Raw genomic sequence first — 441,619 nt, 5'->3', positions numbered from 1 at the left:
ATGATTTGGTAATGCGGATAACTGGAGCTCGGTGATTCAATATCAGACTATGGACAGCTGAACTAAATTACAAATTCCTCTTCACATCTGGTTGTGACTCCAGTTTATATTCAAGCAACATATATGGAGAAAAAAAAATCAGCAGTAGGTTAATTTCTTGGCACTAAAATGATTTCTGGAAGGGGAAACCTCTGACGCGCTCCCGCCCCATGGACCCAGTGTGCCACGGGAGTGTGGTCAGGTTGGAAACATTTTCCAGTCCTGGTTTCGGTTCCATGTCGGAACTACGCTCTGTCCTGTGCCTTCTGCCCCAGACTCGCCCTCCTGCATTCCCTCCGTCCGCGCGCCCCGCCCCGCCCCGCCCCGCCCCGCCGCCGCTGCAGTTACTACAGCAGAGGTTTCTGTCCTTTCATCCACTCCAGGTTTCCCTCAACCCCCGCCCCCTCGCGTCCGGTGACATTATCATGTGCTCTTCCGCCAATCAGCGGACGGGACAACACGGCGTGGTGCAGCTCCACGTGGGCAGCCGGCGCGTGACGCGAGTAGGCGGGGCTTAAGGGGGCTGTGGCGACTGTGACGTGCGGCCTGGGAGCGTGGCCTCGGCACGCTGCTTTCAACAAACAGCACCAGACAAACAACGTGGAGGAGGCGGGGCTAGGCTGCTGCGGCCAGTGAAGTAGAAAAAGGACTCTCGGCGTCACGCCCTGACAGCAGGGCCCGAAGTCCATCTTAGGTTCATTTTGTGGAAGTGTGGGGATCCACACGGCTTTCGGTCAAGGAGCTCCAAAGCGAAGAGGCACAGGGAGTGTTCTTTGCACAAGAACGTTCATCCGGTTCACGCACGGACTGTGCCAAAAAGGCAAGGCGACCTATCATTGGCTTGTACTCCTCCGCCTGTGTCTCGTGCTACGATGGGGGCGTGGCCGTATCAAGCTGCATGCTGTTTACGTCATCCTCCTCGTGGTGAGCCGAGGGGCGTGGCTACGTGCTCAGCTGGGAAGTGGAATACTTTCTGCCTAGTCACGGGTCTCCTGCTCCTTAAAGGGGCCGCGCGCCTTCATACTACAGGTCTCCAAGGGCTGCTACTGTCACTACATTGCTCAAAGGGGGGCACAGCCGGTGACGTGACTTACTCTTCTGAATGCGGCACTGGTTGCATAGACTGCACTGCAGAAGTTAAAGGGACCGCAGTTGCCTTCAGACTCCTTTGAATGTCATGCCTTCTTCTGAAAAGAGATGTGTCCCTCTTGCTCCTGTTGTGCAACTTTCGGCAGCTATAAAGACGCTGCTCCTGCTCCGGGTAATCAGGTGACAACATCAGACCTGCCTACCTCAACCACCGCCTCTCCCTCTACACACCCTTCAGGCAACTCCGCTCTGCTCAACTGGCCCTCGCCATCATCCCCAGGATCAGGAAGAACACGGCCGGAAGGTCCGTCTCCTACCTCACTCTGCAGGCCTCGAGCATGATCCCGCTCCACCTCAAGCAGTCCCTGCCACTGGCTCAGTTCAGGAAGGACCTCAAGTCCTGGCTCTTCAACTGACCCGTGTCCCCCAGCTAGCACTGAATGAAAAGCCGCGCTTTATAAATGCTGATTGATTGACTGATGTCCCATCTACTGTATAGCCACATCATAGCATGTTTTTAATAACTTTATATTTTTGTTCTTTATTTTATAAAAGCTGTGGAACCCTGGTGCTTTGTCACTTGTCCCGTCCCACCCCAACCCACCTAGTTGCCTGCCCTTCAAACCCTACCTCTCTACTTTGCTTGCCCCATCCATACTGCCACAAAAACATTTACAAAGCCAAATATATCTTGAATACTTGAGAGCTGTTTGGTTTTGGCAATGACTTTTTTTTTTTTTTAGCACAGCTGCTGTGCAGCTTGGTTAAACGTTGAAAAAAATACCCATGACATGTCCATTGTTGAATGCGTCATAGCATTTTGTTTTTAATTTCAGGGAAGCCCTACAGCAGCAGCACCGCTACACGACATGGATTAAAAAAACATGAACAAAGCCAATGGATCTTGCATATGCGGGACCTGTTGGCTTTGACAATGTTTGTTACTTTAGTTGCCACTGTAAAGCAAATATCCAGTATCTCCCCTATAGGTACACCTGATCAAATGTTAAGGGCATATTGATAATCAACTTTTACATCCCTTGTACTTTTTTGTTGCATTGCCACACAAACAAAAACAGGAAACTCCTGTGTTTCTGCCAGCAGATGGGACAGGCCTGGTTTCTTTCCCCTTCAGATTTGCAGCCTACAGTAATTTGTGCTTAAGTGGTTCTGTGAGAAGAGGGATCTGAATGTAGTTTGTTTGGGTTCAAACACTTCCTGTCAGCAAGAGTGTACCCGCCTCTCCTGTTCAGTATTAGAGAGGGGAGTACAAGGGTCAGTTTAGTAAGTGAAACATACGGGTTGCGACATGAAACATATACAAAATGTTAATGGAAAAAAAGTACAGCACAAACATGGATGGCTTTGAGCAACATGCAATCAATTAATTTTAAAAAAGCGTGGTAAGTATTCCACTGAGGAAAAACAGCTATTTTTAATAACATTTGTCACCAGCTATTGTATTCACCTCAAACCTTTCCTTCAAAGTCCAATATTTTACATAAGTCACTGAGCAACATAAGTCACAATTACCAAGAAAAAAGACATACTTCCAAGGCCACAAAGTTGGCTCAGTGATTTGATGTTCATTGCTGTGCTCTGCAGTTCTCCACTTTAAATCCTGTAAAGGTAAAATGGGCTTTTAAAGTCATTTATCAGAATATGTTTTACATAAGCGAATTGGATAAAAGCCTTCTAAAATTGAACAACCAAGCAACAGTGACTGGAGTGATGGGAGACAAGCAACAGGGAGAGGAGTGGGACAACAACCAGAGGGGGAATGGAGCAGTGGCAAGCAACAACTGGAGTGCGAGCAACAATGAGCCAGCAATGATGACCGCGGAAGCAACAAGAAAAGAAGTTCTTCAGTTAGAGTAGTAGAAGGACACTAAAGCAATTCATCAGTACTTGGTCTGTGCTTCAGGAAAGGGACACACACACAAAGAGAAAGTGAAACTGGCACACGCTGACCTTTTAGAAGCAAGGAAATGAGTGTGAGGATGAAGCCATCCAATGGTAGGTAATAGGGTGAGCTCCAAACCCCCTTTAAGTTGAAATTAACAAAGGGTTTCAGACGTGATAAGACCTAACAAGCATCTGCAATGCAACCGGTCTCACATTTGTGAAAGTTAGAGCTCTTGGCGTTGATCATGGCTTTTTTTATTTTTTGTGTGCAATGGAGTGATGATATTTGCATAGCGCTATTGCCATTCATATGACTTTACAGTGCTGGAGAACCAGAAAATACTATTCTAATGTGCACAAAGGAGGGAAAGGGTGCAGTACCACAGGATGTCACCAAGGGGGTCATTACAACCCTGGCGGACGGTGTTAAAGCGGCGGTAAGACCGCCAACAGGATGGCGGTCTTTTTTTTTGTATTATGACCATGTCATCCGCCGCTTCACCGTTCCGCCCGCCAGGGTGGAGACGACCGCTGGGCTGGAGACCTGGGTCTCCAGCCCGGCGGCCGTCACAATACCGCTGCTGGTATTTCGACCCGGCTTACCGCCGTGGATTTCCAGCGGTAGGAACCGCCATGAAATCCATGGCGGTAAGCCCTATCAGTGCCAGGGAATTACTTCCCTGGCACTGAGAGGGGTCTCCCCTACCCACACCCCCACCCGACTCCCTCCCCTACACCCCCCACCACCCCTGCCACCCCCCAAAGGTGGCAGGGCCCCCCTCCCCACCCGACACCCAACATCACATAACTCACACACACACGACACGCACGCAGGCACCACCAGCACACATACACACACACACCAACATACATGTCTTCATCCACACACTCAGTCAGACACGCACACCCATATACAGACATACACGCACACATCCATACAGACATACATACAGACATACACGCACTCACACCCCCCTCTACATACACAGACGCACACCCCCATGCACCCACACAACACCCCCCCACCCCCCTCCCCTAACGGACGATCGACTTACCTTGTCCATCGATCCTCCGGGAGGGGACGGGAGCCATGGGGGCTGCTCCGCCGACACAGGACGTGATTCGCTGGGCGGTGTTCTGTTGGCGTGGCGGTGGAGGTGGAGCAACTTCCACTTCCCCGCCGCCCGCCACTATGGCTGTTGGCGGCTCTCCGTCGTAAAGAGGACGGAGAGCAGCCAACAGTCATAATACGCCGAGCGGCAAACCGCCACTACTGGCGGTCTTCCGCACGGCGGTAACCGCCGAGGTTGTAATGACCCCCTAAGTGTCCCCTGGGACCTCTTTTGGCCACAGAAGGTGCTGCACCCTGCAATCTTAAATTCAACACATCCCCAATGACTGTTGGGCGCTGTGCTGAAAAATGAAGAGCAGGTCCCGTTTTGAGAAAAGTTTTACGCTGTGCATTCAGGTTATGAGGGAGGGAAGACAAGAGTAATATGCTGGCTGAAAAAATAAGTAACAGCGTCCTGGAAAAAGCAAACACTCGTAGAGAATGCAAGATTAGGCAAAGCATGTGAAATGTAAACAGGAACAGCATGGTTACGTTAACACTTTTACACTGATAACACCAACATGCCCTCCTTTTGTAGACAAGACATTGGGTACATTTTAACATTTGAAAGGAGTGTGAGGTTGTTGGGTGCAGGGGTAAGTCTTTGGGCCAGGATTCTGGAAATGGTTGAATATGGCCAGGCTAGTAGGTGTGTTCTGATTTGAAGGGCAGATAGGTAGCTCCACAAAACTAATAGCAAAGAGGCATCCTAAATGAAATTGACCATCTACTAGACTGCAATCCACAAAATAAAACATGTCAGTTCTCTCTGTTGCCGATGTCACCTGGTGAAATTATACTTATTTTATTCACCTCTTAAGAATAGAAGTTTCAGTCTGCCCTGCTGCAATTAATTATAAACTGCATATTACATACAGATATCTGCAGCCTGCACTCAACCCATTGAGCTAGCCGACTGGCTAGGAATCCCAGGGTCAATACTGACCAAAATGCTGAGAAGATCCAAATTCAGGAACCCTTTATTAAATGAAGCTTTGCTGCATTCACGCACTTTTTTGACCACCATCTCCCATTGGGTTGAAGCAGCACTGTTATCATGTGTTCATATGGTCGTATCCTTGCAGGGCTGACTCAGCCTTTGGACCTTCTGATGCTCATAAACATGAATATTGTTGATTTGTGTAACGGTGACCTATAATTAAGGCACTTAGATTAATAAAAAATTAAAGACATGGCTCTTCGAACAAGCTTAATATGACAATCAGAGATTTGTAGGCGGTCTTGAAATTGGCACGGGACACTCTATGGAGTATCTGTGCGCTTTATAATTCTCATGTCATCATCAGATATGGCAATGATTAAGTGTCACGTGATACATTGTATTATTTTACCGCAATTATTGTTACTATCATTTTCATGCTAGTTTGAGACCATGTGTGGACATAGTGCCTCTTTGGGACCCCTGGCAAGTTTCGGTTTCAAAGTCTGGTTAATTTAAATTTACTGAGTTGCTGGTACCAACGTTTACCCCACCCTCAGAGGCAGGGTGCCCTCTTTTGAAAACAACTTTACTGCTTACTGTACAGATGCATTTCAGTGTCTAGGAGCACATTGGCTGCGTATGGCGATTTACGGAGCATCATACATTGAATTGAGAGAAGCCCTTACTGCAGCCTGTTTGAAAGGTAACAGTGAGCCTGTTATGACATGTTCCTGTTTGTGTCATAAGATTAGGGTGGGAGGTGTGGGTGAGAGAGAACAAGGGTGTCAACAGCAGCTTGTAGTGCTGCAGTAACGTGATCCAGCAAGGCACTAGAGACCACAAAGTTAGCTCACTTTCTTGTTCTCTCGCTGCGAATGCTCTCCTGGTAATTGAAAAAAACATGCTGTGGCTTGAAAAATGAAAGGGGAAATTAATTTATTTTTGTTTACTATCATTTTCACGCTAGTTTGAGACCATGCATGGGCAGAGTGCCTCTTTGGGACCAGTGGCACTTTGAAGTTTCAAAGTCTGGTTAATTTAAATTTAGTGAGCTGCTGGTACCAACATTTACCTGACCCTCAGAGGCAGGGTGCCCTTTTTTGAAAACATCTTTACTGCTTACTCTACAAATGCACTCTAGCGCCTAGGAGCGAGTTGTCTGCATATGGTGCTTTACAGAACACCATACATTGAATTAAGAGAAGCCCTTGCAGTAGCCTGTTTAATTAGTAACCGGCGAGCCTGTTTTGACATATTCCCGTTTTTTGTCATAAGTTTAGTGTGGGGGAAAGAGATAGCGAGTGAGTCAAGGGCAGCTTGTAGCGCTGCAGTCACCTGGCGCCATAAGGCACTGAGGCCCACGAAGATTGCTCACTTTCATGCTCTCTCGCTGTGAGTGCTCTCCTGGTAATTGAAAAACATGCTGTGGCTTGAAAAATGAAAGAGAAAATGAATCTGTCGCTGAGGGTGTGGAAATGCAAACTCTGCTGCTAACAAATGGGGTGCAGGGGTGCTTCTTAAGGACCGTGGGTGTATAACCTTTGAAATCCTTCCTGTCTGCTGCCAGGCGACTACACTGCTTTCAGTTCCAACTTTAGTTCTGCTTCCCTTGCTGCAATTCATGAATATGCTTTGTACTGTAATTGAATTTATATAGCACGTATTACCCCTGACAAGGCGTTGAAGTGCTTTCCACATCCAATCTTGTGGAGCTTAGAAAACTTTCCTGGCAAATTAACCTTCCTGTAGTTTAGGGTATAGATAATGCAAGATTAAGTAAAGCATGTGAAATGTAAGCAGGAACAACATGGTTACATTATAATTTACTGTTCTGAAGTGCACGAAGTAGGGAAAGGGCGCAGTACCACAGGCTGTCATCAAATGTGACCAAGAGAAAAGCATGATTTACAGCCCTGTTTACAGAAACAGCGTTGCAGTGAAGCTAAGCTGAGTGCAAGAATGCTCTAATGAAAAGGCAAGCTTTGCCGAACACAAGCACGAAACCAAGAAAAAAAAGTCTCTGTTCCTGAAGAGAAAAAGGAGGGACAAAGAGGCATGACTGACCACTAGCAAGCAACATTTTTGAATTGACCCTGAAACAAATGAAATGGCTTTAAGCCCACCGAAATATACTAAAGTATACAAGAGGTCGTACTCTTACGCTCAACCTAAAAAGGGAGAGTACATGGAAGTTTATGGATGCCTGAGATTTTTTAGGAGGGTGTATAATTTTGAAAAGAGGTGTCACCCACCATATAAGGGTGAGCTGACAGGTCTGATTACCAACTCATTCCCTTAATCACAGATAATATTTCCAGTCCTAGTCTTTCATGTCACAACTTGATACATTCTGGGTTCTTTAGTCTTAGATTGCTTCAATTGAACTAATTAGATTGGCATGTTATACAGCAATACTTTGTATATGGCTAGTCAGTTTGTGTGATGACATCAAAGTGAGATGACCACCTTAATTTGAACTACAGAGCTCACAAGCTTCCCAGGTCTACGCATTAGTAGCTGACGCAGTCCAGGATATTTCTTTGTGTTCAAATTGTAGTCCTGCTTGCCACATAAAATAAGGACTGCAAGTTTCAGAATAAAAAGAAAAACACCTAGCATGGCAGAGACCAATTATTGCAAATGGGACTCGTCCATTTGGAGTTTTGATGCTAGTCCAGCAATGGACCATAGACAACAGCACAGCATCACCTTTAACGCCTGCCCTGAGCAGACGTTAAAAAATGGCTATATGTTGGCGCATCATTGCTGCAGGGCTTTTAACAGGGTCAAAGCCTACCTTACATACATTATACGCGGTGCAGGTATAATGTGACACAAGGCTTTACAAACCGGCACAATGGTGACAATGTGCCAGTTTGTAAATATGGTTGGGGAGACTGTTTTGCATCACCTTAGCGTAAAAAATATGATGCTAAGGCTGCACAAAATCCTTGTAAATGTCGCCCATGGTGTCCTGACTACACGGAGCAAAGTGACAACCCGAATTGCATCAGACACTACAGTTGGGCTGCATCCCACTGCTGCACTAGACATCATAAGGAACTTGTCTGCCATATGCTGCTAGTGCTCAGCTTCACAAGAGAGTATGCAACCCCCAATTATGCAATAAGGCTCTATTGTAGCCAGCTCCCTAAAAAGGGCCTTGCACCAGTTGTGCAGACGTACTCTTTTCAAGGACTGTCAAAGATACTGTTGCAGCAGAGTCCCTTTAAAAGATCATTCCTCCACTTGCAGCTGGACTTCTCACACATGATGCTGCGTTTCAAGGATGGCCAGCACCCCATTGCTTAACATAGGCAAAACAGCACCCCATCGCTTATTATAGGCATGGACAGAGATCTCTGAGTACAAGGCCACAGTCTCTGGAAGAAGCTCAGTCCATCTTTGAGATGACAGCCTATCCACCTGTCTTTTAGGAAACTCCAGAAACTGTCTCATTCAAATGAGCGTTCAAATAAACTTTGGAACTGAGTGACATAGGGACATAGAAACACTGGATAAATACCTCAAGTTCGGACCATTGACTAGACTACTAACTCATCTGGATGATCACTTCTGGGTTAGAAACTGCATTTTTGGCCAATCCAGGCAGCAGAAGTATTTAAGTCTGTTGCAAACATGCAGTAGCTGCCTGGCAAGATTCTGTTGAGTTGTATGGCTCTCTGTTCTGACTAATTCATCACCCACTTTTATGCGCCAACGCCTTCTTTTTTTTTGTTGCTGTTTTGGTTCCCTCATTTTAGCTGGGTTTTACAAGGATATTTCTGGGTTGTTTACAAATCTGTATTGTCTATGAACAAGCCATCATCTGGCAGTCTTTCCTCTCTTTGGCTTCTAAGGGTTTCTAGGATGTATTTTGGCATTGGAATGCGTCACAGCTGGGTCCACTAAGGCATTCAGTAAGCAGCAGCAAATGCTGATGAATACAGTGATTGGTCATCTTTCTGTTTTCACTAGTCTGATTAACGTATGGTTATTTTTGCAAGCACTATATTACCTCCGGTGTCTGCTGTAGCCATTGACGAACCAAGCAGGGGCAGCTCCTCCGCGATGGTGGAGGAGCGTCACCCACCCCCCCGCCAGTAGCAGCAGCTGCAAAACCTTTACTATAAGACGACTTTAAACTTTGTTTATTGTCGTTTTATAGTAAAAGGGGTGAGGCCATGGGGATGTAACGCGGCCGAGGGGGAGTGCACATGTATGTTTGGCCAGCCGTCTCAGGCCAGCCAAACACACATGAACACTGGGCTCTCTCCAACCCAGCAATGCAGGCATTGCGCTGCTGGGTTAAAGAAAGCAGGCAGAGACTGCCACTCTGTCTCAGAGCGCCCTGGCTGGGTTCTCTGTCCAATCCTAATGCTGCTTTCATGCTGCCACCAGCGTGAAAGCAGCATTAGGATTGGATGCAGGGCAGGCTGGGGGCCTGTGCCTGCAGTCTAGTTGAGGAGCAGATTGGAGTGGTGAGGCTCGGCCAGTGCAAAAGGTACTTTTATAAAATGATTATCTCTCTTTTTTTGACCCCCCGCCAGCTGCCGCCCCGCCCCTTTTCTGTCCTGCGAGCCGCCACTGGAACCAAGAAGCAAAGAAGTGGCACCTGTGTCTCTCTCTGTACTCCCTTTTTTCCCCTCATTCTCTCTGATTGATGTGTGTCTAACCCATCAGCAGAGAGTGGAGGAAGGGGGAGGACAACTGGGATTCTCAACTAGATCATAGTCCTTCGCTCCAGGCTTGACAGTATCCACCTCACCCACTGCCTTAGTAAAATCCACTGACGGATATCTCACCACTACTTTAAAACAAAACCCTAAAAATAAACCTCCTGTATCTCATCATGCCATTTCAAACAACTTAAGACTTAGGCCCTCATTAAGAACATGGCGGTAAACACCGTTGACCGCCGTGGTGACGGTGAACAGAAGACCGCCATTGGCTGTGAACAGAAACCCGCCATATAAAGACGCCAAAAACAGAAACCTTCAAAATTTCTGCTACCTCCAGCCACCACCAGGGCCCTTGATGGCGGAAAGGCTGCACACCCCACCCCGCCACCGCCAAGCACACAAATCCCCGCCCTACAAATAATGATGCACAAATCACTGCGGCGGATAGTGGATGTCGAACGACCATTGGCGATACAGACCACCACGGCCAGCAAGTGGACCCAACAGCAAGAAATGCACACATTGGCAAGTTTGAAACCCACACACCTGACACACATCTACAACACCATAAAACACTCACATACACACCCCACAACCCTTTGCATCGCCAATAGGACAACTGAGATTGACAACACAACACGGATCCAACATCACAAAAGTCACACCCCCAACCACACAACAGCACCCACAATACACACAATGGCACCCCCTGAGCACCCCCACTTCACAAATAGGGAGCTAAGAGCAATGGTGGATGAAATACTGAAGGTCGAGCCACAAATCTTCGGAGCACAGGTCCAGCACACACCCATCGCCAGAAAGATGGAGTTATGGCATACAATAGTAAACAAGGTCAACGCAGTGGGAAACCATCCACGCAAGAGGGACGACATCTGCAAGAGATGGAACGACCTATGCTGGAAGGTGAGGTCGATGGCATCCAGGCACAGCATCGCGCTCTAGAAGACTGGGGGTGGGGGGGACTCCCACCGACACACCCCGAATACACCGACTGGGAGGAGAAGGTACTGGCCATCCTGCAGCCTGAGGGCCTCACTGGACTCACTGGAGGAGTGGACTCAGGTAAGTCATCTACAATTACTTCATATCCACCACACCTGTAATGCATGTACCACCCCACCCCTCCAACTACCACCAGGACCACTACCTTACCCAGGCCACAATAACTACATCCAGTCACCCTGCGTGCCCACAAACCCACCAACAGGTCCACATCCTTCCCCCTGTGCACAGCCACCTACCCCTGCAATGAATCTCAATGGCACTACACCACCCACAATACACCTCCACATCTCATGCAAAATGTAATGGCAACCCCACAATAGGTCCCTGCATGGCCCAACAGGGGAATAAACAGCACAAAATAGGGCAGAGCTGTGCATCCTTATTCGATTTAGTACATGTAACATACATGTCCATTCCTCCCCACAGGCACCACCACCCATGCCACCCTGACGGAAAGGCCAAGAAGTGCCAGCGCCCCACATGGAGACAGAGGCCCCACTCAGGAGACTGGAAAGGGAAGTACGGACAGTGAGGATTACCCTGGCCCATCACACAGTCCTGGACTGTTAACTTCCAGCAGCCCCACCCAGAACACCACTGACACCCCTACCACCCGGCCATCAACATCAGCTCTGGCCAAGCGACCCCACACCAGTGTCACCAGGCCACAGACTGGCTGACCATAAGTACAGAGGTCAGAGCCTCCACCTACTAACAGGCAGGATGCCGATGGCCCCAGTGCAAGTGGGACTGCCAGACCTGTGCAGGGGACACAGGCACAGTGGGCTATGCCTAGTGGGAGGGCATCAGTGGCCCGGGGGGAGGCCAGTCAATGGATGCTGCAGCCCAGAAGGTGATCTCTGAGGTCCTGGGAGCATACCACCATACACAAGACAGAATGGGCCAGATCCTGGCCACCATGGAACAGTCAAAGGCTGCAGATAGTCCAACATCAAGAGACCATGGAGCAGTGGAAAAGCATCCATGACCACTATTGCAGGGGTGCTGTAGCACCACTACCTAACACAGCTTAAGACCCCCACAAACCTGGAAGCCCCTACCACTGCCCAGCCCTCTAAAGCAGCAGCAGCAGTGGTTATAGGTCCATAAGTCCCTGGCAAGTTGTTATGTTGCTATTGGCGGGTGAAGATGGTAGAACAATGGTACACTTGGGAGACAGTTCATGTCAGAGTCACTTCTTTGTGGGGGCCTTGGTCTTGGCAGGTGTTCCTGTGCCATATCTGGGTCTGAGGGACCGTTTGAGGGTCTGGTGCTGGGCTGCACGGGTAGGGGTGCTGGTCTCCTGTGTGTCCTCTGCCAGAGTTACACACTTTGAATCACAGTTTAATTCCTTAAGGGAGTACTAAACATTTGAGCGCAGCCTCTTTCATGAGAGCAAGACTTACACCTCACTCATTTAATGTAAGCTCCACTGATTGTATAATGTGAGTCACTGAGTTGGAGTGGTGCATGCCGGAGTACAGGCTCACTCATTTAGCATAAGTCTCACACAATGTTCTCGCTCATTTGAACGTTCACCACACCTTGGGTTATAGTCTCACTCATTTGGTATGCATCGCTCATCTTAAACTACAGCTTTACTTACTGAATGTGAGTCACAGTTCTTTTTCTGGACCAGACGCAAAGAACCCATTGACATAACAGAGGACCTTGATAAAGGGGGATGTTGGTCCGAAATATCTAATGTACTCTTGGCTTTAAGATCTATGTGATGCTGTGCAGCATGCCTGAAGTTCAAAAAAAAGAAAGAAATGTTTGACAGGTCCACTGAGTCATTTTGTAGGCACCACGCATGCACTCACCTACAAAATTCCCTGGGCGTGGTTTTTGCTTTTTAATTACCGATCCATGCTGAATTGATCATTAAAAAGAAAATAAAACACACCAAAGCATTTTTTGTTTTACAGCAGGCGCACGGATGGAGGAGAGCAGAAGCAACACAGAGGAAGAGTGGGTGCGGGGTCAAAGAAGCAACATGGGAGAGGACACGAAAGCAATGGGGGGATGGGTGGTCGAGAGGCATGCAAAAGCAACACAGGGCGGGCAAAAGGGATACAGGGGTTGGGGAAAATCTGTACAGATAGCGCTGGTTGGGGAAGCAATAGGGAGAAGCACATGGATGAGAACCATATGGACGGAGCAGAGAGAAGCGGTGACTGACAGCAACACAGAGTGCAGGGGAGAGTTATATACAAGAGAGACAGCTCAAAAACACACACTCTCATAAAATGCTTAACACAAAAAAAGTAATGCTTGAAAAGCAAGCAGTGGAATCAGAGATGGCTGCTTGTCAAAAAAGATTGTGAAGAGGCAATGCTCCATCATATGGCAAACACAAGACTGACAAAATGGGACAAGAATAAGAAGCAAACATACAACAGTGACAAGGAAAGCCAACCACTGATAAGCTACAAGCGGACTCCAAGCCCCTTTATGCTCTTGGCAAGCCATAATAAATCTCGCAGCAGAGTGTGCATTGGCTGTTTGGTAGGCACAACCTAAAAAGTGGGGAGTGTAAAGCAAATGAACATACAGGAAAATAGTCTTTATTAGGGAAAAAAGAGACAGCTCGCAGGCTGTAACAAGGAAACAGAAATCATGAGTAGCACCATGACAGCTGCCCCCATTAAATACTTGACAACCCTGCTGATTTAGGCACCTGGGCACCTAGCCATCCACTTGTCTGTGGCCTCTAGTTCCTGCTTGTTCCAGCCTGATTCGGTTGCCGCCTTTTAATCGAGACACTACCGCTGCCCAGGTTATACAGCCTGGGTTTTCCTGCTCATGGGTCTTCCCGCCAACAGAAGCCCCGTCCACCCTAGGACCTACTTAATGCAGGCTGCAATGTGACTGTGCAGCGGGTAGGCACAGTGAGCGCACCAAAGATGCACCAAAGGCTAGCTCATCTGTGCCTGCCAGTGCCTGAACCATGCCCAGCGCCACAACCCATGGCCCTCCCGCCCTGCAGATATACCATTGCCAAACTCTACAACCTCGACCCGCCACAAACACTGCCGACCCACACTCCATAGTAAGACCTTTCATCTGCACCCACTGCCACTTCACCTGCCATAGCACACAGACCAGCCCCCAACCCCAACACACCACAAGCACCACCTGAACAAATACACCAACTTGCATATGCTCTTCTCAACACACACTCACTAAACAAACACACCACTGAGATTTAGGACCTCATCTCCACCCTAACACCCAACACATTCTTCCTCACTGAAAGCTGGCTCAATCCCACTTCCGTGCCCAACATCACCACCACAATACCCTAAGAATACAAGATCACCGACCACATCAACAAGCATGGCAGAGGCATCTCTATAATACACAAGGAATCCATCCAATGCACCACACAAATTACATCACCCCAACCTCAACTTCCAACTCCAAACAGACAGCAAAACCTCAATAGGGGACCCTGGACTACTGTCTCAGGACCATGTCCAGACTTCTGCAGCTTCATTGCTGACTTTATTGTTCACCTCACCAAAGACTCCAACAACGCCATTTTCCTTGGTGAACTCAACTTCCATCTAGATTACCACAATGACATCAACACTACCAACCTCCTCAACAGCATAAGCAACATCGGACTCACTCGTCCACGACCCCACACACACTGCAGGCCATATGCTAGACCCCATCTTTATCTCCAGCGACTGCATCAGGTACAGACACATCACAGAAATCACCTGGACTGACCACCCCACTGTCCATTTCAACATCACCAGCTCACAGACCTCCACCCTCAGTCTGCCCAAAGGACTGACAAACACTTTGGCATCTCTCTGCCAGCCCACCCCCTCCAGGGTCCGGACAACTGCCGGGCCTAAGAGAAAATTAACAGCTTGATCCCATAGGACTCTTACTATCGTCACCACGGGGCCACCCCTCGCCCCGGCCCATGAACCTGGAACAAATCATAACCACTGTAAATCACTGGAGGCAGCAGTGCAACTGAACTCGGAGGTGGTCCTCTCCGACGTGAACAGTGGCCCCTACATTTTCTCCAAAGATGTCAATTCAGATTCGTCATGAGGATCCACCCATCCATCTCTCCCCCTCCTGCTGGTAACCCCCAAATGGCAGAAACAATAATTTAGTGTTTCCACCCCTGCCCAGTGGCCATGGAACTCCCCCCTCCTTTCTTAGATAGATATGGCACTCAACATCTAGTTATACACTGTTGACTCTTGGATCTCTATATTACATGCACACCAGTTAGCCCACTGACTGTCAACTTCTCTTCCTCGGGTTCAGTTCCCAGGCTGTCACGCCTTGACACCTTCCACCACAACCTGCCATGTGGTTATCTCTCCCACCCCCCATAGCCTAGCTCCCTGGACATCCCCTGCACATTGCAATTTGTTCTCACTGTTCTATTGTTTGGGCATTCTGCTCATTGCAGAAGGCTTGACTTGTTTCTACCTGTGCCATGAGACTACCTGGCACCCAAGTCACTCTAGCTACATAGAGGTTACGGCGGGAAGTCACAGAGGCACCCAATCCTCCCACACATCTCCTGAGCAAAACCACAACTCACCATCCTGACAATGACAAATAATTCTGCCACTCGCTTCCTTACACTTAACGTCAAAGGCATGCACACGGCCCGAAAATGCTAATCTGTCTAACCCTACATGACACATCAACATCCACATTTAATTTTCCTACAGGGAACTCATACAACATCTGCAGAATTGCCCAGACTCCAAAAGAGCTGGCGAGGCTCCATATTCACAACCGCTTACTCAGCATATGCCAGGAGAGCCCTGATTTGGAACGGCTGGGAACTCCTTTACACATGCTTGATGTTATCACAGACAAGGGAGGCAGGCTCGTCTTCACTGACGAGTGTCTAAATAGCACCCCGGTAGTAATTGGGAGCATATATGCACCAAATGTAGAGCAGGACACTTTCTGGACCTAATTGTCCACAGTCTTAGCCCAAAAAACCCACCTTCCCTGGTTACTGGGGGAAGACTACAATTGCGTCCTTAATGTTGGCCTTGACAGTTCTCACCCACCATTCCCACACTGCCCCCATCTCACTAGCCTCTAGGTTCACAGAATGGACACAAAGTTGGTCGCTCGTGGACACCTGGAGGTCCATCAATCCCATGTCCCAAGCTTTCTCCTTTTATGTCCCACCCCATGATTTGTATGTGCCTAGATCACATACTCTGTTTTCACTCCCTTATCCCCATGCTCATATAGGCCAACTATTTAGGTAGAGCGGTCTCTGGCCATGATGCCCATGTTCTAGACATTCGCTGGGGCACCTCTCACCCCCAACTTTCACATGGTGTCTCCCCCCGCAAGTGCTAGGAAGAGCCTGTATTCTGGGAAACTCAGATTAACCATATCGGCAATTATTTCAGAATGAACTCTGTCACAGACTCCTTCAGTGGGATGTATTTAAATTGGCCACCTGTGGCCACTGCCTTCAGGAGTTTGTAGCAGTATGCCAGGCCCTAGGCAGGAAGAAGTAGAACATTGCGGCCCATATTTATACTTTTTGACGCAAAACTGCGCTAACGCAGTTTTGCGTAAAAAAAATTAGCGCCGGCTAACGCCATTCCGAAGCGCCATGCGGGCGCCCTATTTATTGAATGACGTTAGCCGGCGTTAGCCGCCGGCGCCATCTGGTGTGCATTAAAAAAAACGACGTACACCAGGCAGCGCCGGCGTAGGGGGATATGGGCTTGGGCGTCAAGAAATGGGGCAAGTCAGGTTGAGGCAATTTTTTCGCCTCAACCCGTTTTGCGCCATTTGTTTTTCACTCCCAACCCCCATAGAAATGACTCCTGTCTTAACAAAGACAGGAGTCATGCCCCCTTGCCCAATGGCCATGCCCAGGGGACTTCTGTCCTCTGGGCATGGTCATTGGGCATAGTGGCATGTAGGGGGGCACAAATCAGGCCCCCCTATGCCACAATTTTCTTTTTTTTTTAAACTTACCTGAACTTACCTTAATGTCCCTGGGATGAGTCCCTCCAGCCTTGGGTGTCCTCCTGGGGTGGGCAAGGGTGACGGGGGGGTCCCTGGGGGCATGGGAGGCACCTCTGGGCTCCTTCAGAGCCCACAGGTCCCTTAACGCCTGCCTTTTGCAGGCGCTAAAAAACGGCGCAAAAGCGGCCGTACGTCATTTTTTTGGACCCGCCCACTCCCGGGCTTGAATTTTGCACGGGAGTATAAATCCGACGCACATGCCTCGGAGTCGATTTTTTAGACGGGAACGCCTACCTTGCATATAATTAACGCAAAATAGGTGTCCACGCTAAAAAATGACGCAAACTCCATGGACTTTGGCGCTAGACGCGTCTAACGCCAAAGTATAAATATGGAGTTCGTTTTGCGTCGGAATTGCGTCAAAAAAAACAACGCAAATCCGGCGCGAACAGAGTATAAATATGCCCCTGCATACCTTCATGGAGCACTGGGTTGAGTGGGATCCCTTCTGTCTTCCAGCACTGATAGATGCCAAGTGGCAACACACCTCCCTACTAGAGCACCTTCATTGCTATAACCTTTCTGCCTACGCAATTAGAACACATATGGAGGGTGACATGTCAGGGTGCCTCCTTGCCTGGCTCATTTACTAGGAACAGAGAGAGAGACCCCCATCCTCGAACTGCAATCCCTTCTTGGGACCACATTACACACATAATCAATCTCTTATCAGCTTTTTACAAATGTTACTCCTCTGGGTATCACACACAAGGGATGACCTCTGAAGCTGAGATCATGACATTCCTAGACCCCCTCCCTCTGCCACAGATTGACTGCACCGCCCAGGCGGCACTGGATTCTCCCATTACCACAGATGATATAAAGCAGACAATTCGGGACCTAGTCAAGAATAAAACCCCTGGCTTAGGCGGCCTCCCGATAGAATATTATAACTTGTTTGCTGACACCCTTGCCCGCACTCTAACAACCATGTACATCGAGGCCCAGTGGGTCAGCCACCTACCATCCTCACTCTGGAAATCACTTCTGGTCTCGATCCCCAAACCTGGGCGAGAGCCTACAAATGTATCATCCTATCACCTCATTGCCAAAGTAGGGGCTCATTATCAAATTCTGGGGAAGATCCTAGCCGCCAGATACTAACAGGTCTTACCATACCTTATACACCCAGACCAGAACAGATTTTTGCCTGGAAGAAGTACACCTCATAAACTGCGCCGGCTGTTTCATGTACAATACCAAGTCCAGGACAGGTTTCCCACTCGGTCTGCCTGATCTTCGACCTGGAGAAAGCCTTTGACACTCTAGAGTGGTCCTACCTTTTCCACATCCCTAAACGGGTGCGTTTAGGTCCCCAACTCTTTTATACTGAGCCGTTGTCCAGGGTCTGGGTGGGCCAACTTATATCTGATGTACTTGAAATCCAATGTGCCTGCGACAGGGATTCCCTCTCTCACCTGTACTTTTTGTTGTAGCTGTGGAACCCCTGGCAGCCCTACTTTGATTGAGTGGAGACGAACAGGGTATACCCCTCTTGGACAGGACACATGCAGTGTCACGCTACACGGACAACCTTCTCCTGTACCTGCGCAATGTCCGAATGGCCCCCACCTCGATCCTATTTGCCCTGAGGTCCTTTGCGGAGGTGTCGGGACTCTGGTTAAACTGCAACATATCATTGCTTTATTCCCTCCATGCCACCCTCATGCCACCAGATCTGATCATAGACGGCGTCCCCACTTCCCTGGAATGCTTACGCAAATTGTATTTTTTAGCTGCCCAACTCCAATTGTTTGAAAGGTGCCTTGCCGGTCACAACCTTGGAGATACAGGTCATCATTCCCCACCCCACACCCGTACATCTTTTAGGTGCCTTCTTCTTCCAGGACCACTTCAAGCCTGCCATGTTCCCTGCAAGTAAATGGAGCTTGCAGATATATCTGTCTACTCTCCTCTCTCACGTAACACCCCCCGACACTCCTAGTTTCCCCCTGGTGGACCTCCTGAGCTACCCAGGGACGTACACTACCAGTGTAATACAGCAATGGCACAATAGCTTGATCACTACAGACGGGAACTTGTTTTCAGATGGCCATCCCCTCCCATTCCCTCAACTTCAAACTGACTATGACCTGCCTCCGGGCCAAGGTCTCACATGTCATCGCCTACACCACACCATTTTTTTGCCTATGGGGAACCAGAGATGAAGACCCACCCATACACGCAGTACTGCACATTTTGCTAACCATGGTGAATGGATGCTGCCTTATTACGTGGCTCTACAAGGACCTTCGGAGCCACACTAATAAATCACTTTTTCCTGTCCGAGCTATCTGGGATAACGAAATGGGAAGGGTCTTTAGTGACAAGGAATGGGCTGGAGTTCCCACACACTGTTTCGAGGAACGTGTGCTTTAAGAATATACAATTCCACATACTCCATAGGGCATACCTCACCCCATCGCAACTAAACAAACACTTCCTCATGTCAAACCTGGCCTGTCCTCACTGTCACGTGGTAGACGCTGACCTTTGTCACATACTGTGGGCGTGCCCACAATATTGGCTATCTGGCGTGAAGTACATGATACCTGCGGAAAATCACAGAACTCACTAACCTTGACTCCTGGGATGCCTGCGCCCTGGGCGTCTTTAAACACCGAAAGAGCCAAGTTGTCCGTGCTCAGTTTGGCAATTTGGCCATCATACTAGCTAAATGCAGGCTAACACTACACTGGAAGGCTCCCAAGGCCTGGCTCGGGGCAATGCAAAAGCGGCAGGCAGTGCAAGGGGCTGCACTACGCCAGGAAGATTTGCCAATTACCGATAACCCCAGCATGGGACACTATGCTCATGGAATTTAACCACTTAACTGCCCCTCCCATCCACGGCACACAACCTGCTCCCGCGACCCCCTCTCACATTGCTCCATTAGCTGTCTAGTATCTCTGATTAGCTAACCTCACCCCCACACAGTGCCCCCTATGCCGCATATCATCCAGTTCATGCCTGGATGTGCTGTGTTTACCCCAGCTCCTTCTTGCTGTACCTCGCCATTCCATAACACTATCTGGATTTGCCGTGGTATCCCTAGCCCCCCCCCCCACTGTTACCTGAATGTTGTTACTGTTTGCATCTGTATGTATTAATTTCCTTTTTGCTGATTTTGATAGGGCCTGGGGTTGATTGGTTGGCTAATAGATATATGGGCTTCAGGAGGTGATACAATCAGACAGGTTTCAGGTGTATTTCCTTAATTTTTCCCCTTTTTCTAGTATGCTGTTTTATCATACAAGACAAAAGGAGGTAATTTGATGCTGCTCCAGAGGTAGGATTTCTTTTACATCGTCCTGTCCCTTCTCTTCTTTTAGGTTCCTAGTGTGCCTGGACAACCTCATGGGAGAAAAAGGAAAGAGTTCCTCTAAGTGTTTGGGGACTTTTATTGTGGGCAATACCACTGAGAATGTGGATGAGGGATCAGGGTAACACCATGTGTGCAGGCTCTTGATTAGTGCTACTGTCACAGTTTTGACCTTGCCTCTTCTTTGTTATTTGCATGCATACATAAGCTTATGTTTAGTCAAGTCTCACTAGACCACTTTCTCAGTGCTCTCTGTACATTTCTAAGCTATCCGAGCGGGCCTGTGTGGTAAAAACAGATACAGTTGTGTCACACTCTACCACGTCTCAGCCCTTTCGCCTTCCCACCTCTCACAATGCCCATGTACACGCCCCGTACCTGGCAAGCCAGCTCCTCCTGGAATGTGGTGGGGTGCTCCAGGGTGTCAGTGGCCTCCTGTCACTGCACTCTTGCTGTCCTCCTGGCGTCCACTCTCTTGTCCCAATGATGTTCTGCTAATGTAACCCACTTTATGAAGATGACTGGAGAGATCAAACTGGGACTACCGCCCCTAGACCTAGGTCTGAGGCATCTGTTAGAAGTACCAAACGCTGCCTAAAATCTGGACATAACAAAAGTGGAGTGTTACATAAGGCTTTCTTAAGTCTTAAGCCAGTCAAAACTATCTTGTTGGAGTGATGTCCATTCCTTGATGTTATTTGGCTGGGTCTTCTTTAGTAGGTCTGTTAAGAGGCAGTTTTTCCAGAAAACGTTTGCATGAAGAATCGGTAGTAACCTACCAGTCCAAGGAATGACCTAATTCCCTTCTTGTGTGTGGGGCGTGGTAAGTACCGGATAGCCCCCACCTTATCTATTTGGGGGCTTATCATTAACTCCTGAATGGGATATCCAAAATATTCTATAGAATTATTGGCCAGGCTACATTTCTCAGGATTGGCTGTGAGGCCAGCTTTTCTGAGAGTTGAAAGCACGGCCTCGAGATGTTCTAGATGGTGCCCCCAAGTTGAGCTGTATATGACTATGTTTTTGAGATAGATGGTCGTAAACCCATGATGAGGCCGTAGTACTGTATCCATTAATGTTTGGAAGGTGGCTGGTGCTCCGTGAAATCCCAGTGGCAGTACTGTGAACTGATATAGACACGAGGGGATGTGGAAAAAGCATTTTTTTCCCTGGCTAGTAGGGAGAGGGGTATCTGCCAATGCCCTTTTGTGAGATCTAGGGAGGTGAGATACTTAGCATTCCCCAAACTTTCGATGAGCTCATCCAGCCAGGGTATCAGGTAAGTGTTGAACTTGTATATGCTGTTTAATTGACATAAGTCTATACAGAAACATATAGTACCATTGGCTTTTGGCACCAGTACGACTGGGGAGCACCAGGGACTGTAGGAGGGCTCTATAATCCCTCCTTCTGTTTCTATGGCCTGATGGCTGGCCTCAGGGATCCAATAAGGCTAAAAACATACCACCCAGCCCTTCTCAGTATGGATGTAGTGTTGTGCTAGCTGTGTTCTCCCCGGTAAACATGGAAAAATGTCTTGTTTCATGTTTACTAAGTCTTGTATTTGCTGTCTTTGTATGCTAGTTAGTTCAGCTCCCATTTTTATTTTGTCCTCAGACAGATATTTGTTTTAGGGAGGGAAGGCGAACTCTAGGGGTCTGGTGTCGGTTATTAGAAGGGCTGGTTAATCCCTCCAATGGTTCCCATACTCCTTTTCCCACCTTTTCAGAAGGTTTATGTGGTATATTTGACCCTTTTCGGGAGCATGAGGAACGGCTATACGGTAAGTTACTGGAGTTATCTGAGTTGTTACCGTATAGGGACCTTGCCACTTGGCAAGCAGTTTGTTGTCTGGAGAGGGGAGAAGAACCAAGGCCTTTTCCCTCATTTTCAACTGTCTTGACTCACTGTTGTGATCATACCCTAGTCGTCGTCTCTTTTGCTGTTTCCCATGTTAATTCGCTCATCCCCCCGCAATGCATGTATCCTTTCTTTTAGACTATGGGTATATTCAAGTATTTCTTGACCCTCGTCTTCCTCTGTTTCCCATTGCTCTGCTGCCATATCTAGAAGGGTTATAGGTTGCCTGCCAAATACCAGCTCACAGGGGCTATGACCTCTGGAGGATTACACATGAGTTGGGATTACATATAGAACCAGGGGTAGTTTCTTGTCCCAGTCCCTCCCTCCATCTGATCAGTTTCTTTAGGATGGTTTTGATCATTTTGTTATACCTTTCTACAAAGCAGTCAATGTGCACAGGTTATAATGTGTGTTATTCCCAGCAGTTGACAGATTTGTGTCATGAGTTTTGTCATGAAAAGAATACCCTGGTCTGTGAGGAGTTCTTTGGGGAAACCCACTCAATCATGGCTTGTGCTATCGCTTTGGTGGTCATGCTGGACAGGGATATTGCTTACGGATATTGGGTGGCGTAATCTACTAGAACTAATATATACTAGTAACCCCGAATTGACTTCAGGAGAGGCCCCACCGGATCCATACCCACCCGAGATGATGGGAATGTCAATAATAGGTAGGGGTCTCAAATGAGCTTTGGTTGTATAGGGGGATTAATGAGTTGGCATTGGGGTCAAGCGCAGCAGAGCCTACGTATTTCAGTGAACACCCCAGGCCAATAGAAACGTCTCAGTAGGTATTCCTCTGTTTTCTCCCTACCATAATTCCCTCCCCCGTCTGACTGTCTGCTAAGTGCAACACCTGAGGTCTGAAAGGGAGGAGTTCTAAAAGTTGTTCGCCTCCCCTTCTTTCCTAACTTTCTGATACATCAGGACCCTTTGTATACTAAAGAAGAGTCGTACTTGACCGTCTCCTTCTGTCACTGCACCAGCCCACACATGCTGCAAGGAGGGATCATCTCTCTTGGTGGAACAGAAGCTACCTGGTTCTGCAGCCGGGGTGCAGCTGTGGAAGAAACAGGAGCAATATTAGATTCACCTGCCAATACGAACAATCTGTTAGGTTCACACTTTTCGCTACAACTTAGACGTGTCTTCCCCTTACCCCCCAGTTACTGTTTCTGCTTGGAACGGGGCATCCTTTGGCCAGATCAGGCTGGGATCCAGCTGACATACAGTCTCCAGCAAGAGAGGGAACCCTACGTAGTCCATGCCTAAGATCATGTCCTACTCGACTCGGGAATTACCCCTACCCTTAAAAGTTCCTCCCATCCTTGCCAGTTAATTGACACCTCAGCTACCAAGTAGGTTTTGCTATCCCCGTGGACACAGGTTATCAATAGTATTTCTCCTTTCTGCTAATGTTGGGGTAAAACTCTTTCTGCACTGATTACCCTGCCTACACCCTGAATCAACCAGCACCAGTGTGTCTGGTATTAGCTGACGTGTTTTTTGTACTTGAGCGGACTACCTCCCACCCACAACACTCTCCCATGTGAGAAGCCCACGTCCATTGTTTCCGATGGTTGTGACTACTGGGGACAATTATGCGCAATGTGAATCCGTTCGGCACATCGAAAACACTGAGGTCCTTGTCACAGCTCCTTTCCAGGTACTGGTGATGCATATCGTATTTCCTGTTGCATTTTTGGTTCGGGTTTTGGTAAGGGTGGATTTCTCCAAGTAGGAGCAGGCAATGTGTGTCCTTGAAGTTGGGCCATTCAGAAGTCAGGAGATCTGTGGAACGCACAGGCAAGGTCAATCGCCATGGGTAGCGTGATGTCTGGATGTTGTCTGATCCATGTCTGGGTAGGACCTGGGAGGAATTCTAAGAATTGCACTAACAATATCGACCACTTCTTCTTTGGTTGAGTCAATGGGTTTCAACCATCATAGGCCTAGGTCTTGAATGCAGTAGAACAATGCCCTGGATTTGTCTTGGCTGTTTCATTTTTCCTTCCTGAACTTGGTATGGTAATGTTCACTGTTGTAACCTAACTATTCTAATATGACTTTCTTCACCTCCACATGGGGAGGTGTGCCAGCAGGATTGGGAGCCTGGTAGGCTTATGTCAGGAGAGGCACCATATATTGGCTCCAAGGTTTCTGAGGCCAGGTGGCGGAGGTGGCAACCCTCAAACAAATCCGGGTCTTCACCCAATTGGTATTTTTGCAGCACCGAACTCAGAACATTGGGTTGACGGCAATGGTTTCCGTCAACTTATGTATGACCGGTTCATGTAACAGTTGATTGTTTGCCAGTACTCTGGCTTGACTTTTTAAAGCTGTTTGCAGGTTTTCCCTATCTCACTGGGCCGCTGCCATCACCGTTATGTGCTCGACTCCACTTCATTATTCACATGCAGACATAAGGTTATGTCTAGTTACATCTCATTAGACCACTATCTCAGTGCTCTCTGTGGATTTATAAGCAATCCCAGTGGACCTGTGTGCTAAAAACAGATACAGTCATGTCCAACTCTACCCCGTCACAACCCTTCTGCCGCCCCTCCTCCCACAATGCCCATGTATACGCGCCCGTCCCTGGGAAAGCCGTGCTCCTCCAGGAACATGGTAGGGCACACCACTGGGTCAATGGCCTCCTGGCGAGAGTGCAGAGCCTCCCAGGGTCCACACTCTTTTTCCGATGATGGCTCCTCTCACTGCAGTCTCTCTGCATTCTCCTCTCCTTCCCGCTTTTCTCTTTTCTCCCTCTAAGGCCGGCTCACTTCTCCTGTGAGTGGATGCGATGTGAGTGGAGGACATGTCCTAGGGGATTATCTAGAGCGCTGGTCCACTGGTCGACCGTGCCCCAGGGCACCCACTGGCAAAGCTTGTTGCCTCTTCTGTGATGTCGTCCTGAAGTCCAGACTCCGCACCAGCTGCTCCAGTACACCACCCTTATTGTAACAAACTCAGTATCTTAGACCCCACAATCAAGATTGTATAATCCAATATCTACTATAAAGTATCTAGTGCGGGTGATGCTTGTATGTAACACATTCTTTTTTCCACCTTCCGACTATCTTTGTTTATAAAATCAATAAAGAGAATATTTGTTTTAAACTGGTAACTGCGCAAAAGTCACTTATTAATGTAATTCCTCGTGATACCATCTGTCAAGCCACAGATTTATTTTCTATGATCTGGCTAACATGGAATGTAATTTTCCAATGATGTCTTCCTTGACTGAGTGGAAAGATAAGGGTCTTCTAATATGGGAAGAATATTTTTTTCTGAAAAAGGATTTCCCAAAGTTACCTATATTATATATTCTTCCAAAGATTCACAAGAATAGGAACAATCCTCCAGGAAGACCAATAGTTTCCTCTTGTGGCAGTGCACTGGAAAATGTTTCAAAATACGTTGATTTCTTTTTGAGGGAATTTGTTGTGAATTTACCATCTTATGTTCGGGATACTAAAGACTTTTTGGGTAAACTGGAAGGTATTTTCTGGGAAGATGATTTCTTACTAATAACTTTAGATGTTAATTCCCTATACACCATCATTGACCATGAGAAAGGTATACGAGCGTGCAGACATTTTTTAACACACTAGATCATTACGATATCTGGCACATACTGACATGATTGTTGAGATGATAAGATACTGTCTCACCAATAACATTTTCCTATTTAATAGAGTGCTTTATAAACAAATTCTCGGGACTGCCATGGGAACTTGCTTTGCTCCCAGTTTTGCCTGTTTATTTCTGGGCTGGTGGGAAGAAGAGATCTTTAAAAATGAGGAAAGATATCCGGAAATAAAACAGGCCACTTTGTGGCTCAGATATATTGATGATCTATTTATAATCTGGAAAGGAACTGAGGATGAGGCTAAACGGTTTATTGTTAAAATTAATGACAATGACCTTAATATTAGATTAACATACAATATGAGCCAATCCTCTATTGAATTCCTGGATATTAAAATCAATATCAATGATAAGATGATCAATACAGAACTTTTTCGCAAAACTAAGGCGGGCAATAGCTTATTGCATGCTACTAGTGGACACCCTGAGAATCTTAAATGGAGCATTCCATATGGAGAACTACTGAGGGCTAAAAGAATCAGTAATACTGATGAGGCATTTGAGAGAGAACAGAGAGAGATGATTAAAAGATTTAAACAAAGGGGTTACCCGGATTGGGTGATTAAGAAGGCTACAGAAAAATTCAAGTGAGTAGAAAGAACACAGACTCTGTTTGATACCACTATCAAAACAGAAAATGAGGATAATGAGGACATCAGATTGATTTTAATTTACAATGAAGATACGGCACAGATTAAGAAAATTATCTAAAAAAATTGGAATATTTTGAATGTGATCCCACTATTGGTAATGTAATATTTAAAAGACCACAGATTACCTATAGAAGGGGACGAAATCTTCACGATATTTTGAGATCAAATGATGTCACTTCTATCCCCCAAATAAAGGAACATAATCTGCAGGGATTTTTCCCATGTGGACATTGTAAAGCATGCCGTAACAGCGTGATATGAAAAGAGTACCCTACTTGCAAACCAGGGGTTAGTAGACAGATTAAGCAATTTTTGACATGCAGTACACCGTTTACCATCTATATATTGGAATGTCCCTGCCATCGATGGTATGTAGGCAGTGCCAAACACAATGTTAAGAAACGCATTCTTGAACACATGCGTGCTATTACACTGAAAGGCCCTCATTATCCTGTAGCTAGACATTTTCAGGATAATCATAATTCTGACAATTCTCTGTTGACATATTTTGGTATTGAACATGTGCCATCGCATCATAGAATCCAGATATATTTTGGATCTGGAAATAAAGATACCGAAGGGTTTAAATACTGGTGAGGAACTTAATACTCATTCATTTGAGAACTAATGCTTAGATACTATGGTGTGTTTAGTTGTTGTTGATGTGGTCTGTAGCAACAGAGAGTTCTTTCAATGGATAGAATCTCTGACTCATTAGTTTTTAATATATTTAATCTGATTATGTCTTTACAGAAAGAATGGGGCCGGATGGATTATAGATGGACTTCCATAACCAGACTCTCTCTACACGTGGTTAATTGGGTGTTGGAAATAGATAAGAAACTTTCTTGCACATATTTTGCTATTTTTTTGCACATATTTTGTTATTTTATTTTTATTTTGTATTTTGATGTTTACTTTTAGTGTATTACAGCTGCATGGACCAGTACAGATATTGATTTATTACATACATAATTCCTCCGTTGACTTATGTAAGGCTTGACAACATGGGTGGAGGAGAGATTGATTAATATTCTGGACACTCAGGTATTGGCTTGTGAAAGAACGATAATTTTATCAAAATATACACAGAAGTCATATCTGTTATGTTATGTTTTCTCTTCCTCTCTCTCAGTAGGTTATTTACAGTGTTGCACACTGAATATATGAAAGAAAAAAAAAATATAGTTAGGGTATGTTGTCAATTCACTAGTATTTTCTAGCACTGTAGGAATGTTAGCATGTAAGATGAGTTTATAATATCAGGTCTGCTACTCTGGGTTCAAGCAGTTTATTTACTTGTGTATGTATGCTCGTATAGTTGTCCTGTTTCTATGCCTCTGATTGGATGTATTTTAAGTGATATGGATTGGACTTACAATGCACGTGATCAAGGCTGCTAGACAGCCGAAACGCATTGTGTTAATAAATACTTTTGCTTTTTGTAGTCCTGAGTGTGTGTTTATCTACTTGGGTTTTTGGACTTGGTTTATATATATGGTTTATCACACCCAGCTCTCATTAGGTTAGGGATTAGGTTCTCAATGCTAGGGATTTTGCATTTCATGTTTATTGCAAGATGGTGGGGGTCTTTGTATTCACGACTCTCATCTTCACAATCATGCTTCTTTTATTATTCATTATCCTAATCATTGCGGTTCATGCATTTTATCGTAGAATGCAGTCTTTTCAATAAACATATTGAAAACTCTCCTGCATCTCCTTCATTGCCTGTGTGTGACTGAGACTTAATACTAATGCGAGAAAAGGGTAACTTCTGTTCCACCACGACTCCTCTGAGAGGCTGCAATATAGAGTTCATGCGTAAGGCTGCCAGAAATCACCTTTAACTGTCTGGGTTTTTGGTGCGGTACTGCTTGTGAGCCGGGAGGGATGGGCCAACAGTTGCGACTTGTTGTGGGAGTGACTCGTCGCCTACAAACAAAAGTGCTGTCATCCCCAAACCAGCAGTCTTGCCTAAGAGCGAGAGTCCAACTGCATCATGGCGCAACCAATGATGGTGTTTTCGCACTAATTTATGGATATCCTGAGTATCTCTCTCTCACAGATAACAGGTGTCCTAAGTACTCTTACACGGAAACGTCCGTTATCCTCCTCAGCTAAATAGGGAACACCTAACTAGGCTGTAAGTTGTTCAAGCTTGAATTCGTAAAAGGACTTTCTCCCCATTTGGTGTTCCATTTCTGCACCCATTATTCAACATGGCTAATGCCATAAAAATTCCCAAAAAAGTCAGACAAGCATTAACACAACATCTAATGGCCCATGGCTTAACAGATGAGGGTGGGGATGTTGCATTTATAGTGGCGGAAGCTCATGAAGCTCACCAAACAGGAACATTCTATTCTTGGGTCACCTTTCCTGAGGAAGATGAGACAAAATGTACATTTCATACATACGAAATAGCAAATGTACTGCAGCAGTACCAAGCATATCAATATCTACAGATACCCCTTTCCTATCAAGAACATCAAAATTGGTTCAGTGGAGCCCTACCACATGTAATACAACCCATAAGATTAGGTCCCTTAAGTAATGACGGCCCAACGTGGCCCAACGTGGCCCATGTTTGCCACTTACACACCACATCCTGGTGTACAGGCATGCAAATATCTGATGTACGCACACTTTATAATGAGCTAGTACAACTTTACAGGTGATAAATACAATTTGCTATGCGGACCTTGCATCAGCTGGTCACCAATTGAACATTACTGGAATTAACCCACAAACTATACACTCTATCATGGACAAAACACCCACAGAGCGTGAGAAGATTCTGTTAAAAAAACTAACCAGCTGGAAGCAGTGTTTCCCCATATGGGAGCCCAAGATAAACATAGAATTCTCACAATGTGCTTGCCATTCAGAAGGATTCCCTCAGTGGATGACTGCACCACATCGGGTACAGTGTTCGCTGCAATCTACACCACCAGGCATGGTACCCTAACACTTGCCAATTTACTGGAAGTGTTAAAGCAAAATCAAAATGAACATGGGGATGCCATAGCCCTGTGCTGGGGGATGAAATGGATGCTTAACTTCGACACAGTCTCCTCAATAATACTCAGTAACATTAAAGGGGAAGTGGTAGCGTTGGCTATACGCCAGTGGCGCGAGTAGATTCCACAGCTGGAATAGGAGTGTCAACTACCATAAATTATTTTTGACACCTGTACTAGTATAGGACGGGATAGTTTGAGAGTCAAGCCGAAGAAGCTTGAAATTCAGAGCACCACCCCTAAGGACAGTACTAAACAATCACAAGAGGGTTCTAAAAAATGCTGGGATAAACAAAAACAAAATAAAGACAGACGAAGTCAGAGAGCAGACTCTCTGCATCCAGAGAACTACGAAAGGAGGTATAATCTCAGAAATAAAGAAACTTCAAAAGCTCCCGACAGATATACTGATTCACGTCCCTCTCGTTCCTTTCAGGACACACGGGATAGGCGTAGTGAGAGAGCGGGCCAGTCAGAGCAATGTCCTGATTACGTGAAACAAGAAAGACTTACAGCGGTCTTCAGAGAGGAAAGAAGACAAATCCCCACAACAACTTCAATTTAAAAAGAAAAAAGGTGGCAGCAATTTCAATTAAACATGCCAGCAAACGTAAGAACATTGCTGAAGAATAAGACGTGGGCAGTGACCCTGCTGAACAGTGCGGCAGAAGTCACAATATGTCTCCAGAGTCTGAAAGATCATCTGGATGCGACAACAACTAATGACTTTCCTGCAGACAAGGCTACAGGGTTTATGATTTAAATATCTAGATTGTGGGAGACATAGAGCGCACTGTTGGTGTAATTTTCTGGGATGAACTTAATTGTGATAGCCTATTAGCAGAAAGAGACTGGCCACCCGAACACGTTCGTAAGCTCCCAAATGGGGAAGTTGTCATTTTGCGTTCTTTCCCAGATCTTGTTCTGGAGGTGGTAAAGGAAGCCTGCGCTGTTGACTGGGCTTTGGCGCAGGCATCTGCACTATACCGCAACCACATAGGGTGGGATAGAGATTCCCTCTACCATGTAATACCTATCAGGTCCACACCCTAGCCTCAGCCCCAACATCCTGTTAAACACAAGGCTAAAGCTCCAGTGAGAGAGATCCTCACTCAACTTGAGTACCAGGGAGTAACAGAGCCCTGTGTGTCTGCAATGAATAACCCGTTATTCCCTGTTGCAAAACCAGACCATTCATATAGCATAGTCTTAGATTACATACACTTAAACAATCATACACGCACATATGCAATACAAAACTCACACAGCACTAATTAACAACGCAGTGGGTAGAAAATACAAAACAACCATGGATACATCCAATGTTTTTTCTGCCAAAACTCAGGACCTTATTACGACCTTGACGGAGGAGTTTCTTCCATCACAAATGTGACGGATTTCGTGTCGGCCATATTACGATCTCCATTGAATATAATGGGACCATAATACGGCGAACAGGATAACCGCCACATTGTGGTGGAGAAAACCCCTCTGTCAAGTTCGTAATAAGGCCCTTAGTGCATGAAAGTCGGGACCTTAGAGCATTCTCATTTGGCACACAAAAACGTTTTTGCCATTTCCCCCAGGGCTATAAGAACAGCCCAGGGTTGTTTCTGCCCGTGTAACATCAATATTGCATGACATTGATCCAGAGGCATTGTCTTAAGTAGATGACGTCCATCTCACAGATGACAACCTCAACATTCATCTTGCCAGGGTCAATCAGACAGTTCTAGGATTCACAGTCCTTGGCTACGAATTCAGTTTTAGGAAAACTAAAATAGCCTTTTTCGATGTATTGTTCCTGGGATACAAGCTATTAAATGAGGGCAAGAGCCTCTCCCCAGACTTTTTGGAAAAATGTGCTCCACTTCAACCTCCATACATGATCTAGAAATTGCAGTCTTTACTTGGTTTCTTTAACTTTGGCAGAACTTACATTCCAGATTATGCACAACTCATCAAGTCGCTCTATGATTTTATCCTCCCAGATTTCTCAAACAGACACTGGACAGTTGAACACACATGCATCCTTAGAGGACTGCAGCAAGACATGCTAGAACAAAACACGTACACACGTGATAACAAAACAAATTTGGTCACCAGAATAATTGCTGGTGCTATTGGGTTGACCTATGTCAACTCTAATGAAGATGACACTGTACCCATAGCATACAAATCACACTTGTACTCATCGCACGCAGAACAATGCTTTGCCCCCACAGAGAAAATTCTAACTGCTGTACAGATGGCTGTCATCAAGGAGAGGCCACTTGCCCAAGGGAAACACATTATTGTCGTTACCCCAGTGCCAGCCTTATAGGACGTCACCAAAGGAAGCATTCCTAATGCTAAAGCATTACATCCAGGTTGGATTCAATGGGCAAAATCCCTGACTGCAACTGATGTTGATCACATTGTTGACCTAAAACTTGAAACACAAGAATTTCTCCAATACAAACAGGAGTACCCTGCACCTCTTAACATCCTGCCACTTGACAGATGCCACACTGTCATTTACACTGATGGTTCAGTACAACCAGCTGTTGGTACAAAACATCAATACTCATCCGCTTGCACAGCTGTGAGCGGAGTAATGAAGGATGGTGTATTCCACCCTCAGAACACCTACACACAATCCCTGGGGGACTGCACAGCTCACGTGACTGAGCTTAAAGCTCTTATCTTGGCACTGGAACATACAGATCCAGAACAGCTCACATTGATTGTGTGTGATTCATACTTCTGTGTCCAACCCTACAATGATTATTGTAGGAAGCTGGCCTGGTGTGTGATGGGTACCTAAGGTACTTACACCTTATACCAGGTCCAGATATCCCCTCTTAGTGAAGTGTAGGCAGTGTCTAGAAGCCAGGCTCTCTAGAGGTAGCTGTGTATGAGCAGCCAAGCTTATCTAGGAGACCTGCAAAACCACTGTAGTCACACAGCACTTACACACATGAAATAAAACACTCAGTTGTACAAAAATAAAGGTACTTTTATTTTTGGTCACACAATACCACAAAGTACTAGAGGGGCAACCCTCCAATAGGAGGTAAGTAATACACTAATTATATACACTAGTAAACAGTAATAGGCATGGAAAAGGTTAGAAAAGAGTGCAAATGTAAATAACCAACAGTGACCCTAGGGGGAGCCCAAACCATATACTAAAAAAATTGGAATGCAGACACGGGACCCCTACCTAGGTAAGTGTAAAGTATAGAGGGGAGCTGGGAGTACTAGAAAATCACAGAGGTAAGTAACACAGTACCCCCCAGCGACCAGGAAAGCAGGAGTAAATCACTGGAATTTTCCCAAACCACACAAAAGGAAGGAAAGGAAGAAAAGAAGACACCCAGACAAGACTGCAAGAAACCAGTAGTGGATCCACAAAGAAGAAGACCTGTGGAGAGAGGGGACCAAGTCCAAAAGTGTCAGTGGAGTCCAGGAGGAGTAGAAGCTACTACCCACCCAGCTGTACTTGCAGGAGTTAGTCAACAGTGAGGAAGAACAGGTCAGCACTGCAGCCCTGGAGCCAGAGAAGAGTTCCTGATGGATGCAGAAAATGTCCCGTGCTGGAGTGAATAATTGCAGACGAGTGTCGGTGCAGGAATTCCACCAACAAGCCTTGGCAAAGGCAAATTTGCAGTTGGTGGAAAAGTGGAGCTGCCGGGGACCAGCAAGGCCCAGGAAGACTCAACCCAGGAAGGAGAGTCAGAGGGGACCCTCAGCAACACAGAGAGGCCACAGGAGCAATTGCACCACCCACAGGAGTCCCACAGGACAGGGATACAGAAGTCGCAGAAGGAGCCCATGCGGCACTACAAAAAAGGACCCCATGCCGCAGGAGAACCACGCAAAGGGCTGTGCATCACAGGAAGAAGTGCTGGAGACTGGAGCTACACATCACCTGAAGATCCCATGGAGGAGATGCAAACTAGCCTTGGCGGCTGCAAGAGGCGTGGTGCATGAGGGGAACTGTCCTGCGTGGGAAGGCAAGGGCTTACCTTCACCAAAGTTGGACAGCTGGCAGAGAGGACCAAAAGGACTACTCCGGACCACCACCTGTGATGCAGGATCCATGCAGCTCAGGATGAGAGAAGATCCATGCAGCCAGTCGTTGTTGCAGCAGGTGCCTGCGGATGCAGGGGAGTGACTCCTTCACTCCAAGGGAGATTCCTTCCTTCTTCTAGTGCAAACTGAAGACACGCCATCCTCAGTGGATGCACAGTCGGTGGAAATGTTGCAATTGCTGGCAGGAGCCCTGGAAACAATGTTGCAGAAGAGTTCTTCTTCTTGGAGGCATCTTGTCGGGTCCTGGAGGTTCCAGTCACAGTTCCGGAGGCCAGAAGTTGAAGTAGAGGTTGCAGAGGAGTCCTGCTGAAATCTTGCAAGCCACATCTGAGGACCCACCCAAGTTAGAGACCCTAATAGCCCTGAAAGGAGGATTGGTCACCTAGCCAGGTAAGCACCTATCAAGAGGGGGCTCTGACGTCACCTGCCTGGCCACTCAGATGCTCCCAGAGTTCCCTGCCAACCTTGGAAACAAGATGGCAGAACCCAGGGAGACTCTGGGGAGGCTCTAAGGACCACCACTGGGGTGGTGATGGACAGGGGAGTGGTCACTCCCCTTTCCATCGTCCAGTTTCATGCCAGAGCAGGGGCTGGGGGTCCCTGAACTGGTGTGGACTGGTTTATGCAAGGAGAACACCAAATGTGCCCTTGAAAGCACACCAGTGGCTTAGGGAGACTACCCCTCTCAAGCCAGTCACATCTATTTCCAAAGGGAGAGGGTGTTACCTCCCTCTCCCAAAGGAAATCCTTTGTTCTGTCTTCCTGGACTTGATCAGGTCAAGCAGCAGGAGGGCAGAAACCTGTCTGAGGGGTAGCAGCAGCTTGGGCTTCCTGTAAAGCCCTGTAAGACTGGTGGTAGCAATGCTGGGGGTCCTCTAAGGAGCCCCCATAGTTCATGGAATCATACTTCCAATACTTGCAACAGTATTGGGGTATGATTCCGACATATTTGATAACAAACAAGGCTATGCTCGGAGTTACCATTATGTAGCTTGACATAGGTAGTGACCTATGTCCAGTACACACGTAAAATGGCGTCCCGCACTCACAAAGTCCAAGAAAATGGGCCTTGAGTTTGTGGCGGTACCTCTGCTAGTGCAGGGGTGCCCTCACACACAAGTACCTGCATCCTGCCCTCTGGGCTGAGAGGGCCCACCATAGGGGTGACTTATAGTGACGTGGTGAAGTGACCTGCATGCACCCATCTCACGCAGACTGCAATGGCAGGCCTGCAAAACCCTTTGCCCATAGAGATCCCCTGGCACCCCAGTCCATATACTAGGACTTACACGGGAGGACAAGTATGCCAATTGTGGGATGAAAAAGGTACAGTTAGCAAAATTTACAGGAGAGAGCATAACCACTGGGGTCCTGGTTAGCAGTAACCCAGTGGACACAATCAAACACACTGACAACAGGCAGAAAATCGGGGTAACCATGGCAAGAAAGAGGGCACTTTCCTACAATTATCTTAACCATTGGCGGTTGAAAGGGTTCAGAGGCCCAAAGGGGAACACCATAAAACACAGAACTTAGTGGAGGAGGGTGGCTGATCTTAAGAATAAGCTACCAGATACTCATGTAGTACATACACTGGGCCATCAACGTGTAGGAGTACATATTATTGGAAACATCTTGGCTGATGAAGCGGCCAAATCCGTAGTAGCTACGGCTTCTGTTGCTGGTGTTGCAGCCACAATATCACTCTTACAGAAACGCTTCTGGTGGTCGGGTCTATACAAACAGACCAAGTAATATGTCCTTTGCTGTGACATTTGCCAGCAAATAAAGGGCTCAAACATCAAACACCCACCACAGACAACCCTCCAATAGGTCACTACATTGTGTGAACTTGGACCACTATGGTCCCTTACAACCTGATGGTGCATATAAATACAACTTAGTGGCTATAGATTTTTGTTCTAGATTCCTGTGGATGCTCAAACTGTTATAAAAGACTTGCTGGTCTTTATCGGTACATATGCGGTTGGAGCATTCTACTCAGACCAGGGCCCTGTTTTTGCCTCTAGGGCATTCAGGGACACCATGAGGACGATGGGTGTTGAACTCCATTACTCTTCTCCCTATCATCCAGAGGGTAATAGTTTTGTGGAGAGGATGGATTGTGACCTAAAGCAGTCCTTAACAGCTAGAGTATTAGGTTCAGGCCGCAGTTGGCTTCATCACCTATATGGGGTCCAGACAGCACTGAATAATCTGCGAAGACGGTCCTTGGGAGGATGCACTTTTTATGAGGTCCTCTTTGGGATACCTATGTATGTCCCAGATCTAGATGGCCCTGGTATAGTGGCAGCAGTCGCACCTTTTGACATACATGAACATCTCACTGTCTTACAGGAGCTTGAACAATTTCTTGATGATAATTCATCCGTCAGTGCTGCCAATTTAGAAGTACGGGATTTGCCAACAACCTCTAAAGGCTGGATTCCTAAAGTTGGGGATCTGGTTCATGAGAAGAGTGCTGTAAGGAATAACTTCGGCACATCTTACAGAGCACTGGTTCTATTCCTGGGAATACAAGGCCCCAGAACTGTCAGCCTACCACCACTGGCAGGTTCCAAAGGGAACAGATTTGTCTCCATCGACAACATCAAACTACATCATGTGGCCGATCCTGGTGTCACGTCTGTCACGATTACCTAGTTCTAGTCCCTCAGGAGCAGATGATTAGTCCTCAGTCCCCACCTAGGCTACCTGCAATGGATATAGCCCTCTGTTTCGAGCACCCCTGGTGGGGGGACGGGGAAAGGGGAAAAGAGAGACTGCCTCAGATGTCTGGTTCTTCTTCAACTTGACCTGGCTTGCCCTTCTCAAGTTTCCTTTGGAGTGGAACCTAAAAGAATTACAACAATAATTACTAGGGACAAACAACCTTCTTATTCAAACCCACATCCAACTAAATGATTACCATATTTACTTTTATTTATACCTGGAAACCTTTACCTGAGATTTTTCTGAGGAAGTGCCTCTCTCTTATTAGTTGAGCTTCACTAATAGTAGTAGGTAGTATAGATGCTCAGTAGTTTAACCTTGCACGTATGTGTATAAGTAGTTTGATTTTGGTTAGTTTCTTCTGACTCATTCCCTAATAGGGATTGCTGACATATATATATATATGTGTGTGTGTTCGTATATAAATATCGGTGTTGCTCAATCTCTAGGCTATTTAAGACATAAGAGTTTCATAACAGTCTTTTTCCCTTTTGAAATCTTATTTGGTTTAAATTGCTATTCTCCGTTTCTCTAAGTAGTTGTACTGCACTGAGGCAAGACGCTGTTCTCTGAGACTCTGGGTTTTTTCACTGTGCAGAGGAAAGACACTGTTCTCTGGTTCTACGAATATTTGCCCTGTGCTGAAGCAGAACGCTATTTTCTGAGTCTCTGAGTTTTTACTCTGTGCGGAGGAAAGACACTGTTCTCTGGTTCTCTGAATATTTGCCCTGAACTGAGGCAGAATGCTATTCTCTGAGTCTCTGAGTTACTGCACTAGTGCTGAGGAAAAACGCTACTCACCGGGTCACTTCAAGTTCAATTGACATGTGCAGATGTAAGACACTGATCTCCAAACTCTCTAGTAGTTGTTATTTCTTCTCTTTTTTCTCTAAATTGCTCCACTACAATTTATCTTTTGCCTTCCAAACAATTGAAATTCTATTGGCCTACTTGAATTCTCCCTTTGCGAATGTCGTATAGTTTTGTTCTGACTGGAATTTCTCTTCAAAAACATGCGCGCTCACAGAACACTATCAGGTTCTCGACCCGACACAGTTGAAGTGCGCAGCACAAAATTCACGAGTGAGCGTCTATAGTTGTCTTGGTTCTTGAAGATGCAAACACTAGACCAGGTGTCTGATGTCTGCACAATCCAGTGGCCATCTTGGATCTCTCTCACTGTTTCTTCCTTGAAGTCTCTGTAGTAAAACTTGAAGTACAATTTTCTGAGAAGAACCTTGCCACTTCCATTGTGGATACTTCTTGACCTTCAGGTACTTTGTCTTTCTTTTATGCTCTAACAAAGTCAGGACATTGCAACTCAGAGGGTTCTTGACACCTGGACAGTAGAACCAGAGGTCCCTTGGGTAATTCGCAGTTCCCTTTCACTGCCCAACCGGATATACCTCTTTAAAGAAGAAACAACAATACTTCTGAGTATACCAGCATGTACAGTGATACTACAAATGCCTCCTCAATCACAGGAAGGGCGGAGAATGAGCTTCTGCTGATTCCTGTTACCACTTCACCGACAAGAACTGTCCAAGATTTGGCTGTTTTCTACTCTAGTGCAACACAAACTGACAACACTGTCTACTACGAACCTCTACATGAAGTGGATCCATCCACCAGTACTGCACCGTGTTAGACTTGGCATCCTTGGCGTTGTCTCCCCTAACTTTTTGCCTCTGCTTCCCAGGTTTTTGATGTGTGCTGGGCTCTGTTTTTGCTGTTTTTGATACTCTGGGCACTTTACCACTGCTAACCAGTGATAAGGTGCAGGCGCTCCTGTGTAAAATGTATGTGTAATTGGCTATCCATGATTGGCATATTTGATTTACTAGTAAGTCCCTAATAAAGTGCACTAGATGTGCCCAGGGCCTATAAATCAAATACTACTAGTGGGCCTGAAGCACTGGTTGTGCCACCCACATTAGTAGCCCTGTAAACATGGCTCAGACCTGCCACTGCAGTGGCTGTGTGTGCAGTTTTAAACTGCCAATTCGACTTGGCAAGTGTACTCACTTGCCAGGCCTAAACCTTCCCTTTTTATATATGTAAGGCACCCCTAAGTTAGGCCCTAGGTAGCTCCATGGGCAGATTGCAGTGTATGTTAAAGGTGGGACATGTACTGATGTGTGCTCCATGTCCTAACAGTTAAATACTGCTCAATTCAGTTTTCACTGTTGCACCGCCTATCTCTCTCATTGGTTAACATGGGGGCTGCCTTTAAATATCATTAAAGTGCAGATTCTCTTTGAGAGCAGATAGAGATAGGGAGTTTGGGGTCTCTGAACTCACAATTTAAAAATACATATCTTAGTGAAATTGGTTTTTAGACTGTGAGTTTGAAAATGCCACTTTTAGAAAGTAGGCATTTTCTTGCTTAAACAATTCTGTGACTCTGCCTGTTTGTGGATCCCCTGTCTGGGTCAATTGGCAGTTGGGCTGTTTGTGCATCTCCTCTAGACAGTGACACAAAGGGTGCTGGGGTGTAGCCTGCATATCCTGATGAGCCATCTGTGCTAGAGTGGGCTGTGCCTGCCCTCTCACAGTGGAGCCTCCAACCCCCTGGTGTGTGTCTGGGGCCTGGCTTGGGCAAGGCACAATCTTGCAAACAAGAGAGATTTACCTTTGAAGTTTACCAATTTCAAAGGCAGAAAGGGGTATAAGTATTGGACCCAAAAACCCCTGAAAATTAGATTACTTCAAGGATTCAAGAGGAACCTCTGCCTGGAGAAGAGATGAAGAGCTGAGGAGAAGTGTTGCCCTGGCTCGTGACTGTGCTTTGTTTGGCTATCCTGCAGTTGCTGCTTCTGCCTTTGAAAACGGGACAAAGACTGGACTTTGTTGTGCATTCCTGCTTGAGATGTATCTATAAGGGCTTGGAGTAGAGCTTACCTCCTATTTTGAAGCCTCAGTGACAGCAAAGGCTTCACCACCCAGTTCCGAGTCTACATGCTGTGGATTCTTGCTTGCCAGAGGATGACATTCCAGTTCGTGGGCCCCTGGTAGTAAATTTCTGGAGAAAAACTGTCTAACGATGCCAGACAACGATGTGCAACTTTGCTAAGGATGCTGCTGCACGGAAACTGCAATGCTGCCAGCCTCGAAGCTGTGGACCTCGCAGAAGGGCGGTGACCCCAATGACTCTGCAGGCCTCGCGTCACCGCAGCCACTGATCCTACACAACCTTGCTGAGATCGGAGTGTCGTAAGTCCGACATCCAACGCCATCACACTGCCTGTGGCCTTGTGACGTCATCGCGACCCCGCGAAGTCGCCCCGCAGCATCGTGACTTCGCCGGACTTCGTACCTGCTGCAACCAAGGGACTGACACCTCGCAACCAACGTTGCCTCACCTCCACCGCTCTGCAGTAAGGACCCGATGCCTCTTCGCGACACCTCTGTTCCTCTGCCCCGTAGCACCGGAACCGACGCCGCAGATCCAGTGATGCCTCACTTCCAGACTCCGTGCACCGTCCTGTTTTTCACTTGCTTTACAAAGGTACTGTACCTAGGGGTCCGTACGACTCCGTAAACGATGCCAGTGGCGTCACATTGTGTAAAACAACTCTGTCACGACGCCGCTTAATACCAATTTGCAGCATTTGTGCCGCTAGGCACTATTTTTGTGTTTTTAATTGCTAAGATCATATTTTTAAGTGTGTATCCTGGATTTGTATATTATTTGGTCTAGTTTAGTTAGATAAAATATTTACTATTTTTCTAAATCTGTGTTGTCTCATTTTGTAGTGGTTCACTGTATTACTGTGTGTGTTGGTACAAATACTTTACACATTACTTCTGAGTAAAGCCTGCCTGCTCGTGCCAAGCTACCAAGGGGGTAAGCGGGGGTTAACTGAGTGTGATTCTCCTTTACCCTGACTAGAGTGAGGGTTTTTACTTGGACAGGGGTCAACCTGACTGCCAACCAAAGCCCCCATTTCTAACACACTGGCTCCTCTGTTCGCAGAGACTGTTTTGCCAGTGCCGCCTGTGGTTAAGGAAGTGCTGATGTTCCCGATGAGGATTGATTCACGGTCGTGCCCCATGAGACTGGGGCAGATTTGCGAGGCACCTATGAGCCACCTCTTGTGAACTATTTGGCTCCAACAGGCACTATGGATGATGCTGCCTACGCATGGGATCCTGCACTTGAGGCTTCTGTGCACTTTTGCTCCGTGATCCGTCTGCCAATCCAGTCATGGATCTGACATCTGATGATGTGGAGCCATTCCTGGATGCGCTCCCAGTTGGTGACTTCGGAGACATTCTTCAAGATCACGACTATTGTTAAATGATTTGACTATTGGCCTTATACTAAAGTTAAAGGTTCATTGCAAATTGCCTAATTTATTCGATTCACATTTGGCCTGCTGTGCTTGCGTTGATCGACATTTTATCTTATCTTATGTGTTTTTGAAGAGACACCCCCTCACACCTATTCTCACACCCAGACATACAGGCCCTGCGGCGAAATCCCAGTGTGTATGGACAGAGCTGTGCGAGCGTAGGGTTGGGTGAATAGGGGGGTTGGCTGCAGGAACGGTGGTTCGTTTCATGTATAGTCACGAAAATTACTTTACTTTAAAAAAAACCATAGAAATTCACTGATAAAACAAAGGTTATAGGGGCGTTATAGTTATGAAATAGAATTTTAAAAAAATCTTAGTAAACCGAGTTATAGTTACGTTAGGCTGCGAGTTATAGTTACTTGAAATAATTCCAACTGTAACTGCTGAATTTCAGTGGTTTGGTAAGAGTGAAATCTGAGCCTAACTATAACGTCCCTGTAACCTTTGTTTTTTAAGTGAAATATATATTTATATATATATATATGTTCAAACCAAAAGGACCCTGCTGTTCTTCCTGCATTCTGCCAAATGAGGTTAGTGCAGGACCCGTAAATCATGTTCCCAATAAAAGATAGAATCCACGCAGCACTCCAAACAACTTTTTCGTGGAAGAAGACCGTTTGGTCGAAACGCGTAGCTGTTAAAAAAGCAAGTTCTTTGTTTGATGTCGACCATTCATGACAATTAAATACAAAGTTGTTTGGAGTGCCGCGTGGATTCTATCTCTATTGGTAACATATATATATATATATATATATATATTTATAAATGTATATATATATATGTATATATATATACATATATATATATATACCGCGATAGCTTTCCAAAACGACCTCATCTCCAATGTAAGTTAATGAGGAAATTCCCACAATGCTCTTAGGTGATCCGAAATGTTGGCATATATGGGAGTGAGACCCCAAACCTCACTGCATTGGCATACGAGCTAGGGGCATGAGTTGCCAAGCGCAGATGAGCATGCACTGCACAACGCATGGACATGAATGGCTGGCGAGTCGTGTGTGGTAAGATTGCGCATGGACAAAAAGCGCGTGCTCTAGCAGCACGAGAAGCGGGATGTTTGGCAGGAAGCACCGAGAAACAGGAAGTAGAACTGAACGCCCAGGCCAGGATCTGATGACTAACAGGAAACTAGCAGCTTGCCTCATGACAGTCACAGGAGTTCAACATTGCACGCTGATCTGGTTAATCAGGGCCCTTAAAGTTTAACAAAGGCATTCTCCTCGCCGTCCGACCCCGTCGCCGCCCCCAGCTAGAGTCTGGAGACAATGGATAGCGAAAGGCGCAGAGTTAAGAACTCTCTGTGCAAGTGTGTCCACATGGTAAGACCTGCCCCCATCTCTCGAGATGGTGAACACACCCGGGGCGCAGAGGGTGGAGAAGGGGTGAAGTACAGAGTCCAGGAAAGGAAGTCAGTCAAGTAAGCACTTGCGTTTAAAGAGTAACAGTTTTTACATATGAGGTATGGCTGGAATTTCAGATCTGAGGGTTAGATGTCTTTTGCTGCCCAGTTTCCAGGCATTAAAGTAGGGACTGATTGTGAATCAGTAACATAGTGAATAACTTGTGGCTTTTTGCACAGGCTTAGTAGGCCACACTGGGGCACGTTTACTCTGCCACAGCTTTAACAACCTGGTGTTGGCCCCTGCCTGACATAAGACTGACTACCACAGACCTGCCAGTCTCTCAGAGGCAACATGTGACTGACTGCCAGGGCCATACTAGTCTTTCTGTAGCCCGGCCACAGCCTTTCAGGGCTAGTAATCCCTCGTGAAGTCTCTTGGTTACGGTCCTTTGATTGCCATGTAGCGGACACTCACCGCCCCCCTCACGTTGCTAGTAGAGCATCATGGATTGTGTTGGCACAAGCGGAGAAGCCCATTTGCCCTCTGGCCCATCTTTTCGACCACTAATGGCTGGTGTCAGTCCAAGGGCACCAGGAGAGGTTGAGTCGTGCACACGCAGGCCTAGTGCTGGGAGGCTGTGTGCTTGTTGCTACAGGTTGCAGAAGGTGTCCCGACAGCAAGGTGGCAAATAGCTACTTATCTAATAAAAACAGTAAACTCAATTTGACACAAGATTGATCACATATTTCCGTTTTAAACCACAGGCTACATATTATCTCCATTTACTACATTCAACCAGCAAACATAGCCTCTCACGTAGAATCTAACGTTCCAGAACAAAATTAAAATATGTTTAAAAGTGGAGAGTGGGATTGCAGTTCCCGGATCTGGCCTTTCTGACATACTTGTGTCAGTATTCAGTATTTTGACCATAGTGTGAAATCTGATTGGTCCATGTCTTGTCACTGTGCAATCTGTGTTACCCTATTCCACATCACACCAGCAGCAACAACAGTGTGTGTGTTTTACCCTGATATTTTTGCACCAGTACAACATCTGAGTAATATGGCCCCATAAAACCAGACAATCGGGATTTGGCAGATTTGCTAGATAAATGCACCCGAGAAATCTCTGAGCCAAAGCATATTCTCCCACCTAAAGACAATTTAGCTGAACGTGGCGAGCAGAAATCACTGACTTTGTAACAATCACCGAGCTGTAAGCCCTACCTCGTGAGACTACCTAGAAAAGAAATGTCATTGTCATTATTATAGCCCTTGCCAAGTATAAATAGACCAGTGCCTGGATTATGTGTAGCAGCATTGCCCTGATCTGTCCCACAGTGCACCTTTAACTGGATGCGTCGGGTGCACCCTATCACATTTATTACCAGATTACCAAAATAACACTAAACCGACACTAAACTTTTTTTGAGATTCACAAACTAACGCAAATTGGTATTTGCATTGGTTTGTATGCCAAAGTAACGCAAAGCTGCGGAAAACGCTGCTTTTCATTCCTTTGCGTCAAGGGGCGTTACATGGGTGGTACACCTGTGCTACCACCCATTTTCTTTTACGCTAAACCCTATTCTCAAACATCAGCAGAAAGGGTTTAGCACCAAAAATTAACGCCACTGAAAAGCAGGCGTTAAACAGAGAAATGTTTTTATTTCGCCCTGCTTTTCCGACTTTGCATGTGTGCTCCACTGTACAGCACACATACAAATTAATGTATTAATTTCTCCCTGCTTTTCTGACTTTTTGGACTTTGCATGTGTGCTGCACTGTACAGCACACATACAAATTAGGAAAAGGATTTCCACTTGTCTAGGCATAGTATTTTGTACAGGGAGGATAACCTTCCTGTGCAAAATCTATGCTAGACTCACGCACACACCCTAGCACTATGGCACTAAGGTGTGTGCGTGGGTCACAGCAGGTGAAGTCAGCACCGGGGCTACAGAGAGGGGAGGAGAGAGCCTTATCTCTGTGAATATGGCGCTCTCTTGCTCCCTCCTTGTCACGCACACTGGGTGCAACTTTGGATGCTGCGTTGCCTGTCTCCTACCAGAATCTGGGCCTTAATGTGCTGCCCCAGCGCAGCCAAAAGCTTGCGCATGCGCTGCGGGAAGTGCATTAGTGGAAGGGCTATTTCAAGCTGCCGGTCTGCCCATCACTCTGCCTCCGTTACAAAGGGGGCGGAGGCCCCCCTGCAGGCGAATGCAGTGAGTGACTCTCATCCCTCTTAGGTTGATTGGTGATATATCACAGGCCGGATTATAGCATCATCTTGATCTAGACCTAATTACGACAGATTGTCCTGGCTTCCATTAGATGTCTGTGCCTATTGTAAGCAGGTGATTGCCTCTCAGTGCCTCCTAGTCCCAGGGGCCTATCTTCAGGGAGGGTGTTTGGGGTGTTATCCCCCCCCCCCCAAATGCATTTACTGTACCATAGTTGGGTACAGGTGCTTTAAATCGGGTATGATGAAGTGTCTGTCGGATTTCACAAGAAATGTTTGGGTAAACACACACAAAAACGCACACACACACTCACTCTCTCTGGTTTGAAAGCTTTAAAAAATGGCGGTTATTTTAGAAAATATTGGGGCATATTTATACTCTGTTTGCACCGGAATTGCGTCGTTTTTATTTACGCAATTCCGACGCAAAACTAACTCCATATTTATACTTTGGCGTTAGATGCGTCTAGCGCCAAAGTCCATGGAGTTTGCGTAATTTTTTAGCGTGGACACCTACTTTCCGTTAATGATATGCAAGGTAGGCGTTCCCGTCTAAAAAATTGACTCCGAGGCATGTGCGCCGTATTTACACTCCCGGGCAAAATTCACGCCCGGGAGTGGGCGGGTCAAAAAAAATGACGTACGGCCGCTTTTGCGCCGTTTTTTAGCGCCTGGTCAGGGCAGGCGTTAAGGGACCTGTGGGCTCGGAAGGAGCCCAGAGGTGCCCTCCCATGCCCCCAGGGACCCCCCCTGTCACCCTTGCCCACCCCAGGAGGACGCCTAAGGATGGAGGGACCCATCCCAGGGACATTAAGGTAAGTTCAGGTAAGTGTTTTTTTTTTTTTTTTTGTGGCATAGGGGGGCCTGATTTGTGCTCCCCTACATGCCACTATGCCCAATGACCATGCCCAGGGGGCAGAAGTCCCCTGGGCATGGCCATTGGGCAAGGGGGCATGACTCCTGTCTTTGCTAAAACAGGAGTCATTTCTATGGGGGTTGGGAGTCGAAAAAAATGGCGCAAATCGGGTTGAGGCGAAAAATTTGCCTCAGCCTGACTTGCCCCATTTTTTGGCGCCCAAGCTCCATATCCCCCTACGCCGGCGCTGCCTGGTGTACGTCGTTTTTCTTCACGCACACCAGGCAGCGCCGGCGGCTAACGCCGGCTAAGGTCATTGAATAAATACGGCGCCCGCATGGCGCTTCAGAATGGCGTTAGCCGGCGCTAATTTTTTTGACGCAAAACTGCGTTAGCGCAGTTTTGCGTCAAAAAGTATAAATATGGCCCATTGTCTTTTCTTAATTTAGTATCCCCGTCCCCTGCTAATCCGCATTCATCTTCCTTTCCACTGCCTTTTTAGTCCCTCTCATCCACCTGCTTGTCGCCTAATGTGTTGTGACATGATACACCAGCGTAATTGTTGGAAAATCTAAAGCTCACACCAACCCCTTACCCCCCAGTTTTAAGAACTAAGCTACGCCCCTGCCTAGACATAACGTCCTGTCTCAACCTGCATGCACATATTCCAGTGCATAAAGCCGCAGATTGAACCATTTGGGTATTTACAAAACTTCAGAAAAAAAGCTTTAGAAAAAAGATTAGAAAAGAAGTCAGCTCTGGAAAATTAGAAATACACTTTAAATCCATTTATTATTAGTGTGATTACCGATGACTAGAACCTAAGGGTGAGTTTTTAGAGACAGTTTTTTTCACTAGAGCACTTCAAAACAATCCACCCATTCATCCATCAGTATGTCACTGCCTACCTTTGGGGTTGATAATGACCCCTCGCAAGGCTATCAAGAGACTGGAAGATGGTGTCACTATCTGAATGCACAGGGTAACAAATATTTTTGCCATGTGTCTACATTGTGTTGAACTTGTGTGGAATTCCGTGTGTTGCGAGCTCTGTGTCCTCAGTGAGGGGGCACTGATTGTAGTACAAGGCAGTGATTCACTTCATGAAGTTCTGTAGTCTTTGACCATTATTGGAGCAGTATTTGGGGCCTGCTCCTCTGAGACCCTGTAGGACTCCGAATCTTGCCAGGACTCATTTGCCCAGCAGTTGTACCTTTGGAGCATCCCATGTGTAGTGCATAGAGTATAAGCACTGTTTTACCTGGCAACAGTGTTCTTTAGAAAAGGCAATGTAGTTAGGGATGTCCAGTCCACATGCCACTCAATATATGTTGTTCTGCCTTTTCACCCTTCCTCCTTCAATGAGAGTCCAGGATATACCTGTGAAAATGCTCCCCACTCTGGCTGCAGAAGAAATGTGATTTTAAAACTGGCATAGCTCTAGATTTTAAATTCCATTCTACTTCAGTCCACTCTAGATCTTTACATTCCAGTCTTGGCACCCAGGGCCAGATAAGTCCAATCGGACAGATACTTTGTATTTATTTTAGACTTCTGTGGAAAGTTCTGCAGAACAATCTGAAATCTGTGACATGAAAACAGCACCATTACTGTTCTGTCCATGGCTCTTCCCCAATAATGCTCACTCCATAGTCAAACTGGCATAGCTGACCAAATCTCCTCCTCATAGTCCTGATGTCATCTTTACCTGGCGGAACCCAATCTACTTGCGTATCTTCCATGTCGCGATCTCTGATCAACCAGTGATGCATTGAACAACATTTCCTTACACACCCCAGACACAATTGAAACATTTTAAACATATTTCTGGTCCTCTCTTGCCACTTCCGGCTACAACACAAACTATTATATTCCACCTCTTCCACCACCCACTTGGTTCCATCCCAATGTTCAACCTTGAGATGTCAGACCTCCCTACAACAGACTCAACCCGATATTCAAACAATATCTTCCCTATATTCTTTAATATACTGCTGCACCAACCAAACTCACAAAGGATGCTTTTTCTGACTTGCTGGCCACAGCTAACATTGCACAACTTGTGCCGCTGCCAACCCAAACTTTGGGGACATCTTTGACTTTATCTGTATCCTCATGACAGACCTCACCTGTCACTCACTGCATACATCAGATGGGCTCACCACATTGCCATTGCATCACTTATCACCTACTCAAGAAGCTCGACCCCACATGAGCCATCTGAAGCCAATAAAGACAGTGAGTAGATCCTTCAAGAACATCCCGATAAATGCACTCCACAACAGCATGATGCCCCTCACAGCCTTATCCTCCCCAACACAAGATGAGGACTCTTCTGCTCCAAGACTTCAAGCTCATTCTCCAGATTCCTTCTGATACCCATTCGCAATTACATCGCCAACCCTGAACGCCAAAACATGAGCTCTGCCGTACAGCTAGAGGCATGCAGACAACATGTGCCATCAGACAACAGAAAAAGAAGTGGAAACAACTCCAGACACAAAATGACCTGTCACCCGTCAAACTCATCTGCATTAGACACAGGCAGCTCATCATTAAGCCCAAGAGAAATTACTACAAAAACATCATTAATGATTCTTTGTCAAAAGCAGGGTGCACTTTAAGGAAAAGATAAATTGCATGAACAACACAGTAGACCCACCACTCACCCAATATAAGATCAAGTGCAGAGCCATTAAAAACTTTTTAAAGACATGATAGATAAATTACTTCTGCACATCAACCGCACGCTAACTACTAACATCTCCATAGTGGGACCACCCTCATAATGTACCCAGTTGTTTAACAGCCTCTCTGTTGATGAACTGTCTCGCTTACTGCTATTCCTGAACACCACAGACAATCTCATTCGGTCATCAAGGGTGAAGAAATTTCCAGTAAAGCTATGACACCCCTACGGAGCATCCTCAAAGAATCCCTCAAGCAAGATGCTTTTCTGTATACCCCTGTACCCACACAGACCTGGCACGTCTGGAAAAAGGGTAACCTGGACATCGATGACCTCAAAAACTACCACCCATTCATGCACCTGCCATTCCTGGGACCCATTGTTGAGAAGGTTGTAGCTAATCAGCTCACCAAAAACATGAAGAGCAACACTTTTCTACCAATATGGATTCAGATCGCAATACAGCACAGAGATGGCTACCATTCAAGTGGTTGATGATGCCATCCTGAGGCTGTAATACATAAGTGCCTCCATAGCGCAATAGGAATTTGTGCTCACTTATTTTTGCCCCTTGGGCACTTTGGCATAGCGGAAAAGACCACAGAGCCTTGTGTAGATGCTTCTCTAATATGGATCACGCAGCTGCATGTTTTGTACCTACACAATCACAAAAGACTTGCATTGTTCTCGTGAGACACAAGTCATGGCAAGGCAACCAAGTCCTTAACTAATATTTACTGAGGCATGCAAAGCCACTTAGCATGACTTTGCATAACTTTGTGTGGTTTAGTGAATGCAAAGTATGGCAAGGCAGTTCATAGCACTGCCTTGTGTTATTTTGCATTGAATAGGGGTAACATGGCTGGAGCATGGGCATTCCCTTGCATCCACCTGTGTATTTAGATGCAAACCCAGATTTAGAAAGACTTGTATGCCTGGGGTTGCGCCAAAATGGTATATCGACCCGACAGAGGTTTAGCGAGGAGACTAGGCAGTCTCAAGTGCGCTGGCCTAGGCAGAGAGCTGAAGAACAGCATATCTTAGTAGATATGGCACTTGTAGGAAGCTGGCCCGGTGAGTGGTGGGTACTTAAGGTACTTACACCTTATTCCAGGTCCAGGTATCCCCTATTAGTGAAGTCTAGGCAGTGTCCAGAAGCCAGGCTCTCTAGAGGTAGCTGTGGATGAGCAGCCAAGGCTTATCTAGGAGACATGCAAAGCTCCTGCAAAACCACTATAGTCACACAGCACTTACACACATGAAAGAAAACACTCAATTGTACAAAAATAAAGATACTTTAGTATTGGTCACACAGTACCACAAAATACTAGAGAGGCAACCTTCCAATAGGAGGTAAGTAATACACTAAGTATATACACTAGTAAACAGTAATAGACATCATCATCATCAAACAGACTTTATTCGGCTTTCAACAGGCCATAAAAGTATCAAGTAATAGTACATTGATAAATATGTAAAAAAAAGAAAAAATTATAAATAAATAGGGAAGATAATAAAACACATCGTTAATTCATTCAAGGACAGGTATATAAAACTTGATAAATTTACATCAGTGCAAAATCGAGTTCAATCACAGTATTTTCTGGAGAGTGAGGAGTTTACCGGAAATTCCAAATTTTTCAAATAAAATTAGTTCAGTACGCCCATAGACTTCCTTACAGAGAGTACTGTACATAAAAAGTTTGCTAAAATTCCACACATTTCAATAGAGGATAAAATCTGTAAGCTAAAATACACGTCGCGGCACTGACGCAAATTAGTCGATCTTAAAAAAGGCAATAAAATATGTTTTCTTGGAATATCATAAAATTTACAAAAGAGAACCACATGCATTGTAGATTGGGGAGCTTTTGCATCACATGGACATACTCTTAAGACTGTACTCCAGTCGCACATAATCGGAAAGGTTACTAGTCGATGGAAGATATTTAAGCGGAATCTTGTAAGGACAAATCGATGTCGGGGATTTGCCACGCTTACTAAGTAGGGCTGGACTGCATCCGTCGACAGAATTAGTTGGTTAGACATTACTGTAGATTTTTTTGATTCCACTTCCCATCTCTGTTCATCCAAGTACTTCAAAGTCAGAGCCCTCAAATCTCTCCTGGTTATTTTTTCCAGTGATTGTGGGTTTTGGTAATATGCTTCGCAGCCCATATTTTAAAAAAAGGTCATAATATATCTTAGCCAGGGAACTCTAAGCGAGTGTGTTAGATTCATGCAGGCGGATAGTATGGCCTGGTTTAATCCGGTATGCTCAGAGGTCCACACTTTATGCCATAATAATAGAGGCTGTATCTTAATTAGATCAGTTACAAAGTGGACCCCTAGTTCCGAATGGCTAATATATGATGACGTGCTATTTGGTGCCATTAGCAGGTATCTCAGGAAGTCATTTTCCACCAACTGAATCGCATGGCAGTTCGTATACCCCCAGATACATGCTCCATAAGTAGCCGCCGGGATACATTTGGCCTTGTAGATTTTTACCATGTTTGACGGGGAGATCCCCCCTAGTTTTTTGGAAAAAATCTTCAAGGCCGCCGTTGTTTTAATAATCTGGTCTTTTTTTGTTTTCACGCAGTGTGCCCAAGTGGCCTGTTTATTGAACATTATGCCCAAATATGAGAAGGTGGGAGCTATCTTCACCTTGTCCTCGTGAATAGTGATTTTATAGGACTTGCTCAGTTTCCTGCCACAGTTCATTATGAACGTTTTCGAACGGTTGACTGTGAGGCCCAGGGCTGTCATGTAATTTATACAAGTGGTTAGAAGTTTCTGGAGGCCTAGCGGTGTCCTGGCCATGAGTACTGCATCGTCTGCGTATAGGAGTGCAGGGACGGGGGGATTGCCTATTTGTGGAAGGTCTTTACAATTGCTTATCAATTCACTTTCTAGATTGTTTATGTATAATGAAAATAGAAGTGGTGCGAGAACGCAGCCTTGGCGCACCCCTCTGTATATGCCAAAAGACTTAGGGGGTCATTCTGACCCCGGCGGTCTCTCGGCGGGAGCACCGCCGACAGGCCGGCGGTGCCCCGCAGGGCATTCTGACCGCGGCGGTTCGGCCGCGGTCAGATGCGGAAAACCGGCGGTCTCCCGCCGGTTTTCCGCTGCCCCTGTGAATCTGGGGATTCTGACACCCCCACAGGATGGCGGTAGGGGGTGCCGCGGGGCCCCTGGGGGCCCCTGCAATGCCCATGCCAATGGCATGGGCACTGCAGGGGCCCCCGTAAGAGGGCCCCAATGGCATGGGCACTGCAGGGGCCCCCGTAAGAGGGCCCCACTTTGTATTTCAGTGTCTGCCATGCAGACACTGAAATACGCGACGGGTGCCACTGCACCCGTCGCACCTTCCCACTCCGCCGGCTCAATTCTGAGCCGGCGTCCTCGTGGGAAGGATGATTTGCCCTGGGCTGGCGGGCGGCCTTTTGGCGGTCGCCCGCCAGCCCAGGGCAAATCCCAAAATACCCTCAGCGGTCTTTCGACCGCGGAGCGGTATTTTGGTGGGGGAAGTCTGGCGGGCGGCCTCCGCCGCCCGCCAGACTCAGAATCACCCCCTTAGTGCATTCCCCTTTCATCCCGTACCTTACACTTGCTCTGCACCCAGTATACAGATCTCTTATGAAATGGACTATCGTTAGTTCGACCCCCATGCTTATTAGGATATCCCATAACTTTTCATGCAAAACACAGTCAAATGCTGAGGACAAATCTATGAAGGCCAGGTGCAAATTGCCCTCTCTGGTCTTCGTATACTTCCCCACTAGGATAGTTAAGTTCAGAGCCTGTTCCACTGTACCTAGTCCTGTGCGGAAGCCATACTGCACTGGGGATAGAATGTTATTTTCTTCCGACCATATTTGGAGTCTATTTAGGATTATTCTCCCCGCTAATTTGGCTGATGAATCGAGGAGAGAAATTGGCCTATAACAGGCTGGGTTAAGGCGATCCCCCTTTTTGTATATGGGTATGATGATAGAGTGGCGCCATGTTGATGGTGGGCCTTGTGTGCTAATGGCCCTCAGTACCTGCGTCAATAGAGGGCCCCATAAGTCGGTGTTGGTTTTATATTGGTCAATTGGAACACCATCGGGCCCTGGCGCTTTCCCGGCTTTGCTAGTGTTTATAGCTTCTACTACCTCCTCTAAGGTAAACTGAGGTGATACTGCTAGGTGTCGATCTTCCTCAGAGTCTGGGACTTTTGGAAGGTCCAGAGGAACTCTGTCATTGGGTTGACAGTATATCTTAGAAAAGTACGTGATCCAGTCCTCTTCCGAGATTGCAAGTTCCATTCTAGGGGTATTATTGTCCCCTAGAACGGGAGTATTTATTATTTTCCAGAAGAGGGCATTGTCTTTCGTCAGACTAGCTCTGTGTAGATTGTCCCATAACTTCCCTCTCAAAGCGAGTTTCCTCTTTTTTGTGGCTGTCTTGTATGCCAGTCTGCAGGTACGTATTTCGGTCTGACATCTTATGGGGGCACTTAGGGCTTTTTTTAGTCTTGTGTGCGCTTTCGTACAATCGTTGTCAAACCAGCCGGTTTCCCTTTTCTTGCCCCCTGCCCCTCCTGTCCTAGACGTGAGGGCTTTTTTTACGGCGTAGGTTATCTGTTGGAAAGCACTTAGACATTGTCCTGGGGCCGTGTCATCACTAAGGCAATCAAGGAACACTTGGGTATGTTCACGTAATATATCTTTTAATAATGCCTGAGGGTCAGTCTGAGTCCATCTCAGTATATAACCATTACACGGGGCTAGTGCAATATCATTTACCATCGTTGCCTCTCTGGCTTTGGCCTGTGTGGCAGGGATTAATGTGAGTTCCAGGCTTTGAGGGAAATGGTCGCTTATTGCGATGTCGTGGATTATGTAATTAGTAAAATAGTGAACAAAATGTGTTGACATTAAAATATAGTCAATAACTGTATTTGCGCCCCTTCCATTAAAAGTTGGTTTAAGCTGTAGTTCTTTGGGAAGTAGTTCATTTACAAGAGACAAATTATGTTTTTGGGCCACTGAATTCGTTGCCTCTCCTTGAATGGTATGTGAAAAGTGCGGTCCTACGCCGATGTCTTCAGTATCCCAACCACACACCTTTCCTGTGGGTTCCTTGCAAAGATGTACATTAAAATCGCCCCCCCATATAATAAGAGTCTCACGTCTGTTACTCGCACATATTTCCTCTAGGTCCTCACCCATCTCTGTTAAAATTTTGGGGACTTCTCTATGCGTTGCATTATTATAGAAGTTGATGAGTACTAGGTGCGTGTTCTGATCCAAATTGCATTCAATCATTTGATAATAGGTTTTTGTGATTTGCATTTTTGGGTTACGTAGCCATGCCTTGTTTGAGATATATGTGCATAGGCCTCCCTTTGGCCTGCCGTGATTGGCCTGTACAGCTGGTGTATGGAATGTCTTGTACCCATTTATGTGGACTGGATTTAATGTCCAAGTCTCCTGAAGACAGATACAAGGAAAATCCCCAGTGAAATTCACCCAAAGATCGTTATTGATCTTATTAGTTAGGCCTGCCACATTCCAGTAAAGTATAGTTGTTCCCATATATTGATAGGGTTGGGGGTGCGCCTCCTCTATAGATGGTAAGGGTGGTACATCATCTTGATTAAAGATTATTGTGGGGAGTTGGTTTCCCTGATTCAAACGGATATCTATGATGTTCCTATCAAGTACCTTCTCGCGGAATACATCTCCCCTATTCTCGGTAGGCCTTACTTTATTTACATCCAGGGCAGGATCATATGGAAAATCTATCCTGTTCCTGTTTAGTCAATCCAAATCTTCTAGCGTTGTAAGAGGTTGAAATCTATTGCTAAGAGGATTGTGGTCCAGGGTATTTGGTACTTGTTCATTTACGGGTTGTAGATTCCTAACATTGCGCCCCAGAGATCTTGGATAAAAGAAACCCAAGGGTAGCAGTGAAATTCCTTGACAAGTGGCTTGTCTAGCACCTAATTTGTGGATGATACTATGCACCAAGTCTGGGGTCTTGAATGAAAGAACCACACAGTCTCCTTCCACTACTTTATCCCTGTTTCCTATCCACTTGACTCTTCTTACCATTTTTATATCGTTAAATAGGACCCCCACCCCCCCAGGACCCAATCGTGTTCCTATCCAATTCAGGGCCTTATTCCTCAATGCCGGCCACGTTTCCCGGTGTTGGTCACCTATAGGGGGAACATTTGTCAGGACCACTACGTATGGAGTTGCCTCCGGAGGAAGATGTAAATGGTCACTAGGTATGTATGTAGAGTTCGGGGGTCTTGTTTCAATAAAATGAGACCTTCCTTTGTCTGTTTGGGGCATATTTGTCCTAGTTAGTGAGGGAGTATTGGGCAATGTGGAAACTAGTTTATAGACATATAAAAGGTTAGAAAACAGGGCAAATACCAATAAGCAATAGTGACCCTAGGGGGAAGCCCAAACAATATACTACAAAAATGGAATGCGAATACAGGACTCCCACCTAGGTGTGTGGAATATGTAGAGGGGAGCTGCGGGTACTAGAAAACACCAAAGGTCAGTACCACAATACCCCCCAGCGAGCAGGAAAGCAGGAGTAAAACATGGGGTTTTTCCTAAAACCACCCAAGAGGTCGAAAGTGAAGAAAAGAGGACACCCAGACAAGACTGCAAGAAACCAGAAGTGGATTCCTGGAGAGGAAGACCTGTGGAGAGAGGGGGCCAAGTCCAAAAGTCACAGTGGAGTCCAGGAGGAGTAGGAGCTACTACCCACCCAGCTGTACTTTCAGGAGTTGGTCGACAGTGAGGAAGAACAGGTCAGCACTGCAGCCCTGGAGCCAGAGAAGAGTTCCTGAGGAATGTAGAAGATGTCCCACACTGGAATGAAGATTGCAGACAGGTGTTCCACCAACAAGCCTTGGCAAAGGCACATTCGCGGTTAGTGGAAAAGTGGTGCTGCTGGGGACCAGCAAGGTCCAGGAGGAATCAACCCAGGAGGAGGAGTCACAGGAGACTCTCAGCGACACAGTGTGCTCACAGAAGCAGAGGCAGAACCCACAGGAGTCCCACAGGACAGGGGCAGAGAAGTCGCAGAAGGAGCCCACACAGCACTACAGAAAGGGATCCCATGCTGCAGGAGAACGACGCAGAGGGCTTGTAGCTGCAAGAGATGCAGTGCATGGGGGTACTGTCCTGCATGGGAAGGCAAGGGCTTATCTACATCAAAGTTGGGCAGCTGTTAGAGAGGACCAAGAAAACTACTCTGGACCACCACCCATGATGCAGGATCCATGCAGGTCAGGATGAGAGGAGAGCCACGCAGCCAGTCGTCGTTGCAGTAGGGAATGACTCCTTCTCTCCCATTGAAATTCATTCTTGCTTCTTGGTGCAGACTGAAGACTTGCCGCCCTCAAAGGATGCACAGCTGGGGAAATGTTGCAGTTGCTGGAAGGAGCTGGAGAAACAATGTTGCAGAGCAGAGCCATCACTGTAGCTGCAGATTGTAGGTTCCTGTGAAGTCCAGTTGCGGTTCCTGTGGCCAGAAGTTGAAGTAAATGTTGCAGAGGAGTCCTGCTGGAGTCTTGCACGTCGAATCTGAGGACCCACCCGAGAGAGACCCTAAATAGCCCTGAAAGGGGGTTAGTCACCTAGCCAGGTGACCACATATTAGGAGGGGGCTCTGACGTCACCTGCCTGGCCTAGCCACTCAGATGCTCCCAGACGTCCCTGCCCACTTTGGATTCAAGATGGCAGAACCCAGGGACCCTCTGGAGGAGCTCTGAGCACCACCCCTGGGTCACTACCCTTTCCATTGTCCACTTTCATGCTAGAGCAGGGAATGGGGGTCCCTGAACTGGTGAGGACTGGTTTATGCACGGAGGGCACCACATGTGCCCTTCAAAACAAAACTAGTGGCTTGGAGAGGCTACCCCTCCCAAGCCAGTCACACCTATTTCCAAAAGGAGAGGGCATTACCTCCCTCTCTCAAAGGAAATCCTTTGTTCTGCCTTCCTGAGCTTGATCAGATCAAGCAGCAGGAGGGCAGAAACCTGTCTGTGGGGTGGCAGCAGCTTGGGCTGCCCTAAAAACCCTGTAAGACTGGTGGTAGCAATGCTTGGGGACCTCTAAGGAGCCCCCATAGTGCATGGAATCATACTTTCAATACTTGCAACAGTATTGGGGTATGATACCAACATGTTTGATACCAAACATACCCAGATTTGGGGTTACCATTATGTAGCTGGACATAGGTACTGACCTATGTCCATTACACGTGAAAAATGGCATCCCGCACTCACGAAGTCCAGGAAAATGGAACTGGAGTTTGTGGGGGCGCCTCTGCTAGTGCAGGGGTGCCCTCACAAGCAGGTACCTGCACCTTGCCCTCTGGGCTGAGAGGGCCTACCATACTGGTGACTTACAATGACCTGATGCAGTGACCTGTAGTGAAAACGGGTGCATGCACCCGTTTCACACAGACTGCAATGGCAGGCCTGCAGAACACGTTGCATGGATTCCCTATGGGTGGCAGAATAACTGCTGCAGCCCTTAGGGATCCTCTGGTACCCCAATGCCCTGAGTACCTAGGTACCATATACTAGTGACTTACATGGGGGGACCAGTATGCCAAATGTGGGAAGGAAAAGGTACAGTTACCATAATGTACAGAAAAGAGCATAACCACTGGGATCCTGGTTAGCAGGATCTCAGTGGACACAGTCAAACACACTGACAACAGGCAGAAAATGGGGGTAACCATGACAAGAAAGAGGGTACTTTCCTACAGCTCTCTTCAGCTAGCTCCCGTTTATGCGGCGCTGCAACTTGTCAGGATACAGCTGAATTATAACCTATAAGAAGGACTGACTGAATAAGACAGGTAACCCATTAAGTAAGAGAATCTAAAACACAGAAGGCACTGAGCATTGGAAAAAGATCTCTTCACTTTACAAAGTGTACCTCATTTCTGAGTGATGGTGGCTTCCACCTCCTTTTTAGGTCCCGCGCTGTGCGGATGAGACATAATAATTACAATTCAGTGGGCTTCCTCGTCTGTATTCTACCAATTCTTTTTACAACACACTATTCTTTATTGTATAAACGTTTCAGTATTATTCCTGGATGTGTGACATCTAAGTGGAATCTTGGTGGTTGGAGTCTCAAGCTGTATTGTAGAACTTGGGGAGTCAAAGATTCCAGCCACTTGATAGTTGGTCCAGGTATCTTCTTTGTGGGAGCTTTATGTTTGCTGCCCACATTTAGGCAAATAAACCTGTTCTTATGAACCCTGATAGGTCATGAAGTGTTTCTCATTGCAAGAATTTTTGTCCTAGCTACGAGCAGACTATAAGGGGTAGCCTGGAGCCCTGTGGTGTGAAAGTAATTGCCTGCCAAGGATCAAGATCAGTGTGGATTAGAGAAACAGATTTACACAAAGGACAAAAATGGGGAACTTATGCCAGTGATGTTCTTCAGCAACTTAAAGGCAAGTCAGTTTTCTTTACTCTGTAACTTAATAATAGTGGAGTGACTTAAGGGATCCGTGAACCGCTGTAAGTAAGTGAACCCTGAGGTGCGTGAGCCGATCCATGCGACGCGAGTACCCTGTGTGCACCAATCTGACTGCAGTATCTCTACTCGCATGGACTCAGTTGCACATGGCACCCGCCTACTCACTGTTTCCACGTGATGGGCCTGTAATGGGTCATATGTACGTACAGTGGCTAAATTGGAGTGGAATTTTGGGCCGAAAGTACGAGTTACGCTAGTGCGAGTTCCAAACATTACTTTTCAGTGATTCACACACCATAACTTATTAAAAAGATATAGGGCCAGATGCAGGAAACGATTAGCGAGTCGCAAACGGCAAAAATTGCCGCTTGGGACTCGCTAATCGCATTTCCCTATGCAGAAATGCATATTGCGAGTCGGGACCGACTTGCAATATGCATTTCAGAATCTCAAATAGGAAGGGGTGTTCCCTTCCTATTTGCGATTCGGAGTGGCATGCAATACCATTTGCGACCGCATATGCGGTCGCAAATGGTATCGCAGTTACCATCCACTTCAAGTGGATGGTAACCCACTCGCAAATTGCAAGGGGTCCCCATGGGACCCCTTCCCCTTTGCGAATGGACCCAAAACAATTTTTTTAGGGCAGGTAGTGGTCCAAGGGACCACTACCTGCCCTGAAAAAATACCGAAACTACAGGTTTCAGTTTTTTTTTTAAGTGCAGCTCGTTTTCCTTTAAGGAAAACGGGCTACACTTAAAAAAAAAAACTGCTTTATTGATAAAGCAGTCACGAACATGGAGGTCTGCTGACGACAGCAGGCCTCCATGTTTGCGAGTGCCTAGACTCGCTATGGGGCTGCAATTTGCGACCCACCTCATTAATATTAATGAGGTGGGTCATTGCGACCCCATAGCGACTCGCAGACGGTGTCTGAGACACCTTTCTGCATACCAATTTGCGAGTTGCAAATTGCGAGTCGCAGGGACTCGCAATTTGCAAGTCGCAAATTGGCATTTTCCTACATCTGGCCCCTATTTTGGTGATTTGCACACCCATTATTCAGGCGATCATGGTGCAAATTCTAAAAATATGTGTTGATGATTCCACAATGGAATTGTATTTACATAACATAACTTGCAAGATACATATTTCAATGACTCGCACATCATATCTTATACAAGAGATATTCCGGTGATTTGCACCAATATTCAGGTGGTCCTGGTGCGAATTCTGGAAATAGATGTTGGTGATTCCACAACAATACTGTATATAACACTACTAGTATCATTTATGGCATCTCGGGGATTCACACACCAAGGCCCAGATGTATCAAAGGATTTTGCATTCGCAAACAGTGCGAATAGGTAAATTTCAGTTTGCGAATGCAAAATCGCCTTTCATGATGTATGAAAGGCATTCGCAGTGCAATGTTAATGAATCGCTAACATAGCGATTCCTTAAAATTGCGACTAGATTTTGTGAATCGCAAACTGCGATTCGTAAATACCGAATGGCAATTCAGTGTATCAAGCATTTGCAAATTGTGATTAGTCGCAAAATGGGTTTTTGCATGTGCAGTTTACCACAAATTGAAATCAGGTCGTAAACAGGTGCAACCTATATAAAGAGGCCCAGAATGCATCAGCTCTTTTCAACAATGGCTACACTGTACGTCATGGCGAGAAGGATGAGGATCCTGGCAGGTTTGAGGAGAGGTAGGAGGAGACGGGAGTGCATTTTTAGAGTCTGCATTATCCTATTTGAACAGACAGAGGAGGAGATTTTTGACAAGTACAGTTTGAACTCTGCCATAATACTTGACTTAATAGCTGATTTACAACCTCTACTGCAGCGACACACACAGAAACAATGCCATACCCACTCATTTGCAGGTATTATGCTCCCTGCACCTCTTAGCATCAGGAAGCTATCAAGGGGTCATAGCAGCAGTTGGAGGTGTATCTCAAAGTGCGCTTTCACTCTTCTTTAATGCATTCCTAAATGCAATGTTAACCAAAATCCATCTGCACATAAAATCCCCCAAAACCCCACAGGATTTGTAAAAAAACAAGGGCCTGATTACGACTTCAGCAGAGTGGATTACTCTGTCCCAAATGTAACGGATATCCCTCCCGCCGTATTGCCAGTTCCATAGGATATAATGGACTTGTAATTTGGCGGACAGGATATCCGTCACATTTGGGACAGAGTAATCCCCTCCGCCGAAGTCGTAATCTGGCCCTAAATTTGATTTCTACCAGGAAGACCAATTTCCACACGTCATTGGCTACATTGATGGAACACATGTAGCAATCTGTCCGCCATCTGCCACAGAGTATGTATATAGGAATGGGAAGAGTACACATTCTATGAACATCCAGGTCAAATGCAATGCCTCCAACATAATAACTGATCTTGTGGCCAGATACCCAGGCAGCACACATGATTCATACATCTTCAGACACAGTCGAATACACACAAGACTTCTTGCTGGGGTGTTTGGCGAAGGATACTTACTTATACTGTAACAGTGAACAATGTCGCCTAACGTCTATGTGATGTCACAGATACTCATTTTACTCTCCTATCATTCTAGGAGACAGTGCATATGCAGTGCGGTCCTTCATCTTGACACCCTATCGCAATCCTGCCACGCTAAGTGAAAGGAGATACAATGCAGCACACAGGAGGACACGTAGCGCGGTTGAGAGGACCCTTGGCCTGCTGAAGAGTTGTTGGGGGCGCACTGCAATACAGTCCGGAAACCACCTGAAAAATCCTGGCCACATGTGCAATGTTGCACAACATCGCAACAACAAGAGGCATTCCAGTGGAACCCACAGAGCCGGACTCCAATGAGGATGACGACTCCTTGCCACCCCTTCAACCAGCAGACAGAACCAGAGCAGCAGAGGGCAAGCAAAGACGTGCTGAGATTACGCACAATTATTTCTGATGTAAGTAATGACAACACCACTTTTATTTCTGTAGGTATCACATATATTGCCTTGACTTCAGGTAATATATGTGTAAATAGGACATAGGTATGCAAAATACTCAATCACGTCCCAATTACAGTGTGAAACTATTGACATCATAGTATCAATGCATTGCTACATGATATGCAAGGCCCCTGTACTTCACAACATTACTTTTTACGTCCACGCACTCCACTTGGACGCTCAATAGGCTCAGTGGCACCACTTGATGCGGGTTCAGAGACAGTACTGTGTCTGCAACTGCGACACCTAGGATCCATCACAGTGGCTGTGACACTGCTGAGACTAGAGAGCTCCTCACTATCCCCACCACCCAGATCGCTGTTTGTAGCACTCCGGGCTGTCTGCATTGTCTCCAATACATTGGTGACTTGCACCAATGCTCATGCAACTTTCCGACTGCAATGTGCCATTTCCACTTGTATGCCCACAGCACATCCTGAAACCAAAGCAGTTGTGTTAGTGAGCCAATTGACAGATCTGCTGAACCCATCCAACCGACTCATCAATTGGTGATGGCGCATACGGTGGATGTTATGCTCCTGCTGCATTACAGTGCAGAGTTCCTTAATGGCATTTGTCATCTCCCTTACGTGTTCTGCTGTAGCTTGCTGTCCCTCATGCAGCTTGCACATATTGTTATTGAGAGATAACAACTGCCTGTGCATTGATCCCATGTTGTGATCAATAGACACCAACTGCCTGTGCATTGATCTTATGTGTTTACATTGCAGGCGCTGCACTTTCAACATAGATGCCTCAAGGCCACCGAACAGTGATGGGCCCTCACCTTCCTCTGTGCACTGTTTGTCTTCTTCACAATGCCTCCTGAGGGAAGTAGACTGACGCTGGAACAGGGACTGCTGTCTGTCGGTGCTTCTAACTTCTGAAGGTGGTGTGGGTACTTCATCCTGCAATTCATCGGAGTCCAGGCTAACTCAGAGAGGGGTAGCACTCTTGCCCTGCGTCTAGTTGGTGCTTGTACGATGGACTCACTGGTGTTTGAATCTGACTGTGGCTGACTTTCGTCAATCCCCCCTTTTCCACTTTCTGCTGCGTTAGGGCCCGGAACATCTGCAACAACAATATGCAGCATTTCATTCATGATGTTCACCTTGCATTTGTAAATTTACAGTTACTTTCATGATAAACATTTTCCCTGGCATAGCGTTTCTAATTGTCAGTTGTGTTTTGTCTCTGTTTTGTTTGACACTATATTGCTATTTATGGAGTACATGCACTTTTGGGGTATTAACTACCACTCCCATAAAGCATTGTTGTGTTGAATGAAATATGTGGCATAGACTACTTATAACTGTGCACAGTGCCATTGCAATTTTCTAAGGGGCATTTGTACATGCACATATGGTCATTCAAATCATTACTGCCCTTACCTTTGCTGGTGCCAGGTGTGCCTGAGGTGTCAATGTCCATTACACGGGTAAAATGGCTTCCTCGCACCTACAAAGTCCAGGAAAATGGAGCTGGAGAACGTAGGGGCACCTCTGCTCAAAAAGGGGTGCCCTCACACACAGGTACCTGCACCCTGCCTGCTTGGCTAGGAGTGGTGACTTACAGTGACCCGGTGCAGTGACCTGTAGTGAAAGGGTGTAAGCACCTTTTCATGCAGGCTGCAGTGGCAGGCCTTCAAGCACATTTTGCATGAGCTCCCATGGGTGGCATAATACATGCTGCAGCCCATGGGGAACCCCTGGTGCCCAAATGCCCTGGGTGCCTAAGTACCATATACTAGGGACTTACATGGGGGCACCAGTATGCCAATTGTGGGGTGTGCAAAGTCCTAGGCAACCAAATTTAGAGCGAGAGAGCACAATCACTGGGGTCCTGGTTAGCAGGATCCCAGTGAAAACAGTAAACAAAATACTGATAGCAGGCAAAAGTGGGGGTAACCATGCTAAAAAGAGGGTACTTTCCTACACAACCCCTCACCCCCCACCTCAAATGACAATAAGGCTAACCTTGTCCAGTTGAGTCTTCAATATTAAAGTGGAAATATCTGGAGAATCGATCTGCATTGAAGTGGCTACTCACACGTCTATATTCCACTGCATAGCCCATTCCCTGTAGGGGTATGGACCACCTCAAAAGTTTTGGATTTTTGCCTTTCATCTGTTTTAACCATAGGAGGGGCTTGTGGTTTGTTCAAACAAGGAAGTGAGTGCCAAACACGTATGGCCTCAGCTTCTTCAAAGCCCAGACCACAGCAAAGGCCTCCCTCTCTATGGCTGACCAACACTTTTCCCTAGGGGTCAACCATCTGCTTATGAAAGCTATGAGGTCCTGGCCCTCAGTTCAGTATTAAATATTCAGTTGAGACAGTACTGCCCCAATCCCTACCTCAGAAGCATCTGTCTGCACAATAAACTGCTTTTAGTAATCAGGGCTTCTTAGTATAGGAGCAGAGTGCATGGCCTGTTTGAGGTCATCAAAAGCTTTTTGGCAGCTAGCTGTCCATAAAACATTCATGGGCATCCTTTTAGATGTGAGGTCATTTAAGGGGGCTACAATGGAGCCATAGTTCTTAATGAACCTTCTATAGTACCCTGTCAGGCCTAGGAAGGCTCTGGCTTGTGTCTGAGTGGTGGGGCAGTCCACTCCAGGATTGTCTGGATTTTGCCCTGTAGTGGTTGGATCTGGCCTCCACCTACCAGGTGGCCCAGGTAAACCACTTTTCCCTTCCCTATCTGGCACTTTGAGGCCTTTATAGTGAGGCCTGCTCTTTGCAGAGCCTCCAATATATTCCCAAGCTGGACCAGATGGTCCTCCCAGGTGGAGCTAAAGGCAGCTATATCATCCAGATAAGCTGCACTGAAGTTCATCAACCTCTGGGAACCTCTGGGATGTGGCAGGTGCATTCTTTAGTCCAAAGGGCATCACTGTAAAGTGATAGTGGCCAGTAGGAGTGGAGAATGCAGTTTTTGGTTTGGCATCTTCTGACAACTTGATCTGCCAGTAGCCAGCAGTCAGGTCAAAAGTGCTTAGATACTTGGCAGAAGCCAGTGTATCTATTAGCTCATCTGCCCTAGGGATAGGATGAGCATCTGTTTGATTACAGTATTGAGACCTCTATAGTCCACACAGAACCTCATCTCTCTTTTACCATTCTGAGAGTGTGGTTTTGGGACAAGGACTACAGGACTAGCCCAATGGCTGTCTGAAGGCTCAGTAACTCATAGGTCCAGCATCTTTTGCATCTTTTGCACCTCAGCTTTGATGCACTCCCTGACATGATCATGCTGCCTGTAATTTTTACTTTTTACTTTTGACAGGCAGGCTGTCACCTGTGTCAATGGTGTGCTCACACCATATAATTTGACCAGGGGTCAGAGAGAACAGTTCAGAGAACTGTCCTAGGAGATTTATGCAAAAAGTCTTTCCCAAGTCTTGCTTTGCCCCAAGTGGCCTACAAGGGAGTGCCATGTGTAAGAGTTAACAGGAACTCCCTAAACCTCAGAGGGATGACCAGTCTCCTTGTGGCACCAGGTTTAGGGTCCATGGGTTCTGAGTAAAGGGTCTGTTATCCCAGTACACCTTATGGGTGCCACTGACATCCCCTGCCTCTTGTGCTGCAGCTTGTTTAAGCTCTCCAGTGTGGGACAGGTTTTCTGTTCCATGCTGAGTTCCTCCCTGATGGGCCCACCTGCACCCAAGAGCTCAGCTGTGTCAGCTTTGAGCTCCTCTGGTGTAGGTTCCACTCAAGGAGAAGATTCCTCTCCCTCAGGAATGGAATCTTCCCTGGAGGCTGGAGTAGGGGGTAACTTTTTACCCTGTCTGCTCTTCTTTTTAGGAGCCTCATGGGCCATTGTTACAGGCTCCAGGGCTTCCAGTTCTCCTTGTTTCTAGGCCTGTGCTCTGGTCAGGGAAAAAATATGCTCAGGGATGCCCAGCATTGCTGCTTGGGCCTCCAACTCCACTTCAGCCCAAGCTTAAGTCTCCAAGTCATTACCTAGCAGACACTCTACAGGCAGGTCAGAGAACACTACAACTTTTTTAGGGCCAGTACTTCCCCTCCCCCCAGCTAAAGTCAATAACTGCCATGGGGTGGCACAAAGTGTTATTGTGAGCATCAGTCACTTGTTATGTGTGACCAAGTAGGTGTTGCTCAGGAGACACCAGTTTTCAGTCACCATAGTGACACTGGTACCTGTGTCCCTGTAGGCCTTAGCCTCAACACCATTTATTAAGGGACGCTGCCTGTACTTACTAAGATTAAGGGGGCAGGCAGCTACGGTGGCAAGATAAATGCCCACATCAGAGACCAACACAGCCTCAGTGGTCTCCCTGACTAGCCCAGATCCCACTACAGTTCCCAAGGTGAGCCCTGCTACACTTTTGGACTGATTACTACTATTACTGTTATCACTACCATTGCTATTGCTAGGGGCACTAGAGGTAGAAGTGATATTAGGAGTGGTGAGGGGGCTTGGTGCCTTTCTTAGAACAGGAGCTGTCTCCTGTCTCCCGCCCTATGGCCTTTGTAATTACACATATAGCACCAAGGTTTATTAAAGTTTGAGGAAGAGCATTTAGTCCCACCCCCGGAAGAGTTTTGTGGACCTGATGAAGACTCTTTAGTTTAATCTTTGTCTCCACCCTTGTCCTGATGCTTACCTGCTTTCTTCTTTTTGTGGTCAACCCCTGTGTGAGTCTTCCTACTCACCCTGGTGGGGATCCATTTGTCTGCCTTCTTTCCCAATTCTTTGGGAGAGGTCAGATCAGAGTCTACTGGGGGTTGATGCAGCTGATTAGAAATGCAGTTATTCAAAATGTGCTCTCTCAGAATCACATTTTATAAGCCCTGGTAGGCACTAACTTTGCTTCCATGCAACCAGCCTTCTAGAGCTTTAACAGAGCAGTCCATAAAATCTTGGGAAGACTCCTTCTTGGTTTCCCTGAACTTAATCCTGTATTGGTGTTTAAGCCAAAACCATCTAAGAGTGCATTTATGAGGGATGTGAAATCATCTGCATCCTCTTCTCTGACATTGAGGAGTTTGTTTCTGCCTTTGTCAGAGAAGAAGAGCCACAAGGTTGCTATCCACTGTCTTTGGGGGACCCTCTGTACTTTACAGGCCCTTTCTAAAGAAATGAACCATTTATGTATGTCATCTCCCACCTTGTAAGGTGGGACTACCTTGCTCCGGTTTCTAGAATCATAGGAGTTCTCCCTGACTCTGGTGTCCCTAAAGCTAAAATTGCAGCCACCTTGGGGGAACTAACCCCAAATCCTGTCTCTCCCTTTCCTCTGCTAAGGCAACACTATCTAGGCCTAGCTGTTGCAGCCTCAGCTTGGCCTCCTCCAATCTCAGTTTCCTAGGCTCCCTATCTAAGGAACCTCCCCTGAGGTGGAGCGGTGGATCCCCTCAGATACTGAGGAATACTGAGGAGACATGGGTATTGACAGATGAGGACCTATCCCTCCTCCTGGGGACTCTCTGAACCAACCCTCTAGGAGTAAAGGTGGGCCTACTAACACGCCCCCCCTCTCACTGCCTGAAATGCTCCTAACAGAGCTGTTGTCTTCCTCAGGTTCTTTCTGACCCTCCCCAGTGTAACCTAAATCTACCCTGTCTAAGACGGGAGGGTAAATTTCTACTTCCTCCTGGCTGCCTGCATTGTCCTGGTCACCCTGGAGATGTAACTTCAGAAGCAGACTCTTATTGGGATTTCTCCCCATCTTTAATTTTCTGGAGGCACACATTGTGAGAAAGTAGCCTCTTTCTAGCCTTGTTACCCCCACTTTAGGCCTGTTTGTGAGTATATGTCAGGGTGTTTTCACTGTCTCACTGGGATCCTGCCAGCCAGGGCCCAGTGCTCATAGTGAAAACCCTATGTTTTCAGTATGTTTGTTATGTGTCACTGGGACCTTGCTAGTCAGGACCCCAGTGCTCATAAGTTTGTGACCTATAGGTATGTGTTGCCTGTGTGATGCCTAACTGTCTCACTGAGGCTCTGCTAACCAGAACCTCAGTGGTTATGCTCTCTCATTTCTTTCAAATTGTCACTAACAGGCTAGTGACCAATTTTACCAATTTACATTGGCTTACTGGAACACCCTTATAATTCCCTAGTATATGGTACTGAGGTACCCAGGGAATTGGGGTTCCAGGAGATCCCTATGGGCTGCAGCATTTCTTTTGCCACCCATAGGGAGCTCTGACAATTCTTACACAGGCCTGCCACTGCAGCCTGAGTGAAATAACGTCCACGTTATTTCACAGCCATTTTACACTGCACTTAAGTAACTTATAAGTCACCTATATGTCTAACCTTTACCTGGTAAAGGTTAGGTACAAAGTTACTTAGTGTGAGGGCACCCTGGCACTAGCCAAGGTGCCCCCACATTGTTCAGGGCCAATTCCCCGGACTTTGTGAGTGCGGGGACACCATTACACGCGTGCACTACATATAGGTCACTACCTATATGTAGCTTCACAATGGTAACTCCGAATATGGCCATGTAATATGTCTATGATCATGGAATTGCCCCCTCTATACCATCCTGGCATAGTTGGCACAATCCCATGATCCCAGTGGTCTGTAGCACAGACCCTGGTACTGCCAAACTGCCTTTCCCGGGGTTTCACTGCAGCTGCTGCTGCTGCCAACCCCTCAGACAGGCATCTGCCCTCCTGGGGTCCAGCCAGGCCTGGCCCAGGATGGCAGAACAAAGGACTTCCTCTGAGAGAGGGTGTTACACCCTCTCCCTTTGGAAAATGGTGTGAAGGTAGGGGAGGAGTAGCCTCCCCCAGCCTCTGGAAATGCTTTCTTGGGCACAGATGTGCCCAATTCTGCATAAGCCAGTCTACACCGGTTCAGGGGACCCCTTAGCCCTGCTCTGGCGCGGAACTGGACAAAGGAAAGGGGAGTGACCACTCCCCTGACCTGTACCTCCCCTAGGAGGTGCCCAGAGCTCCTCCAGTGTACTCCAGACCTCTGCCATCTTGGAAACAGAGGTGCTGCTGGCACACTGGACTGCTCTGAGTGGCCAGTGCCACCAGGTGACGTCAGAGACTCCTTGTGATAGGCTCCTTCAGGTGTTGCTAGCCTATCCTCTCTCCTAGGTAGCCAAACCCTCTTTTCTGGCTATTTAGGGTCTCTGTCTCTTGGGATTCCTTAGATAACGAATGCAAGAGCTCATCCGAGTTCCTCTGCATCTCTCTCTTCACCTTCTGCCAAGGAATCGACTGCTGACCGCGTTGGAAGCCTGCAAAACTGCAACATAGTAGCTAAGACGACAACTGCAACTCTGTAACGCTGATCCTGCCGCCTTCTCAACTGTTTTCTTGGTGGTGCATGCTGTGGGGGTAGTCTGCCTCCTCTCTGCACTAGAAGCTCCGAAGAAATCTCCCGTGGGTCGACGGAATCGTCCCCCTGCAACCGCAGGCACCAAAAAGCTGCATTACCGGTCCCTTGGGTCTCCTCTCAGCATGACGAGCGAGGTCCCTCGAATCCAGCAACTCTGTCCAAGTGACTCCCACAGTCCAGTGACTCTTCAGTCCAAGTTTGGTGGAGGTAAGTCCTTGCCTCACCGCGCTAGACTGCATTGCTGGGAACCGCGGCTTTTGCAGCTACTCCGGCCCCTGTGCACTTCCGGTGGAAATCCTTTGTGAACAGCCAAGCCTGGGTCCACGGCACTCTAACCTGCATTGCACGACTTTCTAAGTTGGTCTCCGGCGACGTGGGACTCCTTTGTGCGACTTCGGGTGAGCACTGTTTCACGCATCCTCGTAGTGCCTGTTTCTGGCACTTCTCCGGGTGCTACCTGCTGCTAAGAGGGCTCCTTGTCTTGCTCGACGTCCCCTCTACCTCCTGGTCCAATTTGTGACCTCCTGGTCCCTCCTGGGCCACAGCAGCGTCCAAAAACGCTAACCGCACGATTTGCAGCTAGCAAGGCTTGTTGGCGTTCTTTCGGCGGGAAAACACTTCTGCACGACTCTACAAGGCGAGAGGGATCCGTCCTCCAAAGGGGAAGTCTCTAGCCCTTTGCGTTCCTGCAGAAACCGCAGCTTCTTCTGTCCAGTAGAAGCTTCTTTTCACCCGCAGCTGGCATTTCCTGGGCATCTGCCCATCTCCGACTTGCTTGTGACTTTTGGACTTGGTCCCCTTGTTCCACAGGTACCCCAGATTGGAAATCCAGCGTTGTTGCATTGTTGGTTTGTGTCTTTCCTGCCTTATTCCCCTATCACGACTTCTTTGTCCTTTGGGGAACTTTAGTGCACTTTGCACTCACTTTTCAGAGTCTTGGGGTGGGCTATTTTTCTAACCCTTACTATTTTCTAATAGTCCCAGCGACCCTCTACAAGGTCACCTAGGTTTGGGGTCCATTCGTGGTTCGCATTCCACTTTTGGAGTATATGGTTTGTGTTGCCCCTATCCCTATGTGTCTCCATTGCATCCTATTGTAACTATACATTGTTTGCACTGTTTTCTAAGACTATACTGCATATTTCTGGTATTGTGTATATATATCTTGTGTATATTTCCTATCCTCTCACTGAGGGTACACTCTGAGATACTTTGGCATATTGTCATAAAAATAAAGTACCTTTATTTTTAGTATAACTGTGTATTGCGTTTTCTTATGATATTGTGCATATGACACTAAGTGGTACTGTAGTAGCTTCACACGTCTCCTAGTTCAGCCTAAGCTGCTCTGCTAAGCTACCATTATCTATCAGCCTAAGCTGCTAGACACCCTATACACTAATAAGGGATAACTGGGCCTGGTGCAAGGTGCAAGTACCCCTAGGTACTCACTACAAGCCAGTCCAGCCTCCTACACACATCTCCCTCAACTCTTGGAACGTAAGACTCATAGTGAGAGTCTGGGGCCTTAGTGGTGTGCTCCACTGAAGACATCTTGCTAGGGTGATGTGGGTGCACCTAACTACTCTAACAACTAGTCTCCATAGGAACGTTTGGAGCAAGGGCTATGCTGGACCCCTAACTCATCCAAACTTAGGAGAATAGAAATCCTGATACTAAGTGCAGTGTGCACCTAACAACTAGTAATGGTCTTTCCTGTGGAAAGTGACTAGTGACAGAGTGGTAAGGCAATTGCAAGTGTCTTATCCAACCGCTGCATCACCAATGTAGGAAGCTGGCCTGGTGTGTGGTGGACACCTATGGTGTTATCACCCTATGCCAGGTCCAGGTATCGCCTATTAGTGAGTGTAGATAGTGTCTAGGAAGCCAGGGCTCTCTAGAGGTAGCTGTGGATGAGCAACCAAGACTTATCTAGGAGATATGCAAAGCTTATGCAATACCCCTACAGTCACACAGCACTTATACACATGAAAGAACCACACAGTGTTACAAAACTAAAGGTCATTTATTATAGTAACACAAATACGAGAATACTGTATAGGCAATACCCCAACTGGAGGTAAGTAAACACACTATTATATACAAATTAGCAATCAGTAAAGCACATATAAAGCAATAGGCATTGGTAAAAGCAATAGCAAATAGTGAGGGCCATAGGGGAGGGCCGAACCATATACTAAGAAAGTGGAATGTGAAAGAGAAGGAAGCTGGAGGAACTGGGAACCCCAAAAGGTAAGTACTAGGGTGCCTTCCAGCGACCAGCGACCAGGAGAGGAGAGGTAAGTACCTGGTTTTCCCCAAACCCAATAGGAGTTTGGAACAGGATTGTGAAAGACCCAACCAAGACTGGAAGAACCCAAAGGTGGATCCTGACAGAAGAGAATCTGCAAAGCAAGGGGACCAAGTCCAGTTTGTGGTGGAGTGTCCGGTTGTGGCAGGAGCCATTACCCACAATTCTGTGGATGCAGGACCAAGTTGACGGTGGACGAAGAAGGTCAGCAGTGCAGCACCGAAGATGAAGAGGAGTCCCAGGAGTGATGCAAGGGATGTCCCATGTCGGCGATCGAGGTGCAGTCAGTTAGTGGTGCTGGAAAACCACCAACAAGCCTTGCAAATGCAAAAGATGGAGAAAAGGTTTGCAAGGCTGAAGAGGACCAGCAAGGTCCAGGGGACTCAACCCAAGGAGGGAAGTCCGGAGTGACCCTCTGCAGCTGGGAGAGTCACAAGAAGAGAAGGCAACCCCCACAGGCAACCCACTGGCACCAGGCACAGGAGTCGCAGTGAGGCCCAGTCAGCACATCTGAAGTGTCCCACGTCGCTGGAACAGCAGGCAGGAGGCTGTGCATTGCAGGAAGAAGTGCTGGAGGTCGGGGCTAAGCGGAGCCTGAAGATCCCTTGGAGGAGGAGCAAACAAGCCTTGGTAGTTTCAAGAGTCGCGGTGCACTGGGGTACTGTTCTGCAAGGAGAGGCAAGGGCTTATCATCTCCCAAGTTGAACAGCTGGTAGAGAGGACCAAAGGGACAACTCCAGACCACCACCTGTGATGCAGGATCTATGCAGTTCTGGAGGAGAGCAGATCCACGCAGCTGGTCGTCGTTGCAGTTGGTGCCTGCAGATGCAGAGGTGTGACTCCTTCACTCCAAGGGAAATTCCTTCTTACTTCTTGTGCAGACTGAAGACTCGCTGCCCTCAGAGGATGTGGTGGGAGATGGTGTCAAAGGCGGCAGAGAGGTCCAGGAGGATCAGTTTCGCCTCAGACCTTCTTCCACTGCAAAATCTTAGACATCTACGACAGCTTCACAACCCAAGACCCACCTACCCCACCTGCAACCACTACACCCAAAGGCTCCAGTTCCCAGCTGACCCTGCTCAACTGGACCACTCTCTCCACTGACGACACCCTAAAGATCATGAAAACCATCCACTCCCGAATCCCCTCGGACCCATGCCCCCACCACATCTTTAACTGGGCGCTGCCACCATCGCCCCAAACTATGCCGCACCATCAACTACTCTATTGAGTCAGCCACCTTCCAGGAAGACTGGAAGCATGCAGAAATCAACCCACTGTTGAAGAAATCTTCTGCTGACCTGATGGACCTCAACAACTACAGACCCATCTCGCTGCTCCCCTTCCCTGTAAGGTCATTGAGAACACCCAATTCACCAAATCCATCAAAACCAACCACACCTTGGACCCCTCCCGATCAGGCTTCAGAAGCAACCACAGCACCGTGACCGCAATAAAACCATAACTGAGACCATAATAAAACACTGCCTGCCTTAAAAAAAATGGTGAGCCTTTACCACCCATTATGTACCAACAGAGTATCAGGATCACCTCTTCTCCAATTCCATAAGGACCAGGAGTTAATCTCCTTTCATGTTCTCAGTGTGGGGTCCAGTAATGTTGGCTGAGGAGAAAGCTTTGATTCCAGAACATTTTGACCCATATATTTAACTGATATGGTTCCATAGACAATGACATTTTAAATTGTGGTTGAGACACTAACTTTATGTCCCAGTGGAAACTGTTGAAGCACTTGAAGTTTGTGGTTACCCATTCTTCTGTGGGTGCCCATGCCACTGTAAAATTCTCATTCCAATCAATAGATTTCCAGACATGATCCCCTAAGTTTTATATACCCCTAGGGACTCAATAGTCAGCACTAAGCCACTACTACATCTATTTCCATTGAAATGATAAAAAACAAGAACCTCCTGTCATCATTTACTTCAGTACACCGATGACTTCATTGAGGAGTGGTGCTTGCTGTTTTGGCGGTGATATTTTGGACCTGGGGAGTTTTGACTACTTTTTTTATGTGGGGCTAAACTACAGGAGCAGAAGCTTCTGAGTTATTCAAGCTGATACTCTGGATCGACCAATACAGAGACTTGGCCCAAGAACCCCACTTCAGTATCCTTTGTGAGGGAAATGTCCTTGCTAGTCACCGACATCCATCAGGCCACTTAGACCCTAGTGCATTCTCATTGGATGGCATTGACCATAAAGTGAAGGAGCTGCCCCATAAGGTGCTAATGTCTTCTGGTTTTCTTTGTATATCCTCATTCTAACTGTTAAGAATAAATGGCCTGATTTAGATGTTGGCGGACGGGTTACTACGTCACAACGGTGACAAATATCATGTCTGCTGAAATCTAAATCCCATAGGTTATAATGGGATTTAGATTTCAGCAGACAAGATATTCATCACCACTGTGACGGAGTAACCCGTCCGTCAAGTTCTAAATCGGGCCCAAAGTCCTATTCTTCTTTGACTATGTAGCACTGACTCAGCAAAAAAGTTGTTGAGAATTGGATATTATGTCAAACTTTATATGAGTGTTTAACCCTGCCACCATCTAGACTAGCTTTAACTGCTCGTCCCCACTATCTTGAGAGAGTCAAGTGCCCAGAGGGAGTATCCAGTTGGAGTGCAATGTATTGTAGCCCTTGGACTCTAATGGTAAACAACAGAAAAGAAACCACACACGATACAGCCCACTGACTTCCCCAGGACCTCAAGAAAGGGTTGACCGAGACAAAAGAACAGAGACTAAGCCTCACGGGTGAACTCCGAGCAGGGTCTCTGCCATTTGAGCTTGCGCACCTGTGTCTCATATCAAACATGACCTGAACTCACCACCATACCTCAGGCTGGGAGAGAGATCTGGGCCTTTGAACTAAGGCCCATATTTATACTTTTTTAGCACGTCATTTGCGTCATTTTTTTACGCAAAAGCGGCGCAAACTTGCAAAATACAATTGTATTTTGTAAGTTTGCACCATTTTTGCGTTAAAAAGCGGCACAAATGCGGCACTAAAAAAGTATAAATATGGACCTAAGTGCTGAGAAGGAGGTTCCACCACATCGCTTGGGAATCTGTATCTGTCAGTTTGGATCCTAAAGGTAAAATTATGTACCACCCTTACACCCAAAATCTATTCTATCACATGGGCATGGTCAGGCTGCACTTGTGATTGCTCGTTCGTTGTTCTGTGGTCTGATGGACACTGGGAACATTGATACTGCTGGAAAATTGCTTTGGAACAGCCTAATTGCTGATATATGGCAATCTGAAGGAAGGGTCAAACACTCACTATTCCCTATAAGCTTTTACTTGCAATAAAATTCTCAAATAAAGATTCTCAGCCTGACTGCCATATCGTTGTAGAGGAAGCAGCAATCCCGATGTGCTGTCAGAGTCTGGGTAAGAAAATTTTAACAGATTGCTCTCTGTCGACATTTTTTACCAAAATGGCTCTCACATGCATAGTTAAAGTGATTTGGGCCAGAAACCGCCGTGGCGACAGGCTTGCGATTCTGGGATGGTAGACCTTTTGTCACTTATTTTATGAACACTTGAAGTGGTGGTGCATTTACGTGATTAACATAATTAGGGGTATCGGTCCCGATTCGGCACTTTTCTTGAATCGCCCCGCCCCACCTAGCGACACTATGGTTGCACTGTATTTACAATACAGCGCACCATGGTACTTGTTAAGATAATAGCGTCAATGTGTTTGACACTATTGTGGCGCTTTGCTGCACTAGTGTCAAAAATGTTGACACTAGTGCAGCAAAGCACAGGGAGGCCCATTGACTATAATGGGTGCGCCATTTTAATGCCTGCTCTGAGCAGACGTTAAAAAAGATTTAAAAAATAGCACAGTGAAATGTAATTTTCACTGCACCATTTTTTTCATGCCTCCCTGCATCTGAACGTCCCCCTTGCAGACATTATGCCTGGTGCAGGAATAATGTGGCAGAAGGGATTACAAAGTGGGGCAATGCAAGCATTGCAGCGCTTTGTAAATACGGCGCTGGAGAAAGGCCTCCTTAACGCCATCTTAGCGTAAAAAAGAATGATACTAGGGCAGCAAAAGGTGGCACTAGGGGCTTGTAAATGTGCCCCTTAATGTCCCTCAACCACAGGGAGATTTGTGCCAGCAAGTTTTCGCCCAATTGTGGGGAACATTTTAAGAGTTTTTGTCAGACAGGATAGACAGGGCACTTATAACAAGCATTTTCAATGCAACGGGTCTCGCATTTGTTCGACTTAGAGCTATTAGCGTTGTAAAGCAAAAAGAACATGCAGTGCGATCGCGCTATGTAAAATGCAGCGCGATCACGCTGCGTGGAAAATAAACAGATAGAGTAGTCCGGACCCCAGGCTGAAAAACATCGAGCCTCGTATGTTTTTAGTACTTTACCGGTGCTGTGTAGGTGGGCTAAACACCGGAAAAGGCATGACGTATGCATGCCTTTCACAAATGAAAGCAAGCAGATTTTAAAAGGCAAGCCCACGAACCAATGTTAGTGACTGACGTGGCATGGGCGTGGTTTCAAGCCCAAAGAGAGATTACAGAATGGACGGAGCGCTTTGCGCTCGCCCATAAAAATGGCTTTGAAGGGTTTGCCCTTAAGTGAGTGGATCCACCAATGCTATTTTCATTGGCGTCAAGTTCCCACACACGGTGACCCTGATAGCAAAAACTGTTGTGGGTCTGTCACGCGAGCCCCACCTTCTACCACACTCGATAAGAGGAGGGGAGGCAAAAGTGAGTGGTTGGGGCACCCTTAGTTGTTTGGCAAATGCCCTTTTATCAACCACCTTTAATGTAGACACTGAGTCACTATGATCAGACGTGTAATTCTTTTCAGGGAGGGTTAGGTTAAGTGCAGGGAAGGGGAGGCCTGGATTTGTACAGTTGATAACTTTTCTTAAAGAAACTGAGTAAGTTTGTTCGGTAACCACTCAAATCCAACATGTCCAACTCAAGGTCAAGGTATTAGAGTAGAAATTGGCACATTGGACAAGGATTCACCCTAGGTGTGGCATGTGCATTTATTTAAAATCCACAGAAGCATTCTGGGGAGCACTGACCGATAGAGATAAGCCAATGAACTTCCGATATACTCCACCCATCCCCGGCAGGGTTACAGAAGTCTTCGCAGATGTACGCCGTGTTCAGGAGGAAGAATTGACTTCTCCAGCTTGTCATGACATGTGGTTTCCAAACACAAACGTTAAGGAAGTTCTTCTGCGTTGAACGATAATCGTGCCATGCTCGGGGCTAGGTGTGTTTGCTTTACTGTGCTTGGATTTGCTCTCCGTGGTAACCGAGTTAAGGCCATTCGTCAATGTGGGAAGCAGCCTCACCTGAATGAGAGCTTAGCTGATGCAAGCACAAGACGCACCTAAGGCCATCTGAGGTCAGCTGCAGAGAACTAGGTCAGAAAATGGAACAGTGAGCAGGCATTGCAGCATCAGCTGTATACCCACAAAAGGGAACATAAACACTGACAGTAATGCTGGGAAACATACGCAGGTCTAAATTAAAACCGGGGGATATTCTGTCAAGCTGGAGGGGCAGGAGGCAGCCGCTCAGATTGGGACTTTAAAGCTGTCTGAGGATGCCAACCAGTAGGGCTCCAGACTGCACCCACCTACAAGGAGATGTCTTGCGGATCCATAGGATGCTGTCCATCCCCACCTGAGGGCTGCCATCTGGTGGCGCACTGACAGTGTGCCAACTTTTTATGGAGCACTGTCAGTGCCCCTTCTGAGAGCTTCTTTCCCTTTGCGCCACCTCTATAATACCATGCGGGCACATGAGTTACCCCATGCAAATGAGGAAACTCCCTCTGATTATAGCGCTGGTGCTGTATGTGCACCAGTACTATGGGGGTCAATATGACCCTGGCGGTGAGTGTTAATGTGGCAGTAGTACCGCCAACAGGCTGGTGGTAAATACCGCCACATTATGAGAATGGCGGGTTGGCTGTAGCCAACTCGCCACTTCTCCACTCATACCGCCATGATGGTATCAGCCGCTGGGCCAGAGATATTAATCTCCAGCCCTTCAGCCGGCACAGTACCGCCGGCGGCATTATGAGCCTGCCTACCACTGTGGTTTTCGTGGCAACGCCACGAAAACCATGGCTGTAGGCCCTACCGGTGAACGGGAAAGGACGCTGCTACCACCAGCAGCGCCTGCCAGCGGAACACCACCAGGCCGTATTACTGGTCATAATATGGCTGCTGGCGTTCAACTGGCGCGTGCCGGTGGTAGCAGCACCACCTTACCACCGTCCACCACCATGAACACTGCTGGATTTCTGCCCATCTTGTGGCATATGTCTGGCAGTGCTTATAATCTGGCAGACGGATGGTAGCTGCGGTGGCGATATTTTGGTGGCTGTCACTGCGGCGGTAGGCGTTTTTTACCCCCAATGTCGAAATGACCACCTAAATGTATTACAGAAGGGGCCGCACAAGCATCTGCAGACCCTTCTTTTATACTAAAGTGCCCCTGAGATGCACAAAGCAGGTGCAAATGCCCGTTGCTCCCCAGGGGCACTTTGTATAATACGGCCCAAGATACTGACAAAAGACCTAGGGCCCGGTTTACAATGTTTTGGCGCTGGGCAGCGCTGCAAGCCTTCTTGCTTTGCTGCCCTGTGTCAAAACAAAAGGGCAGGAATGTGCTATATCTACAAAATACGGTGCATTCCTGTCCTTTTCCCCTGCGCTGGTACACAAATTGCTGCCATGCACCAACGCAGGCAAGGCTGCCTGCATAGCGGGGCTGATTGTTTCTGTGCAGAAGGGGCACATTCCTGTGCAAAAACAATCCCAAGAGGAGCTTTCCTCGTTCTATGTGTGCTGCAAAATGCAGCACACTTAGAGAGAGGAAAAAATGAGGAGAAATAAAGATATTTCTTCCCGTTGTGTCACTTCTACTCCACCTCTGGGGTGACGTAGGCTTTTGACACATGCCCAGGTTTACAAAACCTTGTAAATCTGGAAATGCATCAAAATCCATGGATGTTGCATGGGAACACCCATGGAAACGCCTCCTCGACGCACAGTAAGGCAATGCAGTGTCTTGCACTGCATTGCCTTACTCCATATCTATAAAGCCATGTAAAGACACACAAAATAGCTTTGCGTGGCCTTGTAGATATGGATCAGTAGCCTGTGCCACCGATGCGTCAAAAAAGTGATGCATCAACAGCACGGGCCTCTTGTAAATCTGGGCCCTAGTCTATACAGATCATGCAGCAGTGTGAAGTGACAAAAGACCTGGTGAAGGCAGGTCAAGGAAGGTGTCCAAGTGAAGAAACCAGGTACTGCCAGAAAACCTTTAGCTTAGATAGGTTAAGCAACAGTCACAAGACACCCGAAATACAAATCCGCCAAATGTTAGAGACTGAGAGTGGGTAAAAGAGAAAAACACTTAAATACCTGGATCCACATCCCCAGATCTAATGTACCTGCTTTGGCCTCCAGGATACCATCTTCTTCCGGCATTAAGCAAGGATGTGGCTTAGCTCCCACACACTTATGAACATCTATTTGTGCGATATCAACCTGGCCCTCTTAGGATGCTGGAATTTCCCCCTTCCCCACCCACCGTTTGATCTCAGGGTGCAGGGTGGAAGCATTGTAGTGTGCTGATAATTTTCTGTAATATAATCTGACCACTAAGGAACTACAGTGGATGATATATATATATCGGACAGTTAATCTTGGTTTAATGATCAATTGGAAGAAAAGCCTGACCAGGACCTGTCTAAAGGTAAAGGGGAAATAGTCTGTACATGGAACTCTGCTGGTGTCGCGTAGGCTCTCATTATTCAAATGAGACTACTGGATTTTGAGCAGGCAAGATCGTCCACAGTGTGGGAGACTGAGTCTGACCCACCTTGGGTGACACCTGGCACTCTAAATCTGGGCTTTGCTCCGGCTAACTAGCAGTGCCTAATCTCTACCAGGGGATAGGGATAATTGGGCAGCCGAGCGCATGACATATTAGGCTTCTCAGGGAAGTCGTGGTCACTCAGGTCGCATCCGGTTCTCTCATTTACAATTCAGTCTCATATATAAATGACAAACAGAAGCAGTATGGCCCATATTTATACTTTTTGATGAAAAACCAGCGCTGACGCACATTCGGCGCAAACAGAGTATAAATATGCCCTTATATGTTTTAATGATTGGTTTAATAAAGCAACTGCATCTTAGATAGCAAAGCATGAGCTGCAATAACCAGGACGACACAATATGACAGTATTAAAATGGTGACGAGAAGAGTGAAGCATAAGAATAACGCTATCATATTGTCACTAAAATCAATGGATTATTTCCCTTCTAAATCATAATCTGAGCACAGCATTTTAAGCTCTAATTCTGCCTTTCAGGTTCTCCCGGGGAGACATCAACCCTCATACCTGAGCAAAGGCCTGTAGTCTGCGTTAGCATCTGTAGCGAAACATTCAGCAATCAGCATACAGTCGTAGTTCCCTGGCTGGAATCTCCCTTTTAACGTATAACGGGACTAGGAAGTGTTTTTATAATAACACAGCTGATGTTCTAAGAAAATGTCCCTATGTAAGGATGTGTATTTTCTACGAATGTTGGAGACTAATCTTCTACCACGTTCACCGACAATGCACCAAACTGTAGCCTTGAATGAAGCACAGGGTGATCAAGAATGTCTTGTTTGAGAGCACAGTGCTGCGCTAAGCAAAACAGTTTGATAGATGAAAAATAAAACAAGACCATAAAATGGTTATTGTAAAAATAACAATTCGAAGCCGAATAAAATATATCTAGGTTAAAATGCACAGGGGCCTAGTGTGTTAAAATACCGTGCATGGAGCTATAACTAAAATGGCTACACAAGAATGGTAGAAGTAAATTCATTAAGGAATTTTGTTTCACAGCCAGTTGAATTGTAGGCATTGTTAATTAAACAAAGACACACTTGTAGGAAGCTGGCCTGATGTGTGGTGGGTACCTATGGTGTTATCACCTTATACCAGGTCCAGGTATCCCCCATTAGTGAGGTGTAGACAGTGTCTCGGAAGCCAGGGCTCTCTAGAGGTAGCTGTGGATGAGCAGCCAAGACTTATCTAGGAGACATGGAAAGCTTATGCAATACCACTATAGTCACACAGCACTTACACACATGAAAGAACCACACAATGTTACAAAAATAAAGGTACTTTATTATGGTAACACATACTAAAATACTGTATAGGCAGCGGCCTAGTGTGTTAAAATAATGTGCATGGAGTTATAACTAAAATGGCTAGACAACACCCTCCCCTTGTCGGTTGAAAGTGGTTCAAAGCCAAAACTAAAATCTCATTGCTAAAAGCTCAACCTAAGATAAATATAAAAACCCTGTCAATTTGGACAAGTTAAAAAGGACACACAAGCATACTACGTGGCAATTTAAAACATGAGCATGTGACTTATAATCGAATCCAAAGGACATGTCAATTTAGAAAGGTTCCAAACTAGGTACGAGTCATGGAGAACAGGAGATCTTCCACTTCGGCAGATGTCAAAGCCGGAAAGTCCTTGCCAAAAAGAATTAAGGAGCAGGTGTGTTCCATAACCCCAGTGCCAACCAAGGCGGCATCCCGTGGAGTGCCCATTGATGAGTTGTTGACAACTTCCTCCAGGAAGGGTAACTCATAATTAGCTTCACGCAGCAAACGCAACCTCAATGCGCATGTCTGGTAATGAACCCTCAGCGAGAACATCAACAGATCAGCATCTACTGTAGGCAAGCGCTGCGGTGAAAGACAGACTTCCAGTGCATGTTCAAAAGAGCACCAGGGGCACCGAAACACGGGCTGCACACAATGCAAAAATGGTCTGAATGACAAAGACCAGTCATACTCCAATTGCTCCAGGAGTGTTGCTCCAAAATACTGCATCATACGCTCACGACACAGCTGCGCTGATGGGAGCGCCGTAATTTCTCCTCGTTGTGGCTGGACAGCTATTGCGCATAAACAACAGCAACAGCAGGATGCCAGCTAATAAAGCCAAAGTTATCGGAAATCCCCCAAGAATACTACAGAAAATTGAGTGGATAGCTGAAGGTTTCAAACCGAATATGGAGGAGAAGGTGTGAACGAAACCAGAACCAACAGCTTTGAAAAAATGTGCGATTCCAGTTGTACTGGACGCATTAAATATTTGTCCCACAAGCTCACCAAAGTGTCTCGGAAAGTTCGTATTTAACAGGGACTGTATTTCTGCTGATGACCTTGCCACTCGAAGTGCGTAGGTCTTGCGCGCAGATGTAAGGGCCACATTCTTTTGAAACAATAAAGCCTTGAGTCTACTTAACATGTCGAAATTCACGTTTGAAGTAGCAATGTGAGGCCAAATATCAGCTACTTCCTTAAATTTAGTGGGGGGAAACAGTATGTTCCCGCAACATGTAACCACCTTAGAGACCGAAACAACGTAAACTATTCTGGCCCGTATGCCACAACAGCCTTCACTATTGAGGAGGACGTAGCTGCTGTTTGAAAGCACCTGGAACGTAGGTCTAATCAAAGGGCCTGGGACTCCCTTCAGATAACAAGCCAGGTTTGCAGCTGAGGCGTTACACGCCCCATGCAAGGACAGCTGTTTACAAACCATCGAATGGCTGACTGAAGTCTTGCATTCACTACAGCTAAGAAAGACCTCTTTCATGCCACTGAAGTATTTGTACGAGAAGGGAAGCTCCCACACCTCATGAATGTAAATGTCTTCCAGTTTTTCATATCTGCCTACCGGAATGTGTTTTAAACAGGAGGTGAATTGTAGTGTAGAAATAGGCAGATTAATGACTCCATGTATTAACCACTCAGCAGATGGTATTTCGGCCACAGTAAAAGGCAAATTCTCTATCTTCTCGATGTTAAGCATGACATAAGTCGCTTCCTTCTTGGCCATTAGTTGTTGTTGTTGCGTTAAATTAAAAGAAGAAAATATCTCCCTTGCACTGACGTGCTGTCATGGGACGCGACCTGCCTTCAATGTCTGTAGTGTCCAACCCAACTGCATAATGGACCTGATCTGACTTTGTCCATGGTGTAAAGAAGACATATCTGATTGTATAATGTCTATAGCAGAAGAGACAATATTATTTATGGTATATATCCGGTCGAACAAGGTGTTAATCCCATTATCCACAACAGCTAATGCCTTTTTTAGATTTTTCTGATCTATTTGCCTTAACTGGGCAGCAGCATCTTGTTGGGAAAGTTTCCAAATCTCATTATATACTGCATATAAGAAACGCTTCCTACGTGGTGTTCTGGGGCCTGACAAGAAGTCTTGTAAGTCAGTGGAGTTAGACAGGAGACTGAGGTGTTCTCTAACCTTGTCTAGTGAGGATGATTTTAGCCACTGCTGGCATATTTTTCCCACACTATGGGCCTGATTACAACTTTGGAGGAGGTGTTAATCTGTCCCAAAAGTGACAGTAAAGGGACGGATATACCACCAGCCGTATTACGAGTCCATTATATCCTATGGAACTCGTAATACGGCTGGTGGTATATCCGTCACTTTACTGTCACTTTTTGGACGGATTAACACCTCCTCCAAAGTTGTAATCAGGCCCTATATGTTGTCATTATACCTGCATGCTCTGATGATATATAGCGAGGGTCAGGCCTACTCGTCCTAAAACCCCCCAAGGAGTTAATAAAACATTGATGACACCCATTGGTATCTATTGGCCACAATAACCACCCACCAGGACGTGTCAGTGAAGCATTAAATGTACCATTCTGGACCCACTCATCGAGCTCATTTTCAGTTGCATTTGTATATTTTTGCCATTTATAAAACTTTGCGGGGGCAGGTATACTGGGCATGTTTAATTCCCTAATTTTAGCTAAGCCTAAACAACTTGTCTGTTGTACCGTTTCGTTTAAAAAGATCATTTGTACAGGAATAAGGCATGCTCTAAACAATGTTTCCTTTCCCTTAATTTGCCAATTTTTTGTTCCCCACACACTTTTCAGATCAATTGATTTAAACCAATATTCATAGGCTTCTATCGATAACCGGGAAACAAAGGATTCCAAATATATAAATATTGTATTGGTCAATAACATATGTATATCCTTAGTAGATGGTACTTTAAAATAATATGACTCAGCATTCTTTTGATTGTGCCCAGAAAAATATGCAAACTTTTCAGAATATGTTTTAGAACTCCCTTGTGGCGGATTCGGGCAGTGTTCCCATTGCATGTAATTAAAAAAAATTTTTGGGACTGCTCGCTCTATGTATGAAATGGTGCCCATAATAATTATAGCAAAACATTTCACCATAATTTTCTTTAAATTGGTAAATGTCTTCGCTTTTAAAGACAGTATAATATTGCAATTCAGTCATCATAGAATCAACTGTTTTCACATCCCAATCATCAGAAACAATGTCTGGTATCACTATATCATTCATTGATAATCTGAACACATACAGGGCCTCATTCCGACCCGGACGGGCGGCGGACGCCGCCCGCCGGGCGGAAACCGCCCAAACACCGCCCCGCGGTCAGAAGACCGCGGGGGGCATTTCAACTTTCCCGCTGGGCCGGCGGGCGATCTGCAAAAGATCGCCCGCCGGCCCAGCGGGAAAGCGCCTTCCACGAGGATGCCGGCTCCGAATGGAGCCGGCGGAGTGGAAGGTGTGCGACGGGTGCTGTGGCACCCGTCGCGCTTTTCAGTGTCTGCTAAGCAGACACTGAAAAGCAATGTGGGGCCCTGTTAGGGGGCCCCTGCAGTGCCCATGCCATTGGCATGGGCACTGCAGGGGCCCCCAGGGGCCCCACGACACCTGTTCCCGCCAGCCAGGTTCTGGCGGTGTAAACCGCCAGAACCAGGCTGGCGGGAAGGGGGTCGGAATCCCCATGGCGGCGCAGCTTGCTGCGCCGCCATGGAGGATTCCCATGGGCAGCGGGAAACCGGCGGGAGACCGCTGGTTTCCCGTTTCTGACCGCGGCGTTACCGCCGCGGTCAGAATGCCCATGAATGCACCGCCAGCCTGTTGGCGGTGCATTCGCTGCCCTCGGCCCTGGCGGATTCAATCCGCCAGGGTCAGAATGAGGGCCACAGTGTTTAAATAATTTCCGTGGGACCATATATATCAAACATTACTTTGTCCCAAACAATCCCATCAGGAATTGGCACTGCAGAAATGTTCACAAAGGATAAGTCTCTTCGGACTTTATGTGATGAAAAATGTGGTTTCAAAACCTCCTCCACCAGTTCAACTGTTGATCTTTCAGGAAGATAGTGACCATGTATTAATAAGAAAAAAGTAATAACAAAACCAATCCAAAGTAGAAAGGCTAAGACAGTCAAAGAGAGCCATAGATAGTTCCATGGAAGAATAAAATATGTTTCTTTAAGCCAGTTTATTAGCTTACGTGTACTTGACAAATCAGCTGTCGAAGAGGCGAATGAGTCCGAGAAATCATTGTTGAAGTCGGCAAAATAACGAGAGCCAGTTCGTGCAAATGGCGGAGCCGTTGTCAGTGGTGGAGTTGGTGTTTCCTGCGGTGGCACACTATAGATAGCACCATCCGTTTGTGTTGGAGTTGAGTTAACTTGGTCAAATGTTTCTAAATTAGTTGACTTTAGTGGAACTAATGCAAGATCATCTTCCACCCTTCCCAAGCTCAGAGTGGTGTCGGTGTTGGTGTAAACTTGTAGAGAAACTTATTTGCCAGTAGTGAGAGGGATTCGGGAACTACTGGATGTTACTCTTGGTCGGCTGTGCAGGATCGGCCACATGGTGTAGTTTGACATTGTCAATGGAGACAAAACAATTTTCTTTGGCACCCGCCAACGGTGGTAGAATAACAGTTTTAGTACCCTGTATCCCGAGTACAGGGACTGGTGCTCGATAAGAAGGGCCAAATTCCTTTTTCACAGTGACTTTCTCACGTACAAGATCCCCAACTCTGGGAATCCAGCCGGTAGATGTTACAGGCACATCCTTAATTCCTGTGGAGGCGGCACTGTTGGAAGAATTATCATCACGGAACTGTTGCAATTCCTGTAAGACAGTGACACATTCATTTATGTCAAAAGGTGTTTCTGCTGCCTCCGCGCCAGGACCATCAAGATCCGGAACATACATTTGAGTTCCGAACATGCACTCATATGAAGTACGACCCACCAGGGACCTTCTAGGCAGATTATTTAGTGCTCTCTGGACTCAATAAAGGTGGTTAAGCAACTACGACCCGTACCTAGGACTCTGGCTGTTAATGATTGCTTTAAATCACGGTTTAATCGCTCCACAACACTATTTCCCTCGGGATGAAATGGACACGCGTACTGGAGTTGGACCCCCAACGAAGCCATGGAGTCCCTGAATGCCCTTGAGGCGAAGCAGGGCCCTGGTCCGAATGGAAAGCCGCAACTGCATATGTACCGATAAAGATTCGCAAATCTTTAATAACAGTCCGAGCGTCAGCCGAGCGTTGTGGCCACACCCATAAAAATCTGTAGCGTGAATCAACAACGACTAAAATATATTTGTATGCACTATCAGGTGGTAGGGGACCACAGTGGTCCAAGTACACACACTGTAACGGTTTGTTTGAAATTAAGAGGGGTGTCTTCGGCGGGCTCTTGGCAGTGGAAACTTTGATTTGTTGACATATGTCACAACAAAGGACATACTGCTTAGTCTCTTTGTAGAGACCTGGCCACCAAGATCAAAATTGTAGCCGCCACACCAGCATGGGCAGATGCTACCCCTTCATGCGCTGCTTTAATCAATTGTGATCTTATGTCTTTGTTGGGGATGTCTCGTACACCTACGCCTGGTATCTTAACCTCAGCGTTCAGCATACCTCCCATTCAATAGTGATACTTGTTAGGAAATCCTTTAGTGTAGGGCGTACCATCAGCCGTAGTTGTCACGGCAGCCCAAATGTCTGCGTCCGGTTTTGAACTCAAACGATTCACTGCAGCTACAGCGGCCACAGCCACTGCTGACTTTACGGCTTCATCAGCCAGTGTATTTCCTGCAACATGTATTCCAACGCTCTGGTTTCCAAGTGTGTGTACAACACATGGACATTCGGTAGCGTCTCTTTCAGGTCAGCTACTTTCCCCCACAGTAGTCTGTGTTTAGTGGTGTTGCCTTTGGAATCTCTGAACCCATTCTGGCGCCAATAATGCAGGTATTCATTAAAGGACTGGGCACAATAATATGAATCACAAACAATCAGCGTAGGCTGTGCAGGATCCGTGTGTTCCAGTGCCATCAGCAGAGCTTTTCAGCTCTGCCAATTGTGCTGTGCAATCCCCTAGGGTTTGTGTAAAGGTATGTAGAGGACAACATTCATCACCCTCCATGTAGCCACTTACGACTGCGTAAGCAGCAGAATATTGATGTTTAGTTCCAATTGCAGGTTGTGCATAGCCATTGGTGTACATGACTCTATGAAATTGTTCAATAGGCAATGTATTTGCTGGAACTGGGTATTCTATTTCACATTGTAAGAATTCCTGAGTTTGTAGCTTTGAGTCAAAAATGTAGTCTACATCAGTGGCTGTCAGAGACGTAGTCCATTGTATCCAACAGGGATGTAATGCTTTTGCGTTTGGAACGCTAGCTTTTGTAACAGCCTCTAGGGCTGGGATTGGAGAAACGACAATAATGCGTTTTCCTTGGGCAAGAGGTCTTTCTTTAATGACAGCCATCTGTACAGCAGTGAGAATTTTCTCAGTGGGAGCAAAGTGTTGTTCTGCCGCTGAGTACAAATGCGATTTGTATGCAATCGGGACTTTCTCACCTTCATTAAATGTCACATAGGTGACATAGGTCTGATGACCAAATGTGTTTTGTTGTCCCTCGTATGTAAGTGTTGTGCTGCAAGCATATCTGTCTGCAACTCTCGAAGAATAGGTGTATGTTCAATTGTCCAGAATTTACTTGAAAAATCGGGACATATTAAATCATATAAAGGCTTTATGCGTGTAGCATAATCTGGAATGTATGTTCTGCCAAAATTTAGGAAACCCAATAGTGATTGGAGTTTTTTAATCGTATTCGGTGGTTGTAACTGTGCGCATTTCTCTAAGATTTGTGGCGCTAGGCTCTTCCCTTCACTTGACAGCTCATATCTTAAGAACAGGACGTTGAGGAAGGCTATTTTTGTTAATTAAATTTGTAGCCAAATTCAGCAAATCCTACAACAATGCGGGCTACCCGTCTAAAATGTTGTAGTAACTCATCATCAGTGAGATAGATATCATCTACATAGGACAATGCTTCAGGGTCAATCTCGTGCAAAATAGCAGTGACACAAGCTGCTAACAGTCCTGGACTGTTCTTATATCCCTGAGGTAAACAACAGAATTTTTTCTGGGAGCCTAGTGCACTGAAACTTCTTAAGTTTCTACTCTTAGGTGCTATATTCTGGCAGAAAAACCCATTGGAAATGTCCAGTGTTGTTTTGTATTTTTTACGCACTATGTTGCTCATTAGTGCTGTGCTATGCAAGTTTTGGATAGCATAGGTACGTGTATGACTGTTTAAATATCTGTAGTCTAAGACTATTTTATATGAATGGTCTGGTTTAGCTACCAGGAATAATGGGTTATTCATTGGCGAGACACAGGGTTCAATCACACCCTGGTACTCTAATTGCATGAGTATTTCTCTCACTGGTGCTTTTGCTTCATGTTTTATCGGATACTGCAGTTGTGGCTGAGGTTCACTTTTAACTGGAATTCTATGGTAGGGGGATTCTTTGTCCCATCCTACGTGATTTCTGTATAATGCAGGTGCTTTTGCTAAAGCTCATTCAATGGAATAGGACTCAGTGAGTTCCTCTGGGACAAGGGGCGAGAAGGAAGGCTTAATGACTTCTTCTCCATATGGGCAAGTATGGACAAAGTCAGGTGGGCAATCTTGTTTGGCCAACAAGATATCATATACTTTTACTACGCGATCCCAAAAGATTGTGTCTATTGTGCGTTCAATGTCTCCTAACTGTAACGTTACTTTGTACACCCTATCAGGCGTGGAGACATGCATGTACGCAGTCTCTACTTGTATAAAGTCATCAGTTGCTTTCACCTCCAGATGCTTTAGAAGATTCCGGCAAACTATTGTGACCTCTGCCGCACTGTCTAGCAATGCTAGAGCCCAATTCTTGTTCTTCAAGAGGACCTTCTTCCTGAGTGGCATGCTGGACTGCGACTGCTGCCACTTTTTTCTTTTTAAATTGTGGTTTTTGTTCGGCGGGTTTCTCTTCCTCTTTAACAGAAACCTCTGAAGAGCATTGTGATTCCTGTCTCGGTTTCAGGTACTCTGTTCTTCGCTCTGATCGCCCACCTCTCTCATTTCTTTTTTCCGATGAGTCCTGAAAGGAACGAGATTGGCGTGTATCAGTATATTGATATCTATCAGGCGTTTTTATATTATCTCTGTTTCTGAGATTATACCTACGTATATTACCTACCTTTCTGAGATTATGGGCCTCATTATGACCCTGGCGGGCGGCGGAGGCCGCCCGCCAGGATCGCGCCCTCCAAATTACCGCGCCGCGGTCAAAAGACCGCGGCGGGTATTACGAGTTTTCCCCTGGGCTGGCGGGCGGTTCCAGTTAAACCGCCCGCCAGCCCAGGGGAAAACGACCTTCCCACGAGGATGCCGGCTCGTAATCGAGCCGGCGGAGTGGGAAGGTGCGACGGGTGCTACTGCACCCGTCGCGTATTTCACTGTCTGCAAGGCAGACAGTGAAATACATTTTGGGGCCCTCTTACGGGGGCCCCTGCCGTGCCCATGCCATTGGCATGGGCACGGCAGGGGCCCCCAGGGGCCCCGCGACCCCCCCTACCGCCATCCTGTTCATGGCGGCTTTCCCGCCATGAACTGGATGGCGGTAGGGGGGGTCAGAATCCTCATGGCTGCGGAGCGCGCTCCGCAGCCATGGAGGATTCCAATGAGCAGCGGAAAGTCAGCGGGAGACCGCTGACTTTCCGCTTCTGACCGCGGCTGAACCGCCGCGGTCAGAATGCTCATTGGAGCACCGCCAGCCTGTCGGCGGTGCTCCCGTGGTCGGTGGCCCTGGAGATTATCCCCTCTCTTTCTTAGGAGTTTGTTTCTTTTTATCCCAGCGTTTCTTATTACCCTCAGGTGCTTGCTTGGGGATATCTTTGTTCAATTTACCCTGAAATTGTGTTTTTTGTGGTCTGGTCCCTAAGCTATCTCGACCAATACTTGAATAGGTCTCTGCTATTATTTTAGGCAGCTCTCATTCCTGATCCTGTTGTGGAACGTCACAAAGCTGCAATGCGACCGCTTCCCCTTTAAGATTACTTGAAATGATTGAAGATACTGTGGCAAAATTGCCCATCAATTGCATCCCCAAATCTAGGGCCGGGGCAGCCCTGTATTCATCTTGAATTTGTTTCAACACCTCCGGTAAATTGGCAAGTGTCGGTGTACCGTGTGCGGTTGTATAGAGCGCAGCAAATACCGTGCCCCAAGTATTAGTTTTCTACTGTAGGGACCATCCCAAAAGGCAAGCACATTGTTAATATTCTATGTTTATCCTGAGGTCCCGTATGGGGAAATACTGCTTCCAGCATATTAATTTTCTTTGCTAGCCGAAACGGAGTTTCCTCTCGTTTGGCTGGTACTTTCCCCATAATGGAATGTACAGTCGCAGGATTTATACCTGGCGTTGCTGCATGTGGATGTGCTGGAGCAGCACGTGCTGGGTTTGTATTTAGTGTTTGCATCAGAAACTGTACTAATCATCTATATATCGCTATTAATTCAATATATAAACGATGAACCTCAGCTACTGCTAAATTTGCAACCGCAGGATGTGGTGTATAGGTGGCCAATAAAGGCCAGGTAGGACCGTCATTACTTAGTGGGCCTAACCTTACTGGTAATATTGTGTGTGGTAGGGTGCCATCAAGTCAATTATTATGTTCTTTATAAGATAGAGGTATCTCTAAATATGCGTATGCTCTGTATTGTCCAGGCGCATTTGCAGGTGTATATTGGTGAAATGTATTCGTGTTCCCATCAACTGCTGGAAATGTGACCCAAGAGTAAAAAAGTTCTGTTCTATAAGCTGCATGGGCGTCCACCACAAATGTGACTGGACCCCCCTGGGCCGTTAGACCATTCGCTAATAAATGTGCAGTTAGAGGTTGTCTCATGTTAACCGCTATTTGTACCTGTTGTGGATTCGCCATGATAGTAACACTATGAGTTCAGAGAAGGCACACCAAATAGGGTTTTCCTTTTAAAGTTCAAGCTTGAACAACCTCCAGCTGTAGTAGGATCACCTACACAGCTGTGGTGGAAATCCTCAGCACCACGGACGTCTCCACATACGGTATTGAGGTGTCATAATATATAATGAGACAGAGATACTCCGGAGGACCCGAAAATTAGAGCCTGACCAAACGTTGGCGGCTCCATGTCGCGTAGGCTCTCATTATTCTAATGAGACTACTGTATTTTGAGCAGCAAGATCGTCCACGGTGTGGGAGACTGAGTCTGACCCACTGTGGGTGACACCTGTCGCTCTAAATCCGGGTTTTGCTCTGGCTAACTGGCAGTGCCTCATCTCCACCGGAGGATAGGGATGATTCGGCAGCCGAGCGCATGACAAATTAGGCTTCTCAGGGAAGTCGTGGTCACTCAGGTCGCATCCGGTTCTCTTATTTACAATTCAGTCTCATATATAAATGACAAACAGAAGCAGTATATGTTTTAAAGATTGGTTTAATAAAACGACTTCATCTTAGATAGCAAAGCGTGAGCTGCAATAACCAGGACGACACAACATGACAGTATTAAAATGGTGACGAGAAGAGTGAAGCATAAGAATAACGCTATCATATTGTCATTAAGATCGATGGATTATTTCCTATCTAAATCATAATCTGAGCCCAGCATGTTAAGCTCTAGTTCTGCCTTTCAGGTTCCCCCGGGGAGACATCAACCCTCATACCTGAGCAAAGGCCTGTAGTCTGCGTTAGCATCTGTAGCAAAGCATTCAGCAATCAGCATGCAGTCGTGGTTCCCTGGCTGGAATCTCCCTCTTAACGTATAATGGGACTAGGAAGTGTTTTTATATTAACACAGCTGATGTTCTAAGAAAATGTCCCTACGTAAGGATGTGTATTTTCTATGAATGTTGGAGACTAAACTTCTACCACGTTCACCGACAATGTACCAAACTGTAGCCTTGAATGAAGCACAGAGTGATCAAGAATGTCTTGTTTGAGAACACAGTGCTGCGCTAAGCAAAACAGTTTGATAGATAAAAAATAAAACAAGACCGTAAAATGGTTATTGTAAAAATAACAATTCGAAGCCGAATAAAATATATCTAGGTTAAAATGCACAGTGGCCTAGTGTGTTAAAATACCGTGCATGGAGCTATAACTAAAATGGCTACACAAGAATGGTAGAAGTAAATTCATTAAGGAATTTTGTTTCACAGCCAGTTGAATTGGAGGCATTGTTAATTAAACAAAGACACACTTGTAGGAAGCTGGCCTGATGTGTGGTGGGCACCTATGGTGTTATCACCTTATACCAGGTCCAGGTATCCCCCATTAGTGAGGTGTAGACAGTGTCTCGGAAGCCAGGGCTCTCTAGAGGTAGCTGTGGATGAGCAGCCAAGACTTATCTAGGAGACATGGAAAGCTTATGCAATACCACTATAGTCACACAGCACTTACACACATGAAAGAACCACACAATGTTACAAAAATAAAGGTACTTTATTATGGTAACACATACTAAAATACTCCATAGGCAATACTCTACTAGCACTAACACACTATTATATACTCATTAGTAGTCAGGAATTGGCATAGAAGGCAATAGAAAATAGTAAAATAACAGAAAATAATGGGAACCCTCGGGGAGACCAAACCATATACTAAGTAAGTGGAATGCAAAAATCAGTCCCCCACCCAAGGAAGTGGATTCTGTAGAGGGGAGTTGGAGTAACTAGGAACCCCAAAGGTAAATACCAGGGTACCCCCCCCAGCGATCAGGAGAGAAGAGGCAAGTACCTGGTTTTTCCCCAAACCCAAAGGTAAACTTTGTATAAGGACTGTTCAAGACCTAAGCAATACTGGAAGGAACAGAAGGTGGATCCTGACAGAAGAAGACCTGCAAAAGAAGGGGGCTCAGTCCAGTTCGTGTTGGAGTGTCCAATTGGGGCAGGAGCCACTACCCACCCTTCAGGAGATGCAGGACCAGGTCGACAGTGAAGACCAGGAGTAGGCTATGCAGCACAGGAGCAGGAGAAGAGTTCCAGGAGTGATGCAGTCGATGTCCCATGTCGGAAGAAGAGTTGCAGTCAGTCAGTGGTGTGGAAGAACCGCCAACAAGCCTTGGCAAAGGCAAGAGTCACAGATGAAGAGTTGCAGAGATGCTGGAGGCCAGGAAAGTCATGGGGGACTCAACCCATGGAGGGGAGTCCTGGGTGAATTTCAGCAGTGAAGAGAGTCAGAAGTCGAGGATGCAGACCCCACAGGCAACTCACAGGCAGCAGTCACAGTGAGGCCCACTCAGCACACCTGGAGAGAAGTCTCACATCGCTGGAGCAGCAGGCAGGAGTCTGTGATCTGCAGGGAAGAGTGCTGGAGGCCTGGGCTACACGGAGCCTGAAGATCCCTTGGAAGAAGAGCCAACAAGTCTTGGTGGCTGCAAGAGTCGCAGTGCATAGGGGTACTGTTCTGCGAGGAGAGGCAAGGGCTTACAGCTTCCCAAGTTGGACAACTGGTAGAGAAGACCAAGTGGACCACTACAGACCACCAACAGTGTTGCAGGATCCATGCAGTTTTGCAGGAGAGAAGATCCATGCAACTGGTTGTTGTTGCAGTTGATGCTTGCAGATGCAGGGGAGTGACTCCTTCACTCCATGGGAGATTTCTTTTTGCTTCTTGTGCAGGCTGAAGACTCGTCACCCTCAGAGGATGCACAGCCAGGGAAATGTTGCTGTTGCCAGAAGGAGCCGGAGAAACAATGCGGCGAAGCGGAGTCATTGCTAGAGTTACAGATTGTCGGTTCCTGGAGGGTCCAGTTGCAGTCCCGGTGGCCAAGAGATTAAGTAAATGATGCAGAGGAGTCCTGTGGGAATCTTGCATGTCAAATCTGAGGACCCACCCAAGAGGGATACCCTAAATAGCCCAGGAAGGGGGACTGGTCTCCTGGCAGGGTTACCACCTATCAGGAGGGGGCTGTGATGTCACCTGCCTGACCTGGCCACTCAGATGCTCCCAGGGGCCTCTGCTCACCTTGTATTCAAGATGGAAGAATCAAGTGGCCACCTGGAGGAGCTCTGGGCACCCCCCGCCCCCACAGGGTGGCGAAGGACAGGGGAGTGGTCACTCTCCTTTCCATTGTCCTGTTTCGTGCCAGAGCAGGGACCAGGGGTCCTTGGACTGGGTGCAAACAGGTTTATGTAATGAGGGCACCAAATGTGCCCTTCAAAGCATACCAGTGGCTTGGGGAGGCTACCCCGCCAAGCCATGTAACACCTATTTCCAAGGGGAAAGGGTGATGCTTCCCACTCCCAAAGGAAATCCTTTGTTCTGCCTTCCTGGGCTTGAGCTGGTCAAGCAGCTGGAGGGCAGTAGCCTGTCTGTAGGATGGAAGCAGCATGGGCTGCCTGGGAAAAACCCTGCAGACTGGTAGGAGCAAAGCTGGGGGTCCTCTAAGGAGCCCCCAGAGTGCATGGAATCATACAACCAGTACTGGCAACAGTATTGGGGTATGATTCTGACATGTTTGATACCAAACATGCCCAGGTTCGGAGTTACCATTACGTAGCTGGACATAGGTAGTGACCAATGTCCAGTACATGGGTAAAATGGCTTCTTTGCACTTACAAAGTCAAGGAAAATGGAGCTGGAGTTTGTAGTGGCACCTCTCCTCATGCAGGGGTGTCCTCACACACAGGTACTTGCACCCTGCCCTCTGGGTTAGGAGGGCCTGCCATAGAGGTGACTTAAAGTGACCTGGTGTAGTGAAAGGGTGCATGCACTTTTTCACGCAGGCAGCAATGGCAGGCCTGCAGACACATTTTGTATGGGCTCCCATGGGTGACATAATACATGCTGCAGCCCATGGGTAAACCCCTGGTGCCCCAATGCCCTGGGTACCTAGGTGCCATATACTAGGGACTTACATGATACTTCCTAATGAGACTACTGGATTTTTGGGCGGCAGGATCGTTCGCAGTGTGGCGGACTAAGTCTGACCCACAGTGAAGGACCCTTGTCACCCCAAATCCGGGTTATGCTCCGGCTAACTAGCAGTGCCTCATCTCTCCCAAAGGGAAGAGACAATTGAGCAGCCGAGCGCATGACATCTTAGTGCTTCCCAGGGAAGTCGTGGCCACTCACGTCACAACCAGTTCTCTCGTACAAAGTGCAGTCTCATATATAAATGACAAAGGCAGTTTGAGTTTTAAAGATTGGTTTAATAAAACAACTGCATTTTAGATAACAAGGCGTGAGCCGCAATAACCAGAACCATACAACACAGTAAGATTGAAATAGTAACGAGGAGAGTGAAAGATAAAAATAAGGCTATCATATTGTAACTAAATTATGTTCTCTCTAAGTTATATTTTGAGCACAGCATGTGAAGCCCTAAGCCTGCCTTTCTGGTTTCCCCGGGAGGACATCGACCCTCATACCTGAGCAAAGGCCTGTGATCTGGATCAGCATCTGCCTCAGGGCAGTCAGCATCTAGTTGTGGGTTCCTGGTCGGAATCTTCCTTTTACGTGTACCGGGACTAGAAAGTGTTTTTATAACTAACACACCGGTGTTCTACCCTACGTAAGGATGTGTACTGTTTACGAACCATAAAGACTAAACTTCTACCATGTCTATCGGCAATGTACCAGACTGTATCTGAAGCACGGAGCGAGCAAGAATGTATTGTTTGAGAACACAGTGCTGAAGTAAGCTAAACAGTGTGATAGAAGGAAATAAAACAAGACCGTGAAACTGGTTATTGTAAAATAACAGTGCGAGGCTAAATAAAATGCATCTAGGGCAAAGTGCACAGAGGCCATAATACGTTAAGCTAACGCGCATAAAGCTACATTAAAAATGGCTACACTACAGGGGCACCAGTATGCCAACTGTGGGATGTTCTAAGTCAGGAACAACTGAATTTAGGGGGGAGAGCACAGTCACTGGGGTCCTGTCTGGCAGGATCCCAGTAAACACAGTCAAAGCACACTGACAGCAGGCAAAAGTGGGGGTAACCATGCCAAAAAGAGGGAACTTTCCTACAACACTCATTGCAAATGGGCAGTAATGCCTTACGTCTACCTACCTGACTTAAGTTGATCTTTACCATTCTAAAGCAACACCGATTTTGATCTATAGTGGCCCTGTTTGGTTAACAACTGTAAACACACAAATAGATCTCTTATGGGTTTCCACTATACCTGTTCATTTGACCAACCACGTTTCGAGGAAAGTATTGGTTATGTGTTCTGATAAACAACTGGAGATCAAAAGACTGGAGTTAGGTTGGAAATCTAGTTGGATCTGAGCTGTAGTAATAATGCGTCAATAGTTATTTATACTGAGTACAGCATCAGCAAGGGCACCATCATTTGTGGGAAGGTAATAAGACATACAGACCCAGATTCATCATGCTTTCAAGCAGCATAGCCCAACAAGCCACATTGCTGTGCGAAAGGGCAGGAACGCGCAGTATTCAAAATTATACGGTGCATTACTGTCCTTTCCTTGAGCAGGCACACTTTTGCCTGCTTATATCCAATGCAGGCACCCTTGTGTCACAGAGCAATGGTGCCTGTGTTGCAGGCAGGATTGTCTGTGAGCACGAAGAGACACCTTGCTTCACAAAAACAGTCCTCAGAGGCATTTTCCTCCTTCTACTTCTGCTGCAGACTGCAGCACACAAAGAAAGAGGAAAAAAATCGAGGAGAAATAAAGATGTTTGCAAGGGTGCCTGTGTTTCAGGGACTCCTTCCTGCACAAAAATAATTCTCAGAGGCATTTTCCTCTGTCTGTGTCTGCTGCAGAATGCAGCACACAAAGAAAGAGGAAAATAACGAGGAGAAATAAAGACGTTTGCAAGGATGCCTGTGTTTCAGGCAGGATTGTTTTTGTGCAGGAAGGGACATCTTCCTGCACAAAAATAATTCTCAGAGGCATTTTCCTCTTTCTATGTCTGCTGCAGAATGGGAAAAAATAGGAGAAATAAAGATCTTTCTCTTTGTTATTCCTTCCCTGGAGAGCTGTAGCATTTTTGCGCATTTCCTGGTCCACCATTAATGGTAAATGTGGAAATGCCCCAGAATCCATGGGTGGATGAGTGGGAACATCCACGCTCCAACCATGGAACGCTTTCCTGGGGCTGAGTGACACAAGGTAATGATTTGCACTGCTTTGCGTTACTCTGGATTTATCAAGCCACTCAGGGCCACAAAGATGGTCTTGTGTGGCTTAATAAATCTGATTTTAGTGTTGCGTTGCCCTTGCACCCCCTTGTGTGGCGCAAGGCGAAGCAACACTATGATGAATCTGGCCCACAGTACTTATTGTGCACTTTAGGTAACTGGATCGCATACTAGACAGTATGAGCAACTGATGTGTCTTATTAACATGCGGAGGAACGTCATGCGATTCAGATTTAATCATTTGCTCCTGGTAGAGAATGAAGGGGCTTTGACAGGGACCCTCACATAATCAGAGGCTCTGTAGGCTTTGTCATAGTTCTATCCAATCATTATTCCATCTTGTATTTCTGTAAAACGCTGTTTTTTCTCATATATTAAATTTTTAAACCAGGCTCTAAAGAGCATGACATAATTATTATTAATTTCAGATTTACATTAAAAAAGTTGTATTGGAATGGTTTATTAATCATTATTGTCATTTAATTTTTTACATTTCCGCAGGAATGGGATTGTATATTCAATGTGCTTATAGGTATTTTTAAACTGAAAACTAAACCACTTAAAGTTAGACAAGAATCCAGAGTATGTATTGAAAATAAAGTGCAGGTAACAAAAGGAAAATACGTTTTCAACCCCCTGGAGGAAATCAGGTGACACACACAGGAGAGTGTGTGCAGCTGTGAGGTAGTGTTCACAGGCTCCTTCAGCAGGAAATACAAAGCAGCGTGACCGCCACATCATGCAGACAGGGAGGAAAAATTTATTATTGTGGGGTGGAAGCTCATCTATACAAAATACCATCCCCCAGGAACATGCCACAGACCTGGCACCATGACATGACATCCATCACACAGCTGTGATAGTGCCATGTGCTTTTGTGCTCTGCAGGATGGCCAGTCAGTAAAACAACAAACTATGCCACCTGCATATCTGGAGAAAAATCCCAGCTCATCAGAGAAAGTGAATTTACATTTTCTAAAAATATACTTTCACTGTGGCAGGTTCTCCTTAGTAAATTGAAAATAATTATGGCTGGTCTATCATGGCACCATGGCCTAACAGATGGGCCAGAATTCTGTGCTTTAATAGAAAATGCTCCTGCCTTGTCATAGGGAGCACTTTTGGGGGCATATTTATAGAAAAGTGACCCATCATTCATGATGTGCCACTTTTCTAGCACCCCCTAACGGCACAATGTGTGCTCTGTATTTACAAAATGGGCACCATGGCGGTCATGTCCACATTAGAGTCATAATTTATAACGCTAATGCAGCAAAGTACAGGGAGGCCCATTGTTTTCAAAGGGAGAATTATCTTAACACCTGCTGTAAGCCGGCGTTAATAATGACGCTAAAAATGGCGCAGTGAAATCTAATGAGCGGGAACGCCCTCCTTGCATACATTATGCCTGGCGCAGGCAAGGGTTTACAAATTGGAGCAATGCTTGCATTACCCCTCTTAGCAAATATGGTGTGTGGGAAATGCCACCTTAAAGCCACATTCGCTTGAAATAAAATGGAGCAAATGTGGCACAAGGTGGCACTAGAGGCATCATAAATATGCCCTTGGCATTTTCAAAAAAGGGCCATTCGCACAATCAGCAAATCCTAAATCTGAGAGGTGGGCTGAGGCGGCTTAACTGGTGTCACCACTGCCCAGCGGTTTTTCGGATGCCCATCAAACATTCATCGAGCCCTACAGGGTAATTTAGAGGTGGGCGAAAATACAAATCCCACCAAAAGTTGACACGTGTTGTCTGCCGTCCTGGCTATATATAGCGTCCTGTATTGGATGTACATTTCCAATTAACTGTAACCCTGAGGTATGGCTACCAAGTCCACTATTGTTTCACTTTTCCTTCGAAGAGCACATCACGGATCCACAGCCAAAATGGGAGTGGACTTCTCACTCTACTAAGAGCAGATCTCCCGGAAGATCCATGGAGATCCGCCACAGCTAGATGCTTGTGGATCCATTCACCACAGCTGGGATGAAAGAAACAATTTAAAAGGATAGCCTTGAGCTAGAAAAACACACCAAAATCAGAGATTACAACACAATAGCTAACCTCTTGTCTGCTGTTGTTAACGCCGAAAGATAAAGCTACAGCACACCAACAGAACACACAGCCACACAAATCACTCACACTTAGCACAAATGTATTATCAACTTTTTACCAAAGAGAGAAACACCTACAATTTAAACGTTTTAAAAGCTGTAAAAATCCATCACACAAACACCTGTGAAAACACTGTAGCAGAGACATAGATATTCTGTAAGAGTGGGTCTTGCTTTGTCCTAAGCTCATTCACAATGACATTTGTACATGAAATGCTTGACATGCTACGTACATAAACCATGTCTAATGAAACCATAAGGAAACGTTTGTGTAATGATGTCCTGACCTGGCTAAGAAAAAGACTCCCTCTGCACATCAACACAATATCAACCATAATTACTGATGATAGCACACAAATATATGCCTGTGTTAAAGAACAGGAAGCCAGGAGGTCAGATGAACGCCATCACAAGACGGAAGACCGTATGACTCCAAGAGAACAACAGGATAGCAACACAGAGCACTAGAACAAATCACACTGATTATAATATTCATTGTAAAAGTGCTCAGGTGGACATGTCGCCAATGACACATTGATCCAATCCTGCCTGACCGTAACAACAATGGATTCTTGGAGTTGTTTCCTAATTGGGCCTCTGGTGCACAAAGGGAATTATCGCACATGACAACAGTGTGGCAGAAAACAAAACCCAGGGCATGAGCAGTACAACCTTGGATGATATAAACTTAATGTCAAACCCACAGCACCCAACATTGAGTGTTGCGCACTTTGTGCCCACTTTACGGGTCATCAAAACATGTTACATCAGCCCTCCTCAATGCCACTCAAACATACAGGCCATGCACTGGTACCACGACTCTCCATGTGTCCAGAAGCACACACATGACAATGAAAAGTAGCACAGCAAAAAAAATTCAACATTTCCTTATCGTCAGGATGGTGTGGTCTTGTGCTTAGAACCCCTGGGATCAGTGCACTCGTCCATCTCACTCCCTCCATCAGTGAATGAGGGCAGGTGGCAGATAGGGGGAAAGAGGACTGGGATAAGAGAGGAGGCACACACTGCATGCCACCACTTTCACTCATTCCTTCTGCTGGCCCAGAACAGCTAAATGATATATTTCAGTAACTACCCATAAAATGTTCTACACTTAACTGTAACAGTGAATGGATATACCTTAGCAGTGTCCGTGTGTAACCAACTCACTGCACTTAAATGTGGAACTTATAATTGCACTTAAAATCAAAAAACAGTTCATGGTTGGTTTCCATTAACAACACAATGTACTAAAATATTCTACCTCATTTTCCAACACACTTCAGTACAAACCTACAGAACATTAGTGAGTTCTTGACAAGGAAATTCAAGATCTGGATATCAAGGTCCCGGCAAGAGGAACATTGTTTCACGATTGCCCAGCAAAGATTCCACGGGCCAAGAAAGGAGGTTATCCACGACGGCCAGAATTCCTGTACCCTACACAAGAGTGTTTCCATAACACCACATGAAGCCTCAGTCCAGGCAGCGAGGACACGGCAATGCCTGCCAGGCTTTCCTTTCATGAAGGACCACACGTGGACGTCATTTAGAGGTTTCCAGGGGTCACGGCTGCGACCCCTGGCACTGCCTTTGCGACCCCTGGCCTCAGAGGTGGCACAATCAGTGCCAGAGACACAGGGGAGCTCGTCCTTATGGCCAACTTCCTTGTTTTCAATCAGTTTTTTTATTATTTTAATAGTGAATAATATATTATTCACTATCAGTGTAACAAAAAAATGGAGTACAGTTAGCTAGAATATGATCCTCCTTGGTAGCTGAGGTAAGTAAAAAAAACACTTTTAAATATATGTTTCGTGCATGCTTGCGGGTGAGTGTGCTTATTTAAAAGAGTGTGTGTATGAGTGAATGTGTGTGTATGTATAAGCGTGTGTGTGACTGAAAGTGAAGATGAAAGGCGTTGATGTCACTTCCGCTCCCCCTGGCATTTTGGTGCATTGATGTCCATGGTAACGCAGCACAAGCATGGTTGTAGTACTGCTTGCCTGATCTCATCTAGTTTGCAGAGGTCAGCAATAACTCCAGCCCCATTTACTTACATTTATGAGGACACACAAAGCATCATGACAACCCAACTAAAATTGTACTCACAATCCATAAAAATAGTAGTAAAATCGTTGATGGGGAATCAGGAAAGAAACACATTGCAGGACACACAACTTGGGCAAAGGAATGGAAGAAGAAAAACATGAAAACAGAACCAGAATAATCTAACTAACATAACAATTCTTAGTTTAAAAAACAATTGTTAGAAAAAAACAGCAATATCACAATGAAAAATAAATTAAGTAAAAAATATTCTTAAAAATGTCCAATAAAATGTAAAAGTGGAAAGACTCCTCAGCAACCTTTGGATTAGCGAATGCTGTATTCTCGACCTTCAGTTTTGTTTGTGATAATGACCTTCACAAACTCATCAACAGGGGAGCTGTCCGGCAGCCCAATACCACTGGCACCACCGACTCGGAGAAGAGAATAGAAAGGGAAACCTGGGAGCACAGAGTAATGACACTGCAACCAGGAAACTAGAATAGGAGGTCTGATGGGAGGTCTCCGCATCCTGGTAGGTGCCAGTGCTATATCTACATCTGTAGGGAGCACCATGACAAGAATGGATGCCCTACAGGAGAGCCATGCCCTGATTCCCTCTACCATCCATCATGTTGTAATTCTGCAGAAATGCAGCCATAATTGCATCCTGCTCAGAAAAGATGGTCTCCACTTCCTTCAGGACATCCTTGGATGCAAAGAGTGATGAGATAGGACGAGGTTTGGAGGTGCCAGCAGCGAAGGACACCCCAGCCGAGGGGCTCTAGCCTAGCATCCAACTTCTGGCTGAGGGAGTCGAGGGTACAGGCGAGGTAGCGGAACTTTAGCAGATGATGCCCTTCCCTGGTTGGGGCAGACAAATCAGAACTAAACTTTGAACTCGAGTCTGCCCTTATGCTGGATACCATGTCAGCCCCTCTAAGCCTGTGCTACCTGCCAGCATCTCTGAAGCTGTGATGCATCCTCAGACTCGTGTGGTTCACCCCTAATCTCACAAAGGCATATTTAGCTTTCCTCTGGGTCCATATTTTGTCCTGAAAAAACCCACAGCGGTGCTTAATTTGTAAATAGAAACGTGCCGGTGGCCAAAGCTTTCTTCTGAAACACGCGGCTGCTGCATTTAAATGTGCGAACACGTAATCCTGAAGACATCTCAGGCCTCTTCAATCCATTTACAGCCGCTCCCTGCCCCTTCAGCTCACACTAGCAGCTTTCTGCTTTCTGCTTTCTACCATTGTGACGCTTTTTCGTTTTTCTCTTCCTCCGTCTTTCCCATATGTGTCTTTTGCTCGCAGTAAATGCTTAAGGCAGAAAAATAAGTGCCGGCCCTCAAATATAAGTGCTGGTGCCACTCACCGGAAACCACTGGCTCAAATTAAGCACTGATCCACAGTATGTTAATTTGCCTAGTCTAATGAAGAATTTGACTTGTAAACTACACATCACGAAATGCACATACACTTTAGGTCGTGAGTCACACGCATCACCATGACAGACAAAGATTTAAGGGCATACTACACTTGATACTGCATCATGAATTACATTGCCAGCTCCAGGACATTGCCTCCACATGAGATCCAGCACCCCCTCCAAAAATGTGGGTGTATTTGAGTTCAGACCCCAGAAACGCAACAAAGATACAAAATGTGCTCCTGCTATCACAACTAACATAATGTCTGTGGAAAACCCCATATGACCACATTGAGCCCTGAAATAAGAAATTGCTGTCACTATTAGAAACCAGAAATGTGATGATGTAATTGTTGTGATTATCTGTCTAGGTAGGAAGCACAGACCACTGACTGTTTACATGCCACTTGAATATCAGGTAGGCCTACAATGCCTTAGCTATGCCTATGTAATTTCCTAAAAGTATTTGTCAGTAAATGCTTGAAGGAGAGTGCCTGGGGGACTAAAAATGTATCGATGTGACTGCACAACACTGCAGCAGACTTCTGCTAAAATAAATATGCCTTTTTCCTTTTTAACAATGCATGGTAAGCTTTCTAGCTTTATAGGTAGAAGGCTGAGAATCTAATGTAGCATTTAAAGCACAATGATAGAAGGAATGTTGGGGGATAATTAAATCGATTTTCAGGCCACCAAGAATTTGTAGTTCTCTGCGCTGAATGCAGAGGACAGATCAGGAAGATTCAAGAGGGGCAACAATGCTTGCCAGCATGATGAAGGATCTCACCCTAGGCTTTGAGGACGGCTGTATCACTCACATTTGTGATGATATGGATTGCTGCATCCCCAGCAAGGCCTCCGTTTCTATGAATTGATGAAATTGGTCCTTGTTGGACCGAGTTCTTTTTGCAGGGTCATCACCAAACTTTTTGCCTTTCTCCTATTTTTCTTACCTCTTTTTGTTGGCTCTAGGACTCTCGATACTTGTTCACTGCTAATCAGTGCTAAAGTGCATGTTCTCTCACTTCTAAAGTTGGTATGATTGGCTTACACCTGATTGGCACATTTAATTTACCAGTAAGTCCCTTGTCCAGTGGTATCCACTGTATGCAGGGCCTGTCAGTGAAATGCTACTAGTGAGCCTGCAGTGCAGCTTGCGCCACCCACAGGAGTAGCCTTTCAAACCTGTCTCAGGCGTGCTAGCTCAAGGCCTGCATGCACAGTTTAGTGCAACCTTAACTTGACAATTCAAACTACTTGCCAAGGCCTATACTCCCTTTTTGCTACACCTAAGTCACCCCTAAGGTTGGCCCTAAATAGCCCTATGAGCAGAGTGCTGTGTATTTAAAAGGTAGGACATATGTCTTTACGTGTTACATGTCCTAGTAGTGACAAATAGCCTATTTAGTTTCTCACTACTATGAATGCTGCTCCTCCCATAGGTTTACGTTGGAAATGCCCTGACATATGTCTAAGTGGTATTGTCTGATCTATGAGGGGTGGCGCAGGCATGTTTGGTATGGCTGGAATGGTAGTGAGAAATGATGCTTACTGGTGTAGGTGGATTTCTCTTACTATTGTAGAAATGCCACTTTTAGAAAGTGGGCATTTCTCTGTGCTTATATCTCTAGTGCTTTTGCAGCTTGATTCCAATCCACATCTGGGGCAGAGTGATGGCTGGGCTTTGTGCATACTGTCCAGACAGCCATCACACAGGGAGGGTGGAGGTGTCACAGGAGTACATCTGCATACTGAGTGGTCTTCCTGGGCTGGGAGAGGCAGAGGCAGGGCTCACATGCACCTGTAAAGGCTGTGCTCTTGCCTCACACAAAGGGCTCATTTACCCGATACTGATGTCTGGAGCCAGTGTTGGAGGAGAAGGGGACATTCCTGGAACCAGTTAGGGCTGGTTGGAACCCCTCCCCACCTTTGTGGAAGCTGAGCAGAATGAGTTTAAGTACAGGGGGTTGTCCCCCACATTTTTAGACACTGATGGACACCATAAGGATTGGACACTAGATGCTGGAAGAACTCACTAGGAACCACCTTGGGACTGTCCTGCTGTTGTGCTGACCTGTGACCTGCTAGATCACTAGGTGGACTGCTAATGCTACATGAAGACCTTGTGCTGGCCTGCTTGTCTGGGCAATACAGCTTCGTGGCCCCACAGCTATCTCCAAGGGCAGGGTGGTGTGTCCTCCCCATCTCCCCTGCATTCCTGTGATTTGGCTGCCATTCTCCTTTGATGAGCACCAGTGGCGTGCCCCCTGTCCCTTGCTGAGCACGCAAAGATTGCTTTATTGATCATAGCGCGTGAAGAGCGCTTTAGCTTTATTTCTGCCTACTACAGGTGCAAGGAAGTGTCCCCATGTTGGTGAGGTCAAGAAGAGCCCCTGTGTTTAGCGCGGACGACCATGCTCCCTGCAGTGCCTCCAGGGCACAAGCAGGTACCAACTTTTGAGCATTCACTGCTGCAACCTGGGCAGGGCAAGACGAGGAGCCGTCTAGCCCCAGAGTCGCTGAAAGGCTCTCTCAGGCTGGACAGCCTCATAGTGAAAGAAGAGGAGCAGCGGGTAAGCAGCTGCACTGCAACCCGGGTGTTGACGACAGTGCGGGCCGGATTCTTCCGTCTGCTGCTTTTCCCATGCCAGAGGCCAGTGCGTGGTTGCAGGAAGAAGCCACGTGGGCCTTCCCAGGCATTGCCCGGGGAACAAGAAAGCCGCCAGCAACACGACCACTGTGCTCCAGTGTTTGATGAGAGAGGCTGCTAGGACCGGTGGCCGTGCAAGGGAGAGTGGCCGTCCCTCCAGGGCGCAGACCACTCCCAGAGGGCAATGGGCCACTTGTGGTGCCCGGAGGCTCCCACGGTACTACCGCATTTCCCCTAGAAGAGGGGTGGCAAAATGAGAGCGCAGCCGCACCTCTTCCTTCTTTTTTGCATGTCGGGCCTAGTTTTGTGCTGGCTCCCCCCACCCTCACAGCGGAATTACCTGTGGCCGCAGGGGGCCTTGTTGGATTCGTGGTCATTGTTGGGGAGGAGTCCGCACCCACTCGAGGCTGTGTTTTCTGATGCTACCCCCGTGAGTACCGTACTTCCTATAATAGGAGTGCAGGAGCTTCTGAAGTGGACCGGGTGTGTTGTGCTAGCACTCACCATGTAGATGCCACGCAGGTGCCCGATGCCCCATATAGAAGGTGTTTGTGGATGATTCCTGTGATAATTACATTCCATTGCAATACTCTTGCCCTCATTATGTACCCTGCATTCTTTTCCCTATGGGGACCTGATTATGTTCTATGTCATGCTTGGCATGTTGAGGTGCCCTACATCTTTTCAGGATCTACCTTGTATGTAGTGGATGTGTAATGCTCTAGTACACATGCAATATGGGAATGTTTCTCTTTTATGGGCATTCATGACGATGTCTTGACATTCATGATAATGTGTTTATTATGATGTGTGTTTTTGGTAATAATGATGACCTGACTACTGCTTGTGTTGCAGAATAGTAGTCACCTATATGTTTACCTGACTACTGCTTGCTTTCGCAGAGTAGTAGTAACCTGTGTGATGTTCTGACAACTGCTTGTGTAGCAGGGTACTACTGATACATGTTGTGTGTGGACTAATGATGTTTTATACAATGCAGTTTATTTTTATATAACTTGTTGTGGAGTTTTCTTTGTGGTGTAATTTTTGTGTCTCTAGTGTTGTACGTGTTGTGCAAAACGCTTTACACATTGCCCCTGGGATGAGCCTGCCTGCTCGTGCCAACCTCCCAAGGGAGTGAGCAGGCGTTATCTTCGGTGTGTAGCTCCCTCGCCTTGACTAGAGTGGTGGTTTCTGCCTGGCTGAGGTGCATACCCTAGCCACCCAGGAACTCTGTTCCTAACAGTCCTCTACCCTCTTTCAAGTCACAAAGCTAGTGAGGACAGAACTGCACTCGGCCTAAAGCTCTACATCACCGTAGGATCCAAAGATGAACTACTGAACGTAAGAACATTGCTTTACCATGTGTAACTTCACAGACATAATTCTATTTCAAGGAAAGACTAACAAACCAAGGGCCAGATTTTTCATTAGATTGTCTTGGCCTTGTCTCACACATGGTGTCAAGAGGGCAACACAATCGTTAAATAAGACCTTACGTGGCCCTGCTTGCTTTGTAGATCTGGAGTAGTGCAAGGCAGCGCAAGTCACTGCCTTAAGTTACTCTGCCCTGGGAAGCCGTTCCAGGATCGGTTGGATTTGCGTTACCACTGAGCAGGAAGGAAGACCTTCCCTTCCTGCTCGTGGATGCCAGGGGAGAAGAGCCGCAAACATGGTGAGTTTGGCACCATCGCGCCCCACCATATATTTGTCTTATAGACCTCCACTGTGCAAATCACGCTCTGTATACTCCATCGAAAAAAAAAAACACACTGCCCAGTTTAACCTAAGTCACGGGGCACTGGGTGGCCCACTGTTACCCTAAAAAAAACAAGAGTCGAAACAGTAAAGCCAGTCGGTTCATCACTCAAGCAGACAGAGGCAAACATGAAACTAATGAAAGCACATCTATTAAACCAAGTGTGCTTTAATGACCAGCGAAGCACTGCACACGAGAGCTACAGTACAAACCTCTGGACTTCAACACACACCACACACCCACAGTGCAGCAGACCTTAGCTTCCTCTGCCCTGGGGACTCCTCCATCCCACCTCACCTGCACTGTTATCATCTTAAACTGCAAAGTGTTATTGATTACAAACATGTTATAAGCAATGTTTACACAGTTGAGCCCGATCCCTTAACAGGTGAAACTGATAAACACACTTTCTTGTTTCGCACTAAATGGGGTCATGCGTATATCTGCATTTCCCCCATATTCTTATATCTGCATTTCCCCAGATGCTTATATCTGCATTTCCCTCTTACTCGATGGAGGAGTGCAAGAGAATACACTTTAAGAGTAACTAGTTTAGGATTTTCATATACAAGTGTCGATTCAGGAAATAATACCTATAGTCCTGAACACTCCAGTGCCTCTTTTTGATACAATATCTTGAGAGAGAGAGAGAGAGAGAGAGTGTGTATATGTGTGTATATATATATATATATATATATATATATATATATGTATATATATATATTCTCACACAAATTGACACACAGTCAAACGCGGCACTCGCAGGATTCTTGGAATTTCTTGTTTAATTTGCAACCGATTAACCCAACACCAACGCATTTCAACCAACAAGATCTTGATCACGGTAAACAAGTGATCCATTCTTAGCTTTATATACTCTTTCTCTCTTCTGCCTTTATGTGGCATTATGGGATATGTAGTCCTAAGATCATTATAAAATACCACCAAACTGTGAATAAAATCAATAAAAACCTCATAGACACCATATAAAACTAAAATATACACTTTCCAAATATCTTTTGTCATTTATAGTCATCAAATAATATCCTCTCATGCTGATGAATACATTTGCCTTTATCCCAATATCCCAAGCAAAAATGTTATTTCATCCTCATTTTTTTAAGCCCATTTCTTTCCCATCCTTATTGTTGGAGTTATTAGATTTAGTATAGAAAGTGACGGTCTAGTACCCCCTCTCTGAAATCCAATCAGCATATTACTTAATTGTCAATATGGTCGCAGCCATCCTATTCTACAAAGTGGAAACATTTTAACTCTATATCAGCTCAATTAAATCATGTATTAACTAACATTCATATTCATAAATAACAGTACAATTCCTCATCACCATTTATCCCATATGGGATCTTCGGTTTTAATCTAATGATGTACCTTGATTTTAAACGCCTCAATTGTTGAACTCTATCACCTCCTCTTTCTTGTTTTTTAATTGTTGCAACCCCAAAATACTCCATATGTAACCAATTAGATTTATCATGATTTTTCAAATGTTTAGTCATGGCGTAATTCGTTCAAGTATTCGCATCTTCAATGGACAAATAGTACTTCCCGCATACTTTAACCCACAGACATTCTATAACATACACTACAAATGTTGTTTTGCACGTAATCCTGTCTACAATGGGAATTTCTCTTCCCCGTAAATCTACAACCTTTTTCTTATTGCAGCCAATCTTACATGCTTTGCACTTGTTACAAAAGACAAAACCTTTATTCCAATCGGTTAGCCAATTAGATACTGTTGGTAATTCAAAATGGCTCTTCACTAGTATTTCCTTCAAAGATGGTGCTTTTCTGTATGTTACAAACGGTCGTATCCCAATTTGTGGTTCAATATCTAAATCCTTCTTAATCAAATGCCAATGTCTATTCAAAATGTTCAATATTTTTTTATTCTTTTTGCTGTAATCCAGAATTAGTTTTATCTTTTCTTCTTCCTTTTCCGTTTTTTTGTTCAATCCTATTGACCAATGTCTGTGCTCGTGTTTTCAGTCTAGCTTTTTTCTCACCTTGTTTGACATCTCTAACCTTATATCCTCGTGTTAGAAATCTCTGTGCTGTGTCTTTAAATTTCATATCAATGTCTTTTTCATTTGAACAATTTCTCTTAATTCTAATAAATTCTCCATACGGAATGCTTATTATGAGCGATTTCGGATGGAAACTTGATCCATGCAAAATACTGTTGGTCGCCGTAGGTTTTCTGTGTAATGTCATCTGTAATGTATTGTTCTCTATATATGCCATCACATCTAAGAACTCTATAGAGATTTTACTCATTTTATACATAAACTGGAGTCCTATGACGTTGGTATTTAATTTCATAAAGTACTCCTTAAACAGCGCCTCAGTACCATTCCAGATTAGAAATAAGTTATCTATGTAAAGTAGCCATACCACTACTTTCTCCGTATAATTCTCATTTTCTTCTCCCCAAGCTCTGTGTTTCTCCCACCAACCCATGGTTAAATTTGCATAACTTGGAGAAAATGAAACTCCCATGGCAGTACCACAGACTTGTTTATAAATCTGATGATTAAATATAAACACATTATTTCTCAAGCATAGTTCTGTTATCTTCAGTAGCATTTCTGAATGTTTTAATAAATGAATATTTTTCTGCTGTAAAAAAATATTTCACTGCTTTCATACCTAACTCATGTGAGATTGATGTGTGTAGAGAGACCACATCTGTAATAATCAATATATAATCCGACTGCCATGCCACATCTTCCAATAATCTAAGGAAATCTCCAGAATCCTTTATATATGAATTCAGACCCTGCACCAACGGTGCCAGAAAGTAATCCACATATTGGGACACTTTTTCATATAGTGACCCACAGCTGGAAATAATTGGTCTACTCGAGGTTTCTTTAGAGTCTTATGAATCATTGGTAAGAAGTATAAGGTAGGCATGATCGGATTCTCATTTGTCATAAATTTAGTTTCGTCTATATTAATCAGACCATCTGTATATCATTTTTCCAGTCTTTGATTTAAATCCTGCACCAAATCATTCATCAGATTTTTATTTCATTTGCAATAATTGGATTCTATATCCAGTTGTTTATAAACTTCACAAGATAATAATCCTTTTCTCAGATCACAATATTCCCTCCTTTATCCTTCGGTTTAATTTCTATGGTTTGATTTTCCATCAAATTCCTAAGTGCGTCTCGTTGAACTTTAGTTAGATTCTCCTTTCCACTTTTGTTCATTTGAGAATGTATTTTCTCTAAATCAGTGACAACCAAATCATGAAATACATCAATCTTGTTACCTGGTGTCAAAATTGGACAAAACTTGGATTTAGGTTTGAATTTAGTATGTTCATGTTGTTCTGTATCTATCCCTAATGTCGATAGTATTTGTGTTTCCGTCATTTGATCATCTTCTAAACCATGCATTAAATCATACATTGTTTTTAAATCAGACTTTTGTTCTATTATCAAATTTGAATCACAGCATACTTGAGCCTCTTTTGTCACTTTATTAGATCCTAGTTTTGAAAAATATTTTGGCAATTTAAATTTTTGTACAAATTTGTATATATCAATTCTAGTCTGTACAAAGTCCTAATGTTTTTCCAAGCAAAAGCTAAGGCCTTTCTGTAAGACACTTTCTTCCACCTTAGTTAGTTGATAGTTTGACAAATTCACAATCAAATTATTCGTCTTTTTAGGTTCCATTTTTATATCTATTGTCTCTTCCTGCTGCTTAGAATATAATCCTTTCCTTTTTCTGGCCCCTCTTCTGGTTTTCCTATATCTATTCCTTCTTTTGTTCTTTCCCAACCTCGATGAGGAATTGTACTGTCATTTATGAATATGAATGTTAATACATGATTTAGTTGAGCTGATATAGAGTTAAAATATAGAGTTAAAATGTTTACACTTTGTAGAATAGGATGGCTGTGACCATATTGACAATTATGTAATATGCTGATTGGATTTCAAGAGGGGGTACTAGACCGTCACTTTCTATACTAAATCTAATAACTCTAGCAATAAGGATGGGAAAAAATGGCCCTAAAAAAATGAGGATGAAATAACATTTTTGCTTGGGGTATTGGGATAAAGGAAAATGTATTAATCAGCATGAGAGGATATTATTTGATGACTATACGTGACAAAAGATATTTGGAAAGTGTATGTATTAGTTTTATATGGTGTTCATGGATTGTGGATTTTATTCACAGTTTGTTGGTATTTTATAATGATTTTAGGACTACATATCTCATAATGCCACATAAAGGCAGAAGAGGGAAAGAGTATATATAGCTAAGAATGGATCACTTGTTTACCGTGATCAAGACCTTGTCGGTTGAAACACGTTGGTGTTGGGTTAATCGGTTGCAGATTAAACAAGAAATTCCAAGAATCCTGTGAGTGCCCCGTTTGACTTTGTGTCAATTTGTGTGAGAATTAAATACAGGGAATCAGTCTTTACCTGACGCGGGCACCAACAGTTTTGAGCGCGCCTGGAGGGGACCAATTGGTAAAACATATATGTATATATATATATATCGCGAGAGAGATAATGCGGGCCAAGATTGCCACCCACTGGACATACGTGGAAATGTAGTCTTTAAAATGAGGAATTATATTGAGCAAGGAACTAGGATTCTATGTCAGGACCAGAGGCTTCGGATTATGCTTTCTCTTTCTTTACTGAGAAACTAACAGCAGCCAATCAAATTAAAGTAGACACAAAATCCTACATTTCCCAATGTTCTTGTAGTCCATATTCTGCCCAATCTCAGGCCTGCTTTCCATATAAATGTTTCTGCTACTTTAGTCCTTCCTCTTTCTTTGCCGCTCGCAGCCAGAGATAAGTGCCTATTATATTTCTTTATTGTTCAAGTGTTTATGTCATTTTTATTTGTATATTTTAGGCCCGTGGAGCGGGAGCAAGAATCGAGTGGCGCTTGCGAGTGGAATCCTCCTCTCTTTATACTGCACACATTTATGATCGCACGCGACCAATCTTGGCAAGGCAAACAAGGCTGTCGGATCCGCCGCGTCTGGTACTTTGTTGCTTCACCGCCCAGTCTCTGGAGCGTTTTTACGGATACTCCATGGCTGCACGCGGTGTACATTTAACTCTTTCCTGGCCTCCTGTGGAGGCCAAATGAACGCTAACTAGAGGACTAAGTCCTCTTTTTATGTTGATGTACGCGCATGCTCGTGAGCCGGTTTCCGACTGAAATTGGTGTTGGTGATCGGCGAAACATGTTGACCGTGTCCTAGGAGCCCGACGATAATCTCCTTAAGCTCCAGCACCATGCAGAAAGTGGTTGAGCATTATTCCTCATTTTACACTTTCCTTCTGTTTTTAATCTTGGTCCCGGTCTTATTCCATTGATTAATTAAATTGACTCGCTCCTATTAAGACTGGGAACCAATTTTAGCTTTCACTCTCTTGCCAGGATTAGCGCCTGACCGCAACACCAGGTCTTGTAGTGTCCGCTACCACGGCTGCTACCTAAAAGATCTCCGGCAAAGAGCCCTCTTACGGGGAGCCCGTCAGACATTGCAGCGCCGGTCTGACGAGGAGCTACCCGATGATGAAGCATGACATCCTCTCGGATGTGTGAGGGCTCTTGCTCCTGAACTTTAATGTTCCCCTAGTGATTATATTTTTCCATTTGGAACAGTGTACACCTTTTTTGTATGTTCAGTTAATTGGGAGACCGTACACTGGACCAACTAATCTCCCAGTCCCTCCCTTTGTTGATACTGTTATATATGGACAACATTTCGACGGTGCGATATATAAATCGCCTAGGTGGGACCAGATCTCGCATCCTAGCGGAGATTGCCAAGGATTTTTGGCATTTCTGTCTCCGTCACCAGATTTCGGTGACAGCGGAGTACATTCCAGGAAGTTGCAATGTGGTGGCAGACTGGAACTCGCGTTTTTTGAGGGACGGCAGCAATTGGAAACTGCACCAGTAAATTTTTCTTATCTGAACAGATGCTAGGGCGAGTCTCGACTCAATGCTCAGCTTCCACGTTTTTACAGTTGGGGGCCGGACCCTCTGGCAATGGGTTTGGATGCGTTTCTCCAGGACTGGTCCCGGGGTCCTCTTCTTTATGCTTTTCCTCTGTTCTCCATGATTCAGAGAGTATTCTCTCATGTGAGGAGACAATTAGCGGAAATCATTTTGGTGACCCCCCCTCTGGAAAACTCAATCATGGTTTCCAGTAGCAATGTCAATGTCATGTGCCCTGCCAGTTCTAATTCCATCATTCCAGTCATTGATTCTGGATTCAGCAGAACTCCCTCATCCACTGATAATACAGAGACAGCTGTTACTCATGGCTTGGAGACTTTCAGGGGACGTTGGCAAGTGCCAGGTGTTTCGAGAGACGCTATGTTTTTCTTATCCCAATCTTGGGCTCCTTCCACCCATAAACATTATGAAGCCTCTTGGCAGCGATGGGTGGTTGGTGCAGTGAACGGGGTATTGATCCCATGAGGGCCCATATTAGTATGATTGTTAATTTTCTTTCAGATTTAGCAACTCAGGGTTTAGCGTACAGAACCATCAATAACTTCAAATCTGCTATTTCAGCAGGACACCCCCATTTGGAGGGTAAATCTGTAGGTGAGCATCCTTTTATTTGCAAACTTTAGAGAGGTATTAGAATGGGCAAACCCCCTCAACCTAAATATTCTACATTATGGGATGTAGATATTGTTCTGCGATTTATAAAATCCTGGCCTTGTGACAATGATCTTTCTCGTAAGCAACTATCAGCCAAACTAATTGTACTCCTGTGTCTCGTTTCTTTTCGAAGGGTTTCTGATGTACGTGCATTGGATTTAGCAGGTACAGTTTTTACACCATCTGGAGTTTCCCTCACTATTACTAGACGTACTAAAACTTCAACCAGGATTATTTCTTATCCAGCTTTTCCCCATAACCAGAAGTTATGTGTGGTTAAATGTTTAAAGGCTTACGAGGCTTGCACTCGAGAGAGACGAAGAGATGTGCGAGGACAATTGCTTAAACTCATTACAAAGTCCTTTTGCTCCAGTGTCAGCGACCACTTCGAATCAATGGTCAAGTGGTTGCTAGGTGAGACTGGTATTGATACCACCATTTCTGGAGCGCATTCAGTATGTGGCGCCATTGCCTCCAAATCCTTTAACGTTGGTTCTCGTTTGGAGGATATCATGGCTGCTGCAGATTGGTCTTCTGACAATACTTTTAAGGTTTTTTATCATAAGCCTATTGTTGATGTTGCATCTGCAGTGGTGGACCAGCTTTGAACTAGCATAATCTGAAGCCTCCGGTCCCGACATAGAATAAAAAAAAATTCTAGCTATTGCGTCAATAATTTTCAAATCTATTAAGGACACTTAATTGGGTTAAGATCAGACATGACAGGGTGTCTGGAGGTCTAAGTTCTGGGGCCCATTCATAGTCAAGAAGGTGAGAGAAAATCATGTGGAGTTGGAGAATGGTAATAAATGGAACAAAAGGAAGGTAGCGGTTTATCAAAGAAGGAGAGATAGAGTTGTGAAGGTTCAATGTAATTCTCATTTTTCGTGTTATAACAGTTTTATGTTGATGAGTGATGAAGATCTGGTTGGGGAGTCTGATGGAAAAGTATGTGAGAGTGTAGAGCAACTGAGGTCTAATTTGGAAGTTAGAAGATTGGATCACGTGCAAGAGAGTGCAGAGTCTGTATCACATGATGGCATCACAGATGGATGTCGCAGCCATAGAACTCGCAGACTACCATGTTATTTGCAGGATCATGTACAATTTGTTTAAGGTTGTGTCTTTGAGTTCTTTGACCAACATGTATCTTTAGCACAACTTTAAACCAACATGTCTTTGCAGGATAAATAGAAATTTAGTTTTTTGTTGCTTTTGTGTTTCTGTTTCCTTTCTTTTGTGTTTTTGTGTGTTTGTATGTGTTTATAGGAAAAATGGAAGGGAGAGGGATGTGTTATATTCACAGTGTGGCATAGTCGTCACTGTAATGTTTGTTTATGGGGATTCCATTTGGAATGGGGAGGGAGCACGGCGTTTGTTCTTACCGTGGCATTTAAAGTGTGGCTGGCTCGGTAGGAGGATCGTGTTTATTTCATTGGAATAAACTTTGTGTATTCAAGGTTCTCCTCTCAGTGTGTGGCTTCATTACTACACCCCCCAAATGGTCCTTCAGTGCTGATGGACTAGAGGTAGGTGTCTTGGCCTGTTGTCATTTGTGAGTCCCATGCTGAACAGGCCCCCCGAATGCAATGTGCTTGCATGCCCAAGACAGTGTTAGGAACAACCTCCATATGAAGATGAGGTCCACGTATGGTTTAGGCTGCTGAGCTGGGGAAACCAGAGCACACTTGATGATTGTGAATCTGGCATCCTGGAGAGTGAATCTCTGGTACCTTGATGCCAACAAAGGTGATTAATTTGCTTTCTTTCTTTATAACCTTAGTGAGATGACCCCACCTCCAGTTAATCTCCTCCTCAATTGCTGGTGATACAGGTGCAATGGAAGCAGAAGCTAGTGCAAAACATTGTAATAATGCTGGAGGATGCTAGCAGATTTCAAGCAAGTCAGACAGCTCAATACTGCATGCCCCGGTAGTAGAAATACTGGGATACTCAGGACAGTAGGCAGCACAGACTTGGGCTTTGGGAGTGAGATGGTTAGAGAAATGTTATGCTCTGAGATGACTGCTGTGGAGGGTGTCAGGATTGAAACATGGCATCTTCTTCCATGTGCAGTCAGGGACAAACCAGGACACCACCTCAGTGCTTGTGGCTGCACCACTCTCGTTATTTTCCATGATACGTCTAAGCCATAACTTAATCGAAAGCCAGGAAAATCAGCTAAAAATGTTGGAGTCTGTAAAAATATGTGACTTTTCGATCCATATATTACCTGCATCATACACAGTCTTACATTAGAGCAAGTCACATTTTAGCTTTTGGGGAAAAGAATCGTCCTTTCAAATGCTTACTGATTCACACACCTTTAGCCTGATGCTTCAGCAGGCTCTCGCTTTACTCGCTCCCTTCTTGGGTCTAGGAACATATGTGAGTCTCTTCCTATTTGCCCTTTGCTCAAGCACAAAGGGCTAGAGGTACTATCATTAGGAATACTGATTTCCTAATTGTTATTCTCTCCTAATGCAAAAAACTCCTTTGAGTTTCATTAGCGGTCTCTAGTGGGTCTTAAATAGACCTTACTTCATGCATATTAATGAGGTAGGTCACAGTTTGCTACCCATTAGGAATTGCAGTCGCCACAGGGATGGTGGCTTGCTTGTCTCAGCAGAGCATCATGTCTGCGACTGCTTTTTAATAAAGCAACCATTTTTTTTAATGCAGCCCGTTTCCTTAAAGGAAAGCAGGAGTCATTTTAAAAAAAAATGAAACTTATCAGTTTAAATTTTTAAGAGTAGGCAGTGGTCTGTAGGACCAGTGTCTTTTATTAAAAAGGTTATTAATTTTCATTCTCAAAGAAGGGACTTCTTCCTCTTTGCGAATGGGTTACCAAGAGTTTGAAAGTGGTGGTAAAATATTACTGTTTTGCGACTGGAATTCAGTCGCAAAACAGTAATATACACTGTTAGACTTTTCATCCTTGGCGTGGTCTCCCTTAACGTTTTACCTCTGTTCCCCAGGTTTGTGATGTGTAATGGACCCTGATTTTGCTATTTTTGTTACTCTGGGCACTTTACTACTGCTAACCAGTGTTAAAGTGCAAGTGCTCCTTTACAAAATGTGTATGTAATTGGCTTATCCATGATTGGCATTTATGATTTACTAGTAAGTCCCTAGTACAGTGCACTAGAGGTGCCAGGGCCTATAAATCAAATGCTAGTAGTGGGCCTGCAGCACTGGTTATGCCACCCACATAAGTAGCTCTGTAATCATGTCTCAGACCTGCCACTACAGTGTCTGTGTGAGCAGTTTTAACTGTAAATTCGACTTGGCAAGTGTACCCACTTGCCAGGCCTAAACCTTCCCTTTTCTTACATGTCAGACACCCCTAAGGTAGGCTCTAGGTAGCCCCAAGGGCAGGGTGCAGTGTATGGTTAAGGTAAGACATATAGGGCCTGATTCTAACTTTGGAGGACGGTGTTAAACCGTCCCAAAAGTGGCGGATATACCACCTACCGTATTACGAGTCCATTATATCCTATGGAACTCGTAATACGGTAGGTGGTATATCCGCCACTTTTGGGACGGTTTAACACCGTCCTCCATAGTTAGAATCAGGCCCATAGTAATGTGTTTTATATGTCCTGACAGTGAAATATTGCTAAATTCGTTTTTCACTGTTGCAAGGCCTGTCCCTCTCATAGGTTAACATGGGGGCTACCTTTAAATCTGATTAAAGTGTAGATTCCCTTTGGGAGCAGATGGACATTTTGAGTTTGGGGTCTCTGAGCTTACAATTTAAAAATACATCTTTTAGTAAAGTTGATTTTGAGATTGTGTGTTTGAAAATGCCACTTTTAGGAAGTGAGTATTTTCTTGCTTATACTATTTCTGTGACTCTGCCTGTTTGTGGATTCCCTGTCTGGGTCAGTTTTGACAGTTAGGCTGGTTGCACCTCACACTAGACAGTGACACAAAGGGAGCTGGGGTGTAGCCTGCATATCCTGGTGAGCCATCTGTGCTGGGAGGGAGGCGAGGAGTGGTCACTCACACCTGAAAGGGCTGTGCCTGCCCTCACAAAATGCAGTCTCCAACCACCTGGTGAGTGTCTGGGCCCTGGCCTGGGCAAGGCAGGATTTCACATTCAAAAGAAACTTTACTTTGAAGTAGGCCTACTTCAAAGGAGAAATTGGGTATAAGAAGGGCACCCTAAACCACAGACTTTAGAAACACTTCTGGAAACAAGAGGAACCTCTGCCTGGAGAAGAGCTGAAGAGCTGAGGAAGAAGAGCTGCCCTGCCTGTGACTGTGCTTTGTGGAGCAATCCTGCAGTTGCTGCTTCTGCCAGAGTAAGAGGGCAAAGACTGGACTTTGTGTGCCTTCCATCTTGAGAAGAAATCTCCAAGGGCTTGATTTAGAGCTTGCCTCCTGTTGCTTGAAGTCTCAGGGACAGCAAAGACTTCTCTCTGCCAGCACCTGGAGTCTCTGGAGAGACTCCTACTCTGCCCTGTGGTGCCCATCCAGTTCCTGGGACCCTGAAAGAAGAAGCTGGCAGCCTAAGAGGAGGAAATCCACGCACAGAGCGCCGTGCGGGGAAAAGATTGACGCAACTCCGAACAGTGGCTGAAGAAACGATGCGCTGCCGGCTCCGCGGGTGAAAATCGACGCTCGCTGGAAACGCGACCGAAGAATCGCTGCACAGAGCAGGAGAAACAATGCGCAGCATCGCTGACGGAAGAGTGGGAGATCGCAACTCGTGCTGTGTGGTTTTCAGATCATCGTGCGGCTGGATTTCTGATGCAAACCATCGTTGTGCGTGCAAAAACAATGCAAGGCCTGCCTGGACCCGTGTGCGGACCGAATTGACGCATCGCTCTACTGCGGAGAGAGGAACAGACGCATGCCGACTCGACAGAAGGGGGAAACGCTCGCTCGTGAGTGATATTGACACATCGCAAACCGTTTTTAATGCACACCCGCCCGTGCGGGGTTATTTTTGACGCGCACAGGTACATTTTCACGCTAGCGTGTGTTTAAAACTACTTAAAGACTCTTTTTGATTTTTAATGGATAACTTGACTGGTGTATTGTGGATTTTTGTTGTTTTGGTCTTGCTTTGTTTACATAAATATTTCCTAGTTTTCTAAACCTGTGTTGTGTCATTTTGTATTGTTTTCATTACGTTACTGTGTGTGTTGGTACAAATACTTTACACCTAGCACTCTGAAGTTAAGCCTACTGCTCTGCCAAGCTACCAAGTGGGTAAGCAGGGGTTAGCGGAGGTGGATTCTCTTTTACCCTGACTAGAGTGAGGGTCCTTGCTTGAACAGGGGGCAACCTGACTGTCAACCAAAGACCCCATTTCTAACACATACCATACTGATTCAGTATTTGAAAGGGACACCTTAAACACGCTCATTCTAAATATCGAATAGCAAAAGCAAAATGCAATTCGGTAATAAGTTACCGGATTGCATATCGCCTTTTGTATATTGTAAAAATATTTTTTATGGTTGCAGACCAAAAACTGCTTTGTACATCTGGCCCCAAAAATGTTCTCTAATGTCTCCTATCTAGATAACGTAGCTAAAAACAAGGTGGTTGAATCAGTTGACTCTTCTCAATGAATATGCCTACAGTGGTAACCAAGAAGTAGTCAGAAGACCTAACCAAGAAGAAGTCAGGAGACCAAGGCTTTTGTGTTTGACCTCAGGTTCTTAAAGATATATATCTTGGTTAATTGTTTTCCTTTGCCCAAGATCCCAGGAAATGTTAGCTTGGACAAGGGAAGCTAAGATATTTTCCACATATTCAATGACCATGTATCATCAGGTTGAGCTCTCTGAGGATTAAGGTCATTATTGTTGTTCAGCACCCTTTTTGGGGCTTTCTGTTTTCTAAGCATGACATATGGGTTAGCCTTGGCTGCATCAGTTTTTCAGAAGGTAATGTATCTAACTATGGGCAAGGAAAATATTTTTGGGCATGCGAAGATGGCATACTTATTTTCACAGATTCGATCCAACAACGTTTACAAACTCTGGACAGAGTATTGGGCATTTTAGATGAACATGGTATTATTGTAAACAAAAATAAATGTACATTTCTATTCAAACAATCAAACTCTTTATTCAGTTTTTTTACAACAATAAAAGATACAAAACAACAATAAAAATAACGTCACAAGCTTATAACACGTTGCAGAGAAAAAAATCTGAAATACATTGGATAAAAACTAGAAGCATAAAACCACATAAGCATAATAAAGGTGATATGTATGTCAGTTAAAGGAGATACATTTCTCATTCTCAATGAATGTTTAACAAAGGCAATCATGATTAAACAAGTTTAAAGCTCCTGTAACTTCTGTAAAATAACATGGCTGGTTTCAAGTCCTAAAACCATTTCTCCTTATCCGTAATAGAGGAACAAGGCACAGAGATCTAGGCTTTTTGTAAAATTCACAAAAGAGAACAAAATGAATCATGCTTTCGGATGCCGAGCCGTCACAAAGGCAGGGTGGCAACATTTTAGCCCACTTGCCCATCTTAGGAAAAGCAACCTGAAAATGAATACGATTTAAACAAAAACATGACAAAAGATATCACTGTGTCAGATCTCCACTAGTTTCTGCAGGAGCGATAGGAAGTTCATGACGTATGTTCCCAACTTCACCCACCACCGAGCCAGCCCACACAAGTCAAAGTTATTCAAGGTTGATTGGGGGACGAGGGGATAGAAGAGAGAGAAAGCACAGGTGTTGAGTCCTGTACCCTTCCTGAGTGAAATTGAAATGACAGAGGAAATCAATAAACTACCTAGAAAATAGGTGCAGTACATGGTGTGCAGTATTTTAGCAGCTAGCATATACAGCTAGAATAACTGAGAGAAAACCCATTTTGCTAGACAATTGGTTACATTAGGTAGAACGTTAATCTAAAAGGTTATAACAGAGGATAAGTGATATATAGTGACAAACTTAAGGAACCCAACCTCCCCCTATACTCATGGGAGGGTTAAGCATACCTTACAACTTTCAGTTCAGAGCGGTAATAATATAACTCAAAACAAAACAGAAAAACTATATAGCCTTTCATAGAGTTCTTAGTACCATGTCCCATAAAAGTCCAAAACCAGTACTAAATGTGTCCTGTTTAGTTTTCACAGAGTAAATCTCTCTTAGCGCCAAATATTGAAAGTCCTACATGCAGGATGCCGATATTAGATAAGGGTTACCACTATGTTGTAGTATGGTATGATGCTTTAGATTCCTCTTTGTCCTTTGTTTTCTTTACAGGGCAAAATCCAGGAGAAAAGCAGGAATGGCAGTACCATGAAATCCCAGGATCCAAGAAACAGGAGGAAAGCCGACAAAGAACAGCCGGCAACGCCTACGTGGCGTGATGTGAGCCAGACCGCAGGAAACTGCAGACGCGTAACAAGAACGTTAAGCGCTTTCATGTCCGGCCATAGCAGCTTTATTCCTGCCGTGTGCGCGGAGCCTTGCCGGATTCACTGTACGGATCACTGCAGGCGCAACACTATGTTCCAAATTCGTATTTAAAAAGTGGTATGGCTGTATAGCCTCCACGATCAGAAACAAGTAATGTGCCACCACAGTCAGCCTAGCTGATTTCTCTCTCAGGCGCCTTTCAACGAGCTTCTAAATACGTAACTGCTTAATTTCTTATTTGGGGAACTGTTATCATTGATTCAGGGTCACTAAAAAACTCAGATTTCCTCAGATTCCTTCAGAGAGAGGCAATGTATGCCAACCATGGAATATGTTGGGCCTGATCCAGGGACATACAATCTCGTCTCAGCAAGTAATTGAATGTAGTCTGTGCCGTGGTCCATACCACGTGCCACAGTAATAGCAGATGAGTTTTAATAAAGTCTAGCAGTTAGGTAAAGGCCCTGTTTCTTTGTGCCCTATAACATTTAAAGACTTCCAAGAGAGGACTACAAGCCTTTTGAAGAAGCAATTTTACAGAATCTGTAACACCCCACAACCCACTGTGCCTCAAACATAAGCACCATATGTGGCCACTGGAGCATCTTTTGCTTTGTACAGGAGACACATTTATACTGCAGCTTCTGCCACAGCTTGCAGGAAAACGTAAAGATGGCTTAAGTAGAGATTTCCTGGAAGCTGTTGGTTGAACCCATCAGCCCTGAGAATAAAAGAGAATACCCAGATTTAAAAAGGTGTTTGACTTCTATATGGGAACTGCACACATATTAAAGAAAACACTTCTTTTGGAGCATAAGGTTGTAGGACATAATAGTCTTACTCAAGTTGGATTGCAGATCTACATCCTTCAAGTAACTGGCAAACGCATCAAGTAATCTTCATAGTCTCACTGCTGTTCTGGACATTAAACCAGTATCATCTGCGTAAAGTAAGATCACACCAAATTGTTTACTGATTTTGAATGTAAATATCTGTTAAATGAGGCACAATATCTGGGTTATCACGTTTTAGAACATGAGATAAAACCAAGGACAGATTTGATTGAGGCTATTAAGAATGCTCCAGCAGCAGTCGACAAAGAGCAATTAAGATCGTTTTTAGGCATTGATGAATATTTTTTACAATTAGTCATGATGAACAAGTTACTTACCTTTGGTAACACTGTACCGGGTAGAGACTCTGTCTATCCACAGACTCCTAACCTTAGAATATTCCACAGGCATCAGACTGTATCTGGAAAATCTTGAGCAGCACCTCTGCGTGCCGGTGGGTGGTGCCAATTGGCTCCGCATCTGTGTAGTTTGTGATAGATGTAACATGCAATGCCTATATATTCGCCTCTCCAGCACACTGACATCAGTTCCCTTACATGGCTCTTTTTGCACAAGAAGCACAAAGCTATGTCAGAATGCTAATTTACGAGTGTGCAGAAACTATGGGCCTACAGGGACCTTTTACGTAGAAAGACTAGTTTGCAGAATTGGGAGGCTGGGAGGGTCAGTAAGGAATCTGTGGCTAGATAGAGTCTCTACCAGATAAGGTGTGACCAAAGGTTAAAAATGTGTTCTAGTCAAAGATGCCTTACCTTAGAATAAATAGCAAAGCACTACCTCCCTAGAGGTAAGACTATAAAGTGATTCAGACCTAAAAGTTCTAGAGGACTGAATGGGCAAAGTGCCTGTCACAATGGACCTGACTGTCAAGGCAGTAATGTTTGGTGAATGTGTGCAGGGATGCTCACGTCGTAGCCTGACAGATGTCCAAGATGGGTACTCCGCAAATTAATGTAGTGGTCACTGCATTGGCTCTGGTTGAATGAGCCCCCAAGCTCTCGGGGGGTTGCTTTTTGGCCAGTGTGTAATAGATCTTAATGCATAGAACAGTCCATCTGCAGTTGGTCTGTTTCTGCACTGCTTTCCCCTTTTTCACTCAAGAGGGGATTGTCCACCCTGTGTTTTTTGGTGCGATCAATGTACAACAACACCACTCTTTTCAGGTCCAAGTGGTGGAGTTTCTCTTCCTCCTTGGAGAGGTGAGGCAAAGCAAAGAGAGCAGGCAGTGTTGGTCGACGTGGAAAGGTGTCACCACCTTTGGCAAGAAAGAGGCACGGGTGCAGAGAACCAGTTTTTCTGGGAAGAAGTTGGAGTACGAGGGTTAACAGAGAGCGCCTGAAGTTCGCTGACCCTCCTGGCCGATGTGATGGCCATTAAGAAGACTGTCCTGATCGTGAGAAGTCTGAGAGGGCACCTATGTATGGGTTCAAAGGGTGAGCATGTTAAAAAAGTTAAAAACAAATGACGGTCCCACTAAGGCATAACAAAAGGTTTGAGAGTAGAAAGATGTTGAAGACCTTTCAAAATGCGTGTTACAACAGGTAATTTGAGCAGGAAGGGTCGATCTGGCAGCTGCAAAAAAGCTGAGATGGCCGACAGATATCCCTTAACCATGCCTAGACCAAGGCCTTTTCAGGCTAAGGATAACACAAACTGCAACACTTCAGACAAGAGTGCAGAAAGAGGGTCAACATGTTTTTCAGTGCACCAAGCACCTACTTGTTCCAATGGCAGGTGTGCACGGTCTTTGTGGAGGGACGTCTGGCTGCCAAGATGACCTCACACACATCGGGAGGGAGTGTGAAGACTCTAAAATGCTGACGCTCAATCTCCACGCATGGAGGCAGAGTTTATGCAGGTTCAGGTGCAGAACCCTGCTCTGTTGCTGCGACAGGAGACCCACCTAAAGGGACAGCCTGATCGGAAGACTGATGCTCATGCTCAGGAGATTGGGACACCATCATCTCTTTGCCTATTCCAGAGCCACAAGGATGAGGTGAGCCTGGTCAGTCATTTTTGTGGCTCGGGGCAGGAGCAGTATCAGAGGGAAGGCATACAAAGGTCCAAAGCACCACTCAAGATGAAGTGTGTCTCTGAGCAAGAGCCGCCTTAGAAACTTCAATGCGCAGAAGTCCTTACATTGCATATTCTTGGCGGTGGCAAATAGTTCGAACCAAGGTTCTCCCCAGCAGTAGAAGAGATATTGCACCACCTCCAGATGTAGATGTCATTCGTGATCCTCAAGGCATGGACAGCTGAGTTTGTCTACTTTGGCATTTACAGACCCCCACCAAGTGATGAACGACCAGGAAATGTCCTGACATTCTTGCCATGTCCAAAGGTGCACAGCCCCCCGGCACAGTTCAACTTCCCCAACTCATCCTGTTTGTTTGTAGTACCACATGGCGGTGATGTTGTTTGTGAACACCCGAACCAGCCTTCCCTTGATGGAGGGGAGGAAGGCTTTCAATGCCAAGCAAATCATTCTCAACTCATACAAGTTGATATGGAGCTGAGACTCCACTGGAGACTAGATACCTCTGATCTCCACCTTTCTAAGATGGTTGCCCCAACCCGGAAGTGACACATCTGTCACTACTGAGAGACCTGGGTAGAGAAGGGAGAGGGGCCTGCCACAGACCCATTTGTTGTTTGTTAGCCACCATTGCAGGTCGTTTGGAGTTCCCTCTGATATCTGCACCAGGTCTGATAGATTCCCTTGGTGATGCACCCACTAGGACTTCAGGTCCCACTGCAGAGTCTGTATATGCCAGCATGCATGCTTTACCTGTATGATGCAGGAGGCCAAAATACCCAGCAGCCTCAGAATCAATCTCACCGAAATCCAGGAGAGAGTTTGAAACATTGGTATCATAGCCTGAATATCCTGGACACTCTTTTTCTTGAGTTAAGGTGGAGAACTGCACTATGTCCAGAATGACTTTGATGAAAGGGTGCATCTGAATGGGCATCATGTGCGCACTCAGCATATTGCTAGTGAACCTAAGTGAATGCAGGAGATCCACCAAACTCTGGAGGTGGGTGAAAACTGCCTGGGTCGAGCCCGTCTTCAATAGCCAGTCATAGAGACAGGGAAAGACTGGAACCCCTGACCTCCATAGATTGGCTGCAACTACAGCCATCACTTTTGTGAACACCCTAGGGGGACTGGTGAGGCCTAAGGGGAGCACAGGGACCTGAAAACGCTCATCAAGGGCAGAATGGCTTGGGACTCCTGTGAGACCATGGGCAGCACTTGTGTGACCGAGTCCAGCACTTGTGTGACCGAGTGTGGGTGTACTGACCCAAGAGGCCACTGTGTTCATGGACTGCAGTGCAATGCTGGTGGAAGAGAAAATCCTCTTACCAAAAGTGTCCAAACTCTTGGATTTCCAATCCAGTGGGGTGGTAGGGAATGCGCCATGGTTAACCTTGGACTTTGAGGCCTGCGTGACCAGGATCTCACGGGTGGGGTGCTGGGTGAGGAAAGCTGGATCTCCAGGAGCAGGGTGGTGGTGATCATCCAGTGCACAAGAGCACCTGTGCAAGTCTTGGCCCAATCCCAAAGCAGGATATCAGTGAGGGCTTCACTGAAGGTGAGGAGAGGTTCTTTGGGAGATACCCCAGGTTGAAGCACTGCTGTCACTGAGGGCAACATAAGGTTCAAGGCTCCTGCGGCCCACTGCATCACCATGGCAAAAAAAAAATATTCTTCTCTAACTACACTAGGAGGAGAGACCAGGGCAGTGTCTGTTGAGGTGTCCAGACCACTGGCATCAGCCATTTCCTCATTCCCTTATCCTCAGCTAAGGGCTCCTCAAGGGGGTCTGGGTAGCCATTTGGATCCTCAGATCCACTCCAAGCATACTCCTCACAAGACTTGTCAAAAAATGGAGGAACTGCCTCTGACTCTGTAGATCATGGTCCGGTCGGCGCCGAAGTCGATGTTGAATATTGGAGTCAGGAATTACAATGGGGTCGGTGTTGCTGAGGGGCATTGGCTGTGCTGGAAACATTGCCACTGGACCTGATTTTGGTGAAGGTCATGGATTCATGACCAGAACCAGTCCAGAACCGGGAACAGATCCAAAGTGCACAACTGGTGCCGAGTGTGAACCTGCTTGTGTGAATCCAGTCAGGAAACGTTAGGAATCCAGGGGGTCCAAAGGCACTCCTTAGGGGTCAGATTGTCCAAAAATGAGGTGCATAAACTCATAAAGTTCTTTCAATTGGGTGGAGGTCACTCCGGCTCTGGGAAATTGTGGGAGGGCCGTGGTGGACCCAGACTCAGGCTCCATGGTGGAAGTGTTGGAGCAGGGCCTAGATTTGTGGGGTCTTTTCCGAACCTTGTCTGATAACTTGGTCACGAGCAGCTAAGTCGAAGAAAACTTTGACTTCTTGGTCTTCTTCTCCTGTGGGATGTACCCGAAGAAGATTTTGAACCTAAACGACAACTGATGGAGAGGACTCAAAGGGCGGTCCCAGAGCCTTCCACTCAATTTGGCCATGAAGAGGCGTGGTGTCGTTCAGTGCCGAACGGCTAGAAGTGTCTAGCAGATCTTTGCTTTGCAAACTGAGCCATTTAGAAAGCTTTTGAGGGGATGTTGCAAATATTTGTGGGGGATGGAGGAATCTGAAACTTTTTGTTACATTGAAGTGTGTAATTATACATGCACCTGCACTTCATGCTTTCAGTGATACAGTTAGATAAGTTGTCACTGTGGATGCCAGTGGTGCAGAATTGAGTCACCTGGTGGATGGGAAAGAATACATCACAGCATTTGCATCCAGATACCTTTCCAGTGCTGAGAGAAACTATAGCACAACAGAGGGAGAAGCGTTGGCATGTGTATGGGCAACCATTCATTTTGCCACTTACCTTTGAGGAAGAGAATTTTCATTGATACCTGATCCCAAACCTTTGACATATTTGTTGAATGAAGGGAATTTTAAAAGGGCGAGTCCAAGATTGATTAAATTACTACAAAAAATGCAGAAATTCAATTCTAGAGGGAATCAGATTCCTGGTGAGAACATTTCTAGGGCTGATTTTCTACCTCTATGTCACGGACATGAGGTTCCTGATGAGGGGATGGTTGAGCTCAATGTGCAGTTGGTGTAGTGGATACAGCGTGGGTTGCTGATGGGCTTGTCTCGCAACAGGAATGGGAGGAAAGTGGTGCTGATGATTCTTCAGGAAATTCATCACACAAGGTTGGCCTAAAGATAATCAGGTTCGGGATGAGATCAAGTGGTTTTACATGGTAAAGGACAACTTAACAGTTGAGGGCAGTTTAAGTTTACAAGAACATTTTTAATCCCAGTATTGGCTCTGAGAAGTAGCTTATTAAAATTCACAAATCAAAAGTATGTAGAATTAAATGGATGTAAGAAAATACTGTGATTTTATTAATGGTGTCCAGGGACGGATTCTGAAATTGAGATGTTTGTTGTGTGTTGTGAAAACTGTAGGATGGCAGATAAGGCGCTGCACAAAAACAACACTGCTTTCTGTCCTGTGTAGTCCCTAGAGTCACAATGGGAGAAACTAGGTATAGATTTGAGTGGTCCCTTCTATGGCTTAAAGGAAACCATGAGGTATCTCCTAGTTGTAGTTGAGTATCACTCAAAGTGGGTTTCCTACTTTTTTTTTAAAAAGAACTTACCATGAAGGAAGTGATTAATTTCGTACAAGAGCTTTTTTATAGAGGTTTCCTGAAGTTTTGGGTCTCAGATAATGGAATACAGTTTAAATCCCATTTAATGGAGTCTTTCTTTTCTGCCTTGGGTATCAACCATCTGTCAGCAGCATTGTACAGTCCCCATAGTAATGGTTTGGTTGAGAGGTTGAATCACATAATGAAAGAAACCATTCAATTGGCCAATGGTTCAGTATTGGATGTTAAGGTTGCTGTTGATGAAACTTTTTGGAGCTATCACAATACTCCACACTCAACCACGGGTGTTGCACAGTTTGTTTTTTCTTAGAGGTAGGCATTCTTAGAGTGAACTTTCCACAAGTTGTTGAAGAAAACTGGTATTGATAGCAGAGTTCACAATGGATAGGAAATTGGTCAAAAGGTAAAGGAACTACAACTGAAAAGTAAGACTAGGTAAGATGTGTTAAAGCTGGCCTGTGATAGAGTTTCAGATGGGGGATGTGGTAAAAATTAGGTGATCAAAGGTAGCATCAAAGGTACTTCTAAGTTCTACCCCAGCTCCAGAGTGATTCAGGTGTCCAAACATGCAAAGAAAAAAATAATGAAAATGGGCGATGGTGGGGCAAACGTGCTGCCAAGGTTCAGCATGAGGAAATGAAGGAAGCGTAGACACATAATAGAGCTTCCTCCAACGTGAACTCAGGTTTTGATTCTAAGCTAAATAGTCATTTATTTGACACAGAAATGACCTCTCAAGTGATGAATGACTTGAGTATGAATAATAGAGGGATGTGATCTGTTCCAATTATGGTTAATCATATATTCAGGATCCTTCTGATATATTGCCCTTGGGAAGGAAAATGGAGTTGTGTGATATTTGTCCATCGGCGTGAGGGGGTTTGGGGAGGGGAGGGGCGGCACAGAATTACTGGGCATGCGGGAAAACCTGAATATTTGATTGATTTTGTGTTGTAGCGATACACTTTATTTTGGGGGGGGGGGGGTTAAATGGTTTATGTTGAGGACTTTGTTGTGTTTCCTAAGGGACGGATGTTTGTTATGAGTTATGTATTTTCACTGTTTTTTAATTGATGGGTTTTTGCGAAAGTTCTCTTTGCATCTCTTGGTGTGGGTTTCAGACTCCTACCAGCTGATGAAGCGAGCCTGAATCTGTCGCCAAGAGAAGTCGTCTGCTGCTACTCCCATTCCTCTTGTATAACAGCTTGCTTCTTCCACTCTGCGTTTAGACTTCAATTATTGGACATCACACTAATATTCGAGAGATTGAGACTAGTTACTTAAATATCAATGTGCCTCATCACCAGCATTCAGCTCAGGGCATGTCTAAGCCACTAGCTCCATTGTAATCATGCCTCAATCATAGGAAATTACACGATGACAGAACCTGGTCGGATTACAATATTCCACAGCCATTCTTTCAACCATCTGGCATACTGCCAAAGGGAGGGTGCAGCCAGGACTGGCCCAGGATAGAAGGGGGAGGGTTAGGAGCTGGACCAGATCCAATAGCCAATGGAAACTTAAGTGGAAAGGAAAGAACCCTTGCAAACCAATAGCTTTCATGAGCGTAGCCCACAAGAAGGATGTGTTGATAGGTAAGGTAAGAAAGCTCAGAACATTTGCCAGGGGATGGAGAGAAGGACCAGGAATCCGGATGCACCTCAAGCACCATTTCCACAGATAATCATGGGTCATCCGATTTGAGAGGGGGAGAAGAAGATCAGCCAGATGGGTCACAGAGGGTGGAGGAGAAGGTCTAGGAACTGATACCCATCTGCTTCCGCAGGAGGAAAACATCACGCAAGTAACGAAGGACTACCTCATGAGTCCTCTGGGTTGAACGCTCAGTACCCTTCATCTTTTATATCACCTTGGAATCTATCTGCCGTAAACAACGCAAATGCCTTTATTATCACACCAGCGACAACTTACAATTCCATAAGACAACCGCTTGCATTGTGGGGAAAACCACAGCACAATACCACATTCAGCCACGGTAACGGGCTACACTAAAATGTATGTAAGTAGTCCTGAAGATTAGACTCATCCCCAAAGGTCTTACTCTGGCGGCTGAGAGTCGGTGAATGAGACATATGCTATATGGAAGCTCAAATTACTAACTAGATTTAGCTGATGCTGTCACATCATTGTGTGGTATCGCTCCAGATAAAAGTGTCAATGTACAAATGGCGCATAGATCTCTGAGGTAAACAAAGATAACACATTTTTTGGATTTATTATCTTGTTTTAGATAAAGTTATGGATGTGACCCAGTACTGGAATTAGGGAGCTGTGTGTAGGCATAACATGCACTTGCATTGCCAAAAGGACTGGCCTCACAAGCTGGATCAATGGCTATCTTTTATTATTTCGTTTATAGAAAACATGATACAAAAATAAAAAGAAACCAGCATTGGCAAAACTGATGGATCTCGTCTATGAGACCCATCAGCTTCAGCAATGATTTTTTAGCCATGCTGTAAAGCTGCGCGTCTGAGGCGCAGCATGGCTGAAAATAAAGTAAAAGTAACAAAAGCGCTATGATGTGGACGTCGCACTATTTTGTAGCTGCATACCAACACGGATGCACATGCCTACAAAATGAGGTGAGCATTCTTCTCTTTATATTTACCAATCTGAAATGGATTTGTAAATAAAAATGGTGTGAATTGTGCTTTTTGACATTATGTATTAAAAAATGGGGGGAGTGGGTTGTGGATGGGGAGTGGCAGGGTGACGAAGCAGCATAGAGGGAAGGAGGGCAGGGGAGAAGGATGAGGGTGAAGGGAGAGAAGTACAGATGAAATCAAAAATCGGGAAGCACATGGAGAATGATTAAGCACACAGACAACGAAGGGTGGCCTGGCAGAGAGGGCAGGCAGGATTAGGGAGGCAAACAGGCAACAGAGGGCAAGTGGGGTTAGGGATGCAAACAGACAAAAGAGGGCAGGCAGGTGGGGAGCGGAAGTTCAACGGACAATGGAAGGCAGGATGGTTGGTCGCTCCCCCTGCCGCTGCAGCTCCTCAAGCTCCTCCAGGTTCCTGAGTTCCTGAGACCCACCTCACAGTAAGTACCCCCCACCTCCCAGCCCCTCGCCCTGCCCCGCGCTACTCACCCTCTCTCCTGCTTCTTTTCCTCCTCTCTGTCTCTTCCTCCTCGCTCCTCCTCTGCAATCTTCTTCTGCACTCTTCTTCTCCCCGTCTTCTCTCTTCTTCTGTGTGCTCCTCAGCCTCTCCTGTCGCCTCTCTTCTTCCTCATCTTGCTCAGTGGTCTTCTGCCTTCTGCTCTTCGTCTTCTGTATCTTCTTTGTTGATCTTCTGTTCGTCTGCTCTTCTGCTTCTTCGTCCCCTGCATCTTCCTCTGTGTTCTTCTGTGTTCTTCTGTTCTTCTGTCTTCTTCTCTTCTGTTCTTCTGTGTTCTTCGGTTCTTCTGTGTTCTTCCGGTCCTCTGTGTTCTTCTCTCCTGTTCTTCTGTGTTCTTCCGGTCTTCTGTGTCCTTCTCTTCCGGTCTTCTGTGTTCTTCGGTTCTTCTGTGTTCTTCTGGTCTTCTGTGCTCTTCTCTTCTGTTCTTCTGTGTTCTTCCGGTCTTCTGTGTCCTTCTCTTCTGTTCTTCTGTGTTCTTCCGGTCTTCTGTGTTCTTCGCTTCTATTCTTCTGTGTTCTTCGGTTCTTCTGTGTTCTTCCGGTCTTCTGTGTTCTTCTCTTCTGTTCTTCTGTGTTCTTCCGGTCTTCTGTGTCCTTCTCTTCTGTTCTTCTGTGTTCTTCCGGTCTTCTGTGTTCTTCGCTTCTATTCTTCTGTGTTCTTCGGTTCTTCTGTGTTCTTCCGGTCTTCTGTGTCCTTCTCTTCTGTTCTTCTGTGTTCTTCTGTGTTCTTCCCTTCTATTCTTCTGTGTTCTTCTGTTCTTCTGTGTTCTTCCGGTCTTCTGTGTTCTTCTCTTCTGTTCTTCTGTGTTCTTCCGGTCTTCTGTGTCCTTCTCTTCTGTTCTTCTGTGTCCTTCTGTGTTCTTCTCTTCTGTTCTTCTGTGTTCTTCCGGTCTTCTGTGTCCTTCTCTTCTGTTCTTCTGTGTTCTTCTGTGTTCTTCTGTGTTCTTCTCTTCTGTTCTTCTGTGTTCTTCGGTTCTTCTGTGTTCTTCCGGTCCTCTGTGTTCTTCTCTTCTGTTCTTCTGTGTTCTTCCGGTCTTCTGTGTCCTTCTCTTCTGTTCTTCTGTGTTCTTCGGTTCTTCTGTGTTCTTCCGGTCTTCTGTGTTCTTCTCTTCTGTTCTTCTGTGTTCTTCCGGTCTTCTGTGTCCTTCTCTTCTGTTCTTCTGTGTTCTTCCGGTCTTCTGTGTCCTTCTCTTCTGTTCTTCTGTGTTCTTCTCTTCTGTTCTTCTGTGTTCTTCGGTTCTTCCGGTCCTCTGTGTTCTTCTCTTCTGTTCTTCTGTGTTCTTCCGGTCTTCTGTGTCCTTCTCTTCTGTTCTTCTGTGTTCTTCGGTTCTTCTGTGTTCTTCCGGTCTTCTGTGTTCTTCTCTTCTGTTCTTCTGTGTTCTTCCGGTCTTCTGTGTCCTTCTCTTCTGTTCTTCTGTGTTCTTCCGGTCTTCTGTGTTCTTCGCTTCTGTTCTTCTGTTCTTCTGTGTTCTTCTCTTCTGTGTTCTTCGGTTCTTCTGTGTTCTTCCGGTCTTCTGTGTTCTTCCGGTCTTCTGTGTCCTTCTCTTCTGTTCTTCTGGTCTTCTGTGTCCTTCTCTTCTGTTCTTCTGTGTTCTTCCGGTCTTCTGTGTTCTTCGCTTCTGTTCTTCTGTGTTCTTCTGTTCTTCTGTGTTCTTCTGTTCTTCTGTGTTCTTCTCTTCTGTTCTTCTGTGTTCTTCTGTCCTTCTGTGTTCTTCCGGTCTTCTGTGTCCTTCTCTTCTGTTCTTCTATGTTCTTCCGGTCTTCTGTGTTCTTTGCTTCTTCTGTTCTTCGGTCCTCTCCGACTCCTGTCTCTTCCCGCCCCTGTCTCTGCCCTCCTGCTCCTGCCTCACCCCCCTCTATCTCTCCACCTATCTCTCACTATCACCCACATCTACCCTTTCGCTACCTGCCTCCCTCACCCCTCTACCTATCTCTCCACCTAACTCCCTCACTCACCCCCTCCTCCTATCTACCTATTTTTCTATCTCTCCATCTATTTTCCTATCTCTCCCCCCGTCCCGACACCCCCTCTGTTACCTATCTCCCTGTCCTCTCACTCTACCTCTCACCCTCACCCACCTCTACCACCCCCCCCTATCTTTTCAACCCTACTCCTATCTATCTCCCTATTCTCCTAAAACTCTAACACTCACCCCCCTCCACCCTTAAACCCTCCTACCCCAGCTCTTCTCACTCTACCTGTCCCCCCTCCCTCGCGCTTTCCCGCCGCGACCTCCTGCACGCCCCCGCCCCCCAGCTCCCATTCGCCCCCAGCTGACCCCTCCCCCCCTCCTCCCTCTTATGGCAGCCGTTGCGCGACTGCGCCTGGCCCGCGCCCAGCACCACGACCCCTGGTCCCCAGCCCTCCCCTACCCTGCTGACCCGCTACGACCCCACCACCCTCCACGCCCTCAACCCCGGGCGCTCCAACACCTGCTTCCAAGCCCACCCCAAGCGCACCCATGGACCCTTCGCCTGTAACTCCTGCAAACGCATCTTCCACCACGCAACTACCACGACCACCAGCCCACGCGCCATCAACCACCTCAAGTGCATCCTGGTCAACGCTCGCTCTGTCCACAAGCACGCCGTTGAACTCTGGGACCTCCTGGACTCCACAGCTCCGGACGTCGCCTTCATCACGGAAACCTGGATGAACGCCTCATCAGCTCCAGACATCGCCACTGCCATCCCCGAAGGCTACAAGATCTCCAGAAAAGACTGCACCAACCAAGTAGGAGGAGGCATCGCCATCGTCTTCAAAGACTCCATCAGCGTCACCACCTCCACCGAAGACACCCCTCTCGCCGCTGAACATCTGCATTTTCAAATTTGCATCGACCCTAGGACCACCCTCAGAGGATCCCTCGTTTACCGTCCCCCCAGACCGCGCGCCCCTTTCAGCAACGCCATCGCCGACTTCATCTCCCCGCACTCCCTCGCCGGACTACATCCTCCTAGGCGACCTCAACTTCCATCTGGAACAGAACAACGACCCCAACACCACCGCCCTGCTCGACAACCTCGACAACCTCGGCCTCAAGCAACTGGTGAACACCGCCACCCACATCGCCGGACACACGCTCAACCCTATCTTCTCCGCCAGCAAACACATCTTCTTCAGCCACACCTCTGCTCTACACTGGACCGACCACAGCTGTGTCCACTTCACATTCCGAAGCGAGACCCGCCACCTCCGCACTCAACCCATCCCTCGTCGACAGTGGAACAAGAAGAGCAACTCCTCTCCGCACTCGCCGCCAACCAACCCACCCTCACCACCGACCCCAACGACGCAGCCCTCAGCCTCACAAACTGGATCTCCAACTGCGCAGACAACCTTGCTCCCCTCAAACGCACGCATCGACAGACCAACACCAAAAAACCTCTCTGGTTCTTTGACACCCTCAAAGAATCAAAGAAATCTTGTCGCACCCTCGAGAAGGCCTGGCGCAAGGACCACACCGCTGACAACATGACCGCCCTCAAGAACGCTACCAGCGAACACCACCACCTGATCCGCGCTGCCAAAAGGAACTTTTTCACCGACAGACTGGACAAAAACAGCCACAACAGCAGAGAACTTTTCAGCATCGTCAAGGAGTTCTCCAACCCCAACGCAAACGCTGTCACGCCCTCACAGGATTTGTGCGAATCCCTCGCCACCTTCTTCCACCGCAAGATCAGCGACCTCCACGACAGCTTCGGACACCAGACCCAACCTAACATCACCGAACCCGCATCCCCGGCCTTCACCCTCAACAACTGGACCCACATCAACACTGAAGAAACCAAATCCATCATGAACTCCATCCACTCCGGCGCCCCTTCGGACCCCTGCCCTCACTTCATCTTTAATAAAGCCGACGACATCATCGCCCCGCACCTCCAGGCCGTCATCAACTCTTCTTTTTCTTCTGCTACCTTCCCCGAATGCTGGAAACACGCTGAAGTCAACGCTCTCCTAAAGAAACCTACGGCTGACCCGAGCGACCTGAAAAACTTCCGACCCATCTCTCTCCTGCCTTTCCCAGCCAAGGTAATAGAGAAGACCGTCAACAAACAGCTGACCACCTTCCTGGAAAACAACAACCTGCTCGACCCTTCACAAACCGGATTCCGAACCAACCACAGCACGGAAACCGCCCTCATCTCAGTCACAGACGACATCAGAACCCTGATGGACAACGGTGAAACAGTCGCCCTCATCCTCCTCGACCTCTCGGCGGCCTTCGACACCGTCTGTCACCGCACCCTAATCACCCGCCTCCGCTCCACCGGGATCCAAGGACAGGCCCTGGACTGGATCGCCTCCTTCCTCTCAAACCGTTCCCAAAGAGTTTACCTCCCACCGTTTCGCTCAGACCCCACCGAGATCATCTGCGGCGTACCTCAAGGCTCATCGCTCAGCCCGACACTCTTCAATGTCTACATGAGCCCCCTCGCCAACATCGTACGCAAGCACGACATCATCATCACCTCCTACGCCGACGACACCCAACTTATACTCTCCCTCACCAAGGACCCCGCCAGCGCCAAGACCAACCTACAAGAGGGTATGAAGGACGTCGCAGATTGGATGAGGCTCAGCCGCCTAAAGCTGAACTCTGACAAAACGGAAGTCCTCATCCTCTGCAACACCCCGTCCGCCTGGGACGACTCCTGGTGGCCCACGGCCCTCGGCACCGCACCGACCCCCACAGACCACGCCCGCAACCTCGGCTTCATCTTGGACCCCCTTCTCACCATGACCAAGCAAGTCAACGCCGTGTCCTCCGCCTGCTTCCTCACCCTCCGCATGCTCCGCAAGATCTTCCGCTGGATCCCCGCCGACACTAGAAAAACCGTGACCCACGCCCTCGTCACAAGCCGCCTGGACTACGGCAACACCCTCTACGCTGGGACCACCACCAAACTCCAAAATCGCCTGCAGCGCATTCAAAACGCCTCTCCCCGCCTCATCCTCGACGTACCCCACAACAGCCACATCTACGCACATCTGAGACACCTGCATTGGCTCCCAGTCAGCAAAAGGATCACCTTTCGACTTCTCACCCACGCACACAAAGCCCTCCACAACAAAGGACCGGAATACCTCAACCGACGCCTCAGCTTCTACGTCCCCACCCGCCTCCTCCGTTCCTCTGGCCTCGCGCTCGCTGCCGTTCCACGGCGGGTGGGAGGTCTTTCTCCTTCCTGGCAGCCAAGACCTGGAACTCCCTCCCCACCAGCCTCAGGACCACCCAGGACCACTCCGCATTCCGGAGACTCCTAAAAACCTGGCTTTTCGAGCAGCAGTAACCCCCCCTTTCCCCTAGCGCCTTGAGACCCGCACGGGTGAGTAGCGAGCTTTATAAATGTTAATGATTTGATTTGATTTGATTTGGAGATGGGGAAGCAAACAGACGATGAAGGAGTTGCGGAGGAAACAAGAACGGCAACAAAAGATGGGTGGGCGGGCATCAAGCAGAAACTCCAACTGAGTGAGAGAGAGTGAGAGGAGAAACACACAGGCAAGAAAGAGGAACACGAAGGAAATGAGGGAGACAGCTGTGAAACACATGCACTCTTGTTAAGTGCTTTAAAATGAAATCACATCACAGAAAACAATGTTTCATATTGCTGCAAAGAAAATGCATTTTTGTGTCATTTACATCCACAAGGATTATCTGAAAAATAAAAAAGGATAAAGATATGAAAAAACACTAGCAAGGTAAAGTTTTGGCCCACCAGCAGTGGCACAGAACTGCACTTTTTTTAGGATGCAGCCCACCAGACAGCACAGCTATCTGGTTTGCTAAAGACAAATGGGAGACATTCAGAAAGGTGACCTAGGAATGCATTCTGCCGTTTGCTTGCCATTGTGGTTTCTAACTCACATTTTCTTGCTTTCCATTTGTTGGCTTTATTCATTTTAGGCTGTCCAGCTTGAGTTCGTACCTTCCCTTGCTCAAACCTTACTTACAGTATCCTTCCAAATGCTCCCTTTCTGTAAACTGGCTTGTCAATCTTTTTCTTATCACATCACATTTGCTGTGCATTCAAAGACCGAGGTCAAATGTCAGGCGCTGTCTTCCAAGGACGCTTGTTTACTTTTCTTTCTCAGACTTCAAAATGAGAGGATTTATATGACAGTCTTGCTGGATACTGAGGGTAGGAAAGAGTTTTTATCTAGCACTCAACAACATTTAAATGAACTGTGTAAGTATTTCAGACTATATCAGAATTAGAAACACAAAAGAATCACTTTTGTGTTATTTCTGAAGTGTGCTGGAAACAAATACTACAATTTGAACAAAACAAATCATTACACTACTAGTTGATGCAATTTCTACACATTTTCATTTGTGCGCTGTATAATCATATTAGTAAAACTTTATGTCTTTGCAAATGTAATGGTCACTTCAACTGAAAATGTGTTGTCTGTAATAGCAGTGTGCTACCACACCGTGAATACGCCACTCTACACCACTCCACACCACTGCACACTGCTCCACTCCAAACTACACCATTGCATTCTATGCCACTTCCCGCTAAGCCTCTCTACTCTACCCTGTACCGCTCTATTCTATGTCAATGCACTCTACCGCACTGTACTACGCACCACCGCACTCTTCGCCACTGCACTCTACACCACTCCAGTCTAGGCCACTGTACTGTACTCTCCACTACTGCACTCTATGACAATACACTCTACGCCAATGCACTTTACTCTGTGACACTCAACTCTACGCCCCTGCACTCTACATCACTTTACTCTATGCTACTGGACTCTACCCTGCACCACTCTACGCCACTTCACTCTACTCTGAAACAATCTCTACTCCACTGCTTTCTATTCCATTCTACTCCACGCCACTGCATTCTACACAACTGCACTCTATGTCACTGCACTGTACTCTGCATCACTGTACTGTATGCCACTGCTCTCTATGCTGCTCTATACCACTGCACTCTGACACTCTACTCTGGAAAACTGCACTCTCCACCACTGAACTCTAAGCAACTCTACTCTGTACTACTCCACTCTACACTTCTACACTATACTGCACTATACTGTATGCTACTCTACACCACTCTGCGCCACTCAACTCTACTCTGAAATCTATGCCACTGCTCTCTATGCCACTCAACTTTACTTTGTGCCACCTGCATCACAACTCTATGGCACTCCAATCTGCACCACTGCACTCTACTGTGCACCACTCTAATCCACTCCACTGCATTCTATGATGCTGCAATGTACGCCGCTGAATTCTATGCCACTGCAATCTACACCACTATATTCTGCAACAATCTACACTAATGCACTCTACTCTATGCCACTCTACGTGACTCCACACTATGCCACTCCAGTACACGACACTCACTGCCACTCCACACTACTCCACTTTTCACCAGTCCACTCTACAACACTCCTCACCACTCTCTCGAAGCCACTGACTTTTAGCCATGCTGAACAGCAGCCACATGGATGTACAACATGGCTAAAACACATTGTTAAAGCCAATAACTCTTGCACAGGTGAGACCTGTTGGCTTTGCCAATGCTTCTCAGGACATGCGACACGCTATCGGGTGAAGAGCCATCACTCACAATGCAAGAGCCAATGGTTGAAGTGCGTAGAAGCAAAATGTGAATTATAGTTGAACAGACAAATGGCTGAGGAGGCCCTCTCTTTGTACGTTTATATGTACGCATGGTTTATGTTTTTTTTAAATTTACATTACATGAGGCCAGTACGACATTAAGGCTATAGCCACATCTAAAAATGTCAACTGCATCTCCAGGCCCGCCAGTTCTCAACAGTTTTTAAATTAACAACCCCAACTACCATTACTGTCCACCATTAAAGCCACTTCCTGGTAGTTTACCTCCCCTGGTCCCCGCTGCAGGTCGCAGGTAAAGCCCAGACGGTGTGCTCGGTACTTGGTGCAGACAGTCAGAGGAGCCATCTCCTTTCAGGGGGCTCGACCCTGCAGCCCTCCTTCCATTACAGGTGTTGAAATCAGCCCTCGTTCGTATTTAACAATGTATTTACAAGTGACGTGTTTTCCCCACCAGCACCCCCCTCTAACCCCCAGCTCTGATTCAGTGACTGTGGCATATGCTGTAAATGATTTATTTTTCATTTACACTTTCACAGAGCATGACGTGTAACCTTAAAGTGCGTGTGTAAGCAATTCCGGTTGAAGATTCTTCTAAGACGCTCAGATCTTCTACGTAAGGTCGAGGTAGATTCTCACTTAGTCATGTAAATAAACTTGCTGGTGTTTATCTAATGCAGATGTTTTGCCCCCAGACGTTATCAGCTGTTTCCGCATCTCCAGCATCACCTTCTGTTGCGCGTCCAATGATTGGATGACTGCCGGAAGCTCAGCCTAGAGGCCCGTCTACACCACCAACACGACGCTAAATTAGCTGGGTTTTTTTTCACTGTGTTAGTCAATCTGTCTGCCTCTTTGTCTCTAATGTAAGGAGCTCCTGACAGGTTCCTGCTGCACATAAATCTTTTCTTTTTGCCCCAATTCTGCTTTTTCCTGACTTAATTGTACAACACTGTAGTTCCAACTTTTCTTGGCCCGTAAGATTCAAGAGTTCAAGGTCCCAGGTACACCCTCCATGAAAACTATGCAGGAAGCAGAGCCCCTTCCAGCACGCGCGCAGCAAAGTGAGCTGCAGACATGGTGCAGCCAGTGAACAGGAGCTCCCTGACACCTAAGTGGAGTGCCAGCCACCCCTGCAGGAGTCTCCCAACTCCCTCACAAAAAGAAGGGAAAGGTGGAATTTGGGATTGCTTACATCATGTCTGCTTTGTCCCGCCACCATGAGAGGATGAGCCCCTGTTTACCGCAGCATGACTGGCAGGGGCGTAACAAAGGCCCCCGCAGCCTCAGCTATCGTTGTAGTTAAGGTGGGCAGTATAGAACCCCTGCAGTCAACAAGGGCCCAGTGGAAGAGGGGACAGCTATCTGTGCAGCACTTTCGAGAGGACAGGCATTCAGCATGCCCCCCCACCCCCCTCCGGGCGTTGGCCATACGGTTAGCAGAGGCAGCTCTGGTGACGATTCAAGGCATCCTGCTATCTGGGATGCGCGTCACAGACTCAGCGAAGAGGTAAAAACCCAAGGTTATTGCAAACTTGCAGAAATCTCTAACTTTTGGATATCACAGCTTCACTCGTCGGAAAGGACGTCCTTGGTGAAAGTGGGAGACCTGGTGTACAGTCTCTTCCTGTTATAGGGCTGTAGCTTCCGAGCCCCATATCTACATTCAGGATCTGAATTATGGATTTTGTACTAAAATAATGTCATTTCTTTTCTAGCCACTTCAGAAATCCAGTGTAACAATGTGTGTGGGATATATGTCATTCACGACCCACCATGCCGTCAAAGCCTTGCCTTCTCCCAGAAATGCAAATGTTCCTTCTGCATGCCCGGGCCTTTATTTCACTGTGATCGGCCAAAAAAGAAATTATGTGATGTCTCCAGTTCTGGTGTTATGTTACAATCTGAGCCATAAATGTATCCAATTTACTTCCAAAATCAAACACCATTTCCATCACCAGTCCCAGGCGCTCTAGTCCCCCCCCACCTGCTAACCCTGGGGTGCAGCGTGTATTCAGATTCAGTCTTGCACAGGGGGGGGTGGTGCAGGGTACCATCTGCACGGGTCCTTTTTTAGGAAAAATGACCAAAGGCGGATTTTAAATTAACACATTTTTCTCAGACACGCTACGCTGCATTCCTCTCCTTGCTTCTCCTAAATAACAGGGTGCACTACATTGAATTTCACTCATCCCTGCCTGCTTCCAGGCACTGTGCTCACATTACGACAGACTGGTATGGAAGCGATGGCTTCCTGAAAGATCCCACAGGTAACTCGTCATGCGCACTTCTGTGCACATGGCCCAGCCCAATGCAGCCTCGCCCACCCTAACCCTGCTCCGGAGGAAAAATAAAACGATAATAACATTAAGGCGACGCTGCTCCGCTTTGCAGATGACCTGCCGCTGGTTCAGACCAAGCAAGTGTTTGCACTGGGAAAGTGTCATTTCCCACAGTGCAGTGTCGCCTTTGTCTTAAGGTATCCTCATGCCCTAGGAAACAGAAAAATAATCCAAGCCCAGTTATCAAAAACAGCTTTATTGCCATTTTTTCTCATCAAGATACAACGTCAAAGTTAACATACATACAAAAAGAACAGTGTTTTCAGTTGTTTCATAAGTTCCAATGCAACGTGTAACCAGGTTATTCCAGTGGCATGGTCTTCCCACCCTAGTCTAATGGGAATGTTAGCTATTTTATCCAAAAGCCCAATAAAGGGAATACCATGTTTTACTGGCGTGACACATGCGGACAGAGCTCAGCACCAGGCACTGTGAACTTAGAGGCAGCTGGGACGTGCGTGACTAAAGGGGTCCATGGGATCTATCCTCCCAGGTCGAGGGCCGGGGATACATCAGAGCTCCCAGCACAAGGACACTGCAGGACTGACCCCCCCCCCCCCCCCCCTGACTCAGTTTCCAATGTTGTTTTCCTGTCCAAGAACTTGAATTAATACATTCAATAAACTAATTCAAAGAACTGGAACAAAGTGAACTGGGTAAACAAGGGTCAAGTTGGAATACATATGACGTCAAGATAAAGTATTTATCTGCTTTAGGAAGGCCAATCTGTTTACACAGCAAAAACAACAAGTGATGGACGGAATGCTGAACATTGTCAAACATTCACCCCCAGTACAGTGATCTGGGCCTAAATCCATCGTTTTTTTGCTGCCCATGCCATTCCAGCTTGGACCCAGCCATATGCAAATCAGTCTTGACCCTGTTCCACATGGGAACAGTCCAGCCCGAACTGCTAGGCCAGGTCTTCCCTGGACTGGAAACAAGCATCCTGGGACCGGTTTCGGGGTTTCACCCCTCATCAGCCAGGCTAGCTTGAATCCAGTGGCATGGGAAGCACGGGACCCACGTCTGGGCATACCCTTCCCACTTAGGGCGACAAAGCAAAAACAACAAGTGATGGACGGAATGCTGAACATTGTCAAACATTCACCCCCAGTACAGTGATCTGGGCCTAAATCCATCGTTTTTTTGCTGCCCATGCCATTCCAGCTTGGACCCAGCCATATGCAAATCAGTCTTGACCCTGTTCCACATGGGAACAGTCCAGCCCGAACTGCTAGGCCAGGTCTTCCCTGGACTGGAAACAAGCATCCTGGGACCGGTTTCGGGGTTTCACCCCTCATCAGCCAGGCTAGCTTGAATCCAGTGGCATGGGAAGCACGGGACCCACGTCTGGGCATACCCTTCCCACTTAGGGCGACAAAGCAAAAACAACAAGTGATGGACGGAATGCTGAACATTGTCTGTTTACACCCCTATACTCGCTGATTCTCTCGTTTAAAATTGGAGGCGTCCAGGCATAACCGAGTTTGCACGTGCCTTGTTATTAAATGTCTGCTCTGCTAATCTCGTAGAATTTAGATACAAAATGGCGTCCACCTTTAGAAATCAAGGTAAACAATCCGGTAACTCCAATATCTTCAAGTACAGTTTCAAATCGTGGCTTTGCTTGGGATTATTTAAATCTTGTTCTAGGAAGGGGTTTCATACACATTCCTAAATCTAACAAGCAAAGTGACCTCCTACGCCAAATGGTAGTCAAAGGCGGGTTTGGTGTGAAACGTGTACGTATAGTGCGAGCAAAATAAGCTCACTAAAGGGCATGTTTACTTGAAAAGTTTAAAGCTTATGTGTTTGTTCTCCACATTGCTCAGATGTCTATAGGAAGATGATGACGATTAAACAAATAAAAAAGAAAAAAACTTTTACCATAGGTCAGTACTTAATTTGTGCAGGTGGCTGCTGGTAGGCACCAAAGGAAGTAATTTCAGGGGAGCGGGACAATCTGGCACGATCCTGTCAGTATCTTTTATTTCCACTTAGGTCATGGAAACAGAAGTAGGACTGCCCATACATTGGCCATTCAGTGTACTAATAGCCGCTCTTCTGTTTTTATAAACCGCAGCGGATTTAAAAGGAGGACCATTAACACTCGGAGCATGTTGCGCGATGGGTTGGCAGTGATCAGGGACTCCAGGCGCTACTGAACTGCAGAATACAAAGATAGGGAGCTAAGGCCTGCTTGCCTCATTTTGTCACTAATTTGGACTCTACCTTTCCACAAATTAAGCACTGCCTTAGGGACACTGACAACAATGTCAATGCAATGTCCTGCATCCGGCCTAGGTGAGCCTGGATTCCAAAACTCCCTTGTGCAAAGTTCATGTTGTCAGTCAATGCAGATACGTTTTTCTAGCTCTTGTTTTTCAGTTTATGGCGTTTTCCCAGGCCTCTTGCTCACCGCAGTCCTTTTTAATATCCTTTCTTCGTCTTGTGCTCTTCTTTGAATATGAATTGATACACGTGACTTGACTCCATTGGTCTAAAGTTCCTCAAAGGGTTCTCTTCCAGGTCCTGTGCAGTCTGTGAAAAACTGGCACTAAGGTAGACAAAGACATTGTGTTTTCCTAGATTTGAACAGTGGTCTTAACCTGCCTTTGAACCCAAGTGTTGGGAAAGCTTGTCCCTTTTATCAAGATAATCAAACATATGCTAATTAAGTAATTTCTTCACACCTAGCTCACAACTCTTAGTATGTGGTCTTCTAGTCTGCTTGCTAGGTCATCTGCAGTTAGTGAAGAATGTGGCTCAACACAGGGTTTCTAAGAAGAAACCGTATTTATCATCCTCTTCGGCTTCTGCACTCGCCCCTGGTAGGAAAGAGTTGTTTTCAAGGTACCATGTCTCAGACTTAAGGTCCATTGTGGTCTGGTACTTGCATTTTTATGAAGTCGAAGGGTCGCCGATCTTATAATCTCTCACAATGTCCGCCGGGCCCCCAGATTTATCCCACTTGGGATGGTGGTCACGTCGTCTACCTGTTCTCTAAAATGAGAACTTTTTACCCTTGCATGAGCAACGCTCATCTCATATCTTGGAAGGTATATACAAAGTTACATTTTTTTTAATGATAGCTCAAGGAGCCCTATTCTGTAGCAAGAGTTTCCACCACTGTCAAGAGACCTCGAATTGGTTTAGCAGAAGACGTCACATGTCCCTGCGGAACAGCTCATGGAGCAGTTATGCATTCGAAAGATGATGTTCTTTCATTTGCTTGGGAAAATTCACATGACAAAATTCTTTTAAATGTGTGCATGTTTCATGCCACTCACAGATGAGCCCAAAGGTATGCAATCTCTAAATGTGCACCATCTGAAATACATGTCAGGGGTCTCAGGGTTCTTCAAGGAAGCTAAAGTCTGATGCACAGATATTGAAAATGCAGCAGGGACCACACCTTTAGGATCTGAGCAAAGGTGCCAAAGCCCTTGAGGGTTTGCAAGTGGCCCACCTTTAGGACCACTGTAACCACCACAATGGTCAGTGACTATGTGCGCACAGACAGGTAGCACCTTTGTGTTGGCTCCGCACACATTGGTGGAAGAGCTTTCACAACACTTATGCAGATGATTGCACTTTTTGCCAATGGACACATATCCCCAATCTATTTCAGATGCACAAATAGGCCTATTAACATTTTTGAGACCGTGCCTCCAGTAAATGTAGTTATGTGATTTATAATTTCAGAAAAAATATAAAAATATGAGATACACAATTGATTACAAAACGGGTCCACTCACATGATTGTTTTTTAACCAGTGATAGTAGCTTTTACCCATTCAAACTGAACAGAGGAAATTTAATTGTCAGGCCTCTTCATGGAAGAACAGTCCATCAGTCTAATCTTATGTTGCGGTTTTGCAAACAAATTCAGGAAACCCTGGAAAATGAAATTGGGACAGTTAAGTTTTTTTTCCCCAAAAGCGTTTTATGGCGACTGGAACGCTATCCATTCCAGATGTGAAAATAATGTAATGTCCATATTGCAGTGGTACAAGTACCAACCATTAAAGACTGGCAAGAGGAGATTTTGTGGCAAACATTGGGCATATCTGTGCAGCACTACACCTTACTGTGACAGAGAGAGCTACCGAGACCAATGAGGATTTTCAATGGCCAACTAGGGGGCACCACAGCAAATACTTTGTCGCTGCTTTCTGAATAAAGCTGAATGGGGTAAAGGTGTGTCCAGCTAAAGCCCACACGTCTAGCAGCGCCCACCTTTGTACCTTAGGAAGCAGTGTCCTCCTAAGTTATCTCCAATGTGTATGAAGAAAGGGAGGTGCGGTAAGCCAGAACCCTTTCCCACAGCAAGCCTACGTCTTTCCGAATAAGCTGGAGCGCACCCCCCTGACCAGGTTTGTCTTTAAATTAAGTCGTGGTATCAACAGGTCAAAGTGAAGAAAAACTAAAGTAATAAAAATCCTGAAAAAAAGATAATGGATAATTATATAATAAACAATCTAAAAAACGATAATGGATAAAAAAATAATAAACAATCTGATAGAATAAACAATCTGAAGAAAGATAATGGATAATTATGGAATACACAATCTGGAGAGGTTACACTCCAGCACGTAGAAGTGGCCCCTAAACATCAGATGCAGTTATAGTTATTCAAAAACATGTCAATACCTTTTACTTGACAGCAGAGTGACACAGAGCCCCGTGCTCTGTTCTTGGTACTGACTTCCTAATTTCAAGTGCACGGTTAACAGATTGCAGCTACCTAAACCCGGGCAGAAGCAGACCCTCTGACAGGGTCCTCTGTATGTTGCAGGGGATATCATGGTGAAACCAACCAGTTGTTGGAAACATTCACGAAAAGACTGCGATGAAAGCCTTGTATCATTGTTCATATGTTTGTGTTTTTGGCAGTTAAGTAGTAACACACACAACAGCACAAATATTGCATTTTAGAAGTTTGAGGAGCTCAGATAATCTAAACCTTACAAATTAAGTGAACAGGTTGGGTTGTTCATCCCCAAAAATCCTGCCCGGTCACAAAAGTTCTTTCAAGAGATTGTCTAGAGAGTTGACTGCTTTTTCATGTTCTACACCCAAACTGGCCCTGGGGAGAAATATTTCTCTCAGATTGCTAGCGGGGGATTGAGGGTACTCCTCGTGTGTGATCCACTCTTGGAGAAGTAAACAGGAGCACTTTTCGTTATGTTACTGGTTTCCTTACAAGACTTGTGTTAGTCTCCAAAACAACAAATCAATTGGACTGCAAGGACTCTGCTATGTTGGATTGCCCATGGATACCAACAGCTTGACAGTCTCTGTTTGGTAGACCGTCCATAGCCACAGAAGTGATCTCGAAATCATCTTAAAATGAAACAATGGCTAACAGGAAAGAACTGAAGCCATAGGGTTGAATGAGTATTTTTGTAAAATGACTTTAGCTGCCACAGTGCTGGAGTAACTTTCCTGGCAGCAGCCTGGAAGTATGCTGGAGTAATTTCTCGCTGCAGTAGTGGGGACAATGAGGACAAATTCTATGTTTCAGGGGTACAAAGGGTGCAATAACTACTGGACCGCTATTTTACTGTTACCTGAGTTTATGGAGCACCTCTTTTAAGTGACTTTGAAGACACACTTGCTGTGCCATCCGCAAACGCATGCATAGCAACTTGCTTGAAATGTAGAACCTGTGCTAACAAACAGCTTTCAGGATCCACACTCAAAGCTGTACAGTATTGGGACAGGGGGGCAATGGGGTGCTGCCGTGCAAGTGCATCTTTTATACGCCTCCTGATTTAGTGGTCAGCTCGTTGGTTTATCCGTGCCCCAGCTGGGCCGGCGGAGGGTATACACAGTCAGTGGACACAACATGGGAACTTGGACAAAGCTAGGCTTCCATAGAAACCATTCCGCTAGCATTAGTGCTAGACAAGAAGAGGAAGGCTGAAAAAAAGCAAAAATTTGACTGCAGTCCATGAAAACTACTAAGTTGTGGAGGAGTGAGGCGACGCTGTGATTGTTACTGAAACAATGAAGAGGTAAATCTCAATGGAAATGTGTACGAGCTTGTAAGGAGCAGGGGAACGTTTGTGGCTGATGGTATGACCGACCTATGGGAGTATTATACAAACTTAAAGAATTCCAAGGTAGAGGGGAAGAGTAGCCAACTCCAACAATGTGAATTCATGCTGAGAATCTTGCAGGAGAGGACTCATCTTTCAACTGGCCACCCCCTGAATGCCAGACTGTAGTGTGCTGTAAAATGTAAGCTTCAATTACAGAGTGTAGAGATCCATCTCAGAAAACAGGACATCAGACAGTAGAACATGGATGAATACAGTGTTATTTTACAGATGTATATCTGATTTATAAGATTCTAAACTAGTAACAAGCTTTTGAACAGCCTCATGAGCTACCTCTACTCTGGCGGTGTGCACAGTAATGCCTGCAGGCCACCAGAATACTGTTACAAATGAGTGACGCAAAAAACCAAGATGCAAGGAAAGGCTTGTGAGTTCTCTTTGCCAGCAGAAAAACCACCATAGGCAGCGATGAGATCAGGAGCTAAAAACTCCCTTTTAGAGCAAGTGTGTATAAGGTGTGATCCGCTGTGTCTTAAAACAGAATTAAAAAAAACACTATATCGTTGCTGACGTGCAAAGCCTAAGGCAGCCTTAGCAATGTACCTGTGAAGCAAGTCTTAACACTGTCTTTTCGAAACGGAAAATTGTGCGAGGTTCTGTGGCTGACAGTACCTCAACTAGCTGGGCTGGGAATGCACAGGTGAGTGCTGGCTGCAAAGCAAAGAACCTGGGTCTGAAAAGAAGTCTCTAGAGCTCTTGTGATAAGATTGTCCTGATGCCCATGACCTTGAAAATGGCACACACTTGATCCCGGTTAACTGGGAGTTTCGTATGTACAAATCACACACTGGAGGTCTACAAACATCGATCCGAATGTCTGGCTTAGGAACTTACTACAAGAAAAAACAGGTCTCTGCAAACAATTCAAAGCAGCCATTCCCAACAGCAACAACACATAGAAGGCCGCCTGCCTCTATTCTGGCCGAGGTAGCATGATCTCAAGTTCACTTCACAACTGTGAAAGGCATATATTCTGGCAAGGAATCACTTCTGGTTACTGAATGGTTATCTGACAGTGAACATCTACAGTCATTTCTAGTGAGTCTTTCCAAGTCCACAGAACAGAGGAGAAAGTACAGGCTGAATAAGAGAATGCCTTTCTGAATACCATTGGCTGACAAAGACTGTACTTCTAAAAAGGCTTTTTATTCAAAAGACGTCCAAGTACATCATATCTGGCTGACGTTTTTACAGTGTCATAAGTTCTAACTCCCAGGGAATTCAATGACATTTCATGACATTAACGAAGTAAGGAAAATGAGGTGATGAGACAAACTCATATAAAGGTTGCAGGCAGGCAGAAGACAGGAGGTGAGATGCAGTACAATGTTTGAGCTGATGCACTTCAGGCAATGAGCTAGGGTGTGATTAGCTGCTCTTCTACAGTATCAATAGTTTGTGTTTATGGATTCCTTATTTATGGGGCCAAGACTTGTGCTGCACATTATCAAGTCTGAGTGTTGAGCTGACTGTTCCTCCATGGTGTGCACTAAACAAGGAGAGGTCTGACCCTGCTCTCAAAGGGACTCCACGCTTGATGCAGCCTAGATTAGACAAGGTATCTGCTTTGGAAGAAAAATTCACTCTCCCTCTTAGCTGGCAAACCTGTTTGGGATGTAGGAGGAAGTGGGAGAGAGGCAGACAGGGAAACCAGAACAGAGAAAACGCGAGAGCCACTTATTTGTCGTTTAATAACAGTACAAGAGCCCTCACATTTTTAATACAACGTGAACAGTGAATTTGTATTTGTATTTTTTTCAAAAAGAAGAACATAAAGAACAAGCATTGGCCAAGCGAAAAGGTCTCGTCTTTAAGACTTATTGGCTCGGCCAACGCCTTTTGTTCGTGCGGTACAGCATTGGCATTGCTGACTGTGCTAGTTATTTGTAGCCATGCGGTACAGCAGTCCGGCTGCATTGCAGCATGGCTCAAAATAATAATTAAAAAAATTCTGCACCCGCATGATAGCACTTTAAAAAAACATGTTCTTAGCCTTGCGCTCTCCCATCCCCTCTTGCCTGTCCTCTCATCCAACACGTTCCACAAACAAACAGGGGGGTGGGTTGCGGGACGAGGCAACACAGAGAGAGGGAGCACGGAAGAGAAGAATGCAGGAGGTGTGGACAGGCGAGACGGGATGGGGGAGTGGGCGGGAGGAGCACACGGATATTGCAGGGTGGGTGGGATAGGCTGGGGGAATGGGTGAGGGGTGACACATCCAATAGAGGGTGGGTGGGAGGACCAGAGCAAGCACACAGACAGCAGAGGGTGGGTGGGGCAGAGCTGGGGCAGAGCTGGGGCACGCACATGAACAAAGGATAGCGAGTGGGAGGAGCTGGGGCAAGCACGCAGACAACGGAGATAGTGCACTAGTGGCTGAGGGACAGACAACACAGGCTGGGAGGGAGGGGTTAGGGCAAGCATATGGACAACGGATTGTGGGCAGGAGGTGCTGGGGCAAACAAGCAGAGAAGTTCCCAAACAAAGGAGGATGGGCTGGAGGAGAAGCACACTGACAACGGAGGGCGCACAGACAATGGACGGTGTGCGCAAAGAGCTGGGGCAAGCACACGGGGTAATGTATGGTGGGCGGGACGAAAAAGGGGGAGGAACACAGATGGGGAGAAATACATGTGGGAGACAGCTGGAAAACATATTTTGTAGCGTGCTTAAAATAAAGTAGCCACTGAAAAAGCAAGCAGTCGCAGGACACAGTAAGGGGCCCATGCTCTTGGGGAGGGACTAACAGAAGAAGAGGGAAGAAACTGACGAATTAAAAGCAAGCAAATGAGAGTGACAATGACACCAAGCAAAGGTAAGTAGTGGGCAGGCTCTAAGCTCACTGTTAGGTAGCAAAATTTCTTGCAACAGAAAGCGTTGAGGTGAGAGCTAAAAAAGGACAAGAGAGGTAACCCTACTAAATTCAGAATCAGATAGTGGAACACCTCAGATTGCTTTCTTCAAGGAACTAACCTACTACCATCCGCAAAATTTGGTTACGTAAATAAGTACACAGCTGGTTCATTAAGTCTCTGTTCTGCCCTTCCAACCAGTGCATCTCCACAAGTACATCACTGTCATCTTTCTTTGCATTTATCAAACACTTAAACAAAAAGTGTCCACCACCAGTTTTAGCACTCTGGCCCACTTCAGCAGTCTTGCAGACAACCTCTGATGCATTGGTTTCCATCCCTGCAGTACCACTGCCTTCGCTGCTCTGCACGTGTGTGCCCTCTGGCATTGCATGTTTCATGTCCTCCTCCATTTTCTCAGAGTTATTCTCTGCTTGAACAGGCACCTCTGTATTGCTGATACTTTCCTTAGCGGAAGAGGCACTGTCTTGAGTGTTGGCACTGGTTCCGGGGGCTTGGACTTCTTGTTTCTTCAAACCTTGGCTGAGGCTCGATTCCTTCTTGAGTTGCCTCTCTTCGTCCATTACCTGCAAGAGGTCCAGGGGGGCTCGCGGCAATTCTCTAAGCTGTCTACCTTTGTCCCTCTTCTTTCTTCTGATGTGAACCCAGGAGTTTTCTAGAGCTGTCAGAAACAAACTTTTCTCTTCTTTTCCGCAGGGGACATGCTTATGATGGACCTGTCAAGGAAAGAATTAAACAGACTTTCATAAATGTTAATTATTTTATGTTTTACTAAAAAGTATCATTCACAGGGCAATGTCATCACCTCTGCCAACCCACATGACCACTTTCAGATAATTTAGTTCTTTTTCCTGTCCTTTAAAATAAAATTTGATGTTTCTAACAAACAGAAGGGCTGGCTGTTATCACTGTTTCGCCATCTGAAGGATACTTCTAGCTACAGAATCCTGACCTTGTACATCAGTATTATAGTAATGTCCCCCTCTTCCAGGGAGGTGGATCTGAGGAGTGGACTTATACCAGGAAATCCTGCAGGACCGAGTAGGGAAAAGGATCTTGCCTGTGGCCTTGAAAATCAATGTGATAGTGCTTGGTAAATGCATGGACAGATGCCCATATGTCTGCTTGGCAGATGCCTGACACTAGAACACCCCAAACAAGGGCTGTAGTGGTGGAGTTTGCCTTGGTGAAATAAGGCCTAAGGCACTCAGGAGGATCTATTTTTTTGTAAAGTATAACACAGTTTGATACAGAGGAAAATAAGGTCCATTTTTGGACCTCCTTTCCCTTATATGCACCAATGAACCTTACACACAGTTGATCATTAATATTGTACTCCTTGGTCCCATCGATGTAGAGGAAACCATACCAGAGCCTGGGGAGGCATTCAGGTCACTGGCATCGCCCAGCTTCTCTCTTGGGAGGTATGGGTCTATGGGGAAGTCCAGGGGATAGGATGGCCTGGATGGCACTGTCAGCGGTCGAACAGCGCCTGTAGGGATGCAGCCAGGGAGGATAGAGGCACACATTTTGAAGTCAGTCCAGATCCAGGGACAGATTTGGAGGGCCCGGCAGGCATCAAGGGTGAACCCGCCGACAGTAACCCGGCGAGGGATATTTTCAGATCCATCAGCTCCACTGGGCTCGGTGCCCCGAAGATGGCATGTACAGTGCTGTAGAACTCTTTCAATTGGGCTGGCATCGCTCCAGCTTCCTGAAACTCAGGGTAACATGAAGCAGGCCCTTATGCTGGCTCCGCAGGCAGAGAGGGAGCGGGGCCTAGCAGCATAGTGCTTGGAAGGGTAAGTTGAAGACTGCTTTGACTTCTTTTTCTTTTGCTTTTCTGACTTACCCGAATTGGAAGTGGTAGTCTTGGAATGCAAAGACAATTGTCCGACTCAGAGAGCAGCACTGAGAATGCTGCAGTCTTGCCTTTTAACACACCATAAGGAGCTTCATCGTCCACTCGCAAATTGGATTGAAGAGCATCAACTTACACTCGGGCGCAGGTCATGACTCGACCCCATGCACCAGAGACAACAACATTTGTCGTTTACACTCGCCACAGGACTCAAAACCAATAGATTTGGAATTGAATGAGTGACCAGCACACTGGGAGCAATAGCTCAAAACAAGGTTGACAAAAGGTGGTCAAAAAATGAGCGACGTAGCTCTACAGACCCACACTGTTGGCATGGAACGAAAGGAACTTATGTCAGTGCGCCAGAGTGGCACCTATATAGGCACTGCAACATCACTTCTGATGCAGAGAACACCAACATGAAGCCAAACAACGATTCCTACCAGCACGTAGAGGTAGTGCTCAGAATTTCCGGGATCCAGTCTGACGCGTGGGGAATTCTAAGGTGAGGAATCTGAGGTTGAAGTTTCTAGGAGAATTAAAGAAGGAATAGTTATTGCAGAGAGCACTGAACATGGCTGATTGTGAGAAGAAAAGTCAACTGTTGAGTAGCAACAACACAGAGTTGCCCAAGATAAAATGTTTCAGATGTGGAATTGCAGGCCACCTGACCAACAATCCTGTGTGTGTTGAGAAAGTGTTCCTCTGCCAGAAGCGGGGATGAAAGGGGGGCATCTCACACATGATTGTTAAAAGAACAGTTGCAGGCAAAAAAAAAAAAAAACACTGTAGAAAATATTTGAAATGGTTTGGGGAAAAATGGTTTTCCAGATTAACTCAGATAATTAGGAATTATACTTTGATGGCCAAGCTACTAGTTTTCTAACTGATTCACTTTCCCTATACTCCTTCGCGAGTAATGATATCTCTCAATGTTTTCGGAGTAAGAGTCTATACTGGAAAGTCCTGGTGTTAACCCAGAACAGTACAATGAACATACGATACTCCTGGTATGCATGATGATCATAAGAATGTCTTTAAAGTGAAGACTAACAGTGGGCTAAGTATATATTACAATAAGAGGCCTGAACCTTCTTGGGTAGACACCAGAAGAATTTTGTATGGAACTGGACTGAAATATAACTGATTTGGTTCGGAATGTAGAAACAACACTCTCTGAAAGTAATATTTGTGAAGTTTCATAGATGTCCATAGAACAATTTGGGAGCCTAAAGAATTTAGAGCATTGCATAAAGCTACAAATGCTGTTCCTGTAGTAAACAAAGTTTATCCTAGTCTTCGTCTATTGGGAAAAACACCTGGAACAAGAACTGCATAAACTTCAGAAACAAGGTGTCACTGGAAAGACTGATAGTTCTGAATCTCCCCAATTGGCTTAGTATCCAAAGTGAGCGGCAAAGGAGTCTGAATGTGTGTCAATTTGAGGGATCTCATCCAGAAAATATGGGTGGACAAACACGCCTTGCATAATTCTGCTGAGATTATAAGTACTATTGGAAAGGCCACTTGTTTCAGTGTCAATGACCTGTCTTCAGTTTGTTATCAGGTAAACTTTAAGTTGGATCATTGTCCACTGACCTCATTTATCCCACCTCTTGGCGCATTCATGTTCCGCCGAATGCAGTTTGCCTTGGCCTCAGCTCCGCCAGCAAACAACAAAATACTTCCCAGGACTGTGTAGTTAATATTTTATGTTTCCATGATGATATATTTATCTATGGTCGATATCTTTATTATCATGATAATGTCTTGGGAGACTTTTTAATCAGACAGAAAGGCCGATCTTACAGTCAGGAAGGACAAATGGCAAATCTGTCTGGGAGTGGGGACCTACTTGGGGCATACACTATCTAAAGATGGGGGTCAAACCTCAAGCGGATCTTGTGGAGACCTTTTGCAAGAATGTAGCACCCTGTAATTGGTCTGAATAATGTGACGCAACCTTTGGCTAGTTAAAATATATTTGATACTCCTACACTAGGTTGATTCAACCCCAGCAAGAACACAATACGGACCACCGATATCACAGCAGGAAATAGCTTGGGGTAACTTTGTCCCAGTAGTGGATGAGAAATAAGTTATAATTGCATACATTGTTTTTCAGTTGAGCGAGAAGCGCTGGTATGCTTGTTTTGAGCTTTTTGCCATTTTAAATTCTATCTATGAAGTATTTCTTTTTTGTCAGCACAGATCACAACCCTTGGCTTACGTGTTTGCTATGAAAGGGTCGGAATGCACGCCTGCACATATCTCCATGTAGTTTCTTGGATAGTATACATTTAATTTCAGGATGGATTACCTCTCAGAACCAAGAAACATGGCAGCTGACTGCCTAACTAGATCACTGATGAACTAATGTGAGGAAGAGGAGGTGGAGGTTGGTGATGAAGACACTGTTGTGTTATTATAGGAAGGTTTGACTCTAGGGGAATTGAACAACAGTGAAGCTGGGATACTACTTTGATGGCAGTCCAAGCGTGGGTTCATAATAAATGGCCTTGTAAGAGAGGAGTCCCAGAACCTGGCCTGGGTTATTGGACTGTCGGGGACAGATTGAGTATAGTAGGTAGCAAATTATTAACCTGTAAGGCAGAAGATAAGCGATCTTGACCTTACAGGGCATTTATGGAGACGCGTCACCAGGAACAGAGTTAGACAACAGTATGGTGGACAGAGATGGATTCCTTGGTGCAAAAGGTGGTTATGATGTGCTGCTGGAGAGCAAGTACACCTACTCCTCTCACCTCTGTCCCCTGTTTGGTGCCAGACAAGCAATGGATTAAGGTGGCTCTTAAAATTACTGGTCCAGTGAGTAGAACAGGGATGGAGGGCCTGTCATCTTTTCACTGACTGGCTATCATGCTAGGTGAATAGTTGTCAAAGTGGTTTCTAAAGCACAACTACAGCACTTACTGAATGTCTGTGGGATTTATTTTAGGAGGAAAGCCTTCCCTGAAGTGCTGGCTACTCACAATCGGGACAGCTCCTCCGTATGGGTGGAGGAGTTTCACCCCTCCGCCAGCAGCAGCTTCAAAACCTTTACCAGAAAACGATAATAAACTGAGTTTTATCGTTTTCTGGTAAAGGGGAGGGGCCACGGGGCTGAAAAGCAGTGAGGGAGAGTGCTCAGCACTCCCCCTCACTGCGCATGTATGTTTGTCCGGCCGTCTCGGGCCGGCCAAACACACATGCGCACAGGGCTCTCTCTAGCCCAGCAACACAGCTGCCAGGCTGGAGAGAGCACGCACAGGCTCCCAGTCTACCTGGGCGCTCCCAGCCAATCCTTACGCTCCTCTGAGCAGTGCCAGGATTGCCAACAGGGCAGCCTGGGAGCCTGTGCCTGCGGCGAAGGAGAAGAGCGGCGCGGCAGCGAGGGAAGGTAAGTGGTTGTTTTTTTAAATTAAATCAATGTTTATTCCCCGCCCGCCCCTCGACTCGCTACTGCTCATAATGGTGTTCAGTTCACATCAGAAGCTATGAAACGCTTTAAAGAATATTCTTTAAAACGAGAAACACATTTCAAATGATCGTGGAGGCCAGCTTCCTTAGGTGCCAGGTCCCCTTTTGGATTTTCGTGTTGCTTAATAAAGAGAAAAGCTTTCTTGGAATTTTCTCAGAGTGTCCTAATCACTGAGGAAGCCTAAGGCCTTCACCTCCAAGGGAGAAATACCCGACTCCCGAGACAGCCTGAGCACGAGTCCCTTTTCTGAAGGCTCCTGTACTAGGACCTTATTTAAGGGACTAGAATTAATACAATCTCATCTGAAGGATCATGACTGCAAGCTTTAAATTTGAGGGATCCCTGTGAAAAGGATGGGGATGGCTGTGGGGGATGAGCATTGGACTGGTCTGTCACTGTTGCCTGCTCCTAGGAAAGCTGTTGTCCTGTGTTAGAGCCCTGTATGAGATGCAGGAGTCCCTGCCTGCCTTCCTGGCAGGTGCTTTATGGGGGACTACAGTTTGAGCCAGGCTTCCAGTAGGAGCTGCCCAACCTCTTCCAGATTGTGTCACCCTATTATGTGACAACAGCCTTTCCTTTTCTTGCCATATTAGGCTACTCACGATTTTAAATTCTATCCATGAAGTATTCCTTTTTGTCAGCACAGATCACAACCTTTAATGTAAGTGTTTACTATGAAAGGGGTGGAATGCACAACTGCAGGAATCTCCATGTAGTTTCTTGGATAGTATGCGTTTAGTTTCAAGATGCAGTACCTCTCAGAACCAAAACACATGGCAGCTGACTGCCTAACTAGATCACTGAAGAACTAATGTGAGGAAGAGGAGGTAGATGTTGGTGGTGAAGACACTGTTGTGCTATCACAGGAAGGTTTGACTCTAGAGGAGTTGAACAATCAACGGTGGCCTTGCGCAGCCTAACTCTTTAGCCTGAGCGAAGAAGACAGGACAGCACTCTACTCTTTATTTCAATAATCATTTACCTTTAAATCGGTGAGTATTTTCTCAATCACTGTTGTAACAACTGTGAGGTCATCTGAGTCGGAGGCGCCCAAAGCAGAGGCTCTGCCGATGAGTTCCTTCACAGTGGATCCTACCAGGGTAAACATGATGGGCTTCCTGGTCTTCTCCAACTTTCTTCTCTTGAAGGGCGGTGACTGGAAAGAAACATGAGACAAGAACATAAGGACCGACAGACACTCAAAAATGAAATGCTCTAAACATAGCCTAAGAGCGTCAAAAGAATGCCGTCACTTAATAAGTGCAAATTTACAAAATAGTGATATCTAGACGGCATCAATCAATCAATCAATCATGGATTTGTAAAGCGCGACTACTCACCCGTGAGGGTCTCAAGGCGCTTTTTTTTGGGGGGGGGGGGGGGGGGGGGGCGGGGAGAGCTGAGGATCAGTTGAAGAGCAGCGAGCTACACTCTAGCCTCAGGGAAGCAGGGTACGAGGCAGACTGGAGCCCAGATTTCTTTCCAGTAAATGGATTTATCACCAGTTACCTTACCAGCATTGTACCCTTAAATGCTACCGCAGGTACCTTAGCCCCATAAACTAGCTCAACATTCAGGGTGTTTGGAACCAAATGAATATGCCGGAACAAGCTTCCCACCACACATTTTCATTGTTGCCAATTTCCTTGTAAGAAGAAAGCCCTCAAATAGTAACAATTATATATATTGTATAGTCTGATTCTCTGTGCTCCTCTCGTGACAAAGCCCCTTTCGTCACAGCCCCCAATGCATGGGTTACAGAGCAGTATTTTCATGCTAATGCCAGTAAAAAGACTGGGATAGTAGGCAAAAGACAGTATGTTTTTTGTTCTGAAACATAAAAAATATAACAGCAAATTCATGAAGGAAACAGTTCAAACATAGCACAGCGTTGTATAAAGTTTTTAAGTGCTTAATACAATAGAGGCAGAATTCCCATGTTAAACTAAGGCACACAATTCTGTTTTTTTTTTAAATAAGGTATTCGAGGCAAAGAATCTCAAAAAGTGAACAACTACAAGGCAGCAGACAATCACGTGAGCAAGGCAATCTGCCACGTGCAACAGCTTCCACAGTGCTAGGGGTCAAGGTTTGCCGAGTTGTTACTACAACTTTCAATGTTAGCGAGCACCTACAGCTCAAGGCCACAAGGTGGACCCAAAGACCACGTTAAGAGTGACCGTGTATAGATCAACGCTGCACTATTGATAAGTAATCTTCTTAACAGACCTGCTTCCCTAGTCACTTCCCGCCCCACTAAAGGCTGCATACGAGGGTTACGGCAATCACAAGCAGCCAGGTAAACAACCACTGGCAAAATCAATAGGTCTGGGATTACCAAACCGATGAGGTGCTGACTTTCTATTTTTTGTTTCAAGCAATGAGCCACAAAAACAAAAAGAAAATATGCCACCGTCTTAACAGCAGCCAAAGGCGTACAATAAAAATGACATCTTAAAAAATGCACATTTGTTTTTAATAGACGCGCAGCGCGGATTCTTAGAAGGCAGATATATTCATAACAGGCAGAGAAACCATTTTTAGTTTTAATGCCTATCGCAGGAAAATATGATTCTTATTGGCACAAATAAAGTATAGTATTAACTAAGAATTACTGGAACCCGAGCACATAATTTAAACACAGAAGGATAAATAACAAATATTTAAGAATAGAACAAAAAGCATTGGCAAAGTAAAGTACTGGCATTACCAGGCCCTTCACAGAAGAGCGATTCATTCACAGTGCAAGGCAGCCACTGGCAGAAGGGATTACCCCACTGCCCCATGCTGTGGTGGGTGGAGCCCAAATGTGAATGACAGTTTAACGGACCAAAGATGAAGTGGGATGATTCAAAGGCCCTCCATCTATGAATATATGCATTTTTTTAAATGTGTTTGATTACATTAGACTAACGAATTAGCTAGAGCTGTCCGGTAAACAGACATACATGTAATATGGGAGATAACTCCATCCCAAATGACCACCAAGAAGAGCAGCCCTTACTGGAAACACTTTTTGAACATACCAAGCTCCAAGGGTAAACCTCTGGCTCCAGCTGTGGTGGTGGGAGGGGTGCGGGATTATGGAGAGTAACCGCAGGCCTCTGTGTGATTAAGATTACATGTCCATAATCTAAGAATTCTTCATCCAATCTTCCAAATCACAGCCTTGACGAATGACGTTGTGGCAAGCAGAAAATGTGTCTCCAAAGAACACCCCCGTATAGCCAACTCAGTCAAGAGAACAAAAATCACAATTTCAGTAAAACCAGAGAGAGAGGAAGGCGCACTAAGTACAGCAGCCAAAAGAAACCGTACACATCAAACTCTTCATGAGAAACAATATTAGGTAAGAAGCATAAGGAAGGAACTTTACAGATGTGAGATGTGGACATCACATGTACACTCCTTTCAGGAGAACTGGAGCAGAAGCCCAGCTATAGCATAAAATGAAGAAATTACACTCAGAACACACATGCTCCATATGTGTTCTCATATGTGTCTGTGACCATATGACAGAGCATTTGTCCAATGGAATGCATAGGTCGAACTAAGTGCCCGACTGACATCGAAGAAATGAAAGCCCTGTCCAGCCAGAGGAAAACCTTAAGGGACCATCGTCGGCAACACTATAGCCTGAGGAATGTAAAAACGTGATGTAATCTCAGGACAGAAAGTCGTAGAAGGTTTCAGCACCAACCACTCAGGAAGAAAGGACAAATAATTCTCTCGACTCAGAAAAGCTCCAAGCTTCCCAGTAACATATGAGCAAGGTCACAAATGCGAATGACCCACCTCAAATGGATCAAATAAAGCACTTATCAATAAAACCCCAAGAAGACACCCTAGGACAGAGCCTTTGTTGGGCTAACCCAAAGCCTCAAGAGGTGTGACTCTCAGCAGGTGACAAGCTCACTCAACGATGCTCTCGAAATATTGTTCTGGCTGCAAACTGTGAAAGCAAAGGAGGTGTGTCCAAAGTCAGCTGAAAACCATCATCTGTGAAGTCCAGGGCCCGCAAGGGGTCACACGCAAAAGGATAAAGAGTGCACGTCTCACATCAGAAGCAGAAACCCATCCAATGTCGTACATCCATTCAAAGGGTAAAGAGATGCTTCCACAGAGGGAAAGCTGCCTCCACTTCAATGCACAGCCGTAAATGTACGAGGCCTGACGTCAAAGTCCACCGCAGGCACCAATACTGGTCTGAACTAACCACAACTAGAGAGAACCCCTCAAAGGAGAAGGAACAGAATTGAGATCGTAATCCAGAGACCCTAGGTCAGAGGACTCCTGGATGTGATGAACTAGAAGTCTGGGGTAAAATCTGGCCATCCCCCCTGAAAGTGATGACACTGATGGGGCCGGGGTCCCCTCTAGAGTCAGAAGAGCCGTCAGACAGGCCTGGCAGGTGGAGGAAATACAGATCTAAAGAGGTAATGAACAGTGTTCCAATGAGCTCTCTCCGATGGTAGGTAACCAAGTTGGATTTCTTCTGGTTCTAGATCAAACCAAAGCCTGAATCTTACTACAGACCACGGTGATGTGCAAGAAAACCAGGGGAAGAGAAGTAGCATAAACTAGCCAATTGTCCAGGGACAGATGTACCTGAACTCCTCTCACATGCAGAAGACCCACGAAATGAAATTACACCTTTGTGGACCCCTCAGAGCTTACTTTGGTGCAAGGAGCAGGACTACTTGGAACTGAAGCGCCCCAGGTAGATTGTGAATCTCAGGACTTTTTCGATGCCTTGAGTGAAATGGTACATGGAAATAGGCATCCCTTGATCACTGGAAGCCAGGAAAGGTCAACTACATGTATGATTTCCTGCAAATACGCTATTGAGTATTAGGAAGAGGTTGGAGTGAAACTCCAGACTGTTCCCCTCTAGTGGATCTCAACTGATTGTCCCCTTGAGCAGGAGGTGTGTCGCCCCTTCTGCAAGGATGCCTTCTAGCAAGGCTGGGCAGCCACGCCATCACCTGGTTTCTAAATACACAGACATGCATTAGAAGTCGAAGGCATAGACTATGTGAACTACTTCCAATACCAAGGCATAAGAAACAAACTTCTCTTAAACCCGACCAAATGTACAGGAATGAACCCCGACAGGGGAAATCTTATCAGTGAAGTAAAGTCATTCTGGCTTCCGATTTGGGTGAAGGAGGACAGACATCTGAACTTTTGGTAAGATTACTTACCACTTCCCTGCAATAACTGGAGAACTGGCTTCTAAAAGAAGACCTATGAATGGACTGTAACCTGAAGTCCGAATGCCTCTAGAACAATGCTGAAGGCTTGGGACGAAAGAGCAGAGTCAAGTTAGCATCTGCCATTTCCTGCTTCACCATCTCTTCCGTTGTCTAACCAAAAACCATCCAACACAGAAAAGGAAGCTTGAGTAACAAAGACTTCTAAGAAGTCCCCTTCTCACCCATTTCAAGGATTTCGTCCAGTATGGGCTACAACCTGTCACAAAAGCCATCGCTGTCGGGGCAGCTGCTGAAGCTACTTCTTCATACCTTCGAGAATAGAACCACAATCATCTTCTTTATCCCAGGCAATTAAAGTCTCTTAGATTCAGTCTGTTGTGTAAGCAGCACAGATCCAAACTCTCAGAGAAAACATGGCAGCAGAATGAAGTCAATTGAAAAAACCTTTACTCTCTTATCAATAGGGTCCGGAGGTGTAGCCTCCTCTAAGGAAGCATTCATGCGACCTTCAAAATGGAATCAATTGTTAAAATGCTAGAAAACTCCTGCAAAGCTCATCGGAGGCTACAGCGTTTGCCAATCACAGCATCTCGGACGCGGAGTCACTTACTTCGAACTGATATCCCTCTCTCAGGAGGCAAGGGGGAGCTCCAATAGTGGCTAGATCACATGGAGACATGGAATGGCAGAGCGATCTTTGGGTCCTCACCGGATCTGATCATAGAGTCAGATACCAGCCATCAGGGCTGGGGGGCCAGATGTGGAGAGATTTAAATGGGAGGCCAATGGACTCAGCAGGAGCTCAAACTCCATATCAATTGCTTGGAGCTCCTGGCGGGATCTTTCATGATCAGGTCCTTGAGTCGAGACAAGGCCTCCTGTTGCATCTTCCTGAGCATGGACAATGTGTCCACAGTCCAATATATAAACCATCTTGGCGGCACTCGATCAAGGGCCTTGGAGGAACTAGCGAGGAACTTCTGGCATTATTGCCTCCAACATCAAATCTACGTGACGGTGGAATACCTTCCCGGGCACACAGAATGCTCTGGCGGACTGGAACTCCAGATATCTGGAGGATACAGCAACTGGACAGAAGCGTCTTCTTAGCACTCATGGATCACTGGAGACCGTGCTCAGCGGATCTCTTTGCGTCCAGACTGAACACCCAACTGCCAAGGTACTTCACCTGGCGACCGGACCGGGGGCATCGGCAGTGGATGCGTTCCTGCAGGATTGGGGGAGGGATCATGTTTATGCCTTCCCCCTTCCTGTTGTGTTCTGAGTGTTAGCTCAAGTGTGTCGTCAGGGGGCATCAGTAGTGTTGAAAAACCCATTGTGTAGGTCACAAGTGTGGTGTCCAACTCTGCTGGAACGCTCTCACGACTTCCCGCTCCTTACTCAGACTTTCCCGGTGATACTCTTAGATCCTCGGGGTCAGCCTCTCCCCATGGTTCTTCTGGGCCATCTCAGTCTCATGGCATGGAGAATTTCAGGAGTTGTTGGGAAGACAACAGACTTTCAATAGAGGCTGACAGGTTCATCCATTAGGCCTGGACCCCCGGCACATGTACAAGATATAGATCAGCATGGAACCGGTGGGTTCGTTGGTGTGTGGCGAGACATCTTGATCTTATGGGGGCCAAAATTACACATATCCTAAACTTCCTGGTGGAATTGGCTGAATCTGAGCTATCTTACTGCTCGGTCATCTCCTTTAGATTGGCAATCTCGGCGAGGCATCCCCTGCTTCTTAATGTCCCGGTGGAGGAACATCCCTGGGTTTGCAAGTTACTCAAGGGCATCAGGATCTCTAGGCCCCCGGAACCTAGATACTCAGAGCATTGGGATGTCAATGGGGTGTTACGCCTACTGTCTTTTTGGCAAGACAATCAATACCTTTTGAGGAAAGAAATGTCAGCGAAGTTACCTATGTGGCTTTGCCTCATATCTTGTAAAAAAGTATCCGACGTGAGAGCCCTGTATATCTCGGCTCAGACTTTCGCACCCGAAGGAGCAACCCTTATTGTATCCCAGAGAACCAAATGCAATACCAGGTCAGTAACCTATCCTGCGTTTGAGAGTGCCCCTAAGCTGTGCGTTGTCAGATGCCTAGAAACATAGGAGGAAATGACGGCAGAATATCGTCCCCGGGGGAGAGACAACTGTTAATTTCTATAAAGAAACCCGCAGTATCTTCCCCATCTATAGCAAGGTGGGTAAAATGGATTATGATGGAAGCGGGTATCAATATTCGGAGCACACTCCACTAGAGGTGCCATAGCCTCCAAGACCATCCAGGTAGGTGGGAGGTTGGAATACATCATGAATGCAGCCGATTTGTCATCAGAATCTACTTTCAAAAGGTTCTATTTTAAACTGATTCACAAGGTGGCTTTGCTGGTGGTAAGTAAGCTTTGAACATGCATAAACCTTGCCTCCGGCCCGGACATAGAATGAGAAATTTCCTAGCTATCGAGAAGGAAAGTTTAAATTCTATTAAGGACAAGGAGGCGTGGATTATCCTGCCCGATCGGATTTCGGAACCAGAATTGATTGCAGAGGTAGTATTCAAGTTTAAAATACTCTTTTTAAGTGGTAAATTGATAATGTGCATACTGTATGCTTTGCTAACGTTTGATTGATTCAAGACAGGAATGTGTTTTTGACTGACTAGGACATGTGATGCTAAGGGTTTTTTCCTTTATTTTGACTGAAGTTAGCTATGGGGCGATAGTTTATTTTTTCTCATATATTGCATTACTCTTATAGGAACGGATGCAATGACGAGTTGAGGATGCCTTAACTTCCGACCGCAGTGAAGTCGAGGAGGGACTCGGGCAACATATGATATACATATGGACACTCGGAGCGTGAATGGACTGGATAGTGGTTACAATGGAGATGTGTTGGACCCGTGGGATATGTAGTGTTTGTGTTTTTTCTTGTTGAACTTTGAACTGGCTGTTAACAAATAGTGTAGAAAGAAATGCATAATCCTCGCCTCCGAGCCCTTAATAGAATTGAAACTTTCCTTCTTGATAGCTAGGAAATTTCTCATTTTAGTGCTCTCCATGAGGGAGGGAGGGAGGAGTCAGGCTTTGGCACTGTGCGTCATCAGACACTGATCGTTTCAAAGCGCTGTACAGGAAATCGTGCAATTCACTGGCAGCGCAACTAGTAGCCAGGCGGCAAAGGTCATGAGACAAAGAGAGGGGGGGATGAAAGAGGAGTGAGAGATAGAGAGCGAAACAGCGAGAGAGAAGGGTGGACAGAGACACAAAAAGACGCAAAGAGAGAATGAGAGAGAAAAAGAACGAGCGAGACAGAGAAAGACAGCGCCAAAGAAAAAGTCACAGCGAAAGAGAGCAAGAGAGAGAAAGTCAGAGAAAGGGAGAGACAGAAGTCGGAGAATCCAATCAAGAGGTAAAGCTATGCAGCGACAAAGACAGAAGGCGAGCGAGGTAGATACAGAAAAAGCAACGGAGAGACAGAGAAAAAGAGAGAGGGGGAGAGAGAGAGAGAGCGTGCGACAGTAAGACAGAAAGAGAGGGAGGGAGAGAAAGTGAGCGGGAGATTTCCTGGCCACTGGGATGACTCACATCTACTAACCGTAATGATGTCTTTACAAACCGAATGTGGCCTGACGCTAGTAAATCCCGAAACTCGACTATTCTTGGCGAACAAAACAGCACGAGTCACATCCACGAGCAGGAAAAGCTTCTTAGCTCTTAAGTTCAGGGACAAATGACTCGACGGGACCTCCTCAGTGCCCATCACAAGGCGATGCTTCGGGGGTTCTGTGCAACATCCGTCTGGGGAGACAAGCCACCCTCGGACTGTGAACCACTCTGAGCATCACCGGTGCAGACAAGCGAGAACAGCCTTCACCTGGCACCGGCACCTTCCCCAAACGAGACATTCCCCCAGGTTCCCGGCTATTCCCAGAGGCCGAAAAGAACCGGAACAAGAACATACCCCTCCCGTCAGAAAGCCAAATAAAGCGGCTGTAAACTGCCTAGTGTCATCTGTGTCCCACTGGCCTCCCTGGCGCCTGTAAGGTAAGTAAGAGATTGGTAATTCGGTGAATATTCCTGCCCGGCATCCTCCCACGAAAAAACAAAACACACACCAATCTTTTTACCAAGGCTCTCCAATAACGCGGACAAAGCGATCTGTCCAAGATCAATCCGTTTGTTGAAGGTGTGTCCGCACTTCACCAGAAGTCTCGGGATGCCGAAATGTTAAACTTAATCACTAGATACATCCCCTGGCCTCACAGGAGGGACAGAGAGAGGGACAGAGTGAGAGACCGAGTAACAGAGTGAGAGACCGGGGGACAGGGACAGAGTGAGAGACCGAGTGACAGAGAGAGACCGAGGGACAGGGTGAGAGACCGAGGGACAGAGAAGGAGGCAAAGAGAGAGACCGAGTGACTGAGAGAGTGACAGAGTGAGAGACCGAGGGACAGAGTGAGAGACCGAGGGACAGAGAGAGGGACAGAGTGAGAGACCGGGGGGCAGAGTGAGAGACCGAGGGACAGAGAGAGGGACAGAGTGAGAGACCGGGGGGCAGAGTGAGAGACCGAGGGACAGAGAGAGGGACAGAGTGAGAGACCGGGGGGCAGAGTGAGAGAGACCGAGTGACTGAGAGAGTGACAGAGTAAGAGACCGAGTGACAGAGTGAGAGACCGAGGGACAAAGAGAGGGACCGAGTGAGAGACCGAGGGGGGGGGGGGGGCTGAGAGAGACCGAGGGGGGGCTGAGAGAGGGACAGAGTGAGAGACCGAGGGACAGAGAAGGAGGCAGAGAGAGAGACCAAGAGAGTGACAGGGTGAGAGACCGAGTGACAGAGTGAGAGACCGAGGGACAAAGAGAGGGACCGAGTGAGAGACCGAGGGGGGGGGGGGCTGAGAGAGACCGAGGGGGGGCTGAGAGAGGGACAGAGTGAGAGACCGAGGGACAGAGAAGGAGGCAGAGAGAGAGACCAAGAGAGTGACAGGGTGAGAGACCGAGGGACAGAGTGAGAGACCGAGGGACAGAGTGAGAGACGGGGGGGGGGGGGGGCGGGAGGGGGCTGAGACCCAGTGACTGAGAGAGGGACAGAGATGAGCGGAGGATGTTTGTGAGTGGCCAGCACTATTCAGAAGGGCACTGCCTCTTCCACAACATGTTTGTTTATGTAAAGAGGATTTTAATATCTATCCCATAACTTGTCGTGGTCATAATTCTGATTTAGTCGTAAACGCCCCTCTGCAGCATGTAATTGCTTTGCTGGTGCACACGAATGATTACACTGGGAGCATGAAATACTGAGGCGAGAAAGGCTTCAGTCTCCACCTCTAAGACACAACAAAATATATCAATTAAGACCCCCAAATAACTTGCTAATTGGGTTGAAAATATGCGAGATCACCTTAACCAACAAGCTATTTTTGGGGGGATGAGGTGCACAACTCTCGCTTAGTGCCCCCTGTCTCCCCGCAAGCTTAACAAGCATTGTCAACCCAAAAAGTTTTGGCTTTTGTATAGTGAGAATGTGATCTCAAGCATCACTAAAACAACATTTCCTCAAACACAGAACATATACAGTGCAGCAACACTGTAAGCTGCCTTTAATCTCAGGGGCAAGCTAACGCACAGATCAGGTGTAATACTGACAGCTGCAATGCAAGCTACCCTCACACACAGGAGAGCCCTGGCAGCTGCAATGCAAGCTACCCCCACACACAGGAGAGCCCTGGCACCTGCAATGCTAGATACCATCACACAGCAGAGCCCCGGCAGCTGCAATGCAAGCTACTCTCACACACAGGAGACCCCCGGAAGCTGCAATGCAAGCTACCCTCACACACAGGAGACCCCCGGAAGCTGCAATGCAAGCTACCCTCACACACGAGAGCCCTGGCAGCTGCAATGCAAGCTACTCTCACACACAGGAGACCCCCGGAAGCTGCAATGCAAGCTACCCTCACACACAGGAGAGCCCCGGCAGCTGCAATGCAAGCTACCCCCACACACAGGAGAGCCTTGGCAGCTGCAATGCAAGCTACCCTCATACACGAGAGCCCTGGCACCTGCAATGCTAGATACCCTCACACATGAGAGCACCGGCAGCTGCAATGCAAGCTACCCTCTCACACAGGAGCCCCGCCAGCTGCAATGCAAGCTACCCTCACACACAGGAGAGCCCTGGCAGCTGCAATGCAAGCTACCCTAACACACAGGAGAGCCCTGGCACCTGCAATGAATGATACCCTCACACACAGGAGAGCCCTGGCAGCTGCAATGCAAGCTACCCTCCCCCATAGGAGAGCCCTGGCAGCTGCAATGCAAGCTACCCTCACACACAAGGAGAGCCCTGGCAGCTGCAATGCAAGCTACCCTCACACACGAGAGCCCTAGCAGGTGCAATGCAAGCTACCCTCACACACAGGAGAACCCTGGCAACTCCAATGCAAGCTACCCTAACACACAGTAGAGCCCTGGCACCTGCAATGAATGATACCCTCACACACAGGAGAGCCCTGGCAGCTGCAATGCAAGCTACCCCCACACACAGGAGAGCCCTGGCAGCTGCAATGCAAGCTACCCTCACACACAGGAGAGCCCTGGCAGCTGCAATGAATGATACCCTCACACACACGAGAGCTCTGGCAGCTGCAATGCAAGCTACCCCCACACACAGGAGAGCCCTGGCATCTGCAATGAATGATACCCTCACACACACGAGAGCCCTGGCAGCTGCAATGCAAGCTACCCTCCCACATAGGAGAGCCCTGGCAGCTGCAATGCAAGCTACCCTCACACACGAGAGCCCCGGCAGCTGCAATGCAAGCTACCCTCACACACAGTACCCTCACACACAGGAGAGCCCTGGCAGCTGCAATGCAAGCTACCCTCACACACGAGAGCCCCGGCAGCTGCAATGTTAGCTACCCTCACACACAGGAGAGCCCTGGTACCTGCAATGCAAGCTACCCCGACACACAGGAGAGCCCTGGTACCTGCAATGCAAGCTACCCCGACACACAGGACAGCCCTGGCAGCTGCAATGCAAGCTACCCCGACACACACGAGAGCCCTGGCAGCTGCAATGCAAGCTACCCTCACACACGAGAGCCCTGGCACCTGCAATGCTAGATGAACGAGTTACTTACCTTCGGTAACGACTTTTCTGGTGGATACATTAGCTACCTGTGGATTCCTCACCTCATGAATACTCCCATGGCGCCAGCATTCGACGGAAATCTTCTTACTAGTCTCTGCACGTCGACGAGGACGTCACTGTCTCGCACGCGACGCCGTCTGACGTCATACAGGCAATAAGAGGTCCTCGACGACGTGCAGACGTCAGTACCAATCATTTTTTACGTGCATGAGAACAACCAGGCAATGCAATGAAAGAGCAAGGCAACATCCATTATATTGTAAAATACACCACATTGTATGAATAACTGTAAATCTTTTTATGTACATATATATATATATATAAAACTCTCTCTTTTAAAATATATACACACACCAAGTATATACATAAAGATATATACACATATATATATACAAATATATTATATATATACATCTATTGCACCCTCAAGGACCAAGAGGAGCGCACTCAAGGATTACTTGGCAAGACCATAAAGGCAACGGGGAGGCGGGCGGGACCGTGAGGAATCCACAGGTAGCTAATGTATCCACCAGAAAAGTCGTTACCGAAGGTAAGTAACTCGTTCTTCTGATGGATACAACTACCTGTGGATTCCTCACCTCATGAATAGAGTCCCAAAGCAGTACCACGCCCGGCGGTGGGTGCCTAAATGGTCAAACCAAGAAATCCTGCAGCACTGACCGTGCAAAATGGCCGTCCCTTCTAACCTCAGAATCTAAACAGTAATGTTTTGCAAAAGTGTGAAGGGACGACCAAGTTGCGGCCTTGCAGATGTCGACCACAGGAACACCTCTGGCTAAGGCCGAAGTGGCCGACTTAGCTCTGGTGGAATGAGCTCTAATGCCCTCAGGAGGATCCTTCTTTGCCAAAGAGTAACATATTTTAATGCAAAGAACAACCCACCTGGATAGTGTTCTCTTGTGGACTGCCTTTCCTCTCCTCTTGCCCACGTATCCAATAAACAGCTGATCCTCCAGCCTGAAATCCCTTGTTCTATCGATAAAGAAGCTCAACGCTCTCTTTGGGTCCAGACGGTGCAGTCTTTCTTCCTCTTTGGAAGGATGAGGCGGAGGATAGAACGTGGACAAAGTAATTGCCTGGGCCAAATGGAAGGGTGAAACAACCTTCGGGAGGAAAGCAGCCTTGGTCCTCAACACCACCTTATCCCCATAAAAAGTTGTATAAGGGGGTTTTACTGATAAGGCCTGCAACTCACTCACTCTCCTTGCTGATGTTATAGCTATTAGGAAGACTGTTTTTAAAACCAAATACCTCAAGGGGCAAGAATGCATAGGTTCAAAAGGGGACCCCATAAGGAAAGTCAGGACTAAGGACAAATCCCATTGCGGCATAACGAATGGCTTCGGAGGATATTGATTTAGAAGACCTTTCAAGAATCTGATAACAATAGGGGATTTAAATAAAGATGGTTGGTCTGGAAGACATATGAAGGCTGACAAGGCCGATAAATAACCTTTAATGGTAGCCACTGCACAACCTTTTTGCGCCAGAGATAGAGCAAAAGACAAAATGTCCGATAGATGAGCATGTAAGGGATCAATCTGCCTCTCTCCACACCACGCAACAAATTTAGACCACCTATTAGCGTAGATAGATTTAGTGGAGTGTCGCCTGGCCGCTAATATAACATCCACTACCTCAGGCGGGAGAGAGAAGGAACTCAGGTTGCCCCGTTCAATCTCCAGGCATGTAGGTGCAGACTCTGGAGGTTGGGGTGTAGAACCTGCCCCTGCGACTGCGAGAGGAGGTCTGCCCTGAAAGGGAGACGGAGCGGCGGGCACGTTGAGAGTTGGAGAAGATCGGAGTACCACACCCTCCTTGGCCAATCCGGAGCTATTAAGATTACTAGAGCCCGGTCTTGGCGAATCTTCCTCAATACTCGAGGAATCAAGGGTATGGGAGGAAACGCGTAAAACAACTGGCCGCACCAGGTCATTTGAAACGCGTCCCCCAACGCTTCCTGCATCGGATACTGAAGGCTGCAGAACAACGGACAATGCGCGTTCTCTCGAGTGGCGAACAGATCTACCCGAGGAAACCCCCACTTCTGGAAGATTAAACGGACTTGATCTGGATGGAGACGCCACTCGTGGTCTGCCGAGAAGTGGCGACTGAGACTGTCCGCACGCACGTTCAAAACTCCGGCCAGATGGTTTGCTATCAAGCAAATCCGATGGTCCTTTGCCCAGGACCATAGTCGAAGAGCTTCTCTGCAGAGAAGGTACGACCCCACTCCTCCCTGCTTGTTTATGTACCACATCGTGGTAGTATTGTCCGTTAGGACCTGTACCGACTGACCACGAAGGGAAGGGAGGAAGGCCTTGAGAGCCAGACGTACAGCCCGTAACTCTAACAGATTGATGTGAAAAATCTGTTCCTCTGGAGACCAAAGACCTTTGATCTCCAGATCCCCCAGATGAGCTCCCCACCCTAGAGTGGAAGCATCCGTTATGACTGTTGTCACTGGTGGCGACTGCTGGAACGGCTTTCCTTGTGAAAGATTGTTGCTTGCAATCCACCACTTCAAATCCACAGCAGCATCTCTGGAGATCTTGACAGTACCCTCTAGATCCCCTCTGTGTTGAGACCACTGCCTTCGGAGGCACCACTGAAGAGCCCTCATGTGCCAGCGAGCATGCGTGACCAACAGAATGCAGGAGGCAAAAAGACCGAGCAGACGAAGGACCTTGAGGACTGGAACTACCGCTCCATTTCGAAACATTGGAACCAAATCCTGAATATCTTGAATCCGCTGAGGCGGAGGAAAGGCCCGACCCAATGTTGTATCCAGTACTGCCCCTATGAACAGGAGGCGCTGAGAGGGCTCTAGGTGAGATTTGGGCTCGTTCACCGAAAAGCCCAGGTCGAACAACAACTGGGTTGTTGACTGCAGATGACGCAACACAAGCTCCGGGGACTTGGCTTTGATTAACCAATCGTCCAAGTAAGGGAATACTGCTATCCCCTTCCTTCTGAGCTCTGCCGCAACCACCGACATCACCTTCGTGAAGACTCGAGGTGCTGAAGTAAGACCAAACGGAAGGACCGCAAACTGGTAGTGTTGCGATCCCACCACAAACCGGAGATACTTCCTGTGTGACTTGAGTATCGGGATATGAAAGTAAGCATCCTGCAAGTCGACAGACACCATCCAGTCTTCCATGTTCAACGCCAAAAGCACCTGTGCTAGGGTCAGCATCTTGAACTTTTCCTGCTTGAGGAACCAATTCAAGATCCTCAGGTCCAGAATTGGTCTCAAACGACCATCCTTCTTGGGAATCAGGAAATACCTTGAGTAAACTCCTTGACCCCTTTCCTGCTCCGGGACCAACTCCACCGCGCCCTTTAAAAGGAGGACTTCTACCTCCTGTTCTAGCAACAGGAGGTGTTCTTGTGAACAATACGAAGGGCGGGGCGGGATGAGGGGCGGAAACTCCCGAAAGGGAAGGGTGTAGCCTTTTCCCACAACACTGAGAACCCAAGTGTCCGACGTAACAGTCTCCCATTTGGTGAGAAAATGCTGTAATCTTCCCCCTACAGGAGAGGAGTGAGTGGGAAATGGTGGAAGCCTAAGGCTGCTTCCCCTGCTGCACCCCGCCAGAGGATGAGGAAGAGGCAGAGTGCTGCTGAGAAGCTCCCCTGGTGCGGACCCTACCCCTCCCCCTAAAAAATCTATAGGGATGGGAAGAGGCAGGTTGCTGATATCTTCCCCGAAAGGAAGAGGAGGAAGAGCCACGCCCAAATCCACGAAACTTCCTGAAGAATCTGGAAGAGGCCGTGGAAGAAGGAGCTTGGAGTCCCAGCGACTTAGCCGTGGCCCTGCTCTCCTTAAACCGTTCCAAGGCCGAATCAGCCTTAGCCCCAAACAGTTTGTCCCCATCAAACGGGAGATCCAACAATGTGGACTGTACATCTGTCGAAAAGCCCGAGTTACGGAGCCAGGCCTGTCTCCTTTCCACCACAGTTGTGCCCATTGCTCTGGCTACCGAGTCGGTGGTATCCAGTCCCGTCTGGATAATTTGGGTCGCAGCAGCCTGGGCATCAGAGACAAGATCCAAAAGACCCTGGGGAAGCTCTGTAAACGAAGAGGAGATGTCATCCATCAGAGCATGAATATACCTCCCCAGGATACAGGTTGCATTGGTGGCTTTTAATGCCAGACTGCAGGATGAAAAAATCTTCTTCGACTGCGCCTCCAGCTTTTTTGAGTCTCTGTCCCCAGGCACCGTCGGAAAAGAACCAGGCGCTGACTTGGACGAACAGGAGGCCTGCACAACCAAGCTCTCCGGCGTAGGGTGCCTAGATAGGAAACCAGGATCAGTTGGAGCCGTCCGATACCTCCTGGCCACGGCTCTGTGAACTGCTGGGGAAGATGCCGGCTTCTTCCACACCTCTAAAACCGGATCCAGCAGAGCGTCATTAAAAGGTAATAGAGGCTCCGCCGCGGCTGAGGCCGGATGCAACACCTCTGTCAAAAGGTTTTGTTTCGCCTCCACCACCGGCAAAGGCAGGTCCAAAAAATTAGCTGCCTTCCGTACCACTGTATGAAAGGAAGCAGCTTCCTCGGTATATTCCCCCGGGGACGAAAGGTCCCACTCAGGGGAAGTGTCCAGCCCACTGGCCGACTCCAGTCCACGCAGCCCATCACCCGAGTCCTCTAGCTCTCCTTCCTCTAGAGCTCGTTGGTACTCCTGCTCCTCTAGTACCCGGAGAGCACGCCTCCTTGAATGCAGTCGTTGCTCAATCCGCGGAGTCGACAATACCTCCGCCGAAGTCGGAGATCGGCGCCGATCTTCCGAAGCCACCGACGCCGCATCCGGCGCCACAGGTAACTTCGGCGCCGACTGAAGAGCAGATGAAACGGATGGACCCACCGGAGTCACAGGCCGAAATCTCGACGTCGACGGGATGGGAATCCCTGGGGCCAATCCCTCCGAAGCCATCGGAGCGGCCACCGGCGCCGACACTGGCGCCGAGCCCACGTTCCCAAACGGGAGAAAGGGCATAAAGGGTGCCGGCCGAAGAGGCGCAGGATCACCCAAAGAAAAGGCCAAAGGCCCAGCCGGAGCACCCCCTGGAGCCATCTGCTGGAAGATGGCATACATCGCATTCAAGAATGCAGAACTATCGGCTCCAGGGGTGGGAAAAGCCGGATACTGGGGTACCTGACTCGGAGGCGACCCCGACGCCGGCCTCGGCGTCCGCGCCGGAGAAAACACTTGAGGCTCCAATACCTCAATCACCGACGCCTGTCCAGGCGAAGTTGGAGACGCCGGAGAGAGCAACGGCGTCGAAGGATGCGGCGTCACCGTGGGGCTGATCTCCCATGTCCTCCGGCGCCGATCCGGAGACCTGGAACGAGCCTCCCTTGAATGACGCCGAGATTCTCTACGGCGCCGGGAGTCTCGATGACGCCGATGTTTTGGAGAAGACTTTTTCTTATGATGCTTCTCCTTTGACTTGGCCATAAACAGCTTCGCCTCGCGTTCTTTAAGGGCCTTCGGATTCATGTGCTGACACGAATCACAAGTCGAGACGTCGTGGTCGGAGCTCAAACACCAAAGGCAATCGGAATGAGGATCCGTCACCGACATCTTGCCTCCACACTCACGACAAGGCTTAAATCCAGACTTTCTCTGCGACATTATTTCTACAGAGAAAGAGTACGCAGCAAGATATACACTGTAACCGCAAGAGTAACAGTTGCTCCCTCGAAGATAACCGTTTCGAATGCACGGAAAAAAGGGAACTGACGTCTGCACGTCGTCGAGGACCTCTTATTGCCTGTATGACGTCAGACGGCGTCGCGTGCGAGACAGTGACGTCCTCGTCGACGTGCAGAGACTAGTAAGAAGATTTCCGTCGAAAGCTGGCGCCATGGGAGTATTCATGAGGTGAGGAATCCACAGGTAGTTGTATCCATCAGAAACCCTCACACAGCAGAGCCCCGGCACCTACAATGCAAGCTACCCTCACACACAGGAGAGCCTTGGCAGCTGCAATGCAGGCTACCCTCGCACACAAGAGCCCTGCCAGCTGCAATGCAAGCTACCCTCACACACGAGAGCCCTGGCAGTTGCAATGCAAGCTACTCTCACACACAGGAGAGCCCCGGAAGCTGCAATGCAAGCTACCCTCACACACAGGAGAGCCCCGGCAGCTGCAATGCAAGCTACCCCCACACACAGGAGAGCCTTGGCAGCTGCAATGCAAGCTACCCTCACACACGAGAGCCCTGGCACCTGCAATGCTAGATACCCTCATACATGAGAGCCCCGGCAGCTGCAATGCAAGCTACCCTCTCACACAGGAGCCCCGCCAGCTGCAATGCAAGCTACCCTCACACACAGGAGAGCCCTGGCAGCTGCAATGCTAGCTACCCTCACACACAGGAGAGCCCTGGCAGCTGCAATGCATGCTACCCTCACACACAGGAGAGCCCTGGCAGCAGCAATGCAAGCTACCCTCACACACAAGAGCCCTGGCAGCTGCAGTGCTAGCTACCCTCACACACGAGAGCCCTGACAGCTGCAATGCAAGCTACCCTCACACACAGGAGAGCCCTGGCAGCTGCAATGCAAGCTACCCTCACACACGAGAGCCCTAACAGGTGCAATGCAAGCTACCCTCAAATACAGGAGAACCCTGGCAACTCCAATGCTAGCTACCATCACACACAGGAGAGCCCTGGCAGCTGCATTGCTAGCTACCCTCACACACGAGAGCCCTGGCAGCTGCAATGCAGGCTACCCTCACACACAGGAGAGCCCTGGCAGCTGCAATGCAAGATACCCTCACACACGAGAGCCCTGGCAGCTGCAGTGCTAGCTACCCTCACATACGAGAGCCCTGACAGCTGCAATGAAAGCTACCCTCACACACGGGAGAGCCCTGGCAGCTGCAATGCAAGCTACCCTCACACACGAGAGCCCTAGCAGGTGCAATGCAAGCTACCCTCACATACAGGAGAACCCTGGCAACTCCAATGCTAGCTACCCTCACATACAGTAGCGCCCTGGCAGCTGCAGTGCTAGCTACCCTCACACACGAGAGCACTGGCATCTGCAATGCAGGCTACCCTCACACACAGGAGAGCCCTGGCAGCTGCAATGCAAGGTACCCCCACACACAGGAGAGCCCTGGCAGCTGCAATGCAAGCTACCCTCACACACGAGAGCCCTGGCAGCGGCAATGCAAGCTACCCTCACACAGGAGAGCCCTGGCAGCTGCAATGCAAGCTACCCCGACACACAGGAGAGCCCTGGCAGCTGCAATGCAAGCTACCCCGACACACACGAGAGCCCTGGCAGCTGCAATGCAAGCTACCCCGACACACACGAGAGCCCTGGCAGCTGCAATGCAAGCTACCCTCACACAAGAGAGCCCTGGCACCTGCAATGCAAGCTACCCTCACACACGAGAGCCCTGGCAGTTGCAATGCAAGCTACCCTCACACACAGGAGAGCCCTGGCAGCTGCAATGCAAGCTACCCTCACACACAGGAGAGCCCCGGAAGCTGCAATGCAAGCTACCCCCACACCCAGGAGAGCCCTGGCAGCTGCAATGCAAGCTCCCCTCACACACGAGAGCCCTGGCAGTTGCAATGCAAGCTACCTTCACACACAGGAGAGCCCTGGCAGCTGCAATGCAAGCTACCCTCACACACAGGAGAGCCTTGGCAGCTGCAATGCAAGCTACCCTCACACACGAGAGCCCTGGCACCTGCAATGCTAGATACCCTCACACATGAGAGCCCCGGCAGCTGCAATGCAAGCTACCCTCTCACACAGGAGAGCCCTGGCAGCTGTAATGCAAGCTACCCTCACACACAAGAGCTCCGCCAGCTGCAATGCAAGCTACCCTCACACACAGGAGAGCCCTGGCAGCTGCAATGCTAGCTACCCTCACACACAGGAGAGCCCTGGCAGCTGCAATGCATGCTACCCTCACACACAGGAGAGCCCTGGCAGCTGCAATGCAAGCTACCCCCACACACAGGAGAGCCCTGGCAGCTACAATGCAAACTACCCCCACACACAGGAGAGCCCTGGCAGCTTCAATGCAAGCTATCCTCACACACGAGAGCCCTGGCAGCTGCAGTGCTAGCTACCCTCACACACGAGAGCCCTGACAGCTGCAATGCAAGCTACCCCCACACACAGGAGAGACCTGGCAGCTGCAATGCAAGCTACCCTCACACACGAGAGCCATGGCAGTTGCAATGCAAGCTACCCTCACACACAGGAGAGCCCCGGAAACTGCAATGCAAGCTACCCCCACACCCAGGAGAGCCCTGGCAGCTGCAATGCAAGCTACCCTCACACACGAGAGCCCTGGCAGTTGCAATGCAAGCTACCTTCACACACAGGAGAGCCCTGGCAGCTGCAATGCAAGCTACCCTCAAACACAAGAGCCCTGGCAGCAGCAATGCAAGCTACCCTCACACACAGGAGAGCCCTGGCAGTTGCAATGCAAGCTACCCTCACACACATGGGAGTTCTGTCAGCTGCAATGCAAGCAACCCCCACACACGCGAGAACCCTGGCTGCTGCAATGCAAGCTACCCCCACACATGAGAGCCCTGGCAGCTGTAATGAAAGCTACACTAACATACAGGAGTGCCCTGGCAGCTGCAATGCAAGCTACCGTCACACACAGGAGAGCCCTGGCAGCTGCAATGCTAGCTACCCCCACACAAAAGATAGCCCCGGCAGCTGCAATGCAAACAGTGGTAGGAGACAAGGAGAGGCGAGGAGAGCATTATCATGAGACCAGTGATGTACGCAGCCAGCGGGACAAATGTGCGAATTGAAGGGGTCTAAAAACCATGCTGGTGGTAGGCCATGACCAAGAACAAAAGCTTCCGCGCATTCGCAGGTTGGTGTTTTCAAGTCCAGTGTCACTGCACTAAAAGCTATAAATGGCTGAGGTGATGGGTACCTACAAGAGCCCTCTTTTTCTATATCTTGGTGCAGAAGACAGATAATGCAAAAAAAATCACCAGTGGTCATAGTTGAAGAAAAAAAAAAATGAATTCAAGGACTTAACTACGAAGTCTGCTTCAAGGAATTAAACCATGAAAAATGGTTTCAGAATGTAACATAAGTTTTGCATAAAGACTCAGAAAGGGAAATGGCGAACACAGTTTGTGTGTATATAGCCAAAAACTAGGCACCATTCATCAAGTAAAACAAACTGATTAAGGACACCCTGCTAAAAACCCATCAGCTCACGTACTTGTCAACAGGAGTCTATTTCTAACAGCCAAAAGGGGACCAAGAGAGCGTTATATGATGTACAGTTCTGTGACTGACATGCACATCAAATGCAACTAGTCATGGTTGGATCAGCATCAAAATGTAAATGTTTCAGTCCACAAAAACCATGAGTGCAAAGACCGTCATCAGGGCAAAACACTGATAACCAGTGCTTGAGTAAAGTGTGCAGCAGAGATCCCATAGGTCACTGGGCAAATACGAGAGCCTCAAAGGTGCTCAGACAAAAAGCAGTGCAGCAAAATGAGCACCTTTGAGGCAGAGGTGAGGTGTCCTGGTGCTGTTCAAGTCATTTTAATTATGTATTTTTGATTCTTAAATTTGTTCTTCCTATAAGCATCGGGTCTGAGGAGCCCATATAGCAGATCGTATACGAGTTGTTCACAAATTTAGGAAAGATTGACTTGGTATTGTGGATATCCAGAGGCTTAAATGACAGCAACAGTTTATTGATCACTTCTATTGCAGCACATAACTTCTGACCCTCATAAAACCATCATTGTAGCACTACAGTGCACAGAAGGGACTCAGACTGACATCTTGTGAAACACATGGATTTCAAACTGCTACTGAAACGTGAGTAATTTAAACATGCAAAATAGCATAGTTCCTTTTACTCCACATTGCACAAAAATGAGAGGTGCAGTAGTTGGTGGTGCTTTTGAATGTGCTGGTGTACTTGGCACTATATATCCTGGCAGTGGTGAGAGAGCTGGTGGTTGGGCTGGGAGTGTGTATTTGTGTGGTAAAAGTGCATGCAGTGGCAGGCCTTGAAAAATCATAAAAATGTTACTAGACCTGCAGGTCGAGTAGCTTGAATAATCTACTCGACCGAACTGTAAAGTACTTGACCCAGAAACAGGTCTCAAATTGTGTGATCCTAGGCAAATATTGTATTATACAGTCACCTTTTTCTTCATTCTCACATACGAGTGCACCTTCAAATATGTGAGTTCAGCATTTCTGCTGTAAAAAATCATCTTTTGTTTGATTAAATACACAAAATGTTTGCTCCATGTATAATAAATCTAGCCCACATATAGGGAATACATGATCCATGCATAACTTGCCTCTTAGTTTACTAATAACTGTGTCATCAGGGCAGGAGTGTTTCTCAGTTTATGTTTAAACACTCACTTTTAATAAATATATTACTAAAGCATGATATGGTAGGGCAGTCATTTACAGACCGTAAATTTCCAAGAAATGTCCAAAAACCTTGCAGCTTTACTGATAAAACTATAAAGTGTATTAACAATAATCTGTGAAAATTGGGTTTCAGAAAACATTTAACATTTGCGCATCACCAAGCATAGTGTTCTGACTTTTTTCATCCTATTAAAATAGTTTTTTCATCACGCAGAAGTACAAAACATGGTCTTTCACAGCTACTGAGATACATTTTTAAATGTTTGTAAAGTTGACTTAATATAAATGTTGTGTGTTAGGAAAAAACTGATCCCAACAGACTTTCATTTCACATAGGTCAGGCAGTTCACCTTACAAAATCCTAGAATTCTATAGTCACAGGAAAAGTACTTGCATTGCAAGAAGACAAAATGTATTTTGACCTCTGTCCCTGAACATAGAGCAAATGTGACAGAATAAGAGTTAAAGGCATCTTAATTGCTAATTCAGTTTCTGATGGAACAGAACACCTGTTCTTTGTTCAATCGCCAGAAGGGGCGAGTAGGATCTAAAAAGAGCTCGACCTCATAAAATAAAACATGCCATAGCAAGTGGTCGAGTAGATTTTTCGAGCCCTGGGTGGTCTATGCAGTCAGGTGTTGAAACAAGCGGTAAAGAAAGGTTTAGGTGGCGAGGGTTTGCCCTCTTAAACCACCCCATTTCAGGTGTGCTAAGTCTCTATCACCTAGCACAGACTCCCCACTTAATAGAATTTGCCTGAAACCTACCCTGTGACTTCTTTCACGATGCACATGGACATGATGCCACCATGATACGTGTGGTATACAAAATATGTTAAATTATCAACCAGTTCTAAATAAAATAGTGGCAGGGCACATGTACATAGCTGTGCCAATAGGTCGGAATTCTAACAGTAATCATGATGGTGAGGAGACAGAGTGGACACTCAGTAAACAAACCTGTGAGTGAAGAGACAGAGCCACAATGAAGGAGAAGGGGACACCTGGGACCTGAGAACCACATTGAAGGAGGAGGACACGAGATCTGAGAACCACAAAGAAGGAGGGGACACCTGGAACCTGAGAACCACAAAGAAGGAGGACAGGACACCTGAGAACCACAAAGAAGGAGGAGGGGACAGCTGGGACCGGAGAACCACAAAGAAGGAGAAGGAGACAGCTGGGACCTGAGAACCACAAAGAAGGAGGAAGGGACACCTGGGGCCTGAGAACCACAAAGAAGGAGGAGGGGACACCGGGGACCTGAGAACCACAAAGAAGGAGGAGGGTACACCGGGGACCTGAGAACCACAAAGAAGGAGGAGGGGACACCTGGGACCTGAGAACCACAATAAAGGAGGAATGGAATATCTGGGACCTGAGAACCACAAAGAAGGAGGAAGGACACATGAACTGAGGCCCACAAAGGAGGAGGAGGGGACACTTAGGACCTGAGAACCACAAAGAAGGAGGAGGAGACACCTGGGACCTGAGAACCACAATGAAGGAGGAGAGAACACATGACCCAAAAACCACAAAGAAGGAGGAGGGAACACATGGGAGCTGAGACCCAGGGACACCTGGAACCTGAGAACCACAAAGAAGGAGGAGGGGACACCTGGGACCTGAGAACCACAAAGAAGAAGAAGAAGAAGGACGAGAAACCTGGGACCTGAGAACCACAAAGAATGAGGAGACACCTGGGACCTTAGAACCACAAAGAAAGAGGAGGGGGCAGCTGGGACCTGAGAACCACACTGAAGGAGGAGGGGACAGCTTGGTCCTGAGAACCACACTGAAGGAGGAGGGGACAGCTTGGTCCTGAGAACCACAAAGAAGGAGAAGGACACATGACATGAGGATCACAAAGGAGCAGAGGGACAACTGGGACTTGAAAACTACAATGAAGGAGGAGGGGACATGCGGGACCTGAGGACCACAATGAAGGAGAGAACACCAGGGACCTGAGAACCACAAGGAAGGATGCGGGGACACCTGGGACCGGAGAACCAAAAAGAAGGAGAAGGGGACACCTAGGGCCTGAGACCCACAATGAAGGAGGAGAGGACACCTGGGACCTGAGAACCACAATGAAGAAGGGGACATCCAGGACCTGAGAATTACAAAGAAGGAGGAGGGGACACCTGAGAACCACAATCAAGGAGGGGACACCTGGGACATGAGAACCACAAGGAAGGACGAGGGGACACCTGGGACCTGAGAACCACAAAGAAGGAGGAGGGGGCACATGACATGAGAACCACAATGAAGGAAGAGGGGGCACCTGACATGAGAACCACAATGAAGGAAGAGGGGGCACATGGGAACTGAGAACCACAAAGAAGGGGGAGGGGACACCAGGGACATGAGAACCACACAAAAGGAGGAGGGGACAGCTGGGGACTGAGAACCACAATGAAGAAGGAGGGGACACATGACCTGAGAACCGCAGTGAAGAAGGAGGGGACATCTGGGACCTGAGAGCCACAAAGAAGGGGGAAAATGACCTGAGAACCACAATGAAGGAGGAAGGGACAGCTCGGACCTGAGAACCACAATGGAGGAGGAGGGGACACATGACCTAAGAACCACGACGGAGGAGGAGGGGACACTTGCGACCGGAGAACCACAATGAAGAAGGAGGGGACACCTGGGACCTGAGAACCACAAAGAAGGAGGAGGGACACATGACCTGAGGACAACACAGGAGGAGGAGAGGACACCTGGGACCTGAGAACCACAAAGCAGGAGGAGGAGACATGCAGGACATGAGAACCACAATGAAGGAGGAAGTGACACGTGGGAGCTAAGAACCACAATGGAGGAGGGGACACCTGGGACCTGAGAACCACAATGAAGTAGGAGTTGACACCTGGGATCTAGGGAATGCATCAGTGCATTCGAGAGCAGAAAGCTCTCTACAGCGTCTCCTCGGCTGCCCACGTGAAACACATGCACACTCCTAGCCCTGCAACTAGGCGCTCAGTCACTTCACAGATGCAATGTCAGTGAACACACGGAAGGGTCAGTGAATGATGCTTACACCAATGGGCAATGCAGCATGATGTCTTGCAATGTCAGGACTCTTGGAGAGACTTAAAATGGGACCTCCTGCCCCATGCTACAATCTTGTAACACCAGTGCAACAATCTGATCAGACTCATTTTACAATTACTACACCCAGATCTTGACCAATCCTGTGACAAAAGAGAGATGATAAAAATTATTCATAATATATTTAGAGCGAGTACACAGCAGTGCTATTATTGCTAGCAATGATATCCCACCCACCACGGCTGCCACTCTTTAATAAAACATTCAACCAGAACTTAAAACAAGCAATGACAATGCCAAGAAGACTCACTTATAACTAAAAGTACCACCATGTCACTGATGAGACTAGGCACTCAATACATTAGCATGCATGCCCCCTGTCACTCACTCATTTACCCATACACCCATTCATCCACTCACTGAGTCATTCGTGCATCCACCACTTATCCATCAGCAATAAAACAGATACTCAAACCCCCAAAACATATGGAAAATAAATTAAAAGAAAAGGAGAGAAGAAAACACGCCACCACCTAAAGCTGGTGGGCCTACGCTTGCAATACAAAAATAAAATTAAGCACAGCAGTGGAGGCGGTTGCCCTGCAATCAAATTGTATATTGTGTAACATTCATTAAAAATTCTAGAGTAGCTGGCGTGTTTATAAACAACATATTGACCATAATAAAGCATAATAAAGCAGTAAACCGCGAAGACGGACTGTAAGCATTTTACCAACATGTCTTCCGGGCCTATTACCTAGGCATAAGGCAGATAGAGACACCAGTTGGTTTATTATTACACATGGACAAGAGAGTCGTCGTGACTCACTGGAGGTCAAACTATGCTCCCCCAGTCCTCAAGTGGTGCTGAGAATTGAGGGTTTCGGCTCAGGTAAAAGATATGGTGAGGCAAATGCTAAACTTTAGATATGGGAGAACAACTAGAGTGCCAGGGCGGGACATTACCTTGTTGGAACTAAATGCGAAATCTGGGGGTAAACCGCCATGAGTTCCCCCAATATCTGGACATCAAAAAGAGCTTTTTGGTGTATATTTCACTTACAGTTGGAAATTGTACTTTTTAACATTCGGGGTATACTGCCCATAAACAATGACTGCATTGATCGAATGGCTCACAGTGTACCCCAAATTGTCCTGATGACATGTATACTCTTTTACCCAATGCCACTGTCCAGGGGGTTTTGATATTGATATATCCTTTTATTAAAATATATTTTAAATACAAAATACATGCAAGCCTATCTGCAGGCCTTAACAGTGCAGCATCAATACACCATTAAAGGCATATTAGCTTTAACATATCATTTTCACAATCAGTAAGTCAAACCCACCGCTTTTGTCATATTTTTTCTTAACATGCATATCAGACCAATGCATCTGACATAATTTCCCAAATAAATCAGTCAGGCCTGTAACTTTTTTTGCTGGCTTGTTACCATCACTGACTCGGGCCTACTATATCTAGCATACGTTTTCTCACAAGGCAGCCATCAGGCAAAAGGTCAGCAAAATTACAAATACGCCTTACATTATAGTTGGCAAAACAATATACAATCCCTCTTAAAAGGATTAACAAGGATTATTGGAGTGCAACACCAAAAACCCTTGCTTACTACAATGATAGGTGAGAACCCATGTAACACAATTCCTGCCTACACGCTTTAACACAGTGTAATAACAATCCACTCTTCACAATAAATAGATCAGACCTAATGCTTTTGTAATACATTTTCACAATAAGGAATTTCGACCTATGGCCTCTGAGATAACTTTCTCGAGTGACCCACTCGGGTCCATAGCATTTATCATTGACTAGTCACCAAAACCAACACAGGCTTGTATGGATTGGTTTCTGCATAGAACCTGTGGAGGATTGAAGGAATTGATTTAGATTCTTTGAGGATCTGGAATGGAGTCAATGCAGCAAAATAGAACCAACCGGCTGTTTTTAATGTTTTTTGTATAGGTGTTTTGATCTATTTGAATATGTATTTGAATTATGTATGTATATTCTTCTTTCTATTTATCACAAGCACTTTTTCTCACACTATCCTTCCTTCGGTGTGTTTTTTAGATGGGTTGTCCGTATAATATACTAAATTGATATTTATGTAAAAGCAAATGAATGAATATATTTATATGAATAGTGTTTCTGTTTTCACCTATGTTGTTTTATGATGTATAAATAATTTGGTGTTCTTTCCCCGTCTGGGCATTGTTGTATGTAATGATTACTTTCTACCCAGCCCGGTCGGGTTTTTGGGTTACCCTCTGTGGTGTATAAGTGCTCTCAAGCTAGACCCAGACATTATCAGATGTAGAATGTAGAGTGCTGGGGGGAGTCTCTTTCATAGTATAACAGTTCAGGTTGGACAAAGTCTATATTTACCATGTCAGCAAACAATCCTCTTTGCCACCAAGCCTTTGTTCTTCTTCTGCTGTCTCTTGAGCTGTGTGCATCCTGGAAATGAACACTTGTAGCTTTTGAGCAATCCACCCCTACAGAGTAGTCATGTAGGAAGGAGAGAGCTCACAACAACCCTAACAAAAAAGTCCATCTGAAGAAAAACTAGGAGTGCCACCTCTCAGGGAATGTGCACTTCAAGTGCGTACGCATCCGGGGGGAGGGTTAAACCTTAAAATTAAGAGGCACACCTAAGATGCAAGCATTTCGCAAGGAAAATAAACACTACCTGTGCCATCATTTTAAGGTCTCGCCTACAGATAAGCCTTAGCTCTATGTAGTCAAAAGATTTACCTCTGGACAATACCAATACTTACAGTGGGCTTCTGGTCTGCTCACTGATTACCAATGATTGGCTTTCATGTTAATCTTATTTGCTTGCTTCTTATTCAGTGGTTTTGCTTCCCCTTCTTGTGTGCCCTGGAGAATAGCTTCATTACCGTCCTTTTGATTGGATCACTTGTATCCTTCCACTGCTTACATTCAGGGATCTACTTTTTAGGTAAAGTCGAGGTGCTGTCTGTGGAAAGACATATTGTGACTTACCCTGAGCATAGAGGGACTAGATACTGCCCATTGGTTGGCTTTTCTAGTCACTCTAATTTGCCTACTTCTTATTGGTGTCCCAGCTTGTCAGTCTTGTGTTTGGCCCTCCAATGGAGCACTGGCTCTTTAACATGTGTTTGTTTGCCTAGTGTTTGTGCTCCATGATAGGGAACTGCTTTTACTTTCTGAGTAAGCATTCACAAGGGATGTGTGTGAGTTTTTGAGTCGTCTCCCTTGCATACTTCTCCCCCTCCTTGTGCTGCTGTCCCTCCAGTGTACTTCTGCCCTTCCCCTCCTTGTGCTCACCTTGGTGCTTCTCGTGTTGCATCCACCCCATGCCCTCCCCATGTTGCTTCTGTGTTCCCCTTTTTCCCCAAGTTACTTCAGCATCTCCCGATCTCCCCTTGATGCTTCAGTGTCTTCTCGCCCTCCTCATGTTGCGTCCGTGTTGCTTCCCTCCCACTGTTGCTTTCATGTCCCCCCTCCCGCCATCGTCCTCTTTGGTGCTTTCAAACCCCTGTTGCTCCGCCCTCATTGTTTCTGCTCTTCCGCCCCCCCTCAAAAAACATACAAAGAAACACTGTTGCGTGGTTTGTTTTTAATTACTGGTATGACTTGCTGCGCCACTTTGTAGGCGGGCACATGCATGGTGCACGTGGTTACAAAATGACGCAGGGAGACACAGAAAATTTCTTTTTGCTCTACCTTAGCCATGCAGCACAGCATCGAGGATGATTTGCAGAGTGGCTAAAAACCATTAGCAAAGCCAAAATGTCACAAAGGCGCGACCTATTAGCTTTGCCAATGCTTGTTTGTTTTGCTTTTAGTACTCCATGGGAGTGCATGTGTTTTCTTGCTCTCTCCTGTGTGCTCCTTTCCCTTTATATCCCATGCTCCGTCTTTTTCTCACACTCATCTTGTGTTGCTTCTCTTACCCTTCCCCAGTCCCACTTTTTTTTTTTTTAATATCTCCCCTCCATTACGTTTTCGGCCTCCCTGCTCACCGCTGCCACTCGGAGGCGTATATTTAACCTCCTCAAACCCTCTGCATCTATCTAGATCCCCAAACCCTCATTATCCTGTTTGTCTTAATTTAATATTTTGTTTTAACATTTCAGGATGGCCCAGAAGCTAGAATTTGCTTCCAGGCTGCTCCTTTCTGAAAATTCGCTACACGCTTGTTTTTTATTTATTTATTTATTTTACTGCTCTAAGATGGCGGTCATGTTATTAAGCATGCTTGCATATATATCATCATGCTTTGGTCCGCTGTAGTGTCAGTACGCATGCATGTGTACACATCATTACACTATCATTTTAAAGTTTGCTGTACACCACCGGCAATTAACTTTTTTTCTGGTCAGTATGGTCAAAAGTGGCAAAGCCAATAGGACTGTCTGACAACACCAAAAACTGAGACCTATTGGCTTTCCCAGTACTTGTTAGTGAAAACTTTCATGACTTGCTTACATTATCGACATGAAGAACTGAGAGTGAACATTTCTAATAACCCTACAAGAAAAGGGAACACAAGTGGTGGGTATCAGGTAATAACAGTGAAGAGTATCCCATCAAAACAGGAAGGGCGCACCTAGGCAGTGGACAACAGTGAAGAACAGTGAACACAAACACCCCACAAGAATGGGGCACAACTAGCCAGAAGGCATCGGAGAAGGGGAGTGATGGACAGACAGCGTCACCCCACATTAAACAGGCACGCCTAGCCGGTGGACACCAGAGTAGGGGGGTGCATGACACCATACCCCGCAACTACAGGGGGGCTATGGGCATTGGTGAGGGGTATTAGCAACGCCTTTATCAATGCAACAAAGAGCACATCTCTGCAGCTGGCGCCAGGGACGCCCATCATCAGCTCACACCAAAGGGGTGCACGTTGGGGGGCCCTGGGGAAGAGTAACCCAGGGCAGGATCACCCCTCAATGGGGGGCACCACTGAAATGCTGAGGTCTGGGGAGAGGATAGACACTGCTGCCCCTCACAGGGGCACCCGGGAAGGCGCGTGAACATAACTGCCCCCCGGCCAAGGTTAGACACATGTGGGACCTGCGAACAACTGGGAGCAGAAACCAGCACGAGGCAACGATGGATGGATCTTCAGACGGGGTGAAAGCAGCTGTGAAAGAGGGGGGTACCTGCACTGCAGACACGTCATCGCCCTTAGAGACGCCCAGCTCCAGCTGGGGTTCGTCTCAAGGGGTGAACGAAGCACTGAAATCCACGTCACCCAGGTGGGTATGCAGGGGGAGGGAAGAGAAGAGCTGCTCCAGTAAAATACCGACAGCTGGTGCCCTTCAAGGGAGGCTTCTCCCCGCAGAGGCCGCCTCCTATCTCAAATGGATCTCTGAGCAGGTCTCTCCTTATCCCCTGGACACCTGTCTGCGGCCACCGCGGGGACAATGCCCGGCTCAGCCCGCCCAGCGCCCTCTGGCACCCGCTGATGGCGCCTATTGTCTGCTCCCAGGCCCATTATAGCATCTCCTTCTCCCCTGACCTCTGAGAGCGGCTCTAGGCGCTAGCACGCCACGCTGGGACACGCGCAATCACTCTGTCCCCTCCGCAGGGACAGCCGCGGACTCTTGATCACACCAACCATGTGTGACCCCTAACCACCGCCACCGCCTCTGGCCACGCTGGGCACAAAGGGCCCTCCCCGTCTGCCAGCAGCTGCCCAGTGTCTCTGCTGTTCCATGCAGCGCTTTCAGTGGGCAGGTACTGTCCGGTACTGAGCACCTGCACCTCTTTACATTGAAAGGGAGAGTACCTGAACTTCCAAGAAGCTGACAGGTACTCTGGGTTAGTGAGTACCAGCACGTGTATATTTCCATAGAAATGCAACTGAATGGTGTGTTATGCGGCCTTGTGGAGGGCGGGAGAACGGCAACAGCATCAGGCTGCGCTACAACGTCCTTCGCAGCGCTACAGGGCAGACCCTGGCCTGTTTCACAATACTCGTCAACCCACTTTCATGAAGAACTTTACAGTTTGCATACTTTAATTAAACTAAGGCAGCGGGGAGTCTCTTAGGTTTGGTGACAGACGAGGACACAACCCGTGAGGCACGTGAAGGCCACAGCCAACGCTGAATGAATACAGCGCTCCCAACCCTCCCTGCAGCGCATAGCGCCCACCTCAGAGGAGGCAGGGACCCTGGGCACGCAAGAAGCCACATACCAGAGGGCAGGCTGCCTGGAATATCTCCACTCACACCAGAACAGCTCCTCTGGGTTGGAGGGGAGCTAGAAATACACCCCCTCCCTGCAGGAAGGGGACCTACGAATCACCTGCCTCGTGGTAACCGAGTACTAACCCTAGGGCACCCGCCTCGGGTTCAGCACCACACGCCTGCCCAGTTAATCTGTGCCATACAAGTACCAGTACTTAGGCGCATACACGAGTGTTTAACCGCAGAGTAGGATATATTTAAAACATAGCTGGCTAAAACGGCATTCTAGGCGCTTAAAAAAGGCATTCAGTAGAAAAGTGTGCTCTCAGCGGCACCGACAGTGGTACAAAGGTTTAACCCAGCAGAGGTGGTTTGAACAGACCCTACCCCCCGCAGTGGGCACTAACGTGACACAAAATGGCCTCAGCCTCCCCGGAGCCGCCCTGAGGCGCAGCTTCCCAGCACCACGCGCGTCATCCCCGGGGAAGCAATCCTTAATGTGGCCGCTCTGCGGTTTTCCCGGAGTCCAGCGCCCTGACTGCTGCCAGGCCGCAGAAGGCAGGCGCTACTCACAGGCGCCTGGAAGCGGAGAGGGGGCCCTGTCCATGCACTGCTTCGGGTTCCAACAGGGCCCGGGGGTCGTGGGGACCCCTGGCTAACGTCAGACTGCTGTGTACCAGAACCCAACACGCTGCACAAAATTGTCTTTAGTTGCATTTAAATGTTTGCATCCGTTTCAACCTGAAATGGTGTGAACGGGCAATATCGCAGAGGGGGTTTAGGGGGCTAGTGTTTCGATCCAGAGTTTCCATAGCCGCCAAGGTTTCAGATTGCTGTGTGTGACATTTTCATAATTTCAGGGTAATTATGAGTGACATTTCAACGATTATGAGTGGCACTTTCTTGCACGCAAAATCATGCGATGACTACGAAGGAACCGTATAAATATCGTATTACATCAAGAATCCTATACCTCCTGTTGTTAACGAGCGCCACCTTGTGGCCTTTGATAAACACTTCTCGAAGCTTACCTAGCATAGTGAGATACCGCAATTAGAAGGATTTACCGCAGTGCAGAACACGGTTCTTTTGCTGTGACAATCTCAGGCATTGCGGTAATGCGGGGAAATAACCGGAAATGCGTTATTCTAACGCGAGATGCATGACACTTGGCAGAGCTGAGTTTGCAAACAGCGTGCCATGGCACAATGAGGTGTGACGAAACCTTTGGGGATCTTCAAGGACGTGGTTCTTGAGAACTACTATTTTGAGGGGGGGTGGGGGGGGGGGGGGTTATCTCTGGCTCTTTTCACCGCACACGTAATTAGAACAATTTCCTCAAAATTAGTGACGCTCACCTAGTGAGGAGTGAAAGTCCCACCAGGTTCATCATCCCCATCGACAAGGGATAAACAGAAGTTATCGACCACATGAAATGACAGATGGATAGTTCAGCGGTCATCATTTCACGAAACAAGGGATGGCTAAGGCCAGATATCTTCACCATCAAACAAAGGATGAGCAGTGGCAGTCATCATCCCCATCGAAGGAGAAAGGACTAACGCCTCTCACTGCACCTGTCAAAGGAGTGATGGCCAGTGCAGATCAATAACCCCATTGAACAAAGGATGAGTTTTGCTGGTCATCATCTCCATTGAACAGGGGATCACTAGTGTCTGTCACGGTCCCCATCGAATGAAAAATGACTACTGTTAGTCACCATCCTCATCGAACGAGGGATGACTAGTGCCTGCCCTGGTCTCCATCGAATGAAGATTACATTTTGCTGGCTATCATCCCCATCAAACAATGGATGACTAGTGCCGGTCATCGTGCCCATCCAACAAGCAAGGGATAACTCGTGTCTGCCGTGGTTCCTATCGAACAAGGAATGACTAGTGTCTGATATGGTCTTCATCGAGCAAGGGATAACTCGTGTCTGCCATGGTTCCTATCGAACAAGGAATGACTAGTGCCAGTCATCATTCAAATGAAACAAGGGATAACCGGTCATCATCCCCTCGAACAAGGGACGACTACTGCAAGTCATGGTCCTTATCGTACCAGAAATAACTAGTGCCGGTCATTATCCCAAAGAATAAGGAATGGCGCTGATCATCATCCCCACTGAACAAGGAATGTTTGACTATCACTCGTCTCTATCAAAAGGGAATGCTAGATCCGGATGAGGGATGCATAGAGCTGGTGCCCTCATTCCTTCAAAGAAGTCCTTATTAGTGCTCGGCTCATGAACTCCATCACAACAGGGGTGAATAGGGTGAAGGTCCTTTAACCCAGTACCCAAGTAAATCACTTTTCTGTGGATATAGTACAGTTTAAATAACAGACCTCTTTAAATCCTCCAACTCACAATAATGAGAACAATTTCACTTCTGATATAGAATGACGAGCACAAGAGAAATCTGGTGGTCAAAACATAAACATGAGTACAAGCTTTGTATCCTGAAGAAGGACCATGTTAAAATATTGCATCAGGCCGAAACAACCAACAATGGCTTTATTTTGATTGTGCTCTCTGTAGTCAGTCAAAACCAGAACCATCCTCCCAATCAAATGAGGGGTGAGCAGTGCCTGAGGGTCACTTCCTTCATCAAATGAGGGGTGAGCAGTGCCTGAGGGTCACTTCCTTCATCAAGTGAGGGGTGAACATTGCCTGAGTCCTCGTCCACATCAAGTGAGGAATGTGCGGAAGGTACCACTATCGCTCCTCCTAAGCACTGATTCGGAATTGTTTTTATTTTTCCAAATGTGTGAACTTTAAAAGATATGATTCCCTTATACTTTTCGTGGCCCTGGCAGGGTTCTGAAGCGTGTCCTCACGTGATCTCTTGATGCTATGTAATGACATCAGCACTCTGGATGTAGAGGGTTGGCGTGTGGCGCTCTTTCTGAGTGGCTACTCTCTAATACCCAACATGTGCACTGGCAGAGCAGAACCACCGTGTCAGAGACATATTAGACGTGCAGGGGCAAGGGGCGGTCTGAGGATGGCCTGTCATCAAGCATGCTTTTACACCTCCATCTTTGACTGTGACAATCGCTGATGAGTCTGTGGTTCCAGGACGCCTGCTACCATGATGTCATCCCTTCGACCACATTGAGGTGGGTGGATGTGCTCAGTATACCTACTGTTATATCTCTATCCTAGACTGTGCCCAACTTCAGATGAGTGAATGTCTTCTGGACGCCACCGGTCATGCCTCCATCTCTGACTGTGACAGTACAGAGGTGTGTGGGCGCGTTCAAGAAGCCTGCTGTCATGCCTCCATCTCTGACTGTGACAGTACAGAGGTGTGTGGGCGCGTTCAAGAAGCCTGCTGTCATGCCTCCATCTCTGACTGTGACAGTACAGAGGTGTGTGGGCGCGTTCAAGAAGCCTGCTGTCACGCTTCCATCTCTGACTACAACCATGGTGATGTGTGTGAAGGTAGTCAAGAAGCCTGCTGTCATGCCTCCATCTCTGACTACAACCATGGTGATGTGTGTGAAGGTACTCAAGAAGCCTGCTGTCACGCCTCCATCTCTGACTACAACCATGGTGATGTGTGTGAAGGTAGTCAAGAAGCCTGCTGTCATGCCTCCATCTCTGACTGTGACAGTACAGAGGTGTGTGGGTGCGTTCAAGAAGCCTGCTGTTACACAACCATCTCTCACTACAACCATGGTGATGTGTGTGAAGGTACTCAAGAAGCCTGCTGTCACGCCTGTCTCCGATTGTGGCAATGATGAGGTGTGTGAATGGCATTCCAGACTGTGTCCATGATGAGGAATGGGGGGGTCTTCTAAAGTACTATGAAGATCTGCTGATTTGTAATTGGGGAAGTCCTTTATCAGTTCTTGTTCCACAGCAGCTTGTTAAACTCAAATGCCAAAACATATGACAACTTCCCTAAAATTAACAAATTTAAATTGGGAATATTCTGCGACCGCTGCCTGCAGACCCAGAAGGTGGGTTTTAAAAAGTGGTTTGGTGCTCCCTAATTGCCTGGATTTGTTTGTGAATTTTTTAAAGCAGGAATGTCCAGCCTAGTCCAGGAGGGGAGAATCCATGCCAAATGTTCCCGATATTCACACAACAAATTTATGAGGAACAAATTACATAGTTGCTCTGGTTGTCTAGCATAGATTCAGCCTCTCTGGACCCAACCTGGAGACCTCTGATAAAGTGGAACGCCGGAGGCCCACTGTGCCTGGATTCTGCGTAGGGCGGCAACGCTACCCGGCTGGATGCTGTTTAGGTCTAAGCAAACCAGTTATTCTAGCATACAACAAATTATAAATGACAGTAATTGAAAAGTACAAATGTTTTAGAATATATCAGAATTAGGAAAGTACAAATGAGGCACATTTTTTTGTAGTTCAAAAGTGTGGTGGTAACAAATATTTTAATACGATCAAAACAAATCAGTACAATAGGTGGTAACGATTTACACACGTTGTTTGTGTGTTGTACAGTTTTATGAGTAAAAGTGTATTTTTGTGCAAATGTAATGGTAATTTCAATTGAAAATGTGTTGTCTGTAATGGCAGTGCACTACCACACCATGCATGCTCTACGCCACTCCACTCCACTCTGCTGTATGCAACTATCCTTAACACTCCTCTCTATGAAACTTTACTCGACAACCCACCACTCCACGACACCACACTTTACTCCATATCACTCCACTGTATGCCACTCAACGCCTCTCCACTCCACTCTACCTCAACCTATGAACCTCCACTCTATGCCACTCCACTCTATGACCACACCATGTACTTCTAGACATGCTGAACAGAATCCCCTGGTATACAACATGGCTAAAACACACTGGCAAAGCCAATGCTTGTTTTGGATTTCACACGGGATGCCACCCTCATTCTTTGCTCGACTACAGCCTCTGAATTTTACACGGGATGTTGGTTCTCTATCCATAGCTGGATCCTAGTGTGTGAAATCTACACACAAGTTGTTGGCACTTCATCCCTGCCTGGACTCCCGGAGTGTGGACTTCACACAGGGTGGCACCACTCCCATCTTCACGTGGACTCCCAGTCTGTAGATTTAATACAGGATGTTGGCATTGGATACTCGGTGTGTGGATTTCACACCGGGTGCTGGCGATCCCTCTCCGACTGGACTGATAGGTCCTGATTTAGAGTTTGGCAAAGGGGATACTCCGTCACAACAGTGACGGATATCCTGTTCGCCAAAATATAAATCCCACAGGATAGAATGGGATTTATATTTTGGCGGATGGGATATCTGTCACAGCTGTGACAAAGTAACCCCTTCGCCAAACTCTAAATTAGCCCACTAGTGTTAGCATTGTATATGACATTGGAACTCCCTCACTTTGTTTACATTCATGGTTTGTAAATCTCACTCAAGGTGGTGCTACAACTTCTCTGTCTGGGGCCTGGGTTTATGGATTTCAACCAGGATACACCCCTCCACCTGGGCTCCCGGTGTGCGAATACCCTACAGAGGGCCCAGAGTGTCACCAGGCCCACTGGCACTTGGACCCCAGTGTGCTGATTTCACACTGGGTGGCAGCACCCCTCTGGATGGGGTCCTCTAGTGTGCTAATGTCATACTGTGAGGCAGCACCCCTCTGGATGGGGACCTCCAGTGGCTGATTTCACACTGGGTGGCAGCACCCCTCTGAATGGGGACCTCCAGTGTGCTAATGTCATACTGTGAGGCAGCACCACTCTGGATGGAGACGTGCAGTGTGCTGATTTCACACTGTGAGGCAGCACCCCCTGGATGGGGACGTGCAGTGTGCTAATGTCATACTGTGAGGCAGCACCCCTCTGGATGGGGACCTCCAGTGGCTGATTTCACACTGGGTGGCAGCACCCCTCTGAATGGGGACCTCCAGTGTGCTAATGTCATACTGTGAGGCAGCACCACTCTGGATGGAGACGTGCAGTGTGCTGATTTCACACTGTGAGGCAGCACCCCTCTGGATGGGGACGTGCAGTGTGCTAATGTCATACTGTGAGGCAGCACCCCTCTGGATGGGGACCTCCAGTGTGCTAATGTCATACTGTGAGGCAGCACCCCTCTGGATGGGGACCTCCAGTGTGCTAATGTCATAGTGTGAGGCAGCACCCCTCTGGATGGAGACGTGCAGTGTGCTGATTTCACACTGTGAGGCAGCACCCCTCTGGATGGGGACGTGCAGTGTGCTAATGTCATACTGTGAGGCAGCACCCCTCTGGATGGGGACCTCCAGTGTGCTAATGTCATACTGTGAGGCAGCACCCCTCTGGATGGGGACCTCCAGTGTGCTAATGTCACACTGGGTGGCAGCACCCCTCTGGATGGGGACCTCCAGTGTGCTAATGTCATACTGTGAGGCAGCACCCCTCTGGATGGGGACCTGCAGTGGCTGATTTCACACTGGATGGCAGCACACCTCTGGATGGGGACCTCCAGTGTGCTAATGTCACACTGGGTGGCAGCACCCCTCTGGATGGGGACCTCCAGTGTGCTAATGTCATACTGTGAGGCAGCACCCCTCTGGATGGGGACCTGCAGTGGCTGATTTCACACTGGATGGCAGCACACCTCTGGATGGGGACCTGCATCGTGGCAGCACCTGTGGTGATTCGGGGGCCGAGCACGGGGTGCAGCTTGTGCTGCGAGAGATAAGTGACATCTCTGCAGTTCCTTCCACTTCCAAGGCATCCATTTCTGGGAGCACTAATTTGTTGCCACCACAAGCCCACCAGGCATGCCCCGGTTACCAAGGGAGTTGCCATGGGGACGGGCTTCGCTTACACTAAAGGCGGGGGCTGTGGGGGGGCGTAAAAACGAGGCCAATACTTCCACCTGGCCTGTTCTGCTCCTGCTCCCGCCAGACAGGCAGAGGTGGCCTCTCTCCCAGGCAGACAGAAACACTGAAATCCCCCATGTCCCCAGGGGAAGTCAGCTGATGCGCACTGGAGCACGCCGGCGCCAAGGAACTGTTGCTGGGCTACTGCGAATCAGAGACCAGAGCATCTCCGGCAGGCAGGTTAAGTGCATTTAATGGAGCGCTGGGGGATGCATTATTAAGAGAGCCCGGGCCAGCCCAGCAGCACGCGAGGCATTTAAACCCCTCTGCTGGCGACGACGCTGCACTGTGAGGCGGACTCCAAAGAGGACTCCAGCACTCCCACCAGACACACCCAGTACACAGCAGCCTAGGGGTCTGGGCGTCAGCACGAGCCCACTCCCAACGCTGCACCCCCAAACCCTGCCGTGTTCTGCCAAACTATCCCAGCGAGGACACCGCCATTTACGAAGCACTTGAGGCAGCCTAAAAAATGTGCAATTATTTATTTATGTTGGCGCTAATGTGCAAAAGACTGTGGAGAAAGGCTTGGTCGGCCTTTGTTAGCCAGACGCTCTCAGGCGCCAAGCAGACGTAACCAGCATGTGACCGTGAGACCAAAGAGCGGGTCCCCGTGTCGGAGAGAGAGCAATCTGAGCCGACAACATAGGACTTGTGTTCACAGAAGGTGTTTACATCATGAAAGCACCCCAGGACTCCAGCGTCACATGCTAGGCACAGCTCATGATATTCTAGACTTGTCTGCCGTGTCCTGCAGTACCCTGTTGGTACACGAGAGTGCAGGCGGGAGCCAGGGCTGAGTGTATGTGGCCGTGCAAGGCCGCAGCAACCGAGGACCAGACTATGAGGCAGAGTTGAAGAACATGCGGCAACAAGAAGGAAATTATGCGGCGCGGTGTAGCGCATTCCGTGCCAGCATTATTTTGTTATTTTAGCACACACTGATAAACCGTACAAACCTTTGAGCTGTCAGTTTTACATTTGACTATAGCGACAAGGAGACCAAACAACCTTTATGGAGAGAGTCTGCTGCTGAGCGGCGCCAGTGGGGCACTTTCTACTGGCAACTTTTAATCCATTTGAGCGAGCCAAATTATGTGGCAAATTGATTACGTGGTAAATATCAAAAGTCATAAATATGCAGAAAAGGAAACAGCAGCATAACGTAATTAATTCCAGTGGCCTCGCATATTAACCAGAAGCTTAAAATGGTTGATGCAGTTCCGAATTAAACAAAATGTACAGTGATAAAATAAGCTGCATCCCAAAAGCAGGAACGCGCTTTCCTCTGGGAGGCGACGGCGGCGCCCTCAGAGGTCGCAAGGCCACTGACCTTTGGGTCAGACATCATGTTATATATCAGTTGATCCTATAGAGACTGTACTTAACTTTCCCAGTTCACACTCCCCTGCCGTTTTCTATCCCTCCATGACATTTCTCCCCCCTTTTCCCTGATCGTTCCCTTTAACCCAGCTGTATGTTGTTTTGTAAATTAAATTATCATCTCTACCATGAATACGTAAAGTGCACCACACCCTTGTAAAGGTTGAAGAGCGCTTTACAAAAAACTAAAATGAACTAATATATTGGAAAGACCTTACACATCACCCTTTAATCCGGCTGCAGTCAAAGGGAAGCCTGGCTTTTGTGGTGTGTCATGACTGTCTAAACCCAAACAGGGGCCATCCCATTACTTCCTCTCCCTTAGGTAGGGCGCACTTCATTCTAGTGAGGCCGCTCTTTACTGTGTGTGGCTGGATGGGTGTGAACGCATGGATGAATGTGTGTACTGGATGGGTGTGAACGCATGGATGAATGTGTGTACTGGATGGGTGTGAACGCATGGATGAATGTGTGTACTGGATGGGTATGAACGCATGGATGAATGTGTGTGACTGGACAGATATGAATGTTTTGAAGGACGTGTGTGAGTGCATGGACGGATATGTCTGAACAAGCCCCAGGGACAAAAGATCTGACGAAGCCCAAACCGGTAAGTTGGTAGCCATTTCCAAGAACTCGGCACTCACTGCCCCTGGGCGCCCCAAGCGACCGATCCTTGACCGCCAAAAGTTGCGCCTGAGTCCACCGTACCCAGGAGTATCATCAGAGTCCAGATTGGTCGCCTTTTAGTCTGACCGTTGTGTCTGGACACTAGTAGCCCAGCCACAGCTGGCCTTCTACTGTCTCAAAGAGGACTTCATGGTACCCCATCCTCTATGGTCACAGTCACCCCACATCACCCATGGACCTAGGAATCACCACAAAGGCACCCCGTTGACCGCACAGCAACCAGAGCATCTTTGAGCATCTTCTCATCCTGTATCCCCAGCATCAGGACCACTCCATTGAAGTCTATGACGGTTGTGCTGTAAAGTTTGGAACCACACTGGAAAAATGCTCTGGTGGCCAGGTAACTGTCCACATCTACCCCACTGGCCCTCTAGACCTTCATCTTGTTTGATTTGGCCACCCAAGCTGGGCCGCAGTAGCTGAACTAACTTTTAGAAACTTTTCAAAAGTTTCCAAACTTTTGGCTGACAAATGCTTGTTTGGAGTTGAGTTAAAAAGTGATAAATTCTTAAAAATCCATATCTCCGGATCCCTCCAGTGGATTTTGCTCATCTTGAACTCTAAAAATTCCTAAAAATATAATCTATTTTCACAAATTGCTGGCATGTTTCTTTTGTGTTGTGTGGCTTTCCTATTTGGTTGTTTGGTACTGTTAAAGGCTTTACACCAGGGATCGCCAACAGGTCGATCATGAGCTATCAGTAGCTTGTGGCTGCCACGGAGTAGCTCGCACATAAATTACCGGTCAGCAGGCTTGAGACTATAGAGCCGCCCACATGATAGAGATACTGTGCCTCTTACTGTGAGGGCTCGAAAGCCGACCATGCAGGATGATGCATCCTACCCTTTTCCGAAACTTTCTTTACTTTTTCTCTTTTCTTTCTTGCCTTTCTAGCCTTCTCTTTTTTCCTTCCTTTCATGAACTGCTTTCTTTTCTCATGTTTTTATCCTGTCTCTCTTGCTTTCTGTTTCCCTTCTTTCTGTCTTCCATCTGATTTTTTGCACTTCTTCCCTTCCTTGATGTGCATTCTTTTTCCAGTTGCTTTCTTTCTTTCTTTTTGTCTTTATTTTCTTGTTGCTATTTTTTCTTCTGCACTCATTTCTACCTCCCCGTTTCCAGTTTTCGTCTTTTTTTCCCTTCGTTTCTTTCTTTTCTCTTTTTCTATTTCTTCTTCATCTTTTTTCGCTCCTTCTTTCTCTCAAATCTTTGCATTGTTGTTTCATTCTTTCTCCCCTTCTTTCTCATTTCTCTAATTAGTTTTCCTTCTTCCCCTCTTTCTTGATTTCCCACCTTTTTCTCTACTTTTTTACTTTTGTCCTATTTCGCTCTCAGCTTTTTTCTAGTCTTCTTTCATTTTTTACCTGCTTTCTTCCAGCCTTATCTTCTTTCCTCTTCTCTGGTATTCTTTCTCTGTCTTTTGCATTTTCTTGTTCTATTTACTTATTGTACCTTTTCCTATTAATCTCCCTTCTGTCTCTACTCCTGTCCTTCTCTCCGTCTCTCCTACTTTGTGTTTCTTTCAGATTTAACTCTATCTTACCTTTTCACAAATTTTCCCTTTCCTTACATTAAATCCTTTTAATTCCCTTTTTGTTTTTCTTGCCTTCTTTCTTTTCTCTTTCTATGTTGTACTCTCCCCTCTCTCTTTTACTGATTCTTCTTTTGCTACTTTCTTTTTTCCTCTTCTCATCCATTCCTTTCACTGTTTTATTTCCTGTTCTTCCTCTTTGATTTCTTCTCAATTTCTCTTTCTTTCTTCATCTTGTTTTTTATTTGCTATCTTCTGTTTATTTTTTTTAAATGTTCCTGTTTCTCTCATTTCTTTTGTTCTCATTCTCTTCTTCTTTCTTTTTTTCCTTTCCTTCTCCATCTCCATTCCCCTCCCATTCTGTCATGCTTTCCTTTCTCCGACTCTTTCTCTCCTTCTTTCTTTCTCTCCTTTTTTCTCTCACATTCTGTCTGTTTTTCTCTTTCTCCATTTCGCTGTCTCAACAGCAAAGGGACAAAACTGATCCTTGGTGCCCCCAAATGTAAATATTTTGCGATACAGCTCCTGTGCCATTAATGCTGTATGGTCCCTGCAGCAGGACTGAGGTGCCCTCCTAGGGGGCAATGTTTACGTCATTCGCCCTCTGGGTACGCTTGTCCAATCCATATATTGGGCAGTAGATCACAACGGTTTTCGATGATAAGTAGTTCTCGCTGACAGAAAGGTCGCAGACCCCTGCTTTGCACTTAGTTCCTTTTTGCACGCCTTGCTGCTCAAATGCCAAAGTTACCCAGGGTTGAGACTAAGGTTGTTCAAACGAGGCTGACGGAACCCAAGACAGTGTTTTTGAGTGTATTCCACAGTAAGGCTGCACAGTCATACCATAAAATACATCCAAATCATCACAGGTGGTAATGAGATTCACAAGAAATAACATGAACCCTTTTTGGTATGAGCAAACGCTATGAGTAAAGTGCACAGCCAATAATACAACTGCATGTCACTACTGCACATAAAAAGAAAAGCCAGATGTATTTCTTGAAAGAGAAACAAAAGAGTTTATGAGCTAAAGCTACAATTGTACCAGACTTAAATAAGTTATTGATCCTGCAAAGGCTAAGACACTTCTAATGCCGCCTCGCTTTCACTGATGACACTAATACTAATATGAGCAGGAGAGGGGGCTAGTAATGCATGAACAGAAAAGCATTGTCAAATCCATAAGGTCTTTCCTATGTGAGAGCCACTGGCTTTGCCAATGTCTTTTAGCCATTTTGTACAGCAGCATGGCTAAAAAAATAGAGGTGTGGCACAAAGTAGAGTGGAGTAGAGGAAAGTGAAATGGAGTACAGTGGCATGGAGTAGAGTGGAGTTCATGCAGTGGACTGGAGTGGTACGGAGTGGAGTGGCATAGGGTAGAGTGGCACAGAGTGATGTGGAGTGAAGCAGAGTGGGGAGGGGAGAGCGGAGGAGCATGGAGTGGGGTGGAGTGGAGTAGAGTGGGGTGTGGTGGAGGGGGGTAGAGTGGTGTGGTGTGGAGATGCACGGCATAGAGTAAAGAGGCATAGAATGTCACTGTGTAGAGTAGAGTGGTGTTGAGTGTCACTGTGTGGAGTGGCGTAGAGTAGAGTGGCATAGAGCTGGGTGGAGTAGAGCTGGGTGGAGTAGAGTGGCGTAAAGTTGAGTGGTGTAAAGTGGAGTTGCACGGCGTAGAGTGGCACTGTGTTGAGTAGAGTGGTGTTGAGTGTCACTGTGTGGAGTGGCGTAGAGTGGCACAGAGCTGGTGGAGTAGAGCAGCGTAAAGTTGAGTGGTGTAAAGTGGAGTTGCACGGCGTAGAGTGGCACTGTGTAGAGTAGAGTGGTGTTGAGTGTCACTGTGTGGAGTGGCGTAGAGTAGAGTGGCATAGAGCTGAGTAGAGTGGCGTAAAGTTGAGTGGTGTAAAGTGGAGTGGCACGGCGTAGAGTGGCACTGTGTTGAGTAGAGTGGTGTTGAGTGTCACTGTGTGGAGTGGCGTAGAGTAGAGTGGCATAAGAGCAGGTGGAGTAGAGCGGCGTAAAGTTGAGTGGTGTAAAGTGGAGTTGCACGGCGTAGAGTGGCACTGTGTTGAGTAGAGTGGTGTTGAGCGTCACTGTGTGGAGTGGCGTAGAGTAGAGTGGCATAAGAGCAGGTGGAGTAGAGCGGCGTAAAGTTGAGTGGTGTAAAGTGGAGTTGCACGGCGTAGAGTGGCACTGTGTTGAGTAGAGTGGTGTTGAGTGTCACTGTGTGGAGTGGCGTAGAGTAGAGTGGCATAAGAGCAGGTGGAGTAGAGCGGCGTAAAGTTGAGTGGTGTAAAGTGGAGTTGCACGGCGTAGAGTGGCACTATGTTGAGTAGAGTGGTGTTGAGTGTCACTGTGTGGAGTGGCGTAGAGTAGAGTGGCATAAGAGCAGGTGGAGTAGAGCGGCGTAAAGTTGAGTGGTGTAAAGTGGAGTGGCACGGCGTAGAGTGGCACTGTGTTGAGTACAGTGGTGTTGAGTGTCACTGTGTGGAGTGGCGTAGAGTAGAGTGGCATAGAGCTGGGTGGAGTAGAGCTGGGTGGAGTAGAGCTGGGTGGAGTAGAGTGGTGTAAAGTGGAGTTGCACGGCGTAGAGTGGCACTGTGTAGAGTAGAGTGGTGTTGAGTGTCACTGTGTGGAGTGGCGTAGAGTAGAGTGGCACAGAGCTGGTGGAGTAGAGCGGCGTAAAGTTGAGTGGCGTAAAGTGGAGTTGCACGGCGTAGAGTGGCACTGTGTTGAGTAGAGTGGTGTTGAGTGTCACTGTGTGGAGTGGCGTAGAGTAGAGTGGCATAAGAGCAGGTGGAGTAGAGTGGCGTAAAGTTGAGTGATGTAAAGTGGAGTTGCACGGCGTAGAGTGGCACTGTGTAGAGTAGAGTGGTGTTGAGTGTCACTGTGTGGAGTGGCGTAGAGTAGAGTGGCATAAGAGCAGGTGGAGTAGAGCGGCGTAAAGTTGAGTGGTGTAAAGTGGAGTGGCACGGCGTAGAGTGGCACTGTGTAGAGTAGAGTGGTGTTGAGTGTCACTGTGTGGAGTGGCGTAGAGTAGAGTGGCATAAGAGCAGGTGGAGTAGAGCGGCGTAAAGTTGACTGGCGTAAAGTGGAGTGGCACGGCGTAGAGTGGCACTGTGTTGAGTAGAGTGGTGTTGAGTGTCACTGTGTGGAGTGGCGTAGAGTAGAGTGGCATAAGAGCAGGTGGAGTAGAGCGGCGTAAAGTTGAGTGGCGTAAAGTGGAGTGGCACGGCGTAGAGTGGCACTGTGTTGAGTAGAGTGGTGTTGAGTGTCACTGTGTGGAGTGGCGTAGAGTAGAGTGGCATAAGAGCAGGTGGAGTAGAGCGGCGTAAAGTTGAGTGGCGTAAAGTGGAGTGGCACGGCGTAGAGTGGCACTGTGTTGAGTAGAGTGGTGTTGAGTGTCACTGTGTGGAGTGGCGTAGAGTAGAGTGGCATAGAGCTGAGTTGAGTGGTGTAAAGTGGAGTGGCACGGCGTAGAGTGGCACTGTGTAGAGTAGATTGGTGTTGAGTGTCACTGTGTGGAGTGACGTAGAGTAGAGTGGCATAAGAGCAGGTGGAGTAGAGCGGCGTAAAGTTGAGTGGTGTAAAGTGGAGTGGCACGGCGTAGAGTGGCACTGTGTTGAGTAGAGTGGTGTTGAGTGTCACTGTGTGGAGTGGCGTAGAGTAGAGTGGCATAAGAGCAGGTGGAGTAGAGCGGCGTAAAGTTGAGTGGTGTAAAGTGGAGTGGCACGGCGTAGAGTGGCACTGTGTAGAGTAGAGTGGTGTTGAGTCACTGTGTGGAGTGGCATAGAGTAGAGTGGCATAAGAGCAGGTGGAGTAGAGCGGCGTAAAGTTGAGTGGCGTAAAGTGGAGTGGCACGGCGTAGAGTGGCACTGTGTTGAGTAGAGTGGTGTTGAGTGTCACTGTGTGGAGTGGCGTAGAGTGGCACAGAGCTGGTGGAGTAGAGCAGCGTAAAGTTGAGTGGTGTAAAGTGGAGTTGCACGGCGTAGAGTGGCACTGTGTAGAGTAGAGTGGTGTTGAGTGTCACTGTGTGGAGTGGCGTAGAGTAGAGTGGCATAGAGCTGAGTAGAGTGGCGTAAAGTTGAGTGGTGTAAAGTGGAGTGGCACGGCGTAGAGTGGCACTGTGTTGAGTAGAGTGGTGTTGAGTGTCACTGTGTGGAGTGGCGTAGAGTAGAGTGGCATAAGAGCAGGTGGAGTAGAGCGGCGTAAAGTTGAGTGGTGTAAAGTGGAGTTGCACGGCGTAGAGTGGCACTGTGTTGAGTAGAGTGGTGTTGAGCGTCACTGTGTGGAGTGGCGTAGAGTAGAGTGGCATAAGAGCAGGTGGAGTAGAGCGGCGTAAAGTTGAGTGGTGTAAAGTGGAGTTGCACGGCGTAGAGTGGCACTGTGTTGAGTAGAGTGGTGTTGAGTGTCACTGTGTGGAGTGGCGTAGAGTAGAGTGGCATAAGAGCAGGTGGAGTAGAGCGGCGTAAAGTTGAGTGGTGTAAAGTGGAGTTGCACGGCGTAGAGTGGCACTATGTTGAGTAGAGTGGTGTTGAGTGTCACTGTGTGGAGTGGCGTAGAGTAGAGTGGCATAAGAGCAGGTGGAGTAGAGCGGCGTAAAGTTGAGTGGTGTAAAGTGGAGTGGCACGGCGTAGAGTGGCACTGTGTTGAGTACAGTGGTGTTGAGTGTCACTGTGTGGAGTGGCGTAGAGTAGAGTGGCATAGAGCTGGGTGGAGTAGAGCTGGGTGGAGTAGAGCTGGGTGGAGTAGAGTGGTGTAAAGTGGAGTTGCACGGCGTAGAGTGGCACTGTGTAGAGTAGAGTGGTGTTGAGTGTCACTGTGTGGAGTGGCGTAGAGTAGAGTGGCACAGAGCTGGTGGAGTAGAGCGGCGTAAAGTTGAGTGGCGTAAAGTGGAGTTGCACGGCGTAGAGTGGCACTGTGTTGAGTAGAGTGGTGTTGAGTGTCACTGTGTGGAGTGGCGTAGAGTAGAGTGGCATAAGAGCAGGTGGAGTAGAGTGGCGTAAAGTTGAGTGATGTAAAGTGGAGTTGCACGGCGTAGAGTGGCACTGTGTAGAGTAGAGTGGTGTTGAGTGTCACTGTGTGGAGTGGCGTAGAGTAGAGTGGCATAAGAGCAGGTGGAGTAGAGCGGCGTAAAGTTGAGTGGTGTAAAGTGGAGTGGCACGGCGTAGAGTGGCACTGTGTAGAGTAGAGTGGTGTTGAGTGTCACTGTGTGGAGTGGCGTAGAGTAGAGTGGCATAAGAGCAGGTGGAGTAGAGCGGCGTAAAGTTGACTGGCGTAAAGTGGAGTGGCACGGCGTAGAGTGGCACTGTGTTGAGTAGAGTGGTGTTGAGTGTCACTGTGTGGAGTGGCGTAGAGTAGAGTGGCATAAGAGCAGGTGGAGTAGAGCGGCGTAAAGTTGAGTGGCGTAAAGTGGAGTGGCACGGCGTAGAGTGGCACTGTGTTGAGTAGAGTGGTGTTGAGTGTCACTGTGTGGAGTGGCGTAGAGTAGAGTGGCATAAGAGCAGGTGGAGTAGAGCGGCGTAAAGTTGAGTGGCGTAAAGTGGAGTGGCACGGCGTAGAGTGGCACTGTGTTGAGTAGAGTGGTGTTGAGTGTCACTGTGTGGAGTGGCGTAGAGTAGAGTGGCATAGAGCTGAGTTGAGTGGTGTAAAGTGGAGTGGCACGGCGTAGAGTGGCACTGTGTAGAGTAGATTGGTGTTGAGTGTCACTGTGTGGAGTGACGTAGAGTAGAGTGGCATAAGAGCAGGTGGAGTAGAGCGGCGTAAAGTTGAGTGGTGTAAAGTGGAGTGGCACGGCGTAGAGTGGCACTGTGTTGAGTAGAGTGGTGTTGAGTGTCACTGTGTGGAGTGGCGTAGAGTAGAGTGGCATAAGAGCAGGTGGAGTAGAGCGGCGTAAAGTTGAGTGGTGTAAAGTGGAGTGGCACGGCGTAGAGTGGCACTGTGTAGAGTAGAGTGGTGTTGAGTGTCACTGTGTGGAGTGGCATAGAGTAGAGTGGCATAAGAGCAGGTGGAGTAGAGCGGCGTAAAGTTGAGTGGCGTAAAGTGGAGTGGCACGGCGTAGAGTGGCACTGTGTTGAGTAGAGTGGTGTTGAGTGTCACTGTGTGGAGTGGCGTAGAGTAGAGTGGCATAGAGCTGAGTTGAGTGGTGTAAAGTGGAGTGGCGTAAAGTGGAGTGGCACGGCGTAGAGTTGCACTGTGTAGAGTAGAGTGGTGTTGAGTGTCACTGTGTGGAGTGGCGTAGAGTGGCATAAGAGCAGGTGGAGTAGAGCGGCGTAAAGTTGAGTGGTGTAAAGTGGAGTTGCACGGCGTAGAGTGGCACTGTGTTGAGTAGAGTGGTGTTGAGTGTCACTGTGTGGAGTGGCGTAGAGTGGCATAAGAGCAGGTGGAGTAGAGCGGCGTAAAGTTGAGTGGTGTAAAGTGGAGTGGCACGGCGTAGAGTGGCACTGTGTAGAGTAGAGTGGTGTTGAGTGTCACTGTGTGGAGTGGCGTAGAGTAGAGTGGCATAAGAGCAGGTGGAGTAGAGCGGCGTAAAGTTGAGTGGCGTAAAGTGGAGTGGCACGGCGTAGAGTGGCACTGTGTTGAGTAGAGTGGTGTTGAGTGTCACTGTGTGGAGTAGAGTAGAGTGGCATAGAGCTGAGTTGAGTGGTGTAAAGTGGAGTGGCACGGCGTAGAGTGGCACTGTGTTGAGTAGAGTGGTGTTGAGTGTCACTGTGTGGAGTGGCGTAGAGTGGCATAAGAGCAGGTGGAGTAGAGCAGCGTAAAGTTGAGTGGCGTAAAGTGGAGTGGCACGGCGTAGAGTGGCACTGTGTTGAGTAGAGTGGTGTTGAGTGTCACTGTGTGGAGTGGCGTAGAGTAGAGTGGCATAGAGCTGAGTAGAGCGGCGTAAAGTTGAGTGGCGTAAAGTGGAGTGGCACGGCGTAGAGTGGCACTGTGTTGAGTAGAGTGGTGTTGAGTGTCACTGTGTGGAGTGGCGTAGAGTAGAGTGGCATAGAGCTGAGTAGAGCGGCGTAAAGTTGAGTGGTGTAAAGTGGAGTGGCACGGCGTAGAGTGGCTTAGAGTAAAGTTCAGCAGCCGGAGTAGAGTGCAGCAGCGGAGGGACAGTGCCCGCTGTCCTGTTTCTGGAGAGGGGACACAGCTATGGTGCGTTAGAGGGCTGCAGGAAGACAGGACACCTTGTTGCTTCCTGCAGTGGGATCCTGGGCACAGGGATGATCTGCCCTGCAGGAGATGGCTGTGAACGGAGCACCAGCTGCTCTGACCTTTGCAGCAAAGGTAATGCAGTCAGGACGGATTCTGTTTTGATCTCGGTACCTGGAAGGTGCCGGGCATTGGCTGCACGTTGCTCCATTGTAATTGTGCAGAATGAAGTGCGACACAAGTGTCTTTTTTTCTCCCGTGAGGTCGGCACATCCCCACAAGTACACTGGGGAAAGAAGATCACCAGTGGGCACGGAAGGGTACCCTGCCAGGCCGCTGCTCGTGGGCCACATTGCCACGCATGAGGTAATGCGTCGTGAACAATGATAGCCACTCTTCAGCCAAGCAGCTGCGTTTATCACAGGTGGAGCACTTTAATGAGCCAAGCTCGAGTCCTGGCGTCAGATCAACACCGTGTGATTCTGCTCAAATCACTTCATCTCTTCATGCCTAAAAACGATTGCGTCCTTGTGTAATCTCACTGGTGCTCAGGTAAAGCGCTCCGGTACTCTCGGGCGGTGGTCAGCTAGCGCCTCGGTCACAACGGAAGAGGCACATTCAGCTGTCTTCCAGGCCCATCGGGGTTGCTGCTATTCTGTGACAGTGCTTGAGTTGTGTGCCTGCTGGTCTGCGAGGGCAGCCAGTGTACACTTGGTGTTGTGTGTGCGTTGTCGGTAGTGCCTGGCGGAGGGATGCTTCCGGCAGGGTGGGGCCTGTACTGCGAGGAGTGTGGCAGCGCGGTCTCTAGGGCCTTGTGCTCTTCCGCCACATGGGCTTCAACACTTCCCTTGAGTGTACACCGAGGCCTGGGTACTTACTAAGCAGCGGAGGATCTTATTCGTGCAACAAGACTAGAGCACAGATTGTAGGATGAACTGTAAGGCCAAGACTAGAGCAGCCGTTCGTCAGCAGAGACCCCTTCCTTTAATGGTGCCAGCCTGCTTCCCCCAAAGAAGCTTCGTTTACACCAGTGAAGAATCTCAGCTCTGCCCTCTGGCCCTCTGTGTGCTCCTAGACACATCCTCCGCTCTGGGACTCTACCTTCGGCCTCCCCGACTGATGCCCGTCACAGGGCACTGGGTCCTGAAGCCACGTCAGCTATCCAGCAAGCAGTGCCCATCACACATATGGGCATGAGTGGCACAGTGAGCGTCACAGGGGCAGCTGGCTTGCACCAGGCGCATCAACATTCTCTCCGGGCACCAAAGAGCACATGCATCAAACATGGGCGTCAATTCACCCAACGCTAGGGATAGCGGAAGTGACGTCACACGCCATCGGACTTTTACTCTGAACATACACATACATTCACATACTCTCACCCTCATGCAAGCATACAAAATACATTTTAAAACATGTTTACTTTCCTGAGCTGCCAAAAAGGGTCATATTCCAGCTAACTGTCCCCCATTATTTATTATGCAAAGAGTTAATAATGCAATTCACTATTTGTGTAATAAGAAAATTGATGAAAACCAGGAAAGTGGAGCCTCTGTGTTCTAGGCACTGATTCTGCCTCTCTGAGGCCAGGGGTCACAAAGGCAGTGCCAGGCCATGGCATCAAAGGTTGATGCGGTCTATGCCACGCTCTACAGTGCACCAAATAAAGCAGCTTAGCACTGCAAAGACCACACCCGCCAATGCCATCACCCGCCGGAAGAAGGGGCAACATATCTGGGGGCGGCCCCACAGTTGTCAAAACTACACATAATGCGATAACCGCGGGGGCAGAGCCGGGAGCCCGCCACACCGGCTTGGCTGTTTGTCTGTAACACACAGAGCTCGCCAGCACACTACATATCATTATTTTTGGAGAGAGATGCCCTCTTAGGCGTACCGAATTCAAAGAGTACCGCCGCTGCACTGTAGTGGGCTGGCAGCTGCCGGCACACGTGACACGACAATTGCTTTTTTAGGTTGAGCACGCAAGCTCTTTGACGTGTTGTAATCTCTCTATGGGCTTTTAACCACACCCATCACTTTCACTCGTTCCTGGGCTTAACTTTCAAAAATCCTTTATTATCATTAGTAAATGCTTTACATTTGCCCCTCCTATGGGTGTTTTATTTACCGCCTTGATAACTGCACGATTGTAGATATGTTTGACTGGGAGCAAACTTCGTTTTGTTGCTTTCCTTCATGCTCACGCTCATGGCGGCCGTGGCGCTTTGAATCATCTCGCTTGTGTCAACTGTTTTACTTTTCTTTTTCAATTTAAGTGGCAAGAAAAGTCCAGTTAGGAATTTGCAACGCTAGTAGCTCTAACTCGAGCAAATGAAAGACCCACTGCATTGCAAATGCTTGTTTCAGCAGCTGCCACAGCAACCACAGGACCCCGTGGTTCCACAGCAGGGGGTGTTGAGGGAGAGGGACATTAGCAGGCCTGGGTTTCTTCTGAGGCAGTGGGCAATACAAATGCACCTCTGTTACACTGCAGGTGGGAACTGGTTTAGGAGTGAAGAGTAAGGCAATCCGGGCTCACTGGGCTCTAAATGCCAAAAATATTACCTCTGATATCTTGGGGCCACTTTAGAACAAAGTACCCCCCGTGAGCACCCCACCCTCAGGGTGACGAGGCAGAGCAAGCCAAGGCTCACTCAAGGGGGGGTGGGCTAGAAAGGCAGAGATCTGCACAGCACACAATATCATTTAATAATCCACTGTGTGTCCGATGCTTTTAATTTTAAAAAGAAACACAACAAATACTAAAGATAACATTACACATGTATATAATAAAAACCAGACCTCTCTATCCCCTCCTAAACTAGACATTTGTGTAAAAATGTCTCTGGGTGCTAAACAAGGCACGGTCCCTTCTAAGGGTGTTTGTCACGGAGTTTACAAAGTACATCTCCTTCGAGCATTATTTTTCAGAGTTCACAACGTAAAACGTCTTCCTATTGTGCTTTTCAGAGTTCACAATGTGAACCCCCTTCTGTCTGTCTGGGTCTCAGCGTACAATCCCTTCCGACTGTAGTTGCACAAGGTCACACCATGCACCACCCTCTGCTACATCTCACGAGGGTTCAGTTAACAAAGCCTGTATCAGTTATGAGCCTTAGAACTCATGTATGGGCGGAACGGAGCAGAAGCTCTCTATGCTGCTTTCTGAAGGACTCAAGAGGTCAAACAACGGCTAAAGCTGTCTCTAGCCAGACCAAACCCCCCCAAACACCTGTGCCACGGCGGAGAGCAGCATCTCCTCGCTGTGCCCCCAAGAGAAGGAACAAAGAACCGGCGGTGCTGGGGAGGTGCCGGTCCAGAGGGGGCGAGGCGCGCCTCCCGCGCCCCCAGCCGTTCTATAATCCTTTAAAGTCATTAAACAGCTTTTCAGCATAATTAGCAGTCTCTGCTGGAGACAGCACGCGACTAGTCCCTGCTGTGTGACAGTCCTTTCCGAACTCTACATAGGTCTGGTGGTAGGTAGCTCTCTTTCACTCAGTGCCTAGAAGGCGCCAGCCCTGTGACCGAGGGCGAAGACAGATGGTCTGCACAGTTCTGGTGGTAGCGCCTAGAAGCCACCAGCCCGGTGACCGAGGGCACGGACAGATGGCACCGCACTGGGTCAGGCTTCAGTTCGCCCCTCCAGCGGGGCAGGTGTAAGCCACAGGCTCCCAGGATTCACCTGCTGGGGGGTCACAGATGCACCAGTCTTGCAGGTCGAGCAGACCCCCCCGGGGGCCAAGTAAACAACACAAACTGAACACGGTTGTTGGCAGTCTTGAGGCGCTCGGCAACGTCTGGTCTGGAGGGGTTGGGGGTGTCATCTCTGTTACAGGTTGGGGGAGAGGGGGCACCTGCGCCCAGGACCAGGCACCTAATGAACGTGGCAGGAATCCTGCATCCTGAACCCCGCGCCCTCCCGGTCAGTGTGTGACTATCGAGGTACACACTAATGACGTCAGTTGCACCCCGTTACAGTGAGTCTGCCACCTATGAGTAACTACGGCCTCCATCCCAGCTACGGAAGCCGGTGCCTTCGAACAGAGATGTATAGACCTTTTGATAAGCATTGGCAAAGCCAATAGGCCTCGGCCTGGGCGTTAGGTGTATTTCCCAGCCGTGTATTTTACCCCTGGCCTCGGCTGAGTGCGGACCGTGCGCTGTGGCTGATGCACAGCAGACCTACCCTGGAGCCATGGGCCCCGATACCGCTGTTACAGCAGACGCGCCGGTACCGGCGGATTACTACGGGGGTGTTTTTTGGTTTTGGTGAAGAACAGATCGAGTGCGCCTGAGAGCAGCGGCTGCTTTAGGGTGGGGGCGAGGTAAAGGTGACATTTTTCTAACCTCCATCGCGTGCAAAAAGAGCCATCGAGCCCCGTGGGCACCACCCAAGAACCCCAGGCCACAGACTTAACCCCCAGATCCCCGAGTAAGCTTTCAACTGATGTCTTTTGAGAGATTCTACAAACTTTTACTGTCATTCTGTGCACGGGCTCTTAAAAGCAAAAGAAATTGCTTTGTCTACACGAAAATCTTTTAGCAGAATACCCAATATGTTTAAAATAAGCGTTCTATGTTGGCTTAATAAAACACGCGAGTGAGGGGAGCCCGATCCGTACATTCTTTTCTTGGAAATGTTGAAAAAAGGGGATTTACCCGGCTGACAAATCAAACTTAAACAATGCATTTGATTTTAAAATTACTCCTCGGAGTTGTCTCTCATTTAATAACATCATGTGATCGTATCACGCAGGCACCCCCCCCCATCGCCTGCTGTATCTCACTTGCACGCTCAATTCTCCCTCCTAGCCCCCCACTGTCCTCTCCTCCCGGTCTCTTTACCCATCCTCTCTTCTCCGTTTTATTTCCCCCCCAATTAACTTCTCACTTGTTTGGAGTTTTCTGTCCCGGTTTTTCTCCTCAAAGTGATCTCCCCTCCCATACATTTTTGTATCCCTTTGTGGGCTGTAACCACGCCCATCAGTTTGGTTTGTTCGTGGGCTTGCCTTTTTAAATTCGCTTGATTTAATTAGTGAAAGGCATGCTGGTGTTTAGCCCTCCTCGAGCGCATCGGCCAACTACTGAAAACATGCGAGGCTCCATGTTTCCGTATGGTTTCTGGACTACTTTTTCTCTATATTTCACAGTGCGATCTCACTGGGCACTAGTTGAGCCCTTTGCATGACATCACCCTGTTACATGGATATTTGCACTTTTGCTGGTTACAGAATAATTGCACTTTTGCCGGTTACATGGATAATTGCATTTTTGCAGATACGTTTCACTTCGAGCAAACTTCTGTTTCCTTTTGTGTGTCTGCTTTGCGTTGATGGCGGCCATCGGCTCGTTTATGTGAAACTCTTTTACTTTTCAGTTTATGTGGCAACAAAAATCCAGTTAGTTATGCAAAACTGTTTTACTTTTCATTTTCAATGAATCTGGCAAGAAAAGTCCGGTTAGGAGTTTACAATGCTAATAGCTCTAACTCGAGCAAACACAAGACCCATTGCAATGCTTGTTTCTATTTCCATTGTTTTATTGCCTGCCCACCGTTTCCTCTCACATGCTCTTCAAACTACTCTCAGCTACTGTCTACATTTTCTCTCTGCACTTTTTCCACTCCTACTTTCCATTTAGGGCCTGTCTAATGCAGGAATGAACGACTTCAAAGGCCCCTTGAGCTTTTCTTATCCTCCCTTATTAGGTCTGGCTGGTCAGCACAGCTGTCGCCAGATGTGCTATCATCGACTTGAAAAAAGCTTTCAGGGGTACCATAGAGAGGGGCTTTGTCTCCAGCCATATGTTGGTAGCCAGAAGTACATGTTTTGATTGGGCAGCGGTTTTGTGCTTCCACAAAAAAGTGCTTCCCCTCCAAGCAGCTTTAATTATTTTGTTTATTTATCCAGCTGCCTTAGCCAACAGCAGTGTGGCTGACTGTGCATTGACCTTTCCGGGGCGCGCACACAGCACATTGGAATGCTGTTAAATGACCTTCGATAACTCAGTAATTTACCATGTTTTTTTTGCCCTGGCAGCAGACGGGAGAAGGGCAGTGGTGAAGGATGTATTAAAGTCCCAACACCCTCCCCTTAAATTATTAACGTTTGACTTCAGACTGTAGTTTTGTGTTTAAGGGCACCATGGGACTGCCTGGGCTACACTAATCTACATGGATGTTGTAGGCTTGACAGAGAAACCACCTGACCGTATGACATCAATAAACAAGCATTTACAATGCAACGGGTCTCGCGTTTGCTCATGTTAGAGCTGATCGCGTTGTAAACTCCTAACCCGACTTTTCACCTATCGGGCAAAAGTGCATTTATGTACATAACCCGGAAAAGTGAAATTAACTATGTAAAGCGCTCTACTTCTGCCAAGCGAGATCACGCTCGTAAATTAGAGAAAAAGAAGTCCACGAGCCCGATGGAAAACAGCGAGCCTCGCATGTTTTCTGTACTTGGTCGCTGCGCTCGAGGAGGGCTAGCCACTGGAAAAGGCATGACGTATGCGTGCCTTCGACTAATGAAAGCAAGAAGATTTTATTAGACAAGCCCACAAACCAATAAAAAACACTGACGTGAAGTTGACAGGGCTCCAAGCCCTTTTCTAAATACTAAAGCGTCTCGCTGAGATACGCATGCGCGAGTGCATGCAACGCAGGCTCGACCCTAAAAAGAGCTTTCACAGTGCTACTGAGAGAGGGGTTTAGGCTCCATCCACATGTTACTTCCCTGAAAATAGGACTTGATTCAACAGAATGTGAGTGTTGCCACTTGAAAGATTTCTTGTATCAAACATTTTGGCTTGTGGTAAAGCTTATTCTCTATACACCAGGAATGTGTTGGTTACGGCGGCATCAATGATCATGGCTAGCAGACAAATCTGTTGATTTTGAAATGTTATGATAAAGACATTGGGCCGGACATACTTATTGTGAAAAGTGTATGTTAAAGTCAATAGGCATTTAAGTGTTGGTTGCTATTACTCCAAATTAAAGCAGATAGCTAGGTATTTTAGGACATGGAATCTCACGGATTACCTTGGTAGGCAAGGACTTTTGTGTTGGTTGCCCCCGACAAACAATGGGTATAGAAGGTTTGCACTGTGGGAATCTGAAGTGCCGTCCTCACCAAAAAACGCAAGAATCTTTAAAGGTGTTCAAATCAAGTTTAATCCAAAATCACAACCTGGCATCTCCTCTTCCCGACCTACATCCATCCGCCCTTGTTCTCCTCGTAACTGTAGTCTCCCACCCCAACATTCTACATTCCACACGCAAGATCACTGATGTTCTTTAGTTCACATCATAACGCATCTTCTTCCCTTCCAGTTGTGGACACAACAGTGAAATAATTATAAAAAAACTAAATAAAACAACAGTACAATAAACTTTAAGAGTTGCCCAGGATATATCCCAAGATGTTAAAATGTACATATACAAAATCCTAAACATTATGATCTCACATAATCTTTAAGGTACAAAGGTGGTTTATGGGACCTCTGCACTCGGTGAGACTTCTGCACCCTGGCATCCAGGCACTTCTGCACTAGGCTCAGACCTTCTACATGTTTCTCTGTCACCTCTCACTCTCCCCTCAGCTTCTGTACCTGCTCGTTCGTCACATGCTCCACCACCACTCCTCACTTACAACTCATCACTCAAACATTGCACCTGATGAAATGTCCTCACGCCCTTCAGCATTATGCGCACTTTTTTTTAATTTATTTTTTTATAGAGAGCTACTCTCCTAAAATTCCACCTATCACCTCCTTCCAGAATAACTGAATATCTGCTAACTTTGTGGACCCTGAAAGACACATATATTTTGTTAAACCACCTCCCACTCGCCCAGACTTGACTTTTGTCTAATCTACTTTCCCAATCTTGTGGGTTGAATTATCAACCCTCTTTACCAAACTTTTCACACACGCCTTCAACCACACCGGTACCATTTTGGTTCCAGGGACTCTCCCTCTCATCTCCTGGAATGGACATTTTTGAGAAACACTGTGCACAGTCGTGCGATAAGCCCAAATCATATCATCAACCAATTCCCTGATATCAGTGTTGCTTGCCAAAGCCATCTGAATAGTACCCTTTATCAACCGATTAGCCTTTTCGACCATTCCATTTCCCTGTGGATTATAAAAAGAAGTACATGTGTGCTTAACTCCACACTGCTCAAGAAAACGCACCATTTCATAAGACGTCACCTGCATGCCATTATCAGTGATCAAAGTAGCCAGAATTCCTTCCTTACAAAATATAAGACCTAACTCCTTTGTGGTCGTTCTGGTGGTAACATCTCTCATAAATTTCAGAATTAGCCACTTAAGAGTACACATCCAAAATCACCAGGGCATACCGCAAATCACGTGGTAACTCATGCACAGTACCTATAAAATCTAGACACATGGTGTGCCATGGTTTACCAGGATCGACAATGTGACCCTCAACAGCCTCACTCCCAACAGTAAGGGGGTCATTCTGACTGCGGCGGACGGCGGTCGCCGCCCGCCACGCGGTTCCCGCCGAAAGACCGCTCCGCGGTCAAAAGACCGCGGCGGTCATTCTGGCTTTCCCACTGGGCTGGCGGGCGACCGCCGAAAGTCCGCCTACCAGCCCAGCGGGAAACACCCTTCCCACGAGGACGCCGGCTCAGAATTGAGCCGGCGGTGTGGGAAGGTGCGACGGGTGCAGTTGCACCAGTCGCGAATTTCAGTGTCTGCTAGGCAGACACTGAAATTCTTTTTGGGGCCCTCTTACGGGGGCCCCTGCAGTGCCCATGCCATTGGCATGGGCACTGCAGGGGCCCCCTGGGGCCCCGCGGCACCCCCTACCGCCATCCTGTTCCCGGCGGGAGAACCGCCAGGAACTGGATGGCGGTAGGGGGTGTCAGAATCGGATTCTCAAGGGCAGCGGAAAGTCGGCGGGACACCGCCGACTTTCCGTTTCTGGCCGCGGCTGAACCGCCGCGGTCAGAATGCCCAGCGGTGCACCGCCAGCCTGTTGGCGGTGCTACCGCCGACCTCCGCCATGGCGGTAATTACCGCCAGGGTCAGAATGACCCCCTAAGTCTCTTCTCACTCCTACAAACCACACCCCTCTCTACCCACTCAACCACTTGATTATCCATACCAGGCCACCAAAACCCACATTTAACATGTTTCTTTGTTAAGGTTTGCCCCAAATGACCTTCATGACACATTTTAATTAATTTACTCCTTAACCCTGTAGGTGGTACAAACCGAGCTCCCCTAATCACCACATAGTCCCCAACCACAACTAGCTCATCCAAAATCTTGAAGTTTGGTCTTGCAGCTAACAGAATTACACTCTACCTTGAGGCTCCATTCCGTATCATATTCATTACCACAGATAAAACAACATCACCATCCATTTCTCTTTCCCACTCATACCTGGTAAAAGCACCTAAAGCTCAATGTACAGCATCCTGTATCCACGTTACAGCTCCATCTCTCTCTTCACCACAAACACCTGAATCACCAAATGATTCTAAAGGTAACCTAGACAGAAAATCCGCCTGAATGTTACTCCAGCCAAGAATAAACACCATAACATACATATACTTTTGCAGCCTAGTGGCCAATCTCGCCAGTATTGCTGAACCTTTACCCGCCCCTCCAGGTATTATTACTTTCAATAAAGGTTTGTGATCTGTTCTTAAAACAAACCTTGAACCCCATAAGTAAAGGAGAAAGTATTCAACACCCCAGGAAGCTGCTAGGGCTTCCCTCTCAATCACTGAGTTATGTTCAGATTGTGTGAGAGAACGGGAGGCAAAAGCAACTGTTTTTTCTGTTTTCCCATGTACTTGAGATAACACTGTTCCTATTCCAGAAGCACTTGCATCAACTATGAAGATAGATTTCAGCCATGAGTCAAATGCTGAAAATATATTAGCCTCACACAACTCTTTTTTAATGTTTTCAAAAGAGAATTGCTATTCCTTACTCCACTCACATTTGTTCCCTTTTCTCAACAAAAGCCTCAAACCTAAATATTCGATCATGCCCAAAAATGATCTCAACTGCTCTTTATCAGCAGGACATGGCGACAATCTAATGGCATCAAGTAAATCTTGTTTAGGTTTGATACCTCCTTCAGTAACAGAATATTCGAAGTAATCAATGCTCTTTGCCATTAACACATATTTTTCTTTTTTCAGCGTTAATCCTGCTTCCTCTATTCGTCTCAAAACCTTTATAAGAACATTATGATGACGTTGCACCGTGTCCCCAAACACTAAAATATCATCTTGGATGTAGACTACATCCTCCATTCCAGAAAATAATTTTGCCATCATGCTCTGGAACACGCTCGCTGCGGATACCAAACCAAATGACATACGAGTGAATGGAAAAGTTCGTTCTGTGGTAATTAACGGCGTAAGAGGTTTCGAACTCTCATGTAACTGCACGTGATGATATGCACTCTTCAAATCTAGCTTTGAAAAATACTTTCCCCCTTTTAGAGTCATCAATAATTCCTTAAAATTTGGTCGGGGAAACACATCAGCTGTTACATTATGATTGAGAGATCTCAAGTCCACGCAAAATCTCAATCGTCCATCCGCTTCTTATGTGATCACCACCGGAGAAATCCAGGGAGAAGTTTCTACAGGGAGTGCAGAATTATTAGGCAAGTTGTATTTTTGAGGATTAATTTTATTATTGAACAACAACCATGTTCTCAATGAACCCAAAAAACTCATTAATATCAAAGCTGAATATTTTTGGAAGTAGTTTTTAGTTTGTTTTTAGTTTTAGCTATGTTAGGGGGATATCTGTGTGTGCAGGTGACTATCACTGTGCATAATTATTAGGCAACTTAACAAAAAAAAATATATACCCATTTCAATTATTTATTATTACCAGTGAAACCAATATAACATCTCAACATTCACAAATATACATTTCTGACATTCAAAAACAAAACAAAAACAAATCAGTGACCAATATAGCCACCTTTCTTTGCAAGGACACTCAAAAGCCTGCCATCCATGGATTCTGTCAGTGTTTTGATCTGTTCACCATCAACATTGCGTGCAGCAGCAACCACAGCCTCCCAGACACTGTTCAGAGAGGTGTACTGTTTTCCCTCTTTGTAAATCTCACATTTGATGATGGACCACAGGTTCTCAATGGGGTTCAGATCAGGTGAACAAGGAGGCCATGTCATTAGATTTCCTTCTTTTATACCCTTTCTTGCCAGCCACGCTGTGGACTACTTGGACGCGTGTGATGGAGCATTGTCCTGCATGAAAATCATGTTTTTCTTGAAGGATGCAGACTTCTTCCTGTACCACTGCTTGAAGAAGGTGTCTTCCAGGAACTGGCAGTAGGACTGGGAGTTGAGCTTGACTCCAATCCTCAACCCGAAAAGGCCCCACAAGCTCATCTTTGATGATACCAGCCCAAACCAGTACTCCACCTCCACCTTGCTGGCGTCTGAGTCGGACTGGAGCTCTCTGCCCTTTACCAATCCAGCCACGGGCCCATCCATCTGGCCCATCAAGACTCACTCTCATTTCATCAGTCCATAAAACCTTAGAAAAATCAGTCTTGAGATATTTCTTGGCCCAGTCTTGACGTTTCAGCTTGTGTGTCTTGTTCAGTGGTGGTCGTCTTTCAGCCTTTCTTACCTTGGCCATGTCTCCGAGTATTGCACACCTTGTGCTTTTGGGCACTCCAGTGATGTTGCAGCTCTGAAATATGGCCAAACTGGTGGCAAGTGGCATCGTGGCAGCTGCACGCTTGACTTTTCTCAGTTCATGGGCAGTTATTTTGCGCCTTGGTTTTTCCCACACGCTTCTTGCGACCCTGTTGACTATTTTGAATGAAACGCTTGATTGTTCGATGATCACGCTTCAGAAGCTTTGCAATTTTAAGAGTGCTGCATCCCTCTGCAAGATATCTCACTATTTTTGACTTTTCTGAGCCTGTCAAGTCCTTCTTTTGACCCATTTTGCCAAAGGAAAGGAAGTTGCCTAATAATTATGCACACCTGATATAGGGTGTTGATGTCATTAGACCACACCCCTTCTCATTACAGAGATGCACATCACCTAATATGCTTAATTGGTAGTAGGCTTTCGAGCCTATACAGCTTGGAGTAAGACAACATGCATAAAGAGGATGATGTGGTCAAAATACTCATTTGCCTAATAATTCTGCACTCCCTGTATAGGTTCGAGCACACCTTATTTGAGCATATCACCCAACAGCTCTCTAACATCATGTACCGCCATGGGCACCCTCCTCACCTTATGTTGCACTGGAACTGCATTTCCTTTTCAGAATAATTTTATGTACATACCTTTTAGACATCCTAAACTATCTTTAAATACCCCTTGTCCACTCTTTCACATCATCTAAGGGCATCTCTACTACCATGACCTGAATGTGCGCCCTTGGATTAACCACAATGTTAAGATCATATTGATGTCCCCATCCTAAAATGGCTGGACCATCAGTCGACACAAACCTTCCCAATGACTTCACGTGAACCAAATTTGATGACTCCTTGTAAATATCCCAATATTTCAATAGCCTCTCCTTGATAACCCCCTGGGTTTATAGCTTTAGAAAGTAAGTTAATGCCATTCCAATGAGTTCTAAAAAGGTTCTAAGGAATTATGGTGTACATCGATCCTGAACCTATCATAAGTTTGACCTGACACCCACAAATTTCAAATAAAGCTGTCGGCCTCCTTGAGTGCCTCCTGTCATACTGAGAATCTATGTGACCATTCCCTACTACTAGGATTCTGTCCACATCCGAACAAGAAACTGATGTATCTACAATTCCTACTCTAGACTTACAATTGTGTTGCTTACTCGCTTCATTGCACATCCTAGCAAAATGGCCTCTGAACCCACATCTCCTGCATTCTTTGTTTAAGGCATAGCACTTTTTAAAATCAGAGTTGTGATACGTACTCCCACACCGACTACACCCTTTATCCTTACTTTGGACCCTGTTCTTAGAGTCTAATGTATTCCTTTTTAAGCTATTTTTCTTGACAACATTAATATCCCTTTCAGGACTACTACTACTACTACTACTACTACTACTGTTCCTCATTGTAGCAACATCTCCCATACCTCTACCTCTACTGTTGAGTTATTTTATACATCGCAGTGACTCCTCAATGACTTTGGCCATATCAACTGCTTCTTGTAATGAAGGATCTTTTGCTGCTCACAACCTTTCTTGTATCGTCTTGTCCTTACACTGTACTAAAAGCTGGTCACGAATAAGCTCCTCTGTCATAACCCCAAACCGGCATTTGACTGGCAGTTCTCTAAGTATGAACACAAATTCTTCTATACTCTCATGATCTGCCTGTGGTTGTGTATAAAATTTATACCTAGCCATAACTAGATTGCTCTTCTTAGCAAATCTAACTTGTAGTCTTTTAAAGGCTTCTTTATAAGCATTATCCAAAGGTCAGCCATTAGGTGCTAAAGCCACAGGCAGATATTTAAATATCCTCTGACCCCCACCTCTTAGATTGTTCAATAAAACAGCTTTCTTTCTAGTGGGCGAAAACTGCTGACCATCTAGTGCAAGGAGATAGTTTTCGAACATTTCTATCCAATCTTCAAAAATTATGACAGGAACCCCTGGAAAGTTAAGAAACATCAGAGGTGGGCTAATTGCATTGTGTGCAGCCATTATAGCTACCAGATTATTAACCCACAGTTGGTATGTATTAAACGTATTTTTTTTTTTTTTTTTTTTTTTTTACAGACCAACAAAGGCAAATAATATTAATACAAAAGTTACTTGTGGAATTGAGAGGTTAAAGGTGTGCCAATCATCGAAAAATCAGTACTCACAACAAGAACACAGGTGAAGGGTGTGCTAATCAACGTAAATCAGCACTCGCAACAAAACATAGGTGGACCTAAACGCCTCTCCCAAAACTACAAATCAAATTGCTCCGTAAATATGCAGTTAACCAGACGTGGCCGAAACACTGCTATATTCCGGTGCTGATTGCCTGTCGAAACCAGCACGTATCCAGGTGTTCCGATCGCCAAACACACCCCTCGATTCGTTCCGTTGCACTGCGCTTCCCCACTCCAAGACGCAAACAACCCCGAACCAAAATGGCTCCCATGTCATCACGTCATCTAACGTGGACGCACGCTGAACGTCACCTGCTAAACGAAGAGCACACGAGAAACAGCTCGAGCTGCTCCTATCCGTTGAACTGTGGTGTACAGACAAATCACCCAGTGGAAAGAAGTACACGATAAGCCAAACCACCACAGTATCTTGAAATGACTATTGCCGTACTGCCGTACTGTTGTATTAGAGGATGTCCATGAAATACGCTCTCGTCATACAATATCCACTGAGCCGGTACGGCAAAGAGATCCAACCAGGTTGTGAAATGACGCAGGTCCTCACCAACATCAACACTTCGCCAAATTGAAGTGCCATCCTTACCAAAGAACACAATAATCTTTAAAAGTGTTCAAATCAAATTTAATCCAAAATCACAACCTGGCATCTCCTCTTCCCGACCTACATCCATCTGCCTTGTTTCTCCTCGTAACTGTTGTCTCCCACCCCGCATTCTAGATTCCACACAGGAGATCACTGTCTTCTTTAGTTCACATCATAACAGAATCCTTGTAAATTCCTTTTAGGAGAGATTGTATTTTTGTTTTCCAACTGAAACATTTGCAATTTAATGACTGTATGCCCAATGCCTACCTTGTGGGAAAGCTTATGCTCAGTACTAAAGGCCTGAGTTATGGAAACAAACCAATGATAACAGCCAGAGACTTGATTAGTGCAGGGAAATGTTATGCCAAATGTCAAACATATGGCCTGTTTAGTCTAAAAAGTTATCACACAGACAGTAGGCTTGGCTTATTTAATGTGAAAACCTTATGGCCAAGTCAATAGGCCCCTGAAACTGGATTGTTATCACATTACTTACCAGGCTGTCGAAAGCTATTTAGTTACAAGGCATTTCACAGATTACCGTAGTAGTCAAGGGTTTTGGTGTTAAAACACCCACTGCCAGCAGAATTTCACTGTGATGGGTCTTGTAAAACCTTGTTCATAGGGATGGTATATTGTTTTGCTAACTGTAATCGTGAACATATTTTTTTATTTTATAAATGTATGCCTGATGACTGCCAACTTATCCACACATCAGTAGGCCAGTGTTGTATTCAGTATCAAGCCAATGGTAAAGGCTAGAGACCTCAATAGTACATTACCCAACACTAACTCAATCATCTTTTAATCAAAGTAACAACATTATATAATCTGTATTCTCCTTAGGCTATTTTTCAAATAGGTGCTTAGTGCTGGGAGCAGCGTTTCAATTCTTTGTGCCCACGACCCATGTGCTATAGCTACAAAAAGCAAGGGGACCCCCTACAAACCGTTTTGAGAGTGGAGTGAATACTGTGTATGTAAACTCCTCTAAAGGACCACCAGACAGACTCAGTTCAATTGGCTCCAACAAAATTATTTAAAAATCTATCTATAAATCTGCCTGCTTGAGAAATAGCTATTTAGAAGTATTGTCTTCTTTGCTGCTCAAAAACAAGTTGTCACAAATAATCCACAGTAAATACATTAAATATTTGGGCAGAACACCATCAAAATGGCTATCTATAAAAATAAATAGAAAAAAAATACAAACTAACAAAAAATAAAGGTTGTATTTGACTTGAGTCCTACATGCTAAACACATCATGACTTATTTAGAACAGACCATTTGGCAAATTATATCACAATAGATCTCAAATCCGGAGCAGACTTCACCAAGCAAAGGCGTATTAATATGTATTGTTAGAAAATGCAGGAGTTGGTAAAGAAAATTGTTTTTGTTCTCTGCACCCGATGCACTCTTTAAAGTCTGTGAAGCAGAAACAATGCTGAAGGAGATATATGTAAGGCAAAGACATAAATATCAAATTGACAATCGAGTTATGCACTTATCAATCCCTTATTGGAATAGTTGAACGTGTGTTATTTTCAACCACTATCCTCGTACAGTCAACACATTTCAATCTCATCAGACCCCACGACAACGAAGACCAACTTCCAAAACTGCATGTAGAACGTCACAACCTGGATGAAGGACAACTGTTTAAAGCTCAATACAGACAAGATCGAAGTGTTGATCGTGGCAACCATACCTCCCCTCTGGAACGACACCTGGTGGCATGCAGAACTTGGACCCACCCCCAAACTAAAAGTCCACGCCTGCGACCTCGGCATCATCCTGGACAGCAAGCGAACCATGAGGCAACACATCAACACAGTATGCTCATCCTGCTTCTGCACTCTTCACATACTCCGAAGAATCTTCAAAAGGATCCCCCGCAAGCACCAGGAAAATAGTCACACAAGCCCTAATCACCACCCGGCTGGACTAAGGCAATGCAATGTACGCAGGAACCTCCATCAAACTCAAGAGACGGCTCCAGACGATACAAAACTCAGCGGCCAAACTGATTCTCAACTTACCGAAAAGAACCCACATCTCCCAGAACCTGAAAAACCTCCACTGGCTCCCCATCGAGAAGAGATGCCAAATCAAGCTCCTGACACACGCCTACAAAGGCCTCAGTGACCAAGGACCAGCATACATGAACCACTGCGTGAATTGTCACCAGCTACATAGAAGAATTTGCTTCCTCTCCCTTGCCATGGCACACACCCCGCGGATCCGCCGTACCACAGCGGAGGACGCTCCTCCTACCTCACCACCACGTCCTGGAATGCCCTCCCCCTTCACCTCCAAACATCTCCTTCGCTGACAGACTTCAGGAAGAAGCTCAAGACCTGGCTCTTCGACCAAACCCAGCACCCGTCGCCTGGATACCCTCACAGGTGATAAGCTGCGCTGTAAAAGTAATGACTGATTGATTGATCCCACAGTGTAGAATTAAAGGATCACTATCAGAATCAAACAGGAATATTTTCACTAAATCACTGTGTGTTATGTAATTACTATAATTAAAATCATAAATCAGTCACATGGCTATGGAGCAGTAAAACATTTTTACGTTGACTTTATTGGCAACTTTTTTGCAAAATATTAAATGTCAAAAGTAATACGTTGAGAACATAAATTCATTTTTAAGACAAAGAAAAGTAAACTTATCTACCTAAAGAGAGAAAATGGGCCATTTCTTCAAAAATGACAGTGTCTCTACGCAAGTAAGTTGGGAAGTAGCAATACAATCACCGGTCAGCAAGGGTGAGGGGGGGTGCAAGAAACATTCTACTACAATGCAGAAGGCCTAGGATAACTCAAAGATCTGGAGCACTACAGAAAGCTACCTGGTGACCCCAGTCCCGAAATGAAGTATAAAAATAACCACCAATTGCTGAGGTCAGCTTTAGCACAAAAATTATCAGCAAAAATAAATTTGATTTCATAAAATTGACTCAGTATTCTACCTCTTGCCCAAGACATCTACATATTCTGCCCAACCTCCATATTTGTCTTCTGAAATCAGTGAGCAAATACATCAATTTCTTCATAAAACATGGTATTAGTGCAGAGCCATGGAATATGTAAGCTGCATACTTACAGGCACTTTTACATCATCATAAAAACTCCAAGCCAAAGCCCATCTCATTGTCCGTCCCTGATAAAATTCTGTGTGAGCAACTTTAGGAACCTGCGGAAAAGAAGGAGCATTTGTAACCTTAATTTCAATTAATTGGCCATGGGGCTCATTCGCTCAAATCAAAGTCTGTAAACTACCATGTCAAGCTATCACAAAAGGCAGGCGGAGGCCACACTCAAGCTGAAGCCAAATTCATGCAAGACATGATGTATAATGCTAAAGCCAATGCAATGCTTAGGTCAGGCAAGTGCAGCCGTATGGCCTGATCTCAGTATGATCAGTAGAGTGATCTGCTGAGTGGATGCCATAGGCTTGACTGCGCTACTCACTAAAGACCATATTAAGGTGATTATTAAAGGGTGAACAATATCTTTATGGTTACTTCAGTACTCTGAGTTAGAGGAAGCTCTTTCCTGTATGTGACCTATGGTAATCTCGTAGCAACTTAGAGCAAGACAGAAAACGATTTCCGAAGCTGTTATCCTAATGCTCGTGCAGCTGTGTTCATTCATGGATCGCTACAAGTGGTGGATGATCAATGCTGGCAATCGCTGGGGGACAAGAGAGAGCAGCAGAGCTGTAACATTACTACACTGGGCTAGCCCCAACTCACAGGAACAGTCCCAGGCACAAGAAGATAAAAGAAGATAAGACGATGTGGGAAACCCAGGATATGGGTGAACATGTGTCTCCCATCCCACGGCCAAACCAAGCCTTCCTTCTAAAAGATCTACCCAGAGAATATTTCTACCAATGGTGGTGTATGTAAAGCTTCCATAGGAAGGAGAAGGGCCATGGAGTTTGAGCTAATGAGTAACGCAAGAAACTTTATATATCGATCAGGCACATGCATACAGACTTTGCTGATATTCTGCAAAACTATCGAGAAAGCAGGCACCACCTGACTACAAGACCACCTAAGCATCAATTCTCTCTTTAAGGACTACTCGTCTCGTTTCAGAGCACGCTGCAGAAGTGAAACAGCAACCTCCAAGCAATGGATACCACCCTTTCCTTTATACCACAGACAAAAGCAACCCTTTGGCTCTTGGTTCTGCTTGATCTCTGCCATGTTTGATACCACTGACCATCAAACATTGAGCAAACGTCCTATCACAGAACCGATATCAATTAATTCAGATGGAGATTTCAGATCCCAGTAGCAATCAGTAACTCACAGAGAACCTCAACGATCCATCTCCTTTACTCTTTGTTCATTAACCTTTGCTAAAACCTTTTTATATTCTTCCCGGAAAACACACACAATTAAGATTCACAAGTGTGCCAACAATATACAGGTTATTTCTGGGTGTGCCCACAAGCACAAAAACTAATCAGCTCAAAGACTTCTACACCCTCTTCAGCTCAGAGATACCAAACTGAATCTAACTAATACCAAGTGCAACCTCATTATAAACAGCAGCAAAAAAACTCAGATCTGGCTGTCCAACATGAAGACAACTCTCGGCAAGTTACTTCGATTCATCACTGACACTAATCTCTCGCTCAGAACTGAGTGTTGATGAGAAAACTCAAACAGTTAGCAATTATTCCTTTAATAAATCAGCAACCTAGCTTTGCCTTTTAACCTCCCAGCAATGCTCTATGAGCTGGCTCCCCCATTTTTTTCCATGGAGAAACTGAAGTGAGTCTTTCACTGCTCAACTTGCCTCAAAAGACTAAATAAATGCAACCGCACCATGGCCACATAATCAGGAAGACCTGCAGCTTCACGTCTAAGGTAGTAACAACTAACATACAAACTTACTATCACAAGACAACTGTGCCCCACCCACAGCCATGACATCACAAGAAGTCAAAACAAAAGGAAAATGGAATATACCATAAGAAGCCTTCTGAAGCTACATACCAAGGATCCAGAAAACCCCTTATCTTCTCCACCTCAGAAAGAATGTGAGCACACATTTTCAAAGAACACCTCATCCACTGAAAAGGAAACCACCTACTTCAAATATAAAGAGAAGTCCACCCACTTCTGTACACAAACTGTAATTGCTTTTTAACCTATAACTATGTACAATGCTCCACTGCAAAACAATAGAATACAATAGAGAGAGTTTGGCCAGATATGGAGAGAGTAAGGTGAAGGCACAAGGCCATGGGGAGACAGGCACGAAAAAGAGAGGAGAAAGAGACAGACGTCCTGGAGAAGACACCAAATAACACACAAAGACAAAGTAGATAGATGAACTGAAGCCAAGAACACAGACTGGCATGCTGAAGAAGGAATCAAATGAACACTTGCTCAGAGCATCCTAAGAGGACCACTAATTTTGTTGTGTTTCTGCTAGAATGATACTGACTAGCATGTTGGCCAAGGCTAATTTTTGAGGATATCAAAAATGGGATAACTGTACACCCCCATGCAAAAGTCTATGATCCAGGATGGAGCGTCAGATGACAACTCACAATCTACACCTGTGCAAAGGGTACAACACTTGCATTCTGGGCCTGATTAAGCAATGGAAATGTCTATACACATCATGTACTTAAACATGTCTATTTATGTCTGATTAATCCAGTATTTTCCATCCTCTATAAAAAAAAAAAACATGACCAACACCAAATGAGCTTACTGTTACAATTGTTGTGCCTCAAATAACACACTTAATACAAGGATCATTTCAAAGCATGTTCAGTTTTCTGCTACTAGACTTAACATAAAAAAAACAGCATTGCCAACACTGGCCTTCACTCTAGCTCTCAAAATATGTTCATGCTTTTTTCGTCGGGAGTGTACGACTCATGTCTCATAAGCTGTTTCATGCTTTTGACAGTGCGCCATAATAAAATAAAAATACAATGAAACAGCCTGGCAGAGAACACTGCGAGCTCACCAATCACTGTTAAAGCTGCATCCCCATTAGTCACAATATCAATAGGTGTCAACTGTGTAGGAAGGATTTTATCACATGGCGACATGGATAGGTCTGACCAATCGTAGGGTCCAATTTTCACACGGCCACATGCTTACTAATGCTAGCAATGAAGTCTACTTGAAAAGTGAGAATAAAACTTACTCCTTGAATTCGAAGTTCTTCTTTTAAAGGGGCCAGGCTACATTTCTTCCCCAGCATGCAACTGTACCACCTGCAAGAAACAAAGAAAATAAATGATATATTTATCCCTGCCAGACAAGCTCTAATTAAATAGAAATGGTCCAAAAGGACACAAGGTGCCTGCGAAGAGGGGCGTCCGATCTTCATCTGAACAGGAATGGAAGGCTACATTGAGCATCAGACAAGTCTGCCCACAGATCTGATTAATCATTCTCCTTTACTGAAAAGGACCCCTTAGGCCCACACTGATCATAGGATGGACTGACCGGATCACTATGTGGAGCACAAGTGGCTTTCCTTAAGAAACACATTAATATCCTGAGAGCTATGCAGCCTGCATCTTACCCAGAATGCACCCCGTCAATCTTTGAATCTATGAAACAAAATGGCCGTGAACTCTTGCATTGGTGCATTCAACAAGGTGGTTATCATATATGGAACCTGCATTAATCTAGATGAAAAGAATAGTTCACACTGCAAAGCACAGAATTGAAGCTGCGCACCTAACTAATCACTAACACTGGCCTCCCTTGGAACAGCATGCTACCGCAGAGCGATTTAGACGCTTGTATACCCATACCATAACATACCTGTGCAAGCGTCACCATTTTGAGAAAGCAACATTAGCAAAATATGATCCAAAAGAAGCAAGTGGGAGGGGTCAGAGATGCAACAAATGTACTGCTGCCAGAATTTCACATCAAAGAAGACTCCATCATGCACTGAAACAGAGCAGAGCTCACAAAATACCAATGTAGGTTAAAATGAACTTTATACAATGACTACCTGCCCTATTGCTAACCATACGTGCTGTCATCAAAGCCCTAAAGTCATCCACAATTACATTTTAAGAAAAAGGTGAGAACAACACGTTTGAAGTGGGTCCCACAACATGAGAGCAAAAGCAAATGACTCCATCTACCAGTTTCTCACCATACAACATGTTAAAAAAACAGAGAAGTCAACACCCACCTGGCAACACAGTTCACCAGAAGCCCTCACGGAGGAAAGGTCACATGGGCCTCCTATTACACTAACTGCTAGCCAGTCACAGAGCAATACCGGTTTTCAGCACTCCAACCCACACCTGTCAGACTCTTGGAGTGTCCTTGCTCTTGTTCCCAATAAAATGCTCACAGCATCATGCAAAGCACCACCAGCTGAAATTATGCAACTCATGCTTATTAACAGTCTTGGTTTTCTTGTGTTCTGGTTCAGGGAGGACCTTGCCTGACAATTTGGGCTGGACTGTTCCTATTGGAACAGGATCAAGGCTGATTTGCATATGGCTGGATCCATAGTTAGGTGTCATGGTGTGCAAAATAACAGTGGACTGGGATGTGGCCCCGAGTAATTACTAGTGGCTGAGATTAATTCAAGCTTTAAATACATCACTTGTTTTTGTACTTCAGTGTGATGCCCAGACCTAGGGCTGTGCTCACTGTGCCACTGGAGCCAAGCCAAACCCGAATGATGAGCACTAATGAGGGCAAAACCAGCCTTCAGCTGCTTGTGTTCCAGTTGAGGGAGGACTTGGCCTAGCATTTTGGATTGAACTCTTTCTATTGCAGCATCGTGGAGACTAATTTGCATATGGTTGGCTCTAACAGAGAAGGCATGGTGTGCAAAATAATTATGGACTGGGATGCAGCAAAGTAATTACCAGGATTAATTAAAGTATTCCATCCATCACTTTTTTATATACTTCAGTATTAATATATACGCAGCAGTCAAGCGAGCAGTCAGCTTCATCAGTTCACTCTACTGCAACACCCTTTATCAAAGAGACATATCCCCAAAACATCAGGCATACTTATATATCGTAGTTTTCTGAAATCACAATTAAAACTATAGAGGGTGCATTGTCCCTGGCACCAACTGATCTTAGGGCACTGGTGAGTTGTCCTATGAGATCCCTGGCTCAGTTACTGGAAAGAACTGGAGACCACTTGAGAGTGGGACACTGTCTCTTGGCCAAGGAAGGAATTCCAAATATTTAGATGCTAAATACCAAACAAGAGGTATGAACATCCATTTCTTCTCGAATATAGAGAAAGTTCTAAGGATCACAGAGGCTAAGCTGACTTGGAAGTTGAAGGACAGTGCTTGTGTCAAGGGAGTAATTAACGCTTGGAGTCTGTTTTTGAAGCTGAGGCACTACACCTACATGGGGATATGTAAACCAAAGTTACACACTAGTTGAACCAAAAGAAAAACTAACAAACAGAAGGAGTACAGTGTCCAAAGAGGTTTGCTTTTTGCAGATGTGCAGCTTGAACAATCAACCTCATTACAGTTTTGGGTTTGTTATGATAATTTTTTCATTAAAACTGTAAATGGTGCCTATGCACAGCTGCACTTTTTACTACTCATTTGGTATCAATGGAGATAGTATTTTTTTTTATTAGCACTTTATCCCATAGCTCTGCCATCACCAGATGCTAGGAATAACAGAGGAAACTATTATGCAATTCAACATCAGTACTTTTACTGACTTCAGTAAGAGAAAAGGCTGGATTGACCTTGCTGAGATTTGATCCCATGAACTGAGCTCAAAGCACTTGCCAAAGGCGAACGTTTAACCAGCTATGCTAAAAGGATAACCACTGGTGATCATGTGTTCATTTTTCACGGAGTGGATGGCCTCGGAGTTTTCTTTACAAAGCCATTACACCAAAAATTCAGTTGGTCCCATTTTAGTATTTTACTCCATAGCAGATATTTATAAGGTATATGTATTTCAAATATTCATTTAATTATTCTCTTTGATCCTGCCCAGAGACACCTTTTTCATCTCTTTTACACCCTTTTTATAGCAGCCTCTGCTACTGAATATATTGAAGTGTTTACCCAACTGTAGGAAGCTGGCTCTGTATATACTATCAAAGTAAGCTATAATGTGCACAGAGTCCAGGGGTTCCACAGAGGCTTGACAGAGGCAAAAATAGAGAATACTAATGTTCTATTTGTGGTAGTGTGGTCAAGCAGTTAAGCTTATCAGAGGGTAGTGCAAAGCATTTGTTGTACACACACAGGCAATAGAGGAAGCACACACTCAATGACTTAACTCCAGACCAATGGTTTTTATATTGCAAAAATATATTTTCTTAGCTTATTTTTAGAACCACAAAATTCAAGTTGCAGGTAAGTACCTTAAACGTTTTGTATTTCACACAGGTATCAACAGTATTTTGTTTGAAATAGGTAAGTAACACAGTTTTTGAATTATTGGCAAAAAGCTATTTTAAAAATGGACACTGCAATTTTCAAACAGTTCCTGTGAGGGAAGAAAAGTTAGATCTCTTTACAGATAACTACAACACTTACAGTCTCAGTTTTAGGTAGTCCACCGGTTGGGGTTAAAATGAACCCGAAACACCCACCACCAGCAACACGGGGCCGGACGGGTGCAGAGGTCAAAGTTGAGCAAAATTAATGTGGGCTCCTATGGAGACAGGGGGTACTCAGAATCCGGTCAGCCAGCAGGTACGTACCCGCGACTCGGAGGGCAATCCAGGGGGGATTAGAAGAGCACTCGGGGGCAACAAGTAGGCACCAAACACATACCCTCAGTGGCACAGGGGCGGCTGTGGGTGCAAACAGGACATTGGGTTCCCAATGCTGGTCTGTGAGAAAACCCCGGGGGTCACTCAGAGGCTGCAGGCAAGGTCCAGGGGAGGGGGAGGTTAGGGCACACCAGTGGTCAGACAGGGAAGAGGGCTGCCTGCTGAACGAGGAGGTACCGGAGGTCGGTTTCTCCAAGGCCTGGGGGCTGCGGGTGCAGTGTGTTCTTCAGGCGTCAGATATCTTCGTCCGGAGCTTGCGGTCGGGGGTCCTCAGGATTCCCTCTGCAGGCCTCGTCATGGAGGGGGTCAACCCAGGGTGGGCACTTGCTCACAATCGCCTGGGGATGCTTTCGTACTGGGTGGACCACCTGGACACGGTCCGTGAGCATCGGGTGCAGAGGGGTCAGGACTCACGCATCCAGAGTGAGGTGGGAGTCTTTAGTTGTAGGTTTCTTCAGACACAGCTGCTGTCCTCGAGAGTTCTTGGTCCTTTTGGGGTGCAAGGCAGTCCTCTGGAGTTTGCAGAGGTCGCTGGGCCCGCTGGACGCATTGCTGGTCTTTTTGCAGGTTCTTTGAAGCAAGAGACAGGCCGGAAGGGCTGGGGCTAAAGGAGTTGTCGTCTTCCTTCTTCTCTACTGGGGTTTTCAGCTATGCAGTCCTTCTTCTTCTTGTCAGGTCTCCAGGAAGCTGGTGAGCTGCGTTCAGGGGAGTCCTTAAATACAAGATTTAGGGGTGTTACAGGGATCAGAGGGTGAGTAGCCAGTGGCTACTGTTCCTGAGGGTGGCTAAACACTTGATGTGCCCACTCCCTTTGGATAGGGGGGCACAAGCCTAACTCTATTGATCCCTGTCCTCCAAACCAAGATAGAGGATTCTGCAGGTAGAGGGTCACCTCAGCTCTGGACACCTTAGGGGTGGTCTTAGCTGGGGTGGTCACTCATCCCTGTTTTCCTTAATTTTCCCGCCGGACTTGCCATAGAGAGCACAAAGGCTCTCACCCCATGTGGTCAGAAACTCATCTGAAAGTGGCAGGCTGGCACAGACCGGTCAGTCCTGCACTAGCAGTTTGGCTAACATACAGAGGGCATCTCTAAGATAGTCTCTGGGTGCATTTTTCAATAAATCCCACACTGGCATCAGTGTGGGTTTATTGTGCTGAGAAGTTTGATATCAAACTTCCCAGGATTCAGCAAAACCATTATGAAACTGTGGAGTTCATAATGACAAACCCCCAGACCATATACTCAATAAGGCTACACTGCACTTACAATGTCTTAGAATGGACTTAGACACTGTAGGGGCATATTGCTCTTGCAGCTATGCCCTCACCTGTGGTAAAGGGCACCCTGCCTTAGGGCTGTAAGGCCACTTAGAGGTGTGACTCACCGATGCAACAGGCAGTGGTTTGTGGAAATGCCACCCTGAGAGAGGTGACATGTTGACTTTGTCTTTTTCTCCCCACCAGCACACACAAGCTGTAGGGGCAGTGTGCATGTGCTTGGTGAGGGGTCCCCAGGGTGGCATAATACATGCTTCAGCCCTTGGGGACCTTCCCTGGCCACAGGGCCCTTGGTGCCAGGGGTACCTTTTACAAGGGACTTAACTGTGTGCCATGGGTGTGCCAATTGTGAAAACAAAGGTACAGATTTTGGGAAAGAACACTGGTTCTGGGGCCTGGTTAGCAGGATCCAGCACACTTTCAATCAGATTTGGCATCAACATTAGGCAAAAAGAAGAGGGGTAACCATGCCAACAGTTGCACTTTCCTGCAGAGCCCATTCAGCAAGAGGCGTTGTGGCGTATAAGGATTTTTCCCTGGATGGGGGGGTTGACATCATGTACGACTCTTATCGTTCCTCTGAGTCCACATTCAAACATGTGTCCAGTCCTGACATAGAATGTAAAATTTCCCAGCTTTCAAGATGTAAAGTTTCAGTTCTGTTAAGCATGGAAAGGCAGGGATTATCCCCATCCGAAATTACAGTAATACTTAGCATTTTTACCCATCTTTGGAAGAGCTGTACACATAAGCCAGGTATGAGAATTTTGTAACAGAATGTTTACTTTTATGCATCCTTTAAGACCATGATATTCGGAGACTGTCAGATTGTTGTGTATTATTGTGGTTATCCCAATAGAAGGCTCAACAAGGCTACGTCACATGAAGACAAAAGGAAACTGGCATATGCCTGGGACTGGATATTTTGGGCTCTGTGCTGTGATTAGCTAAGCTGCTCATGCAGTGACATCATTTGCAGTTTCTGTCAGAAATGATATCTAGATTTCCTCAGTGTCCTTTAATTAATGAAGTTGGAATAAAGAAGAGAGAAATACATAATCCTTGCCTCCAAGCCCTTAAACGAATAGGAACTTTCCACTTCGAAAGGTAAGAAAATGTACATTTGTTCACATACACAATCCAGGCCTAAGCTATCTCAAGTGGTGTATAGATGGTCAGCAAGGTATAACAATCACTGAGGCCATCAGCAAGCTTGAAACTGGAAAAGATCACACAAGGAAGTTACCTCCGCCCCTGACACTGTCAGGTGATTCACCCGTCTGCATAAAATGTCAATGCAAGAGTTCAAAGGCAGGGATTGTCATTGAACATCCTATCGTTTCAGAAATTAAAGTCTCTGTAAATCCTATGCCCTTCACCTACCCATCTTATACACCAAATCACAAAAGAAAATGTAGAAACAAAGAATAACACTAGACGATGGAAACCTAGTCAAAGTGCTGCCTGAAAGTGGTGGCAGTCAAAGGCAGGAAACAGTAGAGGCGCTGAAGTGTTTGAGATACAGCTTAGAGGAGTAAGCAGATAGCATCACCATCAGCAACACACAATGGGAACACTCCTACCTAGTCCTATTACAGGTCTTGAGATCTCTCATCAGGGCCAGGAGGCCAGTGTTGATCAAAAGGCCATATAAGGTGGAAATCCACACTGGGTAGCCTGTTGGAGAAAGCTCCATTTTTAGTCATCTCAGTTCACCAGTGCAAGCGAAAGCATATGCTAAATCAAAGGTAGACTTCTGTTTGCTCATGAAAGAGTATCTGCTAGAGGGAGATGGGGTATCACCGAAGGCCTTGAGAGGAGATGTACTCTAGTGGCACTGTAGCGGGAACACCTGGCTTTGAAAAATAAAAAAGTAATAGTTAATTCTTGATTTCACCCATTAGAAAACACTTGAGCCACATTTTAGGCCACTGTTTTTTGCCCACTGTGCCACTCTACACACAGACTAGCAATTTTGAAATCAGATTGTTGCTGCTGCAATAGAAACACTGCAGCACAAGCTTCCAGACCAGGCACCCTGTAGCAGGAACACAAGCAGCCGCGGACTGGTTTCTGCCTCGACAGCCCTAATCAAGGAGGTGCGGTTCACATCCAGAGTCCTGGTGAGCATCTGGTATGCCCACTGCAAGGTCAGAGCTATGCTTTGTCCACTTTTCAATAGTACAATAAATGGTGGCCAGTCCGCCCTGTTTGTGCCAAGAATTAATTATGTCTACTCTCTCTGTACAAAACTTTTAGCTCTCCCGCTTTAAACTTGTTCAATACTTTTGCCCACCTTGTGCTTGCCAAAGGCATTGAGTTTACCCTTTTTGTTGTACCCTTCATCCACTGCTCTTTCCATGATGCTTCTACGAGGTCCTGGTGCTAATTCTGAGCCCTCCATTGTTAGTGATTTGATTTCTAGGAGTCTCCTTCTAAAGATCAGTGCTCTCTCCTGTACCATCTGCTGCTAATAAGAGTGCACAGTTTCACTGGCTGACTTGCCCAGCATGTAAAGAGCCATCAAGTCAGTAAACCGATTCTGAACAAGTTATTACTTAATACATTCATTTACATGTTCAGGTCAAAGCGTTTCAAACAAAGTTCTTTATAGTCTCTGGTTTACCGTGAACAAGGCTTCTCCAACGAGCAGCTCGGGAGCTACTGGTAGCTCTCCACCTACCTATAAGTAGCTCTCTTGTGTGCTGCACAGTCCACTAAATTGGAAGCTTTTGCTTGATTGGATTAATATATGTATGCCAACACTGAAAATGTGTATTTGAGACACAAATGAGTGCATTTTCAGAACTCATAAGCTGGGGTTTGGAGAAAAATGGTTCAATTTCCAAAATACATTTAAAGCTGATTGTTCTGTGATAAATCATGGAGTGCTAGGGACTCTCACTACTATTATTATTACCAATATTACTACCTTGGTGACAGAGACACTGCAACTATGGGTGTTAAGTATTACCAATGTAGGGGCATTAGACATTGACTTAAGCATGTTTTTCATTCCAGCTGGCAACCATGCCTGATGCATCAACGTAATCACTGCTGGGAATCTTGCATATGTTATCCGCTAATATAACCTAGTCTGATGTGGGCACTCATGCAATACTTGTAGTAACCTAGGATCATTTTCACTGAAAATATGTAGCTCAACTTGCATATAAGCTTGGAGATCCATAGGGCATGGTGTTGTGGAATATTATGTTGACCAATTTTTAGGTCTGGACTTTGAGATCACACTAGCTCAACAGACTCCTGCTTTTACTGAAAACATCATACATAGTATAAATACTACTAGGGGCTCCTGGTCTGCAGGCTTCATCCATTGACCTGTTGAATTGTCACTCACATTTTGCTTCAGTCTATATGGCAATGGCTCAGCCCACTTTACCCATAGACTCCCTTCATTCTGAAGGACTGCACAATGTCTATGCACATTGTTCACAACCAGATACAAAAATTCCACTCTCTGTGGTTACAAAGATGGTGCAAAGTGTGCTTTTTAATTTTATTTGTTTATATATTAACCTGGAATGCCAGCCATTTATTTTGCCTGCCCTCCTTTTTCAAAATTTATCTTTTAAATTACTTTCAGTGAATTGAACAGCTGCATCAGTGAACATTTTCAAACTTAACATTTTTTTTCAAGCATAAGGCATACACTTTTAGGTGAGACAGCACACTTGTTTCCTTGTTTATTTTTGGGGGGGCTGCTTGCAATAAAATCAAAAGTGTAAAAAGTCAGCTATCGTACCAGCTTGCCAAGGCCAGGCTATTAGCTTTGCCAGTGCTTGTTGTGTAGTGCAAGGTCGGCAGTAAATTCTGCTCTTGTCGCTTACGAACAATGAGAAGAGATTATGCTATATATTGTTGCAAGCTGCACATGATTCAGAATGAACACTCAGCCAAGCGTTGAAACGAAACGATGCCCTGGCCACTAGCTCTTTAATGCCGACACGTCCTACGGCTGCAAACCAAAATCTGAGGCAGGCAGGATAAAGATCATCAAGCATTGCTTGAATGTACTAACCGAAGGTTCTATTTTTGTACATCACCTAGCACTCTGAAGTGGCTGCATGGCACTGAACAAAAAATTTAAATAAACAGAATATATCTATGCACGGAAAGAGCAGTGAATGCAGGAAACCATATCGAGCAAAAGCAGCATAGTCCAAGACAGGTAATTACATTAAGAAATGCTGGGCAACTAAGGAAAGAAACAGCCTTTAAAAGGCAAAGATAAAGCCGGAGACTAGGTAGGGTTGGCGTGCAAAGAGAAAGCATGGGAATAAGCAGATGAACAAGTCAGGTGGACTAAGCTGCTCCACACTGGATTTTTGCGGTAAAATATTCACTTAAAACGTCTTCACATACACTGCGGACCAGGAGTTGCCAACCTTTTCTGTAGTAAAAGCTATTTATGTGAAATGGAAATCGCCCGAGCTACTAATACTATTAGAGCTCTAATAGTGACCACATAAGACAAGATTACATTAGAGACCACCCCATGCAAGATCCTCAGCAGTGATCTCTTCAGTTCATCAGGCACGGTTGGCAGCTGTAGCATACAAATGGCTTTGTCAATGTCGGTAGTACATAATAGCCCTAGATGCAATGCCCCTGGCATGAAGGTAATAGTGTTTATAAATCCATTGTTGACAGTGCACCACCCTCAGCAAGATTCATAGAGTCCAATATAAGTCCATTTTATCTCTTCTCTTTATTCTTCTTATCTTTCTTTACAATAGCTCAGACATCACAGTAAAAAACAGCCACAGCCAACACGTTTCGTCCATAAAAGGACTTCTTCAGGGCCATAAATTCAATGTATGTTAAGCATTCATATTCTTATTCAAATTGCGAACAGAACATCCAGTGCACTGCACATCACAACCTTATGTCCTGGCATGGACAGCAATGTGGTCGAGCCATTCCTCGAACCTGCACGAGCAGTATGTGCAAACGCGTTGGCTGTTTTTTACTGTGATGTCTGGGTTATTGTAAAGAAAGATAAGAAGAATAAAGAGAAGATATAAAATGGACTTATATTGGACTCTATGATTCTTGCTGAGGGTGGTGCACTGTCAACAATTGATTTGTACAATTCCTCTTGTATGGTTGCACCTAGACGGCAGGTGTTTGGATGTGTGCAACACTTTTTTCCAACATCGAGCCCCTTAACACTAAATAGGTGATGGTGGTTAGGTGCATGGAGCTATGGCCCACTGCCTTCTGTTAAATTATTTTTGTAATAGTGTTTGTAATAAGGCTCCCCAGCCCTGTATGGTTTATCACTCAAATACCAGCTTGAAAAATATTTTGGAAATCCAACCATTTTTCTCCAAACATCATCTTATGAGATGTGAAAATACACATTTCATCTCCTGGAAAACACATTTAATTTTTGGATACATATATGAATTCAGCCCAGGAAAACCTAATGTAGTAGGCTGGCCTGCACAGAAGTAGTTACTTACATCTACCGGTAACTCACACGTCTGCTCCAAGCGAAGCACTGCGCCCCTCTTCTCCCCAGCACCCCAATCAATGTCTACCTTTGTAAGCCAAAACTGAAAAGACTGCCTAGAAAAGCCACATCTTTTCAATACTCGGACCAAGACATACCATGCAGACGGATGTCTGACCATGCAGATGTGTGACTATGAAGACACATTTTTTTTTTTTTTTTGTAGTTTTGTGCAGCAGAAACTCAGCCCGAACGCATTGGAGCGCTTTACGCGAGCACCAAGCTACGTTACACAAGTTCACATTCATTTTTTTATTTTAGGCACGAGGTGATTAAATGATTAGCCTGGAATCACAGGATGCTGCGCCGAGGCCAAGACCCGAACCCGGTTCACTAGTTACAAAGCGGCAGTTCTGGCTGTAACACCGCATCCTTGCCCAGATGTCTGACCGTGCAGCACATACCTATGTCTGAAACTGAACCTAAAACTGGAATATACTAACACGTGATCTGAACACAAAAGGTACCATGACCTCTCAAGGACACGGTTCTAGGACTTGGATGTCATCATCACCATGTGTTGTTCCCAACCCTCCCAGTTCAGGCGGGAGACTAACATTCCAAGGCTAGTCTCCAATCTCCCGACTTGTGCATGCAAAAACCAGATTCCTCTGCGGGCGTGAGCTGACAGGGCCGGACTTGTGTAAACTGGAGTATGCACTGCCAGTAACCCGCTCCTGCAGGCCGTGCACAGCACCTGCGTCACTCTGTCAGCCATACCACTCCCTCCCTGCTACTAACAGGTGGAGGGGGGGGGGGGACGTACATTTGTGTATCTAATATCCGATCCTACAGCAGACGATTAGTAAATCCCATACATAACAGTAACCGGACTCAGGCCCAATAGAAGTAAATGGGGGAAATACATTCTCCCGAATTTTCGTCTAGAAATCCCCCACTTTTCGCTTAAGTGTTGGATGTGTGCCTCTAGGCCGCATCGCCCTGCCTCCACCTCCAGGGTAGTGGGCTGCACTCCTTGGCAGACCCCCTGCAGCATTTAAAGGGGAGCTGAGGTTTCCCGCCCCCTCTGGAAGGATCTCCCTCCATCCTGGCGCTGTGCCACGTGTGTGGGGGTTCCGCACCGCTCAGCTTCTTTGTGTTTCAGACGTGCCCCCCCCCCTTGACAGCAGCCGTCACCCCCCACCCCTCCCTGCCAGATTCCAAGGTGTGAAGCGCAATTAGCGCCGACCTGGACAGGGGCCCATCAGGCGGAGGGCGCACTGAAGCGAGGCGGCGCGTCTCACTGTCCCGAATAGCCGCCTTCGGGAAGGAGCGTCCTTCAGCCGGCTCCGGTGCCGGCCTGGGATCCTCTTCCGGCTTCATTACCCTCCTGACGGCTCGGTGCGCCCCGCTCCCTCCCAGGTACAGGCTAGCGCCATCCACTGATCACCAGGCACCTCGGATCAGCATCCACGGGCCGCGATGAGATGTCCCAGACACATTCTATCAATGCAGACATGGTCATCGTTGTCCAAAAATAACGAACTTAACATGTATTTTTGCACAAATTGTAAAAATAAACAAAAAATAGCTTGTTAAAGACAATTAAAGAAATACATGCATTTTAAAGCGCATGGGCAAAGCTAATAGGACTCACCTTTCAGACCTACTGGTTTTGCCGACGCTGTGTGCCGATGCCGCTCAACATCAGCAAAAAAACAACATCAAAATACTTTGTGTCGATGAAGCACGGCACCAACAAAAAAACAAGCACTGGCATGACCACTCCTGCTAGATGCACCGTTCTGTAGGTGTCACATGCACGCAGCTACAGTCACAAGTCCTTTTCCTCCCACTACTGACTGACTTAAGGCGGTGGACGCAACTTAGGTAAAAAAAAATACTATGTGCACAAAATAAATGTTCATGCAACGGCGCGGCCAACTGCAAGCAGCAGCTTGTGCACACACACACAAAACAAGCACTAGCAAAGTCAACAGGTCACGCCTATGCGAGACCTATCGGCTTTGTCAATGTGATTAAGCCATGTTGAGCAGCAGCATGGCTCAAAGTAAGATAACTTTAAAAAAGCGCTATGATGCAGCGGGAGGAGGGGGTCAAACTACGGGCGGTAGGTACAAGCAACAACAGGTAAGCAACGACAATGAGGAAACAACAATGGGAGAAGCAAGACGAAAAAACAAGCATTTGCAATGCAACCGGTCTCGCGTTTGCTTGAGCTAGAGCAATTAGCATTGTAAACTCCTAACCGGACTTTTCTTGCCACATAAACTGAAAATAAAAAGTAAAACAGTTGACATAAGCGAGCTGATTCAAAGCACCACGGCCGCCATGAGTGCGAAGGAGACACAGAAAAGGAAAAAATAAGTTAGTTCGCAGTCAAACGTATCGGCAATCGTGCAATTATCCATGCATCCAGTCTGCAAGGCGGTAACAAAACTGCACCAAGGAGGGGCAAACCTAAAGCATTTACCAATAACAAAGGATATTTGAAAGGCAAGCCCACGAACGAGTGATGGTGGTGGGTGTGAGGTGGGCGTGGTTAAAAGCCCACAGATAGATTACAATAGGCCAAAGCACTGGACCTAAAAAGTCATTTAAATCTAGCGCGTGCAGTTGAAGGACACTAACAAAGCAATTAATCAGTAGTTGGTTACCATGCTTCTGCAAAGGCACAAACACAGGAAGAGAAAGTGAAGCCGGCAGGAACTGACCAGTGAGAAGCAAGGCAAGGAAAGTGACGATGAAGCCAACCAAGGTAAAGCAATGGGCAGATTTTAAGCGCTCTTTAAGTTTAAATTAGCAAAAAGATCTTGGAAACGTAAGTGCTTGCACAGTCCAGACGAGGCCTAAAACTGAACAAAAGGAGGAGGGGCAAAACTAGACAGCAGAGAGAGCAACACAGGGGGTGGGGAAAAAGCAGACAAGAGAAAGGAGAAGATGAGGGAGAGCAAGACAGAATGCAGGTGGGTGGGGGAAGCATACAAGGGAGTAAGCGACAAGGTGCAAGAGGAAGGGCACTGAGTGTTTGGTGGAGGGAAGCTACCAATGACGGACAGAGCTACAAAACATACACTCTCATGGAGTGCGGAAAGAACAAGAAATTAGCATGATAACACACCCACACCATGGCAAGAGGGGGGTGCACTCCACGCCCACTGCATGTTTTTGCTAAGCCCACAAGAGGTCTTTGCCAACCTGACAGCTTGCACTGCCTGGTAGGTGAGCCGTAAAAAATGGTTAATCCCTGTTAAGTTCCTGAGGGTATAAAGGCAAACTAAATAATACTAACTGTTGCTATAAAAACTACATAAACAATAATAAAAACATGGAGCTGTCACAGAAGGAAGGCCAGTACTTTGCTTACACAATTTAAAGAACAGTAATTACTAAAATATCTAGCTTGCAGATAGCTTGAAGAAAACAAAGTTACTTACCTTAGATAATGATATTTCTGATGGATACATAATGTTCATGAACTTTCCTCACCTTAAGATTACTCCTTAAAGGTTTCGGGCTGACCTGAAAATGGAAATGTTTCTTATCACATAAGCATCTGTTCGTAGTGTGCAGTGCTGTAGATTCACATGCTCTGCACACACCTGCCGTCTACAGTTGGGTTTCAATATTTGCAAGTTGTTTTTCTTCGAAGAAGTGTTTCAGGTTATGAGATATGCTGTCACTCCCCCCTTGGTGGAAAATGTGCATGGAATCCATTTTAAATACTTTTTCACACAGCAGGTGTATGGAGCGTCGAGTGAGTGTAGCGTTGTACACCATGTGTATTGTGCACTGTCAACTAGCTAATGAGAGAAGAGATCTGCAATAAACACAGCTTCCAAGGAGGAGGGTGGGCCATGGGAATCTACACCACTACATGCTATGAAAGGATACTAACAGGGTAAGTAAGATTTTCTGTTTTTAAGGTGTGGCTGTGGATACTCATGCTCTGCATACAGTATAAACCAGTACCTTCCAAAAACAGTGTCAAGCATGCGGATGATCCAGATTTCTGGAACAAAGTCCTCAGTACTTTGTGGCCAGTCACAGCCTGCTGGCAAGCTAAGGTGTCCATGCTGGTAAGGGTGTGTGGTGTTCAACAGGTGGCCACTTTGTAAATGTCAGCTAGCAGGATGGTACCTGAGAAAATCTCAGGGTCACCCTTTTCACACGGGTGGAGTATGCCCTGAGCAAAGCAGATATGACTCTTAGCTTTGTGGTAGCAGGGTTGGATGCACTTGACTACCCATCTCGCTAGGTCTGTTTTAGAGATAGGATGACCTCTGTGGGTCCTCACAGACTATAAAGAGTGACTTGCGAAAGGGCTTGGCCCTGTTGATGTAATACATAAGAGTTCTTTTGACATCTAACATGTAGGTCTCTCTCCCCACCACTGAATCTGGCTGGAGAAAGGCTGGAAGCTCTACAGTCTCTTTAAGGTGAAAAGGTGATACTACCTTGGGGAGAAATGTCAGATTTGTTCTGGGAACAACCCCATCCATACATCCCTGGATGAAAGGTCTTGTAAGCTCTTGCTGTTCACTAATATGTCTGAGGGAAATAATGGTCACCAAGAGAGGGACAGTAGGGGCCAGGAATTTAAAGGGTTAGTGGGTGGCTCCATGGGCCTTCTGAGGTACACTGAGGTGCCACATTGAGGCAGGAAGTATTCTGGGAGCTATGACCCGCTTAAGATGCTCTATGAAAGTCTTAACTACCAGGACCCCTAAATAGGAATGAATGTCCCCGGCTGTTCATGTAGCCTGCAACAACAGCTAGGTATAAGTATATTGAAGAGTGAGTGAAGCTGACCTGCAGATGTAAAAGACTGCAGATGATGTCTTGGATGTTCGGCTTTAAGGGGTCCAGGTCTCTGGAAATGCAGCAGTGAGCAAACATCTTCTACTTTGTAGCATACCAGGCCGTGTACTGGGCCTATGCGCTTTCTGCAGAATTATTGTGCATTCCGGGTAGGTTTAGACCTCAGGTGCCAGATCCCTAGGTAGCACTGCTTGGGATTCTGGGTGTCTGATCTGGCCAAATTTCTGCATGAGAAGGTCCAGCCTGAGTGTGCGCCTTTTCAGAAGGTTGTAGACATCTCTTACAACATGAAGTACCAGAGCTGCCTTGCCCATGTGGGAGCTACCAGAATGAGCATCAAGTGTGCTTGTCTAATTGTAATCACCACATGCAGACGGTCTGGGAAAGAAGAAGTGTAGGCAAAGATCCCTGACCGATTAATTCATAGTGCACTGCCCATGGACTGTGGGTACTTGCATTTCTGGGGGGGGGGGGGGGGGGGGTGAACAGGTCTATTTGACCAGTATCCCAGCGCTTGAAGTACCTGTGTAAGATTTACCAGTGAATGTCCCATTCATGGAGTTGCTGATGCATCCTGCTGAGAAGGTCTGCAAAGTGGTTGTCCACTCCTAGAAGAAGTTCAGTTAGGAGAGGTAGGTCATGGCAGGTCACCCAATGCCAAATCCCTTGCTCTAGTGCTGACAGTTGTGGCGAGTGAGTAGCATCCTGTTCATGCAGGTAAGTACACAGCAGTCATGTTGCCTGTCTTTATGAGGTCTACCTCCCCCAAAATGACCAAGAAAAAGGCTTTGAGAGCTAGGTTTCTGGCAAGCAGTACCAGGTAATTTATATGCCGGTCCTCATGTTGAGGGGACCATACCCCTTGTAGAGTCATACCACTGAGATGCCTACCTCAGTCTTTGAGAAAGGCATCCGTGCAAATAGTCACCTACGGTGTAGGGTCTGAAAGAGGCTGCCCTGAAACAAGTTGTTGCTCTTTCACCAATGCAGTGATGAGTGCTTGTATTGGTAACACTGGATCTCCCCTGTGACCCTCTGCCTGTAACCATTGCCCCATGAGGTACTCTTGTACGGGTTGTATGTGGAGCCTGGCATGGGTTACACCGTAGGTCATCATTCCTAAAAAGCGTATCACGGTTCTGACTGAGTTGACAATTAAAAAGAGGCAGTGGAAGCTGAAATGCCAACACTCTCTGTTGGTTGTGGTAGGTTTTCTTAACCACATTCAGCACGGATCCCAGGAAGGGTTGGATTTGTTAAGGTTAAAAGCAGAACTTGGTGGCATTTATGGTAAACCTGAGGCTAAGAAATAGGGAAATTGCTTCTTGACTGTGAGCTAGGTGCTGCTATCCGCCACTGCTCTTGATCAGCCAGTCATCGTCATTGGGGAAGGGCACATACCACCCCCCCCCTTAATTCTCCCCACCCATGTTTGCAGATGTACAGCCATCACTGCTAGGCACTTCGTCAACACTCTTGGAGCTGTGGTGACCCAGAAAAGAAGTACTTTGAATTGGTAGAGATGCTCACTTACCACAAGGTAAAGGTAGTGGCGGGTGGATGGGTATGAGAAAGTAGCTGTCATTGTGGTCCAGCACCGTCATGTAATCACCCTGCAACAGCAGGGAGATGAAGTTAGGCAGGGTTGTCTTTTGGAAACTCTCCAAAAGGATATATGTATTTAGAGGACTGAGGTCCACGATAGGTCTCATGAAGCCATCCTTATTTGAATGAGGATGTACAAAGAGAAAAAACCATTTGAATGGTGGTATGGAGGCACTCTATTGTCCTCTTCTGGTGGAGTAAGCAGAATGGCTCAGATAAAAGAGAACCTCAGCAAAGGAGTGAGGTGTGAATTTGGCACATTGATTGTGAACTCCAATGATGTGAAGAGGTTCGCAGTCATCTGGAGGTGGTCCATGACTGACTGTGGCAAGTCAACCTTTAGCAGACAATTGTTGAAGCAGCGGGAGACTGGTACCCATGCTTGCCAAAGATATGCTCTGACTATCGCCATCACTTTAGTGAACACCTGGGGAGCACAAGTGAGAGGAAAAAGGAGCACAGCAAACTTAAAATGCTTGTGGCTCACCTTGAACTGCAGGTAATGTATGTAGGCCTGTAGTACAGAGACATAAAAACGTGTCCTTTAGGATCAATGCCACCGAGGTCCGAGAGAACCCCAGGCCAGTGTGAGTATATTGAATTTGTCCTTCCGCAGGAAGATGAGGGGTCCTGATCTAAAATAGACCCAAGGCCTCTGCCCTTCTTCGAAACTAGTAAATAGTGGGAGATTGAGACCCACTCTATGGTACTTTCTCCAAAAGAACCTGAACTTTCTGCAACAAATGGACAAATGTTGCTCTAAAGTCTGCTTTGATGTAGGTGGATCAGGCAGCAGGGTGTAAAGAAATGACAGTGCATAGCCCTTTTGGACTATCTGCAGGATCTACCTGCTGGATACTATTGCTGGTGAAAAAGCGTGTGCTTGGTCATCTGCTATGAAGGTACATTAAAGTGGCTTGGAGGATGCATTTGGAGAGGACTGGGAAGTTCGTTGCCCTTGTTGACCTAAGCGTTGACTTCTAGATTCTGTACCACAACCCCAAAAGGAGTGGGGTACCTTTTGTTGGAGTGGTGAGCCTTGGTGTTGACTGAAGGCTAAGCCCTGTCAATCCCTCAAAAGGGTCAAAATTGTTGTGGATGATGCCTTCCTGGTGGAAAGAAAGATAGCGCGCAATTTCTGTTTTCATTGAAGCCCTCAAGAGCGGAGTTGGCCTTCTCGCCAAAGAGGAAAGACCCATCAAAAAGCATAGACATGGATGATACCCGGCATTGCCCGAAAAGCTCATGAATCTCATCCACAAGTGGTGCCAAAGCACCACATGAGTGCTGACAGCTCTGTCCCAGCAGTCTGTTGTGTCCAACCCTGATCAGATGATGTACTTGGCCTCATCCGTACCATCGTGGATGGTCTACATCAAATGTGCTTGGAATTCTTCTAGTACCACAGGCACAATTTCAGCAATAGAGTATCGGATCCATAAGCAGCTAGTGTTGAGTGAGCTAAGGGCAAGGCTAGCAGAAGGAAAATATCCTCTTCCCAAATGTCTCCATTGTGTTTGACTTACTGTTCAGCAGGGGGGGGGGGGGGGGGAATTGGGGTTAACTCTACTGGTGGAGGCCTGTACCACCAGGCTTTTCAGAGTAGAATGTTGCATGAGAAAGGGTGGGTCACCAGAAGCTGACCTATGGCGAAGTGCCCCCTATCTGCTCACTTCTGAGCAGGAGTAAGTTTTGGACCACGTGCCCATTAAAGTGTTAGGACCTCGTTAAAGGGCAGCAGAGGGGCTGATGATGTTAGTCTGGTTTGCAGCACCTTCATGAGGATGTGAGCTTTAACTTCAACTGAAGACAGTTGTAAATCTAGGACTTCAGCTGCTCTTCTATTCAATATTGCACAGGAAGATGACTTTTCTGAGGAAGGACTGGAGGGGGTAACTAACCCTGTGTCAGGAAAGTGTCTAGCCCACTGGCCTTTTAGAGGTCCATCATCACACTGGGGGGGAAACATGCCCCCACAATCATCACAAATGTGTGCATGTCTCAGAATATTGAACTTAGTGGGTAAAAGTACCAGATTATGGGATGTGTGTCTTGCAAGTCTAGAGTTTGATCATTCCCAACGCATCTTGCATTATTCCCTAGATTGAATAAGCGAACAGTTGGCAATATTACAACCTGCCCCACACTGAGCAGTTCTCAAAAGAGATGACTGAGCCGCGTAGAAACAGATAGCCACCTGGCCTAAATACCTGTCCGAAAAGATAGGTTGCCTTGAAATACCGTAGCGATGAATGGTGTTCTAGCACGCCAAGAATACAAATGTTCCTTCAGGATCCAGAACACACAGAATGTGATGGGCAATATCTTCCAAAGAGGTCACTTCAACAGAAACATAAATAGTGCCTCTTAATAGCATACGTGGCTATAACGGGAACCAGGCATTCACTTCTGTTCTGAAGCCCACAGCACATAAAGCTCACATAATGCGTCAAATCCGCTAAAATATCTTTATTGTTTTAAATCCCACAGTGGCAATGTGCATTACAAGATGCAACATTTCTTATAATTTCTCCAAAATTCCTTTGGTAAGATTGATCATAGTCTCTATAATGATTATTCGTTAATGCCTTCACTAATTATAGAGATTAGCTGGGCTTGGGTAGGGAGAGGGGCACGAGAGGCACCCTCCCGACAACATGTTTACCAGTCTGACACAGTAACACTGGGACAAGTAGTGCACAAAGTAGTGTTTGCATTGACAAACAATTACACACAATATCAGAGTTATGCTGCTTTTTACACTCCTGGCTTTGTCTAACCGCAGAATAGGGTTTCACAAGTATCATTTTTTGCCAAACGACACTATTTTGAAGAGGCAGGACACAGCGGTGCCATGCCTGCATAAGGCAGTACAGGTGTACTCCCTTTGCATAGACGCCATCTTGGAGGAAAACCACACAAGGAATATGTTAAAGCAAAGTCTGCATCTGTCTTACAGTTCACTCTGAGACACTGTTCATAGAGGCATTTGGTTTCAGGCAGCAGAAGTATGCCTCTGGTTTGACAAATTACATGTTCAGAGTTCACATTGCCGAACCATATCTCAGTCTACCCACTGAGTAAGGTTCCAAACACCAGAGCTATCCCTCAGAAGACAATGTCCCATTACCAACATTTAAGAGTCGCAATCCATCATATCTGCTCAATTTTTTTCAAGATTGCCTCCAGCCCTTTAATTGGGTACCCATATCCAGCGCAGTCCAGCACACAGCAGGGGAAGACCGGTGTCTGTCTTGAAGCTGCTGCAGCCCAGGCTGAGAGACACAATTGGGTGGGGGGTGCGCAGGGGTACTTCCACATTCCCGTCCTGCAGTTGCACAGATGATCTGTGATTCAGGTAGGCTATGAACACTTTCCATTTTTGGTGCCCCCTACAGCCTTAAAAGAGCACCTCAGGTGTCCACGAGAGAGATGGTGAGGGTCGCTGCCAATCTGCAGCAGTACAAATCTTCCCAAACCTCAACAACTGGGTGCAAAAGGTAGGTCTGCCTTCAACAGTTGTAAATCACCTCTTGACTATGGGACACCTGTTGAGTCTGTCCATCAACATGCCGAACTCAAATCTGACTCCTTCACAGAGGCTTCTTATTATTGGAGCCATTCTGGACATATTGCTTTTTCAAGCCTTTCCACTGCCTCAGTAAGTCTAGGACATTCGGGGGGCAATGAGGTGGGAGTCATATGGGGGAGGTTTAGATCAGGGGACTCCACATCAACTTGTTGGAGCTGCAGGCAACATGCTTGGCACTGAAAGCGTTCCTCCAGTCCACCCAGGGGAAACGGGTGAAAGTTCTCACGGACACCACTACTGTCATATGGTACTGCAAAAGAGTGGAGAGGGTTGTGGGACCTGTGCCAGGAGGCTCCGACCCTTTGAGCGTGGCTGAATCGTGAGGGCATCTCCCTGATAGTTCAACACCTGGCAGGATCTTGGAACACCAGGGCAGACAAACTCAACCGACTTTGCCTAGTGGATCGTGAATGTTAGTTTCACTAATAGTTGGCAAAGGTTTTTTTTTTTTTTTTAAGCAATGAGGAAAACCCTGGCTTGATCTTTTCACCACCACAAAGAACATTCGGTGTACTGGAGATCCCAAGGCAGCTCTCACTCAGAAAGGTTTTTTGCTTAGATTGGAGCTCGGACTCTTTCCTGCACAGAGTTCTGAAGAAGATCAGGAAAGAACAAGCCCAAGTCATCCCAGTGGCTCCGGGCTGAGTGGGAAGAGTGTGGTACCTGTAATTTCTGGCCATGAGCATATGTCCAGATGTCCCTTTGGGAAGATCATACTGCCAGCCTGATTTCTCTTCCCCAAATGTGCTTTTTAAGTATGCTCAGGAGTTTGGTTGTCCGGTGTTCCTCCCTCAACATTCAGCCTGTATAGGTACAGTTAGCCGACATATTGTTATTTTGTCTTTCTTTAGCCCAGCAAGGCAACAGTTAAAGGTTTCTTGTCGGCCCTTTCAACCTTTTCACTCCTACCTGATCAGCTTTCTGTTTTTAAATCACCTATTATGATGTCTTTTTTTGAAAAATGTATTCATATGTTCCAGTCAACACCATTTCTGATGGCACAGAGGGATCTTAATTTGGTTCTCACTCTTCCCATGTGTACACCCTTTGAACGGATGCAGTTATTCCCTGTCTCCTGCTACTGAAAAAGAGATTCCTAAATGCGATTACTTTAGCTTGTCGCATGAGCTAAGTGCAAGCTCTTATCAGTCCAACACCAATACATCACTTTTTTCCAGATAAACTGGCTATTAGGACAAAAGTGGCCTTTCTCCTTAATGTGGTCATGCTCTTTCATGCAGGGCAGTCCATCACCCTACCATCTTTCTTCGCCCCATCAACAAAGACGAATAACCCAATCATCCTGACCCCAAGAGGGCCATGTAGTTCAATCTTGACAATATCAGAGAATAGTGGCTCTTCATGGGTTTCTTTTGGGTTGAAAAAGGGGAAAAGGTAAGGAAGAGGACCATCTCCATATGGATTGTCCTGCAGGATTTCCTGGTCTGAGTCATTCCACAGACCTGTCACCTGGGGGACGTACTGCTTTGGAATATATTCACAAGGTGACAAATCTGCGATTAGAAGTAGCCATCAGAAGAACAAGTTACTTACCTTCCATAACACTATTCCTTGTGCATACTCTAACCGCAGATTCCTCACTGACCCTACCCCCTCCTTCCACCCCTGTTGTGTGGAATGGACTCATCTAGATCATAGTAATAAGACTCAAATATAGAGACTGGCACAATATGATTGCTAAGGGCTCCTGGTTAGACTGCACTGACAAAGATCAGAAAGAAACTGACATCAGCACATTGTAGTGGTGGCTATATAGGGGCCACAACGTCACCTCTGGGGCGGGACAGACCCAACGTGGAACCGCACGCCAAAACCTACTCATGCGCCAGGGAATTGCTGAGGGCATTTTCTGGATCCAGTCTGGCACCTGAAGGTATTCACAAGATTAGTGATTTGCAGTTAGAGTATCCATCAGAAGGAGCAATACCGAAGGTAAGTAACTTGTTTCTCAATGCCTCACTCTGTTGCGTCATTGCTGACAGACGTAGGCATTCGAGGTGCATCGGAATCAGCTGCATGGTCTGCTCCTCAGTAGAAGACCGGGGGCAAGACCACAGGGCTCCTTGGAATCCGTGCAACTTCTCAAAGAGAGCGTGGCAAGGCTAGGACAAGACCTACTTGGACTTCTTGTGTTTCTTTTTTGACGTATTGAAGACTTGAACACGATGAAGATCTAGCGCTGGATGGTCCCCGAGTGCAAGAACGGTCTGACTGCTTGACTTTAAGTGGGACTTCCCATGTGACTGGCAGTCGTGGCTCAACCCCAAACACCAGAGACACATCTTGTGAGAATCTGTCACAGACATCTGTTAACAATAGTCTCTACAAGGTTTAAACCCTGTTGTTTTAGGAAGAGATGTATTCTCTTGCACACTGGAAAATATTAGGAAGGAAAAGGTGGTTTACCCAAGACAAAAAGTAGGAGCTAGCTCTGGATCAGTGTGCAAAGACACAGAAAGAAAGAAACTAATGTCAGCACTCTTTGGAGGTCTCTATATATTGCTCCAATTGTCACTTCTTGGCAGAGCTGAGTCAACATGAAATGTACAACACCACCTAACAGCGTGTAGGGACTAAGCTGAAAGGTTTTCAGATCCAGTCTGGCACTTGGGGATAGTCTAAAGTTACAGAATCTGCAGTAAGAGGTATCCATCAGAAACAAACCTTTTAGCAAACACACCACTAGTGGCGATCAGAACCCTTGAAGGTTGATCGGAAAGTACATAAAAGCAGGTGTGGCTGACAGCCTTTAACTTTGGCTACCGCAAGACGTTACCGTGCTAGGCACAGTCTAAATCGCAAGGAGTTGGAGAAGCAAAGTTTCAAGGGGTTGACGCCTTCTGAGTCACAACACTGAACAAACTCGGGCTCAGTAGATTTGGTGGAAGGGCTCCTGGCTGGCAGGATGACAATTGTGACCTTGATAGGAAGACAAAAGGACCCTGTCATCACTTAACTGTCCATGCATGGCGCCAAACGTCTTAAGGTTAGAGTGAAATACCAGACAACCTTGCTTCAAAAGCAGGTGAACTCTGAGCAGAGTGCAAGAGGTGGCTGAATGCTGAGTGCTAACAAATGGCTATACCAGATTTTCCTTCTCCCGATTGGGGCAATCAGACATAACCGGGCACAGTCCTCTGCACTTTCTATAGGTTTTTGGACAGATGCACACAGCAGGCCCTGAGACCCGCTGAACCTTAGAGCATCCCCCAGGGAACCATTTGGAGGGCAGAGTATGGTACAAAACTGAGGAAACTTCCTGTTATTGGACGTGACAAACAGATCTATCAATGGAAACCACCACTGGAGAAGGTTGCATCTGTCATGTCAGGATGCAGATGCCACTTGTGGTCCTCCGGTGAGAGACCACTGCTGCTAAGAAGAAGATGCACCACTTCTGAACTCAGTTCTTTTCATGAATTATCTCTTGACACTGAGTCCATAACACCACTCCCTACCACCCTCACCCTATCTGATGAAATAATGGATTTACGTATTGTTCTCCGACAGAATCTGATCTGAGATGAAACACAGAAATGCCTTCATTACAATACAGACTATCGGAAGCTCGAGTAAGTTTATGTGCAGCTGCTGTCCTGACATAAACCAAAGGCCCCTCACTGTCCTGTCGTGCATATGGGCAGATCAGCAAAGAGGTGTGTGTGAGCACTGTGGCCTCAGCATGAGGGGGGCGGTGCTGGCACCCTGAGATTGGAGAGGTCGATCTACCAGTGCAGATCTGGAGGCACAAACTGAAGATATGTACCTGAACAGAGAGGCATTCCAGTGGTGATTCTATTGCCCACTCAGAAACCACAGGAGGGCTTTCATCTGCTGTCTGACTTGAGGCAGCAACAGGATCCATGATGTCTAGGAGGTCTGGAACCTGCGGGACCAGGAATCATTGCTTGAATTTCTGCACTACTTTAAGTAGGATGCAAGGCCTTGATGTGGGTAGTGTCAAGCACTTCCCCATAAAAAGTCATCCTCTGATTCAGGGCAGGAAAGATTAATTGTTTGATATGGATTCTGCTTGACCAGCATCAGGGATTCTGTTTTCCCCAACCAGTCATCCAAGTACGGGAAAATATGAATTCCTGACCTTCAGAGTAAAGTAGCCATAGCCACCAACACCTTTGTCAAGATGGGTAGGGCCGTCGTCACTCCAAATGGGAAACTGCACCCTGGTAGTAGCACCTGTGATGCAGAACTGGAAGGCGAAAGAAGGCTCCTGGAGGTCCAGGGACACCATCCACTCGTCTGAGTTCAAAGGCAACAGGATTTCACTCCGGGACAGCCATGCCAGATAAACAAGCTCAGAAGGTGGAGATCTAGAACAGACCATAAGTCCTTCTTGGGAACCAAGACGTGGAGGGTGTAGAATCCCTTGTTTCTCTCTTCCAGAGGTACCACTTGGTCAAAAAAAAGGAAGAACTTCTTACCTCCATAACTGAAGTGAATTTTGCAAAGCACTATCTGAAGGAAGGAGGGTGGTGTGAAGTGAAAGAGATGAAGAGGAGGACACAACCCCAGAGGATTAGCTAGATGATTTATGATTTGTCACGATTGCCTCCCAATTGGTGACAAAATGAGACTCTCCAACCCCGGGAAAATGGTGCGGTGAGAGGGCAGTCTCATGGTTTTGAAGATGGCACAGTCTGCAAAGGTTGGATGGGACTGGATCTGCTGGTGCTGTCATCCTATAGATTCCCTGCTGCTCCAAAAGGAGTGGTATAGCTGCTGTGATGTTTGGATGGACTGAGACGGCTGCCTCTGCAGTAACTGTACTCCTCTGGAATAGCCACCGAAGCCACAGTACTGCTGGAAGGAACTAGGCCCAAAGAGTCAGCTGCAGTCCTGCTGTTTTTAAAATGTTCCAGGAAGGAGACACCCTTCTCTCCTAAATTCTGCTTACCATGAAAGAGCATGTCCATAAGCGTAGCATGGACACCGCCATAGGACCTAGTGGAACACATCTGGGCATGTTGAGGCAGAGCTGCAGCTGCACAAATAGATCACACAAAGATGCCCGAAGAGAACAGACCACAACTTAATGTTATGGTTAGACACATTTCGACCATCACTCCCCACGTCAGAAAATATTTTTGACATATGGTTTGGAAGGCTGTCAACTGTATTTCTAACTCCCACACGGCATGTACACATTACAGGCAAGTGAGACTATCAGTGCGGAGGGCCAAACTGCGGAATTAAAACAACCTTTGACCTCAGGTGTCAAGTGTCTTGGATTCCCTGTCCAGGGCTGCCTTCGGAAAGGCTCCTGAGGGAACCATGGGGGAGCCACTGGCCCCAAAGCAAAGCATGATGATATGGGATATAGCGCCTTACCTGATTCCAACATCATCTAAGGCACCAGGGACACATCAGGTAGAGGTTTAACATCAGGAGGTGTTGGGGTCTGAGCCGACAGAGTCAGCAAGCCCACGGGGTGCTCTCCACCATGAAAAACAGCATAGAAGGAGTTGAGCATTCCCTGAAAACAGCCAGCATTGCAAGCCAAATGGCATCAACCTGCCAATGGACCAGTAAACTCTGCCCTCATCCTTTAGTGGACAATGAGGAATAGTCCAGCACCAGAGAATGGTGTTGAAACTTCTAATGGTCCCCTCGGAGACGAGAACCTCTCCCTCACAGGGCATTGTTTGCATGCTTTGTGGGAAGCTGGGGTAGGAGGAATTGCCCTGGAGGGTGACATGGCTTTAGGAGGGAGAGAATGCTTCAGGATCTCCGTCCAAGCAGTTACCAAAAAGATGCTGAGCATAAGTTGGTCCCTCTCCCTGATGGCCTCTGGGTGCACAGAGACTAGGAGTTACAGGCAGCGGAGTGATGCCCGGTCACAGGCATGACATGCAGATGCCATGAGATCCCAAAAATACATGTTCTTGTGGGTTTTGGTCAAGTCTTGAAGCCGATGCAGATGAATCTGAATGGAGGCACCAGCGGAGAGCACCAGATTCTGTTGATGAGAAATGAGAAAGAGGAACAGACACCCCAGCCTGCATTACATAAAGGGCGCCCCGTCCTTGCTTGCGCCACGATGCACCTTTCAGTAGGCGTGCTGTGTGCACACTGGGACAGAGCACCTTATTACAATGAATGTACTGCCCCCGGCAACCGCAAGCTTGAACACTCAGTAGAGAACGGCAGCTTCCAAGCCCCTCCATACCCTCTGGGCAGAGGGGCAGAGATCCCCCTGCAGGCCGGTGCAGTGAGATGGCTACTGTAGATGGCACAACTGGAGAGATGCTGCAGGACCAAAGCTTTCTGGGCCAGTCTGGAGACAAGAGAGAAGTGTGTATAAGGCGAGGAATCTGTGTGGATAATTGTCCATCAGAACCACCAAGGAGGCTGGATTGTAAGGGAATTAAACATCTCTAGACTTTTGAAACGTTTTTGATGTGGTTCTGGGCCTCTGAAGTGAGCCCTTGAACCCCGAGCCCTGGCCCACAAGTGAATGCTTTGGAAATCCTGAACTGAGGCCCAAAGGCCCTGATCTGGTGCTCACTCACCGCAGTCTCCTCTTGAGCTGCAGACTGTCGTGGATGATCCTCTTGACGAACTCCAGCTCCCCTCCCTCGGCCATGATCTCCGTGATGCCTCCGGTGTTTACGGAGCTGGGGGGAGGTCTGCGCGGATTGCGGGAGTTTTCCCCCTGTCCCGGGAACAATATAAAATATACAACCATAAGTTAAGTTCTTAAAACAAAATGCCCCTCTAGTGCAACAAAAAAGGAAAGAGTCAGTGATAAAGTAACAGAAATGATCTGTCAGGGAGGGACAATCACATTTGTGTGTTTAATTGCCATTAGATCACGGCCATTGGAAATATGAGATTTTGCAGCTGCGATGTTTTCCACATAATAAAGGGTTTGCCGCATTTGCAACATAGCCCACCGTCTGCTGCGCTATATGCACATTTTAACAAAAATGTATTTCTACCTTAAGCGGATCAAAAGTTACTAAAATGCAGCAACATGTTTCGGCGCAGAGTATGGCCCTTTGCAAAGGATGGCTGTTCACCTTTCTGTTGCGTATTGCTATATTCAGGTGTTAAACTATTACTAATCAGGTGAAAATCCGCCCAGGCTGTGTTACCAATTGTAAAAATAACAAAAGAATGAGTTAGCGCTGTCAGTTATTGTCAGGCATCATTCACAAGATTTGGTCTTCCTCTGCCGCATAATTCCAGTGGCCTTGCATTAGAGTCTATGCTAGTGCTGTGCATTAGACTCAATGGTAGTGCTGTGCATTAAGTTCAATGATAGTGCTGTGCATTAGACTCAATGGTAGTGCAGTGCATTAGACTCAATGGTAGTGCAGTGCATTGGGCTCAATGGTAGTGCTGTGCATTGGGCTCAATGGTAGTGCTGTGCATTGGGCTCAATGGTAGTGCTGTGCATTGGGCTCAATGGTAGTGCTGTGCATTGGGCTCAATGGTAGTGCTGTGCATTGGGCTCAATGGTAGTGCTGTGCATTGGGCTCAATGGTAGTGTTGTGTATTGGGCTCAATGATAGTGTTGTGCATTGGGCTCAAGGGCAGTGTTGTGCATTAAACGCAATGGTAGTGCAGTGCATTAGGTCCAATGGTAGTGCAGTGCATTGGACTTAATGGTAGTGCTGTGCATTAAACTCCATGTTAATGCTGTGCATTAGACTCAATGGTAGTGCAGTGCATTAGGTTCAATGGTAGTGCTGTGCATTAGGTTAAATGGTAGTGCTGTGCATTAGGCTCAATGGTAGTGCCCTGCATTAGGTTCAATAGTAGTGCTGTGCATTAGGTTCAATGGTAGTGCTGTGCATCGGGCTCAATGGTAGTGCTGCATTAGACACAATGGTAGTGCAGTGCATTAGGTCGAATGGTAGTACCGTGCATTAGGTCCAATGGTAGTGCTGTGCATTAGGCTCAATGGTAGTGCTCTGCATTAGGTTCAATAGTAGTGCTGTGCATTGGGCTCAATGGTAGTGCTGTGCATTAGGCTCAATGGTAGTGCTGTGCATTAGGCTCAATGGTAGGGCTGTGCATTAGGCTCAATGGTAGGGCTGTGCATTAGGCTCAATGGCAGCGCTGTGCATTAGGTTCAATGGTAGTGCTGTGCATTGGGCTCAATGGTAGTGCTGTGCATTAGGTTAAATAGTAGTGCTGTGCATTAGGTTCAATGGTAGTGCTGTGCATAAGGTTCAATGGTAGTGCTGTGCATTAGACTCAATGGTAGTGCTCTGCATTAGACTCAACGGTAGTGCGGTTCATTGGGCTCAATGGTAGTGAGTGCATTAGGCTCAATGGTAGTGCTGTGCATTGGGCTCAATGGTAGTGCTGTGCATTGGGCTCAATGGTAGTGCTGTGCATTGGGCTCAATGGTAGTGCTGTGCATTGGGCTCAATGGTAGTGCTGTGCATTGGGCTCAATGGTAGTGCTGTGCATTGGGCTCAATAGTAGTGCTGTGCATTGGACCCAATGATAGTGCAGTGCAGGATCATTTGCACATCCTGGCTCCACAGGCCTGTCGTAGTGTGCTCAGTTTGTCTTTTATGTGAACCAATGAAAAACAAGGTACAATAAACACATATTGAGAAAAGGAGCCACTCACAGAATTACTCAACCTCAAGCGATTCATGCACAGGTTCTGCAGCTGGAATGACTAGGGTGAGGGGGAGGAGGGATATATGCCTCCTGTGTATGACATGTTTTAAGCGCGCTGTTCTGCACCAAATCTGTCTCCTAGAAACTGGAATCGCACAAAGGCCGCATTGATCAATGGTTACATCACAGTCACTGTGAGAAGGACAGCTTTGTTCTGCCGCAGAGAACGTTTGCATATATACAAGGACATGTGATTCTTTAACATTGTATTAAACATCAAAGAATGCTCTAGTATTTTAAATATATTAACTTGCGTAAATGAAACAATAAAGCATAAACCTTAAAGACTGATGTAATATAATGTGTATTTGTAAGTGCTTGGTTCATCCCTTTGGGCCTCTTGGCACTGAAACTACAGATGTTTACTATTACTCAACTGAGTGGTACTCATTTTATCAACCTCGTAAGGATGAAAGGCTGAGCTGATCTGCCGGGATTCCATAGGATAGAGTGTATGTATTAGTCCCCTGAGCCACCTGACCTGTGAAGCACTTACCTTGGCTTCTAGCTGATTGGCAAAAAAAGGGGGGTTGCACATGCAGAAGTCATACACGATCTCGGATTCCTCCTTCAGGGCATCCATCAGCAGGGTCTTCTGCGGCACTTTAACCACTAGGAGGAGAACCGAAGGCAGGTGTGAGGGGCGGGTCAACAGACATGGAAGGGAAATGCCAGTCACCTTCAATTCGATGGTAATTATTACAATACTGTTTGCGTGACTTAAATCTGAGCGAAGCCCAACATCCCCAGGTCTCTGCTGCCAAGGCAACCACATCCCTAGACATGTTCAACGAGCCCTGGCAGCTCATCCAGAAGCACTCTGCACTTTGGCACTTCTTGTTGCGCCTTTGCCATTATAAAGATGGGCCAACAAAGTAAAGTATGATACTTGCTGCTGGCTAAGGGTGCAGATTGGCTGGTGGGTCATACGAGTTATGGGGCACCTCTGGGCTGTGCACTTCACACATGCCAGCGTGAGCAATCATGCTTGTAGAGGATGCACTCAGCACAAAGTGGACAACAGTGTTACTCACTACAACACTTACTGGATTGGTTGCCTAGTTTGCCACTTTCCTCAGACACGCGGGGTATTTGTAATGCAAGTGCAATCATGACACATTGCTAGCCCTGCATAGATCAAGATAAAGGTAGAAACTGCGGTTTGGCCCCATCAATACTACTCATCATCGGGGAACTGGGGGGGAGGGGGGCGGGGAGGGGGTTTATCTAGATGAACTGGGACCAAGACGTCCCTGTAGAAGAAAATCAGAAAGTAAAACTCCACCCAAGTCTGCCATAGAAATTGCCTCGTGGAAATTCACTCCAACGAAAATAGGAAAGCAGTGTGTCGTCCCCCATCCAAACGCCACAGCGGTAGAGAACACAGGGGGTGCTGCAGTGTGGGCAGGATAACGAGGAGGAAATGGCAGGGCACTGCCAGACTCCCACTGCACAGGGGGAGAGAGACACTGCACTCCTGCACCCCCCCCCAGGGCGTGGAATGGGTCAGGCCTGCACAGGGACAGAGGTGTGGGCAAGGGAAAGGGGCACCAGCTTCTGGTCATCTTTGTGGCACCATCCAAGGGGCGCCAGGGCTGGGGGTTAAGAAACACGCTCCCCTGGTACCCCGGAATCATAGGGAAGGACGATCGGTGGGGACCACTGACTATACAGGGATGTGTGGAAAGAGGGGCTATGGGGACACAGACAGTTAAAAGTATCAGTCATGCCAAAAAAGAGGACATCACAAAGTGACTCCCCAACAACCTTGAAACTGATGGCACCCCTAAGACTCTCACCTCCGCGTTTCAAGGGAGACGGGTGCCTATAAATGACTTAAAACATGTGAAACCTTTATACAAGTACCATTATCAATGCAAATAAAGGTTAAAAAAGTGGGCCACGTAGATGTAACATCTCAATTAAAAGTGGAAATAGTTAAGTGTGATATAATTGTGCAATGTCATAAAGAGCCCACAGCCACTTACCCAATACATGAGCAGAGCATCTGCAAAGAAGTCTCTTAACCTTTTAGGCTTCTGACTGTAATAGAAGGGGCTGCCCTGAACTGTGCTTTTAGACCCACAGAGCAGTCAACAAACAAGACAATAAGGACACAATAAAACAACCTTTAGAAAAGCACATCATGTTGACTTTAGTGGGAGAGGCTATCAGTGAAAGGACAGGTGATTGTGCAAAGACAGAAGCAAGGAGGCTTGAGGCTCAGTTAATGTCCTGTACCTTTTATCAGCTCAGAGAGGTTGTTCTGCTCCACATTTTTCTTGGCATAATTGAAGCACATGTCATCTACTTCTGTCGCGAGGAAGAACCAGCCATTCAACGTGGCTCCAAGCAAGGGGTAGATGCAAGAAGCTCCTGTACCTGAGGAATCACAAGAGCGAGGTGAGAACCGACGAATACGCGGAATAAATGTTGGTGGTCATCACTCCACTTCATCCTAACTTACTATCGGCCATTGACTAAAGCAGCAGAAATATATTCAATCCTACAAAAGCCAGAAGTAGAGATTGCTCTTAAGGTCAATTTACTAATCAGTTACCCATGAGATGGACTGTTTACTGCATCCTTAACATCATGAGCCTCTGGCCACCATGACAACCCATCATCCCTCTCACATTCTCTTCAGAGCAACTTACAATCTCTTCTACTCACTCGTCAAACTCCAACTCACATCCATCCACCCCGTAACACTCCCGCATTCTTCCACTACAACCTCCTCCTGAAATAGGTAAACATTAGCCCTTTTTGGGAAGGAAAACAATTAACATCACGACCTTATCTGGCCTACTGTAGACCTCACCAAACATGAGCAGCCCAAAACACAGCAAAAGAAAGCGTCAGACCGAAGGGAGACCAAACTCTGTACATTAACTCCCTTTTCACTCTGCCTGCCCAGTCTGTGGCTATGGTGCCTCCCAGTCCTCCGAAGCTCAGTGCCCACCATCGAGCGACTCCACCACACGGCGCAAGACCTGGAGAACTTGCACAGAACAGGTGGGAAGAAACAACTTTCTTCTCCTCTGATTTTATGGAAGCCGGCCTTGTTCTCATGAAAGCAAGGGGTGATGCCAGATCTCAGAACCTTTGCAGGGTGGGTGGCTTTGGTTTCATAGCAGCTGTGAGTTACTGAAGGAGCAGCACTGCTCAAAAGTGAAGCAACTTTCCATCACCACTGGGTCATGATGACTAAGGAGGCATCAAGACTTTCTGAGCAGGGGGGGTGGCTTAGGGGGAAGGGCCCATGCCCAAATGTGTTCTGTAGTAAATAGTTGGGTACAAGCGCTTTCCGTTGGATATGGCGAGGTGTTTGCCGGATGTCACCCGGGAGTTTCACCGACACAGACAAAAAACACGCGCTCGCTCTCTTATCTCTGTTTTGAAGGCCTTAAAAACTGCTGGTTCATTTGAAAAATGTTATATTTTAAGTACTCCTGACAATATGCACTGCCCCGTAAGCTTCTTTCTCACCCTGATTCTCATATAATGTTGTTTCACAAGCTATACCAGTGTGACTTTGGGAAATCTGGAGTTTACACCCCCAATCTTACTCACCAAGCTGCGCCCCAGTCTTTGGGGTCTGGCTTGACACAGCAGCTGTCTGCTAGGCCTACTCTTACCAGGTCTAGAACCCGTCCACAGAACGGCCTTTGGCTTCCTCCAGCGAGCATTATTCACCCCTCATGGTATTAGCTATATGGAGGGCCATCACATGCTAACCATCCAGGAGGAGCTTCCATTGGAAAGCACGAGGGGCTGTTTTACATGAATGTATGTCGGAACGACGCCTGCCGGAACATAGAATGCCTGAACAACGAGGTCGGAACAATGACCTCGTTGTTATCACTAATGCCTTTACCACGAATGCCTTAACAACGATTTTTTGTTGTAAAGGCATTCCTGGTAAAGGCATTAGTGATAGGCATCCATTGTTCCTGCATGCGTCCCTCCTGGCCCCCCGCCCCCACCCCTAAAACTGAAAATACCCTGACCGCCCACCCCCGCCCCTAAAACTAAAACCCCGACCATCCGCCCCACTTACCTGAGTTGTCGCTTCATCGTCCTCCTCAGCAGACTCCCTTGTTTGTGCCTTAACCATGCATGTGCGTTGTTCAGCACATGGGTGGTTAAGGCACAAAACAACAAAGTTGTGGTTAAGGAAAGCGTTGTTCCGCTTTCGTTAACCAGGACTTTGTTGTTCCGGAGTCGGCCTTAAGGGCGTTTCCCGTTTTACATCAGAAATCCTTACACTGCTTGTTACGTTGAACTATTTCTCCTCTATATGCGTTTTAAACAGAACCCATCCTTATTTGCTAGATTTTCTCAGCACTGACAAAGCCCTTAAGGCAGGGTGCGAATGCATGTGTTTACATAAGTTGGTACATTAACTTCAAATCTACTGGCTTTATTAATGCTTGTTTTTTTTTTTTTTAGGTCTAGTACATCTGTATGTAATACTTGATGTTGCCGTAAAAAAATATATAGAACGAGCTTTGGCTCAGCCCAGCTGAGAGGCTCTTTCACCAAATGCTATTGGATGTTTCGTGTATCACTGAACCCTCTTGGGAGCACTGCAAATGAAATGCAAGAGGCACTATTTTACATCTAAAAGTACACTCAATCATCACGCTGTTTGTCACTTTCAGAACTTTATCTCTTCACTCGTTACAAACAAAGCAGCCCTTTTAGATCTTCCAGCATTTTGAAGCTCGGGGGACCATTGTGTCTCGTGTTTACACAGTTCATTACAAGAGACTACATTTCTAATCCAATTGTGGAGTGCCGGGGATCAGACACGCACACAGTATGTTCTGTATAGCGCTGGGAAGTCCCCAACACAGCTTAACAATGCCATCGTGGATGTTGGTATAGCGGGTGGATCGAAGATGGTGGATTTTTTAGTGAAAATATCCTGCCAATATTCCCTGAATGGGGGTAGGCGCAGGCCCGATGGAGAAACCCAATGTCCGGGACACAGCATCTATTGTATGTGGAGTCTTCATCGAAGCCTCGTTTGATTGGGTTTAGAGGTTTGTGATAAAACCTATGGATACATCTGAAGCGTGTCAAGCTGAGTCGTATGTGGAGAGCGAGGAACAGTTTGCGTGCAGCAGTGTTTTTACTGGTTGTCAGTAATCTAGCAATGCAGTGCTCCACTTAGCTTTAGCAAGATAGGTCGCGCTGTAACAAACTAAATAATATTTCTGCATGCAAACAGCATTTGTGCATGCCTGGCTTTGAAAGTGTTAGCATGTTAAAGGCAGACCTATTGTTTTTTTCCAAGGTTTGTTTTTAGCTGCGGCATCTCTCACTCTGGCGCACATACCGCTGAGCTCCTCACAAGGACACAGCTGTCTATCTGTGCGGTGTGAGTGCCTCAGTGCGTGTGCATGTTCTTCATGCACCTCGCATGGTCTGTACATACACACCGATCAAGCTCCTCCACCAGGCTAAGCCCCCCTTCCCCCTCCCTCATACTGCCAGTCCGTGTCCCATTCCGCTGGTCCATGTTCCTACAAGCGCCTCACAGTATCTGCCCATCTACCTCAGTCCCATGAAACTGTGCTGTGCCTGGATCTCCTCATAATCTTGGCCCAGGTACTTTCAGCTCCTCACACCGTCTCCGCGGGACCCAGTTTTATCTAGCTGTACTGTAAAGCGCACTGAAGCACTTGCATGGCACTTCCACGAAGGCAAGACTTGTAGGTAAGTCAGTGAATAAATGTTCCTGCCAGCCGTGCGTATCACGTAGACCACAGCGGTGTAAGGCGGTGTGACACTGCCCATGTGTCTGGCGGGGGCTGCCACGTGTCTATAGAGAGGATGGGGACCTTGAGTCAGCGCAGGGTCTCCCACCCCAACGCAGCATCAATGCATCCGTGAATGTGAGGGGAGCACAGCTGACAATGGGCAGCTCTCCGAGGACTGGCAGACCACAGCAGACGTGTCACAGATTCCAGGAGTGGATCCAATCACTGACGAGGTCTGTTCACCCTACAGGAGCCACCCAAGCTCCAGGTTATTACAATGATGTCAGATATATTTTATTTTCCAACTGTGGCCATCTTGTATAACACATTCTTTGAAACATGTCAAGAAGGCTAAAGCCCTTTGCGTAAACGAAAGTGACTTGAGTAAATAATTACAATTTCACACCCTATGATGCGGCTGTCCGTGTGGGGTATTTTCCTCCTGCCACCTCCAATACTACAGAAGCTGCCACCGATGGGGGAGACAGAAGGCGCCCGTCAGAGCAGACCTTAACAAACCGGAAGAGAACGCTTACCTTAATTTTAAATACGGAAGCGTCCAACACAGGAAATGAAAGGAGACAGGACACAGCAGAGGTCAGAAGATCACAGGAAAGTCGCATTAATTCATCTCTGGGTACCTAGAATACTGTCTGCAGAAAACAGACAAAGTGACCCATTCGGCTGCACCGCAGATGAATGGATGAATGCAGTGCAGACATAATTCAAAAAGGCAATCGATGCTGCATTGGCTTTGGCAGAGATGCCTTCCAGAAGGCAGGTCCATTCAGTTCGTGTAAATATTCAAATTCCAATGCAGTGGGCCCTTTCTCAGCAAGAGTAACAAATGCATTAGGCACCCGAGAGCCATTTGATGTCTCGACCTAGAAGGTCCTGACAGGACTGCTGTGGGCCTCAGTGGCGGACCAGGACATCCCCAGCAAGTTTCCATTTGAATCCAATCTTTGACGCCGCAAACAACAAAAAAGGAATCAGGCAGACGAAACATTAAAATGGCGAGAGGATGCAAACAGCACCTCGTGGTCTCATCTGCGCTTGATATTTTTAGGCAAGCCGTGCTTTTGGTCTGCTCGAAGCCGTTTGGAGACACGTTCCCTAGAATAAGGGAACAGGTACCGCTTGCCCGTCGGTGGCACTTCTGTGGACAGGACAGATCTGAAGAGGAGGGCAGACTGACCAGGGCAGGGGAGCCACAATGGGACCCTCAGAAGCACTTCCTATAACAGCACGAGAAGGACCACTACAGACCTTCCTCTCTGGGCCCCAGCGCGACCCCCAGGGGCCAGTGCCGGATTACCAAAGAGGCAACGTAGAAACCGGCCTATGGGCCCCACGCCTTTTAGGGGCCCCGCGACAATAAATCAAAATAATACTGATTTGATCGTGAAAGAAAATTACAACAAATCTTCCTTACTTTTTTTCCAAACGATAGAAAACAATGAATCAACTAAAAGAAGTGAAAACTTCACATTAAAGAAAATACTGTATTAATGTAATGTACCAATTAACAACGTAAAGTACACAAACCATGGACATCAGATTCACATAACAGTTTGTCTCTTAAAAGCTCATCTGCTGTCAGCTGTCAGTTTTGAAAAACAATCAGTGCAAACTATGTATATGTAATGTTTAGTTTTAAGTAACAAAATTGATTTATTGAAATTGTTGGTTTGTAAAATTAAAAACCTATTAGTAGATAATTTGCGAGGCCCCCCCCCGAAATTTCGACTGCCTAGGGGCCTCCAGGGGGTTTAATCCACCACCGTAGACCAGCGCGCGCACCTGCCCCACTCACCAGGCGGGCACCGCGTGCTCGAGCCATCACACCACAAGACGGATGAGACATCAGGGTCCACGCAGCCCGGGCACCTGATGCCCTTCACCTACAGGGGACCCGGCGGGGCTCTGTGACACCTCACACGAGGGTCTGTAATGGATGAGCCCCCTTTCAACCTTTACAATGAGCGATGGAGTCATCAGTTAATTACCGAGACAAGACTCAAGACTGATGTTACAGATCTAACCACCGACCTCCTGCGTGACCAGCCCTGACAAAGGCAATCAGGGCTCAGTCTGTGTTTACCTTTACAACTGAGGGTGGTGCTGAGGCTGGCGTAGCACGGTACAATCAAATAACTCGGGAAGCACAGGAGCTCAATCAACAGAGACCAAAAACCCTAAGTCAAAAACTCTATGCATTAGATGAACTGAATGGGCCTAATTCTCTAAAACAATTCGCAAACACAAGTTCTGATGAGATTACAGAAGCCCATTCCGACTTGTTTCCTCTTTGCACTGGACAGCCTGTTTCCCCTCCATGGATACTCTTATTTCAATGTCGCTTTGTTTTTAGGTCGAGCTCGCAAGCGCTTTGACCCGTTGTAAGTATTGTGGGCTTTTCACCACGCCCATCACTTTCACTCGTTCCTGGGCTTGCCTTTCAAACATCCTTTGTTGTCATTGGTAAATGCTTTACGTTTGTCCCGCTACTGGCATTTTTGTTACCGCCTTCCAGACTGACCCTGTCACATGGATAGCTGCACAATTGCCGAAAGGCTTGACTTCTTTTTCTTTTTGTGTCCCTCCTTCTCGCTCATGCTCATGGCGGCCGTGGCTCGCTTATGTCAACTGTTTTACTTTTCATTTTCAATTTAAGTGGGAAGAAAAGTCCAGTTAGGAATTTACAACGTTAACAGCTCTAACTCGAGCAAACACAAGACCCACTGCATTGCAAATGCTTGTTTAACACCAGTGAACAACACACTCCAATGTAAGCCCCTAGACTGCCCTATTGTTACAGCTCGCTACCACCTCTATTAGATGTTAGTAACCCTTTCAAAACATGAATCTATCACCCCTTGCAATACCAGTTGTAAATGCTTCAAGCCCCTTTTCCACCATTGAGGGCTTAGACTGTTCATCTCTCATGTACAGCAGTTACTGTCATAAGGCAGTTCTATTCCATCAACATGTCTGTGTGCTAGTTTCCAGGGTTTCACTAGAACTGGTCTTGTTAACCCAATTGCTGAAGGTCAGCTTCAGACCCCAACTGGGCGAGCTTGGCCGAAATGCTCAACTGTACTTGGGAGTGCCTTTGTTCATCGAGGCTTCAACCAAGGGCAACTTAAGACGCTCTCCATGTATGTGGTAAGAAAGGCCTCGAGCAGCTGTAGGACTTTGTGTTGCTCTGACCTTTAAGAAGAAGACTAGGCCTTGAAGTTAAGACCTGGCCCTGCTCTACCCAGTGAGGAAGAAGAGGACAGCAAGCAGACTGAGCAGAGACAACCTTTTAAAGATGCGCATTTCATGACGATGTAGCTTAACAAGTTTCTGTCTCAAAGCCGACATCCTGTAGTAGGATTTTTTTTTAAGTCAGGTCTTAGTCCCGAAACACTCAATACATATCCCACTAGGAGCACAACGGTGGCATCTCAGCCCATACATTAATGCACTCCCTAATGTCAGCACTGGAAAACTCAACACTGACATACCCCATGCATCACACACTCTTGGCACACCAACATCAGTCAGATGCAGGGCTGATGGAGGCTGGATAAGCCCATCCTGGTCCTGCCTTTGGGAGCTACATGAAGCCCAGCTGATTAGGATCTACTGTGAAGACATTCAGTCGGAAAATCTGCCCAAGATCAAAGGAGGAAGTGTGACCTACGGTTAAGTAGCCAATCTGGAATCTGGGGACCCCGGTTCCATTCCCGGCTGCATGGTCCTACTATAAACTGAGCTGTATAAGACAAGGCAATTTACTTAAACATCCTGTGCTTAATACTGCAAATATGTAGGAAACATAATGTCATTATGAAATGCAAATATGTAACTCCCCATCTGATATTCACATAGTACAATAGTCCGATGGTAATCAGCTATGCTTGTGATAAATAACAGATACCAGCACATCCATCCATGAGAGGCCTACAGAGGCAGAAGACACCTTCCTGAGCGGTAGCTCCTTGTTGCACCCAGGCTCATGCTTTCTTGGCCTTCTTATTTTTGCTCTATCAATAGCATTAAGAAAGAAATATATATTCTGTGCTACAGCCCTGGAGAAAATTCATCATTATTAATGCTTATTTCATTGCTTCATACTTTATCTGAGTTCAAACTTATAGCCACTACCTAGATTAAGCCCAGGCCACCCAACCTTGATACCTCAAAACATTCAAGTCCCAAACAGAAGCGTATTAAAAACTTTTTAAAAACACCTACCCCCATAGTACCTAAACCTCTCTCACCCCTTAGGTAGACATGAGCTACATAGCATAAGACCCTCCTCTAACCACGCCCAGAGAAGCGGTCGCTTTTGGGAATGTTTTACTTGTGCAATTTTTACATTTGTTATTTTATTTAAGACACTTAATGAAGTGTAGAGTAGTTCTAGAGAAAGGGTATGGCACAGTGATGCACAAAAGAGCATATAAAAGCTAATTAGAAATGGAAATACAAATAAAAGTAAATCGCAAATAAAAGACAAGTCTCCAAACAGGTAGAGGGGTAATTCAAAGATACGGTTCTTGATGAAAACACCTTCAGATGCTTCTGCATAATCTTGATACAAAGAAGGCTGATCTAAAGAACCTGCTGCTAACTAGTTTTGATGGTCCACTGGAACTGCTTCTGTTGTCCCCAGCAGCAGCACTCTCTCCACATACCAAGTCCTGGCGATAGACCCAAGATCCAGGCGCGTGCCAGGAAGATGAGGGAACCCATGAAGCGAAGCCAAGACTTCCAAAATAAAGATTTATCCGAATCAACTGAGCAGCTTACAAGGGCATTCTCCTTACTACTGAAGGCAGATGCACTTTGTTAGCTAGAGTGGTCCGAAGCCACTGCATCCAGCCGACTTTGAGACATCTGCCGGGGGGATATGGGACAGGTTTCGGCTGCACCACAAGAAGCCTCTTCCTAGTGCTTTCTGAAAAAGACGCTGTGAAAAAGTCTAGTTAACTTTACGTGTTCTATGAGATGCTCTTTGGGTCTTGGCAAATTAAAAAAGACCCCTGAGGCTAAAATCGAATGGTCCTGAGAAACTCATCGCTACTTTCTCCAAGATTATATTGCTAACATAACTCATCCATTGCAGATTCAAGCTAGGTTATTTGGTCACAAAGCACGTCAGAGTTGTAGCCAACTTAGAGAAGCACGAGAATAGTAGAGATGCATTGTCACTGTGCAGGCGGAGCACTACAGGTCCAAATTCATTGGATTTCTTGGGGCAGAGTAAAGCATACCTCTTTAGCTCATAGTCACATCTGCGTCCACCAGACAGCCGAGACTTCTACCCAAGTGGTTTCCTTGCTCACAGACTACAACTGGGAGTCCTCATCCCATGCATGGGCAGTGAAACGTCTCTTCACCTAGCTGACCCCATTGCCACTTGCTTCAGGGTCTGAGGAGTTAGCAGTCGCTTTACTGTGGATAGGGGAGAACATGGAAACATACATGCGCACATCCTGCATGGTGCAAAGCCGGGTAAAGTTTTGGTACTTGGAGCTTTTAGAACTTGTTTCCAGATTCAATGCTAGATAGAGTCCAGAAAGTTAGGCATTAGGTTTAGCCCCAGTGCAGGAGACACAATAGAAGACATACTGAGATATCATTCATTGGTAGGGAGAGTCATACAGCTTCATCCCACAAATCGGGATTATTGTAGGTTTCTTTAAAGCTGTGTCCAATCCCTGATGCGTATACTGAGAACCTTACCCTTGAACTAGTTATCTTCAGTGCTTTAGACCTTGCAAGGTGTACGGAAAGTACTGTATCAATAACCAACAGAATGCAATGTAGTATTTCAAAAGTATAAATGGTTATAGTTAATGCTGGGTGTTCAGTTTTCGCCATTAGTGGCACACTGAGTGAACTTGTGGTCGTGTCTGGATGAGTTAGAGGGATTCTTCCTGGTCACTCTGTTGTGGTTCTCCCACAGCCCATGACACTACCCTTTAGCCATGAGATGATGATGTAATCTGGTCGAAGGCCCAGAAGCCAAGGAAGAAGTACACCAGACATAACTAGAGTCCCAGTTCTTTGTTGGCGATGCCCCAGGGCATCCGAAATGGTTAAATACGTCGACCAACCAGAGTCCACTCTGGACTGGCACTAGGCTAATGCAAGAGCCTCAGTTACCTGAGAGAAGACCAGGTGACCTTATAGGAGTATTGTACCTAGGGGAGATCTGTGTGCAAGATGACATCAAATCATTTGAACGGCTTGTAGCGGAGTATGAGATGCATAGATCGCAGTTTCACAGGTACCGGCAAATCCTGCATGCACTAAGTACAAGGAGGAACCGGAGGGGTCTGGATTTTAACACAGTGGAGGCAAGGCTGTTACTGAGGCATAGAGCCGTGTGGGGCAAGCACTACTCCATAGATTGCTAATTCTTAGTACCTCTACCCCACTTATAGGGGCATGTGCTGCCTGGAAGTGAGATGTGGGAGATTTAGAGAATGAGGATTGCAAGAGTCTAAAATGGCACCCGAGCACTGACAACCCCTTCAAATGCCAGTCCGATTCAACTGAATTACTTCCATAGAACATATTATAGCCCAGAAAGGATTTGGAAGATGGGCTGAGGGAGTCAGATGTCAAAGTCAGATGCAGAGAGGTAAGAGACACCTTTAATCATGAGATCTGGGAATGCCCACCCATCCGGAGTTACTGTCAGAGAATATGTAACTCACTGATGGAGATCACAGGCATCCCACCTGACTCCAATCCCAAGGTAGCAATGCTGGGATCATGGATAGCTGCTCAAAAACGAGGCCACAGAGAACACTGGCAGGCGCGGGACTCCAGATGGCACAGATGTAGACTGCTGCAGCTCGGCTCGCATTGTCACTACTGTATCGACTATGAGCGGCCAAGGCCCCAAATAAACTGTGCTGGCTTCAATGTCAAAGAGGAAATCCCTTGCACTGTGCACAAAGCTATTCCTCAGAAAGGACCTGTGTATCTTTAAAATAAATACGGTTCTTACTATCCGATGCGCCTTCGACATTCGTCAGACACCAAACCTGCTTATTCTCCCTAAATTCAAGCAGGTTTGATTAAGAGGAAGACCGTTTTTCCATTCAGGTTTCCCAAACATGTAACAATCTTGCATGCAACCTTTGTTCCATTAAGATCGATTACCATTTAGGAGATCCCTGAAGACAAGGCGTTCCTCTCCGATTCCCCTTGCACGGTTCAGTTTGCAGTGTATTACTTAACTGCACCAGGACACCTTTTTAGGTAATAGATGCAACTGAGACATGCAAAAGAGAAAGCGGGGTGTAGCTCAATGTTGGCCAAGTGGAGCACTGAGCTGACTCCTAAACCCTGTGCTGCGCCGCTTTGGGTGGAAGAAAGCTCCAAGCGGAGGCGGCTGTCCTGAAGAAGGCTTGTGTTTGTGCCATGGAGACTCTGAACTGGGGCACCTCAAGAAGAAGTGCATCGTGAACACTGATTCCACTCGAGAAGGTCAGCGGGTCAGCCTCTGAGGGCCAATGTCATGAATGGCTTTAATGACTTTACTGCACATTTAGAATTGCATACTGGTAGTGACGTGGAACCAATGGAGGTCATGCAGTATGGGAGTGATGCGGTCGCACTTGAATGAACAACTCTTGTGCCGAGTGCAGTACAGCTTAGAGTGGCATGATACTCTCCTGCTCTTGCATGCTCCCAAAGTTCAGAGTGGTGATTACTAATGAACAGAGAGTGGTTCTGAGATGGTCAGATGGCACGGGTGGCCTTCCTTCAGAGTGTGCACAGGCAAGTTTGCGGTCTTGGCTATCTTGTTCATGTGTGGGACCATTGTGAGGGCTCAGTCTAGACTGAACATGAAGGATGTAGTGTATGGGGTAGATACAGGGGAGAATCCTTATGAGTTTAAGAATTCCAGGATGGTGGGATCAAGTATGTGTATGAGGAAGGATATGAAGAGGAGGAATTCAGTTTGGGGAAGGTTCAGAAGAACAAAGTTCTCCAGCATCAATGCTCATAGTTGGGAAGGGCAGTTTCTAAGAACTGTGATGGTTCCTTGCTTGAGGGTTTTAAGGTACAACGCAAGAACAATCAAATGTGCAAGCCACAGACCTTACCTGCTAGCTGGCAATGTTTTCCCATTTTGACACTAGCAGAAGGGCGTTGCAGCACCCAGCCCAAATCAGAGCAGCTGAGCAGTGCAGCACAATCTACAGCTTTCGCTTCAGTTGCATGACATATCTAATTGACTCCTCCTCCTACAGGAGTGTCCTACATGCAGATGCAGTAGAAGCTGATTTCACAAAGTTGCCCCTGGGCTCAATTTGGTGTGGAAAGTGAAGCCACCTGGAAAGGACTGTCTAGTCTTTGAGAGATCCTCCCTCGTGAGTAATCCCTATTTTTTTTTATCCTTTGTCGCAACAACAGTTTTGCATATGCTCTACGATGCATTAGTGGTGAGCCATGTGTGTCTGGTCTGGGTGGAATAACAGGATCTAAGCATAGATCTCAAATTAATATTCCTTTGCATCGTTCCCTTCCCGTATCGTCCCAGTAGCTCAGTTCCAGTTCCATGCTCTCAACTGGCCCCCTCGTTTTTCAGCATAAATGACTGACCTGCTACACTGGAGTTTATGGAGATTTTGGAACATGTTCTTATCACACCACCTGGCAATTTACTTCCCCTCATTCAGAGGATCACTGTAGGAAGTTGGCTCTGTATGTGCTATTTCAAAGTAAGGAATAGCATGCACATAGTCCAAGGGTTCCCCTTAGAGGTAAAATAGTGGTAAAAAGAGATAATACTAATGCTCTATTTTGTGGTAGTGTGGTCGAGCAGTAGGCTTATCCAAGGAGTAGTGTTAAGCATTTGTTGTACATACACATAGACAATAAATGAGGTACACACACTCAGAGACAAATCCAGCCAATAGGTTTTGTTATAGAAAAATATCTTTTCTTAGTTTATTTTAAGAACCACAGGTTCAAATTTAACATGTAATATCTTGTTTGAAAGGTATTGCAGGTAAGTACATTAGGAACTTTGAATCATTTCAATTGCATGTATACTTTTCAAGTTATTGACAAATAGCTACTTTAAAAGTGGACACTTAGTGCAATTTTCACAGTTCCTGGGGGAGGTAAGTTTTTGTTAGTTTTACCAGGTAAGTACCCGCGTCTTCGGAGGGCAGACCAGGGGGGTTTTGTAGGGCACCGGGGGGGGACACAAGCCCACACAGAAATTTCACCCTCAGCGGCGCGGGGCCGGCCGGGTGCAGTGTAGAAACAAGCGTCGGGTTCGCAATGTTAGTCTATGAGAGATCTCGGGATCTCTTCAGCGCTGCAGGCAGGCAAGGGGGGGGTTCCTCGGGGAAACCTCCACTTGGGCAAGGGAGAGGGACTCCTGGGGGTCACTTCTCCAGTGAAAGTCCGGTCCTTCAGGTCCTGGGGGCTGCGGGTGCAGGGTCTCTCCCAGGTGTCGGGACTTTGGATTCAAAGAGTCGCGGTCAGGGGAAGCCTCGGGATTCCCTCTGCAGGCGGCGCTGTGGGGGCTCAGGGGGGACAGGTTTTTGTACTCACAGTCTTAGAGTAGTCCTGGGGTCCCTCCTGAGGTGTTGGATCTCCACCAGCCGAGTCGGGGTCGCCGGGTGCAGTGTTGCAAGTCTCACGCTTCTTGCGGGGAGCTTGCAGGGTTCTTTCAAAGCTGCTGGAAACAAAGTTGCAGCCTTTCTTGGAGCAGGTCCGCTGTCCTCGGGAGTTTCTTGTCTTTTCGAAGCAGGGGCAGTCCTCAGAGGATGTCGAGGTCGCTGGTCCCTTTGGAAGGCGTCGCTGGAGCAGGATCTTTGGAAGGCAGGAGACAGGCCGGTGAGTTTCTGGAGCCAAGGCAGTTGTCGTCTTCTGGTCTTCCTCTGCAGGGGTTTTCAGCTAGGCAGTCCTTCTTCTTGTAGTTGCAGGAATCTAATTTTCTAGGGTTCAGGGTAGCCCTTAAATACTAAATTTAAGGGCGTGTTTAGGTCTGGGGGGTTAGTAGCCAATGGCTACTAGCCCTGAGGGTGGGTACACCCTCTTTGTGCCTCCTCCCAAGGGGAGGGGGTCACAATCCTAACCCTATTGGGGGAATCCTCCATCTGCAAGATGGAGGATTTCTAAAAGTCAGAGTCACCTCAGCTCAGGACACCTTAGGGGCTGTCCTGACTGGCCAGTGACTCCTCCTTGTTGCTTTCTTTGTTCCCTCCAGCCTTGCCGCCAAAAGTGGGGGCCGTGGCCGGAGGGGGCGGGCAACTCCACTAAGCTGGAGTGCCCTGCTGGGCTGTGACAAAGGGGTGAGCCTTTGAGGCTCACCGCCAGGTGTCACAGCTCCTGCCTGGGGGAGGTGTTAGCATCTCCCCCCAGTGCAGGCTTTGTTACTGGCCTCAGAGTGACAAAGGCACTCTCCCCATGGGGCCAGCAACATGTCTCTGGTGTGGCAGGCTGCTGGAACTAGTCAGCCTACACAGACAGTCGGTTAAGTTTCAGGGGGCACCTCTAAGGTGCCCTCTGGGGTGTATTTTGCAATAAAATGTACACTGGCATCAGTGTGCATTTATTGTGCTGAGAAGTTTGATACCAAACTTCTCAGTTTTCAGTGTAGCCATTATGGTGCTGTGGAGTTCGTGTTTGACAAACTCCCAGACCATATACTCTTATGGCTACCCTGCACTTACAATGTCTAAGGTTTTGTTTAGACACTGTAGGGGTACCATGCTCATGCACTGGTACCCTCACCTATGGTATAGTGCACCCTGCCTTAGGGCTGTAAGGCCTGCTAGAGGGGTGTCTTACCTATACTGCATAGGCAGTGAGAGGCTGGCATGGCACCCTGAGGGGAGTGCCATGTCGACTTACTCGTTTTGTCCTCACTAGCACACACAAGCTGGCAAGCAGTGTGTCTGTGCTGAGTGAGAGGTCTCCAGGGTGGCATAAGACATGCTGCAGCCCTTAGAGACCTTCCTTGGCATCAGGGCCCTTGGTACTAGAAGTACCAGTTACAAGGGACTTATCTGGATGCCAGGGTCTGCCAATTGTGGACACAAAAGTACAGGTTAGGGAAAGAACACTGGTGCTGGGGCCTGGTTAGCAGGCCTCAGCACACTTTCAATTGTAAACATAGCATCAGCAAAGGCAAAAAGTCAGGGGGCAACCATGCCAAGGAGGCATTTCCTTACACAACCCCCCCCCAAACGAAAGAGGATGAGACTAACCTTTCCCAAGAGAGTCTTCATTTTCTAAGTGGAAGAACCTGGAAAGGCCATCTGCATTGGCATGGGCAGTCCCAGGTCTGTGTTCCACTATAAAGTCCATTCCCTGTAGGGAGATGGACCACCTCAACAGTTTAGGATTTTCACCTTTCATTTGCATCAGCCATTTGAGAGGTCTGTGGTCAGTTTGAACTAGGAAGGGAGTCCCAAAGAGGTATGGTCTCAGCTTCTTCAGGGACCAAACCACAGCAAAGGCCTCCCTCTCAATGGCACTCCAACGCTGCTCCCTGGGGAGTAACCTCCTGCTAATGAAAGCAACAGGCTGGTCAAGGCCATCATCATTTGTTTGGGACAAAACTGCCCCTATCCCATGTTCAGAGGCATCAGTCTGCACAATGAACTGCTTAGAATAATCTGGAGCTTTTAGAACTGGTGCAGAGCACATTGCTTGTTTCAGGGTGTCAAAGGCCTGTTGGCATTCCACAGTCCAGTTCACTTTCTTGGGCATTTTCTTGGAGGTGAGTTCAGTGAGGGCTGTCACAATGGATCCATATCCCTTCACAAACCTCCTATAATACCCAGTCAAGCCAAGGAATGCCCTGACTTGAGTCTGGGTTTTTGGAGCTACCCAGTCCAGAATAGTCTGGATCTTGGGTTGGAGTGGCTGAACTTGGCCTCCACCTACAAGGTGGCCCAAGTAAACCACAGTTCCCTGCCCTATCTGGCATTTGGATGCCTTGATAGAGAGGCCTGCAGATTGCAGAGCCTTCAAAACCTTCTTCAGGTGGACCAGGTGATCCTGCCAGGTGGAGCTAAAGACAGCAATATCATCAAGATAAGCTGTGCTAAAGGACTCCAAGCCAGCAAGGACTTGATTCACCAACCTTTGGAAGGTGGCAGGGGCATTCTTTAAACCAAAGGGCATAACAGTAAACTGATAATGCCCATCAGGTGTGGAGAATGCTGTTTTCTCTTTTGCTCCAGGTGCCATTTTTATTTGCCAGTACCCTGCTGTCAAGTCAAAGGTACTTAGGAATTTGGCAGCACCTAATTTATCTATGAGCTCATCAGCTCTAGGAATTGGATGAGCATCTGTCTTGGTGACAGAATTGAGCCCTCTGTAGTCCACACAAAACCTCATCTCTTTCTTTCCATCTTTGGTGTGAGGTTTGGGGACTAAAACCACTGGGCTAGCCCAGGGGCTGTCAGAGCGCTCAATTACTCCCAATTCCAGCATCTTGTGGACTTCCACCTTGATGCTTTCCTTAACATGGTCAGACTGTCTAAAGATTTTGTTTTTGACAGGCATGCTGTCTCCTGTGTCCACATCATGGGTACACAGGTGTGTCTGACCAGGGGTTAAGGAGAAGAGTTCAGGAAACTGTTGTAGGACTCTCCTACAATCAGCTTGCTGTTGGCCAGAGAGGGTGTCTGAGTAGATCACTCCATCTACTGTGCCATCTTTTGGGTCTGATGACAGAAGATCAGGGAGAGGTTCACTCTCTGCCTCCTGATCCTCATCTGTTACCATCAACAGATTCACATCAGCCCTGTCATGGAAGAGCTTAAGGCGGTTCACATGGATCACCCTCTTGGGGCTCCTGCTTGTGCCCAGGTCCACCAGGTAGGTGACCTGACTCTTCCTTTCTAGCACTGGGTAAGGGCCACTCCATTTGTCCTGGAGTGCCCTGGGAGCCACAGGCTCCAGAACCCAGACTTTCTGCCCTGGTTGGAACTCAACCAGTGCAGCCTTTTGGTCATACCAAAACTTCTGGAGCTGTTGGCTGGCCTCAAGGTTTTTGGTTGCCTTTTCCATGTACTCTGCCATTCTAGAGCGAAGGCCAAGTACATAGTCCACTATGTCCTGTTTAGGCTCATGGAGAGGTCTCTCCCAGCCTTCTTTAACAAGGGCAAGTGGTCCCCTTACAGGATGACCAAACAGAAGTTCAAAGGGTGAGAACCCTACTCCCTTCTGTGGTACCTCCCTGTAAGCGAAAAGCAGACATGGCAGGAGGACATCCCATCTCCTTTTGAGTTTTTCTGGGAGCCCCATGATCATGCCCTTTAATGTCTTGTTGAATCTCTCAACTAAGCCATTAGTTTGTGGATGGTAAGGTGTAGTGAATTTATAAGTCACTCCACACTCATTCCACATATGTTTCAGGTATGCTGACATGAAGTTGGTACCTCTGTCAGACACCACCTCCTTAGGGAAACCCACTCTGGTAAAGATACCAATGAGGGCCTTGGCTACTGCAGGGGCAGTAGTCGACCTAAGGGGAATAGCTTCAGGATACCTGGTAGCATGATCCACTACTACCAGGATATACATATTTCCTGAGGCTGTGGGAGGTTCTAGTGGACCAACTATGTCCACACCCACTCTTTCAAAGGGAACCCCCACCACTGGAAGTGGAATGAGGGGGGCCTTTGGATGCCCACCTGTCTTACCACTGGCTTGACAGGTGGGGCAGGAGAGGCAAAACTCCTTAACCATGTTGGACATATTGGGCCAGTAGAAGTGGTTGACTAGCTTCTCCCACGTCTTGGTTTGTCCCAAATGTCCAGCAAGGGGAATGTCATGGGCCAAGGTTAGGATGAACTCTCTGAACAGCTGAGGCACTACCACTCTCCTAGTGGCACCAGGTTTGGGGTCTCTGGCCTCAGTGTACAGGAGTCCATCTTCCCAATAGACCCTATGTGTTCCATTTTTCTTGCCCTTGGACTCTTCAGCAGCTTGCTGCCTAAGGCCTTCAAGAGAGGGACAGGTTTCTTGTCCCTTACACAGCTCCTCCCTTGAGGGTCCCCCTGGGCCTAAGAGCTCAACCTGATAAGGTTCAAGCTCCAAAGGCTCAGTTCCCTCAGAGGGCAGAACTTCTTCCTGAGAAGAGAGGTTCCCTTTCTTTTGCTGTGTTGCAGTTGGTTTCCCAACTGACTTTCCTTTCCTCTTGGTAGGCTGGGCCATTCTTCCAGACTCCAGCTCTACTTGTTCACCATGTGCCTTGCATTGTGCTCTTGTTTTCACACACACCAGTTCAGGGATACCCAGCATTGCTGCATGGGTTTTTAGTTCTACCTCAGCCCATGCTGAGGACTCCAGGTCATTTCCAAGCAGACAGTCCACTGGGATATTTGAGGAGACCACCACCTGTTTCAGGCCATTGACCCCTCCCCACTCTAAAGTAACCATTGCCATGGGATGTACTTTTCTCTGATTGTCAGCGTTGGTGACTGTGTAAGTTTTTCCAGTCAGGTATTGGCCAGGGGAAACCAGTTTCTCTGTCACCATGGTGACACTGGCACCTGTATCCCTCAGGCCCTCTATTCTAGTCCCATTAATTAAGAGTTGCTGTCTGTATTTTTGCATGTTAGGCGGCCAGACAGCTAGTGTGGCTAAATCCACCCCACCCTCAGAAACTAGAGTAGCTTCAGTGTGGACCCTGATTTGCTCTGGGCACACTGTTGATCCCACTTGGAGACTAGCCATACCAGTGTTACCTGGATGGGAGTTTGGAGTGGAACCTTTCTTGGGACAGGCCTTGTCTCCAGTTTGGTGTCCATGCTGTTTACAGCTATGACACCAGGCCTTTTTGGGATCAAAGTTTTTACCCTTGTACCCATTGTTTTGTGAAGAGGCTCTGGGCCCACCCTCCTGTGCAGGTTTTTGGGGGCCTGTAGAAGACTCTTTACTATTTTTAGTTTTGGTTGTCTCATCACTCTTCCCCTGGGGAGTCTTTGTGACCCCTTTCTTTTTGTCACCCCCTGTTGAAGTCTTGGACACCCTTGTCTTGACCCAATGGTCCGCCTTCTTTCCCAATTCTTGGGGAGAAATTGGTCCTAGGTCTACCAGATGCTGATGCAGTTTATCATTGAAACAATTACTCAATAGGTGTTCTTTTACAAATAAATTGTACAGCCCATCATAATTACTTACACCACTGCCTTGAATCCAACCATCTAGTGTTTTCACTGAGTAGTCTACAAAGTCAACCCAGGTCTGGCTCGAGGATTTTTGAGCCCCCCTGAATCTAATCCTATACTCCTCAGTGGAGAATCCAAAGCCCTCAATCAGGGTACCCTTCATGAGGTCATAAGATTCTGCATCTTGTCCAGAGAGTGTGAGGAGTCTATCCCTACACTTTCCTGTGAACATTTCCCAAAGGAGAGCACCCCAGTGAGATTTGTTCACTTTTCTGGTTACACAAGCCCTCTCAAAAGCTGTGAACCATTTGGTGATGTCATCACCATCTTCATATTTAGTTACAATCCCTTTAGGGATTTTCAACATGTCAGGAGAATCTCTGACCCTATTTATGTTGCTGCCACCATTGATGGGTCCTAGGCCCATCTCTTGTCTTTCCCTCTCTATGGCTAGGATCTGTCTTTCCAAAGCCAATCTTTTGGCCATCCTGGCTAACTGGATGTCCTCTTCACTGGAGTTATCCTCAGTGATTTCAGAGGTGTTGGTCTCTCCTGTGAGGGAACCAGCATCTCTGACTATTATTTTTGGAGTCAGGGTTTGAGGGACCCTGTTCTCCCTAGATAGGACTGGTAGGGGGGAATTTTCCTCCAAGTCACTATCCTCTTCCTCTGAGTTGCCATCCTCAGAGGGGTTGGCCTTTTCAAACTCTGCCAACAGCTCCTGGAGCTGTATTTTGGTAGGTTTGGGGCCCATTGTTATTTTCTTTATTTTACAGAGTGACCTTAGCTCCCTCATCTTAAGATGGAGGTAAGGTGTGGTGTCGAGTTCCACCACAGTCACATCTGTGCTAGACATTTTGCTTCTAAAAGTTGGAATACTTTTTAAGAATCTACAACTGGTTCTAGAATCTAATTCAAACTTTTACAAACTTTTAAACTCTAAAAGAAATGCTAAACAGGATCTAACACAAGGCCCTAGCAGGTCTTTTAAGAATTTAGAAAACTTTTCAAATTGCAAAAATCAATTTCTAATGACAATTTTGGAATTTGTCGTGTGATCAGGTATTGGCTGAGTAGTCCAGCAAATGCAAAGTCTTGTACCCCACCGCTGATCCACCAATATAGGAAGTTGGCTCTGTATGTGCTATTTCAAAGTAAGGAATAGCATGCACAGAGTCCAAGGGTTCCCCTTAGAGGTAAAATAGTGGTAAAAAGAGATAATACTAATGCTCTATTTTGTGGTAGTGTGGTCGAGCAGTAGGCTTATCCAAGGAGTAGTGTTAAGCATTTGTTGTACATACACATAGACAATAAATGAGGTACACACACTCAGAGACAAATCCAGCCAATAGGTTTTGTTATAGAAAAATATATTTTCTTAGTTTATTTTAAGAACCACAGGTTCAAATTTAACATGTAATATCTTGTTTGAAAGGTATTGCAGGTAAGTACATTAGGAACTTTGAATCATTTCAATTGCATGTATACTTTTCAAGTTATTGACAAATAGCTACTTTAAAAGTGGACACTTAGTGCAATTTTCACAGTTCCTGGGGGAGGTAAGTTTTTGTTAGTTTTACCAGGTAAGTACCCGCGTCTTCGGAGGGCAGACCAGGGGGGTTTTGTAGGGCACCGGGGGGGACACAAGCCCACACAGAAATTTCACCCTCAGCGGCGCGGGGGCGGCCGGGTGCAGTGTAGAAACAAGCGTCGGGTTCGCAATGTTAGTCTATGAGAGATCTCGGGATCTCTTCAGCGCTGCAGGCAGGCAAGGGGGGGGTTCCTCGGGGAAACCTCCACTTGGGCAAGGGAGAGGGACTCCTGGGGGTCACTTCTCCAGTGAAAGTCCGGTCCTTCAGGTCCTGGGGGCTGCGGGTGCAGGGTCTCTCCCAGGTGTCGGGACTTTGGATTCAAAGAGTCGCGGTCAGGGGAAGCCTCGGGATTCCCTCTGCAGGCGGCGCTGTGGGGGCTCAGGGGGGACAGGTTTTTGTACTCACAGTCTTAGAGTAGTCCTGGGGTCCCTCCTGAGGTGTTGGATCTCCACCAGCCGAGTCGGGGTCGCCGGGTGCAGTGTTGCAAGTCTCACGCTTCTTGCGGGGAGCTTGCAGGGTTCTTTCAAAGCTGCTGGAAACAAAGTTGCAGCCTTTCTTGGAGCAGGTCCGCTGTCCTCGGGAGTTTCTTGTCTTTTCGAAGCAGGGGCAGTCCTCAGAGGATGTCGAGGTCGCTGGTCCCTTTGGAAGGCGTCGCTGGAGCAGGATCTTTGGAAGGCAGGAGACAGGCCGGTGAGTTTCTGGAGCCAAGGCAGTTGTCGTCTTCTGGTCTTCCTCTGCAGGGGTTTTCAGCTAGGCAGTCCTTCTTCTTGTAGTTGCAGGAATCTAATTTTCTAGGGTTCAGGGTAGCCCTTAAATACTAAATTTAAGGGCGTGTTTAGGTCTGGGGGGTTAGTAGCCAATGGCTACTAGCCCTGAGGGTGGGTACACCCTCTTTGTGCCTCCTCCCAAGGGGAGGGGGTCACAATCCTAACCCTATTGGGGGAATCCTCCATCTGCAAGATGGAGGATTTCTAAAAGTCAGAGTCACCTCAGCTCAGGACACCTTAGGGGCTGTCCTGACTGGCCAGTGACTCCTCCTTGTTGCTTTCTTTGTTCCCTCCAGCCTTGCCGCCAAAAGTGGGGGCCGTGGCCGGAGGGGGCGGGCAACTCCACTAAGCTGGAGTGCCCTGCTGGGCTGTGACAAAGGGGTGAGCCTTTGAGGCTCACCGCCAGGTGTCACAGCTCCTGCCTGGGGGAGGTGTTAGCATCTCCCCCCAGTGCAGGCTTTGTTACTGGCCTCAGAGTGACAAAGGCACTCTCCCCATGGGGCCAGCAACATGTCTCTGGTGTGGCAGGCTGCTGGAACTAGTCAGCCTACACAGACAGTCGGTTAAGTTTCAGGGGGCACCTCTAAGGTGCCCTCTGGGGTGTATTTTGCAATAAAATGTACACTGGCATCAGTGTGCATTTATTGTGCTGAGAAGTTTGATACCAAACTTCTCAGTTTTCAGTGTAGCCATTATGGTGCTGTGGAGTTCGTGTTTGACAAACTCCCAGACCATATACTCTTATGGCTACCCTGCACTTACAATGTCTAAGGTTTTGTTTAGACACTGTGGGGGTACCATGCTCATGCACTGGTACCCTCACCTATGGTATAGTGCACCCTGCCTTAGGGCTGTAAGGCCTGCTAGAGGGGTGTCTTACCTATACTGCATAGGCAGTGAGAGGCTGGCATGGCACCCTGAGGGGAGTGCCATGTCGACTTACTCGTTTTGTCCTCACTAGCACACACAAGCTGGCAAGCAGTGTGTCTGTGCTGAGTGAGAGGTCTCCAGGGTGGCATAAGACATGCTGCAGCCCTTAGAGACCTTCCTTGGCATCAGGGCCCTTGGTACTAGAAGTACCAGTTACAAGGGACTTATCTGGATGCCAGGGTCTGCCAATTGTGGACACAAAAGTACAGGTTAGGGAAAGAACACTGGTGCTGGGGCCTGGTTAGCAGGCCTCAGCACACTTTCAATTGTAAACATAGCATCAGCAAAGGCAAAAAGTCAGGGGGCAACCATGCCAAGGAGGCATTTCCTTACAATCACTTACTTTCTACTTCAGTGCCAACCCCACAAAAATGCTCTTCCATCCAGCACACTGGTACCCACCACCACCGCTAGGGTCAGGCAATACAGCCGGCGACCCTCTCCCATCCTCAGATAGATACAGGGGCCGCGTCAGGCTCAACAACTGCCCCTGCTGCGGTTGGGCTTCCAAGGCCACCAGCCGCTCGGTGCAGCCCACCGGCTGTGGCAACCTGCACACTGAGCAGCCGGTCCCAAAGCGGACCAGCTGCCTCTAGTACTGACCCACACAAGCGGTGCTTATTTGAAATGTGAAACTTATTTATGATCTCACCGACATCGGTGTCGGAGCACACAGCTCAAGCGACCATCCTGGTAGGTCCTCCCTCACCCTCAACTTTATTTATTTTCACAGAAAGTCATTTACTGACATGGATTATTCACAGAGCTAAAACAAAACTAATATCTAACTGCACGGGGGGCTTTCTCAAAGAGAGAAGGGATCATGTGACTTTAGCAGTTGATATTGTATTTTACTGTTGCAATAAACAAAGAGAAAGACATCTCATTAGTGTCCCTGTGGTCTCAAAGAGTGCATGGTAGATCATACCTCGATGCATCTGTCACACTCTCGGCTGCTCAAGATTGCTATGGCAACCATGTGTGTTTCTTCTTTTAGAATCTTTACTCTCAATACCGCTGCCCAGCAAGTGTCTGGACTCTAGAAAGTTAACTTCTGTGGCTCTGCACTGCTCAAGCACCATGATCACATACACAGAAAAAGCAGATTGGTCTGCACAACTCATTACCACTACTAAACAGTGCATTGCCTTCTCTTGGCACATCATGAGATGACATCCTGTATCCAGAACTTCCCTACCCGCATTCCATTTCTTCTGCCTGGAGGTCACACACATGTTGAAATGAGTTCTGTGCACAGCTTCTCGCAACCTCACTCCTTTTGGTATCTGTAGAGTCGCTTGGTATTATGTTAAAGTCTCTTTTACTGGCCCGCAAACAGCAGTGCAAATAACAGAGATCCAAGAATATATAAAGTTAGGAAGAACTCTTTTTAAGTTCCCATTATTCCAACCTGCCCCAGAGTGCTGCTACCCAGATTTCTATGGATTCACCATCTGCTCTCCAATGTAAGTGTAGGAGAGCTGAGCATTTGCCAGTGTTCACATCTGCTTGCGGCTGAAAACCTGGAGCATTTTTTCCAGCACAGTACTTTCCATTATTGTGTCCTTTGGTAAACATACATCATTTGTGAAAGCCTGGAAAGTTTTGTCAAACTAGGGGTTATTTGGGTTACAAGGACTGAAGTTGAACTACATCTGAAGTAGATGAGAAAGAATAACTTTCACAACACATGGCCCAGTTTTTAATCTGCAGGTGGGAAAAATCACTCAATGGGTTTTCAGATTTGCGGTGTCATTTAGGTACAAACTACACAGTGGCATGTTCTGCTGCTGGCTGCAGAGGATGCCAGGCTCAGATGAAGGTCCTTACTACTGCTGGTGCCACAGCCGCGGGCTGGCTGGGGGGCACCTGCGGTGAGCGCGGGTATGTGCCCAGTTGCTAGGAGTGCCTGTCGTGGGCGAGGGCTCAACCCACAGCTGTTCTCATCTCCCCCAGCTTGATGTTGAAGCCTCCCAAAATAGTGTTATCGAGATCCTCGGTGAGTGGGTGTCAGCCATTTTGGAATGATCTGAGCACCCTGGCATATACTGCGCATATTTTGTGAGACCATTAGTTCTCAAGATCGAAAGAGGACCATTTCCAGAGAGTTCACCTTGGCAACCAACAACGGATTTCTAACACTATTCATCACAGTGCTAGGTATTCGAATAATTTTATTTACTTATGGATAGGACTTCTAAAGCACATAGGGCCAGATGTATAAAAAAAAATTGGACTCGCAAACGGCAAAATCGGCCGTTTGCGAGTGCAAAATAGTGGTCTGCAATGCATCAAAGGCATTCACAGACCACAAAATAGAAATCGCAAAAATTGCGATTTTTTGCGTTGCGACCTGGATTTTGCTAAATCCAGGTCGCAAGGCAATTCTGCAAAAAATCGCAAATTGCGATTTTTTGCAGAATGGTATTTTGCACATGCAAAATACCATGGTCTGCAACCAGGTGGTAACCTGGTGCAAAAATAAAAAATGCAGTAAAACTGCATTTTTAAATGTAACATGTAAAGCACACATGCCCTTTTGACATGTGTGTACTTTACATGTTAAAAAAAAAAAGGGGGTGCAGGAGAGGGGGCCTTAGGCCCCCAGCACCCTGCCCTTTTGCATTTCCAAAATTGCGATTTCTGGTTCAGAAATCGCAATTTTGGAAATGCAAAAAATTTGCAGCTATGGGCCAACAGGCCCATAGCTGCGAATGGGGCCAGTATCGCAATTTGCGATTCGGTAATTTGCGTTTGCGATTTTTAAGAAATCGCTATTACCGATTCGCTAATGTGATACATGGCCCTTTGCGAGTCGGTAATAGCGATTTCTTAAAAATCGCAATTACCGAATCGCAATGGGCCAGAATCATACATCTGGCCCTCAGTCCTGCCCTCAACAACCAACATCAAGCCATTGTCACTGCTGGGAACACTTTGACAATTACTACAGCCATACAGCGACACAGGCCCCAGTCAGAGATGCCATTAAAGCTACTGTCATGTAAAGGTAAAGGGCACTTTGTGCAGGGTTTAGATCAGTGGTTCACAACCTTTTGACTTCTGTAGACGCCCCCCTTTATAATTTCTGGAACTCGAGGAGCCCCCCTGAATAATTATTGGATTCCACCCCCTCCCGCCCCCCACATTACTTGAAGCCGGGTTTCCCAGCCTAAACATTGTCGAAGATTTGAAACACCAAAACAATACACACAAAATACAGAAACAAGCATTCTTCAGACACATACACAAATGATAACACAATTTATAAATACAAATAAAAAAAGCAATTTTAATAGGAAGGTTGAAGCTTTTCTAAATTCAATTGAAGCCACACATCGTCCATACTGTATTCTGATTGGTGCACCTGCACCGCTCCCAGGAATCAATCTGAGGAGGCTATTTTAATTTTTAGCCTCCAATTTAAAATTGCTTGACATTTACAGTACTTTTTAACATTTTCAACTGTACATTTAGTCACTTTATTTATATACACTTTATTAATCTGTTAATATTATTCAATTTCCAAAGCAGTCGCAGACCCCCTGAAGAGGCCCTGCGGACTCCCATGGGTCCCTGGACCACAGGTTGGGAATCACTGGTTTAGATAAGGTATATTCCACCATCTTTGATTCTGACAGTGAAAAAGGATAAAATAGAACATAACAAGCAGTAAAGCTTAGTATAAGGTGATAAAAGGCTGAGCCGATAATATTAACAAGCACTGGCAAAGCCAATAGTTCTTGCCTATGCAAGACTGCAGTGACGTAGAGTAGAGTAGCGCAGGGTACAGTGGTGCAGAGTAGAACAGAGTGGCGTAGAGTGCAGTGATGTAAAGTGCAACGGTTGTAAAGTGGCATAGCATGCACAGAGTACAGTGAAGTGGTGTAGAGTGAAGTGGTGCAGGGTAGAATTGAGTGGTGCAAGGTCAGGTGCAATGGCACAGAGGGCACTTGCACCGAATGTAGTGTCAGAGTACAGTGTTTCAGAGTAACGTGGCACAGACTGAAGGGTGTAGAGGAGTGGAGTAGACTTGAGGGGTGTAGAGCACAGTGGTGAAGAGTGAAGGGTGCAGTGGTGCGTAGCATAGTGGGGTAGAGTGCACCGATATAGAATAGACTGGTGCAGAGTAGAGTGCCTTAGAGTGCAGTCTTGAGGATTTGAATGGCGCAGAGTGCACTGGTATTGAGTGCAGTAAGGGTAAAGTGGTGCAGAGTAAAGTGACAGAGTGAAATGGTGTAGAGTAGCGCTGAGTAGAGTGTTGCAGAGTACAGTATAGTGGCTTACATTGCAGTGGTGCAGAGTAGGCTGGCGTAGAGTGTATAGAGCATTGAGTGCAGTGGCATAGAGTGCAGTGGTGTAGAACAGAGTGGAGTGGTGCTGGGTAAATTGCAGTGGAGTGGCGCAGAGTGGAATAAAATAGCGCAGCGTGCAGTGACGTAGAGTAGATTGTTTCAGAGTGGAGTGCAGCGGCATAGAGGGCAGTGTTAGAGAGGCCCGTGGTGCAGAATAGCGCAGAGTGAAATGATGCAGAGTTGCGTGGCGTAGGGTGTAGTGGCGTACAGTGCACTGGCGAGGAGTGCAGAAGAGTGGTGTAGAGTAGAGTGGTGCAGAGTAGAATACAGTGGCATAGAGTGGAGTGGTGCACAGAAGAGGTGCATAGTGTTCAGTGCTGGAGAGTGCAGTGTCGCAGAGTACAGTGGCGTAGACTGAAGTGGTGCAGAGTAGACTGGAGTGGTGCATGGTAAAGTGCAGTGACAGAGTGGAGTGATGCAGAGTGGAGTATAGTGTAGTTGCATAGAGTGCAGTGGCATAGAGTGGCGCAGAGTAGAATGCAGTGGCTCAGAGTGAAGTGTTGCAGAGTATAGTGGCATAGAGTGGTGTAGAGTGCATTGGCGTGGACTGCAGTGGCACAGAGTGGTGCAAAGTAGAGTAGTGTAGAGAGCAGACGTGCTAAGTACAATAAAGTGGCATAGAGTGCAATGGCAGAGTACAATGGTGTAGAGTGCAGTAGCGTTAAGTGTTACAGAATGTAGTGCAAAACGTGTAGAGTGCACATGGCGCAGAGTAGATTGACAGAGTGCATTGGTTTTGAGTAAAGTGGTGTAGAGTACACTGGCGTAGAGCGGAGTGGCACAGAGTATAGTGGGGTGGCTCAGAGTAGAGTGGAGTAGGGTGGAGTGGCACAGAGTAAAATGGAGTGGTGCACAGTAGAATACAGTGGCACAGAGTAGATTAGAAACCGTAGAGTGGATTAGCATAGAGTGCACTGGCGTACAGTGGAGTGGTACAGAGTAGAGTGCACTGGTGTAGAGGGCAGTGGCATAGACTGCAGTGTTGCAGAGTAGAGTGGAACTGAGTAGAGTGATGTAGAGTTCCGGTGCATAGTAGAGTAGGGAGGGGTATAGTGCACTGGCATAGAGTACAGAGGTGTAAAGCAGAGAAAGGTAGAGTGAAGTGGCGTAGTGTGGAGTGGTACAGAGTAGAGTGGGGTAAAGTGGAGTATGCATGGTGTGGTAGCACACTGCTATTACAGACAACAAATCCTAAATTGAAATGACCATTAATTTTGCACAGACATATGGTTTTACTGCTAAAGGTATATAGTGCTCAAATGATATTGTGATGAAAATGTAATCACCTACTGGATTGATTTGTATTCAAAAGTGTGCTTCCACTACACTTCAGAATTACCAGAAAATGTGCCTCATGTATGCTTTTCTAATTCTGATATATTCTGAAATATCTGCACAGTTAATTTACAAATATTTAAATGTTGTTGTGTGGTAGAAAAATAATAACATTGTACAGTTTTTCTCAAGAACACGCCCAGTAGCCAGCATGATTGTCAAATAAATACTCTCACTTTGAAATCAGAGAAAGAAAAGTAAACATCAAGCTCCTGGAAGACTGAGACTGACATTTGACCTTGTCATGGGAGGGCGGTGTTACTGTCTGGCTGTATCAGAAGGGCCCAAAAAAACTTTCCGGAAAGTTTTAAACAGATATCTCTATTGGATGCCTCTGGCAAATTATTTGCCTAGGGTGTACTTGGTCATCTACAGCAGTGGGCCAATGATCAGAGCATCATGCCCCAGAACAAGCTGGTTTGAGGAGGAATCATAGAATTTTGGATAACATAGTGGTCCTGCAAGCGATAGTGGAAAAATTGACTCTTTCCCGGGGCACTCCAGTTTATACCGTGTTTATTGATTTCTCCATGGCGCTTGATAAAGTTAATCGGCAAACGCTGTGGAGGAAGCTTTTCCAGTTGGGTGCCCCGCATCACCTTCTGGGTCTTATAATGTCATTACATTCGGAAACTCTGTGTCAGATTTTGATGGGTGGGACACAGGGTTTATCCTATTAGGTCAAAAAACATAATGGTCTTAAGCAAGGCTGCCTGCTGGCCCCCCTTTTCTTTTCTTTATATATTTTTAATCTTCCATGTACCCTCAATCAAGTGAGGGGTGACCCTCCTAAAATCGGTGAAATGTTCATTAGTTCTTTACTTTATGCTGACGATTTAGCTGTAATGGACCTTACTCTTATTGGTTTGCAACATCGTCTTGTTTCACTGTCACAGTATGTTGATGCCCATTTCCCGAAGATCAATATTTCTAAGAGCAAAGTCTTGATTTTTTTTAAAAAGTTTTAAGAAAGAATGTTTTCAGATTAAAAAGGAATCTCAATTGGTACCTGGGTTCTGACAAAGTGGAAATAGTGGACTCATACCTTATCTTGGGAAGGTTTTCTCCAAGAGTGGATGGGATCTGGATCACATAAAGGTTCCTACCAGCAGTGCCCTTTCACAGGCTAATGCCTTGTTCAGATTTTTTAAAACATGTGGGGGCGGCACTTTGGGCATGTCCTGTCAGTGTATAGGGCTAAAATTCCTCCCTCCCTGTGTTACGCATGTCAAGTGGTTGACATCAGGTACTGCCATTCATTTGAGGGGACCAAGGGTCAAATTTTCATCAGATGTGTAATTTGAATACTCTTGTGGCCCCTCACGTGTTGCGCTTTGAATTTGGCTTATCATCCTCCTTTGCCTTGACCCTGGCAGCTGTCTTTAGGTGGGGTAATTCCCTTCTGTGTGGTGAGGAGGGGACCCTACGGGCAGCCTTGAGGGTTGAAATCTTGCTCCGGATGAAAGAGCGCAGTGCGTTCTTTGGGTGCTTCAGCCGGGCTACTGAAATGTTTGAGAGTAGCTTGAAAATAGATTCTTACATGTCTAAGCCTGCCCTGAAGAACTTATTAAAAGGCTCTTTGCATAAAATAAGTCTGGTTGGAGATATTGCCTTAAGTCAGGGTAACCTGTGCAATATGGTTGTGCACGAAAGCACATTAGGAAATAAACACCAGCCTTACTTAACATGGAATATGCCACATGAGATCTGGAGGATGATCCTACTGTTGAGATTGGATCTGATCCCCTTTACGGGTGGTTTCCGGCATGTGGGACAAAGTTCCGAAAGAGGACAAAAAATGTGAGCTGTGCCAGTCCTATTTCCAGGACCTCAACCACGTTTGTTAAATTTAATGTACATTCAGCTTTGGAGGCTGGCAAATTTGTACTATTTCCTCTGAATGAAATGATATGTATAAGCTCTATCAATTTTTTAGATACTTTTTGAATATTATTTTGGGGCCCATGCCTTTAAGATTTTCTTTTTCTTTGGGCTTTGACGTAGTAGACGTGAGTGCTCTATGTTAATTATACGCCCTCCTAGAGAATTGAAATTTGGGATGGAACCTGTACAATAATTATACATTTCCAGTATTTTACCTTGGATAAATATGCTATGTTAAGATTGTATATTGAGGTTACAGATGTAAGAATGTATCAGGAACTAACTGCACTTTACCTACTGTCCAATGCATGCTGCACTTTATAGAGGCTGGAAAAGATTATTGTTAGCCTCTTAGTAGGATACAGTGCTTTCCCTTTCTTTGTGTGGTTTTTTTTTTCAGCATTGTGTGATTTGTAATTTGTCATTTTCATTTGTATTTTATTCTGCTGCTTGATGCTATATTTCTGTGAATGCATATACCTAGCTGTAGGTATTTATTCGATTTTATTCTGTTGTATTAAGTCTGTTGGTATTTAAAATAGGATTTTTGTTGCACCTTTTTGATGTTGTTAGTAAATCATTGGAGGTTATATTTCTTTTTTTTTCTGTTGGATTTTAATAGGTAGTGTGTATTTTGTTTACTGTTGCATTACGTTATGTGGATCTCTGTAGGAGTTCCATATCATAATAAAACTTACTTGACATTTGACCTCCGTCTTTGAAACAGCAAATGTGACAACAGCAAATGTGACAATATAAGAACAATATGTAAAGGCCTATTTACATACCTCCAGTAATGGTGGAAGAATATAGTAAATATAGGTTGGTTAATGGAAGGGACAAACTCAAACTGGACAGCCTAAAACAAATAAAGCCAGCAAACAGACAGCAAGCAAATTTGAGTTACAAACCACAAAGCCAGTGGTAAGTAATGAGAGTAATGCATTCCCAGGGAAGCTTTCAGAGTGTCTACAAAATGTTGCTTGCAAAGCAGATAGCTGTGCTGTCTGGTATAATTCTACCTAAAAACGGAACTGACAATGAGGAGGGGCTAAAACCACAAAAGTGGAGTGTCTGGATCAGCACACAAAAGGTTATATCCTGAGCAAAATGCAAGGGGTGAGTGTCATTCGCTAGGCAAAAGAGACCCAGTTGTTCTCACAAGAAATTGAGCTAACATTGTGGATAAAGAATAGGCGAAATATGATGAATATTCAAGTTATGAAATATGATGTGGGGTACCATCAGTAAGTACTTTGAAAAAACATCAGAAATTCCTAGTTTTGATCCTCTGGGGCTGTTGAAGGGAAGGCACAAGGCATTTAAATAACTGTTGCCATTAAATCTGCATTAATAAGTGAAAGTTAGTAAACTATTAAAATGTTACTGGGCCTAGTGAGTGAAAGCAGAAAATAAATGGGCAACCAAGGGGACTTAAACAGTTCATATGTGACGACTATAAATATGGTTAAGTTGTTTCCCTGCATCCCAGGAGGTACTTATAGATCATACACATCCTCCTTTAAGAAACATAAGCACTTAGGAGCTTCTATCCAACCAATCGTCTATACAGTGCCAACTTGTCCCAAGGAGCCACAAGGCCCCATGGCAATTGGTTTCTAGTGTGTCATGCAATGCACTACCGCAATCACTTGCACGCAGGCAGGTTGATGAGGGCAGGAAAATAAGTGGGCAAAGCGGTTTCAATGATTTTGACCACCCCCACGTGCGCACACAGCACGACTAAATTTCTGTAGATTCCACACAATTTTTTTTGCCTGCTCTGCTTCCAGGTACAGCTGACTCCAAAGGAGGAAAGTCATCCAAAGATGGAAAATGGAAGCATGGCCAAACTTTAGCCACTAGAGAGGACCATAGGGAACCATTGTGTTGCTCCTTTCTTAAACATGCAATCAACAGCCTGCCAAAAACTGGTCAGCTGGCTTGCCGGGGCAGCTACAGGCAGACATTAGAAACCAATGCAGTAGGCGTAAGTGCTGACAACTTGCAAGAAACAGTAGACTCTAGGGAGCAAAGGTACTGTCAAGAAGGAAAAACACAACAGGAGGTTTAGGAGCAATAACTTCGTAGACTAAAATACTGACTTTCTCCACATTTTCATTCCTCTTCTATGTATTCATTATACTAAAGTTGTGGGTTCAATCTTGTCAATTTCTAAGTTATTCATTAACTCTGGTAGTGTATTACAGGGAGACAAACCGAACTCCATGAGTGTTAAATCCACACAAAACTATTAGGATTAACGCTAGTTAAATGAGGTCCAGTTAAAGGCACTGTATATAAATTCATTTTATGCAGATATCCTGAAAATCTGTCTTGGAGCCAAACCTACTGTTCCTAAGCTAGATGCAATGATTGAGTAAAACCTAATCATTCTAAAACAACACTACACCAAAATCCGAGCGGGTGGGTATAAAGTGACTTTTCTTTTGTAGTCTATGGAGGCATTATTGCTGCGCCTGCAATGCTTTAACCTTGCGGCTTTGGTCTGCCTCACCAGTGTCAGGAGCAAACAGCTTGACGCAGTGGCTTCGTGAGCCAGGGCCATCCTAAGGGCATCCCAAGGCCTGTCCTGGAAGCCTAAGACCCAGATGCCACAAGGCACTAGGTGAGACTCTGCTCATCATTTAACACACTTTTCCGGGTATTGCAGGGGAATAGACTGAAGCTCTTTATCATCATGGTAAACCCTTTTTTCACCACACTCACTGTCTTCAAACCAGACCAATACAGTAGTCAGTCCAACGTTCGAGAGATCATTTTACCTTTTAAAAGCTTGTACTGGATTTTACTGTCAGATCAAAAAACAAACTGCTTGATCCCATTACCCTGTCTCCTCCAAACAGCCCTAGAATATAGTGCACAAATAAAGCGCTAGCTCAACCAAGAGCCCCTACCAGCGTTGGCTGGGTTCCTACCTTACCTATATCAATGCCCCGCCGCAAAGTTTTCTTGTCCGACTCATGGTGTCCAATCAGGTCCTCAACCCAGTGGATATAATTTAGCCTCAAGGGAACAGTAGGAATAAGTCGTTCCAAAGGTATATCGATCACGAGTCCGAAATCTTCCTTCAGCAGCGTGCAAGTCAGTGCTCGGACAGCTTCTGGATTCTTAAAATTTAAGCTGGAAAACAAACAAAAAATGCAATTAATTAATTCCAGTAAAAGCATATCAAATTAATGAATCATGAACGGCCATATCTGGTCTACAGGGACATTAAAGCGCATAGCAGGCACACAATATCATGTGAACCTGTGAAAGCTGCATGAAACTGCACTCATGGCTGCATCAAAGCTCTTAAAACAAAGAGCATCTTGGAAGACCAAAGTGCTAACAGGATAAGTTACCTTGATAACATCCCAGGTTGTACAATTAAACAAAGGAGGTAGCTCTAGGGTCTTGGTAGGGAAGCTCAAGAGATACCAGAACCCAAAAAGTATAGTTTCAGTCCATTTTTCCTCATCCATCCTAACCACTGACTCCAGAACTGTGGACACCATGCATGGTGAAAGCCTTCTTGCAGCAACTGACATGTAGGTAAATGTGTTTGTTAAACATCACTATCACATTAAGCTTGATTCGGATACATTTAAAACCATAAAAGTACAAACATAAATACACAGATCATTACAATCAATGCATTAAAATACATACCTAACCATAAATTCATAGATACAATGCTCACAATAATCAATATGTACCAGCTCCTCACAAGTGAAGAAAGAGGTGAGACTATCAGTGATTTGCATTTCAGAAAAACACTGGGACCAAACGGCTTCCTGTTTGGATTTCACAAACTGTTCACCGCCATAGTAACCCCCATTTGCTTGCACTCTTCAGTGAAGCTATTCAAAACCACTAGCTGCCGAGGAGCCTGTGCAAGGCCACAATAGTCATGATCCCAAAACCAGGGAGACTCCCAGCACTGCGCTCCTCATACCAGCCCATACCACTACTTTAAGAAAATGGGTTATTAGTTGTGAAGGATGCAAGTTATTCACAAGCAGTGAATCCACAACTATCCCTTCAGTGGGAACCAAGTACCTTCTTAGTAACCATTGGACTCTCTGAGGGTAGAGCACTGCAAGGCCTACGCAGGGGAAGCCGGTGCGGGCTAGTAACCCCAGCTCACTAGTACACAACAGCAACACTCAATAAATCATTGTCCAGTCAGTGCTTTTCTCATAAAAAGAAAAATTACTTTATTACACACACAATAGTAAATATTACACATTAAGTTCAAAGGTATATAAGCACCTAGATGGAAATGCATTTGGTGTCACCTTCAGAGCAGTTCACACCCTCAGCAAGCCCTAGATTCACAATCACACCCTCCACCTTTACTAGATACCATATCATAATATAACGGGATGTCAAGACTACTAGATTTATCTGGGTATCACCACATTAGTAAAAGCAGAAACATGTTATAAACCTTTATCACAACACCACTGAAATCAGTGGGGACAGTACCAACGTTCAATACTATTCACTGTAGCTTTAGGGCCAACCATCAGAGGTCCCCACACTCCACAGCCCTTATAGAGGAACCAGGACTGCTTAAAAACATGACAAGCATCTCCTGGGGTCTGGGATTTAGTACCCTGGCAGACGTATGGCAACTTTTGGAGAAACAATTTCTGGGGGCTGCTGCACCTCTAGCAGTCTCCCACGCAAGCTTTTTTAAATCTGTTAATGGTGATCCTCCTGGGACACTACAAGAAGCCATATACAAATTTTGCAGCCCACGTGTGGGTTCATGGGGTGTTTTAGTGCTTGAGGCTTGAATTTTAGATGAGCAGCTTTGCACTACAACTTTTTCCTTCTCCACGTAGTACTTTGATTTTTAAAAAGGTTGGGTGCCACTGGCCCTTAGATGGGGCACATCACTTGTGGCAATCCTGGAGGGCACCTCTGGGAGCTGACTCCTCCACAGTTGGCTCCCTGTGGAGAGCTGGCATCCTCTTCTTTTGCCCCATCTGTAGTCAGAGTGGGCAGGAGCAGCAGTGCCGAGTGCTTCCTACTCCTCCCAGACACTGGCATGGAAAGAGGGGTCAGGCATCCAGCAATGCTCCCAGGGTTTTGGCCCTGCTTGGCTGCTTCATTGTGGGAAGTGAGATGACTCTCCTAATTCTCCTGCTGTCACATTGAGATCATTTACTCCTCTGAGACAGCACTTTTTCGTCAGCCCCTCAAATCTGGCTCTGGGAAACAGGCTTCATACACACCCCATTAAAACTAATGATGTAGATTGTGAGGGCATGGCCCTCCCCAAGGCAATTGAAGACTTGCAGTGGAACACTATGCACTCGGTACCCTGCCAGGTGCCGCAGGTGGACTACGTGCCTTGATCCATTCTCGCTGGCCCCATCAGGCTAATTTGCTTCATTATGCTCCTGGGGACCAGCTCTAGTCCCCAGGAGCCCTTCAAGTCTCTAAATTTGATTTCTTGTTGAGGAGCTGGATTCTGCTGCTCCCTTGCCAGAGCATTTCTCTTCTTGGGCTTCTGATGCTCTTTCCTGTTTTGAGGGCATCTTCCACAGCCAACAAGCAGAACACCCTCTCTTTTGCACTCTTCAGGTCCCACAGCCTCCTGGCAATTTGCAGGGCACCTGTGTGTCAGCAGAGTCCAGAACCTTCCCACAGACATTCCAGGAAAACCCTTTAGGTTCCCCCAGCAGGCCCATTCCCTTAACTGCTCCTCAGGGGGCATAAAGGGGCCAGTGCCACTGGCCCTGGAGAGACCCTATGTGCCAGCTGAAATTTCAAAGTCCCCAAGTCCATCCTTACAGAGGTTCAGGAGTCTTCTTCCTTCCAGTTGGACATTATTCGAGCATCGCAGCCCCAGGTCCATTATCTTCTCAAATTAGTCTCCGTTGTCCCGGGGGTCTTAAGTGAGGTGTAAAATTCTTGAAGGCAGCCAACCGTGTTCAATATTAGGATGCCACATCATGACTCCACCCACATCACACCATCCTGCACAGCATTCTCCGACATATAAAGATGACAAATGTAAGTGGTTTATTAAAAGACCTTTCCTGGACGCCTCAGCTCTGCCCTCAACTGACTCAACTGCCTCATCCCATACCACCAAAATTTCAAAGGGGAGCCACTCCTGTGTTTGTCTCAGAGGTCTTGCCTTTCTTCTTTGTTTCTCTGGGCCCGCACATGCCCAGGTACTGTGTGAAGAGGTATTTAACACATGCAGATTTTCTCCCCAATCCTTCCTTGTCCTGGAACTGGGCCAAGCTCTGTTAATGGCTCTACTGTGTGGGGAGGACTTCGAACCTCCTGCTGACCAGCATAGTAATTAACTTGGCCCACTAAGGGGGGCAAGGGGCAAAGGCATGGAATCTGATTATTGCTCAGCCATGGAAATTCCTAAAGTGCTACAGGACGCATAGTTATCACAAAAGTGACAGAGGATCCTCACTCAGGATACGCTTACCCTAATTTGGTAACTGAACAGTATCTCTGTGCCTAACTATGGCAAAACTGTGCGGAGGTACACATTTCTCCCATTGGGTATAATGCAGTGAGTACATAGCCTTTGAGTAAGCACTATGGATCTACACTATGAATACCCACTCACATTAGAAAGACTACACTATGACCACCAATCCCTGAAGTGTCCCTTCTGTGACATGCTGCTTGCTTGCACATACCAGGCTCAGCTAGATGTATGTCTTACATGCTCAGCCTGCACACGTGTTCATACACATGTGCTCACTTGTTCATGTGTAAGCAGCCCAGAGATTTTTTTTTTTTTACCCTATCTGCGCAGCCACTCTGTCTACTGACACAGAATTTAAAGTGAGTGAGTCTCAGATGATGAGACTCACTGCAAAAGTTCAAAACGTGGCAGCCAGAAAGTAAAAAAGTGGAAGAGATTAAACGGATGGAACAATATTGAGACCAGGATCATGGTGAAAATTGTCACACAGCAGATTGGTAAATACAGTAAGAACCCTGGTGCATAGAGACCATAATGGTGTTATGCGTATTGGGGATACTAGACATTGCATCAGACGTCTACATCTATCACCAGACACCATGAACTCAATGGTCCATTAGTATTAGTTCTCACTGACTTTGACAAAGCATTTGATTCAGTCAACCTGCAATTCCTGTTTCAATTTTTGATCAAAATTAACTTCTTCAAGACTCTCTATTTTGAACCTTAGGCCAGAGTGAGGGCTAATGGAGCGATGCCTGAGTTCTCTCGTCTTGAGAGGGGCACCAGAGAGGGCTGATTCCTGGCACCTCCTATTGTTACCTTAGCCATCAAGCCACTGGCAGACTAGATTAGGAGAGATGCATTGATATGGGGCTTTTAGCTGGGAGTTTAACAAAAGACTGCATATCTCTGTATGCAGACAGTGTTGTGCTCTTTTTATAGGATTCACCTGCAACAGGACACGGGATCATGAAACTCCTTGAGACATATGGCTCAGACCTCACAGTCAATTGGGGGGAGTCAATCCTGGTTCAGATCAAGGGGGAAAGTAGGGATCACAGGAAATCCCTTGCTCCAAACTCACACAGACAAGTTCAAATACTTAAAAACATACATCTCCTTGCCCTCACACACATGCTGGGATGTCAACACACACCCCTTGCTTGGGAAGACGAATCAAGATTTGAGAAGATGGTAGACTCTTCCACTATCCATCCTAGGCAGTATATCCCCAAATATCACACAATTATCACATTTCTCTAGTTGCTATACACCCTCTCTGTTGCACTCTTCAAGTCTTTACATTTGAGATGCCAACTCAGACTTTCCACAGAATCAGTGATTCATTCTGGGATTTTCTGTGGGAAGGTAGGCAGCCTAAGGTATCTCTTTCCAAATGCACCGTTTCCACCTACAAAAGTGGTCTAGGTGCCACAGACATTCACTTCTATAACTGGTCAGCCCATTTGATCTTAGACTGGCTCTTCAGGGACAGAGACGACCAGGCCCATCGGTTACACCTAGACTGGTTTTGGGAAAAGAGGGCCCTCAATTTCCTCTATGGTTCTAAGATCCATCAAACACTACCTGAGGCCACAAAACTGACACTATGGGCTTGTCGTAAAGCTTTGAGACATGTTGGGTGGTACTAAAAATCCACACAAGAAACCCCACTGTAGTCAGGTGACTGTCTTCCATGCTCAACAAAGTCCCTAGATTTCAAAGGATGGGATTATATAGGCCTCTCTTAATTGAGAAATGTCCAGAACTGTAGTCTTCTGAAGTCCTTTGCGGAGGTTATGTTGCTCAAATCTCAATTCCTCCTGTTCTGCAATTGAGACCAATGCTGTAGCCTTTCCAAGGGCTCCCAGAGTTTAACCAACTAGAGACCAGGACGATGTTAAAGCCTTGTGGTAATTGAGACAGTGAGAATGTACTGTTCTCTCATAGTCTACATGGCCGACCCTCTGGATCCCTTACAAGCCTAACGACAGGAGGAGTTGGAAGCCTTGGATAATTGACAACTAGAGAGAGGTCAGAACAGCCCTACGTGTATTAGCCATTTCGGACTGTGTTCATATGATTCAATTCAACTTTCTATACATGGACTATTACACTCCTGAGAGACTCTGGAGAATGGGCACTGGATCAGATTCCACATGAACTAGCTGACCAATCGCGATAGGTACATTCTTTCACATGGTTTGGGACTGCCCTGCCATTATTTAACAATTCTGGTCCCTCACTGAGGACTCACTGGTGACTATACTGGGCAGGACTCTTCAACTTGTATCCAAAGTGGCCCACTTGGGTTTGCTTGAGAAATAGAAGGGCTCCAGAAGCAGCCGTTATTTTTTTTACTTGGATCTTCACCAAGAGGGACCTACTCCACAGGTGGAGATCCAGAGAGAAGCTATCACTCTAAGAGTGGTATCAGGGTATGCACCATTGTTCCCTTATGGGGAAGGAAGTTTACAAGGCCAAGAGCATCATCTGAAGAATGATAAGATATGTGGGGCATGGTGGGTACACTCCCGGACACTAGATTGCTGCTTCACACCTTCTCTGCTGGACCTTTGCAGGTGTTAACATATGGCAACCCCTTTGCCGACCTCTCCCCTCTCTCCCATTATAACCCTCCCCTTTGCCCTTCTGAGATCTCGCAATGCTTCAGGCTAGACATATTGTAGATGGAGCATTGTACTGACCTGACACATATAGGAGTGTTCATACCAAGACACATTACAGAACTTTATTCTCAACTAAGGCCCTACAGGTAGCAGTTGTCCATGATCATGTTACTCAGACGCTCCCTATGTAACCATCTGTCATCAATGTGAGATATGCTTGTCTTGCGTTGTTCATGTTAAAAATCAAATAAAGATTTTATGAAAAGAAAAATAAAGGATGGTAACACAGCTATGCTCTACGGGAGGATCAAACACAAGAAGAGGAAGGAAAGCCATTGGATAAGAAGCAAGCAGACAAGAGTGACAAGAAAGCCAACCAATGATGAGCAAAACCCACTACAAGTTTTAACCTGGTGCACAACGGGTCTTTTCTACAAGAGACAGCTAAACGCTGCATTTTGGAGAAGCCTGAAAAACACAACCAGGTTTTCTACAGTCTAAGTGGGCAAGGGACAATTCCCCTAAGCATTTGGCCACCACTTAGAGGTTCATATTGAAGGTGGACAGCCATCACCAATGCTTCACAAGAGTTCGATTTTAAACACTTTTCTCGCATCCAGTCTGTTGCTCTGTTAAGGCAGTAGGGAAAGTTTGTTCCTTGTTATTACTATTCAGCCTCAGCACAAGGTGTGTGTCGTATTGAAAAAGAATATAACCTCTGCCAAAGGGACCACATAAAGGTAAAAGAGATGGCCTGATGAACAAACTTTTAGGAATGCCACAAAAAGGGTGTTCAGTGGGCAAAAAAGGCAGCAGAAGAACCATCTGACTTCCTTTGGAATGAAAGGAGTGCATCCAATCCAAACTTTGGCTCTACTCATTTCAATTTAATAATATTTTAACACCGCCAAACGATCAGTCTCTAGACCTGTCATACTGTGGACTAAGTGACGTATCGTGGGCGGGAGAGCCAATGCCAATCAGTAACACATCTGGCTGTTGTGACTAGACATTAGGCGCTCGGTTGTGGGAAGGAGGAGTCCTTGACTCAGTTAAGCTCCAGGAAAGGTCTGCAGCCTTGGAAATGGCAGCATCCCACTGACCAAGGACCCCCGCCACCACAAGCACAAGTGAAACCACAGCCTAGAAGGGAAAAGGAAGAAGAAGACAATGAAGACAGGGTAAATTCCCCCGAACAAAAGTTAACTTCCACTAAAAATCAGAATGCTCTAAACTGTAGATGAACCGCATTTTTGCTCATAAGCATCTCCGCATGCCACCCAAGGCTTTTGTAATTGTGATACAGCTACAGCGTTATTGCAAATGGACCAGTATTTGCACATCTGGTTTATTGTTGGATTAACCACAACAGAGAGCTGGATACACCAAGGGAGTGGACGTGAGAGGGGGTGAGGACAGACACAAGGTGGAGTAAGGTATACAGAAAAGAACTAAGCAACGAGGCTTGGGAACTGTGTAAAAGGCCAGGACAGGGGATCTCTTCATGTGGAGTCAGGTCACCAGGAGGTTACACTGCAGTGAGGCGTTTTTTGAAAAGCGAAGGGCCTGATTTAGATATTGGCAGATGAGTTACTCTGTCACAACGGTGACGGGTATCCCGGCCGTCGAAATCTAAATCAAATGGAATATAATGGGATTTGGATTTTGGCGGAGGGGATATCCATCTCTGCTGTGACGTAGTAACTCATCCACCAATATCTAAGTCAGACCTGAGTCTTCAACTTCTTTGGGAATCTTGGACTGCCAAGGTGTTCCAAAGCTAGAGGTGCTGCTGCGGCAGGAGTTGTGCGATCTACTGCAGATGTTAATCTTCACTGCCCATTCAGGTGGTTTGCATGAGTTTATCTCCTTTCAGACGCCTCCGAAGCTTGGAGCCAGTGGGGTTGTTTGAGGGTGGTTATGGCTCTGCTGTACTCCTGAGGAGGTGGGCTGCAGCATGGAATAGCTCCTCAGGAGGGCCATGCGTGTCTCAGGGATGCCGATCCCCAGGACGGTGCTTCCCACTGCGGGTCAGGGCCAGTGCATTCAAGTCTGGTCCTGGTGGACAGGGCTTCTCTTTGCGTGCTCCTCAGCATCACTCACTCAGAAGCGGTTCGAGTCATCAACTATCCCGCTTACAAGGCCTGAGCCTATGCTGCTGAGACGGACGAGGGGCAGCGCACAACCACCCCACATGCTTCAAACACACCAGCCAAGACTTAGGGTGAGCTCCTCACACTATCTGCCAATCTTCCTGAAACATACTAATGTGAAACCATTCAGTGGCTGCCAAAACTCTGCACTGCCACCAAAGGTACCGTTAAAGTTGCTGAGATCAATCAGTAGCCAAGAGAAAGCCTTAACTCTGCCAACGAATGCGTCTCTAACCAACTCCACAGAGACCACCTGGTTGTAAGCAGCAGAACTCCACTATTCAATGCTGAGCCTTTCTGGGGATCCTACCAGCCTGCAATCAGAAAAAAACATGGCGCCAGCTGCAAAGCTTTGTTTACCTGATGCAATCACCTGACAACCGAGAAAGCGCCCAGAGCAGCGCCTCAGCCAGCACACACCACTGACCACCAGCCGGCAGGGAGTCACTTGAGTAGATTTTCCACCTCCCCTCCACTCAAGCGAACCTTGAACCGCCACACAGGAGAACAAAACAGTGCCAACATTGTGCCAAGCCACTGAGCCATGTAGCACCCCTCCACACTCTGACCTCTTCCAAGTGCTTAGACAACGTCACTCTAGGCGCCTGGGCACCGACACACAGTATGTGCTTAACCTTGAAATGAGCTGGAAAAGGCTCGGCGAGTGGGAGTATTTGTTGTTAATTGTACTTCGTACAACACGTGAAGCACCAGAAGAGATATAAATCTATTTTTAGGAGTCGTCATGCACTTCAGCGCTTGATGCTCGCCGCGCATTCCGGGCTAAAATTAAGCTTCTGCCAGCGGTATGAAAAATCATACGTTCTCAAGTTCCAAACTCATAACAAGTTCAGTTTTCAGACAGTCCAAACAGAAACTCGTTTGTGCCAAGAACTTCTTGGAATCCACTTGTTTGCTCACTACAAGAAATTATTTTTAAATTGAAAAAATCTAGTTCACCCCCAGGGGCCGTCATTGTGCCAGAAATATTTAAGACATCTAGGCATCATGAGAAAAACGGCAGCCCAGGCCGACAAGGGTGACAACTTGGGAAAGGGCGGACTGGTCTGCCGCGGACTCCCGTGGAGCTGTTGAGTGGCGTGTGTGCCACACACGAACAACAACGGAGGCCAGAAATTCAATCACATCGCACCTACTTTACAGACCTTCGAGAGCTGGCTGTGCAGCCCGTCAGCATCTCAGAGACAACCTGTATCTCCTACAATGGCGTAACAGGAAATTCACCCACGTACCTTGCCAGGAAGACGGTCACCTTTAGCACTCAACCCAACAGACGAGGCCAAACCCACCGCCAGAGGCCAAACCCACCGCCAGAGGCCAAAACCGACGCCAGAGGCCAAAACCCACCGCCTGAGACCAAACCCACCGCCTGAGACCAAACCCACCGCCTGAGACCAAACCCACAGCCACAGGCCAAAACCCACCGCCAGAGGCCAAAACCCACCGCCAGAGGCCAAAACCCACCGCCAGAGGCCAAAACCCACCGCCAGAGGCCAAAACCCACCGCCAGAGGCCAAAACCCACCGCCTGAGACCAAACCCACTGCTGCAGGCCCAACCCACCGCCAGAGGCCAATCCCACCGCCACAGGCCTAACCCACCGCCACAGGCCAAACCCACCGCCACAGGCAAAACCCACCGCCACAGGCCAAACCCACCGCCACAGGCCAAACCCACCGCCACAGGCAAAACCCACCAGGCCAAACCCACCGGCAGAGGCCAATCCCACAGCCACAGGTCAAACCCACCACCACAGGCCAAACGCATCGCCAGAGGCCAATCCCACAGCCACAGGCCAAAACCCACCACCAGAGGCCAAACCTACCACCACAGGCCAAACCTACCACCACAGGCCAAACCCACCACCACAGGCCAAACCCCAAACCCACCACCACAGGCCAAACCCACCACCAGAGTCCAGCATCAAAACTGAAAGAATGAAAAAACACAGGCACCTTGAAGGACCTTCCTTCGGTAACTTTGGTTCTAAGGGATGCTGGGTTCCTGTTGATGCACTCACCGCAGTGGGACGTTTAACCCTTTTAATGCTCTTGTGGCTCCTTGGAGTGCCACTCAAGTCCTAGAGTGTCACACCCGCACTGTAATCACATGCGGCCATCGTAGGCCACGCAGGAACTAGAAAGTATATTCCAAAGGTACATGAGGGGAGATGAGCATTGATAAAGAATCAACAGAGTGAATTCAGTGTCCACCATAACCAACTTTATCGAGGTACACAATATATCCCTTACAAATACACTAGCTATCACCTTAGGAAGATTGCCCCTGCCACGCCTGACTTTTTAGGAACTGGGGTTGCGCTAACCCAAGAAGCATTCTTCCAAAATATACACTGAAGAAGAGGTCTTCCAAACAAGGACTCTGCCCCAGCATGCAGATCCAGGCAGTGTTCTGCAAAAGAATGCAGACAAGACCATCTTAGTGACAAGACGCTGTAAAACTTCTCACACTGGTAGAATATGCACTAACTCCATGAGTGACTTGAGTAGCAGCATTGCAGGTCCCTGTTGTGCATATTAACAATCAAGTGGTATATTTGTGCTTACTACCCTCCCCGAGATAGAATTAGCACCCACAAAACGTACAAAAGTTATTTATCCAAGTGGTATTCATCCATCTCCAACTATAGTGGCTAGGTGGCCTCTTCGGGTCCGCCCCACACCGGCTCACCTCCGCCTCACTCAGTGCACACTTCCACTAATTCAGTCAAAAACCCTGGCTTTACTCTGAAGGTAAATTTAGACTGAACTGAACAGCATGAAACTCACGCACCTTCCTCGCCTAGGTTAATGGTGCCTGCAAAACCTTCGTCATATCAGAGATTTAAAATCATAGTTATGTAAGTGCTCAAAAGCAACAGACATCATCTGAGCCAAATTCTAGTATCAATGTCATTCATCACACGCAGCCGTGGACACAATGTCATTCATCACATGCAGCCGTGGACACAATGTCATTCATCACATGCAGCCGTGGACACAATGCCATTCATTACACACAGCCGTGGACGCTATGTCCCCTCATCACACACAGCCGTGGACACTGTCACTCATCACACGCAGCCGTGGACACAATGTCACGCAGCCGTGGACACAATGTCATTCATTAAACGCAGCCATGAACACAATGTCATTCATCATACGCAGCCGTGTACACAATGTCCCTTCATCACACACAGCTGTGGACACCATGTCATTCATCACACGCTGCCATGGATACAATGTCATTCATCACACATAGCTGTGAACACAATGCCATTCATCACACGCAGCCGTGGCCACCATGTCATTCATCACATGCAGCCGTGGATACAATGTCATTCATGACACGCAGCCGTGGATACAATGTCATTCATCACACGCAGCCATGGACACCATACCCCTTCAGTACACTCAGCCATGGACACAATGGCCCTGATTCTGACCTTGGCGGACGGCGAAGGTACCGCCACCAAATGACCGCACCGCGGTCAGAAGACCGCGGCGGCAATTCAGACATTTCCTCTGGGCCGGCGGGCGCTCTTCAAAAGAGCGCCCGCCGGCCCAGAGGAAATGCCCCTGCAACGAGGACGCCGGCTCAGAATTGAGCCGGCGTAGTTGCAGGGGTGCGACGGGTGCAGTTGCACCCGTCGCGTATTTCAGTGTCTACAAGGCAGACACTGAAATACTTTGCGGGTTTCCCGCCATGAACAGGATGGCGGTAGGGGGTGTCTGAATCCCCATGGCGGCGGAGCGCGCTCCGCCGCCATGGAGGATTCCCCCGAGCAGCGGAAAGTCGGCGGGAGGCCGCCGACTTTCCGCTTCTGACCGCGGCTGAACCGCCGCGGTCAGAATGCTCGTGGGAGCACCGCCAGCCTGTTGGCGGTGCTCCCGTGGTCGGTGGCCCTGGCGGCCACCGGCCGCCAGGGTCAGAATGACCCCCAATGTCCCTTCAGCACACTCAGCCGTGGACACAATGTCCTCTCATCACACGCCACCGTGGACACAATGTCATTCATCAGACGCAGCCATTGACACATGTCATTCATCACACGCAGATACGGATACAATGTTATTTATCACACGCAGCCATGGATACAATGTCATTCATCACATGCAGCCATGGACACAATGCCCCTTCAGTATACTCAGCCATGGACACAATGTCCCTTCAGCACACGCAGACATGGACACAATGTCCCTTCAGTAAATGCAGCTGTGGGCACAATATCCCTTTAGCACACAGCCGTGGACCAATGTCCCTTCAGTAAATACAGCTGTGGGCACAATGTCCCTTCAGCACACACAGCCGTGGACCAATGTCCCTTCAGCACACGCAGCCATGGACCAATGTCCCTTCAGCACACACAGCCGTGGACCAATGTCCCTTCAGCACACACAGCCGTGGACCAATGTCCCTTCAGCACAAGCAGGCTTGGACACAATGTCCCTTCATCACACGCAGCCTTGGACACAATGCTCTACAGAGGTCCATAACAGAATCCTGGTTGCCAGAAAAGCTACATAATCCATTACTCAACAATACATGAGTCCAAGTCAAAGATTCCAGCCATTATCGAATATGATTTACCCTTAAACAATATAAAATATAACAAAATACATCACCAACACTTTGATCTCAGTCATCAAGAATCTCAAAACTACAAAGGGATTCCAGATTCCCATAGCGGTTCAGGGCAATACGAGTGGTTGAAATGCACTCAATACACTATAGCTTGTAAGGTAACAAAGGATATTTTCTGACCAAAGGAACTGTTCAACCACTTTTAGGTCAAAGACTGAAGTCCAAAGGACTTGGCTCTACAATGGCAGCTTTGGCCCCAGCTCTCCTGAGACGTTCTCCCAGGTCCTAGGCGCCCGCAACATGAAATGGAGGGCTCCAAGCAGATTAAGGATATCAGAAGACCAGCTGCCCCTGATGTAGCCAATGGGATTGACTGAGTTGTTCAAGGCAAAACAACAGTGTTTCACACGGCTGGAGATAGGCTGCGAGGACAGTGAAAGACCATGTGCCCGAGCCGACTATAATGTTCTGGGTAGGACTGACAGAAAAGGGAACTCTGGGACTGATCCTGCGTGTTGATGGTAGTGCTGTCTTGCCCTGACCAGAAAGATTACGTAGAGGCATGAGGAGTGGTCAGTCCAACTACATCAACCCCACCCCACCACCCTTGGACGTTCCTTGCTCGCTGCATCAAGCTCAGGGCATGCTAGCAAGCCCGCGCCCTTGGAGTTCAAGCGCCTGGGATCCCAGCGCGCGAGATGGACGGCTAGCAGGAGGGATGCATGAGTGGACCTCTACATCCTCCGACTAGTACAGTCACGTACGTTGTGAGTGCAGCATGTAGAGGCATGGCAATGATGAAGAGGACGGTGATCCCTTCACCCTATGAAAGGCCCAACAAAGGCAGAGGAAGACTGTGAGCTGGATGGGTGGAGGCGTGAAGGCAGGAGCTGGAGGGGAGTGGATCAATAAAAGGTAAAAGCAACTGCGAGCTGGAAGCTCAATAGAGGCACAAATCAGACTGAGCTGGAAGGGTGGAGAGTTAATGATGTGAGCTGGACGGGTGGAGACGTAATGAATGCACACGCAGGCTGTGAGCTGGAGGGGTGGAGACGTAATGAATGCACACGCAGGCTGTGAGCTGAAGGGGTGGAGACGTAATGAATGCACACGCAGGCTGTGAGCTGGAGGGGTGGAGAGTTAATGAATGCACACGCAGGCTGTGAGCTGGAGGGGTGGAGACGTAATGAATGCACACGCAGGCTGTGAGCTGGAGGGAGTGAGAGTTAATGAATGCACACGCAGGCTGTGAGCTGGATGGGTGGAGACGTAATGAATGCACACGCAGGCTGTGAGCTGGAGGGGTGGAGACGTACTGGAGGGGTGGAGACTTAATGAATGCACACGCAGGCTGTGAGCTGGATGGGTGGAGACGTAATGAATGCACACGCAGGCTGTGAGCTCGAGGGGTGGAGACGTAATGAATGCACACGCAGGCTGTGAGCTGGAGGGGTGGAGACGTAATGAATGCACACGCAGGCTGTGAGCTGGAGAGGTGGAGACGTAATGAATGCACACGCAGGCTGTGAGCTGGAGGGGTGGAGACGTAATGAATGCACACGCAGGCTGTGAGCTGGAGGGGTGGAGACGTAATGAATGCCCACGCAGGCTGTGAGCTGGAGGGGTGGAGACGTAATGAATGCCCACGCAGACTGTGAGCTGGAGGGGTGGAGACGTAATGAATGCGCACGCAGGCTGTGAGCTGGAGGGGTGGAGACGTAATGAATGCACACGCAGGCTGTGAGCTGGAGGGGTGGAGACGTAATGAATGCACACGCAGGCTGTGAGCTGGAGGGGTGGAGACGTAATGAATGCACACGCAGGCTGTGAGCTCGAGGGGTGGAGACGTAATGAATGCACACGCAGGCTGTGAGCTGGAGGGGTGGAGACGTAATGAATGCACACGCAGGCTGTGAGCTGGAGGGGTGGAGACTTAATGAATGCACACGCAGGCTGTGAGCTGGAGGGGTGGAGACGTAATGAATGCACACGCAGGCTGTGAGCTGGAGGGGTGGAGAGTTAATGAATGCACACGCAGGCTGTGAGCTGGAGGGGTGGAGACTTAATGAATGCACACGCAGGATGTGAGCTGAAGGGGTGGAGACGTAATGAATGCACACGCAGGCTGTGAGCTGGAGGGGTGGAGACTTAATGAATGCACACGCAGGCTGTGAGCTGGAGGGGTGGAGACGTAATGAATGCACACGCAGGCTGTGAGCTGGAGGGGTGGAGACGTAATGAATGCACACGCAGGCTGTGAGCTGGAGGGGTGGAGACGTACTGGAGGGGTGGGGACGTAATGAATGCACACGCAGGCTGTGAGCTGGATGGGTGGAGAGTTAATGAATGCGCACGCAGGCTGTGAGCTGGAGGGGTGGAGACGTAATGAATGCACACGCAGGCTGTGAGCTGGAGGGGTGGAGACGTAATGAATGCCCACGCAGGCTGTGAGCTGGAGGGGTGGAGACGTAATGAATGCACACGCAGGCTGTGAGCTCAAGGGGTGGAGACGTAATGAATGCACACGCAGGCTGTGAGCTGGAAGGTTGGAGACGTAATGAATGCACACGCAGGCTGTGAGCTGGATGGGTGGAGACGTAATGAATGCACACGCAGGCTGTGAGCTGGAAGGGTGGAGAGTTAATGAATGCACACGCAGGCTGTGAGCTGGAGAGGTGGAGACGTAATGAATGCCCACGCAGGCTGTGAGCTGGAGGGGTGGAGAGTTAATGAATGCGCACGCAGACTGTGAGCTGGAGGGGTGGAGACGTAATGAATGCACACGCAGGCTGTGAGCTGGAGGGGTGGAGACGTAATGAATGCACACGCAGGCTGTGAGCTGGATGGGTGGAGACGTAATAAATGCCCACGCAGGCTGTGAGCTGGAGGGGTGGAGACGTAATGAATGCACACGCAGGCTGTGAGCTGGAGGGGTGGAGACGTAATGAATGCACACGCAGGCTGTGAGCTGGAGGGGTGGAGACGTAATGAATGCACACGCAGGCTGTGAGCTGGAGGGGTGGAGAGTTAATGAATGCGCACGCAGGCTGTGAGCTGGAGGGGTGGAGACGTAATGAATGCACACGCAGGCTGTGAGCTGGAGGGGTGGAGACGTAATGAATGCCCACGCAGGCTGTGAGCTGGAGGGGTGGAGACGTAATGAATGCACACGCAGGCTGTGAGCTGGAGGGGTGGAGACGTAATGAATGCACACGCAGGCTGTGAGCTGGAAGGTTGGAGACGTAATGAATGCACACGCAGGCTGTGAGCTGGATGGGTGGAGACGTAATGAATGCACACGCAGGCTGTGAGCTGGAAGGGTGGAGAGTTAATGAATGCACACGCAGGCTGTGAGCTGGAGAGGTGGAGACGTAATGAATGCCCACGCAGGCTGTGAGCTGGAGGGGTGGAGAGTTAATGAATGCGCACGCAGACTGTGAGCTGGAGGGGTGGAGACGTAATGAATGCACACGCAGGCTGTGAGCTGGATGGGTGGAGACGTAATGAATGCACACGCAGGCTGTGAGCTGGAGGGGTGGAGACGTAATGAATGCACACGCAGGCTGTGAGCTGGAGGGGTGGAGACGTAATGAATGCACACGCAGGCTGTGAGCTGGAGGGGTGGAGACGTAATGAATGCACACGCAGGCTGTGAGCTGGAGGGGTGGAGACGTAATGAATGCACACGCAGGCTGTGAGCTGGATGGGTGGAGACGTAATGAATGCACACGCAGGCTGTGAGCTGGAGGGGTGGAGACGTAATGAATGCCCACGCAGGCTGTGAGCTGGAGGGGTGGAGAGTTAATGAATGCGCACGCAGACTGTGAGCTGGAGGGGTGGAGACGTAATGAATGCACACGCAGGCTGTGAGCTGGATGGGTGGAGACGTAATGAATGCACACGCAGGCTGTGAGCTGGAGGGGTGGAGACGTAATGAATGCACACGCAGGCTGTGAGCTGGATGGGTGGAGACGTAATGAATGCACACGCAGGCTGTGAGCTGGATGGGTGGAGACGTAATGAATGCACACGCAGGCTGTGAGCTGGATGGGTGGAGACGTAATGAATGCACACGCAGGCTGTGAGCTGGATGGGTGGAGACGTAATGAATGCACACGCAGGCTGTGAGCTGGATGGGTGGAGACGTAATGAATGCACACGCAGGCTGTGAGCTGGATGGGTGGAGACGTAATGAATGCACACGCAGGCTGTGAGCTGGAGGGGTGGAGACGTAATGAATGCACACGCAGGCTGTGAGCTGGAGGGGTGGAGACGTAATGAATGCACACGCAGGCTGTGAGCTGGAGGGGTGGAGACGTAATGAATGCACACGCAGGCTGTGAGCTGGAGGGGTGGAGACTTAATGAATGCACACGCAGGCTGTGAGCTGGAGGGGTGGAGACTTAATGAATGCACACGCAGGCTGTGAGCTGGAGGGGTGGAGACGTAATGAATGCACACGCAGGCTGTGAGCTGGATGGGTGGAGACGTAATGAATGCACACGCAGGCTGTGAGCTGGATGGGTGGAGACGTAATGAATGCACACGCAGGCTGTGAGCTGGATGGGTGGAGACGTAATGAATGCACACGCAGGCTGTGAGCTGGATGGGTGGAGACGTAATGAATGCACACGCAGGCTGTGAGCTGGATGGGTGGAGACGTAATGAATGCACACGCAGGCTGTGAGCTGGATGGGTGGAGACGTAATGAATGCACACGCAGGCTGTGAGCTGGATGGGTGGAGACGTAATGAATGCACACGCAGGCTGTGAGCTGGAGGGGTGGAGACGTAATGAATGCACACGCAGGCTGTGAGCTGGAGGGGTGGAGACGTAATGAATGCCCACGCAGGCTGTGAGCTGGAGGGGTGGAGACGTAATGAATGCCCACGCAGGCTGTGAGCTGGAGGGGTGGAGACGTAATGAATGCACACGCAGGCTGTGAGCTGGAGGGGTAGAGAGTTAATGAATGCACACGCAGGCTGTGAGCTGGAGGGGTGGAGACGTAATGAATGCACACGCAGGCTGTGAGCTGGATGGGTGGAGACGTAATAAATGCACACACAGGCTGTGAGCTGGAGGGGTGGAGACGTAATGAATGCACACGCAGGCTGTGAGCTGGAGGGGTGGAGACGTAATGAATGCACACGCAGGCTGTGAGCTGGAGGGGTGGAGAGTTAATGAATGCACACGCAGGCTGTGAGCTGGAGGGGTGGAGACGTAATGAATGCACACGCAGGCTGTGAGCTGGAGGGGTGGAGACGTAATGAATGCACACGCAGGCTGTGAGCTGGAGGGGTGGAGAGTTAATGAATGCACATGCAGGATGTGAGCTGAAGGGGTGGAGAGTTAATGAATGCACACGCAGGCTGTGAGCTGGAGGGGTGGAGAGTTAATGATGTGAGCTGGAGGGGTGGAGAGTTAATGAATGCACACGCAGGCTGTGAGCTGGAGGGGTGGAGACGTAATGAATGCACACGCAGGCTGTGAGCTGGAGGGGTGGAGACGTAATGAATGCACACGCAGGCTGTGAGCTGGAGGGGTGGAGACGTAATGAATGCACACGCAGGCTGTGAGCTGGAGGGATGGAGAGTTAATGAATGCACATGCAGGCTGTGAGCTGGAGGGGTGGAGACGTAATGAATGCACACGCAGGCTGTGAGCTGGAGGGGTGGAGACTTAATGAATGCACACGCAGGCTCTGAGCTGGATGGGTGGAGACGTAATGAATGCACACGCAGGCTGTGAGCTGGAGAGGTGGAGACGTAATGAATGCACATGCAGGCTGTGAGCTGGATGGGTGGAGAGTTAATGAATGCACACGCAGGCTGTGAGCTGGAGGGGTGGAGACGTAATGAATGCACACGCAGGCTGTGAGCTGGAGGGGTGGAGAGTTAATGAATGCACACGCAGGCTGTGAGCTGGATGGGTGGAGAGTTAATGAATGCACACGCAGGCTGTGAGCTGGAAGGGTGGAGAGTTAATGAATGCACACGCAGGCTGTGAGCTGGATGGGTGGAGAGTTAATGAATGCACACGCAGGCTGTGAGCTGGAGGGGTGGAGACGTAATGAATGCACATGCAGGCTGTGAGCTGGAGAGGTGGAGACGTAATGAATGCACACGCAGGCTGTGAGCTGGAGGGGTGGAGACGTAATGAATGCACACGCAGGCTGTGAGCTGGATGGGTGGAGACGTAATGAATGCACACGCAGGCTGTGAGCTGGAGGGGTGGAGACGTAATGAATGCACACGCAGGCTGTGAGCTGGAGGGGTGGAGACGTAATGAATGCACACGCAGGCTGTGAGCTGGATGGGTGGAGACGTAATGAATGCACACGCAGGCTGTTAGCTGGATGGGTGGAGACGTAATGAATGCACACGCAGGCTGTGAGCTGGAGGGGTGGAGACGTAATGAATGCACACGCAGGCTGTGAGCTGGATGGGTGGAGACGTAATGAATGCACACGCAGGCTGTGAGCTGGATGGGTGGAGACGTAATGAATGCACACGCAGGCTGTGAGCTGGAGGGGTGGAGACGTAATGAATGCACACGCAGGCTGTGAGCTGGATGGGTGGAGACGTAATGAATGCACACGCAGGCTGTGAGCTGGAGGGGTGGAGACGTAATGAATGCACATGCAGGCTGTGAGCTGGAGGGGTGGAGACGTAATGAATGCACACGCAGGCTGTGAGCTGGAGGGGTGGAGAGTTAATGAATGCCCACGCAGGCTGTGAGCTGGAGGGGTGGAGAGTTAATGAATGCCCACGCAGGCTGTGAGCTGGAGGGGTGGAGAGTTAATGAATGCACACGCAGGCTGTGAGCTGGAGGGGTGGAGAGGTAATGAATGCACACGCAGGCTGTGAGCTGGATGGGTGGAGACGTAATGAATGCACACGCAGGCTGTGAGCTGGAGGGGTGGAGACGTAATGAATGCACACGCAGGCTGTGAGCTGGATGGGTGGAGACGTAATGAATGCACACGCAGGCTGTGAGCTGGATGGGTGGAGACGTAATGAATGCACGCGCAGGCTGTGAGCTGGAGGGGTGGAGACGTAATGAATGCACACGCAGGCTGTGAGCTGGATGGGTGGAGACGTAATGAATGCACACGCAGGCTGTGAGCTGGAGGGGTGGAGACGTAATGAATGCACACGCAGGCTGTGAGCTGGAGGGGTGGAGACGTAATGAATGCACACGCAGGCTGTGAGCTGGAGGGGTGGAGACTTAATGAATAAACACGCAGGATGTGAGCTGAAGGGGTGGAGAGTTAATGAATGCACACACAGGCTGTGAGCTGGAGGGAGTGAGTTAATGAATGCGCACGCAGGCTGTGAGCTGGAGGGGGTGAGAGTTAATGAATGCACACGCAGGCTGTGAGCTGGAGGGGTGGAGACTTAATGAATAAACACGCAGGATGTGAGCTGAAGGGGTGGAGAGTTAATGAATGCACACGCAGGCTGTGAGCTGGAGGGAGTGAGAGTTAATGAATGCGCACGCAGGCTGTGAGCTGGAGGGGGTGAGAGTTAATGAATGCACACGCAGGCTGTGAGCTGGAGGGGTGGAGACTTAATGAATGCACACGCAGGCTGTGAGCTGAAGGGGTGGATAGTTAATGAATGCACACGCAGGCTGTGAGCTGGAGGGGGTGAAAGTTAATGAATGCACACGCTGGCTGTGAGCTGGAGGGGTGGAGACGTAATGAATGCACACGCAGGCTGTGAGCTGGAGGGGTGGAGAGTTAATGAATGCACATGCAGGATGTGAGCTGAAGGGGTGGAGAGTTAATGAATGCACACGCAGGCTGTGAGCTGGAGGGGTGGAGAGTTAATGATGTGAGCTGGAGGGGTGGAGAGTTAATGAATGCACATGCAGGCTGTGAGCTGGAGAGGTGGAGACGTAATGAATGCACACGCAGGCTGTGAGCTGGAGGGGTGGAGACGTAATGAATGCACACGCAGGCTGTGAGCTGGAGGGGTGGAGACGTAATGAATGCCCACGCAGGCTGTGAGCTGGAGGGGTGGAGACGTAATGAATGCACACGCAGGCTGTGAGCTGGAGGGGTGGAGACGTAATGAATGCACACGCAGGCTGTGAGCTGGAGGGGTGGAGACGTAATGAATGCACACGCAGGCTGTGAGCTGGAGGGGTGGAGACGTAATGAATGCACACGCAGGCTGTGAGCTGGAGGGGTGGAGAGTTAATGAATGCGCACGCAGGATGTGAGCTGGAGGGGTGGAGACTTAATGAATGCACACGCAGGCTGTGAGCTGGAGGGGTGGAGACGTAATGAATGCACACGCAGGCTGTGAGCTGGAGGGGTGGAGAGTTAATGAATGCACACGCAGGCTGTGAGCTGGAGGGGTGGAGACTTAATGAATGCACACGCAGGATGTGAGCTGAAGGGGTGGAGAGTTAATGAATGCACACGCAGGCTGTGAGCTGGAGGGGTGGAGAGTTAATGAATGCACACGCAGGCTGTGAGCTGGAGGGGTGGAGACTTAATGAATAAACACGCAGGATGTGAGCTGAAGGGGTGGAGAGTTAATGAATGCACACGCAGGCTGTGAGCTGGAGGGAGTGAGAGTTAATGAATGCACACGCAGGCTGTGAGCTGGAGGGGGTGAGAGTTAATGAATGCACACGCTGGCTGTGAGCTGGAGGGGTGGAGACGTAATGAATGCACACGCAGGCTGTGAGCTGGAGGGGTGGAGAGTTAATGAATGCACATGCAGGATGTGAGCTGAAGGGGTGGAGAGTTAATGAATGCACACGCAGGCTGTGAGCTGGAGGGGTGGAGAGTTAATGATGTGAGCTGGAGGGGTGGAGAGTTAATGAATGCACACGCAGGCTGTGAGCTGGAGAGGTGGAGACGTAATGAATGCACACGCAGGCTGTGAGCTCGAGGGGTGGAGACGTAATGAATGCACATGCAGGCTGTGAGCTGGAGGGGTGGAGACGTAATGAATGCACACGCAGGCTGTGAGCTGGAGGGGTGGAGAGTTAATGAATGCACATGCAGGCTGTGAGCTGGAGGGGTGGAGACGTAATGAATGCACACGCAGGCTGTGAGCTGGAGGGGTGGAGAGTTAATGAATGCACATGCAGGCTGTGAGCTGGAGGGGTGGAGACGTAATGAATGCACACGCAGGCTGTGAGCTGGAGGGGTGGAGACGTAATGAATGCACACGCAGGCTGTGAGCTGGAGGGCTGGAGACGTAATGAATGCACACGCAGGCTGTGAGCTGGAGGGATGGAAGCTTAATAAATGCGCAAGTAGGCTGTGAGCTGGAAGGGTGAAAGCACAATAAATGCACAAGCAAGGTAGTATACTGGAGTGGTGAAAGGGTGGAGACTTAACAAGTGCAGGGGGTGGAGGCCCAATACAGGAAAAGTCAGGCTGAGAGCTGTAGTAGAACCTCGTTGGCATTTGTCCTTCGCCTGACTGGAACGTTTACAAAGCTTACTGAGGGCTTCGATCCCACGAGGTTCAGTCGGACTGACGTACATGCCGTGCTGATGAGCAGTCATAATCAAGACAGTTCAAGTGACATAAATGAAAAGGCCCAAGAGGGACCCTCTCGTTTAGCAAAATCTGCTGGTGATGTACAGAAACCCACAGTACATGCCGCCCACCATCCACAGCCTGTGCTTGGGTACAGAAAGCACCAATTAGTTTGAAATCTATGAAGAGAAGATGGTTATGACGTCAACTGCATCTGTAAAGCATGAGGTATCACTTCATGGTGCTAAGAAAACACAAATTCTAAAGTGAAAAAAAAAATAGTACGCCCAGGAGGCAAATCTTTAAGACAATACACAAGGCAGCCCAAAGATCAGTCCAACGAAAGAGGAGGCTAGACAAAGAAAGAACATAAAAATGTAAGTTTAAACTAGACAAGACAATAAGAAGTTACCAGTTGGAGACTGGTACTTCCAACAGGTTACCACAATTACTGTGTCCTCGCATAAGATCTTCCGCCTGACTGCAGCCCCTGCGGCTCTTCGATAACAGGGCTGACATGATTCAAGTCTGGACAGGTCAGACATGACCCTGGCTGCAGCTCTCTGCGCCAACTTCGAGGTAAATTGTATTCTTGTGTCACGCCGGATGAAATGAAGAGTATGGACGATGGGTAGAAGGTGACAAGTCAGGGAAGGGAAGGGAAGAACTCGTGGGCTGCTTTATCTGACAATGGCAGCTGCTTCTAGCGTAGCTGGGTCTGCAGTGCAAGGTGACTGTGTAAGAATATACACACACTGTGCATCACCCGCAAGGGAGTTTACATCCATTCATGAGGATCATGCTGACCAGGACTTTAGAGTTTGAAGATTTCAACTTGAGGAAGTTAGTTGACATCTGCTAACATCAAGGTAAGCATCTCTATCATGGCCTGTTTCATTTGTCCCCACTGACCTCTTCAACTGTATATCATCAGCATGCATGTAAAAATACATCCCTTCCTGATGAAACCACTGAGCCTGGGGACACACATAAATGTAGGGTAAGGAAGGGGAAAGGGTGGAACCCTGAGGGACACCACAGCTGATCTTTCTGCACTTGGAAACAAATCAGACAACAAAACAGTTTGGCTTCTTTAGAGACGAAGCGGTGTAACCACTCAAGTGCAGGCCCCGTAATGGCCGCTCACCTCGGTCTACACAGTGCTATAGTGTGATCGACGGCACCAAAGGCGGTGGGGGGGGAGGGGGAGAATCTGCATCATGAGATTAAACAACCAATCCAGACCTACAAAGGTAATACACTACACCATGAAAAAGCCAGGTAGGCTGGGGGCCAGGAAGCCGCTTTCAAGGATGGCTGGTCTGAGCCCTAAGGAAGCAGCACGCAATCTTCTTTATAGGCACTAGCGTGGTTCGATACTGTTGAGAAAAAATGCTCCTGGGACTACGTCAGACCATAAAGTAACGTTTTATGAGTTTCTCTTCAAACCTGCTTATAACTTTTTGAAAAACTGTGCTTAAGAATGAATCATATGTCCTCTTTAATGTTTTAATGATATGTACATTGGGTGTGCCCATGCCATACAAATGCCAAATGTACTGTACTAAAGAACCAACCAAGCAAAAAAAACAATCACTGGCAAAGCCAGTAGGTTTTGCTTATGTGAGAGCAATTGGCTTTGCCAGTGTCTTTTAGCCATGCTGTACAGCAGCGGGGCTGTTCAGCAAAGCTGAAAGGTAGTGGCATAGAGGGGAGTGGCACAGAGGGGAGTGGCATGGCTTAGAGTAAACCAGTTGATTAGAGTAGCGTACAGCGGAGTGGCGTACAGCGGCATAGGGTGGAGGAGAGTGGTTTAGTGAGGAGTAGAGTGGCGTGGAGTAGCATAGAATGGAGTGGCTGAGTAGAGTGGCATTAAGTGGAGTGGCACAGACTGCTGAAGAGTGGCTCTGTATGGAGTGGAGTGGCACTGAGTGGAGTACAGTGGCGTGGCACTGTGTGCAGCTTCACGTGCTAGGAGTTGAGTCTGGAGTTAAAAGAAACCATGGCTATTCAGCATGTGAAGTGTGGACTTTTTATATATTAACGTATGAAGCGCAGGGCACTCCTATACTGACCCTGTGTTCAGGAAGGGTGATCGCTCAAGTGTGAAACAAACTCTAAACAAATTCCATTTCAAAATCTGCTTTAACGTTATTCAGTATTTTGAGAAAGCTGAACTAGTAGTTGCTGATCATGTTACTTGCTGTATACAAAAAATTACTTTACTTTCTACGGTGAGTCTAAATTTTAAATGTATCAGTCTTGACAGTGATGTTTAATGAAAGATGGCACTCTGATTGTTATTGTGTCATGTTGCAATGACTATATTTGGTTTGGTTTGAAAAGAGAAACCAAAAATATGTACTAAAGTGGAAGATTAGAGTGGCGTAGAGTGGAGTGGGGTAGAGTGGTGTGCGGTAGGATAGACTGCAGTAGAAAAGAGTGGGGTAGAGAGAGTGAGGTATAGAAGAGTTGGGTAGAGCGAGTGGGATACAGAGAGTGGGGTAGAGAGTGTGGGAGAGTAGGGCGGGGTATAGTAGTGTGGCGTACGATGGTGTACAGTGGATGAGAGAAGAGTACCGTGGAGTGGCGTAGAGTGGCGCAGAGTAAAGTGGCACAGAGTGGTGTAGAGTACAGCGGTGAAGAGTAGAGGGCATAGAGTAGACAGCGTTGAGTATCGCAGAGTGGCACTGTGTACAGTGGCATAAAGTGGAATGGAGTTGCATAGAGTAGAGTGGTATACAGTAGAGTGGCTTAAAGTGGCGTAGAGTGAAGTGGAGTAGAATGGAGTGGCACAGAGTGGGGTGGAGCAGAGTAGTGTAGAGTGGCATACAATAGAGTAGTGTAGAGTGGCATGGACGTGGAGTGACGGGTTGGCTTAAAGTAGAGTGGTGTAGAGTGGAGTGACGCGGAGTGGAGTGACGTGGAGTGGCGTGGATTGGAGTGGCACAGTATCAGCAGCTCTGATCCTCCCAAATTCTGAATACACTCTACCCACTGTGTTGCCTCCTGATTCTGTCGACCCTGACGAACCTCTATGTAGGTCATGAGAGTCTCGGGGGACAGGCGTTTTATGCTCCAAGGCCCGGTTCAACGAATTAAGGACTGACAGTTTCTATTTCAGTCTTTCCTCTACTCCCCAGTGGAAGTCGGGTACCTCGGTTCTTCTCAGGATTGTCCAGGCCATTACATACTATGATTTTGGTGTGCCTCAAAGTAATAAGGACGGTTTACTCCAGTCCACTGTCCCGGGAGGTCTACCGTCTGTTTACTTGACTAGGCAGACTGATGGAAATAAAAAATGTGTGATTTTATTTTTTTTATCCGTTTCACTACACCTTTAAATTTTTGTTTAAAAAAAGCCATTAAAATAAATGAAACTGGCGCTGACTGGATGACGTGGAGCGCCTCGAAGGCCAGGTGTGCTTAGCGGCGCGGAAGCCCCGTGACTGCGCCAGCAGGACAGGGGCTCCCCGGGGAAGGCACGCGCCGCCAGGCCCAGCCCGGGCTGTCACAGGGAGGGAGGCCCGCGCGCGCACACCGCTGCAGGGACAGCTCTCCCTGGAGGGAGGCGCGCGCCATCCAAGCCATGATGGCAGCAGGCAAGGCAAACGATACCCCCGTCTCGGGCATGTTCTTCGGTAGTATCATCGACGGATACACGGGGACAGATCAGTGCCTCTGCAACCCCACCATAAGATATCCCTCTCCCCCCCCCCCGGTGCAGCTGCACGTGCTAGGGAGTCTGGAGCTCAAAGTACCCACGGCTCTTCAGCACGCGCACTACGTGGACTATTCTATAGATTGGACCTATGAAGTTCAGGGCACTGCTATCCTGACCCTATGTTCAGGATTAGATTTATTCCGGTTTGAAATGAGAGAAGGCGCAAATATGTAATACAACAAAAACCTTCAACCTATTGTGCCAGCCACGATTTTAGAAAGTGGCTGGAGCCTCACTCTCCAAGACAGCGGGGAGGACCCCAGTCCCCTATCGTTATTAGTTTACTGATTTTTGTTGCATAGCTCCATTTCCGACATTTTGTTTTAAACATTAACCTATCGTGTGCTCCTCAGTCGTATCAACGTTCAGAGAACAGCGACTTCTCGGCAAAAGTATAGCAGATTGTGCAGTAAAAAAGAAAACGAATAAAAAAATAAAGCAATTCTGCAGGATTTGAATGTTTTAAATGTCCCTTCCTTAATCTTTTCATTTTTAAATAATCTCAAGTAACCATCAGTGTTCGGCTAAATATAAATCTAACTTCTGGAGCGCTCCCCATAAAGAAGAATTTCAGGCCTTCTGCAGGCATTTTGCGCAGTCACAAGGCGGGTGCCTAAGTCCCTTCTGAGAGCGCCGCCCTGGAGGAGGGGTGTTAACTCTGGGTGTCTGCAGCCTGCGTCATTTGCAATGAGGAAGATGAAGCGCCAAGGTGAAGGGGAAACGTGCGAGTGATGGGGGCGCTAGAGATGCAAGGAGATAGATACATCAAGCCTGGGGAGGAGCCAGTGAAAGGAACCAAGTCCTGGCAGAGAACTACTAATCATTTCAGATCAATAACAAGGCCGCAGCAAGATGCGCAGGGCGCTCCTTGTGTGCTCCTGGTGCCATTGTGTCTGCTGTGCTGTAATGTTATGTTCTTGTAGATGGATCAGCTTTTCCATGGGAACCCCAACCTTCGAGCATCCGGATCCCAGGTGTGCAGCCTTCGGCAATGGCTAGTTTATAGTCTGACATCCCACACACACCTCCATGTTCGCTGCATGTGGGCTCAGGTGTCCACAGTAGTCTTTAGGTCAATGAATCCGTAAGTTTGTTTCGGAGCCAATTTTGAGTTGGACGCTTGTCGAAGGGTGTGGAGAGGTGTCTTGTTGAAAAAGCTACTAATTGAGGGTTAAACTAGGTGTAGGGGCGAGAAGCTACCCCATTTACTAAAGCAAACCTCAGGATTGTCCTGGTTCCAACTACAACAGAGATCAGTGACACTGAGAATAGACAGTCCCAGGCACTTAAAGAGGACAGAGCACAGATACTGGCAGAAGGCTCACAAGACATCCAACTGGGGCCAGAAGGCAACCACAGAACAAACACCAGACCAGAGGAGGGTGCAGGAAAGAACAGCGCAGCAACAACACCAGCCATGAGTACAGCTTCACAGTGCTTGGGAGAGGATGGAATTAATGGTAAAGCTGGAGCTCCTGGAAAGCAGATGAAAGGAGACACACAAGTCAGAAGAGTGAGAGCAATGAACAGAAGAGCTCTCGTGCGCAGAGAAGCACGATCCTCAACGCCAGTGATGACGAATCTCAAGACGGGCGCTAGGAAAACATGAATGAATCCTGGTCGAGGCAGACTAGAGATAAAGAAATGCATCAGGATCTCCAGATGAGGGCTCTGTTTCAGCATGCTTGGTAGCAGGGAAGGCCAGGGCACGGAAGCACCTGTGGGAAATGCGCCAGGCAAGTAATCCCCACTTAAGCGGCAGATGCATTAGGAAAGCCACGCCAGATGAATTCTAAGAGAGAGAAGAACATCATGTCTTAAAATTGATGCTGTGTCAGGTTTCTAAAGAATCACAGCCCGCCCTTCTCTGCACGTTCCCTCTCTGGCAAAGGCAAGGTTTAGCTATTGAACCCTCTAACACATCAGTGCAATTCTTAAGAAATAGAGAACCAAACTAAGGCACAAGAAATGCAAAGATCAGAGCTCACTGCGTTGTCCAACAGTGAAATACAATCAGATCTGTTGTTCTGGTCAATAAAAGCAACCATATAGGTAGAACTACATTTAAGGCTGAATCTGTCCCTCTCACACCGCAGGTTCTGTCCCATTATTGGCTCTGTGGGTAGCTTGGAACACCATTGCGTCGACACGTGAGTTAGAGCCATCTTCTTTGTAGGCCTGTGCCTGCAAGAGGTCATTGTGGCAGGGTGCCCACCATCTCAGGGAGATTTGGTGAAGGATCCTGTTCTTCAATTACTGCTCTTAAGAGACATCATCGCACCAGCACAGCTACTCCATGATGGCATTTCTTTGAAACCTAGCACCTAAAATGTTAATAGCAGAGGAATACTCATGCACATGTCCTTCCCCCATAACACGCGACACTGGTAAGTGCTTCACACCATCTGTTTGTATTATTATTTTGGGGTCTGAGTTTTGGGTTGGTTTGTGTGAAAGGGAAGATGTCTTGGTTCTAGAGTGTCAGGAGGCGTGCTGGGAAGAACATGCAATGTTTGGTCTTGAAAAAGCCTGGCAGCTCTTGGGTATTCTCTGCTCTGCTGGTCGCGTTATTTAGGTCTTCCGATACATTTCAAAGAAACTTACCTGGATTCCCAAGTGCATCTTTTCAGTAGCGCAGACCTTCCTGGTCAAACTCAGCATCACTTGGGGAAAAGGTCTTCACGCATAATGCCAGCAGTATACATTCTAGATAGCGCAGGCAGCTGTCCTCTACACATTTGTGACAGGTACATGCCTGTTAAAGGCCAAGAAAGCATTTAAAACTTTGATAGAGTCTGCTTGGACTCCGGAAGGAGGCTCGCACCCACGTATAGTTTCAGAATGGGTGATATAGCCAGCAATGAAGGACTAGCATCTCCTGGACCTTCGTTATAGCGCACAAAAGGCACAAACAGCTGGTTCGAAGTTGGCAGGTCGCTAGTTCCATCAATCTAGGAGCGCAAATCACGCCTGACACCCTGGATGCTAGTGGGTGATTCAAAGATAACTCTGATAGAACCTTTGGGACAAAGGTGTGGTGGGCCTCAGGACCATCTTGTCCCAGTCCACTACAAAGAAATGTGCTTATTTATCTGGCCCATATTATGGCCACCAAGAAGGAACTCTTCTATGGGAGGAGCTTCATGTCATGAGGCCAATGGTTTGAAAGGTTTATTTATTAGTCTGACTGGAATCAGGTTTAGGTCAAAGAGGCCACGGGGCATCTGATCAGAGGAATGAATGTGCCAGGTATTAAAAAGTCTTTTGAGAACCTCAGGTGCCAGGGCCTTTGAGAAGGGCTCGCCAGATATTGGGCTATACAGTAAGCATTCTGCAGATCATAATGTGGGCAAAATGCATGTTGTGTAGCTCAAGTAATTCCCATGTATGTCTTTCATAGACATAAGCCTTACAAATTATACCAAAGCAGTTTTACCTCTACTGCTATGGTCTCCTCAGCCGAAGACGGACATGGACATTAAAAGAATGTCCAGATGACGATGACCTCATGAAACTCTGAACATTGGAAACCAACCCGACTTAACCAAACACAACAATGATGGTATGTATAAGTGTGCACAACACAGTCCATCACTCCTCTTCGCACCACTCAATTTTCAAGCACCCTTTTGTACACTTCCCACACCGGCTACGCTCAGCACCAACTCTCACACCTCCACTCAAGCACAACCGCAAGAGTGGTGCACCCATCAGTGACTATACAAATACCACTGCATTATAATGAAATAAACCATGACAACTCGGGTAAGTAAGATCCGTGAAGACTTTCTGAAGAGGAGGCTGCTGTGTTAAGCTGCACGACTTTGGACTCTCCAGCACGACAGACTTCAACATCACCATCATGTGCTGCACCAACCTTTACATTAGTCATGGATTAGTGTCTGTCCCTGGTGACGCTCTGTCACTATTTTATGCTCTGCATGACACACATTAACCTGCCTTTCACGCATAAGTATATAAAGTGTGATTTTCACATTAAATTAGCCATGGTTAATGTGGGCCTCAATTCAAGTAACTTTTGTTAAATCAAAATGTTCTGTGTTTGCTGTGTATTTTTCTTTCTCTAGTTTCAGGAGCCAGGCCTCAGTAGTTTGTGTTAATCAAAGGTTGCAAAATATTTTGGTTTCTGTGTGTTGCACATAGAGCTAAATAATAAATCTCTTACACCTGTGCTTAGGGCAGGCTGACCGTAATGTATGATCCTGCTGCGCGATATCACCTGAAGGTCGTGCAGCTGAAACCTTCCATTGTGCGATGTCTGGGAATCAGACTGAAAATGTCTTCTTATGTAATGTTGGATTCTGATCGGTTGTCTTTATGGGAACCGTAGGGAGTTCACTGTAAGCATCTTTGAGCCGGTTGGATTCAGATGCCTTTTGAACCAAGGCGCTTACCTTTGCTCCTCCTCAAAGAGTTAGACTTCTGAGTAAATCCCTTCTAACACATTTGACTGAATATTTGATTCTGCCTTTTAAAGGCTTTACTCACTGACACCCTCTGCTTCACTCTTCCCAGAATCACTCAGTTCCTAAGCTTAGTTTATTGAGGAATTTTCCCTTCAAGGGAAACCGATTTTGCTTCATTTGCTTTATGACAACTTCATGAATTTTGTCTTTGTACTGATTCTGATTTATTACTGATACATTCTAATAATTTGACAACATTGAACAATTTTAATTTGTACCTTTACTAGACTTTTATTAAAACGTCCTAGTTTGCAATTCTACTACTCTCTCATCATTGTGGGACCTAAAGTGCTTTACTGTGATTTATGAATTGTTTGTCTTGTGGAAGTCACGCCTCATTTTGGGACTAAAGGTACATCCGTTAGAGAGCAGCTTGTACTTGAGTTTGCGGCAACAATCTGCATCCATACAAATCCACTACAACACCCTCAAGCCCCAACACCACATCTTACACCAAAGTTTGATGCCCGGGCCTGGTCACTGGGTGACCTCCCCAGCCGTCTTCTTCCCACCAGAGCAGGATTTTCCCATGGCCAGGCATCATGAAGCCTGGTCTTGGTGGCCAGCGGGAGGACATCATTCACCACTTCTCATTTATGAGGCCTGGCATTTATTTTTCTGCCTCAGAAATCTACTGACAGCAAAAGAGGGGAAAACACGCAAATCGCAAGCATTGGATAAAGGTGCAGGGAGTGTCTGGTAGTGAATCAAAGAGGCCGACATTTTATTGCACGAGCCGCAAACTTCTGAGCAGGAGGTCCGGCACCGGCAGGTTCTCATTTACAAATTAAGCACTGCTTCAGCACCATAGAGTGTACATGCAGTAATTACAACTCTTCATTAGTTTTGCTTCAGCTTCTGTCAAAGTTCACCACCAAGACTAGCTGCATGTCAATCAAATGTTGGCCTTCAACCCACAGAGATTCTGGATCCTAAGCAAAGTTCAGCGACACGCTGGTGCTCCACTGGAAAAAAGATAATGTAATCAGTTTCCAGAGCAGGGATAAGGGAGGGAGAGATTGTGGGGCAGCAGGAAAAGGAGGAGCAGAAAGTGGAAGCAAAACTAATGAAGAGTTGTAATTACTGCATGTACACTCTATGGTGCTGAAGCAGTGCTTAATTTGTAAATGAGAACCTGCTGGTGCCGGACCTCCTGCTCAGAAGTTTGCGGCTCGTGCAATAAAATGTCAGCCTCTTTGATTCACTACCAGACACTCCCTGCACCTTTATCCAATGCTTGCGATTTGCGTGTTTTCCCCTCTTTTGCTGTCAGTAGATTTCTGAGGCAGAAAAATAAATGCCAGGCCTCATAAATAAGTGCTGGTGCACTTGTTAACAAAGGACAGTCATTCCTACACGATCCTAGGGTAATACAAGTGTGGCGAAAGAAGAACGGAATCAGGGAAACTTTTATAATACTGTGGACTCACTAGGTGTTTGGAGGTAATAGTCAATGTCATGCAGATGCCAAAAACTGACTACAAAAACTGGGAGAGACTTTGAGGTTGGAGTCTACTATTTTTAGCAGTATCATCCTGGTAATATTAACCTTCAAACAATTTGTGTTAACTCCCATGCAGATACATGGAGATAATCCTTACACTGTACTCTAATGGAAGGCTGATAATCGTACCCAGAAGTTCACACTAAAACCCAAGGCATCATTGAAGGCTCCATGAGGGTGAATAAAGGAAGCAACAGGTGTCAAATAAAAGTAACATGAGGCGGAGAGCCGAGCCTTGTGAATATCACTAGTCAGGGGTAGAGACCTGGCAGATAGGTCCATCAGGTGACCTGCTCAAGAAAGCAGGGGTCCATCTATCTGAACATCAGTGCCTCAATACCACAGTCCTGAAGGAGACAGGCTAAAAAAAAAATGGCCGACCGGGTCATGCACAGCGGACAGTGAAAAGGGCAATGGCAACATCAACATCTGCTAGTCACGAGGCAGTCTGGACAACAACCACAGCTGGAAAGTGCCTACTTTACCAAGTGTCGTGGCTACATGTGTTTTTTTGGGAAAACTGGCTTGTAGCAAGCATGGCCCACTGGGGTGTCAGACCTTGAGGCAACAATAAAGGAACCCTCTACTGTGCAGAAACGTGGATGGGCCATGCCCAGAATTCAAGGTGCGGTTATGTCCACCGTACCCATGAAGATGTATCAGGGCAGTGGTCCTCAAAGGAACAGACACCGGTGCTGCTCTTTGGCGGAAGAAGAAAATATTAGATTGACACAGAAAAAAGGACATTACGCTTGCGATCTGCTGGCAGAGGTGTTAACTGACGGCTGAATTGACTTATTCCCTCGGCCACACCCAGATGGTAGTTATGCCGATGAATGCCTTGTCGAATGTTTGCAGCCGTGTGCAATAACAAATCTGATATCGAATGAAAAGGTTTGGGATCAAGAATTAAAAATCCAAATCTAAATACCAAGGCCACTTTACATCGTGGAGGATTGGCCAACAAGATCAGGGGCTGGATTTACACTATGCAGCATGGCTTCCACTGGAGTGAGCAGTCACTCATTGGGGGGCTGAAGAAAAGAAATAGCATCAAAGGTTGGACCTCAGCTACTGCCCTCAACATCTTCATGTGTGCACAAGTCAGGAGGTGGACTCCAGCCTAACTCTGACCCAATGTGCTTCGTCTCTCCTCCCTACAATGAGAGACTAAGGCCCTCATTCCGACCCTGGCGGTTTGAAACCGCCAGGGTGGAGGGCAACGGAAGCACCGCCAACAGGCTGGCGGTGCTTCCAGGGCTATTCTGACCGCGGCGGTAAAGCCGCGGTCAGAAAAGGGGAACCGGCGGTTTCCTGCCGGTTTTCCCCTGGCCCAGGGAATCCTCCATGGCGGCGCTGCTTGCAGCGCCGCCATGGGGATTCCGACCCCCTTCCCGCCAGCCTGTTCCTGGCGGTAAAACCCGCCAGTAACAGGATGGCGGGAACGGGTGTCGTGGGGCCCCTGGGGGCCCCTGCACTGCCCATGCCACTAGCATGGGCAGTGCAGGGGCCCCCTAACAGGGCCCCACCATGATTTTCACTGTCAGCAGACAGTGAAAATCGCGATGGGTGCTACTGCACCCGTCGCACCCCTGCAACTCCGCCGGCTCCATTCGGAGCCGGCTTCCTCGTTGCAGGGGCTTTCCCGCTGGGCCGGCGGGCGCTCCTCTGGAGATCGCCCGCCGGCCCAGCGGGAAAGTCAAAATGACCCCCGCGGTCATTTGACCGCGGTGCGGTCTTTGGGCGGTTTTAGCCCCTAAGTGTCTCAGTTCACGGAAAAATGCACTGATAAGTAGTGACAAGGCACATTGAGCAAAAAGTGAACTGTCGAACGCGACCTTTTAAGATCATCCAAGGAAGATTTTCTTTCAGTCAAACCTATGTTCTACTTTTCTGCTTCACTAGACAGCAAGAGGCCTTCAGCAGAGGCAGCAAAGGAAGACTCTTCAGGAACACAGGCCACTGGTGCAGTGACAACTATTCACTAGTTTACTGTTACTACAGGGAAGTGCCGAGTATTGACAACAAAGAATAGGAGCCAAGAGTTCTCAACAAGTGGGGCACTGTGCCAGCAACGTGACAAATTGCTGGCTCCAAGCAGGCGGTGGCCTCTGCCAGAAAAAGTGGGCAAGGGACTACACTATTAGACACTTCAGTTAGGACTGGCTCGGGCTGGCAACCACTTCCAGACCCCAGCTGATAGATGGATTGAGAGACACATGGACGAGAGTCCCATCCAGGCAGACAATGTGTAGTCTCCAGCCCACTGCGGCCAATCACAGCTGGCTGGATTATACTCACAGGACTCGACTAGAAGACAGCCTGCTATTACACTTCATCCTTCTTCAAGGTGGGCAGCTGATGGCACACAGTGGTCCTGCCATCAGATAGTGTAGAACAGTGGAATGGTCGCGCCTGACATTCTTGTTTCCCCCCTAAGTCCACAATTGCCCTGATTTTTGGGAGCAGCGTTTTAAACCTGCATTTTAGAAGGAATATTTTCTACAAGAAAGGCCGTGGCCTGCAATATCCCTCAACATCACAGGTCACAGACTTCGCCACAGTCTCAAACTGAGACCAAAACTCAATGCCAAATGCTCATCTGCTGGACCACAGCCAAAACCTAAATGAGGTGGAAACCAAGCAATCTACCCCACCGTGCTAGAAGAAATCAATCATCCCACTAAGTACCACTGCCGCCAGGCCGAGGGGCTCAAAAACCACCCCAGTGCCTGCCAATGCACAGCATCCCACCAAGGACCACGGAAACTCCTGTTCACAACCACCGAAGGGGAATTATTTCCCCAGCCGCCGAACACACTCATATTTATTTATTTAAAGCTGGGTATTGATGCAGTGAAAACCTGGCCCCAAGAAGCAGAGGAGGACTTTACATATCATGTGTTTTATTACAACAGCAGCAGCGCCAACAGCAGGCGTTGACACAGAATAATGTTACTAGTGAGGTCCCCTCCAGGATACATTACAGAGCACAGGATGGGATGGATCGGGCGGAAACATGCTCCTGTCACTAGACAACACAGTTGTGGTTTTTTTTCATCATACATAATTTACATATTGTACTATCACCACACATACTACATTTCACACATTTACATTTACAGTTACTCCCCTAGAATTTCAACATTTTTGGGCAGGAACCAACCGAGCTCTCAAGATGAAGATATTCATCTACAGGACAGACCCCCACCCTTCCCAACAAATGCATAATATACAATCTCTTAATCTCTGCCAACTCCACACCATTTCAACAACGTGTTCCACCAGGACCACAAAATCCACCACAGTGAACCTGGTGGAGGCAGACAAGCTGTGGAAGTACAGGAAGAAACAGAACACAGAATAACTGTGGAACATCTCACATCTCTTCCCCAGACCTGGCTCTAGTCTGGCGCATCCCTGCTGTTTGGGAGGACATCCCCCCAGGCGTGCTTCTCCAGACTCCAGCACGCACACTCCCCATGAAGGACCACTGGACCACAAGCGTTCAATTACGTGGATGACCGCTGGAGCTCTCGCGTCAAGAGCACAGAAAATTCATTCAGCTATTTAATTGTCAAGTCCAGAGACAAGGGCGCATGATAAACCTAATGCCCACCTTTAATATAAGAGACCATGGTCTAGAATATTTAATCCCTAACTTCACCTGACCACGTCCAGTTCATCCTAGTCGTGATTAATATTACATCACAGAACACGGCGCATCCCCAAAGCACGCGCGCACACACACACACACACCACCCCAAGTCCTTTGCAAAGCTCCAAATAAAGTAACAAACTCACTTTCCAATACTCACAACAATACACTTTCCATTCTAATATCAAACAAACAGAACACTGTGCTCCAGACTTGCACCATTTGCATAAATGGGCGGGAGATATGAAAATGGCACCCACATGTGAAGTGGAAACCTGGCAGCCCCTGATAACACTGTCGGTGTACAGACCTTCGAGACGCCCCAAGACGCCCCATCTGTAGGAAAAACAACACTTTACAATTTTTAACACAATTCCTGGGCGTCAGGTTCTTGAAATAGGATTTACACCCTCATGTCAAACATGAGAGGAATGCTTCCTACAAGGCTCACTACACATAACTAACAACAGGAAACAGGCCTAGGTCCACCCTTTGCAAATAGGTAAGAAAAACAGAGTAGATACAAAACATCTGCCAAAGTAGCGGCCCCTCTCCAACCTGCTCACCCAAGTCTCTTTCCAAAACACGAGCACAATTAGCGATTAGCATTCAGTCAATGTCACTGCCAATGAAGCAAAAGAGGAAACACAATAAAGTTACCATAAATGTCTTTTTGAGCGAACAGCCCAGCAGAAAATACATATGGAAATGCAATAAACTGAAGGGGACGGAAAGTGGAGTATGAAGCTAACAGCCTTCAGAGAAGGAGAGAAAGGCTGCTATTGTTTCAAAGTCTTTAAGCTGAACAAAGAGTAGGTTTTTCTCTGCTAAATTAGGTACAGTGCAACTCTCTGGGAAATTAGGCTCCCTTTGCATACAGCCAATTATGTGTTTCACTGGGGAACTGTATTTAATGCAGAGGTTTTCATTATAGAAGTCTTAAACTGTGTTTAAAAGTTGTTCCTTTAATTGATCATATTCCCACATCTGCTCTAAATTTCGTCTCTTCATCATATCTGTGACCAGTAGGAAGCACGTCTGTTGATGCTACAGCTGAGCCTACAAGGGTAACAGAAAAGCCAACCACATCTCCTGCCACGTAGAGCTTAGTGGAGTAACAGGAAACCTCCAAACTGGGAAAATGCTAATAGATGATTCGAAGTTAACTTTGATATCTTTTAAAATGTCTAATTTGATGTTGAGGTAGATTTTTGATATTGCTTTGATGGAAAAACACAATTGTAGTTTGTGCAGTTTGAAAGAAAAACAGTTAAGAACTGGTTTCCCTGTTGGCCCTGCCCCCAGAGAATATACATCCTTGGTTGAACTGCTAATTACCTTCCTCTTGGAAGACAATGGCTTGGTCTCTGGGCCCAGGAAGGCAGGGGTGTTGTCAAAAAGCAGCTGTGTAGCTGGCATTATCTTTTAAGGAGAGGGACAGGAACACTTGGAAGAACAAAGGCCACACTTGGTAGTTCTTCCTTTGACTTGAAGATGCCAAATGGTGCTGGCAGGAACTGAAACAAGCATTTTCAATGCAACGGGTCTCGCATTTGTTTGAGTTAGAGCTATTAGCGTTGTAAAGCAAAAACAAATGCAGCGCGATCGTGCTATGTAAAATGCAGCGCAATCGTGCGGCGTGTAAAATAAACAGATAAAGTAGTCCGGACTCCAGGCTGAAAACATCGAGCCTCGTATGTTTTTGGTACTTTACCGGTGCTGTGTAGGTGGGCTAAACACCGGAAAAGGCATGACGTATGCATGCCTTTCACAAATGAAAGCAAGCGGATTTTAAAAGGCAAGCCCACAAACCAATGTAAGTGACTGACGTGGCATGGGCGTGGTTTGAAGCCCAAAGAGAGATTACAGAATGGACGTAGCACTTTGTGCTCGCCCATAAAAATGAATTCCCAAAGCCGCCAAATACTTTCTGGCTCCAACCTAGCAGGAGGGAAAACCCCAGTATTTTACCTCCATAAGTGAGTGACTAGGGGAAAAACCAAAACTCATCCTCGTGGTGGAAGCCATTTTGGTTTAGCCTTTGTGGTAAGGTCTGTAGTAAGCCAAGTGAGGAGAGACTAAAAAGAAGGTGGACAATACTGGAAGAGCCTTGGCGGGGGTGAACTGGTGCAGGGAAGCCAGTCGTGAGGACCCGTGGGCTGTAAGAGAGACCTCAGAAGTGACTTTATTGGCTGAGCTCTGCATACAATCTGTAGGCAGGACTGCTATCAGAGTACTTTCAGCTTTACATACATCCACCGTGGATAACGTAACAGTGCTGCAAGTTTGTTTAACAATAACATCTGGTATTTGCATTGCCACAAAACTAAACAAGCAAGCACTAAACTGAAGTACATTAGGACAGATAATACATTCCTATCAGAATATATTGTATTAAATTCTGCTTTTCAGTCAACTGTTCTTGTTGATTTTTTTTATTACACTCGTATTGGACGTCCCAAAAAATAGTATTTTTGAATTAGAGTGCGTCAAAACTAGTCACAAAATCAAAAGGTTAGCAAAAACGCAATCAAATCTCCCATTCACAATCAGTTCCTTGGACAGGAGGTCAAACAACAACTTAAGACTACAACAGTGACTTTAAAAAATGATCCCCCATAGAAACAGAATTCAAGCCACTCCGAGGCATGGAATCAGCACTGGCAGACATTATGGCCCTCATTACAACCCTGGCGGTCAAAGAGTGCCATGGCTGTTTTGTCGATTGCATTGCCAACAGGCTGGCGGTGCAATCTTGGGTATTACGACCGCCAGGACCGGCGGTTTTCCGCCACAGTGGTCCCGGCGGTTTTCCGCCACAGTGGTCCCGGCGGATTTAATCCTCCAGGGCAGCGCTGCTTGCAGCACTGCCCAGGGGATTACGAGTCCCCCTCCCGCCAGCCTTTCCATGGTGGCATGAACCGCCATGAAAAGACTGGCGGAAAGGGGAGTCGCGGGGTCCCTGGCACAGCCCCAAGGAGCTTTTCACTGTCTGCATAGCAGACAGTGAAAAGTGCGCCAGGTGCAACTGCACCCGTCGCACCGCTGCAACACCACCAGCTCCATTTGGAGCTGGCTCCCGTGTTGTGGCCGACATCCCCACTGGGCCAGCGGGCGGAAACTCGGTTTCCGCCCGCCGGCCCAGTGAGGATGTCGTAATGGCCACCGCGGGAGTGCGGCCGCATTGGCAGCCACATGGCGGCTATAATCAATGTTATAATGAGGGCCTATGTCCCTTGACTCAAATGAATCTGAGACCTTAGAATTGCTCACTTTTGCCTGCAGACCGCAAGCTCTATGCCAGGGCACCTGCAGATGGGTCTGTGGCAACCGAAAGAGGCTTCCATGGGTGCAACTTCTTCCTCTCCAACTGCAGCCATCACTATGTCAAGCTTTTTCTAGAAGAGCAGCATTTGGCAGTTCAAATTTATCAAAAAGCACGCGATTAGTCCCATTTGTGTAAATATGAGTGATTTGGAAGAAAAATCCTACTGCAGGGGCACAGGAACAACACATTTAGCGAGCGTGAGCAGCTGTTGACTGCGGCTGTTCGTGTTCTGTTGCATTTAACACTTTTTTCTTAGCGCAAAATGTATTTTCAGGTCCATTTTGGGCACAAAGGCCCTCATTACGACCTTGACGGACCGCCGGGCACCGCCAATGCGGCCGCACCCCGCTGCAGCCATTTGGAGATCCCCGCTGGGCCAGCGGGCAGAAACCTGGTTTCTGCCCACTGGCCCAGCGGGGATCTCGGCCGCAACACAGGAGCCGGCTCCAAATGGAGCCGGAGGTGTTGCGGCCGTGCGACTGGTGCAGTTCCACCAGTCGCGCTTTTCACTGTCTGCTATGCAGACAGTGAAAAGCTGCACGGGACCCCAGGGGCCCGCGACTCCCTGTACCGCCAGCCTTTTCCTGGCGGTTCAAACCGCCAGGAAAAGGCTGGCGGTAGGGGCACTCGTAATCCCCTGGGCTACTACCGCAGGGGGCCATTGTGGCGGGAAACCACCGGCCCCGCGGTCGTAATGACCTGGGAAGCACCGCCAGCCTGTTGGCGGTGCGTCCGTCATTACAGCCCTGGCGGTCTTGTACCGCCAGGGTTGTAATGACCCCCAAAGTGTGCATTTCACATTAAGTAAATAACGTTAAATCCTGGGTTGCACTCTTGCATGATTCCGCGCAATCTCACATAATTTAATGTACTTATGCTACAGCAAATTCCACAAGTTACGCTCACCCCCTGTTTAAACCCTTATGTAAAGGTGCCAATTGGGTTAAAGTTCTTATACTATTAGGCATGGGGTGGGGCTTGCAATGTTAAGCACACACTGTTGCAGCCCAATGATTCAAACAGTCTGAAGTGTATGTTTATTTGATATATTTTTTTATGTTTAATCATCTTGTGTGGTGGAGCAGCCTGGAACTCTGGTCTCCATGCAGTGTGCCCCAGAGCGAGGACCCTTGCTCCAGGACTCTTTGTGGGAGAAGGTCAAAGTGCCCTCATGCAAGCCGTCTGCAGAGAGTGGCAGGAGGCGACTGGAGGCAGCAAGCCTGACTATGAGAGACAGATTCCAAGACGAAGCAACTGGATGAGGGGACAGTGACTTCGAAAGACAGATTCAGAGAAGGAGGCGAGAGCGACTAAGAAAGGCAGATTCAGAGAAGAAGCACCCCTGACAGGAAAATTGTAACCATATTTGGCTATTGTACTTCTTATCACAGACAAGAGAGCCGCTGCCATCCAGGAAGAGCTCTTCGCTTGTCTAGTGGCCATTTTGAGCGTTAGTTCAATGAAGATCTAGAATCTTTCCTTGCACTTGTGAGCGAGGGCGGTCTCTGCCTCCCAGTGGCAACGCAGCTCCTCCTCTTCTGAAGTAGAAGCAAAGCGCTGGAACGGAGCATGTGTGACTCCTCCCAGGCCCTGAGAAGGACCAACCACAGATGGGAGCAGCTCCCTTGGTAGCCACGTGAAGCTGGGCAAACCCGTGTCACAACACTGGAAAATGTACACTGGGCACTCAGTAGCCTTCACTGACACCGGGGCATCTATCTCCAAACCAAACCTGGGCAATTATTGTTTTTGTTGTGGCTACCACCATTATGAGTAAGAGGAGATTGCACCCCAGGCTCGGAAAGGTTTAATCTATGTAAACCGCTGCGTTTACAACACTGCCAGAAAATAAAACAGTTTAGGACCACCCTACATGATATTGGCAGACAGCCTTTGCCCCGCCACATATTGATGTGCATTTCGTGTAGAATTTTATACTTATTAGGTCTGTTCATATAAACCTTAGGTCTGTTCATATAAACCTTAGGTCTGTTCATATAAACCTTAGGTCTGTTCATATAAAGTTTATATGAACAGACCTAAGGTTTATATGAACAGACCTAATAAGTATTTGGGCATTAGGATAACGAAAACTCTTGATGGCCTACATGAACTAAACTCTATCCCTCTGCTCAGGAAGATTGAAGATAAATTAGACGGTGGCAGAAGCTGCAGAGTTGGATTGGTGGTAAGGTTGCAATGATTGAGATGCATATTTTGCCCTCACTAAAACCTTAGGTCTGTTCATATAAACATTCTGAGGGGCTGGCGGAAAGATCTTAGCCTTCGAATTAAAGAGCAACAGCTCAGTTTTTGCAGTATTAATAGGATAGCCAGCAACAGCCATGAAAGATCCTAAAAGCGCAAATGTTTCCTTAAGAACTATTGGATCAGGTTGGATATATAAAACTAAGTCATCCGCATACAACTTAAGCTTAGGACAATCTCGTACAGGGTCCCAGACTGCTTCCGCTCTCCCTAAGGCACATGCAAGGAGCTCGACAAAAAGCGGAAACAGGAAAGGTGACAACTGGCACACTGCCTCAGAGGACATTTATGAAAGTTGACATTTCACCAACAGTGGCAGTTGTGCCACCGAGCCTGGAGCATTCCCAATGTCACTCGATAACCACTCGCTCTGCACCCTGTACTCATATATTCCTAAAGTCTCCATCGCGCCAGGGCTTTTGCTGTTTCTACCGGGTTCGACCTCCATTGCAGCTCCTTTCTCCAGTCTTCAAACCGCTAGCCCCAGCTACATTGTTTTTGGAGCTAATGAGCTGCCCTTGGTCTCAGGCCACCAAACATAATTACTTTGAGGCTATCTTGTCAAACTGCTCAAATATTGCGAACCGGCCCACTACGGTTACACAACACACAAGTTCGTCTTGTTCACAGCTGTTTTGGACTCTTGTTCCTTCCAAATTTCCTGCAACAACTTCTGGATGCATGTCTGGGTATAAAGATTATTTAGAAACGGCCACGTCGTTTTGTAAAAAGGTAAAATGGACAATGGCAGAAAAACAAGCTGAAATCTCACTATATGGCAGACTGCAAACACTCGAGCCATGAAGCCCACGCCAATTAGTCTCACTGCTGTATTTCTGCTGCTTGTACAATCTCAAGAGAGAGGGGCTGTTTACAAGTTGTCACATTCTGCTTCTCCACTGCATGAACTGACTTTTTAATTCTGGGTCGGTTCCAGTAACTCAGAAACGGGAGTCACTCAAAACCCATCTTTATTGCGAAAGGCAGGATTCTAGTCAGACCTGGTCCGGTTACATTCAAGACCCCCCTCCAGGCCCAGTAGCAGATTGTGTGTGGTGCTACCACATTCAAAGTTTTCTGTGGCCCATGATTTACTAGACCAGGTCGGGCCACACCGAAGGCTTAATCTTATCAGATGGATCACTGTCCCTGGCAGGACCACACTCACCATCCTCCCCAGAGCAATGATTCAGTGTGCTTGGGAAGTCACAAACAAGGCCCTTCCTAGGCCTTCGGCTCAGGGCCTAGTGCCACCAGTTTCAAGACCCTCTCTAGAGTCATGACCGCTGTCCCTGCCAGGTTCACATCCAAGGGCAACAACACAGGCAGTCACCCAGGGAGCCTCACTGGTGATCTCACCGAATCCTACCTGGAGCAGACCAGAGACTTGAAATTATCCTTTCCCAGCTATACGTGTTAGGTACTACCGGTCTCAGCGGTAAGGATGAAGAGGGGAGGAAGATAAAACCGTACCTTTTTTTAACAGCTTCATTCCTGCCTTTAGCCCCCTAATTTACAAAAAAGGCTAAAACAGGGATTATGACTTTTTGAAAATAACTACATTACAACAGTTTGTAGTGTCAACTATCTCTGCATTTGAAGTGCAGATATGGCAAATACCAATATATCTAACACCACTAATTAAACTGTGATGTATTTATTATTTATATAGCGCCTACAACCCCCATACGGGGCTCTGAAACGCTTGCCAACATGGGTACACACTATAATGTGTATGGTGTGTGGTTGGAAGGATGAAGTCATAGTTTTGATCCTATGTGGGAAGTGTTTCCATGTGGTGTGTGGTGACCATTGAGTGCAGTTATTGAGAAATGGGGTGCAATGGTTAGCAGTGTGAAGGATGAAGATGTGTGAGAGTAAGTTGAACAGTTTATGGTTTTAAATAAGCTAGAAGATTTGAATAGTGTTTCAAGTCCCTTGGTGGTATTTATAGTCCAGTTAACTTGTTACTGCATTAGGTTGTCCTTCCTGAGATATTTTATATAAGGTTAATGGTCCTGAGCAGGAATATGTTAAAGAGAAAAATGGTTGAGAGATTTACTGGGATGAGCTTAGTTAATATCCAATATCTGATTATCATTGTTAGATGTCAAGAAGCGGTCTTCATATGCAGCTTGTTGGGACCTGCAGTGGTGGACTAAATTTAAGTCCAGCGATGACCAGTGGCATGTGGTAGACCTCTTCAGTTATTCAATTCATGTTTAGTTTGGGATGGGTGGTTTATTTGCTGTGGACTAGTACAGTACTGGGTGATGAATGTGCCCCTTAGCTGTTGTGATGTGAACGTAAGAGTGTCAAGCAGTAAAACTGAACTAGTATGCATCCTGCATGAACTACAATTGACTGCCCAACCACCCAATGTTAGGATATTACTATTAAGTGATAGTTATATATTGTATTGTAATTGTATTTATATCGTGCTTACTACCACATAAGAGGTGTTGAGGTGCTTTACACAGGCCAGCACACGGCAACGGATCCCAGGATTAGGAGAGTTTTGGTTATTTGTTTAGTCTTGCGCTCTTAAGTAAAGCACGCCACGCTTTTGCTCTAGTTTCTGCGCAGCACATTACATTAATGTAAGTTAGCTGTGATCTTTAGTGCAGGGGTGGAATGTGACTTCATCCACTGGGTGGCAGTTTTAAAAGATGAGCTCCCAGAGGTAAGGTATTGTTAGTTTGTAGGGTTATGACTTTTAATGATCGTTGAAATGAGGGGAGGGTAATCTGCACGGACACAACAACAGGGGTTAAGACAAAAAATCCATGTGGCTTAGAGCAGGCCCTGCTCAGAGAGGAGGCATGCAGAGGATGGAAAGGAAAGAGAGATTTGTTCGAAAGAAATATGAGATGACAATCAGAAGTTTTAAATCCAGGTCAGTTTTCATGAAGGCTTTTTGTAATATCGTGAAGGCTTCTGATCACTCCATGCCAGGAGACGCCCACAGCTCCGCCACACACTTGAGAGTCTCCACTACACCATGGAGAGGGACAAGAAAAGAACAGAAAATAAATAAAACTAGCCGCGACTGCCGCACACCTCTCTTGGGAAGGCACCTTTCGAAAGGGTAAAACAAGCAACTCCTAGCAGTTTATAATTTGTGGCACTTTAAATAAAGCCTGTAAGTCTAATTGCAAGATGTTTGCGTTGTATCCCTGGGGAACCCATTACTCTCTAGGAACTGAAGGAGGGATTTGTTTCATTATTTGCATTTAGCAACCACAAACAGCTGAGTCAATTAGGTGGATGTTATGTAGGCTAAGTGTTCGGATATCCAACACACAGTGCACTGTCAATGCTACATGGGAAGCAGCAATTTCAAGGAAACAAAACACACACTAAACAGTGTAAACACAGGCAGGCACAACCAGGCCTTTCACTGCACAAGCTGTGCCCTTGGACACTGCCCTGGTCACGTGAAGGGGCAGTAGCTCCAATGGTGAAAGGACCACAGAAAGCCGCTAACGGGCGGGCGAGACGCACCACCCAGACAACCCCTGACAGGGTTCAAAATTAGCAGCAGCCGTGGACTATTCTGTCTCTGGAGTCTGCCCCTCAAGGATCTTTACCTTTCCATTTTATACTATAAAAAAGCTTTTCTAAGCATTTGGTACAGATTTGGATTAACTTCACCCCTTTTGGTACGTGACCCTCCTAAACCAAAAAGTGTTTCCTAGCAATGGGGCTCCGCTTGGTAAGCGTGTGCACGGGGTTCAAACTGGACCTGGCTTTAGGCCGCCCAGTCGGTCTCTCCAGGGCTGTCACTGGATCCGGGTCACCTGATCACAAAGGATCCCTCCTACCCTCCTGCTGTCAAAGAGCTCAAACTCTAGTCCCTGCAGGCCCCATTGTGATGGGGGAAGCAACTAGTCTTTCTGACAGTCACCATGGTCTCATTCTGATGTAATCTGAACTAGCCCGTGCTAATTAGTCTTGCGGTTGCATTTCTGCGGCTTCTAGGATCTCAAGGGAGAGGCGTTGTTTGTAATGAACACGTTGTCATATCCAGCTTCTCTCCGGACGGCCATCTCTGATACTCCTCCGCTGTGTGAGAACCTCTCTGAAATGTTACCCTAAAATGTGCAAGAGACTTTGTCCGTTGTTGAAGACATTAGAGCTCCTACCTGAGTAAGACCATGAAGGCTTCCACTCCGTGATCTTTGCCTGTCATCGCTTGGTGTCTCTGACAGGCATCCCAGTCTCAATAAGTTGTAGTATGAATTAGCCCATGGTAGTTCACCATATGATACCATGTAATGATTCAAAACCTAGTGTCCAACAAGTCAGGCCTATAATGTATGAAGGTCCTTGTTGAACCTTTCTGAGAACTGGAGGGCACAGACTAACACCCCACCTAACTAACCACTCAATACCAACCAGAAGGCCAGAAAGATTTGTCACAAATTGCAGGTTACCGTAAGACCTTACCATAGCCACCTGCAGGTCCCAGTCACATACCTTTAACACCAATGTCCTAATATGATGAAAGAATGTTTATAATAGTGATTCCTGTCAAACATCTTTAAATGACGTCTTATCTTGGCAATCGTATAAAGGATAACTGTAACACAAACTATCCAGCCAGATCTGACTGCCACCCACTTCCTCTCCACATCTGCTACCTCCCACAGACCCATGCCGGACAATCTCCTGCCTCAACCAGCATAAGCAATCGGGTTGAAATGATAGTGAAAATAACACGCACAATAAAAGGGTCTGCAGACCTCATCAGTAATCCCAGCAGCACTGCTCCCCATAACATGTTAACTGCACCCTCGGTGGTCATCACACATCACATGACATGGAAACACTTCCCACGTAGGCTCAAAGCAAAGACAACACACTTCCAACCACACCCCTACATAATGTAGCACTTCTATCTGTGTGAATATTAACTTCAGAGTCCCACACAGGGGTAGTAAACTCTTACACAAACGTTACAGTGCAGTAGGCCATCTCACATGCAACTAATTTTGTATCTTTAAACAGTCTTATATCCTTAGATTGCATGTCATCTAAAAAAGCCTCCACTTAAATTCTTAAAAACCTTCATAGAAAATTTCCTCAACTTAAAATATCAATTGCTTTCCTCTTTTCTTTCTTTCAAACAACCATCTCCTTCCCTACGGTCCTCTCAATGCTTCCCCTCTCTGAGAACAACCCAAGTCAGAGGCTATCTGACTTATTCTCTCTTGGTGCATTTCTGCAATCGCCCACACCTCATGTCTAAGATCACAACTTCTCCTTGTTTGAAACCATAACCTTGAATCCGGACAATACTTTATCTATTAGAGCCTATATTTTCACATCACCAACCCTCTGCATGAATGTATACAAGCCCTCATTAATGGTCACACCTAACTTCTATGCAGGGTAAATGCATGGAATGATTTCACTGAAAGCACAAAACTAATACAAATAATCAACAACAAATAACCCCTGGATTAACTAGTAACCTTGGGTTTGGATTGGTCCATTAGTCAGAATAACCCACTTCAGTGTCTCGTCAGGCGTAATAAGTGCTATCTAAGTGCAATTATAGGGCAACAGTTGGCCTAAGTGAAAACACTGTCATACTAGGATTAAACAAGAGGTCAATGGTTGCACGCTACTGCTGTTCTCCTACTCACCTGCCTCTTTTGTTATCTCAGGGTGACCTTCCTGCTGCCTGCGATGTCTCCCAGAGGCCATGCTCGGTTGCGGCTTGCATTAGGGACGCCCAAGTCTACATACACTTCTTCCTTCTTCACTTGTGGACATGCAGTGCTTCTGGTATTGTTATGAGTGTGTTTTCCTGCATTGTTTCTCAACTAGGGTGCTTGCCTGTGCCGCTTGCTTTTATGAAATGTGCTCAGTAGGCTGTTGGGCGACGGAAGCACTACCGCTACTCCGGCACGATCATCTAAAAGTTCTGCAGGGTCAGTGAAGACCGCCTTTTAAATCGAGTTTACTTTATCACTTTCAAGATCCTCTCTTATTCTTCCCACAAGAAGATCCAGGCACCAGCTTGTCAGTGTCTAGCTGTAGTTTCAATTACACCACATGCTCTTTCCACCATTCCATTGCATTGAGAAACACTGAATAAATGAAGCACTGAAATGTATGGATTTTAGCATTATATTGTCCAACTAACCAGAATGCGAAGTTCTGGCCCATTGATATGGCAATCACCCTGTCAGTATCTGTGATGCCACTATGTTGTCTTAACACTTTGAGTCCTATTCAGTTCAGGCTACACTGGTTGGTGTCACTAAATTAGGTGCTCACAGTTGTGAAGCTCCTCAGGCAGTCGCTGATACAGTGGTGTTGCTGTGTTGGATACTGAGATGAAGATAAACATCAGCATTGTTCAAGGTTTTTGGCTCTTCATTGTGGAGTATGTTCTAGGCGGCACATAACAAATGATGAAGAGTGTGGTACGCGTTCTCTCTACACTTTATCGTCTTTATTCACTCAGTGTCACACAGTTATCTACCACTGGGGACTTATATCTACTTATGGATCTCCTGCTCTGCTCGGACTCCTGTCTTGATTCTCCCCACATTCCTGGTGCGAGCCTTCAGAAGCGGTCTCCAGTGGCCTGGAAGTATCAGATCCCCAAGGTCTGAGTGTGGTTCTCAAAACATGATAATGTATTGGCTGGTAGCGGTGAAATTTACTAATCAGCATAGCAGTGGTGGGTCCAAAAACACCTAAAATGGATGCTTTTCTGCATGGGTTGCAAAGTGACAAAGGGATTTCATTGGGGGAGTGGAGGGACATAGCTTGCGCAGGCACATAACATAATAAATGTGCAAGAAAGGAAATTGTGTGAGGAGCGTGGCCAAACACGGCTAAAGGCGCACAGAATAACTGGTTCAGAATCTGTATGTATACATAGTCTGTGTGTGGGTGTGTATATATATATATATATATATATATATATAGTCTGGTTCAAAGGTTGAAATATGAATATATACACGTAGATATATATATTTAAAAAAAATATTTATATTACCTACTGGCGGTCACCACTATGTAGTTATAGTTAGGACCTAGTTTCTATAGAAAGAGTGTTTTTTGTTTAGCTAATAACTTTGGCGCCATTTGATGAATCTTCATGAAACTTTCCAGAAAACTTTCACGCTCATGTGAGCCGCTGTCTGGAGAGTTTCGGGGTGATCTGTCAAGTGGGGGATGAGGGTGGCTGTGGCCAACTGAGCATGGAGTAGGATGCAGTCCCGGGTGCACCGGCGGCCCAGCCCCCATTCCACCTACCATTTGCCACCTCAGCCCAACAAATGCCACAGCCCTAGTGTCCGGAGAGTTGGGACACCTCCAGAGTCTTAAAACGAGAGTCACCCGGCATCTTGGGCGCTCGAAGATGCTCGGAGCTCTGGCGGCAAGGCGGTCCAAAGTGGCGACTGTCACCTACAGGGCCAGCAGGGAGAAGCGGCAGCGGATGTGCTGTGGTGCACAAGGGGTGGGGGGTGGCTTGCCTCCTCTGGCATGCAGGTCGATGGTGGGGGCCGGACACTGGAGAGCAACAAAGAGAGAACGCCTGGGAGAGGCGGAGTGGGGACCCCGCCGAAGGTGCCGGGGCCGGTCTTCCCTCCCCCTGTCCTCTGTGAGGCTGACGGTACCATCCGAGGCCCCAGGGCTGCAGGCGAAACTGTAGACTATCTGCACCCTAGGGATCTGCCTGGCGGCATATCAGCAGGCTGCGATCGGTGGCGGGCCTGTAGCCACCATCACAGAAGCTGGGAGCTCTGGGCACACCAGGGGGAGTGCCGCCTCCTCTGATAGACTGCTGCCCCCACCGGGCCTCTTGTTCTTGCCCCTGAAAACATCTGCAAGGGCCTTTGAGGGAAGCAGGCTCACAAGCCATAATAGGTGGCAGGGAGCCTGCCAAGGCCTACCTGGTATTATAGTGGCGGGTCACAATCAGTGGCCAGGACCTGTCGCAGTCATCACGAAGTCCGGCAGCTTTGGGCACTCCAGGGGTGGAACTCCTCCTCTCCTGCCAGACTGTGGGGACCCCTCACCCTTGACCCCTTGATTCTGTGCCCGGGAACGCCTACGACGACTGTGGGCGGTGGGCCCAGGAGCCATGATCGGTGGCATGGAGCCTGCCACGGAGAAACCGCTAATACCTGCAAATCCCTACAAGGAGAGACCCATGCTGCCCCTAGGCAACTTGCTTGTGCATCCTGAGTGGGAGAGTGGAAGGACTAGACCCAGGCCCCGGGGCCCCTGGAATGCTTATTGGGGCATCTGTAAGAGGCAAGCCCATGTGTTGTGATCTGTGGTAGGCAGCCAGTGGCCCCTGCCTGAGTGGGCCCCGCCGTGCCACTGGAGTGGACCACGTGTGGGGGCGAGGCACCTCCAAAGGCCTGATATTACCCGGGGACCGGCTCTGCACATCTGGACTAAAACTACAGGCATCTGAGCCAATTAACAACACTTTGGGTGATGGCATTGCGGCTGGAGGCAGGGAGCGGACCGTGGGTGCCTGGGGTCCCTCTACTAAATGAAACATCTGGACCTACTCGGGCCCCAGGCTCCTGCCGCCCCTATTCCCCGCACCGGAACAATTTTGGAGCACCAGCTGGGGGTGACTGCTGCCAGCCCCCCAACTCCCCCTCCAAAGGTCCTCAGACCGGATACAGCTTGTAGCTTACCGCCCGCTGAGGTGGGCCCCCGCCGGCCCTGCCAATCAGCATCGTTAGGCACGCCAGCAAACGAGAACAACCAGCGAGAAGGACGACCCGCTCAGAGGAGACAGACATACAGTCGGAGGGCAATGATCGCACCAGCCCTGAAAACCCTGTCCTGGATCCAATGATGCAAGACATCCTACAAGCTATCACAGCCTGGGCCTTCTATAGGAGGACCATCTGAACCTTGAAGAAAGAGTAACAGCCACAGAAAGAGGTATTGGTGAAGTAATCCCATCATTATGTATGACGATGGGACAGATGAGCACTATGGGGACCTGGAGGTCAGGGCATAAGATGCATAAAACAAAGCTCACTGTAACAATATCCGTGTTGTTGGGCTCCCTAAAAGGGCTGAGGGACCAGACATGGTGACATTTATAGAGAGATGGCTCAGTGCAGAAGTGGCCCTGAGGGACTGTTCCCTTTCTTCGCTCTGTAGCGACTATATAGTGGAAGAAAGGATGTCCCTTCCCTCCCTCCCCTCCCAACCGGAGGCTCTGGAAGGTCCTCCCTGCTCAGGGGGCCAGATGGAGAGGACACTGACTCAGATCCTACCTTCTCCATATCGGACGCGCTGAGTGTTGTTGCCCCCGAGCGATGCCCAGAACGGCTGATGAATTGATTTAGTAAAGCTTTCCCACATGGCGGCCCAAGAGGGGGCAGGCGAAGCTGACTGGGCTGCGATGCGACTTTGCTCAAAGAAGGCTAATGGAAACTAAGTGCTGAAGTGCAACCTTGTACCCTATATCAGTCGGTGTGGAACTGGGTGGCCTGGAACCACAAATCGTCTGCTTAATATCACCCCTACCCTCCCACCCCCCACAAGACTCAATCCCCCAAGATTTAAGCAGAAAATTTAAAATTGCATGAATGGTTTGGAAGGGAATGGGTTCATCTCTGGTCCTGAGGCATTGGGAAATGTTTTACGTTTTAATTCTATAAAGTGGGCCTTCCCAAGTCGGAAACTACTCCTAATATCACTGCGCAGTTGCACCCCTGCGCTACCTAGAATGTAAGCTATATGGCTGCGGGGAGAGCCCTCCATAAATACCAAATTCCCATGGCGGCCCAAACATCTTATAACTTAATATCCTGGAATGTAAGGGGTATATACACCATGGTCAAAAGGTATGAAGTGTTCTCATACCTGGTTCGGTGGGGCATACATATAGCATTCCTCCAAGAGACACACCTCACAGCCAAGGAGGGGAAGGCACTACAACGGAGATGGAGAGGATAGCTTTTCTATATCATGCTCTCTGCTTATGTGAGGGACGTGTTGATCTGGATCTGAGTGTCCAACACATACACTCTGCATTTGACCCAGAGGGGCGCTTCATAACGTTGCATGTGAGGCTGAATGGGAGGGATATCTACCTAGTGAACATATATGGCCCGAGTACGGATCAGTCAGCATTCCTAACACAGCCAGACAGGCCATTGTAGGCGGTGACTTTAACTGCATAAGTGACCCCTACACTTGACCGTTCCCACCCCCCACTTCAGGACTCACCTGTATGTCGCTCTGCTCGTGCTTTTACACAGTGCAACAGCACTAGAACCTCATAGACTCATGGCGTGCTAGGAACCCCCAAATTAGGAATTACCCCTTTTTCTCCCCTTGACACGAATTACACGTGCGCCTCAATATGTTCCTATGCACGGCGGATGTGCATCCCAGAGTTCGCAATCTAGAATATTTGAGCTGCACAATATCTAATCACAACCTGATCCTTTTTACGCCTCAGCTGGGATATATCGTCCCCTAAGATCCCCACCTGATGACTTAAGCCTGAAGCTCTAAAAGACCCACAATTCCTAGAGGCCATTAGTGTGCGAATTCAGGATTACTTTGCCACCAATACTGGAACTGCCTCCTCCCCGATGATTGAGTGGGATGCGTTCAAGACGGTGATCCGAGGCAGTTGTATGGCAAAGTCGATCGGTATCCGTGGAACGCTGCTCTGCAACTCAGGGGCACTGAGCGGACACTTAGGGATGCAGAACTAGCCTACCCTGAGTACCCAGAAGCCCGTTTAGTGCTACTCTAGGCCAACGAGAGAGAAGCGGCGCATTCAGAGAGACTCCGCTCATACGACGACTGCACATACACTGAGAGGTTGCTCCGGCCGCCTATTAGCGTGGCTCACCAACCCAACCAAGAGAGGCTCGCCCATAGTGGAGCTTATCTCTGGTGAGGAAGCCGTACTATACTCTCAGCCTGATATCAATGATTGCTTTACCTAATACTACCGAGCACACAATATCATGGGCCTCTGCGCCTATATTTCAGGAATAGACCTCCCACGGCTATCCCAAAAAGAAGCTGAGGAACTGGTGCAGACATCACATTGCAAGAGGTACGAGGGGCAATCAAGGGTCTGACGAGGGGCAAGGTCCCAGGTTCTGATGGACGTCAGATGGAATTCTATGCCCCCTATGCAGCGGAATTAGCACCAAAGCTGGTGGAGCTATATAAGACATCTAAAGAGACAGGGAGATTGCTACAAGCCACCATGGAGGCGCTGGTCGTGCCCCTCCTAAAACCAGGGAAGTCAGCAACGGATTTTAAAGCCTACCAGCCACTGACTATCCCAAATCTGGATTATAACTCCTAAATAAAATACTAGCTGATAGATTACTCCTGCTCATGACCAAGCTAATTTCCCCGGACCAAGTGGGCTTTGTACCGGGGCAGCACAAGGCAATTAATATAAAGCGATTGTTGATGACTCTTGAGGCTACCACCTATGATAGAGAGCGCACAGCAATCTTGGCCATTGACATTGAGAAAGCCTTTGATAGCCTTGAATGGGATTACCTATACACTGTCATGTTCCACATGGGGTTGGGTAGGTCCTTCGTTGACTGGACCTGGATCCTCTACACAGAATCAGTAGCTAGGGTCCGTACAAGGAGACTGATTTTGGACAGCTACAAGAGGGGCAATCGACAAGGGTGTTCGCTCTCGTCAATACTATTTGCAATCGCCATGGAGCCCCTTGCGCAGAGGGCACATTCTGGTACCACTTACAGAGGCCTTAGGGTAGGGCCCACCATCCAAAGGACTGCACTCTGTGCTGATGACCTCCTGCTCTTCCTCTGCCACACAGGGAGGGACTTGGGCAAAGCCAGAGTGATGCTAGAAAGCTTTGGTGAATACCCAGGCTTAAAAGTGAATTGGCAAAAAAACTCACCTTTTTCCAGTGGCGGAAGAAACTGGCACCCCTGATACTTTGGGTCAGCTCATTTGGAACCACACTGCCTCTTTTACTTGGGGGTCAAGGTCTATCATAAGGACATTGATACGTTTGAAGGGAACCTGGGCCTTGCCACTAGGAAGTTGAAAATGTATACAGAAATTTGGAAAACACTTCCCCTCTCAGTGGCGGGTCGAGTAGCCATCCTAAAAATGATAGTCCTACCCAGATTCCTGTACCTCTTTGTAATGCTTCCCTCTGGATACCTAGATCATTCTTCACAGAGCTGAACTCAATTATAACATCTTTCCTCTGGGGAATTGGACGCCGCCGTGTGGCCCTGGCCACATTGCAACGCCCCACTGCAGGGTGTGGACTAGCAGCCCCGGACTTTGAATATTGGCGGCGCCATTATAGTGGTCCACAGAGAGGATGGCAGGTAACAGGCCCCAGACAGACTTATGGCCCCAACGGTCCCCAGTGGAAGAAATAGCGCAAACCTTGCTCCAAGCCAAGGATACCCTCCTCTACAGGAAAGCTAGCTGTAGAGAGTTAAAGGTTATGAGGAGGTGCTAGGCTCGCTGTCTATGGACCTTCCTCTTAGGCTCCTACATTTTCTCCCTCACTGCTTTAACAGGAGGGGCTGCAAGAATGGGTAGATGCGGGGTTCACCATGGTGGGTGTCCTCTATAGGGACACTATAATGCTCCCCTTTGAAGATCTGAAAACGGACTTCGATTTACCCCAGGGTCATTTCTTACTATATGTGTTGCACTGCTGATCGGAAGGTGCCAAACCCAAGGCCCTTCTAAGCTGTTGTTACATAGCTTTATCGGCCGTTACCTTCAAAGCCATTACCTGCCTCTACCGCTCATTGCAGACAGATACTCTACACCCATTAAAAACACTACGGGCATGATGGGAGCGAAACGTGGGCATTCTAATCCCGAACACAGCATGGCAGTCCATTCTAGAGCACACCTCGAACGTTTCTAGAAATGCAGGCTTCAAACTAATACATTTTTACATTCTCCATAGAGCTTACCTCACCCCAGACAGAATCGACAGACACTTGGAGTAATAGATGCTTCATGCCCCAGATGTAGTGAAGTGGGAACTAACTTTATTCAGATGATATGGGAATGCCCCCGACTATCTGACTACTGGGAAGGGGTTACATGCACACTAACACTGTGGTTCCCAACCTGTGGTCCGAGGACCCCTGTGGGTCAGAGAAACCTCCCCAGGGGGTCCGTGACTGCTTAGAAAATGTAATAATATTAACAGATTTGGTCCCCAGCTTTCAGTAATGACTGAGTGGAGATGTCCAGGATTCTAATAATGACTCAGTGGGGGTTCCTAGGTTCCAGTAATGATAAAGTGGAGGTCCACAGATGTCAAAAGGTTGGGAACCACTGCACTAGCGGATATAACGGACAAAACATCTTGTATGCCCTGAACCTTGTTTGCTACATTAGATCCCCCATACTTCCAAGAAGAAAGTGAACAGCAAATTTCAAGACCCTGGCCTCATCTTGACCAAAAGAGAGACAACCCAGCCCTGGAGGATTGGGTGGGACCCCGACTGACGACCTGGCGCACAGAATTAGTAAAATAGGCTGACTGTGAGGGAACACTCCTGCTGAGGGCGGCACGACATAGAACTGACACATTGCAAACTGCCTGAGCCTGGGGAACACTGCTTGATATACTGAAAATCCTGCTCTCTCTTCACGGGAGACCTCCCCCGAGAACTCCCCCATGGAGAACCACTCACTTAGGGTCCTACACTTAATAGTCATCACCAGTGGGACTCCCACATACAGCTTACACCCTTCTTCCTTACTGGGTGACCTCCACACCATAATGACAAATTGGCCTATGCACAGAAACATGCAGGAGTGGACGCACTGTAATATAGCACACAGCCTTCTCTTTCCGATGCGGGAATGGATGAGGGGAGGGGGGAAATGGACCGCCAGACTGTGTCTTACCATTGGCCCAAATATTGTGGCACTGCTGCACATACTGACAGAATACTTCGGTCTAGTGATGATTTTGTCGTGTAGTGATACATTTCAATAAAATCTGTTTACAAAAAAAAAAGCGGGGCCGAGACAAAAAAGGGGGGATCCCAAAACATGTTTTCCCCATTCATTTTTCTAAAGGGATTTTGAACAGCAATTGCACCGGAACCAATGGACGGAATTACACCAAATTAGACAGGAAGGTAGCTCTTGGTCCAGAAAGAGGCCTTTTTGTTATATTGGGTAGATCTGTTCAGTAGTTTTCTAGTTATTAAATGAAAACCAAATTTGTATATAAAGGGACGCGGATCCTCCTCGGATTCGGAGGAAAAGCAAGGCCCTGATTGGCTGGCCGCAACCTGACAGAAAAGTTGCCATAGAAATTCACTGAAAAAACACAAAGGTTACAGGGACGTTATAGTTAGGCTGACGTTTTACCCATACAAAACCATAGAAATTCTGCAGTTTTAATTAAACTTATATTTATACTTATCTGCAGAAACTATAACTTGTGCCGGAAACTAACCTCAGGCTATGAGCTATAGTATCTTAACATAAGTATAACTATAAATGCTGATTTTCCATGGTGTGCATGGGTGAACCATCAACCTAACTATAACATCCCTGTAACGTTGTAAGCTTTGTTTTTTTCAATATATATATATATATATATATATATATATATATATATATATATTCACCAAAACAAGAAAGAAAAAAGTAAAAATCGCACGCTCAGGATTCAGGGCAAGTGAAAACAGTGTTTAATCAAAGCACAACGCGTTTCGGCTGACACAGCAGCCTTGGTCACGTGATATTCACCACCAATCAACCATAGCTAAATACCATTAGTTCATAGACATAAAAATAAGACAAACAACAGTTACAAGGTACAGGATAAGAACCTAAGAGTACAACCTTAAATAACATTACATTATACCAGGATTTTAGTGACTGGTGGAATCTATACCAGTACACATAATTGTCAAATATATAAATAAATAAATCCATATAAATATATATGAACACTGTTTTCACTTGCCCTGAATCCTGAGCGTGCGATTTTTACTTTTTTCTTTCTTGTTTTGGTGAATCATAATTACCGGCTTGCTCGTGCCGGTTTTCGCACCACCCCTCTCGGGCCACATGAGTTCACTTCGAGTATTTGAAGTTTGTTTATATATATATATATATATATATATATATATTCGCTGAAAAAATCCAAAGGTTACAAGGACGTTATAGATTCTGAATTTCCTCGCACAAAACTACAGAAATTCATCAGTTACAGTTATTTTTAACTCAAGCACCTCTAACTCGCGCCCATGCCATTCACAGTTTTCTCATCAAGAATTTTATTGCATATGTTGCAGTAATAATGTCAATGATGCCATGGATATCGTCATTAATGATGTAAGATGTGAAGTAATTAGCTGTGCATGGCGCAGGTGCAAGTTATAGTTACCTTAGGGCGCGAGTTATAGTCACTTGAGTTAACAATAACTAGAACTGCTGAACGTCTATGGTTTTGTGCGTGTTTCCTGACTCCTTATGTGTTTTTGCGCTCTCCTTTTTCCACCCCGAACCACAACTTTTCTGTCAGGTTGCGACCAGTCAATCAGGGCCCTGCTTTTTCTCTGGATCAGCAAATCAGGACCCAGATCCGCTGGTCCGGATCCACATCCCTATACATCTATATTTTTAAAACTCTAATATCTCAAAAGTACTGAACGGATTTGCACCAAACCGCAAAAAGCATGCTCTGCACAACAGGTTCTAGCTTCCTGTCAAACGTGGTGTAATTATGTTCAGAGGTTTGGGCTGTAGCCGTATCTAAAGGTCCTATGGAAAACTGAATGGGGAAAACGTGTTTTGGGGCCCCCCTCCGTTTTTCTCAGCCCCCACTAGACGGATCACTCCAAAACTTTCAAGATAGCAGCTGAACTGACCAAAGTATAGGTTCTGAAAAGTTCGTGAAGATTCGTCAAGCGGTGCCAAACTTATAGACAAAACAAAAAATGCTCCATCTATGGAACTAGGTCCTAACTATAACTACCTAGTGGCGACTGCCACTAGGTAATATTTACACACATATATATATATAAAAATCAACAATGTTTGACTACACATTCTATTCAATGCAACGTTTCCCACCATATTACCATACCTAACATTTCACCCATAACAAGGATGTTTGGTATTCCCTTATAAAGAGCTATTGCTAATAGTATCCAATAATCTATTGAATCAGAAAAGCTAAAGTCCTTATTCTCGGTTACAGTCTTGTGCCCCCTATCACCCCTTTACATCACCTGGAGAGGAATTCCCCCTTTCCCAGTCTGAAGACCACTGCTTTCATTTCTAGCACTATTCCCTCCCCTACCTCAAGGAGAGCTGCCCTGCACCCACATTTAAGAACATCTGTCCCTTACATCCTGCCTTAACTTAGCTTGAGAAGACAGCTGTGGTGCAGAAGTCAGCTGGGACAAGTCTACAGCATTGAAAGTAGGACAGAGCATGTGCACTGATCTATTTTTGAAGTCTCTTGATGAAAGCAATTGCACTTAAGCCTCAGTGTGCATGGAGGCAATAGGAGGAAGCAGGCAACAAATGGAATCAAGGACTGGGGTACGTGTGAGGATTGTCTTGTGTAGCGGCAGAGCTCTACTGCACAAAGTCAGCCAGAAGCACAATGGCACCCTTGCAAAGAAGAAAACCACTGCACAGTACAATCTATAGAGAGAAAAGTTGTAAAAGTACGAACCATTCTAATATGTGAGAATTCTGAACTGTGCACCCTAAGGAAGAGGGGTCCACATACAATAGTTACTATTCAATGAGACATGCATGTGACAACTGGATCTTGAGGGATTTTTGAAAGGGAAGCAGTTCAGGTGAACCTTGAGTCTCTCGGCGGATCATTAATTACGTCCATTCCTTCAGGGATGCACCTACACATCCTCCAGGTGGGACACTGCATCTGAGGTTTGGTTCTCTTGGCTTGTGGTATATCCCAAGTGAGATGTGATTTACTGCTGGCGCTTCTTGAGCCACCTGTGTAGTTTGTTTACAAGAGGAGTAAGGGTTTTCAATACATGGGAACAAAATGATTCTCATTTTAGCTTCCACAGGAAATGTTGCCAAAGGATAGAGCAAAGACCAGTACATGGATTTACGCCAAACTTTCCATTAAAGCAGAACTTTAAAATTTCCTGTTTTAATTTGGGGTAAACCTGTTCAGCAGTTTTTGCAATATTTACATCAAAAAAAAGATGCCTGGTGGGAATTAAATGGGTAACACGTTTGTATGTCTTGCTGAAAAAACATTTGGTTAATTTCCTTATAACTTTGACAACGTTTGACAAAAACCTTAATAGGTAGGGGTTACAGGTATCAGCAGATGTGTGCTATACATAAAGGGGAGTGTGGGAGTTGAAAAGACTAAGGGGGAAATAGTGTTTATTTGCTACCAAGTGTGGCACTGTGTGGTGCATCTGCATAAACTTTGACAAAAGCTAGGCCAGATTTGTTTTCTATGTTGTGTTAAGGTTTGTGATAGTCCATAAAGGAAAGATAAGAGAACATTTTCACTTGCTTATAACTTTTGTATGATTTGATGAATCTGTGTCAAGTGTGCTAAGTAGTACAAGGGATGCCCAGTGCACGTATATCAGCTTTCGTGAAGATTCAGTGGAGAGGCAAAGTTAAAAGGAAGGGGCAAAAATATGGTTGATTTACAATAACTTTAGCGCTATTTGGTGGATTTGCACGATATCTGGCAGGGACTTGGCGCGTTTAACTTTCTTTTGGTACTTTTAAATTTGTGTTGCTCCACAAGGGCTCCAAAATATTTGCTTTTGCTGTTAACATTGACACTGTGTGATGAATCTGCACAGGTGCTGAGGTGGCTTGAACGTTTGTGTTTCGATTGATATGCCAAGTTTTGTGCCAATCTATCAAGGTGGAGGCAAAGTTGAAGGGGTATGGAGGGGTGACATTTTCAATGGCTTATAACTTTAGTGCTGTTTCATGAATCTGCATCAAATGTGGCATGTAGTAAGTTACACAAAGAGCAAGTATTTCAGGTTTTGCTAGCAAATTAAACCCAGAAACCCAGTGCAAGGCTAGGCAAGTCCTGCAACCAAGCCCTGCAGCACACAACTGAAGGTGGTTCGGCACAGTGCCTGGTTAAAGGCTCCGCAGAGCACCGAAAGGGTATATGGCAGGCTGAGGGTAGCAGCAGTTAGGCAGCCATGGCGCACTGGGCATAGGGGTTGGCCCTACAGCGCACTGTCAAAGGCTGTGTGCAGTGTGGGTTGGCTGGCCATGGCACGCTGGGCTGCACACGTACGAAAGGTGCACGTCGCAGGGGTTAAAAATTAAGGAAATCATGAAAACATTCACTGAAAAAACACAGTTAAAATCTGAGTTATGCTTCTGGCTCAAATTCCTCAAACAACTGAAATTCCACAAATATGGTTATCAACATGCACAGGAGTGGCACGAGTTATGGCACGTGTTGAATGAGTTCCTAACCGTTACTGGTGAATTCTAGTGATTTGAAGCATTTGCAATGCACTAGGCTCTTGCATTTGTCGGAGTTACAGCTGTTCACAGTTGTAAACTCCCAACCGGATTTTTCTTGCATTAAAAGAAAAAAAACAGCGCGGTCGCGCTGCTTCAGTTCACACGTAATAATACCTATCGGCAAAAGTGCAATTATGAACGTAACGGGCAAAAGTGCAATTAACTGTGTAACAAGGTCAGTAGTATGAAAACCCTCGACTTCTGCCCAGCGAGATCACGCTGAGAAAATAGAGAAAAAGTAGTCCACAAACCCAGCGAGCCTCGCATGTTTTCTGTACTTGGTCGCTGCACTCGAGGAGGGCTAACCACCGGAAAAGGCATGACGTATGCGTGCCTTCCACTAATCAAAAGAAGCGGATTCTAACAAGTGCCAACTTGCCAATGAAAGACACTGACGTGACGTCGATGGGGCTCCAAGCCCTTTTCTAATACCTAAAGCGTCTCGCTAGCGATGCGCATGCGCGAGCGCAAGTGACGCACGCTCGACCCTAAAAAACCAGGCTATTTATCACATCTGTACTAACAAACACACATTTGAACAATAAAATTCTAGTTCATTACCGCAGAGCTGTGTACCTGACATGAGAAAACACTGTGACTGCCTCACAGACTGCATGTTCCAGTTACTTTAGGCATGAAATAGTTGTCCTAAAAGTCGCGAGGCTTAAACAGTTTAAGCTTACCTTACTGCAAGCATGTAACCCCTTGTTTCCCGGTTTTGAGTATCATGTTTGAAAATAAATGCAACTGGAAAAAACTGCAATGGCATAAACAAAGTAAATCGTAAACGCCAGTGCACAGAGTATGATATTGACTACTACTGTTGAGAGAAGAAAGTGGTGTTAAGACTCAATCCACGCTTGGCCTCTAGCGAGCCATGACCCCTCCCACTCTTAACAATGGTCAATGGCGTCTGTGTGTGTATGTATGTATGTATATACATATATATATATATATATATATATCTTTTTTCACTAATTAAAGGTTAAAGTGATGTTTTATTTAGGTGAAAAAGCCAGTTAAATGTGGTATTTTAAACTAACAAAACCACTGAAATTCACCTGTTATAGTTATCTTAAGTAACTATAGCTCGCGTCCCTCGCCATGCACAGTTTCCTCACTAATAATTTCATTGCAAATGCTGCAGTGATATTATCAATGATGTCACAGAAAATGTTGGGGGTGATGTAATATGTGGGGTAATTAGCAGTGCATTGCAAGGGGACAAGTTATAGTTGCCTTAGTGCATGGATACTCAACGTACGGCCCGCGGGCCTCATGCGGCCTCTCTGACCTTTACATGCGGCCCCTTGGGTAACAGGAGCACTGGCAGCTGTTTGCATGATTCTGCACTAACAATAAAAATATTAAATACACACACAATCATTTATTTCAAACTTAGTTGGTGTTAAAGAAAGGAAGTAACTAGGTACTCCTGCACTTAACTTTAGAAACGTCTTCATTTTTAAAGACATCGTGCAGCACAAGTGTAAAACTAAGACAGTCTCTTTAAAATTAAAAAAAGTGTATTTAGTTAACATGCAGAACCTTTTTGCCTTAGTACAATTTATTTTATCAGTGCACTGAGATGTATTCCTTTAAAAGTGATAGTTTTCAAACATACATTTGGAAACATACATTTTTAAACATTCATTATTTCCCTTATCCTGAGAACACAACCAATAGTAAATTGAAGAGGCCAGTCACTTGGTATGTGCACTTTACGGGTGGCCTGTGTTCCTATCATACATTAACAACATTATAGTTTATTAAATCAAACATAGAAGCAGGTTATGTGCAGTGCACACCATGAATCATGTATTTCGAGGTCATCTTAAATGTGATAATGCAGAAAGAGTGAAGTGATCCTAAACAATTGCCTAGGATCACATAGTTTGGAAAAGTGGGTAAGCCGGGATTCATTCCTGGTTTTCTGGTTTTCCATTGTTTATTTCAGCCACTAGATGTATATCATTTGCTTCTCCTACACCTACCTTGCCCCCAATTTCCCCAGCCACCCCCACTTGACCGCCACAGCCCTGGCATTAATGTGGCCCCCAGGCGCGCCACAGACCAAACTTTTTGGCCCCTGGGAAAATGTTTGCGAGTACCCATGCCTTAGGGCATCGCTCATTTCTTTTCACTTTGGTGTCCTGGTGCCCATCTGGGACACCCTTTTATTAAAAAAAAATGATTGGACGCACGCAACCCTTCCTCCCGGAGCCTTAACAGCCCCTGGAACCCCATCCACCGGGGCCTTCCTTTTTAATTAAGGAGAGAGGCTGCGCTGCCACCTTTCCTGAGCCTTTAAAGGCCTCGGGCACAACATCCCATAGGGCCAGAGTCAGGAGCCTTGATGTCCACCCGGGGGCACCCACAAACCACTAGTTGGGGGCCACTGGGGGAAGCCCCAGGTTCCCCGCCAGCTCCCTGCATGTACCCATCCTTGGTGCATCGGGAGCCAGTTGTGAACCCACCCGGAGGGAACAGCTGTTTGTGCTTTCTCTCTCCAGGCTGGAGCAATCAGAGTTTCCCTGCCCGCAAGAGGGCGGGCAGGGAAACATAAATCTTTTTTCAAGCTCCCTCCAGTTGGGAGCAGACTTTTGATTCCCGAGCAGGAAAGCTAATGTGTCCCAGGGATGGGCTCCCAGACACAGCAAATGAGCCAGCCCCAGAGTATGGAGTCACCGGGCCTAATATGGTTCAAGGAAGATGGCCATGAAGACCCCTCCTCTTATTTTACAGAACGGCCTGGGGTGATGGGGTCCCCGCAACCTTCTTGAGGCTTGGGGAGGAGTGCAACAGGTATCCCTCCCCACAAAATGTGCATTTTGTGGCATCCCCGGGCCCTCTCCCTCCCCAGGGGTTTTTCATTACAGCACATTTTGCAGTAAATTTGCTGCAAAGTTAAAAAAATAAAAATAAAAAACACTTTTGGCCACCAGGCCCAAGGATCAGGGTATCCCTACCCTGCCCTCTTACTTTTTTATATTAATATTTTTTCCTAGGACTCAGGATTGAGTCCAGAGTCATAAGATGGCTGCCTCCACAACCTTGTTGATATGGTGGAAGCCATTCAAATCTCACCATGTGATCTGTCGGCCCTAAAGATCCACCGCAGCGCGAAATATACAATTTCTTTTAGTATTAATTGCTCAAAAACGACTGCATGGATTTACACCAAATCACAAAAAAGCACCTCTTAAGGACCAAGATCTAGCTTTCTGCTAAACCTGGTGTAAATCTGTTCAGCAGTTTGGGCTTCAGCTGCGTCTAAAGTTCCTATGGAACCATTAATGGAAAAAAGCATTTTGCACCCCTTACTTTTTTCTCACCACCCCCACTTAAGGTAAACTTTCCAGGAAGTAGCTCAAATAAATCTTTTGGAAGTTTCTTGAATATTCAATAATCAGCGTCAAAGATATAAGCAAACTAAAACATGCATTTTCTATGGAAACACAATCCTAACTATACCTACCCAGTGGCAACTACTACTTGAGTAAATGTTTGAAAAAAACAAAGGTTACAGATATGTTGTAATTAAGAAATAGAATAAAAAAAATAAAAAAAACCTTCACTAAAAAAAAAACAAAGGTTACAGGGACATTATAGTTAGGTTTAGATTGTACACGCACAAAACCAAAGAAATTCAGCTCTCAATTCTGTTGGGTTATTTCAAGTAGCTATATCTCATGCCCTAAGGTAACTATAACTCGTGCCTTGCCATGTTTGACAGCTCCTGCTTGCAGGAAGCAGAGTTATGGTTGCTTTTGCTTGGTGGGAGCTGTCAGCGAGGCCATGCCGCCCCCCAAATTTGTTTAAGAGCTTTGCCCCCAGGGAGGTGGCGGTCCTCAAGGGGCAGAGAGGGTCTCCCCTCCCCCGCATACATAAAAAGCAGTGCCTGGGAGGTGTCAGTCCACAGGGCCTTCATAACCCCTAGGAGGGAGGTCCCATGAGCCCTCCACCCCTCCTTAAAATTATGTCCCCGGGACCTGGCCCACCTGGGGGCAAAAGAAAATAACGCAGAAGACCGTGCTTGTTTAAAAAAAAACAAATGTAAAAAAAAAATCACAGCGCATTTCACAAATATTCACGATTTTCACTGTGATAAAAAAAAAATGTTTTTTAGCCCTGGAGGACCACTGCACCAAAGCTAGGAGGGTAGGATCACAGTACCCCCCCCCCCTTTCTTTTATTTTTTTATTTTTTAGACTCGCCTGAATCCAAGTCTTAAAATGGCTGCCAACACTTGCTGGTTGAAATGCTGGCAGCCAATCAGATCTCTGCACAAGATTGTGAGGATACACAAAGCCTTCACACCTCTAGATATACAAATTTCCTTCATTTTCTTTTAAACTACTGAACAGATTTACACCAAATAATAAAAAGTGTAATCTGTGTACCGAAAGCTACCTTTCTGCCAAATTTGGTGCAATTCTGTTCAGCAGTTCGGGCTGTAGTCGTGTTCAAAGCTCCTATGGGAATCAACATAGGAAATGCACTTTTTTGCCTCCCCTTTTTCTCGGTCCCTGATTAATGGATCACCCCAAAACTTTCCATGCACAACCAGATTCTTCAAAAAGAACAGAAGATGGACAGAATGCGGAACAAATCAAACATTTACCCCCAGTCACAGATCTGGGTTTAATACATCAGTTTGTTTTGCTCGCCATGCCATTCCAATTTGGACCCAGCCATATGCAAATCAGTCTTGACCCTGCTCCCCATGGGAAAAGTCCAGCCCGAACTGCCAGGCCTGGTCCTCCCTGGACCAGAAACAAGCACCCTGGGACTGGTGTTGAGGTATCACTGCATTGCGTCCATCATCTGTTCTTTGTAACCTTTGTTTTTTTCAGTGAATTTCTATGTTTAACAAAAATGTATTTCATTACTATAGGTTAATTCAACAACCGCCACACATAGCCTTTGGTAGCCAGTCCCTGCAGCCACCCCCCTTACCACCAAACATGGAGAGAGTGAGAGATTAAGAGAGAGAGAGTGAGAGATTAAGAGTGAGAAAACACATGCAATTTAGGCTTTGATGAATGATATATTTAGAATGAGATATTTCCGGACAAATTGAAAAGAAAAATGGTTTAATCAACTCAAAAGAGTGAGCTCACCTTTCAGTATGTAACTAAAATATATTTAATTGAAAAGAAACTAAAGCAGGAAATGACAACAGACTGGAACCCTTAACCTTCTATGTGCATATCTGAGACTTTAACCACTAGGCCAGAGGTGACTTCTTACTGTGCAGTGTCCAGACTTAGCTATGACATTCAACCCACAGATTTTGAGAGGAAAAGACTTCAATGTTACATCACTAGGAATGTTTAAAATCCAAACACTGGAAAACAGACACACTGCCATGAGTTGCAATGATTTGAACCTTCAGCCTACTGAGTGACAGGCAGTCCAACAGCTTTACCATTAGGCCAGAAGTGACCATAGACTGTTGTCCATCAAAATGTTACTGTAACATTTGAACCAAACATCTTGCTAGTTTGATGCACTGAGGTCATTGCATGGAGTGACCACTGCAATAACAATCTCTCTTTCTCTCTCTTCCATCCCAAGAGAGTGCATGACAGGACCGTGGGGGAAGCCTCAAGGCCCCTGCTGTCCTAGCCAGCTTCCCACGTTCAGCAGAATGCGACATTGCTCCCACAAGCAGGGAGCTGCTTTAAATAGCTGCTCCCTGCCCGTGGGAGCAGTGTTTTCATCTGTTTCGATTAAAACTTCACTTTCTGCAAGTGAGATGGTAGACAGCTCTCACTTGCAGAAAGTGAAGTGTTTCTTCTAATTTGGCCAGAGCAAACAGCTATGTTACGGGGGTGGGCACTCCGGGACATAGCAGGAGCCGGCCCTGGAAGGTGTCGGTCCCAAGGGCCATCACTGGCTGCTCCAAAGTGTATTGCCCCAGGAAGGTGGAGGTCTACAATGGCCCCCCCCATATTGTTTTATTTTAGCCCCGGGGAGATGGTGGTCCCCGTGGCTGCTGGGGGGAGGGTGCCCCCCACAAATAGTTTCACATTGGCACCGGGGTGTACGGGTCCTGGGGGATGTGGGGGGAGGCTTTAGAGCGGGAGGGAGCAAGTGCCCCCGCATAAAACGTTTAGCCACAGAGAGTTGGGCAGTCCCCAGGGCTGCGAGGGGGCAACACCGCCCTCCCCTGCATTTAGTTTCATATTGGCGATCGCTGAAGCTGCGGAGAGGGGGCGGAGGGGAGGAGCGTGGCCTAGGAGGGGGCCCCCGGTATGCCCCCCCTTACATTTTTCCTGCCCATGTGCGATTTATAGTTATCTTAGGGCACGAGTTACAGTTACTTGAGATAACTCTGAATATAACAGGTGAATTTCTATGGGTTTGTACATTCAAAATGTGAGCCTAACTATAACATCCCTGTAACCTTTGTTTTTTTCAGTGAATTTCTATGTTTTTTTTAGTTCTATTTCCTAACTATAATGTCCCTGTAACCTGTGTTTTTTCAGTGAATTTCAATGTGTTTTTTTTTTTTTAACGTAAAGTAATTTTCATTACTATGTGTTAATCCAACCACCGCCGCAGCAGCTGTTCGTCGCGGGGCCTGCAGCCAACTCCCTACACCCACTCAGTCTTGCACCGTACATGGCCTTTCGCCATGCAGCCGCCACCCCTCCTTCCCTGGGCCAACCCCGGTCCGGGGACCCCATCCCCGGGGCCCAGTCTAAACCTTTTTGTGAGGGGGACCACGCAACTCCCCTCCCAAGGGAACCCTTTCCCCAGGGCCCACCTAAAAAAAAATATTTTTCGGGAGGTGGGCGGCGCGGCCCATACCCAGGCCGATCTTGGCTCCAGGGACCCCATCCCCGGGGGCCAGTCATGTCACTGTGTGCCCCCCAGAGCATGCTGTCAAAATGGTTGGGGACCGCAGAAGGGCATGAAGGCCCCCGCAGTCCCAGCTGGCTCCCCACCTCCTGCAGGAGGCAGCATTGCTGTCACAGAGAGGGAGCAGCTAAAGGTGCAGCTCCCTCTCTGTGACAGCAATAGGCAGGGACACAGGGGAAACCTCAGTTGAGCTCTGTTTGAGAGCTCTAACTTGCTGGAACCAGAGTGTTTGCTCTGACTTGGTGGGAGCTGTCAAAACTCCAAACAGCTAACAGCTATGTGGGCACCCTGGGACATAGCAGGCACCAGCCCTGATGGGTGGCGGTCCCCTCGTCTACCCTGGGGCTTCACTAAAACGAGCATGGGAGCCTGCGCTTTTTTTTTTTTTCTTCTTCTTTTTAAATTTTTGGCGGATCCGCTGCGTCTCCCGCTGAAAGTTCCAAATTTTAAAAAAGTGCTTTTTGCTGGGGTGGGGTGCTCTCTCTGGGACCGCAGCACCAGAGCTACGATGTCGGGGTGTTCCTACTCAGGCCCCCTTTCTTTTTTTTTTAATCTTTTTTTCTGGGGCTCAGCTGAAGCTATGTCCCAACATAGCTGCCAACACTTCCTTGTTGAAGTGTTAGCAGCCAATTAGATCTCAGCACAAGATCGGAAGGGATCGTCAACTGGTGCCAAAGATATAGGCAAGTAAAAAAGCATTCTTTCTATGGAAACTAGATCCTAATTATAACTAATAACTACCTAGTGGTGAGTGCCACTAGGTAATATAAATATATGTCCTCACCGCCGGTCTCGAACATATATATATATATATATATATATATATCTCATTGGCTCTCAGATAAAGTAAATCCCTTGAACTGCAAATATTTTGTTAAATTCTTTTCATTGTAGGTTTGATATGATTCTTCATACACAATAACACAACAACCATGATTCTCCATACAGAGTAATTGATAACTGGCAACGTGTTTTAGGAATAATCAATTCTTCAGGGCTGGTCAGCAAAACAAAAAAAAGGACGAAAAACAAACACGAAACAGAAAAACATCTTATTAATTATTACCACAGTTAGCTGTTGACTCAGAGCGAAAAGGCCAAGAGCAGCAGGGACTGTATTTGACGGGGGATTGGCACTTGCAACAAGGTGGGTGCAGGGCCTTGTCGCCCCCGGCTGTATTCAAGAAGGCCAAGCGTAGCAGGGTTGGCACCCTTGCCATGGGCTCTGCGCAACCCATCATAGCCAAAGAGTGTGTGCAGCCAGTTTGAATGCCTATAGAGGGTTGGGTGCCAGGAGAAGCAACCAACACATCTGAGGCAGAATAAATACTCACCTCGAAAGACATCTAGGTATCGCAAGTTGGATAAATGGATGAAATCCTGTCTAGTACATCACATTCAAATTAATCTTTATAAATGCAAGGGGGGTCCACCTGTTAAGCAGATACAGACGTTCTGGTGCTACCAATGCGCAATGACCTCAGACATTGTGTTTCTTTTTTTCATACATCTTAGAGAGTGACCAGCATAGACAAACACAGCTTACTCTTGAATGATGACCGTGGCTATTACAGTTAAACTAGGCTGTTCACTGCAACATCTATCAATGAAGAGTGACATGAGAGGCAGATCTGTATAATTCACTTCGATTACAATTCTGATATTGACTACAAGGGCTTAAAGCTTACATGGCTAAACATATCTGACCCTAACAGAGTAAACAGCTCTGATCCTTGACACTGCATTCACTTTCTCACATCTTGTATGCGTTGCTTACTGCTGAAAAAAGTTCCTATTTGGTTAAGTTACAGTCCTCAGCTGAGACAGACCTCATGGATCCACAGCTGGGCTTGCAAATAAGAAGTTTAAATTACCGTTTGACAATTTGGGTTCGACTGACATTGTCACGTCTCATCACGATAAAGAATGTACACTAGAAAGGTTTACCTCTTTGGTATGCAAGAGATATGGGGATGAAAATGCTCTTGTCTAAAAACACCTACATAAGGCTTGAATGGAAAGAAGCCAACACGAAAAGGTGGCTGAAGCATTAAAGAGATCCAAAACACTACGGGAACTAAGGAATAACATTCAAGAACTCTTGCAGGTTCATAAAAATAGCAGCTCCCACCCCCTCAATAGCCAGGGCCTGAGAGGCATTGATGGCTTTCAGAGGAACAATGATTGGGTTTGATGCACTCATGAGTGGGGAACGTAGGATGGTGAATGATGAAGTATTTCATGAACTGAAGGAGCTGGAGTGAGGCAACAAAATGCACACCACGATTGGATGAAGAAGAAGAGTTAAGCAACTACAGACAACTGACCCTCCAGACTAATGAGGCAAGATGTACAGTCTACACACTAACAGAAATCATTTAAGTTAAAGGGTTAAAGCTGAAAGTTGCTAGCTTCATGGCTGAAAGTTGTGCCAAACACAGGGCACATTCTAGAAATCCAAAACAAACAAGGTCAGCAAATTTGAGATGAGGGAGGAAAATTCAAATCCTTTATGCAATGCTATCAGAACATCTATTGAGAGGGATTGAACAGTAATGGGGAGGGTGTCGGCTATTAACACTCGTATCCCCTACTACACATGACTGAGGTTCAAAGAACATATTTGGGTCATCCTGCTGGCATTACAGAAGTGGCCATAAGTGAACTTAAGATAGGGTATTCTGTTGAATCTGATGAATTTTTTCTTTGCAACTTTTAGAGCCCCTTGATCCGTATTGCCACAGAAGAGATCATACTACTGCAGAAGCAGCTAAAATTCATCATTTCGGGACTAGGGGACAGAAAGTAAAGATGCCAACGAGAGTTATGATGGCCCAGGGAGAGAGACTGGGTGGTCCAGACCTCTGGAGGTACTATCAAAACACAGATCAGTAGGTTCTACACAAGTGGACAGCATGCAAAATGGCCACGAAATTAGTCTACATTGATCAGACAGTGCTGGATAAGCTTTATAACCCTTGTGTGGTTTCCCAAACAAGCCAGAGGTAAAAAGGCCTCTGCTAGCACCAGAGCACAACGGCTGCTACATACATGGGAGTCAACAACTAGATGACAAGGCCAGACTACATTCCATTTTTGCTCCAAGTCAATTCACTATAATGCAGATTAACACAGCTACAATAGCTATTGCAGACTTGCAATTTCAAAAGCGGAGAAACTAGGAGTGCTGCACAGCAAAAGACATATTAAGGAAGGGAAAATGAAATCCTTCAATTTTGTAAAACTGATTTCAGGTTAAGAGGCAGCTAGGCTGTCACATGTTCTGGCACATCATTCTGCAATATCCAGAGGAAAAAAGCTGGAGTGGCCAGCGATCTTACAAAGTTTCAAAATGTTTGTAATTCACTGCAATAATTCGATGGGAGTGATATTGACAATTTACTCATTGCTGAAAAAGGGGCTCTGCCAAGTGATAAGGAGCACGCAATGGACATTGAGGAAAAGGGTGTGCTGTGGGATGACATCCCGAGTATGACCATGAACATTCAACATAGGGAGCAATGTTTGAAGCGGATGTCTAATTGTTACTTAACACCAGAAAAGATGAAAAATATGGCACTGGAGTTGCCATGGACATGCCGGAGATGGCTCCAACTTTCACATTTGTGGACTTACCAAAGAGTAAGGGGCTTTTGGGAAAAGGTATGTATGTATGTATGTATTTGTAAAGCGCATTCCGGCCGTAGCATCGAAGCGCTGAGGAGAGTCAGTGAGTTACGGGGATGCGAAGCAGAGAGGGGACCATCACCAAGCACGTCCAAGAGTCCCAAGACTCCCTAAAGGTAGAACAGCCAGGTTTTCAATTTCTTTCTAAAACAAAAATAGAACTCTACCTGCCTAATGGCAAGAGGGAGTGCGTTCCAGAGTCTCGCTGCCCCTACCGAGAAGGCTTTGCCCCCCCCATCTCACCCTATGGCAGCGCGGCACAACAATGAGCTGTCAGGTAGAGAACCTAAGCAGACGGGCGGGCTGGTAGGGTTGCAAGGCCGACCTAAAATAATCGCAACCGACCTGATGAAGGGATTTGTAAGTTAAGCAGAGTGCTTTAAACTTAATAAGTTTTTCTACAGGAAGCCAGTACAGATGTCTATTGAGTGTGGACTTGCTGATGTTCAACATAAGGGTGTTGCAATAATCCAATTTAGAAATCGCAAGCGCCAGGACCACCACCATCCAGGTCTTCCTGGATAAAGGGAAACATTTTCTTAAGCATTTTTAATGCCCAGTAACAACATTTAACCGTCTGGTTGACTTGTTGCTCGAATGATAGGGATTTGTCAAACACCATACCCAGGTATCTGGCAGAAGGGCACAGGACTGGACGCTCCCTGCAGGACTCTAGCCACCAGCGGGGGCCCCATAAGTTAGTGTCTACGCCGGAAAAAAGTATCTCCATCTTTTCCCCATTCAGTTTAAGCCAATTGCGGCTCATCCAGCTGTTGATGTTGCTCATGCATTGATGGAATCTGTCTGCCACCTCCTCCCAGTTCTGAGAAACTGGAATGATCAACTGAGTGACATCTGTGTAAGACACCACTTGGAAGCCGAATGAACGTACCAATCTGGCCAGTGGTGCCACGTAGAGATTAAACAAGGTAGGGTTAAGTGAAGACCCTTGTGGAACCGCACAGGGTAGTTGAAACGGTGTTGCCCTATAATCTCTGCATTACACTGTGATGGATCTGTTCGTGAGAAAAGACTTGAGAATATCAAGTGCCCTTTCTCTGACACCCACCTGATGCAGGTGCTGGATCAGCAATTGAGGGGATATGGTGTCGAATGCCACGGAAAGATCCAATAGAACTAGGATAGCGCTCTCCCCCTGATCCACTCTTCTTCTAAAAAGGTGCATTGCTAAATTAGAATTGGCACACGGTACCCGATTGCAGAAACACAGAGGGTGGTGGTGCTTATGGCTTTGAGTCTCTCAAGATGGAACCTGGTGTCATTTATTAACAACAGCGAACCAACCGGAGTGTCTCTACATGGAAGCAGACAATACTGTGTGCTCACAATGGAGAAACTGCCACATGACATGTCCAGCTGGCACAAGTCTTTTAGATCCGTTTGGTGATCAATACAATTAAACACTGCTGTTTTGATACCAGTAATACTCAAGGAGCTGCATCTGCATTCTTGATACACGTGAAACCTGCAGAGTACATGACCGGGAGTTTGCACAGAACATGCACTGAAAATTGGTCTGTGTTGGATCAAACCTTACAATACTGGAGAAGTGACTGATGGGTGTGTAGGAGGGAGGCAAGAGCAAGGGAGCTGTTCATGTTTTCTTTTGTTCCACAATCAAGATGAAGAGATGGGTCACGGAGATGAAATATTTTAAAGCTGAGCTGTTATGTTTTATTGTTTGTTGTGGTGTAAACATTTCGCTGCCTGGCAGCTGTGTTTCACATTCTGAATCTAAATTCCAATAAAAAGTGTGAAAGTTAAAAAAATAACTTTCTCACAGAGGCAAATAATATCGATATTGGAGCAAGATATAACATTTTCCAAATATCTTACATAATGCAGTCCTTTGAACAACGACTGTTTAACCATAGGTCACCATCACACTACTCAAAATGAGTGTACCGGACTCATTTTGAGCACACAGGGTGAGCTTTTATCAACCAAATATAAATATGTTTGGGTAAAAGTCATCTAGCAGATAACATGACCAGACGTGTAATAAAAAGAGTTAAAACTGTACCAAGCAACTGATGTTGTAAAAAGCATTCAGTGTCTCAGAGCTGACATACCTGACTTTGCCAGACAGGTTCATTTGCACATGCTGCTTGAATTCGGGATACTTGGAGGCCAAAAGCGCAAAATCTGGAGGTTTGTCTTTGTAGCGGTTTCTTGGATGCATAGATTTATTGAGGGCCATCCCCTAGAAGAAAAGAAAGCCGAAGAGCAAATGAAGCCATTACACCCACAGAACAACACACATTACTCTGAGTTATTTGACACCACTTTAGAAATCAACTGAACACTGTAAAAGCAAAAACGGGATGGCCCCAGTTACAAAAAACAAAAAAAAAGAATAATCCTCTTACACTAATATAAATATTTGCTATATAGGAGTAGCATGCTACTCATCGAAAAGCGCTTCAACGCCTCGTCAGGGGTAGTAAGCGCTATATAAATACGATTACAATACAATACAATATAATATTGCACAAATGGCGGTCACAAAGCAGATAAGACATGTAACATAATGAAACAAACAGGCGTTTCTTTCAACTTATCAACGTGTCAATTTTTTATCTCTGTGGCCACAAGCGTATTGCTAGGACGGCGGGGGAAGGGAGACCTACTAGCACACCTGGGACTGCCTCCCAACCCTCAGAGCACAAGCGCAACCTGCCCAAAGTGTGCAACGTCACAGCTCCAGGGCCTGTCTTTGCTTTTACCATCTGGAATAGGTCCAGTGGCCGCTCCTCTGCAATGGTGAAGGAGCCCCCCAGCAGCAGCTGCAAATTGAAAAATGAAACGATAATAGACAATATTTATTATCGTTTTATTATTCAAGGGGCAGGGTCATGGGGAATGACAGACAGAACGGGGGAGTGGTGTGCACTTCCCTCAGTGCGCATGTGTGTTTGGTCGGCCATCAGAACACACAGGCGCACTGAGCTCTCTCCAACTCGAGCTGTGTTGCCGGGTTGAAGACAGCAGGCACAGGCTCCCAGTCTGCCTGGGAGCGCAAAGCCTCGGCGCTCAGGCCAATCCTAAAGCTGTTAGGATTGGCCGCAGGGCAGGCTGGGAGCCTGTGCCTTCTGTGGAGCCTGAAGACCGGCGTTACAGCAGGTACGTTTTTTTTCATATTTGTATTGTTTCCCCGCCACCTTGCCCCGACACCAGCCACGACTGAATAGGTCACTCATGTACTACACCCATCAAACTATTAATAATGCTGTAAGGTTTATTTCTGTAGTGCCCAAACCTGTTCTGCAGGAAATAAGACGCAAATGTGCTTTACATTCAGTTTGAATGGCTCTTCTACTTGTGTTGTATTTTAGTTTGTGGTGTGTGTTTTTATTTTGTTTTTTGCAACAGATGCATCTACTTCCGTGTCCTCTTTTGCATTCCCAACCTGAGTGCAAGGCCTCAGCACGTCACGTTGACCCCTGCTCTCTAGGAAGAAGGCCTCAGAGCAGCCCATCCCCATCTTGTGCTATTATTTCTCTCAGCTCAGGGGTTGAGCCTGTTTGTGAAAGATGGACCGGTTAAGACCATCTTCCTGCAGCATCTTTCCTGTTTCGGACTGGAAAGGCATTGGGTCACAGTTTGTCTCTCCCTCATTCGCACCATCTGCCTCACTAGAAGACTTGGGGCCTGGTTTAGGACTCAGCAGATGGGTGATTGATATTGCATCCTCTGAAATCTAAATCCCATTATAGCCTATGGGATTTAGATTTCAGGGGACAGAGCATCAGTCAGCATTGTGATGGATTAACCCGTCCACCAAGCTCTAAATCAGGCCATTCTAGTCTAGGTAGGGCAAATGCCTATCCTAGGGGTTACAAGTACCTCACTCCCCGGTAACTGCATAGGTTTTAAACTCCCTGCTGTTTTGGGGGGGAAACCCAAGGTTCTCTTGGGTGACATCATAATCTCACAAACCCATTGTGATTTTGACAGACAACGCCTGTTCCTGGGGTTGCACCAAAGGTGCTCCTTGATGATTCCAAAGTCTACAAATTCCCTGGGGTGAGTATTGAGGGAAGCTCCATCGTTTTGTACCAATGTCGCTGCCGAATGACTAAATAATTAAATTCTTCCTTCTGGTAATGTGGAAAGATGACTCTTCCTGGGTTTTGCCTCCATCACTCTTGGGTTAGTTTAATAAACTTCTGGCTGCTTTTGTGGAAAGCTGTACTTTTCTGGGACTCTACCCACATTGCTCCTAGGGAACTCCAATGTCTCCAAAATATCCCGGCTGGGCAGTGGAAGGTTTTCATGGAACAGCACATACACTTCACCCCTAATAGATTTCGTCCCTTGGTGATTTAGTCTTCTTGACCCTCGGAGCACCCCTATGTTAGCCTCTAACAGACAAAACATACATATCTTATCCCGGAAAGCTCATTTCCCTGGCAGATCCCGTTCTTCGCCTCTTCTTGCTCACTAACGCCTCCTTCACCCAACTGACTCCCTTGTACGTCCTCTCAATATTCCGTCCTATTACCTTCAAACTAACCTGATGTTCCTTATGTTTTTATGTGACGATCATTCCGTAACAAGAGACTAACGCAAGGGAGGACAGAGAGAATAGTGGCTAGTCTCCTTACGGGACCCGGCCAGAAATAAACTGGCTTCCATCTCCCAGATGGCGTTTCGGTGAAAGAAGGAACATCTAGGAGCAGCAAGCTAAAGGACAGTCGTCAGACCCCAAACAGCACATGCAGATGTTGTTGATTTAACAAGGACATCTTGCCACAATGTTGACTGAGTTTGAACCTTGAGACCCTCGGAAAGTATGCTGCTCCTAGTATGCTGATGAACCGCAGTTGATATTTTGCAGAATTCAGTAAACACGAGAGATCTGTCTTGTGCTGGTATGGCACCGAAACACATGGACACCAGCATGCCATGTGACGCAGTATGTAGGCTTTTGTGTTCACTTCCTCGATGTGGCGCCAGCTGATAGTGCTGGAGAGCTATTATTTGAGGAAAGTGTCTCAAATCCACCCTGGTGCCTCTTAAAATGAGGAATATGTAGGACCAAATATCCACCAGAAGGTCCATCTTTAAGGCTCTTGTCGACTCCACCCTGTGGTTGTTTCAAAGGAGAGGGAGGGTGCTCCATAGTAGGGTTAACTACAGCTAAATGCACCTGATGTCTGCACAGACTTTAGTTTATGTATCTGGAGCCAGCTCTACTTGCTCCCAATACGCAAACGCACACGTCAAACACCTCAGACACATTCAACAGGGACTGCACAAACCTAAGCCACACCTACCTGAATAGTCGCATCATCTTCCGCCAACCACCCAGACACCTCCGCTCCGTAGGACTTCTACTCACACACATCCCACACATAAAAAGAACCAGATCAGGAGGACAGGTGACCTCTTACATTGCTCTTAATGTGTATATCAGCCTCCCACACACCTCTCTTCTTGAATTCCACAAAAAGCTGAAGACCTAGCTTTTCATTTAACTAACCTACCATAGGCAGGGTTACGTGCACACACCCCTGCTCGGCCCAAGCATGCCATTGCAGGTATTTACAAATACAAACAACATTTGTTTGAAATATAAGGACAGCTCATAATCAATAATACTGAGGTTTCTGTGTTTTTTTTAATCAATGTGAGTGGTGGTACTAAGAGGGTGGGCAGCCACACAACAGGAGATGTTGGCTTCAATTCCACCATATAGCAGTGCTTTCACAATTGAAGCACGTGATGTTAGCATGACTAGCAGACCTGTTTTTATGCTGGGAGCATACAGAGTATTGTTGGTGTATATTTTGAGGTTCACAGAACACCACTTAAACAAACAGCAGATAAGATAGAACTGACCCTTAAGGCAATCTGCAACAACAACTTCTGATGAAGAGAATTCAACTAACCCAGTTGAAATTATATGACTAAGGTTAGCAAGAAATTGACAGAGCTAGAAACTCAGGGCCAGTCCTCAAGAAAAATCCTGGTCTAACACCAAGAGGTGGGGTGTCAGTCGGCCAGGACTGGGCAGAAGGTGTGCCAGAAAGGTTGGAGTGGAAGGGTTTTGAAAAGCCGAGGTTTATGGTAGGTGAACAGGTTTCCAAGACTGCAATGGTGGGGGCAGGTGGGGGGGTTTGATATCTTTAATAAATTGAAGAGAATTCAGAAAGTGATAATGCCTTTATTAGTGTGTATGCTTTAACATAATGAGTTAAAATGGGCTTCCAGGTCATGATACAAATTGTAAGCGGACAGAACCACCCCAAAAGAGACTGTTTAGTATCCTTCCCATGAATGCCACTGCAAGAACCAAATATATCAGAGGGGATTTTTGGAGCAATCCATTTGAAATGGCTAAAACAAGTAAAAATCCAATGCACTACAGTTGCGTTAATTTCCTTCCACTCAGACATCAGCAGACCCCTTGCAGGTTCAATTACAAACAAATTCAGCCACTACTTCACACAATATTTAATATTTTCTTTGAAGGCAATTTTCCTCCCGTTGAGAAATGGAGTGTTCCGCTATACATGCAAAGGTTTTATGTTAGAACAATGATGTATTGATGCCAATTAAAGATGGGGAAACTGTGTTTACACTATGATCCTCATTTATCATAGGAAATGGCAATACACAATTACATTACTTTTATTTCCTGATACAAGAAAGCAATTATTTTACATCATTTAAGTTTATAAGCGTGCATGGCTGTGGTGGAAGTCACATATGAGTAAGGTAGCTAAATATAACACATAGATGAGAGTACATAAATGACTAGAAATGATATGGGAGCAAATAAGAAATTAATTCTTATTGCTATACAAGTATTCAGTATTCAACATTCAATAAACCTATCCATAAAGAAGAAAGACAACATGTTCATAGCTATTTTTACTTTCTAGCAGTATTTACTGTGTAATTTAAATTAAAATCAATACACTAAGTAGGGGATAAATGATTAAATAAATGCCAGAGCAGGGGAACAATTTATTAGCAAATATGATTTTCATTAAAACTTTAACATTTGCCAGCATTGGACTAAATTATTTCAACTGGTTCTTTAGACACAACCACATCAATGAAAGAAACTTGCTTCTACACACAAGTATTTTATTTTTGCTGCCAGCAAAACAAGACATTGTTGCGCCTTTATGTGTTCTTGTACAAACTTCTCATAAGAGTGCTTTTAGGTGCTTGTTCCAGAAATCCTGTAGACAAGAACATAAACAAAGAATATGGCCTGTAGATTCAGAAGAGAAATTACAAAAGCAAAGTTGTCTTATCACCAAGATTGTACCATGACACCTCAAAAGGTATATGTGGGATGTACAGTAACCTAAAGCACAAGAAGGCCTTTTTTGTCTAGATAAATGTTCCTTCCTTTTGTAAAAGTCTCATATGTGTAATGGAAATTCTTATATTTGGTTGCAGCGACCAGGCTGCTCTCATGTGATGCTGAGTACATATTCCTTTTAATTTTAATTAAGAGGTACCTAGTCAGCTTGGGAAGTGCTGCTAAGATAGCTACTGAAGGCAGAAGATAACTATCTAATAAAATCTCTATCTGAGTTTTAGTGGCCACCACTCTGACTATTGAATGTTATTTCAAATCCTCTCTAATAAGGACCTTTTATCTGGGTAGTGATGCATTATAACCATCACATTAGTAATTGATTACATAAATATGATTTAAAACATCTAAATAACTGAGAGCAAATCCTAATATAATCCGAACATGTGGTGTAGAAGTTCTTAAATTAAAAGTTTAAAAGTTTACTGGACAATTTTAATAAAATGGCATTTACGGCCTCCATCATGTTTTCATAAAAAGCTACTGCCCATATAAAATAACTAGACAAAGTTTCATAGTTAAGACCGTGAGCGTAGGGCCAATTGTTCCTCACCTATATAGATGTGCTGAGCATGCAATAGCTCAAACTATAGCAATCTATTCATAACACATTCTTTATGAAGCAACCAATTTAATTTTGAGTCCACAGTTACTCCTAAATGAGTATATTCTATGACTTGCTCTATTTCCATATCCGGTTGCCATAAAAAGCTAGATTTTGACTCACCAAATGAAATTATTTTTGCTTCACTGTAATTGATAGATAATCCATTCTCTGTGGTGTATTCTCCTAGATGTTTCATTGTCTTCGAAGACCGACCTCAGAAGAAGACATTAAGGTCATCAGCATATAGTAAGTGTTGGATTCTTCTTTTTCTTACCAGATTTTGGTGGATCGCCATCAGCTTGATTGAAGATTGTCAAGTTGGCAATGCAAAGAGCCAACAAAAAGGGATGGCTATATACAACCCTGTTTGGGACCATTAGAAGTGTTGATTCTTGGTGTTAGTCCTGGGCCTTTGGTTAATTTGACTTGTATCCAAGTGTCTGTATGGAGTTTTATCAGTAAATGTAAAAGTGTACGATCAATGCTGTGTAGGAGATCTTTGACTAGAGCTTATATCCAATAACCTTCTCAAAGGCAGTGGAGAAAACCACAAAACAAACAAACAGATTATTTCCTTTTGAATATATTGTACAGGATGCTAAACGTGTTAAAACAAGTATATTTTCCATGGTAGAGCAGCTGGCTGTAAGACTAGTTTGATTACTTGAAATAAGTTCCCCTGCGTCTGCCCAACTTAACAAATAGGCCAGCAGATGTTTGGCAAATATCTTGCTGTTGGCATCCAGCACAGCAATAAGTTGGTACCTGGTGGGTCCTGATTTTAGTCCTTTTTTATATAGTGGATGAATGTAGGATCCTTTACAGGTCGGTGAAACTTGACTATGTAAGACTGTTTGATTGAAAAGTAAACAAAGAATGTGGCTCCCGTTTTTTTTGGATCTGATTTGATGACTATTATTGAAATGATGTTAGGACCACCGGCCAAACAGTCTTGACTACTCCCTATTAAGAGGTCAACACCCTCACCTGTAATAATGTAGGGTTCCAAAACTTTATCTTTAGCTGAAGCCATTGTTGGAACCACACAGTCTCCATTAAGGGATAAAATAATGGTTTTCCATTTACCACACGGGATATGATACTCTAAACTGTGGATATGCTGTTGCAGGCTGCACACTATTAATGACCAGAATTTATGAGTTTTTCTGGTTTTAATTGTGGTCCGTACAGCTAACCAGATATTCGGCTGGCTTTTTTTATTCTTATTTAATTAAATATCCTTCTGTACTCCAGTTTTAATTTCTTTGCAGCTCTTGGCCATTCCTTTTTCATTGTGTATTAACTAATCAATGGGATATACATTTGCCACCCCAACCCCCCCAGTTCCATTACTAGGCCAGCACACTCCCATCACTCCTGACTGAGTCTGCCTATGTAATACTGATTCATGTGTAGTTTATTTCATGCTTTCATTGCCGATGCACTGCTTGTGATGTACACTGTTCAACTCTGCAGCCCTAACAGGCTCCAAAAACTGTAATTGTTTATATGTAAAACCAAATAAAAACACTTTTAAAAAATGAATTCCCAATCCAAAGCTAAACTTTAAGGGTCATGATCGCTTTCTGACCTTTCAATGATTTGAAAGTCAAAACAGTTAAAGGTTTGACACATGGATCAGCATGTAGTCGATGGTTGAGCCGTTGCCTGATGATTGGTATAAATGTGGGCACTGCAGATTGGTCAGAGTTGAATCTTCCATTTGACTGTTGAAACCCACAAGTGACGGATATATTTCCAGTTGTTAGAGGTGTTAGTTTTTCTGATGACCTGCTGTGGGATATGGAAAAGTTCTTCTTGCTTATCAAAGGCATCATTTTTGTTGTCTGCTAACAGATTTGAGTGTAAGTCTGCTGTTAGTAGAAAGAAACCGGGTGGTAAATTGGCTATTAAGGATTATGCATCTAATATAAATTGATGGATTTGATGTTTATCCTTAATAGAAGTAGGAAGAATATAAATGGTCACCACAGTAAGCATATATATTTTTTTTTTTTATTTAAACGAGGAAGCCAGAAAATGCCTTGGTTTCTGAATAGTTTTCATGTTTCCTACCTTAAGACCATTCCTTATCAATGTTGCAAGCCCTCAGCTCAGTCTACCTCTAGTGAATTTAATTGCAAGACAGTCAAACACTAAAATTAGACAGAAAAAAGTTGGTGTCTATCCAGGTTTCCTGCAAACAAATTATTTTAAACAGATTCAAAAAAGTAAGCAAGTCATCTTGATTTGCTTTGAACTTCCTATTCACGCCTACTATGTTTCCATGAGCATTATTTTTCAAGTTCCCAGGTACAGACTCGCAAGATATGTGCTCTTAGGAGAACCGTCGAAGCTTGTAGGCCCTGCTGCAGGGGTTTTCCAAATTCCTCATAAGCCTTTTGCTACTTCTGCTGTCAGGAAGATAACTTCTGTTGCAGTTGATATTTCATTGCACAAATCATCTTTCAAATTGTCACAAGGCAAAGCTGATGGTAAATGTGACACATTCCAGTCCAGATGTTAGTTTCTCCTGTTTTTTTGCATGATTTCTTAACCTGAGAAACAATTTCCCCTACACTAGATCGTTTTTACAGTCTCATGCATCCCCCCCTTGTAGGTGTAATTTCTAGTGAGGAAATTGGGTTCGCTTTACATTCTCATCTACATAAATCCCCGAAAGTAACACTTCACGTCATCAAAAACAGATAATAATTTCAGTATATTTTGCCAGTTCAGAACATCATGTCTGCATCTGGAAAAATATTACGGAAAAAAATCAAATTGACTAATGGCATTGGGAACTAGGATATTGCACACCCCTCTTTTAGTTAATAAGGACCCAATACTTTAATTAGTATAATTTTTAACAGATGTAGTGAAATTTGCAATCTATAGCAGTTACTCGCTGTATTTGCTTTGATCTATGCAGATGCACTGGCATATTTAGAGTTAATGTATGCATAAGGCTCAGAGAAGAACCTGATGTTTCCATTTCATCATCTTTGTTACCAACAACTTGAATTAATGCCATAACTTTCATTAATTCTCTTACCTATTTGAAAAAGTATTACATTAAAAGCTGAGCCCTGTTTACTTCCTGAAATCAATGGTGTTGAGTTACTGGTGGTTTGGAAATACATTTTCTCTAATGGGCAAATGGTTCATAGTATTCAGACTTGGGGATTGGGCCACTCTCATAATTAGTAGCATTCTTACCCTTTTATTTAGAGTGATCCTTTTGAAGGATGCTCCCTTTCAGAAATGGGAAAATAATTCTCAGTATTGATGACTCCAGCCTGGTTTAAGGCACAGATAAAGCCATGCTTTGTTCGGGAGAGGACGCAGTGAGGCAAGTGGGGCTGGGGCGGTGAAGTGGGGTGGATTAAGGGATTGGGGTGGGTGGGGGGCTGGCAATTTTTTTTTTTTTTTTAAGGGTGGGGGGTTGCGCTATTTTTGTTTTTCAGGGGTAGGAGTGGAGCTTGTGTGGGTATATTTTTTCATTTAGGGTGGGGGCGGGAGAGTTTATTCTTAAAGGGGTGGGGGAAGGTTTAAGGAAGGGAGAGAGGAGAACTAGAGGAGGAAGGATCAGGAGAGGACGCAGTGAGATAAGTGGGGTTGGGGTGGGTTGGGTCGGTAGTTTTTAGCGGTGAGGGTGGATTTAGGGCTTAGGGTGGGTGGGGGGGTGTCAGGGTGCTTTCGTTTTTAGGTGCTGGGGGAAGGGGTGGATCAGGATAGTTTTTTTTTTTTAGGGCTTAGGGTCGGTGGGGGAGTTGGGGTAGTTTACTTATTGGGGGGAAGGTTTTAGGGCTCAGAGCGGGTGGGGTGTGTCAGGGCGGTTTAGTTTTTAGGGGTGGGGATTGGGTAATTTTTATTTATTTTTTAGGGCTCAGGGCGGGTGAGGGTTGTCACGGTAGTTTACTTTTATGGGGTACGGAGGGGGGGGTCAGTATAGTTTTTTTTTTATTTTTATTTTTTTTATTTTTTTAGATTTAGGGTGGGTGGGGGTCGGGGTACTTTAGTTTATAGGGCCGATGGTTGGGGTAGGTTTTTTTTTGTTTTAGGGCGAGTGGGGGGTGGGGGTCGGTGTAGTTTAGGTATTAGGGGTGGAGGTAGTTTTGGGCCTCAGGGCAGGTGGGGGTGGTATGATAGAACCACACATGGCATTTTGCTTGACGTTCCACACATGGCTTTACTAGTCATGCTTTTACAATGAAAATTTGTTGTAAAGGCATGTGTGGTTAAGGCATGTGGAAACAAAGCGGTTGTGGTTCCAACCGCGTTGTTAAGGCATGCGTGGCTTCATCATACAACCGTTCATAAGGTATGTAGAATAGGTCAACACTCATGGGCATATACCTGCTGAAGCGCAGGTGCCATGTGTGTGCAACGATGTTCAAACAGCTGAGCAGGTAAGAAGTGTGAAAGTGAATAGGCGCAGCAGTCACTTAAAGTAAGCGAGTACTAGACACTGTGCCACGGGAAAAACTGTTCTGCCTTGAAAAAAACATGTTGTGGACTCTGGGAAGTAATTACCACTTTTGTTCAGTGAATTCAAGAAGAGGGCAATCAAAACAACATGGATGGCGCAGCTTATATAAATTAGACAGTAGCACATTTTACTACGAGTGGCTGGACACGTATCTATCAATATTTATGAACTAAGTTCAACATAGCAGCACATCAATCAAGAAAGAGGTGGTCATTTGTTTGGCAAGAGGCATAAGAGTGATTTGAATATGGTTCTCAAGCTGTCAGATCAAGAGGCCTAGGGGGATCCCTTCAGAGGTTTTGCCTGATAAGACTAGTTTTTTAGCATCTTCGTGATCTGGAGACGTGATGCTGCCTGATAGATGTGGACTTAGCAAATAAAAGACAGACAGCTTACGACAAAATTAAATTATATATTCACTGAAAAAACGAAAGGTAACAGGGACATTATAGTGAGGCTCACATTTTAAATGTACAAAACCATAGAAATTGAACAGTCATAGTTAGTATTATCTCAAGTAACTATAACTCGTGTCCTAAGGCAACTCTAACTCGTGTCCTAAGGCAACTCTAACTCGTGTCCTAAGGCAACTCTAACTCGTGTCCTAAGGCAACTCTAACTCGTGCCCTACGGCAACTCTAACTCGTGCCCTACGGCAACTCTAACTCGTGCCCTACGGCAACTCTAACTCGTGCCCTACGGCAACTCTAACTCGTGCCCCTGCCGATTGTGGGTAATTAGCAGTGCATTGCGAGGGTACGAGTTATAGTTACCTTTATGGCAGCGGTCTTCAAACTGGGGGGTGGGTTCCCCTAGGGGGGGCCTCAACTGATCCGGGGGTGGGGGGTTGCCAAGCTCTTGCCAAAAGAACCATTATGCTGATAACAGGGCTTTGTTTGAAGTGGGAAAAAATGAGCGGCAGTAAATCGCTCTGTAATGGGCCATTACTAACATCTTTTGTCATTTATATCGTAGCATGGAGTATGTGTCAAAAGGGAAGGGACTCCAAATACTCTTTAAAACCCCCACCCCCACTTCAAATAATCACACTGTGAATACCCGGGTAAGACCAGCCTGACCTGAATAGTATGTCTGTCTAACATGTGTTTGATTGTGTTTTTAAAAAGATGACAGAACTTAACTGCAATGTTTAAAAAATCTAGACATATTTAAACATTGCCAACTTAACAAAATAATTGAGAAAAATTCAGAGGGGGGGTCAGATGACTTCCCCCTACTGGGGGGAGGCGCCACATAAAGTTTGAAGTCCACTGCCTTAGGGTAAATATTCCCTAACTCTAACGTTCCTGTAACCTTGGTTTGTCTTCAGCGAATTTCTCTTTATTTTTTTTAAAAACACATAGTAATGTTCATTACTATACGTTAATCCAACCACTGCCGCACACAACCTTACACAGTGCACAGCCTTCACCTATGTTGAGCGGAGGTTGCACGTGCCCGGCGCACATTATTTCTACAATGCCCCGGGGAGGTGGAGGTCCCTGGGGCAGCTGGTGAGGGGGCACACGCCCTCCCGCTTTGTTAACAAAAGCACTGGGGAGGTGGTGGTCCCAGAGGCAGACGGGGGCACGCGCCCCCGCATATAAATGATAAGCCCCCGGGGGTTGAGGTCCCTGGGGAGCAGAAGGGGGTCAGGAGCCCTCTCCCACATTTTTACACCAAAGCCCCTGGGACTTGGCCCACCAGGGGGCATTACAGTAACGAAGCGCTGGAGATCGCTCTTCATTTAAAAAAAAAAAAAAACGATCCATAGATCCACCACAACTCAGTTTGTAAAATCAACACAAAAATGCTTTTGAGCCTGGAGGGAGGGTGGGTCCCGCCCATTTGAGACCCTACCAAAAGAGCTTAGGGGTCAGGTTGTTTGTACCCTGGCCCCTTTTCTTTATTTTTTACTTTTTTTTTGGTCTCTGCTTCAGCAGAGTCCCAAGATGGCTGCCAACACTTCCTTGTTGAAGTGGTGGCAGCCAATCAGATATCAGCACGGTGACAGCTGGATCCGCATCCCTAGATATCTATATTTTTTGGCCTCAAATTATTCCAAAACTACTTAACGGATTTGCACCAAACCACAAAAAAAGCACAATCTGTGGAACAGAATCTAGCTTTGTGCCAAATTTGGTTTATTTCCGTTCACAGGTTCAGGCTATAGGCATGTCTAAAGGTCCAGTGGAAAAATAAATAGAGGAAATGTGTTTCCCTCCCACCTTTTTCTCGGCCCCAGCTTGATGGATCATCCCAAAACTTTCAAGAGAGAAGCTGAACTTAGCAAAGTATAAGTTTTGAAAATTTCATGAAGATTCGCCAAACAGCACCTAAGTTATAGGCAAAACAAAAAACACTCTTCCTATGGAAAATTGGTCCTAACTATAACTACCTAGTGGCGACCGTCAATAGGTAAAATACATATTTATATAGATATAGATTATATATACATACATACATACACACACACACACTAGTAATACATACTTATTAGTTCTCTGTATATTTTGGGTAATGTGTACATTTTCAATTTTTTTATATTATCCAAAGATTTTATATCCCTGCATGAATTTCCAAGCTGAGAGAAAGTCTGTTGGGACACAGGAAAGGAAGGACGAATCACTGATCAAGTAAGCGAAGCTGCAGTGAGAACTATAAACAGACTAGCAACACAGCAACAAAAACAGGTATTCAGCTATAACCAATTGTCTGGGCTGAGCAGTGGACACCTGCGTAAAAAGCCTTTGAAATGAATTTCCCCAACCCACATCACATAGTGACGCAATGTCTTCCATCCACCATTACTGAATGCATCAAGCATGTTTGCACTGCAAGGTGAACACGCAGGAAGTCCTGAAGGGAGTTGCGAGGGTTCAGACACCCTAAAACAATACACACAATCATCGCTGAAGACTTGCAGAGGTAGATTGCATGTGCAAGGGGGGCCCGGATACTGACATAAGAACAAATTATGGCTGAAGAAAGATATGAAGGAGGGGGGGTGCATTACTTCCTTTAGTTTGTGTCAGGAGTGCGTGCACTTTCAAGTACTTTACTCAATATTTTTGGCACGAGTTCAGCAAATGTTAATGATTATTTTAATGATTTTTCCCAGATATTTTATCTTCTTTTCCAACTGAAACGTGAAAATATTTTGACTCGCTTTCACAGATTTATCTGCAGATTTAAAATGTCACTGTGGAGAGCGTCAAAGAAAGCCCTCAGAAGTTGTCTAAACAGAAGGAAGACAAGCATTTACAAATCAACGTGTCTCGCATTTCGTCGAGTTAGAGCTATCAGCGTTGTAAACTCCTAACCATACTTTGCTTGCCACATTAATTGGGGAAAAAATTAAGCATGACCGCTCTGTGTAAAACCCAGTGCCATCGCGCTGCGAAATAAAGAGAAAAAGTAGTCCAGAAACCGTAAGGAAAGCACAGAGCCTCGGACGTTTCCAGTAGTTGGTCGGTGCGCTCGACGAGGGCTAAACACCGGAAAAGGCATGACGTATGCTTGCCTTTCAGTAATGAAAGCAAGCCGATTTTAAAAGGCAAGCCCACGAACCAATCAAAGTGGCTGACGTAACATGGGTGTGGTTAGAAGCCCAAAGAGAGATTACAGCAGGATCGGAGCGCTTTGCACTCTACCCTAAAAAACTGAATCTAAATAGATGGGTGTCAGAGTTGAAGTTAAACTCAAGGAGATTGAGGGCGAAGCAGGTACCGCTTCCAACATAGTTGTGGAAGTAGCCTACAGAGAAAAAACACAAGCAAGCAATGCTGATACGCCTTGTAGTACAGGCACATTCATAAAGTGGACGCTGTTGGATGTACAACACTTTCTTCAGGTATTGGCCTCCCAGTTTTTTCACACGGTCTAAGGGCCTCAGAGTTGTAGAAAAAAAGAATAATTGATGTTGTTAAAATCCATTAGATTTGATTTGCAAATTAGGGTACAGGATACGATGTTAGAGGTCATGTACTACCAAAATAAACAAGCATTGGCAAAGCCAATTGGTCTAGACTAATTATCTTTGTATTAAGTGTAAAAATTGTATTTATTGGACAACGCATAACATCAGATGTTGATGGCACACAAGTAACTTAGTACATGGCAGAAATTATACATATTTCAGCTTCACAAGCTCAAGAATAGTAACAGCAAATGATTGAAAACACTGGTTTCAAAGCAAAGAGTATACCGCTGAAACACTTGTTTTCGAGTGCAATTCAAGAAACCTAATGGAAGCCGCCCGCTATTTAAAACGAAAATGCTCTAATTTTTCCCTATTATATACATTCATTTTATCTTTATGAAATTGTATTACTATGTACACAACAATAGATGGTAACATTTAAGAACTAGCACAGCCATCTACGTTTTTATGGGCGAGCGCAAAGCGCTCGGTCCATTCTGATTCTCTCTTTGGGCTTCAAACCACGCCCAGGTCACATCATTCACTTACATTGGTTCGTGGGCTTGCCTTTTAAAATCTGGTTGCTTTCATTTGTGAAAGGCATGCATACCTCATGCCTTTTCCGGTGTTTAGCCCACCTGCACAGCACCAGTAAACTACTAAAAACATACGAGGCTCGATGTTTTCAGCCTGGGGTCCAGACTACTTTATCTGTTTATTTTCCACACAGCGTGATCGCGCTGCATTTTACATAGTGCGATCGCGCTGCGTTTTTTTTTCTTTACAATGCTAATAGCTCTAACTCGAGCAAATGCGAGACCCCGTTGCATTGAAAATGTGTGTTATTTCATGAGTTTTCACTCGGTGCCTGTGTATATAAGTGTGTGTGTAGTGGAAGGGAAAAGGAACTATACTGGACCTAGGCACCTACACACAGAATAATGAATTAACTGAAAAGTGTCTGAATGGAAAGCAACCCTTTTATATATAAAATCTGCATATTGTGCTTTTACTTCCGCTGTATAATGTCCTAACAGATGCAACCAATAGTAAGGGATAGTACATACGCATACCACACCTAAACTACTCCATAGTGGCTTATGTGCATGAAACAGCCTTTTTATTCTTCCAGATTTCTTGCTTTAAATGTGCATATACCAATGGAAAGAAAAAATGTCCAGCTCCTAACCATGTTAGGATTCATAAAATAGGAAAAGGTTTTAAACAAATTGCAAGTAGTCCTTAACAGTCTCATGTCTGGCTCAATGACCCCTGCTTGCCACACACTGTGTGCAATACAATTCAAGTATCTGCACATTTCCATACTAGTCTGGTCACCATCCAGACATCAACACGTGTAAGATGCACTACAAGTGCTGTACTGAGCTGATTTCATGCATTTGAAGGTTGACTGATGTATCTTTGTAATTCAGTTAGATCCCACTCAGAAGATCCTTTAATAGGCTGTTATTATTCAAGCTAGAAAAACAAATTGAGCTGCAGCACAATCACAGTAACGAATCTTGCAAGACTGCGTCTGTGCACCAGCAGTAACGTCCGTGCATGGAATCTGCCTTAACTTCAAACACACAGCATGATCTTTAACACATATCAGTGCTTAATTTGTAAATAAAAAGGTGCTGGTGCCCAAAGCCCCCCTCTTAAACACACGGCTACTGAAATTAAATGTGCGACGACAGAATACTAAGGCAGCATAATCCTAAAGCCATCTCGGGCCTCTTCAATCCATTTACAGCCACTCCCTGCCCCTTCAGTTCACTCTTGCAGCGTTCTGCTTTCTCCCTTAGTGATGCTTTTTCGTTTTCTCTTCCTTTGTCTTACCAATGTGTTTTTTGCTCGCAGTAAATGCTTGAGGCGGAAAAATAAGTGCCGGCCCTCAAAAATAAGTGCTGGTGCTCCACACTGAAAACAACAAGCACAAATTCAGCACTCACATGTACTCAATGGAAGTGTCAAGCACAGGCAGAGCCAGTAGGTCACGCTTATGCAAGAACTATTGCTTTTGCCTATGTGTTTTGTCAATGTTGTACACCAGAATGGTTGCTGTTAAGAATGGCTAAAAGTTACTGGTGTAGAGGAGAGTGGTACAGAGTGGAATAGAGTGGCGAATCATGGAGTAGAGTGGTGGGGGTAGGCAGAAGGCGTGAGGAGGGACAATAGAGTGGAGTGGCATAGAGGCTGTTGAGTGGAGTGACAGTGTGCTGTGGTGTGGCACCGAGTATGGTGAGAGTGGTGTAGAATGCCATGGAGTGTAGTATAGCGGAACGCCGCGGAGTAGAGTGTTGGCGAGTGAAGTAGAGTGTTGTGGAGCGGCACAGAGTGGAGTAGAGTGTCGTGGAGGGGGATACACCTGAGTGGCGTAGAGTGGAGTAAAGTGCCATAGAGCAGAGTAGAGTAGAGTGGCATAGCACAGAGTGGAGTAAAGTGGTGTAGAGTAAAGTGTCATGGAGAAGAGTAAAGTGTCATGGAGAGGAGTAAAGTGTTGTGGCGTGGCATAGAGTGGAGCGGAGTACACACATACAGTTTTACTGATAAAACTATAGATCACATAAATAATAATGTGTGGAAATATCTGCACAGTTGATTTACAGACATTTAAGTTTTGTTGTGTTCTAGAAAAAAAGCCTTTTCTTTCTCACCCCATTTTGTCAGATAAATCCTCTCACTTTGAAGTCAGAGAAAGAAACGTAAACACCAAGCTCCCTTGGAAGACGAAGTCTGACATTTGATCTCTGTCTTTCAATGCACAGCAAATGGGACAAGATAAGAATACGATTTAAAGGCCTGTTTACAGAAAGCAAGCTCTGGTGGCTATGCTCCCCAGGAGGGACAAAGACATGTTGGACAGCCTAAACCAAATAAAGCCAGCAACTAGAAAACAAGCAAATCCGAGTTACAAACCACAAAGCAAATGGTAAGCAATGGGTGCTATGCATTCTCAGGTCAACTTTTAGAATGTCCCAGTAAGTCTTTAGCAACCAGACAGCTTAGCTGTCTGGCAAGTGTTGACCTAAAAATCAAGTCTCACCTTCATTGTCATCATCAGAATCTGTTTATTTCAGGAAAAACATCCCTTACAACAATTAAACACCACAGAAATCATCACAGTTACCCACATGAACACAGATTAAAAGAACTAAGATACATCTTTGCAATATATCAGGATGAATTAATCATTAAAATAGGTGTTAACACCATAAAAAATGAATATCTAAATAACTTCAACTATGTAAAACATGACACGTCCTAATGATCCATGCATAATATATAAAAACTAGAAAGTACATAAATAATCAGGTCATTAGTCTCACTTCTAAAAATACATTGAGTTTCCTGAAGGAATCTCAGTCCCAGAGAGCGGCAGACAGAAACTATTCACTTCCTTTTTGGGTGTGCAAAGACTATACAGAAGAATAAAAAAATGCTCTTCCATTTCATCTGATGACAGACACACAGGGCATAACGTAGATTTAGGTGTTACAGAAGGCAGTTTACAAGAGACTTTAGTTATCTAATCTTCTAAGAAGGGGGGGCCTATTTATGATCAACAAAACGATTAATTAAACCATTGAGCCTGGAAAGTGTAATACAACTAGTTCCCATAAACATCCAAAACTTACTTCGAAGTAATTTTGATGAACTTTTGATAATGGTCTCTAGAGAAACCCATATTTCATACAAGCTCTGTTGATGGAGCCAAGATTTCACAAAAAAGTAGTCGAGGAGCACAGGCTCTATCCAGTACCAACAATTCCTCTAGAGCATTCCTATATGGCTCGAGTCTATCTGTTGCTCATATACGTATCCAGTACATTAATGGTCTAAACACAATATTATTTTCTCAGTTCATGCCTAAATCTAAAAAAGTGGTTACACAGAAGCGATAGAGGGAAGGCTAAAATATAATCTAAAAAACTTGGTTTCAGCTACAGCTAGCTCTAAGATATTGCCACATCGCCATATCCCAGCGACGTACAGTGCTGCCCCGAAACACTGAGCACAACAAATTTGTAACATGGGTAAAACAGATCTAGATATACAGGATTTAAACACCTCGAGTAAAGCAAAGCAGAGGTTGTATGTGTCAGACACATGATTTTTGCTAATGTGCAGGACCCAGCTGAAGTAATTGGTTATCCTCACCGCCAGATAATCAAGTTTTTTACTTTATCTACAACAATTCCATTTAATAAAACTCACCTCTAAAAGATCTATGGGGATCAAACGTCATACACTTGGTTTTAGCAACATTTATTTCACGACCACACTGATTACAAAAAATTGCAAATTCATTAAGCATGGTTTTTAGACCCAGTGGGGTTCTGGAAATTAGCATGGTGTCATTAGCATCCATTCCACAACCTCTCAATTTAGAGGCATCATTTTCACATTTAATTAAAATTTTAAAAACATTATTAATGTAAATTGTAAACAAAGTTAGAGCAAAGCCACACCACTGCCCGACATCTCTCTCAACACCCATGCACTCAGTTGGCTCTGCATTCCTTCCCCATCTTACTGGTGCAAGATTACTGCTGTGAAGATAAATAAGAACACTTAGAAATTGTTTGACAGTGTAGCATTTCCCAAAGTTTACTAAAGGAAACAATGTCAAAAGCTGCTCTCAGAGCAATAAAGGAGCTTTAAAGAAGTTCCCTCCTAAGAAACACTTATTTCCAGTGTATCATGTTGAATGAACTTAAACACCTGATCTACTGTGCTCTAAATCCTGCTTAAAGTTCTGAAATCAGGTGTTGTTCTGTAATCAAGTCCTAAATATAACCTAGCACGTTTGCAAAAGATGTTTGACTAATTATCCAGCAGATGGATTGACCAGAAATTGCCTGGGTGGTCTTTGCTACTTTTTTGTGCACAGGGATAATTTCTGCACCGAAGACTCAGGAATATCTGCTCCTAACAATATAGCATTAGTAAGTAAATTAATGTAAGGAACCCACTTCACTGTTTCAGATCTATCTTGATCACAAAGAATTTTATGAGGCCCTGAGTCCTTCCCAGATTTAAGACCCCAGATTGCTAAAAAAAAAAAAAAAAAAAAAAAAAAAAAGTATTCTCCAAAGAGAGCACAACCAGGGAAGAATGCGTAAAATGAACCAACCGTGCACTGACGGCATTAGCTGAATCATGCTACAAGCAGGGTGTGTCGTGCAAATTATCTACTGGTGGAGCTGGTTTCGGACTCATCTGCGAGTCAATCTAAGTTTGTCAGATCAGACAGTTTCCCGAGCAAGGGTTACAAGAATGCAAATTAACCACAGGCCTATTCTGCCATTCTGTATTGCCCAACGAACAAGGTGCAGAACATTTATATTCAATTTCAGTTCCTTGACTGGTGAGGGTTCATTGGTCCAGCGCTTCTAATCCCACAGTCATGTAGTCATCAACTCAAATCAATTTTATAGTGAAATGGATTTCCAGGCGAGGAGCAGCATTCAACTGTGGCATCGTGGGTTGGAATGTGGAATGTAGAAAGGGGTTTGGGGAGCAGAGGTGGGATGTTGGGGTGGCAGTGGCGGTCGGGATTCATAGCTAGCGGTCGGTGCCGCTTTGGCTACGTGTTACTGAATAAAGAAGTTAATGAAGACTCACCGTATTGCGACTATTCCTACATTGGCGACGAGGATGGCCAACCCAACACAGATCAGCTCTAATCACATAGAGGCACTGCTTAGAATTTCTAGTCCAGTGCACAGACTTATTTTTTAATGAGTTCTGGTCCTCCTATGAATGAGATTCAAGTTTAGGAACATGTGCCATATAAACACTGTGACCAGAAACTACACAAGGATACTGTTTGTCAGTAGTGTAATTAGATATTTGTGCTCTGGATCTAATATCCCTTCTGCCGATAGCCCTAACAATAGATGTATTAGTGGAACGACCATAATTGCCTACATGCCTGTGCATGTATAATGGTGGGGGATTAGAATTACAAGCTACAGGAGACTGCTCGGTGCCATTAGCCGTGTTCTCAGAAACGTTGTCCTCCCTTTACTTGTTTGTCGAGTCCACGCAGGCAAAACACCCCCCTCCATTGAAGAACATCATATTTGTGTTTTCCCCCAAACCCAAAGAATGAGTAACCTTTGTCAGTGATGGACAAGCATTTGTAGACATTCCTAGGCTATCTATGATTTCAGAGCAATCAGCCCTTTAATAACTTTCACCAGTGCCGCCTCCTTGCACTGAGCCATGGTGCTGCAGGTTTGTGTAGCAATTACAAGCAAAGAGCCTGCCTTGTTGGGGAGCTCGCTAGGTCCATCACTGGAAAAAGTCAGAGGTAAAAATCTGTTATGACATAACATTAGGAATCACACGTGCTTGGTTAGCACAAGTGGCAACCAGTAGATTGAGTGGTTGACTTTTAGGGGCAGGTGCATTGTGATGGGAAAAGACTGCAGCGCGTCTGACCCGTGGTACTGTCTGCTTATCTCTCCTAAATAACTGCCTGTGTTTCTTATAAAGAACTATGGGGCTGATTTTGTTTCGATTAGGGATGGGTGGAGACCCTACATATTCAATTAAGTCATCAGTCACGCTCAACCTTCAGTTCTCAGTTTCATGTCTGTGGTCTTTCTTAGCTCCAATATTACCTAGTAGGCCATTGGTAGCCTTTCATTTACCCATAATAAGAGTCCAACTTCTGCTCACAAAAACAATAATTCAAGTGAGCATAAAGTAACCCACAAAAACCATAAGCACACAACAGAACATGGATTCAGGTTCAATTTTAGCACCACAAACACCACAACCCAGGACAGAGTTAAAAGTATGTATACTATAGGTAACAAGGATTCGCAAAAAAATAAAAGTAATACCAAATTAATACCCAGTCACTCTCACAATAAAGTCCAAAGGGGGGCCCAGACCTGTTTCTTCTGGCAATGATGGGTCTGCTCTTCACCCAGGCGGGCCCGCACTGCGGTGTTTTTTGGAGCTTTCAAGTGCTTAGTGATTCAAGAGAGAGGCCCACACCGCCACCCCCTCACTCCAGGCAACCTAGAATTTGTAGTGCCTACACAACAGTTCCAGCGTCCCCTGCTGCTAGAGTTCGTTGACGCTTTTAAGAGCTTGATGAATAAAGGGGGTGCCCCTGCACCTCCGACATCTCACTGCAGGCATGCTTGGATTTGTAGTCTCCAAACGAGAGTTCCAGCATCTCATCATTTACACATGCCAAGGTAGTAGTGAAAAGTCTCAAATATATTTTCCTAGCTCTATTTGGGGATCATTTGACAGCTGTCTTGTCAGCACAAGCGCTCTTCCTCCACCTTGAGTGAAATGTTTTGGGGTGCGCTCTCCCTGTCTCGCCTTCCTATTTGCTAGCAAGCCTCACCTTAAGTAGGGGAAAAATATACTTTCCAGGAGTAAGAAAAATAACAATGTTTTGGGATTATATAATGCTAAGTTTCATACCTATAGGAACCCATTACGTAGGACATGCTATTTAATGAAAATATACTACAAATGGAAAAATATTCACGTTTGTGCATCAGATGTTACCTTCTTAAAATTATGTTTAACTTGTGTAATTCTTTTGGAAAGGGTTAAAAGGCACCACAGCTAAGCGTGGTTAATATTCTCTTCTGCACAACGGATGAAATGATGTAATCAAGTTCCATCACTGCATCCAAAGACAAATACAATTACCCCAAAACACAATAGCAAAAACAAAAAATAAGCTTTGAGTGCTGCAGGCAAAAAGCATGGTAAATGCTACTTTGAAGTGCACAGACAAAATACCCTCAGTCAATGTAACAGTCACAGAGCCTAATAAAAAAAAAAAACACCCACTACCACACTAAATGTGTAGTCCAAATAATCTGACTCACTGATTTTCACTGAAACTAACAAATAATAGAGGTTTTAACAAAGCCCTTCTCTAAATATATGTATTAAAATGTATATTCATTTTTAAAAAACATGAGCCTGGCTACAGCTAAAGCTGTCTTTTGGCCAGATTTAAAGGATGAGTGCTTCAAGCACTCAAGAATTATTTTGAGTGGCATATGACGAATATTCATAAATTTCAAATAAAAGTTTTGAAAGGCACTAGGGAGTCATTTGGGACACGAATCGACACTACCTAGTAACTGCAAAGCCAAGGGTTAGTTACAAAAATGCTCATAGGGGAAGATGTAAAAAGCTTTTTATACCAGAAAGAGCAGAGCAAAACAAAAACAGAAGGATAAAACAGAGCAGGTGGAAATAATTAAATTGCCTTTGTGATCCAGTTGTACTGAATGGGTTTTATTTTAATAAGTGAAAGGCCAAAGTCCCACAGAACGAACCACTTGGTGCGATCAGTGAAGGGTGTGGTGGATTCAATTGAGCGTTAACCCCTCTTCATGCTTGACATTAGTACCCTTGCCCAGGAAATTTCCCCTCCCTTCTACTCAAATACTCAACTAGTGCTTTAAAACTATTTGACAGTCTAATGGCAATTTATACTGAGCCACGTCACTGCAGAAGATGTGCAATTGCTTGGATCTTGTTAGGAATGCCAATTAGGGAATTTGACAATAGAAGAAAATATTTAAACCCTAAAAGTTATAACTTTCATCAATATTTTTCACAATTAAAGAGAACATCGGCAATTTTTTATTCAAGAACTTTATTTACTCAAGTATTATACATTATGTACATAAAATACAAAAGTATACTATGTTTATTGTTATTTACATGTGTACATTGGTTTGTGTAAAATACTGTATTATTTAACAGAGACACTTGATTGCTAGTTCTCTTTTAGAAAGGCTGCTGGAATCATGCAATTTTGCAGCCGCTGCTTTTTGTGGCATACTTAAGGATTTGCAGCATTTGCCACATAATTAATCTGCCGGCCATATGTCCGCATTCAGTGGAAGGCCCTTTGCAAAGGTTAACAGATCATATTTCAATTGCTTATTTCGGTATTTGGTTGTTAAACTGGTACGAATGAGGTGAAATCTTTGCTCAGATAGTATCAATATGAGTTACAATTGCAAAAGAAGCAATACTATCAAAAAATGTTCCGCATTATCCATAATTTGTCTTTTCTTGCTGCATAACTCAGTCACTTTGTTGCATAATTTGGTGCTCAACAGTCACATAATTCCAGTGGCCCTTCTTTTAGATCAAGGGCTTCTCTTCTATAAACATTAATGTTTCAAAGACATTTTAGAACTCTTAAAATACAAAACATTTTACAAGCTCATAACCTCAGTGTGATGGTCGAAGACACCCTTTTTTTGCGCATTTAATTTATTAACATTTTCCAATGTCCAAATCCTTAAATATTGCTCCAAAAGTACTACAGAGGGAAATGCTCTGCAACACTCAAATTCTCTCCCTTTAGCAGAGTAGCTGCTAAATTTACTGCTCTACACTAGCCATTTTGTACTGGTCAAGACTTGATTATTAAGTGACACTCTGGCAAAGTCCTTCACTGGGTCTCCTACTATCAACCCAGCAAACTCCAGTTTGTTCACACAAGCACCTTTTGGTCCCAATCACCTGCAGAGTCCCCCAGGTTTTCATCATGTTCCTAGTGATCTTCAACGTATACATGCAGCCATGGGACTCTACTCACCAATAACAATATCAAATTTAACCAACACTTTGACGACACAAGTCTATGTTTGAAAGTCCCTTCTGCAATGGACACTGAACTACTCAAACATTACTTGTATCCTCATCCTCTCCTGATGCCCAGCACCGACCTAAAGCTTAACCGCACCAAAACAAGCAACATCTAAGGCCTCATTATGACCCTGGAGGTCACCAGACTGCCAGGTTCACGACCGCCAAAGCGGGCGCGACAGTACAACCGTGGCGAAAGCACCACGGTCGTGCCACCGGCACTGCTACATTTCGAAGGCCTGGCGGTCCCAATCCGCCAGGGCAGCGCTGCCCTGGGGATTATGACCCCTCTCTCTGCTGGAATTAGCATGTCGGTTTCACCATGTAAGTAAATGCTGGCGGAGGCGGGGTGCCCCTGCACTGCCAATGCATATCGCATGGGCAGTGCAGGGGAGGCCCCTGGCCAGCACTGTCACGCAAATCACTGTCTGCTGTGCTTTGAAGATCGTAATTTGCGCAACGGGTGCTGGTGCACCAGACACACAACAGCATTGCCGCTGGCTCTATTATGAGCTGGCGTCATTGTTGTTGTGTGTTTCCTGCTGGGCCAATGGGTGGCCATAATAGGGCCAGCGGGAAGGCGGCCACCCTGACAGGCCTTTTACGGCCGCCAAACTCCTAATGAGGGCCTTAGTCTCAACGACATGAACAAGTACACATTTGAATACCAATTTCACCCAATGCAAAGTCACTCTCATTTGGCATTGGATAAAAACAGACAGAGCTTGGTACCATTTGTCGCTACTATAGAGCATGAAACCATTCCACCCAGCAAGAGACTTCAAAATTGCATCCCTGTACTCTTCTGTCTGGATGGTGGCAATGCCCTCTACAATTCCACACTACCTGCTCTTAAGGGCATTCTACACATCGCAGCACATTGCACTAAATGACTGAGGAAGTAAACCACACCTCCACCAGCCGAGATAACGTCACTGGCTTCATTTTATGCCCATATATTCCTCAAAACCAGCTCCATCATCCACAAAGCTATCACAAACAGTAGTCACCTATCTGGCTGACAAGCTCGCCATCTCTGGTGGCTCTTGGTACACGTATTATATGGGAAATGAAGTGCCAAAAAGTATTTTTTTTAAAACACAAGGCCGTTTCATTTTTTAATCTATGATCTGAAACTTCATCCTCATGTCCATCAGGGCTGTACCAGTCCTGCTCCAATTTAACAGCTGTAGACGCACCTGTTTAAAGAATACCATCACTGGCAAATATATTAAAGAGTCTACGGTCAGGTGGCTTCTGTTGGTTTGTACAAATTATTTCCAGTCTTGGCTTTGAATGAGTGAGACACAAACAGCTATCCAGTCACCAGAGATGCAACTATCAGCTTTAATATCCATGTTACTGAACCAGGAAATAGAGGTTACCCATATTACCCATAATGCATGTTACTGAACAAGGAAAGAGAGAGGCATGACTTTGGAAGGAAGAGTCAACAAGTAAAGGTTCTTAATCACCAAACTGGTCTGCAGAAATGCAGAATGATCTTGGGGAACCAGTTTACTGCACAGAACTCTTAGAGGGGACAGGTACCAATTTCTGCAGGTCAATATATGTACACCAGTGATCTGAAAGCAGTCATTGACTTCCCAGATCATGGTGTGGAATAGGTTTCAGGAACCATCAGAGAGAAGCTGCTCTATACTAAATATTGCCTGTCGCTTGCTGATGTGTCACAAGAATGCATGGTTCCTTGGGGATCAGATTTGTTCCCCTCCTAGTCAGTGGTTATAAGATTCTGCTAGGTGGAATCAGACTGAAGATCTTTCATGTTTGATGAATACACATGGCGGAGTGGAGGAGCAGTTGGGCTATGCACATAAGCCAGACAATTCAATACACAACGTCCTAAACATGTTCATATTGATGAGGCAGAGCAAACTGGTGCTTCACCACAACGTCCCATGGAACAAGGGACCAGCTCACCTCAAGGAAAGATGCAGGATGGGACCACTGACAGGCACCTATGTCACTTGCCCCACTCAACACACTATACAATGCATGTCAATTCTAAGAGCTCCCTGCTTTCAACTGAACGTACCCCTATGTATACCTGGACCTGGCTGGTCTGATCAACAATCCCAGATGATGAACATATAATAATAAAATAATAGCACCATCGGAACCCGGGAGACCACTGAACATGCACAACAATTTTCATGAGACAAAACACCTAAAACTACCTCGAAATCCATATCAGCCAACAAACAGGGCATGAAATCAGAAGGTGTGGCAACATAATATGTGATTTTAGGGTGTCAACGCAGTACAATTTCCACAAAATATACTACATCAACAGGCATTACTGCTGCCCAACATACACGCCATTCACTGCTGCCCCAACAGGTGATCCGACTACTGGTCTGGTTCTGTATTTTATCACATATGTTTTAATACAGCACTGCCCATCCTAGTCCTGCAATAGTGAATCCTCACTGGTGCACCACTCCATCCCTGTGCATGATTGTGCCATGCCAGTCACACAGTTGCACACCACGTGATAGCAGGGAGTAAACAAAGCCAACGAATGCAACAATTCACACACTACACCACACTGGCAAAAGCACACATGAAGCACAAAGCTGGCTACAAACATAGTATCTCATACAGCAGGAAAAGATGAGGTGGCTATCTATGCATGGGTGTTTCTCAACCATTTAAAACAGAAGCAACACTGAAATATGGGGCAAAAAGATCTTAAAACAGGTCGATTACAAGTGTCTGAGACAAAGGCAAGTGCCACAGAGGAAAATAATCTTATGGGCAGTTTGGGAACCCACTACTTATTGCCTGAGCACAACCCCTTTAAGTTGTTCCTTTTTTTTAAAGGGGTCAGGATATAGCTTTTTTAAGGCACATTTTCAAAGTGTATCAGTAAAGAAGAAATGGGTTTGGATGTTTAAAGATGGAGCAGAGGTGGTGTTTGTGTCAAACACTACCCCTCTCTAATCACAGAAGAATGATTTCACTGCAACCAAATTTGTGATCATTAGAAACCAATGGACATGCACCATCAAAACAATGGCCCAAAAGAGAATGAGAGCGCATGTACTAATGGGAAATGCTAGCTCCTCCTTTCCGTGCAGAAAAGGTTTACTCTTCCCAGCGTCAGGTGTCTCCCCTTCTGCCTTCTCGGGCCATCTGACTCTATAGGATAGGAGGGTCTCTCTACATACACCTTAATGCCAGATGTCCCTCTGATGTATCCATTTTGTTTTCCATTCATTAACTTCACATTGCTCCACCTTTTTTGCTCCCAGTCCACTCTTCCATCCCATTTGTCCTCATTTTCAGACTTCTTCATTTCACTTGCATGCTAAGTGCTCGCTCTTCTTCTCTTTCTGCGACTCCCTCCTTTCATTACCTCTTCCCATCATCAGCCTCTGTAACACCTAAACATGCACGGAATTGCCATGTTTCATCTTGAAAACCTCAACACACTGATTTAAGTTTATTGACTTGCACAAATTTTGCTCCACGGCCATCATAAGCAAGGCATCCAGTCGATCATGATACTTTGTGGAATGCAGCTTTGTTCTCACTTGTGCAAGCTTAGAACAGGATTGTCCAACACTGGTACCGGTGATGGGTAAAGTGAGGAACACACCTAATACTTTTCTGAAGACAGTGTACATTGCATCTGTGGGTTTTTTCAAGCATACAAGAAGTTCATCAATTGAACTGTAACTTTCTTCATTGAACAGATTATCATTCCTCAATAACACGATTTCGTTAGCTAGGTCACACTGAGAAACATTACAAAATGATGCGACAAGTCGGATCTTTGGATCTGAAGCACGTCGCTTCAGTAGCACTTGTGCGAAGGCTTCCAAAAGAAAGAGAACTTCTGGTGAAAATCGATCATCGAGCTCCGACAGTGTATTATTGAGCACCTCATTGTAATCCTCCCGCATACGTTCCTTCATGTTTGAATAGAAGTTTTCATTACCAGGATTCCCAAAGCCAACTGTTCCATTCTGCACCATTGAGATTCCAGCTGTATCACACTGCTGTGCCAGGCTTGAGAACAAAGAATCATATCCATCCCTCATATCGTGGAGAACGGTTTTGAGCATGGATACTGCGTGGCAGACGCAAAGGAGATCCTCCCTGGCCCTCTGTAGCTCTTTGCTCGCTTTGTTAATGGCATTTAGAACAGGAAGTAGCATTGTTAACCAGAAGAGAAAATTGAAAGACTGCAGCGCTTCGGACAAACTTGCTGCTTGAACGGCAGTCTTGCTACAAAATGTTCTGTCCTCAATTTCTTTAAGAGCACTCCCGAGGGCCTGGATATTGCTTGCAATAGCATTGACTGCCTCCGCTCTACATGGCCATCGTGCATCGGACAGTGGTTTAAGTACACAAACTGCTTTCATAAGGTTTTCAAGAACGTTGTGGTGAGCACAGTTTCTCTCAATGAACGTATACAAGTTTTCAAGATGCCCAAAAAAAGAGAATGCCGCCCTTGTACATTTCATTGCGCCCACTAGCAGAAGGTTCAGACAGTGGGCATGGTAATGCACATATGGAACAGCCCGTCCGCACCATTCAGTCACAAGAGCATGAACTCCCTTGTTCACACCTTTCTTTGCTGTAACACTGTCATAACAGAGAGCTACAACTTCATTTTCTGTGATACCCACTGCAGCAAGACTTGTTTTCAGTATAGTCATGAGAGACCATGAATCAAGTTCTTCAGTCGCCTGGATGGATATCAGGGTCTCGTGGACTTTCATGGAGGGATCGCAGTATCTTAGAAGTACAACAACATGCTCGTTATGGGAATAATCTGAAGTCTCCTCCACCACAATACTAACCCACTGCACATCTTGCAGTGCTTTCTTTATTTTATAACACATCACTTCAAACATTACATTTATGAGCTCATTTTGGATCATTACAGAGGTATACGTATGAGAGGAGGCAGTCTTGTGCTTTGCCAGAACTGCATCAAATTCCGCAAGCAGTTCACACAACTCCAAGTACATCCCATGGAAGTCTGAATCAGAAGTCTCAGCGTTCCTCCCAAACAGAATACCTTGATTTCCTAAAATCTGTACAACACGAAAAAGGCGCAACATTACATCATGGTTTTCCTGACATTGGTTTTTATCCTCATTTAGTTTAGTTTTGCCAGCTTCTAGTAGACTTGCCAAAAACCTAGGTGATCGCTTGTAGTCTTCATGTAACTGCAAGGCTCGCTGGTGGTGCAGAGAGGTGCTATGCTTCCTTAGGGCTCTAGTTGGATTTGTCCAGTTCTTACATCCAGCAGTTGTAAAAGAAGGATCAATTTTCCCATGGCAGTGGCTAACTTTCTGTCCAAAAATGCGACATGTAAAGCAATACATGCTTTCAGTCTCAAAAGAATACTCAACCCATGGAAAATCTTTGTAGAACTCAGCCCTAAAACCTCTATGTTTCTCACCAATTTTTTTTCTAGAAAATGGCCCTATTGGCTGATGTGGGCCATAGAGAACTAATCTTTGAAGTTCATCTTCAGTTCTTGGGATTGGCCTTGAAGGATCCCACGGGGAGGAAACTGCTGTCTGGGAATTCACAGTCACATTTTTTGATTGATAGATCTCTACTGAAGATATCGATAGATCAACCACAGTAGGTGCAGACTTTTCACATACAATGCCACTTTTTTCCATACTTGTCTGCCATAATTTCCCACAGGTCTCAGATGATACATCATCACTGTTGTCATCAGTGGCAGTGTTATCTTCAAGTCTTTCTCTTTTACAAAAAATGCTGTCAATTGTTCCCAGCTGTCTCTTCATTTCCTCGTAATTATGTTGGTCTGAACTCTTGAGTCCAACCCTGGATGTAGATACAAAATGGAGAACTAGATAATGAGCATATAAAGGTCAATCATGTCCTAATTATCAAGCAAAATAGATTATCTACAAAAAGTTTCAAAAACTATATTTTGACAACGAAAAAGGTGCTGTACTTTTAAAGTTAAACAGAAAGCTCTGCATGTCCCTACTCTACAGTACCCGCAGTATGCCCTGCGCATGTTACAGATGCTGCTGGCAATGCCTACTGCCATACTGGAATCACTGTATGTTCAACTGTGACAGTCAACATCAGTATTATGGGTGTTGAATCAGATTTATTGCAATGCAGAATCCCTAATTCCAACTTTCAATCAAACAAGAATACGGGTTCTTTTTACTCTCATCCGCCTCCACCAGAGGTAGACAAGCACATTATTAACAGGCACACCACAAGCAATAGAGGTCTTATTGTAGTCTGATACAATGGAATCATTCTTCCAAGTAGGTACTGAGATAAGTACATCAACTAGCATGGGAATGCCTTTGCTGTGCTCTATAAACAGGGGCGTGTCTTCGCTAATCCTGGGCAGAAGCAAAGAGAAACACTTGTAACTTTCTAGAAACAAAGCACAACAATGCTACTTGACAGGTGTTTAACATTGTGCTTCAGTGCTGCGAAGTGGCAACCAATGAATGTTTTGCAATACATACATGATGAGGACCTGCAGTCACACACAATAAAGTGGAAAACTATCACAGCAATGTTACAAGTGGTCTGTGCAACACCTATGAAATTGATGAATTTACCCCCCCCCCCCGTAAAATAGGCTATGATTGAATACCCACAGGCAGTTTATCTTCTAAAAATCCATCACGTATATTTTATTTAAACCACGAACTATAGATCTTGGAGACCACACAAAATTTAGCGGGACTCGAACCATAACACCATATTGCACGTTCACAAATGTTTTTATTCCAGCTACTTATGTGCCAAGGGGCTGGCTGCCTCTATGCAGGGTATCTACCTCAAAAACAACAAGGTGAAGGAAGGAATGCGTGAATTAATGTATGCCACTGGCTATCACTCTGGTCACATTACAGATTATTTCGCCCACTACGGTTTCCAGACAGACCTGCAGTGTGGTAATACAGTTGTATGCATTCCAAAACTACAAATTCAGTTTCAGGGGTAACCATAAACTTCTTACACATTGATTAACGTATTAAGTGCGCACAGTATTCCATTTTTCAGCATACTGAAGTATGTTCATATTAACTGAAAATTGCACTAAAACTAGATACGGGCACAACAAAAAAACACTGTGTATTATCCAGTTTTTAGTTGAGAGCCATCATAATAGCTGAAGCCTAATCCAAATCAGGAGTTTTTTCATAAAGTGTACGTAGACTGATGTGCACTTAAACTGTCATGGTTTGCCCCAAATTCCTCTCTTATGAGGCTCTTGTGTACCATACTGCTGCACGTTGCCTCTTGGTCTCTGGCTGTCTGAGTGCATATACACTGCTACTCCTCTGCTCACTGCGCATGCTTTTATTCCAACCAGTGCTATTAGGAATGTGCTGGAAAGGAAGCAGAATCCTTGCTTACCTCCATACCTTGTTAAGGTACAGTACCTAAGTATTACAAACAAAGACGTTATAGGGAGGAAAAGTGTGGTACTACTAGAATTTCAGGTTGAGGCATAAATGGGGCAACTAGATAACATGAGTGAAAATCTTAAAAGGAATCATTCAGTACCTTTAACATAAAGTGTCTGTGTGGTGAACTAGTTATGGGTCACATTATACATGAAACCTATGATTTCATTTTACAGTGATGGTCCCATTGGAAGATTTTGGTGTTTAACCTGGTGTGATATGCTCAGGGTGAACTGCTTACTAATATTTAAAATATATTGCCTTCTATTTTTTACCAACAGAATAGTCACCTACATCTGTTAATGGCATACCAATTCTGCTAACTGACTTCTGCTACACAAAAAAGCTAAGACAGCATCCAGGAGACATGGTCTCCAAGATCACCACCTTACACTTCAGAATGCAGACTATGTTTTGACTTCGTCTTCAAGCAACAGAGGGCTCTGAACTTTCCTCAAAAGCACATATCTTACAGGTAATCAAATGCTGTAAAGGGACATACAATACAGAAAAGTCATAGGACTGAGAACCTGATATTCATGAGCCCCCAGATAACTACAGGAGAAAGGAATCATGTATTATCAGACTGTAACCAACCCAGCATCCGTCAAAACTAGGGTTCTGAATCAGTGCTATTAAACATTCAAAACAGCATTCTTAACTTATCACCTGTTTTTAACACCCATGACAAACCTATACCTGCGCTAACTGTGCTAAAGCGCACACGCTACACCCCACAGAAGAGATCCAAGTAGGTCAAAACATGTCAGTGGTTGCTTGTGTTCCCATGTGGAGGGCTCCTGCCCTGGCAGATCTGACTGGACTACTCCTATTGAGCAGGACCAAGAGAGATTACCACACAGCGGGTCAATCTACAATGGCACAGAGGACGAAACGATCTGTAATGTGCCCAGAGCGATAGCCAGTGGCAGAGATTAATTCATGCATTTCTACCTTCACCTTGTTGTTTTTGCAGTAGACACCTTAAATACGTATCAGTCAGCCCCATGGCACCTAACGAGCTGAAAGTTGTTTGTGAATCGCCAATTTTTGAGGAACTGCATATGACATGACGCACAAATGCTATAAAGTTGTAAGATGACTTGGGCATGTGGTGGGCTCTAGTGTGAGAACTCCTGAATGCACCACTTTCTCTGCAGTGGTAGTTTGTTGGGAAAGGACAATAAATAAATCTACCTGCAATGACTAATAATTTAAACATATAAGGGTCGAATAGGAGTTTGGCAGATGGAAACACCCGTCTGCTAAACTCCAGACGGAGCCGGACCCATTAATACTTTCCCACTGGGCTGACAGGCGGAAACCATGGTTTTCAGTGGGAAAGGTGTGGCAGCATGGTCAGACCGCCATGAAAAGGCTGGTGGAGAACAAGGTTATAATCAGCAGGGCGGCGCTGAGTTTACCCCCGTCCTGGCTGATTACAACCTGCACCGCCGTCAACCTAACTGGAAGCAGGATCCTGGTGGGGACGGCGGGAGATTGGAGGGTCTGCCCCCCAACCTTGTAATGTGGGGGTAAGACTGCCACAGTCGCAGCGGTCCGACCAGCAGCCTTGTAATCATGCCCGATGTTTGGCCTCTAGATGTGCACTGCCATGCATGTATCAATTATCCGTATATTATATAATCAGCTCTTGACTGTCACAGTGTAACTACAACAGTGACAAACCAGCTCCTGGTACTTTAGAAGTGCAGCACTGCACAAAAGTCTCACTCCGTTAGATATCTATAAGCTTGGGTTACAGTTGTTACCCTTACCAAAATCAATATAGGTAGCGGGATGGCTCAGCAAGTTTAACAACTGTCACTGTCAAATGCAAAAATCAAGGTCACGAGCAGGATTATGGTCAATACTGTACCAGACTTAAAAAGACGTGACTGCAATAACGTTTACTTCACTGTTCTGATAATTATCTATCCAGTATTTAATAAATTATCTCCAGCTGTTCATAAGAACGAGGATAGTAATTAAAGGAAAGAAATGCAAGTGTATGCCAACTTGTCTGATGAGCCTTCCACACAGTAAGGGCGATGTATCCCATTGTTATTAGCTACCTCTTAACCCATCGGGCACATGAAATGCCTCAAGTCCACCCCGTCTCAGCTGTGGTAATTCAGCCGACCAGACTACACATCGAAATTGTCTGCAGTCAAGAAAGGTATTATTAACTATTATTAACCTGTGTGGTGGGTGTGGCTACAGACCTTCTTGTAGGAAGGAGCACGTTCAAAGCACCAATACAAGAGTCAAAACTGCAGAACCAAACGTATTTGATTCAGATGCAACATTATAGTTTCAGCAAACACAACCGTCAAACCCTGTTTGTCCATAATATACTGTTCAGGGTCGGTTCCTCAATCCAGACTTTTAAAAGATGTATACTGCTAACTCTGCTCAAGTAACGTAACATCGCAGTACAGTATGTTGCTCCCTTTCCTATCCAGCAGGAGAAATTTAAAATCAGTCCCGTGATTCTAGGGCGCGTTATTTTACAAATCGCGAATTGTGTCGTTTTGTTTTAAATAACTAATAAACAAAATCAATATAACAATTCATTTTCTACTACCTTTGAAAGGCAGTATAACGCACGAAATGATGAGCTGCAAGGTGAGGCCTAGAATGTAACCGAATAAAAACCAAGAGCACAGTCACAGTTTATATTCATGCAGTTGCAGTGCACTGATCATCATACTGGAAGTACAGGTAACGTCATCCACGCAGTGATTTTACAGACAAATGCAGCATTGTCACTAGGACCCTTTAAAAAGCTTCCACGGATATACAAATGCAAGGATGCAAAACAAAACAGCTGTGGGGAAAAGTGAAATATCCAGCAAGGGGCGTTCGTTCTAACGATCTGTTGAAGCCAGCGTAGCACAACGTGGTCTTGAGGACATGGTATGTACTATTCAGAAGTCAAAACACAGTATGCATGAAAAATAATCCGAAATATGGCTCAGGTGAGCATATGTAGTCTTAGTCGAGGATATTTTGGGGGAAACTGATACCCATCAGTGCTTTTCAGCAGTGGAACTACAGGATCCTCTGAAGAATCAAGGCTGATTCCTACATTAATATAATCAGTCAGACTACAGCCCTTAAATTGCCCTTGGCTTCTGTACATGAAGTCTGAGCGTCTCCCAGATAGCATCCACAGCGCGGCCTGCTGCTTTCAGCTTGTGACCAAAACAAGAAGTTAGCAGTCTAGTTGTTTAATTCTGAGGCCTGATGACTGCAGCGAGCCCTGCACGTGGTCCACCGAGCAGGAGGCGCCAGAGTGACTGGCGGTGCCTGTCCACATAAGCACTCCCTTCTCCCCGTCCCACACGCACACCTACCGGAGCAGCAGGACAGCACGAACTGTTCGTCTATGAGAGAGTTAATACAACCCACAGTACGTCGTTCTGTATCCGTCGCCCTTCTGTGTGTGACGTCATCAAACGGCGCCCAACGGCTGCTGTCATGTTGAATGGCGGTTGTCGCTAAGTGTAAAGAGCCTTGTTGTACAGTACGAAACAACAACACTAACGTTTCACGGCTACCTCGTGCGCCAGACCGTGTGTTCCCAAACCGGTACGCTATATTTTCGATCACTTTTCAGACTGTGGGGGCAAGTGGTAAACTGACAAGATATGGAACAGAAGGGAGTCGGGCCGCACTGAGTTCATTGCGCATGCCCACTGTAGGCGCCGCCATGTTGTACGGATTATTCTGCGTCTGCGCACAGAGCGCAGGAGAGGCTGCCACGTCTGATTGAGAATAGCACACCCAACCTAAAACGAACGAAATGTTGTAAACTGACATAACAACAGTGATTGGCAGCAAAGGAATTACTGAACGTTAAATTTCAACTGTTTCCTTGTTCAGATTTTTCGATGGGTGTGCCTTTATGCCTTTTAGTTTAACGGTTTCCCTTATTTACTGCCTCCTCTTGTGTCGTACATGGTAAATAGCTGCAAAGGTGGCCATGAATGGACCAGTAGAGGGTGGGGACGATGAATTGCATTGTGATTGGTTGAGGGGGACTCAACGAAAGCGTCACAGCTTTGGAATTTATTGTTTTCTCACAGGCTCGCAAAATAGCCATCGTCTGCTTCGGTTTCCTGGCAATGCGCTGGGTGACGCAAAGTGGTATTTGTACCGCCAGTGCGGGCATGGGCCCTGGGAGTGCATGCTGGTGACAACCTATCGCTCTTTCACAATGACATTCTGCATGGAAGCAGTTGATAGCAAGAAAAAGCAATTGCGGTCTAAAGATAACATATATTTATTTATTTATGCATTTTTATATAGCACAGACATTATATAAAAGTGCTAGACGGCATTACAACAAAAGGTCCTACATTACAAAATAAGAGATCTTAACTTTAGGCACACAGTTACAGCTCTTCAAAGAGCTAGGTAGTATAAACTGTAGCAGTCAATTAGTGCTATGGTCCAGGTAGAGTCTTGTGAAACCCAATTAGTGCAGTCAACCTGAAGGTATGGTCAGAGGCTAAGCCCTATGTAGGAAGCTGTCTCTGTATATACTATATAAAAATGAGATATAGTGTGCACAGAGGCTAGGGGTTCCCCAGAGGCTTGACAGAGGCAATAATAGGCAATACTAATGCTCTGTTTGTGGTAGTGTGGTCAAGCAGTTCGGCTTATCAGAGGGTAGTGTTAAGCATGTGTTGTACACACACACAAGCAATAGGAGAAACACACACTCAATGACTTAACTCCAGATCAATAGGATTTTATATAGAAAAATATATTTTGTTAATTTATTTCTAGAACCACAAGATGCAGTTTGCAGGTAAGTACAAAAAATGAAAGGTACTTTGCTAGATATAACCAGGACTTTGAATGGAATCAACAATGTATACAGTTTTCTTTAAAATGGAAAAAAGCTATTTTAAAAGTGGACACTGCAATTTTTAACAGTTCCTGTGGGAATAAAAGATTTGTATAGTTTCACAGGTAACTATTCGACTTACAGTTCCTATCTCCGGGTTTTAGGTAGTCTGTCGTTAAGGGTTCAAGTTAACCCCAAATACCCACCACCAGCAACACGGGGCCAATCAGGTGCATTGGTCAAACAGGAACCAAATGAACGTGGGCTCCTATGGAGACACGGGAGTATTCGGAATCCGGTCAGCCAGCAGTTAAGTACCCGCGACTCGGAGGGAAGACCATGGGGGTTCAAGAGAGCACTGGAGGGGCCCCAAGTAGACAATAAACACACACCTTCAACGGCACTAGGGCAGCCGGATGCAGGGTGCAAAGAGGGCATGGAATTTCAATGCACTTCTATGAGGGGACCCCAGGGGTCACTCTGAGGCTGCAGACGAGGTCCAGGGGGGCTTCTCAGGCAAACCACTGGCTGGGCAGGGAAGAGGGCCGCCTGCTGGTCGATGCTGCACCGGAGGTCAGGTTCTCCAAGGCATGGGGGCTGCGGGTGCAGTGTGTCCTTTGGTCCTCGGATATCTTCGTCCGGAGCTCGTGGTCAGGGGGGTCCTCTGGTTTCCCTCTGCATGCATTGTCGTGGGAGCTTGGAGGGGTCAACCCAGGGTGGACTCTTGCTCCCAATCGCCTGGGGACCCTTTCTTGCTGGGTGGACCACCTGGACACTGGCCGTGGGTCGGGTGCACAGGGGTCAGGACTCACGCATCTAGAGTGAGGTGGGAATCCTTGATTGAAAGTTTCTTTTGGACAGAGCCGCTGTCCTTGGGAGTCCTTGGCCCTCCAGTCCTCTGGAGTAGTCAGAGGTCGCTGGACCCACTGGATGCGTCAATTGTCTTGGTGCAATTTCTTTGAAGCTGGAGACAGGCCAGTAGGGCTGGGGCCAAAGCAGCTGTCGTCTTCCTTTTTCTCTGCAGGGGTTTTCAGCTTAGCAGTCCTTCTCTTTTTAGGTCGCCAGGAATCTGGTGAGCTGGGTTCAGAGAAGCTCTTAAATCTTAGATTTAGGGGTGTGTTAGGGTCAGGGGGCAGTAGAGCACACTCCTATTCCTATTGGTCCCTGTCCTCCAAACAAAGATGGAGGATTCTGCATGGAGGGGGTCACTTCAGCCCTGGACACCTTAGGGATGATCCCAGCTGAAGAGGTCACTCCTCCTTGTATTTCTTAAGTTTCCCGCCGAACTGGCTGCCCAAAGTGGGGGCTTGTCCGGGGGGGGGGGCATCTCCACTAGCTGGAGTGCCCTGGGGCACTGTCCTCTGTATTCAGTGTAGCCATTATGGAACTGTGGAGTTCGTTTTGACAATCTCCCAGACCATATACTTAATATGGCGACACTGTACTTACAATGTCTAAGAATTGACTTAGACACTGTAGGGGCATATTGCTCATGCAGCTATGCCCTCACCTGTGGTATAGTGCACTCTGCCTTAGGGCTGTAAGGCCTGCTAGAGGGGTGACTTGCCTATGCCACAGGCAGTGTTTTGTGGGCATGGCACCCTGAGGGGGATGCCATGTCGACTTTGCCTTTTTCTACCCACCAACACACACAATCTGCAATGGCAGTGTACATGTGTTAGGTAAGGGGTCCCTTAGGGTGGCACAACACGTGATGTAGCCCTTAGGGACCCTCCCTTGTCACAGGGGCCTTGGTACCACTGGTACCTTTTACAAGGGACTTATCTGTGTGCCAGAGGTGTGCCAATTATGTAAACAATTGTAAATTGTTAGGGAAAGAACACTGGTTCTGGGGCCTGGTTAGCAGGATCCCAGCACACTCTCAGTTAAGTCCGCATCAATACCAGGCAAAAAGTGGTGAGGTAACTACAACAAGTGACAATTTTCTACACCCTGGAAAAGGGAGAGAACATTCCCACTGCTGAGGTTAGCTAAGATGTCCTTAGCTAAGGTGTCTTTGAAGGAGAAATGTTTTCAGCTCTGATTTGAAGATCCGTAGTAAGGGGTGGATTCGGAGGTAAGGCTGCTTACATTTATGTTTTATAAGAGAAAGGCTGTATAAATAAACATCAAATGTATACTTAGCACAGTAGGATCATCTGAAAATGTCAGGAGAGTTTTTCCTCCTTGTTGCCAAATGGCTAGATTTATATATTTATACTTATTTATATCGCACGGACATCACCCAAAAGTGCCAGTGTCCTTTATAGGATACATTTTTTATTATATGAAAGTTATAGAGGGCATGAGCTAGACAAAACAACTATAAGCAATTACAAAGATTGAAAATATAACAAGGTAAATCATTACATAAAACAGAATGTACAAAAGCTGTAAAAGGTTGCAGTAGTATACAGACTGTACAAAGGTACATATGCCATAAAAAGGTTTATAGTATATATTTAATTTGTTTGAAGGCAGGAATATAAAAGTAGGTCAACAGATTACTAGCTTGCTCTTGTTGAAACGACAAGAGGCAAAAATTGAAGACTTCGAGGGGAGCTCCTACCGGAACAATATCCTAATAATTGGTATGCCTGAGAAATCAGAAGGTTCAACAGTAGACCTATTCGTGGAAGACCTTATCCTAAGGCAGTTGCAGCCACGATGTCTCTCTAAATATTTTTCAGTAGAAAGAGCACATCGAGTACCAGGCATGTCACCCAAACCTGGCACATCGCACCGCCCAACCCCATTGTAGCACGGATTTTAACTATCTGGACTGGGATGTAATCAGCAGTCTGCCTCTCCGGATCAGAAATCCAACCATTACTTTCTTCCCTGATTTCACACTACATGTACAGAAACTTCGCCGCAGCTTCCTCTAAGTCAAAAAAGCCCTCAGAGAATGTGAACTCAATTACTCAATGCTATTCCCGGCGCAGGTCCGCGTAATAGCCAACAGCAAAACCCACTTTCTTGCCTCCCCAGAAGAAACATGGGACTGGCTTAAGGGCTGGCAGAGAGTCAGCAACGCGGGAAGACAAGACTGACTCAGAAAACACCGAAGAAAGGCTCTGTAAAAAATCCAACTCATCACGCAGATAAGTGAAGATATGTTTATTCTTTGTGTGACCGGGAGGGAGACTCTCAGCAACTGACGAGCTCCTCCGTTCCAAGCCCCCACCGTACTGTAGAATCCACACACAATATTCTACAGTGTGAGGCTGCTTCATCACGACATTAAGAAAGGAAGAACATTACAGGCCCCTTCGTCTGGACAACTGCGACATCTAGAAGAGGGGCCACGGAGGAGTCCCACTCCACCAGACTTGGACCGCTGGCTATTCCACGAGGAATTGACCCAGGAAAAACATACAGATTGGATTGAGCCCACAGACTGAAACCACTTACGCAGAAACTCTTCCTGCTGTATAAACTTTAGGCCCCACTGGGCTTTCTGGGCTGCCGCACACTAGTCAAGGCATACATAATAGAACTGACTTACAATGGATGCAACTTGGTAAACACAGGCTTGTTCCAGGGGCTGGGAAGGCAATCAAAAGAGCTAGCCAAAACCCCTGATTAGTTTTATTTTAAGTAGGGGCATTAGGCACTCTGCACGGTTAGTGTGGTGGGCAGTTCAGGACCCATGTTGTAGGGAGGCATAGAGGGTAGTAGTTATCGGGAATTATTGTTTGTTTATTATTGTTGATAGAAAGGTGAGAAACATTTATGCACATATCATTACAGAGAGCCATTGTCAAGCCACAATAGACAAGTCTTTTGGAGTCCACTTTGTAGGCCACCACAGTCCACAACATTTCATACACTCTATAACAAATACGGCCATCTGAACACACCAGCACTGCGTTTCCTATTCTATAATGTCATTGGGCTCTGGGATAAGATCAAACGGGGTATAGTCCTGCAGAACATCAAGAGATACTCCCCAGACATGGTTCTTCTGCAAGAGACCCACTTCCTGGGGAATAAATGTTGCGCACTAGACAGGTGGGGATACCAAATGGTTGCTCACTCCGGCTACACCACAACCTCCGGGGGGGTGGGCATGGTAGTGAAAAAATCACCACCCCTCTCCATCCAGCACACTTGGTCCGATGAACAGGGCCAATATGTGGCCCTCACAGGTAGTTAGAAGTGGACCACAGTAAATCTACTTTCAGTGTACATCCCCCCACGCCTTCATGATAACACACTCCTGTCACTGAACACACTCCTACTGGACCTTCCACAGGGGGAATTATTAATGGAAGGGGACCTTAATGCAACACTCTGCAACGTCAAAGATCAGCAACCCCCTAGACAGACAAATCCAGCGTGCCAAACCCTGGTTGATTTCCTTGCCACCCAGGGTTTAACGGATGTGTGGCGAGCCCTCCACCCCACTGAAAAGCACTTCATATTTTACTCCGCAGCACACAATAGTCTCTCCCACATTGATCACTTCATCACACCGGCCCGCCAACTGACATGAATATGAGAGGTCTACCAACAGGCATCTCAGACCACTCTTCCCTGTCGGTGGTCTATGGCTCGGGGGGCAGTAACAGCCACCTACAGATTGTGCTGAACTCATGGTACCTCAAGGTGCCGAAGGTCAGAGCAACGCTGACAGAAGCGACGTATGGGAGGCATATAAGGCAGTAATCAAAGAAATAGGCCTCTCCGCAGTAGGGGGGCAAAAGAAAGAAACGTGGACAAAGCTAGAGGCTCCAGAATGGGAGATTCTAGATCTGAAAAAACAAACCCTCCGGAACAAAATGTGGCAGACACTGCCCACATATTGACCCTCAAACAATGAGTATCGAGATGTAGCACAGGAGGCAGCCAAAACCCACCACAGAGCAGTACAGCACCGTCTCTAACTCCTGGCCTGGTTAAATAGGCGAGAGGCTGTACGACTGTGGGTAGGGGATTCCGAACTACGTCCGGAAAGCTGATCAGTGACAAAGAGGGAATAGCAGAGACCTTTGAGACATATACTGAACTCTAGTCCCTGGGTGTCACAACCACGGGGGAGGACTCCTGTGAACTATTGTCAGATATCACTCTTCCCACCTTCCCCGCTGATGTCAGAGAGAGACCTTGGAGAAGGATCTCTCACCGGAGGAGATAGTGAGAGCCATCAGGAATATGCAACCTGGCCAGGCAATGGACCCTAGTAGAGCCCCAATCAAAATATATAAACTATCAGCCACTAAACTTACCCCTCACTTAAAAAATATGTACGCAGAAAGCCTAAAATGGGGAGTACTGCCCCTGGACCAATGCTTGGCCTCCACAGTAGTCATACGAAAGGAAAGGAAACTGGAAGAAGATTGCAGCTCATACCGGCTGATCTCTCATCTCAATGTGGAGGTCAAGATACTAGCTAAAGTGTTGGCCTCCCGACTCATCCCAATCATACATACATTGGTACACCCCGATTAATTTTTGGTTTATGCCAAGCCAGAACATGGCACTGAACCTCCGGAGGTCGCATGGAGTACTCGGATGGAGTCACTGCAGGAGGAAGCACTGGTTCTCTCGCTTTGTGCACGTATGGTCTTCAACACAGTCAAATGGCCATACCTGTTCGCCGTACTGGAAAGGATGGGCTTCGGCCCTCGATTTATAATATGGGTACGACATCTCTACTCCTCCCCTATTGCATAGGTGGTGGTGAATGGTACGCAAGGTTATTTGCACTTCGACGTGGTACTAGGCGGGGATGCCCACTCTCCATGGTGGTGTTTGCATTGGGTCTTGGGCAGTTGGCTGTGTGGGTGTGAATGGACCCCTGATTAAGGGCATACATTGAACTGAACAATGGAAGAACAGAATATCACTCTATGCAGATGACATTCTGCATAGAGTTACCCCCTAATTAAGGGCATACGTTGAACTGAACAGTGGGAAAACAGAATTTCACTCTATGCAGACGATATTCTGCTATATATCGTGGAGTCCCCCAACTCTCTTAACTGGATAATGCATGTTAGACCTGGCAGCTTTTGGTGTGTCTCCCCTGTCTTTTTGCCTTCTAACCTCCCGTTTTTATAGTACACTGGACTCTGTTTTTGCTGGTTTATTTTCTCTGCACACTTTACCACTGCTAATCCATGCTAAAGTGCAAGTGCTCCCTATACAAACTGTACTGTTGATTGGTTCATCCATGATTGGCATATTTGATTTACTGGTAAGTCCCTAGTAAGGTGCACTTTAGGTGCCCATGGCTTGTACATCAAATGCTACAAGTATGCCTGCAGCACTGATTGTGCCACCCACATGAGTAGCCTTGTAAACATGGCTCAGGTCTGCCACTGCAGTGTCTGTGTGTGCAGTGTTAAACTACCAGTTCGACTTGGCAAGTGTACCAACTTGCCAGGCCTAAACCTTCCCTTTTTATACACATAAGGCACCCCTAAGGTAGGCCCAAGTAGCCCCATGTCAGGTTGCAGTGTATGTTAGAGGTGGGACATGTCCTGATGTGTTTTACATGTCCTAACAGTGAAATACTTCCAAATTCGGGTTTTGCTGTTGCAAGGCCTATCTCTCTCACAGGTTAACATGGGGGCTGCCGTTAAATAATCTTAAAGTGCAGTTTCCCTTTGAGAGCAGATAGAAATATGGAATTTTCGGAGCTCATCGCGATGATCAAGATGCTCTGCAATTCCAAAGGTACTGTTCGCGAGTCTTCCCAACACCATAGCTGGCCCGCGATGCTGCGGCCGGCCTGAACTGTTGGTTTTGTTGATCACAACGCCATGATAGCCCCAGGTGGAGCTATAAACTTCAAAGAACTGTCTTTTCAAGTAACCTTTGCAGAATTCATATATTTATTACTATATGTTGGATTTTTTATCCTACTTGGTCTTGTTTTATATAGATAAGAATTGGCTATCTTTCTAAAACTGGTGTGGTGTACTTTTGTAGTGTTTTCACTTATTACTGTGTGTTATGTGCAAATGCTTCACACATTGCTTCTGAGATAAGCCTGACTGCTCGTACCAAGCTACCAAGGGGGTGAGCAGGGGTTATCTGAGTGGGTATCTCCCTTATCCTGACTAGAGTGAGGGTCCCTACTTGGACAGGGTGTAAACCAACTGCCAACTAGAGACCCCATTTCTAACAATGCACATAATGACCCAGTTTGGACAATACTCTGGATATGCAATAAAGTAAATTATTTACATCCTTAGAGGGCGGAACACCCCGGCTTCCCCGGGACTGTTCAGTCGAAATAGTGACTGACAGATTCAAGTATCTAGGCATCTATGAGACCACTGACCCGGCCTGATACTACTCTTGCAACATGCTCTTGCAACATCTGTGTTGTTTTGGTGTCAAATAATGTATTACATTTTACTCTATTTTATGGTTTTACTTTATTAGTGTTTAAGTGCTGCATAAACACTTTACCCATTGCCTCTAAGTTTAGTCTGACTGCTTGTTCCAAGCTACCAGTGTGTTAAGCACAGAATAATTTAGTAGCTTTTGTTCACCTGACAAATATTGCAGCTTTTGCTCGAGTAGGTCCTTTCAACCAACTCAATTTCTCACACCCCTTTAACTTGCATTGGAGTGGAGACAGTTTTACAAGGGAAAAAGCTAAAATAACACCCTTTTTGGTTTAGAAAAGCATGAGTCCAGCTCCTAAATCAAAAGTATTGGCATGTACTGGGATTGATAGCAGATAATTTGATGTCTACTTTGCATCTGCCTAATCATTAGCAACTTCACACCTGGCAGCAGTGCAAACCATAGCATTAATTTATTTAACTCTAATGTATGGACACCAAACACACTGTGGGGGTCATTCTGACCCTGGCGGTAATTACCGCCATGGCGGAGGTCAGCGGTAGCACCGCCAACAGGCTGGCGGTGCACCGCTGGGCATTCTGACCGCGGCGGTTCAGCCGCGGCCAGAAACGGAAAGTCGGCGGTGTACCGCCGACTTCCCGATGCCCTTGAGAATCCTCCATGGCGGCGGAGCGCGCTCCGCCGCCATGGGGATTCTGACACCCCCTACCGCCATCCTGTTCCTGGCGGGTCTCCCGCCAGGAACAGGATGGCGGTAGGGGGTGCCTCGGGTCCCCTGGGGGCCCCTGCAGTGCCCATGCCAACGGCAACGGCATGGGCAGTGCAGGGGCACCCGTAAGAGGGCCCCACAAAGAATTTCAGTGTCTGCTTTGCAGACACTGAAATTCGCGACGGGTGCAACTGCACCCGTCGCACCTTCCCACTCCGCCGGCTCCATTCTGAGCCGGCGTCCTCGTGGGAAGGGTGTTTCCCGCTGGGCTGGCGGGCGGACTTTCGGCGGTCGCCCGCCAGCCCAGTGGGAAACCCAGAATGACCGCCGCGGTCTTTTGACCGCGGTACGGTCTTCTGGCGGTTCCCGCTTGGCGGGCGGCTACCGCCGCCCGCCAAGCTTAGAATCACCCCCTGTATCTTTTTAAATGGCTACAGTGATTCAACTGAAGCCGAGAGTACAACTTCAAGAATGAAGAAATTTGTAAAATGACAAACCAGTACCAAACTTTTCTTTTTCTAATTCTTTTTATTAGAAACTTGGCAAGAGAACACAATACATCCAAAATCCTGTCTAGGATCAAATGGCATAGTCGAGACAAAAGTACTTAGACCACATTTTCCATTGCCCAGCGGATGTTTTGCTCCCAATTCTAGTCCCAGCAAGTCATTACCTGTGTGTTTTCTACCATATAATGTGATCAAGTGGCAGGATCTTGGAGGGGGGCAGTGCATAGTCCACCTCTGTATTCATTCCATTACCTCTATCTTCTCCCCCATTTGCGTGGCACCCCCAACTCTCATAAGTTACCTTTTCTGCCAGCATGCACCAGTTTATGTCCCGCTTCCAGTCTCCCAGCAGTGGTGCCTGAGGCGACCCCCATAGTCTTTCAACATTTCTCTTCTCAAAATTACCATATCAAGAGTTATCAATAGACTCTCTGATCTCCTGAGATCCGACTAACGAGGTGGAGGACCCCATAGCCTGGGGACAGCCTGCCGCCCCCTCCCGTCTTCATGTGACTGAACTGATCAAATCGTACTCTCTACTGCACTACCGGAAAGGGGCCCGCCCGTTCAGAGGTGGGAGACCATGGGGAAGAAACGGGCCAGCAAGGAAACACCCGCAGAAACCACCCCGCATGGCACCCTACGAGACGATGACGGAGGGAATGGGGCCCTACTGCGGCATACCACCACGATTTTAACAGCCATACTGGAATACAAGTTGTCCCTAGAGACTCAGATTGCAACACTCGGAGGGGAGGTGGGCCTTCTGCGAGAAGACCACAGCAAATTAAAGGATCGCCTCAAAGAAACAGAAGATAAGCTGTGGACAATGGTCCCACAGGTGAAGGAGCTCACTCAGAAGATGGCACTTATGAACAACAAACTGAAGATGATGGCGAATAAGCTGGAGGATGCTGAAAGCAGGTCTCGAAGACATAATATCCGTCTGGTGGGGGTTCGAGAGAGGGTGGAAGGCCCATCACTGGACCTATATATAGAGACTTGGCTGAGTGATGTTGTGCTGGGAGGAACGCTCTCCAAATCCTTCCCGGATGGTCCCTCCACCACCAGGGGCGTATCTGGGTCGATAATATTGAGGCTAATGAATTTCAGAGATCAAGACATGATCCTCCAGAGGGCAAGAAGAGGGGTCCTTAGAAAATTGAAGGCAAGGAGATAAATATCTATCCAGACGACACGAACCTGGTTCAGAAGCAAAGGGGTGCCTTCGCCCCAGTTAAGAAGGTCCTACGACAAATAAACTTGAAATATGCACTGCTGTACCCAGCGAAACTCAACATAGAGTATGAGGGGAGGACACACTTCCTAATGTCAACACAGAAGGAATGGGAATGGCTAGAGACGCACTGACTTCACCATGAGAACAGACTCGGAGAGGATGGCAACACAGGATGAACAAAGATAAAGATGAAACGCAGGGCGTCAAGGGCCCAAGAGGGGTCTGCCTCCGCTCTGACACAGGAGCACATCAAGGCTGCACAAGTGAAGATGCTCTAGGACCTCAGGGGGAAAAATGGGTCTCAGCGAAACAACGGGTGGAGGGGGGTCGCCCCAGACACAGTGAAGCGTCTCTGGACAGTCGGGATCGGAGAAGGAACTGCTTCCTCGGGTGACCCCAATGACGGCGGACCTGTTGGGCTGACAAATAAACAGAGGTCTAACAAATTGTGAAACAGATATGGCCTAACAGGACTGGACATGGGGGATGGATGGGGAGCTCCGCATAGGGCACCCCCTCCTTTTTATTTTTCGCAGGGACAAGACAGAGGAACTTGAACACAGACAAGCGGAAGGTTTTCCGCAGCGATGGCACGTGGTCACTGTAGGAAGCTGGCTCTGTATATACTGTATCAAAGTGAGATATAGTGTGCACAGAGTCCAGGGGTTCCCTAGAGGCTTAACAGAGGCCAAAGTAGATAATACTAATGTTCTCTTTGTGGTACTATGGTCGAACAGTTAGGTTTATCAGAGGGTAGTGCAAAGCATCTGCTGTACACACACAGACAATAGAGGAAGCACACACTCAATGACTTAACTCCAGACCAATGGTTTTTATATTGCAAAAAAATATTTTCTTAATTTATTTTTATAACCACTAGATTCAAGTTGCAGGTAAGTACCTTAAAGGTTTCGTAATTCACACAGGTATCAATAGTACTTTGTTTGAAATAGGTAATTAATACAGTTTTTGAATTATTGGCAAAAAGCTATTTTAAAAATGGACACTGCAATTTTCAAACAGTTCCTGGTGGGGGGAGAAAAGTTAGATCTGTTTACAGGTAAGTACAACACTTACAGTCTCAGTCTCCAGGTTTTAGGAAGTCCACCAGTTGGGGTTCAAGTTAACCCCAAACACCCACCACCAGCAACACGGGCCGGCCCGGTGCAGAGGTCAAAGTTGAGCTAATTTAACGTGGGCTCCTAAGGAGACAGGGGGTACTTGGAATCCGGTCAGCCAGCAGGTAAGTAGCCGTGACTCGGAGGGCAGACGAGGGAGGATTAGAAGAGCACTGGAGGGGCCACAAATAGGCACCAAACATACTCCCTCAGCGGCACAGGGGCAGCCAGGTGCAGGGTGCCAATAGGACGTCGGGCTTCCAATGCTGTGAGACCCCGGGGGTCACTCAGAGGCTGCAGGCGAGGTCCAGTGGGGTGTCTCGGGCACACCACCTGTCGGACTGGGAGGAGGGCCACCTGCTGAACGTTGAGGACCAGGGGTCAGTTTTTCCAAGACCTGGGGGCTGCGGGTGCAGTGTGTCCTTTAGGAGTCAGATATCTTCGTCCGGAGTTTGCGATCAGGGGGGTCTTCAGGATTCCCTCTGCAGGCGTTGTCGTGGAGGGGTAGAGAGGTCAACCCAGGTTGCTTGCAATCGCCTGGGGACCCACTTTTGCTGGGTGAAGCACCTGGACACGAGCCGTGGGCGTTGGGAGCACAGGGGTCAAGACTGACACATCCAGAGTGAGGTGTTGTCCTTGGTTGTAAGTTTCTTCAGACAGAGCCGCTGTCCTCTGGAGTTTTTGGTCCTTTTAGGTGCAGGGCAGTCCTCTGGAGTTGGCAGAGGTCTCTGGGCCCGCTGGATGCATTGCTGGTGGTTTTGCAGGTTATTTGAAGCAGGAGACAGACCGGTAGGCCTGGGGCCACAGGAGTTTTCGTCTTCCTTCTTCCCTGCTGGGGGTTTCAGCTTAGCAGTCCTTCTTCTTCTTGTATGTCACCATGAATCTGTTGAGCTGGGTTCAGGGGCAGCCGGGTGCAGGGTGCCAATAGGACGTTGGGCTTCCAATGCTTAAATCCTAGATTTAGGGGCGTGTTAGGGGTCTGAAGGCAGTAGCCAGTGGCTACGTCCCTGAGGGTGGCTACATCCTCCCTGTGCCCATTCCCTTTGGGGAGGGGGGCACATTCCTATCCCTATTGGTCCCTGTCCTCCAAACGAAGATGGAGGATTCTGCAGGGAGGGGGTCACCTCAGCTCTGGACACCTTGAAGGTGGTCCTGGCTGGGGAGATCACACCTCCCTGCTTTCCCTAATTTCCCGCTGGACTTGCTGCCAAAAGTGGGGCTTTGTCAGGTGGGGGCGGGCATCTCCACTAGCTGGAGTGCCCTGGGGCACCGTAACCCGAGTATTGAGCCTTTGAGGCTCACTGCCAGGTGTTACAGTTCCAGCAGGGGGAGGTGAGAAGCACCTCAACCCAAGATAGGCTTTGTTTCTGACGACAGAGTGCACAAGGGCACTCACCCCATGTGGTCAGAAACTTGTCTGAAAGTGGCAGGCTGGCACAGACCGGTCAGTCCTACACTAGCAGTTGGGCTAACATACAGGGGGCATTTCTAAGATGCCCCGTGTGTGCATTTTTCAATAAATCCCACACTGGCATCAGTTGGGTTTATTGTGCTGAGAAGTTTGATACCAAACTTCCCAGTATTCAGTGAAGTCATTATGGTGTTGTGGAGTTCGTAATGACAAACTCCCAGACCATATACTCAATATGGCTACACTGCACTTACAATGTCTAAGAATCGATAGACTTAAACACTGCAGGAGCATATTGCTCTTGCAGCTATGCCCTAACCTGTGTTATAGTGCACCCTGTCTTAGGGCTGTAAGGCCATTAGAGGGGTGGCCCTAGCGGGGTGGTGAGTGACAGAAGGAATAGACAGAAAAGGTTACTCACATTGGAAAATGAACTCATAGCATTAGAGCATAGCTATGCAGTGTCACCGGAACAGGAAACAAAGAAAGAGATTATGCAAAAAAGAGAGAAATATAATGTAGTGGCTAAAGACAAAGGAAAACGCCAATATCTTTTAAAAAGTAAACGCCTGTACGAGGCAGGTAACAAGACAGGTAAATTATTAGCCTGGATAGGCAAGAAAGAACGAAGTGACTCATTCATCAGAGAAATACAGACAACTAAAGGGGAGATAATTAGGAAGCCCAAGGGTGTCATGGAAGAACTAGCTGCCCAAATGGTGGACTTCTATGAATCCTGCATAACCATACCAGAGAAGGAAATAGACAGCTTCATTACTGAAAGTCCCATGGCACAATTATCCCCCCTTCAGAGCACTGAGTTAGAGGAGGATATCACTGAGGAAGAATTGGCAGAGGCGATGTGGCAGTTGCAGATGGGGAAAACCCCTGGCCCAAAGGGTTCCCGGTTGAGTTATTTAGAAAACTTCGTAAGTGGCTGATGCCACAAATACACGCAACTTTACTAAAAGCCTTTGAAACCAGGGAACTCCCAAAAGATATGAGGTCAGTGATTATTGTCCTGTTGCCTAAACCCGGCAAGCCCATGGACCAGGGCAACTCATATCGCCCATCTCGCTATTAAACGCTGATGTCAAAATCCTAGCTAAAGCACTGGCAATCAGACTCAGGAAAGTAATGATGACCCTGGTCCATCCGGATCAAACTGGGTTTATACCTGGTTGCTCCACTGCATTGAATCTCCGATGGCTTCATAATAATTTGGCTTTGATAACAAACGCCACCAAAGGGAGAGCCTTACTTTCCCTGCATGCTAATAAGGCATTTGACTCCGTGGAATGGAGGTACATGTTTGAAACTCTGAAAAAATGGGCTTTGGCCTCAAATTCCAGAGGTGGATTGAGCTATTATACAACAACCCCATCACAAAAGTGTGAGCCAATGGCTATCTCTTGCATGAATATAGATTACATAGGCGGACAAGACAGGGCTGCCCCCATCGCCGATGCTCTTTGCACTGGCGATTGAGGGCCTGGCCAACTGGATTAGGATGGATCTGCTGATATGGGGATGGCTGACCAATAGTGGCAAAGAGGAACGTATTTCATTGTACACGGATAATATTATGCTATATTTTACTCAGATACCCTCTTCGGTCAGACGTTTGGGAGATATCTTCCAGGCATTTGGTGAAGTGGGTTTGGAATTAACTGTGATAAACCGTTGCTATTCCCGGTGGACATATGGATGCCTGGCCATTGAGGGTGGAGCTAGATAGGTTCAAGTATCTGGGTATTTGGGTTGCAAGCCAACACTCCCTCTACTATGATGCAAATCTGTCCCCCCTTCTCAAAAGGTTCGAAACAGAGGTTAAACATTGGCAATCCCTCCTGGTCTCTTTGACGGGAAGAGCCACACTTTTTAAGATGGTGACACTTCCTCGTTTCCTTTCCATTCTCTCCCTATCCCATTCCAGACTTGTTCTTTATCGGAGTGGACTCCCTGGTCCGCACACTTCTCTGGTCAGAAGGGCGGCCCAGAATCGCTCTTCGCACACTGCAAAGGTCAAAATATGAGGGGGGCATAGCGCTAATGTTTGGAGATATTATGAAGCAGCACAAGCAAACATAGTTAATCATTGGGCGTTTGCTTCATGGGAAGACCCGACGTTCCGGGTATACACCATAATAGCCACTACATTGGTTATACGGGAGTAAATTGAGACCCGCATTCAGCCCAGCAACAGCGAAGGTCATTCAGATATGGAGGACACTTACCAAAGAAATGGGATGGGCCAACAGTCTGACTCCACGGACACCTATATGGGAGGGTACTCTGCCTAAGGTAAATGCCCTGCCTAAGGTAAGTGCCCTGAGAGGGTTTAGGGGCTGGGATGTTATGGGGATATCGTACTTGTCCGAAGTATGGGACGACAGTGGGGTAGTACCATTTTCACACCTCAAAACAGAATATCAAATGCCTGATGGACAGTGGCTACAATAGGCCTGGCTGAGGGCAGCTCTGATCCACAGTATCATCTCTACGGGGATCCACAGTATCCCCGTAGAGATGGAAACATAGGCGGACACTCCACTGGAGATGCGACTTTTGGAGGGTGAGATAACAAGGAAACAAATTTCATTGACATGCGGTACTATAATGAGGAATACGCAAACCTCACTAAACACACTATGGGAGAGGTGGAGGAGGGATTGTGGGGAGCTGGAGGAGGCCGATTGGTTAGATGCGCTTATGTTCCCAGCAGAGGTAGCCATCCCGGCATCGCTTAAACTGATACCATCTAAAATACTGCACTGGGTGTACTATACGAGGTCCTTGCTTTACAAGACAGGGAAGGCAATGAAAGCTAATTGTCTGCAGGGCTGTGGGGACACTGGCACATCTTATCACACCCTATGGAGCTTCCCTAAGATTGCAAGGTTCTGGAGGGAAGTAGGAAAGGCCCTGGAGGATGAAACAGGGAACACTTTGGAACTGAAACCGGAAACAGCACTCCTGGGAATATGGGGCCAAACAGATCACACCAGGTACCAAAAGCTGCTGATTAATCTCGGTCTTATGATCACAAAAAAAGGCATTGCCAGAAAGTGGGGATCAGGGACACCACCAGGCTATAATGAATGGTGGGAGGACATGGACAGATGTTGAACAATGGAAAGGGAAGTATACTGGGACAGAGGTAAAGAAAATAAATATGAGAAAATATGGGGTGGATGGGAGATGGGACAGGCACAATATTTGAAACTCAAGTAAACCCTAGGTTTTGGTGCACGACCTCAGACAAGGAAGGAGAGATGATGGCCAAAGAGACACTCCAGAGTTACGGAACGGACTGCGGAAACAGAAGGGTACAATTGCGGATCGCCCACAGTGCTAGACCCCCACAGGTATAAACAAGACAATGCTATGAAAAGGAGGGGGGGGGGTTCAGTTCTCTTTCGTGTTTTACTTACTTGTCATTGCTCTGAGATTTGTATGCATCTTTGAATTTTGGTGTACAACCCATAAAATCTAATAATAAAAAATAAATTTGAAAAAAAGAATACATAAGTGGATATTTTTCAATATGTCGCCCGGTTAAAAAGCCAAGACGCACTCATGCATTCTTTGGAATCATTATATCACCAAAGGTTTAAAAGTTTAAAAGCATGAATGAGGATAGTTTCATGTATTTTTGCCATTACGTTCCAGTGCTTTGTATTTCATAAAAAATTTATTATTCATGATGCTTATTTTTTAGGATTTTCAAATGATATATTTAAAAGTTGAAAATCCCCCCCCCCACTCCCCCAGTGAAGTAGGACACCATGTTGTCAGCAATGCATTGGTGAATATGAAATGTGCTAGAACAAAGATCAAATTAACGTGTTAAAAGATACAATAACCAAGAGCAAATCAATGTATGCAACCCAAATCCTGATATAATGATAAATTTGTATTTGTACTGAATAAAATGGAATTTAAACACGTCAAACAAAAATGTTTTTATCTTCAATTGCAAATAGCAGAAAGGATAACGTTTTCAGTGGCTAGATGCAAAAGAAACAAGGATTTTGCATACATAAGGTGTTGTATGAAGGGACTCAGTTCCTGAGAAGTTAGCATAAACACTGTGATTTTGTATCGAAGGCCAGCAGGTATTCCTCCAGTACACACCAGAAGTGGAGTGGGCAAACCTAGGATTCATTTGCAGAGTAAAAACTTTATTTTTTGATTTTGCATATTTGTGACTGCGACTGTTTACAAGGTGATCACTGACATGACAAATATGCGTCAGAAGGCCAGACCTAAACAGGGTAGGCATTCCCATGCACTGTTGCCAGCAGCCCCATTGAGGAAACGCAGCCAGGTAATTGTTTCCAACAGTAGCGACAGCTCAGGCTCCACCCTCAGAAAGCAGGTGGCTCCCCTACCTCTGAATAAGGCGAGGAAATCATGAGTGTGTTGTGCATCTACCATTGTTTGATGGATATCCTGCCTCTGCCACACATCTAAATAGGCCTCATAATCTTCTCACATGAAGGAAGATTTGATAAGAAAATGACTCCACGTCTGGACATGGTATTGTACTATGAATGCAACTGCTTCTGTCCGTAGAAGGTGGTACACAGATAAGTTTGAAGGCAAAGCCTCTTCACATCGAAGGTGACAACACGTGACTCTCAGAAAGCAACCATGTGTTGCATTAGAAGGACAGTGCTTTGTTCTATAAAGGTGACCCTTCTTGGCTGCAGGTGTTCAGGACACAAGGCTTTATTTAGAATTTGGCAGAGCAGGACATTCACCAGAAAGTGTTGGCTGCCATTTCTACCATATTTACCCTATTTAGAGAGCCACTGACATCAGTGTATAGCACATCAGACATCATCCACTTTTTAGCAATGTATTACGTCCGTCAACCCCTAAATAAGGCCCACAGTCTGAAAATGAGCTATTCCAGCCCTGTAAGAGCCTGTAGGAGGATGGGATATTGTTCTAAAAAAATGACCAAGCCTCTCATGTTTAGGACAGCGCATATTTCTGAGAAGTTACAAAAAGGCAAGCCATCTCTTCTGTGGTAGGCAGCATGTGTTTCAATTCTAGACGATGGCCTTTCTACAGTAGGACAACTGTCAAACAACCACTCATCACCTGTAAGAAAACAGCACATATTTCAGAAAAGGGAAACACTCCTCTGTGGTAGGGGGGCAGCAGATAGATCTGAGAAGGTGACAACTCCTCCCCGATAAGGCGGCAGCACACAGTTTCGAGAAGGCAATCACTACTTCCCTTTTATAGGTCAACACAGTTCTGAGAAAACTACAACTCCTTCCCCATAGTTGGGCATCACATCTTTCTGAAAAGGCGACTGTTCCTTTGCAAAGAAACACAGAACATATATCTAAGGACAACAAATACTTATCACGTGTTCCCTAAAGGAGGACACTTCATAGCTCTAAGGTGAACACTACTTCCTCGTGTGAGGGAAGCACAAAGTTTTCAGAAAGCGACCACTCTTTCTCCAAAGAAGGAAAGAACATTGGGTCTTATTTAGAGATTGGCTTACCAGATATTTTGTCACAATGTGGCGGATGCCCCATCCACCATTTTACAAGTGTGTTTTAGCCGGTGACACTTGTAATACGGTGGACGGGATATCCCCCACATTTTGATGGGGTATTCTGCTTGTCAAACTGCAAATAAGGTCCATAGTTTTCAGAAGGCGATCACTCCATACCCCCAGGAGAGCAGCACCTATTGCTGAAAAGTTGACCACTGCTGCCCGGTCGGAAGCCAGCCCACAGTCCTGTGCCCTTCCCTTTCCAATGGAACAACAACACATACTTCTGAGAAGGTAACAACTTTTTCCCCATTGGAGGACAGCAGACAGTTCTGATGAGGCGCTACCTAATTTGTAAAAGGGTGCCAGCGCCCATGGTTTAGCTCAGAAGCCCTCGAGAGGTGTGTCAGCAATCTACGTTATGTTTCCATTCACTAACCGACAGGGGCCCACTTGCTCCCCATGCTTTGGCCATGTCTGTTATGGCCACTCCCGCAACAAGCTTCAAACCATGTTTGGTGTCTGGGCCAATTTTCCTCCCCCGTGATATTTAGGATAAGCCAACTGGCTTCTAGCAGCACCTCTGGGCCCGTCACTCGGGTCATCACTGTTACTACTTGGGACCAGAAACCCTGAATGATTGGGCAATTCCACAAGGTGTGAAAGAAAGTCCCCAGTAGGCCACAGCCCCCGCTGCGTAAATTAGAGTCACTTCGGCCCATACAGTGTAAAAGGGATCTGGAGTAATATGACCTGTGCAGAAGCCTAAGTTGTATAAGGCAAAACATGGCCCAGATCGCCACCTCACTAGGGTTCTGTAGGGCTTCCTGCCAGTCATCATCTCTAATGGGACCCATGTCTCTTTCCCAGGCTTCTCGGAGTGTGCGCAAAGGATCTGGGGAGTTATTCAATATCTTTTTATAGATCAATGATATTGCCTTGCCTGGAAGTAGCTCCAATAGTAATCCGTCCTCTAACGGGGATGCATCTGGGAGTGACTCCCCTTCTTTTATGTGTTGTCTGAGTGATTGTCTTAACTGTATGTATCTATATCTCTCCGAGTCTGCCATTGAAAATTCAGTGCGCAGCCCCCCAAAAGGAGATACATCTCCCATTCCTCCACACATCTCATCTCTCAGACACTCTATGCCGATGAGACTCCATTTATTAAAAACCCCAGTTTACCTAATTTACTCAATTGGTCACTAGTCCAAAGTGGGGTTACGTTTGTCAGTGTGTTCTCCCATCCTAATACCTTTGTTGCCTCTCTCCATGCTCGGACCGTGGTTAGGGTATGGGGGGGAAGACCTGACTCTTTTCTCCTACTCAACAAGATTGCAGGGTATCCACTTTCTCCCATTTTGGCTCTATCTACCCTGTACGCTGGTCCTTCACTATCTGCCAATACCTGCTCGCCCACGGTGGCCAGCTGGGATGCCCAACAATAAACCCGGATATCCGGGATCGGCAATCCTCCCTCGTAAACTCCTCTCTAAAACTTATGAAGGGCTATGCGTGAGCTGCCCCCAACCCACAAAAGGATACATATTTCACTGTTGATTTTGTTAAAGAAATCTTCGGGCACTTGATATGGAATATTTTGTAGGACATACAATAATCGAGGGCGGGTCATCATTTTAAATAGAGCAGCGCACCCCGTTAGGGATATCGGGAGTGTCCACCAGTGTGACACATCTTTCCGAAGATGGTCTAGTTGTGGGCAGAGGTTTCCTTTAAGGAAGGCTTCTGAGCTCCTTGTGATGTATATTCCCAGATATGTAAACCCCTCTGTGGTGAGGGGAATCTCACATCTGGGTGGCAAAGTTTATTTGCCTTCTGTTAGCGAGAAGGCCCGGGACTTATCCCAGTTTATTTGGTATCCTGACTATTTTCCAAAGGTGTGTAGAATGTGTAATAGTCTATCTTTTGAGCGATTCGGTTTTATGACATACAGCAAGATATCATCCGCGTATAGGGAGATCCGTGCTTCCCAGTTGTTCCCCTCTCGGATTCCCCAGATGGGAGGATCCTGTCGTATCCACGCAGCCAATGGCTCTTTCACTAAGGCGAATTAGAGTGGGGATAGGGCATCCCTGCCTCGTGCCTCTGTGGAGCGCGACAGGGCTTTGTTTTAAGCTGAAAAAAATGAGCAGCGGCGACCTGCTCTGTAATGGTCCCTCACTAACATGCCTTGTCATTTATAGCCAACTGGGAGTATGTGTCAAAAAGGAAAGGACTCCAAATCCTCTTCAAACCCCCCACCCCACTTCTAATAATCACACAGTGAATACTTTTGCAGATCAGTAAGGCCTGACCAGAGTAGTATGTTTGACATCAATCATTTGACTGTATTTTAAAAACAGTAACAGTACTTAACTGCTATATTTAAATAAGTCTACACATAATTTATTTAACATTGCCAATTGAATAATTGTGAAAAATTCGTAGGGGGTCCCTGATAATTTTTCTTTTCAAGCGGGTGGAGGGCTTTTGGGCGCAGAATTAAAAAGTTTGAAGACCACTGCTCTAAAGTGACTAGTACCTCTCGAATGGGGGGAGGGAGGGTTAGCAAAAAGCTTAGAGCAGCTGCCAGTCCTTGGCTACCCGAAGCGGCACCGTATGAAAAGGCTACAGTTCATTTCTGTCTGGAAATTACAAGCATTTCACAGAAGGTGGACACTCGTCGCCTGCAGGAAGACAGCGCCTGTCTTCAGAAACGCAGAAGGAAAGCCCCCACATCACATAAAGGAGAGGAACATCACTAAATTCATAGTGGGGGTAGCGCCGAAGCGCCACCTCTGGCCGCTGAAGACAACACCGGAAGTGACGTCATCCTTTGATTGACCTAATGACGGGCTCTTGTGCGTTATGTTTTTCAAAACACGTACACTGAGAATGTAAGGTCGCAGGAACCAATAGTGAGTGCGACAACCAGCTGATAAAATGATGCTTTGGACGCCTCGTCAGGGGTAGTAGCGCTATATAAATACTATTACAATGCATTCTACACACACCTCGCCTAGAAGAGGAGAGAGATGACGCATCCAGGCGAGAACAACCAATCCGGTCATGTATGAGGTCATCTTCAGTGACCGATAACGAGAGCATCATCTAGTGCACCGAGACGTCTCCTGCGCTTCATGGCGCTACAACCAACTCCTCGTCGTGTGATCAGCAGTAATGTCGTCGTTCGTCTGCCAGGGCGGGCCCGGGTGAGACCTGGAGATAAATCAGCGCGCGCCTCGGGATGGCACTCAATAAACCGGAGTACTCGGGTATAAAACGCATGAAAGGTTTATTGGACTATATTATGTGACCATTAGGACGCCTTAGTCCTGCTGGTCACATGAACCTTCCGCTTTTAGATTTTTAAACGAGGTGCGCACAAGAGGAGCAAAAAGCGCTAAGTGGGGGGGAATCAGAGCCGTTGTTAGAGGGTAAAGAAGGTGTGACGTGCTCCGCGGGGTGAGGACGAGTGAAGGTGCTATGCAGGGGTCAGTGGGAGTCAAACAAGACCCCCAAGGGTGTCTGGGTGATTAGAGGGCACGCAGAGCTGAGTGAGAGAACCCTGGCCCCATAACAAGAGGCGCGGCAGCGAGGCACGACAGTACCAGACACAGTACTACTGGTACCAGGGGGTGTTTCATATCCTTACCGGCCATTACGGATTTTTAACATCTGGAATAGGGGCATACAGTGCTGGAATCGAATTTGCAAAATCAATTTCTACATGTTTTCCCAATATTACAGCCGGTTTTCTGGGCGTATTTCCAAGTTCCATCTGCTTTGTTAAGGTGCATATGTGCCCGGAAATTATGGGACGCTTGTAATCTCTTTTCGTCCAAAAACGAGACTTCTTGGGCGAAAATAGGACTACAGACACTTTTATATATAAGAGGACTTTATAACTCTCTTTGTAGATGGAGGCATGCGGGACCCTGTAAGACTGTAACATGTAGATACGATTTAGCAGCGGCCCTCCTGATTAGTGGCCCGTGAAAGTTGTACCCTGAGAGCCACTAAGAAATGAGGAAACACATGAGGAGAATTGGTAAATCCGAGTCAACTTTCCCTGCTTCTTCCTCATTTTGACCCAGACTTCCACCCGGGTGAAAGTAACGGATCCAGCTCCATGGGGCCTCTAACAGCTTTATCGGCCCCGTCAGAATAATTAAAAGCAAGATACAGGTATTGGAGGGAAAATGAGACACAGCGGCACGTGGGTACACGTGACCAGGAAGAGAGCTGTAGGGGGGGAGTGGAAACAGATGTATGTGTGAGCAGGGAGGCAGCTGTATGAGGGAAAAGGAGACAGAGTTTACGTTTAATTGCATAAAACAAATATTGCGTTCACCACACCAGCCTAAGCACAAGATCACAAGGTAAGTCGAGCTACGTAGATATGGCGTAAGCTATAGGAATTATATACCTTTCTTGATGCTGCAGTGGTAGTCTGATTTTATTAATCTCAAAATACTGTTCTGCAGCTGTCTGTTCTAACACTGTTCCCCAATAGCTCTTGTTTACACTAAGACACATCCCCGCAGCCTCTTTAGAGCATCTCTGCAAACCCCAGGCCCACCCCCAACACTTTCCATAGTTACAACTGGCGCCTACGTTAAATAACCACTGTGGATTGTTCGGTACCAGAGTACCACATCATCTGCCATGCATCAGGCCCTAAATATCGTTTACAAAATACTCTCCCATTGCACTTAATGACAGACAATCTCCACCCAAAGGGACAATATTTTTGTAAATTCTATTTAGGAAACAATATTTAAGTCAGATGATATTTCTGAGCATGGTATTCTGACATAAATCCTCCTGGACAGACACACTCATGCAGTACTCTGTCCATCACACAGTGGGTGAGGACCACGTGTGTGGGACCAGTATTAAGGACTGTGCAGAATTTCCAAGGAAGAGCCAATAGTCATCCCAACAGAGTTAGAGGGATAAGGCCTGTAGCTCTAAACAGAGATGATGTTTGTAAGTGGTAGGGCAGAAATAACTTCCTCAGACTGTACCCAGTGAGTGAGCAAGCCACCTTTAAAAAATATAAAATAGGGATAAATTATGCTGTTTACTATACAGTTTTCATAGGCATTGGCTAAATACCGAGAGGCTGAAATATTTCAGTATGTTTGTGCTATGGTAGTTAATGACCTAGCCTACCCGCCCTAAGAATACTTTGAAAATATTGTAGTAGAACCATGGATATTTCAGCACAAGTTTCCATAGAAACAGGCTATATAGCTGTATTTATCACAGTCAGTGCAGAAAATGTGTTAATGCCGTATCACAAAGGCTATCGCGTCTTTCAGCTGTGCCTCATCCATGTCGATTCTCAGTTGTAAGGAAATGCTTCTTGTTACATGTTCACCCCCATGTTTTGTGACTGATGCTGCTGGTTTTTCAACTCTGAAACCACACTGAGGCCTACTAACCAGACCTCAGTGCCAGTGTTCTGACCACATGCAAAGTACATGTCGAATTGGATACCATCAATTGGCAAGGCCTGATTTACTTCTAAGTCCCTAGTATATGGCACAAGGGCACATAAGGCAGAGTCTCCCCTGAGGGCTGCAGCACTGTTTGTGCCGCATGTAACAAAGTTGCAGAACTAACTTTTCTAAATTTTTCAAAAGTTTTTGTTGACCAATGCTTGTTTGCAGTTGATGCTAAAGTTATTTCTTCCTTTGAAAATCTATATCTACGGAACCCTCCAGTGGCTAATTCAGGTCTCTAAAGATTCATAACAATGTAATCTATTTTTTCAACCTGGTGTCCTGTTTCTTTCATGTTGTGTGACTTTCTTAATCTGTTGTTTGGTGTTGTTATATTCTTTTGACATTGTTCCTTTGCTAAGCCTTACAGCTCGCAGCCACAGCTGCCCATGGTTGAGCCCAAGGTTCAGTAAATGTACCTGACTGCACCCAAGAGAGTGTTTGTGAGTGTACTGCACGGTAGGGGTACCCAGCCGTACCATATAACACAGTCCAAATCTTCACATCATTCAAATGTTATAAGTGAGATTTTACTTTGTAGGGGCAAGTTGAACACATTAAAGGTTACACACATTTCACAATTGCATGCCAAACAGAGTGGACCAATCTTACAGGGACATACAGCAAACACTACAACTTAATTACATAGGGTTCCCATGATCAGGTAGCCTATAGGGTATGCCTGTGTTTTATGCTCTGACTTCAGATATCAGTTATGATATCATGAAAGCTTTACCAACATTAAGGGTGAACTGCTATCACACAAACTATAAAATAATAGCCCTAGCAGTGGATGGCCTCTGATAGAAAGAAAACAAACAAGCAAACAAGTCTCCCACACTCAGCATCAATGATTGCTCAAATATCAACTAGAAACGCCATGATGTTGTCCGAGGCATCAGCTTCCCAGACATTTTTCGAAGAAATAAAACTGTCATCTTGAACAAATATACACAAATCTCTGTTGTCACTGTCATTAAAAACTGTACTTTTGTCCCAAACTAGCACTTATGTATTCTTGGAAAATGCATGTTTAGTTCCCAAACATCCCAAACAAACTGTTGAACAGTTTTTTCCCATGGACACAGAATGGGTAGAAACCTTTGATACATCTGGCCCCTGGTTCTTATTCTTTCACTGATCATGCATAGGTACTGATTTTATGTCCCATTCCATTGTACCATCATCATCCAATACCAAGGATGCCCATGACATATGAAAGGTTCCACAACTACCCTTCCCTGTATATCCAGAATTATGACACTATGGCCCCATAAATCAGGGTTGGGCAGTACTGTTCAATGAGCAGCAGAGATCTACAATTATGTTGAGAGTGCCCGAGGATGTGACTCTATTATGCTAGGAATATAGGAATAGACAAAATGTTGTCAAGAATGCTCACTATGATTGTATGTTACAATACTGAATACAAAAATAGTGTACTACCATACTATCATGGCTGTGCACATCCACTCAGCCCCAAGGGGGCACCATGCACACCCGGCGGTGCCAACAGCCCAGCACTCAGCCCCCAAGGGGGCACCATGCACGCCCAGCAGTGCCAACAGTCCAGCATTCAGCCCCAAGGGGCACCATGCACACCTGGCGGTGCCAACAGTCCAGCACTCAGCCCCCAAGGGGCACCATGCACACCCAGCGGTGCCAGCACTCAGCCACCAAGGGGCACCATGCACGCCCCACAGTGCCAACATCCCAGCACTCTTCCCCAAGGGGGCACCATGCACACCCAGCGGTGCCAACAGCCCAGCACTCAGCCCCCAAGGGGCACCATGCACATCCAGCAGTGCCAACAGTCCAGCACTCAGCCCCCAAGGGGCACCATGCACACCCAGCGGTGCCAACAGCCCAGCACTCAGCCCCAAGGGGGCACCATGCACACCCAGCAGTGCCAACAGCCCAGCACTCAGCCCCAAGGGGGCACCATGCACACCCGGCGGTGCCAACAGCCCAGCACTCAGCCCCAAGGGGCACCATGCACACCCGGCGGTGCCAACAGCCCAGCACTCAGCCACCAAGGGGCACCATGCACACCCAGCGGTGCCAACAGTCCAGCACTCAGCCCACAAGGGGGCTCTGTACACATCCGCGGTCCCCACTACCCCGCACCGAGCTGCCACTCTTTGCCAGGTCTCGGCAGCGCGCCTCAGCCACTCAGCCTTAACAAACTATTGGAGGGTGGGGGGCAGGCTTAATAGAGCTGTCAGGCCCAAGACCCGCGCCCGCCTCGGGAGGCAGAAATTACAGCCACATTCAAAGGATAACTGGAAAATCTATTCAACGAGCCAGTGGTCGCCTCTCCAGGCTGTGGCCAAGGGGCTGCAAATCAGGCTCGGTGCGCAGAGACTACATGTGCGTGCCAGACCATGGCAGGGCCTAGAATGCCCCGCTGGGCTCACCGGAGGGGACTTGCCCTCTGTGGCTCTCAGAGGTCATGCGGGAAGGTTGACTTTCGAGCGCGTTTGTAAAGTTGGCTGTAGTGTAGGACGAGCCCATTCACATGTGACGTGCAGTGCAAGGCGTCCATTTTTAGGGGAAATCCTGGATTTACGAATAACCACAGCGCAACGCTTATCGACCTTCGAAGGATTGATGGCTTGTTAGAATTACATCCTTGAGATACTGCCAGTTCCATCGGAGCTGTTTTGCTCGGTTGTCTAATGAAAATTGGGCTGTAAAGAAGCACGCAGAAATAAAATAAATAAATAAATACAACGAGCCAAGTACGACTTCCCGGGTAACCAGAACTAACAAACAGCCCAGGAAAGCGCAAGAGTGCACCGATCCCGCCTCCCCAGGGAAAGGACCCAATAGGCTTCTTCCCAGCCGGGTGGGGGCCCGAGGGGGGTAGAGAGGCCTGATTCCACATTCAAAGGGAAAGGACCCAATAGGCTTCTTCCCAGCCAGGTGGGGGCCCGAGGGGGGTATGGAGGCCTGATTCCACATTCAAAGGGAAAGGACCCAATAGGCTTCTTCCCAGCCAGGTGGGGGCCCGAGGGGGGTATGGAGGCCTGATTCCACATTCAAAGGGAAAGGACCCAATAGGCTTCTTCCCAGCCAGGTGGGGGCCCCAGGGAGGGGAGGGAGTCTTGACTACATTCAGAAGGGAAGGACTTCTTTCCAGGCAGGTGGGGGGCTCCAGGGAGGGTAAGGGGGGGAGTAAGGGGTCCTGACTACATTCAGAGGGGTAGGGCTTCTTTCCAGCTAGGTGAGGCCCCAAGAGAGGGTAGAGGGTCTTGGCTCCACACTCAGGACACAGTCTGGACGACTCCGGTGTTGTTGACCAGTGTGACATCTGGGTGTCTTCATGCTGCCCCCCACCACTAACAGCAACACTCAGGGCAGCACAGCGCCTCCATTCTGTGACCTTTGACCCACATTGTAAACAAGAAGGGAAAGCGGTGCTTAATAATTCAGGAGGAAGGGAAAGCCGGGGGCCGCCGGAGCGTGGCTCCCAGGACGAGATCGCATGACGTCTCATGTCTCACCGAGGATGAGGGCGAGAGCTCAGCAGAGACTGGACTGACTGGGCCCTGCCGCCGACCAGAGGGAGCCTGACGGAGACCGGTATACTCTGGGTGGGCTGAGGAGAGCACAACTCTGACCGGCCTGACTGGGCCCAGGTAGTGGTAGAGGGACCCAGAGAGAGACTGGCTTACTAGACCCTGGTAGAGTCTGAACTGTTGGGCCCAGCTGGTGGTAGAGGGGCCTTGAGAGAGACTGGCTTACTAGATCACAACAGAGTCTGGACTGACTGGACCCAGCTGGTGGCAGAGGGACCCAGAGAGAGACTGGCCTTACTAGAGCCTGGTAGAGTCTGAACTGTTGGGCCCAGTTGGTGGTAGAGGGGCCTTGAGGGAGAATGGCCTTACTAGACCACAACAGAGATTGGACTGACTGGGCCTTGCCGCCAACCAGAGGAAGCCTAAGCGAGACAGTGCTAGCCTGGGATAGGAGACCCCAACAGAAACAGGGCGGACTGGGCCCAACTGGTGGTAGAGGGACCTTGGGAGAGACTGGCCTTACTAGAGCCTGACAGAGTTTGGACTGACTGGGCCCAGCTGCTGGCAGAGAGGCCCAGAGACAGACTGGCCTTACTAAACCACAACAGAGACTTACTGACTGGGCCCTGCTGACAATCAGAGGGAGACTGAGAGAGACGTGCTAGCCTGGGATAGGAGGACCCCACAGAGACTGACTGACAGAACCCCGCTGCTGGTACAGGGACCTTTAGGGAGACCGTCCTTACGAGAGCCTAACAGCGACCCGAATGACTAGGCCCCACTGCCAGTAGAGGAGCCCCGAGAGAGTACTAGAGCCCAACAGGGACTGGACTGATAGGACCCAACTGCTAGACAGAGGGAGACTGAGAGAGACTGAGCATGAAACCCGGCTTTGGCCTTGTTAGGCCTCATCTGTAATCTTAAATCTATCACAGAGCCTAACCCTAGCCAACGCTGTTTGTCTATTCCTAAATCTAAAACCTATTAAAGATGCATTACACCTGAACCTGAATTCCAATTCTAATCCTAGCTCTAACCCACATGCACACTCTTATCCTAAAGCTAGCCCTAAACCCAGACATTTTATGTTTTTTTTTAACATTCTATAATGTTTTCTGACTTCCTGCTGTTTTCTAACATTGGGTTTTCTAACTGGGCTTTCTAACTTGTATTTTTAGAAGTTTGGTTTTATCGCTATTTATGTTAAAATTGAGATCTAATACAATTAGGCCCAATTCCAGACTGCTGGGATAGGATGACGCAAGGGTGACTAGACTGACCGCTACAATGACTGCTGGAATTAGGTAGCCTGAGACAGACAGGCCCCAACTACAGGCTGCTGAACCCGTGCAGAAAGAGGCACAGATTTGCAGTTCCCCTCTTGTGTTTTGTATCTACTTATACTGGGTTTTCCCTCAGATTGGGTAGTTTATGCTGGAGCTCTCTATCTCTAGGCCATGTCCGACAATTGCAGCAACAGACCTGCATAACTTCTGAGTCTTGTGCTTGGGGAATAACTAGCTGGTGCACGCCTACGCCCCGTGTTCTGTCATGGGCACAGGGTGGGGAACATCCTTTTTTCCGACTTTTTTTTCTCCGAAAGTCGTGGTTAACGAAAGCGCAACAACGCTTTTTTTAACCACGACTCCGTTTTTTTGTGCCTTAACTACGTATGTTCTGAACAACGAACATGCATGGTTAAGGTACAAAGAAGTGAGTTGGCGAAGGTAAGTGGTGGGTTTAGGTTTTGGGGAGGGGGTGGGGTGTCAGGGGGTTTTGGGGTGGGGTTGGGGGGGTGGGGCGTTTTAGGTTTTGGGGAGTGGGTGGGGGGTCAGGGGGTTTTAGGTTTTAGGGTGGGGTTGGGGGGGTGGGGCGTTTTCGGTTTTGGGGAGTGGGTGGAGGGTCAGGGGGTTTTAGGTTTTAGGGTGGGGTTGGGGGGTGGGGCGTTTTTGGTTTTGGGGAGTGGGTGGGGGGTCAGGGGGTTTTAGGTTTTAGGGTGGGGTTGGGGGGTGGGGCGTTTTTGGTTTTGGGGAGTGGGTGGGGGTCAGGGGGTTTTAGGTTTTGGGGAGGGGTTGGGGGGTGGGGCGTTTTTGGTTTTGGGGAGTGGGTGGGGGGTCAGAGGGTTTTAGGTTTTGGGGTGGGGTTGGGGGGGTGGGGTGAGGGATGTAGGGTGAATGGTGCCTATTGCTAATGATTTTATCAGGAATGCCTTTACAACGAAATATCGTTCTTAAGGCATTCGTGGTAAAATCATTAGTAGTAGCAACGAGGTCGGTGTTCCGACCTCGTTGTTAAGGCAGTAGTTGTTTTTGAAGTCGTTGTTTCGTCGTACAGTCGCACAGGGTCCCTCTGGTAGCGCCTGGTTTGCATGCAGTATATGAGTATACCGATCCTAAGAGAAACATTGGATTTCATCACCAGGAACAAGAGTCAGGAGATAAGCCCATCGTTAGGCCACCAGGTATGGTACTGAACAATGTTCCTGCTGGTGATATGGCCAGTAACCCCCCCAGGGACCATCCATCTCCTCTGTGGAGGCCACTGGCCGTGAATAACTGGTGTGAGTAACCCAGATGAAGGTGTAGGTGCTAGACTCTGCTTCCACCGTTAGCAGGGAGTAAATCCTCATATGTTCCAGTAGCTCTGTGGCCCATTGAGTCAAGTCCTTCTCTAGCCATGGAGGGAGGCTACTGTTGTACGAGTTGAGACAGTCCAAGTCTTTCACCTCGGGCACAGTGATGAGCTGGCCCTCCACCCTGGGCACAGGGTAGGCCCGAGCCTCAGTTTGCTCTGTTAAATCTGCAAATCTGCACTGGGGAGTCAAGCGTCTCCTCCAGACAGTCTCTTTGACAGTTTCTGTATCTAATCTATAATTTTTAGTAAACAAAGCCAAACTTGTGTGATTTCCAACATACAATGAATGAACAATCTGGAACTTAGCAAAGCCCTAGACTGAACAAAGTCACCTATTTGTGGCATGCCAATAAACGTACATGCATTAATGTACATGCAGTATAATTGCAAATAATATATTTTCGAACAGAAAAACATCGATAAGTGCAAAGAAAGTGGTGTCCTTACGTTTCTCAGGACACCGACAGGTTGCAAACGCCCTGCTCGTCCAGACCGGAGCCCCACGGAATCTTCTAGTTCCTACCAAGTAAGGCTCCTTAGCAATACTGGAAAGATGAACCCCATCTGTGCTAGCAGAATTTAAATCTTTTAAAACTATTTGTTTGTGCTGTGCTGGATAAACCTTATTTCCAGAGACTTGCAGAAAACATGCATTTCTCTGTTAGTTCTCCTCCTGGCTTGTTGAATAGGATTGGACTTAATCACACCTCACACCACACTCCTCTGCCAGCTCTGCTCTTGCCAAGAATGGGCCAGACTACAACCTCTGCAAATGCAACACATCTGCCTTCACTGCCTCCAGTGATGTCAATGCAGATAGCTGCACCCAGGTGAATCAACATCACATCAGGATAAACTCTACTGCCCTCTAACTTAGCCTGTCATGGGAGCAAGTGCCCCTTTCTCAAACTTCCTTTCCCCCCCCTCCATACATCTAAAGCATCTGCTCTCAAGCCCAGTGGTTTTCTGAATGGCCCTGTCACTGCCTAATTTAACAAGAGAATAGCTAATTATCCAGATGGTGGCTGCTGCTGGGCATGGACTCAGGACACAATATGTAATTAAACAAAGGGAGAAAACACATTACACCTTTAATTACATTATAGGACCATCAGGTCTAATGTAACAATCAAGCATTTTGATGCCCATCAGCCTAATCTACTCATTGCTGACCTTCCAAAACGCAACCTGTCTCCGTCTGTTGCTGCCCAGTGTTGAAAAAGTGTGTTCCATATTCCTTTGCTTCTACTCCTCAGCCCAATACTGCCAGCCATGGGAAAACTGTCATGATGACAGAACACTTCTCCCCAACTGCCAAGCATAGCCTGCTCCGCAGGACCTCAGCCAGCCTTAGCCATCTGCCCGTGCCCTGCTGGACTGTTACGGAGAGCCTTAACCACAACCCCAAGGTCCCTTCTCGCACCAACATTTCTTTGATTAGCAGCCCCTTGCCTCCCTTTTGACCGTCACAGCTCTGAAATCCTGAAAGCTCCTAAAAAAAAGCCATATCAGGCACAAACGAAATAGCAACCAGGCATAAATGCACGCACTATGCGATACCTCAATCAAGTCACAAAGCAACTCCGCTGTAATGGGATTTCTTAGGGATCTCTCGTATCCCCTGGCCTTCAGCCATCCTGCAAGAATCATTCCGCCCATCTCTCCAGCTGATGGCTCATGACCCTAGAAGAATTTTCCACAGAATGATAATTTTCCTGCTGTAGTAACTGGTGACAAGTTCTTCTCTAATAAGCCCATGATGAAGTGTGCCGCATCCTGTGTCCTCCTCACCATGTCCCCGTATGAACCACAGTGCCTGAGGGGTTTGGGCTTCTGTCCTCGTGCATGGACACTATGTAGTGTGTCAGTGATGCCTAACATTGCCTCCAAGTGATTTGGACTTTCATTGTGCCTGATAGACTATGTGCAGTGTTTATTTGTGGTTTCATGGTGCCCTAGAGTTAGGCTCGGTGACAACCTTTTTGATTCCCGCTTTTTCCCTGTGCAGACATGCAAGGCTTCAAATAATCTCTTATAGAGAATAATTGATCGTCCAAAGTCACTCTGCGTTCAATATAGCAATATATCCCTAGGTGCCCCCAAAATCAGACTTGGCTGACCTCACGTCATAGTGGTTTTATACGGTGCCTGTGCAGCTATCCTTCACATGAATTAGCTGCTGCTACACACAGTTACCTCAAATGTCGAGCGTACTTTGTGGCCCTAAGTGGCCAAATGTATGCCTAGACGTGGACATTGTTGTACGCAAAATGATGGGATCCCCATGCAGAACGTGATGAAGAGCGCCTGCACCTTCTATATCTCACTGGTATTCATCGCTCTTCGGCTCAATGGAGGCCTCCTGAAGTGTTTGGGGCCCCATAAAGAGTTAGGGCCTCCCTGCACAGCAGGCACTGGAGGGGCCCTCCTTAACCCCTTAGGTTTACATAAAAAGAACATAGGGCCTTATTTAGAGTTTGGCGGGGAGAGGGGCTACTCCGTCAGAAACGTGACGGATATCCCGTCCACCGTATTACGATCTCCATAGACTATCATAGGATTGTAATACGACGGACAGGATATCTGTCACGTTTGTGACTGAGTATCCTCTCTGCCAAACTTTAAATCAGGTCCTTAGTCCTGTAAGACCCAATCATACTGCCAGGGACACCAGCAGACACATGCAGCCTTTTAAGCACTGGGTCACCGCACACTGTCCTTCAGTTACACCCCCTGAGTAACAACACCTGGAACAGGCGTCAAAGTTGGCGACCAGAGTCCATGCACCTGCTAAGGATCCGTCCCATGGTCAGAATGAGAAACGTGGCTGCCCAGAGATTTGTAACACCAACGGTTTAAAGGGCCTGTGTGTGCTGACATATCCCAGTCTCATCCTGAGACATTGATGATGTGGTCCTGTCCCTGGAAAGGAAGTTTTATTTTGCTAGAATAGAACACTTTTCTACAAAGGACTTGGAATATTATTTTTGAACATCTGCATTTGTCATATCCTTGGATATGGGGATTTTCAAACCCTTTCCCACTATGGAGAGAAGTAGATCACGTGCGTTGTGCTGGACGCAGTTCCCGATTTCTAATGGATTGCTTTGGCTGCCGAGGACCAGTGGCCGCCGCCCCGCAGGGACACATTTGTTGCCAGCTCTTGTTGGCAGGCGGCCGCAGCCATTAGCCTCTGATGGATGCCAGGCTGGCAATGTGCAGGTGCTTCACGGGGGCAGAAGGCGTCCATAGCTCCGTGCCAGGCACGTGTGCAGATCAGGGCTGGCGGTGGTGGACTGGGACATATGTCAAGCTGCCCTTCCTCCAGTTGTCAGATGCCAGATTCCCTTCTCCCTAAGCTACAGCATCCCTGCTCCCAGGATGCATCGGGGCTCTCCATCCTCCCAAGGTGCGGCTCTGGTACCCCTCCTGCCATGATGCTGCTGGCGCTCTTCGGGGTTACAGCGGTCATTCCTAGAAATGCTGCCACTAACACGAATCCCAGGCTGCAGTTTCACACCCTCCCTCCCACTTCTTTACTGTTCCTCTCCCTGCTTTCAGCTGCCCGTGTTTCTAGCTCTCAGCTCTAATGGCTGCCTCTCAGGTAGCCACGATTCCTACCGCCTCATTGCAGCCGGCTCTGCCTAGCTTCTAACCAGCCCTAGTGTTCAGGTGTGTAGCTGCTCTTCCTCCCGGGTAGCTGCTATCCGTCCTTCTTGGCCCCATACGTCCCTGTGTCTAGGATGTAGTTCTTGTTCTTCCTCCCGGGTAGCAGCTATCTGTCCTTCTACCCGTACGCATCCCTGTTTCCAGGATGTAGTCACTGCTCTTCCTCCTGGTAGCAGCGATCCGTCCTTCTGGGCCTCATGTATCCCTGTTTCCAGGATGTAGTTCTTGTTCTTCCTCCCGGGTAGCAGCTATCCGTCCTTCTACCCGTACGCATCCCTGTTTCCAGGATGTAGTCACTGTTCTTCCTCTCGGGTAGCTGCTATCTGTCCTTCTAGGATGCATGTGTCCCTGTTTCTAGAATGCAGTCACTGCTCTTCCTCCTGGTAGCAGATATCCATCCTTCTGGGCCTCATGTATCCCTGTTTCCTGGATGTGGTTCTTGTTCTTCCTCCCGGGTAGCAGCTATCTGTCCTTCTGGACCGCTTGTGTCCCTGTTTCCTGGATATAGTTACTGTTCTTCCTCCTGGTAGCAGCGATCCTTCCTTCTAGGCTGCTTGTATCCCTGTTTCCAGGAACAGTTACGGCTCTTCTTCCCGGGTAGCAGCTATCCATCCTTCTGAGTCTCATGTATCCCTGTTTCTTGGATGTAGTTACGGCTCTGGGTCTCATGTATCCCTGTTTCTTGGATGTAGTTACGGCTCTTCTTCCCGGGTAGCAGCTATCCATCCTTCTGGGTCTCATGTATCCCTGTTTCCTGGATGTAGTTACGGCTCTTCTTCTTGGGTAGCAGCTATCCATCCTTCTGGGTCTCATGTATCCCTGTTTCCTGGATGTAGTTACGGCTCTTCTTCCCGGGTAGCAGCTATCCATCCTTCTGGGTCTCATGTATCCCTGTTTCCTGGATGTAGTTACTGCTCTTCCCGGGTAGCAGCTATCCGTCCTTCGGGGTCTCATCTATCCCTGTTTCCAGGCTGTAGTTACTGTTCTTCCTTCTGCATAGCACCTGTCCATCCGTCTAGGCCACATGTATCCCTTTTTCGAGGATGCAGTCACTGTTCTTCCTCTCGGGTTGCAGCTGTCCATCCTTCTAGGCCGCATGTATCCCTGTTGTTAGGATGTAGTTAATGTTCTTCCTCCCGAGTAGCAGCTATCCATTTTTCTAGGTTGCATGTATCCCTGTTTCTAGAATTTGGTTGATCTATTCCACCACCGTTGAAAGCTGGTAAACCTCCTTGCAAGATGGACTCGATCCGTCTCCCAGGATGCAGCTATTCATCAGCATTGCAGCCACTGCCTCCCCTCCTAGACTGCAGCTACCACCCATCCTTCCAGATTGTGCTGTTCCTCTCGATGCTGTACACAAGGACTCAGAGACAGGATGGGGACATGGCTACTGCTGCCTTTTTCTCTACAGATACTTCATCAGTTCTGCTCCCTGCTTCCCTGGCTATTCTTGATTGCTTTTTCTATCTATTAATGCCACAATCTGTTTATTTCCCAAAATCGCTGTTGTGATGCTTTGCTGCTGATTGTGATTGTATTCAATACAATACTAAACAAAGTACTTTTTTTGCAATGTAAATCACAGAAGCATTGATGAGGCAGGGATTGACTATCGGGGCCATTACGACCACCAGGGATGACGTGGCGGTATGACCGCCAACAGGCTGGCGGTACATACCGCCACATTATGAGATTGGCAGGTTGGCTGCAGCCAACCCGCCAGTTCTCCAGTCATACCGCCATGGCGGTATAAGCCACCGGGCCGGAGCTGTCTGACTCCAGCCCAGCGGCTGGCATAATACCGCCCATGGCATTCTGAGCCCGCCTACAACCATGGTTTTTGTGGTTTTCCTTCCCTGTCACCGGTAGGCGGCTCCCCCACCCCCAACACTCACCTGACACCCCCACCCCCTCCATCCAAACTCCCCCCCTCCACCCACCCCCATACACACACTAACCCTCCTCAGATCCACTCACTCCCCACCCCCTCTGATCCACACTCTCACCCCTGCACCCCCCATACACCCACACAGACACCCACACGCACCAGGCCTACACCCATTCACTTACACTGACATACACACATTCTTTCACACACTGACATACACACATTCATTCATGCATACTTTCAGACATACTCACACACATTCTTACACACAATATCACTGACATTCAGACACGCACTCACTTCACCATTCTTACACGCATTCACTCACACGCATACACCCACGCAAATAACACAACACACACAGACGCATCCACACACACACTCAGACATTCATGCACACACTCAGACACACACACACACAAAACACCCCCCACCCTACCACCCCCGCCCCTGTCGGAAGCCTGACTTACCTTGGGCGAGGAGGTCTTCCGGCAGGGAACGGGAAAGGGTGCTGCTACTGCCAGCAGCGCCCTGCCAGCAGAACACCGCCAGGCCGTATTACTGGTCATAATACCGCTGGCGGCGTTCTTCTGGCGGGCGGTGCTGGTGTTAGCAGCTTACCACCGTCCACCACCATGAGCACTGCCAGATTTCCGCCCTTATTGTGGCGGAAGTCAGGCAGTGCTCATAATATGGCGGACGATGGTAGCTGCGGTGGTGGTATGTTGGTGGCCGTCACCGCGGCTGTAGGCGGTATGTACCGATGATGTTATAATTAGGGCCTATGTTTCTAAATGGAGTGCATAACATGGTCTTCTGAAGTAAGCACTGTGTAATGACCTTTGTGTACTACATGATGCTTCACCATCTCAAAATGATGCCCGTGCTCCAGAAGTTACCCCGTCATAAACTTTCTTCTGTGTCAAAGACTGTCAGGCTTGTTGTCAGGAGTTGCTAGTGGAGGTTAGAGAGGACACTGCTCCTCAAGTCCAGGAGAATCAGGCTCTGCTAGTGTAGTCTTCCTCAGTGCCACCGTCTGCTGGTATTTCATGAGGCCAGGAGGCATGGAGTGTGGCCCTGACAAACAGGACACGGACAGTGTTATGCACTTTTTTTAGAAAAAACAGCCAGAGGAGGAAGCACCAAGGGTGGGACTCGACTCGTGGGGACATCTAGAGAGCCTAAACAGTTGTGAGCTTTTCCCAGATAGATCTGTCTCATACCTTTAGCCTGACATGGAACCCTGTTCTTGGAACCTTTAGCGAAGAAGATTGCTCCTCGTCCCCTACCTAAAAGTTGTGTCTATGTTGCTCTTGCTATTCCCAAAGTCCTGCAACCAGCCTCAGGCTGGTGGTGACTCCTCCTGCCAGGTAAAGCCAGAATGTAGCCAAGAATGCCCAGGTTATGTCAAGAGTGAGCCAGTAATTATGCCAAAGACAGACAGAATATCAAAAAAGAGGATGTTCCACTAATTTGAAAAAGATGGCCAGGGTGTTACCAGGAAAGCCCACTATAAGTAAATGGTGGCCACTGTTATGCCAGGAAAAAGCATCAATGTCACCAAGAATGACTACACCATGTCAAGGAATAGCTTCGTTTATGTTTGATTTTGCAGGGATGCTCAAGATATTTTGACGATGGACCATTAATATGTCAGGCATAGTAAATTTTACCAAGAATTCACCCAATATGTCAACATGCTGGTTTGAACATCTAAGGGAGGAACACCTGCAGTATGATTTAATGAAAAATGTTTTCCGACTCCTAAGTTACTTAGTGCTTCCGAACCTGTCAGTTGAATGATTACCCGTCTGCAGCTTGAGAGCGATACAGACTTAAAGTATCATTTTTGATCCTCTGGACCAGGGATACAGCATAAGTCACATTTCTTAGATGCTTCCGAGACACTTGATGAATTTTATAAGTATGTTGCTACATTTTCAATGTCTCTGATTCAAATGTTGAATTATTTCATGATGTGAATGATAACCGGCCTCATATGCCTAAAAGAGAGAAGTTGGTGAATCAGGCCGTGACAATACCCAAACCTCCACTATATTTATTTCAAACACCCCGACTCCTAAAAATGGCCCCTTCTGACCACATAACTGAATACATTAAGGGTGGACTGAGGATCCCTTTTAGATAAATCCATCAAGTCTAAGATGAGGGTTGAAAGACCCTCTATTCCCAACACAGTAATTAATGTTCAATTGATTTTAACCACTTAGTATTTGCATATAGGCCCTGATTACAACTTTGGAGGAGGTGTTAATCCGTCCCAAAAGTGACGGTAAAGTGACGGATATACCACCAGCCGTATTACAAGTCCATTATATGCTATGGAACTCGTAATACTGCTGGTGGTATATCCGTCACATTTGGGACGAATTAACACCTCCTCCAAAGTCGTAATCAGGCCCTTTGTCTTTGTCAACAAAGCAGACCAACTTTTGCAAGACAATGACATTTGCAGAAATTGCTATGCGGTCATAATTCATATACCTTCCCAAAGTCTTAGCATAATACCATTTATGCCCGATCAGTATACAGTATGTGCTACCTCATTAATCCCCATTTTGATTCTCCTTCTTGTCCACTTGTAGGTGCCCCTACTAATTGTGATATTCCCTCAAATGAAATGGTCTGGAGTCTGTAGTGATCCCTCCACCATCCCCACATTTTGAAAACATATTTGGGTCAACCTCTAGTTTTGTAAACCACTTTCTGTATAAATCCATCCCATCTTGCCACTACTTCTTCAGTGGACCCTAGACACCCTCAGGCCTTTGCTGAATCTCTTTCTGCCACTACCAGGGCTAACTGACAGAAAATCGATTTTAATCTAACGAAGTCAATATCATTAGGGATCCCTAGGATTACAAATTGAGGAAGCATGGGTAGCGTGCAGTTCGTAAAGTATCTTCTGCCAGTATTGTTTTATAATATTGCTGGACCAGGAAGTGTTTATGAAGTGTCCGTCATCTCTGTCGCATTTTGAACAGTTTAGTGAGAGGGTCCAGCGCACCTTATAAAGCATATGTTTATCCTAGTAGACCCTATGAAGAACTTTAAGTTGAATTAGCCATTGTCTTCCCTTGATCACCGCTTCCCTGGGATGCATCAGAGATGCCTCCAAATACACATCTTCCATTTCCCCTACATCTTCCTCCCATTGCACGCGCTGTTTCTGTAGCCCATCTATTTTATTTTTATTCAATGTTTTGTATGACAATGAAATCCCCCCGGGGATATTTCACCAGAGAGTATTCCAGTAGAACTCTATTTGGGATTTTAGACCATGTTAAACCCGTAGCCTGCAAAACACATTTTAACTGGCCATACTTGAATATTGGTTCCCTATCATTTTATTTTCAGACTGTAGTGTGATAAATGGTTTGATGCTCTACCCTTCCATGCCCTTCCAACATGCCTCTATTGTAGACCCACCTTGGTCAACGTTTTTAGTGCTATCCTTACAAATCCCCTGTCCCATCATGTCATCCAAAGTATTTTGTCTATGCATTCAGAGTAACCTTCCGATATTTTATAGGGAGTATTTTGGAAGACATACCAGAGGTTTGCTGGAGTGTTCATTTTAAAAATCGCTGCTTTTCCAAGCAGTGTAAGAGGGAGAGATATCCACCTCTCAACACCTGCCGGAACCCCATGAGAGTAATATCTATGTTGTGTTCCATGAATACTTTCACTCTCTAGGTTTCATAAATTCCAAGGTATTTAAACCCCTCTTCATGGTGGGAGAGTACCCTCCTCCAGGATGGATTTGATCCAGTCGTTATTTTTGTAGATAGTGTTTTTAATCCCAATTGTCTTGATCCCAAATAATTTCTTAACTCTTTAATGGTCTGGAAAACAGCAGCTATTTTGTTATGGGGCATGCGGCATAAATGAGGATATCACCTGCATATAAAGACAACTTTTCTTTCGTCCATCCGTCATCCACTCTAAATCCTTGAATGTCGCTGTTGACCTGGCTCAACATGGTAATGGTTCAATGCACTGAGTGAATAATAGCCAGGACAATTGGCATCGCTGCCTAGTTCTGCACCTAAGTGGGATGCCACCTGATATCCTCACGTTCACTCTAACATCCACAGCTGGTTTTTCATATAATAGGGATACTCAGCTCCTAAATTTCAGGCCAAATACCATTTTCCAAGGATTTGAAATGTGTGGCCAGTGGATAGAATCAACAGCCTTTTCGGCATATAGCATCCTAATATTTTTTGTGCTTTTGCACACACAGGGCCTGATTACAATTTTGGAGGAGGTGTTAATCCGTCCCAAAAGTGACGGTAAAGTGACGGATATACCACCAGCTGTATTACGAGTCCATTATATCCTGTGGAACTCGTAATACGGCAGGTGGTATATCCGTCACATTTGGGACGGATTAACACCTCCTCCAAAGTTGTAATCAGGCCTACAATGTTTTATATGCTGCCCACATAATTACCCGGAGTCCACTGAGTTTTCCTATTGGAATTTTTTTTATTTTTATTATTCACATTTTTTCATTTTATTTATGCGTTATGAGCTTCTTTGCATCAAGAAAATAGGAAATAAATGGATAAGGAACTCTTCTTATGGAGTGAGAAAGTTCCCTAATATTGTTTCCTTTGTCCTGCCCAGAAATATCAAGGCAATTAGGAGATGTAATATGCTTTCAAACTTCTGTAGCTACTGTTGAATAAAGCAGTTGGAGAAGAATGCATAATATTCCTTTAATAGAAGCAGGGACTTTCCTTCACTACAGAGGACAATCTGCACTACCCATCATCAGTCCTCCTCGTCCCAGTCCTGACTATGCTGATGAGTCCTTTCACCCATACGAGGCTGTGATCAACAACTAAAGTCTTTCACTCAGTCGACCGAGGTTGGAGCACTGGAAGAGGGACATACTGGAGGAGGTACGTCTTAGACGAATTAGAACAGATGATAAAGCTGCAGACGACAAACAAACTTGGGGAACATTAATAACTAACTTTGACGCATGAGATAGTCAATCATTGAGTGACACAACGGATGAGGAGTCATAGGAGAATAAGAGGGTAAATTACTACCCATTTGGAAATGGAAGTAAAGGAATGACTTTAGAAGTATATGTATGCAGTCTGAAAACATATATGTGGCCTCACGGTGAGGATCATTTTTATGTATATGTTAATTGATTGACTGTATCAGTGATCTCCATTGTTCCTTGTTACTGTTGGTATATGTTCATTACGTGCCGTGATCGCCTTGATGTATACTCCGAAAATAATAACAAAAAAAGTATTTAATTCAGTCATCTTTCGATCACCACTTTCCTGAAGTGGGATAAGACCTCCCAATTCTCCTCCAAGCCTCCTATTTTGTTACTGGTAGAAGGTCAGAGAAAATGAAGGCCAGCGTTTCTTTAAACCTTTCTATAGAAGGCCTTTTTACTGCGGTAGTGGCAGATCTTGCAGAGCCTTTGGCTTATTTTAAAGCACCTCTCCTTAGCGCACTCCCTGCTCATGTGTAGGGCAGGGATATCGCGCTAAGAGAACGCTATTGGAGACTGCTGCGGTTGGGTGCAGTATTAATTGTGCACACGGCCGGGGGAAACAACTTACTTTGTTTGGATCCCATTCAATTTTTTTCCTGGCAAAAAATCCTTTATCCAGAAAAGGATAATGTAAAATCAAAGAAAGAACAAACATCCCTTTCGTGGCCGGGGGAGCAATGTTTGGTAATAAACCCTAGCTCCAGCCTTCCTAGCCCCAAGATGAAGGGCAAAAAGGACGATATGAAGGTGGGAGAACGTTTAAGGGATTTTTTTCATCAATGGTCACACAGAGTCCAGGATGGATGGGTTCTCTCAGTCATAAATGAGGAATATTGCATCTAGTTCAAGCGGAACCCTCCAAAACACTGGTTGGGAAGGTTCAGATGTACGCCATTGCCACAGGACCAGGTGAAAAGAGAAGCAATGCTCAAACACATGCAGGAACTTCTTTCCAAGGGAGCAATAGTAAACGTTCAGCGGAACCAAAGGGCCTAAGGATTTTATTCTATCCTGTTCTTAGTGCCAAAACAAGATGGGTCTTTACAGCCACTTCAAGACGTTAAGAATCTGGACAAGTTTCTAATGATCAAAACTTTCAGGGTGGTGACTCTTCAAACCATTATTCTGTTAATTTCAACAGGTGATTTCTTAGCATCCCTCAGCCTGCAAAATGCTTATTTTCACTACCTACAGAGCCAGCGGTATCTGAGACTTGCTATTGAAGACAATCATTACCACTTTCAGCCTCTTCCTTCGACCACGCCACATTGCTAGGAGTGTTCATATAAGTGTTGGCATCAGTGGAAGCGGCATTGCAATTAAAGGGAATATCCATATTTTACTGATTAGATGTTATGTGTTTCCTCCATTTCTAAGGCACAGCAAGATGTGGAGACAGTATGCAGCCTTCTTTCCCATGTGGGTCTGATTGTCAATCATAAGACATTCGAGCTGTTGCCGGCACAACAAACGAATCTCGTTGCTCTCATACCAGAGGGCTTCGGCAAGGACTTGACTGAAAGTGAAGGGGTTCATAGTGGCAACAACAGCGTGGTGCCCGGGGCTTGCTTCTGTCTAAAGCTCCTCCTAAGTCATCTTCTATTTTACTAGAAACAAGCATATGAGAATTTCTGAGAAATTCAGTTGCTTGGTGCCAGTTGCATCCCAAATATCTCTAGACCATCAATGGTGGTTATTAGAAGATAACATGTCAAAGGGAATGCCTTTCCATCCCCCATCCCTTGTTATTAATAAAGGACACACATCTCTGGAGTTAGGGGGCAATTTTGCAACATCAGAAAATGAAAGGCAGAGAGGGAGATTTCAATCTTCAAACTGGAGGGAGCGGGCTGCGATAAGGGAAGTGATGCAAACTTTCCAGACCCAGTTGAAGGGAATGAATTGTTTTGTGAGAACAGACAACCTAGTAGCAAGGTGTTACCTCAACCGTCAAGTGGGGGACAACTAGGTAGATTTTTTTCTTGGGCAGATCATCATCTTGAGTGGAGTCTATTCTGGGCAAGCAGATTCTGAGTCAAAATCTTCCATCATCTGTAACGTTTCACATTACACAAGCCTATGCGGTAGATACATTATTGATACCATCGCCAGAGTAAATCCTGTATTCCTTTCCTACCATTCACTTCCTCCACTGGGTGCTACAGAAGACAGTAATTTTGGTATCCCTCTTCTGGATGAGAAGACCCTGATTATTTTGGATACTGAAGATGTCAATTGAGCATCCATTTTACCTTCTTCTGGATCGCAGTTCTTTCCAATTTCCTAGTCTACCATCTCATTTCTTTCAACATCTAAGGCTGACGTCTTGGAAACTGAAAGGGACGAGTTAGAACATTTAGGCTATTCAGAACAGATAGCCGTACACAACCAAACGTCAGAAAACCATCTACATTGGCCTACTATAACAAGCACTAGGGCTCTCTTTAGTCTTAAGGTAGTAAGGCTTTGGGTCCCAAATCAATAGATCTCTTCAAGATACTTGATTTTTTGAGGGATTGTTTTTTAAGGGTTTAGCCCCAGCGACTCTGGCAGCTCAGTGGGTGCCAATAAAATCCTCCTGATGTCCTTTGGAAGATTTGTCAAAGATCACTATCTTAGTCAGTCTAGTCAGCGGGCTCTTTTCAAGTTTTAGGCTTAAACGGCCAGTACTTCTAACCGTGGATCTGTCTGTTGTACTGAATGGTTTTCAAGAGGCACATTTTAAACTCTTGGGTTTGGCTAAATTTCAATGGGTATCAGCAAAGATGGCTTTCCTAACAGCCATTACCTTGGCAGTGAGATTGAAGGAGTTACATTTCTTGTTGGTGTCTTAAATGTGTTTTCCTGACAGGTGGTTTTAAGACCTGACCCAAAGTTTGTACCAAGGTTTACCTCAGAAATCCATAAACTGCAGGAAAGTATTTTCATGGTTTTCAAATCATCCCACATTCTAATGAACCATCAACACTAGATGTGAAGATATCTCTGTTGATTTACTTAGAATTCACAAAAGCATTGAGGCCATCCAAATCTTAGTTTCTTTTGGTTTAGTTGACAAAAGCAAAAAGTGTCAACTCCTACTCTCATTAGAATTAAGCTACCAATAAATTCAAGCTTATAAATCAGTAAAGATTAGTCCAGAGACTATTCAGCAGTAGTCAAAGAGGTCCAGTGCATCTACATGAGCGGAAGCTGGGGGAGCGTCTTTAATAGAGCTTTGTAGGGCAGCAATCTGGACATCCACTCACACCTTTGTTAATCATTATAGACCGGGTATGAGACATTCTTCAGAGAAGGCCCTAGGTTGTGTTATCATTGATTTAGTGGTGAAATAATTGCTGTATTCATAAATAAATCCTTCTGTTTGTAATCAGCATCAATGTGTAGACCGTGCAAGTTAATACGCTTGGAACTTCCTCACCAAAGTCAGGAGTAGGACAAGGACAAATGATGGGTAACGAAACTAGTTACTTACCGTAATCTTCAGGACTCCTCACGATAGTCAGGACTGGGACGAGGAAGACTGTCATTCTGTGTAATATTTTTATTTAATTTAAAAAAAAGTTTTGCATAGTACCAAACAATGTGATGTCTCGAGTCCTCAAGAGCGGACAGCATCCCTTTGTAAAAGTGACAGTCAATAGTCTTGTTCGAAAAGAAATGTAATTTTTCTGCATTTTCTAACTGTCTGGCTCCCTGGTGTGAGGTTACAACCAGGCCTGGATCTACATGGATGGACAGCTGGCCCAGGCGCTCCCATGGTAGCCCATGGCTCACCCAAGGCCCATTTACAATTAGAAAGTCAGCCTTAGTTGTTTTTATGAATCAGTCACCTGGGTCTGCAGCCTCACCTTAGTTGTTAAGCTTTCATAAACAGCACCAATGGCCTGGAATACTTGGAGTGCCAGGGGCAGGTGTGAAGTCAGTTGGGACAGTGGCTGTTACCATGCATGTGTGGTGGATGTTATCATCCAAGTGTGAACAGCAGGGGCACCTGTGACTCTCCTACTGCATCAAAAGAGACCGACCTAAGATCATATCACACAGTACTTAAGAGACACCGTATAGCAGAAACAATCTGATAGGATTTTGCCACCTCAAGAAAAGTAATAAAAAATCTATCTATCTATCTATCTATCTATCTATCTATCTATCTATCTATCTATCTATCTATCTATCTATCTATCTATCTATACGTCTCTCTGTCTATCTATCTATCTGTCTATCTATCTATCTATCCATCCATCTATCTATTTATCCATCTATCTATTTATCTATCTATCGGTAGACTAGGCACACACACCTGCTCCGTACCAGGATACCTTTGTGGGTTTTAGTGTGCTATACAAATACACGTAACATAACACAACATATAGAAGGGAAAAGAAGGAATGTCATGGCAGCGAGGATTGATTAGAGAGAAGGAGAAGGGCCATGGTTGACATGAACTAGAGAAGCTGATAAAGATGCTGTGAGAGATGAACGGAGGAGAATAAAAGGGGAGTCTGAGGAAGAAGGATGGGTTATGAGAACGGAGCAGGAGAATTGTGAGCACAGTGGTCCATGGGGAGGTGTGATGGGGAGGCGTGTACTGAGAGGGGCATTGAGAGGTGAGCGGAGGAAGGGGAGCAGGGCAAGGATAAGGCAAAGGATGCTCCTGGTGAAGGATGAGTACGACGAGGAAGGCAAGTGGTCTGAGAGTGAGGTGACGAGTGAATGATCAGAGGTGAGTGAGGACCAGAGACGGAGGACAAAGAGACTGACGGAGAATGGTAGCACTAAAGGGACCGGCGGCAAGAGTGATTGAGGAAGAGCGATGGAGTGATAGGACTAGGAGCGATTAGTGGGAAAGAGGGAGATACCATGATAGCGGCAGCAACAGGCCAGTCACAGTTTAGGGGGACAGTCAGATTTGGGGCACTCGCATTAGCTGTATGTTTCATCTCTGTTCCCCTTAAAATACATTCTGCTCAAAAAACGAACGTCCAGATCTTCTTTGGAAAAATAGTCACCCATCGAGAGGTCCAGATGTGAGCCTGAGGAGCTGTAGGC

At 46.4% G+C, this 441,619-nt stretch overlaps 1 protein-coding gene and 1 long non-coding RNA gene across 3 annotated transcripts; one reads left to right on the top strand and one right to left on the bottom strand.

Moving 5' to 3' along the window:
- The first annotated feature begins 41,693 nt into the window (after positions 1–41,693).
- Positions 41,694–61,341, top strand: LOC138286768 (uncharacterized). Its single transcript, XR_011202057.1, has 3 exons — positions 41,694–41,969; positions 59,805–60,165; positions 60,942–61,341. It is a non-coding gene; the product is annotated as an uncharacterized lncRNA (long non-coding RNA).
- Positions 61,342–146,874: 85,533 nt separating this feature from the next.
- METTL16 (methyltransferase 16, RNA N6-adenosine) lies at positions 146,875–395,580 on the bottom strand. 2 transcript variants are annotated; one of them, XM_069227020.1, is made up of 10 exons: positions 394,960–395,352; positions 360,187–360,317; positions 287,608–287,807; positions 255,113–255,253; positions 253,368–253,483; positions 250,741–250,883; positions 223,788–223,857; positions 220,708–220,797; positions 154,400–154,573; positions 146,875–148,791 (listed from the first exon to the last, which is right to left on the bottom strand). In XM_069227020.1, the coding sequence occupies exons 2-10, from the start codon at positions 360,312–360,314 to the stop codon at positions 148,171–148,173; spliced, it is 1,683 nt and encodes a 560-aa protein (XP_069083121.1). In that variant the 5' UTR covers positions 360,315–360,317; positions 394,960–395,352; the 3' UTR covers positions 146,875–148,170. The 2 variants fall into 2 exon arrangements, with proteins under 2 accessions (XP_069083121.1, XP_069083120.1); XM_069227019.1 differs by lacking the exons at positions 146,875–148,791; positions 154,400–154,573; positions 220,708–220,797; ... (4 more) ...; positions 287,608–287,807; positions 360,187–360,317 and adding an exon at positions 383,140–389,978 and having other exon boundaries at positions 394,960–395,580.
- Between the last annotated feature and the right edge of the window lie 46,039 nt (positions 395,581–441,619).

This window comes from Pleurodeles waltl, chromosome 3_2 (assembly GCF_031143425.1).
Source record: "Pleurodeles waltl isolate 20211129_DDA chromosome 3_2, aPleWal1.hap1.20221129, whole genome shotgun sequence".
Classification (NCBI taxonomy): Eukaryota; Metazoa; Chordata; class Amphibia; order Caudata; family Salamandridae; genus Pleurodeles; species Pleurodeles waltl.
Note: the sequence above shows the minus strand (reverse complement) of the source record. Positions and strands in the feature narration are given on the sequence as shown.

What these genes read in the sequence shown, in the direction of transcription:
- METTL16 (XM_069227019.1), bottom strand. Translation starts at nt 389,938, where the DNA reads ATGAAGAGACAGCTGGGAACAATTGACAGCATTTTTTGTAAAAGAGAA.